The sequence below is a fragment of the Salvelinus alpinus genome, chromosome 9 (assembly GCF_045679555.1).
Source record: "Salvelinus alpinus chromosome 9, SLU_Salpinus.1, whole genome shotgun sequence".
NCBI lineage: Eukaryota > Metazoa > Chordata > Actinopteri > Salmoniformes > Salmonidae > Salvelinus > Salvelinus alpinus.
This window is the reverse complement of record NC_092094.1, coordinates 20,475,800-21,052,515: the sequence shown is the minus strand read 5'-3', so window position 1 is coordinate 21,052,515 and position 576,716 is coordinate 20,475,800. Positions and strand designations below refer to the sequence as shown.

The 576,716-nt window shown below is 43.8% G+C and overlaps 2 protein-coding genes across 15 annotated transcripts in view; one reads left to right on the top strand and one right to left on the bottom strand.

The window, feature by feature from the left end:
- LOC139583966 (protein-methionine sulfoxide oxidase mical3a-like) overlaps positions 1–118,194 on the top strand; it is a 155,487-nt gene extending 37,293 nt beyond the window's left edge. The window contains exons 3-47 of one of the 13 annotated variants that reach the window (XR_011676653.1): positions 28,232–28,625; positions 28,846–29,053; positions 29,260–29,376; positions 29,590–29,691; positions 30,393–30,548; positions 32,741–32,841; positions 34,815–35,072; positions 35,567–35,682; positions 35,970–36,096; positions 38,302–38,398; positions 42,729–42,876; positions 51,459–51,661; positions 51,893–52,011; positions 52,164–52,235; positions 52,361–52,543; positions 55,463–55,579; positions 55,912–55,995; positions 57,401–57,505; positions 57,988–58,053; positions 58,619–58,729; positions 58,967–59,065; positions 59,882–59,992; positions 60,304–60,402; positions 61,786–61,899; positions 62,683–62,869; positions 63,900–63,994; positions 64,099–64,192; positions 68,341–68,536; positions 68,804–69,060; positions 69,577–69,666; positions 70,290–70,436; positions 70,894–70,956; positions 71,571–71,615; positions 75,664–75,738; positions 77,203–77,402; positions 85,273–87,295; positions 87,895–87,989; positions 90,503–90,553; positions 91,508–91,615; positions 95,907–96,000; positions 111,464–111,529; positions 112,541–112,592; positions 114,545–114,644; positions 114,829–114,902; positions 115,129–115,165. Coding sequence is in view for 11 of the 13 variants with exons in the window: in XM_071415431.1 (XP_071271532.1) it covers positions 28,338–28,625; positions 28,846–29,053; positions 29,260–29,376; positions 29,590–29,691; positions 30,393–30,548; positions 32,741–32,841; positions 34,815–35,072; positions 35,567–35,682; positions 35,970–36,096; positions 38,302–38,398; positions 42,729–42,876; positions 51,459–51,661; positions 51,893–52,011; positions 52,164–52,235; positions 52,361–52,543; positions 55,463–55,579; positions 55,912–55,995; positions 57,401–57,505; positions 57,988–58,053; positions 58,619–58,729; positions 58,967–59,065; positions 59,882–59,992; positions 60,304–60,402; positions 61,786–61,899; positions 62,683–62,869; positions 63,900–63,994; positions 64,099–64,192; positions 68,341–68,536; positions 68,804–69,060; positions 69,577–69,654; positions 70,290–70,436; positions 70,894–70,956; positions 71,571–71,615; positions 75,664–75,738; positions 77,203–77,402; positions 85,273–87,295; positions 87,895–87,989; positions 90,503–90,553; positions 91,508–91,615; positions 95,907–96,000; positions 107,168–107,218; positions 111,464–111,529; positions 114,545–114,644; positions 114,829–114,902; positions 115,129–115,313 (7,485 nt within the window). In the remaining 2 variants the exon portion in view is untranslated. Of the gene's footprint in view, positions 1–28,231; positions 28,626–28,845; positions 29,054–29,259; positions 29,377–29,589; positions 29,692–30,392; positions 30,549–32,740; positions 32,842–34,814; positions 35,073–35,566; positions 35,683–35,969; positions 36,097–38,301; positions 38,399–42,728; positions 42,877–47,214; positions 48,430–51,458; positions 51,662–51,892; positions 52,012–52,163; positions 52,236–52,360; positions 52,544–55,462; positions 55,580–55,911; positions 55,996–57,400; positions 57,506–57,987; positions 58,054–58,618; positions 58,730–58,966; positions 59,066–59,881; positions 59,993–60,303; positions 60,403–61,785; positions 61,900–62,682; positions 62,870–63,899; positions 63,995–64,098; positions 64,193–68,340; positions 68,537–68,803; positions 69,061–69,576; positions 69,667–70,289; positions 70,437–70,893; positions 70,957–71,570; positions 71,616–75,663; positions 75,739–77,202; positions 77,403–85,272; positions 87,296–87,894; positions 87,990–90,502; positions 90,554–91,507; positions 91,616–95,906; positions 96,001–107,167; positions 107,219–111,460; positions 111,530–112,540; positions 112,593–114,544; positions 114,645–114,828; positions 114,903–115,128 lie in introns of those variants that run through there. The other 12 variants (XR_011676652.1, XM_071415431.1, XM_071415433.1 and 9 more) reach the window with 12 other exon arrangements.
- Positions 118,195–150,235: 32,041 nt separating this feature from the next.
- LOC139584486 (tetraspanin-9) lies at positions 150,236–456,329 on the bottom strand. Of its 2 annotated transcripts, XM_071416411.1 has the most exons (10): positions 456,036–456,329; positions 430,392–430,456; positions 376,193–376,279; positions 290,177–290,256; positions 188,647–188,838; positions 184,458–184,532; positions 159,938–160,039; positions 159,368–159,499; positions 158,265–158,348; positions 150,236–154,740 (listed from the first exon to the last, which is right to left on the bottom strand). In XM_071416411.1, exons 4-10 carry the CDS (start codon positions 290,237–290,239, stop codon positions 154,669–154,671), a joined length of 720 nt encoding a protein of 239 aa, XP_071272512.1. In that variant the 5' UTR covers positions 290,240–290,256; positions 376,193–376,279; positions 430,392–430,456; positions 456,036–456,329; the 3' UTR covers positions 150,236–154,668. The 2 variants fall into 2 exon arrangements, with proteins under 2 accessions (XP_071272512.1, XP_071272511.1); XM_071416410.1 differs by lacking the exons at positions 376,193–376,279; positions 430,392–430,456; positions 456,036–456,329 and having other exon boundaries at positions 290,177–291,367.
- Positions 456,330–576,716: the final 120,387 nt, after the last annotated feature.

Here is a 576,716-nt window from a genome sequence, read left to right as displayed (position 1 = left end):
TCAGAATGTCACGCGTTGGTGATTTTATTTTTTAATTAACTCGTTCACATACGTTACCTTTTTTTCCGAAGTGCTTCTCTATCTTGATGTGCATTCGGCTACAAAATATCATTTTCACTCGTTGTTTACATTGGCAGTTGAATATGCGTGTTGGTTTGCAACATTGTAACACATGAATGAGTTAAAATGTATACATTTTTGTCCATTATGCATGCATAATGACGTTTCACAAACTGCAAGTTATTAACATTTCACCCAGGTTGTTACATTGTCTCATTTTGAATGAAGCATTCTCTGTTACAGAAGATATTAGGTCGCCCTTTCATTACATTGGGCATGATAATTATTGGTCCCATGTTTTCTCATATTGCTAACTGGTAGACATAAAGTGTAGATTAAGATATTTATATGCTATAAGTGGGCTAATGACCGTGACATCTGTCCTCCAGTAGCGGTGCGTGGGTAAAATCACCGGGATAGCCAACCCCAAATAAAACCCACATTACAATCTATGGGTTGTGATACTTGCATTGTTTGTTCTATAACCTGTTAGTTCATATGCCTTGACACCGTGATATATAGGCAGTGGTGGTTCTAGCTTGTATGGCTCCTTGGGCGACCCCCCCCTTCAGCCCCCCTCCCCTCCAACCAACAAAAACAAATACCATTCTGCAATAACTGTACATTTTATTCAGACATTTGGAACAACACATAAGTAATCATAACATTTACAACTATAGAAATTAGAGGTCGACCGATTAATTGGCATGGCCGATTTAATTAGGGCCAATTTCAAGTTTTCATAACAATCGGTAATCAGCATTTTTGGACACCGATTATGGCCGATTACATTGCATTCCACAAGGAAACTGCGTGGCAGGCTGACCACCTGTTACGCGAGTGCACCAAGGAGCCAAGGTAAGTTGCTAGCTAACATTAAACTTATCGTATAAAAAAACAATCAATCTTAACATAATCACTAGTTAACTACACAGGGTTGATGATATTACTAGTTTAACTAGCTTGTCCTGCGTTGCATATACTCAATGCGGTGCATGTTAATTTATCATCGAATCACAGCCTACTTCGCCAAACGGGAGATGATTTAGCAATAAAAGCACAAATGTACCTAACCATAAACATCAATGACTTTCTTAAAATATACTTCTGTGTATTGATTTTTTTTAAACCTGCATATTTAGTTAAATTAATGTTAGCAGGCAATATTAACTAGGGAAATTGTCACTTTTCTTGTGTTCATTGCACGCAGAGTCAGAATATATGCAAAAGTTTGGGTCGCCTGGCTCGTTGCAAACTAATTTGCCAGAATTACATTGAAGGTTGTGCAATGTAACAGAAATATTTAGACTTAGGGTTGCCACCCGTTCGATAAAATACGGAACGGTTCCGTATTTCACTGAAAGAATAAATGTTTTGTTTTTGAAATGATAGTTTCGGGATTTGACCATATTAATGACCTAAGGCTTGTATTTCTGTGTTTATTATATTATAATATTAATGACCTAAGGCTTGTATTTCTGTGTTTATGATAATTAAGTCTATGATTTGATAGAGCAGTCTGACTGCTGACTGCTGACTGAGCGGTGGTAGGCGGCAGCATGCTCGTAAGCATTCATTCGAACTTTACTGCATTTGCCAGCAGCTCTTAGCAATGCTTGAAGCACAGCGCTGTTTATGACTTCAAGCCTATCAACTCCTGAGATTAGACTGGCAATACTAAAGTGCCTATTAGAACATCCAATTGTCAAAGTTATATGAAATACAAATGGTATAGAGAGAAATAGTCGACACGTCATAATTCCTATAATAACTACAACCTAAAACTTCTTAACTGGGAATATTGAACCACTAGCTTTCATATTTTTAAATGGCACATATTGCACTTTTACTTTCTTCTCCAACATTGTTTTTGCATTATTTAAACCAAATTGAGCATGTTTCATTATTTATTTGAGACTAAATAGATTTTATTTATGTATTATATTAAGTTAAAATAAGTGTTCATTGTTCATTCAGTATTGTTGTAAGTGTCATTTTTACAAATATATATATATATCGGACGATTTAATCGGTATCGGCTTTTTTTGGCCCTCCAATCTCTATCGGCGTTGAAAAATCATAATCGGTCGACCTCTTAATATAAAAATATATTCAAAAATAAGACTCATAAATATCAAAAGTAGCAACAAAGACAAATAGAAACAAATTTGTGTTGATTTGGCACTCGAGCATCAATACAGTACCCATTCCCCAACACTGTCAACCAAGAGTCGAGACTAAACCAATTCACCTTGGTGGTGTGCAGACTGGTTTTATATTATCTTAACAATTTCGCAAAATGCAACAATATGTCTGAAACAATATATTCATAGTATTATGAATGAATTGTGGTTTATTTGGTAGCATTTCATAGTGTGACATATTTTACTAATTGTGTTAGTACTATACAAAGTTAGAGGTGTGCTATTTGATAGACTACCCGCTCCCCTTACCTCGGGCTTCTAGTGGGGAGACTTGAGGTCAACCTACCCCCGCCCCCCTCCCCATCTCGTACTTTTGAGTGGGAGACCTTCCCAGGCCTGCCTAGCTCACAAACTAGAATCAGGGTGCCCACTCCGACCAAGGTTAATTGACCCACAGTCCCACACGGTGACATGATACCATTGACGTGATAGAAAATGAGCGATAGAAAACCGATTGCGCAAATGTCACCATTCCGATTTATATTAAATTTTGTGCGGGCGCCCCGTGCCGCCCTGGGCGGCTGCCCTTGTCGCCTATACCTAAATCCGACACTGTATATAGGCCTAAGGCCGAGACAATGAGAAGACACGGTGGCAGAATAAATTCAACCACACATTTGTTTCGTTACAAATCCGGTGAATTCCACAAAACATATTCCATGTAACAAACAGTTACATGATCTATAACATGGTCAAGCAAGGTAATGTTTCTGACATTTTCTGACTGCTAAACAACTATTGATTTAGAACCATGGAGAGTTACTGCAAGTCGCAAAGAAAATGAGCTGACTCCAATATTCCAGTACCATTTCAACATAATCTAATCACCTATGCTTAGTCTAATACAGTGAAAACGAAAAGATACCAACAACAATTTAGTCCAATCAACATAAGCTAAATATGATGTGGCTGTCTATGTCACTGATTTCTCTGTGGGTCTGTGCGTGCAAGTAGAAAAAAACATGTTTTCTCACCTGACTTGTACAGAAACACCAATGCCATTCTCCTCTTACATGTTGCCTAAACGGTCTATGACTCTGTCATATAGTACACACTTAGTTTTTGCTGTCCTAGGCTACCTGGCTAAATGACTTGCTCGCTAGCCTAACTTCCTTTCATGGGCAACGATACGCCATGCCAGCTAGTTCACAATCGCATCTAGCTACATGTTGAACTTCCATCCTCTCAGGCCAGGGGCACAATGTATGAATTTTTGGTTGGATCAGATTCGCCGTTATAATCATTGGCCAGTAAAACCACAATTCCAAATCCCTATCGCCATCGATGGCTAATTTAGGAAAGGGACGATTTTAGCTAGCTAGCCAGCCATCGGAGGACAAAAACACAACGAGATGCAACAATTCGTTTTTTTTTTCTGTCAATAATGACATTTGACTTGTGATGTGATTGGTCTGAAGACAAATCCAACTGGCTTCCCTTGACATTTTTTTTGGTGCGCCAGGACCATTCACAGCTGAGCTCACTCAGTTTAGCTCAATGCTGATTGGCTACTATTTTATAAACAAAAAATTATCAAGGGAGGCCAAATACTCGCTGGCTTCCCTTGCATTCCAGGTGGAAAAGGGCGGAGACAGACAGGGCTGCCGTGCGTCTAGCTCTTAGGAAACTTTGCAGTATTTCGTTTTTTATGTGTTATTTCTTACATTATTAGCCCAGGAAATGTTTTGTGTTATTACATACAGCTGGGAAGAACTTTTGGATATCAGAGCAACGGTAACTCGCCAGGAATACGACTTTCCCGAATCAAATTCTTTGTTTGTACCCTGCAGGGCAATTGAACTAATTCCAGAGGCTGTTCCAAAACACAGCTGGTGGAAAAGAGGTACTCGGAGCGGACTTTCAGTCTGACTCAGGAGGCGCACACTTCAGAGTATATTACTCGCTAATGTTCAGTCTCTGGATAATAATGTCTCTCTGGATTTCCTTCCAGAGAGACATCAGGGATTGTAACATACTCTGTTTCACGGAAACATGGCTTTTTCAGGATATACTGTCTGAGTCTGTTCAGCCCTATCCCATCTGAACAAGAGGAAAACCTATGTAAGAATGCTGTTCATTGATTATAGCTCAGCATTCAACATCATAGTACCCTCCAAGCTCATCATTAAGCTCAAGGCCCTGGGTGTGAACCCTGCCCTGTGCAACTGGTTCCTGGACTTCCTGACTGGCCGCCCCCAGGTGGTGAAGGTAGGAAACTGATCGTACACTTCAGGAAACAGCAGAGGGAGCACCCCCCTGTCCACATCGACGGGACCGCAGTGGAGAAGGTGGAAAGCTTCAAGTTCCTCGGCATACACATCACTGACAATCTGAAATGATCCACCCACACAGACAGTGTGGTGAAGGTGCAACAGCGCCTCTTCAACCTCAGGAGGCTGAAGAAATTTGTCTTGGCACCTAAAACCCTCACAAACTTTTACAGGTGCACAATTGAGAGCATCCTGTCAGGCTGTATCACCGCCTGGTACGGCAACTGCACCGCCCGCAACCGCAGGGGTCTCCAGAGGGTGGTGCGGTCTGCCCAACGCATCATCGGGGGCAAGCTACCTGCCCTCAAGGACATCTACACCACCTGGTGTCACAGGAAGGCCAAAAAGATCAAGGACAACAACCACCTGAGCCACTGCCTGTTCACCCCGCTATCATTCAGAAGGAGCGGTCAGTACAGGTGCATCAAAGCTGGGGCCGAGAGATTGAAAAACAGCTTCTATCTCAAGGCCATCAGACTGTTAAAAAGCCATCACTTGCACATTAGGGGCTGCTGCCCTATATACATAGACTTGAAATCACTTTAATAATGTTTACATATTTTGCATTATTCATCTCATATGTATATACTGTATTCTATCCTATTCTACTGCATCTTATTATATGCCACTGTGAAATTGCTCATCCAAATATTTATATATTCTTAATTCCATTCACTTACTTTAGATTGTGCGTATTGTTAGATGTTACTGCACTGTTGGAGCTAGAAACACGTGCATTTCGCTACACTCGCAATAACATCTTCTAAACATTGTTGCCACTCGTAGCATTGAAAACAATGTCATACTCTTTCTAACCAGACAGCGTCTGAGACAGAGGTGCACTGTTTATTTAGCTCGGATGCGTTCTCCGGTGAGATACAGTACAATCAGCCTTTTGCGAATTGAAGAGCATAAATTTGTTTGTTTTCTTGCTCAATGTTTTGGGGAAGCCTGGCTTCCCTTGGCATCCATGAATACACGTCACTGCTGTCCTCATGTCTCTGTTTTCTATTTGAGACCACAGTATGGTGAGGAAGAGGTGTATGCTGGCTTCTTATGCAACTTGTACTTGTTTTCTTGCTCAAAGCTAGGAATCTCAAATTGACTTGTGCCGGTCAACAACAGGGTTACTCTGAAACACTGGAAGATGTTATTATTCAGGACAGGAGGGAAACTGACTGCAAAGCACTTAAGTCCCTAGGTACAATGAATGGGAAATATTGCACAATGACAACAGAATAACCTCATTCTATGTTTGACAATTCTGTCTTGCATTGATCTTTGTTGATTGACTGTACACTGATGCCAACAACACTAGTCTAATGTACTTCACATGACTTCATCTGACCCAGATTTGACCATTCATCAGCACGTACGCAAAAGTCAGTCTGTGGCTAAGTGATAAGGTCTCCACCTGACACACATTTCCTCTGGAGAAATGGGCTCTTACTCCCTCTTAGCGGAGTAATCCAGTGCATTTAGCCTACATCATTGATTTTGATTATGGATTCCATGTGTTGCATTTTGCCAGGCCCTCTGTGTACTGTATGTTCTGGTGATCCTAGAGAAGAGCAAAGGTCTGGCCTCAGTGTGCATAGTAATGTGGATTTTGCTATAATGCTAGCAGTGGTGTCTGGGTTAATGCACCTAACCCAGGCTCCTCTGATCTGTGCTACTGTAGATCTGCATTACCTTTACCTAAAGACTGTGATTAGGGTTGGGCGCTATCCAGATTTTCATATTGTCATACCGTCCTTCTCTCACCCGGGATTTACGGTTTTACAAGTTTAGTACACAAGGGTGTGGCATTTTTTTTTTTAAAGCCCATTGGGTGTTTATTACCAGAATGCTGACAAAAAAAGACCTGCAATCCAGCTCATAAAGGTATACATATATAGGTAGGAGCTACCGAATGTCATTTTTGTTAAGTTCGGACATTTTGCAAGCAAATGTGAACGAGAGATGTACAAATGAACAAAGTTGACGCATGCAGTACTGGCTCTCCAGCAGCATGTCTACACGCTGTGTCTTTGTGTAGTCTGGAGGCACTAGGACAAGGGGCCTGCCTGCTCTGCTTGGAAAAGAGAGGGGAGGAGCAGAAAGGCAGAGAGAGGAGAAAAAACACAAGGAAATCAAGATAGCAGTGGCAGCTGTACAAATAACTCATCCAAAGGGCGTTGCCTTCTTAAACACGGCATAACGCAACAGCATACGATGCACCGTCACCTTATTAATTCAGCCACTTCGATAACACGACCCCTGGTTAAACTTGCTAATGCATAATTCTGCGTTTTCACACAGGGAAAAAAGATTAAACACGTAAGAAATATCTTGCTGCGTTTTGTAAACAAAGATCTAAAATGCTTCTTATTATAATTTATGCTCGGCATTAGACTAATTCTCTGCTTCAGTTGCACTTCTAAACTGGATGAGAATTCACAAATGGGCATTCTATCAGCAGACAGTGCTCTGGCTGATGTGTAGCTACTTTTCTCAGTGTAGCCAGCCTATTTTTCTCCAGTAAAATGCTGAATTAACTTTTTAAGCAAAACATTACGAAATGTAGCGGGCTACATTTTTTTCAATGATAGGCCTACACATTAGAAATATGATGGCCATGCATTGTTTTTGCAAAAAAAACGAGGCTTTTTCATTATTAGCTCATTTACTTGTGTTGCTGCCAGCCAAATAGCGTTGCACTTCATTTTCATCAGATGACAACAGAAGCTATTTTCTGTGAAGGAAAACTATAGTTGCACGTCCCTGATCACTCTATTGTGCTATTTACAAACATACACCTGACTGGATCAACTCTGCTGGGGAAATAGTCGACACCTCTGCTTTCTCCTAACGCATTGCACAAGATGACTGCAGGTATTTACTTAAAATAGCTACAAATATTAAAATGTATTGAAAGACTTCAAATAAATAGTTTCAACGCTTGACAGTATTGAAAATCCATCCGTGGTTATTTCCAAATACCCCGGTATACGGTATACCGCCCAAGCCTAACCATGATGCAGTCAGAGGAAGGGCAGGAGGAAGTCAGCAGGCTTACTCAAACATCTCTCCCCCCCCCCACCCGCCATGCCACTTCACACAGGGGTCGTGTTCATTAGGGAAAACGGACTGAAACACCATTTTTCTTCTATTGCAAAATGTTTTGCGACCGTGCACCCTAATGAATATGACCAGGGAGAGGGAGCTTGCCTGCGTTCCTCTGACCTCTGTGGCCACAGAAAGTGACTGCGTGGGATATGGAGGTAAACACCAGGGAGATGAAAGGAAGTTTTTAAAGTCAACTCCTGTCAGATTTTCCCTGAAAAGCATGGTGACTTGACTCCATCCCTGTAGGCTACTGACCGTTTCAAACCCACTCCCTAACTGACACAATGGACTTCAAATGGAAACTTGGTCTTGTGTGTTTGGTTTGCCTTAAAAGGAGATGTCTTCTTAAGTCTGATGCTCATGTCTGTGCCGGTAACTGTTATGTTTTGGAACGGCTAACTCAGGAATTTATTGAGCAAGCCACCATCTTTCATTTTTAAATCGACCCAGTGTTCCAAATGAGGTCAGTCAAGACCGTTTTTGTTGTTGTGTTAAGTCAAGTATGCTTTTGACTCATGAAAAAAGGACACACCTTGTTCAAGTAGCCTACCATGCAGTTAATGTGGCAGTCGAAGTAATAACTGATAATGTCAAGAAACACTGAGGTATTCTTATCCAGTACCAAACTAGTATCAATTAATTATATTGTTACATTTAAAAAAAAAAAATGAAAATGTGTGCTTTCCCATTGAGAGCAGTACATATTGTCAGTTGTTCTGGATATGGGTGATTTTGTGGGAAAGTCAACCTGAGCGTGCCCAAAAAGTTAGTAATTTCCAAATGAAACCACGTTCATAATTATCCTAAAGGTCTATACAGTGCAGTCAGGAAAAGATTCAGACCCCTTCCATTTTTCCACATTTTGTTACGTTACAGCCTTATTCTAAAATGGATTAAATAAAAACATTTCCTCATCAATCTACACACAATAGCCCATAATACCAAAGCGAAAACAGGTTTTTAGAAATGTTTGTAAATGTATTAAAAACATTATTTACGTAAGTATTCAGACCCTTTGCAATAAGACTTGAAATTGACCTCAGGTGCATCCTGTTTCCATTCATCATCATTGATGTTTCTACAACTTGATTGGAGTAGACCTGTGGTAAATTCAATTGATTGGACATGATTTGGAAAGGCACACACCTGTCTATATCAGGTGCATGTTAGAGCAAAAACCAAGCTATGAGGTCGACACAATTGTCTGTACAGCTCTGTGACCGTATTGCGTCGAGGCACAGACTTGGGGAAGGGAACCCAAACATTTCTGCAGCTTTGAAGGTCCCCAAGAACACAGTGGTCTCCATCATTCTTAAATGGAAGCAGTTTGGAACCACCAAGACTTCATAGAGCTAGCCTCCCGGCCAAACTGAGCAATTGGGGGAGAAGGGCTTTGGTCAGGGACGTGACCAAGAACCCTTTGGTCACTCTGACAGAGCTGCAGAGTTCCTCTGTGGAGATGGTAGAACCTTCCAGAATGACAACCATCTCTGCAGCACTCCACCAATCAGGCCTTTATGGTAGAGGGGCCAGACGGAAGCAACTCAGTCATTTTTCATTGGAAGTTAACCTCTCTGGTACAAGTGGGATGCTAGCCTCCCACCTCGACAACAGCCAGTGAAATTGCAGGTCGCCAAATTAAAAAAAAAACAGAAATCCCACAATTAAAATTCCTCAAACATACAAGTATTATCCACCATTTTAAAGATAAACTTCTTGTAAATACAACCACAGTGTCCGATTTCCAAAAAGGCTTTACTGCGAAAGCACACCATGCGATTATGTTAGGTCAGCACCTAGTCACAGAAAACCATACAGCCATTTTTCCAGCCAAAGAGAGGAGTCACAAAAAGCAGAAATAGAGATAAAATTAATCACTAACCTTTTGATCTTCATCAGATGGCACTCATAGGACTTCATGTTACACAATACATGTATGTTTTGTTCGATAAAGTTCATTTTTATATCAGTTTAATCTCAGTTTACATTGGCGCGTTATGGTCAAATGCATTGTCTCAAACAAACATCCGGTGAAAGTGCAGAGAGCCACATCAAATAACAGAAATACTCATCATAAACATTGATAAACGATATAAGTGTTAAGCATGGAATTATAGATAAACTTCTCCTTAATGCAACCGCTGTGTCAGATTTCAAAAAGGCTTTACGGCGAAAGCACACTTTGCGATTATGTTAGGTCAGCACCTAGCCACAGAAACCCATACAGCCATTTTCCAGCCAAGGAGAGGATCACAAAAGTCAGAAATAGCATTAAAATTAATCACTTACCTTTGATGATCTTCATCTGGTGCCACTCCCAGGTCTCCATGTTTGACAATAAATGTTTGTTTTGTTCGATAATGTCCCTCTTTATGACCAAAAACCTCCCTTTTTTTGTTTGCGTGTTTTGTCCAGTAAGTCCAGACAAAGTTTTTTAAAAAGTACAATAAAAGTTAGTAGAAACATGCCAAACGATGTTTAAAATCAATCCTCCGGTTGTTTTTGTCATAAATAATATTTCAACAGGACAAAAGCTCGTCAATAGGAAAGGAGAAACAAGTAAGGCGCGTTCCCGATCAGACGCATGGCTGATTAATGGAAATTTCCACTGGCCACTGATTGAAAGTGCTGTATCTCCCTCAATTTTAAGAGTAAAAGCCTGAAACAATACCTAAAGACTGGCCACATGTAGAGGAAGCCACAGAGCTCGTGAACTGGGTCCTAAGTCTTTGTATGGTGGATAAGCTTTCAATTGAAAAACAGCCTTTCAAAATAATAGTACTTCCTGTTTGGATTTTCCTCGGGTTTTCGCCTGCCATATCAGTTCTGTTATACTCACAGACATTAAAGTTTCCAAAACTGTTAAAATAGAGTGTTTTCTATCAAAATCTACTAATTATATGCATATCCTATCTTCTGGGCCTGAGTAGCAGGCAGTTTAATTTGGGCACGCTTTTCATCCAAAATTCCAAATGCTGCCCCCTACCCTAGTGAAGTTAAACCCTGGAATTTGGGGAATTTTGCTTACATTCATAAAAGTTAGCTTATAACAGTGAACCTTTTTTTGTGGGAGACACATAAGGCAATTCTAGGTCTTGTGGCATATTTTGGTTAAACTATCCCCAATTCAATGAAATTGCAACCCTCTGCATGCACAGTACATTCTTCCATCACATGTGCAGTGCACTCTTCATCACATGTACAGCTGATTCTTAAAATCTTGCACACTAATGAGATGCTATTGAGGCCACACGATTACACTGTCTGAGCAAAGGACTACATGCTTCCTGGTAAGTTTTGATTACAATTTTGGGTGGGGTGAATATATTTTATGACATACATGATTTTTTGTTATCTAGTAAATAGTAGCCTACATCAAAGTGTGTTTAAATAATTTCTAACTGAAATTTCTGCTAGTTAGTTTTTGCTACCATGTGGGTTTTAGTTTGCTGAGACTGCTAACTGAGTGTTAATTCACCTGTTTCCATACATTTCCATTTCATTTTAAAACATGTTACTTACAAAATGAGTTGTTTTAATCGAACTGCTTAACTATTTATCTGTACATGGAATTGTATTATAAAAAAATATTACTCAATTTTTTCTAATCTTTACAGGAAAATTCCACGGGCATTATCTGATGTGTGGAGACATTTCACTGCAGCTAATGTAGAAGGAAAAGCTGGGTACATTTGCAAATACTGTGTCAAGTCATATGTGAAGAATGCAACAAAGATGCGGAATCATCTGGCCAAGTGCATAAAGTTTCCTCAGCGCCTGCTCACAACAAGCAACCTCTGACAAAAGTCCCTCTACTTCTATTTGAGGTGAACATTTTGAATCAGACACCTTATCGATAGCAACCGCTCATGGTCCTCCTGGAATCAGATTTTTTTTGACTTAATGGAGGAATGTAGTCAGAAATGCTGATGAATGTCTTGCTCGAGCTGTGTGTGCAACTGGTTCACCTCTGATGCTCACATGCCATGTGTATTGGAAGAGATTAACAGAGTTCAAGTGAAGGTCAAGCAAATCATAGATAAAGTAGACTGTATTGCAATCATCCCTGATGGATGGTTGAATGTTCTTGGGCAAGGAATAGTTAACTACATCAACTCCACCCCTCAACCAGTATTCTACAAGAGCAAAGACACACTGGTCTCTACATTGCAGATGAGCTGAAGGCAGTCGTCAATGATCTTGGGCCACAGAAGGTATTTGCACTGGTGACAAACAATGCTGCGAACATGAAGGCTGCTTGGTCTAAAGTGGAGGAGTCCTACCCTCACGTCACACCCATTGGCAGTGCTTCTCATGCATTGAATCTGCTCCTTAAGGACATCATGGCACTACAAACAATGGATAAACTCTACGAGAGCCAAGGAAATGTTTAGGGTCATCAAGTTATAGCAGCAATCTACCTCACCAAGCAAAGTGAGAAGAATAAGAGCACCACATTGAAGCTGCCCAGCAACACCCGTTGGGGTGGTGTTGTCGTCATGTTTGACAGTCTCCTGGAGTGGAAGGAGTCTCTCCAAGAAATGGCCATATCACAGTCTGCCGATATGGACAGCCCCATCAAGAGGATCCTCCTGGATGATGTATTTTGGGAGAGAGCGGTAAGCAGCCTGAAACTCCTGAAACCTATAGCCATTTCACGGATTGAGGGAGACAATGCCATCCTGTATGATATTCAGACTTGCTTGCAGATGTAAGAAAATAAATCTGTATGGCCCACTTCACTGCTGCTCCAAGCAGAGGAAACGGCAGTTCTGAAATACATCAAAAAGCGTGAAGACTTCTGCCTGAAGCCCATACATGCCGCAGCGTACATGTTGGACCCCAAGTATGCTGGCAAGAGCATCCTGTTTGGTGCAGAGATCAACCAGGCCTATGGTGTCATCAGTACCGTGTCTCGCCACCTTAGCCTGGATGAGGGCAAGGTTCTTGGCAAATCCCACCGACATCTGCCACCTCAGAGCACAACTGGTCCTTGTTTGCGAACACACACACCAAAGCACGCAACAGGCTGACCAATACAAGGGTTGAAAAATTGGAAGTGTGAGAGGAAGACAACCAAAGCTTTAGTTTCTAGACTATCATTTTACAGATGTATGTTGAAAACGTTTTTGGGAGATGCGATGGATCATTGGGAATCATTCAATATTCCCTTTTGTTGTTCAGTGAAATCATCCCATGTGAAGTCAACTCATTTAATTAAAGTTCAATTTGTAAGTAAATTGTTAAAAAAAAAAATTATATTAGAAGGATTTAATCATTTGCAATTATGTCTACTTATGATAAGGTAAAACGTTTGTTTCTGTCTCCATATGATATGGTAAATATATCCAATGCAAACAACATCTATATTTAAATGGTATTAATATTAATTTGCATATATTCCCGTTAATTCACATATATTCCTGTTAATTCCCACGGAAAGTTTCCACCTCTGAATTTTCCCCAAAATGTGCAACCCTAGTCTGAATACTTGTGTAAATAATGTATTTCAGTTTTAAATTTTTTTAATACATTTGCACAAAATTTCCAAAAACCTGTTTTCGCTTTGTCATAATGGGGTATTTATTGTATGTAGATTGAGGGAATCAATTTTAGAATAAGGCTGTAACGTGGCAAAATGTGGAAAAAAGGAAGGGGTCTGATTGCTTTTCGAATGCACTTTAAGTCTATAGTTATTTGGGTCAAAGGAGTGTCCACCTTTATGATGAGGGGTCACTCGGGCACATTTCCATACAAAAGCTATTTTATGTCACCAGATGTTAAAGGGCTATTGAATAGATCAAATCTATCTAATATGTAACCCTGGATTTTTAACTTGGTGCTTGCAAAATTGCACATCATTTGTTTGAGTGAACACAATTGTGTGTGGAGAATGAAATTCATTGTGCATTTCATAATCTCTTTGAATTACCAAGTGTGTGTGCAATTAGTTTATTTTTATTTGATTGCATGATGTTTTTCTCATCACATATTTCATACACAAAAATATTGCACTTAAGTCCAATATAGCATTGGAAGCTTTGAACTTCAGACAGACAAAAGTGTAATGGTTCCACACTCAAAAAGATGTTGCATAAAGCTTACTTAATTTTGTCTTTTTTTTTATATCTTCACTCCATCAGGGATAGTGTACACAGAAGTTTTGGCTTTACAGCCTTCTGTGTGTTGGTAAAATTTTATTTTAATTCAAAACAGCAGTTGTAGGGAACAACCGATGAGCAGCAGGTGCTTCTAATCAGGGTTGCCAATCATCTGCCAATCAGGGATGTGGCTTTTCTGGTCTCCCTGTATACAAGTTAGTCACAAAGAAATACACAATTGTATGGAAGCTGGCACAAAGGGCAATTCATGAATCAATTGCCTTAGGTGTCCTCTCACTTGGATACTTTATATCAATTCATGAGAGTTCTGTCTTACTATCCAGGTCTGTACCCAAACAATTCGAGCTTCTACTTTTAAAAATCCACCTTTCCAGAAACAAGTCTCTCACTGTTGCCGCTTGCTATAGACCACCCTCTGCCCCAGCTGTGCCCTGGACACCATATGTGAACTAATTGCCGCCCATCTATCTTCAGAGCTCGTGCTGCTAGCTGACCTAAACTGGGACATGCTTAACACCCCGGCCATCCTACAATCTAAGCTTGATGCCCTCAATCTCTCACAAATTATCATTGAACCCACCAGGTACAACCCCAAATCCGTAAACACGGGCACCCTCATAGATATCATCCTAACCAACTTGCCCTCCAAATACACCTCTGCTGTTTTCAACCAAGATCTCAGCGATCACTGCCTCTACCTGCATCCGTAATGGGTCTGCAGTCAAACGACCACCCCTCATCACTATCAAACGCTCCATAAAACACTTCAGCGTGCAGGCCTTCCTAATCAACCTTGCCCGGGTATCCTGGAAGGATATTGACCTCATCCCGTATTATTTAAGAGGATGACTGGTCATTCTTTAAAAGTGTCTTCCTCACCACCTTAAATAAGCATGCCCCTTTCAAAAAATTTAGAACCAGGAACAGATATAGCCCTTGGTTCTCTCCAGACCTGACTGCCCTTGACCAGCACAAAAACACCCTGTGGCGTTCTGCATAAGCATAGAATAGCCCCCGTGATATGCAACTTTTCAGGGAAGTCAGGAGCAAATATACACAGGCAGTTAGGAAAGCAAAGGCTAGCTATTTCAAGCAGAAATTTGCATCCTGTAGCACAAAATCAGAAAAGTTCTGGACACTGTAAAGTCCATGGAGAATAAGAGCACCTCCTCCCAGCTGCCCACTGCACTGAGGCTAGGAAACACTGTCACCTCTGATAAATCCACTAAAATTGAGAATATCAATAAGCATTTTTCTACGGCTGGCCATGCTTTCCAACTGGCTACCCCTACCCCGGTCAACAACCCTGCACTCCCCACAGCAACTCGCTCAAGCCTCCCCATTTCTCCTTCACCCAAATCCAGATAGCTGATGTTCTTAAAGAACTGCAACACCTGGACCACTACAAATCAGCCGGGCTAGACAATCTGGACCCTCTCTTTTTAAAATGATCTGCCGAAATTGTTGCAACCCCTATTACTAGCCTGTTCAACCTCTTTTTCGTATCGTCTGAGATTCCCAAAGATTGGAAAGCTGCCGCGGTCATCCCCCTCTTCAAAGGGGTAGACACACTCTAGACCCAAATTGCTACAGACCTATATCTATCCTACCCTGCCTTTCTAAGGTCTTCGAAAGCCAAGTCAACAAACAGATTACTGATCACTTCGAATCCCACCGTACCTCGCTCCGCCATGCAATCTGGTTTCAGAGCTGGTCATGGGTGCACCTCAGCCACGCTCAAGGTCCTAAACGATATCATAACTGCCATCGATAAGAGACATTACTGTGCAGCCGTATTCATCGACCTGGCCAAGGCTTTCGACTCTGTCAATCACCACATTCTTATTGGCAGACTGAACAGCCTTGGTTTCTCAAATGATTGCCTCGCCTGGTACACCAACTACTTCTCAGACAGAGTTCAGTGTGTCAAATCGGAGGGCCTGTTGTCCGGACCTCTTGCAGTCTCTATGGGGGTGCCACAGGGTTCAATTCTCGGGCCGACTCTCTTCTCTGTATACATCAATGATGTCGCTCTCGCTGCTGGTGATTCTCTGATCCACCTCTACACAGACGACACCATTCAGTATACTTCTGGCCCTTTGGACACTGTGTTAACTAACCTCCTGGCGAGCTTCAATGCCATACAACTCTCCTTCCGTGGCCTCCAACAGCTCTTAAATGCAAGTAAAACTAAGTGCATGCTCTTCAACCGATCACTGCCCGCACCTGCCCGCCCGTCCAGCATCACTACTCTGGGCGGTTCTGACTTAGAATATGTGGACAACTACAAATACCTAGGTGTCTGGCTAGAATGTAAACTTTCCTTCCAGACTCACGTTAAACATCTCCAATCCAAAATAAAATCTAGAACCAGCTTCCTATTTCGCAACAAAGCATCCTTCACTCATGCAGCTAAACATACCCTCGTAAAACTGACCATCCGACCGATCCTCGACTTCGGCGATGTCCTCTATAAAATAGCCTCCAACACCTCCAACAAACTGGAGGCAGTTTATCACAGTGCCATCCGTTTAGTCAACAAAGCCCCATATATTACCCACCACTGCGACCTGTACGCTCTCGTTGGCTGGCCATCGCTTCATACTCGTTGCCAAACCCACTGGCTCCAGGTCATCTACAAGTCTCTGCTAGTTAAAGCCCCAGCAGGTATATCTCACTGGTCACCCCCAAAGCCAATTCCTCTTTTGGCCGCCTCTCCTTCCAGTTCTCTGCTGCCAATGACTGGAACGAACTGCAAAAATCTCTGAAGCTGGAGACTTTTACCTCTCTCACTAGCTTTAAGCACCAGCTGTCAGAGCAGGTCACAGATCACTGCACCTGTACATAGCTCATCTATAAATAGCCCATCCAATCTACCTCATCCCCATACTGTATTTATTTATTTATCATGCTCCTTTGCACCCCAGTATGTCTACTTGCACATTCATCTTCTGCACATCCTACCATTCAAGTGTTTAATTGCTATATTGTAATTACTTTGCCACCATGGCATATTTATTGCCTTACCTCTCTTATCCTACCTCATTTGCACATGCTTTATATAGGTTTTTCTACTGTATTTTTGATTGTATGTATGTTTATTCCATGTGTAACTCTGTTGTTGTATGTGTCGAACTGCTTTTCTTTATCTTGGCCAGGTCGCAGTTGCAAATGAGAACTTGTTCTCAACTAGCCTACCTGGTTAAATAAAGGTGAAATAAAAATTTATAAATAAATGGCTTACCACAAAGACCATCAGGCTAAAGTCATTCATAAATATGTGGGGTTAACTCATAAACGACATGCAATATCTGATATGGACAGTGTTCTTGTATAAGTCTAAATTTGAAATCTAATTCTTTGTTTAAACCATGTGGTGATACAGAATTTATTTTATACAGTCTATCCACATGGCTTCTCTTTGGAGTAATTTGTTGTCGTAATCACATACGTGGAGGATTAACTTTTTCCATCCCGACACCGCAATTCATTAATAGAATAATTTTGTTCTATAAAGTGTCTCGCAACTGGCGTGGTGATTATCTTGACATCTAAATACTGGAATTATGTTCTTCAAGGCGTACTTTCAAGGCGCGGGAGCTTTTTCCAATATAAGTCGTATAAGTCCAATATAACTTCCCCTGTTGGAATGCAGGGTACATGTCAGTGAAAGTATTCTGCAGGAGTGGACTTACCTGTGCTGGCAGGTGGAGTGACTCCTGAAATTACCTCTGTTATACTGTCATTAGTCAATGCCATGCTGGAATGTACTATATACTATACCACTAAGCTTAGTGACCTCACCTCTTAATAAGATACCCTGGTTGATATTTATGTGTGCTTTGATGAAATCTAAACGACAAACCCTGAAGACTACATGATTTAATATAGCATGCCTGTGCACAGAGACGCCAGGGAGCAGTGCCAGCCCAGGGTTTAGTACACAGCAGATATACCCTTCAAGATGGAGGCCGACGCTACCTGTCAGGTCACATGCATCCAACACTTTTTCAGTTCACTTTCTTTTAAAATGTTCCGCCCTTGATGTAAGAGAACACTTTATAAGGTGAATGTGATTTTTCGATCAGGCTATATTGCAAACAGCTGCAACTTTTAATCCCACCACACCCCTCTCTAACTCCAACCCCTCTTCTCTAGTAAACCTTTTGCCTCTTGAAACCACCATATTTCACATTCCCTAACTCTCTGCATTTGAAGGTGCCCCTGGCTCCTTTACCTTCTTATCTGAAGAAAATAAAATAATGGAACAGATTAACAGAAATTTCCCTGCTTGTCAGAATGTCAGACTTTCCCTCCATGTCCATGGTGGCCCATCCCTCCTTCCCTCAGGGTTTTGTGTTCTGCCCACCATGGTGTGTCTCAGAGATATCCTTCCCCCAGCGCCAGTCCACTGCCACCCTCTCCCCCCATTGTCGTCCACTGCTCATCAAAGCACACTGTCACTTCCTTTCACTCACCCCTCATCCTGTTCCTCACTTCCTTAGCGACAGTAGTGGGGGATGCCAGGCGAGGGGGCAGGCAGAGGGAGATGGTAGTAGGAATAGGCCTACAGGCGTGCGAGTCAATGAGTGGGACTCCACAGATTGATTAGGATTGAGGCTTTGTTTTGTAGGTCGACTATTTATCCGATATTTTGTTAAAGATCATGTGGATTATTTTCTCCAGGTGCAAAACTGCATGCTCTGATTTTCCTGACCCCTGTGACAGCTATCAAGACCACAAGGCCTATGCCTATGTTTCTTCCATTGTGAGATTACATTTGATATAGGATCACTTTCTCAAGTCAAAACTCTATCATGTTCAGTCACTTGAAATCAACTTAGTGCAGATGTACAGAAACACCCAAAACTCTAGAGTTACATTCACGACAGAAAACGTGAAGAACCAACTTGTCACCTGGAAGGCTTCTTCACACCACGTTTGGCCAAGCGCCAATTTAACTAGCGCCTGCAGCCCGTAAAGTCAGTTTGGGATTCAAGTGTAATTCAATAGGAATCTGTTTTCATGCTTTCAGGTAAAGCTATCAGCGTGCTTCATGGCTCTGCACAGTGCAGGGGTTTGGTTACCTTCCCATTTGAATTAATCGACAGCAGCGTTGCTCCATTCACACAGGAAAGCCTCTCTTCCTATGGCTCAGGATGTGTGGTGCTGCGCTGAGTGCAGCTGGCAGCAAGTCTCTTACTCTTAGGAAAGCCATTCACAAGTTAAACCAGTCCTTTCCCACTTCTCCTGTCCTTCTTGGCCAAGTTGGCCTGGCCTGGTAATGGCTTGAAGCTTTCTAATGAGAGGTGGCCTAACACTCCAATGCTGCTTAGGTATGGTGAGGGGAGATTCTTTAGCAGGTTTTTCCCATTTTTCCCAGAAGGGGATATAGCCTAGCGTCATCTTCTGTGTCTACTCTTTGTTAAGACAACTCCTTAGTGACATGTCAAGAACTTATCCCAACAAATGAGTGTGCTAAGACTGAGATTCTTTGAGCTCAAACATTAGCTTGAATCTGGCTATTCCTGGCTTTATGAAGTGAACTTGGACCTGGTTCTCTCAAACAGTCTGTGAGAGGAGACTTCTCCAGTGCTGCCTGGAGGCCTGCTGGGGCAACAGCTGTTTTACCGCCTGTCTGTCCATATGACCTGAGGTCACATGTCATGGTGGGGTCCAACGGGTCAAAGCTGCCCTGGTCACAGGCCCAGAAATCCAGGGCCCTGGGGGCAGAGGGCTGGTGGGGCCTGCCTCCCTCTGTCTTTCTGGTCCTTCCATGATGGACCATAGGTCCACTGGTTTTCTACCCTCTGAGCTGCTCATAACTCCACCCACGCAGCGGGATTAAAGCTAGTGTGTGTGTGTGTGTGTGTGTGTGTGTGTGTGTGTGTGAACAGTAGGCTGCAGGATTATGTATCTGCTGTGCTCTGGGACTGTGTGTGGCACGGGACAGACATGTCGGAGGCCTGAGCAGTAAAATGCTAGTCGCTACATTACTGATCATGACCCTGTTGTCATGGAATTACCATCGTTGAAATATCACTTTCCAATGAGAATAACATTGTCAGCTTGATAGCCCCAATAGACTTACATTGTCCTTTTGCCAATGTTTGTAATGCAGGACATTTGTTCATATTCGGGACCTACTGAAACATCCATTGAACTTTCCATGACTCATTGTGAGTTGACTGCATTTATTTATTTATTCTCCAACAATTTTGCTGCTTTTAAGATCTCTTACTTAGAAAATCCATCTTCGTGGCAGGAGACGACACATTTGGCTCTGGACGGTCATAACCACAAATTCTGCAAGGATTTTGACATCCCAAAATCTTGCAGTTCACCCTAAAATGCATGAAATCTTACAGTGCAGTTCACTCCTCATTCTTAAGATTGTATGATTTACTGCACCATTTGCTGTTATCTTTAGCGCCCAGCCAAGCGGCCTGGATTTCTGGCTATTTGCTGAGGCTCTCCAAAGTTTAAACAGTGGCTTTGTAATTAATATGACGAACAATAATGGAGTAGAGTGCAGAGAGCTGTAGGTTCTCATGCATGACCACTATGAAAGCCAATGGAGTTTAGACTAGCTGCTTTGTGTTATGCAGATATGTCATAATACTGTGGCATGTAACCTAGCTACTGTTCATGTGTGGACCTCTAACCTATCAATCGTACGTTTTAGCCTAAGTGGCGAGAGGGAGGTAAAAGCCTCCAGGGATCCTTTTAACATTCTGTGTTTGTTTGTATCATGAACATGGTCACGGGAAACTTGAATCCTCTCTGAATGGCAAGTGAGATATTTCCCTATGGAAACCAACAGAGAGAGTCTGTGTTGTAATATTATTGGTAAGGAGGAGTATTATGGCTCAGCCCACATAATAAGTGACTCTTTCTCAAACAAAAGGATTACAGATGATGAAAAGCAAACATGTTCCTGGTCTGAGGCCTCCTCCTCTACTGCTCCACCATTCCACAGTTGACATGACTAAGCCTTGGAAACTAGGAAACTATTGGCTTTACAGCTCTGTTTGCGCCCAGGTTTCAGATTGGGCTTTTTAGGCATCTAATCTAATGAGTACCTGGAGATATGCCACCACACACCCTACTATTGCAGTAAAGTATGCAAATGCTTTGAAAGATAGTCAAATATCCTGGAACCATGTAACCAAGTGAATTTATGACATACTCACAATCCACTACCAACAAGACATGTTAGAAGCTAGGAGGGATGTGGTGTCTGAGCTGAGATTTGAGAGGTAGCCTAATCCAGGTGACTGACTGGCCTGGCAGGCTCCTGTAATCGAGCACCTGGAGGCATAACACCACAAAGCAAACACACACCAGCCACACAATCAAAATACACGGCTCCTGTTACTAATAGAAATGTGTTAAGAGTAATCCTTTGTTGCTGCTAAATATTCCCCATGAGTAGTTAAGAGATTTGGAGTTACTACTGTAGGCTAATTCATTTTTTCCCCGTTTGTCAGTGACTGAGTTCCCTAACAAATCCATAGTCCAGGTTTGGATGAATTTAATGAACAATTGCTTTCCAATTCAGAAGATATCACGTCTAATTAAATTGCCAGGAATTAGAAGGGCACGACAAAACCTATTCCCCCCCCCAGGAGACTGACAAGATTTGGCATGGGTCCTCAGATCCTCAAAAGGTTCTACAGCTGCACCATCGAGAGCATCCTGACTGGTTGCATCACTGCCTGGTATGGCAACAACTCAGCCACCGACTGCAAGGCACTACAGAGGGTAGTGGGAACGGCCAAGTACTTCACCGGGGCCAAGCTTCCTGCCATCTAGGACCTCTGTACCAGGCGGTGTCAGAGGAAGGCCCTAAAAATTGTCAGACTCCAACCACCCTAGTCATAGACTGTTCTCTCTGCTACCGCACAGCAAGCAGTACCGGAGCGCCAAGTCTAGGTCCAAGAGGCTTCTAAACGGATTCTATCCCCAAGCCCTAAGACTCCTAAACATCTAATCAAATGGCTACCCAGACTATTTGCATTGCCCCGCCTCTCCCCCTCTTTTATACAGCTGCTACTCTCTGTTGTTACCATCTATGCATAGTCACTTTAATAACTCTACCTTCATGTACATATTACCTCAACTAACCGGTGCCCCTGCACATTGACTCTGTACCGGTACCCCCCTTTATATAGTCTCGCTTTTGTTACTGCTGCTCTTAAATCACTTGTTACTTTTATTCTTATCTGTATTTTTAAAGCTGTGTTGTTGGTTAGGGGCTCGTACGTAAGCATCTCACTAAGGTTTACACCTGTTGTATTCGGCGCATGTGACTAATAACATTTGATTTGAATAGCATTCTCACATAGGTGTTCCTTTTGTCCAGGTGTGAAAGGGCAGTGTGGAGTGCAATAGAGATTGCGTCATCTGTGGATCTGTTGGGGCGGTATGCGGATTGGAGTGGGTCTAGGGTTTCTGGGATAATGGTGTTAGCCATGACCAGCCTTTCAAAGCACTTCATGGCTACCGACGTGAGTGCCCTGGGGCTGTAATCATTTAGGCAGGTTACCTGTGCTTTTTTGGGCACAGGGACTACGGTGGTCTGAAACATGTAGGTATTACGGACTCGGCCAGGGAGAGGTTGAAAGTGTCAGTGAAGCCACTTGCCAGTTGGTCGGCGCATGCTTTGAGTACACGTCCTGGTAATCCGTCTGGCCCTGCGGCTTTGTGAATGTTGACCTTGCTCACATCGGCTACGGAGAGTGGGATCACACAGTCGTCCGGAACAGCTGGTGCTCTCATGCATGCTTCAGTGTTGCTTGCCTCGAAGCGAGCATAAAAGGCATTTAGCTCGTCTGGTAGGCTCGCATCACTGGGGAGCTCGCTCCTGGGTTTCCCTTTGAAAGCCCAGTAAAGGTCCAGTAAAAGCGACTTGTGCAAAGAATGATTTAGAACTTATGTAGTATGGTACTGTATGTCCAGGTCCATAGTCTGTATGTGCCCCATAACTACATAACGCATACAAGCTGCTGCTACTCTGTTTATCTTATAACCTGATGCCTAGTCATCTTATCCCTTTACATGTCTGCCTCCATCACTCCAGTATCCCTGCACATTGTAAATATGGTATTGGAACTGACCTTGTATATCAGGGATCACCAACTAGATATATATATTTTTTTATTACATAAAAATAATTGGTCGGTGGGCAGGAACATGATTACAAATCATTTGTAGACTGCAAATTGACCGCAAGAATCCCAAACAGATATGTTTGACTAAAACATAATCCTTTCAAACCTTGCTTATGTTTGTATATGATGAAGTGTGTCTCTATTATGCGTGGGAATACTTGGGAACAGATTTCTTACATTAAAATTACTTGGAGTTGATTTCCTGCTTTAAAAAATAAATAATTTGTTTGTCTTTTATGTCCAACAATGAAAATAAAACCATTTTTTTTGCTCAGAAAAGGACAGTCATAGGCCTAATGTGAGCAAGAATGAAACCATGTTTTGTGTCCTGACCGTCCTAATTTATCCCTTCTTTGTCCAATTTTGCATCAGTTCCCAGTCCCTCTAGAACCACATTTTGCATGTGCTGACTAGCTATTCGTCTGTCACTGAGACTACTCTACCTTAAACAGCCTCATCCCAGGAGCACCAAGAGAAGATCAGCAGAGATGATTGTGTGATGACACACTAGCTGTACCACTGTGATTACCCAGGTCCATCTGGTCCCCCAGGAGTGGTGTTCACTTCATCTACACCACCTGACTGCTCTGTGGAGGGGATGACATCATGCCGTCATCATGCTGTGTTTTAGTTCAGACAGCAGAGTGTCTGGAGCATGGGGAGCCCTTTCCGGAACAGTCTCTGGAGGCTCCCGTCATAGAGTTCACCAGGAGAACGCTTCTTTCTGGAACAAAGAAAAAGAGAGGAGAGAGGGGAATGACAAAGGGAAGCAGAATCTGGAAAAGGAGGAGGTGGTAAAGGAGGAGGGAGAAATTGGATGATTGAGGGTTTCTTTGCTCCTTTCTCAGTCTAAAGGCTTTGATCATCTGCTGTGGAGAATGAACACTTAGTCTTAGGTTGAAGCCTGAGCACTTAGTCTGTTTATTGTGTCTGGGACCTCAGACCATCTCTCCAAGATCCTCTGTTTATTGTGTCTGGGACCTCAGACCATCTCTCCAAGATCCTCTTTGAACCGACAGAATATATGTCATGAATGAATGTCTAAAGTCCACCCCATGTTTTGGCTCCCGAGTGGCGCAGTGGTTTAAGGCACTGCATCTCAGTGCTAGAGGCGTCACTAGTTCGACCCTGGTTCGATTCCAGGCTGTATCACAACCGTCCATGATTGGGAGTCCCATAGGGCGGCGCACACAATTGGCCCAGCGTTGTTAGGGTTTGGCCAGGGTAGGCCGTCATATGTAAATAAGAATTTGTTCTTAACTGACTTGCCTAGTTAAATAAAGGTTAAATGTCAAACAACCAATGGACAGCGAATGTCCATTCAAACATGTAATCCGCTCTATTTGCTAACCAGAGTGATGTAATCCAACCTCCATATGAAAGTGTTCATTTGCTTGCGTGTGTACCCTTTAAATTTGTGTGTGTGTCTGAGCTAACGTGTGTGCGTGTGCTATTTGTACATGTGAAAGCCTGCCATCTGTCCATATCCCACAACATATTTGCTTTGTGAGGCAGAGAATGATGCAAATGATGTTTTGCTGCTTCTTTGTATTTCATTTGTTTCTTACCCATAGAAACACTGTGCTGGGGAGTCTGATTTAAGGACACCGGAATAGACCTACACAATAAACATCTTGATTCACAGGCTTCATCTTTGGAAAAGCTTGAATTGTTTGCATTGAGTGGCCCATTCCTGTCTCTCCCATCCCACCCTTTCTCACTCTAGATGTCACTTAGCTATTTCTATAATGTCCATGATTTGTTAATGTCAATGCCCTTCTCCCATTCGTAAACGGTGCCGTAAAAGTTCCCGCCACTGAAATGTGATAGGCTAGTTCTTAATGTGCTGAGTTTTATTTATACCTACTCTATGTAACAGAGATGCATGCATAGCATTTCCTGTGGCGTGGATAATATGAGTATCCACATTGCTCTAGCCCATCTAATTATAGTCTTCTCTGGAAGCACACTGTAGCATACTGCACACCGGTGACATGGCACATCCTGTGTTGACTGTCTGGCTTGAATCACCCGGCCAACCCCCCCACCCCGCCCAAACTTGAGTCATTTCTGGGTTGTAGTGAGGTGAAGTGTGCCACGGGGCTGTGATTCTGGGGGAGTGCTCCTTGCTCCTCCTCTGATCTCGCATGATGTGTCCTCCTCCAGACTAGAGCCTCGCTCTTTGGGTTTCCAGGACCTTGAGAGTAAATCCTTCAGTCCCTGTGAGCAGTGAGTCAGTGTGGGAATTACCACAGTGAGCGCTTCTAAAGTTAACTTTCAGGCTCGGCTCAATTCCAGCCAGCCTCAAAAGGGTGATATTGTCCTGCCAGAGCAAACAAGGAGACCAAGATACTTTGTCGATACTTTGTCCACTGGAATCTGGGAAATGTTTACTCTGCTTTTCTGGTTCTTCTTGACCTCAGTGTTCCAGTAGTGGGACTGTTCTCCTCTCCCCTCTCGTGCTGTTTAAAGTCTTATTCTGAGCCCTGTTTTCAGCCGAGACTCTCCCATAGAGGGCAGGCAGGGCACACAGACATTTATTTTTGGAACCTGAGGACTAACTTCAGAGGTGTTTTTGAAGGTCCACTACATTCAGTTTGAGGAAACGTACACCTTGTATGAACTGAGAATCCCAGAAATAGATACTTCCTGGTTCATAGTTCTACTATATAGTTCTAGTCTGCTGCTGGTATATTTCAGAGGTTATCCAAGTTACAGGGAGGAACTGAACCAGTCCACCTATGCAGGTGGCTAGTGTACATCATCAGGTGAACCCACACAGACTGAACCCACAGGTGCAGAAAGCCTTCTCAAGGGGCCCTTTGAGGTGTTTAGGGAGAGCACAAGCATGGAGGTGGTGTCGAGGAAAGGGATAAGGGGGCCAATGTGGAGAGGCCAACTCTGCTTGTGCTGCGCTTCCAGAGCTGGGAGGGAGAGCCAAATCCAGAGCCTAGTTGTTTTGACAGCGATGAGGAGTTGGCAGGGTGCGAAACAGCGATTTGGAGCCCATGTACCTGCCTCACAATCTAATCTTGTCTGACACTGACAGGTCCTAGGTCAGCAGTGTTTCCCCCTGTATTCATTTAGCTGTGGCACACCGCTGCTGCTAAATTGTTGCCACCACTAGGGCTGTGATGGTCATGGAATTTTGGATGACTGTAATTGGCCAGCCAAATGACCGCGGTCATCGTATTAACCGTTTTGAACAGTAACATGTAAGCTCCTGACTGCATGTTCTGCCATAGAAATAGAATGAATAGAACGGCCGTGGGCTTCTCTTTGTAGAGGTAGGGTTTCGGATGTTTTCGGAAGATGGGCAGGGACTCTGCTGTCCTAGCATACCTGGCAGAATCATATCAGGATTATTTGAATTAATCCAGTGGGCATTTGTTTTGCAAACTCCATCACATGTGCGCTACAGAAACACAGCTAACCGAACAACAGTGCTAGGTGAATGTGCACTTGAATTAAAGGGTAGGTACCAATTTTTTATTTTTTTTAAATCACATAGCATTGTGTAGCCTACTTAGAACATCCAATTGTGTTTTTCTATGAAAAAAGTGTGATTCTGAGAGTGAAAACCTGAAAAAATTGGGGGAAACCTGAAACCCACCAACTCATCAATTGCTCAGAAAAATGGTTGGATTAAACCGAGTAGAGTACAGAGCTGTTGCCTTTCATTCACTGCTGACCAGTTTGCATTGCTCATGCTTTTTCTTCATTTTTTTAGCATGTCTGTGCACTGCATTGAACTAGTAAAATATGGCTTATGGCTGTTTTTAAAGGGCACAGTCTATACTTTAATCCAGTCTTGAAGAGAGTAGACAGAGAGGCATTCCAGACCTGACAGCTGATTTATAGACACCAACATGTGTGAGGGAACTCTCCCCTGAGGTGAAAGGACTAGAACAAGACCATTTTAAAACCACACTGCATGTTTTAGCAGGTGAACAAACAGAGGAAAGTGAACATTCATAAACAAGAGACATTGCCTGGTGCCTACTGTTGATGCCATTAAACCACCACAAGCTGAATGAATGGGTTATTATTCTTTTTTTATTAAAATGTTTTGGGATGACAGAAGGAAAAACTTCCTGTGTCCAGAGTCTGAGTCTGAAATCCTGTACCACTGAAAGCGGCGTGCCATGCACTGTGTGTTCTGTGGACTTCCTGTCTCCGGTGGCAGTGGCCTCATTCCTAGATAACAGGGTTAAGGTCCTGTGGCCACAGAAGCCCTCACCAATCAGCAAACACAGTCAGCAAAAAACAGTCAGGAAGCACTGGCACTGCAACAAAGACCTGAGGTAACCACTCTTTGGTTGGCTAGCTAGGTAGGCTACCTCCCTTACAAGCATTGCATTTATGTCAAAGAGGCTGTCGTGTAATTGATCACAGAGGGATTTCACCAACATAATGGCTAGCTTATCAACATGTTGAGTGGAACAGACTAAAATGACATTTTTTTTAACTGCAAATCAGTTCAGTATATGCATTACCTGCCTTGTTGCTCTTGTTTTGATTTATTTTATGTTAATTTTTTTTAACTGCAAATCAGTTCAGTATATGCATTACCTGCCTTGTTGCTCTTGTTTTGATTTATTTTATGTTAATTTTTTTTAACTGCAAATCAGTTCAGTATATGCATTACCTGCCTTGTTGCTCTTGTTTTGATTTATTTTATGTTAATTTTTTTAATGCTTGTGATGAGAGGAAAGGCAAGGAAGGGTCAGTCAAAGGCTGAACAGGTTGATTGTAGTAATTCAAATTCTCATGTACAATCAGCCTATGGATATTTTGTTGCTGTTGATGTTTTGGCATTTATAGCTGATTAGGCCAATCTTCCATACCCTGTTTATGATGCAGTGGACTTGATATCCTGCAGGAACGGAACGTGATATCCCATTAGATCCTGCTGGATCACTCCTTTTTATAGACTATTAATAGAACAGCATAAAGGAGAGAGTCTACACTGTCACCTGTGGTATGTCCAGCAAGTTCCTATTGAAGATCATTTAAGACGCTTAAGGCGTCACTACAGACAGCCTCGTTCGATTCCAGGCTGTATCACAACCGGCCGTGATTGGGAGTCCCATAGGGTGGCACATAATTGGCCCTGGTTTGGCTGGTGTAGCCCATCATTGTAAATAAGAATTTGTTCTTAACTGACTTGCCTAGTAAACAAAAAAAAGGAAGTTCCAAATCAGCCTCAGTAATAGGTCTTGATGACCTTGTGAAATATGCAGACATTCTCCTAACTCAGTAATAATTGTGCTTGTCTTCTCGCTCCCTGACAGAACGAAGATGCTTGAGGCAGGGAGCTAAAGGCCTCACCAGAGCGGAGTGCGTGCTAGAGCCAGGGGCTGGTGCCTGACCAGAGGCCCCTGAGAGGGTTGCAGGTCCATGGGGACCATGGGGGATCCTGGAGGCTTCACCACCACAGGGGAGCGGGTGAACCCTGCCCACGTAATGTTTGACCGCTTCACCCAGGCATCCACCTGTAAGGGCACGCTCAAGGCCTTCCAGGAGCTCTGTGACCATCTGGATCTCAAGCCCTGCGAGTACCGGATCTTCTACCACAAGCTCAAGTCCAGGCTCAACTATTGGAAGGCCAAGGCACTCTGGGTTAAGCTAGACAAGCGGGCCGGCCAGAAGGAGTACAAGAAGGGACGAGCATGTGCCAACTCCAAGGTATGTGACTTTTTTTCTGTCTCATATCCTTGTTCAAATTACCTCAGAGAGAATTGTTCTGTATATAATAGGGTTGGGCCCATATCCACATTGTAATATTGTCTCTTTGCCCTTGTTGAATATTGTAATATTTTGCAATAATTGATTTCGTCAGTATTCGATAATATCTTAATATCAGCCAGCTCTAGTACTGTATATGCTACATTTTCCCCGTCGTTAGTGTCTGATCATCGGGGCGGGACCATGTGGCCTGCGGACGGCCATCGAGCTGGGCTTCCTGGGGGCCAAGGTGGTGCTGCTGGAGAAGAGAGATGCTTTCTCTAGGAACAACGTGCTCCACCTGTGGCCCTTCTCCATCCAGGACCTCAGGGGCCTCGGGGCAAAGAAATTCCACGGAAAGTTCTGCGCCGGAGCCATCGACCATATCAGTGAGTGGATAAGACTATCCTACTCCCATTTCCTACTCTCTGTCTTTTAGAAAATGATTTCATGTGTTACTGTGTACAGCATTGTCATCTATGAGGAGAAGACTTCTGGTGCTTTCCAGGACCATAGATTAGCTGTAACATTGCCGTCTTTTCATTTGTTGAAGCTAATTAATGTTCTCCTCTAATTTGTCTGACTCTCTGTGCAGGTATCCGCCAGCTCCAACTGATGCTGCTGAAGGTGGCCCTGCTCCTGGGCATCGAGATCCACGTCAACGTGGAGTTCAAGGGTCTCATCGAGCCCCCCGAGGACCAGGAGAACGAGAGTAGGACCCTTGTGAAGTGACTGCTCTAATGACTGCATTAAGACCCATGTCATATGACATGACTGCTCTTCATCCAAACATTTATGGGAACAAGGAAGGGCCATGTGTTACTGTACTGTTACTGTATGCCACAGTGCTAATAGAGAGCTCTCTCTCATCCCCCAACGTTACATGTCTTGTCTTGCTTATTTTTCCCATGGTGTGTTTTTGCAGGGATAGGGTGGAGGGCTGAGGTCCACCCCAGGACACACCCAGTCAACGAGTTGGAGTTTGACGTCATCATTGGGGCAGACGGAAGAAGAAACACGCTGGCAGGTAAAAAGCAACAAAGAAACACATGGTTCAATTTGTTGTGTATAACACCATGAGAACTGAAGCCCTCAAAAACACACCTGTGGTTGGTTTACGGGTCCAACCCTCTCTCCTTTCCTCTCACTCCCTCTTTTCCTGCCTCATGTTGTGCACATGTGATGTGAGACTTCCCGGCCCTCCCTCATTCCATCCGTTTTCAGAGAGCAATCCTTCGTGGCCTCTCACTGGAGCGGAGCAGGAACCTGTGAATTGGCTGTCTGTTTCCTGTATGAGCTAACATCCCTCAGCAGCACTGGAAGCCCTGTAGTGTGTGGACTGCTCTGACCCCTCTCCTCTGCTGCTGCTGGTGCCTGCTGAAACCGCTTTAGAGATTCTCTCTAGAGGGGAGGGGAAGCAGTTTCCCTCAGGGCTAGCCAGTAGTCCCTTCATACAGTGTCCGTACTCAGCCTGCAACCTTACATGAGGTTATTAAAAAGTCTTGCAGTTACATTGATAGTTAGTCAATGACCGTGTGCATCAAAGCCTAACAAGCACCACCTTCATTTCGCCTCTTCTCTTTTACAAACATGTGAGTAGTGTGTAATACAAGGAAATGTTCCCTTCATTTCTGAACCTAACAAAGAACACTGACATTCACTGTCTACATAATGACACTGACCCCAGTTGAACATTTACATCCTGTCTCCTTCCTCTCCTCCAAACAGGGTTCAGGAGGAAGGAGTTCCGAGGCAAGTTGGCCATCGCCATCACGGCCAACTTTATCAACAGGAACACCACGGCCGAGGCCAAGGTGGAGGAGATCAGTGGAGTGGCCTTCATCTTCAACCAGAAGTTCTTCCAGGACCTCCGGGAAGCCACGGGTCAGTCATTTTGCCATAGGCAGAGATAACATGTAATAATCCTCGTTATAAGATGTTATAAAGGCTCATAGGTGCTTATAAGAAGTTATAAAGCATTATACTTCTAGGCTTTTAGTAATATTTTACACATCGTTATAGATTTAGGTGATACACAAAAAAATGTAATAGCTGATGAGCACATACAGTGTCTTCAGAAAGTATTCATACCCCTTGACTTGTTCCACATGTTGTTACACCTTGAATTCAAAATGGATTAAATAAAATAAAAATCTCACCCATCTACACTCAATGCCCCATAATGACAAAATGAAAATGTGTTTTTTGAAATGTTAGCTGTATTTCATTTTCAATAAATTAGCAATCTGCTTTACCTAAGTATTCACACACCTGAGTAGATGCATGTTAGAATCACATTTGGCAGCGATTACAGCAGTGAGTATTTCTGGGTAAGTCTCTAAGAGCTTTCCACACCTGGATTGTACAATATTTGCCCATTTATTATTTTCTAAATTATTCAAGCTCTGTCAAATTGGTTGTTAATCATTGCTAGACAACCATTTTCAAGTCTTGCAATCGATTGTCAAACAGATTTTAGTCAAAACTGCAACTCATCCACTCAGGAACATTTACTGTCTTCTTGGTAAGCAACTCTAGAGTACAAAACATGAAAGAAAAATGTTCAACTTCATATTCATCATCTCCAGCACATATTTCAATATTGCGCATTTCTATCTTTTGTAGTAAAATAAGACCGTGTTTCCAATTACATCATCAGTGTGCATCGTGTGATTTTTAATCATTATGAACAGGCATTGCCTACTAATTGTCTACTAACTGGTTGATGATGTCATTGGAAACACTTATTTTCTATATATTTTTTTACTACAAACATAGAAATGAGCCATTTTCACATATGTTGACATTGGGGTGGTGCTGGAGATGATGAATATGATGTTGAACATTTAGAAATGTCCCTTTAAGAACACCTTCCTAATATTGAGTTGGACTCTACAAGGTGTCGAAGCATTCCGCAGGGATGCTTGCCCATGTTGACTCCAATGCTTCCCATAGTTGTCAGGTTGTGCTGAGTGTCCTTTTGGGTGGAGGACTATTCTTGATACACACAAACTGTTGAGTGTGAAAAACCCTGCAGAGTTGCAGTTCTTGAGACACTCAAACCGGTGCGCCTGGCAACTACTTCCATACACCGTTCAAAGGCACTTCAATATTTTGTCTTGCCCATTCACCCTCTGAATGGCACACATACACAATCCGTGTCTCAAGTCTAAAAGTCTCCTCCCATTCATCTACACTGATTTGAAGTGGATTTAACAATAAGGGATCCTAGCTTTCACGTGGATTCACCTGGTCAGTCTATGTCATGGAAAGAGCATTCATAATGTTTTGTACACTCAGTGTATATTTGGCCTTGTGTTTAAGGTTAATGTCCTGCTGAAAAGTGAATTCATCTCCCATTGTCTAGTGGAAAGCAGACTAAACTAGGTTTTCCTCTAGGATTTTGACTGTACTTAGTTCCATTCCGTTTATTTTTTATCCTAAAAACTCCCCATTCCATAACGATTACAAGAGTACCCACTATGCTTGAAAATGTGTGCGTTGTTGCAAACTGGATGCATGTTTTGGAATAGGCTACTTACTTTTCACTCTGTCAATTAGGTTAGTATTGTGGAGTAACTACAATGTTGTTGATCCATCCTCAGTTTTCTCCTATCACAGTCATTAAACTCTAACTGTTTTAAAGTCACCTCTTTGAGTGGTGTGAATTCTTTCTGAAGGAACTGTAGATAAATGAATAGCCGAGCAGTGTATCACCTAGGAATAGTTTTATGTTGCCATGCGTCATCTCTGAGCCCGTCAGTTTCTATCTGCATGGTTTATCTATGGATTAGGGAAAATGTCAACAAAGAGGCACTTCTTGATTGGGAGCTGAAATCTGTTCACATTTCTCAATTAAATATTTTGATCCCATGCCATGAGAGCTTGGCGCTGAGCTAGCCCCGTCTATATGGGCCTTTAGTTTTGTCTCCTGGGTCGTGTAATCGCCGACGTTGTCCTCATTCCCCTAACATAGACAACCAATAGAGGAGCTATAGGAGCAGCTATAGCCATAGAAACAACATTGGTTTTCCAAAAGTAAATAACAAAACTCTCTCTTTCTATTGACTCTGTAGGAATTGACCTAGAAAACATTGTCTACTACAAGGATGACACGCACTACTTTGTCATGACTGCCAAGAAACAGAGCCTGCTGGAGAAGGGAGTCATTCTGCATGTGAGTGATCAAAGGGGCGGTCACAGAGGGGGAGAGAGACACATCTGGAGCTGTCTCTCTCGTACACACACACACACAAACACACTTTATCCCTCTGTGTGCCTGCTCCCTGCCTAAAGATCAAGCCAAAACTGTGCCAGGAACAAACCACCAGCTCAACCACATTTAATGAGTTTGTGTCCCACTCCCAACACTTCACTTCAGAACACTGCTGTTTCCTTTGACTAGACTGGGTACTTTCCACAGGAAATCAGTCACAAGCTTTTAGGACATTAGGACATCTCTTAGAAGTTCAGCTTTCATGTTCCAGTAACGGTTGCCACTGCATTTCTATCTCACTTTGAGATGAAAGCTGGGGGGGTGTAGGTGTTTGGTAATGTTTTGCAAATCAAATCAAAATTGTTACCAAGGCATTCAAGTAGTTGGGAAGTGTTACCCTTTTGATAATTGGATTTTTAAATTAGCACCGACTGAGTTTTCATCAGCAGTCATAATCAGGGCAATACAATTGAAGGGCTGAACAGGGCACTGTAGGTCTTGTGCTGGGTTGTAGTCATTAGCCATCAAAGGGAAGAAAATGGACAAACAATTTCAGTTGCAAAAGTTTTGCTACAAGTGTGCACTAATGAATATGACCCTGATGAGTTGGGCCAGGCTGTAGGCTGAGGGGGGACGTGAGAGTGAACACACTATGTCCTGTGTTTCAGACTTCACTGTTTTCACACGGGGTCGCCCGTCTCCACGCCTGCCAAGTTTGCATAATCCCTAATGATGTGTGTGTGTGTTGCAATGGGGGTGTGGGTGGACAGACCCCCTACTGCTCACACTCTCTTTTCTTCAAGATTACTTACTTCCAAGCAAAGTCCTTTTATAGCAATGGAAATCACTCCCTAGTCTCTTTTTAATGCTCCATCCTGCCCCTGGGAAAGGGGAGGTTGGCAGGCAGGCAGGCAGGCAGGCAGGCTGGCAGGCTGGCAGGCTGGCAGGCAGGCAGGCAGGAAGGCAGGAAGGCAGGAGAGTGCTGGGTCGGGTCCACACTTCCACCCAGCACCATGAATCAGAGAACAACACCCTCTCAGATCCTCTGTCTGCTCCTCCCCACCCATCCATCTCACCAGTCAGTCAGCCTGACACTGCCGGCCCAGCCTAGACAGTGAAGTCAGTCAGCCTGACACTGCCGGCCCGTCCCAGCCAGGGAAGTCAGTCAGCCTGACACTGCCGGCCCGTCCCAGCCAGGGAAGTCAGTCAGCCTGACACTGCCGGCCCAGCCTAGCCAGGGAAGTCAGTTAGCCTGACGGTGACGTCCCAGCCTAGCCAGGGAAGTCAGTCAGCCTGACACTGCCGGCTCAGCCTAGCCAGGGAAGTCAGTCAGCCTGACACTGCCGGCCCAGCCTAGCCAGGGAAGTCAGTTAGCTTGACGGTGACGTCCCAGCCTAGCCAGGGAAGTCAGTCAGCCTGACACTGCCGGCCCAGCCTAGCCAGGGAAGTCAGTCAGCCTGACACTGCCGGCTCAGCCTAGCCAGGGAAGTCAGTCAGCCTGACACTGCCGGCTCAGCCTAGCCAGGGAAGTCAGTCAGCCTGACACTGCCGGCTCAGCCTAGCCAGGGAAGTCAGTCAGCCTGACGGTGACGTCCCAGCCTAGCCAGGGAAGGAAAAGAATGTGACTCTCACCGCCCTCTTTCAAAACAGTCATTTAAAGCAGGCCTTGATTTGATGCTACATTCTGGAGACCGACAGGCGTCTCACTACACACAGTAGCAGGGAGTTGGGTATTATAGACTATGGTGGTGTTTAGATTGTTCTAGTACGAATGAAAGACATTTAAATGGCCCTATATTTATTAAATTCAATCCACTGCATGGATGTCATGCTCCATTCTTTGCGTGACAGGCCATGTTACATGCAGTCTCTTATCTTCAGTGTCTCTCAGTCCTCCAGTCATCTGAGCCATCTAACCTCCCAGTCTTCTCCAGGATTATGCAGACACAGAGATGCTGTTGTCTAGGGCTAACGTGGACCAGGAGGCTCTTCTCTCCTATGCCCGCGAGGCCGCAGACTTCTCCACCAACCACCAGCTGCCCACTCTGGACTTTGCCATCAACCACTACGGACAGCCCGACGTGGCCATGTTCGACTTCACCTGCATGTACGCCTCAGAAAATGCGGCGCTCGTGCGCCAACGCAATGGACGCCGGCTACTGGTGTCTCTGGTGGGGGACAGTCTACTGGAGGTGAGGAAGGCTACTGGGTCGAGGGTGTTTCAGTCTGACTTAGAAGATATACTCTGTCTGTCACTCTGGATAAGGTAGTGTCTGACTGTCTTGTGTATACAAATGGGAGTAAAGCATGAGCATGTGTTTTGAGACATTACATTGAATCGAGAGAGCGGATTGACATTTGCTTACTTAAAACAGACAATTTTACATAAACAGCAATGTATATATATATATATATATAATATATATATATATATATATATATATATATATATATATATATATATATATATATATATATATATATATATATATATATATATATATATAAATATATATTATATATATATAAATATATATTATATATATATATATATTTATATATATATATATATATTTATATATATATATTATATATATTAAAAAAAGGTGTATTTAAGTATATTTTATTATTCTCTGTATGCTTACTTGGGAGTTCACCATGTTACTGTATTTGTCCCTCTCTCTAGCCCTTCTGGCCCATGGGCACTGGTATAGCCCGGGGTTTCCTGGCAGCCATGGACTCAGGCTGGATGGTGAAGAGCTGGGCCCAGGGAAACACCCCTCTGGACGTGCTAGCTGAGAGGTGAGGGAGCAGACATGTCATAACACACACATTATACTCGCACGTCAGACTTTCACGCTCACACACTCCACACTCTCAGACACATACTCTTTATCCCTCTCTCTCTCTCATACACTCACACACCCTCGACACACTTATCTCTGAGTGCTTTATCTCTGAGTGCTCCACTGTCAGCCCGTCCTGTAGTTGTAATGGAATAAATGCCTCTGGAGCTCTGAATGGAATGTTTTGAATCCTCTGTTCTGTTGCCTTCTATAATTCAGTAACCATGGTCTCCTCTTTTTCAGGGAGAGCATATATCGCCTGCTGCCTCAGACAACGCCAGAGAACATCAGTAAAAATTTCAGCCACTACAGTGTGGATCCCACCACGCGCTACCCTAACATCAGCCTCCACTTCCTCAGGCCCAACCAGGTAGTGTATATACTGAGATCATAGGACTGTGTGATTGTAACATGATGAACTACAGTACCCATAATGCTCTGTGTATGATATCCAGTTTGAGTAGGGCCAGGACTGACTACCTAACCATCTTGTGAATGAAAACCCAGTGTCTGTGCACACACACACACACACGATACGATACACTTTATTGTCCATTTCATTGTGTGATGTCAGCATTCGGTAGGTAGCCTAGTGGTTAGAGTGTTGGACTAGTAACCGAATGGTTGCAAGATCGAATCCCCGAGCTGCCAAGGTAAAAATCTGTCGTTCTGCCCCTGAACAAGGCCACTGTTCCTAGGCCGTCATTGAAAATAAGAATTTGTTCTTAACCTCTCTAGGGTACGTGAGACGTTAGCGTCCCACCTCTTCAACAGCCAGTGAAAGTGCAGGGCGCCAAGTTCAAAACAACAGAAATCCCATAATTAAAATGCCTCAAACATACATGTATTTTACACCATTTTAAAGATACACTTGTTGTAAATCTAGCCACAGTGTCCGATTTTAAAAAGGCTTTACGACGAAAGCAAACGATTATGTTAGGTTAGTGCCTATTCACAGGATAACACAGCCATTTTTCCAGCCAAAGAGAGGATTCACAAAAAGCACAAAAATTAATCACTAACCTTTGATGATCTTCATCAGATGACACTCATAGGACTTCATGTTACACAATACATGTATGTTTTGTTCGGTAAAGTTCATATTTATATCCAAAAATCTGAGTTTACATTGGCGCCTTACGTTCAGAAGTCACAAAACATCCTTTGATTTTGCAGAGAGCCACATCAATTTACAGGAATACTCATAATAAACATTGCTAAAAGATACAATTGTTATGCATGGAATTTTAGATGCACTTCTCCTTAATGCAACCGCTGTGTCAGATTTCAAAAAAGCAAACCATGCAATAATCTGAGTCGGCGCTCAGAGCCCAATCAAGACACAAATATAGCCGCCATATTATGCAGTCAACAAAGTCAGAAGTAACAATATAAACATTCACTTACCTTTGATGATCTTCATCAGAATGCACTCCCAGGAATCCCAGTTCCACAATAAATGTTTGTTTTGTTCGATAATGTCCATCATTTATGTCCAAATTCCTCCTTGTTGTTCTAGCGTTCAGTACACTTTCCAAACTCACGACGCGTGGGCAGATACAGCGGAAAGTACGGACGTAAAGTTAAAATAATTATATTACAGTCCGTAAAAACATGACAAACGAAGTATTGAATCAATCTTTAGGATTTTTTAAACATAATTCCTCAATAATGTTCCAACCCGGAGTATTCCTGTGTCTTCAGAATTACGATGGAACAGAGCTCGCTCTCACGTGAACGCGCATGGTCAGAGCATGGTCACTTCATGGCAGACCTGACTCATTCCTCTCTCCTTCGGCCCAACTAAACAGTAGAGGCATCAGACAAGGTGCTAACGTCTGTTGACATCTAGTGGAAGCCTTAGGAAGTGCAACATTACCAATATCCCACTGTATCTTCAGTAGGAGCTGAGTTGAAAATCGACCAACCTCAGATTTACCACTTCCTGGTTGGATTTCTTCTCAGGTTTTTGCCTGCCTGATGAGTTCTGTTATACTCACAGACATCATTCAAACAGTTTTAACACTTCAGAGTGTTTTCTATCCAAATCTACTAATAATATGCATATTCTAGCTTTTATGGCTTTGTAGCAGGCCGTTTACATGCTTTTCATCCGGACGTGAAAATACTGCCCCCTACCCCAAAGAAGTTAACTGACTTGCCTAGTTAAATAAAGGTTAAAAAAAAACTTTTTAAAAAACTTTCAAATACACAACACATGTAATATTATTACATGCAGTATGTAAAACTGGAAAGTTAGTACACAAGTCACACGTCTACATTTTCACATATTTGAAGTCTCTGCGGCCTACTGTCCGACCGTGTGTTTGGCCTGCATCTGTCCTATGTCCCACTGTTCAGCAGTCTGGTGGCTGATGGAATGAAACTTGCCTTGTTCCTATTCTTCCTGAACAGTGGGACCCTTAATCACTTGTCTGGAGGGCAGCAGCTCAAAACATAACAAAGAAGCAGAGTTTTTTCAGTCCGGATGCATGCTCAGCAAAAACTCCTGGCAGTAGCTATGACCTATGGAAGATGTCTTATGTGAAATCCCACCCCACTCTGTTGTTGTCAGGTACAACACCTCATTGACACAGGGGATTCAAGCAGTGAAATGCGTATCGAAATGGAGAATGTAGTCACCTCGTCAACACCCAAGCTCACCCGAAATGGTAAGTAGTGTTTAGAATAAGCTATACGATGTTTCATAGCAAATGTATTCAGTTATTTAGTTAAGTTCATATTATTTAATTGTCATTCATGTCTGTTTTCCAAAGTCTCTTGTTTTTGGGACCTGGATGTTATTACAATCACCAAAATGTAACAATGAATTGCTTTCAACCTAGACCATTACCTGCTTGAGAAGCATTTCCAAGGTAATATCATTAATGACTGAGGTCCAAATGCATGACCATCTGACGATTCCTTCATAATAGTTCTTATCCGTAGAAACGAGCAACTGCCATGATGTCATGTGACTTGATGGATGGACTGATTTTATTGGATTTACTTTGTGTTCACTAACCTGGTCATTAATGGGATGGTGAAATGGCACAAACTTTGGACTGGTACCATATACATACATACATACATACATACATACATACATACATACATACATACAGTGGGGAGAACAAGTATTTGATACACTGCCGATTTTGCAGGTTTTCCTACTTACAAAGCATGTAGAGGTCTGTCATTTTTATCATAGGTACACTTCAACTGTGAGAGACGGAATCTAAAACAAAAATCCAGAAAATCACATTGTATGATTTTTAAATAATTAATTTGCATTTTATTGCATGACATAAGTATTTGATCACCTACCAACCAGTAAGAATTCCGGCTCTCACAGACCTGTTAGTTTTTCTTTAAGAAGCCCTCCTGTTCTCCACTCATTACCTGTATTAACTGCACCTGTTTGAACTCGTTACCTGTATAAAAGACACCTGTCCACACACTCAATCAAACAGATTCCAACCTCTCCACAATGGCCAAGACCAGAGAGCTGTGTAAGGACATCAGGGATAAAATTGTAGACCTGCACAAGGCTGGGATGGGCTACAGGACAATAGGCAAGCAGCTTGGTGAGAAGGAAACAACTGTTGGCGCAATTATTAGAAAATGGAAGAAGTTCAAGATGACGGTCAATCACCCTCGGTCTGGGGCTCCATGCAAGATTTCACCTCGTGGGGCATCAATGATCATGAGGAAGGTGAGGGATCAGCCCAGAACTACACGGCAGGACCTGGTCAATGACCTGAAGAGAGCTGGGACCACAGTCTCAAAGAAAACCATTAGTAACACACTACGCCGTCATGGATTAAAATCCTGCAGCGCACGCAAGGTCCCCCTGCTTAAGCCAGTGCATGTCCAGGCCCGTCTGAAGTTTGCCAATGACCATCTGGATGATCCAGAGGAGGAATGGGAGAAGGTCATGTGGTCTGATGAGACAAAAATAGAGCTTTTTGGTCTAACTCCACTCGCCGTGTTTGGAGGAAGAAGAAGGATGAGTACAACCCCAAGAACACCATCCCAACCGTGAAGCATGGAGGTGGAAACATCATTCGTTGGGGATGCTTTTCTGCAAAGGGGACAGGACGACTGCACCGTATTGAGGGGAGGATGGATGGGGCCATGTATCGCGAGATCTTGGCCAACAACCTCCTTCCCTCAGTAAGAGCATTGAAGATGGGTCGTGGCTGGGTCTTCCAGCATGACAACGACACGAAGCACACAGCCATGGCAACTAAGGAGTGGCTCCGTAAGAAGCATCTCAAGGTCCTGGAGTGGCCTAGCCAGTCTCCAGACCTGAACCCAATAGAAAATCTTTGGAGGGAGCTGAAAGTCCGTATTGCCCAGCGACAGCCCCGAAACCTGAAGGATCTGGAGAAGATCTGTAGGGAGGAGTGGGCCAAAATCCCTGCTGCAGTGTGTGCAAACCTAGTCAAGAACTACAGGAAACGTATGATCTCTGTAATTGCAAACAAAGGTTTCTGTACCAAATATTAAGTTCTGCTTTTCTGATGTATCAAATACTTATGTCATGCAATAAAATGCTAATTAATTACTTAAAAATCATACAATGTGATTTTCTGGATTTTTGTTTTAGATTCCGTCTCTCATAGTTGAAGTGTACCTATGATAAAAATTACAGACCTCTACATGCTTTGTAAGTAGGAAAACCTGCAAAATCGGCAGTGTATCAAATACTTGTTCTCCCCACTGTACATACATACATACATACATACATACATACATACATACATACAGTTGAAGTCGGAAGTTTGCATACACTTAGGTTGGAGTCATTAAAACTTGTTTTTCAACCACTCCACAAATTTATTGTTAACAAACAATAGTTTTGGCAAGTCGGTTAGGACATCTACTTTGCATGACACAAGTCATTTTTCCAACAATTTTTTACAGACATATTATTCCAGTGGGTTAGAAGTTTACATACACTAAGTTGACTGTGCCAGAAAATGTCATGGCTTTAGAAGCTTCTGATAGGCTAATTGACATAATTTTAGTCAATTGTAGGTGTTCCTGTGGATGTATTTCAAGGCCTACCTTCAAACTCAGTGCCTCTTTACTTGACATCATGGGAAAATCAAAAGAAATCAGCCAAGACCTCAGAAAACAAACTGTATACCTCCACAAGTCTGGTTCATCATTGGGAGCAATTTCCAAACGCCTGAAGATACTACGTTCATCTGTACAAACAATAGTAAGCAAGTATAAACACCATGGGACCACGCAGTCGTCATACCTCTCAGGAAGGTGTCTCCTAGAGATGAACGCACTTTGTTGCGAACAGTGCCAATCAATTCCAGAACAACAGCAAAGGACCTTGTGAAGATGCTGGAGGAAACGGGTACGAAATTATCTATATCCACAGTAAAACGAGTCCTATATCGACATAACCTGAAAGGCCACTCACCAAGGAAGAAGCCACTGCTCCAAAACCGCCATAAAAAAGCCAGACTACGGTTTGCAACTGCACATGGGGACAAAGATCGTACTTTTTGGAGAAATGTCCTCTGGTCTGATGAAACAAAAATAGAACTGTTTGGCCATAATGACCATCGTTATGTTTGGAGGAAAAAGGGGTACGCTTTCAAGCTGAAGAACACCTCCCAACCGTGAAGCACGGGGGTGGCAGCATCATGTTGTGGGGGTGCTTTGCTGCAGGAGGGACTGGTGCACTTCACAAAATAGATGGCACCATGAGAAGGGAAAATGATGTGGATATATTGAAGCATCATCTCAAGACATCAGTCAGGAAGTTAAAGCTTGGTCGCAAATGGGTCTTCCAAATGGACAATGACCCCAAGCATACTTCCAAAGTTGTGGCAAAATGGCTTAATTAAGAACCTCAAAGTCAAGGTATTGGAGTGGCCATCACAAAGCCCTGACCTCAATCCTATAGAACATTTGTGGGCAGAACTGAAAAGTGTGTATGAGCAAGGAGGCCTACAAACCTGACTCAGTTACACCAGCTCTGTCAGGAGGAATCGGCCAAAATTCACCCAACATATTGTGGGAAGCTTGTGGAAGTCTACCTGAAACTTTTGACCCAAGTTAAAAAATTTAAAGGCAATGCTACCAAATACTAATTGAGTGCATGTAATCTTCTAACCCAATGGGAATGTGAATAAATAAATAAAAGCTGAAATAAATCATTCTCTCTACTATTATTCTGACATTTCACATTCTTAAAATAAAGTGGTGATCGTAACTTACCTAAGACAGGGAATTTTTACTTGGATTAAATGTCAGGAATTGTGAAAAACTGGGTTTAAATGTATTTGGCTAAGGTGTATGTAAACTTCCAACTTCAACTGTACATACATACATACATACATACATACATACATACATACATACATACATACATACATACATACATACATACATACATACATACATACATACACTACCTGTTGAAAGTCTGGACACACCTAATCATTCCAGGCCTTTTCTTTATTTTTACTATTTTCTACATTGTTGAATAATAGTGAAGACATTAAAACTATGAAATAACACATATGGAATCATGTAGTAACCAAAAAAGTGTAAAAAAAATAAATGGTTATTTGAAGAATCTCAAATATTTTTTTTTACTACATGATTCCATATGCGTTATTTCACAGTTTTGATGTCTTCACTATTATTCTACAATGTAGAAAATAGTAAAACATTTATAAAAACCTTTGAATGAGTACGTGTGTCCAAACTGGTACTGTATATAATGGTGTGTAAAGATAGTATATGAATAGAAAATCTGTGCACAACACTAGTTATATAGGATGAGCCATGACTAGAATACAGTATATACATATATAAAGTGGGTAAAACGGTATGTAAAGTGGCCAGTGTTCAATGACTGTATGAACACTCCAAAGAGCAAAACTTCTGACTGTTTGGTCTAAAACACCCTAAGCCCTGGTCCCAAACACGTTATAGTCCACTAGTCACTGACTGCTTTTCCTTTCCCAGAGTCCATCGCTCGCTCCAGCAAGCTGCTGGACTGGTGTCAGAGACAGACGGAGGGCTACAGGAAAGTCAGTGTGACCGACCTCTCCATGTCCTGGAAGAGTGGCATGGCCCTGTGTTCCCTCATCCACCGCTATAGACCTGACCTCATGTGAGTCATATTTACAGTATATACAGTGCATTCGGAAATACTTCCGATTTCAGACGTTACAGCCTTATTCACAATACCCCATAATGCCAATGCAAAACAATATCACATTTACATAAAGTGCCTTGCAAAAGTATTCATCCCCCTTGGCGTTTTTCCTATTTTGTTGCATTACAACCTGTAATTTAAATTGATATTTATTTGGATTTCATGTAATGGACATACACAAAATAGTCCAAATTGGTGAAGTGAAACCAAAAAAATAACTTGTTTAAATTTTTATTTTATTTTTAAATGAAAAAACAGAAAAGTGGTGGGTGCATATCACCCCCTTTGCTATGAAACCCCTAAATAAGATCTGGTGCAACCAATTACCTTCAGAAGTCACATAACTAGTTAAGTCCACCTGTGTGCAATCTAAGTGTATATACACCTGTACTGAAAGGTCCCAGAGTCTGCAACACAACTAAGCAAGGGGCACCACCAAGCAAGCGGCACCATGAAGACCAAGGAGCTCTCCAAGCAGGTCAGGGACAAATATGTGGAGAAATACAGATCACTGTAGGGTTGTAAAAAAATATCTGAAACTTTGAACATCTTATTAAAAAATTGAAAGAATATGGCACCACAACAAACCTGCCAAGAGAGGGACGCCCACCAAAACTCAAGGACCAGGCAAGGAGGGCATTAATCAGAGAGGCAACAAAGACACCAAAGATAACCCTGAAGGAGCTCCACCGCTCCACAGCGGAGATTGGAGTATCTGTCCATTGGACCACTTTAAGCCGTTCACTCCACAGAGCTGGGCTTTACGGAAGAGTGGCTAGACAAAAGCCATTGCTTAAAGAAAAAAATATGCAAAGACGTTTGTTGTTCGCCAAAAGGCATGTGGGAGACTCCCCAAACATATGGAACAAGGTACTCTGGTCAGATGAGACTAAAATTTAGCTTTTTGGCCATCAAGGAAAACACTATGTCTGGTGCAAACCCAACACCTCTCATCACCCTGAAAGACCATCCCTACAGTGAAGCATGGTGGTGGCAGCATCATGCTGTGGGTATGTTTTTCATCGGCAGGGACTGGAAAACTGGTTAGAATTTGAAGGAATGATGGATGGCGCTAAATACAGGGAAATTCTTGAGGGAAACCTGTTTCAGTCTTCCAGAGATTTGAGACTGGGACGGAGGTTCACCTTCCAGCAGGACAATGACCTTAAAACCTGTTGAGGATGGGGGCGCTGTTGTGGCTATTTATGCTAATCGTGTAATTTTTTGAAACGGCTTCCCACAAAGTTCTTGATCGTACAATATGCATATTATTATTATTATTGGATAGAAAACAGTCTATAGTTTCTATAGGAGTTGAAATTTTGTCTCTAAGTGGAACAGAGCCCATTCTACAGCAATTTCCCTGACATGGAGTCTTATTTCAGAAATTTTGGCCACTGTTCTGGAGTCAGTTAAAAGGGCACTGTTATTGCTATGACTATACGGACACTGCTTACGTCTTCCCCTGGATGTCTTTACGTGATGACGATTTGAATGGGGTCGATTGCGCGTTCACAGGCACTATAAATTAAAAAACCCTGAGGCTAGTCACTCTTTTGGAGCTGCGTCATGCGCCTAGAGGACACCGACCCGCACCTGTTCCAAGCATTAGTGGAGGGAGTAATATTACTCTGGTCATGTTTCTACTCGTTATGGGAGTTAAAAACATCATAAGGTAGTTAATTTAAAGCGTTTTATAGCAATTTATATCCGTTTAGTGCGATTTTGGGACATTTATTTCTGAAACGCTGTGAATTGCTGGGCACGCTTCCAGTTCATCCCGAACGCAGTTGGCATTTCCACATGGCAAGAGGACAGCTTTCCACCAAAAGACGATTGGACCCAAGAAAGGATCCTTTGCCCAAGATACTGATGGAAGAACAGCTCAAAGTAGGACATTTTTATTATGATAAATCGTGTTTCTGTCGAAAAATGTTAGTGGCTTAGGACGCCATGTTTTTTGACGTAGCTTCGCTTGGCGCAAGCTGTATTGAAAAGTAAGGATAATTTAAAAAATGTAATTCCGCGATTGTATTAAGAATTAAATTGTCTATCAATCCCTGTCCACCCTATATTTTTTAGTCACGTTTATGAGTATTTATGTATAAGAGTAGATCACTGTCTAAGTGGCGCACAGACTTTTTCTGACCAGCTGAGCTACATTTCACATTGTCTAACCATGATTTTGGTGGCTAAATATAAACATTTTCGATCAAACTCTATATGGATTGTGTAATATGATGTTACAGGAGTGTCATCTGAAGAATTCTGAGAAGGTTAGTGAAAAAATTTATATATTTTGGCGATGTTTACTTTTATCGCTCACTTTGGCTAGAATCAATGCTGGGCTGCTATGTGCTATGTGCTATGCTAATATAACGATTTATTGTGTTTTCGCTGTAAGACACTTAGAAAATCTGAAATATTGTCTGTATTCACAGGATCTGTGTCTTTCGATTCGTGTATGCTGTGTATTTTTACGAAATGTTTGATGATTAGTAAGTAGGTAAACACGTTGCTCTAAGTAGTTTTTCTATTCCATTTGTGACGGTGGGTGCAATTGTAACCTATGCCATCTACCTGAAATATGCACTTTTTTCTAACAAAACCTATCCCATACCATAAATATGTTATCAGACTGTCATCTGATGAGTTTTTTTATTGGTTAGGGGCTATAAATATCTTAGTTTAGCCGAATTGGTGATAGCTACTGGTGTTGGTGGACAAATAAAAGATGGTGGATTATGCTAATGTGTTTTTAGGTAATAGATGTACATCTTTACATATTGTGTCTTCCCTGTAAAACATTTTAAAAATCGGACATGTTGACTGGATTCACAAGATCTGTGTCTTTCATTAGCTGTATTGGACTTTAATGTGTGAAAGTTAAATATTTAAAAAAAATATTGTTTTTGAATTTCGCGGCACTGGTTTTTCAGTGGGGGTGGGGGGGGAGTGCCGCTAGCGGCACTCTCATCCTAGACAGGTTAAGCATACTGCTAAAGCAACACTTGAGTGGTTTAAGGGGAAACATTTAAATGCTTTGGAATGGCCTAGTCAAAGCCCAGACCTCAATCCAATTGAGAATCTGTGGTATGACTTAAAGATTGCTGTACACCAGCGGAACCCATCCATCTTGAAGGAGCTGGAGAAGTTTTGCCTTGAAGACTGGGCAAAAATCCCAGTGGCGAGATGTGCCAAGCTTATAGAGACATACCCCAAGAGACTTGCAGCTGTAATTGCTGCAAAAGGTGGCTCTACAAAGTATTGACTTTGGGGGGTGAATAGTTACGCACGCTCAAGTTTTTAGTTTTTTTGTCTTATTTCTTGTTTGTTTCACAAAAATATTTTGCATCTTCAAAGTGGGAGGCATGTTGTGTAAATCAAATGATACAAACCCCCCAAAAATCTATTTTAATTCCAGGTTGTAAGGCAACAAAATAGGAAAAATGCCAAGGGGGGTGAATACTTTTGCAAGCCAATGTAAGTATTCAGACCCTTTACTCAGTACTTTGTTGAAGCACCTTTGGCAGCGATTACAGCATTGAGTCTTCTTGGGTATGAAGCTACAAGCTTGGCATACCTGTATTTTGGGAGTTTCTCTTATTCTTCTCAAGCTTTGTCAGATTGGATAGGGAGCGTCGCTGCACAGTTATTTTCCGGTTTCTCTAGAGATGTTGGATCGGGTTCAAGTTCGGCCTCTGGCTGGGCCACTCAAGGACATTGAGAATTGTCCCGAAGCCACTCTTGTGTGCTGAGGGTTGATTTCTTGTTGGAAGGTGAACCTTTGGCCCAGTCTGAGGTCCTGAGAGCTGAAAAAAAGTATGTTCTGTACGCACAAAAATGGGGGGGGGGTGCTAAGGAGTATTTCTGTCTGTAATAAAGCCCATTTTGGGAGAAAAACTCATTCTGATTGGCTGGGGCTGGCTCCTCAGTGGGTGGGCCTGGCTGCCAAGTGGGTTGGCCTATGCCCTCCAAAGCCCAGCTGCACCCCTGCCCAGTCATCTGAAATCCATAGATTAGGGCCTTTTTTATTTATTTCTATTTACTGATTGCCTTTTATGTACAGTAACATCTCTGAAATTGTTGCATGTTGCGCTTTATATTTTTGTCCAGTATACAGTACCAGTAAAAAGTTTAGACACCTACTCATTCAAGGGTTTTTCTTAATTTTTTACTATTTTCTACATTGTAGAATAATAGTGAAAACAGTAAACTATGAAATAACACATATGGAATCATGTAGTAACCAAAAAGGTGTTAAACAAATGTAAATCTTTTTTTATATTTTAGATACTTCAAAGTAGTCACCCTTCTGCCTTGATGACAACTTTTCCTTCCAACTCCATCTCAATTGGTTTGAGGTCGGGTGATTGTGGAGGCAGGTCATCTGATGCAGCACTCCATCACTCTCCTTTTTGGACAAATAGCCCTTACACAGCCTGGAGGTGTGTTAGGTCATTGTCCTGTTGGAAACAAATGATACTCCCACTAAGCGCAAACCAGATGGGATGGTGTATCACTGCAGAATGCTGTGGTAGCCATGCTGGTTAAGTGTGCCGTGAATTTTAGATAAATCACAGATAGTGTCACCAGTAAAGCACCCCCACACCATCACAACTCCTCCTCCATGCTTCACGGTAGGAACTACATATGCGGAGATCATCCGTTCACCTATTCTGTGTCTCACAAAGATACGGCGGTTGGAACCAAAAATATCACAATATCACAGCTTTCCGCCGGTCTAATGTCAATAGCTTGTGTTTCTTGGCCCAAGCAAGTTTCTTCTTCTTATTGGTGTCCTTTAGTAGTGGTTTCTTTGCAGCAGTTCGACCATGGCCTGATTCACGCAGTTTCCTCTGAACAGTTGATTTTGAGATGTCTGTTACTTGAACTCTGTGAAGCATTTATTTGGGCTGCAATCTGAGGTGCAGTTAACTCTAATGAACTTATCCTCTGCAGCAGAGGTAACTCTGGGTCTTCCTTTCCTTAGTCGGTCCTCATAAGAGCCAGTTTCATCATAGCGCTTGATGGTTTTTGCGACTGCACATGAAGAAACTTTCAAAGTACTTGAAATTTTCCAGATTCACTGACCTTCATATCTTAAAGTAATGATAGACTGTCATTTCTCTTTGCTTATTTGAGCTGTTCTTGCCATAATATGGACGTGGTCTTTTACCATATAGGGCTATCTTCTGTATACCACCACTAACTTCTCATAACACAACTGATTGGCTCAAATTACACTAACTTTTAACAATGCACAACTGTTAATTGAAATGCATTCCAGGTGACTACCTCATGAAGCTGGTTGAGAAAATGCCAAGAGTGTGCAAAGCTGTCATCAAAGCAAAGGGTGGCTACTTTGAAGAATCTCAAATATAAAATATATTTTGATTTAACACTTTTTTTTGGTTACTACATGATTGGATATGTGTTATTTCATTGTTTTGATGTTTTCACTATAATGTAGAATATAGTAAAAATAAAGAAAAACCCTGGAATGAGTAGGTGTGTCCAAACTTTTGACTGGTACCATATATCTGGATTTCTCCTGTAGAAATGCTTACAGGTGAGGTTTACTTGTAAATCAACTCTGGGTCCTTGAAAAGCGCTATATAAGTTCCTATTATTATTATTATTATTATTATTATAATAAGCATAGGAATGAAGTAGGACCTGCACACATGATTGCTCCATCACGTAATTAGGCCAGTAAATATTCATCAGGCTAGTCAATATGCACACGGTTTAGATCTTTGTCAGGTCCTGACATACTGGCATTAACATGGCCCTTACTGTCAGCAAAAAAAGGGGTTAAAACTTTCATTGACTGGAATGGCCTGACTGCTGTGACTGCTTTACCACTTTGTTTGTAGCATGTGTTATTTATCTCCTGGCACATGCTGTCAAGGCCTTGGCTTTTCACTAAATTAGGTAAAAGCTCAGAGTCAAATTGCCTGTCGCTTCAGGGAAAATTATGTATGGTACCCCTACTACACACACACACACCCAGCAGAGACGACACACACAGCGGAGACACACACATTGCCTAACGAGGGGAGAGATTAAGTTGTTACCCTCTGTTGGTTACACAGCGATTAGCATTATAACCCTTCTGCCCTGCTGCCTTTCATTGTCCAGATGACTGGGGCAGGGGTGTGGGAAAAGGCTGCATGGATGGGAAATATGCATTAAGTGCAGTACACAGACAGCTCTAATTAGTTCACATTTGAATTTATTTTATTTTGGGTAACAGACATATACAACAAAATGTACAATGTGGACCCAGAGGATATCACTTGGAATTATTAATTAAAACGCTGGATTCCAAAGTGGTCTTCGGTGGTAAAAAAACAAAAAAACATATAATGATTAGGAAGACAAGACAAAATTACAAACAACCATTTATACATTAATTTATATTGACATCCTAAAAAGTTACACTATTCACTGCACTTCTCCCTAACCTTAAAAATCAACCATATTAATTTCACATTAAAACAATTGATTCATTGCACATCATACCTACAGTACAGTATCATTCAAATAAATACACTTGACCAGCGGAAAGGGGCACAAGGGGCAGTGGAGTGGTTTCTCTTACTTAGACAACTTTGTCCAAATGAAAACCTTTGCCTGCTTTTTAAAGCTATTTCTACTTTTTATTTGCTTGATCTCCATGGGAAGGCTGTTCCATAGACAAATACCTGTATAGACAAACATGCTCCTCGCAGTACTGTTTACTCTTGGGATTTTACAAGACATAACACTACTGTAGCTCTGGTATTGTAACTGTGTTGGTTAAAGACCATATCAATGTTGTTTTTCATATAACCTGGGGCACGATCATTTAAGGTGTCATACATATGATTAAAGTTGGTCCACTCTGGACTCCAAAGGCAACAAGCCCACCTCCCGGAACTGTACCCCTATGTGGGTCCTAGGGGGGACATTTAGCATATACCTGATAACATTAACATTATTTTGCATGACCTGCATTCTCTTCTTCATCTTTTTTGATAGCCCACTATACCAAGCAGAGCAGCATAATCAACATGACACTGAATCAAGGCTGAGACAAGCAGTTTCTTAACTTTGATGTTAAAATATCCAGTGTTACTATATTAAAATATCAATTTGTCATTTTAGAAAGAACTTTAGCAGCAATCAGGTCTCTAGACAGGGATTGATCTAGGGACACACAAAGATAAATTACACTTGTTTTAGATACAATCTCCTTGCCTGCACAGTTGACCTTTTATCTTGTCAAACCTAAGTAATCTACGTTTTGTTCTAAACAAAATTGATTCAGTTTCCCAAATGTAGCGACAATTTGTTGTCAGTCAACCAATCTCTAACAAAATGCAATTCCTTCCTCAGGGTCTCCTCTGTAAAATGTATTTATAAAGCCCTTCTTACATCAGCTGATATCTCAAAGTGCTGTACAGAAACCCAGCCTAAAACCAGGAAAAACTCCCTAGAAAGGCCAGAACCTAGGAAGAAACCTAGAGAGGAACCAGACTATGAGGGGTGGCCAGTCCTCTTCTGGCTGTGTAAACTGTATCCTTCCCTGATACCAGTATGGCTGTGTCATCAGCATAAAGCAGGAGTTTGCACTTTAGTGTATCTAGCATATCATTAACCTGTAAATAAGAGAGGCCCTAAAATGTATCCTTGCTGTACTCCACAGGATATTTCTTTGACCTCTGACAGAACATCACCAAAATTACATACTTGTGTTCTGTTGGTCTGATAAGACCTAAACCAATTCACTGCTACATCATTTAGAACCAAACATTTCAGTTTCATCAGGAGAATATCATGGTCCACAGTGTCAAAAGCTTTTGCAAGTCTAACATGACCATACCTGTATAGTTCCCCTTCTATTTCAGGCTCACTGTATAGACACATTCCTCCCATGTCTCTGACTCATTGCTCATTAGTCCCCTATTACAGAAAAAACACTATTTCCGTTGATCGTTATTGACTTTTCGTCCTCTTTATCCTCTCGTACTCTATTGACCTCTTGTCCTCTGTCTCTGCGTTGTGTATTTATCTTCAAAATATTCTTATACTGTGGTCAAAAAGGTGGATAAGGCAAGTATCAGTGGAATGAGCTGTTCTAAAGCCAGATTGGAGTTCATAAATAAATTTGTGCTCAAGAAGGTATCCCTCAAGGTATCCCTATTTTCCATTGCAAAACTTTAATGGATACGACCCTGGTGTAATGCCTTACATTTTCTATATTTTCTATTTCCAGGTATGTCACTGACTTCCCGCACTGGTAAATCATGGTGCTGATGCTGCAACACTAACCGTACAAGGAAAGGGGTGGCGTGCTAATGTCAACCTCTGCATCCACCGCATTAGAACCTGCTTAGTGTGCTTGTCATGTTTATTTGGAAAGCCAAGTGATGTTAACATTTACAGTGTTACTGGTTGTTTTGACTCCCAGACATTCTGTCTCTCTCTGCCCACGGCGACTTTGACTCCCATTCTGACTCCCAGACGTTCTGTCTCTCTCTGCCCCACAGTGACTTTGACTCCTTGGACGAACGGGACCAACAGAAAAACAACCAGTTGGGATTCGACGTGGCCGAGCGGGAGTTTGGAATCTCGCCCTGCATGACGGGCAAGGAGATGTCCCAGGTGTCAGAGCCCGACAAGCTCTCCATGGTCATGTACCTCAGCCAGTTCTACGAGATGTTCAAGGACACAGTTCCCCCTGGGGCCGGAGGTGAGTAATGCACACCTTTGGTTAGTTTCATGAATATCGTTTTTATTTGGGGGTGGGGGAGTGTTGAAGATTGGTTGAAATGTTATACACACTGAGTGATCAGTAATATATATAATGCACCAAACAGACCAGAAACAGAGAGGGACTACCTGAACTCATCCAATGAGAAATGCTTGTAATTTTCATGACCCTAGTGTAACGCCTTACATTTTGTATATTTCATATTTCCAGATAACCAAAACATGAGCCCTGAGGAGAAGGCTGCGTTGATCAACAGCACTAAGTCTCCCATCTCCTTCCTTAGCAAGCTGGGCCAGAGCATCGCCATATCCCGCAAACGCAACCCCAAGGTCCTCCAATGCATCATTGTCAGCTCAGCAGTCCCATTCCCTTTAGCACTGTGTTACTGCTGTGTATATCGTCATCTTATAATGCTACTGTAGGAGTCAATAGCTGTCTGCCTGAAATAACCAGTGACAACATGTGATTATGTGATCAACAGGACAAGAAGGAGAAGGATGTGGATGGTTTGGGGAAGAGGAGGAAGACTAGCCAGGCTGGCCATTCTGAAGAAGTGCGTAAAACTTTCAAGGGTTAAAAATATAATTCAGGCGTTGAACTCTGCTTTGCAGACGGATAGAAACGTCTCTCAGGTTAAACTCATTCTCTGGTTTTGTACTGTCCATGTGTTTGTAACAGGAGGAGGTTTTGAGGGAAAACCATGATGACAGGCCGTCCAACAGTACTGCTCTAACGGAGAGGAAGATGAAGGAAGAGACAGCAGCTGTAGGGAACCATAACAAAGTCAAGTCCATGGCCACCCAGCTCCTCGCCAAGTTTGAGGAGAATGCTCCTGCAGAGTCCAAGGGCCTCAAACGACAGGTATGGAGAGACTTATTATGTCTGGGTGGTGTTAACGATGGGAGAAGGAGTAGTCTTGCTTACCCGGATGGGGGAAGAGACTAGAGACGGAGTAAACTGTTTTAAACATGAGAACTGTTGCTTGAGATTTAGCTTTCCTGGATGATAATGACATGAAGACAGCTTTCTTTGTCTAGACAGTGTTTTGTTTGTCTAGACAGAGTAAATATGTCTAGACAGAGTAAATATGCAGAAGTTAGATGTAGATCTATTTCATCTCATGGCGTCTAACATGACTCCAAGTCTCGTGATGCTGAGTGTGTAGCAACACTGTACTACTGTATTAATGTGTTGAACTCCAGGGCCTGTATTCATAAAGCTTCAGAGTAGGAGTGCTGTTCTAGGATCAGTTTTCCTTTTTAGATCATAATGAATGATTAAATAAAATGCATAATTAAAACTCCATTTAGCAAAAGCAACTTAGTCATGTGTGGATAGATTCTTTGAGTATAGGTGGTCCTAGGATTCAAACCCACTATCCTGGCATTGTAAGAGCCATGCTCTACCAACTGAGCTACAGAGGACCTGATCTTACATCAGCACTTATTCGCTGAGACGCTCTGTGAATACGGGCCCAGAATGCGTGTATTGATGTGGCCCGGGCCTGGCAGCTTGGAGTAGGTAGGAGGATAGTGGTGACTGTCTGGCTCCTCCGGGACTATGGGGAGAAATGGGTTTACAGACCCAACCCAAGACCTGAACCTGGGACAGTCACCCTGAGAGGCAATACTGCAGGCCTGGAGCAGTGTGGGGGGGGGCTAGACTCTGTGGGCTAGTTGAACACAAGCTACTATTGTTGACCATAGAAAGACAACTCACAGGCAGCATTCCCAAGTGGTGCCAAATCTAAAATTCCTGCTCGGGATGTGTGTTTTGCTATTGTGAAATCTGATACAATCTTTGATACACAAAAGACTTGTTTGATGTAAATTGAATTGATGACACGTTAGAAGTAGCCTGCCTCAAGTCAAGAGCTTTGAGCACAATACTAGAAGCGTTTCTCTCTTGGTCACAGATTTGTACAATCTGAAATATGATTGGTAAATCAATGTCATCTTTTCTAATGGTATAATAACCAGCTACAAATGACCCATGAAAGAGGCTGTACAGTACAAGTTGGTTTATAGGCGCTAAGCCCTACTTATGTTGAGTCCCACTGGTGGTAATATTCAATTTGATTCTGCTGCTGCTGAGTGTGTCTGTGTGCGTGTTTCAAACAACGGGGCTTCACCTTTTCAACCCTTCTTTGACCCTTCAGCTCTTTGCATGAAATGCTGATGATGTCTTTGCCACAGTGTCCATATTATTTTTCTTAAGTCTATAGTAAATTACAAACCTAAGATAGTTCCAGTTTGTACAATAATAATGCATGTCATATTCTCAAATCAAATTTATTTATATAGCCCTTCTTACATCAGCTGATATCTCAAAGTGCTGTACAGAAACCCAGCCTAAAACCCCAAACAGCAAGCAATGCACGTGTAGAAGCACGGTGGCTAGGAAAAACTCCCTCTTTCTCTCTCTCTCCGATAGAGAGAAAGAAAGAGAGAATTAGAGAGAGCATACTTAAATTCACACAGGACACCGGATAAGACAGGAGAAGTACTCCAGATATAACACACTGACCCTAGCCCCCCGACACATAAACTACTGCAGCATAAATACTGGAGGCTGAGACAGGAGGAGTCAAGAGACACTGGGGCCCCATCCGATGATACCCCCGGACAGGGCCAAACAGGAAGGATATAACCCCACCCACTTTGCCAAAGCACAGCCCCCACACCACTAGAGATATAGCTTCAACCACCAACTTACCATCCTGAGACAAGGCCGAGTATAGCCCACAAAGATCTCCGCTACGGCACAACCCAAGGGGGGGCGCCAACCCAGACAGGAAGATCACGTCAGTGACTCAACCCACTCAAGTGACGCACCCCTCCTAGGGACGGCATGAAAGAGCACCAGTAAGCCAGTAACTCAGCCCCTGTAATAGGGTTAGAGGCAGAGAATCCCAGTGGAGAGAGGGGAACCGCCCAGGCAGAGACAGCAAGGGCGGTTCGTTGCTCCAGAGCCTTTCCGTTCACCTTCACACTCCTGGGCCAGACTACACTCAATCATATGACCTACTGAAGAGATGAGTCTTCAGTAAAGACTTAAAGGTTGAGACCGAGTCTGTCTCTCTCACATGGGTAGGCAGACCATTCCATAAAAATTGAGATCTATAGGAGAAAGCCCTGCCTCCAGCTGTTTGCTTAGAAATTCTAGGGACAATTAGGAGGCCCGCGTCTTGTGACCGAAGCGTACGTGTAGGTATGTACGGCAGGACCAAATCGGAAAGATAGGTAGGAGCAAGCCCATGTAATGCTTTTGTCCATATTGTCCAGATGTAGGATCTTAATTTGAGCCAGTTTGTTACAGCAGGAAAATAATCCTGGAGCAACAGGAAATGTAAATTATGTGAATTATAATTTATGGACATGTTTGCAGGGGTTGATAACATTTTTCATTATGGCATATCAAGTCAAATTACAAACTTTAGAAGCCTTTTTAAAACTTAAATACACTACAAGTTTGCACTTCCTGCTTTGCTTGAAAATTCTCCGACAAAAGAGTGGTCAAATGAACATCCTACATTTCTAGTCATATTACATTACACAGCATGCTATTCTTATGACACACACAATTTACTTTTGTTTTTTGCTCCCAGTTTGTTTTCCAATCAGCATAACTCTGTCTTCTGATGATTCACTTCCCTCTCTATTTTTCTCTTCTTCCTCTCCTCTCCTCCAATCATGACCTTGACTCATGGTTGGTTGCGCTCACTGTGTCCTGGTCTTTTATTGGCCACTTTAACTGTCACTGATCTTCAACTGGTCAAAGGGGAATTCTCTGCCCAATCTGGATCTCCTTGTGGCGCAGCCCCCTCCCCCACCTCCTGCCCCCCTGGACCCCCCCAGGGAGTCTGTCTGCCTAGCTCTGGTCCCTGCATGGAGACAGGTAAAGAGTGGACACTTCCCCTCCCTCCCCTAGACACTTGTCTAACCCCTGGATGTCCCTAACCAACCGTCTCTGCTGTGTTTTACAGTAGTATACATGGGGAAAGCTGCTTTCTGTTCAGATTGTTAACTGTTATCGATCCTAGACATAGCATGCTTTATTTTCTGTGGAGTCATGAAACCAGTAGTTCCGTGTGTGTGGTGTCAGAATAAGCAGCTGTGTGTGGGTGCTGTTCGTCCCAGACAGTGAGTGACGTGATGTCATGTTCTCTCTTGTCTCATGTGGCGTATCCCTATCCCTCTCCCTCTCCCACCCCTGCCATGTTGTCTCAGAAACAAACCCAACAGCAGGAGCAGCTCATCGTTGCCTATAAGGAGAAGTTCAAGTGTCAGACCCTACCCAACAGAGGGGAGCAGGTATGGCTAGCTGGTCTGATGCTGTAGTAGTCCCTGCCTACTAGTCGGTCTCCCATCTCCAGCTAACCAGTTAACCATGCTATCATAGCTAGTTACTAGCTAGGTAACATCCCCTGATTTGATAGACAAAGGCTATCGCTTCAGCTTAGCTCAGTTAGCTTCATTGTGCTAATCATCAAAGTTTTAGCTTAGTTCGCTTGTGCACTAATCATCAAAGCTGCTTTGTCGTTTTTTTGTTTAGTTCTTTTTAAATTAAATATGCTAAGTCTAACAGTTTGAGCCCCTAAGTGAAATGGCCAGTTCAGAGCTGTGCTTGATTGACCCATGAAAGCTAATCTGCAGTTGAGCTAATTGGTTGGAAATAGTCTGTCGTGAAAAATATTTTTGGTGGAAATAATTAGCTAACAGACCGTTAAGCCATTAACATCAAGACCAGGGATCTCTAGCCCTGTTCCTGGAGAGCTACCCTCCCGTAGGTTTTCAGTCCAACCCTAATCTACCGCACCACATTCGAATAATTAGCTGGTTGATAAGATGAATTCGGTTAGTTATAACGGGTTTGAGTGAAAACCTTCAGCAGGGTAGGTAGCTCTCCAGGAACAGGCTCTCCAATACCACTTTTCCATCTCACACACTCATTTTCACTGATTAGTGTACATGTTTTAGTAGCTCTTCAGACTCATATAAGTAGGGTTGCAAAATGTTTGGAACTTTCAATAAATTCCCTGTTTTTTTTAAAATCCCAGTTGGATGATTTCCCGGAATCAAGAGGTAATAAGCAGGAAATCACGATTCCTCCAACCAGGATTTCTGGAAAACTAGTGAATTTATTGAAAGTTCCAAACATTTTGCTATCCTAAACATAAGTATACTCTCGCTCAACACAGTATTTCATACTTTTATCATCATGCTATTCCTCTAGCTTTTTTCTCATTCACTCACAAGAGCGTCCCAAAAGGTTTTTGTGGCCGTAAAAAAACCACAAAAAAACATATCTCTCATGCTTGCTTAACTGTAAATTAGTTGGTAAATGTGAAGAAATTTGGTTTATTTGCCTTAATTTTCACATGCGTCCAGTGGGTAGTGTGTGTGCCTGTGTGTGATGAAACAGTGTTGGCTTGAGTGTGTAGTGTGGTAGAATGCCAGCGGTAGCTACAAGAATGAGTGTGAGGGTGATACTGTAGCAGATTATTGTTTTAGCCTATTGGATGTGAATCATTAGTTAAATTGATATTAATATGTGAATGTTTGTTGACTCACTGAATTCAAAAGTGAATTTGGATGAGGCAATATGATACCTGAAGGGTGCAGAGGTGTGTGTCTGTGTGTGCACGTGATGAACAGAGGAATTGTGCACGTCAGTGACACCAGCAAGTGACGGCCTGTCCTCCTCTCCACTCTCAAGCCAAGAATCAGTACAGAGTCAACCTGTGGCTCACGGAGCTGCCCTAAGAAAACCATTCTGCTCTCCTCCTCTTCCACCACCTTCTCACTCTATCTTCACTCACAGGTGACCAGTCTAGTCCATACCAGACCAGACACACTCCCCTGTCCTCTGCCTTGTTGATCCTTTATCTAACCTCTATCCTCTCAGGTCTTGACTCTTGTCTTACCTTACGAACAAGTTATCCAGTTGTGCCTTCAAAGTAGAAAACTAAATGTAGTGACTCTTCTTCCTCTCCCTATATTAACGTTTTAGACGTTAGCATTTTGCTACACTTGAAATAACATCTGCTAACCATGTGTATGTGACAATAACATTTGATTTGAGGACTTCCAACGTAACTAAAATAAACTGTATCTAGTCTTAGTTTCCGTTCTTCTCGTCAGTGGGTTTCTTGTGTTGTGGCTGACCAGCGTGTAGGTGGGGGCCTTGTTGCCATACTTTCTGCAGTGAAAGATCTGATGCTGTATATGGCATGCTGTGGTTTGTTTATGAGCGGAGAAACATGGTCCGAGCTGTCAGTTTTGAAGTGTCTGTGTGTCCTTCAGCATTGTGATGGAGGAGTTATGGAGGAGGGAGACACCACCCAGGACCAGACCCTTCTGACACACAGGGTAACCATGGTTGAATGGGCCTGTGATCAGTGCTAGCACTCAGGGAACTAACAACACAGGCAGAGTGTGTGTGACTGGGTGTCTCTACGGCTTGTGTGGGATGGAAGGGATTGTTGTGGTCAGAATATGATTGGAACAATCAACAAAATGTAAGCAGACGATGACTTACAGTATGTAAGTATACAGTATTTCAAGGCTAGTTTCATATGTTTAGTTTGGGCACTATTGTTTGATCTCTATCTCCATAGCAGTGCTTGCATGCTGACTCATATACAGTATTATATGATATGTGTGCAATTTGTAAATAATAATTTGGTGGGTGCTTATATTTGTCCTATTTGACACATGTACAAGTGTGTATTAATATGCATGTGTGAATTGGAAATACTTGAAATATCCCAACTCCCCCTGAAAGAGTGGGTTGTCAATAGAGGTCTGTTATTTCATAGCCTGTCTTAAATTCTCAAGCCAACCATACCAGCTAACTGCATCAAACCAGTATTATCATGTTTTGGGACAAACAGACTGTAAACACACACAATGCTTACCTTCGTTTAATCTGCAGAAATGGAAACCCGTGCAGCTTGACGAGCCAGAGCCTATTCACATCCCTAGCATTCAGGAGAGGTCTGCCAGATTAGTCGCTAAGTTTAAGGGTAAACCTGAGAAACCAAAGGTGAACACCATGGCATGTTGTGTGAAAAAACAGAGCCCTATATAATCAGTCAAATCATTATCTGTAAGTGATAGGCCTTGTGGATTTATTCTTTTTTTTAAATAGTTTGAGTGTCTTTGGTGTTGGTTTACTACTGTACTATAGCTAAAAGCGAATTCCTCATTGCCATCATTCTCAGTCCGGTTGCCTTTTCTGAACTGTCCTACATTATTTATCTGTCCTCTCCTTCCCCTGGAGCCTAAGAAAAAGCCCTCCCGTTTCTTTATAGAACAGTGGCACCTGTCTCGCAGCCAGAGCCCAGAGAGCCCCCTCTCCTCCCCTGAAACGCTCAGACAGGTAGACCCTTTTCTCTGGGGAGAACTACACTAACACATTACCTCATCTCTGCTCCTTGGAAAACTCACTAGATTGATTTTGATAGATTGACTCGATTTTAAATGATATAAGATATACCTACTGCCATCAAGGACAGCTGCATTATAACATTTCTCCTCAGACTGCTACATTTTACATTTGAGTCATTTAGCAGACACTCTTATCCAGAGAAACTTACAGGAGCAATTAGGGTTGTGTCTTGTTCAAGGGGACATCAACCAAAGTTTTAACCTTGTCATCTCAAGGATTCGAACCAGAAACCTTTTGGTTACTGGCCCAATGCTCTTAACTGCTAGGCTACCAGTAACCACCCTGTTAACCAGTAACCTCCAATAGCTGACCTACGCTGAATTTGCACTTGTTTTTCTACTGTGTTTCTACTACATGGCAAATAGAAATTGGCTTTGCAACAATGCAGCATTTACAAGTACACCATAAATGAGGAGTGACATCTGCTAATAGTGGATCAGTTATGTCAAGGCGCAGCAGTCAGGGCACCCTTGTTAGTATGCATAGGTCAGATGAACCTGTCACATAAAAATCACTTAAACCACTAAAGCAAGCACAAATAGCCTAGAACACAAGGCTAAAACCTCTATCACAATCAATCAGGTTGCTCTCGCAAAAGAGGTTTCTAACCTCAATGGTCTTTCCTGGTTAAATAAATGTTAAATAATATGGATCTTGTGTGGAGCATGGGATGCTTTGTGCATGGCTAAATTCTTCCTTACCAGTCCTATTCTGTTCTTTGGAATCTAATAATGTGTTCTTCTGCAGGAGCTAGAGCTTCTGCGCTCTGATGACCAAATGCCGTTACATAGCCTTAGTATACAGGAGAGGGCTGAGCAGCTTGCCTCACAGTTTCAAAGCAAGCAGACAAAGCCACAGGTGATACACACCTCTCAATAGCCTTGGCCTGGGTTCAAAGTTGAGGACTTTACCAAAAGAACAGACCTGATCTCCTTAGTTACTTTAAAAGATGTCATTAATGTCAGATCGAGTAATAAAACAATAAATAAAACACTGCCATTAATCCTATTGTTTACTCAGTATCTGTCATTTGTGTTATGTAGAATTAGAATATGACCCAGCCAAGGGATTTCCATATCAGCTTGTCTTGCATCTTTGCCTATTCTCTTTGTTCTCATGCCAAGTCCTCCTGCCTTAATTGTCCTCTCTTTTTTTCCTTTCCCCTGGAGCCTAAGAAAAAGCGCTCACGTTTCTTTATAGAACAGTGGCACCTGTCACGCAGCCAGAGCCCAGAGAGCCCCCTCTCCTCCCCTGAAACTCTCCGACAGGTACCCTCTCCCTCCTGAGGAGATCTGCAGTGGGGCTGACTCTAACACACTACCTTACTCAGTGCCTCTGGGAGATGGGCCAAATAACTCACTGCCTGGCCTCTGTTATGTGATTGAACTGATTTCCGATGTGTGTCCTAACAAGCATGTGGACAATGCATACAGGAATGGTTCATCTCTATGGGTGTAAACACATGTGCCGTTTTAGTCCAAGATATTGCTCAGCTAGCTGTGTTGAAAAATGTGATGACACAGTGAAAAGTGGAAGAGAATGTACTGTAGTCATAGCTATATGAATAATGTATGTTCCAATAGATTGATATTAGCAGTCCCTTAGGTGTGGCCTGCATCATTGCAGTGTTGTGGTCACTGTGCTTAAGGACACCTGTCAGGTGTTTCTCCCTCAGGACAGCCTAATTTGATCTTCATGTTGACAGAGATGATATATTATAATACAGCATGGTATACAGTAAATCTCATCCATACTTTGAAATATTTAAATGTCATATTTTTATATGGCTTACACTATGCTAACTCTGACCTAAATTGTGTCTCTCTGCAGGATACATTTTATTTAGAGATTTTTGTAGATCTAATCCCGGCCATTTTAGGGTTACAGTTAGTGTGTTTGAGATATTACAATTAATCACTGATCTTTGTAATGTACATAGTTGATCCTAACATCCTGTGTCCATGTTGACCAATTATGTTTCTTGTTTTATTAGCCAAAGGGTTGCGCCGTGAGAATTAACACTGTGTGTGTGTGTGTGTGTGTGTGTGTGTGTGTGTGTGTGTGTGTGTGTGTGTGTGTGTGTGTGTGTGTGTGTGTGTGTGTGTGTGTGTGTGTGTGTGTGTGTGTGTGTGTGTGTGTGTGTGTGTGTGTGTGTGTGTGTGCATATAGCCACAGTTTATTGCTCAGCATCACAGGGCTAGTCAACAGCTGTTGCTCCTCATTAAAGTAATGGTGTGTAGACATCACTGGTGTTGTAATGGTTAAACTCCAAGCACCCTTTCTGTCAGACACTGCATGTGGTGGTGTGGCTCATGGCTATTAGTGTAAATGAGGGTTCAAGAGTTCTATGCAGTTGGTTTGCACATATTTGAAAACACTAATTCAAAGCAGTTCATTGGATTGGTGAGCCGACACATCTACACGCTTGATCAACCTAACATGGCTTCATTTCCCTCTCATGATATCAGTTATTTTCCAGTGCTCTTTAGTGCCTTACATAGTGTACTACCAGACCTCCTGTCATAGTTTACCGCTCTTCCTCATACTACTATGTCGTTCTGTTCTCTCACATTCCTTTGCATTCTTAATTTTTCCTCCATGTCTCTTTCTCTCATCCTACTGTCCTTTCTTTCTCTCTCTGCCGTCGATAGAGATATTTAAAGATGTACACAGGGGGAGTAAGCTTATTGGCTGATCAGATAGCCAATCAGCTTCAACCTCAGGAGGAACCCAAGCCCTTACTTGACGAGAGGGAATTGGAATTGGTAAGAGCCAATGGGGTCGTAGGGCGCTAGGCATGTTGTAGACCCAAGAGTGAAGTGACTCCAGCTTGCGAATGCAGCTGTGGTGTTTGGGGATAATGAGTGTAACTAGGACTTCCTGCTAGTTCTAGAGAACGATTTGTAATTGTGTGTGTCTTAGAAACTAACTCTGTGACCAGTGTTCTGTGTGTGTGGAACATGTTGACCTTGTGTTTGTTGTGGTATCCAAAATGTGCTATAATCTCAGGTGTTTCTGAAAATGCAAACTTCTTTTGTTTTAGTAGCCCATGTTATGACCTACTAGGTTGTGAATGGTTTGATATCAATGGAACAGTTGATCCCATTATTCTCTATCAGTTCGATTTCCCCACTAAGTTGTGAAGCTGGGGCTTCATGGAAATACCTACCTTCTCTCTCCATCGCTCTCCACCTCTCCCCTGCCCCCGATCTAATCTCCTCTCCCCTGCCCCCGATCTAATCTCCTCTCCCCTGCCCCCGATCTAATCTCCTCTCCACCTCTCCCCTGCCCCCGATCTAATCTCCTCTCCCCTGCCCCCGATCTAATCTCCTCTCCCCTGCCCCCGATCTAATCTCCTCTCCACCTCTCCCCTGCCCCCGATCTAATCTCCTCTCCACCTCTCCCCTGCCCCCGATCTAATCTCCTCTCCACCTCTCCCCTGCCCCCGATCTAATCTCCTCTCCACCTCTCCCCTGCCCCCGATCTAATCTCCTCTCCACCTCTCCCCTGCCCCCGATCTAATCTCCTCTCCACCTCTTCCTCTACAGGGTTCCCTGAGGAAGGAGTTTCCCCAGAACATCGGGGGCAGTGACGTGTGCTTCTTCTGCCGGAAGCGTGTGTACGTGATGGAGCGGCTGAGTGCCGAGGGCAAGTTCTTCCACCGTAGCTGCTTCAAGTGTGACTACTGCGGAACGACGCTTAGATTGTCATCCTACGCCTTCGATGTGGAGGATGGTACGTGCTCCCAAGATGCGTCTTTAGACCACTCGCAATGATCATCATGTAGTGTGCTTTTCAGTCAATACAAGTGTAAGCTGGTCCCAGATCTGTTTGTTACATGTGAACAGATCTAGCTTTCATACGCTGTTGATATGTGAACAAAAACACCCCACTGAATGACAGTCACTTTGTTTTGTCTTGACAAAATTCAAACAGGGCACAGACATTACTGACATACAATCAGATCTATCACAGAAATCCCTTTTTACACCAGCAGATGATACAAAGTGCTGTACAGAAACCCAGCCTAAAACCCCAAACAGCAATCTATTCAGATGTAGAAGCACTGTGGCTAGGAAAAACTCCCTAGAAAGGCAGGAACCTAGGAAGAACCCTAGAGAGGAACCAGGCTCTGAAGGGTTGCCAGTCCTCTGATGGCTGTGCCGGGTGGAGATTATAACAGTACATGGCCATTAAGGCCAGATTGTTCTTCAAGATGTTCAAACATTTATAGATGACCAGCAGGGATAATTTGACAATTTTATGATACTGTAGAAAGTGCTGACTGACATGTTGGCCTACTCGTAGGCAGACATACATGTACTGTTAGCATGATCAATTATACCAAGCCTTGTCCTTGTGGTTACAGTAGGAGTTATCAGATTGTCCTGCGTTGTCCTCATAGAGCCTGCTACAGTCTTGTGATGTCATTCCCTTTTCTCTATGGGTGTCATAAGATCTCTGTTGTGCTCATTTAACAAGTAGGAGATTGTTAGCAATGATGGAGTGGCTGTTTCTCCTTGTTTAGTTTGTGATCCCAGTCATCCCACTGGTAGAGCAGACTCCAGAATGCCAACTGGGAACCGAGGGAGGGAGGGAGGACAATAATAGTGTCTATCTATGAACAGCGTAGTCTAATACACACAGAGGCTTTCACCGTACTAAAGAATATGCAACAGCCAGATGAAGGGAATGCAGGCTGATCTGGAAAGTTGTTTTGTTTTGCGCTGATTTGATATTTCTCTGTTTTTGTCTCCTCCCGCAGGGAAGTTTTACTGCAAGCCGCACTACTGTTACCGCTTGTCTGGTCAGGCTCAGAGGAAGAGGCCAGCACCGCTCCGTGCTCTGCTCAATGCAAAGGTACTACTGACCCATCCCCTCCCCCCACACACACACACTGGATCTGTCATGTCGGACAATCAGGAAGTGTAGGATGTGTATTGACCACCTCCTCCTGTCTCCAGGACAACCAGGCGTCCTTGCCCGCCGTGGTCACCGTGGACTCCCCCGGGAGGGGGGAGATGGCATCCCTGTCTCCCGCTGAGCGCCAGACCTCAGGTACCCCCACTAGCCCACTTTCCTCACCTCTAGCTGTGGTGCCACTGCCCCGCCTGGCCCTGCTGGCCCAGGCTCGATGGGTGAGGGAGGGGCCCCTGCGCACCCTCCGCCGCACACTGTCCTGGACCTATCACCAGGTGGAGCTAAACTCCCTCAACTCGCCGCTTCTGTATACCTACTGTATCTACCTCTTCTGCTGTTTCACCCTCAACGCCTTGCTCAATCTCCTAGCATGACCTGTAGCATGATGTACTACAGTACCCATAGAACATAATGTATCCCCCTCCCCTTATATGACCTCTGTGGCTTTACTTCACAAACTAATGACTCTGAGTGAATGTTAGCTGGCGTCCTCTATTCCTCTTTCGTATAGCTTGCTGTCCTATTGATGTGATTCTGTGCTTGTGGTGTGTTGTTTTTTTCTTGAAGATGCAGCATTCCCTCCCCTTTTGGTCAATAAAGTAGCCCCCGCTGGCAGCTACATTTTAAACGAATGGTGCATCTTCTTCGATCTCTTTCAGCTGGGAAATTAAAATAACAGTCAGGCAAAATGATGAGCCTCCGCTGTTCGCTTCTGTGGGTTTTTAAGACTTCATTATACTGTAGTTACTTACCCTTTCTCACTTTGTTATTAGTCATTTAATGAGTTAAGTAATTTAACAGTAACCTGTTGAATTGATTAATAGTTGTACATTAAATGTAATATTTACATTAATTTAATTATAATATTAAATATGTTATTACTCAACAAATGCGTTGAGTATGCTCTTTTGCCTGCCTGTGCTTTAATCGAAGGCCCAACTCTATTGTGATTGTAACCTGTAGTGGTCTCTGACTTTCTTAGTTTTACCTTGTCCTATTTGACCTGCTCGCTAGAGCGTGCCTGTATCACTGCTTGTGATTGGTTCTTTGTAAGCTTTACCTTTTCACCCTCCTATCAGAGTAGCCTGAAGCTGACAGCTAGTGCTTGAAACAGTGCTTGTGATTGGTCCCTTGTGAGAGCCACCCTGCCCCTCATCTCTCAAACTGTACCGTCAGTGGGTGTCCTGTCTGTCTTCCTGCATCCCTCTACCTTCCCACCCTGCTCTTTGCATTCTAACACCTATACTGCTTTTGCTAAATGCTGCATTTATCTTGCATATACTATATAGATTCTACAGATGAAACGTGTAGGTTGATGTATCTAATGTATGGCTAATTATCTAGTGTGAAGTTTGTAGCTTAGATTACTTTATTAAGTAATCTGTAGGCCTACTAGGCCAGTATTATATTTAAGGTAAGTATAAGGCATTCATCCCACATCTACTAGAACATTTTTATACTTGGTAATAAGATAGAAGCAGGCCGCTAACATGACGTATACACTACATGATTATGTGGACACCTGCTCGTCAAACATCTCATTCCAAAATCATGTACATTTAATATGGAGTTGGTCCCCACTTTGCTGCTATAATAGTCTGTACTCTTCTGGGAAGGCGTTCCACTTGATGTTGGAACATTGCTGCGGGGAATTGCTTCCATTCAGCCACACGCATTAGTGAGGTTGGGCACTGATGTTGGGCGATTAGGCCTGGCTCGCAGTCGGCGTTCCAATTCATCCCAAAGGTGTTCGATGGGGTTGAGGTCAGGGCTCTGTGCAGGCCAGTCAAGTTCTTCCACACCGATCTCAACAAACCATTTCTGTATGGACCTTGCTTTGTGCACTGGGGCATTGTCATGCTGAAACTGAAAAGAGCCTTCCCAAAACTGTTGCCACAAAGTTGGAAGCACAGAATCGTCTAGAATGTCTTTGTATGCTGTAGCGTTAAGATTTCCCTTCACTGGATCTAATGGGCCTAGCCCGAACCATGAAAAACAGCCCCAGACCATTATTCCTCCTCCACCAAACTTTACAGTTGGCACTATGCATTCAGGCAGGTAGGTTTGCCTGGCATCAGCCAAACATAGTTTCCTTACGTCGGACTGCCAGATGGGGTTCCCGAGTGGTGCAGCGGTCTAAGGCACTGCATCTCAGTGCTAGAGGCATCACTACAGACTCTGGTTTGATTCCAGGCTGTATCACAACCGGCCGTGATTGGGAGTCCTATTGGGCGATGCACAATTGGCCCAGTGTCGCCCGGGTTAGGGTTTGGTCGGGGTAGGCCGTCATTGTAAATAAGAATTTGTTCTTAACTGACTTGCCTAGTTAAATAAAGGTTAAATAAACAAAACAATTATGGTGAAGCGTGATTCATCAGTCCAGAGAACACTTTTTCCAATTGCGGTGAGCTTTACACCACTCCAGCCAAAGCTTAGCATTGTGCATGGTGATCTTGGGCTTGGAACGCCGGCTGCTCGGCCATTGAAACCCATTTCATGAAGCTCCCAATGAACAGTTCTTGTGCTGACGTTGCTTCCAGAGGCAGTTTGGAACACGGTAGTGTTGCAACCGAGCACAGATTTTTACTCGCTACGCGCTTCAGCATTCGGCAGTCCTGTTCTGTGAGCTTCTGTGGCCTACCACTTCGCGACTGAGCCGTTATTGCTTCCAGAAATTTCTACTTCACAATAACAGCACTTACAGTTGACTGGGGCAGCCCTAGCAGGGAAGAAGTTTGACCAACTGACTTGTAGGAAAGGTGACATCCTATGACGGTGCCACATTGAAAGTCACTGAGCTCTTCAGTAAGGCCATTCTACTGACAATGTTTGGCTATGGAGATTGCATGGCCATGCGCTCGATTTTATACACTTGTCAGCAACTGGTGTGGCTGAAATAGACAAATCCACTAATTTAAAGGGTGTCAACATAATTTAGTTTATATAGTTTATTAATGGCTAACATTGATAATTTCATAACACATGCTAACCTGTGGGAATCCCTATCATCTTTAAAACTGAGGTTAGTCGAATAGGATTAATTGCCTCATGAATCTATTGTCTCATGAGACTGTGATGCAGACTCTATTGTCTTCTAAATGTCCCTCTGTGATACTAGAGTTCTGCATTCTTCAGTTTCACTAATCTGACAAACTGTCACCACTAGCACCATTGCATGAAAACAAATGAAATATCACACTCTCTGCCTCACCAAACCATGCTTTAGTGAGGGTTGCATGCGGTCATTGCTTACAGCACATTTTCTGTTGGTAAGTTTCTCTCACCTTATTTTAAGCTAAATTTCTCATTTTAAATGACACATTTTTAAGTGTTGCCGTGCCCTATGCAAGTGTATAATCTCATCTCAAATTTAGACTGATTCTACTAGACCAGGAATGGGCAACTTTGATGGGGGTAGGGGCCACAAAAAATCTGAACTCATCATGAGGGAATGCGATTCAGGTCTGCATACCCACATCCATATCCATCCTGCAATTCTACACATTTTGCCATGGGGTGGAGAGAAATGTTTGCAGTTTTTAAGCTAATTTACTGCAATTCAATGTATTGTGCCCTGACTAATGCCATATTAATATGATATCTGAGTGAGAGTGAAAACAAAATCAATGGGCCCCCCCCCACTGTTTACTACAACAGGGTACTGATTTGGGACACTAGTTGCCCATCCCTGTATTAGACTGTCAGTGTCTGTCAGTTTTACCACTTGCTAGAAAGGATGGGAAAAAGGCAAAGTAGTACCAACCTTATATTATATAATACATATATATATCATAGTGTATATAATAAATCTATTATATTTGTGAGCTACTGTAGGAAAAACAATGAATGCAATAAATTGTTACAATGACTGTGTATTTTTGTCTTTGTCCTAGAATCTAAAGAAATGTGTATACAAACATGAAAATGGCTCAAACATGACACACATCAGTTCATACAAAATGAGTGATAATAAATCAGTGCTCAACTATAGTCATGGAAGAAACATAGACTGAAACGTGATTATGGAAAGATGTGGTTGTTAGAATGTTATACAGTAGGTACAGTATACTGGTCCGATGGTATAGTGGAAACTTGGAGATAAGAAGCATAGCCTCAGTTTGAATGATACCCGAGGCTGCCTAGTGTCTACACCTTGCATGGCTCTTGCACTGCTGTATCCCTCCAGCTCCTCTCCTCAATCATGCTACCCATCTGATTCTTAGAAAGCCTGTCTGTTTTCTCTCCCTGACACCCCTCCGCCCTTGCCCCTCCACGATCCACCCCAGTCCCAGAGGTCAACGGGCTGCAGGAGCCCAGCCTGCCTAAGCGTCTGCGGGGCACGCCGGAGCGCATCGAGCTGGAGAACTACCGTCTCTCTCTGCAGCGGGAGGAGGATCTGGAGGAGGTGCCCGAGGAGACGCTGGCTGAACACAACCTGAGCAGCGTGCTGGACAAGGACAAACACGCAGAGCTGGGCTCCAGGTAAGACAGAGGGACATTCAACTCTGCGAGGACATGGCTAGTGGGAGCAACTGTTCAATATCACCAATTTAGGCCTATGTATTGTAATGCACACAAACTGTGGCTGATGCTTAAATTATAATTTAATATTGCATCCTGGTATGTGATGGTTATGGTCAGTGCTTGTAAAGTATTGGATATATATACGGTGCCAGTAAGTGTTGGTGTGTGTATATATCCTCTCCTTCCCTGCCTGCTTTAACATCTGCCTCTCTTGCACTCCTACAGCAGCTCTGAGTCTGACATGGAGGAGGAGGACCAGGAGGATGAGGACCATGAGGAGGAGCAGCAGGAGCCCCCCAGCCCCTCAGACCTGGGAGGGGTACCCTGGAAAGAGGCTGTGGAGCTCCATGCTAAGCTGAAGACCGACAGCGACCCAGGGGCCGAGGGAGAGGACGGGGCTCAGGCTCAAATTGTTAGAGACCTAAAGGTGGAGGAGGAGGAAGATGATGAAGAGGAGGACGATGAGGAGGAATCGAGTGATGGTAAAATAGTTTAAAAAAAAATGATGTGACAGTTTAAAGTTTACAAAGTGTGTCTACTGTATGTAGTTTATCTACAGTTTCAGTTTTCAGATGTCCTGTTGGAGTGCTGCTATTCTGTCATGAGATTTAAAAAAAAATAAACATTTTATGATATGTGCGATTTCGAATGTAGCAGGCCTGTCTAGTCACTCAGTCAGTGGGTTCTACAGTAAACTGGTGTCAGTGTTTTCCCTATGATGTCTTCCTCATTTGTATGTGAACATTCTGTCTTCATCTCAACTCTGTGACTATTGGCCCTCTTATCTCACTAAATCTGTTTTTTAGAGAAAAGTATACCTCTTTCACCTGTCACTGAAGTCATTGTTATCCTCATCTTCTCCCTGTCCTCCCCCCTCTCCCTGTCCTCGTTTCTTCGTCTGTCTGTCTGTCTGTCTCTGTCTGTCTCTGTCTCTGTCTCTGTCTCTGTCTCTGTCTCTGTCTCTGTCTGTCTTGGGGCATGTCTCCCCCTACTGGCAGAGGGGGAGTACTGCCCGTGGGAGAGGGAACTCCAGTCAGGCGTATGGCTGGAGAACCTCAAAGATGAAGAGGATACAGGTACATTTAAAGGTAGCACCACTGCCTGCTGATGGGGTTTGCACACTTAACGATGAGTGAAGGGACCTTCTCATTAATTAACTCTTGTGTTGGGTTTTTCTTTTTACCAGGATTTCTACTGCAGTGTTGTGTTGCTAATGTTTGAATTGTGGAATTTTGATAGAGATGGACGGTTATTTTTAATTCTGTGTTTTACATTCTCATGCTGAAATATTACTACCCATTTTATTCTACCCCTTAACATTCTTCCTATTAACTTGTTTTCTTGCAACTTTGTTTTTGTAATAATCCACTTCTACTAAGAACATGTTCAGTGTTCCTTTTTTAGTCAGTCAACAGTTATACCATGGTAGAGACTTTGTCTTTCTGATTTATAATATTTTACTGTAAAGCTGCTACTGTTGTTCCAGGACACTATTGCATGCAGCCTCCATCTCCTTCCTGTGGTAGATCATATTTCAACCGTACTGTCTCCTACTGGTCTAAAATCCCCTCTATACCTTCTCTCTCTTATCCCTCTCTTTTCCCGTTCTGTCCTGTCTGTTTCCCTTGGTGTTCCTACTCCCATTCCTCAACGACTCTCTCACACTTCATACAATATGGAACTCAAATCCACACACACCAACCATATACAGTCCACCCCCTACACCTCCACACAGCCAGATACCTGCAGATCCAGCAAGTGCTGCAGCCTGTGGATCCAACAGTCATTAAGAATATCAGAGGAGTCTCCGTGCTGTCGGAGGGGCCTCCTGCCTCAGCCTCCCAGCCCTCCTCCACAGGTAACCCAGCCCAGAGGAGCTGATCCCTGGGTACACTTCCCAGGCCGGCCCCTTGGCTCCCTGACTGTGGGTCTCCCGGTTGGGGACCAGTGTGTCTCATCAGACTGGCTACTGCTGTGTGTGTCTGGGCCAGGAGGACCAACCCTCCCACACTAACCAACCTCTTGTCTATAATCATCTGTGGTTTTGATTGTCCTGCTTTCTTTTTTTTGAGCATTAATGTTGTGTCTCAGTGTTGTCGTTAAGGGGTCTGGGGTTGTGACCGATGGACAGAGAGACACAGGTTTCACTTGGTCAGATCAAAGGTCACCAATCACACCCCGGGTTCCTTCCTTTATTTATCCCTTTTGTTTATTCATTCTGTTCATTTGGTTTGGCTTTGTTCTGTTCTGTTATTTCTTTCCCATGTGTCTGTTGTGTTAATATCCTGTCCCAACCATGTTTGTTTTAAATGTAGCCCCCGCCAACACATCCACTCGTCATGAGGCTGTGCGAGTCTGGTTGGAGTCGGTGTCTGGAGGTAGTGCAGAGCGATATATGTGATCATTATATATGATGATCCCTATACCTTGGCTTACAGCTCTATTCTACTCTACCTTCCTTATAGCATGGCAGCACACACAGACACTCACTCACAAGCATGCATGCTGGAACTATACAACACAAGAGACCAACACTTTACCAGTTTCCTCACCACCCAACCTCGCTTCCCTGTACGTCAGATCATACTATAAAGTATCGGAGTAGAAGGAGATAAGTTATGGGGGGGGGCTATACACCACACTCACCAGGGCTGTTGCAAGCCTATGGTGGTCTGCCTGGCGTGCATGATGTCACTAGATGGGTAATGACTTGTGTGGGTGGAGTTGTCATTTCTCTGGAATTCTTGTTTTCCTCTGATATTAACAGTGGCATGTTTCTGAGGTGGGCTGACTCCTTTTTCAAGCTTTTGGGGTGGTTTCGTTCTTGACAAACACACAAAAAAACATACAAACTTGTAACATACTGTATAGTGTATGGATCTCACAAGGACCATTTGGACAGGAGGGATACTTTTGCTTTTCCACTTCAACATGGATGCCGTTAACACCTTGTGGATTTGCAATTTCTTGATGCAAGCGTTTGCATTTTCAGAAATGGATCAGTGCATGTCTGTCTCTAACCACCAATCATGTCATGGTAATATATGCTCTTTTTTTCCTTTGTTATCTGCAAAGCCTGTTGTGTGCAAATATATGTAAATGTTATGACGTGTCTATGAACATCTTACCACAAATCTCTTTTTATAATTGTCCCAGAAATGGACTTCTCCTAGGCCTAGTCATATGCTTTTCTCATTCCTGTCTCCATGCTCCATATTCGCCCAAAGGCCTTTTGGGCGAATATGTTTGTTTAACCTTTAGTTTCTTGCCTGCCCTGAGGTCAGAAAATGAGAGGGTTCAGATTAGACAGCTTTGAGGGAGTCTTGGACAGCTCTCTTTGGTTGAACCTAGGGCTGTTACGGTGACCGTATTACTGCCACACCGGCGTCACGAGTCTTGATGACAGTCGAATTCCATGTGACCGGTCACGGTAATTAGGCTTCTCCAAGCTCTGAGGCTGCTGATGGTCATTAGTAACCTACCAAACTTGTTAACTGCCTGGTACCCCTGCACTCTATTGTCCCTCTAATCACTCTGACATCAATGCAAATGTAATCGGAAATCTAATCAAACACTTCATGAGAGCCCATGAGCTCATGTTGCGCAACATTTCTATAGGCTATGCAATTGCGGGAGAAAACAGAGTGATGGCCTCTATTAAAAAGAGGAGTATCCCATCAGCTTTCTATAGGCTAAGCCTACTACATTTATTTCTCAACTTTCCTAATGTTAAGAAAATATTAAGTACATTGCTTATCTTTACAACAGGAGTATAGCCTACCTGGCTGGCATGAAAATGAACCACAGGAAAAGTATCCTCCATTCGCTATTTAAGTGGATAGATTACATGTATTTTTTTTCCCGCTGCCCCTGTTTCGAGACAGGTGCATGATAATGGTCCAAATTTCACACACATATTATTTACTATATGTAAAGACAAGATTAAATCAAGAATGGTCTTGATGGGTGACAATATTAGCCTATCACTTGTGAATGATGCCCAGCTTAAGGCAGAACAGAGCAAGCTTTTTTTGCGAATTTATCAAATAAAGTCGCACACCTCATTTAGCCTAGCCCATAGGCTTATGTTTTTTTGTTAAGGTTTGTATCACAACTAAAGTAGTCAAATAACCTCTTAAAATCAAGCACATTAATCCACTTTACAAGCGGTGTAGAGCCTAACTGGCATACATACGCAGTGCGTGAGTTTCAAGATAATTTTCACCATAAAAATAATTTTCATCTTTTATAATAAAAGCATCACGTGCATAATCGCGTTTGTGGTCACTTTTGAGAATGGTGTTTTCCTGCTAATGGAACATTTGATTATAGCCTACTGCCGTATGCGCATTGCTGCGCTTACAATGTGACAGCCTAATAGTTTATCAACATTTTAGGTTAAACGTTTTAGGTTAAACGTTCTCATCTGTTGTGTCAAGCTCATTGCTTCAAACAGGTTTTTTGATGCTAGTGGTTGTATTAATTTGGAATCTATCGCATCCCTACTATGTTTGGAATATTTATTTCTCGCACAGAATAGAATAGGTCAACTTTTCTACTATGGGGGATAGTAGATTGACATAGGCTAGTGCTTTTGCTGTTCGTTAGGCCTACTCATCTTGTTGGCTGACGAAAAGTCAATGTGGACCATACTTCCAATATCCTCAAAATGCGCTTTGGAATTGGATAAGGACACACGCGGTTGCGTCCCCGATGTGTCTGTCTTCACTTGTAGCCTGTGAGAAAGACCCGATCACGTGACTGAGAGCCATGTGAGTGAGAGGTGCTTCGGCACGCAGCGGGGAGAAGTGGCACAATGGCCACTGGCCGCTAAAGGCATGGATTTTTTTAGGAGGGTTTTCTTTTTTGCAGCTGGGAAATTCGAGGGATTATCAAGTGCTTGTCAAATTTGTGAATGAGAGACTGAAGTGTGTACAGCCTGTGCAAAAAACAAAGCTCAGCTCATGCCTTTAATGCAACTTTTTTCAAATCATCATTAGTCGCATCATGCAGCCTTTTAGAATGTATTAAAAATCTAAACATATAGCCCAACATTTGTATCACAACTAAAGTTACATAAATAACTCTAAATTAAGCATATAGGAGCACCTGTTTCTTTGTTAACTTCTCTGGGATATGTGGGACGCTAACGTCCCACTTGGCCAAAAGCCAGTAAAAATGCAGAGCGCCAAATTCAAATAAATTACTATAAAAATCAAACTTTCATGAAATCACACATGAAAGACACCAAATGAAAGCTACACTTGTTGCGAATCCAGCCAACATGTCTGATTTAAAAAAGGATTTACGGCGAAAGCACACCAAACGATTATGTTAGGTCAGTACATAGCCACAGAAAAACACAGCCATTTTTCCAGCCAAAGAGAGGAGTAACAAAAAGCAGAAATAGAGTTAAAATTAATCACTAACCTTTGATGATCTTCATCAGATGACACTCATAGGACTTCATGTTACACAATACATGTATGTTTTGTTCGGTAAAGTTCATATTTATATCAAAAAATCTGAGTTTAGGCAAAATCTGAGTTCTGTCTCACTTGGCCAAAAGCCAGAGAAAATGCAGAGCGCCATATTCAAATAAATTACTATAAAAATCAAACTTTCATTAAATCACACATGAAAGATACCAAATTAAAGCTACACTGGTTGTGAATCCAGGTAACATGTCAGAATTCAAATAGGCTTTTCGGCGAAAGCAAACGATGCTATTATCTGAGGATAGCACCATAGTAAACAGAGAGAAGCATATTTCAACCCTGCAGGCGCGACACAAAACGCAGAAATAAAAATATAATTCATGCCTTACCTTTGACGAGCTTCTGTTGTTGGCACTCCAATATGTCCCATAAACATCACAAATGGTCCATTTGTTCGATTAATTCCGTCGATATATATCCAAAATGTCCATTTATTTGGCGCGTTTGATCCAGAAAAACACCGGTTCCAAATTGTGAAATGTGACTACAAAATATCTCAAAAGTTACCTGTAAACTTTGCCAAAACATTTCAAACTACTTTTATAATACAACTTTAGGTATTTTTTAACGTAAATAATAGATCAAATTGAAGACGGGATGATCTGTGTTCAATACAGGATTTAAACAAAATGTAGCTAGACTTCTGGTCATGTGCCTCTAACAAACAGGACACAAGTGACCCTGATTCAAAATGGCCGTACTTCTTCATTACACAAAGGAAAAACCCTCAACCAATTTCTAAAGACTGTTGACATCCAGTGGAAGCGGTAGGAACTGCAAGAAGGTCAATTAGAAATCGGTATTCCCAATGAAAATCCATTGAAAAGAGAGTGACCTCAACAACAAAAAAATCTGAATGGTTTGTCCTCGGGGTTTCGCCTGCTAAATAAGTTCTGTTATACTCACAGACATGATTCAAACAGTTTTAGAAACTTCAGAGTGTTTCCTATCCAAATATACTAACCATATGCATATCTTATCTTCTGGGGATGAGTAGCTGGCAGTTGAATTTGGGTATGCTTTTCATCCAAACGTGAAAATGCTGCCCCCTATCCTAGAGAAGTTAACCGCTCAACACAGAACAGCCGCATATGCGGCCTCAAATCGTTTGGAGAAAATATCCTTTCTATTTTATTCAGCTACAGTATGTTCAATTGTATTCTTCATATTATAAAATAATGCCACGGAATTCTAACCAAATCTTGTCTGTTAAATTAACTAGTGTAGCCCACAGCCATATGGCATAGCCAGATCAGGACCTAACTAACATAAGTACAACGCAGAGTATGCTATTCTGTTCTTCTGAAATAGACTACATTTTCTTCATATCATGTTTCTTTAGACCTCTCGAAAATAGATAATGGATTTATTGTGATAGTGTAGGCTATATTACATGGATTTATTAGACTTTTTAAAATGTAGATATTCCAAAGTTATGCATCAGTGGCTTGTAGGATATGCTAAATGTGTTTATGTTAATTAACGGTCAATTACAAAATGTAATGACTGCCACAGCCCTAGTTGAACCAGACTAAAAGCTCAGTTGGTACCCTGTTTAACTGTTTCCTCACTCTCCTGTGCCCTCAGAGAACTGTGAGGATGATGACCCGGAAGCAGAAGATGGCAGCCATGATTTTGAACTGGGCACCGAGATGGACCAGGGTATGCAACCAACCTTTTCAACAAATCTACTGTTTAGTTTTCTAATTATTAATTTAATACTAGAGTGAGGTTTCACAGAATGTGTATGAACAAATGTAATTTATGAGCTATGATGACAGCAAGGGTAAGACACATTATCGGGTTCAAAGATGTACTTGTTAGTACATTGTTAGGGCAGAGACATGAGGCATCTCATCATTATATACAGATCTCTGGTATAAGTGAGAGTTCACCAGGAAGTTACATCACACTTACCTCTCACCTCACACTACAGATAAAACAATTAGCCACATATTTTACCGGATGTATACATTTGAAGCATCTGGTTGGAATTTCCACTCACTACAAAATATGGTGAGGTACACTACCATTCCAAAGTCACTTAGAAAAAGTCACTTAGAAATGTCCTTGTTTTTGAAAGAAAAGCAAATGTTTTGTCCATTTAAATAACATCAAATTGATCAAAAATACAGTGTAGACATTGTTAATGTTGTAAATGACTATCGTAGCTGGAAACAGCAGATAAAAAAATAAATAATGGAATATCTACATAGGCGTACAGAGGCCCATTATCAGCAACCATCACTCCTGTGTTCCAATGGCACATTGTGTTAGCTAATCCAAGTTTATCATTTTAAAAGGCTAATTGATCATTAGAAAACCTTTTTGCAATTATGTTAGCACAGCCCAAAACTGTTGTGCTGATTTCAATAAGCAATACAACTGGCCTCCTTTAGATTAGTTTCAGAATCTGGAGCATCAGCATTTGTGGGTTTGATTACAGGCACAAAATGGCCAGAAACAAAGACCTTTCTTCTGAAACCCGTCAGTCTATTCTTGTTCTGAGAAATGAAGGCTATTCCATGTGAGAAATTGCCAAGAAACTGAAGATCTCGTACAATGCTGTGTACTACTCAGAACAGCACAAACTGTCTCTAACCAGAATAGAAAGAGGAGTGGGAGGCCCCGGTGCACAACTGAGCCACAGGACAAGTGCATTAGAATGTCTAGTTAGAGAAACAGACGCCTCACAAGTCCTCAACTGGCAGCTTAATTAAATAGTACCCGCAAAACACCAGTCTCAACGTCCAGTGAAGAGGCGACTCCGGGATGCTGGCCTTCTAGGCAGAGTTCCTCTGTCCAGTGTCTGTGTTCTGTGTTCTTTTGCCTATCTTAATCTTTTATTTTATTTGGCCAGTCTGAGATATGGCTTTTTCTTTGCAACTCTGCCTAGAAGGCCAGCATGCCGGAGTTGCCACTTCACTGTTGACGTTGAGACTGGTGTTTTGCGGGTACTATTTAATGAAGCTGCCACTGTATTTCTGATCAATTTGATGTTATTTTAATGGACAAGAAATGTGCTTTTTCTTCAAAAACAAGGACATTTCGAAGTGACCCCAAACCTTTGAACATTAGTGTACATTATCGAGTTCTAAGATATACTTATTGTCTATATTATTACAGAAGACATTCCCTCCGACGCGGAGGCTGAGGCTTGTCTACACCAGTCAGAGATCAGTGAAGCATTTCCTGAAGAGGACAAGAAGTCGGAAAGTCAGGGGCTCGCCTCCAGCATTGAACAATCTAGTGTCAGTCCAGTGAAGTTAGTTGGGCAAGTTGTGCTCTCGCCAGTCAAACCACCGACTCCACAGCCTGATTCACAGGTAAGAAATGTTGGTAACACTTTACATTAAGTTGCCCCTATTACTCACAATGTAGGAGTTACGTAGGCTTTACTATATAATTACATGGTTATCGTGTTGTTGCGAAATCAGTTATTACACAATTGGAACATGGAATGTGTAATTACACATTCACTTTCTGAAGGTTATTCCACATGTGTAACTTGATGTTATTGCACATTTTCTTGTTCCACTATGTAATTAATGTTTTGTGATTACATGTTTGAAAGTCACCTGTGAATTACAATGTTAACAACTCAAACCAAAATCTGACCTTGTTACATGTTACTACAAGGTGCCACTACCATTGAATCCACATGTAATACCAGAGTTGATATATATGCTCAGACCTGGTAACAACAATTGTAACAAGGAACACCCTGTCATTATTAACTACCAGTCATTTTCAATGTGTTTATTTTTATGTTATGACCTGGCTCAAAGGTTAAACCGAATCAAGTGTAACGTTAGAACAATATAGTTACATAGGATCTACTTGTAATTGTCATGTACCTACCCAGGAGCAAGCAACTTAATGTAACGTGAAACCCAGTAGGGTATAACCTTTATAATTACTATGTAGTTACAATGTAACAACCTTTGCGGACACTAGGCTAAACAGGAGAAATTAGGAGACAGGACAACATTAGGTATAAACCTTTTCGTTACAGTGTACGTACAATCTTTAATAACCAACCATGTAATTACAATATTGTTACAAGGGATATGCACTTGGGATATGCACTGAGTGTACGACACATTAAGAACACCTGCTCTTTCCATGACAGACTGACCAGGTGAATCCAGGTGAAAGCTATGATCTCTTAATTATGTCACTTGTTAAATCCACTTAAATCAGTGTAGATCAGGTATTCCCAAACTGGGGTACGCCAAATAAAAATGTGATTGGCATAAAAAAAAATGAAAGGAATCTTCACTTTTTCAAACAATCATCTATATTTTACCAACGGGGCTATACATTTGGGTGAGGTTGTTTTCTCGCCTGAGTAGCCTCGTTTCACTGTCAAAAATAAAATTAAACCATCAAGTGTTCAGCAAAATAACAACAAAATGTCAAATACAGGTAGACTAGTCAAATAATTAACATCCAATCACATTAACCGTTACTCTCTCAAGGGAATTCCACTAACGTTCCGTATGTAGCCAAACGTAGCTGCTGCTCATTCCGTTTGCTCGAAAATTAATAAATGGTTAAAAAAAGTAAGGCCCGTGTCCATAGACACATACCAGCTCTACTGGTAGTACTGCTACTACCAGCAGTACTACAACTGCACCTGTCGAAGGCACAAGTTGTTCTGCTTCCACGAGCACATCCAATGCTAGCATCAGTAATCCTACATTTGTTGTTAGCCCAGCTAGCACGGACACTGACAGTTGTGAATCTGATGCAGTCGAAGAGATACTTCTCCCTTACCTGGGAAAGCACCGAACAACAGACGGGGATGTTGGACCATCGAAGAGGTGAAAATATGATGAGAACTATATTGATTTGGGGTTCACTTAACTTCACTAGGGTAGGGGGCAGCATTCTGAATTTTGATGAAAAGCGTGCCCAAATTAAACTGCCTGCTACTCATGCCCAGAAGATAGGATATGCATATAATTAGTAGATTTTGATAGAAAACACTCTATTTTAACAGTTTTGGAAACTTTAATGTCTGTGAGTATAACAGAACTGATATGGCAGGTGAAAACCAGAGGAGAATCCAACCAGGAAGTACTATTATTTTGAAAGGCTGTTTTTCCATTGTAACCCTACCATACAAAGACCTCGGACCCAGTTCACGAGCTCCGTGTCTTCCTCTACATGTGGCCAGTCTTTAGGCATTGTTTCAGGCTTTTACTCTGAAAAATGAGGGAGATACATCACCTTCAATCAGTGGCCATTGGAAATTTCCATTCATCAGCCATGCGTCTGATCGTGAACGCGCCTTTCTTGTTTCTCCTTTCCTATTGACGAAGCTTTGGTCCGGTTGAAATATTATTGATTGATTATGACAAAAACAACCAGAGGAATGATTTTATACATCGTTTGGGATGTTTCTACTAACTTTTATTGTACTTTTTAAAAAACTTTTCGGTCTGGTATTGGTGAACGTGCCTTCTGCATTCGGATTACTGGACAAAATGCGTGAACAAAAAGGACTTTTGTGACACCTCTTTTTGTTTGGAAAATGGCTGTATGGGTTTCTGTGGCTAGGTGCTGACCTAACATAATCGCTTTGATTTGACAGGAATGTCAGTGTACTGCCATGGCCAACGAAGAGCCCGGATCTAAATTCCATTGAGCACGTCTGGGACCTGTTGTATCGGAGTTGTTGAATCTTATCTTCATACAAATATTTACACTGAAAATAAACGCTGTTGTCAGTGAGTGGACTTCTTTTTTATAGTTTATATTGGGAGTAGTCGCTTTCCTCAGCCACAGTGTGTTAATATGTGCAAAAGTACTACTAAACCTTCACTCTTGTGCAGACATTTAGAAACAAAACATGCCAATTTAAAAAATAAGCCGCAGGAGTTTTTTGAGCGAGAATTAAGACGACTTTCGAGTAGTAAGACGTATAAAAACAACATATAACATTAATAAGAAGGTGCTAGACGCGTATTATATGGTGAGCTACCGAGTGGCTAGGACAGGCAAGCCCCATACAATTGTGGGGGACTTAATTCTTCCTACTGCTGCGGATATGGCTGGGACAATGCTGGGAGAAAAGGCCAAAAAACTATACATACAATGCCTCCATCAAACAACACTTTTTCACGACGCGTCAGTGACATGGCAGGAGATGTTTTGAAATTCGATGCGTTACAGCTGCATGGGTCAGCAGATGTGGCGGGCCTGGCACAGCTCCTGGTATACAGTTGAAGTCGGAAGTTTACTTACACTTGGGTTGGAGTCATTAAAACTCGTTTTTCAACCACTCCAAAAATGTCTTGTTAACTAACTATAGTTTTGGAAAGTTGGTTAGGACATCTACTTTGTGCATGACACAAGTAATTTTTCCAACAATTGTTTACAGACAGATTATTTCACTTATAATTCATTGTATCACAATTGCAGTGGGTGAGAAGTTTACATACACTAAGTTGACTGTGCCTTTTAAACAGCTTGGAAAATTCCAGAAAATGATGTCATGGCTTTAGAAGCTTCTGATAGGCTAATTGACATCATTTGAGTTAATTGGAGGTGTACCTGTGGATGTATTTCAAGGCCTACCTTCAAACTCAGTGCCTCTGCTTGACATCATGGGAAAATCAAAAGAAATCAGCCAAGACCTCAGAAAAACAAATTGTAGACCTCCACAAGTCTGGTTCATCCTTGGGAGCAATTTCCAAACGCCTGAAGGTACCACGTTCATCTGTACAAACAATAATACCCAAGCATTAACACCATGGGCCCACGCAGCCGTCATACCACTCAGGATGGAGACGCGTTCTGTTTCCTAGAGAATAACGTACTTTGGTGCGAAAAGTGCAATCCCAGAACAAAAGCAAAGGACCTTGTGAAGATGCTGGAGGAAACCGGTACAAATGTATCGATATCCACAGTAAAACGAGTCCTATATCGACATAACCTCGAAGGCCGCTCAGCAAGGAAGAAGCCACTGCTCCAAAACCGCCATAAAAAAGCCAGACTACAGTTTGCAACTGCACATGGGGACAAAGATCGTACTTTTTGGAGAAATGTCCTCTGGTCCGAGGAAACAAAAATATAATTGTTTGACCATAATGACCAACGTTATGTTTGGAGGAAAAAGGAGGACGCTTGCAAGCCGAAGAACACCATCCGAACCATGAAGCACCATCCGAACCATGCAGCATAATGTTGTGGTGGTGCTTTGCTGCAGGAGGGACTGGTGCACTTCACAAAATAGATGGCATCATGAGGACGGAAAATGATGTGGATATATGGCAGCAACATCTCAAGACATCAGTCAGGAAGTTAAAGCTTGGTCGCAAATGGGTCTTCCAAATGGACAATGACCCCAAGCATACTTCCAAAGTTGTGGCAAAATGGCTTAAGGACAACAAAGTCAAGGTATTGGAGTGGCCATCACCTCAATACCATAGAAAATGTGTGGGCAGAACTGAAAAAGCGTGTGCGAGCAAGGAGGCCTACAAACCTGACTCAGTTACACCAGCTCTGTCAGGAGGAATGGGCCAAAATTCACCCAACTTATTGTGGGAAGATTGTGGAAGGCTACCCAAAACGCTTGACCTAAGTTAAACAATTTAAAGGCAATGCTACCAAATACTAATTTGAGTGTAAACTTCTGAGCCACTGGGAATGTGATTAAATAAATCATCCTCTACTATTATTTTGACATTTCACATTCTAAGATAAAGTGGTGATCCTGACTGACCTAAGACAGGGAATGTTTACCACGATTAAATGTCAGGAATTGTGAAAAACTGAGTTTACATACACCTTAGCCAAATACATCTAACATTCCATTTTCAGCTGTATGTCTGTTATGTTTATGGGGGGTCAATTAAGGAAGACTTCCTCTTCTGCACACCACTGGAAACCAGGACAACATGAGAGGATATTTTTAAAGTATTGGACAGCTTTGTGACATCAAATGGCCTTTGGTGGTCAAGATGTGTTGGTATCTGTACTGATGGCGCAAAAGCCTTGACAGGGAGACATAGTGGAGTGGTAACGTGCGTGCAAGCAGTTGCTCCTGACGCCACTTTGGTACACTGCAGCATCCACCAAGAGGCTCTTGCTGCCAAGGGAATGCCTGACAGCTTGAAATACGTTTTGGAAATGGTTAACTTTGTGAAAGCAAGGCCCCTGAACTCTTGTGTATTTTCTGCACTATGCAATGATATGGGCAGCGACCATGTAACGCTTATACAACATACAGAAGTGCGCTGGTTATCAAGGGGCAAAGTATTGACACTTTTTTTGAATTGAGAGACAAGCTTAAAGTTTTCTTTACTGACCATCATTTTCACTTGTCTGACCGCTTGCATGATGACAAGTTTCTCACACGACTGGCCTATTTGGGTGATGTTTTTTCTCACCCTAATGATCTGAATCTAGAATTACAGGGACTCTCTCTGCAACTATATTCAATGTGCGGGACAAAATTGAGGCTATGATTACCAAGTTGGAGCAATTCTCTGTCTGAATTAACAAGGACAACACACAGGTCTTTCCATCATTGTATGATTTTTTTGTGTGCAAATGAACTCAAGCTTACTGACAATATGATATAGCAAAGCACCTGGAAGAGTTGGGTGCACAATTACGCAGGTACTTTCCCAAAATGGATGACACAAACAATTGGATTCGTTATCACTTTCATGCCCTGCCTTCAGTCCACTTACTGATATTTGAACAAGAGAGCCTCATCAAAATTGCAACAAGCGGTTCTGTGAACATTTTAATTTAATCAGATGCCACTGCAGATTTCTGGATTGGGCTGCGCTCAGAGTATCCTGACCTGGCAAATCACGCTGTTACTGATGCACTTTGCAACCTCGTACCTATGTGAGAGTGGATTCTCGGCCGTCACTAGCATGAAAACTAAATACAGGCACAGACTGTGTGTGGAATATAATTTAAGACTGAGACTCTCTCCAATACAACCCAACATTGCAGAGTTATGTGCATCCTTTCAAGCATACCCTTCTCATTAACCTGTGGTGAGTTATTCACAATTTTCAATGAATAAATAAAGTTGTTTATGTAAGATGGCTAAATAAAGAGCAAAATTATTGATTATTATTATATTACTTGTGCCCTGGTCCTATAAGAGCTCTGTGTCACTTCCCACAAGCCAGGTTGTGACACAAACTCACACTAATTCTTATGTTTAATAAATGTATTGTATTGTGTGTGGCAGGCTTACAATGATGGCAAAAAACAGCATTTGAGAGTGCGCTGACCCTGGTGCTAGAGGGGGTACGCAGCTGGAGGTTGAGTGTTTGAAGGTGTACGGGACTATAAAAAGTTTGGGAATCACTGGTATAGATGAAAGGGAGAAGACCGGTTAAAGAAGCATTTTTAAACCTTGAGACATGGATTATGTATGTGTGCCATTCAGAGGATGAATGGGCTAGACAAAATATTTAAGTGCCTTTTGAATGGGGTATGGAACTAGGATCCAGGCACACTGGTTTGTGTCAAGAACATGTTATTTCTCCAACCTCGTGAAAGTGACAAACTGGCCCGTTTTGATTTTCGTCAAAAACAACTTTATATCGAAGGAGTGTTATACCGGATGACGTGTTTCTGAGCTTCGCTAGACAACGTCGCCATGACATCACCTACAAGTGTGATCAGGGATTTTTATTGGAGCATCAGTTTCTGCCTGTCTTTGACCTAAGCTTGTTGCCTTCCTTTCGGACAACAACTCCCATTGTTAGGGCGGAGACATGACTAGTTAAATAAAGGTTAAAAAAAACATTTGATCTCCATACAGTTTTCTGTTTTCAAAATTATAATCTGTAAAAAACTTGAGTGTACTACGTTTTGTAGACTTTACCCTTTGCCAGAGTTAAGAAATGTCTTGTTTAGAAGGAGTGCAAGGGCGAATTGAGTTATTGCACACGTGCACTTCACAGAGTTGACGTTCCCTAACGGAAATATGCAAATAAATGCTAGAACACGCCAATAGGATCTCACTAGCTCGTGCTTGGTTCTGCCCACTATGAGTTATTTGCTCCCATTGGAAACAACAGGCTCTGGTCTATCTTGGGTTAGTTATTACAAGTCTTAGCTCACACTCTCCTCTGTAGCCAAAATGGAAGGCACATGCTATTTCTTTCTCTTAGTTTTTGTTGTTTTTGTATAGGTTTGTAATGTGCAAACGTGCATGTAAGTCTAAAAATAGTGAAATAACATTGTTAACTAAATGTTTTAATAAGTTGTATGACGATGTTGTAACGTTTATTGACCTAGTTGGAAAATGTGTTGACATTGTGCCAGTGCTTAGCTAGTTAGCTAGCTAACTACACTAGTGAGTGATGGGGAAAAGCTAGCCAGCTAGCTTGACCACCACCGGGTGTTAGTTTTACTGCAGTAGCTAAAATAGTTATTGCTTTGAGTCTAAAATGGGGAATTGAATTTGAATGGTTTGAATATGGTTTGTCATCCATTAAAGAAAAGTCAAACTGTCTCCTTATTTCTCCTGGTTAGCCTATTATAGCTACAAAGTAATAAAAAATGTCACTTTACATTGTTGCTTGCTCTTGGGTAAATACATTGTAAATACATGTATATCCCTTGTAACAACATTGTAATTACTGAGTTGGTTGTTAAATATTGTTACTTTGTACTTACAATGTAACAATCTTTAACTAAAAGAGTTATACCAAATGTTGTCCTTTCTCCTAATTTCTCCTCGTTAGCCTATTGTCTGCAAAGGTTGTTACATTGTAACTACATAGTAATTATAAAGGTTATACCCTACTGGGTTTCAAGTTACATTAATAAGTTGCTTGCTCCTGGGTAGGTACATGATAATTACAAGTTTATCCTATGTAAGTATATTGTTCTAACGTTACACTTGATTCAATATAACCTTTGAGCCAGGTCATAACATAAAAATGAACAAATTGAAAATGACCGGTAGTTAATGGCAGGGTGTTCCTTGTTACAATTGTCGTTACCAGGTCTGAGCATATTTATCAACTCTGGTATTGCCATGTAACTGCATAGTAAAGCCTATAACTCCTATGTTAACAGTTATTACTGCGTTAGTTACTTAATAATAGGGGCAACTTAATGTAAAGGGTTACCGAAATGTTTCCCCCTCATGGCATTCTATGAGTTTCTCAGAGTGTAAATGGTCCTCTTCCTCTGCTTGTCTTCCAGATGTCTCACCCCTCTCCCTGCCTGGTCAAGTCCCCCGGCATGCACTTTTTCCCAGAACCTTTTCCACTGGACATCACAACACCACAGAAGACAGCTCAGACTCCTAATGCCAAGAGCCCTCCATACCCTGCACCCACTATGTCCCCCATCCACTCCCCCGTTTGTTCCCCCGTCCATTCCCCTATCTGCTCCCAGCCTGTCCCACTGCTCGAAACCGTCACCACCAAATCCCCTGTTAACTCTCCGTCATGCTCCTGTCCCCCGACAGGGAACCCGCTGTCTCCCATCTGTGCCCAGCCACTGCCCTACCAAGAGCTTTCCTCATCCCTCACCTCCGACTCCCCCGTCAGAACTCAGCCTGTCCCTGCAGTCACCTCCACGCCGCTGGTCAAACCAGCCTCATCTGACAGGGCTATCCCCGAGCCACAAAAATCCCTAGACTTATCAGACCTGGAAACCCCTGTCAAGAAGACGGACATCATCGAGGAGTTCTGGCTGAAGAGTGCAGAGATCAGAAAGAGTCTGGGTCTCACCCCAATGGAACGTAGCAGCAGCAAATCCCCAGAGAAGAGTCCTGTTACTGTGGGAAGGGTTCCCACCCCGGACTCCTCTTCGCCCAAGTCCTACACCCCAGAGGACTTGTCGGAGGAGCTTTCCCCTTCCCCGTCCCCCTTCACTGGCCCCTCGGTAATCCACAGGCTGAACATTACAGTGGAGGGCCAGGTCATCTCCCCCGTGGAGCCCAAGAGCAAAGCCACGGATCAAAGGGACCTAAGCAGCAGCTCTGGCCTGGGCCTCAATGGCAGCACGACCACCAGCCAGACCAGCCAGGCAGCCAGCAACAGTTACAACACCTCCGACTCCACCATGCTCACCCCACCCTCCAGCCCCCCGCCGCCCCCACCCAACGAGGAGCCAGCCACCCTAAGGCAGCAGCAGAAGCACCATGTCTCCTGGAACAATGGGATCGATGGCCCCACTACACCTGAGCCAGCCAAGGCAGCACCCACCAAGATCAAGAGCCCTGTGCCTGCACCGAGGACCCAACTCAGCCCTGTGTCTGTGCCCAAGCCTGCCCCCAGGACTACACTGGTCACGTCACCAATCACAGCTCCGGTCAATGCTCCAGTGGTGATCATGAGACGGGAGAAGAACAGCAAACCACGTCGGGAAGAGGTGAGGAAGTCATTTGTGGAATGCATGGCAGAGATCCCGTTTGCAGACGACGTGGAGGACACGTATGACGAGCGGACACCAGACACAACCATGGACAGGTTCTACACCCCACCCACAAGCAGGCCCAACAGGGAGAGGGAGAAACCTCCTCTTCACTTGGCCCTGGCTATGGAGAATGGAACAGCCAATTTCCCCGGGAACCAGCAGGCCTCAAAAAACCTTAAGGCCCAGCAGTTCTCCCCTGAGGCCAAGGAAATAGCTGAAGAGCGGATGAGAGCCAGAGAGAAGTCAGTCAAGAGCCAAGCTCTAAAAGATGCTATGGCCAAGCAGCTCAGCAAGATGAAAGAGACGGACATGGCCAAGGACTCTGCCGCCACTGCTAAAGTGGTGTGGAACGTGGCCTCATCAGAGACATCCGGAAAAAGTACTAAGAAGTTGTCCGGCTCGCCAAAGACGTTTGCGGTGGAAGCTCTGGAGTCAAAAAAGGCAGAGACTTTGCCAGAGCTTTTCTTCAGCAGTCAGGTTAACAAGAGTCTGGACGGCTCGACTGTCTCCTCTGACGGCTCCGCCTCGGGAGGCAAGAGCAAGAAGCGCAACTCCCTTTTCTCGCCACGCAAGAACAAGGAGAAGAAGAAAGCCAAGAACGAGAGCCGGCTCTCCGACAAGCAATGTGCAGACGAGACGCCGTCGCCTCCCAAACACAAGTCCCTGTGGAAGGCAGTGTTCTCAGGGTACAAGAAAGACAAGAAGAAGAATAAGGATGACAAGTTGTGTCCCAGCACGCCATCCAGCTCTACCACAAATGACTCGGGGAAGAAGAGATCATCTCCTCTCGGGAGGTCATCAGGTGAGACAGACAGAGAAACAAGGGAGTTCATGGAGCCTGTAGTTTACCATGGACCATACTGCACTGACTTGCTTAGAGCTTGGTCAAGGCATTTAGTCTAGATATCAAATATTATTTGTCACATGCGCCAAATACAACAAGTGTAGACTTTACCGTGAAATGCTCACTTACGAGCCCTTTCCCAACAATGCAGTTAAAAAGTAAGACAATTAACAAATAGTTACAAAGAAAATGGCATCAATAAAATAACACAAAATAACAATAACGAGGCTATACACAAGGAGTACCGGTACCGAGTCAGTGTACTGGGGTACGATGTATTTGGGGGGGTTGATTTAGGTAATAGGTACATGTAGGTTTGGTTAGGGGATTGATTGAAGTACTATGTACATGTAGGTAGGGGGTGAAAAGCAGAAAGTCTAGGTAGCTGTTTAATTAACTGTTCAGCAGTCTTATGGCTTTGAGGTAAAAGCTGTTCAGGAGCCTTTTGGTCAGTCTTTGGTTATATGTTCTAGGCTAGTTATTTTAGTTATGGTCACTTCAAGTCCATACAGAAATAACAGGTAGATATGCTGTCTTTGTTTGTTTCTCCATTCCAGATTTGAAGTCGCGCCGAAACCGGAGCTTCTCTGAGGACTCAGATCTGTCATGTGATGATGTGCTGGAGAGGTCGTCCCTGAAGTCTAAGGCAGATGTGAGTCATGTTATTTTCATCTATCATCAGTTCACTAACGAAAACCTCACCCCCACTGTGGTATTTTTTTTTGTTTTCATATGATGATTTAAACTCTTAACTTCTCTGCGCTACGGATCCCTTTAGCGGGATCATTTTCCTAAACAACCGCTGAATTGCAGGGCGCAAAATATTACTAAAAATATTTATAATCATGCAATCACAAGTGAAATATACCAAAACACAGCTTAGCTTGTTGTTAATCCAGCTATCGTGACAGATTTTGAAAATATGCTTTGCAGCGAAAGCAATCCAATCTTTTGTGAGTGTATCAATCAATGCTACAACAGCTAGCCCCAAATTAGCATGGTCACGAAAGTCAGAAAAGCAATAAAATTAATCGCTTACCTTTGATAATTTTGGGATGTTTGCACTCAGGAGACTACCAGTTATACAACAAATGTTATTTTTGTTCGATAAATATTACTTTTATAACAAAAAAACGCCATTTGGGTTGCGCGTTATGTTCAGAAAACTACAGCCTCGTTCCGTTCGACAAAAATTCCAAAAAGTATCCGTAATGGTCGTAGAAACATGTCAAATGTTTTTTCTAATCAATCCTCAGGTTGTTTTTAGCAAACATAATCGATAATATTTCAACCGGACCGTAACCTATTCAATAAAAGAGAGAAAGAAAATGGAGAGCTACCCCTCTCGCGCGCAGGAATTAATCAGAGGACACCTGACTAGTTTTGAAAAATCTCGCTAATTTTTCAAAATAAAAGCCTGAAACTATGTCTAAAGCCTGGTCACAGCCTGAGGAAGCCATAGGAAAAGGAATATGGTTGATACCCCTTTAAATAAAAAAAACACTTCCGGGTTAGATTTCCTCAGGTTTTCGCCTGCAGAATCAGTTTTGTTATACTCACAGACAATATTTTGACCGTTTTGGAAACTTTGGAGTGTTTTCTATCCTAATCTGTAAATTATATGCATATTCTTCGATCTGGACCTGAGAAATAGTCCGTTTACCTTGGGAACGGACTAGCGTCAAGAGGTTAACCGAAGCGGCATATGGACATCTTTGACCTAGTGTTAGGCATTCAGAAGGAAATAATAGAGGAGAAAATGGAGAAGGAGAAAAAAATTGAGGGAAAGGGAAAAAGAAAGAGAAAAGGAATGAGAACGAGGTCGAGACCTTGATCGAATCATGAAGAATTCATAGAGCTACTACACCAGGTGCAACAGTGGGATGAACGCTTATGAATTTCAAACAAGCATCAAAATTCAAATGTTGAATGTCAATTACAATTACGTTTTTGAGGACTATATTTCACTAAAGCACCTAAATTCTTATTTTTAACAGGAAGTTATTTTTTGGTTAGAAACCCTAACTCAACCCAAAATAGAATTATAAAAGTAATCAAAAAAGGTCTGGAGCTTTTCCATTTTCTACATATTGAATTGGCATTTTATTCTGTCTGCAAGCAAAGTATTGTTATATTCACATTATAACTGGACTCGGGCATCGTCTAGGGTGGGAGTTGAATTTAATTAGTTTTACTTATCATATTAGCGAATAGTCAAAATATGCAGTGTCATTTGCATTTATTACGCTGAAATGGTTGAAATTCAAACTTGTTTAGTCCGCTGCTGCTGTGTTTGTGGAGGTTTATACAGTAGAATAGATGGATCTCAGTGCCAGAGGCACGCATTCATCATCCTAAACTTTTAAACACTTTCCAAAGCAACTTGGAAGAAAGAAAGTGGTCTTTTCCTGTTGCTATTGTCTTGCCCATGGTTATGGTCACAACAGTCTCTGAACATGTCGAAGCATCAATGGGTATGACAAACATGCTCAGAGTTTCCTCATATTTTGGACCCAGGCTCCTAGTCCCAGACGGTATAGGTCTGATGGTGCAGCATAAAATGTGGTTTTAGCTCAAGCACTTTAAGGGCACATCCCATTCATAAAGAGTGGATCTCTTCACTAGATCCTAATAGGCCTTCTGACACTCAATGAGGAATACCAGGGCTCATTTAGTTCTGTGGTTAATTTAGTGTTTGTAGTTCTTTTAGAGATGTGACGTTGAGTAGTGACCGTTCTGTGAGGTGAAGTAGTACATTTTCTTCTCAGTGGAATAGTAGGTAGTCTATTGTGACCTAGTTTTGGCTCAGACTCCTCTGCTGTTAGCTGTTCAGGTTAATCTATTTTTGGGCAAACCCTTAATATTCATTTAATCAACCGTTGTGCATCAATGTTTTGTTCACTTTGTCCCTGGGTGCCTTGGGTATCTATTTAAAAACAAATAATTTAATTTAAATGTTTCATGAATAATTCCTGGTAGTAATACTGATCCACAACTCATCATTGCACCCTCATCTTTGTGTAGGTGTGGGGCCTTTAACATTGCCTGTTTGATTGTGTTAGTCATTGGGTTGACATATGTGAGGGGGTTTGCCGATTTAATCCATTTAATCATTCCATTTGTTTGTTTGTTTTTTCTGTTTGTTTTGTTTTGTCTTTCCCCAAGTCTGTTTATGTCCCTCACGCATTGGCGTTCAAGAGAGCGTACGCCACAAAGGTAGTGTGTGCATACATGTCCATTGACCCACGCCATATCACCCCTGCGCATGCGCCAACCGTTGCACTACTACCCTAACCCTGTCTTTCCATTTTGCCACAGCGGTCACCTTGACTGCATAACTTACCCCCCCTTCCCCGCTGGAGATAAAAACTACTGCACTCCTTACTTTTCTGGTCACAATGAATGACAACTTTCCAATATGGCCGTCCATGTTTTTTCTTTGTCTGCTCCGGTCGGGTGTCAATCAGCTTATCTTTGGTCTGTACTGGTCTGATGTTAACCAACCCAGTGTTCTCCAGTGCTGCTATCGGATCCACTTGGATTCCAGCTACCTCTCCTTACTTACTTATTCTCTATAATACTATCGCTTTTCCTATATCACTCCAGCTTTTTATTGCAGAAAAATAATAACCGAAAGATGACAAAAATGGACATGGACAACTCATAAAATATCTATATATTTCCATACATTTCTGAGAATTTATAGACTGGGGAAATAATACAAGTGTGAAATATTGTACAAGGAAATCTAAGGTATCTCAGACATTTGTAGTTTTATGTGGATTTATGTCTGTTCAGTTTTAATTGTGGGCCTTGTCCCAGCTTTGTCCTAGCTATGCCATTTCTAGAATTGGTGAGCGCTTCTTGTACTCTCAATGGTAATCTTTGGTATAATGGATACTCCCACTGCGGAGGAGGAGAGCTATCGTTCTCTCCCATAGGAAAAGGCTCCTCTGGTGTTTTTCTGCAATGTCATATAGTATAATGTAATCTACAATCTATCAGTCACCCCTAGCTGGTTTCTCCCCTGTAGAAAACGTTCTGTGAATGTCTTCTGAACATTCTGTGAACGGTGAGGTTCCACTGTCCTGTATATGAAGAACTTGGTTCCCTCGGAGCCTGAGGGAGCACCTCTCTAAAGGCCTCTAACACAGTGTAATGTTGTTACAGAAAACCTACACAGAGGAGGAGCTCAATGCCAAGCTGACACGGAGGGTACAGAAAGCTGCCCGGCGACAGGCCAAGCAGGAGGAGTTGAAGAGGCTGCACAGAGCCCAGGTAAGTAGTCAATAGGATATGTTGTTTCTGGAAGAAAACGTAGTTGGTGGAGTATGGATCTTGTGTATTAGTCCACAGGAGGGTCCAACTGGCGAACCAAGACCGCTGTGAATTTTGAATGATTTTGGCAAGCCCAGTTTCATGTCTTTGAAGATCATCAAAACAGAACTTCATGCAGAGATCAAGACAATACTAATTAGCTATGCTCCCTCGGTGTTACTGCTTATGAATATTTTATAAGACAAAAAGTATGCCTTTTTACCAAAGAACAAAACCAATCCAACTTTGAGAAGTTAATTATTAAGAGGGTTTCAGACATGAACATTAAACTGTTCTCATACAAAGGTTTTTAGTCCAGGGAACTGTCAGTTCATTGAAATATTATGAATATGTGTGCAATGAGACACTCCGTGTGTGTGTGTGTGTTTGTGTGTATGTTCGTGTGTGTTCATATGTCAAATCAAATCAAATCAAATTTTATTAGTCACATACACATGGTTAGCAGATGTTAATGCGAGTGTAGCGAAATGCTTGTGCTTCTAGTTCCGACAATGCAGTAATAACCAACAAGTAATCTAACCTAACAATTCCACAACTACTACCTTACACACACACACAAGTGTAAAGGGATAAAGAATATGTACATAAAGATATATGAATGAGTGGTGGTACAGAACGGCATGGCAGATGCAGTAGATGGTATAGAGTACGGTATATACATATGAGATGAGTACTGTAGGGTATGTAAACATAAAGTGGCATAGTTTAAAGTGGCTAGTGGTACATGTATTACATAAAGATGGCAAGATGCAGTAGATGATATAGAGTACAGTATATACATATGAGATGGGTAATGTAGGGTATGTAAACATTATATTAAGTGGCATTGTTTAAAGTGGCTAGTGGTACATTTTTACATAATTTCCATCAATTCCCATTTTTAAAGTGGCTGGAGTTGAGTCAGTATGTTGGCAGCGGCCGCTAAATGTTAGTGGTGGCTGTTTAACAGTCTGATGGCCTTGAGATAGAAGCTGTTTTTCAGTCTCTCGGTCCCTGCTTTGATGCACCTGTACTGACCTCGCCTTCTGGATGATAGCGGGGTGAACAGGCAGTGGCTTGGGTGGTTGTTGTCCTTGATGATCTTTATGGCCTTCCTGTGACATCGGGTGGTGTAGGTGTCCTGGAGGGCAGGTAGTTTGCCCCTGGTGATGCGTTCTGCAGACCTCACTACCCTCTGGAGAGCCTTACGGTTGTGGGCGGAGCAGTTGCCGTACCAGGCGGTGATACAGCCCGACAGGATGCTCTCGATTGTGCATCTGTAGAAGTTTGTGAGTGCTTTTGGTGACAAGCCGAATTTCTTCAGCCTCCTGAGGTTGAAGAGGCGCTGCTGCGCCTTCTTCACAACGCTGTCTGTGTGGGTGGACCAATTCAGTTTGTCCGTGATGTGTACACCGAGGAACTTAAAACTTTCCACCTTTTCCACTACTGACCCGTCGATGTGGATAGGGGGGTGCTCCCTCTGCTGTTTCCTGAAGTCCACAATCATCTCCTTTGTTTTGTTGACGTTGAGTGTGAGGTTATTTTCCTGACACCACACTCCGAGGGCCCTCACCTCCTCCCTGTAGGCCGTCTCGTCGTTGTTGGTAATCAAGCCTACCACTGTAGTGTCATCCGCAAACTTGATGATTGAGTTGGAGGCGTGCATGGCCACGCAGTCGTGGGTGAACAGGGAGTACAGGAGAGGGCTCAGAACGCACCCTTGTGGGGCCCCAGTGTTGAGGATCAGCGGGGTGGAGATGTTGTTACCTACCCTCACCACCTGGGGGCGGCCCGTCAGGAAGTCCAGGACCCAGTTGCACAGGGCGGGGTCGAGACCCAGGGTCTCGAGCTTGATGACGAGTTTGGAGGGTACTATGGTGTTAAATGCTGAGCTGTAATCGATGAACAGCATTCTCACATGGGTATTCCTCTTGTCCAGATGGGTTAGGGCAGTGTGCAGTGTGGTTGCGATTGCGTCGTCTGTGGACCTATTGGGTCGGTAAGCAAATTGGAGTGGGTCTAGGGTGTCCGGTAGGGTGGAGGTGATATGGTCCTTGACTAGTCTCTCAAAGCACTTCATGATGACGGAAGTGAGTGCTACGGGGCGGTAGTCGTTTAGCTCAGTTACCTTAGCTTTCTTGGGAACAGGAACAATGGTGGCCCTCTTGAAGCATGTGGGAACAGCAGACTGGGATAAGGATTGATTGAATATGTCCGTAAACACACCAGCCAGCTGGTCTGCGCATGCTCTGAGGACGCGGCTGGGAATGCCGTCTGGGCCTGCAGCCTTGCGAGGGTTAACACGTTTAAATGTTTTACTCACCTCGGCTGCAGTGAAGGAGAGCCCGCAGGTTTTGGTAGGGGGCCGTGTCAGTGGCACTGTATTGTCCTCAAAGCGGGCAAAAAAGTTGTTTAGCCTGTCTGGGAGCAAGACATCCTGGTCCGCGACGGGGCTGGTTTTCTTTTTGTAATCCGTGATTGACTGTAGACCCTGCCACATACCTCTTGTGTCTGAGCTGTTGAATTGCGACTCGATTTTGTCTCTGTACTGGGACTTAGCCTGTTTGATTGCCTTGCGGAGAGAATAGCTACACTGTTTGTATTCGGTCATGCTTCCGGTCACCTTGCCCTGGTTAAAAGCAGTGGTTCGCGCTTTCAGTTTCACGCGAATGCTGCCGTCAATCCACGGTTTCTGGTTTGGGAATGTTTTTATCGTTGCTGTGGGTACGACATCGTCAATGCACTTCCTAATGAACTCGCTCACCGAATCAGCATATTCGTCAATATTGTTGTTGGACGCGATGCGGAACATATTCCAATCCGCGTGATCGAAGCAGTCTTGAAGCGTGGATTCAGATTGGTCGGACCAGCGTTGAACAGACCTGAGCGCGGGAGCTTGTTGTTTGAGTTTCTGTTTGTAGGCTGGAATCAACAAAATGGAGTCGTGGTCAGCTTTTCCGAAAGGGGGGCGGGGGAGGGCCTTATATGCGTCGCGGAAATTAGTATAACAATGATCTAGGGTTTTTCCAGCCCTGGTAGCACAATCGATATGCTGATAGAATTTAGGGAGTTTTGTTTTTAGATTAGCCTTGTTAAAATCCCCAGCTACGATGAATGCAGCCTCAGGGTGTGTGGTTTCCAGTTTACAAAGAGTCAGATAAAGTTCGTTCAGGGCCATCGACGTGTCTGCTTGGGGGGGAATATATACGGCTGTGATTATGATTGAAGAGAATTCCCTTGGTAGATAATGCGGTCGACATTTGATTGTGAGGAGTTCTAGATCAGGTGAACAGAATGACTTGAGTTCCTGTGTGTTGTTATGATGATCACACCACTTCTCGTTAATCATAAGGCATACCCCCTTGTGTGGGTTCTGGCCTGTCATTCCTCCCTCGGATAATCCAGAGGGTTAGGGTTAAGTTTACTCCACGTTTCACTCCATTTATCTATGTCCGTGTATGCACGTAGGTGGAGTGGGATTTTTGGAGTAGCGGACACCTTCTGGTAACATAATATCCTCGCCGGTCCCATTCACATTGGGGCAATAGCAAAAAAAAAAAAAATGTATTTTGTGAAAGCAAGGAAGAGTTTCCTTTGCTAGTAGTAGCTAGCTGGCAGCAGCTTGGCTAAAAACATTGCAAGCTAGCTATCCTTTTTAGCTTCCCACATCTCCATGTGAAATAATAATATTTATAATAAAAAAATATGCTCTGGCAAATATTCTTATACTTGCCTGTGTAACCTAAAACAATATACCAGTTTGATATGCTGATTGTGTATTTATTCCCATATCAGCTAAAAATCGAAAGTCATCATGTTTTGGTCACGGAGAAAAAATCACATGGCGAGCAGCATGTTCTACCATTTCACAATAGCCTGTAATCACTAGTTATTACTTCCCAACAAAATAGGTTTCTTATTGTGTGGTTTACTGTTTAAAAAGTTATAAGATTATATGAAAAATGATCAATGAAAAATAGGTTACTTTTGATGAATAGCCTATAGATCAGATCAAGGGACCAAGCGAAAACACACAGCCCCCACGGCTGCAGAAGGAATGAGGCGTCCCTCAATTTTCATGTAGTTAGAAAGTATGTTGAATGCCGGAATGTATTACAAGGAGCCACCCCTTTTTGTAAACGACATTGCAATTCTCTGAATCTTGCGTTTACTTAAAGCTTGTAGTAAGCTTTAGTGTGTGTGTGTGTGTGTGTGTTCTGAATTGTTCTCTGGCATGTCGTTGCTCCCTCAGATCATCCAGAGACAGCTGGAGCAGGTGGAGGAGAAGCAGAGACAGCTGGAGGAGAGGGGCGTGGCCGTGGAGAAAGCCCTGCGAGGGGAAGCAGGTACCCATCTGTCACTCACTTCTTCTTTTTCTGATTGGGTTACATCCCCCCAGGGTCCACACATGGGGTGGGGTCCTACTTTTTACGGAGTGGATACGGATATGAAGTTTCTTTATCCCAGTTTTCCCAGGCTAAAAATACAGATTTTTCTGCTCATGTGCAGGTTTGAGTTTTTTGTTGCGGTGTGCCCACTCCGCTGCCTATGTAGCTGAGTGCACCGCTGCCACTCCCCCCTCCTTGATCACCTTTGTCTGGTCATTGGTGTAGCCTACAGACTTTATGTTGTGCACAAAACTGTTCCAACTCTTGCATTCCCTCAGTAGGCTATTAAGCATAAGCGCGATTTCCTACAAACATCATGTTGTGCACAAAACTGTTCCAACTGTTGCATTCCATGTCTCAGTAAGCATAAGCCTGATTTCATGTTCTTTTTTCAGGAGGTGAGGAGGCTATATGCAGCTATTTAAATGTTTTACTCAAAATTCATTATCAGTATTGCAAACATACTTACGACACAGACAGTCTAGCGATTTCATGTTCTTCTTAGCTGATGAGGTACATGCAGCTATTTACTCTCGCCACGATATCAGCATATACAGCATAACTATGGCACCGGTTGATACAAAATTAACTTCCCATTGTCCGACTCTTTTTACCGGTCCGGATACAAGCTCAGCTGCCTAGAACGTTTGGCTGCCCAGATGTGGAACGTAGCAAGACAAAGATACGCAGTAAAATTAGCAATTGAATGTTATTTCAATTGAATGTTATCATCATTGCAAACATTGGCTAAGCTGTGCAGGCAGACAGGCAGTCAAGTAGTGTTCTTTTTTCACTAACTAGGATGTGGCAGCAACTATAAAGATGCAGTGCATTCAGAAAGTATTCAGACCCCTCAACTTACTCCACATTTTGTTACAGCCTTATTCTAAAATGGATTAAACGGTATTTTTTCCTCATCAATCTACACACAACAACCCATAATGACAATGCAAAAACAGGTTTTTAGACATTTTTGCAAATTTATTAAACCTAAAAAACTGATCACATTTAGATAAGTATTCAGACCCTTTACTCAGTGTTGGGCTCTGGCTGGGCTCTGGCTGGGCCACTCAAGGACATTCAGAGACTTGTCCTGAAGCCACTCCTGCGTTGTCTTGGCTGTGTGCTTACGGTCGTGGTCCTGTTGGAAGGTGAACCTTCCCTCCAGTCTGAGGTCCTGAGCACTCTGGAGCAAGTTTTCAACAAGGATCTCTCTGTACTTTGATGCGTTCATCTTTCCCTCAATCAAGCCTGACTAGTCTCACAGTACCTGCCGCTGAAAAACATCCCCGCAGCATGATGCTGCTACCACCATGCTTCACAGTAGGGATGGTGCCAGGTTTTCTCCAGATGTGACACTTGGCATTCAGGCCAAATAGTTGAATCTTGGTTTCATCAGACCAGAGAATCATGTTTCTCATGGTCAGAGTCCCTTAGGTGCCTTTTGGCAAACTCTAAACGGGCTGTAATGACTTTTACTGAGGAGTGGCTCCCGTCTGGCCACTCTACCATAAAGGCCTGATTGGTGGACTGCTGCTAAGATGATTGTCCTTCTGGAAGGTTCTCCCATCTCCACAGAGGAAATCTGGAGCTCTTTCAGAGTGACCATCTGGTTCTTGGTCACCTCCCTGACCAAGGCCCTTCTCCCCCGATTCCTGTTTGGCCGGGAGGCCAGCTCTAGGAAGAGTCTTGGTGGTTCCAAACTTCTTCCATTTAAGATTGGTGTAGACCACTGTGTTCTTGGCGACCTTAAATGCTGCGGACATTTTTTGGTACCCTTCCCCAGATCTGTGCCTGTTTTTGCTTTGTTATCATAGGGTATTGTGTGTTGATTGATGATTCAAAAAAATATTTAATCCATTTTAGAATAAGGCTGTACTGTAACAAAATGTGGAAAAAGGGGTCTGAATAATTTCCGAATGCACTGTAAGCCTACATCATCAGACAAAATGCTAATTATTTTTGCTCCAAAGTGTAGGGGGTGACTGCAATATTTAGTTACGACAGACAGAGAAGTTTGTAGCCTTCATAATATACATGTTTTAGAATGTTCGTTCAAATCGCAGCAGGGTTTTTATCGCTGTTCATAAATATGAGGCAGAGACATAGTCAACATCATCATTGTTCAGAAGAGGGTGAGACATAGTCAACATCATCATGGTTCAGAAGAGACAGAGACATAGTCAACATCATCATGGTTCAGAAGAGGCAGAGACATAGTCAACATCATCATGGTTCAGAAGAGACAGAGACATAGTCAACATCATCATGGTTCAGAAGAGGGTGAGACAGTCAACATCATCATGGTTCAGAAGAGGCAGAGACATAGTCAACATCATCATGGTTCAGAAGAGACAGAGACATAGTCAACATCATCATGGTTCAGAAGAGACAGAGACATAGTCAACATCATCATGGTTCAGAAGAGGGTGAGACATAGTCAACATCATCATGGTTCAGAAGAGACAGAGACATAGTCAACATCATCATGTTTCAGAAGAGACAGAGACATAGTCAACATCATCATGGTTCAGAAGAGGGTGAGACATAGTCAACATCATCATGGTTCAGAAGAGACAGAGACATAGTCAACATCATCATGGTTCAGAAGAGGGTGAGACATAGTCAACATCATCATGGTTCAGAAGAGACAGAGACATAGTCAACATCATCATGGTTCAGAAGAGACAGAGACATAGTCAACATCATCATGGTTCAGAAGAGACAGAAACATAGCCAACATCATCATGGTTCAGAAGAGACAGAGACATAGCCAACATCATCATGGTTCTGAAGAGGGTGAGACATAGTCAACATCATCATGGTTCAGAAGAGGGTGAGACATAGTCAACATCATCATGGTTCAGAAGAGACAGAGACATAGTCAACATCATCATGGTTCAGAAGAGACAGAGACATAGTCAACATCATCATGGTTCAGAAGAGACAGAGACATAGTCAACATCATCATGGTTCAGAAGAGACAGAGACATAGTCAACATCATCATGGTTCAGAAGAGGGTCAGACATAGTCAACATCATCATGGTTCAGAAGAGGGTGAGACATAGTCAACATCATCATGGTTCAGAAGAGACAGAGACATAGTCAACATCATCATGGTTCAGAAGAGACAGAGACATAGTCAACATCATCATGGTTCAGAAGAGGCAGAGACATAGTCAACATCATCATGGTTCAGAAGAGACAGAGACATAGTCAACATCATCATGGTTCAGAAGAGGGTGAGACATAGTCAACATCATCATGGTTCAGAAGAGGCAGAGACATAGTCAACATCATCATGGTTCAGAAGACGGTCAGACATAGTCAACATCATCATGGTTCAGAAGAGGGTCAGACATAGTCAACATCATCATGGTTCAGAAGAGACAGAGACATAGTCAACATCATCATGGTTCAGAAGAGACAGAGACATAGTCAACATCATCATGGTTCAGAAGAGACAGAGACATAGTCAACATCATCATGGTTCAGAAGAGACAGAGACATAGTCAACATCATCATGGTTCAGAAGAGACAGAGACATAATCAACATCATCATGGTTCAGAAGAGACAGAGACATAGTCAACATCATCATGGTTCAGAAAAGACAGAGACATAGTCAACATCATCATGGTTCAGAAGAGGGTGAGACATAGTCAACATCATCATGGTTCAGAAGAGACAGAGACATAGTCAACATCATCATGGTTCAGAAGAGACAGAGACATAGTCAACATCATCATGGTTCAGAAGAGACAGAGACATAGTCAACATCATCATGGTTCAGAAGAGACAGAGACATAGTCAACATCATCATGGTTCAGAAGAGACAGAGACATAGTCAACATCATCATGGTTCAGAAGAGACAGAGACATAGTCAACATCATCATGGTTCAGAAGAGACAGAGACATAGTCAACATCATCATGGTTCAGAAGAGGGTGAGACATAGTCAACATCATCATGTTTCAGAGAAGACAGAGACATAGTCAACATCATCATGGTTCAGAAGAGGGTGAGACATAGTCAATATCATCATGGTTCAGAAGAGACAGAGACATAGCCAACATCATCATGGTTCAGAAGAGACAGAGACATAGCCAACATCATCATGGTTCTGAAGAGGGTGAGACATAGTCAACATCATCATGGTTCAGAAGAGGGTGAGACATAGTCAACATCATCATGGTTCAGAAGAGACAGAGACATAGTCAACATCATCATGGTTCAGAAAAGACAGAGACATAGTCAACATCATCATGGTTCAGAAGAGGGTCAGACATAGTCAACATCATCATGGTTCAGAAGAGACAGAGACATAGTCAACATCATCATGGTTCAGAAGAGACAGAGACATAGTCAACATCATCATGGTTCAGAAGAGACAGAGACATAGTCAACATCATCATGGTTCAGAAGAGACAGAGACATAGTCAACATCATCATGGTTCAGAAGAGACAGAGACATAGTCAACATCATCATGGTTCAGAAGAGACAGAGACATAGTCAACATCATCATGGTTCAGAAGAGACAGAGACATAGTCAACATCATCATGGTTCAGAAGAGACATAGTCAACATCATCATGGTTCAGAAAAGACAGATACATAGTCAACAGCATCATGGTTCAGAAGAGGGTGAGACATAGTCAACATCATCATGGTTCAGAAGAGGGTCAGACATAGTCAACATCATCATGGTTCAGAAGAGACAGAGACATAGTCAACATCATCATGGTTCAGAAGAGACAGAGACATAGTCAACATCATCATGGTTCAGAAGAGGGTGAGACATAGTCAACATCATCATGGTTCAGAAGAGACAGAGACATAGTCAACATCATCATGGTTCAGAAGAGACAGAGACATAGTCAACATCATCATGGTTCAGAAGAGACAGAGACATAGTCAACATCATCATGGTTCAGAAGAGGGTGAGACATAGTCAACATCATCATGGTTCAGAAGAGACAGAGACATAGTCAACATCATCATGGTTCAGAAGAGGGTGAGACATAGTCAACATCATCATGGTTCAGAAGAGGGTGAGACATAGTCAACATCATCATGGTTCAGAAGAGACAGAGACATAGTCAACATCATCATGGTTCAGAAGAGACATAGTCAACATCATCATGGTTCAGAAAAGACAGATACATAGTCAACATCATCATGGTTCAGAAGAGGCAGAGACATAGTCAACATCATCATGGTTCAGAAGAGGCAGAGACATAGTCAACATCATCATGGTTCAGAAGAGACAGAGACATAGTCAACGTCATGGTTCAGAAGAGGGTGAGACATAGTCAACATCATCATGGTTCAGAAGAGACATAGTCAACATCATCATGGTTCAGAAGAGACAGAGACATAGTCAACATCATCATGGTTCAGAAGAGACAGAGACATAGTCAACATCATCATGGTTCAGAAGAGGGAGAGACATAGTCAACATCATCATGGTTCAGAAGAGACATAGTCAACATCATCATGGTTCAGAAAAGACAGAGACATAGTCAACATCATCATGGTTCAGAAGAGGGTGAGACATAGTCAACATCATCATGGTTCAGAAGAGGGTCAGACATAGTCAACATCATCATGGTTCAGAAGAGACAGAGACATAGTCAACATCATCATGGTTCAGAAGAGACAGAGACATAGTCAACATCATCATGGTTCAGAAGAGGCAGAGACATAGTCAACATCATCATGGTTCAGAAGAGACAGAGACATAGTCAACATCATCATGGTTCAGAAGAGGCAGAGACATAGTCAACATCATCATGGTTCAGAAGAGACAGAGACATAGTCAACATCATCATGGTTCAGAAGAGGCAGAGACATAGTCAACATCATCATGGTTCAGAAGAGGGTGAGACATAGTCAACATCATCATGGTTCAGAAGAGGCAGAGACATAGTCAACATCATCATGGTTCAGAAGAGGGTGAGACATAGTCAACATCATCATGGTTCAGAAGAGGGTGAGACATAGTCAACATCATCATGGTTTAGAAGAGGGTGAGACATAGTCAACATCATCATGGTTCAGAAGAGGGTGAGACATAGTCAACATCATCATGGTTCAGAAGAGACAGAGACATAGTCAACATCATCATGGTTCAGAAGAGACAGAGACATAGTCAACATCATCATGGTTCAGAAGAGACAGAGACATAGTCAACATCATCATGGTTCAGAAAAGACAGAGACATAGTCAACATCATCATGGTTCAGAAGAGACAGAGACATAGTCAACATCATCATGGTTCAGAAGAGACAGAGACATAGTCAACATCATCATGGTTCAGAAGAGACAGAGACATAGTCAACATCATCATGGTTCAGAAGAGACAGAGACATAGTCAACATCATCATGGTTCAGAAGAGACAGAGACATAGTCAACATCATCATGGTTCAGAAGAGACAGAGACATAGTCAACATCATCATGGTTCAGAAGAGACAGAGACATAGTCAACATCATCATGGTTCAGAAGAGACAGAGACATAGTCAACATCATCATGGTTCAGAAGAGGGTGAGACATAGTCAACATCATCATGGTTCAGAAGAGACAGAGACATAGTCAACATCATCATGGTTCAGAAGAGACAGAGACATAGTCAACATCATCATGGTTCAGAAGAGACAGAGACATAGTCAACATCATCATGGTTCAGAAGAGACAGAGACATAGTCAACATCATCATGGTTCAGAAGAGACAGAGACATAGTCAACATCATCATGGTTCAGAAGAGACAGAGACATAGTCAACATCATCATGGTTCAGAAGAGACAGAGACATAGTCAACATCATCATGGTTCAGAAGAGGCAGAGACATAGTCAACATCATCATGGTTCAGAAGAGACAGAGACATAGTCAACATCATCATGGTTCAGAAGAGGGAGAGACATAGTCAACATCATCATGGTTCAGAAGAGGGTGAGACATAGTCAACATCATCATGGTTCAGAAGAGACAGAGACATAGTCAACATCATCATGGTTCAGAAGAGACAGAGACATAGTCAACATCATCATGGTTCAGAAGAGGGTGAGACATAGTCAACATCATCATGGTTCAGAAGAGACAGAGACATAGTCAACATCATCATGGTTCAGAAGAGGGTGAGACATAGTCAACATCATCATGGTTCAGAAGAGGGTGAGACATAGTCAACATCATCATGGTTCAGAAGAGGGTGAGACATAGTCAACATCATCATGGTTCAGAAGAGACAGAGACATAGTCAACATCATCATGGTTCAGAAGAGACATAGTCAACATCATCATGGTTCAGAAAAGACAGATACATAGTCAACATCATCATGGTTCAGAAGAGGCAGAGACATAGTCAACATCATCATGGTTCAGAAGAGGCAGAGACATAGTCAACATCATCATGGTTCAGAAGAGACAGAGACATAGTCAACATCATGGTTCAGAAGAGGGTGAGACATAGTCAACATCATCATGGTTCAGAAGAGACATAGTCAACATCATCATGGTTCAGAAGAGACAGAGACATAGTCAACATCATCATGGTTCAGAAGAGGCAGAGACATAGTCAACATCATCATGGTTCAGAAGAGACAGAGACATAGTCAACATCATCATGGTTCAGAAGAGACAGAGACATAGTCAACATCATCATGGTTCAGAAGAGGCAGAGACATAGTCAACATCATCATGGTTCAGAAGAGGGTGAGACATAGTCAACATCATCATGGTTCAGAAGAGGCAGAGACATAGTCAACATCATCATGGTTCAGAAGAGGGTGAGACATAGTCAACATCATCATTGTTCAGAAGAGGGAGAGACATAGTCAACATCATCATGGTTTAGAAGAGGGTGAGACATAGTCAACATCATCATGGTTCAGAAGAGGGTGAGACATAGTCAACATCATCATGGTTCAGAAGAGACAGAGACATAGTCAACATCATCATGGTTCAGAAGAGACAGAGACATAGTCAACATCATCATGGTTCAGAAGAGACAGAGACATAGTCAACATCATCATGGTTCAGAAGAGACAGAGACATAGTCAACATCATCATGGTTCAGAAGAGACAGAGACATAGTCAACATCATCATGGTTCAGAAGAGACAGAGACATAGTCAACATCATCATGGTTCAGAAGAGACAGAGACATAGTCAACATCATCATGGTTCAGAAGAGACAGAGACATAGTCAACATCATCATGGTTCAGAAGAGACAGAGACATAGTCAACATCATCATGGTTCAGAAGAGGTCGAATAAAGAGTGAAATATGGAGGGGGAGTCAATGGTGGAAAAAGTACCCAATTGTCATACTTGAGTAAAAGTAAAGATACTGTAATAGAAAATGACTCAAGTGAAAGTACCCCGTCTAAAAGTATTTGGTTTGAAATTTTCTTAAGTATGAATCATTTCAGATTCCTTATTATGCAAACCAGACGGCACCGGTTTCTTTTTTAAATGTATGGATAGCCAGGGACACACGGCAACACTCAAACATAATTTACAAACAAAGCATGTGTGTTTAGTGAGTCCGCCAGATCAGAGGCACTAGAGATGACCAGGGATGTTCTCTTGATAAGTGCATGAATGGACCATTTTCCCGTCCTGCTAAGCATTCAAATTGTAACGAGTGCTTTTGGGTTTCAGGGAAAATATATGGAGTAAAAAGTACATTATTTTCTTTAGGAATGTAGTGAAGTTAAAGTAAACATTGTCAAAAATAGTATAGTACAGACCAAAAAACTACTTAAAGTGTTTTTAATTAAGTACTTTACACAACTGGGTGGGGGTGTGAGCAGTAGCTACGTTAGAAAAATGTATGTGTGCGTAAAATAACACGTGCAGAACGTGATCTGGATCCTTAGCTTTAAGAATGAATTTTCCGTGGGGTGTGGGCAAAAAACTCTGTATCCATAGCCACAGCCTACGTTTTAAATGTTGGGATTGGGGAATGAGTTTGGAGCTTTTCTTTCAGTTTGTTGATGTAGTGTCCTAGTTGGGTGGAGATGATCCTGTTCAACAGTTGAATATGTTAATCTCTGTTTTTATGGTAATACATTTATGTAAGTTATACGCTAATTGTATGTTAATTATATTCTGGATCTGTAAATACAGAATCAACTCAAGCATTCTCAAGTACTGTTACTGAGGGGTTATTATCTATGTACCACATTTCCTCTAAACATGCATTGACCTCCCCTTTATGTAGAAAAAGTAGCTGTGATGGCAGCAATTCTGCTTATCTTTCTTGCTTGAGAGTATCCAAACTATACTTTTCACAAAACCAGTCGCCCAGGTTTAGCAGTGAATGAAAGTATATTCTTACATTTGTAGAAATCCTCATCTAAGTTCATCTTGTATCTAGATATGCAGTGTCTAGATACTGGTGCTATCTCTTACTCTGAAACAATACATTCACACTGTGCAAGACAAGGGACTATCACAGACATCAGAACTTTCACTCAGTGATGAAGGCATTCTTGTTTACTGTACATTACACAATACAATGCTAACAACTTTTAAATATGGTTTCAAGGCATGCAAAGTATAGCATAAATAGATACAATTTTGTAAGTCTCAAAATAATCTATAATTATTGGTAACCTATGTGAACTACACAATCTGGTGAATGCTCGCTTATAACATACAGTGCTTTCAGAAAGTATTCACACCCCTTGACTCCCCCCCCCCCCCTCAAAATAAAAACTGTTACAGCCTGAATTTGGATGAAAATGTATTCAATTGAGATATTGTGTCACTGGCCAACACACAATACCCCATAATGTCAAAATAGAATTATGTTTTTAGATTTTTTTTGGTGCAATTTAGCAAATTAATAAAAAATGCAAACCCTTTGTTATTGCAAGCCTAAATAAGTTCAGGAGTAAAGATTTGCTTAACAAGTGACAAATTAAGTTGTATGGACTTACTTACTCTGTGTGCAATAATAGTGTTTATCAGAATTCTTTAATGACTACCTCATCTCTGTACCCCACACATACAATTATCTGTAAGGTCGTTCAGTCGAGCAGTGAATTTCAAACACAGATTCAATCACAAAGTTCAGGTAGGTTTTCCAACGCCTCGCAAAGAAGGGCACCTATTGGTAGAAGGGTAAAAAAAAGTTTGGTGAAGTTATTAATTACACTTTGAATGGTGTATAAATACACCCAGTCACTACAAATATGTCACTACAAACATACAGGCGTCCTTCCAACCACTCAGGAAAAAACGCTCAGGAATTTCACCATGAGGCGAATGGTGACTTTAAAACCGCTACAGAGTTTAATTGCTGTGATAGGAGGAAACAGAGGATTGATCAACAATGTTATTAGTTACTCCACAATACTAACCTAAATCACAGTGAATTTTCTCTCAAGTGGACTTTAACCTCTCTGTCGTCTACGCTTTCAAAGGACTGTACTTTATCAAACCATTAGACTCACTGTAGTTAATACAACACCCGTATTGTACCCTAATTGTTTCTGTCGGTCATCGTCTGAGCTGCATGCAATTTGGAGAATGTCTTTGTGTTTCCACATAGTTTTGTGGGTGCTCACATTGGATGTGTTTGCCCACATAGCCTCATATGGAAGGGTTTCTGTTCACCAAGACTGAATAGAATTGTGGCCAAAGGGCATACATATGCTACATTGCATTGATGTATTGGTATGGTTACCAATCAAAAGTGGGAATACTACTGTACATATAAGACATCTTAATCCACTACACCCTTGTGGTTGATATGGTGTATGCCTACTCTAAAGCATCAGTGTATCAGATGAGTGAGTCACAGGTACTGTGACACTCCAGACCTGGTGTTGCCTCACACACACAAAGTTAATGTTTCATACACAGAGGCCGTACACAGCCATACAGGAAATCTATGTAGCCACCCTATCATTATGGAAAAGTCCATGTAGTAAATGCCAATATGTGTACTTGACTTCATATGTATTGTGGTGAGTACTTGTGTGCATGTTTGAACTGTGTGTGGTTGTCGTGTGTGTGCAAGCATGTGCATGACCTTCTTGTTGCAGATTGGTGTTGCCCAATGGAGGCTGTGTGTGTACAATAACTCATATCTTTAATATATCCCTGTTGTAGACTATTGGGGAGAGTCTAATTACAGTGAAATCATGGACTTGCATCTGGGCGGTATGTATTTCAAATCTGTCGCTTCCAAATAATTAACAGCTAACCCACCTATATCTGTCTTTCCCTTCTATAGTACTGGTCTGGAGCTTGTTTCCCCTTAGCTACGTCCCCTGCTGCGGCAGTAGCCGACTCACCCTCAGATCCCTCCAGTATCACTTCTAATAGACACGTAGCACACACACAGAAAGATCACACACTTTTTTCCCCTTTTCTTGTTAAGATCATTTTCACACACTCTTTTATCATTTTAATGTTAATTTCACTGCATTGATTACATCAGTGGTTCCCAAACAGTGGGGCGTTAAATGTACTCTTGATAGTTGTAATAGTAGAATGTGCAAGGTGTAATTTCGAAATTAGGTAGTACATCATCAGTTCCTCTTGTCATGTCAGTCATTGTATACCTTACTTAGAGAGCTATTTATAACTTGTCAGAAATCTCCAGATCATGTAGCCCATGTCAACTAATGTTTGTTTTTTTTGCCCATAAATATTGTTGTAATTTTTTGGGTCACAAAATGTATAGAATTGCAAGAAAATTTGCTTTAAAACTGAACAGTTTTCTTTGCACCTCATGGCAAAATGTGTAGAATTGCAGGAAATACACATGGCACTTGCACGGCATGTTCCCCAATGCTGGAAGGGGCCCTGAGTGGAAAAAGTTTGGGAACCCCTGGATTACATAATAACATCTATGCATTGGAATAGTGTACAAGTATAATAACTATGAAAGCATTTTGTAAAAAACACACACATGCTAACACATAACACACCTATTTATGATAATGTTAAAGTAGAACCACACACACACACACCTACCCAACTGGAAAATAGTGCACCCTGCCCCTTACTGACCCCAAAACTCCTAACTAAACTCCTGGCCCTTGACTAGCCTTAGAGCTGTGATGCTGTATCCCTGTAGTCCCAGCTCTGGTGCTGCTGTATCCCTGTAGTCCCAGCTCTGGTGCTGCTGTATCCTTGTAGTCCCAGCTCTAGTGCTGCTGTATCCCTGTAGTCCCAGCTCTGGTGCTGCTGTATCCCTGTAGTCCCAGCTCTGGTGCTGCTGTATCCTTGTAGTCCCAGCTCTGGTGCTGCTGTATCCCTGTAGTCCCAGCTCTGGTGCTGCTGTATCCCTGTAGTCCCAGCTCTAGTGCTGCTGTATCCCTGTAGTCCCAGCTCTGGTGCTGCTGTATCCCTGTAGTCCCAGCTCTAGTGCTGCTGTATCCCTGTAGTCCCAGCTCTGGTGCTGCTGTATCCCTGTAGTCCCAGCTCTGGTGCTGCTGTATCCCTGTAGTCCCAGCTCTGGTGCTGCTGTATCCCTGTAGTCCCAGCTCTGGGGCTGCTGTATTCCTGTAGTCCCAGGTCTGCTGCTGCTGTATTCCTGTAGTCCCAGCTCTGCTGCTGCTGTATTCCTGTAGTCCCAGCTCTGCTGCTGCTGTATCCCTGTAGTCCCAGCTCTGGTGCTGCTGTATCCCTGTAGTCCCAGCTCTAGTGCTGCTGTATCCCTGTAGTCCCAGCTCTGGTGCTGCTGTATCCCTGTAGTCCCAGCTCTGGTGCTGCTGTATCCCTGTAGTCCCAGCTCTGGTGCTGCTGTATCCCTGTAGTCCCAGCTCTGGTGCTGCTGTATCCCTGTAGTCCCAGCTCTGGTGCTGCTGTATCCCTGTAGTCCCAGCTCTAGTGCTGCTGTATCCCTGTAGTCCCAGCTCTGGTGCTGCTGTATCCCTGTAGTCCCAGCTCTGGTGCTGCTGTATCCCTGTAGTCCCAGCTCTGGTGCTGCTGTATCCCTGTAGTCCCAGCTCTGGGGCTGCTGTATTCCTGTAGTCCCAGGTCTGCTGCTGCTGTATTCCTGTAGTCCCAGCTATGCTGCTGCTGTATTCCTGTAGTCCCAGCTCTGCTGCTGCTGTATTCCTGTAGTCCCAGCTCTGCTGCTGCTGTATTCCTGTAGTCCCAGCTCTGCTGCTGCTGTATTCCTGTAGTCCCAGCTCTGGTGCTGCTGTATTCCTGTAGTCCCAGCTCTGCTGCTGCTGTATTCCTGTAGTCCCAGCTCTAGTGCTGCTGTATCCCTGTAGTCCCAGCTCTGCTGCTGCTGTATTCCCGTAGTCCCAGCTCTGGTGCTGCTGTATCCCTGTAGTCCCAGCTCTGGTGCTCCTGCTCTTCTGACTCTCCCATACCTGCCCTGTTGCATAACTCCCTGTAATATATGCGTCTGTGCTGAAAAGCAGTGTTTGGTCTTGACCCCTCATAGCTGTCCTGTTCACATTGTGTGTGCCTCCAAAATGGCCTATTCCCTATATATTGCACTACTTTTGACCATGGCCCGATATTGCGTACTACTGGGTACGGGTCGGGGTCCTGTCCCATACAGGGCCATTTGGCAATGGTAAAAAGTAGTGCACTACGTAGGTAATAGGGTGCCATTTTGGATGCTGCCTGTGATTGTCCAAAAGAGTCTGTATTAGTGACCCAGCGTGGATGTGGTGTCTTGACCGTCTGACTGTCCCGCTCTCTGTGATGATGTTGTCGTTGTCACCCATTAGACAGGAGATGGCATGGAGTGTTGTAACACTGGAAAAATCTATCTGGTCATTGTCCCCCAATAGTGTGATCACATTCACTATGGTTCCTCACTGTGGTTTATAGACCCTCGGTACAATTGAATGCAACAATTATAAATGTTTCGTTTCTTGCGTAAATCGCAGCAAGTTAGATGAGGCATCCATTGAAGGTAAGTATTTCTGGAATTGAAGAAAGAGAGACACCATTGACATTTGGTTTGATCTTCCAAACTGAATGCAGTGTGTGTCTGGTGGTCTCAAGCTTCTGGGCTGTGTGGAGGACATTCTGCAACTTTGGCCTGATACAGTGTTACCCTGTGTGGTGAAGTGAATTGGACTGGCTTCCATCTAGCTGGCACTGGCCAAATCATGAACTGAAACACAGGCTATTGAGGGAAGCAGCATGGCTGTGCTGTGTGTGCAGCAGCCCTGCAGGGGGTGCTAAAAGCTAACAAAGGAAACTGCTGTCATGCTCTCGCTTTTGGCCAGCAGAGTTGACTGCAGTGACATCTTATCTATCACTCCATTTACAACCATAATCACCTCAAATAGGCACGCTAGTTTCACAATGATTCTCAATGATTTGGTACTTTACATACACATTATAATCAATAACTGTGGTTTTATGATGAGGTATGAGGCGGAACCATTGCACTTTAAAATCTCACAGCAGTGAGTGTGTGAGACAGCCTATCTTGTTTGAGTGGAGAGTTATGATTCTACTGTGATAGTCTCTTGGGGTTAATTTCACCAGCATTCCATTCTCTCTGAGCTCTTTCACCCAAGTCTCAGACTGTTGAGTACATTGTGTGCATTTCCTGTTGTATCGGTGTATGACAGGGTATGACACCATCCCCTACTCATCGTTTGTCCGATACACTCTCTGATAGAAGGCTCTTCTTCGTTGAGAAACTCAATGACTTTATATCTCCTCTTCACTTTCCAGTTTGTGCCTAGTACAGTGTTTTATCTCTACTCACTATATCCGGTAGACAGTATGACCTCATTATGTGTGAGGACTTTCTCGCGGAGGTTCACACGCATTTGCACAAAAATGCTAATTTGCACTTCAAAAGTAGCCACAACGTCAACAAATACAAGTTATGTTTACCTGGGAGAGCTGAAATATTTTCAAAGATGGAATAATGAACTCTTTCCCGCTTAGATTATTTATCTTCTATTTCTGTAAATCTCAAGTGATGATGAATAAAAAGCTGTTTTTATTTAGATTAATCTAATTTGCAGAGCATTGTCAACACATTACACAACATTGGTATTGTGAAGGCTCCTATATCACCCCATAGAACTCTATGAACACAAAACAGTTCTGCTGAGTTTGAGGAGTATTATTCTGAGTCCATCAGATGAAAGACGAGGATTATTCCCCCGTTCTTTCCAGCCCTTTGTGTTTTCACTCTCTTTTTTTCACCTTCTCTGACCCCACACAACTGATCTCTCTCACCTCCTCTCTACAGGTGCTTTCAGTTCTCTCTCCTCCCCCTAGTGCTCTCATTCTTTTAGATTTTTCTCCTCACTGTTCTTTCTTCCTCATCTTCCCCCCATCTCTCCCTCCCTCCTACACTTCCTCTCACGCTTTATGTCCTCTACACTTTTTTTCTCTGTCTATCACTTCTTCCTCCTCTTCCTTCACCCCACCCCTTGGCACTCTTTCCCTATGTTGTGGAAGTAGTTGAGCCCTTTGTCGGGACCCCTCGCCGAAGACCTATCTCCTTCTGTCCCTGCTGTTCCTCTGAAGGTAACGTAACCTATTGCCTTGCCTGCTGCTGGCTGCTTCAGGTTACCACAGCAACCGACCGCGGGGATCCACGAAGCCGGGCTCCTCCCCCCGGTCTCCTGAAACTCCTCTCCCTCACCCCCCTCCTCTTCCTCCTCCTCTCCCTCTGTGTGTCCAGGCTCAGTAGATTTCCCCAGGATGTCACCGTTCGCTATCTACCATAGTCGTATCACACTGAACATTACACACATTTATGTAGACATTTGTAAACTTGCTGGAACGGTGTAGATGAGAAAATAAGGACAGGACATGTCTATGCGACTTTTGGTTTGTTGAGTTGAGGATGCTCAGAAACCTAGTGCACACCGTCACCAATAGTATTTTTAAATGGTTTATTTACTGTCTTGAATCAATCATGTAACATGGACGCTTCTATAGACCCCCTCCCAGATGAATTTGCCCTTGAGATTAACAGTCTCAGGCAGAAACATATTAGAAACCCCTGAACCCTGGTTAACAACCCAAGTAAGTAAACAACTATTGTGGACACATTTTTCCATCATTCCAAGTAGCTAAAGCTAAAGGGGAAACTACTCTGCTTCGTTGTGTTTTTAATCAAAAGCATGTCCTCTGTTTGCTGTAAAACTAATGGACATGAAAAGCCATCTATCTCCCACTACTGAGTGGTGTAGTCTCTCTATAGTGTGTGACAGCTGCCTGACAGCCTCTCTCTTGACTATAGTGTGTTACAACTAAGACTGTGTGTGACAAGGTTGTCATAAAGAGAGCGATAGACCTACAACTTGTGACACATCTCAGTTTTGCATATTCTACCAATATACAACATTCTGGATCATCTGGTCTACTGTCTCTAACACATGTATGTCTGTGTGAAACTGCTTGAGAATCCTTCTGATCAATGTAAACAAAACATGCCTGTGTGTGTCCTGTGCGATCTGATTTTCAGGCTGGATGTGTGTTATGTTGTTAACTGTGGCTCTTCTCTCCTGTGATCTTGGAACCTGGGCTAAGGGTGGTGGACGAGGCGCAAAGAAAGAGAGGGAGAGGGAAAAGCAAGCACATTGTTGGTTAAGTTAGCAAATCCACCTGTTTCCATCTCCTCTTTGTCATGTCTGAGTTCCTCCGTCTGAGGAACTCCGCTTTGCCTCTCTCTGTCCTTGTCTGTTAATCAGCGAAAGCCGGCAGCAGCACCCGAGAGCACAGCCATTCGATTTTTGTGTGTACTGTGTTTTTCCTTTTTGTTTTGCAAGAAACTCCACCACTCCAGCTAAGTACGTCATGCTGCATCAATGGTTTGCTCCCCAGTGTCTCATTGAAACCGCTTGGCTCCCACCTACGTGCGACAGATGGAAAAATGCTAGCAGACTTTCTATAGCATAGCATGGACTGGCCACCTTTACAGTGGCAGAAGAGTAAAAGTTATTTGGCCGCTGGTCCTTGACTGCAGTAATGCATGCCAAATACCAGTAGATCTAATAGGGGAGTAAGATAGCTTCACTATTGGTCTAAATGACAGATCGGCGCCATCATTTGACCCAGTAGTAGAAGCTATAGGGAGAATTAAATTATTCATAACACAGGTTTTTTGAAACCGCTCTGTATAAATAGGATCTGACAGGATCCTTTATTTCTACTGGTGGTACATTGTTGCATGTTGGGATGTAGAACTTCCATAGAGAGAAACTCTTCTGGTGTTTTATCTCTGTGTAGAACATCCATAGGTTCCCTGAGTACAACATCCTGAGTACAATGTGGTGGAATAGACCATGGTTTTCTGCCCTGTCCCCCTACCTATGGCCCTCTCCGTAAGGGGGACACAAACAGTGGTAGGAGACGACAACTGCTCTGAACATACAGGGGTCCTCTGTAGCACAGTTGGTAGAACATGGTGCTTCCAACACCAGGATAGTGTTTTTGTTTCCCGGGACCACCCGTATGTTAAAAATGTATGCAGGCGGGACTGTAAGTTGCTTTGGATAGAAGTGTCTGCTAAATGGCATATATACTGAACAAAAATATAAACGCAACATGTAACAATTTCAAATATTTTACAGTTCATATAAGGAAATCAATTAAAATGAATTCATTAGGCCTTAATCTATGGATTTCACAACTGGGAATACAGATATGCATCTGTTGGTCACGGATATCTTTTTTTTTAAAGGTAGGGACGTGGTTCAGAAAACCAGTCAGTATTTGGTGTGACCACCATTTGCCTCATGCGACACATCTCATTCGCATAGAGTTGATCAGGCTGTTGATTGTGGCCTGTGGAATGTTGTCCCACTTCTCTTCAATGGCTGTGCGAAGTTGCTTATGGTAGAGAGAAACATTAAATTCTCTGGGCAACAGCTCTGGTGGACATTTCTGCAGTGAGCTTGTCAATTGCACAAATAAAAGGCCACTCTAAAATTTCACATTTTAGAGTGGCCTTTTATTGTCCCCAGCACAGTTTCTTGATATGCCACACCTGTTAGGTGGATGGATTATCTTGGCAAAGGAGAAATCCTCACTAACAGGGATAGAAACAAATTTGTGCACAAAATTTGAGAGAAATAAGCTTTTTGTGCTTATGGAACATTTCTGGTATCTTTTATTTCAGCTCATGAAACATGGGACCAACACTTTACATCTTGCGTTTATATTTCTGTTCAGTGTGTTGTTATTGATTATTATATTACAGTACAATACAGTAGCAAGGGCATCTGTCTCAGAAGTTAGTGATACACAAACTCTCAACTTTGAAACACCTGTTTTTCCCACGCATTTTCCAAAGTTGAAATCTCCTCCACTTCATCTTCTGTGAGGCGTACGGCAAGACCATCCCGACCCCTGGTCAACAGTCCGGCCCAGCCCGGCCCATCATCCCCATTTCGCCATCCATTCCCACAACAAAGACGTCTTGGCTTGGCTGTCATTGCATTGCCTGTGTCAGTGTCTGCATCAGACCCACCTAAAGCCTCCTCTGCCCTGCTGTTTCCCTCACTCCCCTTTCTTTGTTGCTTCTTCTTCCAGGGATGGGCAAAAAGGACGACCCCAAGCTCATGCAGGAGTGGTTCAAACTGGTCCAGGAGAAAAACGCCCTGGTGCGATACGAATCTGAGCTGATGATATTGTGAGTTAACCATTATTATCCTTTGTTATAGGCCTACTGAAGGTGAACTCTGTATCTATATAAGGTGCTGTAACTAGACAGACATCATTTAGACATAGATTGGAGACATCATTTAGACATGAGACATAATTCAGGGCCACAGGTGTAATAGTTGGGCCGTAAGTCTGTCTTTCTGTCCCCCCAGTGCACGAGAACTGGAGCTGGAGGATCGCCAGAGTCGACTGCAGCAGGACCTGAGGGAACGAATGGCAATTGAAGGTGAGGACCGCCAATTTTCAATTCAATAAATCTTTATTTTCCTCGAAGGGCAATTCGTGTGCAGCATTAAAAAATATGAAAGGTGCAGGACCATGGGAAACAACATTCATGGTTTCATCAAATCCTGATTACCTCAGAGTGAGACACTTTTTTCACTTTCCTCTCCATATATGAGTTCTCTACTTATCTGTCCCTCTTTCTCTCTCTTTCATCCCCCTCTCCTCAGACCACCTGAAGACGGAGGTGGAGCTGGCGCAGGAGAAGCACATCCTGAATGAGATGCTAGAGGTGGTGGAGCAGAGAGACTCCCTGGTAGCCCTCCTGGAGGAGCAGAGGCTCAGTGAGAAGGAGGAGGACAAGGACCTGGAGTCTGTCATGCTCTCCAAGGGCTTCAACCTCAACTGGGCCTGAGGAGGAGAGACTAAACTCACCATCCACCGTAACTCAGATAATACACTACCCCTCCTCTGTGTCAGGGCTCAGTGAAGGCCCAACCCACGGTCTCATGCTTGGTCCCAGATAACCCAGCAGAGAATGTGTGCAGAATGGAGTTATCCCATGCTCTGTTGGAGCAGTCTATAATGTTTACATATCTACCCTGCCAACAGCCAGGCATCATTACCTCCAGTGATATCTCCCCTCACTATCAAATCACGGTGGGAGGAGCAACTACAGCCTGGACTTTCTCAGAACTTCAGAAGTTCTTGGAGCAGTTCTCCAGAATGGGGAACTATTGTTTATTATTTATTTTAATCTCAAACACGCAAAGGGAAGAAAGAGGTTAGGTCCTGCTGATGTAAAGGACTTCAATGTATGATACCTGTTTTAATGTACTACATGTGTAGAACACGACATATTAGCAAAGCGGGGGTTTTAGATGAGGGTAGGCCCTTGACCTATTGACTGTTACAGGGTTTCTGTGGGAAGGGGAGGAGTGGTCTCACTCTCATACTAACCTCATAACATACTCTACTATTGTGACTGCTGACTGGGGAGGGACATCCTCTGCTTTAGCTGCCTTTCTCTCCAATTACACATTGGCTTCCACATTCTGAGGCGCCAATAAGGATGAGAATCTAAAAGTCCCATAATTTTTTTGCACAGAGATTCACCTGAAGGGTCAACACTAAGGATCAATGGAATCTGGTCACTTGGTTGTTTTGTATTTATTAGCTTGGTTTGATAGAGAACCTGAATGAACTGTTTTTGGTATTTTCCGTATTCACGGAGGAGAGTGCCTGAACTGGAGGCTCGACGGATTGCACATGTGCTCTCTTTATAACATTGACTGCAAGGAAATCAACTGAACTCCATCACCAAGAAGCCATTGTGTAAGGGGTGGAGGCTGCTGCAGACTCAGAAAAAGATCCTGCATTACATTGTCTTTGACTCTGAAAGTTGTGCTGGTGTGAATAGTTAACCTGTAGCATAGATTCATTGACATATGTACACTTCAGCAAGCAACCCACTTGACACATCTCTTGGTGTCCTAGTTCTGAGTGATCATGTGGCTTCTCCATACCATGCCATTCACCATAAATCACACTGATATTTCATTTTATAATCAGTAGCCCTTATTCAATACTAATTGGCATATACCATGAAAAGTCCTTAGTGTAGGTTAAACAGTGAAGAGAACAACATTAGGGGCAGTGTCTTATTGGGCTTACACAGTATCAATGCATCGTGTTATCATAATACCATAAGTGAACTGACATCACTAACTGGTGTCATGAGACACTTACGTCAGTGGATATGCTTCAATATCGAAGTTCTAAACCACAGAACTCTGGCTTCGCTATCCCTGGTGCTGAGGTACATTACCTGCTTTGGAGCAAGATGCCCTTTTCACTTCTGTTTTAATATTTTATTTTTATTTTTAGTGTTTAAACTTTTATGTATCCCACCAGAGGTACATTTCTATTTGGTGTTTTTTGGTAAAATCCTTTCATACAACTACAGGTTGTCAAACAGCAGTTATGAGTAGAAGTGGAGACAGGAAGGTTGCTCTAAACCACTTCTATTCTGTCAGTCACAGGAGCATGTGCTTTTGTTTGGCGTTTGACCTTACTAGCCTTTCTGCCAAACTGTAAATCTTTGGTTGGTCACAGTTTTATATATTTTTCTGTATTGATAGATACACACAGTGAGAATTTGTGTAAGAATTAAACGGAGCTGTGAATACAAAAAAGTTACATAATTTCAAGGCTGGTTTAGATGGTGTGTGATAAGTTTGACAGATTTTATTGATATTTATAAACATGTGTGCAAAAATGTATCATATGAAAAGAAAAATGAATCCTAATTTTTAAAACTGTATGTTGACACACAACAAATATGTAAATGCTGCTTCATTTAGCCAAAATGCATAGGGTGTTGGATGTATGCTGAAACGGCAATAAAGCAATGCAGTTGTTCATTTAGAAAAGCATGTCTCCTTTTATGGGTAGGCTTCTGTATAAACTTACTACAACTATGATTTTATGATAGAAATGTGAATATTCACCTTAATGACTGTCCTGCATAGTAGGCTACCCTCTGTCAATTCCACTTATTTGGTCTATTCCAGAACTAGCACACCTGATGAAAAGCTGAGCTTCATTATGTGCCCAACTCAAACCAGGAGTGCTTCTTTTGTGGCATATTAAATAAGTGCAACTGTCTCAGAATCTTCCCAACATGTGTTACATGAACCTGGCGACAAATTAATTAAAGGACGTTTTCACTTTTACTGTACGACAAGGGTAAAACCTGGCATTTAGTTTCTTCACACACTGACAGATTTGATCCACTTGCCGGTTGAAAACTCCACTCCGATATGTCTGTGTATCCAGTATTCCAGTGGGGGCATATCTGTAACAAGGGGTGGATGTCTGCAGACGAGACAAAAAAGTTTTTAGACATGCAAGACAGCTGAGCAGAAATGATTGCATCTTGTTTCTGGGACTGTCAGGTAAGATGACCAATGCTGCATGGTATGCATTGCATTGCATTGCATAGTATTTGTTTAAGTTCAATAGTCCATAATAATATATTATAAGGAAAGTTAAAGGAGGCATGTTGCTTCCTTGCGTGAGCTACTGCGGTGATTGTTTGGCCATGCCAAATTCCCAACAGAGGTTTACAGTGGATAGCTACATTTTACACCATTGCAGTGGCGACCCTTAATTCAGGCCAGCTGGGGCTTGCCTGTTTTGCATGTTATTTTGGCATTAATACGTGTCACATATCAGTTTGCACACAATGTAAAAAATAATATATCATTGAATTAATAAAGCTGCGTACAAACATGGTCTCTCTTTTGTTTTCTTGAGTAAGGCAGCTCCAAAATGCAGGTGTTTCAGCCTAGCTCAATGCTTTGTGGTGGTGGGGCAAGCCAGCAGAAAATATGGAGCTGTGATTGGCTCAGTGTTCTGTCACTCATGGGAACACTACGTCACTGCAAAGTCTAAGAGGAGACCTCGAAAATTCTAGCCCTTTGGGTGCTGCCATAGAGTTACAGAAGTGTCCATCCAAGAAGGCTCAAGGTCATTGGCCACGAATAAAATAACATCAAATCACGTTATATGTACAGTAGCTTTGATTGGACTGATCATGTCAACATCATACTTTCAAAATATTAGCTAGCAGTCATCATGAATCAAGTCGACAATCTACTGGCAAATCCTTTTTAATCCTTGTCATATGAAGAGAAATAATTAAGAGAAATTATAAATAAAATGTATCTGTGCTCATCGTCCATTGGACATAAACATTACACAAGTTGTAAATCGCAAATTCAATGAGTGGTTTGGAAGGAATCAGTGACAGTGGCAGTGTGGTCCCAAATCTGGGATTATAAGGGGCTCTTTTCCAAGTTTAAAATTATAGACATTCAACATTGGCCATGCTGTCAATAAAGCATGATTTCTGCCACACTCAAAACAACTGTTAACTCAGAACTATGAAAACTTGACCTCATGGAGTTCAAGACAACTGGGAAGTCGGGAATAAATGAGCTCCAACTGGGAAAATACATTTTGAACTGTCTTTCAACTCGGAATTGTACATCTGGCCTCCAGTTGTTTTGAATGCACCATAAATCCAGAGAATGCCAGACTTTGATGCCAAAATTTGCCCACAAAGGACCGCCGCACCACCTTCCTGTTCATGTGAGCACAGCACAACAAGGTGAGTCCAAAAATGTATTGTATGGTGCTGCATAAATTATGTAATATGCCAGGGAGATATGTATACTGTAGGTAAGAAAGTGTATGTTGTATAGTAGGCCATCATTGTAAATAAGAATTTGTTCTTAACTCACTTGCCTAGTTAAATAAAGGTTAAATAAAATAAAAACAATTGTAAGATATTAGTAGCCCATGTGCCTCATCCTAATAATTTGGTCTATTTGCCCCTCTTAATTTTGCCTACTGTTCTGACTTGGTGATGCACACGTAGCCTATAACCTGTTCTAGGGAAATGTAATCATCAAATATTGTAAGAGCTTTCATTGTCTGCTTATACAGTGGTTCCTCCTTTAAAAGTTGCATGCTGCTGCAGCATTCTGTGGCACGTCATTTAATTCTCAGTTAATATTATAGCGTTTCAATCAGTGACGTCACTCGCTCTGAGAGCTTGAAGTAGTTTTTCCCCTTGCTCTGCAAGGGCTGCGGCTTTTGTGGAGCGATGGTTAACGATGCTTCGAGGGTGTCTGTTGTCTATGTGTGCAGAGGGTCCCTGGTTCGAGCCCAGGTAGGAACGAGGAGAGGGACGGAAGCAAAACTGTTACACAGGCACCATTTTAATCAAGAGACTCTCCTCTTTGTAATTATGTAAGTCTGGGCAGCGAGCTCGTTTGTCATCGATCGCTAGACCAGAAATAGGAGTTTTAATTTTTTCCCTACATTTTCATTACGCAGACATAAGCACAGTTGACACCATCGAGGTGCGGATGTTTACTTTCTACACAAGTCGTTTTTTTCCAGTTTCATCCGACGAACAGATTGTAGTAAAATAAAAAGGGATACATTTTTTATGGAATTCTAAGCATCACTCCAGTCAAAACAGGCTCTGCGAACGTTCGATTACATTAATTTGCTATGGGTTCACGCTAGTGTTCCAGTTAAGCCAACGTTCTTAAAACTTCTTATGGCTGCAATCCCGTTAACGGGATCGATATGACAACAGCCAGTGAAAGTGCAGGGCGCCAAATTCAAAGCAACAGAAATCTCATAATTTAAACCTACAAACCTCAGATTTCCCACTTCCTGGTTGGAATTTTTTCTCAGGTTTTTGCCTTCCATATGAGTTATGTTATACTCACAGACATAATTCAAACAGTTTTAGAAACTTCAGAGTGTTTTCTATCCAATACGAATAATAATATGCATATATTAGCAACTATGACTGAGGAGCAGGCTGTTTACTCTGGGCACCTCTGTGCACCTTTAATCCAAGCTACTCAATACTGCCCCTGCAGCCATAAGAAGTTAAAAGCGCAACAAAAAAACAAGCAATTAAAAAAACAACATCATTCATCCGATGGAAAGTCATGAGAGAGTCAGGAAAGTTCATGGCTTGAGTGGTCATCAGAGGGTGGATGTCAAAGGCGGAGAGCAAGCAAAGATGGTCTCTGGAGCAAGCCCAGGGGCAGGCAGCACGGTGTCATCAAGGTGTCTCGCTATGCACAAAGCGAGGTCCATACAGAAATGGTTTGTCGAGATCGTTGTGGAAGAACTTGACTGGCCTGCACAAAGCTCTGACCCCATCGAGCACCTTTGGGAATGATTAGGAACACCGACTGCGGGCCAGGCCTAAATCGCCCAACATCAGTGTCTGACCTCACTAATGCACTTGTGGCTGAATAGAAGCAAGTCACCGCAGAAATGTTCCAACATCTAGTGGAAAGCCTTCCCAAAAGAGTGGAGGCTGTTATAGCAGCAAAGGGGGGCCCAACTCCATATTAATTGCCCATGATTTTGGAATGAGATGCTCGACGAGTATGTTCAAGTAAGAGGAGTGTGATTTAAGGTCCAAATCTTGGACAGCAGAAAAGATTCCACAAGATAAAAACCAAAAACATCTGTTTATATTGTTTTGAGTAGCAGCACTGGAATTGGGTCAAAATAAACCCTTGGAGGATTGAGGTCACCCAGGAATTCAGACCATTCACACCCCCACTGCCTCTGCTTTGTTATTACCAGGGTACTCAACCTTGACTTCAGCACATGCTCCTAAAACACGTTTACCTCCTTACAAAGTCTAGAAACACATCTAAGCAATAGAGAAATAATATTACATTCTACTTTTATATTTTAGTCATTTACCAGATGCTCTTATCCAGAGTGGCTTACAGTTAGTTTTCAAGGTAACAACTAATTTGCTCTTTTGTTGATTTGCTTTCATTGTGTTCGTGTGGTTTTATGTTGACTTGAGACAATATAGAATAACTTCTGGCTGTCCCCTGTAGGAGTTTCCCTATGACGTGTGTGAGGAGATCCTGGTAGAACACACTACTGACCTGCTCGCCCTCAAGTTTGCCCACGATGGCTTCTTCTACCTGGGGGCCCAGACCCAGGTGAGGGGCTCTGCCTCACTGGAAGCCCCACAAGGCTCTTAATAGGTAGTGATTACACAGAAGCACATGGGGCTTTTTTATACTCTGAGGAGATGCTATTGTTAACTGTCCCAAGGGTACCCTTATCTGATGACGCTTGTCGGTGCATAGCGATAGGTTAATGGGATTTACCATTTCTCAGACAACATGAAACTCAAGGTATCAGTCAGATATAGCCTTCTTAGTAATACTGTATTTGTCCTAGTATGTGAACTCATGAGGGAACTCCAAGGCTCATAGTATTGCAGTAGTATTCTGTCAGGGGCTGGGGCCTGCCTATACATTCTCAGCCAGACAGTAATGGCCTCTGTATATTAGTGCTTACTCTGATCAACAATCACCACTGGCAGTCAGACCATGAAACTAGTCACAACAGTCGATTCAAATTGAATGATTCCATTGATTTTTCTCAAACAAATTGATGGCTATTTATAACAAGGCGTTATCATTAATCCTTAATTGTTTTCCTTGTCAACTGTGCTCTGCGATCCCACAAAATCAATGCATGCTTTATTATTTCACTAAAATAATGAACTAGCTAGCTAGCCTTGTGTCTGGTATTACTGTATGACTGCTTTCATACCTGTACAATATCTACTGTATTGAGATTCTCTGTACTATTGCCTGCAGGTACCTAAAAGGATTCTATTCTTTCGGACTTCTGGAGACTCATTTATATGACCAGGCTGAGAAAATGGCTAAAGAGGTCAGATTTTCCTCTGTGTCAATTTGCAGCTGTAAATCTTTACATTTTGTCATCATAAAACGATGACCTCCGCTGATTAAATTGCCATCAAGGTCGGACAATCAAACCACATTCAGAAGACATTATTCTATATTTTTTTTAACATTTGAGTCATTAAACAGACACTCTTATCCAGAGCGACTTACAGTTAGTGCATTCATCTTAAGATGGCAACGTGGAGCAACAACATCACAGTCATAATTAATAAATGTTTCCTCATTAAAGTAGCTATCAGCAAAGTCAGAGCTAGTAAGAAAAGACAAGTGCGAGTGTTTAGTGCAAGAAAGGCAAGAGTGTTACTTTTTATTTTTAGAATACATTATGACTGTGCAGAAGATTCATTTGCATAGACAATCAACTCTACTTGACTGGACTGACCAATGTGCTACCATGGCTTTATTTAGACAGGCAGCCCAATTCTGATCTTTTTACACTAATTGGTCTTCTGACCAATCACATCAGATCTTTTCAATAAACGTTTTTCAGAGCTGATCTTAATTGGTAAAAAAATATATATATCAGATTTGGGCTGCGTAGCCCATGAGAGGTGTAAAGTTGATTACAGTAGGAAAGTAATTAGTATTGTACTAGAGTGCATTATCTGTATAATGAACTTTAAAGCTGGAATCCTTAATGGTGAAACTGCCACATAATACAACAACAAAGTAGTTACTACAAACAACAAACACTGTTATTTTTTCCTCGGACATCATTGCCCCCGCAGCATATGTACTGACATTTTTATCCCTTGATGTGCAACACTCCCCACCTCTGCTGACCACGGTGCTGTTTCCCACCACTGTGGATTCTATCTTTAAAACTCATGCTTGTTTTAAAATGTTAAAATATGCTCTGAACATACTCGATCAGCCAGGTTAGTGCTCCCAACAAGTTCTTCAAGAGTCATTTGGCTTCGTAGACCGTGTACCAGAGGCCTTCCAAGACTCATCCTGTAGCAGCACTTAGGGGAGCAGAGTAAAAGGAATATGGTGTTGTGCTTCTGAGTGCTGCATACTGGGGGTCGGTCTGTTTCAAGTCAAATGGATGTTCAATCTGTTTTTGTTTACATGATACCCATGTGCTATTCCTCTGGGCAAAGAGCTAATCCAAAAATAATGAAAAGATGGAAACTAAAGTTACATGGTGTCCCTGGGCTATATGGTGACATTTTATAATATGCCATACTGCAGTCAAGTCACCCTTATCATTGTATGGCTACATTGGGAATGGATAGAAAACTACTGTATCAATTTAACCAAGAAAGTAAAGAAAATATGAGCAAATTGATATTCCTTTGTTGGAGAGGCATTTGATTAGATCCGAGGAGGCTGCTGAAGGGAGGACGGCTCATAATAATGGCTTGAATGGAATACATTTATTGGTATCCAACACACCAAACACATGGTTTCCATGGGTTTGATACCATTCCATTTACTCCATTCCAGCCATTATTATGAGCTGTCCTTCCCCTAAGCATCCTCCTCTGGATTAGATAGTCAACCATATGGCTGCAGTCTGCTGATCAGAAGTGACTGTTTCCCTTGAGTGTCTTGGCACAGTAGGGCTTCAGGGGCCATGCTGGACGCCTGCTCTCTAATCTATAGACTGGAGATGGAGGGTTAGACAATATTTCTACTGTACTCTTACTATTACACACCATGTGCTACTGTTCAACAACCTTCACTTCCTCATGTCGTTGGCGCCTACTTGAGGGTCTCCGGGAGTGGGCCAAGTGAGCACCACACTGCCGCTACCACAGGCGCCTTACAGAACATAAGATGAGGGAAAACAAGAAATGAGTGGTGGGGGGCACTCAAAGAGAAAGAGAGAGGGAGAAGCCTCAGAGTAGAAAGGAGGCAGGATAGATGTGTCAATGCAGAGAGGTTTTCCTCCCCTTGACAGGCTCTGTCCTCCTTCCTCTATCCCCCTCTCTCTCTCTCCCCCTAACAGGCTGTCTCTGTCTCTCTTTGTCTCTCTCTCGCGCTCTCTCTCTCTGTGTGTGTGGCTGGTGATGGTAACGTATGTGGCTGTAATATGTTCTGACAACCCAGACCACAGGCTCTATACAATGCATGTTCCTCAGCACACAACCCCATCTGAAACAAGAGCTCCATTAAATCAAATTCTGAGCAGATGTCATGTTTCAGAATGTTACGTTTTGCAACATGAACATGTAGTGTGGAGGCAGCCGAAGCACCTTCGGGACAATGCAGCTGTTTATTCAAGTGAGGCGAGGGAAACTCGATTCCATTATGCTGCTATTTTGAATTGGCTGACAGGGCTCTTTCCCATGTATGATCTTTTGGTAAATGCATTCCTTAGACCCTGACACAGGGAGTAGGCTAACCATAGAAATAGAATGTTTCAATATACACTTTGTCTATTCTATTTCTTTGAGGCTTCGATTTATGTTTCCATGTTTGTGAACAGTGATGCATGCATGATCTAGTCTAGAGATTGAACTGGTTTGCTGTATTGTCGTTTTACAGTTTCACATAATTCTCTCTATTGCAGTCACATGCTGTAGTGCGCTACAGTATCCATTGTCAAATGTTATTCTGTTGTATAACTTCAATGTACCGTTATTCCTGGTCCTGTGTGGCTCAGTGAGTAAGAACATGATGCTAGTTGTTGGTTAAACTTCTGCAGGGATCACTATACAGAAAATGTATGTTCTTACTGAACTGTATGTTGGCTAATGCTTTGGACAACTCCATTGTCTTCTATCTTCACTCCTTCTGTGTGTCCAGAGCTCCAGAGGAGAACTAATCAGCACCAGCTGGCTGGCAGCGTGAGGCTTCCCATGTGTCAGGACCTGCTAGAGTATGACCAGGGCAACTACAGCTGCATCATGGAGCTCCTGCAGGCCAAACTCTACCGCATGATGGAGATGGGGGCAGCGTCATGTGATCCCCCATGTGTGAACCCTCGGGGGGTTTTCAGGAGCTCTATGGACTTCTGTGGGGTTTCCTTTAAAATGATACCTACACCTGGACTAAAAAGCATGTTCAATGGGGAATCTCCTTTGAAAGTGCTTTTTAGACCAGGAATAGCTATAATCTAGGTCAGAGAAAATGACCCTTGTGCAGTTTTTGACTGTAACACCCGTGTTCCACTAGTGGTTCATACACCCTTATGTTATACTAGGGAGATTGTATTTCCTTAGCTAGGGCTGACAGTGAGGACTTGTGAAGAGCCCAATCAACAACCTCTGCATAATCAAAACAGTTTACACCATTGAAGGTGTAAACTAGTGCTGAGCGATTAACCGAAATGACGATTATTTAGTGGTTTTTTAAACAACTAATTGACCTATGTCTGTTCATTTATTTGAATTCCAATTCGTTCAGTTTTTTTTGGTGAGCTCAATGCAAATATGGCTGCAGTTTATCTAGAGATAAATCAGATCATGCCCGAACTGGGCGATGTAGTATGGAGTTGTAGTTTACAGCAGGCCAATGTTCTACATAGTTTAGCGCAATGACCATAATCCATTGGACAGTTATTGTCTGGTATTTTTCTTTAACGCCTGCTATGTAAGAGACCTAAGAATGTGTGATCAAGAGGGCATACAAAGAGATCAGTTTCTTTGCGATATCTCGACCTGAAAATACATAATCTAAGTGATTTGATAGTTGGTATTCAGCAGTCTTAAAATATGCCTTATTTACTTTGAAGAACTAGTAAAATGGTGATTTTGTCAGACAGCATAAGCAGCAGCTCTATAGAGATGAGATGATGACTTGGAATGAAATGATACCAAGTTATCAAATAAAACAAATGTAATATACAAAACAACTGAAATATTTGATTGAAGTAAATGTGAATAAATGAAACCCTAGTGCCCCGCCTCAGGCTGATGCATCAATTAGAGGCAAGTACTGTTTCAATCAGGCCTACCTTATTTGGCTGTGCATTTAAGCTGACCGGGTCTGCTCACTCATCCTACAGCCGCTTGCTGCTACTGCTACTATGAGCTGGCTTCTTTTTCTGCATTGATGCTGTAGCTAGCTGTCCTCGCTATGCTGCTGTTTATGATATAATATTTTCCTTGGGAACGCTCGCTAGCTGTGTTTGAACCTCCCACTGCTTCGTTCAGTATGCTCATGTTGCAATGTTTGGCTGCTGCAGTGATGTCATTGATTGCGAGGATCAGCCATGTTGCTTCTCTACTGTTGTCAGTCAATAGCCGGCTACAAACTAGCTAGCTAAGTAGAATTAGCCTCGGGAGTAACCTATCATATAGCCTACTAGTTTGTTCCCAATAACAGCTTAAGGGCAGAGTTGGTTGCTATTATTGCAATTGCAAAGAGCACACCATTTGGTCGTGGTGACAGAGGCATCACTAGCTATCCCATCCACAGCATCTGCTTGGAGCATGGCAGTACGATGGCATATACTTTTAGGATAGTTGTAAGCAAGTTTACGTGCGTTATCATGCATGCTTGCACATATGCAGGCATCTTATACCCTGATGCAGCTCAGTATGCTACAGTCATTTCAGTGAGCGTGACTCATATCTACCACAATTGTTCTTGGCCACTACATGCACCGTTCAGCAGTCGATCAGTGTGATATCTTGCGCTACTTGAATGGCGGTAGTCTGTCGTCGGCTAAATATTACTGGTTCTTTCCATCGCTAAGCATATATTCTAAAAGTACAGCTTCATTTTGTGTTGATACCACTGCCTAACCCTAACCTTTCTTCCTCAGATTTCAAGTTATCACCTTGGACCTTAGTGGGGAAGCTGACGCCGTATAGTTGTGCGACAACTAATCAAGGCTTGCTACAGTTTCAGCTGGGTTGGATGGGATGTTGATACTAGCATTACCTAGCATGCGGTGGGCTTGCTAAACACCCTCATGATGATCAGTGTTGGCGATCAAGACTTCATTGCTTCTTATGGAAATGTCTGTTAGAAAGCTTATTTCAGACACTCTTAAATCAAATCAAATCAAATGTATTTATATAGCCCTTCTTACATCAGCTGATATCTCAAAGTGCTGTACAGAAACCCAGCCTAAAACCCCAAACAGCAAGCAATGCAGGTGTAGAAGCACGGTGGCTAGGAAAAACTCCCTAGAAAGGCCAAAACCTAGGAAGAAACCTAGAGGGGAACCAGGCTATGAGGGGTGCCCAGTCCTCTTCTGGCTGTGCCGGGTGGAGATTATAAGAGAACATGGCCAAGATGTTCAATGTTCATAAATGACCAGCATGGTCAAATAATAATAATCACAGGAGTTGTCGAGGGTGCAGCAAGTCAGCACCTCAGGAGTAAATGTCAGTTGGCTTTTCATAGCCGATCATTAAGAGTATCTCTATCACTCCTGCTGTCTCTAGAGAGTTGAAAACAGCAGGTCTGGGACAGGTAGCACGTCCAGTGAACAGGTCAGGGTTCCATAGCCGCAGGCAGAACAGTTGAAACTGGAGCAGCAGCACGGCCAGGTGGACTGGGGACAGCAAGGAGTCATCATGCCAGGTCGTCCTGAGGGATGGTTCTAGGGCTCACGTCCTCCGAGAGAGAGTTAGAAAGAGAGAAAGAGAGAATTAGAGAGAGCATACTTAAATTCACACAGGACACCGGATAAGACAGAAGAAGTACTCCAGATATAACAAACTGACCCTAGCCCCCCAACACATAAACTACTGCAGCATAAATACTAGAGGCTGAGACAGGAGGAGGGAGTCAGGAGACACTGTGGCCCCATCCGATGATACCCCCGGACAGGGCCAAACAGGAAGGATATAACCCCACCCACTTTGCCAAAGCACAGCCCCCACACCACTAGAGGGATATCTTCAACCACCAACTTACCATCCTGAGACAAGGCCGAGTATAGCCCACAAAGATCTCCGCCACGGCACAACCCAAGGGGGGGGCGCCAACCCAGACAGGAAGATCACGTCAGTGACTCAACCCACTCAAGTGACGCACCCCTCCTAGGGACGGATGGAGAGAGTAGTGTGAGAGAGTAGTGTGAGAGAGCAGATGCATGAAACGGAGGGAGAATAGAGCGCAGCCCATTTCATTAGTAACAGTTCAGTTGAGCTTTAACCAAGTGTTGGCTTATATCTAAAATCTGCCTGTGCATGATTTTGTTATGTGAAGATCCACTCTGAGAATCCGGTATTCCCCACTCCACCTCTGTATGTGCATTCTTAGAATAAAGGGGTTCCAGGTAAAACACTTTTGGCTTATATGTAGAACCCTCTGTGGAATAGGTTTTGAATGGAACCCAAAAGGATTCTTCCTGGAACCAAAAAATGGTTTTTAGTTTACAGATAGCAACTTGTGTATGGTTAACTGAGACAGGGAGAGACCCAGAGCTAGGGCCCTCATCAACATCAGATTGGTCTCGATCCATAGACGCGCCCTGCTTGCCCACACAACGCCATACACACTGTCTGCCATCTGCCTGGTACAGTTTAGGTCCCGTGTGGCTCAGTTGGTAGAGCATGGTGCTTGCAACGCCAGGGTTGTGGGTTCATTCCCCACGGGGGGACCAGGATGAATATGTATGAACTTTCCAATTTGTAAGTCGCTCTGGATAAGAGCGTCTGCTAAATGACTTAAATGTAAAATGTTTAAACCAAGATACATCCATGAAGATCACTCTTCTCCAGAGTGCCAGTGGCTATCGAAGGTGAGCATTTCTCCACTGAAGTCGGTTACGATGCCGAACTGCAGTGAGATCAAGACCCTGGTAAGGACGACAAGTACACAGATGAGCTTCCCTGAGATGGTTTCTGACAGTTTGTGCAGAAATGATTTGGTTGTGGAAACCCAAAGTTTCATCAACTGTCTGGGTGGCTGGTCTCAGACGATCCCGCAGGTGAAGAAGCCGGATGTCGAGGTCCTGGGCTAACGTTGTTACACATGGTCTGCGGTTGTGAGACCTGTTGGACGTACTGCCAAATTCTTTAAAACGATGTTGGAGGTGGCTTATGGTAGAGAAATTAACATCACATTCTCTGGCAACAGCTCTGGACATTCCTGCATTAAGCATGCCAATTGCAAGCTACCTCAACTTGAGACATCTGTGGCTGTCACGTCCTGACCATAGTTCTTATGTGTTTTGATTGTTTTAGTGTTGGTCAGGACGTGAGCTGGGTGGGCATTCTATGTTGTGTGTCTAGTTTGTCTGTTTCTGTGTTCGGCCTAATATGGTTCTCAATCAGAGGCAGCTGTCAATCGTTGTCCCTGATTGAGAATCATATATAGGTGGCTTGTTTTGTGTTGGGGATTTGTGGGTGGTTGTTTCCTGTCTCTGTGTTTTCTCTGCACCAGCTAGGACTGTATCGGTAAGCCACGTTTGTTATTTTGTAGTATTTGTAAGTGTTCACAGTATTCGTCTTGTTAATTAAACATGTTGAACACGAGCTACGCTGCGTCTTGGTCCGATCCCTGTTACACTCTCTCTTCTCGTGAAGAGATGGAAGGCTGCCGTTACAGAACCACCCACCAAACTCGGACCAAGCAGCGTGGCTACGGGCAGCAGCAGCAGCGGCCCACTACACAGGACTCCTGGACATGGGAGGAAATTCTGGAAGGAAAAGGACACTGGGCTCACATTGGAGAATATCGCCGCTCTCGTGAAGAGATGGAGGCAGCTAAAGCCCAGGAGCGGTGGTATGAGGAGGCAGCACGGAAGCGTGGCTGGAAGCCCGAGAAGAAATCCCCAAAATGTCTTGGGGGGGGGGGGCTAAAGGGTAGTGTGGCGAAGTCAGGTAGGAAACCTGCGCCCACTTCCCATGCTTACCGTGGAGAGCGGGAGTACGGGCAGACACCGTGTTATGCGGAAGAGCGCACGGTGTCTCCTGTACGTGTGCATAGCCCGGTGCGGTACATTCCAGCTCCACGTATCGGCCGGGCTAGAGTGAGCATTGAGCCAGGTGCCATGAAGCCGGCTCAACGCGTCTGGTCTCCAGTGCGTCTCCTCGGGCCGGCATACATGGCACCAGCCTTACGCATGGTGTCCCCGGTTCGCCAACACAGCCCAGTGCGGGTTATTCCACCTCCCCGCACTGGTCGGGCTACGGGGAGCATTCAACCAGGTAAGGTTGGGCAGGCTCGGTGCTCAAGGGAGCCAGTACGCCCGCACGGTCCGGTATATCCGGCGCCACCTTCCCGCCCCAGCCCAGTACCACCAGTGCCTACACCACGCACCAGACTTCCAGTGCATCTCCAGAGCCCTGTTCCTCCTCCACGCACTCTCCCTGTGGTGCGTGTCTCCAGCCCAGTACCTCCAGTTCCGGCACCACGCACCAAGCCTCCTGTGCGTCTCCAGAGCCCTGTACGCACTGTTCCTTCTCCCCGCACTCGCCCTGAGGTGCGTGCCCTCAGCCCGGTACCACCAGTGCCGGTACCACGCACCAGGCCTATAGTGTGCCTCGAGAGTCCAGTGTGCCCTGTTCCTGCTCCCCGCACTAGCCTTGAGGTGCGTGTTTCCAGTCCAGTACCTCCAGTTCCGGCACCACGCACCAGGCCTACTGTGCGCCTCAGCAGGTCAGAGTCGGCTTTCTGCCCAGCGCCGTCGGAGCTGCCTGCCTGCCCAGCGCCGTCTGAGCTGCCTGCCTGCCCAGCGCCGTCTGAGCTGCCTGCCTGCCCAGCGCCGTCTGAGCTGCCTGCCTGCCCAGCGCCGTCTGAGCTGCCTGCCTGCCCAGCGCCGTCTGAGCTGCCTGCCTGCCCAGTGCCGTCTGAGCTGCCTGCCTGCCCAGTGCCGTCTGAGCTGCCTGCCTGCCCAGCGCCATCTGAGCTGCCTGCCTGCCCAGCACCGTCTGAGCTGCCTGCCTGCCCAGCGCCATCTGAGCCATCCGTCTGCCCAGCGCCATCTGAGCCATCCGTCTGCCCAGCGCCGTCTGAGCCATCCGTCTGCCCAGCGCCATCTGAGCCATCCGTCTGCCCAGCGCCATCTGAGCCATCCGTCTGCCCAGCGCCGTCTGAGCCATCCGTCTGCCCAGCGCCGTCTGAGCCATCCGTCTGCCCAGCGCCGTCAGAGCCGCCCGTCTGTCCCGAGCCGTCAGAGCCGCCCATCTGTCCCGAGCCGTTAGAGCCGTCCGTCTGTCCCGAGCCGCCAGAGCCGCCCGCCAGTCAGGAGCCGCCAGAGCCGCCCGCCAGTCAGGAGCCGCCAGAGCCGCCCGCCAGTCAGGAGCCGCCAGAGCCGCCCGCCAGTCAGGAGCCGCCAGAGCCGCCCGCCAGTCAGGATCCGCCAGAGCCGCCCGCCAGTCAGGAGCCGCCAGAGCCGCCCGCCAGTCAGGAGCTGCCAGAGCCGCCCGCCAGTCAGGAGCTGCCAGAGCCGCCCGCCAGTCATGAGCTGCTTTCCAGTCATGAGCTGCCCTCCAGTCATGAGCTGCATTCCAGTCATGAGCTGCCTTTCAGTCATGAGCTGCCTTCCAGTCATGAGCTGCCCTCCAGTCATGAGCTGCCCTCCAGTCATGAGCTGCCCTCCAGTCATGAGCTGCCCTCCAGTCATGAGCTGCCCCTCAGTCCGGAGCTGCCCCTCAGTCCGGAGCTGCCATTAGTCCGGAGCTGCCCTTCAGTCCAGAGCTGCCTCTCTGTCCGGAGCTGCCCTTCATTCCTGAGCTACCTCTCTGTCCTGAGCTACCTCTCTGTCCTGAGCTGTCTCCTCAATGTAGTGGGGACCTTGGTGAGGATTCCTAGGCCTAGGTCGGGGGCGAGGGTCGCCACTCAAAGGACGCTAAGGAGGGGGACAAAGACAATGGTGGAGTGGTGGCCTCGTCCTGCGCCGGAGCCGCCGCCGCGGACAGATGCCCACCCAGACTCTCCCCTTGAGTTTTAGGGGTGCGTTCGGAGTCCGCACCTCAGGAGGGGGGTACTGTCACGTCCTGACCATAGTTCTTATGTGTTTTGCTTGTTTTAGTGTTGGTCAGGACGTGAGCTGGGTGGGCATTCTATGTTGTGTGTCTAGTTTGTCTGTTTCTGTGTTCGGCCTAATATGGTTCTCAATCAGAGGCAGCTGTCAATCGTTGTCCCTGATTGAGAATCATATATAGGTGGCTTGTTTTGTGTTGGGGATTTGTGGGTGGTTGTTTCCTGTCTCTGTGTTTTCTCTGCACCAGCTAGGACTGTATCGGTAAGCCACGTTTGTTATTTTGTAGTATTTGTAAGTGTTCACAGTATTCGTCTTGTTAATTAAACATGTTGAACACGAGCTACGCTGCGTCTTGGTCCGATCCCTGTTACACTCTCTCTTCTCGTGAAGAGAGGGAAGGCTGCCGTTACAGTGGCATTGTGTTGGTGACAAAACTGCACATTTTAGAGTGGCCTTTTATTGTCCCCTGCAAAACGTGCACCTGTGTAATGATCATGCTGTTTAATCAGCTTCTTTATATGCAACATCTGTCAGGTGGATGGATTATATTGGCAAAGGAGAAATGCTCACTAACAGGGATGCATTTTGTGTGAAATGGTTTACCTCTCTCTGAATGTAGTCCATGAGGTTCTGCAGATCCAGGTCATCCCTGTAGTACACAATATTTTTTTTCAAAAACTTCTCCAGAGCGTCTCCGGTGTGGGGTTACAGAGCAGATGGGGTTTTCAGATGAGTAAGTTCTTTAAGTACATTTGTAAAGCACTATGTTGATGTAAATTGGATTGTTTGAATATGGGAATGGTCCCTAGGGGACCCGTGTTGAGAAGGCTTCACGTAGGGGCCCATGGGCTGGAAGCATCGGCTCCTAATGTGCTATGACTGGTTTTATACCATATGCTTTTAGAGTGGTAATGAGCTTGCGGTTACCCTGGAGAATCTCCCCCTACCTCCCCTCTCCCTCCCTTGCTGTCTCGCGCCTGCCGCATGCTAGCATGCCAGTGCACATCCCGAATGTCAGTAGCAGCAAACTTCTTTTAAGGGATCTTGGTGAAATGGAACATTTGGTTCCACTTTGAAGTGGCAGAACATTTTGAATAATTTAGCGGATGGGGAGAGGATGATGCGAGCATTGTTAAACTGCCCTGTTTAGAAATGGAGGATAGCACAGGTAGAGAGTAGGAACAAGACAGGCACCAGACAGTAGGTACAGTACCAGATCCCAGGCAGTGTAGAAACAGTACCTGGTCTGAGTAGAATAAGCCTAGGACAGCTATGGCCAGCTGAGTGAATAAGACCAAAGTCAGACTGAAGGAGAGCTGGAGAAGAGAGCCGACACATGCTGAGTGTGGGTACGGACAGGTAAGGTATGGACAATAAAGAGTATCACAGAGAAAGTATTTGGTCTGAAGGTACAGAGAGAAGTTGCTCATTAACAATGTTGCTAGTCCTGACCTTTGCCAAAAAAATGCCAAAACGTATTTGTGCTCAACATAATTTTAGAGCACTTCTTCCTACTGTATAGTATGAAGGTGGGTTGAAATGAGGAAAGGAGATTAGAAAATGCTTGGTTTTACCGCCTTCAGAAGGTGAATGTTGTCTCGCAGGGCTCCGTTGCAGCCGCAGAAGGTGATGAAGAACATGACCACGACCACCACAATCAGAATGACTGCAGGGTCGGTCAGGAACGTGTCTCTGACCGTGTCTTCAAGAGATGATCACAGAAAACCATCTGGTGTGACCCACTAGCACAACCTACTAGGAGCTGGGGCATATTTCTGGGCACCACCACTGGTGATTAATTTCACAGTTTCACAATGATATTGGAAAACAAGAAAGCAAACCATGGAATTCTATGTTTATTGTAGAAAGTCAGGTATTGATTCATATTTTCAAATATGGTTTGGAATATACTGAAAAGAATGGGTCATAACTGTTGCTTTTTAACCTTTGCATATACCCCTATAGCAACAATCAGCAAGTAGAAGACCTGAAAGAGAACAAGACATAGATATGCATATGATCTCTTTACAATAGTAATAATAACACATTTCGTTTTTTAAAGGACATTTTTTTTTTGGGGGGGGGCCTATCCACCACACTTCCATCTTATATAGCGCAAGTGAACAGCAAACCTGGTTTCAAAAAACAAATAAAGCAACACCTCACCGCACAACGCCTCTCCCCCATGTGACCTACTTGTTGTGTGTATGTACTGACATGTACAGTATGTGATAGATGTACACACACACACTACATGTGAATGTTTTTAAATGTATGTAAATTGTAAAGTATTTTGTCTGTAATGTCGTTTCCGTTATGTGTCGGACCCCAGTAAGACGCGCTATCGCCATCGGCGTCGGCTAATGGGGATCCTAATAAATCAAATTAAAATACCCCATCTTCGGAGATCAAAAATAACTTTTTACAGACAGTAGTTACATAGCAAAAATATATCTATTTGATAGACAGTACATCTGGATAGATAGTAGTAAAAACATATCCGGTATACATTATACATAGTGTTTTATCTATAGTGTCTTCAGTCATAACTATGTATTATACAGTAGATAGTAGATAAAACATATCCGGTATACATTATACATAGTGTTTTATCTATAGTGTCTTCAGTCATAACTATGTATTATACAGTAGATGGTAAGCCTTTAATCCCCTCAGCTACTCTTAGCCCATCCCATTACCCTTTTATGATTTCCATTTGCTGTATATTTTTACATTTTGCTGTGATGTTTCATATACATTCTGAACCTTTTTAATCGCATAGTATCTACAGATTGTAAATTAAGATTCATATTTTTACTAAGGGCTCTATTCAATCTGTATCGCTGAAACGTGTAGCGCACTGGAAATGTCAAGGTCATTTCCTATTGAGCCGACATCTGCAGCGTTTACCGTGAATGCAGTCTCCACTAAGGCGGGAACATTGCCTTTACATTTCAGTCACACTGTAAAGCTGAATTTATGCAATATACTTGAATAGAGCCCAAGCGCATTATTATATTGTTGATTGATTGACTATGGCTTTCCAAACCTCCCAACAGTGCTTTTTGTAGGATTAGTTTGAATGTGATTGTTCAGCCATTCCTGAACCTGCGATCAGAAACAAGATACAGTACATGGGGCAAAACCAGAATAAGTGATCTAATGATTAGGTCTCTTCGGTGGCAAAATATAGTCAGAATTGAGATGGTTGTATGCCCCATATACATAAAATTCTGTTTGCAATAATTTTGTATAATAATTTAAATGGAAAAACGTTTTGAATCAATCGTTGTTTTGTGTATCAGTTCATAAACCATGTGCCATGGAATCAACACATCGAAAATCTCTTCCCCAACTATTTTGCAACCTGTATGGCGCTTCTGTCAACATTTTGGTCCACAAATTAAACAAATAGTTTTTTTCAGATCATTTCAATTTTTATATTTAATAAAGGGCAGATAAACAAATTCCCTACCATCTCCCCCTTCCACTTGCCTCCTCCATTTTTGCGGTAATGCTGCAATCAGTTGGTTGTAATTTAGGACAGAGCTAATATTTCCATATATTTTTGTTAACTGCCCATGTGACATAACTCCACCATTCCTATTCATAATATCACCAACAACAACAAAGAATCCATAGAGAATGTTCTTTTTTTTATCAATTAGTACATTTCAGTTTAACCAGAATATATGTTGTAATATTTGTTCTGTCTTTTCTGGGAGATGAAACTGGAATTGCAAACAGCTTTGTATGGCTTGTTTTTAGAAAGAGTGATGTTTTGAACATGGTTCCATTTCCAAGTAACCGAAAGTGAGAGGTTGTAATCTGGATGAAGTAAAAAAAGGCAATTTTTTAACAAAGGGTGAACAATTTTAATCTACTGGAGAACCAGTGTGGGTTTAAGTATAACTTTTGTATGACAGAAGCTTTAAGTGAGAGGTTTATATAGTTTTAGTCCCCGAAATCCGAAAAGAGCTTCTGGACATCAGAACAACGATCACTAACCTCGATTTGGATGAAGATTTTTACTTCAACCAGTCGACGGCGCAGGACATATAGTTCACCCCAGTCCCTAATCCCCGAGACTCGGAAAAGGATGAAATGGCGTAAGAGAGGCCAACGTGCGGGCACCCTTACAAAACTACGTCAGCGAGTAAGTAACCGTCTCCGCTCTATTTGCAAACGTACAATAACTGGAGAAAAAAACTGGATGAGCGCCGTTCAAGACTATCCTATCAACGGTGGACCTGAAGAACAGTACTATCCAATTTCTCGGAGATGTGACCAAATTTGGGAAACCATGCTCTAGATCATGTTTACTCTACACACAGAAACATATACAAAGCTCTCCCTCGCCCTCCATCTGACCATAACCATAACAAAGCTACAGGACTGTTTCACTAGCACTGACTGGAATATGTTCCGGGATTCATCTGATTACATTGAGGAGTTTACCACGAGTCACCGGCTTCATGAATAAGTGCATCGAAGACGACGTACCCACAGTGACCGTACGTACATATCCTAACTAGAAGCCATGGATTACAGGCAACATCTGCACTGAGTAAAAGGCTAGAGCTGCTGGTTTCAAGCGGAACACTAATCTGGTCGCTTATAAGAAATCCTGCTATGACCTACGACGAGTTATCAAACAGGCAATGCATCAATACAGGACTAAGATTGAATCCTACTACGCCAGCTTTGATGCTCGTAGTATATGGTAGGGCTTACAAACTATCACGGATTACAAAAGGAAACCCAGCCGCGAGCTGCCCAGTGACGCAAGCCTACCAGACAAGCTAAATACCTTCTATGCTCGCTTCAAGGCAAGCAACACTGAACCATGCATGAGAGCACCAGCTGTTCCGGACAACTGTGATCACACTCTCTGTAGCAGATGTGAATAAGACCTTTAAAGAGCTTAACATTCACAAGGCTGCAGTACCAGACAAATTACAAGGACACGTACTCAGAGCATGCGCTGACCACCTGGCATGTGTCTTCACTGACATTTTCAACCTATCCCTGACCCAATCTGTAATACCTACATGTTTCAAGCAGACCACCATACCCCCAAAAATATACAATTGTATTGAGACAATAGGCAGATTTTGCAATTGGAGGATGCATTGTACGCATAGCCTATTCTATAATAATATTCAATATCTGTCGGTACAAACTTTGCGAAATTATGACATCATTTACATTTGTATTGCTCTCATGTAGGTTACACTGTCCTGCAAAATCATCCTGTTGTCCAGCACTTGGGTATTTTAAATGTGGTCACCCTAATCAACATCATCATCCCAGACACCCTGGACCCACTCCAAATCGCATACCACCCCAACAGATCCACAGATGACACAATCTCTATTGCACTCCACACTGCCCTCTCCCAACTGGAAAAGACAAACACCTATGTGAGAATGCTGTTCATTGACTTCAACTCAGCGTTCAACACCATAGTGCCCTCTAAGCTCATCAGTAAGGGAGTGAACTTTATTTATAATAAGGGTTATGTGGAGAAAATCGGACTTCTCTAAAATGTAAATGGATGGCCCTCTCTTCAGCAAAATGTATTTTACCTAAACCCTCCCTGAAAGCTTGAAAAAAAAACAGGTGACCCTTTCCTATACTTGGAGCCTTAGATATGCAAGAATTTTTGATAGCGCACAGGGCTGTGGGCCAGAAGGTTATGTGTACCACACTTGAACATTCACTATTTGATCTGTGTCATAGATCCAAAATTATATTGCTCACATCCTAGAACTCAATCACAGTCAATGATGCCCAATGATGTCCACATTTAGGGCGGCAGGTAGCCTAGTGGTTAGAATCTGCTAGAATCTTGATTAGAACCAAAAGATGTGATCATATTACTCCAGTGCTAGACTCTCTACACTGGCTTCCTGTTAAGGCAAGGGCTGATTTCAAGGTTTTACTGCCAACCTACAAAGCATTACATGGGCTTGCTCCTACCTATCCTTCCGATTTGGTTCTGCCGTACATACCTACACGTACGCTACGGCCACAAGACGCAGGCCTCCTTACTGTCCCTAGAATTTCTAAGCAAACAGCTGGAGGCAGGGCTTTCTCCTATAGAGCTCCATTTTTATGGAATGGTCTGCCTATCCATGTGAGAGACGCAGACTCGGCCTTGACCTTTAAGTTTTTATTGAAGACTCATCTCTTCAGTAGGTCCTATGATTGAGTGTAGTCTGGTCCAGGAGTGTGAAGGTGAACGGAAATGCACTGGAGCAACGAACCGCCCCTGCTGTCTCTGCCTGGCCGGGTCCCTCTCTCCACTGGGATTCTCTGCCTCAAACCCTATTACAGGGGCTGAGTCACTGGCTTACTGGTGCTCTTCCATGCTGTCCCTAGGAGGGGTGCGTCACTTGAGTGGGTTGAGTCACTGACGTGATCTTCATGTCCGGGTTGGCGCCCCCCCCCTTTGGTTTGTGCCGTGGGGGAGATCTTAATGGGCTATACTCTGCCTTGTCTCAGGATGGTAAGTTGGTGGTTGAAGTAATCCCTCTAGTGGTGTGGGGGCTGTGCTTTGGCAAAGTATATCCTGCCTGTTTGGCCTTGTCCGGGGGTATCGTTGGACGGGGCCACAGTGTTTTCCGACCTCTCCTGGCTCAGCCTCCAATATTTATGCTGCAATAGTTTATGTGTTGGGGGTGCTACGGTCAGTCTGTTATATCTGGAGTATTTCTCCTGTCTTATCCAGTGTCCTGTGTGAATTTAAGTATGCTGTCTCTAATTCTCTCTCTTTTTCTCTCTCTCCCTCTTTCTCTTTCTTTCTTTCTAACTCTCTCTCAGAGAACCTGAGCCCTAGGACCATGCCTCAGGACTACTTGGCCTGATGACTCCTTGCTGTCCCCAGTCCACCTGGTCGTGCTACTGCTCCAGTTTCAACTGTTCTGCCCGCGGCTATGGAACCCTGACCTGTTCACCGGACGTGCTACCTGTCCCAGACCTGCTGTTTTCAACTCTGTAGAGACAGCAGGAGCGGTAGAGATACTCTGAATGATTGGCTATGAAAAGCCAACTGATATTTACTCCTGAGGTGCTGACCTGTTGCACCCTCGACAACCACTGTGATTATTATTATTTGACCCTTCTGGTCATCTATGAACATTGAACATCTTGGCCATGTTCTGTTATAATCTCCACCCGGCACAGCCAGAAGAGAACTGGCCGCCCCTCATAGCCTGGTTCATCTCTAGGTTTCTTCCTATGTTCTGGCCTTTCTAAGAGTTTTTCGATCTACACCTGCATTGCTTGCTGTTTTGGGTTTTAGGCTGGGTTTCTGTACAGCACTTTCTGACATCAGCTGATATAAGAAGGGCTTTATAAATACATTTGATTGATTGATTTGATTGGTTAGAGCGATGGGCCAGTAACCGAAATCGAGTCCCCGCGCTTACAAGGTAAAAATCTGTTGTTCTGCCCCTGAACAAGGCAGTTAACCTACTGTTGCTATGCTGTCATTGTAAATAAGAATTTGTTCTTAACTGACTTGCTAGTTAAATAAAAATGTATGCAACAGAATTGTTGCACTGACCGCTGGAGATTACAAAACCTGCTCATGCAAACACAAAAATGTTTTGAGGCAAGCTTAAGTCCGTAGCCGAAGTCTATGCCCCTTTGTCGGTTATTGGTCAACAATGGGGATTCTTCAATTAAGTGTTTGTTGTTATTCAATGATAGACGACTCGTTTTCATGCACATTTTTGCACTTGAGAAATACTGCAACAAACATCTTAATTAGATGTAAAGTTGTGCAACTATCTCTTCGGCAAATATGTCAAAATTAGTGATGAATATCTTGAGTTATCTTAGCTTAATTAGGACTATTTTGAGAAAGTGAATACTGGCTACGGCGACGCAGGACAAACAGTACTATTTCTACTTTTTTCTAGTTTTTCAAGAGAAGGTCTTTTAAGGGAGTATGCAAGCATACTCGTTCGGTTCAACTAGCCGCCAGCTGAACCAAAGCATGCAGAAGCCTTTAGTCCCCTCCTGTACTCCCTGTTATCTCACGACTGCATGGCCACATACAACTCCAACACCATCATTAAGTTTGCTGACAACACAACGGTCGTAGGCTTGATCACCGACGACAATGAGGCAGCTTATAGGGAGGAGGTCAGAGACCTGGCAGTGTGATGCCAGGACAAAAACCTCTCCCTCAACGTGATCAAGACAAAGGAGATGATTGTGGACTACAGGAAAAGGAGAACCGAGCACTCCCCCATTCACATTGACGGGGCTGTAGTGGAGCAGGTCGAGAGCTCCTCGGTATCCACACAACTAAGGATCTATCATGGTCCACACACATCAACACAGTCATGAAGAGGGCATGATGTGGCTCAGTTGGTAGAGCATGATGCTTGCAATGCTAGGGTTGTAGTTTCAATTCCCATGGGGGACCAATATGAAAATGTTTGCACTCCCTACTGTAAATTGCTCTGAATAAGAGTGTTGACTAAACTGTAAAAGGAATAAATAGTCCATTTTAGTTTCCTCAAATAAATAAGTTGCATTTGCAAAGTATTTCAAGAAACTGGAAAACATATACAGTATAGATTTCCACTGCGTGCATTTTTTAATTTTTGCATTGCATATGCCGGCGCAGCACCCCCATCCCCAAACTACTTCCCGCGGCTTTGAGTGAGTCATGGTTGAATCCATCAATTGTAACACATTTGGTGCATATTTCACCATTTTCCATCCAGTCTGCTTAATGTTTTGTAATATATTAAACTTGATCACTCTTGAATAAAATGCATGTGTGTTTCCGAAAGAGAAACTGTGTGGGTTATGCACACCAAGGACACATGAGGGAGTTAAAATTATTTGTTGTGTTGTCTTTCCTGTATGGAATCATAGTCTGAAAAGAGTTGCTGTCATGACCTTCTTGGTTGGAGAGCGAGACCTAGCAACAGTGTTCTTTTCCCTATACCACATCCAGACAATACATCTGTAACACAGCTTGATTGAAGCTCCAGGGTCTTCTAATCAATACTGTAATTGCTGCTCTTAGGTTGGTTGGCTGACTGAAACATGGCAATTGTATTGGGACACTCTGTGGTGAAAGTATTCCAGATATGTTTTCAGGCTTTGAAAGGGGAGAGTCTGAGCCAGGCCAGGGGGACAAGACAGGAACAAAGGGCTGAAGGCTGCAATACTGCAGTCTGGAGCTTGTCTCAGGTACACACACAAACTAGCCCAGTGATGTTCGGCTGCAACTGGCCTGGACGGTTCAATAACACACATTCAATCAATAAATCAATCAATCAAATGTATTTATAAAGCCCATTTTTACATCAGCAGATGCCACAAAGTGCTATACAGAAACACAGCCTAAAACCCCAAACAGCAAGCAATGGAGATGTAGTTGCAATATATTCCAGGTGGGAGTTGCTCCTGCACAGTGGTGGAAAAAGCACCTGATAAAATCATTTATATGTTGAAAGATAATGATTAAATAATTCCACTCTGAAACCTTATAATTGTATGAAATTGATTAGAATCATAAAATTATAATCTGATGATGTGTTTAGTTTTAGTCAAAATTAGATTAAACAATGTATCGGTATAGTGGAAAAACACAGACTGTCTGAGCAAGGCGTAGCTTAGGATTTGAAGTTGTATGTGTGTGCCGAAGAAAAAACCCGAGAACAATTCAACTGTGTTTGGATCGACCTGGCTAGGCCTCTGAGAAACTTATGATAGCATAGGGAGTACTTCTCAAGGTTCCCCTAATCTCGGGGGAATGGAACTGTCGGCTGGGTAGTGATACACAGTGGTGAGTACTATGGAGAAGGATAAAACTCACCTACTGTTTGTGTGTATGTATGTGCGTAGGATATCTACTGTTTGTGTGTATGTATGTGCATAGGATACCTACTGTTTGTGTGTGAAGGTATGTGCATAAGGAGCCAGTATAAAATGTATGTTTTTGTACAACGGACTAGAACGTTCTCGTGAATAAACATTTTGACTGCTGTAAGTTTCATTTAAACCAGAATCTTACAAACTCTGGGTTGCAGACTGAGTAGATTAATTGAAGTTTATGAACATTGATAACTGAATTCTCATAACAGTACCCAATTGTCAATTGTCATAGTAAAAGTGAAAGACACCCAGTAAAATAATACTTGAGTAAAAGCCTAAAAGTATTTGGTTTAAAATGTACTTAAGTATCAAAAGTAAATGTAATCGTTAAAATATACTTAAGTACAAAAAGTAATTTAAAATTCCTTATATTAAAACCTTTCTGGGATAATGTCTAGTTTCCTGAATTTCTGCCTGACTGACGTGCCCAAAGTAAACTGCCTGTTACTCAGGCCCAGAATCCAAGATATGCATATACTTGGATTGGATAGAAAACACTTTGAAGTTTCTAAAACTGTTAAAATAATGTCTGAGACTATAACAGAATTGATATGGCAGGTGAAAATCCAAAGAAAACCAAGGCTCTTATTTTGGAAACCTATTGTTTCTATGTAAGCTTTTAAATTATATAAGACACTTGTATGTTCATGAATGTTTAATATTTTGATTATTTATTTCAATTGTGCGCCCTCGAATTTCATCAGATGTTGTCGACTATCCCTAACAGCCTATCCCTAACAGGCTGACTACACCGCTCGCATCACGTGTGCGAGCGTTGCAAAATAAATTTTGAAATCTATATTATTCAATTATTGCACACACACTGCTCGCGTGCGCCAACGAGCGTCTGTGTTGCCAAGGGATAAAATAGAAGTCAGTTCTATTTCTGACGCAGATCGCGCTGCAAGTCCTGCCTCTCCCATCTCCTCATTGGTTTATAGAAGCATGCCATCTCCTCATTGGTTATACCCACCTGGGTGACTGAAAGACGAATGAGGTCGGTGGCGGTAATGCACCTAATTTAGGAAAGTTGCCAATCGCAATATAAATTCAAGAGAAGAAAAAGCCTGGAAGGAGGAGAGATGACTAGAAACGATTCGGTTGATGTGTGGATTTATTGGTGGAGTAGAGGACCTTGTGCATTTCATGTAAAATAACAACTCAATGTTTATATCCCAGGACAAATAGCAAGCTAGCTAAATAAGACAAATTAGCTAGCAAGTGCAAGCTAGCTAGCTAAATTACCATAAATGTTTAATGCTTTTCAACCTGTCCCCAAATTAGTATAATTGGTTCAGAGTTTGTTTTGATATTTTAACCTGCGTGTCGTGATCGCGTTTGGTGTGGGGGGACAAAATACATTTATGCACGATGGTGCACGATGGCGAAGTTTTTAAGCAAACCAGACGGCACAATTTCTTGTTTTTTAAATTTACGGATAGCCAGGGGCACACTTCAACACTCAGATATAATTTACAAACAAAGCATTTGTGTTTAGTGAGTCTGACAAATCAGAGGCAGTAGGGATGACCAGGAATGTTCTCTTGATAAGTGTGTGAATTAGACAATTTTCCTGTCCTGCTAAGCATTCAAAATGTAACTAGTACTTTTGGGAGTCAGGGGAAATGTAAGGAGTTAAAAGTGGATTATTTTCATTAGGAATGTAGTGAAGAAAAAGTAAAAGTTCTCAAAAATATAAGTAGTAAAGTAAAGTACAGATACCCCCAAAAACTACTTAAGTAATACTTTAAAGTATTTTTACTTAAGTACTTTACACCACTGTTCCTGCACAAAGAGCCAAAAAAATATATTCAATGTGACTCAATGTGACTCCCATCCCGTGATTACTTCCGCGTCTCGTCTATAACATCATCTCTGTCCCATCCTTTATCTTATTCTAGCTGTCCGCTTCACAACCATGCAGCAGCATCAAGCCCCATGTCTATCCGCCGCATAGCCACACAGTCACAATGACAACATAGCCATGGTCATGTGGGCTTTATGACAGCCATTCAGCCCCAGTGTCTGGTATGAGAGATTCATAAATTATAATTAATACATTTATATCAGAAAATATGCTCTTTGAACAAAAAACATTTTTTACCCCCCTTTTTCTCCCCAATTTCATGGTATCCAATTGTTAGTAGTTACTATCTTGTCTCATCGCTACAACTCCCATACGGGCTCGGGAGAGACGAAGGTCGAAAGCCATGCGTCCTCCGGAACACAACCCAACCAAGCCGCACTGCTTCTTAACACAGTGCGCATCCAACCCGGAAGCCAGCCGCACCAATGTGTCGGGGGAAACACCGTGCACCTGGCGACCTTGGTTAGCGTGCACTGCGCAGAAGTCGCTGGTGCGCGATGAGACAAGGATATCCCTACCGGCCAAACCCTCCCTAACCCGGACAACACTAGGCCAATTGTGCGTCGCCCCACGGACCTCCCGGTCACGGCCGGCTGCGACAGAGCCTGGGCGCGAACCCAGAGTCTCTGGTGGCACAGCTAGCGCTGCGATGCAGTGCCCTAGACCACTGCGCCACCCGGGAGGAAATATGCGCTGTAATAAACTTTGGTGTTCAAGACTTACTAGAAACACAAGCTCTACATTGAACAAATACAATACAGGCCAACTAACCTACAGATGTAGGATCTTAATTTGATCACCTTGTTGAGGGGGACTTCCTGTAAGGCAGAAAATTAAAAATGTTTAAAACATTTGAGGTTCAAAAACACTTCTGAAGTTTGTAATTTCCACATTGAAATTTCAGACTTGATTTTGCCTTTCGAGAAATGTATCAACCCCTACAGAAATGTCAATTAATTATAATTCACATAAAAATTCATATTTCCTGTTGCTGCAGGATTAGTTTCCTGCTGTAGGAAACTGGCTCAAATTAAGATCCTATATCTGTATAGGCTTAGCATCTACAGTACAATACATTTGTGATTTTGGGCATGTAAAACATTTCATGAAACTATTGTACTGCACATTTTGGATAATCAAAATTTCTCAGCACAATGATCAATTTTGTTTAGATTTTAACACAACCCCTGAGACTTCTGGCAAGTTTTGAGTATTAATTAAGGTTGCAAAATTCATGAACAACCATTGAAATGAGACAGTAATTTTCACCCACAACAAGTTTCATTTTGATATATTGTTGATGTGAATGTCTAAATATTACAGTTGTAAATTATCCAAAGGGAGCATCTGCCTGCTGTTTTCACCTGAATGACATCTCCCCATGTGTAATTCACAAGTTTTTAAATTTTTTTTTAGCCCAACCCAATCCCAGAGTTATTTGACCACCACGCGAATCAGCTGCTATGTAAAGTTTGCAGGCTGCTGCCTAAAAAGGTGGGCTAGTAGCTGTGGTGCTGCCCTGCCATGTCTGGTAAGCACCAGAACTGTCCTGCAGGCCTAGGAATCAGGTTACAGAAAAATATCTCCAACCTCAGTGCTGCTGAATAGCCCGTTGGCCCGGAAGCTGCTGATTAATGGACATTGTATATTGATTTTGGACGCAATTCAATCAAAAGCCATTTCCGGTTGAGTCAACATATGCAGCGTGTACTGTAAAATCAATGCGATCTCTGTGAAAGTCAGGAAAAGTACCTTTAAAAGGCGCATTGACGGCAAAGAACCCTTTGATTGAATCCTGGTCACAGTTTTACTACATTAGAGCATTGTCTGTAGGCTATTTACCAAATGTTCTGATGTTGGGCCTAACCAATGAAGGTGGCCTTCAACAATGTGGAAATATTAATTTGACCTAAAAAGCATCCTCTCATTTCCTGCTCTTTCTCTCGCTGTAGACCAAAGTTAAAACCTGCTGTTGGAATGTTGTGGTCCCCCTGACCCCCAGTGTGTAATGCCCTCTGCGCTGGTGGTTGGATTCTGTCCTGGATGCCCTCAGGCTCAGCCTGGCTGGTTGACAGGTGACCCAGCCTGAGACTATGGACAGCAAAAGGTAGTGAGGTCATAAAGCAGTCCACTCTCAGGCTGCTGGACCAATGGCCTCTCCACCCACTGCCCTATTGAATTCTTCAGAGCACCTCAGGTATTCAAGGACATCTGGAGGAATTGCAAAAGCCAAAGAAGGCAATTAATGGGTTCCATTCAATCAGATCCGCTTTAGCCAACTATCGCATATCGGTTATTTTGGGGGTGTTGGAGGTGGAACTGCGCTAGAGCTGTCAAATCCACAAGTGGCTCCTGGCATTATACCGAAAGCGGACATTGCCATTGGCTGCATGGAGTTGCATTAGGAGAAATCCCATGCAGCCTTGATGGAACATGGGAATGTGAGATGGAATCTACACCTCCATTATGATGATAGAAACTCTCATTATTTTGTTGAATGCTTTTTTTGTTGAATGCTTTTTCCTTTTGAGCGTATAATGTCTATACAGCCTGCCCTACACTTTCTCAGTCTGAACTTCTAATGTGAGTGGGGTGGTGTGGCTTCGTGACATTGATCGCAAGAGCAGCTGCTCACAGATTTGACAGCTACAACGCAATTCCATCTCCATCACAGCTCACAGCTATCGCCGGATAATGCTTGATCTGATTGAATCTAGGCTTTATTAGAGTATAAAAGAAGATAGTTTTGGTCATAAAGTCTAAAACAGTTTTGTGAGATGTGGTAATTTGGCAAACTTTTCCAACCTGTAAACACACACATCAAACCACACCCCGAAACCAACTCACATTTGAATTTAGTTGTGACCACTAGCATATTTTATGAATTTTTTATCCCCAATTTGTAGTTACAGTCTTATCCCTTCACTGCAACTCCCGCACAGACTCAGGAGAGGTGAAGGTTGAGAGCCATGTGTCCACTTAACCCAGCCACACCAATGTGTTGGAGGAAACACTGTACAACTGGCAACCAAAGTCAACGTGCATGCGCCCGGCCCACCACAGGAGTCTCTAGAGCCATCCCCTAACCCAGATAACACTGGGCCAACTGTGCACCACCTCATGGGTCTCCCAGTCACAGCCAACTGTGACACAGCATGGGATTGAACCCAGGTCTGTAGTAACACCTTTAGCACTGCAATGCACTGCCTTAGACCGCTCCGCCACTCGGGAGGCCAACATTTCTTACTTAGCTCACAGAACAGGGCTCCGGGCAGCCGAGCGGAAATGGAGGAAAACTCGCCTCCCTGCGGACCTGGCATCCTTTCACTCCCTCCTCTCTACATTTTCCTCTTCTGTCTCTGCTGCTAAAGCCACTTTCTACCACTCTAAATTCCAAGCATCTGCCTCTAACCCTAGGAAGCTCTTTGCCACCTTCTCCTCCCTCCTGAATCCTCCTCCCCCTCCCCCCCCTCCTCCCTCTCTGCAGACGACTTCGTCAACCATTTTGAAAAGAAGGTCGACGACATCCGATCCTCGTTTGCTAAGTCAAACGACACCGCTGGTTCTGCTCACACTGCCCTACCCTGTGCTTTGACCTCTTTCTCCCCTCTCTCTCCAGATGAAATCTCGCGTCTTGTGACGGCCGGCCGCCCAACAACCTGCCCGCTTGACCCTATCCCCTCCTCTCTTCTCCAGACCATTTCCGGAGACCTTCTCCCTTACCTCACCTCGCTCATCAACTCATCCTTGACCGCTGGCTACGTCCCTTCCGTCTTCAAGAGAGCGAGAGTTGCACCCCTTCTGAAAAAACCTACACTCAATCCCTCCGATGTCAACAACTACAGACCAGTATCCCTTCTTTCTTTTCTCTCCAAAACTCTTGAACGTGCCGTCCTTGGCCAGCTCTCCTGCTATCTCTCTCAGAATGACCTTCTTGATCCAAATCAGTCAGGTTTCAAGACTAGTCACTCAACTGAGACTGCTCTTCTCTGTATCACGGAGGCGCTCCGCACTGCTAAAGCTAACTCTCTCTCCTCTGCTCTCATCCTTCTAGACCTATCGGCTGCCTTCGATACTGTGAACCATCAGATCCTCCTCTCCACCCTCTCCGAGTTGGGCATCTCCGGCGCGGCCCACGCTTGGATTGCGTCCTACCTGACAGGTCGCTCCTACCAGGTGGCGTGGCGAGAATCTGTCTCCTCACCACGCGCTCTCACCACTGGTGTCCCCCAGGGCTCTGTTCTAGGCCCTCTCCTATTCTCGCTATACACCAAGTCACTTGGCTCTGTCATAACCTCACATGGTCTCTCCTATCACTGCTATGCAGACGACACACAATTAATCTTCTCCTTTCCCCCTTCTGATGACCAGGTGGCGAATCGCATCTCTGCATGTCTGGCAGACATATCAGTGTGGATGACGGATCACCACCTCAAGCTGAACCTCGGCAAGACGGAGCTGCTCTTCCTCCCGGGGAAGGACTGCCCGTTCCATGATCTCGCCATCACGGTTGACAACTCCATTGTGTCCTCCTCCCAGAGCGCTAAGAACCTTGGCGTGATCCTGGACAACACCCTGTCGTTCTCAACTAACATCAAGGCGGTGGCCCGTTCCTGTAGGTTCATGCTCTACAACATCCGCAGAGTACGACCCTGCCTCACACAGGAAGCGGCGCAGGTCCTAATCCAGGCACTTGTCATCTCCCGTCTGGATTACTGCAACTCGCTGTTGGCTGGGCTCCCTGCCTGTGCCATCAAACCCCTACAACTCATCCAGAACGCCGCAGCCCGTCTGGTGTTCAACCTTCCCAAGTTCTCTCACGTCACCCCGCTCCTCCGCTCTCTCCACTGGCTTCCAGTTGAAGCTCGCATCCGCTACAAGACCATGGTGCTTGCCTACGGAGCTGTGAGGGGAACGGCACCTCAGTACCTTCAGGCTCTGATCAGGCCCTACACCCAAACAAGGGCTCTGCGTTCATCCACCTCTGGCCTGCTCGCCTCCCTACCACTGAGGAAGTACAGTTCCCGCTCAGCCCAGTCAAAACTGTTCGCTGCTCTGGCACCCCAATGGTGGAACAAACTCCCTCACGACGCCAGGACAGCGGAGTCAATCACCACCTTCCGGAGACACCTGAAACCCCACCTCTTCAAGGAATACCTAGGATAAAGCAATCCTTCTGCCCCCCCCCCCCCCCCCCCTTAAAAGATTTAGATGCACTATTGTAAAGTGGCTGTTCCACTGGATGTCATTAGGTGAATGCACCAATTTGTAAGTCGCTCTGGATAAGAGCGTCTGCTAAATGACTTAAATGTAAATGTAAATGTAAATGTTAACCAAATCTAAAACAAAGCTAAATCAACTAATTGATGTGATCAAGTCCTTCAGCATTATGGCTGAAGCCTGATGGTGAGAGAGTGCCTTACCTTGAGTGGTTCAAGATAGCCTTCCAGTGCAGGATGGAAGGAAGGTAGAGCACTGAGACTGAGATGTGCTTTTTCAACCATTTGGTCAAAGAGATAGCTGAATGTGTAAGCTGAAAAACACCGGTAAAACAAGTGGAAAACATCCATTCTATGTTCGACATTGAGGTGCTGGGATGTGAGGCCGAATTGCTGTGGATGCCAGGGAATGGAGTGAAAACGTCAGGAGGACTACATGAGAAGGCTACTATAGGGGTTTTCTACTTTTTCTTTCTACTGATGAGGAAAAGATACAGTATTACCCTATGCTGGAAAATCAAATAAAAAAAATCCCCATTCATCATTGATTCTAATCACTTTATTTCAATACATATTACTAATACAAAATAGTATGTACAAAGGCTAAACTAGGTATTTTTTGCATAGGTTAAAGGTTAAAGAAAGCCAGAATGGAATGGCACAGTAAACTCCAATAACTACCACACAGGAAGGACAGAAGCAGAACAGATAACTCATGGGGGTAAAGCTCAGTAAAAAAATACTCGTACCCACATCAAGCAGATAAAATGGGCAATGTTATAGGATGCTCATCATCTGTAGAAACCAACCCATAAAATCAGAGAGAGAGAGAGAGAGAGAGATGACAACAACTGTCATTTGAGTTTCTATTATGATAGTTCATCACACTGTCTGCCGTACCGGTCCCTTAGGTTTAATTTAAAAGAGCACATTTGGCAGGGGGGGGGGGGGGGGGGGGGTTGCTTGGTGTAGCCTAACTGCTGACAACAGCTCACTCATTGGTTCACTGCTGTTTGAAAATCTTACAATATACCAAAATTTTATGTTATTCAGATTCAAACAATATTGTAAATACTGTATAGTTAACAGTGCCAACAAAAAAGCAACACATTAACAATGTCAGTCTTCAAACATGAAAGGCAAATGAGTGTACAGGGTATCATGGAATTTTGCAACACACTTTCCTTTATTTCAAAAATAGCAGGATTTAAAGAATGAAATGTAGTGCACCACCTTATATTCAGAGTGATTTTACATGTAGCAGAAAAACTCCACAGGACAAGGCTGACAGGTAGAAGATAATACTGCCGTTTGCCACGACACTACATCAAACACACTATTCAAGAGCATACACTTCAGAACAGCTCAGATAGTCAGCTTTAGTGGTGGGGGATTAGAGAAGAGATTATAAAAATATGTCAAAGGTGGTAGATAGAAATGAGCTGCTTCCTTTCAAATTCCCTCATAGCCGACAAAACCCCAACAACCATTCTTCCCTTTCCGTCTCTAGTCTGTGGCAGTGTTTCGATGTGAAGAGAGTAAATACTTAATGCTCATTCCAAATCCATGCATGAAATGTATCTCTCACTACAAGCTGCAATAGTGTAAAAACATGAATACAGTACTAACCTCAAAAAACATATGAACATTTCATATACACTGCTCCTGAATGAAAATGTACAAATGCAAACAAACTATCAAAGGAATAAAATATTAATAAAATAACAATTAATGGGTAGGATATTAGTTAACACCCATACAGCTGAGAAAATGATTTCCAAAAATATACAGTCAGAGAGAGCGTACGTGTTAGTCGGTAAGATCCTGCTGTCATTTAGAATTTCATTTCATATCAAATGATGCCAATAGGTATTAGGTTCATGAGTTCCTTCCTATTGTAGAGGTGCAACAGTTGATCATTTGTGAAATTAGATTATTTACACCCAGGACTAGCATAAGCGTAATGCAGTAAAAGGAATTATGTTGCTTAGTCAGTGTCATCTGAGATTTAACACATTCCACAGGGCAAGGTTGGGCAGGCATTTACAAAAGTGTTACAGGTATGGTTAAAGACATACCGCAGATAATAGAAAAGCACTCTTAATTTAAAAGATCTTCGTATATCCTCCTACTCTGACTGCATGTTCCTCCCTCAAAACGGGACGTGGATAAATGCCTGTGGCAAAGTTAAGACAGGAAGGTGGTTTAGTTGCACCTTGAACAGGAAAAGTTTTTTTATCTTCAACTCTCCCGTCTAACTATCCTTTTATAATCCCGAGGATAAAATACTAATGATGTTATGTTCTCCGGTTGACTGACAGTGAGCTTCAGACAAAACAAAGCCAAGTAGAACATAGTAAAACAGCATATTGTATAAAAGCAAGAGACAAAAACAATTTGTGTTAAAGTAACAGGCCTTCTTATACTGCACCCCTACGAACATGAACAAACAACAATTGTTTAAACACTGAGAAACCAATTGACGATGGGAGAATGTGAGAGAAGCAAAGACATGAATGAATTCCTTCAGAAGAACAGAAACATTTCTGAATGGTTGAACACTGACATTTCAAAGAGGGCAGTGACAGTTACACGTTACATGAATGACAACGGAAAAACAGTTTGAGATTTTGAGATGATTCTTGAACCACGTCTGACATATAAACAGTGTGAAGCTGGTTCGTCTTCAAGATTTAAAAAATATATATCTATCTATCTTCATGCTGAAGAGGCTATTCTGCATTTCATTCAACATCAAACAATTCCACCCCAAATCAGTTCACACAATGTGGCAATGTCAGACTTTTACAATACAGTAATGATCACAGATATGATCAGTTAAGTCTATGATGTTAGATGCAGTATTACTTCTGGGAGCAAGCTTAGTGACAAATAAAACTCCCCTCACCACCACCCAATCTTACTCAAGGGAGAGGGTGCAAGGATTTACAAGGGGGGTACAAGGGATATACATGTAGGTCTACACTCTACAGCAAACAAGTTCTTAAGGGACCAAAAACAACTGTCACGTCGCTACAAATGTCTATCCTGGCATGTACCTTGCAGAATTTTCTGGAGCGCTAAATTGTGACGACTGTTTGTGGATGCACCCAGGCTGAGGGGATGTGAAGCCTCTGCTTTACATCAGCAGCTGTCATGTTTTCCCTGTGGAGTATGATGGGGGCATCCGGTGAATCAGAGGTAAAAGGTGAGCAACAACCAACTGAGCCTGTGACGCAGCTACACAAAAAACAGCATCTGCTGCAATCTACCACTATGTAGAGTATGTACATCCCAATATGTTCAAATAAAGATGTCCTAATCAGCCTTAATTAATGACCTTAGATGATCCTGCAGATGATCCTTGCTGCAGACGGAGAGTGTAAAAGCTAGGCAGCAGTGTCTCTGAGCTAGCTGTGTTTGGTTACATTACCTCTACTTCCCATTTATTCTTCATGTAGCAGCAATGCAGTGTCAGAGTTCTTACACTTCTTATCCCAAGCAGAATCCTAGCCCCTAACCCTCCTACATTTGTAAGATTACATTTGTTAGCTTTGCAACTTCTGGGCCCGATTATCTAACTTCTTATCAAATTTCCCAAAGTACAGTAAACATTCAGCCAGTTCAGCCAACCTCCATGTTAATAATGAATCAGTTTATCAATTACTACAAGCAGACGGTTGGCAGTGAACGCCTCTTAAATTTCCATCTTCTTCTGCATGATTACATGTTAAAGGAAAACTGGGTTGCGTTCATTAGGGCAAGCATTGGAAAATGTGCGTTTCCAGGTAGTCCCACACTGTTTCGGTCTGTTTTGATGGTGCCTAATGGACATGACCCTGTTGGTAAAGCCCTCCTAAGTAGTTTAGAGTGTAGTTATCCAAGTGGCCTGAAAAAAACGACACTTGTTGTTCAGGACTCCTGTGGTTGAGCCATACATTGACTTACGTTGTGGCGCTAGTAAAACGACTTGACCTACAGGACGCGTTGCCGTATCTAAACCACTGCATCGCCTTTTGATCTGATTCCCTCCCTCACCTTCCACCCCCTCTGTGACAGACTGAAGCAGGGGATGTGCTTTGAAAACTACAACAGCAGTAGCATCCAGACTAGAGGTATAGATAGATACATCATCACTTAGTCTAGCAGGAATGTCAGTGGAAATGTGTACTGCGAAGAGTTTCTCTCCCCCCTGCCGTTCTGACATGTAAAAAGAAAGAGAGAGAGGGAGAGGAGAGAGCGAGAGAGAAGGAGATAGAGAAAGAGAGGGATTGTTTTTTAAAGAGTTCAGGTGTGCCAGAGGAGAAACACTGCAGAGAAACTCTTCAGACGATCAATGCTGTAGTAGACGTTTGAAGGCAGCTATCCATCCAGCAGTTCTGTTCTCTCTCTCCTCTCAAATCTCACGCTGCCGCCACTGCAGTAGAAGCTCTATCAGTCTGATCTAATGCTGCAGTCACTAGTCTCAGCCCTCAGAGAGAGAGAGAGCACCAGATATCTCTACGTGCCAGTCCTGACGGGCCCGTATTAAACACATTCATTTTGTAACAGTCTATTTATTTTATTTCAGAATGGAAGTACTGGTGGTTATAGACTATCTTAAGCTGAATCTAGCTATATTAAGATGAATGCACTAATTGTAATTCACTCTGGATAAGTGTCTGCTAAATGACTAAACTTTGAAATAAATCTAGGATGGGTGGAAGTTGAAAAGAGAACAACACTGGTATGTTTCTTTGTGTGTTGAGTGGTGAGATGGTTATCTAGGTGATTTGGTTGATTTTACTATTGATTTCAAGATTTGTAATTCCTATCACAGAAAATTCCTGATGTTCCAAGAACCTGTCTGAATCCAGAGCACCTTGCACTAAGGACTCCTGGCATTATAACCCTGATCCTAACCCCTGACCTCTGACCATCCACAGCCTCTAAACACATCTCATCCATTTTACAGCTCTGACAAGAGATAAGACTTAGCATATCAAACACTCCATTCCATATGAGCATAAAGAACACATTTAGGGAAATAATCATGTTGTATTGGGGAAAAAAACATTGTTGTCTGACATTTTCAATAACAAAAAGTTCCAGGGAGTAGAAAACTAGCATGCTATGTGGAGCCTTTCATCATTTACAAGGGAAAGTTAACATAAATAATCAACACGACAAAATCCATGAAAGCCAGGAGGGAACTACAATATCGGTTTTCTTGTCTTCTCTTTCTTTGCCTTGCAGGGGGATGTGAGTATTAGTAAAGCGTTTGTCGTTTCAGAAAATCCGTACTTCCCACAAAACTGTTAGTACAAGCACCCCAAAAATAGAAATGTACTTCTGAAGAGGAGAGCGATAACCTAAGGGTTCCTTGCCAAAAGTACATTTGTCCTTTTATCTTCCAGTCCCATTTTTCTTTGGCAAATGAATGGTGGAGTGGACAGAGCAGAGGAGGAGGGTGACACAGCTGCAGTCTGTACAGGGTTTCTGGGAAGAATGGGGAGGCTTAGTGATGCAGTGGGTAAGGGGGGGATAGGGGGTCATCCAGAGTCTTTCCCATCAGGCAGCGTATGTGGCTCCTTTCACTGTGTGCCGTCTGTCACCCGCTAAGCATCGTACTTCTTCCCCGTTCTATGGATTTGGTGGAACAGTGTCATGGAGAACGCCATGCCGAGGAGCTGCAGAGGAGAGGGAGAACACAGTGAATTTTAAGTCTAAATAGGTTTTATTATTGTTATTGACACAGTGAATGGTACAGTGCAGCCAGCTCTGAGTGATGTGTATACAGATGTAAGATCTTAATTTGAGCCAGTTTGCTACAGCAGGAAAAAATCCTGCAGCCACAGGTAATGTGAATTATTATGTGGATTATAATTAATGGACATTTTTGTCAGACATTAAATATCTGGTATAAAAATATCTATTGTCTGTGTCAAATCAAATCAAATTGTATTAGTCATGTGCCGAATACAACAGCGAAATGCTTACTTACGAGCCCCTAACCAACAGTGCAGTTAAAAAAAAATGGATAAGAATAAGAGATAAAAGTAACAAGTAATTAAAGAGCAGCAGTAAAATAACAATAGCGAGACTATATACAGGGGTGTACCAGTATAGAGACAATGTGCGGGGGCACCGGTTAGTTTAGGTAATATGTACATGTAGGTAGAGTTATTAAAGTGACTATGTATTGATGACAACATAGAGTATCAGTGGTGTAAAGAGGGGGGGAGCAATGCAAATAGTCTGGGTAGACATTTGGCTAGATGTTCAGGAGTCTTATGGCTTGGGGGTAGAAGCTGTTTAGAAGCCTCTTGGACCTAGACTTGGCGCTCCGGTACCGCTTGCTGTGCGGTAGCAGAAAGAACAGCCTATGACTAGGGTGGCTCGAGTCTTTGACAATTTTTAGGGTCTTCCTCTGACACCGCCTGGTATGGAGGTCCTGGATGGCAGGAAGCTTGGCCCTTGTGATGTACTTGGCCGTTTGCACTACCCTCTGTAGCGCCTTGCAGTCGGAGGCCGAGCAGTTGCCATACCAAGCAGCGATGCAACCAGTCAGGATGCTCTCGATGGTGCAGCTGTAGAACCTTTTCAGGATCTGAGGACCCATGCCAAATCTTTTCAGTCTCCTGAGGAGGAATAGGTTTTGTCGTGCCCTCTTCACAACTGTCTTGGTGTGCTTGGACCATGTTGGGGCGGCAGGTAGCCTAGTGGTTAGAGCGTTGAACTGAAAGGTTGCAAGATCAAATCCCTGAGCTGACAAGGTAAAAATCTGTCATTCTGCCCCTGAACAAGGCAATGTTCCACTGTTCCTAGGCTGTCATTGAAAATAAGAATTTGTTCTTTAACTGACTTGCCTAGTTAAAAATGTTTTTGTTTGTTTGTTGGTGATGTGGACACCAAGGAACTTGAAGCTTTCAACCTGCTCCACTGCAGCCCCGTCGATGAGAATGGGGCATGCTCGGTCCTCTTTTTCCTGTAGTCCACTTATATAAGTATTTTCAAATACACAGTCAAAAACAAGTACTTTTATTTGAGTATTTGAATCGTTAATTGTAATAAAAAAATACTTGACCAAATTATATTAAGAGGATTTTCAAATAATTCTTTAAAAATACTATTTTCAAATACCTGGGTAAACGCATGCAAGTGTATTTGAGTCAGTGTATTCACATTTTTTTAATACTTCCCAAACTTCGAACGTTTGTGATATTTGAAATCGTATTTGAACCCAGGTCAGATTTTTGTAGTGGTTGATACATTTTTTTGTAAGGTAAAATCAAGTGAAATTTCTAATGGGAAATTACAAACTTCAGAAGCCTTTTTAAACCTCAAATACTCTACAAGTTGCAGAAAGTTCTCCTGCAACAGGGTGATAAAATTAAGATCCTACATCTGTACTCTGCTACACTAGTGTTGTGTTACCTCTCTCTCGTTCTCTCTCTCCACACACAACAAGCTTCCTCTGTATCTCACTGAAGGAATAACGTGAGATAAGTGAGCGCATTATGTCAATGAGGCAAATTTTGCCGCACCTGAAAAAAATGGTATTCTCTTTGAAGTTTTCCATTATGAAATAGCCTGTGATACGCACGACTACTTTCACATCAAACAAAGTCGGAAGGCTGATCCTAAATTCTTTATCTGAAGCAGTAAGGAAGGGGGTGAGTGGTACTCTTTATTTTAGAACAGACCTGGGTTCAAATACTATTTAAAATCTTTTAAAAACTTTCAGCGTTTGCTTTAGCCTGCCTGGAGTGCCATATGGATGGGGTTTACAGTTTTGACACTGAAACCGGGTCTGTTACAGAAGCAGACTGCACTTACTGCAGCCAGAAGTTACCTTGAGTGTATGATCACAGTTATTTTACCAGTCTCCGGAGCAAGGCTAAGCACACATCACAGATCACACCCCAAACCATACACTGTCACACACAGACCCACACCCTTGTTGTGTGTATGTACTGACATGTATGTGTAACTGATAGATGCACACACACACACTACATGTTCATGTTTTTAAATGTATGTCAATTGTAAAGTCTTGTCTGTAATGTATTTTTCGTTATGTGTCGGACCCCTGGCATACAGGTGTACTGTACTGTCTCACTAATAGGCTGTGGGATGTTATCTAGGTGGTGGGGTCAGGTCAAAGGTCAAAGCCCTGCAGAGGAAAGGGGAAGGGTCTATTGCCCTTCTGCTGCTGCATGCTCAGCCTACTATATACTGTATGCATTAGAGGAGATCCAGATCCCCATTCTCTCTCTCCATCTCTCCCATTCTCTTTCCTGCTCTCTTTCTCTCCCTCCCTCTCAAACACCCTATGCAAATAGTAGGTGTGTTTGGGATTTGTGTGTGTGCAGACAGAAGCATACTATCCCTGTGGTACAGTCTAAAATCATGGTGACTACACTAGTCTACATGAAAGAGATTGGGCTCTGCTGCCTCATAGACAGGTAGGGAAGACAGGAAGGGTAGACAAGGAGACAGACAGGTAGGGCACACAGAGAATCACACAATAACAGAAGATAGTCAGACAAAAAGGAAAGTGAGTCAGACTTCTGAGTCAGGTACTTTAGGTTAGTCGGAGAGACAGACCACAAGGACAGAGAGAGAGACAGGTACTTTAGGTTAGTCAGAGAGACAGACAGGTACTTTAGGTTAGCCAGAGAGACAGACGGATACTTTAGGTTAGCTAGAAAGACAGACAGGTACTTTAGGTTAGCCAGAGAGACAGACAGGTTCTTTAGGTTAGTCAGAGAGACAGACAGGTACTTTAGGTTAGTCAGAGAGACAGACCACTAATACAGAGAGAGAGACAGGTACTTTAGGTTAGCCACAGAGACAGACAGGTACTTTAGGTTAGTCAGAGAGCGGACCACAAGGACAGAGAGAAAGACATGTACTTTAGGGTAGATCGACAAGAAGGACAGACATGAGGAACATAGAGATGCAGCAGTATGCTGAGATCTCTTTATCAGGTCTCATATCACTTTCTGGTGTCTGGCTCTGGTTACAGCTCCAGCGTTCGGCACAGCGCCAGGGGGATTTCATTCCCTCAGACATGACCATATTTCAGTATGGCAGAATGTGTGTGTGCTACTACACCCACTGAGCATGGACCTTATTACGGGGCTGTCTCTCACAGGGAGGGTGAGAGAGGAGTCACACACACAGGCTCCATGGAGAGCTTGCTGCTTACCTGCACTACCAAGATGCACATGCCAATGGTTCCCATGAGATGCTTATTGTCATCGAGCCACTCCTCCACCTTCTCATAGCAGCCCTAGGGGACAGAAGGACAACAATAGAAGAGTGAGTGGACACTAGCACCTGACAGAGAGAGAGTAAGAAAGAAGAGAGATAGAAGAGAGAAGGATACAGGGCGATGCAGAAGATACAGAGGAATAATGGTCTGCCGAAAATGGCAATTGTCAAGCAATTTAACACGATCAATTTTGAATGTGGGAAGACATGAAATATTTCAGACAAACAAGGGTATTCAGAAAAGAACACAGATTCAGTTAAATCACTGTAGCTATCATCTCTGGTTCATGCATACGGTTAGATGTTATTGCGAGTTCATTCGCAGGTCACAACTACTATCTCCATCTGGCGGGGGAGTTTGTTACAGTTTCAGCTGTTACAGTGTGTCCTGTCTATACTGAAACATACATGACTATCTGGCCATCCCCGCTGGGCAGGATTACATGGCAGATATTAGAACTGAAATCCCTGATGTTTTGTATTGTAAAATCAAACTGCTTTAAGCATAATGAAAGCAACATTTTACATGGTGACCAAAAATGCAGACCATTTAAAATCTTAATGATATTCAAAACAATTGAATCCTTATCTCAACACACTTGCAAATTAACTAGTTTAGTAATATAATAATAACAATAATAATAGTATAAATAATAATATAATAACATATGTCATTTAGCTTTTATCCATTTAAAAAATATAGATTATTTTTTTCTGAGCAGAAAAGTGCTCTTTGTTTTCCCAGGCTTGTGACATTGGCAAATACATTGGATTGTTGCATATTACCTACAGATGTAGGATCTTAATTTGAGCCAGTTTGCTACAGCAGGAAAAAAATCCTGCAGCCACAAGATATTAATTATTTTCTGGATTACAATTAATGGATAAGGGAAAATCAAGTCTGACATTTCAAAGGGAAAATTACAAACTTCAGAAGTCTTGTTAAACAAGTTTAAAATCGTGTGACTGTCAAATCTTGTGACTGTGACTGCCCAGTGCCCACCCAGTGCCCACCCAGTGCCCAGTTTGCCCACTCACCCTTGTCCAAAACATGTTGGTGGAGTTCCGTCCGCATTCTTGGTAGTGCTCCTGGCAGCAGCGGTCGGGCACCATTTTCTCCTTGAGGGCCTCATGCCAATCTGTGTACCCTACCACCCCACAACACTTCCACTGCATCACACACACACACACACACACACACACACACACACACACACACACACACACACACACACACACACACACACACACACACACACACACACACAGAGGGAGAGAAAAGGAGAAGTTAGTGCTACCTGTCTGTGAGTCCTTAAACCAACTCTGATAAATACCACAGTAAGTAGTCTACTGTAATGATTTATGCTCCCTGTACAATGCAGTCCCTATGTAGCTTCAAGGAGCCCATAGCATATTTGAAGAAACAATATGGACTTTCCATACTGGATGTTCCGTTAATAATACATATTTAAACATTCATGGCAAATAAGGCTTCGCTATACAGTAAATGCATTTTTGCACTATCCTGAGGTGAACTTGAGTCCACATGAAAGTTAGTGTGCAGTCATGATGATCCCAGAGTGTTCAGTGTGTTCACATACTACAAACCTCTGCTTGGATGATGTTCCATGCATTCCTAAGGCCTACGTTGTTGTCTGTGTTGTACAGAGACAAGCCATCTTTCAGGTCCTGCTTGGCATTCTCACTGACCTGAGGACAGATCACAGACAACACAGAAATCTTGAATACAACAATACTTGCTTGGCATTCTCGCTGACCTGAGGACAGATAACATAACCCTGGGTTAGATAGACAGCTTCAGGTGAGCTAGAAATCCGGAAGAAACATTGAATTATACTGTATATCTATTTGACTTTGACTGACGTCACTCGAATCCCTCCACTGAGCTTACATTTAAATATGACTTATGCATTGCTATAGCATTTTCCTCTCGACTGGATCTTAACAATACGACCAGTGCTCATGCCATATCTGGTGGAGATACATATTTCAATGCTTGGCTGTTCCACAGCAGCCCTGTATACCTAGAGGGCTGGGAAACTGCGATGGAATATTGTAGACGGAGAACGGAGATGAGAGTCATTATATTGGGAAATTACACTGTGGAGTGGTTGCTGATTATTTCACAAGGAAGGAAGGCTGGGGAAAGCAATTTGTATCATATTGAAATCTTAAAACGGAAGCACTGTGTCTGTAGAAGTACAAGATTTCCCCCCATTGAAGTGAATGGCACAATAACTGTGCCAATGCGGTCAGTGGAAGATACAAGGATATGCAGTGTGTCTGTCATCTCTAATCTACACTCTGAGATGAAGCACAAACAGACTGACTGAGGAAAAGTTTAACAATGTTTACATTTACATTTCAGTCATTTAGCAGACGGTCTTATCAAGAGCGACTTACAGTTAAGTGTATTCATCTTAAGATAGCTGTGTGAGACAACAACATTGTTACTAAAGACTGGCTCGTTGTTTGGCAAAATGTGAAAATTAATATGAAAGGACCGGACATGAAAGTACAATTCTGTCTGGACAGGAACTGAGCAGCCAGAGAATAACAACAATCGATTCTTGCTGAGGACATTCAAATATAAGATGACCCTTTGAAAGACCAGTAGTCCCCATCTATTCAGTGTCACAATCAGTGAGCCACAGCAAAACATTTGAACTCATTTGAATTATCTTGAGTGGTGCATACTGATTCATAATCGGTGTGAAAAAAATACAACAAGTGTAAATAAATGATTTGCTGAATTAATCATAAGAGAGGAATTTGTTTCTTCAGAGTAATTATAATTTCACAAAGAATAAAAAAGTATCATTAATCATGCATAACCCACTTAAATTCTCCCAAATCTTTGAAATAAGATTACTATAATTTCAAATCATCCTTTTTCTCCCTCTCTCTGCCAAAGTGGAGCAGTGTGTGCGTAATGTACCTCATCAGTCGGGAGGAATCATCATATCTGTCTCTCTGTGCAGGGAAATGATGGAGAGCACTATCATCCATCTCTCCCTCTCTCAGCCCCATGTCTCCATCTCTCCACTATCATCCAGCACTCCCTCTCTCAGTCCCATGTCTCCATCTCTCCACTATCATCCAGCTCTCCCTCTCTCAGCCCCATGTCTCCATCTCTCCACTATCATCCATCTCTCCCTCTCTCAGCCCCATGTCTCCATCTCTCCACTATCATCCAGCACTCCCTCTCTCAGCCCCATGTCTCCATCTCTCCACTATCATCCAGCTCTCCCTCTCTCAGCCCCATGTCTCCATCTCTCCACTATCATCCAGCTCTCCCTCTCTCAGCCCCATGTCTCCATCTCTCCACTATCATCCAGCTCTCCCTCTCTCAGCCCCATGTCTCCATTTCTCCACTATCATCCAGCTCTCCCTCTCTCAGCCCCATGTCTTCATCTCTCCACTATCATCCAGCTCTCCCTCTCTCAGCCCCATGTCTCCATCTCTCCACTATCATCCATCTCTCCCTCTCTCAGCCCCATGTCTCCATCTCTCCACTATCATCCATCTCTCCCTCTCTCAGCCCCATGTCTCCATCTCTCCACTATCATCCAGCTCTCCCTCTCTCAGCCCCATGTCTCCATCTCTCCACTATCATCCAGCTCTCCCTCTCTCAGCCCCATGTCTCCATCTCTCCACTATCATCCATCTCTCCCTCTCTCAGCCCCATGTCTCCATCTCTCCACTATCATCCAGCTCTCCCTCTCTCAGCCCCATGTCTCCATCTCTCCACTACCATCCATCTCTCCCTCTCTCAGCCCCATGTCTCCATCGCTCCACTATCATCCAGCTCTCCCTTTCTCAGCCCCATGTCTCCATCTCTCCACTATCATCCATCTCTCCCTCTCTCAGCCCCATGTCTCCATCTCTCCACTGAGTCTCTCTCTACTCTCTCCCTCCTTCCTACCTCTCTCCTCTCTCTTGCTCATTACTGCTCCCCACAGCCACACAATCACAGGAGAGAACAGGGGACCAGTCATCATTGAGCCCAAAAGCACCTTCTTCGAACCTGGCTTGAAATGCAACATAATGATCAAGTGTATACCACAGTTAACGAGGCATACTAATGACTGCAAAACAAACGACAGGCTTGATCTCTCACTACTTTGATAAATGTTTTTCTCTACACAGCAGAAATGCATGCAAACACATTGTGTGAGTTCTGATAAAACGCTTGACTCAAGTATATCCTGATGGTGAAGTTGTTCCCTGATAGCAAAACTATGCCGTTCCTAGAGAAAACTACCACTCATCACTCATGATGAGATTAACTTTCCTCAGCACCTATCAAAATGCATCAACAGAATACCTAAAGGAGACATATTGACAGAGTGTAAAATGTGTCTCATTATGGAGCACACTGTACTGGCTTCCTCTGGGCTGCAGATCCACCTGCATCAGCAGAATAGGATGGGAGCGAGAGAGGCCATCCATCATGTCCAAGCAAGCCAGGGGGCTGCGGGCTGCAGGCTGGAGCCATGGCCAGGTGGATGGGATGGACAGTGAGAGGGAGTAAGAGGGAAAGGCCATTACACTACTGTAAGTGAATAGATAATGAGCCAGCTTCCCACCGGTCACTGTGTGTCTCCGGTGTCGGAGACAGACACACTGTAACACACAGAGGTGGGTTGTGCTGTTTGGTGTCAATGTGTCCTGCCCTGGCTGCAGGGGGCAAGTGGCTCTGAGATCACTGTAAAGTGTTTCAGAGCAGACAGCCAGTGTGAGAGAGAGGAACACTGCCGCCCCCTGCCTGCTAATGACCTACAGACCTGGGGGATGCCTGGCGCCTCTGGCTCCTTTGTCATGGAAGACAATGGCCGTGTCGGAAATCTCTCTTGCCTACTACTTACTAAAACTATATATTGTGTACTTATCATACTATTTGTCTTACTTTTTAACTCTATATTGTTGTGAAAGGGTTCGTAAGTAAGCATTTCACTGTAAAGTCTACACTTGTGGTATTCGGCCATGTGACAAATAAAATGTTCTAAAATGTTATTCTCTTCCTCAATAGTGTGCAGCGAATTCTACCAGATGAAAAGCCTAAATGAGTATAACATCCTGTGATTTAAGCATTCCCATTTTCCTACATTTCACATACCATGAAAGGTAAAATTTTCCACATACCCAAGCAGTCTACTACTTAGACCGTAAGTACAGGCATTTGGACACGGACCATGATTTTCCTCTGTCATGGAAGACAATTGCTTTCTCTCTCTGGGTGTCACGCCCTGACCTTAGAGAGCCTTTTCATTACTCTATTTGGTTAGGTCGGGGTGTGATTTGGGTGGGCATTCTAGTTTTTCTATTTCTTTGTTGGCCGGGTATGGTTCCCAATCAGAGGCAGCTGTCTATCGTTGTCTCTGATTGGGGATCATACTTAGACAGCCTTTTTTCCACCTTTAGTTTGTGGGATCTTGATTTTGTGTAGTGCCTGTGAGCACTCCAGTCGTTACGTCTCGTTTGCTGTTTATTATTTTTGTTGGTGAGTTTCATGAAAATAAACATGTGGAACTCTATGCACGCTGCGCCTTGGTCCAATCCATCTCTAAACGAACATGACACTGGGGCTTGGGTCACTTGGCCAGGTGAATGCAAAGAGAATAGCTTTTTAGTATCAAAGCTTTTTAAAGTAAAATATCCCGTTTGAAAATATAAATTTTTTGAGTACATTGTTCATTGTTTTGTTCACCTTTAGAAGTTACATGCTATGCTTTTATTATTTGTGGTGCAGGGAATTACAGCTCCAGAGATTACTACTTTGTAGAAAAGATAGCTCCCACACACATCACCTCTGCTACCACTGTTAATTGTGTTGACGTTTCAAGGTCAGAAATGGATTAGAATTGAACATGAGAATTAGATGACATAGGTAGCTAACCTGGACAAATAAGGGTTACATTCAGGTAAAAATAGGTAAGAAAACCGCTAAAGGCTGTGTGAGTCACCACACATCTTACAGCTTACATTGTGGTGCCTTAATGCTCACTGAGGGAGAACTATATTGTTGATCAAAGAGAAAATATTTCTTAGACCTCCACACTTTCAAATCCCCACGGTCAAATCCCCACGGTCAAATCCTAGCATAATCCTCCTGGCCTGCTCCCGTTGGATTTGTTCTATCCACAGTTCTGAACACTGAACACTCCGCTACCTGGCCAGGGCTGCTACTGAGCACACTTGGGTTCAGATACTACTCACAATCTTTCAAATCATTTTAGCGTTTGCTCTAGCCTGCCATTAATTGCCAGATGGTCAGGTTTTGCACTTTTGCTAATATTCTATTGGTTCCATTGAGACAGGCAAGTTCAATCAAGCCCAGCTATAGTATTTGAAATTATTTCAAATAGTATTTGAACCGAGGTCTGCTATTGAGACCCAGCCACACCACCTGGGACACTCTACGATACAGACAGACACGCACAGGTGTCAATGCTAAGAGCTGGCACAACAACACTCAGCCAGGCTGGGTACCACATGGTATCAGTCACATGGTTTGGAATGGGACAGAGCACCCCACACAGTGTCCCTTGCCAGTGCTCACGTACATACTGTACATGAGACACTTAGCCAGATTGGGTTCTACTGTATGTTTGGAACCTGTCCCAGTGCCCCACCCAGTGTCCCTCGCCAGTCCTCACATACAGTAAGATACTCTGGGGGTCATCCCATGTCTGTCACATGGTTTGGAACTGGTCCCAGAGCCCCGCCCTACCTATGCGCCTCCCTCACCAGTCCACATACACAGATCTCCTCCTCTGACCACTAACGGCTTGTTCACTGTCCCTCTAACAGAGAGAAACAACAACAAAAACAGCAGGGCAAAGCCAAGAAGCCAAAAGAGCCCAACAACACAAGTTCATTAATAGAGCTACTCTAATCTCCCTCTATAGACTGTAGATTGATTAAGGTCAGCGCTGACTGCAGGGGGTCATGGCTGTGGACCGATAGACAGGGCAAGAGAGTGTAATTGAATGGTGGATGGTGGATAAATAATGTATGGGTGGGGATTTATAGTACAGTACTACTTTAATTCTCCCCATTTGTCCAGCATTGTGAGATGCCAGAGGGGCTCACAACCCCATACACATTAAAATGCTGTTGCGGTCTTCTAGCAGGGGCAAGCAGGAGCAGCCAAACCTCCAACCACTCCTGAACCCCTCTAGGGCCCGGCCATCGCCCCGTCCTCCATCCTCCCTTTCCCCAAATCAAATCAAATGTTATTTGTCACATGCTTCGTAAACAACAGCTGTAGACAGTGAAATGAAATGCTTACTTACAGGTCCTTTTCCAACAATGCAGAGTTCAAGATACAAGTAGAATAAAACAGAAATAGCGACACGAGGAATGAATAATGCATAACAATAAGGAGTAAAAATAACACGGCTATATACAGGGAGGAACAGTGCTGAATCCATGTGCAGGGGTACTGGTAATTGAGGTAGCTATGTACATATAGGTAAGGGTAAAGTGATTAGGCAACAGGAAAGATAATAGACAGTAACAGCAGCCTATGTAGTGAGTGTGAAAGAGTGAGTGAGTGAGTGAGTGAGTGTGTGTGTAGCGTCAGTATGCATTAGGGATGCAACAGTACGTTGTCGAACCTTTCGGTACGCCCCCTACGGTTCAATATGCATCAGTGACCCGCGGAATTACGATATGCCTGTCATTTTCCTATAATTTCCAAAACTTGCTTATTGTGCTGCAGACTACACGCACGTTGTACATTCAGATCCACAGAACCAAACGCGCAGCTTGTGAACAGGCAAGGCAGGCAACTGCTTGGGGCCCCAGGCCATTAGGGGGCTCCTGAGGGCTGACAAACTTTACTCCACAGCAATGTCTCAGAATGTAGCAACTGCAGTGACCGCAAACCGCTCCCCCTTAAACAACCTATGGACAATTTGCAGTGACATCTCAGTAGAAAACCTCCCTAAAGGGGCCCCATGAAGAAAGGGGAAACTAAAAACAAATATTCTCTCAGCTCCAACGTGACAAGAGAGCGCTAGCGAGACAGAGCGAAGCGGCGAGCGCTAGCGAGACAGAGCGAGACAGAGCGAAGCAAATTTGAAGAGGCACTGCCGTCTTTCAAATCTGCTGTGTGGGAACATTTTGGATTCAACGGTCAATACGATGACGAGGGTAAGAAGAACGTAAACAAACAAAGTACAGTCTGCAAGCATTGCTTTGCCACCGTCGGCTACTCAAGGTGGCAAAGTGTTTCCACTTCTAACATGATGTGTCATTTACGTGGCCATCACCTGGCCATATCCCTTGCAGGTGGAGCTGGAGCAAGGAGAGTCCACTCGCCAAAACACAACAATCTCTCTCCGTTGCCTTCCAACAACAATTTGCTACATATTCAGAAAAACATAAAGAAATAACGAAAGCAGTGGGAGTATTCATAGCCAAAGATTTGCAGCCCTATTCGGTGGTTACTGACTCAGGATTTCATCACTTGATGAAAACAATGTAAAGGCATTATAATGTCCCGTCCCCCCCCCACACATTTCAGCGGCAAAGTAATTCCCAAACTCTATGAAATATCACGGAGAGAAATTGAAAATAAATTGACACAGACAACCTATCTAGCTCTCTCCACTGATAGTTGGACATCCAGAGCAACTCAAAGCTACCTCACTGTGATGGTTCACTATGTACTGGAAGCTACCTCACTGTGATGGTTCACTATGTACTGGAAGCTACCTCACTGTGATGGTTCACTATATACTGGAAGCTACCTCACTGTGATGGTTCACTATGTACTGGAAGCTACCTCACTGTGATGGTTCACTATGTACTGGAAGCTACCTCACTGTGATGGTTCACTATGTACTGGAAGCTACCTCACTGTGATGGTTCACTATGTACTGGAAGCTACCTCACTGTGATGGTTCACTATGTACTGGTTTGGGAGATGAAGAGCTACGTGTTGCAAACTCGTCCCCTGTATAAGAGTCAAACAAGTGCAAACTTTTCTTAAATATAAAGATACCGAAACCGTACCGTTACCGTGGCCCACAAACCGTGATACATACCGAACCGTGAGCCCACTGTACCGTTGCATCCCTAGTATGCATGTATTTGCACGTTACTCCGCCAACTCGAATGTCCTAGCTGTGTCTGAATCCTGGCTTAGGAAGGCCACCAAAAATCCTGAAATTTCCATCCCTAACTATAACATTTTCCGACAAGATAGAACTGCCAAAGGGGGCGGAGTTGCAATCTACTGCAGAGATAGCCTGCAGAGTTCTGTCAAACTACCCAGGTCTGTGCCCAAACAATGTGAGCTTCTACTTTTTAAAATCCACCTTTCCAGAAACAAGTCTCTCACAGTTGCCACTTGTTATAGACCCCCTTTAGCCCCCAGGTGTGCCCTGTACACCATATGCGAATTGATTGCCCCCCATCTATCTTCAGAGTTCGTACTGTTAGGTGACCTAAACAGGGACATGCTTAACACCCCGGCCGTCCTACAATCTAAGCTAGATGCCCTCAATCTCACACAAATTACCAAGGAACCTACCAGGTACAACCCTAAATCCGTAACCATGGGCACCCTCTTGGATATCATCCTGACCAACCTGCCCTCTAAATACACCTCTGCTGTCTTCAACCAGGATCTCAGTGATCACTGCCTCATTGTCTGCGTCCGTAATGGGTCCGCGGTCAAACGACCACGCCTCATCACTGTCAAACGCTCCCTAAAACACTTCAGCGAGCAGGCCTTTCTAATCGACCTGGCCCGGGTATCCTGGAAGGATATTGACCTCATCCCGTTAGTAGAGGATGCCTGGATGCTCTTTAAAAGTGCTTTCCTGACCATCTTAAATAAGCATGCCCAATTCAAAAAACGTTGAACTAAGAACAGATATAGCCCTTGATTCACCCCAGACTTGACTGCCCTTGACCAGCACAAAAACATCCTGTGGCGTACTGCATTAGCAGAACAGGAACCAATATACTCAGTCAGTTAAGAAAGCTAAGGCCAGCTTTTTCAAACAGAAATTTGCATCCTGTAGCACTAATTCCCAAAAAATTTGGGACACTGTAAAGTCTATGGAGAATAAGAGCACCTCCTCCCAGCTGCCCACTGCACTGAGGCTAGGAAACACTGTCACCACCGATAAATCTACGATAATCGATCATTTCAATAAGCATTTTTCTACGGCTGGCCATGCTTTCCACCTGGCTACCCCTACGCCAGCCAACATCTCACCACCCCCTGCAGCAACTTGCCCAGCCCCCCCCCCCCCCCCCGCTTCTCCTTCACCCAAAACCAGATAGCTGATGTTCTGAAAGAGCTGCAAAATCTGGATCCCTACAAATCAGCTGGGCTAGACAATCTGGACCCTCTCTTTCTATAATGATCCGCCAAAATTGTTGCAACCCCTATTACTAGCCTATTCAACCTCTCTTTCGTATCGTCTGAGATCCCGAAAGATTGGAAAACTGCCGCGGTCATCCCCACACTCTAGACCCAAACTGTTATAGACCTATATCCATCCTGCCCTGCCTTTCTAAAATCTTCGAAAGCCAAGGTAACAAAGATCACCGACCATTTCGAATCCCACCGTACCTTCTCCACTATGCAATCTGGTTTGCGAGCTGGTCATGGGTGCACCTCAGCCACGTTCAAGGTCCGAAACGATATTATAACCGCCATCGATAAAAGACAGTACTGTGCAGCCGTCTTCATCGACCTGGCCAAGGCTTTCGACTCTGTCAATCACCACATTCTTATCGGCAGACTCAATAGCCTTGGCGTCTCAAATGACTGCCTCGCCTGGTTCACAAACTACTTCTCAGACAGAGTTCAGTGTGTCAAATCGGAGGGCCTGTTGTCCGGACCTCTGGCAGTCTCTATGGGGGTGCCACAGGGTTCAATTCTCAGGACGACTCTTTTCTCTGTATATATCAATGATGTCGCTCTTGCGGCTGGTGATTATCTGATCCACCTCTACGCAGACGACACCATTCTGTATACATCTGACCCTTCTTTGGACACTGTGCTAACTACCTTCAAACGAACTTCAATGCCATACAACAATCCTTCCGTGGCCTCCAACTGCTTTTAAATGCAAGTAAACTAAGTGCATGCTTTTCAACCGATTGCTTCCCGCACCCTCCCGCCCGACTAGCATCACTACTCTGGACGGTTCTGACTTTGAACATGTGGACAACTACAAATACCTAGGTGTCTGGTTAGACTATAAACTCTCCTTCCAGACTCACGTTAAGCATCTCCAAATTAAATCTAGAATCGGCTTCCTATTTTGCAACAAAGGATCCTTCCCTCATGCTGCCAAACATACCCTCATAAAACTGACTGTCCTACCAATCCTTGACTTTGGCGATGTTATTTACAACATAGCCTCCAACACTCTACTCAGCAAACTGGATGTAGTCTATCTCAGTGCCATCCGTTTTGTCACCAAAGCCCCATATACTACCCACCACTACGACCTGTATGCTCTCGTTTGCTGGCTCTCACTTTATATTTGGCGCCAAACTCACTGGCTCCAGGTCATCTATAAGTCTTTGCTAGGTAAAGTCCTGCCTTATCTCAGCTCACTGGTCACCATAGCAACACCCACCCATAGCACACACTCCAGCAGGTATATTTTTCTGGTCATCCCCAAAGCCAACACTTCCATTGGCCGCCATTTCTTCCAGTTCTCTGCTGCCAATGACTGGAACGAATTGCAAAAATCACTGAAGCTGGAGTCTTATATCTCTCTCTCTAACTTCAAGCATCAGCTGTCAGAGCAGCTTACCGATCACTGTACCTGTACAAAGCCAATCTGTAAATAGCACAACCAACTACCTCATCCCCATATTGTTACTTATCCTCTTGCTCTTTTCCACCCCAGTATCTCTACTTGCACATTATCATCTGCACATCTATCACTCCAGTGTTAATGCTAAATTGTAATTATTTCGCCTCTATGGCCTATTTATTGCCTTACCTCTCTACTCTTCTACATTTGCACACACTGTACATAGATGATTCTGTTGTATTATTGACTGTACATTTGTTTATGTGTAACTCTGTGTTGTTGTTTTTGTCGGAATGCTTTGCTTTATCTTGGCCAGGTCACAGTTGTAAATGAGAACTTGTTCTCAACTGGCCTACCTGGTTAAATAAAAGGTGAATTTTTTACTTTTTATAATAAATATGTAGTGTGTGTGTGTGTGTGTGTGTGTGTGTGTGTGTGTGTGTGTGTGTGTGTGTGTGTGTGTGTGTGTGTGTGTGTGTGTGTGTGTGTGTGTGTGTGTGTGTGTGTGTGTGTGTGTGTGTGTGTGTGTGTGTGTGTGTGTGTGTGTGTGTGTTGGGGTGTCAGTGTATGTGTGAGTATGTGGGTAGAGTCCAGCGTGTGTGCATAGAGTCAGTGCAAGAGAGTTAGTATAAAAAGGGTCAATTTCCGGTTAGTCCGAGTAGCCATTTGATTAGCTATTTAGCAGTCTTGTTTCACAGTCTATGGCTTGTGTGGCTGGAGTCATTAGCGTTAGCATAGAGTAGCTGACCCAGAATGAGGCCACGGCGCTGAAGACAGATGGGAGTAATTTTTTGTCTGGCCTTGCCATCTGCTGTAGTCAGATAGTGGGTCACTGCAGGGCCAGTAGTAGTATACTGGAGTAGTTTCATCAGAGATGAAGCCTGTGTTTGCTTATTTTGCACTGCAATGGAAAGAGACGTACCTGAGTCTCTGCCATACATGGAGGCAAGACTCCCACCACAGAGCCACCGTGGGAGAAGGGGAAGATACTAGCCTGGAATTAAAAACTGATATGCTATGTTTCAATGATGAAATTAAGCATATCAGCTAGATTCCAGGCTAGGAAGATACGCCCATACTCCAGTGAACTGACATATCCCAAGATGCTCAGAGTAGTTAGCACCTCCCCATCATGTGGTATCACGTATCACAAACATCAGAGCATACTCATGCCTTGTGATTTCCATATCAAATAGCCTTGGTAAACTAGCCATACTTCTGATCGCAGAGCTCGAGGATGGGGGAGAGTCTAACACGACATACCATATATAGAGAGAGAGAGAAAGAGAGAAAATGAAACAAAGAAAGAAACAAAAAAAAAGAAACACATAAAAAACGAGAGCGATAGAGAGAAAGCAAAAGAGAGAAAATGAGAAAGAAAGAAAATTAAAAAACAAAACCAATTATGTTCAGGGCCTACAAATCGCTCCACTCTCTCCTCATCATTCTCGGATCCAGTAGCCTCATGTAATGTCACAGTCTGAACACAGTCTGAATAATCCTGTGCTGAACTATTCCTGACCTGATACGGAGTTCCTGAACCAAGGAAAGCAAGACATGCCACATTCAATAACACACAATTTGCAGTAACAGCTTTACATTTTAATGACATTTAGAGACCAATAAAAGAAGATACATTTCAGGCCATCTGCATTATCGTCCCTTCATCTAACCTTAATGTGCAAGTGGAGTTCACACCGCTACCATCCTGTTCAAACCACTGCCTGTTTACACCGCTACCATCCAGAAGGCGAGGTCAGTACAGGTGCATCAAAGCTGGGACCGAGAGACTGAAAAACAGCTTCTATCTCAAGGCCATCAGACTGCTAAACAGCAATCACTAACTCAGAGAGGCTGCTGCCTACATTGAGACCCAATCACTGGCCACTTTAATAAATGGATCACTAGTCACTTTAAATGATGCCGCTTTAAATAATGGCACTTTAATAATGTTTACATTTATCTTACATTACTCATATCACATGTATATACTGTATTTTATAGCATCTACTGCACCTTGCCTATACCGCTCGGACATCGCTCATCCATATACTTATATGTACATATTCTCATTCACCCCTTTAGATTTGTGTGTATTCGGTAGTTGTTGGGGAATTGTGAGATTACTTGTTAGATATTACTGCACTGTCGGAACTAGAAGCACAAAGCATTTCGCTACACTCGCATTAACATCTGCTAACCATGTGTATGTGACCAATAAAATTACATTTGATTTGATTTTGAGATACACACAGGATACAGAGGGCTCAGAAACCACTGGAGCTATTGACTGGATTTGAATACAACTAACTTGAGACAACTCTTACCGTAAAGCCTAGAGTCGGTCTTACAGCACAAAATGGCAGGGTCCGTATTTACAAAGCCACTCCAAGTAGCAGAGCTGATCTAGGATCAGGGCCTGTACTCATAAAGCCTTTCAGAGTCTAATCAAATAACATTTTATTTGTCACATACACATATTTAGCAGATGTTATTGCGGGTGTAGTGAAATTCTTGTGCTCCTAGCTCCAACAGTACAGTTATATCTAACAATTCACAACAATACACACAAATCTAAAAGTAAAATAATGGAATTAAGAAATATATAAATATTAGGACAAGCAATATCGAGTGGCATTGACTAAAATACAGTAGAATAGAATACAGTATATAAACTCAAATAATTTCACAGATCTTCATTGTAAAGGGTTTAAACATTGTTCCCCATGCTTGTTCAATGAACCATAAACAATTAATGAACATGCACCTGTGGAACGGTCGTTAAGACACTAACAGCTTACAGACGGTAGGCAATAAAGGTCACAGTTATGAAAACTTAGGACACTAAAGAGGCCTTTCTACTGACTCTGAAAAACACCAAAAGAAAGATGCCCAGGGTCCCTGCTCATCTGCGTGAATGTGCCATAGGCATGCTGCAAGGAGGCATGAGGACTGCAGATGTGGCCAGGGCAATAAATTGCAATGTCCGTACTGTGAGACGCCTAAGACAGCGCTACAGAGAGACAGGACGGACAGCTGATTGTCCTCGCAGTGGCAGACCACGTGTAACAACACCTGCACAGGATCGGTACATCCGAACATCACATCTAAGGAAGTCTCTAGATTTTGCTCGCCTGAAGTAGACTATATTGCGAGAAATTGCAGGCCACACTGCTTGCCTAGAGAGTTTTCAGCTATACTTTTCGTGGCTGTTTATTTACCACCGCAAACAGATGCTGGCACTAAGACCACACTCAGTCAGCTGTATAAGGAAATAAGCAAACAGGAAACCACTCACCCGGAGACGGCGCTCCTAGTGGCCGGAGACTTTAATGCAGGGAAACTTAAATCAGTTCTACCAAATTTCCATCAACATGTTAAATGTGCAACCAGAGGGAAAAAAAATTCTAGATCACCTGTACTCCACACACAGAGACGCGTACAAAGCTCTCCCTCGCCCTCCATTTGGTATATCCGACCACAACTCTATCCTCCTGATTCCTGCTTACAAGCAAAAATTAAAGCAGGAAACACCAGTGACTCGGTCTATAAAAAAGTGGTCAGGACTGTTTTGCTATCACAGACTGGAACATGTTCCGGGATTCTTCCGATGGCATTGAGGAGTACACCACATCAGTCACTGGCTTTATCAATAAGTGCATCGAGGACGTCGTCCCCACAGTGACTGTACGTACATACCCCAACCAGAAGCCATGGATTACAGGCAACATCCGCACTGAGCTAAAGGGTAGAGCTGCCGCTTTCAAGGTGCGGGACTCTAACCCGGAAGCTTACAAAAAATCCTGCTATGCCCTGCGACGAACCATCAAACAGGCAAAGCGTCACTACAGGGCTAAGACTGAATCATACTACACCGGCTCCGACGCTCGTCTTATGTGGCAGGGCTTGCAAACTTTTACAGACTACAAAGGGAAGCACAGCCGCGAGCTGCCCAGTGACACAAGCCTACCAGACGAGATAAATCACTTCTATGCTCGCTTCGAGGCAAGCAACACTGAGGCATGCATGAGAGCATCAGCTGTTCTGGACGACTGTGTGATCACGCTCTCCGTGGCCGACGTGAGTAAGACCTTTAAACAGGTCAACATACACAAGGCTGCGGGGCCAGACGGATTACCAGGACGTGTGCTCCGGGCATGTGCTGACCAACTGGCAGGTGTCTTCACTGACATTTTCAACATGTCCTTGATTGAGTCTGTAATACCAACATGTTTCAAGCAGACCACCATAGTCCCTGTGCCCAAGAACACAAAGGCAACCTGCCTAAATGACTACAAACCCATAGCATTCACGTCCGTAGCCATGAAGTGCTTTGAAAGGTTGGTAATGGCTTACATCAACACCATTATGCCAGAAATCCTAGATCCACTCCAATTTGCATACCGTCCAAACAGATCCACAGATGATGCAATCTCTATTGCACTCCACACTGCCCTTTCCAACCTGGACAAAAGGAACACTTATGTGAGAATGCTATTCATTGACTACAGCTCAGCGTTCAACACCATAGTACCCTCAAAGCTCATCACTAAGCTAAGGATCCTGGGACTAAACACCTCCCTCTGCAACTGGATCCTGGACTTCCTGATGGGCCACCCCCAGGTGGTGAGGGTAGGTAGCAACACATCTGCCACACTGATCCTCAACACTGGAGACCCCCAGGGGTGTGTGCTCAGTCCCCTCCTGTACTCTTTGTTCACCTACGACTGCATGGCCAGGCACGACTCCAACACCATCATTAAGTTTGCAGACGACACAACCGTGGTAGACCTGATCACCGACAACGACGAGACAGCCTATAGGGAGGAAGCCAGAGACCTGGCCGGGTGGTGCCAGAATAACAACCTATCACTCAACGTGACCAAGACTAAGGAGATTATTGTGGATTACAGGAAAAGGAAGACCGAGCACGCCCCCATTCTCATTGACCGGGCTGTAGTGGAGCAGGTTGAGAGCTTCAAGTTTCTTGGTGTCCACATCAACAACAAACTAGAATGGTCCAAACACACCAAGACAGTCGTGAAGAGGGCACGACAAAGCCTATTCCCCCTCAGGAAACTAAAAAGATTTGGCATGGGTCCTGAGATCCTCCAAAGGTTCTACAGCTGCAACATCGAGAGCATCCTGACTGGTTGCATCACTGCCTGGTATGGCAATTGCTCGGCCTCTGACCTCAAGGCACTACAGAGGGTAGTGTGTACGGCCCAGTACATCCCTGGGGCTAAGCTGCCTGCCATCCAGGACCTCTACACCAGGCGGTGTCAGAGGAAGGCCCTAAAAATTGTCAAAGACCCCAGCCACCCCAGTCATAGACTGTTCTCTCTACTACCGCATGGCAAGCGGTACCGGAGCGCCAAGTCTAGGACAAAAAGGCTTCTCAACATTTTTTACCCTTAAGCCATAAGACTCCTGAACAGGTAATCAAATGGCTACCCGGACTGTTTGCATTGTGTGCCCCCCCAACCCCTCTTTTTACGCTGCTGCTACTCTCTGTTTATCATATATGCATAGTCACTTTAACTATACATTCATGTACATACTACCTCATTCAGCCTGACTAACCAGTGTCTGTATGTAGCCTCGCTACTTTTATAGCCTCGCTACTGTATATAGCCTGTCTTTTTACTGTTGTTTTATTTCTTTACCTACCTATTGTTCACCTAATACCTTTTTTTGCACTATTGGTTAGAGTCTGTAAGTAAGCATTTCACTGTCAGGTCTACAGCTGTTGTATTCGTTGCACATGACAAATAAACTTTGATTTGATTTGACCTGCGGGACAGGTACAGGATGGCAACAACAAATGCCCGAGTTACACCAGGAACGCACAATCTCTCCATCAGTGCTCAGACTGTCTGCAATAGGCTGATAGAGGCTGGACTGAGGGCTTGTAGGCCTCAGTCCAGCAGGTCCTCACCAGACATCATCGGCAATGGGCACAAACCCACCGTCGCTGGACCAGACAGGACTGGCAAAAAGTGCTCTTCACTGACGAGTCGCGGTTTTGTCTCACCAGGGGTGTTGGTCGGATTCGCGTTTATCGCCGAAGGAATGAGGGTGAGGGCTAGGGCCATTCCCCCCAGAAATATCCAAGAACTTGCAGGTGCCTTGGTGGAAGAGTGGGGTAACATCTCACAGAAAGAACTGGCAAATCAGGTGCAGTCCATGAGGAGATGCACTGCAGTACTTAATGCAGCTGGTGGCCACACCAGATACTAACTGTTACTTTTGATTTTGACCACCCCTTTGTTCAGGGACACATTATTCAATTTCTGTTAGTCATATGTCTGTGGAACTTGTTCAGTTTATGTCTCAGTTGTTGAATCTTGTTATGTTCACACAAATATTTAGACATGTTAATTTTCTGAAAATAAACACAGTTGACAGTGAGAGGGTGTTTCTTTTTTTGCTGTGTTTACATATGAAATGAGTAAAGCAATATGTAAACATTAATAAAGTGACTAGTGTTCCATTATTAAAGTGACCAGTGATTCCATGTCTATGTATATAGGACAGCAGCCTCTAAGGTGCAGGGTTGAGTAACCGGGTGGTAGCCAGCTAGTGATGGCTATTTAATGCACCTGTACCTGATGGCTTTGATGCACCTGTACTGACCTTGCCTTCTGGATGGTAGCGGGGTGAACAGGGGTGGGGGTGGTTGATGTCCTTGATCTAAAGTAGGAGTGCCTTTTTCTTTTAGATCTTAATGAACAAGATTACATTGACAGAAGGGTACTAATCCTATAATCAGCACTCCCAAGTCCCCCTGTCTATTTATACCTGGTAAAATAAGGTAATTAAAAAATATATATAATAATAACCTAAAAGGCAAAACTGATCCTAGATCAGCACTTCTACTCTGAGTGGACACGAGCCCAGGCTTCTCTGACTGCCGATCACCCCACACCTTCACAGGTGATCTGAGATTACTGTATTGCTGTCAAGTACTCTCCTATAAGATCATTTGGAAAGGCTCTCGTTTGGGTTTATGATGTTAAGCTGGTGATATTTGGAAATAAGGCTACGGCAGACATATTGACTCCTGATGGTGTGTGCCTGCCTGCCTTCCTGGGAGACAGGGAGAGATTCAAATCTCTGAATGGATTGGGTGCTAACTGCTAAAGTCATTCCTTTATCTGTTGGAGAAGCTGAATTTCAGCAAAAACCTCAGAACAAAGAAAATTAACTTAGGGAAACGACTTTGAATATATATAGAAAGATTTTTCCCTGACTCATTTTTTAAAATTTCATACAATGCCCTTGGAAAAAAGAGGATAATTTCACAATTTCATTGCTGGTCCATTTGACCTACACAAAATGTATGTTTATTCTGTTATATACTGTTGTTTACTAAGTGTGTATGTATAGTATATACTGTATTCTCGACATAGCTCATCTTAATATAACTACTACTGTACATACCATTTTCTTTCTGTAATTTCTTGGTTTATTGTTTAGATTTCATTTTTGTGTCTATTTGCATTGTATTTCCGTGACATTCTACTGCACGGTTGGAGTTAGTAACATAAGCATTTCACTGCACCTGCTATAACTCTATGTACGTGACAAATAAACTTTGATTTGAAATATTTGGGTGCGTCATCTATCTGTGAACATTTATAGGTTGATTTTAAGACTTCACCCATGGCGGTCAATAATCTCATGAGCTTTACATGCTATCCAGTGTTTCTCAGATTCTCAGACCCTGGCCATACATAGCAGCACATAGCCCCATCCCTGGCTCTAGGGGTCATGGGAAATGCTGAGCTAAAGCTTTAGGTGGGGGAAATAAGAGAGTGGGGCTAAAACAGAGCTCAGAAGCAATTACACCGAGCCAACTGGCCAGGGGTTAGACTGCATTGTGCGGGCTGACCTGTGATCTTTTTAACCCTGGGGGTCACCTCTGAGGGGTGAAGACGCTTAAACTCTCGCTGTGAGACAAGTGTCTTTGAAAGGGGAGACTGAGGACACTCAGCATAGAACAACTGGGCCGTGCTTATGTACATGACACCATTTGTGTCTTGGGGTGCGTGTGTGTTTGTGTGTGTGTGCAAATATGCAGTATGTCTGCATGTTTCATGTCGGTTTTCATGTCAGGCTTAATACATGATAAGTAATTAAAGGAAAGTAGATGTTAAGTGAATTGGGAGATTCCACGCCAGAGTTGGCCAAAAATGTTCTGGCAATTATCACATTGTAACTTCATTGGGAGGAAGGACGCTTGACATGCTGATACAATTTGTATCACAAACCATTTTTTTGAAATTCATGATGAAAGTGGCCATTTTAGGCCCTTTTTAGATCTATACATGCCTGTAGTAAGACCCTGATCTGTGAACCATACATGATACAGACAACATATTGGTGTCATTAGAGGGTGCTCTCAAATATTGAGTATGTCTAGATTCTGAAATACTATTTTTCAAATTAATTTATTCAACATAAAAAATATGAATATTACTATCTCAAAAGTACCCTATTTGATTTGTTTGTAACAATATACTCTTCAAACACGTCAAATTTCCAGATTGGGCTCTCCGGTACTTTTAATGATGTGACCCAAATTATACATATTGATTGACATTATTGGTTTTTAACCAATTACAGCCTTCCTTTAGGACTGCACATTCAGCAAATCACCAGAAGAGGCAGTTCGCTTTGTATCCATTTTCCCATTCACTGTGTTGGTGGTGCTCGTAAAATGTACCTTACCTTTAGAATTAGCAGAGAGCCCACACTGGAAATTTGCTGTACTTGAAGAGTATATTGTTCCAAACAATGTCTTAAGCAAAGTCAAAAAGGCAACTTTTCAGATATTAATCTTTGTAATATTGAATAAATTAAATCAGAAATGTTTTATTTCAGAATGAAGACATACTTCATATTGTAGAACAGCATACTATAAGGAATAGAATGACACCAATATGTTGTTTGTATTATTAGAATGGTGCCGGAGGAGATGGCTGGCGTTTTACGGTCTCCTAACCAATTGTGCTATTGTGTGTGTTTTTTCACGTTATTTGTAACTTATTTTGTACATAATGCTTCAGCCACCGTCTCTTATGCCCGAAAAGAGCTTCTAGATACCAGGACAGCAATCACTCACCTCGTACTGGACAAATATTTTCTTTACTTCAGACATCCAAAGCCCAAATCCTTGTGATTCGCATGAGAACGAGACAGAGATATCGGGGATGTAGGTTGGGGTACCTTGTAAGGATCCGACGGCGAGTGGGTAATCTGCCTCCACCATCAGTCCTATTAGCCTACGTACAATTATTGGATAACAAAATAGACGAGCTACGATCACGAATATCCTACCAACGGGACATCCTACCAACGGGACAAACTGTACTATCTTATGTTTCACCGAGTAGTGGCTGAACGACGACGTGAATAACATACAGCTGGCGGGGTTAACGCTACATTGGCAAGATAGAACAGCCGCCTCTGGTAAGACAAGGGGTGGCGGTCTGTGTATATTTGTAAACAACAGCTGGTGCACAAAATCTAAAAGTGAGGAAGTCTCAAGGTTTTGCTCACCTGAGGTAGAGTATCTCATGATAAGCTGTAGACCACACTATTTACCAAGTTATCATCTATATGTTTCGTAGCTGTCTATTTAGCGCCACAAACCAATGCTGGCACTAAGGTCGCATGCAATGAGCTGTATAAGGCCATAAGCAAACAGGAAAACGCTCATCCAGAGGCAGCACTCCTAGTGGCCCAGGGACTTTAATGCAGGGAAACTTAAATCTGTTTTACCTCATTTCTACCAGCATGTTAAATGAGCATCCCGAGAAAAAAACTTTAGCATATCGTCCCAACAGATCCACAGATGATGCAATCTCTATTGCACTCCACACTGCCCTTTCCCACCTGGACAAAAGGAACACCTACGTGAGAATGCTATTCATTGACTACAGCTCAGCGTTCAACACTATAGTGCCCTCATCACTAAGCAAAGGACCCAGGGACTAAACACCTCCCTCTGCAACTGAATCCTGGACTTCCTGATGGGCTGCACCCAGGTGGTGAGGGTAGGTAACAACACATCTGCCACGCTGATCCTCAACACGGGGGCCCCTCAGGGATGCGTGCTCAGTCCCCTCCTGTACTCCTTATTTACTCATGACTGCATGGCCAGGCATGACTCCAACACCATCATTAAGTTTGCAGACAACACAACAGTGGTAGGCCTGATCACCGACAACGATGAGACAGCCTTTAAGGACGAGGTCAGAGACCTGGCCGTGTGGTGCCAGGATAACAACCTCTCCCTCAACGTGATCAACACAAAGGAGATGATTGTGGACTACAGGAAAAGGAGTACCGAGCATGCACCCATTCTCATCGACGGGGCTGTAGTTGAGCAGATTGAGAGATTCAAGTTCCTTGGTGTCCACATCACCAACAAACTATCATGGTCCAAACACACCAAGACAAGTGAAGAGGGCACGACATCGCCTATTCCCCCTCAGGAGACTGAAAAGATTTGGCTGATCCTCAAACGGTTCTACAGATGCACCATCGAGAGCATCCTGACTGGTTGCATCACTGCCTCCGACCGCAAGGCACTACAGAGGGCAGTCCATACGGCCCAGTACATCACTGGGGCCAAGCTTCCTGCCATCCAGGACCTCTATACCAGGAGGTGTCAGAGGGGAAAAAATTGTCAAAGACTCCAGCCACCCTAATCATAGACTGTTTTCTCTGCTACCGCACGACAAGCGGTACCAGAGCACCAAGTCTAGGTCCAAAAGGCTTCTTAACAGCTTCTACCCCCAAGCCATAAGACTCCTGAACAGCTAATCAACTGGCTACCCAGACTATTTGCCTCCCCCCAACCCCCACCGCTACTCTCTGTTTATTATCTATGCATAGTCACTTTAACTCTACCTACATGTACATACTACCTCAATTACCTCGACTAACCTGTTCCTCCGCACATTGACTCTGTACTGGTACCCCCTGTATATAGCCTTGCTACTTTTATTTTACTGCTGCTCTTTAATTATTTGTTATTTTTTACTTATCTATTTTTTTTTTACATGTATTTTTCTTAACTGCATTGTTGGTTAAGGGCTTGTAATTAACCATTTCACCATAAGGACTACACCTGTTGTACTTGCCGCATGTGAGAAGTAGATTTAGATTTGATTTGTATCATGTATGGTTCACAGATCATAGGGTCTTACTGGAGGCATGTATACTGTAGGTCTAAAAAGGGCCTAAAATGGCCACTTTCATCACGATTTTCAAAAAATGTCATACAAATGTAAAAAGTATGTCAATCATCCTTCCTACCAATTAAGTTTCTCTGTGAGAATTGCCAGAACAATCTGAGATACCATTTTTTTGGGGGGGCTACGCTGGCATGGATTCTCCCAATTCTGATGACAAACTTTGTGACTTCTTACAGCTGGGGTAGGTTACCAACCCCCGACCTTAGCCTGAAGCTATTGTCCTGCTGCAGAAGGCCACTTCACACCTATGTGTTAGGGTTGCCATGGACCAGAGTCAGCTGACCCGGTCAGCCAATCAGTGGAATATCCTGGGGTTGGAGACACCAGTCTGGCCCTGAACTCTTTTGTTGTCTCCAGGAGGACAGATTGAGACAGCCTTTATAAAGTCCTGTCCTCCACCTCAACTCACATCTGGACCCGTGCCACATGAACAATCCTTCTTCTGGAGTCCCTGACTGGTGTTAGTGAGTCTTTGACCAAGCAAGTGTTCTAGTAACTGGTTAGGGTTCAGTTGATATACAGTACCAGTCAAAGTACTCATTCAAGGGTTTTTCTTTATTTTTGACTATTTTCTACATTGCAGAATAATAGTGAAGACATCAAAACTATGAAATAACACATATGGAATCATGTAGTAACCAAAAAAGTGTTAAACAAATGTTATATTTGAGATTCTTCAAAGTAGCTACCCTTTGCCTTGATGACAGCTTTGCACACTCTTGGCATTCTCTCAACCAGCTTCATGAGGTAGTAACCTGGAATGCATTTCAATTAACATGTGTGCCTTGTTAAAAGTTCATTTGTGGAATAACCTATTTGGTAAAAGACCAAGTTCATATTGTGGCAGGAACAGCTCAAAAAAGCAAAGAGAAACAACAGTATATCATTACTTAAAGCCCTGAAGGTCAATCAATGCAGAACATTTAAAAAATTCAAGTGCAGACGCAAAACCCCTCAAGCGCTATGATGAAACTGCCTCTTATGAGGACCGCCACAGGAAAGGAAGACCCAGAGATACCTCTGCTGCAGAGGATAAGGTCATTAGAGTTACCAGCCTCTGAAATTGCAGCCCAAATAAATGCATCACAGAGTTCAAGTAACAGACACATCTCAACATCAACTGTTCAGAAGAGTCTGCATGAATCAGGCCTTCATAATCAAATTGCCGCAAAGAAACCACTACTAAAGGACACCAATAAGAAGAAGAGACTTGCTTGGACCAACAAACACCAGCAATGGACATTAGACCGGTGCAAATCTGTCCTTTGGTCTGATGAGTCCAAATTTTAGATTTTTGGTTCCAACCGCGTCTTTGTGAGATGCAGAGTAGGTGAACAGATTATCTCCGCATGTGTGGTTCCCACCGGGAAGCATGGAGGAGGTGGTGTGATTGTGTGGGGGTGCTTTGCTGGTGATACTGTCTGTGATGTATTTAGAATTCAAGGCACACTTAACCAGCATGGCTACCACAGCATTCTGCAGTGATACGCCATCCCATCTGGTTTGCGCTTAGTGGGACTATCATTTATTTTTCAATAGGACAATGACCTAACACGCCTTCAGGCTGTGTAAGGGCTATTTGACCAAGAAGGAGAGTGATGGAGTGCTGCATCAGATGACCTGGCCTCCACAATCACCCGACCACAACCCAATTGAGATGGTTTGGGATGAGTTGGACCGCAGAGTGAAGGAAAAGCAGCCAACAAGTGCTCAGCATATGTGGGAACTCCTTCAATACTGTTAGAAAAGCATTCCAAGTGAAGCTGGTTGAGAGAATGTCAATAGTGTGCAAAGCTATCATCAAGGCAAAGGGTGGCTACTTTGAAGAATCTCAAATATAAAATATATTTTGATTTGTTTAACACTTTTTGGTTACTGCATGATTCCATATGTGTTATTTCATAGTTTTGATGTCTTCACTATTATTCTACAATGTAGAAAATAGTTTAAAAAAACAAAAAACTTGAATGAGTAGGTGTTTTCAAACTGTTGACTGGTACTGTCCAAAAATGGATGTAGCAACTACAGATTTCCTCTTAAGTCTATCAAAAGTGGGCGAGTTTGAGCATGTGTCCATTAGGCCTATGTTTAAACATTTTTTTTTATCAGCATGAATTAGATTGAGTAATAAAAAAAAAACTTTTATTCCGTAGGCTGGGATCCGCACTATGCAGCTGTTGCAAGAGTGCATTTTTCACTGGCTGTCCACTGGTTTCAAAAACAATGATTGATAGGCAGCTTAAACTTCTTGAATTCAACCATTATTGGGTTCAAATACACATTTAGATTTGTGAATAGCCATCCACAACATCCAAAATCCGTAAGGCGCAAATAGCTAAATGATAGAGCAGCAGTGTGATTCACAATGCTCTATGAAGATATCAATAATAAGTGATATCCGTATCGCCGTAAACTAGACCACTGCCGGCATCCTTACCTCCAAGCGTTTAATCAAGTTGGATAATCTTTGGGTGCCGACAGCAGTCGCACCATTGGAAGACATTGGACTACAGCCTACAAAAGCCTATTCCTGCTCTTTTCCCGCGATCCATCAAACACATTTGGTGTATCATCATAGTGGTCTCTGACTTGTGGTCAGACTCGCTCAGGTGGAACAAACTTAAACTTGCGCCTTTTTTCAATGCTGATTTGAATGTCATTGAGAAAACAGAGAAGTTTCAAATATGTTTTTCGCAAACATCCTTTCTGAATTTAAAAGTAATCATCAAAGTAATCATCTAGTTTTTCAAAAATCTGTAATCTGATTACAATATTTTTACTGGTAATGAAACGCATTACAGGTACCGTTTTTTTGTAATCCGTTACTCCCCAAACCTGATTGTAACCCTGTCTCCTGCTGGTCATTGTCCTCGTGCCAGGACTCTGGGACAGTTGTACCTATTTCAAAAACCACCACTTGGTTGCGCTATTTTTCATGGTCACTGAGAAGTACTCTTGGGCAACTGTAAGGGTTTTCTGGAGTATCATATAATGTATCATAGTCAAACACGGTTAACATTGGGGACATTAAAGTATCCTTACCTTATCTGAATACACAAAGAACAGGATGAGTAGTATCAGCTCTGCCAGCAGGATTATCAGCAAGACAATGAAGAACTGCAAAAGAAAGGGGGATAGAGAGAGGGGGGAGAATAGAGGGAGATGGAGAGATACAGAGGGAGAGAAAGACAGCAAGAGAGGGAGGGAGAGAGATGGAGAGAAAGTGAGTGCCCAAGGGCCAGTGAACATGCGTGGAGGAGGTTTAATTGCTCTACAGATTCATCACCCACGGACGCAGCCCAGTGCCTCCTCACTCCTTCAACTAAATATTTATCTGTCCCTTCTTCACAGCATGGGAGCGCAGCAACCGGCAGATTCAGAAATTCAATTTGCGTAGAGTTCTATTAATTTTGTTATGCGTTTATTATTTGTGTCACGGTCTGTATGAACAGGGGATCACAGTGAAAACCGCACAGACAGTTATTTATTGAATCTTTAGGTGGCCAGTTCAGCGTTAGATTGTTTCATTGAATGTTTTGTCTTTTGTTGGCAGGTCCCACAAAGTTTGTTTATCATATTTCCTCCGGGTGTGGAAAGTTTCAGGAACAGCTTGTTTAGACAAAAAGTTAGTGCTCTGATTACAGTGTGTGTGTGTGTGTGTTTGTGTGTGTGCGCGCACCGACGCATACACACTCACTTTCATGTCAACAATGTCGGCCAAGTGTGTCACACAAAACAATCTTGCCTTTTGCGATGGGCTCATTCAACTTGTCTAGCCTAGGCGCAAGCTTCCTGATGGAAAAGGTTCTCTGACCTTTATATATTTCAAATAGTTCCAATCCAAAGAGAGTTTGTTCACAGAACAATTTTACAGATAATATGTCAGGCCGGTACCTCAGATCTGATTGGCCCAAAGAGGGCTAACTCCAATCTGATGTTTCCAAACAGACATCATTTATCTTCCCAGGTTTGGGAAGGTTTGGGCGAATAGCAATCAATCAAATTCATTTATAAAGCCATTTTTACATCAGCAGCTGTCACAATGTGCTACACAGAAACCCAGCCCAAAACCCCAAACAGCAAGCAATGCAGATGCATGAAATACCCATTGAAAATATGAAATATGAAATACCCATTGGCTCAATATGATACGGCTTAAAGATGCACTATGCAGAAATTACTCTGCCAATTACTGGTTGCTAAAATTCTAATAGTTTGCCTAATTTCGGTTTATGTGGCAAAACAACTATAGTGTGTAGACAATCATTGTAACATCTAAATCACAGTGAAATATCTTTTCCATAACCAAAAATACTGTGTTTTCAGCTGTTTGAAGTTGGTGCACAAAACCAAAAGTGAAAGATGCATAAACAAAACTGAAGTCCTGTGTGGCTCATCTGGTAGAGCATGGCACTTGCAATGCCAGGGATGTGGGTTTGACTCCCACACGGGACCAGTATGAATTAAAATGTATGCAATCACCACTGTAAGTCGCTCTGGATATGACCATCTACAAAATGACTAAAACGTAAGACTGGGAAGCAAGGAAATAGCACACATAGAACAGATCTATTGCTTCTTAGACTTGCTTTCAATAAGAATGACAGATCTTTAATTTACAGGAAGTTTACATACACTTAGGTTGGAGTCATTAAAACTCATTTTTCAACCACTCAACAAATGTCTTGTTAACAAACTATAGTTTAGGTTAGTCGGTTAGGACATCTACTTTGTGCATGACACAAGTTATTTTTCCAACAATTGTTTACAGACAGATTATTTCACTTATAATTCACTGTATCACAATTCCAGTGGGTCAGAAGTTAGCATACATTAAGTTGACTGTGCCTTTAAACAGCTTGGTGAATTCCCGAAAATTATGTCACGGCTTTAGAAGCTTCTGATAGGCTAATTGACATCATTTGAGTCAATTGGAGGTGTAGCTGTGGATGTATTTCAAGGCCTACCTTCAAACTCAGTGCCTCTTTGCTTGACATCATGGGAAAATCAAAAGAAATCAGCCAAGACCTCAGAAAAAAAATTGTAGACCTCCACAAGTCTGGTTCATCCTTGGGAGAAATTTCCAAACGCCTGAAGGTACCACGTTCATCTGTACAAACAATAGTACGCCAGTATAAACACCATGGGACCACGCAGCCTTCATACCGCTCAGGAAGGAGACGTGTTTTCTAGAGATGAACGTACTTTGGTGCGAAAAGTGCTAATCAATCCCAGAACAACAGCAAACTACCTTGTGAATATGCTGGAGGAAACAGGTACAAAAGTATCTATATCCACAGTAAAACGAGTCCTATATCAACATAACCTGAAAGGCCGCTCAGCAAGGAAGAACCCACTGCTCGAAAACCGCCATAAAAAAGCCAGACTACGGTTTGCAACTGCACATGGGGACAAAGATCGTACTTTTTGGAGAAATGTCCTCTGGTCTGATGAAACAAAAATAGAACTGTTAGGCCATAATGACCATAGTTATGTTTGGAGGAAAAAGGGGGAGGCTTGCAAGCTGAAGAACACCATCCCAACCGTGAAGCACAGGGGTGGCAGCATCATTTTGTGGGGGTGCTTTTCTGCAGGAGGGACTGGTGCACTTCACAAAATAGATGGCATCATGAGGCAGGAAAATTATGTGGATATATTGAAGCAACATTTCAAGACATCAGTCAGGAAGTTAAAGCTTGGTCGCAAATGGGTCTTCCAAATGGACAATGACTCCAGGCATACTTACAAAGTTGTGGCAAAATGGCTTAAGGACAACAAAGTCAAGGTATTGGAGTGGCCATCACAAAGCCCTGACCTCAATCCTATAGAAAATTTGTGGGCAGAACTGAAAAAGCGTGTGTGAGCAAGGAGGCCTACAAACCTGACTCAGTTACACCAGCTCTGTCAGGAGGAATGGGCCCAAATTCACCCAACTTATTGTGGGAAGCTTGTGGAAGGCTACCTGAAACGTTTGACCCAAGTTAAACAATTTAAAGGCAATGCTTCCAAATACTAATTGAGTGTATGTAAACTTTTGACCCACTGGGAATGTGATGAAAGAAATAAAAGCTGAAATAAATCATTCTCTACTATTACTCTGACATTTCACATTCTTAAAATAAAGTGGTGATCCTAACTGACCTAAGACAGGGAATTCTTACTAGGATTAAATGTCAGGAATTGTGAAAAACTGAGTTTAAATGTATTTGGCTAAGGTGTATGTAAACTTCCGACTTCAACTGTACATTTCTATGTGAATTTGGTCGGGGTTGCCCAAAAAGTTACATATTACAGTGATGTGTTATGAAGCTTTTACACCAGAGTTCATTATTTATCACTGTGGTGTTCTGGCAAAGATCCAGGCCCTCCCTCTCTCTTTCTATTTTTTTATCTCTATTTCTGTCTTTCTCTCCTTCCGTCTCTATTTCTGTCTTTCTCTCTTTCCGTCTCTCTTTTTCTCTCTCTCTCTTTCTCTCTAATTCTGTTTCTCTCTCTTTCCGTCTCGCTCGCTCTCTCTTTCTCTCTCTCGCTTCATGCTATACAAAATTGTTAAAGCACATAGCGCAGACGTAGTGATGTGCTGATGCGGAATATTCAATATGCTTTTAACTGATGTTTGAGATAGCTGCTCCAAGGGGTTGGAGGTGTTTGAAATTCCAACTCCTCTCATTTTCAAGTTGATATAAAAAGTTTTGCATTCAGTTATGTAAACCTACTCGTGCGTTATCTTTTCAAACGTTGCTATTTAAATAACACTTGAGATAAAACTCTTAACTTAACAGTTCTCCGGGAACAACATGAGTCTAGACAAACAAGAGTATTCTTTGTATTAAATAATTCAGCGCTCTCAGTTTTTTTTACCAATACAAGGAATGTCTAATCTACATAACTCAAGCATGTGACAGCATGTGACACAAAGGACCTCACACTGACAATTCTTTCAATCAGGCTGTGACCATGGCCATTGAGGAATGGGAGACTCCCGCAGTGCCTGGCACTCGGGCCTAATTTTATCTGTGAGCCCCCAAGGTTTTTACTGAGGATTCATCTCCCCCGTTGAGCTCGTTAGCCTGACTGCTCTACTGAAGGCTGGTGTATGTGTGTGTGTGTGGTACTGGGGTAGAGAGAGAAATAGATAGAGGGAGAGAAGAAAGACCGAAAGAGAGAGTTGTATATATGTGCAAGTGTGTTTTTATGTCTGCGTGCGTGGGCAGGCCAGTTCTTAACTCACACTCAGAAGCAGGCACTTGTTCTCCTTGATGGCTCCCAGGCAGCCCAGGAAGCCGGTCACCATGACGATGGCGCCGATGGCGATGACCAGGTTGGCAGCGGAGAGCGACGGGAAGGAGGGTGAGAAGGTGGCAAAGCTGCCTTGGGACACAGACAGCCAGATGCCCACGCCCAGCAGCCCACAGCCACACAACTGCAAAGCAAGAGATACCAGGTAAGAGAGGTTTAAAATAGAATCATCACAAAGACATGTCTGTTCTGAATTAATTGGAGTTGGCAGAAAACAAGAGGCTTATAGTTTCTTTGCAGTACTGAAATGAGCATGCATATTCACTAGGGATGCAACGGTACACAGTATGTTGTCGAACCGTTCGGTACGCCCTCTACAGTTCAATACGCACACGTGAACCGCGGAATTACGATATGCCTGTAATTTTCCTATAATTTCCAAAACTTGCTTATTGTGCTGCAGACTACACACACGTTGTACATTCAGATCCACAGAACCAAACGCGCAGCTTGTGAACAGGCAAGGCGGGCAACTGCTTGGGGCCCCAGGCCATTAGGGGGCTCCTAAGGACTGACAAACTTTACTCCACAGCAATGTCTCAAAATGTAGCAACTGTGACCACAGTGACCACAACCCGCTCCCCCTTAAACAACCTATGGACAATTTGCAGTGACATCTCAGTAGAAAACCTCCCTAAAGGGGCCCCATGAAGAAAGGGGAAACTAAAAACAAATATTCTCTCAGCTCCAACGTGACAAGAGAGCGCTAGCGAGACAGAGCGAAGCGGCGAGCGCTAGCGAGACAGAGAGAAGCAAATTTGAAGAGGCACTGCCGTCTTTCAAATCTGCTGTGTGGGAACATTTTGGATTCAACGGTCAATACGATGACGAGGGTAAGAAGAACGTAAACAAAGAAAGTACAGTCTGCAAGTATTGCTTTGTCAGCATCAGCTACTCAAGTGGAAAAACTTCTTGATGTGTCATTTACGTGGCCATCACCTGGCCATATCCCTTGCAGGTGGAGCTGGAGCAAGGAGAGTCCACTCGCCAAAACACAACAATCTCTCTCCGTTGCCTTCCAACAACAATTTGCTAAAAATTCAGAAAAACAAAGAAATAACGAAAGCAGTGGGAGTATTCATAGCCAAAGATTTGCAGCCCTATTCAGTGGTTACTGACTCAGGATTTCATCACTTGATGAAAACAATGTAACGGCGCACACATTTCAGCGGCAAAGTAATTCCCAAACTCTATGAAACATCACGGAGAGAAATTGAAAATAAATTGACACAGACAACCTATCTAGCTCTCTCCACTGATAGTTGGACATCCAGAGCAACTCAAACGGGGTGGCAGGTAGCCTAGTGGTTAGAGCATTGAGCCAGTAACCGAAAGGTTGTTAGATTGAATCCCCGAGCTGACAAGGTAAACACATGTCGTTCTGCCCCTGAACAAGGCAGTTAGGCAGCTAGGCTGTCTTTGTAAATAAGAATTTGTTCTTAACTGACTTGCTTGGTTAAATATTTTTTTATATAAAAAAAGCTACCTCACTGTGATGGTTCACTATGTACTGGAAGCTACCTCACTGTGATGGTTCACATGTACTGGAAGCTACCTCACTGTGATGGTTCACTATGTACTGGAAACTACCTCACTGTGATGGTTCACTATGTACTGGAAGCTACCTCACTGTGATGGTTCACTATGTACTGGAAGCTACCTCACTGTGATGGTTCACTATGAACTGGAAGCTACCTCACTGTGATGGTTCACTATGAACTGGAAACTACCTCACTGTGATGGTTCACTATGTACTGAAAGCTACCTCACTGTGATGGTTCACTATGTACTGGAAGCTACCTCACTGTGATGGTTCACTATGTACTGGAAGCTACCTCACTGTGATGGTTCACTATGTACTGGAAGCTACCTCACTGTGATGGTTCACGATGTACTGAAATCTACCTCACTGTGATGGTTCACTATGTACTGGAAGCTACCTCACTGTGATGGTTCACTATGTACTGGAAGCTACCTCACTGTGATGGTTCACGATGTACTGAAAGCTACCTCACTGTGATGGTTCACTATGTACTGGAAGCTACCTCACTGTGATGGTTCACTATGTACTGGAATCTACCTCACTGTGATGGTTCACGATGTACTGGTTTGGGAGATGAAGAGCTACGTGTTGCAAACTCGTCCCCTGTATGAGAGTCATACAAGTGCAAACTTTTCTTAAATATAAAGATACCGAAACCGTACCGTTACCGTGGCCCACAAACCGTGATACATACCGAACCGTGAGCCCACTGTAACGTTGCATTCCTAATATTCACAAATAATGAAACAAATATATATTCATTATGTATTTTCATAGTCTTCACAAAGTACAAATCCAAGCTAAGTGAGCATATAGATATCCCCAGAAAGGCTGTAGCAGTAGGCTGACTACCCTCTACGCACCAGGGGAGGAGAGAACAACTAATCAAGAGCATTTACACCCATTACAGCATATTAACTGATTCTGTTAAGCCAATAATGCTCTACCAGTGATTAGGAGCAGAAATGCGCTCCGCCAGTCTGAGCAGCTTACTGGCATAGAACAAACACAGAATTACACACCGGCACCCATATGACACCAACCCACACCCCTCTACCCACCCATATGACACCAACCCGCCCCCCTCTACCCACCCACATGACACCAACCCACACCCCTCTACCCACCCACATGACACCAACCCGCCCCCCTCTACCCACCCACATGACACCAAACCACACCCCTCTACCCACCCACACCCACATGACACCAACCCACACCCCTCTACCACCCACATGACACCAACCCACACCCCTCTACCCACCCACATGACACCAACCCGCCCCCCTCTACCCACCCACATGACACCAACCCACACCCCTCTACCCACCCACATGACACCAACCCGCCCCCCTCTACCCACCCACATGACACCAACCCACACCCCTCTACCCACCCATATGACACCAACCCGCCCCCCTCTACCCACCCACATGACACCAAACCACACCCTTCTACCCACCCACATGACACCAACCCGCCCCCCTCTACCCACCCACATGACACCAACCCACACCCCTCTACCCACCCACATGACACCAACCCGCCCCCCTCTACCCACCCACATGACACCAACCCACACCTCTCTACCCACCCATATGACACCAACCCGCCCCCCTCTACCCACCCACATGACACCAACCCACACCCCTCTACCCACCCATATGACACCAACCCGCCCCCCTCTACCCACCCACATGACACCAACCCACACCCCTCTACCCACCCACATGACACCAACCCGCCCCCCTCTACCCACCCACATGACACCAAACCACACCCCTCTACCCACCCACACCCACATGACACCAACCCACACCCCTCTACCACCCACATGACACCAACCCACACCCCTCAACCCACCCACATGACACCAACCCGCCCCCCTCTACCCACCCACATGACACCAACCCACACCCCTCTACCCACCCACATGACACCAACCCGCCCCCCTCTACCCACCCACATGACACCAACCCACACCCCTCTACCCACCCACATGACACCAACCCACACCTCTCTACCCACCCACATGACACCAACCCACACCCCTCTACCCACCCACATGACACCAACCCACACCCCTCTACCCACCCATATGACACCAACCCGCCCCCCTCTACCCACCCACATGACACCAAACCACACCCCTCTACCCACCCACATGACACCAACCCGCCCCCCTCTACCCACCCACATGACACCAACCCACACCCCTCTACCCACCCACATGACACCAACCCGCCCCCCTCTACCCACCCACATGACACCAACCCACACCCCTCTACCCACCCATATGACACCAACCCGCCCCCCTCTACCCACCCACATGACACCAACCCACACCCCTCTACCCACCCACATGACACCAACCCGCCCCCCTCTACCCACCCACATGACACCAAACCACACCCCTCTACCCACCCACACCCACATGACACCAACCCACACCTCTCTACCCACCCACATGACACCAACCCACACCCCTCTACCCACCCACATGACACCAACCCGCCCCCCTCTACCCACCCACATGACACCAACCCACACCCCTCTACCCACCCACATGACACCAACCCGCCCCCCTCTACCCACCCACATGACACCAACCCACACCCCTCTACCCACCCACATGACACCAACCCGCCCCCCTCTACCCACCCACATGACACCAAACCACACCCCTCTACCCACCCACACCCACATGACACCAACCCACACCCCTCTACCCACCCACATGACACCAACCCGCCCCCCTCTACCCACCCACACGACTCCAACCCGCCCCCCACCACACACACACACACACACACACACACACACACACACACACACACACACACACACACACACACACACACACACACACACACACACACACACACACACACACACACACACACACACACACACACTGTAGTCTAGGTTCATAACACTGTAGGGCAGGGGTATTCAACTCTTACCCTACGAGGTCCGGAGACTGCTGGTTTTCTGTTCTACCTGATAATGAATGATAATGGTGTCCCAGGTCTAAATTTGAGTTTGAGGGCTGTAGAGGATACAACAGCCCTCTAGGTGGAGCAGTTCCTCCTCAAGACACTGCCCCTCTGCCCCTACAGAGACTGACGGGAACTTGACTGGACACCAAGGAACTTGAAGCTCTCAACCTGCTCCACTACAGCCCCGTCGATGAGAATGGGGTGTGCTTGGTCCTCCTTTTCCTGTAGTCCGCAATCATCTCCTTAGTCTTGGTCACGTTGAGGGATAGGTTGTTATTCTGGCACCACCCGGCCAGGTCTCTGACCTCTTCCCAATAGGCTGTCTTGTCGTTGTCGGTGATCAGGTCTACCACTGTTGTGTCGTCTGAAAACTTAATGATGGTGTTGGAGTCGTGCCTGGCCGTGCAGTCGTGGGTGAACAAAGAGTACAGGAGGGGACTGAGCACGCAACCCTGGGGGTCTCCAATGGTGAGGATCAGCGTGGCAGATGTGTTGCTACCTACCCTCACCACCTGGGGGTGGCCCGTCAGGAAGTCCAGGATCCAGTTGCAGAGGGAGGTGTTTAGTCCCAGGATCCTTAGCTTAGTGATGAGCTTTGAGGGTACTATGGTTTTGAACGCTGAGCTGTAGTCAATGAATAGCATTCTCACATAAGTGTTCCTTTTGTCCAGGTCGGAAAGGGCAGTGTGGAGTGCAATAGAGATTGCATCATCTGTGGATCTGTTAGAGTGGTATGCAAATTGGAGTGGGTCTAGGGTTTCTGGGATAATGTTGTTGATGTGAGCCATTACCAGCCTTTCAAAGCACTTCATGGCTACTGACGTGAGACCTACGGGTCTGTAGTCATTTAGGCAGGTTGCCTTTGTGTTCTTGGGCACAGGGACTATGGTGGTCTGCTTGAAACATGTTGATATTACAGACTCAATCAGGGACATGTTGAAAATGTCAGTGAAGACACCTGCCAGTTGGTCAGCACATGCCCGGAGCACACGTCCTGGTACTCCGTCTGGCCCCGCAGCCTTGTGTATGTTGACCTGTATAAAGGTCTTACTCACGTCGGCTACGGAGAGCGTGATCACACAGTCGTCCGGAACAGCTGATGCTCTCATGCATGCCTCAGTGCTGCTTGCCTCGAAGCGAGCATAGAAGTGATTTAGCTCGTCTGGTACGCTCGTGTCACTGGGCAGCTCGCGGCTTGGCTTCCCTTTGTAGTCTGTAATAGTTTGCAAGCCCTGCCACATAAGACGAGCGTCAGAGCCGGTGTAGTATGATTCAATCTTAGCCCTATATTGGTGCTTTGCCTGTTTGATGGTTCGTCGCAGGGCATAGTGGGATTTCTTTTAAGCTTTCGGGTTACAGTCCCGCACCTTGAAAGCGGCAGCTCTACCCTTTAACTCAGTGTGAATGTTGCCTGTAATCCATGGCTTCTGGTTTGGGTATGTACGTAAAGTCAGTGTGGGGACGACGTCCTCGATGCACTTATTGATAAAGCCAGTGACTGATGTGGTGTACTCCTCAATGACATCGGAAGAATTCCGGAACATGTTCCAGTCTGTGATAGCAAAACAGTCCTGTAGTTTAGCATCTGCTTCATCTGACCACTTTTTTATAGACCGAGTCACTGGTGCTTCCTGCTTTAATTTTAGCTTGTAAGCAGGAATCAGGAGGATAGAGTTGTGGTTGGATTTACCAAATGGAGGGCAAGGGAGAGCTTTGTACGCGTCTCTGTGTGTGGAGTACAGGTGATCTAGAAATGTTTTCTCTCTGGTTGCACATTTAACATGTTGATAAAAATTTGGTAGAACTGGTTTAAGTTTCCCTACATTAAAGTTGCCGAGCAGACTGAGAGCAGAGCAGACCGGACAGACACTGGGATGCATCGCAAATGACACCCTGTTCCCTACATAGTGCACTACTTACACAAAAGTGCCATTTGAGACACAGCCTGATACTGTGATGTTGGCAAACAGTGATGCGCTGCAGCCCGCCATGCCGGCCCCAGTGAAATATAAGCGGAGAGGTAAGTAGTGACATTCTCCCTCTGCCTAATGGAATGAAATATCCCATGCAATCATGTCGTGAATAAGAAATCACAACGAGTTGAAATATGGTTAGACGCCGTGGTAAATCATAGCACCGCCACTCCTCCCTCCATCCCTCCAACCTTTCCCTCAAATCAAATCAGTCACATGCAGATGTTAATGCGAGTGTAGCGAAATGGTTGTGCTTCTAGTTCCAACAGTGCAGTAATATCTAACAAGTAATCTAACAATTTCCCAACAACAATAGATGGTATAAAATACAGTATATACATATGATATGAGTAATGTAAGATATGTAAACATTATTAAAGTGGCATCATTTAAAGTGGCATTGTTTAAAGTGACTAGTGATCCATTTATTAAAGTGGCCAGTGATTGGGTCTCAATGTAGGCAGCAGCCTCTCTGAGTTAGTGATTGCTGTTTAGCAGTCTGGTGGCCTTGAGATAGAAGCTGTTTTTCAGTCTCTCGGTTCCAGCTTTGATGCACCTGTACTGACCTCGCCTTCTGGATGGTAGCGATGTGAACAGGCAGTGGCTCGGGTAGTTGTTGTCCTTGATGATCTTTTCGGCCTTGACATCGGGTGGTGTAGGTGTCCTGGAGGGTAGGTAGTTTGCCCCCAGTGATGCATTGTGTAGACCGTACCACCCTCTGGAGAGCCTTACGGTTGCAGTTGCCGTACCAGGCGGTGATACAGCCCGACAGGATGCTCTTGATTGTGCATCTGTAAAAGTTTGTCAGGGTTTTGGGTGAAAAGCCACATTTCTTCAGCCTCCTGAGGTTGAAAGCCGCTGTTGCGTCTTCTTCACCACACTGTCTGTGTGGGTGGACCATTTCAGTTTGTCTGTGATGTGTACGCCGAGGAACTTAAAACTTTCCACCTTCTCCACTGCTGTCCCTTCGATGTGGATAGGGGGGTGCTCCCTCTGCTGTTTCCTGAAGTCCACGATCATCTCCTTTGTTTTGTTAATGTTGAGTGCGAGGTTGTTTTCCTGACACCACACTCCGAGTGCCCTCACCTCCTCCCTGTAGGCTGTCTCGTCGTTGTTGGTAATCAAGCTCACTACTGTTGTGTTGTCTGCAAACTTCCTTGTTTGCAGAGGACACTCCCTCTTTCCTTGTGTTCACACCAGTGCTTCTGAACACATTAACGCCTGTCAGCGATATATGGAGCGGTGTACTGTACACTAACCAACCTGGAAACCTGCAGCCCAACACAGGAACGCAGGCAAACCTGGACACAATAAATAATTAATCACACGTACCCACAAGCTAAATGAGTTGTTAATTGGACTGACAAATAGTGCCTTTAATACCTCTTAGCACTGAGCACTTAAAGCCGGCTTACATCCAGAGATGACTAATGGCTCTGTCAGCCTCTCTCAACATCATCGACAACCTCATCTAAGAGCCCCACGAAAGTCTGACTTTACTTTACAGTAAGAAAGAAACAAGTGTCTGAGTTAAAGTAGGCGTCTTCCACACTGCTGGTGTATATGAGTGTGTATGGGAGTGGGGTCTGGGAGGGTTGTGTGATGGTTATGTGAGGGCTGTGTCAAGAGGGGCCGGCCAGAGGGGTAAACTTCTGTCTGCTGCTGATGGTGGTGTCAAGAGACGTCTCAATCCTAATGAGTCCTACGGGGTCTGGAACCATGGATATATAAACCTGAGTTCAGGTCGTCAAACCCCCATCAAGCCCACTCCCAGCGGCCTTCTGTTAAGTGGAGGATCACTCGAATGAACCTTTCACATTTCCATTGTGAGGGCTGTGTGGCCTGTGTCTGTGTAGGCTAGAGTCGATGGGAGATGATACCGCTTCATATATACATGGGGGATACAGGGGGTCTGCATAACCTTTTAAGACCTGAGATGGATGGAAAACACTCCTATAATAAGTACCTCAGTCCCTTAGCAACAAAAGGTTGCTGAGTTGAAAGTACTGAGATTCTACCACAGAGAATGTGTTGCCAGGGGCCCGATCCTGACTGCCTGACTAAAATTAGACCCTCTATCATAACAAACAAAAATGAGAGCTCCTGTGAAGGTTAAAGGATGGAGCGAGAGATGAGTCCATGAAGACTCAAAGCGAAGTACAGCGTTCGATCCCTCCGGAGCGGCAGATTAGATTGGCCACCCGATGGGCGTCCTATTCAAAGGGACACAGGGAGCATTTGTACCTTCCCTCAGAAAAACAGCAGTAAAACAAACAACTAACTGCTGTGCGGCTAACAAAGAGAGAGACCGACCCAGGAGTTGTTTGTTTGAATGGCATTAGATCAAGGGAGCCTCAGCTCAGTACGGGGCCTCAAGAATGCTACAGTATAATTGTCGCTCTGGATAAGAGCATCTGCTAAATGACTAAAATGTAAATGTAATTATCTTAATAATACATAACCAACCACTCACTGGGAGGAGTAAACCAGGAGTCCCCGATTAAACATAGAAAATGAAAATGTCAACTGGAAATGCTGTGAAAGGTCACGTATGTCTTTATGCTGAGTGGATATGAAGATCGATTTCCCAGCTCATGAGGCCACTGCCATAGAAATAGAATAACTAAAACGGGCTTTCCCTTTCATGTCAAAGGGTCTGTGATGGGTGGAGAGGCGGCCATATTGAGTGTACCTATAGGAGTAAAGCATGCTTTTTTCCGTTCTAATAATTCTCTCTCTATGGCCACAGTTGCTGTTGAGTGAGAGGGTTCATTGCAAGGACATGTAGTGGAGGTACTAGGTACGTTATGAGGGCAGACAGGCTGGATTTACGAGGAGGGAGCGCAGAGACGTTAGCCAGTCCAGGTGGAGGGAGGATCCTGTGCCTAGTTGATTGTGAGTAATGCCCGAACGCGTCCAAGTGTGTCTGCTGTAAGTGACTGTGAAGCCTTCCAGCCCCCACCCAATCTGTCTGATCTCTGTCTGTGTAATCTCTGTCTCACAATACCACTACTACCAGCCCTAATGTCAAATGTGAACAGATGTTATGTAGGGAAGCCCAGAGTAGAGAGCGATTGGTCGTTTGACCTTCGATGGTCATGACTGACCTCAAGCCTGCCTACTGAGATGCTTATCCGGTTTTAATTGGAGACACTAGGCTTGTTTTCACATCCCATCTGTGTGGATCAAATCAAATTTTATTTGTCACATGCGCCGAATACAACAGGTGTAGTAGACCTTACCATGAAATGCTTACTTACGAGCCCTTAACCAACAATGCAGAGTTTTTAAAAAGTAAGACAAATGTGTGTGTGTTTTGTGTATGTGTCCGTGGACGTGTTTAACTATTCTTGTGGAGACCAGAAGTCCCCACAAGAATAGTAAACAAACAAACAAATATTTGACCAACTTCCTTACAAGGTCAAATGCTATTTCGTTTAGGGTTAAGGTTAACATTAGTGTTAGGGTTAGAATTAGGTTTATGAGCTAGGGTTAGGTTTAGGGTTAAGGTTAACATTAGTGTTAGGGTTAGAATTAGGTTTAGGAGCTAGGGTTAGGTTTAGGGTTAAGGTTAGGTTTTTGGGTTAAGGTTAGGGTAAGAGTACGGGTTAGGTTTAGGGGTTAGAGAAAATATAATTTTGAATGGGACTGAATTGTGTCCCCACAAGGTCAGCTGTACAAGACTGTGTGTGTGTGTGTGTTGGAGTGTCAGTGTAGTATGTGTGACAGGGTGGTTAGTGTTCAGTGAGTGTACGTTGAGCCTGTGCAAGAGAGTACAAAACATTATAATAAATAAGAATAAAATAAGGGGGTCAATGTAAATAGTCCTGGTGGCCATTTTATTAACTGTTCAGCAGTCTTATGGCTTGAGGGTAGAAGTTGTTAAGGAGCCTTTTGGTCCCAGACTTGGTGTTCCGGTACCGCTTGCCGTGCGGTAGCAGAGAGAACAGTCTATGACTGGAGTGGCTGGAGTCTGACAATTTCTGGGCCTTCCTCTGACACTGCCTGGTATAGAGGTCCTGGATGGCAGGAAGTTTGGCTCCAGTGAAGTACTTGGCAGTAGACACTACCCTCTGTAGCGCCTTAAGGTCAGATGCTGAGCAGTTGCCTTTTTGAATGTGTTCGGCCCGCTTTTATCTGAAGCACACAATCAGCTCCTTTGTCTTGCTCACATTGTGTTGTTGTCCTGGCACCACACTGCCAGGTCTCTGACCTCCTCCCTACAGGCTGTCTCATTGTCGTCTGTGATCAGGCCTACCACCGCCATGTCGTGCAAACTTAATGATGGTTTTTGAGTCGTGCCTGGCCACGCAGTCATGGGTGAACAGGGAGTACAGGAGGGGACTAAGCACGCACCTCTGATGGGCCCCCGTGTTGAGGGTCAGCATGGCCAGCGGTGTGTTGTTGCCTACCCTCACCACCTAAGGGTGGCCTGTCAGGAAGTCCAGGATCCAGTTGTAGAGGAATGTGTTTAGTCTCAGGATTGACTACACTGAGCTGTAGTCAATGAGCAGCATTCTCATGTAGGTGTTCCTTTTGTCGAGGTGGGAAAGGGCAGTGTGGAGTGCAATAGAGATTGCATCATCTGTGAATTTGTTGGGGCAGTATGCAAATTGGAGTGGGTTCAGGGTTTCTGGGATAATGGGATAATGGTGTTGATGTGAGCCATGACCAGCCTTTAAAAGTATTTCATGGCTACGGGGCGGATGTCATTTAGGAAGGGTACCTTGGTGTTATTGGGTACAGGGACTATGGTGGTCTGCTTGAAATATGTAGGTATTACAGACTAGGTCAGGGAGAGGTTGAAAATGTCAGTGAAGACACAGCTGGTCAGCGCATGCTCGGAGTACGTGTCCTGGTAATCCGTCTGGCCCTGCGGCCTTGTGAATGTTAATCTGTTTAAAGGTCTTACTCACACTGGCTATGGAGAGCGTGATCACACCATCGTTCGGAACAGCTGGTTCTCTCATGCAGGCTCGCGTCACTGGGCAGCTTGCGGCTGGGTTTATCTTTGTAATCGATGATAGTTTGAAAGCCCTGCCACATTCGACGAGCATCAGAGCTGGTGTATTAGGATTCGATCTTAGTCCTGTATTGACGCTTTGCCTGTTGATGGTTGTCGGAGGGCGTAGAGGGATTTCTTATAAGCATTCGGATTAGTGTTTCACTCCTTGAAAGCAGCAGCTCTAGCCTTTAGCTCAGGGCGGATGTAGCTCAGTGCGGATGTTGCCTGTAATCCATGGTTTCTGTTTGGGATATGTACGTACGGTTACTGTGGGTACGACGTCGTCAATGCACTTATTAATGAAGCCGGTGACTGATGTTGTATACTCCTCAATGCCATCGGATGAATCCCGGAACATATTCCAGTCTTTGCTAGCGAAACAGTCCTGTAGTTTAGCATTCGCTTCATCGGACCACTTCCATATTGAGCGTACTGGTACTTCCAGAATTTTTGCTTGTAAGCAGCAATCAGGAGGATAGAGTTATGGTCAGATTTGCAAAATGGAGGGTGAGGGAGAGCTTTGTACGTGCCTCTGTGTGTCAGTGGAGGCTGCTGAGGGGAGAACGGCTCATAATAACGTCTGGAACGGATCAAATGGAATGGCATCAAACACCTGGAAACTATATGTTTGATGTATTTGATACCATTCCACCTATTCCACTCCAGTCATTACCACAAGCCCGTGCTGCCCAATGAAGGTGCCACCAACCTCCTGTGCTGTGACTGGAGTAAAGCTGATCTAGAGGTTTTTGTCTCTAGCTGAACGTGACATACTGGTAGAAATTTCAGTCTTCCTGCATTAAAGTTCCTGGCCATTAGGAGCTCCGCCTCTGGATGAGCATTTTCTTGTTTGCTTTTGGCCTTATACAGTTCGTTAGTGCAAGCATCGGTTTGTGCTGGTAAATAGACAGCTACGAAGAATATAGATAAAAACTATTTTGGAAAATAGTGTGGTCTACAGCTTATTTTTTTTATCTTTATTTAACTAGGCAAGTCAGGCAAGAACAAATTCTTATTTTCAATGACGGCCTAGGAACATTCTTAACTGCCTTGTTCAGGGGCAGAACGACAGATTTTTACCTTGTCAGCTCAGAGATTCGATCTTGAAAACTTTCGGTTACTAGTTCAACACTCTAACCACCAGGCTACCTGCCGCCCCATCATGAGGTACACCAACTTAGGCAAGCAAAACCTTGAGACTTCCTTAATATTATAGATTGCGCACTAGCTGTTGTTGACAAAGAGACACACACCACCCCCCGGTCTTACCGGAGGCTGCTGTTCTGTCTTGCCGCTGCATGGAAAAATCCAGCTAACTGTATATTATCCATGTCCTTGTTCAGCCACGATATTACAGTTTTTATTGTCCCGGTAGTAGAATAGTCTCGAACGGAGCGCATACAGTTTATTCTTCCGTGATTGCACGTTCACCAGTAGAAAAAGGGTAAAGGCGGATTATCCACTTGCTGATGGAGTCTCGTCAGGCATCCGGCTCGTCAACCTCTGATGTCCAGAAGCTCTTTTTGGTCATAGGAAACAATGGCGTAAACATTGTGTTCCCAAAAAATTAAAACAGCGCAAAACAGCACACAAAATAGAACAATTATTGGTCAGGCCACATAAAATGGCGGCCATCCCCATTCTTTAACCAATGGATCTCTTATTATTTTACTGTATAATCTCAAGATACTGAATAACTCAGAGCGGTCATAAACAGACATAATGCACACAAGTGTACAGTAGTTAAAAGCCACATGAAAATGATGGACCAAATGTCCTTCCACATGTGAAATAGTTAGATCTTCATCCCACATGGTTCCACATTCCCTCAAGTTATGTGGTAGTAGTCCTGCATTACCATACTTCCAAGTCTGGTTTATCATTAAGCTGGTGGGAGAGGGAAAAGCCTGAGTCGAGGCTAACTATGTGGGATTAGGGAGCCATATAAGACAAAACCATAGTTTAATGTTGAGATGAAAGTAATGTGTGAGTTGGGTATTTTGGCACCGGCTGCCTCTCTTTGCCGCATGGCAAATCCTGCAGTAATTAACTTTGCATCGAACGGGGCGGAGAGAGAGCGGCGCATTGGGCTCTGACATTCTGTCTTAGCTCCCACAATCCCCTGGCTCCCTGTGTGCGCCCTTGCAGCAACACAGTCTCTCCCATTAAGCCAATGCTGGGAGTGTGTGGGGGCGGTACGCTGCTTTCTACTACTTCTCAGCCAGCGTTAACAAGCTTTTACTGGCTGATGGGGATGTGTTAAAAGTTTTTAGTGCATCATAACATTCAAATATGTATAGCGTTGGCATAATGTACATACAGTGAGCTCCAAAAGTATTGGGACAGTAACAAATTGTGAGAAAGTTATAGGCATGAATATCATACACCCCCCAAAAATGCTAACCTCCCCTGTTGCTGTAATGGTGGGAGGTTAGCATGTCTTGAGGGTATGATATTTGTGCATCAGGACTACCCGTAATCATGGTAGCATCCACATTTGTCTCTTCATTCAAAGACTCAATCATGGACACGTACTAACAGTTGTGGCTGCTTTGCGTGATGTATTGTTGTCTCTACCTTCTTGCCCTTTGTGCTGTTGTCTGTGCCCAATAATGTTTGTACCATGTTTTGTGCTGCTACCATGTTGTGCTGCTGCCATGTTGTGTTGCTACCATGTTGTTGTAATGTTGTGTTGCTGCCATGCTATGTTGTTGTCTTAGGTCTCTCTTTATGTAGTGTTGTGTTGTCTCTCCCATCCCCACCCCGCAGGAGGCCTTGTTGCCTTTTGGTAGGCCATCATTGTAAATAAGAATTTGTTCTTAACTGACTTGCCTAGTTAAATAAAATAATATAAAATAATAATGTAGAAGTGTTAAGAAACATATTATATTCTTATTTACAATAAAAGTGACTCCAAAATGACACAATATATTATTTACCATGAATTTATTTTGGGCACAAAATTATCTGAAACACAACCAAAACAAACAGCAAATGCATCCAACAAATGTGTAGAGTCACAAGCTTGATGTAATCATTACGTGGTACGAATGTGGGACCAAATACTAATCTTTTGACTAGTTGAATACACATACATTGCATTCTGAAAATATTCAGACCACTTGACTTTTTCCACAAACTGAGCAGTCGGGGGAGAAGGGCCTTGGTCAGGGAGGTGGCCAAGAACCCTGGTCACTCTGACAGAGCTCCAGAGATTCTCTGCAACACTCCATCAATCAGGCCTTTATTGTAGAGTGGCCAGACAGAAGTCACTCCTCAGTAAAAGGCATATGACACCCCGCTTGGAGTTTGCCAAAAGGCACCTGAAGGATTCTCAGACCATGAGAAACAAGATTCTCTGGTCTGATGAAAACAAGGTTGAACTTGGTGAAGCATGGTGGTGGCAGCATCATGCTGTGGGGATGTTTTTCAGTGGCAGGGACTGGGAGACTAGTCAGGATCGAGGGAAAGATGAACGGAGAAAAGTACAAAGAGATCCTTGATGAAAACCTGCTCCAGAGCGTTCAGATCCTCAGACTGGGGTGAAGGTTCACCTTCCAACAGGATAATGACCCTAAGCACACAGCCAAGACAACGCAGGAGTGGCTTCGGGACAAGTCTCTGAATGTTCTTGAGTGGCCGAGCCAGAGCCCGGACTTTAACCCGATCGAACATAAAGGTGTGCCAAGCTTGTAGCATTATACCCCAAAACACTCTAGGCTGCAATCACTGACAAAGGTGCATCAACAAAGTACTCTGTGAAGGGTCTGAATACTTATGTAAATGTTATATTTCCGTGTTTTTTATTGTTTTTTATACACTACCGTTCAAAAGTTTGGGGTCACTTAGAAATGTCCTTGTTTTTGTCAGCTTCATTAAATAGTACCCAGTGAAGAGGCGACTCCGGGATGCTGCCCTTCTAGGCAGAGTTGCAAAGAAAAAGCCATATCTCAGACTGGCCAATAAAAAGAAAAGTTTAAGATTGGCAAAAGAACACAGACACTGGACAGAGGAACTCTGCCTAGAAGGCCAGCCTCCCGGAGTCGCCTCTTCACTGTTGACGTTGAGACTGGTGTTTTGCGGGTACTATTTAATGAAGCTGCCAGTTGAGAACTTGTGAGGCGTCTGTTTCTCAAACTAGACACTCTAATGTACTTGTCCTCTTGCTCAGTTGTGCACCGGGGCCTCCCACTCATCTTTCTATTCTGGTTAGAGCCAATTTGCGCTGTTCTGTGAAGGGAGTATTACACAGCGTTGTACGAGATCTTCAGTTTCTTGGCATTTTCTCGCATGTAATAGCCTTCATTTCTCAGAACAAGAATAGACTTACGAGTTTCAGAAGAAAGGTCTTTGTTTCTGGCCATTTTGTGCCTGTAATCGAACCCACAAATGCTGATGATTCAGATACTCAACTAGTCTAAAGAAGGGCTGTGAGAGAGGGGGAGAGAGAGAGAGGAGGAGAAGAGCAAAAAGAAGAAGAGAGGAAGCGAGAGCAGCCCTTCTCATGACACTGTCTGGGTGTTTTATCAGCAACCTGCTCAGTGACATGGATAGCCACGCTACGCAGGACGCCACTTCAATCTTCCCCCTCAGTGGTGCAAGCAGGCCAAGCAGGAGTGATGTGACTTGGAGAGGGCCTGAGACTGGCTGAGTGTGGGCGGGAGGAGTTGAACTTTTCACACTCTCTCAGAGATCACAGGGAACACAGCCCGCAAACCACCCGGAATGATGGCTTTGATGGCTTTTGTTAAATAAAACTGCTTCAGCTCTTTTCTTGGGCTCTTGGTATTACAATGGAGGTTGATCAGGGGTTGATTTATGAAGGGGTTTGGTGTGTGTGTGGTTTGGTTCTTCTATCCTCGTGGGGACCTAAAATCCCCAAAAGTCCCCACAAGAATAGTAAAACTAGTGGGTACATTTCCCACATCCACATGAGTACAAAGGCTATTTTAAAGGGATTCTATGGGATTTTGTCAATGATCTACTTCCCCAGAGTCAGATGAACTTGTGGATACCATTTGTATGTCTCTGCGTGCAGTTTGAAGGAATTTGCTAACTAACACTAGCTAGCATTGACGCATGAAACTACCTCTAACTTCCTTCATACTGGACACAGAAACATAACAACGGTATCCACTAGTTCATCTGACTGGGGAAGTAGATAAAGGGCCCAAATTCCAAAGTATCCCTTTAAGCTTGAAAGTTAAATTTAGAGTTTGGGTTACAATTAGGTTAGGGAAAGGGGTTAGTGGTTAGGTTTAGCCTTAGGGTTAGGAGTTAGGGTTACGGGTTAGGGTAACGGCTAGGGAAAATAAGATTTTGAATGGAAATCAATTTTAGGTTCCCACGAGGAATATAAGAACAAAGCATGTGTGTGTGTGTGTGTGAGTGAGTGTGTGTGAAACTGACCCTCCAAACTACTCGCTCACCTCAACCTGTTTATTGGCTTGACAACATAATTTTGCAACACAGAGGCTGAAGCTGATGACTGACCTGGCCAGCTCAGAAGCCATCCATTCTGGACACAAAACTCTTCAGGAATGTAATGGTTCAGTGAAAGTGCGTTTTGTTAAAGTATACCTCTAACATTACAGTGCAATTACAGTAAAGACTGGTAACAAAGCCTCCTGACTGTTCTGGTTCTGAGAATTAGTGCTCCATCATTCCCTGAGTGCCACGCTATTCTTCACTTCGTTAGAAAAAACATATTTTTTAGCAGCAAACATGATTGCTCACCTTTAAAAGGGCAGTTAGCTCTCATTGATTTTACACTGAAATAACCCTGGATACTGTAATGAAGACAGACAATGTCTATCACCTTAGACAAAACGGGGGTGGGGCGACATAATTATAATTTGTACACTCCAAATTCACCACAACTAAGCCCAAAAAGAGATTGTATTTGAAAATAATAATTTCATACCTTGATTACATTGAAACACTATCACGTGTCTCTTTTTCTATTTGTGGGAATATTTGGGAACAGATTTCCTAAACTAAACTATTTGTTTGCGGAATTCCTGGTTAAAGAAAATCACTCTCAGGACGCTTTTTTAGCGCGGGCAGCCTGTTGCCGGCCCATGATACAGGCCTACAATGCTGCTTGGAGATTGTGGCATCTGGACAAAGTTCAGGAAATGTACTTTTGACATAGGAAAATATCTGAAATGACTGAACAAATTAAACTTACAAATCACACAAGAAATTCTATAATTTCCTTTCCATACTGAATCATGACTCTAAATAACATGAGTCTAAAATAAATGGGAAAATGTTTTTCTCATGACACTCCATAAATCAAAAGGATCATATTTACCAGTCATCTTTCCAGAACCAACCTTTTCAGCCTGGATGTCAAGTTATTTAACTGTGCACAGGTCTAGTCTTGACTCATACAGCTTGGCAAAAGCTGCCATCTTTTTAGATGAAAAGTTATGAATAAATATAGGGAAATGTAGTTTCTATGATGAACACACTCTTTTGGGGGACTTAAGCAAAACAGAGTGAAGAGAATAGCTGGTTCGAATCCAGGCTGCATCACATCCGGCTGTGATTGGGAGTCCCATAGGGCAGCACACAATTGGCCCAGCGTCGTCCGGGCCTAGCTGGAGTAGGCCCTCATTGTAAATAAGAATTTGTTCTTAACTGACTTGCCTGGTTAAATACATTTTATTTAAAAAAAATAACATCCCTTATGCTTAAAAATGTATTCCTCTTGCTTGGCTCTCATCAAATACTAATGAAATCACAGTCGCCATTATACAGAACGTCTTACTTGATTATGTGTTAAGTTGGAACGATCGGGGAGAGGGGCAGTATGCTCTCTTGTTGCCCTCATTACCCAGCAGAAACCAACAGACAGATGAATCTATGTTTGACGTTTTTATAGATTTGGCTGTTCAACATAACATTGGTTATGATCAATATGATCAATTTGATCATATTACTCCAGTGCTAGCCTCCCTACAATGGCTTCCTGTTAAGGCAAGGGCTGATTTCAAGGTTTTACTGTTAACCTACAAAGCGTTACATGGGCTTGCTCCTACCTATCTTTCCGAGTTGGTCCTGCCGTACATACCTACACGTACGCTACGGTCACAAGACGCAGGCCTCCTAATTGTCCCTAGAATTTCTAAGCAAACAGCTGGAGGCAGGGCTTTCTCCTATAGATCTCCATTTTTATGGAATGGTCTGCCTACCCATGTGAGAGACGCAGACTCGGTCTCAACCTTTAAGTCTTTACTGAAGACTTATCTCTTCAGTGGGTCATATGATTGAGTGTAGTCTGGCCCAGGAGTGTGAAAGTGAACGGAAAGGCTCTGGAGCAACGAACAGCCCTTGCTGTCTCTGCCTGGCCGGTTCCCCTCTCTACACTGGGATTCTCTGCCTCTAACCCTATTACAGGGGCTGAGTCACTGGCTTACTGGTGCTCTTTCATGCCGTCCCTAGGAGGGGTGCGTCACTTGAGTGGGTTGAGTCACTGACGTGATCTTCCTGTCTGGGTTGGCGCCCCCCCCTTGGGTTGTGCCGTGGCGGAGATCTTTGTGGACTATACTCTGCCTTGTTTCAGGATGGTAAGTTGGTGGTTGAAGATATCCCTCTAGTGGTGTGGGGGCCGTGCTTTGGCAAAGTGGGTGGGGTTATATCCTTCCTGTTTGGCCCTGTCCGGGGGTATCATCGGATGGGGCCACAGTGTTTCCTGACCTCTCCTGTCTCAGCCTCCAGTATTTATGCTGCAGTAGTTTATGTGTCGGGGGGCTAGGGTCAGTTTGTTATATCTGGAGTACTTCTCCTGTCTTATCCGGTGTCCTGTGTGAATTTAAGTATGCTCTCTCTAATTCTCTCTTTCTTTCTCTCTCTCGGAGGACGTGAGCCCTAGGACCATGCCTCAGGACGACCTGGCATGATGACTCCTTGCTGTCCCCAGTCCACCTGGCCGTGCTGCTGCTCCAGTTTCAACTGTTCTGCCTGCGGCTATGGAACCCTGACCTGTTCACCGGATGTGCTACCTGTCCCAGACCTGCTGTTTTCAACTCTCTAGAGACCGCAGGAGCGGTAGAGATACTCTTAATGATCGGCTATGAAAAGCCAACTGACATTTACTCCGGAGGTGCTGCCTTGCTGCACCCTCGACAACTACTGTGATTATTATTATTTGACCATGCTGGTCATTTATGAACATTTGAACATCTTGGCCATGTTCTGTTATAATCTCCACCCGGCACAGCCAGATGAGAACTGGCCACCCCTCATAGCCCGGTTCCTCTCTAGGTTTCTTCCTAGGTTTTGGCCTTTCTAGGGAGTTTTTCCTAGCCACCGTGCTTCTACACCTGCATTGCTTCCTGTTTGGGGTTTTAGGCTGGGTTTCTGTACAGCACTTTGAGATATCAGCTGATGTACGAAGGGCTATATAAATACATTTGATTTGATTTGAAATTTGATTTGATACGCCTACATCCTTTAAAAACCCAGGTGCTGGGCTTATAATAATGTGTACACTTCTGTTTGATCCGACGAAGATCCTGTTTGGATCGTAACGTTGCCATTAAAGGTAGTATAATAAGCATACGGAGTGTGGGCCTTTCTGTTCTTTTCATGTACAACATAACAGCTTGAGTATTGTCAGTGGAATCTTGTACGGTTTTCTCATACCGGAGTGTAGTCTGTGAGTGTGAGCCATACAATATCCCTGGTAGATGTCTCGAACAGGAGACCCACTGGGCAAGAACCGGTTGAATCAACGTTGTTTCCACAATTTCAACCAAAGAAATCAATGTAATGGCGTTAAATCAATGTGGTAAACTGATTGGATTTACAAAAAGTAATCAACATAAGGGCATTTCATTTTTTTTTACAAAACTTTTAACCTAAATCCAATGACATGGTGACATTGAATGATTTCACGTTGAATACACAATGAACTAGACGTTGAACTGATGTCTGTGCCCAGTGGGTAGAAACTATTTCATCACACAAGTAAAGTGAAGTACAGAGTGAATATAATGACCCACAGCTTCTCACAGCGCTGTCTGGTTCAAAGTCCACGTCAGTGAGGAAAACTACTGTGTATATATATACTGTGTATATATATATATATATAGAGTTCTGTTCAGAAAACTCTGTTCTGACGCTGAACTCTTCAATACAGAAGAATCTCTTCTGCGGCTCAGGCGAAAATGGAGGGCACCATTATACTGTGTGTGCGCGCGCATGCTCAATATTGATTGGACTCGAGTCTGTCTAAACTATACTTTGGCACAAACAAATATACAGCATTTATAACCCCGTCTCGATCTACATGACTATTGTTTTGCAACACCCAGCAGGCACTACAAACAAACACAACCAATGACTGCTGCCTGCTGGTCCATATTACATTTAGGAAGCCTTTCTCTCTGCTTTACAGTAAAACACATCCTAAGTACTGTACACTATCTCCTTGGTGTGTTCCTGGGTTGCTACTCTGCTCTGCTCCACCGTCCTATGTTGAGTATGGTACAGTAAACTTCCCACTAAATAATTCAGTAGGGCAATTTCGAGAACATCACAGTGCTCTCGGGGATGAGAATAAACATGAAAAATGCTTAAAAAGTGAGACAGATGCAGAGTATGAGATTAAAAAGCAGTAGCACCTGCTTAAAGTTTCATTCGGGGCACCAGAGAGTCTTTGGGAATTCAATTTTACATTAAAAAAGCACAGTTGAAGGCAAAGCTGTGTAACAAAGTACTGTGTAAATGGGACTATCGCCAGTGGCTTTGAAATGATGCCTCTGTTGGAATGTTAATGTAAATGCCTCAATATAGTCCTGCTTCATTAATGCCCCATCCAGTCTTGCTTCTCCATCAGAGTCTTAATCAAGCGTTCCGATTCAGAGCGAATTCTGCTGACTGCGGCAGTTGTGCCCTATACACTGTCCTGCTAGCGGCTTGGTTGACTTCTCTGAACCCAGTATGCGTAAGATTGGCTAGTTTAAGGGCATTTAGTAAAGGGCCTTGTGACTCTGGAGAGAGTGAGAGATAGAGAGAGAAAGATACAGAGAGAGAGAGACAGACAGACACACCGAGACTGATACATAGACATAGAGAAAAGAGAGGGAGAGAGAGAGAGATAAAGAGAGGGAGAGAGAGATACAGAGGGAGAGGGAGAGAGATACAGCGAGAAAGATCGAGAGAAAGAGAGGGAGAGAGATACAGAGAGAGAGAGAGAGAGAGAGAGAGAGAGAGAGAGAAAGATATCCATCTGTCTGCCTCCTGAGCAGCACTGAAAGACCCAGTCAGTCAGGAGTGACTTGAAATCAACCAGGTCGGGTCAGGAGAGGAGTACTAAAGGACAGGGCTCTATCTCAGCCTGTCCCACGCAATCCCACTCTTGGCTCTGACGCTCCTCCTAACAACTATCTCCAAAGTTAGGAGAGAGGAAGGAAAGAGGAAAGAGAGAGGAAGGTGAGAGGAAAGAGAGAGAAAAGAGAGAGGAAGGTGAGAGGAAGGAGAGGAAAGAGAGGAAAGAGGACAGAACAAGAAAAGCACTGTAGATCTACAGGATTCTTCAATCAGCCGGGGCAGTCAACTGCACTTCAATTATGTATTGAAACAAGGACAGACAGAGAGAGAGACAGAGGGAGAATGAGAGAGCGAAAGAAAGAAAGAAAGAGAGAGATAGACAGAGAGAGAGGTGGTGCTACTACAGTGATTGGAGCTCTCTCTGTGCTCACCACAGCTGTCAGGGAGAGCTCTGAGATGGGCCGACCGAGAGAAGGACCGGTCCACGGACGGGCATCACAAGCAAAGCAAAGCTTCACCCTTTACTTCTCTGCTCTGTGAGTAGACTAAAGCAGCCATCAGAGGCAGCTGTCTCCTTTCCTCAGCGGAGCCACAAAGCACCCAAACAGTCTTTTAGAATCGCAGGGATGAAGGATCACAAACACAAACCATCCTTGATGTTCTAATGACGACAAAACAATACAAAACATAAACAGAGTTGATAAAGAGAGACTCAACACTACAAGAGCGACTGATTAAAAGAGCCAACTGCTGCTTGCTGTTGACATCAAACAGTGGGGTTATATTAACTTCTTGCAACTATAGGGGGTGCTGTTCTGCATTAGCATATTTGGGTCTCCAAATTAAACTGCCTCGTGCTAAATTCTTGATCGTACAATATGCATATTATTGTTATTATTGGATAGAAAACACTTTCTAGTTTCTATAGAAGTTGGAATTTTGTCTCTGAGTGGTACAGAACAATATCTACAGCACTTTTCATGACAGTGGTCAGATTTCAGACATTTTTACCCCTGATCTGGAGTCTGTTTTTAAGGCGACAGTGAATGCTATGAAGAAACCGACACTGCCTACGTCTTCCTCTGGGTGTCTGTACGTCATCACGTTTTGAATGGAATCGATTGCACAATCACAGCCATTATAAAAGAACAAAATGTATAGGGACCTCCCTTTCTCGTCGCGCGCCTGAAGCGTGAAGGACATCGGACTTGCCTCATTCCAAATCGTTGTCTAACCAGCAATATTTCTCCGGTCATGTTTTCAGTCGTTATAGTTGTTAAAAACATCATAATGTAGTTAATTTGAACCGTTTTATAGCAATTTATATCCGTTTAGTGCGATTCTGAGGAATTTATTTGTCGTGCACTCTGAAAGTTTGGGCACGTTTTGTGGTCCCGTTCGATCGTTAGTGGATATTTCGAAGGACAGAGGACATCTATCGACCAAAAGAAGATTACAACATAGAAAGGATACATTGCCCAAGAATCTGATGGAAGAACAGCTCAAAGTAAGCAATATTTAATATGATAAATCGTTGTTCTGTCGAAATATTTTAAACGCATATTTCGCCATTTTGTTTGTTATCGCGTCACTTGGCGAACCCTGTATTGAAAAGTAAGGATAATTTAAAAAATGTAAGTCAGCGGTTGCATTAAGAACTAATTTGTCTTTCGATTCCTGTCAACCCTGTATTTTTTAGTCAAGTATATGATTAGCTTTCAATTAAACTAGATCACTCTGATAGATGACGTCAGACATATTGAGGCTTGATTTCCTAGTATTTTTATTGTGTAACCACGGTTTTGTATGGCTAAATATGCACCTTTTCGAACAAACTGTATATGTATGTTGTAAAATGATGTTACAGGAGTGTCATCGGAAGAATTCTGAGAAGGTTAGTGAAAAAATTAATATATTTTGGCGGTGATTACGTTATAGCGCTCTTTGGCTGGAATCGATGCTCTGGTAACGTTTTCACATGTGGTATGCTAACTTATCGATTTATTGTGTTTTCGCTGTAAAACGCTTAGAAAATCTGAAATATTGTCTGGAATCACAAGATCTGGGTCTTTCCATTGCTATGCTTTGTCTATTCTTATGAAATGTTTTATTAAGAGTAAATTGGTCATACACGTTGCTCTCTATAGTAATTCTAGTCGTCTTTTGATGGTCGGTGCAATTGTAAACTGTGATTTCTACCTGAAATATGCACTTTTTTCTAACAAAACCTATCCTATACCATAAATATGTTATCAGACTGTCATCTGAAGAGGTTTTTTCTTGGTTAGTGGCTATAAATATCTTAGTTTAGCCGAATTGGTGATAGCACTGAAGTAGTAAGAAACTGATGGAGTTAGAAAAGTGGTGTATTTTGCTAACGTGTTTAGCTAATAGATTTACATATTTTGTCTTCCCTGTAAAACATTTTAAAAATCTGAAATGGTGGCTTTATTCACAAGATCTGTATCTTTAATCTGGTGTCTTGGACTTGTGATTTAATGATATTTAGATGCTACTATCTACTTGTGAAGCTATGCTAGCTATGCTAATCAGTGTGTGGGGGGGGTGGGGGGTGATCCCGGACCCGGGGTAGAGGCTCGTGAAAGGTTAACAGAACAAGTCATGGAGGTCCCATAAAACTGGAAGTGCTGTAAGAAATAGAAATATCTGTTAATGTGGCACTGGGTATACAAGTGCAATTTCCCCTCCACTAAACTTCTCATCTATCGAGGCACACAAACACACACATAGAACAATCTGGCTCTGTGACTTGCCAGTGCATTTATCCCTTTCATCCAATGGTGCAGATAGTTAGACTGACGCTTGGCCTCCCTCCAGCCCTGTTTCTATTGTTTCTAGAGAGATGCTTAATGAGGGGCTGTGCTGGCTCATCAAAGTAGGTGTGGTACAGGTTCAGAGGCAGCTCTAGCCTAGATAGTATGGCTACTTGGCCCGGAACAAGGGTCCACAGGGCTGCAGGCGATGAAAGGGCCCATCGGGCATGGCCTCATGGTGAGTTCAAAGATGTTTACTGTAGTACAGTAGACTGGGCTATTAAAGACCGGGACTGTGAGAGACACAGCTCACCCGGCACACAGCAATTATTACCAGGTCTGCTGATCTGTAGGGACGTACAGGCTCAGAGTGGACAGATGATACACATACACACAGTAAAGGGGGCGGTGAGCTGAGTTATATCCTCTGAGTTATATCCTCTGGGCTACAATGCACCGGCTGCATACACTAATATGTCCACTGATGTAGCTGTCCAAATGCTGCATATCTAAAAGTGAAACTCTCTCCCTACAGTAAACACAGCAACAGTGTTGCTGGGCTTTCCAGGCATGCAGTGGGACTGTCAGAGCTGAGCTGTCATTACTTTGCAGTCAGAGAGGCCTAAGTAGAGCCAGAGGCACTGAAACGCCAATACAAGTATATTCAAAGTGTCTGAGAATAGTCCTATAGCTAGTCTGAAGTGGGCTGGTCTGAAGTTGCCTCTAGCCTGGCCTGCCTGGCCTGGGAACAAGTAAGGGGCTTGGGTGACTTGGGTATCAGGGTGATGGTATCTGAAAGGTCAGCCATTTTGACCTCCTGCATAGAGAGAAAAGCTACTGGGGCTTCTGGGTCTATTGTGAGCCTCCCAAAGGGGTTTATTAGCTCATGTCTATTTCAAGGGCATTGACCGCTGTGGCCTTATTGCTGCCTTGCTGCCTGGCCAGGGATGCCTTGCCTGCCTGTGCTATTGGGTCTGACAGGTGACTGAAAGTGGGCTCTGGTTACCACAAAACCACCTCTCATCTCCAGCCATGGTCCCCAACATACATCAGACCCAGTGGCACACAAATGACCGATACCATTTCAACACAATGTGATGGGAGTTTGGGTTACCATCTCTCTCAGAAATGAGATAGACTTTCACTTAGACTGGAGGGCTGCACCAAACTGCACATTACTTGAGCGACTGTACGCGATGTCAAGATGTCAAAAGATGTTGACTAGGTATTGTGGTTGGGTTTGTGTGACACTGCTACCTGTACTTGTTATTGTTTCCATGATATGGGGAGTACCTGTTGTTTCACAAATGCATGGTTAATTTGGGAACATTGAACATGCTTATTCCAGAAGCAATCTGACTGTGTGCTGGAAACACACTTGTGTTATGCAATGTGCATAACATTACGCATCCCCTGGGAGGGAAGGAATACTCAAAATATGCACATCCACTTAAGTACAAAATACGAGCATCATCAGGTATCTCCCCCCTAGTAAGAAAGACGAAGTTCACCATGGTGGGCGTCTAATCAATAGCCACTTTACATGCCACGCCACTGGCTAAAGGTCTATTTTCCCTTCATTTAAGGCTCTTCTTAATAACCCACCTTCTGTTCGTGTTGTAAATAACCACACTCTTAAGGCAGAGACAGAGAGAGGGAGAGAGAGAAAGAAAGAGGTTACTGCTAAAGTTATTATATGCTGCTGAGGGGAGAGAAGAGGATAGTCAACTCTGCAGTGTAGAGATACAGTGGCCTGGAACTACGCTATACAGTGGCAACAAGAAGTATGTGAACCCTTTGGAAATACCTGGATTTCTGCATAAATTGGTCATAAAATGTGATCTGATCTTCATCTAGGTCACAACAATAGACAAACACAGTCTGCTTAAACTAATAACACACAATTATACATTTTCATGTCTTTATTGAACACACCGTGTAAATATTCACACTGCAGGGTGGAAAAAGTATGTGAACCTTTGGATTTAATAACTGGTTGACCCTCCTTTGGCAGCAATAACCTCAACCAACTGTTTTCTGTAGTTGCGGATCAGACCTCCACAACGGTCAGGAGGAATTTTGAACCATTCCTCTTTACAAAACAAAACTGTTTCAGTTCAGCAATATTCTTGGGATGTCTGGTGTGAACTGCTCTCTTGAGGTCATGCCACAGCATCTCATTCGGGTTGAGGTCAGGACTCCAGAAGGCATATTTTCATCTGTTGAAGCCATTCGGTTGTTGATTTACTTCTGTGTTTTGGGTCGTGTTCTGTTGCATCACCCAACTTCTGTTGAGCTTCAATTGGCGGGACAGATAGCCTAACATTCTCCTGCAAAATGTCTTGATAAACTTAGGAATACATTTTTCCGTCAATGATAGCAAGCTGTCCAGGCCCTGAGGCAGCAAAGCAGCCCCAAACCATGATGCTCTCTCCACCATACTTTACAGTTGGGATGAGGTTTTGATGTTGGTGTGCTGTGCATTTTTCCTCCACACATAGTGTTGTGTGTTCCTTCCAAACAACTGAACTCTAGTTTCATCTGTCCACAGAATATTTTGCCAGTAGCGCTGTGGAATATACAGGTGCACTTTTGCAAACTTCAGACGTGCAGCAATGTTTTGGACAGCAGTGGCTTCTTCGGTGGTGTCCTCCCATGAACACCATTCTTGTTTAGCGTTTTACGTATCGTAGACTCGTCAACAGAGATGTTAGCATATTCCAGAGATTTCTGTAAGTCTTTAGCTGACACTCTAGGATTCTTCTTAACCTCATTGAGTAATCTGCACTGTGCTCTTGCAGTCATCTTTGCAGGATGACCACTCCTAGGGAGAGTAGCAACAGTGCTGAACTTTCTCAATTTATAGACAATTTGTGTTACCGTGGCCTGATGAACATCACGGCTTTTAGAGATACTTTTGTAACCCTTTCCAGCTTTATGCAAGTCAACAAGTCTTAATCTTAGGTCTTCTGAGATCTCTTTTGTTCGATGCATCAGACTATGCTTCTTGTGAATAGCAGTGTTTTTTAATAGGGCAGGGCAGCTCTAACAACATCTCCAAACTCATCTTATTGATTGGACTCCAGGTTAGCTGTCTCCTGACTCCAATTAGCTTTTGGAGAAGTCATTAGCCTAGGGGTTCACATACTTTTTCCAACCTACACTGTGAATGTTTAAATGATGTATTCAATATAGACAAGGAAAATACAATAATTTGTGTGTTATTAGTTTACGCACACTATGTTTGTCTATTGTTGTAACTTAGATGAAGATCAGATCAAATTTGATGACCAATTTATGCAGAAATCCAGGTAATTCCAAAGGGTTCACATACTTTTTATTGCCACTGTATATGTGCACACCCCTTCAAATGAGTGGATTAGGCTTTTTCAGCCACACCCGTTGCTGACAAGTGTATAACATCGAGCACACAGCCATGCAATCTCCATAGACAAACATGGGCAGTAGAATGGTCTTATTGAAGAGCTCAGTGACTTTCAACGTGGCACCGTCATAGGATTTCACCTTTCCAACAAGTCAGTTTTTCAAATTTTTGCCCTGCTAGCTTCTTATGGCTGCAATCCCGGTAAGTTATTCTAACTTCCGCGACGCATATAAGGCCCTCCCCCGCCCTCCTTTCGGAAAAGCTGACCACGACTCCATTTTGTTGCTTCCAGCCTACAAACAGAAACTAAAACAAGAAGTTCCCGCGCTCAGGTCTGTTCAACGCTGGTCCGACCAATCTGATTCCACGCTTCAAGACTGCTTCGATCACATGGATTGGGATATGTTCCGCATTGCGTCCAACAACAACAACATTGTAGAAAAGGCCCATGGAGTTGGTGGAATAATCCTTTAATTCATGGTCACTTACTCAGCTGGGCCAGGGGCGCTTTAATTAGGTCAGGTGGCAATGACCGACAGATCTCATCCACATAAAAGGAGGAGAACGGCATCGCCTGATCTCGCTGATTTCTCTTCCTTAACTCCGTCTGCTCCAGAAGTTCTGTGCGTCCATGAATCCACGTAAGTCCACCGACTCTGTTACCTTTCATCTGAACTATCTGTTGCGATCGGGAGAGTGGGCCATCAGTTATTGTTTATAGTTATTATCGCGGAGCGCGGCTTGGAGCGCACACTTCAAACATATTGTGAATTGTAAATGATCGCGGCCATACGGATCCTCATAGGCCAATTATGCAATCGATACGGTTAATATGTAATTCAATTAATTACATGTACACATGAAGACAATTGAAAGGGTGAAATGAGAAACGTCATTGTTTGCTAACTGATCAACTTTGATATCAAACTAAAGGGGATTATAGATTGAATGACCATTCACTGTTTGTATTTATTTCATGATTATGATAAATAGGTAAGAGCCTAAATGACTCACGGGTGATTACTATTGACTTCTTAATGAACTGGATTGTTGAATTCCCTAATTATGTTAATAATGAATGATTGTTATGATTTGATCTTTGTGATTATGAATTTGATTGGATACATGTTATTTGTTTCCTTTGTTATGCAGCACAGACTACTCAGTAAATATACCACTTTATGGTTAAAGGAATTTCTGCCTCAGTCTCATCCATTCTTCTGTCACCTGACACGTGACCACCTGTTCACCTTCACTGTCAGTCATCCTACCTGTCCAGCTACCCACACAGATTCCACTAATCTTTCAAACATTGACGAATACGCTGATTCGGTGAGCGAGTTCATTAGAAAGTGCATCAATGATGTAATACCCACAGCAAAGATTAAAACATTCCCAAACCAGAAACCGTGGATTGCTGGCAGCATTCGCGCGAAACTGAAAGCGCGAACCACTGCTTTTAACCAGGGAAAGGTGACCGGAAACATGACCGAATACAAACAGTGTAGCTATTCCCTCCGCAAGGCAATCAAACAAGCTAGGTGCCAGTATAGAGACAAAGTAGAGTCGCAATTCAACAGCACAGACACAAGAGGTATGTGGCAGGGTCTACAGTCAATCACGGATTACAAAAAGAAAACCAGCCCCGTCGCGGACCAGGATGTCTTGATCCCAGATAGACTAAATAACTTTTGTGCTCGCTTTGAGGACAATACAGTGCCACTGACACGGCCCGCTACCAAAACCTGCAGGCTCTCCTTCACTGCCGAGGTGAGTAAAACATTTAAACGTGTTAACCCTCGCAAGGCTGCAGGCCCAGACGGCATCCCCAGCCGCTTCCTCAGAGCATGCGCAGACCAGCTGGCTGGTGTGTTTACGGACATATTCAATCAATCCTTATCCCAGTCTGCTGTTCCCACATGCTTCAAGAGGGCCACCATTGTTCCTGTTCCCAAGAAAGCTAAGGTAACTGAGCTAAACGACTACCGCCCCGTAGCACTCACTTCCGTCATCATGAAGTGCTTTGAGAGACTAGTCAAGGACCATATCACCTCCACCCTACCTGACACCCTAGACCCACTCCAATTTGCTTACCGACCCAATAGGTCCACAGACGATGCAATCGCAACCACACTGCACACTGCCCTAACCCATCTGGACAAGAGGAATACATATGTGAGAATGCTGTTCATCGACTACAGCTCAGCATTCAACACCATAGTACCCTCCAAACTCGTCATCAAGCTCGAGACCCTGGGTCTCGACCCCGCCCTGTGCAACTGGGTACTGGACTTCCTGACGGGCCGCCCCCAGTTGGTGAGGGTAGGTAACAACATCTCCACCCCGCTGATCTTCAACACTGGGGCCCCACAAGGGTGCGTTCTGAGCCCTCTCCTGTACTCCCTGTTCACCCACGACTGCGTGGCCATGCACGCCTCCAACTCAATCATCAAGTTTGCGGACGACACTACAGTGGTAGGCTTGATTACCAACAACGACGAGACGGCCTACAGGGAGGAGGTGAGGGCCCTCGGAGTGTGGTGTCAGGAAAATAACCTCACACTCAACGTCAACAAAACAAAGGAGATGATTGTGGACTTCAGGAAACAGCAGAAGGAGCACCCCCCTATCCACATCGACGGGACAGTAGTGGAGAGGGTAGTGAGTTTTAAGTTCCTCGGCGTACACATCATGGACAAACTGAATTGGTCCACCCACACAGACAGCGTTGTGAAGAAGGTGCAGCAGTGCCTCTTCAACCTCAGGAGGCTGAAGAAATTTGGCTTGTCACCAAAAGCACTCACAAACTTCTACAGATGCACAATCGAGAGCATCCTGTCGGGCTGTATCACCGCCTGGTACGGCAACTGTTCCGCCCACAACTGTAAGGCTCTCCAGAGGGTAGTGAGGTCTGCACAACGCATCACCGGGGGAAAACTACCTGCCCTCCAGGACACTTACACCACCCGATGTCACAGGAAGGCCATAAAGATCATCAAGGACAACAACCACCCGAGCCACTGCCTGTTCACCCCGCTATCATCCAGAAGGCGAGGTCAGTACAGGTGCATCAAAGCAGGGACCGAGAGACTGAAAAACAGCTTCTATCTCAAGGCCATCAGACTGTTAAACAGCCACCACTAACATTTAGTGGCTGCTGCCAACATACTGACTCAACTCCAGCCACTTTAATAATGGGAATTGATGGAAATGTATGTAAAAATATATCACTAGCCACTTTAAACAATGCCACTTAAAATAATGTTTACATACCCTACATTACTCATCTCATATGTATATGTATATACTGTACTCTATATCATCTACTGCATCTTGCCTATGCCGTTCTGTACCATCACTCATTCATATCTTTATGTACATATTCTTTATCCCTTTACACTTGTGTGTATAAGGTAGTAGTTGTGGAATTGTTAGGTTAGATTACTCGTTGGTTATTACTGCATTGTTGGAACTAGAAACACAAGCATTTCGCTACACTCGCATTAACATCTGCTAACCATGTGTGACAAATACAATTTGATTTGAACAGATTTGAACAGCCAGTGAAAGTACAGGGCGCCAAATTCAAACAACAGAAATCTCATAATTAAAATTCCTCAAACATACATGTGTCTTATATCATTTTAAAGGTAATCTTGTTGTTAATCCCACCAAGGTGTCCGATTTCAAATATGCTTTTCAGCGAAAGCACTACAAACGATTATGTTAGGTCACCACCAAACCACAATAAGCACAGCCATTTTTCCAGCGAAGGATAGCAGTCACAAAAAGCAGAAAAAGAGAAAATTAATCACTAACCTTTGATGATCTTCATCAGATGACACTCATAGGACGTCTTCATGTTACACAATACATGCATGTTTTGTTTGATAAAGTTCAGATTTATATAAAAAAATCTGAGTTTACATTGGCGCGTTACATTCACTAGTTCCAAAAACATCAAGTGATTTTGCATAGCCACATCGTTTCAACAGAAATACTCATCATAAATGTAGATGATAATACAAGTTATACACATGGAATTATAGATATACCTCTCCTTAATGCAACCGCTGTGTCAGATTTCCAAAAAACTTTAATAATCTCAATAATCTGAGACGGCGCTCAGAACAATAGCCAAATTAGCCGGCATGTTGGAGTCACAGAAACCAGAAAATACATGATAAATGTTTCCTTACCTTTGATGAACTTCATCAGAATGCAGTCCTAGGAATCCCAGGTCCACAATAAATGCTTGATTTGTTTGATAATGTCCATTATTTATGTCCAATTAGCTACTTTGGTTAGCGTGTTTGGTAAACAATTCCAAAGTCACAAAGCGCGTCCACTATAACGTGACGAAATGTCCAAAAGTTCCGTAACAGTCAGTAGAAACATGTCAAACAATGTATTGAATCAATCTTAAGAATGTTGTTAACATACATCTTGAATAACGTTCCAACCGGAGAATTACATTGACTTCAGTTGAGCGATGGAACGGAGAGTCATCAGAGAAAGTTCTATTGACTGTTGACATCTAGTGGAAGCCGTAGGAAGTGAAAACTCATCCATATCTCGTTGTAATTTCAATGAGAGCTTGGTTGAAAAACTACCAGCCTCAGAAAAACTCCAAACAGGAAGTGGAACTTCTCAGGTTTTTGCCTGCCACATGAGTTCTGTTATACTCACATACATAATTCAAACGGTTTTAGAAACTTCAGAGTGTTTTCTATCCAATACTAATAATACTATGCATATATTAGCAACTATGACTGAGGAGCAGGCCGTTTACTCTGGGCACCTCTGTGCACCTTTCATCCAAGCTACTCAATACTGCCCCTGCAGCCATAAGAAGCTAGAGCTGCCCCGGTCAACTGAAAGTGCTGTTATTGTGAAGTGGAAACATCTAGAAGCAACAACAGCTCAGCCGCGAAGTGGTGGCCACACAAGCTCACAGAATGGGACTGCCGAGTGCTGAAGCGCGTAGCGCATAAAAATCGTCTGTCCTCGGTTCAACACTCACTAGCGAGTTCCAAACTGCCTCCGGAAGCAAGTCAGCATAAGAATTGTTCGTCGGGAGCGTCATAAAAGGGGTTTCCATGGCCGAGCAGCCGCACATAAGCCTGAGATCACCATGCGCAATGCCAAGCGTCGGCTGGAGTGGAGTAAAGCTCACCGCCATTGGACACTGGAGCACTGGAACTGCTTTCTCTGGAGTGATGAATCCTGCTTCACCATCTGGCAGTCCACCGGTTGAATCTGGGTTTGGCAGGTGCCAAATGATTTTATTGAGTTACAGTTCATATAAGGAAATCAGTCAATTAAAATATATTTATTAGGGTCTAATCAATGGATTTCAAATGAATGGGCAGGGGCACAACCAGCCAGTCAGAATGAGTTTATCCCCACAAAAGTTGCTTTAATACAAACCTAAATACTCCTCAGTTTCATCAGCTGTCCGGGTGGCTGGTCTCAAACGATCCCGCAGGTGAAGAACCCGGATATGGAGGTTCTGGGCTGGTGTTTTTAGACATGGTCTGTGGTTGTGAGGCCGGTCGGACGTACTGCTAAATTCTCTAAAACGACATTGAGGCAGCTTATGGTAGAGAAATTAACATCACATTCTCTGGCAACAGCTCTGGTGGACATTCCTGCTGTCAGCATGCCAATTGCAGGCTCCCTCAAAACTTGAGACATCTGTGTTGTTGTGTTGTGTGACAAAACTGCACATTTTAGAGTGGCCTTTTATTGTCCCCAGAACAATGTGCACTTGTGTAATGCTCATGCTGTTTAATCAGCTTCTTGATATGCCACTCCTGTCAGGTGGATGGATTATCTTGGCAAAGGAGAAATGCTCACTAACAGGGATGTTAACACATTTGTGCACCATATTTGAGAGAAATAAGCTTTTTGTGCCTATGGACTATTTCTGTCATTTTTATTTCAGCTCATGAAACAATGTTGCATTCATATTTTTGTTCAGTATAAAAAAGAAATACAAATACACCATTTTTAGCTACATATTCATTTGAAAGAGATAATGAACTGCCCATTGATCAGAAATCAGGAACGGAGACAGGCTCTATAGAGTGCATTCAAAAAGTATTCAGACCTCTTGACTATTTTCAACGTTTGGAAAATACCTATTTTCAACGTAAAACCCCCCAGCTAAGTCTAATTGTCACCGTATGGACATTGTAGCCTTGTTTTAATCCAACGTCTATAATCTGAGATAAATTTGGGCGAAAAATTGTCTGACGACTGTAATGCTAACGACCTTGTCATAAATTCGGTATAGTGGTTTCTCGGTAACGGCCTGGCGGATCATGATGAGAGGCGGGGAATGTGTTGTGTACCTCCAAGTTGATTTGAGAATTTTCATCGACATTGGTGTCATATTGGCTTAGATATGATGGTAGGGACATTTGAATTTAACATTGAGCTTCAATCAATCCCTACTAGAGTCGCGCCGAGCGGCACGACTATAATCTCTCTGTTTTATATTCTGTACGGAACCAGAGTTTAACCCTGGTGTGTTTTAGTACTTCCTACAAACTTGGCTCATTTCAGCCAACAAGTTGCACCTGCTGAATCAACAGATTTATGTATTAACAAGCATTTGGAATACTACCAAACATGGTGTAAAAACCCACAAACACACACACTGTATACACATGAGGTGCACACACACATGAGGTCCACGCACACGTACACACTGGCACCTGCACACACTGGCACCTGCACCTGAAAATAAGCTTAGAGCGGAGAGAACAACGAGTGAAAACAACACCATATATCTATACATACACTCAGCCCCATCTGTATTCATGAAAGTCTTATGTGGTCGTCCGTACTCTGTGAATGTTGATGCTGCTCACTCTGGCCTGCAGCTGTCTCTGTCTCCACATCAGGGGAAAAATGTGTGTGTGTGGTGTGTACGTGTGGTGTGTACGTGTGTGTGCATGCATTCATGCTTGTGTGTCATTTCACCTTTAGAATGAAATAAGACGCATACACAGTGCCTGTCTAAAGGCTAAACTCTCCCGTATTATTCATGATTATGAAAAGCCCATTCAAAGACACCACCAGGTTGGCATAAGAATAAAACAGACTTGACTCAGAATAAGAATCACAATGAGTCTAGCCTTGACAGCTCAGTGTATACTGATTAGAATCAGAGGACGCATGCATTTTCCTCTGGCTACAACAAAAATGATAAGAGAGTGGCTGAGTGTTAAGGGAGCTCGGATTTTAAAAATGAAAAGAAACATCCTTCAGAATTTCAAACTTATGCAGGTTTCTGCAAAATGACATTCTAGCTTCTCAGTAGCTCCTCCAGAATCCCCTGTTGATTGCACAGCATCCATCTCTCTCCCCATCTCTAATCTGTATTGTCTTGCGCCATTCACTGAAGGACTGTGTGTGATGGAGGGGGTGGGATTGTGTGCTTCTCTGTATGCGTGAGAATATTAAGGTTCTCATGGAGGGCTCCCTAACACACTGACCTCAGTCACACCTCATTCTGATGACACTGAATAATAAAAACCTACCCTCCCTCAGCCTCCACATACACACCCACACAACTAATCATAGACATACTGTACTGACACCCTCATCACCAGTGCAGAGGTAGTCCCTTCAACACTACCAACCCTTCATGCCCCTCCCTCCCATTTGACCTGTGGAAAGGACAGGTTCTATGGTGCTGGGTGCAATGGAGCAGGGAGGATCCACCACCAACTTGCCCCCATTCCCCCTCCACCTTAACAGCTCATCGGAGGCAACTTTACAGTTGACATGCTAGTTAGCTCAAAGGGAAGGCTTATGGGGTGTGTAAGGGCTCAGACACACTAATAGCGTTTGCTGGCCAAGAGTACTTAGCCTCTCTGAACAGAGTGCCGGACGTAATTTCTGAACTGAGTGCGCACCGATTTTACATGCAGAATTGCTTGAAAATGTCTGCAGTCAAACATTTACAGCGAGTGGCCCCTAAAACACACCCAGCTGTACAATCGGCAGACGAAATCCACATTCGGTGCGATGTGTGCGAGCCTTAACCAGTCTGTTCTAGTCAGCGAGCTCCTGAATCTAACACCCCCCCATCCCAAAGCATTGGAACGCATACATGGAGGTTTATTACAAAACCATATTGGCACATTAATCCATTCATGTGCGGATATCCATTCTCTCATATTATACGTGTGAGGAATAACGCAGCCATTGGAACAGACCCGGGGCGAAGGGAGGGGAGCGGTGAAGGATCATGTAAGCCTGTTCTGACAGTTATGTTCCTCCAGACTGATCGGCTGGTAATGGCATACAGACGATGACCTCCACTGCAAAGGAGGCTGGGTAGTGCTGAAGGCCAAAAAGCCAAACTACCTAATCAACTCCCCCATCGCTCTGCTCCCAACGCTGCCATAAATGAATAGAAAAATGGCCCGGGACGAGGAGAATAAGCCATAAAGCATGCTTTTCATTTACACACAGGTAGTCCTAGCTAAACACACATGACGTAGGCACATTAATAACATCAACTCACAGAGCCAGGTCTGAAGGCAGGGGAGGAAAGTAGAGACCCACCCCTCCACAAAATTGAAATATTACAATGTTTATCCGATTATTCCGAGGTGAGGACGTCAGCGCATGGGGAGAAAAGTAATCTTGGTTTATCCAGAACTAAAGTATTGCGTAATTGGTCAGATGCTCGATTAAGTTCTGGGTACATATGTGTTAATAGAAGAGATTGAACAAGGATCGAAACGGAACGAAGATCTCCACCCTCTCTCTCTTTGCGGGCAAGTCTATGGGCCAATTGTCCCCTCCCTTCCGAAATTCGAAAGATTCTAACACCTGCAAAATTGTGATTTATCCAAAGTCCCCGGGAACTAATGCTGCTCGCTATCTCACCCATCTCATTGTATCAAGACTGATCTATGCTACCACATCTGTCCACGAGAGATTAGGAGAAAAGACACCGAGAGGAATGGGGACAATATGGATAACTGGCTTGCTCCGAAGACTGACCCTGAATAAATCAATACTCAGTACATAAGTATGAAGGTGTGCGACAAAAAAATACTGGTTAAATTAAATAAAACAGGGCCTCCCGAGTGGCGCAGCAGTCTAAGACACTGCATCGCAGTGCTAGAGGTGTCACTACAGATCTGGGTTCAATCCCGGGCTGTGTTGCGACCGGGAGATGGGGAGGGTTTGGCCGGCCAGGATATCCTTGTCCCATCACACTCTATTGACTCCTGTGGTGGGCTGGGCACATGCATGCTGACACGTTCGCCAGGTATACGGCGTTTCCTCCGACACATTGGTGCGACTGGCTTCCGGGTTAAGCGTGGCTCTCAACCTTTGGCTCTCCCGAATCCGTACGGGAGTTGCAGCGATGGGACAAGACTGTAACTACCAATTGGCTATCATGAAATTGGGGAGATTAAAAAAACGTTTAAAAAAAAATTAAACACGGTGGACTACGGCACAGTCCCCCAAAAACTATATGAATTATTCTCACACCTTTAACATAGTCCTATATGTGTTCTATTAGGATGTTCTGTCAATCCTCCACATACTCCCAAAGGTATAATAAGGCAGTGATGCCTATTCCCTGTGGGCCTAGCTACAGTAGGTGGGGTTGCTAGAGTTCTACGAAAGTTTGGGGGGGGGTTATAGGGTACGTTGAGACAACATCTCAGTTCCTCTCCAGTCCCTCCCAGGCAGCTAGGCCACCCGTCACCAGACACGGGTTCAAAGACAAAGCCAGGCAGCAGGAGGAGTGAATGCCAACAGGAGGTCGTCTCTCTCTGTGACCACTACACCTCTTCCCTCCCATACCGTTGGTGGTTAGCTTGGAGCTTGGTCCCTGGCCAAGACTTAACGCACACAGGGAGAATGTGACATATCTTGTCATGGGGTCTTCAATAATATATTGTGGTAATCCCACAGACCTCAACCTTCCTATTTCCTAATTCCAATCAATGGTGCTGTGATAGGGTCGTCATGATTCTTAATATAACCGATTGTTGTTGCGACTGTTGTATATGTTCTTGATAGCAGCATTGGTATATCAAGCCAGTTAAATTACTCAAAGATAGAACACAGGCTAACCCGAAATGGGGCAGCAGACTACTACTCAAACATCAAAGTCATCAAATATGTATGAGTGTTTTTGACAAATTCTAATTTCCGTACCCAATTAACTTTTTTGAAAGGATTTTAAATATGAAGACATCAAAGCGGGGGAAATGCACTCTCATTTTGAAAGGGGAAGGTTGATTATACACTTCAGGGGGCTTTTGAGATGTGATGCTGATAATATGTTTACTTAGCCCGAAAATACACAGATCTGGAGGACGTGCTGCTGAGTGCACTTGCTGGGCATCAGTAGTAAGACACTGACATCTACAGACTCACAGGGATTTGATGCAGATTTGATACAGACAGACAAATCTCTACTCTGTTGCTAAAACATGATTACAGAATGGCAAGATCTAACACTAATGCTCTTGGCCTCCAATCTGTAGAGTGTACTATACATGCTCCTCCATATTCAACAATCTATATTCTATACCATGAATGAGTATTGCCATTTGGCAGACAATTTTATCTGAATCGACTTACAGTCATGCATGCATATACATTTTGTTTGGGTGGCCCTGGGAATCGAACCCACAACCCTGACGTTGCAAGCGTCATGCTCAACCAACTGAGCCATACACACTTGTAAAGGTGCTGTGTAGTCAACTTCCATGAAGAAAAAAAATGCTGTGAAAATGGAATACTGGTTTGGAAATGAACCAGTGTTAACATGTAGAGGTGGTCGGGTTCAGATGAGACAATCCTAATAGAGCACACCATAGAAATATAATATCCTGTTCTAGTAATATGGTTAGCCCTGACTTGCAGAAGTAGAAGCAGATCATCTAATCTTCCAATGTACCGAGCTGTGAGAACGTCCCACCCTCAACCGGGTATCTTCCACCGAGCATGTAGAAGTCAGAAAGCCATGAGTACCCTCCGTCCTCCGTCCTCCGTCCTCCGTCCTCCTAACCATAACCTGTTCCAGGAATAGAGGGGTGTTTGTGAGGAAAATGCTCCAGCCAGGCCTCTCGGGTTGCTTTTGTTAAAGCACCGGAGCACGTGGCCCAGGTCAAAGTGAGACGCTAGTCAGGCTTCCTCCAGAGAACACACATCACCAGCATACTGTTATAAGAAAGTTTAAATCTTCTGCAGGAAACAATAAATACATGCAAACAGCTGTAGGGAAGAGTAAACACTGCAGAGTACAATATTGACGTGGGAGTTGACAACTGTCAGGATCACTTGTTCTCTGTTGAGCTGTAGCATTCAAGTAAAAAAATAAATAGCAGGCGATGAATGCTGCCTTCGAGCTCGGATAAGGACTGTCAATGCACTCTTAGAAAAAAACATGCTATCTAGAACCTAAAAGGGAGAACCCTTTGAAGAACCCTTTTTTGGGTCCAGGTAGAACCCTTTTGGTTCCAAGTAGAACTATTTCCACAGAGGGTTCTACATGGAACCCAAAAGGGTTCTACCTGGTTCCAAAAATGGTTTTACCTGGAACCAAAAAGGCTTCTCCTTTGGGGACAGTCACAGAACCATTTTGGAACCCTTTTTTCTAATTGTCAGTCATGTACCCTAAAAAACAGTTATTTCTGTGTGGTATAAAAGAAACCTTTTTTGGAGTAAACTGACATAAGCAATGACACACACCCAGGCATAGATTTCCCTTCAGGAGGCGCTCATGGGAAATGTCAGTCAATGTGACCTCTGGCTATGGGGTTGTCCACCTTGGACCCCCTATGGATTTTCTGCTCGACATCTTCACATACCAACGATCCCTTTCTCATACCGACAATTCCTCTGTATGTATTTCAGTCCATTCTGCTCTCAAGGTCTCATAAACACCTACTGTCAATGTCTTACACCTATAGTGTCTCTCACATCTATTTGTATCAAACTAGGCAACATGTCACTTTGCATTCTGCCATTTTTGTGACTTATTCAAATATATTGTATTTGAATTAAACAAGATATGTGTGTGTGGGTGGGTGGTTGACTGAAAAGAAACAGAACAAAAACTGAAGAACAGTTCTGAAACTTTTGCAAAAGCATGAAATGAAACATGTTTTATTAAATTTTTTATAAAACAAGTGAAAATGGCCATTGTCTACACAGAGAGCCTCTATTGAGTAGGATAATATCAGGTTGAGCAGGTAGTGTCTTGTCCTAGCTACTGTATCTGTGTGACTGAAACCTCTCAGGTGTAGGGGTGTGAACAGTATCATGTCAGCCTGTTTACCTCACTCAGCTGTTTCACAATTCCCACACCAGGCAGTCAGAGTTTCATACTCACCAATCGCAGCTAGGGCTCTCCCAGTGTAAAATCACAGGGCCTCTCTACCCCATTTAACACTGTAAGGTCATGCCAAGTCCAGCCAGCCACTCAGCTGATGAGGGGGGGGGTGGGGGTATATTTAGAGACATCACTGAGCCAGCAATGAAGGGATCGCACACTGAACTGTTCCTGCAGTGCTATCAGCCCAGCAGAAAGAAAAACGGAGGACGTAATACCGTGGCATATCAATTATAATGAAACTTTATATAGACAGAAACGATAACAATATTTCCCCTTAAGTGTATTGAACCAATTCAACATAAATGGATAAGGATGATCCATTAAATGCCATTGTGAGAGGCCACAGCCACCGCAGCAGAGTGAGAGCAGATCTAAGCACGGCATGGTCAGCGGGTGGTATGGAACCGTTTAACTGGTCTGTGCCTTAGAGGGATCATGCCCATGGGATTCAGATCATTTGGACATAATCTGAATAGCATTGTGTGCCACTGTGATGTCAATGTCTATGGGCTATGTACTGTATGTGGACACATGGGCTGCAGTAGAAACCTACAGTGTAATCCCCGGGCACCATCACTCTAGGCATGCCTGGCGTAGCAGACATGGAACAACACCGGGTCCCTGGGGGCAATGCGGCATTCTGGGTACTTACAGTGTTCCATCGGTCTCGTGGCATGGCATAGCATGGATGAGATGAGCCTTTTATGCTGGCGCTTATAAAACCTAGTTTAAATTAAAGGCGTCAGATTGGGAGATATATTTAATTGTTTCGTTAATTTTGGTGTCTGCTTATAAATATCTGCCCTCGTTCTCTGATGTATTTATTCAATCTTAATTACATTTCAGAAGCTTATTGCATGGAAACCTACAGAAATACATAGGCAAGCCACTTGTCTTGCCTGTTGAGGAACTAGTAGGAGGTGATGTTTAACTGGTGAGGAATTAGGAGGAGGTGATGTTTAACTGGTGAGGAATTAGGAGGAGGTGATGTTTAACTTGTGAGGAACTAGGAGGAGGTGATGTTTAACTTGTGAGGAACTAGGAGGAGGTGATGTTTAACTTGTGAGGAACTAGGAGGAGGTGATGTTTAACTTGTGAGGAACTAGTAGGAGGTGATGTTTAACTGGTGAGGAATTAGGAGGAGGTGATGTTTAACTGGTGAGGAACTAGGAGGAGGTGATGTTTAACTTGTGAGGAACTAGTAGGAGGTGATGTTTAACTTGTGAAGAACTAGGAGGAGGTGATGTTTAACTTGTGAGGAACTAGGAGGAGGTGATGTTTAACTTGTGAAGAACTAGGAGGAGGTGATGTTTAACTTGTGAAGAACTAGGAGGAGGTGATGTTTAACTGGTGAAGAACTAGGAGCAGGTGATGTTTAACTTGTGAGGAACTAGGAGGAGGTGATGTTTAACTTGTGAGGAACTAGGAGGAGGTGATGTTTAACTTGTGAGGAACTAGTAGGAGGTGATGTTTAACTTGTGAGGAACTAGTAGGAGGTGATGTTTAACTGGTGAAGAACTAGGAGCAGGTGATGTTTAACTTGTGAAGAACTAGGAGGAGGTGATGTTTAACTGGTGAGGAACTAGGAGGAGGTGATGTTTAACTGGTGAGGAACTAGGAGGAGGTGATGTTTAACTTGTGAGGAACTAGGAGGAGGTGATGTTTAACTGGTGAAGAACTAGGAGCAGGTGATGTTTAACTTGTGAGGAACTAGGAGGAGGTGATGTTTAACTGGTGAAGAACTAGGAGCAGGTGATGTTTAACTTGTGAGGAACTAGGAGGAGGTGATGTTTAACTGGTGAAGAACTAGGAGCAGGTGATGTTTAACTTGTGAGGAACTAGGAGGAGGTGATGTTTAACTGGTGAAGAACTAGGAGCAGGTGATGTTTAACTTGTGAGGAACTAGGAGGAGGTGATGTTTAACTTGTGAGGAACTAGGAGGAGGTGATGTTTAACTTGTGAGGAACTAGTAGGAGGTGATGTTTAACTTGTGAGGAACTAGTAGGAGGTGATGTTTAACTGGTGAAGAACTAGGAGCAGGTGATGTTTAACTTGTGAAGAACTAGGAGGAGGTGATGTTTAACTGGTGAGGAACTAGGAGGAGGTGATGTTTAACTGGTGAGGAACTAGGAGGAGGTGATGTTTAACTTGTGAGGAACTAGGAGCAGGTGATGTTTAACTGGGTGAATGAGGGGTGAAATATAGGATTTAAGTTCAATAATGTTCTGCACTCATGTATCTTAATGATACACTGTTCCAATGCAAAATGTATTGACGCGCAAAACAACTTGTGTAGCCGGCACAGTGTAGGCACCATTAGTGCTCTTATTCTAGACTAAAAGGCTTTTCATAACAGTATAACCATAGCCTATAACAGTACAGAACGCTTCTGTAACAATAGGAAATTCATTTTTCATGGACTGGAGAAAAAGTATGAGAGGATATTTATTTTACTGCACTTAATTTTAATCTAATTCTTTCTCTCCATTTTGTGTCACAGGGGAATTATTTGATTGATGGGAATCCCGGTAATGAAACAGAGGAACATTTTCATTAAGTCTGGTCCTCCTTACACGTAGAATAGACTCAATTCAAGCTCTTCTGAAACAAAAAGGTGAACTTTATTGGAACATAATCATAAGTGGAAATCAAGATGACTAAATAGAGGAGGAGGAACATTAAGAACACTTCAGGGAAGCGGACTTAACTTTTAATGGAGTTCAATTGAGTTCAATGGAGTCCAAATAGAGCACAGCTGGAGATGGACAGATAGCATCCATCTCCAACATTAATTTTACACCAGGTGCCAGCTTTGGACCTCAAATCAAAGTGAGGCAAGTTAAAGCATACACGTATGCAACGTACACACATAGGGCCGGATTAAGAAATCACAGGCACCGGGGCTTCGTATTTTTTTAATAGGCCCCCCCTTCCCGGGACACCATCATGTTTTGTAAACAAATCTGTGGACCAAGATGCAATTGGACGCGTGGTAAATTTACTGTTGAAGAAAAAGCCCTTTTATAATAAAGCCATAATAACGTTTGTCATGTGTCATAGGCTAGAGTTGAGCAGAGACGGTTTTAGGATTTCCACACACATTTTTTAGCAGGGTCTGAAATAAATAAATGCCTTTTAAACGCATTTCTATGTCAGTTATGTTATAAAAGACATTAGCTGAATCTTATCACACAAATGTGTGGCTACTCTGACACTTGCAAACAAAGATAAATCTGGTCTTGAACTCAAACAATAACCAAGTGTAATGGCTCTCGTTGGTGGTATGAAGAGTGGACCAAGGCGCAGCGTGGTAAGTGTTCATGATTCTTTCATTTCAAAAACACTCAAACAAAATAACAAACGTGAAAACGAAAGCGCACAGTTCTGTCAGGCAGAAACACTAAACAAGATCCCACAAAACTCAAAAGGAAAATTACAACTTATGTATGATCCCTAATCAGAGACAACGATAGACAGCTGCCTCTGATTGGGAAACACACACGGCAAAAAAACAAAACATAGATTTTCCCACCCAAGTCACACCCTGACCTAACCAAACATAGAAAATAACAAGGAACTCTAAGGTCAGGGCGTGACACCCAGGCCAGTGAAACGACACACAGTACAATATTAGGAGGTAATATACTGTATATCATATCATAGGCTACAGTAGGCTACTAAATAAAAATTCACTATTATTCTACAATGTAGAAAACAGTCAAAATAAAGAAAAACCCTGGAATGAGTAGGTGTGTCCAACTTTTGACTGGTACTGTATATACAGTGGGGAGAACAAGTATTTGATACACTGCCGATTTTGCAGGTCTGTAATTTTTTATCATAGGTACACTTCAACTGTGAGAGACGGAATCTAAAACAAAAATCCAGAAAATCACATTGTATGATTTTTAAGGAATTAATTTGCATTTTATTGCATAACATAAGTATTTGATACATCAGAAAAGCAGAACTTAATATTTGGTACAGAAACCTTTGTTTGCAATTACAGAGATCATACGTGTTCTCAACTTGCCTACCTGGTTAAATAAAGGTGAAATAAATAAAAATAAAAATACGTTTCCTGTAGTTCTTGACCAGGATTGCACACACTGCAGCAGGGTTTTTGGCCCACTCCTCCATACAGACCTTCTCCAGATCCTTCAGGTTTCGGGGTTGTCGCTGGGCAATACGGACTTTCAGCTCCCTCCAAAGATTTTCTATTGGGTTCAGGTCTGGAGACTGGCTAGGCCACTCCAGGACCTTGAGATACTTCTTACGGAGCCACTCCTTAGTTGCCCTGGCTGTGTGTTTCGGGTCGTTGTCATGCTGGAAGACCCAGCCACGACCCATCTTCAATGCTCTTACTGAGGGAAGGAGGTTGTTGGCCAAGATCTCGCGATACATGGCCCCATCCATCCTCCCCTCAATACGGTGCAGTCGTCCTGTCCCCTTTGCAGAAACGCATCCCCAAAGAATGATGTTTCCACCTCCATGCTTCACGGTTGGGATGGTGTTCTTGGGGTTGTACTCATCCTTCTTCGTCCTCCAAACACGGCGAGTGGAGTTTAGACCAAAAAGCTCTATTTTTGTCTCATCAGACTACATGACCTTCTCCCATTCCTCCTCTGGATCATCCAGATGGTCATTGGCAAACTTCAGACGGGCCTGGACATGCGCTGGCTTGAGCAGGGGGACCTTGCGTGCGCTGCAGGATTTTAATCCATGACGGCGTAGTGTGTTACTAATGGTTTTCTTTGAGACTGTGGTCCCAGCTCTCTTCAGGTCATTGACCAGGTCCTGCCGTGTAGTTCTGGGCTGATCCCTCACCTTCCTCATGATCATTGATGCCCCACGAGGTGAGATCTTGCATGGAGCCCCAGACCGAGGGTGATTGACCGTCATCTTGAACTTCTTCCATTTTCTAATAATTGCGCAAACAGTTGTTGCCTTCTCACCAAGCTGCTTGCCTATTGTCCTGTAGCCCATCCCAGCCTTGTGCAGGTCTACAATTTTATCCCTGATGTCCTTACACAGCTCTCTGGTCTTGGCCATTGTGGAGAGGTTGGAGTCTGTTTGATTGAGTGTGTGGACAGGTGTCTTTTATATAGGTAACGAGTTCAAACAGGTGCAGTTAATACAGGTAATGAGTGGAGAACAGGTGGGCTTCTTAAAGAAAAAGGTCTGTGAGAGCCGGAATTCTTACTGGTTGGTAGGTGATCAAATACTTATGTCATGCAATAAAATGCAAATGAATTACTTAAAAATCATACAATGTGATTTTTTGGATTTTTGTTTTAGATTCCGTCGCTCACAGTTGAAGTGTACCTATGATAAAAATTACAGACCTCTACATGCTTTGTAAGTAGGAAAACCTGCAAAATCGGCAGTGTATCAAATACTTGTTCTCCCCACTGTATATACATTTTTGTTGTATTTTTTACTTGTTATTTTTTGCTGCCTCTGGCAAAACATTTAGTAGTAAATTGCATACAAGTGTAACTTCATTATCTCATTTGCGTCACACAACAGAGACTCATCTACAGATATACAGTAGAACGCTATGGACTCACCAGCTCCTGCATTCTCCCGTTGTGCTATTTACAAACAAACACGTGACTGGCTCAACTGTTCTTGGGAACTATGGTAATTTGACAGGTGAAATTAAGTATGTGATCTGCTTTATCTCTTAATTTATTGCACAAGTTGACTGCAGGTATTTACCTAAAAACAAACTTAGTTTTGAAGGTATTGAAAAACCATCCAGTGGCTTTTTCCAAATACACCGGTATACGGTCTATACGGTATACTGCCCAAGCCCCTCACTCATGTATGCATGGACAGAGGAATGTGCAGACAGAAGAATGTGCACGGCCAACCAGACACACACACACACACACACACACACACACACACACACACACACACACACACACACACACACACACACACACACACACACACACACACACACACACACACACACACACACACACACACACACACACACACACACACACACACACACACACACACGTTGGCCTGGATCCTATTCTACAGTGCATGGGTTATATATTCCACCTGGGCAGAGTACAGGAGGTTTAGCTTGGTGAATGTCTTCATTAATGCTTCTGCATCTGTCGAGCCAGGCTGCTCACAGTGGGCTTAGTGAAAGAGGGCTGGCGCATTAATCTCTGCTATGTGACGATTGGAGAAACAGGGACCTTTGACGTAGCCAGTGGAGGAGATTACAGTGTACTAGGTCTGCCTTGGAAATGTTCCCTGAAAATAACTTTCACTGTTTTACATACAGATTTAAACATCCACAGTGGTGCATTTGACATTAGAGACACATTAGTGCCACCATTAGAGCTCACCTGATATATACTGTATATATATATACTGTATGTATATATGATGATATTTGAGGTGTGCACACAAGCCTACTGGGTGTTGAGGTCCTAAAACATTTCTAAATATCACTGAAGGACAGCTCATCATCCCACTCCATCTCAACACTTACAACACAGGCAGTTTTCAGGTCAACTAAGGAACTTCAATGTGGGGTCCCAATGCCATTCACATGGGCTGACCTCAATTTCAGAATAGGTGGAGAGTGAATAGACGCAATGTTGTCCTATTCTGGGGGGAAGTTCAACCTCTCTTTTCCTAATACAAAAACTGAACGAATAAAAGATTTCTAGAGGCAGCGTTGCAAGATGAAAACATCACTGTTCCTAAATCTAACCAGACCCCTAGAGTGAAGGACTCTAGAGGACGCCACCTATTTCATCACTTAAAGTTCAGGACAAAAATTGAAAGGCAGTGAGCTACACAATATGAAAAGACCTCTTTCAGAATAAAGAGTACTAAAATGGATACGGACCATTCCTGCTATACTACCATTAATTGAGACACAAAGCTTACTGTGTATCAAAATGTGAAAGAATAGCGGCTGAGTTGACCTTTTTTTTTTTGCTAAGCAGGACTAATTGATTCCTTGATTAACTTAATTAAAAATAACTCCATAATTATCCACAGTTAGCTCAGCCGATCTCATCTCCCCCCGGTCCCTGACTGACAGCTCTAGACAATAATAACTTCATTTGGCTGGGCACAATATCATTCTGATACTCGAAGAAAGGTGAAGCTTCTAGGCCGTTCCATCACAAGGGAGCAGCAATTTATAACGGAGCCACCTGGCGTTTAAATGTGATCATCCCTGTCTCCTTTGTGTGCTGAACACATTATATTTGGACTGGACATTGGTACAGAGCAGGCCATTACGAGAGGCGACTGGTCACAACCCAGGAAGGGAGTAGATCAGACAGAGAGAAATCCTACAGCCACCGCTGTCCCCACTGTACGCACAGGGTTGAGAACTAGACCAGCTAGCAACAAGCACACCACATGAGTTCAAAATCCTTTTGTGTGTGTGTTTACATTTGCTCCCCCCCAAAAAAAAATTCAATCTAAAAATCGCTAATCCCATATAAAGTATGATCTCGTCAAAAACTGTCACAATCCTTTCCACAACATAATAAAGATGGATTGCATTTAGATGGATTGCATTTATACGGTACATTTGATTCATAGGAACTTAAAGGAATTACCAGATATACAATAAAAAATCAATTAAAAAGACAAATGATTCCCCAAACAGCAATATTGGCTAAACCATAACTGTAATGGTGGAACAGGGATACATTTTCATGAGTTTCACAACACCTTATGTGCTATGAAGTAATGCTAGCTGAGATTACAGGAATGCAATTTCAATGAAGCATAAGTTCACGCTTTTTTGTCACCCTAGTTGTGAAAACACCAAAATGAACGCAGAGAACGCTGTCATGCATATTCACTGGAAAATTACCAAAGAAATACCACATGTACAGTACCAGTCAAACGTTTGGATACACCTATTCATTCAAGGGTTTTTCCTTATTTTTACTATGTTTTACATTGTAGAATAATAGTGATGAAATCAAAACTATGAAATAACACATATGGAATCATGTAGTAACCAAAAAACTGTTAAACAAATCAAAATATATTATATACTTGAGATTCTTCAAAGTAGCCACCCTTTGCCTTTATGACAGCTTTGCACACTCTTGGCATTCTCTCAACCAGCTTCATGAGCTAGTCACCTGGAATGCATCTCAATTAACAGGTGTGCCTTTTTAAAAGTACATTTGTAGAATTTCTTTCCTTCTTAATGCATTTGAGCCAATCAGTTGTGTTGTGACAAGGTAGGGTTGGTATACAGAAGATAGCCCTATTTGGTAAAGGACCAAGTCCATATTATGGCAAGAACAGCGCAAATAAGCAAAGAGAAACAACAGTCCATCATTACTTTAAGACATGAAGGTCAGTCAATCCGGCTGAAAATGTCAAGAACTTTGAATGTTTCTTCAACTGCAGTCGCAAAAACCATCAAGTGTTATGATGAAACTGGCTCTCATGAGGACCGCCACAGGAAAGGAAGACCCATAGTTACTTCTATTGCAGAGGATAAGTTCATTAGAGTTACCTGCACCTCAGATTGCAGCCAAAATAAATGCTTAACAATGCTTCTTATGGCTGCAGCCCGACACCGGTACAGTATCCTGTACAGTAACAGGCACATCTCAACATCGACTGTTCAGAGGAGACTGTGTGAATCAGGCCTTCACGGTCAAATTGCTACAAAGAAACCACTACTAAAGGACACCAATAATAAGAAGAGACTTGCTTGGGCCAAGAAATACGAGCAATGTACATTAGACCGGTGGAAATCTGTCCTTTGGTCTGATGAGTCCAAATGAGAGATTTTTGGTTCCAAGTGCCGTGTCTTTGTGAGACACAGAGTAGGTGAACGGATGATCTCCGTATGTGTGGTTCCCACTGTGAAGCATGGAAGAGGAGGTGTGATGGTGTTGGGGTGCTTTGTAGAGGTCAACCGATTATGATATTTTAACGCTGATACCGATTATTGTAGAACCAAAAAAAGCCCATACCATGCCGATTTTTATATATATATTTGTAATAATGACAATTACAACAATACTGAATGAACAATGAACACTTTTATTTTAACTTAATAAATAAAATCAATTTAGTCTCAAATAAATAATGAAACGTGTTCAATTTGGTTAAAATAATGCAAAAACACAATGTTGGAGAAGAAAGTAAAAGTGCAATATGTGCCATGTAAAAAAGCTAATGTTTAAGTTCCTTGCTCAGAACATGAGAACATATGAAAGCTGGTGGTTCCTTTTAACATGAGTCTTCAATATCCCCAGTTAAGAAGTTTTAGGTTGTAGTTATTATAGGACTATTTCTCTCTATACCATTTGTATTTCATAGAACTTTGACTATTGGATGTTCTTATATGCTCTATAGTATTGCCAGCCTAATCTCAGGAGTTGATAGGCTTGAAGTCATAAACAGCGCTGTGCTTCATGCATTGCGAAAAGCTGCTGGAAAACGGAGGAAAGTGCGGTTTGAATGGAAGAAATGTTAGGAAGAAATGGTCTTCACACAGTTCGCAACGAGCCAGACGACCCAAACTGCTGCATATACCGACTCTGCTTACACTGAACGCAAGAGAAGTGACACAATTTCAGGCATCGTAATGATTATATGCAACGCAGGGCAAGCTAGTTAAACTAGTAATCATCAACCATGTGTAGTTAACTAGTGATTATGTTAAGATTGATTGTTTTTTATAAGATAAGTTTAATGCTAGCTAGCAACTTACCATGGCTCTTTGCTGCCTGCACTCGCGTAACAGGTGGTCAGCCTGCCACGCAGTCTCCTCATGGATTGCAATATAATCGTCGTCCAAAAATGTTGATTACCGATTGTTATGAAAACTTGAAATCGGCCCTAATTAATTGGCCATTCCGATTAATCGGTTGACCTCTAGGGCTTTGCTGGTGTTACTGTCATTTATTTAGAAATCAAGGCACAATTAACCAGCATGGCTACCACAGCATTCTGCAGCGATACGCCATCCCATCTGGTTTGCGCTTAGTAGGACTATCATTTGTTTTCAACAGGACAATGACCCAAAACACACCACCAGGCTGTGTAAGGGCTATTTGACATAATTCCATATGTGTTATTTCATAGTTTTTATGTTGTCACTATTGTTCTACAATGTAGAAAATAGTATAAATAAAGAAAAACCCTTTAATGAGAAGGTGTCTCAAAACTTTTGACTGTTACTGTACATATTCAGAATAATCACCTAACACGTACGCACACAATTATTTTATGTGCATTACGGGAAGACAGAGACTTACAACAATACCTAGATGCACTAGTTAACTCTGATGTATGCTCGTTAGCACATATTAAACAAGGTTTTCCTCAGGCACTAACACAGAGAAGAGACGCAACCAAGAATTAACCTTAATTCACCAAGCCATAGCTAGGAGGGAGGGAGGAAGGCAGGCAGGGAGGGAGGAAGGGGAGACAGTGAGTGGAGTCCTCAAGGCAGAAATGTAGTAAAATGAATGTTTTGAATATCAAAACGCTAATGCCTATATATAATATTTTTTAACTCGAGCCCAGATCTTTCTCTTTGGGAAAAGGATGCAGGACTGAAAACTCAATTAGGAATCTGAAATCTGAAGAAAGTCCTAAAATGAGCAAGAACGAATGGCTCTATAAAGTGAGAGGGCTGTGCTGAGGGGCAGAGGAAGGGGTGACAGAGATTTCCCAGAGAAAGAGATGCACTAAACACATGCAAATCCCAGGAGCGGTGGCAATTTGACTGGTACGTTTCCACTGCTCTCTGGGTGACGAACTGTAATGCAGTGATAAAGCTGTGAATCGGAATCCAGCAGCAAGTGACTTACTACTGTTACAGCACACACTCCTGACACATTAGAGATATATGTTGCTGTAGCTCTGCAACAGAGCATGGCTTCCAGGTGTAGCTTTAAGGGATGGTAACTGGTACAGACAGTAACAACAAACCTAACATTAGCCTAGCTGTGATCTCTGATCTGATCTGGAGTCAGATGTTTGGGGCCAGGTGATACTAAATACTAACACAAGCCTGGCAGCTTTGACTTCTGATCTGGAGTGAAATGTGGAGTGATTTATTAGTTGAACAAAGAGCCCCTGTGATGTACTGACTGCTCCACCTCATTCGTCACGCCGGGTAACACACACGGACCTGACGAGGGCCTATCTCTACCAGGTGACTAGGCATCACTTGGCCAGCTATATTTCCAGGCTGACATTATGCTTTGTCATTGCTAACGTTATGGTCTCATCCTGGTGCCCAAATCTATGAACAGAACAGCCCCCTTAAAGCTGGGGAGCAAGAGACTAGAGCTGCGTCATGATACCTGTAGCAGCATGACAGCTGAAGTGTAATAAAGATGTACAACATCTCTCACCAGGTGTCCATCTAACAGAAAAAAACATGGACTTGACGTACTGTTACTTATACTAGTCTACTGCCTGGGGATCTATCTACAGTATGACGTTCCGACCAGGCAGATAAGCTCGAGGCACTTCCTAACTCCACCGACTACGCCATCTCACTCAGAACTCGCTTGGCTGGACAGAGAGAGAGAGAGAGAGAGGATGGAAGCATGCGCTGCATTATAGAACACTAGAGGAAACACCAACTCTCTCCGGGCCATTAGACAGAGAGGCTGGTGGAGACAGAATGATCTCACTATACCGCTGTTTAATATTACATCAGCTTCCATAATCTCCATTACATCGTATTGTTTAGGGATGTGCATCTTTCCCTTTGAAGATGATTTGATACACATCTAGATACATAGGATCTGATACAGGAACGATACGTTTTAGTTATAAATTATCTGGTGCGATTCGGTTTGTTTATAGGAACGAATCGATGTGATTCGGTCCGATGAAATACAATTCGATGCACTAACATTTGTTGTATAAACACATTAATTTTCCATTCTAAATTGTGTGTATGTGTAAATGATGGACAGCTAACTGCCAAAATAAAGGAAACACCAACAAGCCGGACATCTTCAATGCACCTTGGCATAGATTCTACAAGTGTCTGGAACTCTATTGGAGGGATGTGCCACCTTTCTTCCACAAGAAATGTCATCATTTCGTGTTTTATTGATGGTGGTGGAAAATGCTGTCTCAGGCGCCACTCCAGAATCTCCCATAAGTGTTCAATTGGGTTGAGATCTGGTGACTGAGATGCCATAGCATATGGTTTACATCGTTGTCATGCTCTTCAAACCATTCCGTGTCCACTTGTGAACTGTGGATGGGGGAATTATTATCCTATGGGTGCAAAGCCATGGTATAGCCAAACAAATGGACCGCCCAGCATTTTTTTTTACATGACCATTAGCATGATGGGATGTTAATTGCTTAATTAAATCAAGTGCCACATGTGTGTGGAAGCACCTGATTTCCAATGTACTTTGTATCCATCAGTTACTCAACTGTTACCTGTACAGTGCCTTTGGAAAGTATTCACACCCCTTGACTTTTTCCACAATTTGTTGTGTTACAAAGTGGAATAAAAAATGATTTAATTGCCATTTTATGTCAACCATCTACACAAAATACATGGTAATTTCAAAGCTGAAAAAAAGGTGAAACAAAACTTGTATTAATGGAAAATAAAACACAAATATATTTAGATTCGATAAGTATTCAACACGCTGAGTAAATATATGCATGAATGAATTTATGAAATGTTATTTGTGTGTCAAATCGCCAATTGGCAACCCATCCCTTATGGGATTATTTGACACATGAACAAACATTACAATAATTCATTATGGTAATTAAATAATAATTATTCCGGCGCTCTCTGCATTGCGCATCACATGAAGAGTGAAAAAATGTAAATAAAAAGTAAATAAATAGATAATAGTCAATAAGGTTATCCAAACAATAATAATTCCTAGAGCAGTAAAATAATATACATACATATACAGTACCGTTCACAAGTTTGGGGTCACTTAGAAATGTCCTTGTTTTTGAAAGAAAAGCACATTTTTTTTGTCCATTAAAATAACATCAAATTGATCAGAAATACAGTGTAGACATTGTTAATGTTGTAAATGACAATTGTAGCTGGAAACGGCAGATTTTTTATGGAATATCTACATTGGCGTACAGAGGCCCATTATCAGCAACCATCACTCCTGTGTTCCAATGGAACGTTGTGTTAGCTAATCCAAGTTTATCTTTTTAAAAGGCTCACTGATCATTAGAAAAACCCTTTTGCAATTATGTTACCACAGCTGAAAACTGCAAATTAAAGAAGCAATAAAACTGGCCTTCTTTAGACGAGTTGAGTATCTGAAGCATCAGCATTTGTGGTTCGACTACAGGCAAAAAATGGCTTTCTACTGAAACTCGTCAGTCTATTCTTGTTCTGAGAAATTAAGGCTATTCCATGCAAGAAAATGCCAAGAAACTGAAGACCTCGTACAACGCTGTGTACTACTCCCTTCACAGAACAGCGCAAACTGGCTCTAACCAGAATAGAAAGAGGAGTGGGAGGCCCCGGTGCACAACTGAGCAAGAGGACAAGTACATTAGAGGGTCTAGTTTGAGAAACAGATGCCTCACAAGTCCTCAACTGGCAGCTTCATTAAATAGTACCCGCAAAACACCTGTCTCAACGTCAACAGTGAAGAGGCGGGATGCTGGCCTTCTAGGCAGAGTTGCAAAGAAAAAACGATATCTCAGACTGGCCAATATAAAGAAAAGATTAAGATGGGCAAAAGTACACAGACACTGGACAGAGGAAGATTGGAAAAAAGTGTTATGGACAGACAAATCTAAGTTTGAGTTGTTCGGATCACAAAGAAAAAATGAAAAGATGCTGGAGGAGTGCTTGACGCCATCTGTCAAGCATGGTGGAGGCAATGTGATGGTCTGGGGGTGCTTTGGTGATCGTAAAGTGGGAGATTTGTACAGGGTAAAAGGGATCTTGAAGAAGGAAGGCTATCACTCCATTTTGCAACGCCTTGCCATACCCTGTGGACGGTGCTTAATTGGAGCCAATTAACAGGACAATGACCCAAAGCACACCCAAAGCACAGGTTGCTGTTCCCAGGGTTCTTTAGCCACGTCCAACAGTCCTCGGGGTCATCTCCCATACAGGAGTTTGAAGGGAGAGAATCCTGTGGAAACGTGGAGCACTTCTCAGATCAAGAACATCAGGTAGGGTAGCAGCTGGTCCCAATTCTTTCCATCCGCCTCCATCACCTTCTTTAGCATCTGCTTCAGGGTTCGATTGAATCTTTTCACCAACCCATCGGTCTGCGGGTGATACACCGAGGTGCGCAACTGGGTTATTTTCATTAGTTTGCATAGATCCTTCATGATTCGCGACATGAACGGGGTGCCCTGGTCGGTCAATATCTCATCCGGGATGCCTACTCGGGAGAACAGCATGATTAACTTCCCTTGGTGGCCATGGTGCACAGGAGAATTGCTTCCGGGTACCTGGTGGCATAATCCAGAATCACCAGGATGTATTGGTGCCCTTGCTAGAGGTCCCACCAGGTCCATTGTGATCCTGCTGAAAGGGACTGAAATAATGGGTAGGGGAATTAAGGGGCTGCGAAAGTGGGTTTTGGGCACACCTCCTGCTGGCACTCCGGGCAACTGTGGCAGTAATCTTCCACTGCTCTCTTCACCCCCGGCCAGTAAAATCGTGCCTTGAACCTGTCAAAGGCCTTCTCCACCCCTAGGTGAACCCCAAGAAGGTGGGGGTGCGCCAACTGCAGGACAGATGGTACAAAGGGACGTGGCAACAACAACTCCATACATTTGTCAATCTTCTTCACAACCTGATACAGAAACTTGTTCTTTATAGAAAAATGGGGTAAGTGATTTGACTTACCCCCGCCATGGGCTTTTCATCCACCATGGTCACCTGCTGGAGAGCGCTGGCCAAGATGGGATCCTCCAGTTGCACCGTGCCCAATCGGCCCGCTAGAGAGGCGGGCTCTGGTGCCACCTCATGGTCCATCGGGAACATGTCTTCCAGACTCGCCACCTCTCCCTCCAGTCGAGTCCCCCGCCGAGAGGGGTTCTGTTGATGCCTGAGGTTCCACTTCCTGGAATACACACATCCGGGCATCTCTCCTCCTGGCGTCCCTCCCACCTCTCCGGCTTCCTCCTCCCTTCTGGTTCCCTCGGTTCCCCACGTCTCCGGACATATTGGTCCACAGTTGGCGGAACATCGAGAAATCCCTCCCGATAAGGATCGGCACAGGCAAGTTCAGGACAACTCCCACAGGCCCTGTGTGTTATCCCTTTGTGGTCTGTAGGTGGAGGAGTGTGGTAGGGTAGTCCTTGGTCTCACCGTGTGTGCACGTAATGGACACGGTGTCAGCCAGGGTTGGGGACTGGGTAATGTCAGGTCGGATCAGGGTCACCAAACTCCCGGAGTGCCATGGTGTCCTTTCCGTTGGCTCTTACCGGGGTGATAGGGGAAGGACCACTCTCCTTAGCTCAACATGCCATCAGTAAGCCGCAGGGCCGCCGGGTGGCTACCTCCCGAAAGAATCAGGACTTTGCGGTTTGGACAGTTCCAGGCGATGAGTTCCGGACTGCCACACTCATAGCATTTCCTGCTATCCAGATTCAGGAAGGGGCGTCGTCTCGGGGAGCTGACTTTTGGTGTTCCCCTATCCCCCATCCGCTGCGCAGGACTTCCAAAGCCACCTGTTGTCCTTCCACCAGTTCCACCAGCTGATCTGGACTCTGCGGGTTACCTTGGCTTGCTAACTTTTTAGCTTTGACCGGGAGAGAGCGTAGAAATGTATCTATGACCACTTTCTTGATGGGCGTGCGTGTCAGTGGTTTAGCAGTTAGGCAGGTCTTGACCAGCCTAATTAGATCATACATTTGCGATCGGAGGAATGCTGTAGGATCATACGCCCAATCATGGAATCTTTGTGCCCTGTTAATCAGGGTGTAACCATACCGGCGCAGGATTTCCTTTTTCAGCCTGTCATAATGTGTCGCTTGGTCAGGTGTCAGATCCTGATAGGTCTTCCGTGGTATACCTGACAGGAAGGGTGCTGGCAGGCTGGCCCATTGCTCATGGGGCCATTTCTCCCTAGCCGCCATCCTCTCGAAGGCTTGTAGGTAAGCCTTGATGTCGTCAGCCTCTATCAGCTTCAGCATAAACTGACTGGGTTTGGGACGAGAGACTGCTGCGCCTGCCGTCATGCCGGCCTGGGTGGCTGTCAGCTGGCTGAGCAGCTCGCAGGAGAGCGGTCTGCTGACGCTGTTCCTCCGGCAGCTCCCAATGCATAGCCTGCTGGGCTATGTTCGCCTCCACCAGCTGTTTCACCAATGCTTCCATTGTACTCTGTGTCTGTTTAGTTATCGAGCCTGTTTTGGGTTGCCCGCATTCTCCACCACATGTAGCAGGTTCAAGGGTGTGGGGTTTCCACATCACCAAGTTCAATAACCAAACACACCCAAGGAGCACAACTAGAATGCAAATGGGGAGTTTATTAGGGAGTTTTGCACACTGGGAAAAGGGGGGAATTCAACCATTTCACAGCCCACAATCCATTCTCGTCGTCGTCCTTTCTGTTCTCCAGGTGTAATCCTAAAACTCGGGTCCTCAGCCAGTCCGGTTCAGTACACAGTGGGGATAGTCAGACAGTCCAGGTCACAACGGGTAATCACACAGTTATTTCTCTTACTTCTCACACTCTTCATAACACACTCTTCATAACACACTCTTCATAACACACTCTTCATAACACACTCTTCATAACACACTCTTCATAACACACTCTTCATAACACACTCTTCATAACACACTCTTCATAACACACTCTTCCCTCTCCGTTCTCTGCCCCTTTGTGCAGGCCGCTTCCTCTTTTATCCCCCAGTGCTCCCTGGCTTAATGAACTACAGGCTCGCCTCATTGGGCAGGAAGTCCATATAAGGCTCGGGGGTGGAGCCAGCGGGTTGCAAGATATCTCCCTTCAATAACCACTCCCCTCACCTCTCCCTGCTGTCTGCCACAAGATGTAACGATTCACCGATATGGATCGGTCCCCGGTTTGTTTTGATATTGTCCGAGGTATTTCTAAGTCAGTGAGATGTGTTTCACACATAATTGGCCATGAAGAGGGCAGGACTGGGCTTCACGCACCGAAAGATACACCCTATGATGACTTCCAGTATATTGAGGAGAGGTGCGAGATCTGAAAATAAATGTAGTCCTGCTTTGTGGCATTTCTTGAAGCCTCTGTCAGTGTTTCCCAAACTCGGTCCTCAGGACCCCAAGGGGTGCACGTTTTGGTTTTTGCCCAAGCACTACAGAGCTGATTCAGATAACCAACTCATCAAGATTTGATTATTTGGTTGACATGAGGCTACATCTGCCTATAGCTGATCGGGGCTTAGATTAGATTTTAATTTGATTGTTCAGGTTCACCACCAGGAATAATTTTGGTAGTTTTCCTTGAAACAATCAGTATAAATGGTAATTTTTAGATATACAGGGTAAAGTTGAAAAATGTCATGAAGAGGACAGATTATTTATTTTTTTACCTGCATTGCATGGTTGAAGCGGGAGAAGAGATGTTCACTCCGAGTCAGTCAACTACCAAACGGTCTAAACCATTCGATTGAAGTCCAAAGTTGTGCTATATATATATATACAGTATATATATATGTATTCATTCGCTATGTTATTGCTAACTTTTAAAGATACATTACTAGCTAATACTTTTAAATAGCAGAAAGTGGGTGATGGTGATTTCAGTTTAAAAGACTTTGCCCCCCTAACTGGTGGTAGAATCCCAGTTTTCCTTATTGCTTAGCTCAGATGCCTACATACACCATTGACATACACCATTGACATACACCGAGTGAACTAAACATTGCGAACACCTGCTGTTTCCATTACATAGACTGATCAAGTGAATCCAGGTGAAAGCTATGATCCCTTATGAATGTCACCTGTTAAATTCACTTCAATCAGTGTAGATGGAAGGGAGGAGACAGGTTCAAGAATAATTTTTAAGCCTTGAGACAATTGAGACATGGATTGTGTAAGTGTGCCATTCAGAGTGTGAACGGGGCAGACAAAAGATGTAAGTTGACACACCGGTTTGAGTGTGTCAAGAACTACAACGCTGCTGGGTTTTTCACGCTCAACAGTTTCCCGTGTGTATCAAGAATGGTACACCATCCAAAGGAATCCAGCCAACTTGACACAACTGTGGGAAGCATTGAAGTCAACATGGCCCAGCATCCCTGTGGAACGCTTTCAATACCTCATTATTAGGAAGGTGTTCTTAATGTTTTGTACACTCAGTGTATACAGAGTGACATTTTCCACATTTTGTTGTTTTACAGACTGAATTTAGTAGTTAGATTTTGTGGCACTGACCTACACACAATACCCCATAATGTCAAAGTGGGTCAAATGTTTTTAGAAATGTTTACAAATTAATAAAAAATGAAAAGCTGAAATGTCTTGCATTTGCTTAACAAGTCAGATAATAACTTGCAAGGACTAACTCTGTGTGCAATAATGGTGTTTAACATGCTTTTTGAATGACTACATCTCTGTACCCCACAAATACAGTTATCTGTAAGGTCCCTCAGTTGAGTGTGAATTTCAAGCACAGATTCATTGACAAAGCCCAGGGAGGATTTCCAATGCCTCGCAAAGAAGGGCACCTATTGGTAGACAACAAAAAAAGAAATAGACATTGAATATCCCTTTGAGCATGGTGAAGTTATTAATTACACTTTGGGTGGTGTATCAATACACCCGGTCACTACAAAGTACAGGCGTCCTTCCTCACTCAGTTGACGGAGAGGGAGGAAACCGCTCAGGGATTTCACCAGTTAGAGTTAAATAGCTGTGATAGGAGAAAACTGAGGATGGATCAACAACATTGTAGTTACTCCACAATACTAACCTAAATGACAGAATTATCTCTACGAGACAGAACGCGTCTCCTTCCTGAGCGGTATGACGGCTGCGTGGTCCCATGGTGTTTATACTTGTGCACTATTGTTTGTACAGATGAACGTGGTACCTTCAGGCATTTGGAAATTGCTCCCAAGGATGAACCAGACTTGTGAAGGTCTACAATTTTGTTCTGAGGTCTTGGCTGATTTCTTTTGATGTTCCAATGATGTCAAGCAAAGAGGCACTGAGTTTGAAGGTAGGCCTTGAAATACATCCACAGGTACACCTCCAATTGGAACGGTCCAAAATACGAAGTCCTTGAGAAGGTGGGTGAAGTTAACTATAGGGTCAGACACAGCACCTGACCCAGATTTACCATGTGAATTTGCTAAAGAAATGGAATGCATGTGATGTACTCTACTCTATTTCCCCGAAAAAGACTACCACAGAGACCAAGCAGGCGGAGGTGCCACTGGGGGAGCAGTTGAGCCAAGCGCAGAAGCAGGAGCTGAGGGAGTTGGTCGGCCGGAACCAGGATGTGTTCTCCAGTGAACCAGGACACATCGATCTGGTACAGCACAGCATCATCACCGAACCCGGGAAAAAGGTGAAGTTGAGACCCTACCGCGTACCGGAAGCAAGGAGAGAGGCTGTCAGGACAGAGGTAAAAACGATGTTGAAAACTGATATAATCGAAGAGTCGAACAGTGAGTGGTGCAGCCCCATAGTGTTGGTGCCAAAACTAGATGGCATCAGTCGCTTCTGTAATGACTTTAGAAAGCTAAATTAAATCTCAAAGTTCGACGCCTACTCCATCTCCCGAATTGATGAATTAATCGAACGGCTAGGGACCGCACAATTTATCAGCACGCTCGACCTGACGAAGGGTTATTGGCAGGTACCCTTAGCTCCTGAGGTACGGGAGAAAATGTATTTCGCCACCCCTGACGGACAGTTCCATTACAAGAAGCTGCCCTTTGGGCTGCAAAGGGCCCCGGCCACCTTCCAGAGGTTGATGGACCAGTTTCACCGGCCCCATCGTGAGTACGCGGCGGCCTACATCGATGGTATTGTGATCCATGGGAGCGAGTGGGAGACACATCTAAACCAGGTGAGCGCGGTACTGCAGGCCTTACGGGAGGCGGGGATAACAGCGAACCCAAAGAAATGTCGGCTCGGCCTGCAAGAGGCTGAGTACCTAGGGTACACGATCGGGAGGGGATGTGTCAAACCCCAGGTGAAGAAAGTGGAGGCGATTCGGGACTGGCCCCGCCCACTCACCAAGAAGCGGGTAGGCACGTTTATGGGGTTGACTAGTTACTACTGGATATTTATTCCCCACTTTGCCTCCCTAGCCAGCCTCCTGACAGATCTGACCAGGAGCCATCTGCCCACCCAGGTGACGTGGACCGAGGAGACAGAAAGCCTTCCAGGACCTAAAGGGAGCACTGTGTTCTAGATCCGTGCTGGTGACCCCGGACTTCTCCAAACCACTGGTGGTACAGACCAATGCATCCGAAACAAGGGTGGGTGCCTTCCTATCACAGCTACAAGAAGGTGAGGAACACCCAATCATGTACTGTACATTAGCTGGAAGCTGTTGCCGCGGGAAAAAGATATTCCACTGTGGGGAAAGAATGTCGAGCGATCAAGTGGGCGCTGGAGACATTCAAATATTACTTATTGGTACGGCACTTCACCCTCATAATGGACCATGCACCATTGGTTTGGATGTCACGGAATAAGGACAGTAACGCTCGGGTCACCCGCTGGTTCCTAGCCTTACAGCCCTTTGCTTTCTCTGTCATCCACAGATTAGGTGCAGCCCACGGAAATGCCGATGCCCTCTCCAGGAGGGATGCTCTAGGGAGCTGGACCGCCCCTGCCTCCTGGTTGGAGCTGAGGGAGGGGGTGTGTGACAGACGGCAGGGAGAGGTGAGGGGAGTGGTTATTGAAGGGAGATATCTTGCAGCCCGCTGGCTCCACCCTCGAGCTTTATATGGACTTCCTGCCCAACGAGGCGAGCCTTATGAAGAGAGTGAGAAGTAAGAGAAATAACTGTGTGACTATCCACACTGTGTACCGAACCGGATTGGCTAAGGACCGGAGTTTTAGGATTACCCCTGGAGAACGGAACGTACGACGAGAACGGATTGTGGGCTGTGAAATGGTTGAATCCCCCCCTTTTCCCAGTGTGCAAAACTCCCTAATAAACTCCCCATTTGCATTCTAGTTGTGCTCCTTGTGCGTGTTTGGTTATTGAACTTGGTGAAGTGGAAACCCCACACCCTTGAAACTGCTACAATCCCTAGTATTGTTACTGTCACCGCCGATTGGAAGTTCCTCGTTTAAAAAACAAAGAGAACAATTACTGTACAAACACTGTCGCCTGAGGAAGCCTTTGCTGGAATGATGTCGGGTAATTTCCTATCTTTAAAGATCTCGCTTTACCATCTACGGTCTCTGCGGACACACTACTGTGGGACTGGGTGTTAATGTGTGTAGTTCTCTAATCTAAATATTTTATCTTTAGCCTGTTATGTCTCTAAGAGTAATGAATAGTAAATCAGTCATAAAAATAGATACTTGGAATGTTGGCAGTGACGTAAATGGTAAATAGAGACAAATGGCAGAATGTATTAGCCATTCCATTAGCAAATATATTTTGGATGCTTGCTATTACCATTGGTAATTGGTATTTCCAATTCTTGACGGCAAACTAAGATAATGAATATAGAATGGTTAGACCTTAAAGAGTGAGTGTGTGTGTGTCCGTATACTGAGAGAGTTAGAGTATCTGTAATGTCTCTGATTAGAGCTGTCTAGGCTGTTTACATCCCTAGCCTGTCTTCCTTGCTCTCCTCTTCATTACTCTGCAGCACGGCTGCTGATCCATGTTGTAATTTTTATTAAAAATCCTAAATACGCAGGGAGAGAGAGTGTGATTGGCTGTTGATGTTTGTTACTTTGTCTTCTTTAAAACACTTGAGTCTGGAGAGACATGTTCCTGACTGTGGGAAAGCCATTAATATGGGAGGGGAGAACACTGAGGACTGTGGGCTCTCGTTCTCCTTGGCTGACGTGAGTAGGATATTTAAGCTCGTTAACCCTCGCAAGGCTGCCGGCCCAGACGGCATCGCTAGCCGCGTCCTCAGAGCATGCTCTCCCTATCTCAGGCAGCTGTCCCCACTTGCTTCAAGATGTCCACCATTGTTTCTGTAGCCAAGAAAGCAAAGGTAACTGAACTAAATGACTATCGCCCCGTAGCACTCACTTTTGTCATCATGAAGTGCTTTGAAAGGCTAGTTAAGGACTATATCACCTCCACCTTAGCTGACACCCTAGACCAACTTCAATTTGCATACCGCCCCAATAGATCCACAGACGATGCAATCACCATCACACTGCACACTGCCATATCCCATTTGGACAAGAGGAATACCTGTGTAAGAATGCTGTTCATTGACTACAGCTCAGCCTTCAACACCATAGTACCCTCCAAGCTCATCATTAAGCTTGGGGCTCTGGGTCTGAACCCTGCTCTGTGCAACTGGGCCCTGGACTTCCTGACGGGCCGCCCCCAGGTGGTAATGGTAGGAAACAACACCTCCACTATGCTGATCCTCAACACAGGGGTGGTGCTCAGCCCCCTCCTGTACTCCCTGTTCACCAATGACTGAATGGCCATGCACGCCTCCAACTCCATCGTGAAGTTTGCAAATGACACAACAGTAGTAGGCCTGATTACCAAATATGACGAGACAGACTACAGGGATGAGGTGAGGGTCCTGTCCTCTCCCACAACGTCAACAAAACAAAGGAGATGATCGTGGATTTCAGGAGACAGCAGAGAGAGGAGGCCATCCACATCGACGGGACCGCAGTGGAGAAGGTGAAAAGCTTCAAGTTCCTCGGCGTACACATCACTGACATTCTGAAGAAGTCCACCCACACCGACAGTGTGGCGAATAAGGTATAACAGTGCCTCTTCAACCTCAGGAGGCTGAAGAAATTCGGCTTGGCCCCTAAGACCCTCACAAACTTTTACAGATGCACCACTGAGAGCATCCTGTCGGGCTGTATCACGGCCTGATATGGCAACTACACCGCCCGCAACAGCAGGGCTCTCCAGAGGGTGGTGCAGTCTGACCAACGCAATACCGGGGGCACACTGCCTGCCCTCTAGGACACCTACAGCACCCGATGTTACAGGAAGGCTAAGAAGATAATCAAGGACATCAACCACCCAAGTCACGGCCTGTTCACCCCGCTATCGTCCAGAAGGCGAGGACAGTACAGGTGCATTAAAGCTGGGACCGAGAGACTGAAAAACAGCTTGTATCTCAAGGCCATCAGACTATTAGCCATCACTAGCCGACCTCCACCCAGTACCCTGCCCTGACCTCAGTCACTGTCACTAGCCGGCTACCACGCAGTTACTCAACCCTGCACTGTAGAGGCTGCTGACCTATGTACATAGACATGGAATCACTGGTCACTTTAATCATCTTTACATACTGTTTTACAGTATGGTCGAATTAATACACTATACTAAACTACTAGTTTCATGTGTATATTTTGTATTCTACTGTATTGTCAATTCCACTCTGATATTGCTCATCCTAATATTTATATTTCTTAATTCCATTATTTTACTTTTAGACTTGTGTTTATTGTTGTGAATTGTTAGATACTACTGCACTGGTAGAGCTAGGAACACAAGCATTTCGCTACACCTGCAATAACATCTGCTAAATGTGTACGTGAGCCAATAACATTTGATTCGATTTGATTTGAGAGAAGAGAAAGTGCCTGTTCTTCATTCCTGTCAGGCAGGGTCTGAGACCTGGGATACTCAGCTTACCTGCAGTAATCCTCTGCAATTGCACAACTAGCACCATGCTTCTCTGTGTGCTGAATGTTTTCCAATTATGACAGAAAGTGTCACAATTACAGTGTATCAAACACCATACTCTCTGGCCAAATCAGCACCTGAGTACAATAAAGGTGTGAAGGTGCTCCATGGGGATGATCTAGCCCGGCCAGTGCTCATGGTGAAGTGAATGGCTTTTAGACTAGAAAGCCAGATCCATGTTTTATAGACATTCATTAAGATTCTCCCAGCACTAAGCCTGAGCTCAGGGCAGGCATGTTGATCCCGATCATAATTAATGAAATCTCTCCTTACTCTATGTGCAGCATGAGGGACACTAGCCAGAACCACGGTCTTCATTGGGGACCCGTGGGTAGTTCTCTCGCATAATTTACTGAATTAAAACCCCCTGGCATCATCTAAATGAAGTGTAATAAAAGAAGAAGCCAGCTAAATTTGCCCTTGTTAATTGAGAATCTGCAGACTCTGGCTCCCAAAGGAGAGGGGATGTTTTGAATCCACACATCTCTATCCTTGTTAGAACCACAGAAACCCAGTCATACATTCCCTCCCTCCCTACCTTCTGTATTCACCACCTGAACAATGTATTCTCAGAGGGATTTTTCTGAATCCAATTTCAGATGCAATTCCACTTCCGCAGGGCGCTGTGTTTGCCATAGATCCACACAGTGGCTTCTAAGAGTAAGAAGTAATTAATATTCTTTAGAAGATAAATGACAGACAGACTTTGTTTGGAAGAGCCACTGTGGACAAATTGGGCCCGTGTTCCCTGGAGGTAGTGGCTCCTCACAAGGCTGTGCAAGCTCCTATCTTCTTATCTTCCTTCGATTGACTGGAAAAGTTCTGACATGACTTATACGGAAGATTGATCCAAAAGTTCCCAAATAAAAATAACTCAAGTAGGGGACAAACCTACAGCTTACATTTTCTGGATAGGGTAAAATAAACTATTGTTCACAGAATGGGTGGAAAACACGTTAAAAATGTTGACATGTCTTTACCTATTTAGTCATTAACCTATTTAGTCATTACCTATTTAGTTATTACCTATTTAGTCATTAACCTATTTAGTTACTCATTAACCTATTTAGTCATTACCTATTTAGTTACTCATTAACCTATTTAGTCATTACCTATTTAATCATTACCTATTTAGTTAGTCATTAACCTATTTAGTCATGAAACTACTTGGTCATGAAACTACTTAGTCATGAACTTATTTAGTCATGAACTTATTTAGTCATGAACCTATTAGTCATGAACGTATTTAGTCATGAACTTATTTAGTCATGAACTTATTTAGTCATGAACCTATTTAGTCATGAACCTATTTAGTCATGAACTTATTTAGTCATGAACTTATTTAGTCATGAACCTATTTAGTCATGAACCTATTTAGTCATGAACTTATTTAGTCATGAACCTATTTATTCATCAACCTATTTCGTTATCAACCTATTTAGTCAACCTATTTAGCAAGAGAAACAGTCCATTTGGCATTGTTGTGCACTGTTAATTCTCTTCCTGATTGAGCTTGCCTGCCTGCCTGTTAAAGACTTCCCTCTTCCGTACGATGCACCAGGGAGAACAGATAGCTTTGCAAAACCAACCCCAAATAAAGGTGCCTTAGGGGGCTCCGCACTTACATTGGCAGGACATTACCATAATGTTTAAGATGTTTTGGCAACAGTGCGTCTCGCAGTGGGAACCAAACATTACAGGGATGAAGAAAATATGGAATGTACCTTCTCCAGGTTAGGTACAAAACAAGGTAAACTTTGAGGGAGGGAGGAGAGCAGCGGTACACCTTTTAATCCCAGTCAAGCCTGCCATCCATCGCTGAGGGGCTACTGCAACACAAACTGCTGCCCTCAGTCCCCCATATCACCATATTCACCTTGTGCAGCTGCAATATGAAAGAATGTTAAGGCACTGGAGTCACTCACCAAACGTTTTGCTATCTCTCTCCAGACATTAACTGCTGTGACTTGTTAACTTTGAAAACAAGGCAAAATGATGTCTGAATTGGCAGTTTTTGCCCGTTCTCTGTAGTAGCACCTCATTTTCTACTCAATCTCTTTATCATGCAGTGGTTCAGTGCTGACGAAGGCTGTGATTGAGATTCCTGGCAGCCCCTCAGTGAGCAGGGTCCTGTACTGTGTGTTTGATGTGAAGGTTGGCTGCCGACAGTACGTACAGTGGGGAGAACAAGTATTTGATACACTGCCGATTTTGCAGGTTTTCCTACTTACAAAGCATGTAGAGGTCTGTAATTATTATCATAGGTACACTTCAACTATGAGAGACGGAATCTAAAACAAAAATCCAGAAAATCACATTGTATGATTTTTAAGTAATTAATTTGCATTTTATTGCATGACATAAGTATTTGATACATCAGAAAAGCAGAACTTAATATTTGGTACAGAAACCTTTGTTTGCAATTACAGAGATCATACGTTTCCTGTAGTTCTTGACTAGGTTTGCACACACTGCAGCAGGGATTTTGGCCCACTCCTCCCTACAGATCTTCTCCAGATCCTTCAGGTTTCGGGGCTGTCGCTGGGCAATACGGACTTTCAGCTCCCTCCAAAGATTTTCTATTGGGTTCAGGTCTGGAGACTGGCTAGGCCACTCCAGGACCTTGAGATGCTTCTTACGGAGCCACTCCTTAGTTGCCATGGCTGTGTGCTTCGTGTCGTTGTCATGCTGGAAGACCCAGCCACGACCCATCTTCAATGCTCTTACTGAGGGAAGGAGGTTGTTGGCCAAGATCTCGCGATACATGGCCCCATCCATCCTCCCCTCAATACGGTGCAGTCGTCCTGTCCCCTTTGCAGAAAAGCATCCCCAAAGAATGATGTTTCCACCTCCATGCTTCACGGTTGGGATGGTGTTCTTGGGGTTGTACTCATACTTCTTCTTCCTCCAAATACGGCGAGTGGAGTTAGACCAAAAAGCTCTATTTTTGTCTCATCAGACCACATGACCTTCTCCCATTCCTCCTCTGGATCATCCAGATGGTCATTGGCAAACTTCAGACAGGCCTGGACATGCACTGGCTTAAGCAGGGGGACCTTGCGTGCGCTGCAGGATTTTAATCCATGACGGCGTAGTGTGTTACTAATGGTTTTCTTTGAGACTGTGGTCCCAGCTCTCTTCAGGTCATTGACCAGGTCCTGCCGTGTAGTTCTGGGCTGATCCCTCACCTTCCTCATGATCATTGATGCCCCACGAGGTGAAATCTTGCATGGAGCCCCAGACCGAGGGTGATTGACCGTCATCTTGAACTTCTTCCATTTTCTAATAATTGCGCCAACAGTTGTTTCCTTCTCACCAAGCTGCTTGCCTATTGTCCTGTAGCCCATCCCAGCCTTGTGCAGGTCTACAATTTTATCCCTGATGTCCTTACACAGCTCTCTGGTCTTGGCCATTGTGGAGAGGTTGGAATCTGTTTGATTGTGTGTGGACAGGTGTCTTTTATACAGGTAACGAGTTCAAACAGGTGCAGTTAATACAGGTAATGAGTGGAGAACAGGAGGGCTTCTTAAAGAAAAACTAACAGGTCTGTGAGAGCCGGAATTCTTACTGGTTGGTAGGTGATCAAATACTTATGTCATGCAATAAAATGCAAATTAATTATTTAAAAATCATACAATGTGATTTTCTGGATTTTTGTTTTAGATTCCGTCTCTCACAGTTGAAGTGTACCTATGATAAAAATGACAGACCTCTACATGCTTTGTAAGTAGGAAAACCTGCAAAATCGGCAGTGTATCAAATACTTGTTCTCCCCACTGTATGTGCTGGACAGAGTCAATAGGATCCATAACTCCACACCCCAGTGTATTAATTGCTTGACACTATGGGCTACTGTATGCTTAAGCTTAAACTCTATTGGACCAGTTATGATCTCTACTGGAGCAGTAGGGAGAAATGAAAAATCTGAATCATTTAGGAAAAAGGATGCCGGCTTGTATTTGGTAAATACAAACTCTTACAAAAAAAATTATCACCTTGAGTAAATATTGATGTGAAATTTGTACAATGAGCTAAATATAAATTCAATACTTCAACACTGCAATAGACTTATAGCCGTATATCCTGCCTATAGTTTACTAGGGTGCCCCAACTATCTTAATCTGAGGGTCTCTCAGATTTCAATGTTCAAAGTGGCAGTGCAAAATCAGTGTCCTCCAAGGAAAATAAATCTTTGCATGCAAATCTTCTTATCGATGTCGCAATCCTAGGTGGAACTGGATCCATACTCAAAAAACCTGACCTGTTTTAGTTCCTCTGTCCAGTGTCTGTGTTCTTTTCCCATCTTAATCTTTTATTTTTATTGGCCAGTCTGAGATATGGCTTTTTCTTTGCAACTCTGTCTAGAAGGCCAGCATGCCGGAGTCGCCTCTTCACTGTTGACATTGAGACGGGTGTTTTGCGGGTACTATTTAATGAAGCTGCCAGTTGAGGACTTGTGAGGCATCTGTTTCTCAAACTAGACACTCTAATGTACTTGTCCTCTTGCTCAGTTGTGCACCGGGGCCTCCCACTCCTCTTTCTATTCTGGTTAGAGCCAGTTTGCGCTGTTCTGTGAAGGGAGTAGTACACAGCGTTGTACGAGGTCTTCAGTTTCTTGGCATTTTCTTGCATGGAATAGCCTTCATTTCTCAGAACCAGAATAGCCTGACGAGTTTCAGAAGTAAGTTATTTGTTTCTGGACATTTTGAGCCTGTAATCGAACTCACAAATGCTGATGCTCCATATACTCAACTAGTCTAAGGCCAGTTTAATTGCTTCTTTAATCAGAACAACAGTTTTCAGCTCTGCTAACATAATTGCAAAAGGGTTTTCTAATGATCAGTGAGCCTTTTAAAATGATAAACTTGGATTAGCTAACAAAACATTCCATTGGAACACAGGAGTGATGATTGCTAATAATGGGCCTCTGCACGACTATGTAGATTTTCCATTTAAAAAATCAGCCGTTTCCAGCTACAATAGTCATTTACAACATTAACAATGTCTACACTGTATTTCTGATCAATTTGATGTTATTTTAATGGACCAAAAATTTGCTTTTCTTTCAAAAACAAGGACACTTCTATTTGACCACAAACTTTTGAACGGTAGTGTATATTTACACCATGAGTACCTTTCATATAAACATTAATATATCTTTTAGCTTTAATCTCTTACAGGAATAAGAAAATAAAACTTAGACAAAATGCTTTACACTTTTAACTACAGCACCAGGCTCACGTGAAGTAAACAATAGACTAGCCTGGGCAATGCAAAGGATTTTACGCAACTAGAGCACCAGGCTTACATGAACAAAACAATAGACTAGCCTGGGCAATGCAAAGGACTTTACGCAACTACAGCACCAGGCTCACGTGGACTGAACAATAGACTTGCCTGAGTAAATGGAAAGTACTAGTGTTACACCTACACACCATTTCTTATAAAGTAAATCTAAAACATAAATGTGTACAAAAATGAATTACGATACTAGCTAGTCACATTTTATAAAAGTATGAAAACTAAAATAGTTCTCCATGCATGATGAGCAGCATCACTAACGTTTGCTATTTAAATTGATCGGTAGCTGAGCTAGCCTAAATGTTAATGGCTTGTGCGTATGCTTGGTTCAGTATGAACACGCAAAGATGCTAGCAATAGCTTATCTAGCCTAATCGCTAGCAGCTCGTTCTCCATACGAAAACTCACCAAATCCTGGCGTCAATCTTTCCCTCAATCCCTTCACAGCATGTTGGTATAGATACGAGTGTTAATGTCCAGTTCTCTCTGTTTAGTTCAGTTTCATACAACTTCTCAACGATTTGAAACATAGTTTTTCTTCCATGGAATGGCGGTAGCTCTTCACGTTCCGTTCTAGCTCTTTTTCAGCATGTTGGCGCCGACTGGTGTATAACGTGAGGTTAGGAGAGGGACTAAGAGAATATTGAATTTTGATTGGCTCAAAATAAACTGCTCGTCATGCAGCTTCTGACAGCTGATTTCTAATAGCTGTCAACTTAAACATATCAATAGCAATTTAGTATAATATGATCGATTACTGGAATCTCACAAGTAACGATAAGTATTCAACATTAGTTGACCTGCGTTACACCAGCATCTATCCAGTCTGTCTGTCAAGGCCTTGGGAGAGGACGGAATGGGGGGGGGGGGGGTATCGCAGGCCTGCGTTTGTGTGTGGTACAATATGTGAGGAAGTGTACCACACGTGTTGACAGGTCTCTCTCTCCCTGATTACCATTGAAGGGTTTTCTCTATAATGAAAAACCTTCTTTAATCACACAAACCCCATACATCTGAGACACTACAATGAGGTGTCCACGCTACAGACACCAGAGTTGTCAGGTTTTGGCCAAGACTGTTCGGGTTTTTGGTCACTAGATGTCCCCATTGCACCTTTTTTGTACCTTTTGTTTTTCTTGCTCCAATTATTGTTTGCACCTGTAGGTCATTCCCTTGTTAGTATTTAATCCCTGTGTGTTCCTTAGTTCCTTGCTCTGTGTTTGTAAGTTAGCACCCAGCCCCAGCCCAAGCCTTGTTTTATTCAGTGTTTTCTCTTGTTGGATTTTCCAGAGGTTCTCTGGTTTAGTTTTGTGTATTATTTGAGTAGTCTTTTGAGGTTTGTTTTTCCCTGCTGTTTTTTACCACTTTGTGGAGTTTCTTTAGTATTTTGGAGGATTTCCATTTTTGTGCCTTTTGGCTTGATTTTTGGACATTGTGGTTTTAGTTTCTTTGCCTGGAGATTTTGTTCTTTATTAAACCACTATCGCTAGTACTGCTGTGTCTGCCTCATCTTCTGGGTTCTGACGATTATTAGTGACTGTTTCTCGCACCGGGTCCTGACAGAAACACAGAGCCATTATAATGAACCCAGAGGCAGCCAGTACCCAGGATCTTTTTTCCATGCTGTCCCACCACGAGGGGACTGTCCAACGCCACGAAGCTGCTCTGGTTCAGCAAGAGGCCTTAATGGCTAGACATTCTCAACTTCTGTCAGAGATGCTGACTTCCATAAAGCAGATTTCGGATCGACTTTCCCCGGCAACCGCTTCTGCTCCAGTTCATCAGATTCAAGTACCCCTGGCAGTTAACCCCCTGGCTGAACCTCGTCTACCGCCTCCCCAACGGTTCTCAGGGGATCCGAGTGTTTGTAAGGGGTTTTTCACCCAATGTTCTCTCTCCTTTGAGCTGCAACCATCGTCGTTTCCCACCGACCGGTCCAAGATAGCATATATCATCACCCTGCTGTCGGAAAAAGCCCTAGCCTGGGCTACTGCTGTTTGGGATGCCCAAAGTCCCTGCTGTGCCAGCTACTCTACCTTTGCTGAAGAATTCAAGCGAGTGTTTCAAGGTCCTACCAACGGCCCTGACTCAGCCAAACAGCTCCTGACTCTCCGCAAAGGTCGGCGCAGCGTGACGGACTATGCCATCCAGTTCCGCACTGTGGCAGCAGCAAGTGGCTGGAACGACGAGGCGCTCACAGTGTGTTTTTTGAAGGGTCTTTCTGACACCATCCAAGATGAACTGGCCACTCGGGAACCACCGGACAACCTCGAGTCCCTTATCAAGTTGGCTTCACGCATAGACCAGCGTCTGAGAGAGAGAGAACTCAACCGCAGACCGCTCACCCTAGCTCCTATCGGTTCCAGCTCCGAGTCTCCACCTTTATCCTCGCTGGCTCCACCAGAACCCATGCAGGTTGGACGCATCTCCCAGGCTGAGAGAGACCGCCGGATGAGGGAGCGATGCTGTCTATATTGCGGCAAACCGGGCCATTTCCGCTCCACGTGTCCCGGGCTCCAGGGAAACGCACTCTCCCGTGCAGGCCTGGGAGGACTGTAACGGGAAACATAACCTCCTCCCATCCATCCAACTCCCGCCTGCTCATTCCAGTTACCCTTTCCTGGGACGACCACGAGTTTTCTCTTCAAGCCTTGGTAGACTCTGGAGCCGCAGGTAACTTCATGGATGGAGTCTGGGCGAAGGAGAATGGCGTTCCTTCTGAACCTCTAAGTGACCCCATAAGGGTTACTACGTTGGATAGAAGTCCTTTGGGATCTGGACTTGTCACTCGTGCCACTACCCCCTTGAGACTTTCAGTTTCCCAACACCAGGAAGTGATGAACTTTCATCTGATCTCCTGTTCCGAGTTCCCTCTCGTCCTTGGTTATCCCTGTCTTCACAGCCATAACCCTCACATCGACTGGTCTGTGGGCACTATCAAGCAGTGGGGTCCTACGTGTCAAGCCACTTGTATCTTCCCGAGTTCCCAGAGTTCCCCTTCCGAGTCTCTAGAATCCATCGACCTGTCCCGAGTTCCTGAGTGTTACCATGACCTCAAACTGGTATTTAGCAAACAGAGGGCCACCAAACTACCACCCCATAGATCTTACGATTGCACCATCGACCTGTTGCCGGGGACCTGTCCTCCCAGGGGTCGGATCTTTTCCCTTTCTCCTCCCGAACGAGCTGCTATGGATACCTACATCAAGGACGCTCTGGCAGCAGGCCTCATGCGTACATCTACCTCGCCGGCGGGAGCAGGGTTTTTCTTTGTGGCCAAGAAAGACGGTGGATTACGACCTTGCATCGACTACCGGGGACTCAATGCCATAACCGTCCGTAACCGCTACCCGCTACCCCTTATGGCCACAGCCTTTGAGCTGCTCCAGGAAGCAGTTGTCTTCACTAAGCTTGACCTGCGGAACGCATACCATCTTGTGCGGATCAAACCCGGGGACGAGTGGAAGACCGCTTTCAACACGCCTACTGGTCACTACGAATACTCGGTGATGCCCTTCGGCCTGACCAACGCTCCGGCTGTGTTCCAAGCGCTCATAAACGATGTGCTTAGGGATATGCTTAACATCTTTGTGTTTGTTTACTTGGATGACATCCTCATCTTTTCGAGCTCCCTTCAAGAACACATTAAGCATGTCAGACAAGTGCTCAAACGCCTCCTAGACAGCCATTTGTACGTTAAGCCGGAAAAGTGTGAATTCCATTCCTCTCGAGTACAATTCCTGGGATTTATAGTGGAACCCGGTCGAGTCCAGATGGACCCCAAGAAGGTAGGGGCGGTAGCGGATTGGCCCACCCCCAAGTCCGTTAAGGAAGTTCAGCGTTTCCTGGGCTTCACCAACTTTTACCGCAAGTTCATCAAGAACTTCAGCTCGGTGGCAGCCCCTCTCTCAGCTGTAACCAAGGGTGGCAACACAAGGTTTCTGTGGGGAAGAGAAGCTGAGACGGCCTTCCAAGGACTCAAGCAGCGCATCCTCTCTGCTCCCATCCTGACACTACCAACGGCGGATGAACCTTTTGTGGTGGAGGTAGACGCATCAGAGGTTGGGGTTGGAGCTGTCCTGTCTCAGCGGGGTGAAGACAAGAAGCTTCATCCTTGCGCCTTCTTCTCTCACCGGCTTACCCCGGCCGAGAGGAATTACGATGTGGGGGATCGTGAACTCCTAGCGGTTAAGATGGCATTGAAGGAATGGAGACACTGGCTCGAGGGGGCTTCTCAACCGTTTCAAGTGCTTACGGACCACAAAAATCTGGAGTATATCCAGCAGGCGAAGCGGTTGAACTCCAGACAAGCTCGATGGTCTCTTTTCTTCAGCCGATTTCAGTTTATCCTCACCTATAGACCCGGGTCGAAGAATCTCAAACCGGACGCCTTGTCACGAATCTACTCTCCTGCCATTCGAGAAGATACTGACATGACTGTCCTTCCGGCCGCTAAGATCGTGGCTCCGATCTCGTGGCAAGTGGAGGATACCGTGAAACAAGCTCAAGCCATCGAACCGGGCCCTGGAGGAGGTCCTGCTAATCGGTTGTTTGTTCCCAAGGCAGCAAGGTCCCAAGTCCTTCTGTGGGGGCACTCCTCTCGCCTCACCTGTCACCCGGGCGTAGGTCGCACCTTGGAGTTCATCCAGCGTAAGTTCTGGTGGCCCACCATAAAAGAAGACGTTGCCACTTTCGTCAAGGCCTGTTCCGTGTGCTGCCAGGGCAAATCTTCTCACCTCCGCCCTCAAGGACTCCTTCACCCTCTATCTATTCCCCACCGACCCTGGTCCCATATCTCGTTGGACTTTATTACTGGCCTTCCTCCGTCCCATGGTAATACTACGATCCTAGTCATCATCGACAGGTTTTCTAAGGCGGCCAGGTTTGTTCCCTTGACCAAATTACCTTCTGCCAAGGAAACAGCTGAGTTGGTGATTAACCATGTGTTCCGAGTCTTTGGGATTCCGCAAGATATCGTTTCCGACAGAGGTCCCCAGTTCGCCTCAAGGTTTTGGAAGGCCTTCTGCCAACTCATAGGGGCCACGGCCAGTTTATCTTCAGGGTACCATCCGGAGTCCAATGGCCAAACTGAGAGGATGAATCAGGAGCTGGAAACCACCCTCAGATGCATGGTTTCCAACAACCCGTCCACATGGTCATCATTCATTGTTTGGGCCGAGTACGCGCACAACACCTTGTGCTCCTCCTCCACTGGTATATCCCCGCATGAGTGTCAGTTTGGCTATGCGCCTCTATTGTTCCCGGACCAGGAGGCAGAAGTCAGAGTGCCTTCAGCCTCGAGGTTCATCAGACGCTGTCGGCTTACGTGGAAGAAGGCACGTCTTAATCTTCTGCGTTCCTCTCAGCAGTACCAACGACAAGCCAACAGACGTCGCCGTCCCGGTCCTACCCTGTACCCCGGCCAGAGAGTATGGCTCTCAACTAAAAATTTACCACTACGGGTGGAGTCTCGCAAGCTGTCCCAGAGGTTCATCGGTCCCTTTAAGATTGCCAGGAGAGTCAATCCCGTTACTTTTCGCCTGCACTTACCCAGATCCCTTAAGATCAATCCAACATTTCACATCTCTTTATTAAAACCTGTTGTTTTTTCTCCCCTTATCCCGGCAGGCAGACCTCCCCCTCCGCCCCGTGTCATCGGTGGCCAGTCGGCTTATACCGTCCACCGGATACTGGATTCCCGCCGGGTGCAGCGGTCCTGGCAGTATCTGGTGGACTGGGAAGGCTACGGTCCCGAGGAGCGCTCCTGGGTTCCTGCCAAGGACATACTGGACCCTGACCTCATTCGTCAGTTCAGGACCCTCCACCCTGAGAAGGCTGGTAGGAACGTCAGGAGCCGTTCCTAGGAGGGGGATTCTGTCAGGTTTTGGCCAAGACTGTTCGGGTTTTTGGTCACTAGATGTCCCCATTGCACCTTTTTTGTACTTTTTGTTTTTCTTGCTCCAATTATTGTTTGCACCTGTAGGTCATTCCCTTGTTAGTATTTAATCCCTGTGTGTTCCTTGCTCTGTGTTTGTAAGTTAGCACCCAGCCCCAGCCCAAGCCTTGTTTTATTCAGTGTTTTCTCTTGTTGGATTTTCCAGAGGTTCTCTGGTTTAGTTTTGTGTATTATTTGAGTAGTCTTTTGAGGTTTGTTTTTCCCTGCTGTTTTTTACCACTTTGTGGAGTTTCTTTAGTATTTTGGAGGATTTCCATTTTTGTGCCTTTTGGCTTGATTTTTGGACATTGTGGTTTTAGTTTCTTTGCCTGGAGATTTTGTTCTTTATTAAACCACTATCGCTAGTACTGCTGTGTCTGCCTCATCTTCTGGGTTCTGACGATTATTAGTGACTGTTTCTCGCACCGGGTCCTGACAAGAGTGGAGATCGCACAGTAGCTAATGAATCAACAGGCAGCTCGCTGTGCTCATTTGTCGGAGCTAATTAACGGAAAACCCTGCAAGCATCCGCAGGACGACCTCTGCTAATCTACACTCTTGACTCAGCCACCCCGCTCGCTCACTCATACCAACGACAATACATACTTAATACACACAAATTCTCATACACTATACACAGTCACATCCATACACCTACAGAAAATACATTCAACAAATGACATGTCAAGGCTACTACTCTCCCTGGAGTCCTCATCTCCACTCTATTCAGTAGGTAATTGCAGTGTGATTAGCAGAGAGAGGAGAGGAGGTCGTAGAGGAGATAGACAGAGAGGCTCATATGGTAAAGCGTCTGCCGCTAGTCTCTGGAGGGTTAGTCAATGTAACGGTTCTGCATGAGTGGCCATTGAGGATCCTCTCTAAAGAAACACACACACACACACACACATTCACCTACACTCGCACCCACACCCTCACACACACCCACTCATTCACACACTTCTTTCTGGGCTATAAGAGGAACTCCACTCTGACACATTGTTGGAGGCTCAGATTCCCCGGGGGCAATGGATGCATGCCAAGCTGCTCACTTCTAAAGTATTAAGGGCAGAATCCATTCTGTGTTACTAATTCTAGAAATGTGTGGAAAATATGGAAATAGGCAGTCGTGTTCCCGATGTTTGGACTTGAGAACAAACACAGATTTCTGCTGCCTTTATATTAGAGCCAAAGTCCCAAATCCTTCATATAATTGAGGTCATAAATAAGCATTGGTGCCCTGTCATGTCCCTGACTGACACTGAATGAAAAATGATGTAATAATACACCAGAGACAAATCTATGAATGCGAGATGTCAAAGGCATGAGGAAATAAATTGAAGTTTAGCACAGTAAATAACTTCTCTGGCGTTTATATTTGTCGACGCATGATATCATAAACGTCAGCAAACAAGACAGATTCCACTGAAAACAAACCCACCTGTTTCCATACTCTGCATCTCATTCTTTACAATTTTAGAGTTTATGATACAATAAAGCTCTCGGGTGGCCGATTGAGGTATAATCTAGAATGTGTCGTATGTAAACATCTAGACGCCACTCAGCTTGGCAGTGCCACTCTTGAAATCAGCAGGTTGAATTAATGGCCGATGTGCTTCCATATGGCGAGGATGGGGAAGCCCTGTCTGTCTCAATGTCAGGGGAGGTCTGTGGGAGGGCAGTGGAAATCGTTTTGGAGTAGTTTTTATTCCCACAGAGAGGGGATAAAAGGTCATTCATATTGTGGCCACTGATAACATACAACCTCTTAGCAGTCCCAGCTCAATGCCGTGGTGATAACCAGAGGGTGATTACGAGTAGCGAGAGGAGGTCAGGATCCCTTCTGGAGCTAAATGCCTGCCTGCCTGGGAAACTCAATGGTCTGTGAAGCTACGCTGCTGGAAAGATCAATACCTTCCAATCGTAGTATTTTTCTCCCCGAAGTGCTGAGAAATCACTTTCCCTGCAGCAACACAATGGAGGTGTGTGGAGAGGAGGTGGTCAATTAAATGACACCGCTTTCAGCTCACATTCTCTATGTTGTTTACTCCGAGCCGTATCACTAGACAAAGGGGGAAATGAGGCAAATAATATGTCAGGTGACTCAACACATTTCCAATGGTCCTATCCAAATGGCCATTGGCATGTTCGAAACTTGATTGAAAGCTCAAAGCTCTTTTATTCCGGCACCGAAATCTTAAAGCCTCAATCAAAGTAGACCACAATCTGAGATTCGAGTAGAAGGTTATGCAGCATCCAGTCTAAATGAACAGAAACGGGGAGCTAAGATGGGCGCTGAACTTCTCAAAGCTAATTTCCTCACACAAAGGTTAACAAAGCCCTTGGTTAGAGTGACATTGTCATCCTGTGAATAAGCAAGAGTATGTGACATGGTGTCAGCAGTCCATCAACAGATGGTTTTGTAGCCATGACGACTCACTCCATGTGTAGAGCAACAGCAGCAGGTGCATAGGGTGTATTGACTCTGAGCAAGGTTGACTCAACCTCCAACAGGGCTGCTGGTGATTTCACAGTAGTCAGAAATTTAACTTCTAACAAACCCAACTCCACATTTGTCCCTCACACAGCAAGCACTGTGGTTTTCACCACTCAAGCTGAATTTATTTTCTTATTTTACCTTTTTACAGTAATCATTTTACTCCCATTTGTTTAGGCTCTGGCTGGCAAATGAGAGGAAGTCCGAGAGAGGTTGTAATGACAATAATGATGACAAATACGATTTATAATTTCTGCCTAGTTTTCGACTTGGCGCTAATCTAATCTGGATCCAAACCCTTCCATCATACCGAGGTCAGAGGAACTGTTTCACCAATAATACTCTCCCTGTCCGGGCAACAGAAATAAACAGAATAGACAAGGTTGGTAATAGATGGAGAGAAGCAGAGCTGTAAACATAATTTCCCTGTGGGGGGAAATGTTCAGAGCAGAGCTGCGGTCATCTAGTCTAATTCCTCCTCACATCAATATTGAAAAACTGCACTCTGCAACAGAACCAGGTCAGGCCAAGCATCTGCAGAACGAGGCTCATAATCCAATTGATGTGTCTCCAGATATGTGTCCACATACAGTCCAATGCCATCACAACTCATATCCCATTAAGCTAGAACGTAAACCAAAATGTTGCAGATAAGTTGCTGGGTAAACAAAACCTCAGGATTTATCTCCCAACTCTTCCATTAGTGGAGACAGGATGAAGTGATTCCTATTCGCTCGTTTAATCAAGAACGCATTTCTGTTGTATAACATGTCGAGCTAAATATTTGGTTTGAAAACTGTCATATAGATGATTAAGGTGGGTTTCAATTGTTCCTTTTTATCAATCAAGTATTCCCAGAGCTCCTGGAAAAAAACAAGAAACAGGTGAGGCCTTGTGGGAAGTCTTAAAACTAAATGCACACAATATGAAATTAGCATTAAAGAGACGTTCCCACTCGAACAAACATCTGCTCACGCCAATAAAGATTAAAACATTTTCTTAAGGAGACAATGTACACTGAATCCCCCGCTAGCCTCCAGTCACCCTTCAGAGATAAACCAAAGCCAAAGCTCTGTGTTGTGTTCATCATTTCCCTCATTATGTTGAGGTGCTGGAGGTTTCCACGCCTACATGGCGAGGAAAAGACATGCAGGATCCAGGCACTTCAGAGGGAGAGGGCGTGTGATCTATCACCCTCCGATGAGTAGACAACGAAACAGTGCACAGGCAGTCCACTGGGAGCTGGAGAGGGGAGATACAGCAAATGAAAAAGGAAAGCAAAACAAAAAACAACACAAACAACTGAGAGACATTGGCGGTCCTGTGGGGGGATATAGGCCTGCAAACCCACAGAGTAATACATGCAGCCGCTTCTTTCCATGGCTGCTGTCCTTGCAGCTGTGACCAGGCGTCCCTGGGGTGCAGTCAGATCCCTGTGAAGAGGCACTACTCAGTAGGAGGGGCAGCAGTAGCATTAACACTTGGGAGTTCACATATACCAATAACTGTTCAGCCTTTAGGCCAATTTACTGGAGTTGAGAGTAAAAGAGGTAATTGCAGATTGAGTAAACAAATCTCTCCACAAGCCATTCACATTGGGCAAACTTGTAATGAAATCTTCTTTCTTCAAATAGTTTATTGTAATTCCCTTATTTCCCTGGTTGTTAGTTTCAGTGTAATGGAAATGGCCTGCAGACTGCAGAGAGATGTGTGGATACTACAGGATGTGCTAGGGAGCAGCCTGTCGCTGCAGACCTGCAGACACGGGAGCTCTCGGCTCATGATCTAGTAAATATCAGCTTGCTCTTCTGCTATGAATACTCAGCCATCCTTAGGTTCCAACCTGCAGCGAGCGCAGTCAGATTTGAGTTGGAAGGCTACTCTGCGCCACAAATAGGCTGTGTCACAAGGATAACCTTAAAAGCTACGGTGAAGGTTATTACCATCTATAATGTCTATAAATGATAATTCTTAACGCTCTGGAGACTGGCTGCACTTGCACACCTGACCTACAAACGCAACAGCATGATATGAAATATACATGCATAGATTTTAAATGTAGCAAAAATTGGGAGGAATGACGCTTTTAGAGGTCAGCGGATGAAAAGAAAAGTGACAGGTCTAGAGAGATAAGGAGTTCTACAGAGTTTCTAGGTTCTGGCAACTTTCAGTCTGTACTTGTGGCTTTGCACTCCATATTTAGCATTATCTGTGCTTTGTTTCTCAGCCTGAGCTCCGAGAATGGGGAAGCAAGCACCGAAAGAGTCCTTTGAAAGTGGATAAATACACTACAATCTCACCGGGGCGCATAGTCAGCGTACGCATTGAGCCACCTCCATAAATCAAAATACATCACAGCCATCCTCCAACCACTGCTGCAACAGGTGTCCCCTCCTCCCCCTCCCCTCTCTTACTATGCAAATAGCCTTCCTTCAGAGTTGTTGTGTTTACTGAGCAATGTCCCTAGATTCTCTCAAGAGGCCCACCTAAAAATGCTCAACATGGTAAGACGCTTGGAGAGCCCTTGCCTCAGAGTGGTAGGGAGGGACTGAATGCAGGATAAAGCCTGCTTCATCTTCTATGGCTTGAACAGCTCCTGCAGCGCACCCTGCAGCCCGAACGCCAACTAAGTCTGATGTTTACCGCAGTATAAACAGACAGCCTGATACTTACCGCAGTGTTAACTGCCACCTCCGCTCTTGGTGCTTTGTCTTCTAACTGGCTTTTCTTTCGGGAAGGCCTGTAACAGCGAGGATAATGGTAGTGGCTGTGAAAGTCGGCGGTCTCTACGCCTGTCACACAGGTGCCAACAACAGCGACTGGCCTTTATCAGCGCAGCCTGGTGGCCAACTGATAAGAGCCTGTCCCATCCAAACAGGAACAATGAACCAAAGGAGACCACCACTGGTTGATCCATGCAACAGCTACACAGTATCTGTGTGTCTACAAAAGCCCATCACCCAGACCATAGATTAGAGCTACATGACGCTAAGATTGTAATTCAATGCAAAAAGCATTCTGGTTCCTAGTGTTTCCATTCACATTGCATGGAGTGTAATGGGAGTGTAATTCAACTCTTTCACTATCCTACCCATTAATATCAAAGGATGAGGAGGAGGTATTGCTGCAGCTGCTGAAGCGGCCATTTGTTCCTCCTCTTTAGCTACTTGAGTTACCCTCACTGCTGTGCATCCTATATGATTGGCTATATATAATAAATGGTGTTTAAGAGATGGAAAAAGCTGTCTCAGGTCCTGTGTGGTTGGACATGCCAGACCTCAGCCACTCTATTGTGTTGCACATTCTGAGATTGCCTGATCTCTCTAATCCCCATGTTCTACATGACCTGGACATGGGAGAAGGTGCAGAGGACATTTAGATCAATAGAGGACTTGACATATGCTTAGTGACCTTAGTGACAGAGTGCACTAATGTCCGGTTTATATACACATCCAGATACAGACTAAAGAAGAAGTGTCTTTATACTGTAACTCCCAACATGAGAGTCTAATGAGGCTTGCATTGGCATTTTGGGTGACCAATGTTGTCACAGATTGGCATTTATTGTCATGAATTTTGCCCTGGAGGCAGCGCTACAGAGTGATCACTAGCTGGCACAGCTACAAAGTCATTATATATATTTTTTAAACCTAACCCTAACCACACTGCTAACCCTAATGCCTAGTCCTAACCTTAAATTAATTAAGACCAAGCTAATTTTAGTTTTCATGAATTGCTACAATGTAGCCATTTTTTGCTATCTAGCGGAAATCTCTCAGTTCTGCCTCCAGGGCGAGTTTCATGATAATAAACGTCAAGCTGTGATGTTGTCATCCGAGTTATTTAACACACAATATGACCTTGACAAATTAACAGAGGGAGCCTTATTTTTTGTTGAAAGCTTCATGGTCTTCGTCAAACTTTATCAGGCTGACAAGCAAGGTTATCCCAAGCATGGATTCTCCCATGAACGACTGTCTGTCTACTTCTGTGTAATCAAGGAAGGAAGACAATAAATAAATTGGGAACATTACCTTAGGGCATAAGCCACATATATAAATGTCAGTTATATAAAGGAGTGATCACCAAGTTGAATCGATCTTTCGCGCTTTGAGCGATCCAAACACACTTTGATAGTGTAATTCAATTAAACAAGTAAAAGAAAGGAGGACAGACAGTGAGTGTAATCCAATCAAATAAAAAGGTAACTAACAAGCTGTGGCGTACAGTAGATCACAAGACCGTACGGTCATGGTGTTCACCTCTAATCATTAGAGCCCACTGACTCTGCTGTGCGTCTGTTCTTCCCCTCATTACTGGAGGGAACACAGAGAGAGGGGCCATTGCTCCTTCTCTCTGAGCTATGACCACTTTACGTCACTTTATGTCCCCTGTGCCTGGGAAGAATGGTCACATTACCGCCAAAGAAAGTGAAACAAAGACGCACAGAATGAGGGAAGGCGAGAAGGGCATCTCTCCAACCATGAAAAGCCTTCCGTTTAATGGCAGCCTACTTTTCTTCATACCTTCGTCCTATCCCGAGGCTACACTTTGCGGGGCGCCTTTTGTTTCCATTTGCGATGTGAGACAATAACCAATAAAAAATCAAATAAAGGGGAGAGATACAGAGCCGAATCCCGATCCTGCTGATATTTATTATCAGTGGGTCTATGAATAACTACTATCAAGTAATGGGGGCTTAGATGTCCACAGTTTGCTGAGGCCCAGAGCCGGAGCCCACAGTGACTGACACTCCTAAGGATACCTATTGACTGGGAGCTTCTTTTCATGTCTGGAGGTTTGCAGTAAATACATTTAAATGTGCATGGCTTCCAGGCCCTGTCAATGAATATACATGGGCCATGCTCTGCTGACCTTGCCTGCCTCCTGTACTCCTGTACACTGGGACTCATTGTGGACTGCATTATGCAGAAACGAAATGTTGACAGCAGGAAACCATGGGAAGATACTCATCTATGTGATCCCTGCTGCTCAGCAAGCCCACACAAATCCAATGGGCTCATCTCTGTGAATTGCAAATGCACTGTGATATAATGAGAGAGTCTTCCACACCAGCCTCACTCTGGTATTGATGAAGAGCGTAGATGTGTTTTGAAGACATATCGATGTTTTGTTTTGTTTGTATACAGTGCTTTTGTGCAACTTAATGTGCCTCGGAATTAAGTTATTCTTGCCGGCGAGACGAAAATGGAAACCAATGATCACCGGGGAATTCAGGGCTTAGGAAGGCATCCGCCTGTAAAGCTTAATATCTGTTAAACAGCCAGCTTCCTCTAGTGGAGAATCTTCAAGAGGCAATGTTCTGTCTGCACCCAAAGCAGATAAATAGACAGGGGGAGATGGAGGAACGTATGCTATGTGATTGCGTTTCAGGAAGATTTAACACTATGTTAGCTAGAAAAAACTCTGAATATACAGTTGAAGTCGGAAGTTCACATACACCTTAGCCAATTACATTTAAACTCAGTTTTCACAATTCCTGATATTTAATCCAAGTAAAAATTCCCTGTCTTAGGTCAGTTAGGATCACCATTTTATTTTAAGAATGTGAAATGTCAGAGTAATAGTATAGGGACTGATTTATTTCAGCTGTAATTTCTTTCATCACATTCCCAGTGGGTCAGAAGTTTACATACACTCAATTAGTATTTGGTAGCATTGCCTTTAAATTGTTGAACTTGGGTCAAACATTTCGGGTAGCCTTCCACAAGCTTCCCACAATAAATTGGGTGAATTCTGGCCCATTCCTCCTGATAGAGCTGGTGTAACTGAGTCAGGTGTGTAGGCCTCCTCGCTTGCACATGCTTTTTCAGTTCTGCCCACATATTTTCTATAGGATTGTGGTTACGGCTTTGTGATGGCCACTCCAATACCTTGACTTTGTTGTCCTTAAGCCATTTTGCCACAACTTTGGAACTATGCTTGGGGTCATTGTCCATTTGGAAGACCCATTTGCGACCAAGCTTTAACTTCCTGACATGTCTTGAGATGTTGCTTCAATATATCCACATAATTTTCCTGCCTCATGATGCCATCTATTTTGTGAAGTGCACCAGTCCCTCCTGCAGAAAAGCACCCCCACAACATGATGCTGCCACCCCCGTGATTCACGGTTGGGGTGGTGTTCTTCGGCTTGCAAGCATCCCCCTTTTTCCTCTAAACATAACTATGGTCATTATGGCCATAATTTTTTCCCCATGTGCAGTTGCAAACCGTAGTCTGGCTTATTTATGTCAGTTTTGGAGCAGTGGCTTCTTCCTTGCTGAGCGGCCTTTCAGGTTATGTCGATATAGGACTCGTTTTACTGTGGATATAGATACTTTTGTACCTGTTTCCTCCAGCATATTCACAAGGTCCTTTGCTGTTGTTCTGGGATTGATTTGCAATTTTCGCACCAAAGTACGTTTATCTCTAGGAGACAGAATGCGTCTCCTTCCTGAGCGGTATGAAGGCTGCGTTGTCCCATGGTGTTTATACTTGCGTACTATTGTTTGTATAGATTAACGCGGTACCTTCAGGCATTTGGAAATTGCTCCCAAGGATGAACCAGACTTGTGGAGGTCTACACATTTTTTTCTGAGGTCTTGGCTGATTTCTTTTGATTTTCCCATGATGTCAAGCAAAGAGGCACTGAGTTTGAAGGTAGGCCTTGAAATACATCCACAGGTACACCTCCAATTGACTCAAATTATGTCAATTAGCCTATCAGAAGCTTCTAAAGCCATGACATCATTTTCTGGAATTTTCCAAGCTGTCTAAAGGCACAGTCAACTCAGTGTATGTAAACTTCTGACCCACTGGAATTGTGATACAGTGAGTTATAAGTGAAATAATCTGTCTGTAAACAATTGTTGGAAAATGCACAAAGTAGATGTCCTAACCAACTTGCCAAAACTATAGTTCTTAACAAGACATTTGTGGAGTGGTTGAAAAACGAGTTTTAATGACTCCAACCTAAGTGTATGTAAACTTCCGACTTCATCTGTATTTGTGCTCTGGGAAGGAAGTCAGCAGGAACTAAATTAATTCCAAACTCTGCTAAATGAGAGCTCTGAATATCTCAAATTCACCATGCAGACTGATGAGAATAAATAAACTTCCTGGACTTATTACGGGTTTTTACGGGTTTCAGTTTTGTTCCTTCACCTGTGAGGGCCAATGCAATGACGGTTATCTCCTCCTGCATCGAGCGGTCTCTGGATAGTCCTATTTCTGGAGAATGCCATCGGCACACAATTAATCAGCCCACCCCCGGACCAGGTTGAAGTCCAGCTGAGAACAGGATGACCTCATCTGGTGGGCCAACACAGTGCAAAATCAGCACACCAACGTCACACCGCCCATAAACAATGTCAATTGATTTGTGTGGGAACTGACTGTACACTGGGTGTTCACACATCTAACACTGTCATCATGTTTGTAATACATGTATAGTATACATTAGCCACATGTTACATTCTAGTGATTATTGGCCATGAATGAATGAATAAATTACTGAATGGATGGATGGATAAATGAACAAACAAATGAATGTATTTATCCACCTATCGTGGTAAAGCAGAGGTCATTTTTTTATCTAGTATAGTACAGCTTAATACAATTGCAGCCTTCTGTATAGAGATGCATAATGCATAATGTGACCATGAAATCAATGTGCTTAGCACAGCTAATCAGAGACTAGAGAAAGGATAAATGTAAGAGGGATCAAGCACTAAACACACACTGATTGTGTCAGCTTAATTCGGCTTTCAAACAGCCACTTAAAATCGAACCCCCCTTTATAGTTTATCTGTTTTTATCTGTTCATCTCATTCTTAAATGTTCCCTCCTTTTACACAGAGCGATAAACATCATTACACCTCAACGGTGAGTGAACATTTCATCAGCGCAAATGACTCAAATTAAACATTTTCTGTATTTTTTTTCTGCTCTGTTAATCAACATGTGCAGTCCCTTGATGAACATGTAATTTATAGTGTGTGGCAAATTGTTAGTTAATAAATAAGTATTCACCAGAGAGAATGAGAAACACAACACTGTACTGTATGTCTAATATAAAAATTGTAAACGGTTGTACTTTTGAGCAGTTATAACCAGTCTTTCAGTTATTTCCCCATAAAACTGAGTTGGAATGATAAGCAACCTCTCCGCCTGAGGGAGAGTGACAAACAAACATGACATGATGTGTATGGCTTAGCGATCGCCAACAGGACCACTGAGATAGGGCTGGGTGAGTCACGTCATAGGACTTGTCACTACACATCACAGTCTTCACCTGACTGGGCTGTCAGGGCCCTGGGGTAGCAGTAGGGCCCCTACTACCCACCGTACCCCAGCTCTATGAATAGAGCCCATACATCCACAGATCCAACACTAGGAAGCCATTTTGGGTCTGCGATGGGTCTGTGTATTCAGAGGGAGGATGGAGGAACCCTGTCCAGCACCGTCTGTTCACCATCTCCCCAGGAGCTGAGCTCAAGATGGTCCATGTGGCCATGCCAGCTACAGCAAAACCCACTACCAACCAGGACCTAATATTTCTATATTTCTTAATTCCATTACTTTACTTTTTATATTTGTGTGTATTGTTCAATTGAAGCTAGGAATATAAGCATTTCGCTACATCCCGCAAAAATTTGATTTGATTTTGACAGACCTAGTGGAGAGAATTATGACAAACTAGCTCTGAGCACCATTTCACACTGAAATGTGTTGACAGAGAATCGTTAATGGGGCTACACACTGACCTTTCCCTACCCATTAGCACTACCTAAAACATCATGATGTCTCTCGTCATCCTGCCCAGTAAGATTGAGTAGCACTACATTTATGTCAAAATGGCTGTATTTCAAATCACACAGATTCAATGCTTGAATGACATCACAAAGAGGGATGATGGTGATGTGGTCATATTAGAGTGTACAAATCACAGTTCTCCTCCCCTCTATCTATATCCACCTTCATCTGCTCTTTTGTATTTTGTCACAGAACCAGAAATCATCCATTACTCATGCCTGGTTTGCCTAATCAGCCTAATAAGTGTAATGGAGACATCTGTCCAGAAATAATGACTCCATTCATTCAATTTGCCATAGAGCTCTATGTGTGCCGCATGGCCCACTTATACGCCATAAAACTATAAGATCCGTTCTAAAATGCTTTCTAAATGGGGTAATCTTCAGTGTTCTAGATATATACGCTTCTAGTAGAAGGAGACAGGCTGGTTAAATGCACTTCCTGCTTAAATATACACTTTATATGCTGTGGGCAATTAGACCTCTTCAGATCAGAGACGGCAAAACACAGAAAACTCAGTCCCCCGTGAAAACACAGAGTTCTACAAAGCAAATGCTCTTTTATGTAGGACTATGTTTGCATTTGCCAACATAATCCAACTGGGTTGTGAAATAAATGAGGAGGAATATGAGAGTGAAGTGTTTGATAAGACATGATGAAGGTCACAGGGACATGGTGAAGCTCAGTTCATGAAAGAAGCGAAGATTGGCAATTTGCATTTAGGAACCATGTAAAAATCCCTGTAAGCTTGACAGAGTCCTTTTGCTATAGATAGAGTTGATGTTGCCTTGTTGCTGGTTTCCCCATCTATCTTCAGGGAGATTTATCTCGTTATAGAAAAAAAAGGCATCCTCCTCCACTGAGAACACGCAGTACTGCATATAACACAGGGTCAGTATGTGCCAAATAAAGTCAGCCCACTAAACTAATAATGATAAAAACATGGCAGTGATTCATGTCTAATCATTGGGCCGGGGCGTTTGTGTTTTCGTTTACACCATCCATAATGCTGTGCGACCCAGTCATAGGTGAGTTATTACCTGGCAGGATGACGGGGCAGTAAAGACTAATAAATCAATAAGTGTTATAATGTTTAAAGCATAAATATGCCTGACGCAGATGAGTCCCTGGTCCCTCCCTCCTTGAGTGGTGCTCTGTGTCCTACAGGAGCCTGACAGGGGACCAAGTTGTTCACCCTGTCGCTGTGGGCCCATTCTCATTCAGACTGTGCACCACACTGGATCCCCAAGCCCAAATGCAAGATGATAACCGCTAGAAATGCATGTATTCAAAGGCAATTTGCCGCTCATATTTTGCATGCATCACTATTGGAGACTGAGATGCCAAATTGAAGAGGTTTTGAAGTGTCTAGGTTATCTGACTTCGGTTTGGATAGAGGAAAAGAGATAAGCAGGAGGATGAGGAGAAGGTTGAGGATGAGGAGGATGAGGAGGAGGATGGTATCTGGATATGAGGGATGGAGAGCTATGGTGCGAAAGCAATCAAGCCCAATAGAATCAATTGCAGGATAGTGACCTTGGGGAAATACCCCTTAGATCCAGTCAATGATAGATCCTCAGCCCCGAATGTCTAAACTCTGGAGGACCTGGCCAGTCAGTAAGACGGACCAGGCAGCTAATATAATTTCCTGATAAATTCAATTGGAAAACATCAGGGATTCCCATGATCGACCCGACAACAGTCTCACATGATGACCATTAAAGTGAGGCTCAAAATCCCCTATGGCAGCTACAACTATAAAGATTCTATTAAATTACTGGAGGGGTTATGTCATAAACCCTCAAGGTTCCATAATGGGGTGAAAATGGCAGCCATCTTGTTCAGGGAGAAATCCAAAACCAGTCTAATTGGAATTAACGGTAGTAGAGGCATAGGTGATGCATTTCCTGCTTTTACTTACGCAGGACAATAAAAGTAAGGCATGTGATGTATCAGAAATTGTGTAATGGAATTATAGTCGACCTAAAATATTGTCATATAATTATAAATACAGTTTATACGGGTTTTATACAAATGTTCTGTATAAATAGCCTCTAAAATATACACTGAGTATAGAAAAATCCAGGTGAAAGCTATGATCCCTTATTGATGTCACCTGTTAAATCCACTTCAATCAGTGTAGACGACGGGGAGGAGACAGATTAAAGGATTTTTAAGCCTTGAAATAATTGAGATTTTTATTTTATTTTATTTCACCTTTATTTAACCAGGTAAGCTAGTTGAGAACAAGTTCTCATTTACAACTGCGACCTGGCCAAGATAAAGCAAAGCAGTGCGACACAAACAACAACACAGAGTTACACATGGAATTATCAAGCGTACAGTCAATAACACAATAGAAAAAAAATAAAGTCAATATACAGTGTGTGCAAATGGCGTGAGGAGGTAAAGCAATAAATAGGCCATAGTAGCGAAGTAATTACAATTTAGCAAATTAACACTAGAGTGATAGATGAGCAGATGGTGATGTGCAAGTAGAAATACTGGTGTGCAAAAGAGCATAAAAGTAAATAAAAACAATATGGGGATGGGGTAGGTAGATTGGGTGGGCTATTTACAGATGGGCTATGTACAGCTGCAGCGATCGATTAGCTGCTCAGATAGCTGATGTTTAAAGTTAGTGAGGGAAATATATGTCTCCAGCTTCAGCGATTTTTGCAATTCGTTCCAGTCACTGGCAGCAGAGAACTGGATGGAAAGGCGGCCAAAAGAGGTGTTGGCTTTGGGGATGACCAGTGAGATATACCTGCTGGAGCGCATGGATTGTGTATTTGTGCCATTCAGAGGGTGAATGGATAAGGCAAAAGATTGATGTGCCTTTGAACGGGGTATGGTAGTAGGTGCAAGCCGCACCGGTTTGTGTCAAGAACTGCAACGCTGCTAGGTTTTTCACACTCAACAGTTTCCCGTGTGCATAAAGAATGGTCCTCCACCCAAAGGACATCCAGCCAACTTGACACAACTGTGGGAAGGATTGGAGTCAACACGGACCAGGCCAGCAAACCCTGTGGAAAGCTTTCAACACCTTATAGAGACTGGGGGGGGGGGGGGGGGGGGGGTGCAACTCAATATAAGGACGGTGTTCCTAATGTTTGGTATACTCAGTGTATGTAAACAGACCATAAATGTATCAGATTTTGTTTTCTTGGAAAGCTGTGAGTTTGACTGCATTGTTTGAATAAAATGTTGGCATACTGGCAGTTAATTTGAAATATTACTGGAATCATTCCCCTGAAACTGGTTGGGTTGCTAACACACATACAGTGCAGATAAATTCGTGACATTCATTGTTTTACACAATATCTTATCACAGCTTCGGCAAACCATGGTTGACCAACTCCCTGACCAACATGGCTGACATTTGGACCATCATAAGACGTTTCATGTCCATTCTAGTATTCTAATTCCTAATTCTATGGCTACATCAAACACAGGAAACTGAGTGTGTTACGGTCTGCAGCCAAGGGGCATCAAAGCCAACCACCCAAAATGATTAATTTAATAGCAGAGAGGTAATCCAGTCAAAACCTAGTTATCGCTCAGCAGACCAAGTGGAAAGAAATTGTCCCAGCTTTCTCCCTCAGAGTTGAGGCTGAGCTGGCGCGGCTAGGGGCATAGATATTTCCTTAATTTGCCTTTGGGTGACAGTGGAAAATGCTGAGTAGGGCGAGGCGAACGAGCTAGTCTAACATTAATTCACTGCAGATTAGCGGAGTTAGTGGAGGCATGAGATAAAGACAAGTTTCCAAGCACCTCCTACACTGTAACTTTTCTGTAATTTCAACCGTAAAATACTGTAGAATGCACAGTAAAATACCGTAAATGTGTTTTACACCATTAATGCTGTAGATTGTATGCCTCCTGTGAAATTACTCTAACATACAGTAGTTTATGCCTACTGTAGATTCAAATGATCCGTTTCTGGTGCCAACCTCATGCTGTCAGGTGAGACACATGAAGCTCAGACTATTTTAGTAAATATCTTCGTGAAGTGGTTGTTAGGCGGAATAATGTTTTTAGCAGCTAAATTACAGTATTAAGCTGGCAACTCTGGTGCCAATATGATGCTGTACATTTACAAGGAAAAGTTTTACATTTTACAGTACAAGGACATGCATGGGCACACTTTATTCTCAACACCTATTTGCATGAAGCTCCTTAGTAAATAGTGTAGCACAATAAAACATACTGAGAGTCCCATTATTCTAGGTATTAAAGGTTGGGGATTTTTGTAACAATGTAAAAACAGTGCAGTAGCTCTGAACGACAGAAGAACCTGACTGTCTGAAAAGAAAAGTTAATTTTATTGATGTAGTATCAAGGTAACTTAACAAACCGACTGAGAAAGTATTCATACAGTAGACAAATAATCTGCAATAACCCATGACAAGGTAAATACACGTCAAGGATTTATGTTCTTTTAAATGTTGCTTTTACATACAGTAGATAAACAGCACCAGAACATCACATCTCAGTTTTGTGGGTAGAATACAACAAAAGTTTGCCTTACGTATCCATAAAATACCACAAAAGTGATGGCCTATTTGAAGTAGAGGCTTCAAAGTATTTTATTGAGAAGAATAAATTCCCCAGGGGGAATATGACAAAATAGAATGTGTGCCTAAGCCTTTTATACCAAATATACCACAGCCTCTATCGCTAATGCTGTAACAACACAATGACAATCACTTTCAGATGCATTTAATTTCTCGAAGAAAGCATTACAACCATCCACTATTGTGCAATGCACACAGCAATCATTGAAATTAAGATGCAATTGGGAATCAATGCAATGTTCCCTTTGTTGTCAATCTGTTGTGTAAATCCTTAACTATGTGTGTGCATAGTTCTCAAAAGTAAAAAGGCAATATTGCCAGCACCACAGACGTCTCCTACAGATCAAAATATATTTCGAACTGCGTATTCTCAGTACTGAATCCACTTCTGTGACCAAGTGATACTATTGCTTCGAAAATAATCCCAGAGGCACATGGTTTGACATGACATGTTTATTAATGAGGTCCTGGTTAACTATGAAGAACTAATGATGGTCATCTCTCTATATCTTTCCTTGGTTATATTTAAAAAGGAAGAGGCCTTCCTCCGAGAACAGGAGAAGTCAGAGGGATGCCAAGCAACTGTCACACAATGGCAGGTGCCCAAGGTTTTACGGAGATAGCTTAGCTACCTCTCTCACAGCAGTTGTTATTTCATCTGGTCTCCATCTCTAGCTGTTCACCTGGCACACACTAGTCAATACAATAGCACCCCACCCTCCCATCCAAGCTCCTATTTCCTCTATTCCATCAAACCTGATTAAACCAAATAACATTTCTTCCTGCCCTAGGACAGGGCTTCTCCAGTCCTCGGGTAACCTCAACAGCACATGATTTAGTTGTAGCCCGGGACAAACATACCTCATTCAACTCATTTAGGGCTTGATGATAAATTGACAAGCTGAATCATGTGTGCTTGTCCAGAGCTACAATAAAAATGAGTACTGTTGGGGGCACTTGAGGACTGGAGTTGGGAAACACTGCCCTATGATAATGCCTGTTTAGATTAAAAATGTTAACCACAAAAAAACGAAATACTTAACTCTTTGACTAACTACACCCCCCACCAACCCCCCTATCTACCGCCTATCTACCGCCCCCAAGCCTCCCCAATCCCCAGCCTCCAGGCACCCCTGGAGTGAAACATACATGCCCATATCCCATTTGATCTGCTACACGAGCTAATGAGCTTTGCAGAGGTATACAACGCAGCAGTGTGATGATCGAAGGAGCGGGGTGGGTGGAGATGGGTAAATTAGACTGATCTCCTCAGACACTTAGCTATTTGACACAGGCAGGGAGAGAGGGTATAGAATGGAGATATTCAAAGAGCAGGTTAGTGTAGGAATATTGAGCCAAGGCTTTACCTTCTCCTGTGGGGGTGCTAATTACAAAACGTATAATAATTCAATGCAATCAACTACGTCAACGTTTCGTCTATGTAAATGTCAAGAAATGAGATGCATGGTCAATGCAGGAGAATCAGATATGTTATGTCCATATTTGTAAAAATGGACATGGCAAGATGATGTGCTTTTGTACTGTTACGGATAGATATGAATTGTCTTTATTAACCTAAAGTATTGATCGATTTAGCTTCTCAATACTTTAATAAAAATATATATATTTTCACCTTTATTTAACCAGGTAGGCTAGTTGAGAACAAGTTCTAATTTACAACTGCAACCTGGCCAAGATAAAGCAAAGCAGTGCGACACAAACAGAAACACAGAGTTACACATGGAATAAACAAACATGCAGTCAATAATATAATAGAAAAGGTCTATATACAGGGTGCGCAAATGAGGTAGGATAATGGAGGTAAGGCAATAAATAGGCCATAGTGAAGAAATAATTACAATATAGCAAATAAACACTGGAGTGATAGATGTGCAGAAGATGAGTGTGCAAGTAGAGATAGTGGGGTGCAAAGGAGCAAAATAAATAAAATAAATAACAGTATGGGGATGAGGTAGTTGGATGGGCTATTTACAGATGGGCTATGTACAGGTGCAGTGATCTGTGAGCTGCTCTGACAGCTGGTGCTTAAAGGTAGTGAGGGAGATATGAGACTCCAGCTTCAGTGATTTTTGCAGTTCGTTCCAGTCATTGGCAGCAGAGAACTGGAAGGAGAGGCGGCCAAAGGAGGAATTGGCTTTGGGGGTGACCAGTGAAATATACCTGCTGGAGCTGGTGCTACGGGTGGGTGCTGCTATGGTGGCCAGTGAGCTGAGATAAGGCGGGGCTTTACCTAGCAAAGACTTATCGATGACCTGGAGCCAGTGGGTTTTGTGAAGAATATCAAGCGAGGGCCAGCCAACGAGAGCATACAGGTCGCAGTGGTGGGTAGTATATGGGGCTTTGGTGACAAAACGGATGGCACTGTGATAGACTGCATCCAATTTGAGTGTTGGAGGCTATTTTGTAAATGACATCGCCGAAGTCAAGGATCGGTAGGATAGTCAGTTTTATAAGGGCATGTTTGGCAACATGAGTGAAGGATGCTTTGTTGCGAAATAGGAAGCCGATTCTAGATTTAATTTTGGATTGGAGATGCTTAATGTGAGTCTGGAAGGTATTTGTAGTTGCCACATATTCTAAGTCAGAACTGTACAGAGTAGTGATGCTGGACGGGTTGGCAGGTGTGGGCAGTGATCGGTTGAAGAGCATGCATTTAGTTTTGCTTGCATTTAAGAGCAGTTGGAGGCCACGGAAGGAGTGTTGTATGGCATTGAAGCTCGTTTGGAGATTAGTTAACTTCTTGTGGGCAGGGGGCAGCATTTTCACTTTCGGATAAATAGCAAGCCAAAATTCAACTGCCTGCTACTCATCCCCAGAATATAAGATATGCATATTATCGATAGATTTGGATAGAAAACACTCTGAAGTTTCTAAAACTGTTTGAATCATGTCTGTGAGAATAACAGAACTTATGTAGCAGGCAAAACCCTGAGGACAAACTATTCAGAATTTTTATTTTTTTGATGTCACTCTCTTTTCAATTAGATTTCTTAGAGACACCAGATTTCTAATGGACTTGCTTGCAGTTCCTACCGCTTCCACTGGATGTCACCAGTCCTTGGAAATCGGTTGAGGTTATTCCTTTGTGTAATGTAGAAGTAGGGCTATCGTAAATGAGGGTCACATGAAGTAAATTCTTTGAGAGAGGCACGTTACGTCAGTTTGTTTTCTTTTTGTATTGGACACAGATCATCCCGTCTTCAAATTGATCGATTATTAACGTTTAAAAATACCTAACGTTGTATTACAAAAGTCGTTTGAAATGTTTTGGTAAAGTTTACATGTAACTTTTGATACATTTTGTAGTGAAGTGGCGAAAGTTGGAAGCTGTGTTTTTCTGGATGAAACGGTCCAAATAAATTGACATTTTGGATATATATCGACGGAATTAATCAAACAAAAGGACCATTTGTGATGTTTATGGGACATATTGGAGTGCCAACAAAATAATTTCGTCAAAGGTAAGGCATGATTTATATTTTATTTCTGCGTTTTGTCTCGTGCTTGCAGTGTTGAAATATGCTTCTCTCTTTGTTTACTGTTGTGCTATCATCAGATAATAGCATCTTATGCTTTTGCCGAAAAGCCTTTTTGAAATCTGACATGTTGGCTGGATTCACAACGAGTGTAGCTTTAATTTGGTATCTTACATGTGTGATTTAATGAAAGTTAGATTTTTATATCATTTTATTTGAATATGGCGTGCTGTATTTTCCCTGGCTATTGGCCGGTGGGACGATTGCGTGATTGACAGAGTCGAAAGTCTTGGCCAGGTCAATAAATACAGCTGCACAGTATTGTCTCTTATCGAAGCGGTTATGATATCGTTTAGGACCTTGTGCGTGGCTGAGGTGCACCCATGACCAGCTCGGAAACCAGATTGCATAGCGTTGAAGGTACAGTGGGATTCGAAATGGTCGGTGATCTGTTTGTTAACTTGGCTTCCAAAGACCTAAGAAAGGCAGGGCAGGATAGATATAGGTCTGTAGCAGTTTGAGTCTAGAGTGTTTCACCCTTTGAAGACGGGGATGACAGCGGCAGCTTTCCAAACTTTGGGGATCTCAGACGATATGAAAGAGAGGTTGAACAGGCTAGTAATAGGGGTTGCAACAATTTCGGCAGATCATTTTAGAAAGAGAGGGTCCAGATTGTCTAGCCCAGCTGATTTGTAGGGGTCCAGATTTTGTAGCTCTTTCAGAACATCAGCTATCTGGATTTGGGTGAAGGAGAAATGGGGGAGGCTTGGGCAAGTTGCTGTGGGGGGTGCAGAGCTGTTGACCGGGGTAGGGGTAGCCAGGTGGAAAGCATGGCCAGCCGTAGAAAAATGCTTATTGAAATGATCAATTATCGTGGATTTATCGGTGGTGACTGTGTTACTTAGCCTCAGTGCAGTGGGCAGCTGGGAGGAGGTGCTCTTATTCTCCATGGACTTCACAGTGTCCCAGAACTTTTTGGAGTTTGTGCTACAGGATGCAAATGTCTGTTTGAAAACGCTAGCCCTTGCTTTCCTAACTGCCTGTGTATAGTGGTTGCATATCACGGGGGCTATTCGATGCTAATGCAGAACGCCACAGGATGTTTTTGTGCTGGTCAAGGGCAGTCAGGTCTGGAGTGAACCAAGGGCTATATCTGTTCCTTTTCTACATTTTTTGAATGTGGCATGCTTATTTAAGATGATGAGGAAAGCACTTTTATAGAATAACCAGGCATCCTCTACTGACGGAATGAGGACAATATCCTTCCAGGATACCCGGGCCAGGTCGATTAGTAATGTGTTACTTAGGCCATTCGTAAACAGCACAAGCCTCATTAATCAGTATGCATGGCGGTATTGGAATTCCATGTAAGAAGGCGTTATGAATGATTGAAAGCTGGTTTCAGGACTTCAAACAATTCATTGCACCTCTATTTCAGCACAACCTATACATCCCCTAGCAGTAAGGGATTAAGGTAACTTGTGATAGACTTCTGGTGCGAGAGGACGTCATTATGGTTGTTACAATGTGAAGTCCATTGGGGCCGAGGGGCTGTGGATTAGTGAACTTTTTAGCACTCTGTGAGGGCCGAAAATAGCAGGCAAATTGCTTCGGCACCTTGTATTGAAACCCGTGGTATGGCGGAATGGGACAGCATGAGTGAAATGTTTACCAAGGCAATGCTTTATAGAGTTACCATTCAACTAGGAAAGCATGGGCGTGCACACACACACACACACACACACCTTGAAACTGTCAATAGGTTTGAAACTATATTATTTGAGTGGTGGCTAGCAACATTTAAAACAAAAACGTCAAATTAAATACACCAGTTCCAATCAGCTAAATCACAGCAAACCCAATCTTGCTGTCCGAGTCATAGTGTGTCTACCAACATGTCATCCAAATGGCATATAAATAAGCAAGCATAGGAGTTGATGAATGCTAAACACAGTTGGTGTCTCTACTCCCCTCACAAAAGATTAGCTTCGATATCACCACTGCTTTGGCACTTTATAATGATGCTGAGCAGACATTTATTCTCTAAATATAAATATCAAAATGAGGCTTTGCTTTTGATATAGTATAATAATAACAGAGTGGTGAGATGTGGGCTCCAGGCTCACTGCCCTCCCTAACAAAGGAAGTGTTAGAGAAAGGAAGGAAACAGGGAGGTTTTAGGGAGAGGGAACCAATTAATAGTGGAGGGAGTGAAGGAGGGCAGAGCAGACCGGAGTTTCTGTCAGACAGCACAGAGAGAGAACACAGAGCAGGGGGCTGCAAATACACCAGCGCCAGTCTGCTAGCTGACACACATACTGGAGGAAATCACAGCCAACAGAATCTTGCTGTCCGACTCATAGTGTGTCAAACCAACATGTAGTCCAGTCATCACTGTCTTTTGAGCAAAGCCACTGTAATTCAATGTGATTGGCATAAACATTGTCTTTATTGCTCGTGCTGTGCGTCACCCGAAGGAGACTTTCAATCCCGACTACTAACCCACCAGATACTCTGATCTGACCCAGAACCCCCCCCCCCCCCCCCACTGCAGCTCAGACTAACACTAATCCACATAAGTAAGAGAAGCCAGATGGTCATGAACAACTGCTGAAGAGGCCTGTAGATAAGTGCATTGGACATGCCTCCTACTAGCACTGACTTTGGTGATAGCTACTTTACTGAGGAAAATGTATTTATTATTGTCACGTTCGTTATAGCGATGAGACCAAAGAGCAGCGTGATTTGAATTCATCTTCTTTAATGAAGAAAGAACACTGAACGAACTATATAAAAACAACAAAACGAACGTGAAGCTATATAAGAATAGTGCTGACACAGGCAACTAACCATAGACAATCACCCACGAAATACTCAAGGAATATGGCTGCCTAAATATGGTTCCCAATCAGAGACAACGATAAACAGCTGCCTCTAATTGAGAACCAATCTAGGCAACCATAGACATACAAAACACCTAGACTAGTACACAACCCATAAACATACAAAAACCCTAGACAGGAAAAAACATATATCACCCTTGTCACACCCTGACCTAACCAAAAATAATAAAGAAAACAAAGAATACTAAGGTCAGGGCGTGACAATTATGACTGAGATATTTGGTTGTCCCACCTAGCTATCTTCAGATGAATGTACTAACTTGTAAGTCACACTGGATAAGAGCGGCTGCTAAATTACTGAAATGTAAATGTAATGTCTGGAGTGCCTGCCGTTGTTTACCTTGTGCTTCAAGTTACCCCTGTAAGCCCTATGGAGGGAATGGAGGATGAGGGGGTATAGCGAAGCTTGTGTGCGGCTCAGGGGAGGCCACCTCCGCGCCAATCTGAGGTGTCAGAGCTGAGGCCCTGGGCAGGTAGAGTATCCTTTCCCCCAGTTCCCATGCTCCTCTGTCTGTCCCTGAACTGGGGCCCACCACAGGCTTCAATCAGTCCCACCCCTGCCTCTAGACAGAGGGGCATGGGAACTGGGGAAAGAGTAAAAAGCAGCCCTGTATCCTGACACACCTGGGATAGAGCTGCTCTCCCTGTGGCACTCGCAAGGTTACTCTAACTGCCCAGGGCCTCAGCTCTGACACCCAAGATTGGAGTGGTGGTGTGGAGGTGGCCTCCCCTGAGCCGCACACCAGCTTCGCTATACTCCCTCATTCTACCTTCCCTTCACAGGGCTTACAGTGGTAACTTGAAGCACAAGGCATGCGCTCGCACGGGATGTTCTCCAATGCTGGAAGGGAGGCCTGAGTAAAAACGTTTGGGAACCGCTAGTTTAAAGCACACTTTCACAAGTCTCAGTCATAAATGACAGCTCCAATAAGCCCCCTATGGTGAACGGGATGTGAACAATAGGCTTGTAGAATCATGACTATTTCCAGTTTTCAGTTCATCGTCACTGGTAGGGGGTCCTGCGTGCTCTGGGCATTACTGACTCAAATGAACCAAATGAGTCGAAAGATTCGTTCTTTTAACAGAATGACTCGAAAAGATTAGAGTCCGTAAAAAAAGCCAAACTTCCCATCACTAGTTCTAATGTCGTTTTTCGTCACAAAAGGGGTGGCTACTTGCAATATGCTCCAGCATTCAACATACTTATTTACTACCTGAAAATTGACACACGTGTCATTCCATGTCATTCCTTCCGCAGCTGTGGGAGCAGGGTCAGTGGTATCCCTTGGCTCCTTGATCTGATCTATAGTCTATATAGGCTAATTATCAAAGTAGCCTATTTTGCATTGCTAACGAAATATAATCTCAGCAACTGTTCAAACAGTAAACCAAACAACAAGTGTCCACCCAAAAAGGTATTTCGTTGAGAAGTAATAACTAGTGATTAGGGAAAGGGGGATACCTAGTGAGTTGTACAACTGAATGCATTCAACTGAAATGTGTCTTCCACATTTAACCCCACCCCTCTGAATCAGAGAGGTGCGGAGGGCTGCCTTAATCGACATCCAGGTCTTCGGCGCCCGGGGAACAGTGGGTTAACTGCCTTGCTCAGGGGCAGAACGACAGATTTTTACCTTGTCAGCTCAGTGATTCGAACTTTCGGTTACTGGCCCAACGCTCTAACCATTACAACCGCTATAGCCAACTAGCTAGCAATGTGCTTTTTTCTCTGTAACCAAAACATGTTTTATTTTTTATTTTAACTGATATGGGAATTAATACACAAGCAGCATATCAACCTGGGATAATGTTTTAAGTTACACCGGGAATTATTCAAATATTTGCTAGCTAGCTTGCGAGGATTTCATGTTACCAAACGGTGTCCGCCAGTCTAAAAATCCCACTCCACCCACGTGCACCCACACACGTAGATCAACGGTTTAGTAACCTTTACTCTACCCAACCCCAGGAGGGTACATGCAGTGGTAACCTTTACACTCCCCACTCCCTCCCTCCTACTCCTCCTCCTCCTCACAGTGTGGAGCTAGAGCAGCAGGTTATTGACGTGGGGGTTTTACATTCACCAATAGGGGTTAAGTACAGGTTTAGCAACACAGACCCCGGGAAAGTGAGGGCAGCACTGACACAATGACCTCAGCCGCAATCCATCGGTCCGGCCTAGCCTCTGATCTCTCCAGATTCCACACGAACTGTAAACACACCTTGCCTGATGTGAGCCTGCCTTGCCAATCCATCGGTCCGGCCTAGCCTCTGATCTCTCCAGATTCCACACGAACTGTAAACACACCTTGCCTGATGTGAGCCTGCCTTGCCAATCCATCGGTCCGGCCTAGCCTCTGATCTCTCCAGATTCCACACGAACTGTAAACACACCTTGCCTGATGTGAGCCTGCCTTGCCAATCCATCGGTCCGGCCTAGCCTCTGATCTCTCCAGATTCCACACGAACTGTAAACACACCTTGCCTGATGTGAGCCTGCCTTGCCAATCCATCGGTCCGGCCTAGCCTCTGATCTCTCCAGATTCCACACGAACTGTAAACACACCTTGCCTGATGTGAGCCTGCCTTGCCAATCAGACACACATACCCCTTTGGCCCTGCATGGATGTTTTGCCCTTGAGTTACATTGGAATCTGCTCTGTGCTGTGGACAGTTGGTCTCACCATAGTTCAGATATAATGTGCAGCAGCCTGGTGCCTGAGCCTCAGATGTGCCCCAGATTGCAGGGTGCACGTAGTAGGCTAGTGGTGACGTGATTGGAGATGTAGACCCTGTTGTGTTGTGATGTTATTATGCTTCAAGCATGATTGGCTCCACACAAAAGGCTCTGGCCCATCAACTAAGCCCCCGTAATCCACTGGTTCAATATTCCAGGGGATGCCCACTTTCACAAACAAAACAGCAGATGCAAACATTATGTCCACTGAAATCAAAACTGTTTTGATTTGATTGGATGATGGGTGGAAGTGCTGGTAAAGGTGTAAAAAATATAGAAAATCCAGCTACATTTGTGATTTTCAATTTTTAGTAGCACGGACCAATCTTTAAATCAAAAACATAAAACATGTCAATGTGTGAAATACAAAGTAAATAAAAACCACAAATCAGATTAATCCTATCTATCTTCTCTTCAGTGGCTCACCAAAATGAATGGAAACATTCTCAGTCATTCTAAATCATTCATAATCAATCCACAGATATGTCATGCTTTCATCTCATACATGTAAGCAATGCCCCCTGTCCTTTGCCTAGACAACTTAACACGCTAAATACTCATAATGTTTGCAGTAAATCAGCAGCACCCATGAGGACCCATGTTGTAAAGCCATCTGAATGAGTGGCAGCCCCAGCAGAGCACACAAAGGGAGACATGGTGGAGCAACCATTTCAATGACTCAATGACAACCAGGAATAGTAACATGCAAATTATTATGAGCCCCAGCATAAAGCTTTCTCTCACATATGCCTGAAGAGAAATCTTTAAATGATCAGTATATCAGTTTACAAGTATTATGTAATATGGCATTTTATCATCTTGTCTTACTAATATCACTGTTAAACTAATGACTACTACTTTTACATTTGTATCTGCTGAGTAACTTCAAGAATCATGTGTCAGCATCACACTGCTTCTACATCCATACAGTTCTATAACTAGCACCCCAAAAAAGAGAGAACGCATGATAGAGAGATGTGAAAGAGAAAAACAACATAGTAAAATAATGCTTTGCTTACCCAGAAGACGAGGTTGAAGAAGAACATCATGTACTTCAAACAGCAGAGACAGCCCCGTGCCATGTTGTACTTCTTGAACTCTAAAAGGAACACAAATGATAGATCCAGGTAAAAGACCACGTATTTGCTGCCTTTGGGCGCCGTGTACTTGTTATTGCTGCTCTTGTCTCCTCCGACGTTGATGCTGGTGTCGGCCGCTGTCCCAGCCTGCCCCTGTGCAGTGGTACCGCGCGGCCCCGTAGAGCCGTAGAACGCGCCGGCGGTGAAGCCGCGGCCGCCGAACGGGCGGCCAGACGTGGAGTCGCGGACAAAGTCGGAGTCGCGGCTATCCACGGATGGGCTGCGGTGAATGGCTGACTCCTCACTGCTGGACTTCTCCATGCTCTTGGGCTAACACTGCTGCTGAGGGGCTCTCTACCGTAACACACTCTACCATGTCTCAGAGATGAGAGGACACAACTCTCCCCCTCCAGCAGTCTCCTCTCTCCCTCTCTGATCTGTACTGGTTCTCTCCAAGCCCAGAAACTCTGAATCTTTCTATCCCCCAACAATGGCACGACTAAACTGTATCAGGTAAGTAAAAGGAAGACACAGGCACTATTCCCAGCTCTATGTGTCGTCTGCCCAGTGTCCAATGTCTACTCTCATGCTCCTGAGTTAGCCATGCAGAGAAGTCCTAGTCCAGCGAGGAGCATTATTACCCTGATGAGTTACAGCAAGCTACGTCCTTGAGTCAGTAAGTTTCAATAGTGTCCCCTGGATCTCCACACTGCTGTGCTGTGTGTGTGCCTGTGAATCTCTCTCTCCAACTCTCTGCTGCTCCACTTCTTCCTCCCTACTGCTGACCTCAGGACTGATTTCTGCCTGGGGAGCTGGAAACTTTTGCCCCCCCCATACAACACAATCTGTATCTGTATTCGTCTCTCCTCTTCTTCTCCTCCTTTCCTGCGCTCTCTCAGTCCTCTGTGCTTTGCGCTCTCCAACGTGCTGATGATAATCTGATTCAGTTATTCTCTCTTCTCTCTCTCTCTCTCTCTCTCTCTCATTGTACAATTCTGTGCTCAGCTGCTCAGTCCCCCGCTCTCTGCCTGTGCTGTCAGTCGCAGTGCCGTGGCTGATGTGTGCTATTACCGGCAAGATGCATCTAACAGGCATTCCCTATCTTATCCCCCTTAACTAGAGCACTGCCCTTGTCCCTCCCCCCCTTCTCTCTGCTCTCCCTCTCACTCTCTTGCTCCCTGCCTCTCATCAACCCCTCCCCACTGCTGAGGGAGCAGCCAATGAGGCAGCTGCAGGCGGCTACAGACAACCCGGGCTCCTCCCCTGTGCCCCGACCATGTCTTTAATAAGCTGATCATAATACAGCTTTGACTATACAAGTTCAGCAATTTCCTCAGTGTTGTCTGTGCTTCAGGGGGTCCGAGAGGCCATTCATTAATAATACGAAAAAGCATGAGTCCAAGGAAACGTGTTGGTGGTGTGGGTGAAGGGGGGGGGTGGACTTCTCCGGCGCTGTCTGATGCAACCTTCAAACCTGTGATTTCATTGAGACACTTGCTATATTTACGCCCAATTAACTTTCACAGTGGCTATTTATTTTCTATTTGTGAAAGGCTGGATAAGATGACATCAGAGCACGATCATGATTAGGAGGATTACTGTATGCAGACTTGCAGAGGCTATGTGCAGCCTTGTCACAAAGTCGTCAGTTGCACAATGCCGGCTCACTTCCATGCAAGGAGCACTGATAAATTGGCAGAGACCCAGCCTTTGGAATTATCGCACCATTTCAAGCATGGAAATGGGAGAGTGGCTTAAAGATACTCAACACTTTCCTATGGAAACCAGGGTCAAACACCGACTCTCTCAGTTGTTTCACACATGGAGCTGACAACATATTACAGCTCTAATATTCTAGAGCTGCGTCCTTATATTTATCTAACCCTCTGGTTTGAAATACAATGTCAGATGCCTAAATGTACATGATCTGTGAACAAAGAGAAAAATGCATTTTACCAGATCAGATATCAAACCCACCCTGATAGAGAGGCCATTTCATTCATATCGTACATGCTGATTTTATGAGATGGGGATGAAAGTGTTGCAACCTTTTTATACAGCGTTTGTGATTCCTTTGCTATGCCACATCTTTTCCTTCAGAGAACTACCGTACAAACAACAGCAATACCATTATCTGTCCAACCACTCACATAGCCCTTTCACAGGGTTGGGTTTGTGAAAACAGCCTAATCTTTACTCTGTACTGCTGTGCTGTGGTAACGGTCCCTCTCTCTGTCAGCAAGGTGAGGTTGAGTGCTCGTGATGGCTGCAGCTCAGAGACGGATGGAGCAGAGTTCCAACTGAATGGTCTTAAAGTAAACCCAGTAATGCCCTGTATACACAGAGATACACTAATCCATGTATCTTGTGTTTCTACAAAGTATACACGGCTCTAACAAGTCTGACATACTGTATCTTGATGGAATTGTAGTGGTTGTGTAACGCTCGTCCTCCTCCTCGTCTGAAGAGGAGCATGGATCGGACCAAAACGCAGCGTGGTTTGAATACATACTTGTTTTATTAAAGAAAGACGAACACGAAAAAACACTTGATAAACTACAAAACAATAAACGACGTTAACAGACCTGAACTTGCGAACATATAACATGAATGCACGAACAGGAAGGAACACACGAATAAAATAAACGAAACGAACGAACGAACGAACGAACGAACGAACGAAAACAGTCCCGTGTGGCACAAACACTGACACAGGAACAATCACCCACAAACAAACAGTGAGAACAGCCTACCTTAATATGGTTCTCAATCAGAGGAAACGTAAAACACCTGCCCCTGATTGAGAACCATATCAGGCTAATTGAAAATGAACCCAACATAGAAACACATAACATAGAATGCCCACCCAGCTCACGTCCTGACCAACTAAACAAAGACAAAATAAAGGAAATAAGGTCAGGAACGTGACAGGTTGGATGACAACATGAGACAAAATCACATTATACTAGTTTTAATCAGCCAGGAACAATGGAAGTGTTCCTCCAAATCACAAACCATTTACATATATATTTTTTAAATTAGCAATACCATACTTAAAATGACACAGGTCTATAATTATAATTAAGTGGAATTAAAAGGTATGGAACTGGCAAACTTCCAAATGCTCCCAGTACTACCACATCTTTCTTGTAAAAAATGGCAATGTCAGCGTCACTGTTCACGTCATCCTGGTGTGGGATGAGAATTATGAAAGCAGTCCCACACAGATAGAACAGGGGATATTTGACCCACAATACTCTGTCCCTGGTGGTGCCATGGAGAGCTGAAGAAGCATTGGCTCAGCTCCCGTGGGTCGTCTGATCACAGACCTTAACTCTTAATTCGATATGTTGTGTGTCAGTAGCCGCCACCTCAGAGGAGGACATGCATTCATCAGAGGGCTATTAGTATTTGTATTTATTATGGATCCCCATTAGCTGCTGCCAAAGCAGCCGCTACTCTTCCTGGGGTTCAGCAAAATTAAGGCAGTTTATACAATTTTAAAACATTACAATACATTCACAGATTTCACAACACACTGTGTGCCCTCACGCCCCTACTCCACCACTACCACATATCTACAGTACTAAATCCATGTGCATGTATAGTGCGTATGTTATCGTGTGTGTGTGTGTGTGTGTGTGTGTGTGTGTGTGTGTGTGTGTGTGTGTGTGTGTGTGTGTGTGTGTGTGTGTGTGTGTGTGTGTGTGTGTGTGTGTGTGTGTGTGTGTGTGTGTGTGTGTGTGTGTGTGTGTGTGTGTGTGTGTGTGTGTGTGTGTGTGTGTGTGTATGCATGTGTCTGTGCCAATGTTTGTGTTGCTTGGGCCTCTTAGCTTGCATGTGCTGCTGATGCCTCGACCAGACACAAGGGCACGTTCCTCCTCTCACTCCCTCCTGAGCCAAGCCCAGCTCAGCTCATCGCCATCCACTCAGCAGAAGAGAACAGAGAGGCATGGGGCTCTGAAGTCCTTTATTAGGCAACTAGAGGTTACTCAGAGACTCAGAGAAACTCCGGAGAGACAAGGTCTATAGCATAGAGTCAGAGGAGTGGGCACAGGAGCAGTGGAGATACAGTGTATAGATGTGGTACAGCAGGACAGGGATTCTTCATTCTAACTTTCCCTCTGATGCTGAATAAACCTGGCAGCTCCTTCAATACATGCTAAAAAGGAATACTGGAAGGCGAGCTTCGTGTTCAGTAAGAATTCATCTTAGAATCCTCCATTTCAGGGCTCTTCTAACCAAGACACTGCTGCTTTTCTATCATAGTATGAAAGAGTATAACAGAAAAATACAAGTAGAAGTGTAAATATTAAATGGACAGTGTTGGTTCTGGCATATCTGTGTGGAGCTCTATTGAACTAAAGCTTATGTAGTCTATCCAACGTTCCACCACTGCCAGCACAACAGAAACAGTAGGGGGTGGAGGGCTAGTTCTTATTTATTTGCACAGGAGGTTGGTGGCACCTTAATTGGGGAGAACGGCTTCATGTTAATGACTGGAGCGGAATAAGTGTAATGGTATCAAATACATCAAACACATGGTTTCTATGTGTTTGATGACATTCCATTTGCTGGTTCCAGCCATTATTATGAGCCGTCCTCCTCTCAGCAGCCTCCTGTGTTTAAGAAGCACTTCAATAATTAGACCAATAGTGCAAAGTTGTCTTAGGTGGATTGTTTCTCCTTAAACCTATTGGAAGAAATGATAAAGAAAATATACATCTGTAGGATTACGACTCGGGCAACTGCTCTTAATGGAATCCAAAACTAAACTATTTTCACATGAATAAATTAGATGTGTGATCGATCATAAGCCAAAAAACATCCAAAACAATAGCTTTATTTTGTTTTACAATGAACAAACATATAACAATTTCAAAGATTTGACTGAGTTACAGTTCACAAACTCAGCAAAAAAAGAAACGTCCTCTCACTGTCAACTGCGTTTATTTCAGCAAACGTAACATGTGTAAATATTTGTATGAACATAACAAGATTCCACAACTGAGACATAATCTGAACAAGTTCCACAGACGTGTTGTAACGTTCTTCGTCGTGCGAAAGAGAGGAGGACCAAGATGCAGCGTGGTGAGTATTCATTTTAATAAGAATACTTAAACAACGAACAAAACAATAAACCAACAAACGAACGAAAACGTAACAGTCCCGTATAGTGAACACAAACACAGGAACAGGAACAAACACCCACAACCCACAAAGACAAAACAGGCTACCTAAATATGGCTCCCAATCAGAGACAACGACTAACACCTGCCTCTGATTGAGAACCATATCAGGCCAAACACATAGAAACAGACAAACTAGACATACAACATAGAATGCTCACTCATATCACACCCTGACCAAACAAAACATAGAAACATACAACGCAAACTATGGTCAGGGCGTGACACATGTGACTAACAGAAATGGAATAATGTGTCCCTTAACAAAGGGGGGGATCAAAATCAAAAGTAACAGTCAGTATCTGGTGTGGCCACCAGCTGCATTAAGTACTGCAGTGCATCTCCTCCTCATGGACTGCACCAGATTTGGCAGTTCTTGCTGTGAGATGTTACCCCACTCTTCCACCAAGCCACCTGCAAGTTCCCGGACATTTCTGGGGGAAATGGGTCTACCCTCACCCTCCGATTCAACATGTCCCAGACGTGCTCAATGGGATTGAGATCCGTGCTCTTCGCTGCCCATGGCAGAACACTGACATTCCTGTCTTGCAAGAAATCACACACAGAATGAGCAATATGGCTGGTGGCATTGTCATGCTAGAGGGTCATGTCAGGATAAGCCTGCTGGAAGGGTATCACATGAGGGAGGAGGATGTCTTCCCTGTAAAGCACAGTGTTGAGATTGCCTGCAATGACAACAAGCTCAGTACGATGATGCTGTGACACACCGCCCCAGACCATGACGGACCCTCCACCTCCATATCGATCCCACTTCAGAGTACAGGCCTCAGTGTAACGCTCATTCCTTCGACGATAAACGCGAAACCGACCATCACCCCTGGTGAGACAAAACCGCGACTCGTCAGTGAAGAATTTGTGAACAAAATTTGAGAGAAATATGCTTTTTGTGCTATGGAAAATGTCTGGGATTGTTATTTCAGCTCATGAAACATGGGACCAACATTTTACATGTTGCGTTTATATATATATATATATTTTATATATATATTTTTTCCAGTGTAGAAAAAAGTCCAGTGTTTGGATATTTAAAGGCAGTCATGAATCCATTTTGAAGATGCTAATTGAATTGAAATGATGTCCGTTACATCTACAGTCATAATACCGTTTAGACATTTAACACAGTTTCAGGCTCAAACTCATACAGCTTTACTGACTCAGTGACCCTTGAGGAACTCTCTCAACTGCCTACAGTATTTTAGGAGTCTGTTTTAAATTTGAGTAAAGAAAAAGTTTGCCCACCCCTGGACTAGAGTGACTTACAAGCAGGAGCACGGAGACAATTCTAAAGCCTTGCTGGAAAATCACTGCTTTGCTTTCTACTGCATATGTTAACTGAATGCGAGGGGGAAAATCCAAAGCAATCTCCTAAACCCCAGGATTCACAGCGGGCAGAAAGGGGATACCAACTGATCTATGAAAATAGAGGTCAGCTCTTCAACATTCATTAATCCCGGTCTTTTCTGTTCCTGCAAAAGAGAAAGAGTCTTTACCCTATAGCCTACCACATACTGTATGTGTGCCCTATGTATGTGTGACATGTGATAGTAGATAATCACCAGTGTGAAAGTCTCATGGAAGACTGAGCGTGAGTGGAATAGGATGACAAAGGGCCTGTTCGCCCACACTATCTCAGCTCTCATCCCCCTTGGTTATTCTATACACTATATACACACTGGGGCTGAAGCTGTTGCTGTTGCTGTGTACATGGAGGACAACATGAAGGACAACATGGAGGACATGTCAGGTGACTAAATGGACCACACACTTCCAGGAACTCAAATGTCACCAGGGGCCAAACAAAACAAACAAGAGGGGGTCATTCCTAATTTATCAGACACCAGTCTGTCTCCAGTGTGTCTGGTACCTCCCTGACAATCATTCGAGCTGGCTAAAGGTTATTATACATAGAAATATGGTCAAAGACTTACTGTCCTGTCCATCCTTGTCAGTATGCTAACAAGCTCTATTCTGCCTGGCCCAATTGAATTGACAGACAGACGTCAATCCAATCTGATATTTAAGATTCTGTCTTGGCCTTTTATGATAAAGTCTGACATCCACGCAATTGGGCAATGAGACGATAGCGGACATTTTAAGTCCATCCCCGGTGACTTAAAACAATAAAGTCGATAAAAGTGTCTGGAGAGTGTAACTAAATAGGGATTCATGATGCTCCTTTCCTCAGCAGACCCAACTAGAGGATCATAGGCAACATCCGCACCGAGTTAAAGGCAAGAGCTGCCCTTTCCCACTGTTGAACTGCACTGTTGGTTAAGGGCTTGTCAGTAAGCATTTCATGGTAAAGTCTACACTTGTTGTATTCGGCGCATGTGACAAATAAAGTTTGACACTAATCCGGACCCTTATAAGAAATCCCACTATGCCTTCAGACGAACCATCAAACAGGCAAAGCGTCGATATAGGACAAAGATTGAATCCTACTACACCGGCTCTGACACCAGTCGGATGTGGCAGGGCTTGAAAACTATTACGGCCTACAAAGAGAAACCCAGCCCCGAGCTGTCCAGTGACGCGAGCCTACGAGACAAGCTACATGCCTTTTATTCTCGCTTCGAGGCAAGCAACACTGAAGCATGCATGAGAGCACCAGCTATTCCGGACGACTGTGTGATCACGCACTCCGTAGCCGATGTGAGCAAGACCTTTAAACAGGTCAACATTCACAAAGCCGCGAGGCCAGACGGATTACCAGGACGTGTACTCAAAGCATGCGCGGACCAACTGTCAAGTGTCTTCACTGACATTTTCAACATGTAGGTATTACAGACCGAGTCTGTAATACCTACATGTTTCAAAGAGACAACCATAGTCCCTATGCCCAAGAAAGCAAAGGTAAACTGCCTAAATGATTACCTCCCCGTAGCACTCACGTCGGCAGCCATGAAGTGCTTTGAAAGGCTAGTCATGGTTCACGTCAATACCATCATGCCGGAAACCCTAGACCCACTCCAATTTGCATACCGCCCCAACAGATCCACAGATGACACAATCTCAGTTGCACTCAACACTGCCCTTTCCCACCTGAACAAAAGGAACACCTATGTGAGAATGCTGTTCATTGACTACAGCTCAGCATTCAACACCATAGTGCTCACAAAACTCATCAATAAGCTAAGGACCTGGGGACTAAACACCTCTCTCTGCAACTGGATCCTGGACTTCCTGACTTCCTCAACAGTGGGGCAGTGTGGTGCCAGGACAACAACCTCTCCCTCAATGTGAGCAAGACAAAGGAGCTGATCATGGACTATAGGAAAAGGAGGGCCGAACAGGCCCCCATTAACATCGACGGGATTGAAAGGGAGCGGGTCGAGAGTTTCAACTTCCTTGGTGTCCACATCACAAATGAACTATCATGGTCCAAACACACCAAGACAGTTGTGAAGAGGGCACAACAACACCTTTTCCCCTTCAGGAGACTGAAAAGATTTGGCATGGGTCCCCAGATACTCAAAAAGTCCTGCAGCTGCAGCATCGAAAGCATCCTGACCGGTTGCATCACCGCCTGGTATGGCAACTGCTCGGCATCTAAGGCGCTACAGAGGGTAGTGCGTATGGTCCAGTACATCACTGGGGCCAAGTTTCCTGACATCCAGGACCTATATACTAGGCGGTGTCAGAGTAAGGCCCAAATAATTGTCAAAGACTCCAATCACCCAAGTCATAAGTTCTCTCTGCTACCGCGTGGCAAGCGGTACTGGAGCGCCAAGTCTAGGACCAAAAGGTTCCTTAACAGCTTCTACCCCCAAGCCATAACACTGCTGAACAATGAATCAAATGGCCACCCGGACTATTTACATTGATGTCACCCCCCCCTCTTTGTTTTTAGACTGCTGCTACTCGCTGTTTATCTATGCATAGTCACTTTACAAATGACCTCAACTAACCTGTACCCCCGCACATTGACTTGGTACCGGTACCCCCTATAAATAGCCTCATTATTGTTATGACATTTTCTTGTGTTACTTTTTGATTATTATTATTTATTTTTTACTTTAGTTTAATTAGTAAATATTTTCTTAACTCTATTTATTGAACTGCATTGTTGGTTAATGGCTTGTAAGTAAGCATTTCACGGTAAGGTCTACAACTTTTGTATTCGGCGCATGTGACAAATAACATCTGATTTGATTGGATTTTTAGAGTGTGTGACATTAGGGGTGAGCTCCCAGGAAATCAGTGTACATGTATGGTTGTGTTGATAAGCATCAGACATTTCAAATAATGTCAAGAGTTGCTACTCGTGAGAGAAGTTTGTTTGTGGTTGTTTAAAAAAAGATGGCAGTGTTAAAGTGAATTTCACACGCATTTTCACAAACACACTCAACCGTGATTCACACTGGTGGAAAACAGTGGAAAACTCCCACCTGACATCTCCCATATTCCGACTGCAGGAGAAGACACATATTTGTGCACTCTTGTCAACCAGAGAGTGAGGAAGCTATAGAGATGACAAAGCACACAGACCTCTCACACCTAGAGAAGCCAAGTCCCCCAGTCTAAACAGTAGACCTGCAGGCAGATCCATCACACAGACCTCTCACACCTAGAGAAGCCAAGTCCCCCAGTCTAAACAGTAGACCTGCAGGCAGATCCATCACACAGACCTCTCACACCTAGAGAAGTCAAGTCCCCCAGTCTAAACAGTAGACCTGCAGGCAGATCCATCACACAGACCTCTCACACCTAGAGAAGCCAAGTCCCCCAGTCTAAACAGTAGACCTGCAGGCAGATCCATCACACAGACCTCTCACACCTAGAGAAGCCAAGTCCCCCAGTCTAAACAGTAGACCTGCAGGCAGATCCATCACACAGACCTCTCACACCTAGAGAAGCCAAGTCCCCCAGTCTAAGCAGTAGACCTGCAGGCAGATCCATCACACAGACCTCTCACACCTAGAGAAGCCAAGTCCCCCAGTCTAAACAGTAGACCTGCAGGCAGATCCATCACACAGACCTCTCACACCTAGAGAAGTCAAGTCCCCCAGTCTAAACAGTAGACCTGCAGGCAGATCCATCACACAGACCTCTCACACCTAGAGAAGCCAAGTCCCCCAGTCTAAACAGTAGACCTGCAGGCAGATCCATCACACAGACCTCTCACACCTAGAGAAGCCAAGTCCCCCAGTCTAAACAGTAGACCTGCAGGCAGATCCATCACACAGACCTCTCACACCTAGAGAAGCCAAGTCCCCCAGTCTAAACAGTAGACCTGCAGGCAGATCCATCACACAGACCTCTCACACCTAGAGAAGCCAAGTCCCCCAGTCTAAACAGTAGACCTGCAGGCAGATCCATCACACAGACCTCTCACACCTAGAGAAGCCAAGTCCCCCAGTCTAAACAGTAGACCTGCAGGCAGATCCATCACACAGACCTCTCACACCTAGAGAAGCCAAGTCCCCCAGTCTAAACAGTAGACCTGCAGGCAGATCCATCACACAGACCTCTCACACCTAGAGAAGCCAAGTCCCCCAGTCTAAACAGTAGACCTGCAGGCAGATCCATCACACAGACCTCTCACACCTAGAGAAGCCAAGTCCCCCAGTCTAAACAGTAGACCTGCAGGCAGATCCATCACACAGACCTCTCACACCTAGAGAAGCCAAGTCCCCCAGTCTAAACAGTAGACCTGCAGGCAGATCCATCACACAGACCTCTCACACCTAGAGAAGTCAAGTCCCCCAGTCTAAACAGTAGACCTGCAGGCAGATCCATCACACAGACCTCTCACACCTAGAGAAGCCAAGTCCCCCAGTCTAAACAGTAGACCTGCAGGCAGATCCATCACACAGACCTCTCACACCTAGAGAAGCCAAGTCCCCCAGTCTAAACAGTAGACCTGCAGGCAGATCCATCACACAGACCTCTCACACCTAGAGAAGCCAAGTCCCCCAGTCTAAGCAGTAGACCTGCAGGCAGATCCATCACACAGACCTCTCACACCTAGAGAAGCCAAGTCCCCCAGTCTAAACAGTAGACCTGCAGGCAGATCCATCACACAGACCTCTCACACCTAGAGAAGCCAAGTCCCCCAGTCTAAACAGTAGACCTGCAGGCAGATCCATCACACAGACCTCTCACACCTAGATAAGCCAAGTCCCCCAGTCTAAACAGTAGACCTGCAGGCAGATCCATCACACAGACCTCTCACACCTAGAGAAGCCAAGTCCCCCAGTCTAAACAGTAGACCTGCAGGCAGATCCATCACACAGACCTCTCACACCTAGAGAAGCCAAGTCCCCCAGTCTAAACAGTAGACCTGCAGGCAGATCCATCACACAGACCTCTCACACCTAGAGAAGCCAAGTCCCCCAGTCTAAACAGTAGACCTGCAGGCAGATCCATCACACAGACCTCTCACACCTAGAGAAGCCAAGTCCCCCAGTCTAAACAGTAGACCTGCAGGCAGATCCATCACACAGACCTCTCACACCTAGAGAAGCCAAGTCCCCCAGTCTAAACAGTAGACCTGCAGGCAGATCCATCACACAGACCTCTCACACCTAGAGAAGCCAAGTCCCCCAGTCTAAACAGTAGACCTGCAGGCAGATCCATCACACAGACCTCTCACACCTAGAGAAGCCAAGTCCCCCAGTCTAAACAGTAGACCTGCAGGCAGATCCATCACACAGACCTCTCACACCTAGAGAAGCCAAGTCCCCCAGTCTAAACAGTAGACCTGCAGGCAGATCCATCACACAGACCTCTCACACCTAGAGAAGCCAAGTCCCCCAGTCTAAACAGTAGACCTGCAGGCAGATCCATCACACAGACCTCTCACACCTAGAGAAGCCAAGTCCCCCAGTCTAAACAGTAGACCTGCAGGCAGATCCATCACACAGACCTCTCACACCTAGAGAAGCCAAGTCCCCCAGTCTAAACAGTAGACCTGCAGGCAGATCCATCACACAGACCTCTCACACCTAGAGAAGCCAAGTCCCCGAGTCTAAACAGTAGACCTGCAGGCAGATCCATCACACAGACCTCTCACACCTAGAGAAGCCAAGTCCCCCAGTCTAAACAGTAGACCTGCAGGCAGATCCATCACACAGACCTCTCACACCTAGAGAAGCCAAGTCCCCCAGTCTAAACAGTAGACCTGCAGGCAGATCCATCACACAGACCTCTCACACCTAGAGAAGCCAAGTCCCCCAGTCTAAACAGTAGACCTGCAGGCAGATCCATCACACAGACCTCTCACACCTAGAGAAGCCAAGTCCCCCAGTCTAAACAGTAGACCTGCAGGCAGATCCATCACACAGACCTCTCACACCTAGAGAAGCCAAGTCCCCCAGTCTAAACAGTAGACCTGCAGGCAGATCCATCACACAGACCTCACACACATAGAGAAGCCAAGTCCCCCAGTCTAAGCCAAGTCCCCCATTTTCTCTCCTGAAATACAACATATGCTACCAAAGATATCAGTCTGTAACAAAATAAGACAATTGGCGTTCAATAAGGCAACATGTTTGCGATGTTAAATACTATAGAACTGTATATGATGCCAGGAGTTGTACTGTAGCTCACATGAATTCAAAGATACACAAAAGAGATATGGTTTGTGACAGGGATTCATGATTATTATGTTGATCAAAGGAGCAGGACAGCTAAGTCCTCTGGACAGTGGACGAGTTAATGTAATATTTAAAAGGCCCATAACGGTATATGAAAGAATGGAACGTCAGCAATATGAGTCTTATTCAGTTCAGGGGGAAATCAGACGAGTGCTGAAGTCAGGCCCCGGTCATCGATTTATTGGCTGTAAGGTCATTTAAAGTTCACTGTAAGCTTTCGAACAGTGTGTGGAAAGCATCCATTCGTCCTCAACATGAGCTAGATTCAACTCTTAGATTCTGAAGATTTGTGATTTCATTTTGCATACTGTGGATAACTCAAAGGTTCACGAGAAACACACATGCACAGATGTGCATATACGCACACACATGGACGTACACACTCGCAAGCCCACACATTATTATATTAAATAGCCCTTTTGTGCAGGAAAAATGGAACAAAACAAAGCAAAGCAGTATATGCCTTTGAATTAAATGGCATTTTCAGGTGAACAGTGCACACACTGCTTGACAAATGCATCCCTGAGAGCTACTGTCTGTGATAAATGTTGAAAGTCGTGGGTTTCCTACCCTCTGCCTCCTCTCTGTAATGCCTTGAATCAATTGTCTTGCAGAAACTGGGGACCAAGGATATTTGAAGCCATCAACCAAGCAAACCTACATAAGTCCCTATACACAGCCAATGCACACTGCAGAAGGTTGCCTGCAACATTGATGTGAGATGCAAAGCTTTAAAGCTACAATCTGGGATTTGTTTTAGCTTTAAGAGACAGGGATCTCTTCTTAAAAGGTCATTATCAGTTACACCTGCCATGATGGATGCCTTCCGCCTTCCGCCTGCACGCTTACACAAATCTAATAAAACACACTCAGGAAATTAACGAGGGGGAAAAAACACTTCCACTTCTATAGTTAGTGACAGTGGGTTAAGTTACTGGCCCTAGACTAGTAGGAGAAAAGACGAGTGATCCGGGGGGCTTTTATTTTGGTCCAGTAGGGAAAAGAGAGACGGATAAAGGGGGATGTGGTCTACACCCCCCTGTCCTCACCGCATGGAACCATCCGTAACGTAATCGTCTCTCTGGGCACATACTTTCATCCCTGTTTCATTCCTGTTTCCTAAGAACCTGTGGATGCTGTCCAGCCACAACCAAAGCCTATTTAGGGCTCTGGAGGTAAGTGATTATATCAGCAGTCAGTCTGGGCTCGCCCGCAGATGGAGCCCTCTGTGAAGAAGTTTTCCTGTGGCGCCGCGCAGGCAATCCGACACATATGTAAATCTCCTCTGTTTTTCAGGGAAACAAGTTACAGGACACGGCATGGGACAGGGATAGAAATACATACACCATCCTGGGCACTGGCTAGGACGCTATAGAGAGAGATGGAGTGGGAAAGAAAGAGAGAGGAAGATTAGAAAAGAGAGAGAGATGGAGAGAGAGAGAGAGAGAGACAGAGAGGTAGATAGGCCCAGCCAGTGGTTCTGACCTGGGTCAGATCCTTTATTAACCTGGTGGAAGAGAAGACAAGAGGAGCCCTAAAGATCCCTCTGTGGTTTCCACTAAGGCTCAGACTATGGAGTCTATGGCAAATCCCATAGATCTGTAGTGTTCGGATCTCTGTCTGTCAATGGTTCAGGATGAAGGGGTCAGCTTGCTGAGAGGTCACCTTGGTTTAATATGGAACTCCTACAGTGGGAAACAGCTGGTGACACCATGTGTGGAGCAGTTTGTGGAGAGTGTCCTATACATGAGAGTTAGTCAATAAGACCAGGCAGAACCGGGTAGTATCTACAGGATTCCAACCTGCTGACACAGCTCGGAAAGGTCAGGTGAATCACATCGATATTTCAGGGGCTGTCGTCTGCAATGCAAACAAAGGAAGGGGTGTCGACACGCCACTGTGTCGAAAGAGTGAGGGATGAGGGAACACGGAGAGAACATGCGCCCAACTATTTGTTCTGTTCAGAGAGGATAGACACAGTAGCTAGATGCCTGAGGACATTTCCCATTGTGCTCCTGCTCCGCACCACAAATAATTTCATTCTTCAAGTCTCTAATACACCCTGTTGTTGGCTGCTCTGATTTACTATCCTATGTCGTATATTCCGGAACGCCATACTATTAGCATATCATCGGATAATAAAATACCACATGCATATCCACATAGAGTACTACCCCAAGGGATGAGCGCCATACTGATCATAGAGAGGGACCCAGCAGGCCCAGACAGCTCTATCTATATGAAGAATCTAAAGAGCCTTCCTCCTGTCCACTCCAACCAGCCCACTGGCACTGATGCCTGACTGCGACAAACACACAGAGAAGTTCCCCTATTAGTGCCCAGGCTCTCAGACCCACGAGCTGGGCAGCACCTCCCCTCGATATGGCCCTCTGTCAGCAGCCTGTGTACTGTGAACTGTGTATGTGTATGTGGTTGTGTGTTTGTGCACTGGGAGCTGGCTCAACCCTGGCCAATATGGCCTTGGGTCAATCTGAGCAGCCACACTGTCCTGGCCATGCACCCATGGACAGACAAACACAGGGCAGCCAAGAGACCAGATCAGCAGTAAGCAGTAACCATGTCACAGCTCCCCAGATACGTTCTATTTGGATAAGCATTAGAGAAGTCACCCAGTAGGGCAGGGTTCATCAACTAGATATTGTATTTGACAAAAACAATCATTTCAAACCTTGATTACATTGGTACACAATCACATACAGTATGTCTCTCTATTTACGAGAGGAAATATTGGAGAATAGATTTCCTAAATTAAAATAATTTTGAGGTGAATTGTTGTAACCATGTGCGCTGAGAGTCGGGAAGCACGTTCAGGGAGTGAGTGTTTTAATAAAATAAACATAATACAAACCAAGAACCTCGAACAACGCACAGACATGAAACTGAAACAATAACACCTGAGGAAAGAACCAAGGGGAGTGACAGATATAGGGAAGATAATCAAGGAGGTGATGGAGTCCAGGTGAGTCATGAGGCGCAGGTGCACAAGACGATGGTGACAGGTGTGCGGGATAATCAGCAGCCTGATGACCTAGAGGCCGGAGAGGGAGTATATGTGACAATTCCTAGTGATTTTACAGTGTTTTATTTGGGGGGCCAAATAGAATCGGCCACGGGCCGCCAGTTGATGATCCCTGTAATAGGGGATTATGGGGCTGGACGAAGGAAGAGGCCAGCCCCCCTCTCTGACAGGGGACAGGTGACATGCTCCACTATTGATATGAATTCACAACTGCTGCTAATAAGCCTGCCATGGAGATGAACCCACTCACATGAAATACTGTATAAGGCTGTAGAAGGCTCCCAAGCACAACCGGAGAGTCACTCAATGAAGTACTTCATCTGACAAAGTGCCCCCATTCAGAAAGTACCTGAACATGAAATTCCCTGGTGGCTTCAAACTCCATACCAAAGTGAAACACCAGGCCAAAGAAACTAGTTGATTACACTGTAAAGTGAAAGAAAAAAATCTTTAACGGATGCATGTTTTATGCAACGCGGCACTTATGGGTAAAATCTAGCCTCTTCACCTCGCTGCCTCTGCGGATCCACAGAGATCCCAGCAGCAGATGTCTCCGTGTGCGGTTACCGCCGTAGCTCTTTGGTGTGGAACAACTTCGGGATGAACGCCATCACCATCCAAACCTGCTGAATACCAAAGAGCATTGCCCTAATCTGTCAACACAAAACATTTACAGCACCTCACACTTTCTCTCACACTTTCACTCCTGCAGCCTCCCTGTGGATTTCCAGAAGGTAAATAAAGAGCCGATACAGAAAACTGAGTTTGTTATTTTACACTCATGTTAGACAGTGATATGAATATTGAACAGAGTCCACGGTTAACATCTGATATTAAACTAACCAAATTATGGAATAATCAATTACCCACATTTATTCATTTCCCCCACAAAAACAACTCTGTCCTGCTAATAGGCAGTGTATATGAACATACTGCGCATGGCCCTGACAGATGTTCTTAATTAAAGTCTGCAGAAGGAGGAAATTCTCTTGAGGGCTTAAGTTTAAATTAGCTCAGGCTACTTCTGTTATTACACTAATACGTACTGTGCTGAAGGCTCCCAATTTTGCACAGCCCTCTGAGCATTGTTGATTCTAAATGGACTTCTTCTTGCACTCCAAGCAAGCAAGAGTTTAGCAGTGAGATATATTGAAATACAATTGCCTGTAGATGATTTGAATAAAACCTCTTTATCGTTTCCCAATACATGGGAGGGTGGGAAAGTACATTACGTATTAATGTTTTAAATACATCCATATATACATTACACACAGCTATAGGTAAATAATAAGGGGCAAATTAACATATTCTCTTGGCGGAGTGCTTTGAGTGAGATTGGGTACAACAGCTCTCCAAAACTTCAGAGGAAAGTGGCAGGCGGTGATAGGCATGCAAACCTAGTCTGCCACTCTGTCATCAAATTTAAATCACTCTCAGGAGCACAAGTTCTCTCTCAAAATGATTTAGGGCCCTTAAGTAGCTTCCCCCAGAGCGCCCATGGCTTAGGATTATAATATCAACCTCCCATGTGTAAAAACCATGATCTTGCATCTTGAAAAATTAACCATGTTTGAAAAATTCCCGAGACGCACTCAGGCTGTCTTTGATAGTTTAAACCAAGCCTGTGATTCTGATGCAGACAGGCACACTTCCTCCATTATAAATCTAGATGAGAGCGAGAGAGAGAGAGAGAGAGAGGAGACCCGCATGATTTTCCTATTTTAATGACATGGCTTTCTGGATGGAGACACATTGGATATGTACATTATGCAGTGTGTGGTTTTCCAGCAGATCTGGAGGACCCGGCTGGATGTGATACTGTTCATTGCCTTGAGTCGTCCAGGTAAAAATATTCTGCAGCTGTTGCTGCAGTGCCGGATGACAAGTCACAGCACACGGCCATCTAATAAAGCCTTAATCACTTCCCAACATGCAGCACACCGCAGGCTTTAACTACACACACCATTAGAAATCTGATACAGTGTCTAAGACACAACCTGCCTACAGAGATACTGTATGTTTAATGCAGGGGTGTCCTCAAGTTCCTCTTCAGACATTGACCTTCACTGGTGAGAGAAAACAACTTGGGCCAACTCCTCCACTCCTACCCGTTAACATGAATACATTAATATAAAACACTGTAGCCCTGCCAGCGCCAGCGACCTGTTCTTTATGTGTGTTTACTCCCCATTGACATCAGACTGCAGCGCTATAGATGACTGTAAATACGAATGTGAGATATGAAGAACTGTTAGTACACTACATTAAAAAGCGAGCATCGCTATTGGTGGAATATGGAAGCTGCATGGGCTTTAGATATTGGAGAGAATGTCCGTGTGTGAAACTTGGAATCTTGAGGAGCCATGTTAGTGATTCTATTCTGGTTGGTCGGGCATTTCTGAGTCAGTCAGTGTGGTCAGTCAGTCAGTGCGGTTGCTCGGTCAGTCATTCAGTGTGGTTGCTCAGCTCAAGGCTGTCGCCTGCCTGGTATTCCTGAATGATCACAGGTGGATGGAAGGCCAACTGCTCTGGGAGAAGGGGACTGACTGACTACTCAGTTCCTTTCAATCAACGTGACACACTAATTTATCAAAGCAGTCACAAAATCCAAAATGGATTTCAAATCCAATGGATCAGTAGGTGTTAGAGCACGCTGCTGGTAACAATGACCAGTATGTCACTGTCAATGTAGACAGTTCTCTAAGTCATTTTGCATAAAAGCGTCTGCTAAATGACCATATTATAAAATAGGTTATCTATTGGTACTGGATTACTGTACTCTACACCAGGTTTTCTCAAACTCGGTCCTTGTTGTGCTACAAAGATCTCTCTAAGGCGTTTGATACAGTTGATCATGCTATACTAAGGCAGAGATTGTCGAGTGTAGGTCTTTCAGAGCATGCAGTTGCATGGTTTGCTAACTATCTGTCTGATAGAACTCAGTGCACTCAATTTGATGGGCTTATGTCTGTTAAATTGTCTGTCTTTAATGGTGTGCCCCAAGGCTCTGTACTTGGTCCTCTCTTATTCACTATTTACAGTGGGGCAAAAAAGTATTTAGTCAGCCACCAATTGTGCAAGTTCTCCCACTTAAAAAGATGAGAGAGGCCTGTAATTTTCATCATAGGTACACTTCAACTATGACAGACAAAATGAGAAAAATTTTTCCAGAAAATCACATTAAAGGATTTTTAATGAATTTATTTGCAAATTATGGTGGAAAATAAGTATTTGGTCACCTACAAACAAGCAAGATTTCTGGCTCTCACAGACCTGTAACTTCTTCTTTAAGAGGCTCCTCTGTCCTCCACTCGTTACCTGTATTAATGGCACCTGTTTGAACTTGTTATCAGTATAAAAGACACCTGTCCACAACCTCAAACAGTCACACTCCAAACTCCACTATGGCCAAGACCAAAGAGCTGTCAAAGGACACCAGAAACAAAATTGTAGACCTGCACCAGGCTGGGAAGACTGAATCTGCAATAGGTAAGCAGCTTGGTTTGAAGAAATCAACTGTGGGAGCAATTATTAGGAAATGGAAGACATACAAGACCACTGATAATCTCCCTCGATCTGGGGCTCCACGCAAGATCTCACCCCGTGGGGTCAAAATGATCACACGAACGGTGAGGAAAAATCCCAGAACCACACGGGGGGACCTAGTGAATGACCTGCAGAGAGCTGGGACCAAAGTAACAAAGCCTACCATCAGTAACACACTACGCCGCCAGGGACTCAAATCCTGCAGTGCCAGACGTGTCCCCCTGCTTAAGCCAGTACATGTCCAGGCCCGTCTGAAGTTTGCTAGAGAACATTTGGATGATCCAGAAGAAGATTGGGAGAATGTCATATGGTCAGATGAAACCAAAATAGAACTTTTTGGTAAAAACTCAACTCGTCGTGTTTGGAGGACAAAGAATGCTGAGTTGCATCCAAAGAACACCATACCTACTGTGAAGCATGGGGGTGGAAACATCATGCTTTGGGGCTGTTTTTCTGCAAAGGAACCAGGACGACTGATCCGTGTAAAGGAAAGAATGAATGGGGCCATGTATCGTGAGATTTTGAGTGAAAACCTCCTTCCATCAGCAAGGGCATTGAAGATGAAACGTGGCTGGGTCTTTCAGCATGACAATGATCCCAAACACACCGCCCGGGCAACGAAGGAGTGGCTTCGTAAGAAGCATTTCAAGGTCCTGGAGTGGCCTAGCCAGTCTCCAGATCTCAACCCCATACAAAATCTTTGGAGGGAGTTGAAAGTCCGTGTTGCCCAGCAACAGCCCCAAAACATCACTGCTCTAGAGGAGATCTGCATGGAGGAATGGGCCAAAATACCAGCAACAGTGTGTGAAAACCTTGTGAAGACTTACAGAAAACGTTTGACCTCTGTCATTGCCAACAAAGGGTATATAACAAAGTATTGAGATAAACTTTTGTTAATGACCAAATACTTATTTTCCACCATAATTTGCAAATAAATTCATTAAAAATCCTACAATGTGATTATCTGGATTTTTTTTTCTCATTTTGTCTGTCATAGTTGAAGTGTACCTATGATGAAAATTACAGGCCTCTCTCATCTTTTTAAGTGGGAGAACTTGCACAATTGGTGGCTGACTAAATACTTTTTTGCCCCACTGTATATAAATGATTGAGTCAAAAATGTCAAAAATGCGCAACTTCATTTTTATGCTGATGATACTGTTATTTACTGTTGTGCCTCGTCTCTTACAAAAGCTTTCCAGAACTTGCAAACTGCTTTTTATACTGTTCAACATACCTTGTGTAAATTGAAGCTTATCCTCAATACTGACAAAACGAAACGAATGGTGTTTTCTAAAGCAAGAAATAGACCTCTGAACCTTTCACCTATTACTACCTGTCAGGGCAAGGAGATTGAGGTTGTAGCCTCATATAAATATCTTGGAATTTTAATTGATGACGGCCTCTCTTTTAAATTGCATATTCAACAACTTACAAAAAAATTGAAGCTGAAATTGGGATTTTATTTTAGAAATAAGGCCTGTTTTTCTTTTGAAGCCAGAAGGAGGCTAGTATCAGCTACATTTATGCCTTTACTAGACTATGGGGATATTTTATATATGAATGCTTCCACTCAGTGTTTGAGATCAATTGACACCCTTTACCATGTCACTTTGAGATTTATTTTAAACTGCAAAACCATTATGCACCACTGCACTTTGCATACCAGGGTTGGCTGGCCTTCTCTAGTCCATCGTAGGCTCAGTCACTGGTATACTTTTATTTATAAAGCCATTTTGGGATTATTACATTTTTATTTGATTTTTTTTATTGTTCAGAAATGTGGTGGGTACTCTCTTCGTTCGCTGGACTTTATCCTGCTAACTGTTCCAAATGTCCGAACTGAATTTGGTAAAAGGGCTTTTATGTACTCTGCGCCATCGTCTTGGAACACCTTACAAAATAATTTTAAACTGGAAGAACTTGTCCCGATTGTTATTTTTAAATCACTGATGACTGATCTTGAGACTGATTCCATGACCTGTCAATGTTTTTAATTTGCTGTTTTTGATTTGTTATACTCTTGTGAATTCTATGGTTTTTACTAGATTACTTGTAGTTTTCATGTTGTTTGTCTGTAATTTTTGTAATGACTTGGTGCTCCCTATCTTGGCCAGGACGCTCTTGAAAAATAGATTTTAAATCTCAATGAGCCCTTCCTGGTTAAATAAAGGTTAAATTAAATTAAATAAAAAAGTGAGATTAAAATGGATTTAATTGTCATTTGTTGTCAACAATCTATACAAAATACTCTGTATTGTCAAAGTGGAAGAAAAATTCTAACATTTTTAAAGAATTAATGAAACATAAAACACTACTATATTTACATAAGTATTCAAACCCATGGGTCAATACATGTTAGAATCAACTTTAGCAGCAATTACAGCTGTGAGTCTTTCTGTGTAAGTCTCTAAGAGCTTTCCACACCTGGATTGTGCAACACTTGCCAATTATTATTTTCAACATTCTTCATGCTCTGTCAAATTGGTTATTGATCATTGCTAGACAACAATTTCCAGGTCTTACCATAGATCTTCAAGCAGATTTAAGTCAAAACTGTAATTTGGCTACTGACGAACATGCACTGTCTTCTTGGTAAGCAACTCCAGTGTAGATTTGGCCTTGTGTTTTAGGTTATTGTCCTGCTGAAAGGTGAATTCATGTCCCAGTGACCGGTAGAAACTAGAGAGAACCAGGTTTTCCTCTAAGATTTTGCCTGTGCTATCTCCACTCCGTTTATTTTTTATCCCAAAAAATTCCCCAATCCTTAACGATTACAAGCATACCCATAACATGATGCTGCCACCACTATGCTTGAAAATATGGAGAGTGGTACTCAGTAATGTGTTGTGTTGGATTTGCCCCAAACATAACACTTTGTATTCATGACAAAAAAGTTAATTGTTTTGCCAATTTTTTTGTAGTATTGCTTTAGTGCCTTGTTGCAAACATGACACATGTTTTGGAATATTTTGTATTCCTTCTTTTCACTCTGTCATTTAGGTTAGTATTGTGGAGTAAATACAATGTTGTTGATCCATCCTCAGTTTTCTCCTATCACATCTATTAAACCATTGGCCTCATGGTGAAATCCCTGAGTTAAGAAGGACATCTGTATCTTTGTAGTGACTGTGTGTATTGATGCTTAATAACTTCAATTAATAACGTCACCATGTGTAATTAATAACTTCACCGTGCTCAAAGGGATATTCAATGTCAGATTGTTTTGTACCCATCTACCAATAGGTGCCCTTCTTTGCAATACATTGGAAAACCTCCCTGGTCTTTGTGGTTGGATCTGTGTTTGAAATTCACTGCTCGACTGAGGGATCTACAGATAATTGTATGTGTGGGGTACAGGGATGAGGCAGTCATTCAAAAATCATGTTAAACACTCCTTTGATCAACATAATAATCATGAATCCCTGTCACGAACCATATCTCTTTTGTGTATCTTTGAATTCATGTGAGCTACAGTACAACTCCTGGCATCATATACAGTTCTATAGTATTTAACATCGCAAACATGTTGCCTTATTGAACGCCAATTGTCTTATTTTGTTACAGACTGATATCTTTGGTAGCATATGTTGTATTTCAGGAGAGAAAAGGGGGGACTTGGCTTAGACTGGGGGACTTGGCTTCTCTAGGTGTGAGAGGTCTGTGTGATGGATCTGCCTGCAGGTCTACTGTTTAGACTGGGGGACTTGGCTTCTCTAGGTGTGAGATGTCTGTGTGATGGATCTGCCTGCAGGTCTACTGTTTAGACTGGGGGACTTGGCTTCTCTAGGTGTGAGATGTCTGTGTGATGGATCTGCCTGCAGGTCTACTGTTTAGACTGGGGGACTTGGCTTCTCTAGGTGTGAGAGGTCTGTGTGATGGATCTGCCTGCAGGTCTACTGTTTAGACTGGGGGACTTGGCTTCTCTAGGTGTGTGAGGTCTGTGTGATGGATCTGCCTGCAGGTCTACTGTTTAGACTGGGGGACTTGGCTTCTCTAGGTGTGAGAGGTCTGTGTGATGGATCTGCCTGCAGGTCTACTGTTTAGACTGGGGGACTTGGCTTCTCTATCTGTGTGAGGTCTGTGTGCTTTGTCATCTCTATAGCTTCCTCACTCTCTGGTTGACAAGAGTGCACAAATATGTGTCTTCTCCTGCAGTCGGAATATGGGAGATGTCAGGTGGGAGTTTTCCATTGTTTTCCACCAGTGTGAATCACGGTTGAGTGTGTTTGTGAAAATGCGTGTGAAATTCACTTTAACACTGCCATCTTTTTTTAAACAACCACAAACAAACTTCTCTCACGAGTAGCAACTCTTGACATTATTTGAAATGTCTGATGCTTAACAACACAACCATACATGTACACTGATTTCCTGGGAGCTCACCCCTAATGTCACACACTCTAAAAATCCAATCAAATCAAATGTTATTTGTCACATGCGCCGAATACAACAGTTGTAGACCTTACCGTGAAATGCTTACTAACAAGCCATTAACCAACAATGCAGTTCAATAAATAGAGTTAAGAAAATATTTACTAATTAAACTAAAGTAAAAAAATAAATAATAATAATCAAAAAGTAACACAAGAAAATGTCATAACAATAATGAGGCTATTTATAGGGGGTACCGGTACCAAGTCAATGTGCGGGGGTACAGGTTAGTTGAGGTCATTTGTAAAGTGACTATGCATAGATAAACAGCGAGTAGCAGCAGTCTAAAAACAAAGGGGGGGGGGGGGGGGGGGCATCAATGTAAATAGTCCGGGTGGCCATTTGATTCATTGTTCAGCAGTCTTATGGCTTGGGGGTAGAAACTGTTAAGGAACCTTTTGGTCCTAGATGGCGCTTGGGCCTTACTCTGACACCGCCTAGTATATAGGTCCTGGATGTCAGGAAACTTGGCCCCAGTGATGTACTGGACCATACGCACTATCCTTTGTAGCGCCTTAGATGCCGAGCAGTTGCCATACCAGGCGGTGATACAACCGGTCCGGATGCTTTCGATGCTGCAGCTGCAGAACTTTTTGAGTATCTGGGGACCCGTGCCAAATCTTTTCAGTCTCCTGAGGGGGAAAAGGTGTGTTTGGACCATGATAGTTCATTTGTGATGTGGACACCAAGGAAGTTGAAACTCTCGACCCGCTCCCTTTCAATCCCGTCGATGTTAATGGGGGCCTGTTCGGCCCTCCTTTTCCTATAGTCCATGATCAGCTCCTTTGTCTTGCTCACATTGAGGGAGAGGTTGTTGTCCTGGCACCACACTGCCATGGGATACCTGTGAGGTATGATGGGATGCCTGGCAGTGTTGTGGTCAATTCCATTTAAATTCCAGTCAATTCAGGAAGTTCACTGAAATTCCAATTATCTTTAATGCTTTTCGATAACGAAAATTCAGAATTGGAATTGAAATTTGGTTTACCTTCTGAATTGACTGGAATTGAAATGGAATTGACCTCAACCCAGCTACATGGTATCACAGCACAATTGTGGGTCCTGAATTACTACTACTACGGACCAAGCAGTGTGGCCAGGATGAGTGGACATGGGAGGAAATCCTGAATGGAAAAGGACCCTGGACGCGGGTTGGAGAGTATCGCCGTCAAGGGAGCAGATGGAGGCAGAACGGCGACGATAGGAGGAATTAGATCAAGAACGGAAGCCCGAGAGGCAGCTCCCCCCGAAAATTTTTTTGGGGGGCACACGGGAGATTGGCGGAGTCAGGGTTTAGACCTGAGCCAACTCCCCATGCTTACCGTGGGGAGCGAGTGACCGGTCAGGCACCGTGTTATGCGGTGATGCACACTGTGTCTCCAGTGCGCATTCACAGCCCGGTGTGCTCTGTGCTATCTCCCCACAGTTGCCGTGCTAGAGTGAGCATTCAGCCAGGACGGATTGTGCCGGCTCAGCGCTCCTGGTCTCCGGTGCGTCTCTTCAGCCCAGGATATCCTGCGCCAGCTCTACGCACGGTATCCCCAGTTCACCAGCACAACCCAATGCGGCCTGTGCCAGCTCCCAGCACTTGCCGTGCTACAAGGGGTTTTCAGCCAGGACGCGTTGTGCCAGCTCTACACTCCAGACCTCCAGTGTGCCTTCTTAGCCCAGTGCGTCCTGTGCCAGCTCTCCACACTCACCGAGCTAAAGTGGGTATCCAGCCAGGACGCGTTGTGGCAGCTCCATGTACCAGGCTTCCAGTGATGATCCATGGCCCGAAGCCTCCAGTGATAATCCATGGCACGAAGCCTCCATTGATGATCCTTGGCCCGGAGCCTGTAGTGATGATCCATGGCACGAAGCCTCCAGTGATAATCCATGGCACGAAGCCTCCAGTGATGATCCATGGCCCGGAGCCTCCAGTGATGATCCATGGCACGAAGCCTCCAGTGATGATCCATGGCCCGGAGCCTGCAGTGAAAATCCAGGGCACGAAGCCTCCAGCGACAGTCCCCAGTCGGTTCCCAGTCCGGAGCCTCCGGCGACGGTTCCCGGACGATCTACGGTCCGGAGTCCCCGGCGACGATCTACAGTCCGGAGTCCCCGGCGACGATCTACGGTCTGGAGTCCCCGGCGATGATCCACGATTCGATTCCTCCGGCAATGATTCACGGTCCGGAGCTTCCGGCGACGATCCCTGCACCAGAGGCGCCATTGAAGTTGGCAGAGCCACGAGATGCCCACCCGGACCCTCCCCTATAGGTTCAGGTTTGCAGCCAGAGTCCGCACCTTTGGGGGGGGGGGGGGTACTGTCATGCCCTGACCTTAGAGATCATTTTAATTCTCTATTTGTTTAGGTCAGGGTGTGACTAGGGTGGGCAATCTATGTTTTCTATTTCTTTGTTGGCCTGGTATGGTTCCCAATCAGAGGCAGCTGTCTATCGTTGTCTCTGATTGGGGATAATATTTAGGCAGCCTTTTCCCACCTGTTGTTTGTGGGATCTTGTTTTTGTGTAGCTGCCTGTGAGCAGCCCAGAACGTCACGTTTCATTTTCTTCTGTATTGTTTTTGGTGAGATTCATATTTATTAAACATGTGGAACTCTAAGTACGCTGCGCCTTGGTCCATTCATTCAAACGAACGTGACAAGAAAGCCGATTCTAGATTTCATTTTGGGTTGGAGATGTTTAATATGAGTCTGGAAGGAGGGTTACAGTCTAGCCAGACACCTAGGTATTTGTAGTTGTCCACATATTCTAAGTCAGAACCGTCCAGAGTAGTGATGCTAGTCGGGCGGGCAGGTGCTGGCAGCGAACGTTTGAAAAGCATGCATTTATTTTTACTAGCGTTTAAGAGCAGTTGGAGGCCACAGAAGGAGTGTTATATGGCATTGAAGCTCGTCTGGAGGTTTGTTAACACAGTGTCCAAAGAAGGGCCAGAATGGTGTCGTCTGCGTAGAGGTGGATCAGCGAATCACCCGCAGCAAGAGCGACATCGTTGATATATACAGAGAAAAGAGTCGGCCCGAGAATTGAACACTGTGGCACCCCCATAGAGACTGCCAGAGGTCCGGACAACAGGCCCTCCGATTTGACACACTGAACTCTGTCTGAGAAGTAGTTGGTGAACCAGGTGAGGCAGTCATTTGAGAAACCAAGGCTGTTGAGTCTGCCGATAAGAATGTGATGAAGCCTTGGCCAGGTCGATGAAGACGGCTGCACAGTACAATCTTTTATCGATGGCGTTTATGATATCGTTTAGTACCTTGAGCGTGGCTGAGGTGCACCCATGACCAGCTCGGAAACCGGATTGCACAGTGGAGAAGGTACGGTGGGATTCGAAATGGTCAGTGATCTGTTTATTAACTTGGCAACTTTCCAATCTTTAGGGATCTCGGACGATACAAAAGAGAGGTTGAACTGACTGGTAATAGGGGTTGCAACAATGGTGGCGGATAATTTTAGAAAGAGAGGGTCCAGATTGTCTAGCCCAGCTGATTTGTACGGGTCCAGGTTTTGCAGCTCTTTCAGAACATCTGCTATCTGGATTTGGGTGAAGGAGAAGCTGGGGAGGCTTGGGCAAGTAGCTGTGTACGGAGCTATAGGCCGGGGTTGGGGTAGCCAGGTGGAAAGCATGGCTAGCCGTAGAGAAATGCTTAATGAAATTCTCGATTATCATGGATTTATCAGTGGTGACAGTGTTACCTAGCCTCAGTGCAGTGGGCAGCTGGGAGAAGGTGTTCTTGTTCTCCATGGACTTCAGTGTCCCAAAACTTTTTGGAGTTAGAGCTACAGGATGCAAATTTCTGTTTGAAAAGGCTGGCCTTTGCTTTTAGGACTGACTGCGTGTATTGGTTCCTGACTTCCCTGAACAGTTGCATATCGCAGGGACTATTCAATGCTATTGCAGTCCGCCACAGGATGTTTTTGTGCTGGTCGAGGGCAGTCAGGTCTGGAGTGAACCAAGGGCTATATCTGTTCTTAGTTCTACATTTTTTGAAAGGGGCATGCTTATTTAAGATGGTGAGGAAATTACTTTTAAAGAACGACCAGGCATCCTCGACTGACGGGATGAGGTCAATATCCTTCCAGGATACCCGGGCCAGGTCGATTAGAAAGGCCTGCTCGCAGAAGTGTTTTAGGGAGCATTTGACAGTGATGAGGGGTGGTCGTTTGACTGCGGACCCATAGCGGATGCAGGCAATGAGGCAGTGATCGCTGAGATCAACACAGGAAACTACTTTGTTTATTTCTCCACTTAATGTTCTATTTTTGTGGTGCTTTTAATAAAGGAACGGTCAAATGAAAAGAGCAACCAGCCTGAGTCATCTAGATAATAGGATGTATCACGCATCATTGTTCATTCTTCTTCTTCTGCTCATTGAGGTCATCTGATTCTTTCCTGTGGACCTAATATCCCTGCAGGGTATATTGGGTAATTTTTGTTGAACTATTGAAGCAATGTGGAAACTACTGAGTATGAATCTGATTAAAATACACAGAGAAATATATAACATTGACTATGCAGCCTAGTAGTGTCCCACTGTCCCGCTAAGAATACATTACCATTTCAAATAAATATCACAATTCAAGACCAGATATCCAAACATCAACTGTTCCTAGGTTGTGAGGAGTGAGATGTCCTGCCGACCATCTTGAGAATGAAAGCCCAGTGTCTGTATAACTAGAGCCACACACACACACAGATGACAGGACTGAGCGAAGGAGGAAGAGATGCAGTGAAAACCCTATGTTCGTTTCACCACTGTAACTGGAGCTCTGTTAAAGAGCAGTGCATTCGGAAGTAATGCAGTGATTTATCTGCTTTATAATGAGCAGCTGTTGTGGGAGACAATAGCCCTGCAGCGGCCTGCACCGAGAAAGGAGCATTCAGCAGCTAATGAGGCTGGCGTAGGCTGAACCACTACTCCACTACCACCCTTACTCTCCCTACAGTACAGAACAGTACAGTACAGGGACAGAGCTCAGGAGTATGAAGGAGGGAGGGGAGGAGGGTCGGTGGCACAGAAACCTGAATCACTCAGAGTGAGAGAGAGAGCGAGAGAGGGCCCGGGTCCAACCACGATACATTTTGGTACGGCAAACAGAATCTGACAGAACATTATACCTCTATTTTGCTCAGACTGTATGCCTATGACATTTTGTAATAGTGCAGTAGCATCTTAGAATGCAAAACAACTGCATGTCTTGAGCAGACATAATGTAGAGCTGGCCAAAACCTGCCGTTCTCTGGTGTGTTTTGCATCAACTGTTTCATCCTTGTGATATCCTGGTCATTTTTTAATATGCCCATTGCAAAATATAACGCAGAACACATCTTGCAGCATGCACCACCCTGAGTACACTAAAACAACATTCCCTTCTCCAAGTCAACGTACAGCTCAAATCAAAGTGTTGAGTTACAGCAGTACCTATCTCCTACACACACTGGCCACAATAGCAGAGGATGACTTGTCCAGCATTAGACAAAGCCAGTTTAGCAGCTAGCCAGTGGAGGGGTCTGATAACTGGCCCTGTTCAGAGTAGGGATTTCCCTCCCTTCCTCCCAGCCAGCTGCTGAAGACTGTCTGTCACTCATTCACTCAGTCACCCTGCCTCCTCCCTCACACAGCACGAGAACCAAGCCAGTCCACTGCTCCACTTCCTGCAGCATGGATAAAACACTTAGCGAAGAGAACAGAACAGTTCCCAGCTCCCAGACAGCATGGGAAAACACAGTGAAGAGAACAGGACAGTTCCCAGCTCCCAGAGCACTCTCCACACGTCTCCAAAGTGTCCAGAGTGTCCGTTTGACAGAGGTTGACAGTAACGCTGCTTCTGTATGTCAGAAAATTGTAGCAAAATGGATGGTGCCGTGTATGGTCCCTCTGCAATTAGAAGAGACCATACAGGTGTTGGTTGTACCATGTTCGCTGCAGCGGTTTTATAAATTGATGATGGGTGCTGCAGTACATGGTAGACGGCTGGGACTGGAGAGTGGTTATGAAATGCCCTTATTACTCAAGGAGATCTGAGTGAAGACAGACAGCCCAGTCCTCGGCTCACTGAGCCAATACAATGGAATAGAGAGGGGAAAAGGAGGGAAAGTGAAAGAGGGTGAGTTCATCGCGGATTGATGGGAGAGGTGAACACTGCACTGAACAAAGTGGCAATCTGTCTAACTAAGCCTGTAATTTCACAGTGCAAGATAGGGGAGCGAGGTAAGCAGTAGAAGTAACAAACTGATAATCCACAGTCTACGGGTGTGGGAATCAACATGTCCAAACTGTTAACACTAGAACCGCTAAAACAGAATTTTTGGACTGCTCATTAATTTAAAACAATTATTACTCTGCCATTTTAAAAACCATGTCCCCCTCCGTCCTTGACGTTTCCTAAATATGTCAATATAAAACACTGCCATTGTTAGAATCTTAATATCACTAACAGAACTGGAGTTATAACCAGTTTTATGAGGGCGTGAGTTTTCCTCCTTCTGACATTAGGGCCTGCTCTGCTACTCCCGACAGTGGAATGTGCCATGCCCAGTTGATAATCACCCCGAAACTGAACCTAAACTATATCTAAACTAATTTCACTAACAGGTGAAATAAATGAAGTAACGTATGATGGAGTAGATGAGTGAGTTGATGAGTGAGGGGAAGCGAACGATGCAAAATGATGTAATCACCAATTGCGAATGAAGAACAGAGTGAGCCATTTTATTATATTGGTATATTGTGATTATAATCTCAAAATGGTATGTACCCTATATCAGTCCAAAGAATCCAAGCAGTTTCACAGTCTACTATAGCCTACTTGGAGTACACAGTGATAGCGTGTGTAATTTACAACTGCAAGAAGACCAAGACGAATGGATGCACATGCTGCTTTAGTGCTGCTACAAGATCTGAAAGTGACTACGATGGCGGGGAAGAAATTCACTTCTTAGGGATAGCTGCCTTTTTTCAATTTTCGCCTAAATGACATACCCAAATCTAACTGTCTGTAGCTCAGGCCCTGAAGCAAGGATATGCATATTCTTGGTACTATTTGAAAGGAAACACTTTGAAAACACTTTGTGGAAATGTGAATTGAATGTAGGAGAATATAACACAATAGATCTCGTAGAAGAAAATACAAAGAAAAAATAAACCGGTGTTTTTTTACCACCATCTTTGAAATGCAAGAGAAAGGTCACTGTTAAAGCCATCACTCTGGTTGTAATTCCGATAGTGTCCACAAGATGGCAGCAGTGTATGTGCAAAGTTTCAGATGGATAACTTGGAGTATGAATGATCCTCAAGACTTTTGGTGTGAAGTCCCCAGGTACATTTGGGCAAATCGTGAAGGAGACGTTCGCATTCATATTCCATTTCTCTGCAAGAATATTGTCAAATCTGTATACTTGGACTTTGATTTAGCTTTCCAAGTATTAGTAACCATATTATAAGTTCAACAATTGCAAAACAATCCGTTTTCATAACTCTTAATATCCTGATACTTTTTGTCCAAAATGAAAAGTCATGCTGTCGTACAAGGTTAGAAGCTACATTTTACGACATATATATGGTTTCCAGCTCATTGGCTATCTAACTAGCTTTGTTTGATCCCAATTGGTGCTTATTTGACAAAGATACAGTTGTTCAAGTTATGGCCGCCCCCGTCATCGGCGTGCCATGAAGGCGTCGCTCTCTGAACAAATATGGTGTCCTATAGGATATACTACACCCCTAATGAAATAGTGAAGTTTTGTTACCTTTCTTGGATCTCTGAGGAATACATACAAATGTGATTCGACTAGTTCAAACAACGTTTAGGGTGAGATTTTCACAGATTCCTTTCTTTGCAAATTGAACGATTGGAAATACAAAATCGATCGTGCGTGCTATATGGACCTTTTTAGGATATGAAAAAGGATTTCATCTAACAAAACGACACTTCATGTTAATATCTGGGACCCTTTGGATGATAAATCAGAGCAAGATTTCAGAATGTAAGTACACATTTCACCTTCAGAGGTGAATTTACCAAACCTATCGCGTTGAAAAAAGTGTTTTGTTGTTAGGAGCTCTCCTCAAACAATAGCATGGCATTTTTCCGCAGTAATAGCTACTGTAAATTGGACAGTGCAGTTATTTTAACAAGAATTTAAACTTTCAGCCGATATAAGACACTTCTATGTACCAACATTTGTTGTTACTCTAAAATCTGCGATCTTGATATAACACGCTGCATGATTTACAACTGTCCCGTTGACGGATCGCCGATCCTTATTAATCATGACTTCTCTGATGATTATTCTTCTGATTCTGAGCCTCAGCCGTAATAACCTACACCTCCGAGGCCTAAGCGCAAAAAATCCAGAACGGTGCGCACTGAGCAGGTGCCAGCGCCACTACCAAATGAAACAGTGAGACAAGAGAGAGGAAGGGACGGCACGGTTAAGATAGAGCAAGCCAGTGACAATGCTTCTGGCCAATTATTAGCACAAAATGTCATCAATGAGAGAGCAGGCTCTACATCTCAAGCAAAAAAACAACAACAGCAATGCACTCACCAGCTTTCATTGTTTATGTGACATGGACATGCTACAGCATTCAGGGACTGTACTGTGGCAAAGGCACACACGGTGCTAGGAGACACTGCCTGGGACCTGTCTGTTGACGGATGAGCTGGAAGTGTTCGTTCATTTCAATCCTGTATGTCTGTGGCGCATTCGGTGGATAGATTGTATATATGTAGAGCTTCTGGTCAGACATGTATGTTATACTTTTCTTTGGAGAAGCCATGTCACAGGATCGTTTCAGAGAGATCATGGTTTAACTCCATTTTGATGATAAAGAACAGACAAATTCACCATTGGTATCTGACATATAAATGATTTACTCTTTTTTACTGCTGTCATTGACACATATTCATTATAATGCCATTATTGCTTTTGTGTTGATTTTCACTATTTATCAAGCACACTTGGTGCTTATAATTATGTTTAGGCTACTGATGTTTTCATCACTTGACCTCAGTCTTGCAGACTGTGTGTCTTGGTCATTGTGATATTTAAAAAAATGTGTCACTATAAAAAAGAAGCTGTTACCCTGTTCCAACACATATACTTTCTGTTTGATATTTGTATCGAAGGCACTTGAATTTGTGTTGTTTTTTAATAGTTGTTTGACATATAGCCTACAGTAAGAAACTAATGAACATGCTATTGTTATTTGAAATAAAATAAAAAGTATATTCTACTGTTACCGTAGGCCTTCATAAACACAAACAAATTATTATTATTTGCGATAGCATAATTGAAATGTATTAATTCCACTGTTAAGAGTGTTGCAGTGAAAATGACTGCTCATTAGCATGAAGGGGGGTCCCTCGAGGCCCAGTGGTTTTAGTGTTAAGGACAAAATACATACACAGGCCGGCTAAAGTATTTAGGCAACACACTGCTAATTGGACACTTTGCCATTGTGTGTACATTACAATGTAAAAGGATGAATGCCAAACGCTTGTCAGGCAGCTAGGCTTTGCCTCTACTAGAAGGTTGGGTTCTGGCACCAACTGCATTTTAATGCTGGTCTCTCCCTCCCGCCTTCCCAGCTTCCATCTCTCTCGTTGTTAACAATCTATGACTAAGTGAATTGAAGTTGACCCACCCTTCTTCGGCCTCTTTGTAGGTACCCACACAGTACACGTGTGCCTGAGAGACTTTATCATAAACTATTTTTTCCAAGTTTATTTTCTTCATATTATCATTCATTGGAGGAAAATGTCCTGAACTCTCAGCATAAATCAGTGATAGAAATGTGAGCTAATTTGGACATTTTGAGACATCAGCCTTATGACAGCACCTTTGGCCGATGGGAAGTGATGACCGGGTCAGTGAGCCAGTGAGTGAGTCTATTGGATAAGGTGCAGTTGCACTAGCTGTTGATTCATTATTTTTTAATGATAAACTACAGCCCTGGTCCTACGCTCTGATCAAGTTCACTGAGCTGTGGCTGTATGCTCCAAGTGGCAAATAATTCTGCTGTATGTTGCGGGCATCCTATTGTTGGCACTCAACCCTAAACTATCCTCCCCCCTAACTTGACTATTTCTCTCACTCTCCTCTCTCTGTCACCATCCATCCACATCTCTCTCAAAATGTCTTCCCTATCTACTCTTTCTTTCTCTCCATGGGTGTCCTGTGTCTTTGTAGATGAAAGCCTTCCAGTGCTGTTGTCTTGTTGGTTCATAACTAAGTGTTATGTGGAGTGTGACAACAGAACTGTAAGAGATAAGGGGAATGAATCATGGGATTGTGTTGTCCTTTAACGGTCCCTCTGCATACTGCTGCGGTGCCATGGAGGGTATGTGTGTGTGTATGCATTAACATATATGTTTTCTGTGTGTCTCTATCTTTTTATTGTAATTTTTTTAAATTTAGCCTTTATTTAACTAGTCAAGTCAGTTAATAACACATTTTTATTTTACAATGACGGCCTACCCCGGCCAAACCCTCCCCTAACCCGGACAACGCTGGGTAAATTATATCTATATCTATCCTACCCTGTCTTTCTAAGGTCTTCGAAATCCAAGTTAACAAACAGATCACCGACCATTTCAAATCCCACCGTACCTTCTCCACTATGCAATCTGGTTTCCGAGCTGGTCAAGGGTGCACCTCAGCCACGCTCAAGGTCCTAAACGATATCATAACACTGTGCAGCTGTATTCATCGACCTGGCCAAGGCTTTCGACTCTGTCAATCACCACATTCTTATCGGCAGACTCAACAGCCTTGGTTTCTCAAATGACTGCCTCGCCTGGTTCACCAACTACTTCTCAGACAGAGTTCAGTGTGTAAAACCGGAGGGCCTGTTGTCCGGACCTCTGGCAGTCTCTATGGGGGTGCCACAGGGTTAAATTCTTGGGCCGACTCTTTTCTCCGTATACATCAATGATGTCGCTCTTGATGCTCGTGATTCTCTGATCCACCTCTACGCAGACGACACAATTTTGTATACTTCTGGCCCTTCTTTGGACACTGTGTTAACTAACCTCCAGACGAGCTTCAACGCCATACAACTCTCCTTCCGTGGCCTCGAACTGCTCTTAAATGCAAGTAAAACTAAATGCATGCTCTTCAACTGATCGCTGCCCACACCTGCCCGCCCGTCCAGCATCACCACTCTGGACGGCTCTGACAGACTCACATTAACCTCTTGTGGCTGCAGAGGCAGTATTGAGTAGCTTGGATGAAAGGTGCACAGAGGTGCCCAGAGTAAACGACCTGCTCCTCAGTCATAGTTGCTAATATATGCATAGTATTATTAGTATTGGATATAAACCACTCTGAAGTCTCTAAAACAATTTGAATGATGTCTGTGAGTATAACAGAACTCATATGGCGGGCAAAAACCTGAGAAAAGATCCAAACAGGAAGTGGAAAATCTGAGGCTGGTGGATTTTCAACCAAGATCCCATTGAAATCACAGCGAGATATGAATGAGTTTGCACTTCATACGGCTTCCACTAGATGTCAACAGTCTGTAGAACTTTGTCTGATGACTCTACTGTGATGGGGGGCCGAATGAAAGGAGAATTATTCACCACTGCCATGAGGTGACCATTCTTTGACCATGTGCGTTCACATGAGAGGGAGCTCCGTTCCATCTCCGTTCCAAATGTCCATCTGAAGTCAATGTAATTCTCCGGTTGGAACGTTATTCAAGACTTATGTTAACAACATTCTAAAGATTGATTCAATACATCGTTTGACATGTTTCTACTGACTGTTACGGAACTTTTGGACATTTCGTCAGGTTTTAGTGAACCCGCTTCGTGACTTTGGAATTGTTTACCAAACGCGCTAACCAAAGTAACTAATTGGACATAAATATCGAACAAATCAAGCATTTATTGTGGACCTGGGATTCCTGGGAGTGCATTCTGATGAAGATCATCAAAGGTAAGGGAATATTTATCATGTAATTTCTGGTTTCTGTTGACTCCAACATGGCGCCTAATTTGACTATTGTTCTGAGCGCCGTCTCAGATTATTGCATGGTTAGCTTTTTCCGTAAAGTTTTTTTGAAATCTGACAAAGCGGTTGCATTAAGGAGAGGTATATCTATCGTATTATCATCTACATTTATGATGAGTATTTCTGTTGAATAGATGTGGCTATGCAAAATCACTGGACGTTTTTGGAACTAGTGAACGTAACACGCCAATGCAAACTCCGATTTTTTTTATATAAATATGAACTTTGCTAGGTAAAGCCCCGCCTTTTCTCAGCTCACTGGTCACCATAGCAGCACCCACCCGTAGCACGCGCTCGAGCAGGTATATTTCACTGGTCACCCCCAAAGCCAACACCTCCTTTGGCTGCCTCTCCTTCCAGTTCTCTGCTGCCAATGACTGGAACGAACTGCCAAAATCACTGAAGCTGGAGACTCATATCTCACTCACTAACTTTAAGCACCAGCTGTCAGAGCAGCTCACAGATCAATGCACCTGTACATAGCCCATCTGTAAATTGCCCATCCAACTACCTCATCCCCCATACTGTTATTTATTTTATTCCATTGCTCCACAGTATCTCTACTTGCACACTCATCTTCTGCACATCTATCACTATATTGTAATTATTTCTCCACTATGGCCTATTTATTGCCTTACCTCCCTTATCTTACCTCATTTGCGCACACTGTACATTTTCTATTGTATTATTGACTGCACGTTTGTTTATTCCATGTGTAACTCTGTGTTGCTGTTTGTGTGGCACTGCTTTGCTTTATCTTGGCCAGGTCGCAGTTGTAAATGAGAACTTGTTCTCAACTAGCCTACCTGTTTGAATAAAGGTGAAATCTTTTTTTGTTTTTGTTTAAACAGACGCTTTTATACAAAACAACTTACAGTACCGTGAGAGCATACATTTTCCTATATGTGGCCCCAGCAGGAAATATCATGACAGGTGTTGTATCATAGACCCGGATGTCAGAACAGCCATTTTGTCTGTCTTCTGCCAAACATTCCCTCATCTACATCTTCATTACTCTCAGTGTTTCCCATATATTTATTTTCTATTTATATTTTCCCCCTATATCCTTGCCGCCATCTACAACAAATATGAAAATATTTAAAAAAAAATGTTGGATGGTAAAATGTTTTCAGTGTATACTTAAATGACTAACATCAGATATAAGTACAAGTATAACGTCAGTTCATGCTGCAAGAGCTCTGATAGGTTTGAGGACATCCTCTGGATGTTGTCATAATAACTGTGGCAGTCTATGGAAGGGGATGAGAACCATGAGCCTCCTAGGTTTTGTATTGAAGTCAATGTACCCAGAGGAGGACGGAACCTATTGTTGTTGTCCTTCGGCTACACCATGGTGCCACCCTACAGAGTGCTGATGGCTACTGTAGGCTACTGTAGACCTTCATTTTAAAACAGTGTTTTTGAATCAAGTATTTAGTGATGTGAATATATTTAGTTTAGTTTTATCTAAAAACGATAACTTTTTAAATGTTTCATTATTTTTATGAAATTCACTGAGGAGGATGATCCTCCACTTCCTCATCTGAGGAGCCTCTACTGCATAGCATAAGAACAAGGCATAAGCCATGGCAAAATGAGTATCCTTGCAGGAAATTAGCTTTAAAACTGTAAAATGTTATCTCCGCAAATCAGCAACATTTTGTCTCTGCTGCAAAGAACACACTTGAACACAGTAAGTTAGCCTACTTTGTCTTTCTAGTTGAATCCTAAAACATTGACAGGTTTTATATGCTTGATAGTTGACAATTTCCAAATTGAATAAGCTTAATCACAATGTAATAGCATACAGAATTAATTGAAATGTACGTAATTTGAACCTTTGTTTATTTATATAGCATGAAAGCCTCCACTGCTAACTCAGGGTTAACCCAAACCATCTTGGACCTGAAGCACCCATCTCAGAAAAAAGACAAAGACAGATAACCAAAGGTACAGTGGGGAGAACAAGTATTTGATACACTGCCGATTTTGCAGGTTTTCCTACTTACAAAGCATGTAGAGGTCTGTAATTTTTATCATAGGTACACTTCAACTGTGAGAGACGGAATCTAAAACAAAAATCCAGAAAATCACATTGTATGATTTTTAAGTAATTAATTTGCATTTTATTGCATGACATAAGTATTTGATCACTTACCAACCAGTAAGAATTCCGGCTCTCACAGACCTGTTAGTTTTTCTTTAAGAAGCCCTCCTGTTCTCCACTCATTACCTGTATTAACTGCACCTGTTTGAACTCGTTACCTGTATAAAAGACACCTGTCCACACGCTCAATCAAACAGACTCCAACCTCTCCACAATGGCCAAGACCAGAGAGCTGTGTAAGGACATCAGGGATAAAATTGTAGACCTGCACAAGGCTGGGATGGGCTACAGGACAATAGGCAAGCAGCTTGGTGAGAAGGCAACAACTGTTGGCGCAATTATTAGAAAATGGAAGAAGTTCAGATGACGGTCAATCACCCTCGGTCTGGGGCTCCATGCAAGATATCACCTCGTGGGGCATCAATGATCATGAGGAAGGTGAGGGATCAGCCCAGAACTACACGGCAGGACCTGGTCAATGACCTGAAGAGAGCTGGGACCACAGTCTCAAAGAAAACCATTAGTAACACACTACGCCGTCATGGATTAAAATCCTGCAGCGCACGCAAGGTCCCCCTGCTCAAGCCAGCGCATGTCCAGGCCCGTCTGAAGTTTGCCAATGACCATCTGGATGATCCAGAGGAGGAATGGGAGAAGGTCATGTGGTCTGATGAGACAAAAATATAACTTTTTGGTCTAAACTCCACTCGCTGTGTTTGGAGGAAGAAGAAGGATGAGTACAACCCCAAGAACCCATCCCAAACGTGAAGCATGGAGGTGGAAACATCATTCTTTGGGGCTGCTTTTCTGCAAAGGGGACAGGACGACTGCACCGTATTGAGGGGAGGATGGATGGGGCCATGTATCGCGAGATCTTGGCCAACATCCTCCTTCCCTCAGTAAGAGCATTGAAGATGGGTCGTGGCTGGGTCTTCCAGCATGACAACGACCCGAAACACACAGCCAGGGCAACTAAGGAGTGGCTCCGTAAGAAGCATCTCAAGTTCCTGGAGTGGTCTAGCCAGTCTCCAGACCTGAATCCAATAAAAAATCTTTGGAGGGAGCTGAAATTCCGTATTGCCCAGCGACAGCCCCGAAACCTGAAGGATCTGGAGAAGGTCTGTATGGAGGAGTGGGCCAAAATCCCTGCTGCAGTGTGTGCAAACCTGGTCAAGAACTACAGGAAACGTATGATCTCTGTAATTGCAAACAAAGGTTTCTGTACCAAATATTAAGTTCTGCTTTTCTGATGTATCAAATACTTATGTCATGCAATAAAATGCAAATTAATTACTTAAAAATCATACAATGTGATTTTCTGGATTTTTGTTTTAGATTCCGTCTCTCACAGTTGAAGTGTACCTATGATAAAAATTACAGACCTCTACATGCTTTGTAAGTAGGAAAACCTGCAAAATCGGCAGTGTATCAAATACTTGTTCTCCCCACTGTATCTTGGACTCCACTGCGACTTGGAGAAGTTGCCGGCACATACGAAATCACAGGATGCAAAAGGATTGCTGTGGTACACGACAATGGCGCAAACATAGTTTTGTGTGCAGATATACTGGGGCAAGAGAAGGAATGGGCAGATGTTAAAGGAGTCAGATGTGCTGGGCACACCTTACAGCTGTGCATTAACGCCGCTCTCAAGCAAGACCTCATCTGTCGCACTGTGGCTGCAGCCAGACACCTCGTGCCTCATTTTAAGAATGGAGAACAAGCCAGAAAGGGACTAAATGAGAAACAGAAAGAACAAAAGGTGGTTGAACACCTCCTGATTCAAGATGTTTCCACGCGGTGGAACTATTCTGAGACCATTAGAAAAGCTTCTGCTAGAACAGAGATAGCAAGTAACAGCAGTGCTCTCTGACGCAAACTACACCGGGAAAAATGTACGGAACCTTGATCTCATCACAGCACAACGGAACATGGCAGAGGACATGTAGAATGTGCTGAAGCCTATGGTCAGCCTGACTGAGCTGCAGTCCGAAGAGGACAACACATCCTTATCTGCAACCATACCCATGCTGGCCAATCTCAAACGCCTCCACTTGGCCGCAGTGCAGGACGACAGCCAAACCACTAAGATCTTAAAACAAAGCTAGTGGGGGAAACTAACAAAAGATGGCTTGCTCCTACCTATCTTTCCCATTTGGTCCTGCCGTACATACCTACACGTACGCTACGGTCACAAGACGCAGGCCTCCTAATTGTCCCTAGAATTTCTAAGCAAACAGCTGGAGGCAGGGCTTTCTCCTATAGAGCTCCATTTTTATGGAATGGTCTGCCTACCCATGTGAGAGACGCAGACTCGGTCTCAACCTTTAAGTCTTTACTGAAGACTCATCTCTTCAGTGGGTCATATGATTGAGTGTAGTCTGGCCCAGGTGAACGGAAAGGCACTGGAGCAACGAACCGCCCTTGCTGTCTCTGCCTGGCCGGTTCCCCTCTCTCCACTGGGATTCTCTGCCTCTAACCCTATTACAGGGGCTGAGTCACTGGCTTACTGGTGCTCTTTCATGCCGTCCCTAGGAGGGGTGCGTCACTTGAGTGGGTTGAGTCACTGACGTGATCTTCCTGTCTGGGTTGGATCTTCCTGTCTTGGGTTGTGCCGTGGCGGAGATCTTGTGGGCTATACTCTGCCTTGTTTCAGGATGGTAAGTTGGTGGTTGAAGATATCCCTCTAGTGGTGTGGGGGCTGTGCTTTGGCAAAGTGGGTGGGGTTATATCCTTCCTGTTTGGCCATGTCCGGGGGTATCATCAGATGGGGCCACAGTGTCTCCTGACCCCTCCTGTCTCAGCCTCCAGTATTGATGCTGCAGTAGTTTATGTGTCGGGGGGCTAGGGTCAGTTTGTTATATCTGGAGTACTTCTCCTGTCTTATCCGGTGTCCTGTGTGAATTTAAGTATGCTCTCTCTAATTCTCTCTTTCTCTCTTTCTTTCTCTCTCTCTTGGAGGACCTGAGCCCTAGGACCATGCCTCAGGACTACCTGGCATCATGACTCCTTGCTGTCCCCAGTCCACCTGGCCTTGCTGCTGTTCCAGTTTCAACTGTTCTGCCTGCGGCTATGGAACCCTGACCTGTTCACCGGACGTGCTACCTGTCCCAGACCTGCTGTTTTCAACTCTTTAGAGACAGCAGGAGCGGTAGAGATACTCTTAATGATCGGCTATGAAAAGCCAACTGACATTTACTCCTGAGGTGCTGACTTGCTGCACCCTCGACAACTACTGTGATTATTATTATTTGACCATGCTGGTCATTTATGAACATTTGAACATCTTGGCCATGTTCTGTTATAATCTCTACCTGGCACAGCCAGAAGAGGACTGGCCACCCCTCATAGCCTGGTTCCTCTCTAGGTTTCTTCCTAGGTTTTGGTCTTTCTAGGGAGTTTTTCCTAGCCACCGTGCTTCTACACCTGCATTGCTTGCTGTTTGGGGTTTTAGGCTGGGTTTCTGTACAGCACTTTGAGATATCAGCTGATGTAAGAAGGACTATATAAATACATTTGATTTGATGGCAAGTCAACAACCGACTATTTGAGAGTAGTCTACACGACCAAGCAGCAGTCGTAGGCCCCCTGCTTTCGTTCCTTGATGATGCAAAACGGGACAAAGTCTACATCAACGTGTCCCAGCTGGGTGACCGTTTGAATGTGGTGCAGCCAGAGGAGCCATTGCCCGCTGAGGGAGACAGAGACTGTTCTACATCCACGGATGAAGAGGAGAAACCTTGCCGTGCTTCTACATCTGCATTGCTTGCTGTTTGGGGTTTTAGGCTGGGTTTCTGTATAGAACTTTGTGACATCGGCTGATGTAAAAAGGGCTTTATAAATACATTTGATTGAAATTTGATTGAAACCCGCACAAACATTTTTGAAAACAGACAAGGAGTGGGAGATGGAGATGGTCATGTGTGGAGATGGAGAGAAAGAGGATCAAGGGGATAGCAAAGAAGAAATTAAGGATTATCTCCAAGATACAGATCAACAGTCTATGCTGGACTGCTAGCTTGGTGGGGGGGAATGAGGAAGCTGGCCAGAGCAGCGAAATACACATGGCCAAATGTATGTGGACACCCATTGTAATGAGTGGATTCGGCTATTTCAGCCACACCTGTTGCTGACAGGTGTATAAAATTGAGCACACAGCCATGCAATCTCCATAGAGAAAACATTGGCTGTAGAATGGCCCATACTGAAGAGCTCATTGACTTTCAATGTTACACCGTCATAGGATGCCAGCAGCATACCACCGTGCATCCCACTGCTGGCTTGCCTTTGACGCTAAGCAGGGTTGGTCCCTGGATTGGAGACCAGATGCTGCTGAAAGTAGTGTTTAAGGTCCAGTAGGAGGCACTCTTTCCACTGGTCAAAAAAGTAATAACTATCGCAATAATTGGGGACATTACTCTGTGTAGGGTGCTGTCATTTGAATGGGATGTTAAACAGGTGACTTTACTCTTTGTGGTCACTAAAGATCCCATGGCACTTGTTGTAACGGTTTTAAACCCAGTTTCCTGGCTAAGCGTTCAATCTGACCATCATCCCCAGCTTCCAATTGACTCATTCTTCCTCTCCCCTGTAACTACTCCCTAGGTTGTTGTTGTAAATGAGAAGAGAATGTATTCTCAGTCAATTTACCTGGTTAAATAACAAGTCAGTTGGTCAAATTTCAGCCCTGCTATAGCTGCCCCTGTCAACTGTTATTGTGAAGTGGAAACATTTAGGCTCAGGCGCGAAGTGGTAGGCCACACAAGCTCGCGTAGCGTGTAAAAATCGTCTGTCCTCGGTTGCAACACCCACTACTGAGTTCCAAACTGACTCTGGAAACAACACCAATACAAGAACTGTAGTCGGGAGCTTCATGAAATGGGTTTCCATGGCCGAGCAGCTGCACACAAGCTTAAGATCGCCAAGCGTCAGCTGGAGTGGTGTAAAGCTTGGCGCCAATGGACTGGAATGGTAGAAATGCGTTCTCTGGAGTGATGAATCATGCTTCACCATCTGGCAGTCCAATGAACAAATATGGGTTTGGCGGATCCCAGGAGATCGGTGTAGTAGAACTTGACTGGCCTGCACAGAGCCCTGACCTCAAACCCATCGAACACCTTTGGGATGAATTGGAACGGCGAATGCGAGCCAGACCTAATCGCCCATCATCAGTGCCCGACCTCACTAATGCTCGTAGCTGAATTGAAACAAGTCCCCGGAGCAACGTTCCAACTGCTAGTGGAAAACCTTCCCAGAAGAGTGGAGGCTGTTAAAGCAGCAAAGGAGGGACCAACTCCCTATTACTGCCCATGATTTTGGAATGAGATGTTCGACGAGTGTCCACATACTTTTGGCCATGTAGTGTACATCTTCTCTATCCCAGCAACCTCGACTCCATCAGAGCGGATCTTTTCCAAGGCAGGGTTTATAGTTAATAAAACGAGGAGCTGCCTTCTGCCCGAAAATGTTGACAACCTGTCTCATAACTTGAAAAGATAGGGGAAGTAGGTTATTAAGTGGCAGCCCACGTCTATGTGAGTAAGTAGGCCAGTCCGATAAGCTATGATGCAGGCTACTACATTTCGGAAAGTGTGCATTGCCTATGCTTTTTTTTTTTTAAGTAGCCAAGGCCTATACAAGCCATTTTATGTTCAGCATCGAGTTTATAAGCTGCTGTTGAAGGCAATTTAGATAGCCTAGCCTACAGTTGTGATAGCCTAAATAAAGAAGAAGTTGAAGCCTATTTTGTTATTCATTTATTTTATTTGTTATTACACATAATATATTTTCTGTTCAATGTTCAACTATGTTAAATATATTTACTGTAATACTGTTCAACTATGTTGATTAAATACTAGGCCTACTCAAGCATTTATAATACAAAATAAACAAAACCCAGAGAAAATGGATTAAGTCATTTATTTTAATTAAGCACAATTTTGTTGTTTATTGTTCAATTTGTTAACTTTTTACTTTTTACCTTTTTAAACCATCTGCTCTTTATTTTATAGCCCATAAGATTTTTCAATTTTGCAATGTATCATATTTGAGAGACAGGCTATTCTTGCTTGGAGTGAGTGAAAGTCTTAGCTGTTTTAACCTAGGCTACTGTAGGTCAAAATTCGGATTGTTAACTACCACAATAAAACCATTATAAAGTTGTTACCTGGTTGTTGGGGTCAAGTAAAAGTATAGGCCTCTGTGGTGTATGATCGGGTTTAGGGGAAAGGGAAGGGAAAAATCAACAAATCAAAATAAAATTACATTCTCTCGACCGGCAGCCTTCTCCTGCTATGCCAAACATTTCTGTCTCTGTAGCATACAGTTCCCCACTCCTATACCATAAATGCTGCTGTGGGTGCGGGACGCGGCTGCTGCAGTGGCACTATCAAATGTGCTTAACTTAATCTTCAGTGAGCGCTTTTTCCCTCGTTGGATAGCGGGTAGGGTCGGAAAGGAGGGTAGGGTCAGGAACAGGATTTTTAATTCTGGTTAACTTGATCTCTGGCTCCCTCAAGTCATTTGTGTGTCTTAATTATTTAATTAAACAGTGAGCTTAAAGCATCAGACAAGCTCAGTGCATTTAGTTAATTTTATTAAAACACAGTATGTAAAGATACACATAAAATAATGTACACCAATCGATTAGTCGAAAGAACAGACTACTCTCGGTCGACCAAGATTTTTTGGAGTCGGGGACAGCCCTAAAATCTTTGGTCGGAGACGTCGGCGTTGGCCACGTCCACGCCTATCCCCCCACCGCTGCTGAAAAAAATTGTAGGGGAAACACTGATGGACTTGAGGCACAATATAAAATAAACAATTAGAGGCAATTAAGATTCAATTAAGCCAGCAAAGTGCCAGGCTGCTGGGATCGAAAAACATATAAAGCCACGGGTAAAGATTGCCACAGTTGACTCCTCTTTACTTCACAGAGGACGGCCCGCCTTTCATCCCCACTACTGTACTCTACCCACCACCAGAGCACTGGGGCGGCAGATTTCACTAATGCACTGTGGGGGAAGTTGGAAGTGAAATCTTTAAATGAGTCAGATTGCTGCGGCTGCACTGAAGAACAGATGAAGCCAACAGGGAGCAAGTAGGGCTTTCGGAGAGAATAATTGTGAAAGCGCCTTCAATCAATTAAAGTGAAAGATTAAAAGAAAAAGCAAATGTACTTTCTGCAAAGGTTTACTCAATCAATGATTAAAACAATTAGACAATTAACCTGTGGGTCCCCATTGAAATGGATGATAAGATGCGGGTATAGACTCAGACTGGCTACTAAGAAGACTCCCTGCTCTCTCTGGCTTGACACACAGATTTAGGGTGCGTCCGAAATGGTAACCTATTCCCCATAAAGTAGGGGAATAGAGTGCAATTTCAGATGAAGCCATCATTTCAATCCCTGCATGGAGAGTGAGTGGGTACCATCTGGAAACTCAAATACAGTATTATATCTGTTCATATGGCCATCTGCTTCATTCAAGAGTACTCTATTGACAATGTGTACTTTATGTGACTAAGACAGCCATAGAGAGCCATAGAACGAGATGTTTTGTTGATGTTCTAAAGAACATAACTCACCAAGGTTAATGCACCGAGGGACGTTACACAAGACCTAAGGCGTCCAATCTGCATGCAACTTTAATACAAAACTCTCTGCCATCATTTCTCCCAGCTCGTGCAGTGAAAAAGCCTCAGTTCATGTAAGGTGAGGTACAAAATGGACTGAAGTATTCTAAAGTGCAGCACAAAAGAGTGAGAGTGCAGTGCGTCTCACTCCACTCTGATTCAATAAATCTCATCCTGAAAATGATGGCTTTCAGCTATCTGATCTGTTTCACTTCATCAGACCTATAACCTGGTTTCAGCCCATTGGCTGGATTACAGACCTCGTTTACACTCAGAGGACGGAGAGAGGAGAGGCGGGGAGAGAGGAGAGGCGGGGAGAGGAGAGGAGAAGGAAGAGAAGAGAAGAGGGGAGGCAAGAATATGACAGGAGAGAAGAGAAGGTTGTTTAGCCAGTCATAGGCTGTACACAGTCAGTCCAGGGTGTTACTGTGTTCAAACCTCCTACATTTTCTGGCCCACGTGCTCCCCAAACGCCACAAAGCAGGATAAGGGCATAGTACTTATTTATCATTGCTGCTTTCGGGAGATGAGCTCAAGTTACATTTACCAACACATAACTGTGAAAAAATGTGCATGCAAATAGGATGTAAGGTTCTTTGAATGTTTTACATAGGGATTTATGTAACCAAACTCTGGGTAGTTGGAAAAGGACAGTCCACTCAAGTGTATCAATTGCACTGAATAACATTCAATATGTAATAACACACTTAAAAATACAGGAAACCAGGGAGTACAAAAGCAAATCCTTGACATATATGCACTGATTTTAATCAAAGGCAATAGCTATCCCTGAGCATCATAAATGCTTAATGTTCAGGACTTCCCAAAGACTGAGCAAACATGTCAATAACAACCCATTTACTTCACAAAAAATCATTTTTTGTAAGTTCTTGTAAAAAAAAAAAAAGTGAAATCCTCAAAATATTCTGGACTGGATTCACAGGCAACGGCCACACCTAAGAATCATCAATGCTTAATGTTCAGGGGCCAGGGCAAAAACAGGGCAAAACATACCAATCACTTCACACAAATTATTTTATTACTAGTTCACACACAGATGTGCGCACTTGCACACACACACACACACACACACACACACACACACACACACACACACACACACACACACACACACACACACACACACACACACACACACACACACACACACACACACACACACACACACACACACACACACACACACACACACACACACAGCAGGCTAAAAGGTACAGAGTTGACACTCCTCCATAGAATGTGAGCTGCAGCAGTACTCCAGCTGTCGATGTGCCGTGACAGAGAGAGAGAGAGCTGTGTGATGAAAGAACCAGAGAACTGCTTCAGCACATGGGAAATGAAGACCTAGCAACCCTGCAAAATTATCCATCAAGAGACGCCTCTCATCAATTCACCTCACTCTATTCCCCATTTACAGCGGGAGGGAGTTACGCAGTGAGTTTCTTGGGTGGGAGGGAGGAAGGAAGGAAGGGAGGGAGGAGAAGAGTTCAAGAGGACCCCCAAGGCTGGAGATACAGGAGAGGAGAGATTCACATGAGAATCAGGAACTGTAAAAGGTGTTAATTTTTAACTACAGTACGCAGCACTGAAACAGTAGACTTGACATGGGAGATAGAATGAGTCAATTTTACCATTCTAGATTATACAGTAGGAATTCATTCATAGATATATTCTGCAACTATGTAAATTTCATCATTTTACATGACAATCATATAGAGGTCCTCACTTTCTGAAGCCCTGACTCTTTTAAAGGGATACCGCAAGATTCTGGCAATCAATTAATCTGACTGTAAGTAGAAAAATGGCTTAATTGCCAGAATCTCGCAGTTACCCTTTAACAAGTTTGAGGCAGAGAAGAGATAACGTATTTATGTGTGTGTGTGTGTGTGTGTGTGTGTGTGTGTGTGTGTGTGTGTGTGTGTGTGTGTGTGTGTGTGTGTGTGTGTGTGTGTGTGTGTGTGTGTGTCATATAAAACATTTTCTATGAACAAAACAAGCCCTCCCATTGCTGCTATTGAAATCAAGTCAAAAGACTGAAAAAAAAACTGAAGCTCAGTGGAATTAATCCCAGGTCTGATTCATCTTCAAAAGCAGTGCTTTGGAAGATTGAGTTTATCTTTCCGGAGGAGTTATTCCTTTGAGAAATACAGTATATGCTATCCTGATCACAACCCTATCTCCAGGCATGACTGTTCGCAGCATGGGGCGTGGATGAAAATCAGACAAAAGCAGACGAGTACAGCAACAAAAAATGAGCTGAATGCACAGAGCCATGAACAAGGACCTATTTTCCATTAATATCATGTAGCTATTAGAGAACAGAGGCAAGCTCGCAGTGTGGGAGACACCTGGGTAAAATCTACTGTTGTATATTATGTTATAGTGTATTATATTGCACTTTTGAAATAGCATAAAACCCAGGTTGCATCTCAAATGGCACCCTATAGTGCACTCTTTTTGACAAGGGCTCTTGTAGACGTGTAGACTACTATCTGGTAGTCTACTCTCTGGTCAAATGTAGTGCACTATTTAGGGAATATGGTACCATTTCGGACGCAACCATTACCTATATGGAACACAGTTTCGTAACGAAGGGAGCAAACAAGGTAAATGTAGCTACTATGTACCATTCTGGATCACTTCTGAGTAATTACAGGAGTCGACCCACAGAGTGGGCAATTTCAGTAGATCTTATTTGGAGCGAAGCAGGACGTTTAACTGATGAAACCTCTAAACTGATGAAACAATAAACTAATGAAATATCGCTGGCTCTGAATGCTTTCTAATGAACTGAGATGAATGGGAGCAGCTCACCCAAAACATTAGCTATACTGAGTCAGCGGCTGGCTCATAAATATGTGAGACTTGTGTAGAGACTGAGGACAAATGCTGGGGAGGGTTGGGAGGGCTGGCTGTGGGAGACATGCAAAGCCCCTGGCTGATACGGAGTCTGTGAGAGTTGAACATGAATGCGCTGTGGAGGTGAACCATCACCACCATGAACCCCGCCCTGCGCAACTGGGTTCTGGACTTCCTGACGGGCTGCCACCAGGTGGTGAAGGTAGGCAACAACACCTCCACTATGCTGATCCTGAACACAGGGGCCCCAAAGGGGTGCGTGCTCAGCCCCCGCCTGTACTCCTATTTACCCATGACTGCGGGGCAACACATGCCTCCAACTTAATCATCAAGATTTCAGATGACAACAGTGGTAGGCCTGATTACCAACAACGACAAGACAGCCTACAGGGAGGAGATGATGGCCCTGGCAGAGTTGTAAAAGGGAAAATTACCTCTCCTTCAATGTCAACAAAACAAAGGAGCTGATCGCGGACTTCAGAAGATAGCAGCCCCCATCCACATCGACGGGACCGCAGTGGAGAAGGTGGAAAGCTTCATGTTCCTCGGCGTACACATCACTGACAATCTGAAATGGTCCACCCACACACACAGTGTGGTGAAGAAGGAGTAACAGCACCTCTTCAACCTCAGGAGGCTGAAGAAAATTGGCTTGGCCCCTAAGACACTCACAAACTTTTACAGATGCACTATTGAGAGTGTAACAGCATAACTTTAGTCCGTCCCCTCGCCCATACCCGGGCTCGACCAGGGACCCTCTGCACACATCAACAACAGTCACCCACGAAGCGTCGTTACCCATCGCTCCACAAAGGCCGCAGCCCTTGCAGAGCAAGGTGCAACACTACTTCTAGGTTTCAGAGCAAGTGACGTAACTGATTGAAACGCTAGTAGCGCGTACCCGCTAACTAGCTAGCCATTTCACATCCGTTACACTCACCCCCCTTTCAACCTCCTCCTTTTCCGCAGCAACCAGTGATCCGGGTCAACAGCATCAATGTAACAGTATAACTTTAAACCGTCCCCTCGCCCCGACACGGGCGCGAACCAGGGACCTTCTGCACACATCAACGGTCGCCCACGAAGCATCGTTACCCATCACTCCACAAAGGCCGCGGCCCTTGCAGAGCAAGGGGAAACCCTACTTCAGGTCTCAGAGCAAGTGACGTAACCGATTGAAATGCTATTAGCGCGTACCCGCTAACTAGCTAGCCATTTCACATCCGTTACAAGAGCATCCTGTCAGGCTGTACCACCGCCTGATACGGCAACTGCACCATCCGCAACCGCAGGGGTCTCAAGAGGGTGGTGCAGGCCAAGAAGATCATAAAGGACCTCAGCCACCTGAGCCACGGCTTGTTCACCCCGAAATCATCCAGAAGGTGAGGTCAGTACAGGTGCATCAAAGCTTGGACAGATAGAAGCTTTTTTTCAGTCTATCTCAAGGCCATCAGACTGTTAAATAGCCATCACTAGCCGGCCTGCATCCAGTACCCTGCCCTGAACATAGCATACTGTCACTAGTTGGCTACCACCCGGTTACTCATCCCTGCACCTTAAAGGCTGTTGCCCTATGTACACAGACATGGAACACAGGTCACTTTAATAATGGAACACTGGTCACTTACTCAATTAATATGTACAGTTGAAGTCGGAAGTTTACATACACTTAGCTTGGAGTCATTAAAACTAATTTTTCAACCACTCCACAAATTTCTTGTTAACAAACTATAGTTTTGGAAAGTCGGTTAGGACATCTACCTTGTGCATGACACAAGTAATTTTTTCAACAATTGTTTACAGACAGATTATTAACCATATATTTCACTGTATCACAATTCCAGTGGGTCAGAAGTTAACATACACTAAGTTGTAAGAAAATTTGTAGACCTCCTCAAGTCTGGTTCATCCTTGGGAGCAATTTCCAAACGCCTGAAGGTACCACGTTCATCTGTACAACAATAGTACACAAGTATAAACACCATGGGACCACGCAGCCGTCATACCTCCCAGGAAGGAGACGCAATCTGTCTCCTAGAGATGAACGTACTTTGGTGAGAAAAGTGCAACTCAATCCCAGAACAACAGCAAAGGACCTTGTGAAGATGCTGGAGGAAACAGGTACAAAAGTATCTATACCCACAGTAAAACGAGTCCTATATCAACATAATCTGAAAGGCCGCTCAGCAAGGAAGAACCCACTGTTCAAAAACTGCCATAAAAAAACAAAAATAGAACTGTTTGGCCATAATGACCATCGCTATGTTTGGAGGAAAAAGGGGGACGCTTGCAAGCCAAAGAACACCATCCCAACCGTGAAGCACGGGGGTGGCAGCATCATGTTGTTGGGTGCTTTGCTGCAGGAGGGACTGGTGCACTTCACAAAATAGATGGCATCATGAGGAAGGAAAATTATGTGGATATATTGAAGCAGCATCTCAAGACATCAGTCAGGAAGTTAAAGCTTGGTCGCAAATGGGTCTTCCAAATGGACAATGACCCCTAGCATACTAACAAAGTTGTGGCAAAATGGCTTAAGGACATCAAAGTCAAGGCATTGGAGTGGCCATCACAAAGCCCTGACCTTAATCCCATAGAACATTTGTGGGCAGAACTGAAAAAGCATGTGCGAGCCAGGAGGCCTACAAACCTGACTCAGTTACATCAGCTCTGTCAGGATGAATGAGCCAAAATTCACCCAACTTATTGTGGGAAGCTTGTGGAAGGCTACCCAAAACGTTTGATCAAGTTAAACAATTTAAAGGCAATGCTACTAAATACTAATTGAGTGTATGTAAACTTCTGACCCACTGGGAATGTGATGAAAGAAATAAAAGCTGAAAGAAATCACACTCTCTACTATTATTCTGACATTTCACATTCTTAAAAATAAAGTGGTGATCCTAATTGAATAAAGGATTAAATGTCAGGAATTGTGAAAAACTGAGTTTAAATGTATTTGGCTAAGGTGTATGTAAACTTCCGACTTCAACTGTATATACTGTATTCTAGTCAAGTCTATACTATTCAACTATTGTTGTACATATACTATTCTATCCACATATTCCTCAGATATACTATATATTCTATGCACATACTGTCCATAATGTCTGTACATCACATATACAGTGGGGCAAAAAAGTATTTAGTCAGCCACCAATTGTGCAAGTTCTCCCACTTAAAAAGATGAGAGAGGCCTGTAATTTTCATCATAGGTACACTTCAACTATGACAGACAAAATGAGAAAAAAAATCCAGATAATCACATTGTAGGATTTTTAATGAATTTATTTGCAAATTATGGTGGAAAATAAGTATTTGGTCATTAACAAAAGTTTATCTCAATACTTTGTTATATACCCTTTGTTGGCAATGACAGAGGTCAAACGTTTTCTGTAAGTCTTCACAAGGTTTTCACACACTGTTGCTGGTATTTTGGCCCATTCCTCCGTGCAGATCTCCTCTAGAGCAGTGACGTTTTGGGGCTGTTGCTGGGCAACATGGACTTTCAACTCCCTCCAAAGATTTTGTATGGGGTTGAGATCTGGAGACTGGCTAGGCCACTCCAGGACCTTGAAATGCGTCTTACGAAGCCACTCCTTCGTTGCCCGGGCGGTGTGTTTGGGATCATTGTCATGCTGAAAGACCCAGGCACGTTTCATCTTCAATGCCCTTGCTGATGGAAGGAGGTTTTCACTCAAAATCTCACGATACATGGCCCCATACATTCTTTCCTTTACACGGATCAGTCGTCCTGGTCCCTTTGCAGAAAAACAGCCCCAAAGCATGATGTTTCCACCCCCATGCTTCACAGTAGGTATGGTGTTCTTTGGATGCAACTCAGCATTCTTTGTCCTCCAAACACAACGAGTTGAGTTTTTACCAAAAAGTTATATTTTGGTTTCATCTGACCATATGACATTCTGCCAATCTTCTTCTGGATCATCCAAATGCTCTCTAGCAAACTTCAGACGGGCCTGGACATGTACTGGCTTAAGCAGGGGGACACGTCTGGCACTGCAGGATTTGAGGCCCTGGCGGCGTAGTGTGTTACTGATGGTAGGCTTTGTTACTTTGGTCCCAGCTCTCTGCAGGTCATTCACTAGGTCCCCCCGTGTGGTTCTGGGATTTTTGCTCACCGTTCTTGTGATCATTTTGACCCCACGGGGTGAGATCTTGCGTGGAGCCCCAGATCGAGGGAGATTATCAGTGGTCTTGTATGTCTTCCATTTCCTAATAATTGCTCCCACAGTTGATTTCTTCAAACCAAGCTGCTTACTTATTGCAGATTCAGTCTTCCCAGCCTGGTGCAGGTCTACAATTTTGTTTCTGGTGTCCTTTGACAGCTCTTTGGTCTTGGCCATAGTGGAGTTTGGAGTGTGACTGTTTGAGGTTGTGGACAGGTGTCTTTTATACTGATAACAAGTTCAAACAGGTGCCATTAATACAGGTAACGAGTGAAGGACAGAGGAGCCTCTTAAAGAAGAAGTTACAGGTCTGTGAGAGCCAGAAATCTTGCTTTTTTGTAGGTGACCAAATACTTATTTTACACCAAAATGTGCAAATAAATACATTAAAAATCCTACAATGTGATTTTCTGGATTTTTTTTTCTCATTTTGTCTGTCATAGTTGAAGTGTACCTATGATGAAAATTACAGGCCTCTCATCTTTTTAAGTGGGAGAACTTGCACAATTGGTGGCTGACTAAATACTTTTTTGCCCCACTGTATATACAGTACAAGTCAAAGGTTTTAGAACACCTACTCTTTCAAGTGTTTTTCTTTATTTTTATTATTTTCTACAATGTCGAATAATAGTGAAGACATCAAAACTATGAAATATCATATATGGAATCATGTAGTAACCAAAAACAGTGTTAAACAAATCAACTTATATTTTCTATTTGAGATTCTTCAAATTAGCCACCCTTTGCCTTGATGACAGCTTTGCACACTCTTGGCATTCTCTCAACCAGCTTCATGAGGTAGTCACCTGGAATGCATTTCAATTAACAGGTGTGCCTTGATAAAAGTTAATTTGTGGAATTTCTTTCCTTCTTAATGCATTTGAGCCAATCAGTTGTGTTGTGACAAGGTAGGCGTGGTATACAGACAATAGCCCTATTTGGTAAAAGACCAGGCTCATTTTATGGCAAGAACAGCTCAAATAAGCAAAGCGAAACAACAATCCATCCTTACTTGAAGAAATTAAGGTCAGTCAATTTGGAACATTTCAATAACTTTTTGCAGTCGCAAAAACCATCAAGCGCTGATGATGAAACTGGCTCTCATGAGGACCGCCACAGGAAAGGAAGACCCATTGTCACCTCTGCTGCAGAGGATATGTTCATTAGAGTTACCAGCCTCAGAAATTGCAGTCCCAATAAATGCTTCACAAAGGTCAAGTAGCGAACACATCGCAACATCAACTGTTCAGAGGAGACTGTGTGAATCAAGCCTTCATGGTTGAATTGCTGCAAAGAAACCACTACTAAAGGACACCAATAATAAGAAGAGACTTGCTTTGGCCAAGAAACACGAGCAATGGACATTAGACTGGTGGAAATGTGTCCTTTGGTCTGATGATTCCAAATTTGAGATTTTTGGTTCCAAGTGCCGTGTTTTATGTAAGACGCAGAGTAGATGAACGGATGATCGCCGCATGTATGGTTCCCACTGTGAAGCATGGAGGAGGAGGTGTGATGGTGTGGGGATGCTTTGCTGGTGACACTGTCAGTGATCTATTTAGAATTCAAAGCAAACTTAACCAGCATGTCTACCACAGTATTCTGCAGCGATACGCCATCCCATCTGATTTGCACTTAGTGGGACTACCATTTGTTTTCAACAGGACAATGACCCAACACACATCCAGGGTGTGTAAGGGCTTTTTGACCAAGAAGGAGAATGATGGAGTGCTGCATCAGATGACCTGGTCTCCACAATCACCCGACCTCATCCCAATTGAGATGGTTTGGGATGAGATGGACACAGAGTGAAGGAAAAGCAGCCATCAAGTGCTCAGTATATGTGGGAACTCCTTCAAGACTGTTGGAAAAGCATTCCTCATGAAGCTGGTGGAAAGAATGCCAAGAGTGTGCAAAGCTGTCATCAAGGCAAAGGGTGGCTACTTATATACAGTGGGGAGAACAAGTATTTGATACACTGCCGATTTTGCAGGTTTTCCTACTTACAAAGCATGTAGAGGTCTGTACATTTTATCATAGGTACACTTCAACTGTGAGAGACGGAATCTAAAACAAAAATCCAGAAAATCACATTGTATGAATTTTAATTAATGAATTAGCATTTTATTGCATGAGATAAGTATTTGATCACCTACCAACCAGTAAGAATTCCGGCTCTCACAGACCTGTTAGTTTTTCTTTAAGAAGCCCTCCTGTTCTCCACTCATTACCTGTATTAACTGCACCTGTTTGAACTCGTTACCTATATAAAAGACACCTGTCCACACACTCAATCAAACAGACTCCAACCTCTCCACAATGGCCAAGACCAGAGAGCTGTGTAAGGACATCAGGGATAAAATTGTAGACCTGCACAAGGCTGGGATGGGCTACAGGACAATAGGCAAGCAGCTTGGTGAGAAGGCAACAACTGTTGGCACAATTATTAGAAAATGGAAGAAGTTCAAGATGACGGTCAATCACCCTCGGTCTGGGGCTCCATGCAAGATCTCACCTCGTGGGGCATCAATGATCATGAGGAAGGTGAGGGATCAGCCCAGAACTACACGGCAGGACCTGGTCAATGACCTGAAGAGATCTGGGACCACAGTCTCAAAGAAAACCATTAGTAACACACTACGCCGTCATGGATTAAAATCCTGCAGCGCACGCAAGGTCCCCCTGCTCAAGCCAGCACATGTCCAGGCCCATCTGAAGTTTGCCAATGACCATCTGGATGATCCAGAGGAGGAATGGGAGAAGGTCATGTGGTCTGATGAGACAAAAATAGAGCTTTTTGGTCTAAACTCCACTCGCCGTGTTTGGAGGAAGAAGAAGGATGAGTACAACCCCAAGAACACCATCCCAACCGTGAAGCATGGAGGTGGACACATCATTCTTTGGGGATGCTTTTCTGCAAAGGGGACAGGACGACTGCACCATATTGAGGGGAGGATGGATGGGGCCATGTATCGCGAGATCTTGGCCAACAACCTCCTTCCCTCAGTAAGAGCATTGAAGATGGGTCGTGGCTGGGTCTTCCAGCATGTCAATGACCCGAAACACACAGCCAGGGCAACTAAGGAGTGGCTCCGTAAGAAGCATCTCAAGGTCCTGGAGTGGCCTAGCCAGTCTCCAGACCTGAACCCAATAGAAAATCTTTGGAGGGAGCTGAAAGTCTGCAAACCTGAAGGATCTGGAGAAGGTCTGTATGGAGGAGTGGGCCAAAATCCCTGCTGCAGTGTGTGCAAACCTGGTCAAGAACTACAGGAAACGTACGATCTCTGTAATTGCAAACAAAGGTTTCTGTACCAAATATTAAGTTCTGCTTTTCTGATGTATCAAATACTTATGTCATGCAATAAAATGCAAATTAACTACTTAAAAATCATACAATTTGATTTTCTGGATTTTTGTTTTAGATTCCGTCTCTCACAGTTGAAGTGTACCTATGATAAAAATTACAGACCTCTACATGCTTTGTAAGTAGGAAAACCTGCAAAATCGGCAGTGTATCAAATACTTGTTCTGCCCACTGTATATTTTGACTTGTTTAACACTTTTCTGTTTACTACATGATTCCATATGTGTTATTTCATTGTTTCTACAATGTGGAAAACAGTAAAAATAAAGAAAAACATTGAATGAGTCGGTCTGTCCAAACTTTTGACTGGTACCGTAGATGCATTGTTGGAGCTAGGAACACAAGCATTTCACTACACCCGCAATAACATCTGCTAAACATGTGTATGTGACCAATACAATTTAATTTGACAGTACACACCACGGTGCTCTTCTCCTGCTCACACAGCAGGCTCACACAGAGACCCAGGAGGAAAGATTAAAACAAACAAACACACAAGTCAGACAGGGGCAAAGTAATGACTCTCTCCTGATTTGGCCAGGACAGGAGCAGAGCAGCACTAACACTAGAATCGTGGAGACATTGGATTGATATCACGTCTACTTTTTAGATTTTGCTTGTCTAAAGCTGGGCCTCATGGGCCCAAGGAACATTTGTGTAATGTGTTTGACAGTGAGAAACGTAACTTCGTCTGCCCTCGTTTGCGCACATGCACGCACGCACACACGCAAACACACACGCGCAGCCCCCCTGTCTCAGAGCACTGTATGTGAAAAGAGAATGTACAATAAAAGAGAGGAGCAGAAATGAGACCTTTAATAGGTAACCACTGACATGAGATATCGCCACGCCAATACCTGAGACTGCAATTCAATGCAAATGATCCAACCATTTTTGTAAATAACAATCATCTTCCCCTTTCATTAATTTGTATAATGTCACCTCCGTGCATACTGTCTAATGGGACTGTAACAAACTACAAGCAACCAGGCAGGCACAGACCTGTGGTAATGGAAACCTATCAGAAGCAGTCTTAGGCTAAATGGGACAGTAATCAATTTGGAGTATTTTTTAAATGTCTCAGGCTTTTCTGTACTGAATCTACTTGTAAAGCTACTGCCTTTTGTTTCTCCATTGGAGTATTTAGCCTATTGGATATCTGTGGGTTGTTTCTGTGGACTTCATAAGGAATGTAGATAGGAGTTTCTAGCACGTACCAGTAAATTTAAAAAGTACCAGTCCTCCATCCATGTGAAGTCAAGGACTTGCGTTCAAATTGAATTACATAAAACATCAATTTTAGTCAACAGACTTCAACAGACTTCAATAGCCCTGAAAGGGGAGAACAAAGTATGGTTTTGACAACCCTCTGAAAACCAGTTGGACACACACAGTACAGCATCATATCTCTAACAAAGCATACCTTTTTCATGCTCTTTAACACTTAAAAGTTACAGCCTGGTGTCTAGCTTTAACTTTTACCCTACATTCTTTGAAAAAAAGGTGCCATCTAGAACCTAAAAGGGTTCTTTAGCTGTCCCCATAGAACCCTTGAAGGAACCCTTTTTTGTTCCAGGTAGAACCCTTTTGGTTCTAGGTAGAATCCTTTACACAGACAGTTTTACATGGAACCCAAAAGAGTTCTCCCTGAAACTAAAATGGGTTCTACCTGGAACCAAAATGGGTTCTACCTGGAACCAAAAAGGGTTCTTCTATGGGGACAGCCGAATAACCCTTTTTTCTACGAGTGTAACCCCTAAAATGATCTGTGTGTGTGTATGCGTCGAGCATGCGGTAGACCTGTTATAGTGCTCTACAGACAGACAGGAAGACAGATAGACAGAAAGACACTCCCCATGCATACTCCAGACAGCAGACCACTCAAAGTCCAGTTTAAAGCCATTCTGCAGGTAGACTATATAAATCAGCATTCAATGTGACCAGACAGACAGGCCCACCTGTCATCATAATACCGCCCTCTGCTCTGTCTTTAACCTGTCTGGGCCGCTCACTATAGTCGCTAGGCCGGGGATTTCATCTTTGCAAATAAAAATACACCAGTTTATGAGTCTAATGCAGACGTCAAGGGCATTGTGCCTTTGATTTACAGCTAACCTATTGCTGCAATGTGAAGTTTTAGGGAGGAGTGGCTGTTTCACATATTGATGAATACTCTTCTGTAGGACCAGATCAATTCTAAAGGACACCGTAGGGGCTACCTTAGGCCACGGTGCACGTGGCCTAAGGTTGCGACAGACGGGTACAACCAATACTTATAAAAACATTACATTTGTTTTATCAGCTCTCGACAAGAAACAAATAAAACATTCACGTCTCTTTTCTTAAAGGTAAGAGTGGAAACTCAGGAAAGGACTTTTGTGTTGTTTGAAAAGCGTAAATGAACTAGCGCACCTGGGTTTGAGGATGATGTGATGTGACGGGTAGGGGAGTAAGCTCTAACAACATCTCCAAGCCTTTCTTCTGAACAGCGCTTTGCTTTCAATTTCAATTCATAAGCCAGCTGATTGCATGATGGAGAACACATACTTATTCAGCAACTGCCTGCTGAGAAAGAGTTATTCATTCCCTCTCGAACATCTCCAGGGGAATAAGAACACACGTAAATGTTTGGTAAACACAGGGGAACAAACAGGAGAGGAACCTTGGATAGTGCTGCGTCTAATTAACAGTCAACACCTCCTTCTGTAGTCACAGAAAGCTGCATTCAGTAAGTGTGCCTTCTATAGTTCGCTTAGCTCAGCTACCCCTGATAACCATGCTTCTAGTTTAATGTCATAACATGCTGTAATCCTCTTAGGCTGGTAGATGATCGGCAGACAAAGGGAGCCTAGCCCACCCACCATCCAACCCCCCCCGGACACCAACAGACCAGAACCTCCCAGAGTAGGTACTGTACTGGGGGTGGGGTAGACAGACAGTCCCCCCCCCTGCCCCATAATCTCCATATTCAAAGCTGACTGTACTGTATAAATCTGTACGGGCGGGCGTTGAGAGGTTCTCCTCTATAGAATGGATGCTGGAGGACAGTAACAGTCCGTCTCAATTTACTCCCTACCCCTCCCCCTTGGCACTACCCTTTCAATGTCTGGATAGGAATAAACCGTTTAGTGGTGGAACTGCATTACAATAATTTTGCTTACACCTTACAGATCTGTACACACCGAAGGCCAAGACAGAGGTGTGAGGAGCAAATTGGGACCTGCATACATCTTGGGTAAAAGGTGGTCCCTGATCTCACATCACTGGAAATATAGGCCTGCCACATGTCTGATTGTCACATAGGCCTTTTATACTGTCACAGTAGTACAATCATTCGTTTTCATTTAGAATGGACCATTATCATGCACCTGTCTCTAAACAGCGGGGGCAGCGGGGAAAAATACATGTCATCTCTGCACTTAAATAACAAATTGAGGACACTTTTCCCTGTAGTTCATTTTCATGCCAGCCAGGTAGGCTATAAAGAAAAGGAATGTGCTTAATATTTGCTGAATCTTAGGAATGTTGAGAATAAATCTGGTAAGCCTATAGAAAGCTGATGGGATCCTCCTCTTTTTAATAGAGGTCATCACTCTGTTTTCTCACGCAATTGCATAGCCTATAGAAATGTTGAGCAACATGAGCTCATGGGCTCTTATTAAGTGTTTGATTAGATTTTCGATTACATTTGCAATGATGTCAGAGTGATTAGAGGGACAATAGTGTGCTGAGTAGCAGGCAGTTAGCAAGTTTGGTAGGTTACTAATGACCATCAGCAGCATCAGAGCTTGGAGTAGCCTAATTACCGTGACTAAATAGGCACGTGGAATTTGACTGGCTTCATGACTCGTGACCGCCGGTGTGGCGGTAATACAGTCACCGCAACAGCCCTACGCCTGGCACATCCTACCATACCCCGTTCAATGGGACTAAAATGTTTTGTCTTGCCCATTCACCCTCTGAAATGCACACATACACAATCCATGTCTCAATTGTCTCAAGACTTAAAAATCCTTTCTCCTCCCCTTCATCTACTGATTGAAGTGGATTTAACTGGTGACGTCAATAAGGGATCATAACTTTCACCTGGTCAGTCTGTCATGGAAAGAGCTGGTGTTCTTAATGTTTTGTACACTCAGTATGTATATACTGAACATAAATATAAACGTTACAGTTCATATAAGGACATCAGTAAATTTAAATAAATTCATTAGGCCCTAATCTATGGATTTCACATGACTAGGCAGGGCATAGGTCCAGCCACTTGGGAGCCAGGCCCACCCACTGTGGAGCCATGCCCAGCCAATCAGAATTAGTTTTTTCCCCACAAAATGCTTTATTACAGACAGAAATACTCCTCAGTTTCATCAGCTGTCCGGGTGGCTGGTTTCAAATGATCCCGTAGGTAAAGGAGCCGGATTTCGAGGTCCTGGGCTGGCATGGTTACACGTGGTCTACGGTTGTTAGGCCGGTTGGATGTACTGCCAAATTCTCTAAAATGACGTTGGAGGCAGCTTATGGTAGAGAAATGAACATTCAATTCTCTGGCAACAGCTCTGGTGGACATTCCTGCAATCAGCATGCCAATTGCACGCTCCCTCAAAACATGATACAATGGAAGGTACAGCAGATTGGATAATGTTGGATCACAAATATGTAACCTATTATTGAGGGATATTTGTTTAAAGTAATGTCAACATACCATATTTTTTGAAGGACATTGACATGATATCCAGAGAAACAATACCAGATACAGTAAATTGGATATCACTAGATATCAAATATGTAACCTATTACTGTAAGCATAGACGGAGAGGTAAGACTGTGAGTATGATCAGGTTGACTGTCGGTTTACATCTAAGGAACATTGTAGTGTTAATAGAGCTGCCTCAGCTGCGGCCTAGGCACCAGATAGGCTGTGGTCACACCATCAAGGTAGACATGGGTATGATTCTTGTCCAGTGATAAGCTCTGATTGAATTATCGGAGGCAGCGAGGGACTGGGGACAGAAGGGCAGAAGACAGGATGTCACACACACACATACAAAGAGAGTCAGATACTCAGACACACACAGTGAGAGAAAGCCCTGCTTTGGACCTTCCGATGGCTTTACGGAACAGAAGGACCCTATATGTCAAAATGCCACAGCTAAAACACTCACCACCGCTCTGCTCCGGCCCCAGCGGCCCGGCACACACATGTCTGCACGAAAACCTGGACATAATCCCTCAATGCCTGACACACAGCTCTCTAAAGGATCACAGATCAGACTGTTTTCATTTAATGCACTTTCAAAAAGAGTCATGCTGCATTTGGATTAGTCTGTCCATGATTATGAGATATTAACTTTTAACTGAATACCAGGAAAGCCAGGATCAACAGATACACAATGGGTGAGACGTCAGTCAGCTGTAAGTGTAATGATGGTGCTTAAAATGTATTACATTAGAAAAAGTACTGTCATACCCTGAGAAAGCTCTGGTTCATTGCCGGCGTTGGCAAACTGGTGGGGCTGGTGCTGGTGCTGGTGATAAGACAAGAGACATTCGTAATCCTTGTACTAATCCGTTACATTCCGTTACATTCTTATGTCAAGTCTTTAGACTGTTCCTCTCTCACTAACATCTATCAGCAATTAGTTAATTTGTTGACCATGTCTGTGTAAGGCCATTAGAAGCTAACCAGTAATACTCACTAAACCCTATACACGTCTTAACTTTTGAACTCTCTGGCAGCATACAATCGAAATATCCAGGGTTGAGGACCCAGGACAATTTTAAAAAAGGATAGTTGTCCAAGCATTTCCTCCAGTCTATGTCGACTCAAACTTTTTTTTTTCACTGAAACATGCAAGAAATTCCTGCTTGGGGGAAATGCAGGGTTGAACTAATCAAACAACAAAGAATATGATCTACATGATCAGTCTCTGTGTGTAAAATAAAAAGTGGTTAATGTGAACCTAACTCACAGCAAAAAAAATTTAAGAAAGCAATCCGATGTTATTTTTTGCCTAGACTTTACTGCAAATGACACTCAAGTCTTGAGAAAAAACAATACAATACACAATACACACGGGGCGGCAGGTAGCCTAGTGGTTAGAGCATTGGGCCAGTTACCGAAAGGTTGCTAGATCGAATCCCGAGCTGACAAGGTCAAAATCTGTCATTTTGCCCCTGAACAAGGTGGTTAACCCACTGTTCCTAGGCCGTCATTGTAAATAAAAATGTGTTCTTAACTGACTTGAGTTAAATAAAGGTAAAAAATATATATATTGCCATGACAACCTTTATAATAGAACACTTGTGACCACACACATCTAAATATTGCACTTAGGAAAAAAACATCTTAAAGTAGAAATAGAATGAAACAAACAGGCATTCTATTTTTGCTCTATTATAGTGGCCACTATACTAGACATTGATCAAGTGCACAAGGCTACATGTGTGCAAAAATATCGTTCACTGAGTAAAACATGTAATAATCCCCCCTCACTCACACACAAGTGTTACTGTCAAGTTCAACACAACAAAAGCAATATATTTGGGCTACACATTATTACATTGTACACTTTCTGCCTGTGTACAGGTGGCATCCAGCTTAAGCCAGGCGCAGCTCCAGCTACACTTCATCCCTGAATCTACTTGTTTAAAAACAACCTGAGGATTGATTATAAAAAACGTTTGACATGTTTCTACGAACATTACGGATACTTTTTGGAATTTTCGTCTGCCTTTCAGGACCGGAACGAGCCTGTGGTTTTCTGAACATAACACGGAAACCAAATGGCGGTTTTTGGTTATAAAACTAATCTTTATCGAACAAAAATAACATTTATTGTGTAACTGGGAGTCTCGTGAGTGCAAACATCCGAAGATTATCAAAGGTAAGCGATTCATTTTATTGCTTCTCTGACTTTCGTGACCAAGCTAATTTGGGGCTGTTTTGTCTAGTGATTGATAAACTCACAAACTCTTGGATTGCTTTCGCTGTAAAGCATATTTTCAAAATCTGACACGGTGGATTAACAACAAGCTAAGCTGTGTTTTGGTATATTTCACTTGTGATTTCATGATTATAAATATTTTTTGTATTATTTTTGAATTTGGCGCTCTGCAATTCAGCGGTTGTTTACGAAAATGATCCCGCTAAAGGGATCCGTGCGGCAAGAAGTTAACTTCTCACGAGTCACCAACCCTGATCCGGTAGCACCCCCCACCCCCCCCCCCCCCCCACTGAGTAGCATAGCTAGCATAGCGTCACAAGTAACTTGTAGCATCTAAATATCATTAAATCACAAGTCCAAGACACCAGATGAAAGATACAGGTCTTGTGAATAAAGCCACCATTTCAGATTTTTAAAATGTTTTACAGGGAAGACACAATATGTAAATCTATTAGCTAACCACGTTAGCAAAGGACACGATTTTTTTACTCCCAACAGTTTTTCCTGCGTCAGTAGCTATCACTAATTCGACTAAATAAAAATATATATAGCCACTAACCAAGAAACAACTTCATAAGATGACAGTCTGATAACATATTTATGGTATAGCATAGTTTTTTTGGGGAAAAATGTGCATTTTTCAGGTATAAATCACAGTTCTACATTGCAGCTGCAATCTGAAATAGTGCTGACCCAGCCAGAACAATTACAGAGACCAACGTCATATAACGAATTACTCATCTTAAAACATTTCAGAAAAATACACAGCGTACAGATATTGAAAGCCCAACATCTGGTGAATCCAAACAATATTTCAGATTTATTAAATGTTTTATAACGAAAACAAAATGTAGCGCTAAATTAGCATAGCTATACCAGGCAGATTCGGCTAGGCGCCCACGGCCAGTTCACATGCACAACAGATATGATATAACATCGTAAATTGGGTCTTACTATGGCTGATCTTTCATCAGAATGTTGATCAAAGTGTCCTTTGTCAAGATGAGTCGTTGGTTCCGTTCAGAATTGTTCCTTTCCCACTCCATTTAGCACAGGTACTGGTCGAGTGGCACGGATCTCTCAAACGTAAATAAAATCAGACAACGGAACACCACAAAACTCCCGAAAAAATTCAAATAATCTGATTAAACTATATTGAAAAAACATACATTACGATGATATGGTCACATGTATACAACAAAATTCGACACGGAGATAGTTTTCATCCATAACGCCAGCAAAACAGTACACAATCGCAGCTCCAACTCGTGCGAATCAGAAAACCGGAAGTTGTCGGTCACGCCAAAGAAATAGGTCTTATTTCACGTCAGTACCAGATAAACAAAGAATTTCTCCTCTGACCTCCTCTTGACACCCAGAGGAAGGCGAATGAAGTGTGTTTCTGGTCATAGGGGTCATGACCATATATAGGCAGAGCGTTGAAGCGAGCATAGACTTCTTGCATTCTACTTCTTGGTCAGGGAAAGTGCTGTCAAATGACTTGTGTATCACTCAGAGACAAAATTGAAACGGTTTTAGAAACTAGAGATTGTTTTCTTTCCAATGGTATTATTTATATGCATATAGTAAGAGCAATAATTGAATAAGAGGCAGTTTAATCTGTAGAGCAAATTATGCTAATGGGAAAATAGCACCCCCTGTATTCTCAAGAAGTTAACAAGCAACGCCTCATTTTCACTTAATTCTCTCATTATGAAAATTTACCACATACTTTAGAGGGAAAACGTCAGTTTACAGATAGTAGTTAGCTAGTTAACATTTCACACAGATTGCCAGGGTCCAGTAAGCAACTAACGTAAACTCACTCACTTTTGTACATCGCCTTGGTCCGTACAATTGACTTTATTTTAGCGCCCCAAAAATGTAATACTTCCAGATCAACTGTAATGTCAATACCATTGTAAAGCACACTTTCTCCCCTTTTCAACAAAATAAATGACATGACCTAAACGCTGCCCGTTTCTGAATGATTCAAGAAGGCAATGAGTCCCGTCGGGTCTTTTTAAAAACGGCGGGTGGGGAAGCGAAACTAATGCGTGATAGTGAGAAGGAGAGATGTTGTGTGGGAAAATTGCTTTTTTTCACTCCATCTGTCCAACATATCACCTTATCGCCTCTAAAATGTAAATAAAACACTATAAAGAGTTTATATAATGTGTGATTACATACCTATTTGAAGGTTTGTGTCGAATTTGAATCGGGTTTTTAGGACGGTGCTAAAGTGATCTTCAGAAGTAAACAGTTTTTTTGAGAGTCGTTATCGCTTGCAGTGACGACGCAAAATATGACTAGGTATCCCCCCCTTACCCCCGACACTGTCCATTTCTTGTTTTTAAACGATGAGAGAAGTGCTACACCTGGTGGAGAGAGATTGTAAGACAGAAAGAGTAGCTTTATGCGTGCTGTACATTACGGCATGACATGTCATGGTCTGTTTTTTCAACTTTTCTCCAATACTATAGAGCCCTTACCATGTCGATCAACGCTTGAATAGAAACGTAGTTCATACCCCAGATTTTGAAGTCAACACAGACTTTATTAGCCAGCTAATTTTCACACCATAAACTCAATTGTTTGATCAGTTAAATTGGCTAATATTGCTCAACATTTCTCTGGCTAGCTAACGGAGAATTCGATCAGCTAGCAAGATACTTAACAATGCTAACAATACTTGTTCCACCACACTTTCTCCCTCACCTAAAACTGTCAAATGTCAGTTGTTTTCGGTTACAGCTAGGCTTCATCAAGTAGGCTTCATCACCTTCTCGCCCCCATCTCCGTGGTCAGGCTTCTCACCTACAGTTAAAGTTGGAAGTGTACATACACCTTAGCCAAATACATTTAAACTCAGTTTTTCACAATTCCTGACATTTAATCGTAGTAAAAATTCCCTGTTTTCGGTCTAAAATTTGCAGGGAGGTGAGCACATTCTCACATCAAGTTACATTGTTATTTTTTATGTTATTTTTTATTTTATTTTACCGTTATTTTACCAGGTAAGTTGACTGAGAACACGTTCTCATTTGCAGCAACGACCTGGGGAATAGTTACAGGGGAGAGGAGGGGGATGAATGAGCCAATTATAAATGCCAACCTTTGCGTGAAAACTGTCACACACAATTTAGGGTATATTTTGTACTTACACACGGTTTATAAATGAGGCCCCAGATCTCCACACTCCCTTTTGAGCTGATATCTAAAATGTATATTCAAGACAGACAGAGGAAGCCAAAGATATCTAGATGTGCCTACAACTATTGATCATCACATTTATTGGAAATGTGAACAATGGTGTAGTGCACTCCCTGTCTATGATTGCCATTGCCTCCCATGTAGAATGTAACAGCATAGTTAAGGCTGCTCATTGATTTCTGTTCCAGCTTCTAATGCTCCATTGAGCAGAGATCTCCAGACGTGTTTTACATAAATCAGCACAGCTACAGTGCCTGGCCTTCTGACAGTAGCACTCCGTGATTTCACCACACATTACACTGTAATCAGAGCAGATTCACCCCTCCACCAGTCTTCGATTATACGTCCATTCTAGTCAGATAAGTACCTGGCTACCTGTATTTGACATTGTGTTGTTATTTCGCTTTACAGTAGATGGTTTTTATTTTATTTTTGTCAGTGAAATGAGGCTACTCAGGCAAGAAAATAAACTCACCAAAATGTATAGCCCCGTTAGAAAATATAAATGGACTGTTTGAAAATGTGAAGAAAATAAAATGTAAACAATAAATTAATTAATCACATTTTTATTTGACGTACCCCTGACGACATTGCGCGTCATTTATCACATAGCACAAGAAAAACTAAAAAGTAATAATCCTATATATTTTTTCTTGGCATAGAGCAGCACATGCCTTACCAGCTTATAGTGGCCAACATACAAACTTAGTTATACACAGAGTTCTTCTTTAGTTTTGTCTGGGAGAGTCACCTGCTGAAAGGTCCCAGGCTAAGGAAAGCTTTTTTTTGCATTATCAAGTCCCTAAATTGAGCGATTGATTGCCCTTTTTGTTCAAGCTGGGCTGAAGAGCTTTTGGGTACACTTTCATTCCATGAGACTGTAATGCAATAATGACAATAATGACAAGGAGTACAGTATATCATAGACGATACTGTATATGACCTTGGCTACAGCACACAGTCAACATCTCTACTCACTTTACACAACATGTTGTTTCTGACATTCAGATCAAATCCGATTTAGGCTACAATGAGTGAAGACAGCACTTAGAAAAACAAGACGAAAAGTCCAAATATACTGCAAGTTTAAGCACTGGGAATATTCTTATAGTCGCAAACGTCGCTTCTCGAGATGAGATTTGTTCACCTTTGAAGTCCTTTTCCAGTCATGCGTTCTGTCTAGACCTACAGTAAGCACTGCATGATGAATGTAGTTATGTTCCAAAGGCCTGAGATTTATCCCCAGTACCGTTTGTTTGTGTGAAGAGGATACACCAGTGAAGAGCTCACCTTGTGGGCGGTCGGAGAGAGGGGTGATTGGGGTCAGGATTTGAATGTATTCTTTACCCAGCCACCGTTCGAAAAGAAGGCATGTTTGTCTCAATCGAGGCAGCCAAGTTGAAGGCAGTGTTATAGTCTTGGTACTGTCACACACACGCACACAGATATACTAAATATTCTATCCACATACTGTCCATAATGTCTATACATCCCATCACATACACACATATATATGCACATTTACATTGTAGAATAGTAGTGAAGACATCAAAACTATAAAATAACACATGGAATCATGTAGTAACCAAAAAAGTGTTCAACAAATCAACTTATATTTTATATTTGAGATTCTTCAAATTAGCCACCATTTGCCTTGATGACAGCTTTACAGACTCTTGGCATTCTCTCAACCAGCTTCATGAGGTAGTCACCTGGAATGTTTTTCAGTTAACAGGTGTTCCTTGTTAAAAGTTAATTTCTGAAATGTCTTTCCTTCTTAATGCGTTTGAGCCAATCAGTTGTGTTGTGCTTCTACATCTGCACTGCTTGCTGTTTGGGGTTTTAGCCTGGGTTTCTGTACAGCACTTTGTGACATCAGCTGATGTAAGAAGGGCTTTATAAATACATTTGATTGATTGTGACAAGGTAGGGGTGGTATACAGAAGATAGCCCTATTTGGTAAAAGACTAAGTCTATATTATGGCAAGAACAGCTAAAATAAGCAAAGAGAAATGACAGTCCATCATTGCTTTAAGACACGAAGGTCAGTCAATTTGGACCATTTTAAGAACTTTGAAATCTTCTTAAAGTGCTGTCGCAAAAACCATCAAGTGCTGATGAAACTGGCTCTCATAGGACCGCCACAGGAAAGGAAGACCCAGAGTTACCTCTGCTGCAGAGGACAAGTTCATTAGAGTTAACTGCATCTCAGATTGCAGCCCAAATAAATGCTTCAGAGAATTCAAGTAACAGACACATCTCAACATCAACTGTTCAGAGGAGACTGCTGTCACGTTCCTGACCTGTTTTCTGTTGTTTTGTATGTGTGTGATGGTCAGGGCGTGAGTTTTGGGTGGGCAGTCTATGTTTGCTGTTTCTATGTTGGTTTTGGGTTGCCTGGTATGGCTCTTAATTAGAGGCAGGTGTTTTGCGTTTTCCTCTAATTGAGAGTCATATTAAGGTAGGTTGTTCTCACTGTTTGTTTGTGGGTGATTGTCGCTGTGTCTGTGTTTGTTGCACCACACGGTACTGTCTCGTCTCGTCTCGTTCATTCGGTCGTTCCTGTTCATGTGTTCTTCGTTTCATGTAAGTTCGTAGTTTAGGTCTGTCTAGTTCGTTTTGTTATTTTGTGTATTTAGTCAAGTGTATTTCGTGTCTGTCTTCGTCTTACAATAAAGTCATTATGTATTCATCACCCGCTGCGCCTTGGTCTACTCACTCACCGAAAGAGAGCCGTTACAGAATCACCCACCAAACCCAGATCAAGCAGCGGGTTAACGGACAGCCACGACAGCAGCAGTGGGAAAAGGAGGATTGGACATGGGAAGAGATCCTGGACGGTAAAGGACCCTGGGCAGAGCCAGTGGAGTGTCGCCGCCCCAAAGCGGAGCTGGAGGCAGCGAAAGCGGAGAGGCGACGTTATGAGGAGGCAGCACGGAAGCAAGGCTGGAAGCCCGCAAGTACTACCCTAAAATTTCTTGGGGGGGGCTAAGAGGTAGTGGGCCGAGGGCAGGTAGGAGACCTGCGCCCACTTCCCAGGCTAACCGTGGAGAGCGGGAGTACGGGCAGACGCCGTGTTACGCAGTAGAGCGCACGGTGTCTCCTGTACGGGTGCATAGCCCAGTGCGGGTTATTCCACCTCCCCGCACTGGTAGGGCTAGATTGAGCATTGAGCCAAGTGCCATGAGGCCGGCTCTACATATCTGGCCACCAGTACGTCTCCTTGGGCCGGCTTACATGGCACCAGCCTTACGCATGGTGTCCCCGGTTCGCCTACATAGCCCGGTGCGGGTTATTCCACCTCCCCGCACTGGTCGGGCGACGGGGAGCATTCAGCCAGGTAAGGTTGGGCAGGCTCGGTGCTCAAGGGAGCCAGTACGCCTACACGGTCCGGTATTTCCGGCGCTACCTCCTCGCCCCAGCCCAGTACCACCAGTTCCGGCACCACGCACTAAGCCACCTGTGCGTCTCCAGAGCCCTGTTCCTCCTCCACGCACTCTCCCTATGGTGCGTGTCTCCAGCCCAGTGCCTCCAGTTCCGGCACCACGCACTAAGCCATCTGTGCGTCTCCAGAGCCCTGTACGCACTGTTCCTTCTCCCCGCACTCGCCCTGAGGTGCGTGCCCTCAGCCCGGTACCTCCAGTTCCGGTACCACGCACCAGGCCTATAGTGCGCTTCGAGAGGTCAGTGTGCCCTGTCCCTGCTCCCCGCACTAGCCTTGAAGTGCGTGCCGTCATCCCGGTACCTCCAGTTCCGGCACCACGCACCAGGCCTACTGTGCACCTCAGCAGGGCAGAGTCGGCCGTCTGCCCAACGCCTTCTGCACTGCCTGTCTGCCCAGCGCCGTCTGAGCCATCTGTCTGCCCAGCGCCGTCTGAGCCATCTGTCTGCCCAGCGCCGTCTGAGCCATCTGTCTGCCCAGCGCCGTCTGAGCCATCTGTCTGCCCAGCTCCGTCTGAGCCATCTGTCTGCCCAGCGCCGTCTGAGCCATCTGTCTGCCCAGCGCCGTCTGAGCCATCTGTCTGCCCAGCGCCGTCTGAGCCATCTGTCTGCCCAGCGCCGTCTGAGCCATCTGTCTGCCCAGCGCCGTCTGAGCCATCTGTCTGCCCAGCGCCGTCTGAGCCATCTGTCTGCCCAGCGCCGTCTGAGCCATCTGTCTGCCCAGCGCCTTCTGAGTCATCCGTCTGTCCAGCGCCTTCTGAGCCATCCGTCTGCCCAGCGCCTTCTGAGCCATCCGTCTGCCACGAGCCATTAGAGCCGCCCGTCTGTCCCGAGCCATTAGAGCCGTCAGTCAGGAGCCGCTAGAGCCGTCCGTCAGTCAGGAGCCGCCAGAGCCGCCAGCCAGTCAGGAGCCGCCAGAGCCGCCAGCCAGGCAGGAGCTGCCAGAGCCGCCAGCCAGTCAGGAGCTGCCAGAGCCGCCAGCCAGTCAGGAGCTGCCAGAGCCGCCAGCCAGTCAGGAGCTGCCCTACAGTCAGGAGCTGCCCTACAGTCATGAGCTGCCCTACAGTCATGAGCTGCCTTACAGACATGAGCTGCCCTACAGTCATGAGCTGCCCTACAGTCATGAGCTGCCCTACAGTCATGAGCTGCCCTACAGTCATGAGCTGCCCTACAGTCATGAGCTGCCCTACAGTCATGAGCTGCCCTACAGTCATGAGCTGCCCTACAGCCCGGACCTGCCAGAGTCCCTCAGCCCGGACCTGCCAGAGTCCCTCAGCCCGGACCTGCCAGAGTCCCTCAGCCCGGACCTGCCAGAGTCCCTCAGCCCGGACCTGCCAGAGTCCCTCAGCCAGGACCTGCCAGAGTCCCTCAGCCAGGACCTGCCGCCCCTTATCCCGGTGCTGCCCCTTATCCCGGTGCTGCCCCTTATCCCGGTGCTGCCCCTTCATTTAGGTGGTTTTAGTTGGAGGGTGGTCATTGGGAGGGGGATACAGAAGCGGGGAGTGACTATGGTGGTGTGGGGACAGCGTCCGGAGCCTGAGCCACCACCGTGGTCAGATGCCCACCCAGACCCTCCCCTGGACTTTGTGCTGGTGCGCCCGGCGTTCGCACCTTGAGGGGGGGGTTCTGTCACGTTCCTGACCTGTTTTCTGTTGTTTTGTATGTGTGTGATGGTCAGGGCGTGAGTTTTGGGTGGGCAGTCTATGTTTGCTGTTTCTATGTTGGTTTTGGGTTGCCTGGTATGGCTCTTAATTAGAGGCAGGTGTTTTGCGTTTTCCTCTAATTGAGAGTCATATTAAGGTAGGTTGTTCTCACTGTTTGTTTGTGGGTGATTGTCGCTGTGTCTGTGTTTGTTGCACCACACGGTACTGTCTCGTCTCGTCTCGTTCATTCGGTCGTTCCTGTTCATGTGTTCTTCGTTTCATGTAAGTTCGTAGTTTAGGTCTGTCTAGTTCGTTTTGTTATTTTGTGTATTTAGTCAAGTGTATTTCGTGTCTGTCTTCGTCTTACAATAAAGTCATTATGTATTCATCACCCGCTGCGCCTTGGTCTACTCACTCACCGAAAGAGAGCCGTTACAACTGCGTGAATCAGGCCTTCATGGTCGAATTGCTGCAAAGAAACCACTACTAAAGGACATCAATAAGAAGAAGAGACTTGCTTGGGCCAAGAAACACGAGCAATGGACATTGACCCGTGGAAATCTGTCCTTTGGTCAGATGAGTCCAGATTTGCGATTTTTTGATCCAACCGCGGTGTCTTTGTGAGACCCAGAGTAGGTGAGTAGGTGAACGGATTATCGCAGCATGTGTGGTTCCCACCGAGGTGTGATGGTGCTTTGCTGGTGACACTGTCTGTGATTTATTTAGAATTCAAGGCACACTTAACTAGCATGGCTACCACAGCATTCTGCAGCGATACGCCATCCCATCTGGTTTGCGCTTAGTGGAACTATAATTTGTTTTTCAACAGGACAATGATCCAACATACCTCCAGGCTGTGTAAGAAGGGCTTTATAAATATATTTGATTGATTGTGACAAGGTAGGGGTGGTATACAGAAGATAGCCCTATTTGGTAAAAGACTAAGTCCATAATATGGCAAGAACACATCATCGCACTGCTTTGCTTTATCTTGGCACGGCCGCAGTTGTAAATGAAAACTTGTTCTCAACTAGCTTACCTGGTTAAATAAAGGTGAAATAAAAAAATAGAAAAGTAAGGGCTATTTGACCAAGTAGGAGAGTACTGCATCAGATGACCTGGCCTCCACAATCACCCGCATCAACTCAAATGAGATGGTTTGGGATGAGTTGGACCACAGAGTGAAGGAAAAGCAGCCAACAAGTGCTCAGCATATGTAGGAACTCCTTCAAGACTGTTGGAAAAGCATTCAAGGTGAAGCTGGTTTGGAGAATGCCAAGAGTGTGCAAAGCTGTCATCAAGGCAAAGGGTGGCTACGTTGAAGAATCTCAAGTATAAAATCTATTTTGATTTGTTTAACACTTTTTTGGTTAATACATAATTCCATATGTGTTATTTCATAGTTTTGATGTCTTACCTATTATTCTACAATGTAGAAAATAGTAAAAATAAAGAAAAACCCTTGAATGAGTAGGTGTGTCCAAACTTTTGACTGGTACTGTGAATATATATATACAGTGGGGAGAACAAGTATTTGATACACTGCCGATTTTGCAGGTTTTCCTACTTACAAAGCATGTAGAGGTCTGTAATTTTTATCATAGGTACACTTCAACTGTGAGAGACGGAATCTAAAACAAAAATCCAGAAAATCACATTGTATGATTTTTAAATAATTAATTTGCATTTTATTGCATGACATAAGTATTTGATCACCTACCAACCAGTAAGAATTCCGGCTCTCACAGACCTGTTAGTTTTTCTTTAAGAAGCCCTCCTGTTCTCCACTCATTACCTGTATTAACTGCACCTGTTTGAACTCGTTACCTGTATAAAAGACACCTGTCCACACACAATCAAACAGATTCCAACCTCTCCACAATGGCCAAGACCAGAGAGCTGTGTAAGGACATCAGGGATAAAATTGTAGACCTGCACAAGGCTGGGATGGGCTACAGGACAATAGGCAAGCAGCTTGGTGAGAAGGAAACAACTGTTGGCGCAATTATTAGAAAATGGAAGAAGTTCAAGATGACGGTCAATCACCCTCGGTCTGGGGCTCCATGCAAGATTTCACCTTGTGGGGCATCAATGATCATGAGGAAGGTGAGGGATCAGCCCAGAACTACACGGCAGGACCTGGTCAATGACCTGAAGAGAGCTGGGACCACAGTCTCAAAGAAAACCATTAGTAACACACTACGCCGTCATGGATTAAAATCCTGCAGCGCACGCAAGGTCCCCATGCTTAAGCCAGTGCATGTCCAGGCCTGTCTGAAGTTTGCCAATGACCATCTGGATGATCCAGAGGAGGAATGGGAGAAGGTCATGTGGTCTGATGAGACAAAAATAGAGCTTTTTGGTCTAACTCCACTCGCCGTGTTTGGAGGAAGAAGAAGTATGAGTACAACCCCAAGAACACCATCCCAACCGTGAAGCATGGAGGTGGAAACATCATTCTTTGGGGATGCTTTTCTGCAAAGGGGACAGGACGACTGCACCGTATTGAGGGGAGGATGGATGGGGCCATGTATCGCGAGATCTTGGCCAACAACCTCCTTCCCTCAGTAAGAGCATTGAAGATGGGTCGTGGCTGGGTCTTCCAGCATGACAACGACCCGAAGCACACAGCCATGGCAACTAAGGAGTGGCTCCGTAAGAAGCATCTCAAGGTCCTGGAGTGGCCTAGCCAGTCTCCAGACCTGAACCCAATAGAAAATCTTTGGAGGGAGCTGAAAGTCCGTATTGCCCAGCGACAGCCCCGAAACCTGAAGGATCTGGAGAAGATCTGTAGGGAGGAGTGGGCCAAAATCCCTGCTGCAGTGTGTGCAAACCTAGTCAAGAACTACAGGAAACGTATGATCTCTGTAATTGCAAACAAAGGTTTCTGTACCAAATATTAAGTTCTGCTTTTCTGATGTATCAAATACTTATGTCATGCAATAAAATGCAAATTAATTACTTAAAAATCATACAATGTGATTTTCTGGATTTTTGTTTTAGATTCCGTCTCTCACAGTTGAAGTGTACCTATGATAAAAATTACAGACCTCTACATGCTTTGTAAGTAGGAAAACCTGCAAAATCGGCAGTGTATCAAATACTTGTTCTCCCCACTGTATATACAGTATATACACAGTTGGAAGTCGGAAGTTTACTTATACCTTAGCCAAATACATTTAAACTCAGTTTTTCACAATTCCTGACATTATATCCAAGTAAAAAATTCCCTGTCATATGTCAGTTAGGACCACCACTTTATTTTATTAAGAATGTGAAATTATTTATTTCAGCTTTTATTTCTTTCATCACTGTGAACCCCCCCCTCAAGGTGCGAACGCCGGGCGCACCAGCACAAAGTCCAGGGGAGGGTCTGGGTGGGCATCTGACCACGGTGGTGGCTCAGGCTCCGGACGCTGTCCCCACACCACCATAGTCACTCCCCGCTTCTGTATCCCCCTCCCAATGACCACCCTCCAACTAAAACCACCTAAATGAAGGGGCAGCACCGGGATAAGGGGCAGCACCGGGATAAGGGGCAGCACCGGGATAAGGGGCGGCAGGTCCTGGCTGAGGAACTCTGGCAGGTCCTGGCTGAGGGACTCTGGCAGGTCCGGGCTGAGGGACTCTGGCAGGTCCGGGCTGAGGGACTCTGGCAGGTCCGGGCTGAGGGACTCTGGCAGGTCCGGGCTGAGGGACTCTGGCAGGTCCGGGCTGAGGGACTCTGGCAGGTCCGGGCTGAGGGACTCTGGCAGGTCCGGGCTGACGGAAGGCTCTGGCTGATCCGGGCTGACGGAAGGCTCTGGCTGATCCGGGCTGACGGAAGGCTCTGGCTGATCCGGTCTGGCGGAAGGCTCTGGCTGATCCGGTCTGGCGGAAGGCTCTGGCTGATCCGGTCTGGCGGAAGGCTCTGGCTGATCCGGTCTGGCGGAAGGCTCTGGCTGATCCGGTCTGGCGGAAGGCTCTAGCGGCTCCTGTCTGGCGGACGGCTCTAGCGGCTCCTGTCTGGCGGACGGCTCTGTAGGCTCATGGCAGACGGGCGGCTTTGCAGGCTCATGGCAGACGGGCGGCTTTGCAGGCTCATGGCAGACGGACAGTTCAGACGGCGTAGGGCAGACGGGCAGTTCAGACGCCGCTGGGCAGACGGGCAGTTCAGGCGCCGCTGGGCAGACGGGCAGTTCAGGCGCCGCTGGGCAGACGGGCAGTTCAGGCGCCGCTGGGCAGACGGGCAGTTCAGGCGCCGCTGGGCAGACGGGCAGTTCAGGCGCCGCTGGGCAGACGGGCAGTTCAGGCGCCGCTGGGCAGACGGCAGACTCTGGCCGGCTGAGACGCACTGTAGGCCTGGTGCGTGGTACCGGAACTGGAGGTACCGGGCTAAGGACACGCACCTTCAGGCTAGTGCGGGGAACAACAACAGGGCACACTGGACTCTCGTGGCGCACTCTAGGCCTGGTGCGTGGTACCGGAACTGGAGGTACCGGGCTGAGGGCACGCACCTCAGGGCGAGTGCGGGGAGAAGGAACAGTGCGTACAGGGCTCTGGAGACGCACAGGAGGCTTGGTGCGTGGTGCCGGAACTGGTGGTACTGAGCTGGGGTGGGAAGGTGGCGCCGGATATACCGGACCGTGAAGGAGGACACGTGCTCTTGAGCACCGAGCCTCCCCAACCTTACCAGGTTGAATGGTCCCCATAGCCCTGCCAGTGCGGCGAGGTGGAATAGCCCGCACTGGGCTATGCAGGCGAACCGGGGACACCACCTGTAAGGCTGGTGCCATGTACAACGGCCCGAGGAGACGTACTGGAGGCCAGATACGTTGGGCCGGCTTCATGGCATCCGGCTCGATGCCCAACCTAGCCCTCCCAGTGCGGCAAGGTGGAATAGCCCGCACTGGGCTAAGCACGCGTACTGGAGACACCGTGCGCTTTACCGCATAACACGGTGTCTGACCAGTACGACGCCCTCTTACTCCACGGTAAGCCCGGGGAGTTGGCTCAGGTATCCAACCCGGCTTCGCCACACTCCCCTTTAGCCTCCCCCCAAGAAATGTTTGGGTGAGCCTCTCGGGTTTCCAGCCACTCTGCCTTGCAAGCGCCTCATAATGACGCCTCTCCGCTTTTGATGCCTCCAGCTCCGCTTTGGGACGGCGACACTCCTCTGGCTCTGCCCAGGGTCCTTCTCCGTCCAGAATCTCCTCCCATGTCCATTCGTCCTTGTACTGCTGCTGCTGTTGCTGCTGCCCGTTGTCACGCTGCTTGGTCCGGGTTTGGTGGGTGGTTCTGTAAAGGTTTTCTTCCTGGGGTGAAGGAGAGGACCAAAATGCAGCGTAGCCAGTGCTCAACATGTTTAATTATAAGAACAAGTGAACACTACAAACAACTTACAAAATAACAAACGTGCAAAACTGATACAGACCTATCTGGTGCAGAACACAAACACAGAGACAGGTAACAACCACCCACAACGAACACAGTGAAACAACCTACCTAAATATGACTCCTAATTAGAGGAACGCAAAACACCTGCCTCTAATTAAGAGCCATACCAGGCAACCCTAAACCAACATAGAAACACACAACATAGAATGCCCACCCAAAACTCACGCCCTGACCATCACACACATACAAAACAACAGAAAACAGGTCAGGAACGTGACAATCACATTCCAATTCGGTCAGAAGTTTACATACACTCAATTAGTATTTAGTAGCATTGCCTTTAAATTGTTTAACTTAGGTCAAATGTTTCAGGTAACCTTCCACAAGCTTCCCATAATAAATTGGGTGAATTTTGGTCCATTCCTCCTGACAGAGCTGGTGTACCGGAGTCAGGTTTGTAGAACTCCTTGCTCGCACACGCTTTTTCAATTCTACCCACACATTTTCTATGGGATTGAGGTCAGGGCTTTGTGATGGCCACTCCAATACCTTGACTTTGTTGTCCTTAAGCCATTTTGCCACAACTTTGGAAGTATGCTTGGGGTCATTGTCCATTTGGAAGACCCATTTGCGACCAAGCTTTAACTTCCTGACTGATGTCTTGAGATGCTGCTTCAGTATATCCACATAATTTTCCTGCCTCATGATGCCATCTATTTTGTGAAGTGAATCAGTCCCTCCTGCAGCAAAACATCACCACAAAACGATGCTGCCACCCCCTTGCTTCACGGTTGGGATGGTTATCTTTGGCTTGCAAGCCTCCCCCTTTATCCTACAAAAATAACGATAGTCATTATGGCCAAACAGTTCTATTTTTGTTTCATCAGACCAGAGGACATTTCTCCAAAAAGTACGATCTTTGTCCCCATGTGCAGTTGCAAACTGTAGTCTGGCTTCTTTTTTATGGCGGTTTTGGAGCAGTAGCTTCTTCCTTGCTGAGCGGCCTTTCAGGTTATGTCGATATAGGACTCATTTTACTGTGGATATAGATACTTTTTTACCTGTTTCCTCCAACATCTTCACAAGGTCCTTTGCTGTTGTTCTGGGATTGAATTGCACTATTCATACCAAAGTACGTTCATCTCTAGGAGACAGAACGCATCTCCTTTCTGAGTGGTATGATGGCTGTGTGGTCCCATGGTGTTTATACTTGCGTACTATTGTTTGTACAGATGGACGTGGTACATTCAGGCGTTTGGAAATTGCTCCCAAGGATGAACCAGACTTGAGGAGGTCTACAATTTTTATTCTGAGGTCTTGGCTGATTTCTTTTGATTTTCCCATGATGTCAAGCAAAGAGGCACTGCATTTGAAGGTAGGCTTTGAAATACATTGTAACGGCATTCATCGGAAGAAGGTGAGGACCAAGGTGCAGCGTGATACGTGTTCATATTATTTATTCAAAACTGAACACTAAATACAAAATAACAAAAGGAATGACCGAAACAGTTCTGACAGGTGATACAAACACTAAACAGAAAATAACCACCCACAACTACCAGTGGGAAAACAGGCTACCTAAGTATGGTTCTCAATCAGAGACAACGATAGACAGCTGCCTCTGATTGGGAACCATACCAGGCCAAAACCTAGAAATACAAAACCTAGACATACAAACATAGAATGCCCACCCACATCACACGCTGACCAAACAAAAAATAGAAACATACAAAGCAATCTACGGTCAGGGCGTGACATACATCCACAGGTATACCTCCAATTGACTCAAATGATGTCAATTAGTCAATCAGAAGATTCTAAAGCCATGTCATCATTTCTGGAATTTTCCAAGCTGTTTAAAGGCACAGTCAACTTTGTGTATGTAAACTTCTGACCCGCTGGAATTGTGATACAGTGAATTATAAGTGAAATAATCTGTCTGTAAGCAATTGTTGGAAAAATTACTTGTGTCATGCACAAAGTAGATGTCCTAACCAACTTGCCAAAACTATAGTTTGTTAACAAGAAATTTGTAGAGTGGTTGAAAAACGAGTTTTAATGACTCCAACCTAAGTGCATGTAAACTTCCGACTTCAACTGTAGCTAGTTAAACTTCGGGGTTCTGAATTCTGTGTTTTTCACACAGTAAAAAAAGATTAAACTCATAAAAAAATACTGTATCTTGCTAGGTTTTGTAAATGCATATCGAAAATGTTTCTTATTGTAATTTCTGCTTGGCATTAGAATAATTTTGTGCTTCAGTTGCACTTCTCCACTCGAACGAGAATTCACAAACGGGCATTCGATCAGTGAACAGGCATTATATCAGCAAACAGCGCTTTTACTGATGTGCACTGTAGCTACTTGTCTCTGGTCCCTTTCTTGGTGTAGCCAGACCATTTTTCTCTGGTAAAATGTAAGGTTAACTTTAAGCAAAACATTAGGAAATGTAGCTGGCTACATTATTTCTATGATAAACATTAGAAATATGATGGCCATACATTGTGTTTTACAAAAAATACCTTGCTTTTCATTGTAGGCTAATTTGCTTGTGTGTCTGCCAGCCAAACAGCGTTGCACTTCTGTTCTGACGAAAATGAAGCTAGTTTCTGCCGAATGTGTTGCAATAATTTATTTTCTGTGAAGGAAAACTATAGTTGAATGTCCCTCATCACTATATTGACGCATTAAAACACTAGACTTTCTATATAAAATGGGACCCCTGTCAATACACAGCTGGACAACTGTTCCCGCTTTCTCCTGTTGTGCTATTTACAGACAAAGGTAAGCTTAATAATTTAAAATAATGTCACAGGTGAAATGAAGAACTGTCACGACTTCCGCCGAAGTTGGTCCCTCTCCTTGTTCGGGCGGCGTTCGGCGGTACGTTTATTACTCATCTCTGTGTCCTGCACCTGACTCAGCATTACCTGCTACACCTAGACGCCTTAGAAGAACCCAATCTGCTTCATCTCCTAAAGTATTGCACAAGTTGACTGCAGGTATTTACTTAAAAAGTAGCTACAAATATAAAAATGTCTTGAAAAACATTGGTATTGATGATGATTTCCAAATACCCCGACATACGGTATACTGCCCAAGCCTACTGCATTCATTACTTCTCAATACTGAGCTAATAAATCTTTACAGCTAAAATCCTTTTTATCTCACAGTAGTTTTCTCATTTAACTGATAAACTATTAAATAGCACAAAGCTGCCTGACGCTCATACAGTGTATAGGTTTTCCTCCAGAAAATGAACGTACTGTACAGTCATTGCTGATATATATGTAGCTACTATTCCCACACAATGAAAGTCAACCAGCCAGCCAGTCCAAGCAGTGTTCAGCCTGTGTAGAGGAAATACCAATCTCCCAGTAGATCAGAGAGGCTCAAAGAAGATAACAGCCTCCTCTGAAACACCAAGCATGTTCATTAGACTGCTTAAAACAAGAGATTTGAACATTTTATTTCTTATAACATCATCAAACAACTATTTTATTGGAGATGTGTGTTGCAAATGCAGATGTTGTAAAATACTTATTTATAGTCATTCATTAGCTTTCACATGGAAGGGTGGCTCCTCCTCGCATTGCGGTGAGACCGAGATGCATTCACATCCAAGCATACATAATGAACCAATGACTCCTGGAGAATGAAAACTATGTGCAGGAACCAATTTAATTTCAAATGGATGTCATCAGAGGGCCAAATTGAATTGCTCGTCCTTTCGCATTGACATAGCTCGCCTTATGCTAGCGACCTCTCCACAGAATAGAACCTGTGTCCAGGTCTTGACACTATATAAATAAACAATGTGGGAAGATTCCATGTTGCCATCCCTCCATCTCGAAATGCATCATTAAAACCTCTTAAGGATCCGCCCCTTTTTTTCAATTTTTGCCTAAAATGACATACCCAAATCGAACTGCCTGTAACTCAGGCCCTGAAGCAAGGATATGCATATTCTTGGTACCATTTCAAAGGAAACACTTTGAAGTTTTTGAAAATGTGAAAGGAATGTCAGAGAATATAACACAATAGATCTGGTAAAAGATAATACAAATAAAAAAACGTTCCTTTGTATTTTTTGTACCATAATGTATTATTCCAGCCCAGCTGCAATTTAGATTTTGGCCACTAGGTCAGATGACCTGACCTCCACAGTCACCCGACCTCAACCCAATTGAGATGGTTTGGGAGGAGTTGGACCGCAGAGTGAAGGAAAGGCAGCTAACAAGTGATCAGAATATGTAGAAAAGTTTGGAAAAGTCTTCCAGGTGAAGCTGGTTGAAAGAATGCCAAGAGTGTGCAAAGCTATCATCAAGGCAAAGCGTTGCTACAAAAAATATATTTAGATTTGTTTAACACTTTTTTGGTTACTACATCATTCCTTATGTGTCAGAAGTTAACATACACTAAGTTGACTGTGCCTTTAAACAGCTTGGAACATTCCAGAAAATTATGTCATGGCTTTAGAAGCTTCTGATAGGCTAATTGAAATCATTTGAGTCAATTGGAGGTATAACTGTGGATGTATTTCAAGGCCTACCTTCAAACTCAGTGCTTCTTTGCTTGACATGGAAAAATCAAAAGAAATCAGCCAAGACCTCAGAAAAAAAATTGTAGACCTCCACAAGTCTGGTTCATCCTTGGGAGCAATTTCCAAACGCCTGAAGGTACCATGTTCATCTGTGCAAACAATAGTATGCAAGTATAAACACCATGGGACCACGCAGGCGTCATACCACTCAGGAAGAAGACGCGTTCTGTCTCCTAGAGATTAACGTACTTTGGTGCGAAAAGGGCAAATCAATCGCAGAACAACAGCAAAGGACCTTGTGAAGATGCTGGAGGAAACAGGTACAAAAGTATCTATATCCACAGTAAAACGAGTCCTATATCGACACAACCTCAAAGGCCGCTCAGCAAGGAAGAAGCCACTGCTCCAAAACCGCCATAAAAAAGCCAGACTACGGTTTGCAACTGCACATGGGGACAAAGATCGTACTTTTGGAGAAATGTCCTCTGGTCTGATGAAACAAAAATAGAATTGTTTGGTCATAATGACCATCGTTATGTTGGAGGAAAAAGGGGGAGGCTTGCAAGCCGAAGAACACCATCCCAACAGTGAAGCACGGCGGTGGCAGCATCGTGATGTGGGGGTGGTTTGCTGCAGGAAGGACTGGTGCACTTCACAAAATAGATGACATCATGAGGAAAGAAAATGATGTGGATATATTGAAGAAACATCTCAAGACATCAGTCAGGAAGTTAAAGCTTGGTCGCAAATGCGTCTTCCAAATGGACAATGACCCCAAGCATACTTCCAAAGTTGTGGCAAAATGGCTTAAGGAAAACAAAGTCAAGGTAATCGAGTGGCCATCACAAAGCCCTGACATCAATCCTATAGAAAATATGTGGGCAGAACTGAAAAAGCGTGTGCGAACAAGGAGGCCTACAAACCTGATTCAGTTACACCAGCTCTGTCAGGAGGAATGGGCCAAAATTCACCCAATTTATTGTGGGAAGTTTGTGGAAGGCTACTCGAAACGTTTGACCCAAGTTAAACACTGCTAAAAGCAATGCTACCAAATACTAATTGAGTGTATGTTAACTTCTGACCCACTGGGAATGTGATGAAAGAAATAAAAGCTGAAATAAATAATGCTCTACTATTACTCTGACATTTCACATTCTTAAAATAAAGTGATGATCCTAATTGATCTAAGACGGATTTTTTACTTGGTTTAATTGTCAGGAAATGTGAAAAACTGAGTTTAAATGTATTTGGATAAGGTGTATGTAAACTTTCGACTTCAACTGTACCTGTAAATACACTACCGTTCAAAAGTTTGGGGTCACTTAGAAATGTCCTTGTTTTTGAAAGAAAAGCGGGATGCTGGCCTAGACAAAGTTGCAAAGAAAAAGCCATATCTCAGACTGGCCAATAAAAATAAAAGATAGTAAAAGAACACAGACACTGGACAGAGGAACTCTGCCTAGAAGGCTAGCATCCCGGAGTCACCTCTTCACCGTTGAGACTGGTGTTTTGCGGGTACTATTTAATGAAGCTGCCAGTTGAGGACTTGTGAGGCGTGTGTTTCTCAAACTAGACACTCTAATGTACTTGTCCTCTTGCTCAGTTGTGCACCGGGGCCCACTCCTCTTTCTATTCTGCTTAGAGACAGTTTGCGCTGTTCTGTGAAGGGAGTAGTACACAGCGTTGTACAAGATCTTCAGTTTCTTGGCAATTTCTCACATGGAATACTCCTGATACTCAACTCGTCTAAAGAAGGCCAGTTTTATTGCTTCTTTAATCAGGACAACAGTTTTCAGCTGTGCTAACATATTTGCAAAAGGGTTTTCTAATGATCAATTAGCCTTTTAAAATGATAAACTTGGATTAGCTAACACAACGTGCCATTGGAACACAGGAGTGATGGTTGCTGATAATGGGCCTCTGTACGCCTTTGTAGATATTCCATAAAAAATCTGCCGTTTCCAGCTACAATTGTCATTTACAACATTAACAATGTTTACACACTATTTCTGATGAATTTGAGGTTATTTTAATGGACAAAAAATGTGCTTTTCTTTCAAAAACAAGGAAATTTCTAAGTGACCCCAAACTTTTGAACGGTAGTGTACATACATACATACATACATACATACATACATACATACATACAGTCACACACACACACTATCACTCTCTGCCACAGACACACACACACACACACACACACACACACACACACACACACACACACACACACACACACACACACACACACACACACACACACACACACACACACACACACACACGCGCATACACACACACACACACACACACACACACACACACACACACACACACACACACACACACACACACACACACACACACACACACACACACACATCTCCTGCAAACCACAAAGCCCAGAGGGGGATGTTTGTATGCATTAAAAGGGACAGTGAGGGAGAGACAGTGATGCCCATATCCTTGACCCTTCATTCCCAAACCCCCCATCCTGCTGATTTCTCTGCTATGGATCTGACACCTCAGCGCCTGAGGCTTCTTACCGCATCACTCACATGACTGGCACAGTAGCCCTGCCGCAGCAGAGCCTGCCAGTTCAGCTACCCTACGCTTTGATCTACAGATGAAGGATCTTCATTTGATCACTCTTTTGTTGCTGAGAATGTTTCTGTAAAGCAAGAAATGCAAACTTGTAGTGTATTTGAGTTTTAAAAAGGCTAGTAAAGTTAGTATTTTCCACTTTTAACATTTCAGACTTGATTTGCCCTAACGGAAAATGTATCAACCCCTACAAAAATGTATAATAACCCCTACAAAAATGTATATTAATTATAATTCACATAATTCACATTCACAAACGGGCTCAAATTATGATCCTACATCGGTAGCCAAGCACAAGTTAGCCGGTCTTTCCGAGCACTGGCTAGCGGCAAATTTTTGTCCTCCTTTTTAGCAACGCTTGACTTTGAAGTGGGGAGCCACCGGGAAGGGGTCTGAGTGGCTATCAGAGAGGACCTTACACCTTGGAAGGCCCGGGGAATAAGAGCACAACTGACTGGGGAGTGTTTGCTGTAAGATGAAAAAGATTATACCATGCTATTTCTTAAAGACACACTGAGAATGTTTACATGGACAGTAATAATTCGATATTAAACTGCTTATGGTTGTAGGCAGATTATGCAATAGTCCTGTAAACACCTTACTTTGCTTATCTTAAATGGCATGAGGTCAAAATCAAAGAAAGCATACGCTGATTAAAACTGGTTTTCTGACTGGTTGCATCACTGCCTGGTACGGCAACTGGTCGGCCTCCGACCGCAAGGCACTACAGAGGGTAGTGCGTACGGCCCAGTACATCACTGGGGCTAAGCTGCCTGCCATCCAGGACCCCTACACCAGGCGGTGTCAGAGGAAGGCCCTAAAAACTGTCAAAGACCCCAGTCACCCCAGTCATAGACTGTTCTCTCTGCTACCGCATGGCAAGCGGTACCGGAGCGCCAAGTGTAGGACCAAAAAGCTTCTCAACAGCTTTTACTCCCATGCAATAAGACTCCTGGACAGGTAATCAAATGGCTACCCAGACTATTTGCATTGTGTCCCGCCACCCCTTACCAACCAATCCCCTCTTTTACGCTGCTGCTACTCTCTGTTTATCATATATGCATAGCCACTTTATTAACATGACCTACATGTACATATCACCTCAATTAGCCTGACTAACCGGTGCCCCAACACATTGACTCTGTACCGGTACCACCTGTATATAGCCTCACTACTGTTATTTTCACTGTCATTTTACTTTTTTCTTTTCTTAAAAACACATCTATTATTTACCTAATACCTATTTTTTACTTAAAAATTGCACTGTTGGTTAGGGCTTGTAAGTAAGCATTTCTCTGTAAGGTCCACACCTGTTGTTTTCGACGCACATGAATAAACTTTGATTTGATACTTCTTTCGAGTTATTAGGACATGTAAACACCTTAAATCGGGTATATATGATCTGCACATGTTCTAGCATCAGCCGAACAAGCCTCCCTCTTTAGCATGAGTCAATTGACTTTGGAACAACTGAATGTATGTGTCTTAGAAGTAGTATATACAAACAGTATAAGTCTTAAATCAGGATCAAATATGCTTCCCAAAAATGACATGGTAGAACGTTTATTTTGATTGGCAATTTTCTGCATTTACCAGTGTCATCAGGTAGCCTGACTTCAGATGTGTCCACGGAAACATTATTAGGGAAATCATTCTTCTTGCAAAGCATATAAACGTTTTAATCTAACTATTGTATTCATCTGATTATGCACAATAATCACATTATTGTGTGCATGTAACCATACTCACTGCAGAGCAAGCAGTAGGGCTGTCAAAGGTGCAACAGTGCACTGTGATATCAGAGCAGAGGGGGTTGAGCTAGAGGAGCTAATGCTGATTACAGTGCAACTGAATCGAAGTTCATTGTGCAAACACATCGATGGTGACTGAGAGGGCACTGGTATTATATCTCTGGTAGGTGTAATTACAGTGTCTTGTTCCCTTTGATAATGCGTTAAACAGGTCCTGAAACAGATGGGAGTCCTGTGTTTGTTTGTGTGTGTGTGTGTGTGTGTGTGTGTGTGTGTGTGTGTGTGTGTGTGTGTGTGTGTGTGTGTGTGTGTGTGTGTGTGTGTGTGTGTGTGTGTGTGTGTGTGTGTGTGTGTGTGTGTGTGTGGGTGTGTGTGTGTGGGTGTGGGTGTGTGTGTGGAGTTCTTACCTTTGCTCTGGGGGTGAAGAGGGAGACAGTGTATGTTCCGCAGTCACAGGTCAGTCTCAGAGTCTCAGAGTAGGAAAGCCCTGAAGCCTGCCAAAAACACAAACTCAGTCAGCACTCTACGCTCTCTTTCTCACCACAGTCCATGAATAATAAACGTCATATTTATAGAGGGCCAGGCCTGTAAAACACAATAAAACCCAGAGTATAAAATGGCCACATGGATAGATCTATTCCACAGGCCAGGAGGGACAGTTAAAATGTAAAGAGCATCAACACTACAGTTTGAGAGACTAGAGCAAGTAGTAAGCTGTTTATCACCGAGCAGAGTGGTCAGTTCTCAGCTCACTCAGCTCCAACAAAATTCCAGGCGCTACGTGTGACCTTGAGCACTGCGGCAGAATACTGAGAGGGGGAAATAAGAAAGGACAATATGCTGGGAGTGGATGACAAGATGTATACACAATGTAGCTACTGGGTCTGATTCAGTCTCTCTCTCTCACTTGGCAGGCATGGTAAAATACACAGACTATCAATAGCCAGCACTTGCTCTGCAGAATGAATGATAGCACTCCATGAACAGGTGTGTGCAGCAGGCGTCTAGTCTACAGGCTGATCTACAGCCCCAATCATATAAATCAAATCAAATAAACATGGCCCGGGTCTCCTCTCCCTATAAGATGATATCCCAGCCAATACCTTACATTTCCATGTAATGATGAGCAATGGCATCTCCAGTTTCCTTTTATCATTTGGAGGGCTGTTCTACAATAGCGGCAGAAGGGAAACAGCCTTGGCGGTGCCAACAAACAATTTCAATATAGCCGTTGGGGCATTTATATTTGTTAGGGATCCCCATTAGATGATGCCAAGTCAGAAGCTACTCTTCCTGCGGTCCAAACACTTTAAGGCACTTACATCACACATAAAACAAAATATAAAACAGTACATCATATAACATTATTACACCACTACATATCCACAATATAAAATGTATAATACCGCCATACAACAATATTGTGCAGAGCTGTTGTGAAGGAAGTTGTCAAGGAAGTGAGTTTGTGTTTATAAAGAAAGTACCGCCCTCACCTACAGTCAATCAGTCATGTCAATTTCATCATAGCGATTGCTGGTTTTTGCTACTGCATTTCAAGAAACTTTCAAAGTAAAGTTTCTGGATTGACTGACCTTCATGTCTTAAAGTAATGATGGACTGTCGTTTCCCCTTGCTTATTTGAGCAGTTTTTTCCATAATATGGACTTGGTCTTTTACTAAATAGGGCTATCTTCTGTATACCACCCCTACCTTGTCACAACACAACTGATTGGGTCAAACACATTAAGAAGAAAATAAATTCCACAAATTAACTTTTAACAAGGCTATACCTGCTAATTGAAATGCATTCCAGGTGACTACCTCATGAAGCTGGTTGAGAGAATGCCAAGAGTGTGCAAAGCTGCCATCAAGGTAAAGGGTGGCTACTTTGAAGAATCTCAAATATAAGATACAGTTGAAGTCAGAAGTTTACATACATCTTAGCCAAATACATTTAAACTCAGTTTTTCACAATTCCTGACAATTAATCCAGGTAAAAATTCCCTGTTTTAGGTCAGTTAGGATCACCACTTTATTTTAAGAATGTGAAATGTCAGAATAATAGTAGAGAGTGATTTATTTCAGATTTAATTTCTTTCAACACATTCCCAGTGGGTCAGAAGTTTACATACACTCAATTAGTATTTTGTAGCATTGCCTTTAAATTGTTTAACTTGGGTCAAACGTTTTGGGTAGCCTTCCACAAGCTTCCCACAATAAGTTGGGTGAATTTTGGCTCATTCCTTCTGACAGAGCTGGTGTAACTGAGTCAGGTTGTTACGGCAGATTTCCTCCTCTTCGTACCAGGGATCGGACCAAGACGCAGCGCAGTTAGTGTTCATCATGTTTAATAACGACAAAACCGTGAACACTACAAAATACAAAATAACAAATGTGGCAAAACCAAAACAGTCCTATCTGGTGCATAGAACACAAAGACAGAAGACAACCACCCATAAACCCCAACACAAAACAGGATACCTAAATATGGTTCCCAATCAGAGACAATGACTAACACCTGCCTCTGATTGAGAACCATATCAGGCCAAACATAGAAACGTGAAAACTAGACACACAACATAGAATGCCCACTCAGCTCACGTCCTGACCAACACTAAAACAAAGAAAACACAAAAGAACTATGGTCAGAACGTGACAGTACCCCCCCCCCCCAAGGTGCGGACTCCGGACGCAAAACCTGAACCTATAGGGGAGGGTCTGGGTGGGCATTTGTCCACGGTCGTGGCTCTGGCGCAGGACGTGGACCCCACTCCACCATAGTCTTTGTCCGCTTTAGTGTCCTCCTTTGAGCGGCGACCCTCGCCGCCGACCCTGGCCTGGGAACCCTACTAAATGGGCCCACAGGACTGAGGGACACTTCTGGACTGAAAGACGCCTCTGGACTGAAGAAGCAGCTCCGGACTGAGGGGCAGCTCCGAACTGAGGGGCAGCTCAGGACTGAGGGGCAGCTCATGACTAAGGGGCAGCTCATGACTGAGGGGTAGCTCATGACTGAGAGGTAGCTCATGACTGAGAGGTAGCTCATGACTGAGAGGTAGCTCATGGCTGAGGGCAGCTCCGGACTGAAGGGCAGCTCCGGACTGAAGGGCAGCTCCGGACTGAAGGGCAGCTCCGGACTGAAGGGCAGCTCCGGACTGAAGGGCAGCTCCGGACTGAAGGGCAGCTCCGGACTGAATGGCAGCTCCGGACTGAATGGCAGCTCCGGACTGAATGGCAGCTCATGACTGAAGGGCAGCTCATGACTAGAGGGCAGCTCATGACTGAAAGCCAGCTCATGGCTGAGGGCAGCTCCGGACTGAAGGGCAGCTCCGGACTGAAGGGCAGCTCCGGACTGAAGGGCAGCTCCGGACTGAATGGCAGCTCCGGACTGAAGGGCAGCTCCGGACTGAAGGGCAGCTCCGGACTGAATGGCAGCTCCGGACTGAATGGCAGCTCCGGACTGAAGGGGAGCTCATGACTGAAGGGCAGCTCATGACTAGAGGGCAGCTCATGACTGAAAGCCAGCTCATGGCTGAGGGCAGCTCCGGAGTGAAGGGCAGCTCCGGACTGAAGGGCAGCTCCGGACTGAAGGGCAGCTCCGGACTGAATGGCAGCTCCGGACTGAAGGGCAGCTCCGGACTGAAGGGCAGCTCCGGACTGAAGGGCAGCTCCGGACTGAATGGCAGCTCCGGACTGAAGGGGAGCTCATGACTGAAGGGCAGCTCATGACTGAAGGGCAGCTCATGACTGAAGGGCAGCTCATGACTGAAGGGCAGCTCATGACTGAAGGGCAGCTCATGACTGGAGGGCAGCTCATGACTGGAGGACAGCTCATGACTGCAGGGCAGCTCCTGACTGGCGGGCGGCTCTGGCAGCTCCTGACTGGCGGGCGGCTCTGGCAGCTCCTGACTGGCGGGCGGCTCTGGCAGCTCCTGACCGGCGGGCGGCACTGGCAGGCGGCTCTGGGGGCTCCTGACTGACGGACGGCTCTAGCGGCTCAGGACAGACGGGCGGCTCAGATGGCGCTGGACAGACGGGCGGCTCAGATGGCGCTGGGCAGATGGGCAGCTCAGACGGCGCTGGGCAGACGGGCAGCTCAGATGGCGCTGGACAGACGGGCGGCTCAGATGGCGCTGGGCAGATGGGCAGCTCAGACGGCGCTGGGCAGACGGGCAGCTCAGACGGCGCTGGGCAGACGGGCAGCTCAAATGGCGCTGGGCAGACGGGCAGCGCAGGCGGCGCTGGGCAGACGGCAGACTCTGACCTGCTGAGGCGCACAGTAGGCCTGGTGCGTGGTGCCGGAACTGGTGGTACCGGGCTAAGGACACGCACCTCAAGGCTAGTGCGGGGAGCAGCAACAGGAAGTACAGGGCTCTGGAGACGCACAGGAGGCTTGGTGCGTGGTGCCGGAACTGGTGGTACCGGGCTGGAGACATGCACCACAGGGCGAGTGCGTGGAGGAGGAACAGGGCTCTGGAGACGCACAGGAAGCCTGGTGCGTGGTGTTGGCACTGGTGGTACTGGGCTGGTGCGAGGAGGTGGCACCGGATATACCGGACTGTGAAGGCGTACTGGAGCTCTTGAGCACCGAGCCTGCCCAACCTTACCTGGCTGAATACTCCCCTTAGCCCGGCCAGTGCGGCGAGGTGGAATAACCCGCACTGGGCTGTGCTGGTGAACGGGGGACACCATGCGTAAGGCTGGTGCCATGTACACCGGCCAAAGGAGACGCACTGGAGACCAGATGCGTTGAGCCGGCTTCATGGCACCTGGCTCGATGCCCACTCTAGCCCGGCCGATACGAGGAGCTGGGATGTACCGCACCGGGCTATGCACACGTACAGGAGACACCGTGCGCTCTTCCGCATAACACAGTGTCTGCCCGTACTCTTGCTCTCCACGGTAAGCACGGGAAGTTAGAGTAGGTCTCCTACCTGACTTCGCCACACTCCCCGTGTCCCTCCCCCCAAGAAATTTTTGGGGCTGCCTCTCTGGCTTCCAGCCACGCTTCCGTGCTGCCTCCTCATACCACCGCCTCTCGGCTTTAGCTGCCTCCAGCTCTTCACGAGGGCGGCGATATTCTCCAGCTTGACCCCAGGGTCCCTTACCGTCCAGAATTTCCTCCCATGTCCAGGAGTCCTGTGTACTTGGCCACTGCTGCTGCTGTCCCTTACCACGCTGATTGGTCCGGTTTTGGTGGGTGGTTCTGTAACGGCAGATTTCCTCCTCTTTGTCTGAAGAGGTGGTGTAGCAGGGATCGGACCAAGACGCAGCGTAGTTAGTGTTCATCATGTTTAATAACGACACAACCGTGAACACTACAAAATACAAAATAACAAATGTGGCAAAACCAAAACAGTCCTATCTGGTGCATAGAATACAAAGACAGAAGACAACCACCCATAAACCCCAACACAAAACAGGATACCTAAATATGGTTCCCAATCAGAGACAATGACTAAAACCTGCTTCTGATTGAGAACCATATCAGGCCAAACATAGAAACGTGAAAACTAGACACACAACATAGAATGCCCACTCAGCTCACGTCCTGCCAACACTAAAACAAAGAAAACACAAAAGAACTATGGTCAGAACGTGACACAGGTTAGTATTCCTCCTTGCTCGCACACAATTTTTCAGTTCTGGGGTCAGGGCTTTGTGATGGCCACTCCAATACCTTCACTTTGTTGTCCTTAAGCCTTTTTGCAACAACTGTGGAAGTATGCTTGGGGTCATTGTCCATTTGGAAGACACATTTGCGACCGAGCTTTAACTTCCTGACTGATGTCTTGAAATGTTGCTTCAATATATCCACATAATTTTCCCGCCTCATGATGCCATCTATTGTGTGAAGTGCACCAGTCCCTCACCAGTCCCTGCAGCAAAGCACCCCCACAACATGATGCTGCCACCCCGGTGCTTCACAGTTGGGATGGAGTTCTTTGGCTTGCTAGCCTCCCCCTTTTTCCTCCAAACATAACGATGGTCATTATGGCCAAACAATTCTATTTTTGTTTCATCAGACCAGAGGACATTTCTCCAAAAAGTACGATCTTTGTCCCCATGTGCAGTTGCAAACCGTAGTCTGGCTTTTTTATGGCGGATTTTGAGCAGCGGCTTCTTCCTTGCTGAGCTGCTTTTCAGGTTATGTCGATATAAGACTCGTTTTACTGTGGATATAGATAGTTTTGTGCCTGTTTCCTCCAGCATCTTCACACGGTCCTTTGCTGTTGTTCTGGGATTGATTTACACTTGTCGCACCAAAGTACGTTCATCTCTAGGAAACAGAACGTGTCTCCTTCCTGAGCGGTATGACGGCTGGGTGGTCCCATGGTGTTTATACTTGCGTACTATTGTTTGTACAGATGAACATGGTACCTTCAGGCGTTTGGAAATTGCTCCCAAGGATGAACCAGACTTGGCCGAGGTCTTGGCCGATTTCTTTTGATTTTCCCATGATGTCAAGCAAAGAGGCACTGAGTTTGAAGGTAGGCCTTGAAATACACCCACAGGTACACCTCCAATTGACCCAAATTATGTCAATTAGCCTATCAGAAGCTTCTAAAGGCATGACGACATTTCCTGGAATTTTCCAAGTTGTTTAAAGGCACAGTCAACTTAGTGTATGTAAACTTCTGACCCACTGGAATTGTGATACAGTGAATTATAAGTGAAATAATCTCTCTGTAAACAATTGTTGGAAAAATTACTTGTGTCATGCACAAGGTAGATGTCCTAACCGACTTGCCAAAACTATAGTTTGTTAACAAGAAATTTGTGGAGTGGTTGAAAAACGAGTTTTAATAACTCCAACCTAAGTGTATGTAAACTTCCGACTTCAACTGTATATTTCAATTTGTTTAACACTTTTTTGGTTACTACATGATTCCATATGTGTTATTTCATACTTCTAATGCAGTCACTATTATTCTAAAATGTAGAAAATTGTAAAATTAAAGAAAAACCTTGGAATGAGTAAGTGTATACAAACTTTTGACTGGTACTATACAGTATATATTTGCTACTGCTCAACAACAAAAAATCTCAGTCAACCAACAGCCTATCGACCAAACAATCGACCAGTCGACTAATTAGGGTCAGCACTAGAGAGCAAGAGAGTCTGCATAACAAAACAGTTATGTCTGTCCCATTAGTGACCCAAATGAATGTTGGCTTCAATGACAGTACCTAATAAGACTTATGTAATTACTCGCAATTATTTAAGCAGCCCATTTCCTCCTCAGAGAGTGTGGACAGCCACTGGACCTCCAGCTATAAACACAAGCCAAGGAAAATGATGGCCATCAGCACATGTTTAAGAAACTGCTAGAGCAACATTCCCACACTGGGCCGGAGTAGTATAGTGTGCTCCCCTGTGTGTGTGACTAGAGGAGATGGATGACGTGGGGATGGGATGGTCAGCCTTCTGAGGAGATATGCTGAGGAGATGTTACTATATAAACCGTCTCAATCAGTATGTGTTATAAACAGGCCTGCTGTAATTTGGCCCTGGTCGTGATCGCTCACCCTCAGTATTATTTTAACTGTCTGTGGGCCTCTTTCAGTGTGTGTGTGTGTGTGTGTGTGTGTGTGTGTGAGGTTTTTCCAAGCAAGCCGATGATAACTGGGCATCTTGAGAGACGTACTACACATGCTCCATTACACTGGGTGAACTATGGGAAATAGAACTTCCTCCTCCTGCTGCAGCTGCTGCTGCCTTAACTGAAACCAGGCCTGTGTGATGTGTGTCAGTGTGTGTCAGCCCCACTCCACCAAGCTTCAAGGCCAGCCGTGAGATAAAAGTCTGAGGTAACCTTTGAGAAGCAGCCAGACCAAAACACACTGCGTGTCTCCCTCTGTTCATAGAAGCAGCCAGACCAAAACACACTGCATGTCTTCCTCTGTTCATAGAAGCAGCCAGACCAAAACACACTGCATGTCTTCCTCTGTTCATAGAAGCAGCCAGACCAAAACACACTGCGTGTCTCCCTCTGTTCATAGAAGCAGCCAGACCAAAACACACTGCATGTCTTCCTCTGTTCATAGAAGCAGCCAGACCAAAACACACTGCATGTCTTCCTCTGTTCATAGAAGCAGCCAGACCAAAACACACTGCGTGTCTTCCTCTGTTCATAGAAGCAGCCAGACCAAAACACACTGCATGTCTTCCTCTGTTCATAGAAGCAGCCAGACCAAAACACACTGCGTGTCTCCCTCTGTTCATAGAAGCAGCCAGACCAAAACACACTGTGTGTCTACCTCTGTTCAAGAGAGAGTGAGACAAATCAAGTATTCACACAAAAGGGCCGGAGCCGGGAGTGGGAAATGCTCTGGAGCAGCGGTCTGCCGTAGAAAGGGCTGTGATCTTGCTAGCAGTGGAGAGCCGTGGAGACTCACTGGAGACTGGAGGGAGAGTAGTCGTGTTCTAATAAGAAAGCTGGAAGGAGGTGTTGATAGGCCCATGGCGTGCTGTTGGCTGTATTGGTGTATCATTAGCTCCAGGGGAAAGAGGTGCGGTAGGCAGCTGCCCCTGTCACAGAGCCCCTCCAGCTGTGAGGGTGGCAGAGGGATGTCACTGTGGCACAGGAGGGCACAGGGCAGTCAGCTGGGCCTCTAACTAAGGCCTGGGACAAACACACACACGCACGCATGCACGCACACACACACACACACACACACACACACACACGCACACACATGCGCACAGGCCCAAACTCCTTTCCAGTCCCAAACCCGGCCTGCCAGGGGACAGTGAAATTGAAAAGGGATATGGAACGAAGTACATCTGGATGAGATGAGGGGATGATTACTTAATTTCAAAGCGCTGAGATGCTATTGATCACTCTCAGAATAAGCCCTCTGGTTAGAACAAAATGTCTCCATGCCCTGCAGGGCTGGATGTGTATGAAATATATCCGGGCTCCAATGGCTGTCTGGACTGCTTGGCAAGGTGGTGGTTTACTAGAGGGCTTTCACCACAGTGGGTTAATACAGCATGAAGACAGGACTCTAGGTTCTTGCTCTCATCCTTATGTAGGGAGCCTTGGGTTCAACAGCTGTTCTTCCTCATCTCTCTTTTCCAATACAGCCTTATACATTTCGCTGTTCTCATCTTCAGGGCCCAGTGGTGTTCTCTCTCCAGGGTCTCTGAGTTTTCTGAGGCCAGGGCTCCTCTGCTGTTCTCCCTGCTTAATCCTGCTCCGAGTACAGCAGGGTAACTTCAGTCCACAAATCCCCAACAGCTGCATTGGTGCTGTGGCCCCTCCAGCCATCCAGCCCCTCCCACTCTAACCACATCCCCACCTCTCCTCACTCAGAGTCCTAGTGGAGGATGGAGTTACACCACAGGGCATGACGCCACCGCCCAGGAATGCAATGAGGAAGGAGCCGTGGCTGATCCCATATCACGGTACACCGTGAGGGAGAGGCAATGGGAGGATGGATCCCATGATCCATGAGCCACGATCAGTAAAACCAACGTACTCCCTTGTTAATGGAGCTCCATGCCAATAAGACTCCATGACTTGTCACACCCTGATCGGTTTCACCTGTCCTCATTATTGTCTCCACCCCCACCAGGTGTCGCTTGTTTTCCCCAGTGTATTTATCCCTGTGTTTCCTGTCTCTCTGTGCCAGCTCGTCTTGTATGTCTCCAAGTCAACCAGCATTTTTCCCATTCTCCTGCTTTTTGCATTCTCCTTTTTCTAGTCCTCCCGGTTTTGACCCTTGCCTGTTTCTGCCTGACCATTCTGCCTGCCTTGACCACGAGCCTGTCTGCCACTCTGTACCTCCTGGACTCTGATCTGGTTTTGACCATTTTGCCTGTCCACGACCACTCTCTTGCCCCCCTTCGGATTAATAAACATTGTAAGACTCCAACCTCTGCCTCCTGTCTGCATCTGGGTCTCGCCTTGTGCCTTGAAATGACTTGTGTCAGGTACTTATCAGAGTAGAATGGACGCATAATCGAAGACTGGGGGGTTTGGAACTGCTCTGATTACAGTGTAATGTGTGGTGAAATCACGGAGTGCTACCTCATATCTGTCAGAAGGCCAGGCACTGTAGCTGTGCTGATTTATGTAAAACACGTCTGGAGATCTCTGCTCAATGGAGCATTAGAAGCTGGAACAGAAATCAATGAGCAGCCTTAACTATGCTGTTACATTCTACATGGGAGGCAATGGCAATCATAGACAGGGAGTGCACTACACCATTGTTCACATTTCCAATAAATGTGATGATCAATATTCAGAAATAACTTTGGTTATAACTACAGAACTTTCATCACGCATACCTGTCCCCTATTCCCACTGATTAGTATTTGTATATACTGTATGTGTCCTTTGGTTTCCATGGTCTTGTCGATTATTGTTACAATGAACCTTTGGTGCGTGTGAGTACCTGTGCTGTGTGTTTTGGGCTTTCGTGCCCTTGTGGATTGCGCAGATGGTTATGGGTCTTGTCCCGTGTGATAATCATTGTGCGCTAGTGTTATTTATTCAAGGTACTCCTTGCTCTTTTTTGTTACGTGTTTGTTTGGTCTTCGTCCCCGTGCCCTTACACGGCACCCCGTAATTTGGGCATAATGAAAAACTATTACGCATTCCTGCGTCTGTCTCCCGATCCTTCATGCCAACGTAACAACACGCTTACTAATAAAAACATAATAATGAGATGCAGCCATTTGCTGTTAATGAGGAGAGCGAAAATCTGTTTTTTCGGGTGGGAATCTAAAAGAATTACAAATAGGAATATATTTCCTATTTATTTTATTTTCCCAACCATTGGAGAATAAATTCCACACCTTTTCTGGCTGTGATGGGTTCAAAATTCCTGAAGTAGCCATACAACAAATTGTACTGTGGAGGTTTGGAAGTTTTTTGGTTGATTGTGTTTTATGGATTTACTGAATTATCATGTGACTTGTTTGTTCTCAGTTGATCATTTTGAATGAGACCCTGGTCTCAATTGGGCTCCCCTGAATAAATAAAAGTAAAAAATAATAACAAAAATACGATGTGCATCTCTCATGTAATTGGGCCTATAGTAGCCTAGTAAATAGAAAGGCTATGTATTTCAAGTTTTGCTGTATGCAATCCCATAGGCAGCGCAGTTCATAGGTGAACATCAAGAAAGTTGATATTTTACTTTGAAGTAGCCTATATAAATTCAGCAAAAAAATAAAATAAACGTCCTCTCACTGTCAATTGCGTTTATTTTAAGCAAACTTAACATGTGTAAATATTTGTATGAACATTGTCACGCCCTGACCTTAGAGATCCTTTTTATGTCTCTATTTTGGTTTGGTCAGGGTGTGAGTTGGGGTGGGTATTCTATGTTCTATTATTTGTATTTCTATGTTTTGGCCGGGTAGGGTTCTCAATCAGGGACAGCCGTCTATCATTGCATTGTCTCTGATTGAGAACCATACTTAGGTAGCCCTTTTTCCCACCTGTCTTTGTGGGAAGTTGACTTTGTTTATGGCACTTAGCCTTTGGCTTCACGGTTTGTTTTGTAGTGTTTATTGTTTTGTTCTGCGTTTTTTCTAATAAAAAGAAAATGTACGCTCACCAGGCTGCACCTTGGTCCAGTTCTTTCAACGGCCGTGACAAACATAACAAGATTCCACAACTGAGACATAAACTGAACAAGTTCCACAGACATGTGACTAACAGAAATTGAATAATGTGTCCCTGAACAAAGGGGGGGGGGGGGGGGGTCAAAATCAAAAGTAACAGTAGGTATCTGGTGTGGCCACCAGCTGCATTAAGTACTGCAGTGCATCTCCTCCTCGTGGACTGCACCAGATTTGCCAGTACTTGCTGTGAGATGTTACCCAACTCTTCCACCAAGGCACCTGCAAGTTCCCGGACATTTCTGGGGGGAGCCCTCACCTTCCGATCCAACAGGTCCCAGACGTGCACAATGGGATTGAGATCCGGGCTCTTCGCTGGTCATGGCAGAACACTGACATTCCTGTCTTGCAGGAAATCAAATACAGAACGAACAGTATGGCTGGTGGCATTGTCATGCTGGAGGGTCATGTCAGGATGAGCCTGCAGGAAGTTTACCACATGAGGGAGGAGGATGTCTTCCCTGTAACGCACAGCGTTGAGATTGCCTGCAATGACAACAAGCTCAGTCCGATGATGCTGTGACACACCGCCCCATACCATGATGGACCCTCCACCTCCAAATTGATCCCGCTCCAGAATACAGGCCTCGGTGTAACGCTCATTCCTTCGACGATAAACGCGAATCTGACCATTCCTCCTGGTGAGACAAAACCGCGACTCGTCAGTGAAGAGCACTTTTTGCCAGTCCTGTCTGGTCCAGCGACGGTGGGTTTGTGCCCATGGGCACAACAGGCCTACAAGCCCTCAGTCCAGCCTCTCTCAGCCTATTGCGGACAGTCTGAGCACTGTGGAGGGATTGTGCATTCCTGGTGTAACTCGGGCAGTTGCTGTTGCCCTCCTGTACCTGTCCCGCAGGTGTGATGTTCGGATGTACCGATCCTGTGCAGGTGTTGTTACACGTGGTCTGCCGCTGCGAGGACAATCAGCTGTCCGTCCTGTCTGCTTGTAGCGCTGTCTTAGGCACTCACAGTACGGACATTGCAATTTATTGCCCTGGCCACATCTGCAGTCCTCATACCTCCTTGCAGCATGCCTAAGGCACGTTCATGCAGATGAGGAGGGACCCTGGGCATCTTTCTTTTGGTGTCTTTCAGAGTCAGTAGAAAGGCCTCTTTAGTGTCCTAAGTTTTCATAACTGTGACCTTAATTGCCTACCATTGGTAAGCTGTTAGTGTCTTAACGAACGTTCCACAGGTGCATGTTCATTAATTGTTTATGGTTCAATGAACAAGCATGGGAAACAGTGTTTAAACCCTTTACAATGAAGATCTGTGAAGTTATTTGGATTTTTACGATTTATCTTTGAAAGACAGGGTCTTGAAAAAGGGACGTTTATTTTTTTGCTGAGTTTGCGCTACCACTGTCTAAAGCCTACTGTAATTTCTATTTGATTTGAGTAGCTTAGACAATGTTTCAGTCCATCATATTTAGGTTGGGTGAAAAGTCGATGCAAAACATTGTTGAATTCAATCGTTCTGCTCACAGGTCCAAAACAATGTGACATTGTTTTCTCTTTCAGAAACTGTCACAATCCTTTGCCAATAAGCATACATTACTGCAAAAGATGAAAACATTCTACCAACACAGTAAATAGAACTGTAGCTTATGTAAAATATTGAAATGTATGGACAGGCTATTGCTGTGCGATAGGAGCGTGACGTCATCAGAGCCTATACCAAGGCAGGACATAGAAACACAATCTATTGATGAACTAAATATTGAAAAACAATTAATATTTTGCATAGAAGTGAGGGCTGTAGCATTTAGACTACTTTTAAATTGTTTCAAATATACAATCAATCTTACAGAATGTGCTGAAAGGCACTCGCTATAGGCAGCATGCATATTTAGTTTGAAAAAGTCACTGCAAAATATCACAACATTTTGCCCACACCTCCACAGAAATGTAAACATATTTACCATTGCTCTTCCTTTTAGAAACTGCAGTTGTCTAATTCAAAAATTTCCAAATTATACAGCAAATAAAGGCTGTTATTGTCACCATAAAGAGGGAATGGAGTGCATTTCCCAGAATGCTCGTTCACGCACACAATTTTAAGACAGTTATTTATAACGGGAAAAGTTAAATGTATGGCGTGAGACAAGTTAATAAAGCTCAATATTTGTATAACATTTTTCAGAAATGCCGCACACAGATATTTTGTGTGAAATGTACACAACGTTTATAAATGAGGCCCCTGGTCAGTGCATTCATGTGTAGGTTCATGTGTTGTACTATGAGTTGTACAGTCCATCACAGGAGGTAGGTGGCACCTTAATTGGGGACAATGGGCTCGTGGTAATGACTGGAGCGGAATCAGTCGAATGTTATAAAATACATCAACACATGATTTCCAGATGTTTGATGCCACTCCATCTGCGCCATTCCGGCCATTATCATGAGCCGTTCTCCTCTCAGCAGCCTCCACTGGTCAGTCCATGCAGTATATCAGTGAACTAGCCTATAACTCAGAGCTCAAGAGTTGTACAGAGAGCTTCTCTCCAGCTCTGGTCTGTCTAATCCCCAACCTTGTTGTCTCACCATGGCATCAGCTGGAGAAGTACTAGAATAAGGAGGACATTATTTATCTCTTCAAAGCCTTGCCATGAACTGGAATGGTCTTTGTAAATAACCACTCTATGCTATTTTACTACTGTAGCTCAGGGGCTCAAAGTAAAGCAAATGTTGCAAATGTCTCCTGAATAGGCCATCTGAGCACACACCGAGCCACATGAACTACGGCCCTGGCTGACAATGTCATGAAAATGAAGCCCGCACATCAATGAGGCAGAAGGCCGTGTGGTGTTATGATTCTGAACGGTCAGATAGCTAGCAACAGTGACAAGAATCTGCCATGTAGGGAATCATAGGTGGCTCATTTCAGCTCGTTGTATCTTGTCATGTCTAGGGTTGCAAAGCTACCGGGAATTTACCAAAGTCACAGGAATCTTCAGTAATTTGGGTAATTAACAGAAAATCTATTTTTTATATCTGTGCCCATATTGTCCATTAGTTTCTAGTAGAGGAAGGCTACTATGATCAGGTCCTTTTTTTGCTCACGTTAAGGGAGAGGTTGTTATCCTGGCACCACACTGCCAGGTCTCTGACCTCGTCCCTATAGGCTGTCTCATCGTTGTCGCTGATCACTGTTGTGTCGTCGGAAAACTTAATGATGGTGTTGGAGTCGTGCTTGGCCAACACGGGTGTACAGGGAGTACTGGAGGGGACTAAGCATGCACCCGTGAGGGGGCCCCGTGTTGATGATCAGCGTGGCAGATGTGTTGCTACCAACCTTTACCACCTGGGGGAGGCCTGTCAGGAAGTCCAGGATCAAGTTGCAGAGGAAGAAGTTTAGTCCCAGGATCCTTAGCTTAATGATCAGCTTTGTGGGCACTATGGTGTTGAATGCTGAGCTGTAGTCAATGAATAGCATTCTCACATAGGTGTTCCTTATGTCCAGGTGTGAAAGGGCAGTGTGGAGTGCAATAGAGATTACATCATCTGTGGATCTGTTGGGGCGGTATGCGAATTGGAGTGGGTCTAGGGTTTCTGGGATAATTGATGTGAGCCATGACCAGCCTTTCAAAGCACTCCATGGCTACAGACGTGAGTGCTACGGGTCGGTAGTCATTTAGGCAGGTTACCTTAGTGTTCTTGGGCACAGGGACTATGGTGGTCTGCTTGAAACATGTTGGTATTACAGTGCCTTGCAAAAGTATTCATCCCCCGTGGTGTTTTTCCTATTTTGTTGCATTACAACCTGTAATTTAAATTTATTTTTATTTGGATTGGACATACACAAAATATTCATGGACATACACAAAATAAATGAAAAATATAACTTGTTTTTAAAAAAAGAATGAAAAGTGGTTTGTGCATATGTATGCACCCCCTTTGCTATGAAGCACATAAATAAGACCTGTTGAAACCAATTACCTTCAGAAGTCACATAATTTTTTCAACAAAAAGTCCACCTGTGTGCAATCTAAGTGTCACATGATCTCAGTATACAGTTGAAGTCGGAAGTTTACATACACTTCGGTTGGAGTCATTAAAACTCGTTTTTCAACCACTCCACAAAGTTCTTGTTAACAAACTATAGTTTTGGCAAGTCGGTTAGGACATCTACTTTGTGCATGACAAAAGTAATTTTTCCAACAATTGTTTACAGACAGATTATTTCACTTATAATTCACTCTATCAGTATTCCATTGGGTCAGGAGTTTACATACACTAAGTTGACTGTGCCTTTAAACAGCTTGGAAAATTCCAGAAAACTATGTCATGGCTTTAGAAGCTTCTGATAGGCTAATTGACATCATTTGACTCAATTGGAGGTGTACCTGTGGATGTATTTCAAGGCCTACCTTGAATGTATTTCAAGACCTCAGAAAAAAATGTGTAGACCTCCTTAAGTCTGGAACATCCTTGGAATTAATTTCCAAATGCCTGAAGGTACCACGTTCATCTGTACAAAAAATAGTACGCAAGTATAAACACCATGGGACCACGCAGCTGTCATACCGCTCAGGAAGAAGAAGCGTTCTGTCTCCTAGAGATGAACGCACTTTGGTGCGAAAAGGGCAAATCAATCCCAGAACAACAGCAAAGGACCTTGTGAAGATGCTGGAGGAAACAGGTACAAAAGTATCTATATCCATAGTAAATCGACTCCTATAATCGACATAACCTGAAAGGCCACTCAGCAAGGAAGAAGCCACTGCTCCAAAACCGCCATAAAAAAGCCAGACTACGGTTTGCAACTGCACATGGGGACAAAGATCGTACTTTTTGGAGAAAAGTCCTCTGGTTTGATGAAACAAAAATATATGTTTTTGGTCATAATGACCATCATTATGTTTGGAGGAAAAAGGGGGAAGCTTGCAAGCCGAAGAACTCCATCCCAACCGTGAAGCACAGGGGTGGCAGCATCATGTTGTGGGGGTGCTTTGCTGCAGGAGGGACTGGTGCACTTCACAAAATAGATGGCATCATGAGGATGGAAAATTATGTGGATATATTGAAGCAACATCTCAAGGCATCAGTCAGGAAGTTAAAGCTTGGTCGCAAATGGTCTTCCAAGTGGATAGTGACCCCAAGCATACTTCCAAAGTTGTGGCAAAATGGCTTAAGGACAACAAAGTCAAGTTATTGGAGTGGCCATCACAAAGCCCTGACCTCAATCCCATAGAAGATTTGTGGGCAGAACTGAAAAAGCGTACAAGCTCTGTCAGGAGGAATGGGCCAAAATTCACCCAACTTATTATGGGAAGCTTGTGGAAGGCTACCCAAAACGTTTGACCCAAGTTAAACAATTTGAAGGCAATACTACCAAAAACGAATTGAGTGTATGTAAACTTCTGACTCACTGGGAATGTGATGAAAGAAATAAAAGCTGAAATAAATCCTTCTCTGTACTATTATTCTGACATTTCATATTCTTAAAATAAAGTGGTGATCGTAACTGACCTAAGACAGGGAATTTTTACTAGGATTAAATGTCAGGGATTGTGAAAAACTGAGATTAAATGTATTTGGCTAAGGTGTATGTAAACTTCCAACTTCAACTGTATATACACCTGTTCTGAAAGGCCCCAGATTCTGCAACACCATTAAGCAAGGGGCACCACCAAGCAAGTAGCACCATGAAGACCAAGGAGCTCTCAGGGACAAAGTTGTGGAGAAGTACAGATCAGGGTTGAGTTACAACAACAAAAATATCTGAAACTTTGAACATCCCACGGAGCACCATTAAATCCATTATTAAAAAATGGAAAGAAAATGGCACCACAACAAACCTGCCAAGAGAGTGCCGCCCACCAAAACTCACGGACCAGGCAAGGAGGGCATTAATCAGAGAGGCAACAAAGAGACCAAAGATAACCCTGAAGGAGCTGCAAAGCTCCACAGCAAAGATTGGAGTATCTGTCCATTGGACTACTTTAAGCCGTACAATCCACAGAGCTGGGCTTTACAGAAGAATGGCCATAAAAAAGCCATTGCTTAATTAAAGAAAAAATAAGCAAAAACATTTTGGTGTTCACCAAAAGGCATGTGGGAGACTCCCCAAAAATATGGGAGAAGGTACTTTGGTTAAATGAGACTAAAATTGAGCTTTCTGGCCATCAAGGAAAACGCTATCACTGGCGCAAACTCAACACCTCGCATCACCCCAAGAACACAATCCCCACAGTGAAGCATGGTGGTGGCAGCATCATGTTGTGGGGATCTTTTTCATCGGCAGAGACTGGGAAACTGGTCCGAATTGAAGGAATGATGGATGGTGCTAAATACAGGGAAGTTCTTGAGGGAAACCTGTTTCAGTCTTCCAGAGATTTGAGACTGGAACGGAGGTTCACCTTCCAGCAGGACAATGACCCTAAGTATACTGCTAAAGCAACACTTGAGTGGTTTAAGGAGAAACATTTAAATGACTTGGAATGGCCTAGTCAAAGCCCATACCTCAATCTAATTGAGCATCTGTGGTATGACTTAAAGGTTGCTGTACACCAGCGGAACCCATCCGACTTGAATATTTTGCATCTTCAAAGTGTTAGGCATGTTGTGTAAATCAAATTATACAAACCCCCCCAAAAATCTATTTTAATTCCAGGTTGTAAGGCAACAAAATAGGAAAAATGCCAAGGGGGGGGTGAATACTTTTGCAAGCCTCTGTACAGACCCGATCAGGGACAGGTTGAAAATGTCAGTGAAGACACTTGCCAGTTGGTCAGCGCATGTTCGGAGTACACGTCCTGGTAATCCGTCTGGCCCTGCGGCCTTGTGAATGTTGACCTGTTTAACTTCTTTGTGGTAGGAGGCAGTATTTTCACGTCCGGATGATAAGCGTGCCCAGAGTAAACGGCCTGCTACTCAGCCATAAAAGCTAGAATATGAATTATTAGATTTGGATCGAAAACACTCTGAAGTTTCTAAAACTGTTTGAATGATGTCTGTGAGTATAACATAACTCATATGGCAGGCAAAGACCTGAGAAAAAATCCAATCATGAAGTGGGAAATCTGAGGTTGGTCGATTTTCAACTCAGCTCCTACTGAAGATACAGTGGGATATTGGTAATGTTCCTAAGGCTTCCACTAGATGTCAACAGTCTTTAGAACCTTGTCTGATGCTTCTACTGTGAAGTGGGGCCGAATGAGAGGGGATTGAGTAAGGTCTACCATGACCTGAACATGCACTGACCATGCACGTTCATGTGAGAGCGAGCTCTGTTCCATCGCACTTCTGAAGACAAAAGAATTCTCCGGTTGGAACATTATTGAAGAATTATGTTAAACACATCCTAAAGATTGATTCAATACTTCGTTTGTCATGTTTTTACGGACTGTAATATAACTTTTTTAACTTTTCGTCGGTACTTTCCGCTGGACTTGCCCGCGCGTCATGAGTTTGGAAAGTGTACTGAACGCTAGAACAACAAGGAGGAATTTGGACATAAATTATGGACATTATCGAACAAAACAAACATTTATTGTGGAACTGGGATTCCTGGGAGTGCATTCTGATGATGATCATCAAAGGTAAGTGAATGTTTATAATGTTATTTCTGACTTCTATTGACTGCATAATATGGCGGATATATTATTGTCTTGATTGGGCTCTGAGCGCCCGACCTCAGATTATTGCATGGTTTGCTTTTTCCGTAAAGCTTTTTTGAAATCTGACACAGCGGTTGCATTAAGGAGAAGTGCATCTAAAATTCCATGCATAACAGTTGTATTTTCATCAACATTTATAATGAGTATTTCTGTAAATTGATGTGGCTCTCTGCAAAATCACTGGATGTTTTGGAACTTCTGAACGTAACGCGCCAATGTAAACTCAGATTTTTGGATATAAATATGAATTTTACCGAACAAAACATACATGTATTGTGTAACATGAAGTCCTATGAGTGTCATCTGATGAAGATCATCAAAGTTTAGTGATTAATTGTATCTATATTTCTGCTTTTTGTGAATCCTCTCTTTGGCTGGAAAAAAGGCTGTGTTATTCTGTGAATAGGCACTCACCTAACATAATCGTTTGGTTTGTTTTTGTCTTAAAGCCTTTTGAAATCGGACACTTTGGCTGGATTTACAACAAGTGTATCTTTAAAATGGTGTAAAATACATGTATGTTTGAGGAATTTTAATTATGGGATTTCTGTTGTTTTGAATTTGGCGCCCTGCAGTTTCACTGGCTGTTGAAGAGGTGGGACTCTACCGTGCCACGTACCCTTGAGAGGTTAAAGGTCTTACTCACATTGGCTATGGAGAGTGTGATCACACAATCGTTCGGAACAGCTGATGCTCTCATGCATGCTTCAGTGTTGCTTGCCTAGAAGCGAGCATAGAAGTCATTTAGCTCATCTGGTAGGCTTGTGTCACTGGTCAGCTAGCGGCTGTGCTTTCCTTTGTAGTCCATAATAGTTTGCAAGCCCTGCCACATCCGATGAGCATTGGAGCCGGTATAGTACGTCCTGTTTTGATGCTTTGCCTGTTTGATGGTTCATCGGAGGGCATAGCGGGATTCCTTATAAGCTTCCGGGTTAGAGTCCCGCTCCTTGAAGCGGCAGCTCTACCCTTTAGCTCAATGCGGATGTTGCCTGTAATCCATGGCTTCTGGTTGGGGTATGTACGTATGGTCACTGTGGGGAAGACGTCATCGATGCACTTATTGATGAAGCCAGTGACTGGTGTGGTGAACTCCTCTATGCTATCGGAAGAATCGCGGAACATATTCCAGTATGTGCTAGCAAAACAGTCCTGTAGCTTAGCATCTGCGTCATCTGACCCCTTCCGTATTGAGCAAGTTTTCAGACCCTTTGCTATGAGACTCGAAATTGAGCTCAGGTGCATCCTGTTTCCATTGATCATCCTTTGTCCGTAGAGCTCCGAGACATGATTGTGTCGAGGCACAGATCTGGAGAAGGGTAACAAAAATGTGTGTAGCATTGAAGGTACCCAAGAACACAGTGGCCTCCATCATTCTTAAATGGAAGAAGTTTGGAACCACCAAGACTCTTCCTAGAGCTGGCCTCCCAGCCAAACTGAGCAATCAGTGGAGAAGGGCCTTGGTCAGGGAGGTGACCAAGAACCCGCTGGTCACTCTGATAGTGCTCCAGAGTTTCTCTGGAATAAAATTTGATTTGAGTGTGACGTCAAAACATTGACAACAAATACATATTGACATAGTAAACAAAATGTTGGGGCCTTTCGGGATCTTACACTCGCACTTTACTTTCTCCCCCCTACTATCACTGACTTTGCTGTAACAATGTTCTTCACTGTAAAATGTATGCGGCCACTGTTGGTAAAACAAGGAGAGCAGGACTTTAAGGCTACAGATTAAAATAAAAATGCACAAATGAAAACCTTCTGGCTACTCCGTGACTCGGCTCCAATGAAAGCTTAGCAGAAGAACACACGAAGACAAGGAATTAAACTGTAGGGACTGAGATTTTTATGGTTGGCTGAGCCAACAAATTGTTTTACTTTCTGAAAGCTTTTCTCAGCACCTTGTGACAAAGACCATATTTTTATAGACACTTGTCCTTCAAAAGTCTCTTGAATTAATTCAGCCTTGTTCTCATATCTTCAGTGCTGAAGTTTCACAACAGTAGAAGACAACAGCACCTCTGGCATGTGAGGAACAGATGGGTTTTCTGATGTTGTGGAACTCTACTCAACTGTAGCAGATTCATTAGCAGGGAGATATGAAGACCCTCAGGGAACATGGGGTTTGATAATCCATAATTAGTTTCTTGTTGAGAAGAGACAGAAAACAGCATTCTCCAAACCACAGAATCCCCCCACTTGGCACATTGTTAGGGGTTTATCAGCAAGACATCTGTAATACAGGGAAGCAGTGCTGGTTGACTGTGGGCCAATGCCCATCCTTTCTGGCCAGCACTTATTTTTCATCATTATTAAGACACAATACAGCAAGTCAACTCTGACATTCACCAACATTGTTATAACATGCAAGCTGTGGGCAACAGGGGCTGCAATATTAAATAAATACAGAGTAGTTTTAAGGCTGTTGTTTTGGACACCTCGCCTGGTCCTACTTTCCCACGCAATGTTCAGGTCAAATAAACAAACTAGAATCCAAGGGGAGACACAATTACATTAGAATATCTCCATACTGTATAATACAACGTTATGAGTCATGATGACATAAAAAACAAAAAGACTCATTGTGAAAGTGATGATGATGGTGTCCAATTTCAAAATTCCAATCTTGGCACTAGTGTTCTGAACAGCAAGTGTATGCAACACATGTTAACATCCCATATGGTTGTATCTCACGAGTACTACAGTGCATAAATAATGCAGTGTAATAATGCAGGGTTTTACACGGTCCAGCACCGTCCAATGAATCCAATGACTTCACAAATGTACTTTAATTACAGATCTGTAATGTCACATGGGTTGGATTGGGTGCAGATGACAACAGCTAGCGAGGCTATCCATCCACGTTATCTAGCTAGCTACCTCCTGTAGCCATCTTTGGCTTAGAGCAGCCCAAGCACCAGCCGCAGCCTGACCTGAAACTGATGGACAGGAGACATGTTTTGTGTCCCAGGGGACTCGTGAGGAGATTAGCACCTCGGTCAGTAGATAAACAGCACTCATCAAGTCCACCCGTCACTAGAGGTCTGGATTGGATTCTCCGCTGAAGCTGTGCCATGGACTTAGAAGCTTGGCAAGCTGGCAGGACATGGGCAGGCTGGCAGGACATGGGCAGGCTGGCAGGACATGGGCAGGCTGGCAGGACATGGACAGGCTGGCAGGACATGGGCAGCCTTAAATGTCTACTATAGTCCAAAATGTGTACACGTACACACAACAGTGTTCTTGGCTTTCATACTTTTCAAATTCTCAACGCAGCTCAAGCAATTTCTCCAACTGTCAACACATTCAAATGAATATAGGAATTGTAACAGAGACACGTTGGTTGGGGAATTGTGGGGAGGTTTGGGCTATGCGTCTCCCAAGGCTGGTGGTCTCAGAGCTGCGTTGTTATGTCACAATGGGACGCTAGACTATTGCGTCTGTGATTTAGGCCTTAGTCTTCTTTGCCCCAACAAGACCCAAACCTTGACTGGCTGCCTGGTTGCCTCTTGTCCACTCATTTGATGACGAATTTCCTTCCTGATCCTCCATGCAATAGGAGGCATCTGCAAAGTCTATTTAGCCAAGATTCTTGTCTCCCCAAACGTTTACAGATATACTGTGGCATCTGCCTGGGATGAGCCGGGGAGGCGTGCAGCTGCGCGCCACACCATACCCCCTCCAAACCCCACACAAACACCGGAGCCTACTGTGGAGGAGCAGGGGGCAACAAGTGCGGCATAGCTACAGGATGAACTGCCATCACCCGTGACCTCAGCTTAATATATATATAGCGCATCATCGGCAAGGCATGACATCATCGGCTGGGCAGAGTTCACAACTTTGCAGCTAATGCGTCTGTTCTTTGGACCTGTGGTGCATCAGGCCATTAGACCATGACATCATGGTGACAAAGTGGACCTGTGGTGCATCAGGCCATTAGACCATGACATCATGGTGACAAAGTGAACCTGTGGTGCATCAGGCCATTAGACCATGACATCATGGTGACAAAGTGGACCTGTGGTGCATCAGGCCATTAGACCATGACATCATGGTGACAAAGTGGACCTGTGGTGCATCAGGCCATTAGACCATGACATCATGGTGACAAAGTGGACCTGTGGTGCATCAGGCCATTAGACCATGACATCATGGTGACAAAGTGGGCCTGTGGTGCATCAGGCCATTAGACCATGACATCATGGTGACAAAGTGGACCTGTGGTGCATCAGGCCATTAGACCATGACATCATGGTGACAAAGTGGACCTGTGGTGCATCAGGCCATTAGACCCTGACATCACGTTGACAAAGGAGAGTGAGGGGAGAGGAAAAACGTATTGTGCTGACTGAGCTGCACTAGGCTACACATCAGTTTGGGTTTTAGGGGCTCCTATCCTTCATGCTAATTTTACAGTGTCTGCTGAGAGTAATGCCACACCGGATATATGAGAGATTAAAACATCTATTATTTAATCTCTCTCCCCGGGTTTTAAATGACGTTAATAGACAAGCTTGGTGCGATTTTACAGAATTAAGTGATGCCGAATGAAGAGAGAGAGAGGGAGATAATGAGGGACTGCGAGCAGAAGATGAAATATGTACTTGGAAAACACAATTTGCAAGCATTGTCACTCGGTCTTATACTGCAGCACTGCACACTGCAAACTCAGCCTCACCAGAGACAACGTCAAAGGGAAAGTGGGTGTATGCAAAGATGGTCTGTCTTTACAGATAATGTACTGTAGGCTCACAAATCCAACATCCCGTCTATAATTCTCTACACGCTATACATACAGAACATCTTCATTTGGGATTATACTGTATAAACATCAAGATCTATCAAAATAATTCTTATCTAGCGCTACCACAGGGGAAGAGGAACGAGGAGGGTAGAGGACAGCTAGCATTGATCACTATTTTGCACACATTGTTTTATTCCTCAGAGTACATCTCCTCCACCACGGTGTGAAGATAGAAGACTAGCAGCCAATGTTCCATAAATGGATTCTAGCAACACACTAGTTCTACTGTAGCTCCCTGTGTTGAACAACCTTCAGGTCTCCACTGCTGGTGTTGATAGGTGGGAGAGTCACATTGCATGTGTGTTTTCTATTGTGAATCTGTCCTTTAGTGTGTGTATGTGTTGACCTGAACCCACTGTCCACACTCCCCTCTGCAGGAAGCCTGCTCTCCCACAGATCCCTCTTCCCACCTGATGAAGGGAACACAGGGCCTGCCAGGCTGCGTTACTGTTTCTCAGGCCTGGGCAGGATAGGGATTGCTGCCAGCTCCTGGTGCATGGCATCTGCTCACTGGGCACTGTGTCAGCAGACATAGGAGAAAGTGAAGAGAGGGAGACGGGAGGGTGGACTGAGACACGGAGGGACGGAGAGAGAGAGCGAGCGAAAGCGAGCGAGAGAGGCAGAGACAGACAAGAGAGACCAACAGACAGAGAGAGAAAAAGAGAGAAAGAAAGAGAGACAAAAAGAGAGAAAAAGAGAGAGAAAGAAAGAAAGAGAGAGCAATAGAGGCAAATAGAAGTAGCGCAGAGTGAGCATATAGAGACGAACAGAGAGAGATAGCGGAAGTGGAGTACATGCATGAGAGGGCAGTAACCAAAGGGAGGGATATAGACAGCAGTAACACGGTACAGTAGATATAGAGAGGACAACCAATAGAGTAGAGAAATACAGAGAGAGACCTTTGACTCCTACATGGGCTCAGTGTGGCCAGCTCAGCTCCATGGGGAAGCTTTTATGGGCATACTCCGGCATTAGATCCCCTCTTAAACAAATGGCATTTTATGGTAAGTGTGTCTAATTATATAATTGTACTTTTTGTGAGTTTGATATTCAAATAGTTTCTAATAGGTAAATACACTATATGACCAAAAGTATGTGGACACCTGCTCGTTGAACATCTCATTCCAAAATTATAGGCATTAATATGGAGTTGGTCTCCCCTTGCTGCTATAACAGCCTTCACTCTTCATGGAAGGCTTTCCACTAGATGATGGAACATTACTGCAGGGATTTTCTTCCCTTCAGCCACAAGAGCATTAGTGAGGTCGAGCACTGATGTTGGGCGATTATGCCTGGCTCGCAGTCGGCGTTCCAATTCATCCCAAAGGTGTTCGCTGGGGTTGAGGTCAGGGATCTGTGCAGTCCAGTCAAGCTCTTCCACGCCAATTTTGACAAACCATTTTTGTATGGACCTCGCTTTGTGCAAGGGGGCATTGTCATGCTGAAACAGGAAAGGGCCTTTCCCAAACTGTTGCCAAAAAGTTGGAAGAACAAAATCGTCTAGAATGTAATTGTATGCTCCAGCATTAAAATTTCCCTTCACTAGAAGTAAGGGGCCAAGCCCGAACCATGAAAAACAGCACCGGACCATTACTCTACCAAACTTTAAAGTTGGCACTATTCATTGGGTCAGGTAGCGTTCTCCTGTCATCCGCCAAACCCAGATTTGTCCTTCAGACTGCCAATGAAGCGTGATTCATCACTCCAGAGAACACGTTTCCACTGCTCCAGAGTCCAATGGCGGCAAGCTTTACACCACTCCAGCTGACACTTGGCATTGCGCATGGTGATCTTAGGCGCATGGTGATCTTATATTTGAGATTCTTCAAAGTAGCCACCCTTTGCCTTGATGACAGCTTTACACACTCTTCCCATCGTGCAAAGCTGTCATCAAGGCAAAGGGTGGCTACTTTAAAGAATCTCAAATATAAAATATATTTTGATTTGTTTAACACTTTTTTGCTTACTACATGATTCCATATATGTTATTTCATAGTTTTGATGTCTTCACTTTTATTCTACAATGTAGAAAATAGTACAAATAAAGAAAAACCCTTGAATGAGTAGGTGTGTCCATACTTTTGACTGGTACTGTATATCTCAGGAGTAGTTTGGTGAGTTTTCAGAGCAGTGTAATATTATTTCACATTAATTAAGATCTTGTTAATAAATATCCTCTGTAGTCGAATCAGGATGCGCTAACTCCGTTTTATACTTACTGCCCCCATTTACTGTGATGTTAAATGTTTCATATTTACTTTCAACCGAGTCCTAACAGCCAAATACAAATAGAAAAATGTATATATCTTTCTTTTAAAAAAATCACCCCAAACACCTGTGATGCAAAAAAAAAAGATCATCCTAAAGCCTTTTTTTGCCGGGTCTCAGGAGATATAGTAAACGACCTACATACTCCAACGCTCAACACTAGCATACCAGAGTGGATTTCATAAGCAGCTTTATAAAGTGCCGGATACCATAAAGCTATAAACAAACACAGGCGAGGAATCCATATAGAGATACCAAAGGTCGTTCTGAATGGCACCCTATTTCCTATATTGTGCCTTGGTCAAAAGTAGTGCACTATGCAGGGAATAGAGTGCCATTTGGTATGCAGCCCCAGTCCAGTGATCCAGTCTCCCAGAAGCATCCATTAGTTCCCGAGGGATAAAATTCCACCTGATAAATCAAACGCGCACATGAAACGTGGGAGATATGGACGATTTGTTTGCGTCTCCCAAGAGAAACTATCCTCCGGCATTATTTAAGGGCTGAAATGAGATATGGCTGGAGGAGGAAGGCCGAGCAGACAGAGGCATTAATACAGGAATTCCTGTTAGAAGATACATTGGACTGTCTGCTGACGTCGGGTAAAGAAAATGCCTGTGATTCATCTGAGATATCCAGAAGGAGGAGAGGAAGAGAGGAGTCCAGGAATGCAAATCTGGAAAAGGATATGCAATTGTAAGTCTGGTGTGGGAATGGGGCGTTTAACAAGCGTTTCATGAGGAGTGTGTGACAGATCGACAGATCGGGGCTGAAGATTCAGCCGCTCCTCCTCGGATGCACAGGCCTCTTGTTTAACAGGTGTCTAACTGTCCAGTCAGACAACCTGTTCAGTGGCCTCCCTCTCCTCCATCTTTCACTAATCTTTACTGGCCCCAGTAATAATGTGGAACAGGCCTGGCAGATTCCATAGAGGCTCGCTCCATGTACACTGCATTTTAGGCCTTCTTCCTTCCCTTTGGATTCTTATTTATTTATCTGCTGACAGGAGTGTTGATGAACAGACATCTCTGGATTTTCTTCCCCTGATGGCTTTATTAGGCAGAGGATGGGGCAGATGGGGACTGGTGCTCCATTGCCTGCCTTTGATCATGCAGCGCCCAGGGGATTGACAGGGTGACTGATAGGCCAGGGCCCTCTGGGTGCTGTACATCTCCTTACGGGGCCAGTAGAATCTCAGCGATGGGGCAATGATAAATCCAGACCGGGGGAACGGTTTCGATTTTCACGCCTATGGGAGTCTGGATTTTAATGCTGTGTATCACAGTTCCTATTTTAATGCTCCCCAGTAATTCAGAGGAAGGACGTGCTGGCCTTTTCCAAGCAACCCTCCATAATATTTAGCGGTGGCGCTCTGGGGGCAGCACATAGCTGAGCGGGGCTGCGAGGCTGTGGTGTGTGTGTGTGTGTGTGTGTGTGTGTGTGTGTGTGTGTGTGTGTGTGTGTGTGTGTGTGTGTGTGTGTGTGTGTGTGTGTGTGCGCCATGCCACCCTCTGCGTCTGTCAGAGGAGGAGAAGATGAGTCAGGCGCCTCGCAGACTCACTGGCACCTAGCCACTGTTTGTCCTTTAGGTGTCCTAGTGACCATAATGTCTGCCTGCGCTCACTGAGGGCTCTCCGCAGGGGAACACTAAGGCCAGAAACACGGCACGAGCCTGAGGCTGGGGTGTCAATACATCCTCCAGATGTGTGTGTGCGTGTGTGTGTATGCATGCTTAGTGTGATGGGAAAGGACACAGCAGGTAGTGTCGGCTAGATGCTTTTCTCATTGCAGGATTCACAATTTCCCCTGCCGTCATTTCCATCACCCACTCTTTCCACTATTCTAAGCATGAACCCTTACAGCCCTACAGTGTGATCGTGAGTAAAGCCTTCATGGAGAACCGTTAAAAGAAACAACCTTCAAATCCTGGAATCATCGTGAATGAAATAGTGAAAGTGTGCAAGACTATGGACATCCACTACAATACCTCGCTACACGCACCGAGGGAAGCAATCATAACCTAGGGGTCAAAGTACAGTATTGTACTGTAGGTAAGACGGTGTGTCGCTTCTTCGCCTTCGCAAGGCTGTGGCATTCTCTGTGTGACGAAACGTGTGGCGGGTGCATCATGACAGGCAGTGCACACTGAATAAGGGCAGACCTAAAGGGATACTTCGGTATTTTGGCAATGAGGCCATTTATCTACTTTTCCAAGAGTCAGATGAACTAGTGGATACCAGTTGTATGTCTCTTTGTCCAGTATGAAGGAATTTAGAGGTAGTTTCGCGAGCCAATGCTAACTAGCGCAATGATTGGAAGTCTGTGTATCTGCTAGCATCCCTCATCACCCACTTTCTGAGTGCTACGCTCCTTCAGTCTCTGACAGCTGTTCTCCACACCTGAGTGCGTAGTCTCAATGCATATTAATTCACTGGCTAAGACACTAAGACCAGTGGAGGCTGCTGAGGGGAGGACGGAGGAATGGAGTGGTATCAACCACGTCTTTGAAGCGTTTGATTCCATTCCATTGACTGTATTCCAGTCATTATTATGATCCGTCTTCCCCACAGCAGCCTCCACTGACTAAGACACACCAGGAGCCAGCCAAAACATTTTAAAACGTTTTTTTCAACAGACACCTCATCATGAAATCAATGATCATGCAAAAAAGTAAGTTTAACTCTCATTTAGGGCTGACCCCATTTAGTCCACTGGTCGGTTTGGTGGATAGGCTGTTGGTCGACCAAGATTTATTTTGTCCAGCAGTGGCAAATAGAGAACATAATTTCATGGCACACAAGACACCGGTTTGATTTTATGCCTGTCTCAGTGGACTAATCCATTAAGGCGGCCACAGGGATGCCACGGTCCAAGAAGAAGGGGAGTGTGGCTAAGACGCACAAGGCATGTCTCTCTCCAGAATGCACGTCTCTCTCCAGAATGCACGTCTCCCTCCAGAATGCACGTCTCTCTCCAGAATGCACGTCTCTCTCCAGAATGCACGTCTCTCTCCAGAATGCACGTCTCTCTCCAGAATGCACGTCTCTCTCCAGAATGCACGTCTCTCCAGAATGCACGTCTCTCTCCAGAATGCACGTCTCTCTCCAGAATGCACTCTCTCCCTCCATTTCGTGCGCATTCTTTGTTTCATAACTTAATGTGTGAATTGTTTTGATTGATAGTGTCTATCAATTCCCCATTACATATGTCACCAGTGGTAGCCTACATTTACCGTTAATTCCCATCATTTCAAATCTACAGTGTTTGTTTGGTTACGTTATTTCTGTTAATGCATTAAATATATTATTATTACAGTCATTTATCATTCTAATTGTCGGAGTAGACACATTGTTTGCAGAGCTCACGAACTCAACATTGACAGAAGTGCTCCAAACAAAAGACAATGAATAAATTGACAAAACTCGTAAATGGATTGAAATAAACCAACGTGTTTCTCATTTACGAGTTTTGTCAATTTATTCATAGTCTTTTGTTTGGAGTGCTTCTGTCATTGTTGAGTAAAGAAGCACACCTGATTACACATATAGAACTAGGCTTAGGCTACCTGGCCTGCAAGCAAATGTAGGCCTATAAATGTGCCCATTTGGGGATGTCTGATAGATGTCTGATTGTCTTAACTCACCACCAGTAATGAGCTGTGGAAGTTCCTAAAGTATTTTTTTTCTTCACCTCAAACAGCAAGTAAACAAAGTCTGTTTTTAGAATCCATTGAGAATGACAATAGTTCCTTTGAAAAATATTTCTTTACATAATCACTTGGCATGAAATGGAAAAATGTAATGCTCTGATCCAGTGAAAACTTCATAAAATACCTGATTACTTTATATTTTACTTTATTATCTCTTGCACAAATAGCCTACAGCTGCGTCTGTCCCGAGCTCACTGGCGCAGGAAACTCTGAGGGCCCAGAATATGTTATAAAATGTTGCAAGTTTGCTAGCGCTAGCTTCAAGCCGGACACAGTTGATAGTTGATACAATGTTTCAAGTTTGATGCGTAGCCAATGTGGCTCAGTTGGTAGAGCATTGGCACTTACAACACCAGGGTGATGAGTACAATTCCCACTGGGGACCTGTATGGAGAGAAAAAGTTATGTAATGTATGCTCTCACTACTGTAAGTTGCTCTGGATAAAAGTGTCTACTAAAATGTACATTTATAGGATATTTATTTTAAAATCAGGATATTTTCTACCTGCAGGCAGCATTGTTTATATTTGTTGGCTTTATATAGGTTATTAGCCTACTTTTAGACAATCATTTTGAGATACAAAGACTATTATAAATGACATGTGCACATGAAAATCAGAACTGGCACGCAGATCGGTAGAAATGGTAAGATAAATTGGCACTCCAAATGGAAAAGGTTGCCGACCCCTGGTGTAGCCTATTAACGGCAACTTCAGGAGCTTAACGGCGCAAGGCCAGCAACAGCGGGAGGAGGAGGGTCGGGAACAGTAGTGGTGTGTGGGTAAAAACACTGGGGAAGCCAAGCCAATAAAAAAGCCAAATTACAACATATGCTGTGATATTTGCTTTGTTCGCTCTATAACCCATTCGTTCATACAGTACACCACCGTGATATACAATAAGGCCGTGACAACAAGAAGACAACAGTCACACAGTGGCGGAATAAATTCAACTACACATACGTTTGTTTCATCACGAAACTAAATCTGTCCAGTGAAGTCCACAAAGCCAATATTGCATGTAATAAACAGTTATATGACCTGCAGCATGGTCAAGCAAGTTAAAGTTTTCTACGGTTTACTAAACAACTAGTGATTTAGAACCACAGAGTTACCGCAAGTCAGCACAAAGACAACAGGAGCACTGCCTCCGATATTCCAGCACCATTTCAACTTAAACATCATTAAATCAACAAGGCTATATATGCATAGTTTAATACACTGAAAACAAACTTAAAGATACCAAAAACAATTTAGTCCAATCAATGTTGCTAAATATCATGTGGCTGTCCATGGTACTGATTTCTGTCTGCCCCTCTGTGTGTGTGTGTGTGTGTGTGTGTGTGCGCGCGCACCTACGCAAAATAACAAAAAAACAAGTTGACTCGCCCTACTTGTAGCCTAGTTGAACGCCAATGCCAACCTCCTCTCTTTTATGTTGTCAAAACGGTCTATGTCTCTGTCATACAGTACTCTTTTAGTTTTAGTTTTAATAGCCTAACTAGCTAAAATGTTTGCTAGCTAAAATGAACCAGCTAAGTTAGCTAGTAGTTAACGTGAGCCTACATCTAGGCTACATATTGAACTTCAATCGTCTCAGGCCAGTGGCACAATATATGAATGTATGGTAATTCAGAATTGCCTTAATAATCATTGGCCTCTACAGAGAATTAATTCAAAATCACAAGTCCAAATCCACATCTCCATCCATGGCTTAGGAAAGGGACGATTTAGCAAGCTAGCTCCTGCAGGACATCAACACAAGCAGACCAGAAACACATGTCTGACAATGATGACATTTTGCTTAGGATGGAATTTGATTAGTGTGAATCCAAATCCAAAATGGCCTCCCTTGAGGGGCATTTTGCTGCGCCAGGACAACCCACAGTTGAGCTTAGCTTAACTGTGATTGGCAAATTATTTTTATATTTGTTTTTATCAAGGCAGGCTAAATGCTTGCTGGCATCAATCAATCAAATGCTACAGTGGCCACATGTTTTGGTCCAGACAGTATCAGATACATGGGCTACACATACTGAGACAGATGGGCGCTGGTTCCCTCGCTCTGATGATTTCTCCAGTGAGATTCAGCCACTTGATCTCTGGCTCTCTCTTTCCATTTGCGTGTATTAATTATTTAACCAAATGGTGCATTTAAAGCATCAGACAAGCTTACTACTTATAGTTGATTTTATTAAAACTCATACGGTGTGTCTATATATGGAAAGATCCACATTAAAATGATTTTGATTGGTCGAAAGAAGACTACTCTCGGTCTACCAATATTTTTGGGGGTCGGGGAGGGCCCTACTGTAGTTCGTGTTTTTTATTCTTACCTTTATTTTTTATTCTAATTTCTACTATTATGTAAATTATTATTATCACTGTATTGTTGGAAAGAGCTCTCAAGGTAAGAATTTCAATGTATAGCTGTTGTATCCTGTGCACGTGGTGAATACACTTTAAAACAATTGAAACTTTGAAGTTGGCGATGGCTCACAGGATGGGTTTCAGTTCTTGACTGCAGTGAGTCAGTGACCACTTAGGCATGGCCTGGCAGAAGTGTGTTTGGTTGGAGGAAGTTTTTTTCCCCGAGACGCCTATAAAAAGAGCGACGCCGTCACCCGTGTGGCACATTAGCGGCAGCCATGATGGATCCCACAGTGACGCATGTGTACCTTTCTAGACAGCCAGTGGTTATTATTAGTTATCTACAGAGATAGACAACAGGAGAGCAGCTGAATGAACACACACCCTGATGAGCTCTCTGAGTGGGGCCCGACCTGATTCTAGAACTGCCCTTCCTAAGGTCATCAAAGGTCACTGTGCAACTGTGACAGGGCTGGCAGTGAGGTATCACCCAGATTAGAACTCTGTAAGCACAAAGATCCATAGGCTAATGGCTGTTCTCAAAGTGTTGAACAGGCCTAATTGAGCAAGGACAGACTGTGTTAGCCACAGATAGAGTGAGTGACCATCTAGAAGCTTGATTGATAGAGGAAAGAGGTGAGGGACTGAAAGACTGGACTTTGGAGAAGTATAGATTAGTTGGGAAATTGACGTATTGAGTACTGAGTTCATTGACAGTGTATAGCAAGGGAGAACTAATAGATTCCTATTCAACTGTAAATATTAAAGAACATTGAGGGTTTTGTATATTCTTTTGTATATTCCAGTTACATGTAATAGTCTACTACCTTCAACAGCTCGGAAAATCATTTGTAGTGGTTTTTAGCACGTTCAACATACTAATTCGTATTGATATTCGTACATATTGTTGGTGTTTCTTATTTTTTGTCACAGCCACCAAAGACTGTGCATTATTTGCTAAATACGCTCTGCTCTTGTGTATTGATTATATTTCAATGCAATTATTCTTTGGATTCCTATTGTCAACGTTGACCTTGTGTTGAATATAGTCATGTTCAATTGTATGGTAAGATTCTGAAGGCTTTTCTTATGTAAAAACACTACACAATTTATTTGGACGAACATTTGCCAATAACAAATCGCAATGAAATTCAGTGCCTGGAATAGCATGGTGGGTCGTTCCACGAAAAGAGTGTCTTTTGCATCCCTTTTGATATTTTAAGTAGAAATTGTGCACCAATTTTGAATTTTAAAAGCGTGTTATATTAAATGAAGTGCCATGGAGAATTCAGTAAATCCAATTTTTTATTAAATGAATAAAGGCTCGCTAAAGTGCAACATTTTTACATTTCGACTTCCCTCCATCAACCCTGTGTCACTTCTAGGAAGATTAAACAACTTAATCTCAACATTTCTCCAAGTTTCACTATCCTTGTAAAGCCTTAGTTATTTTGTTGCTTTTTTTTCCAATTCTGAAGATTATTATTTACTTCATGTGATTAGGCGTTTCATTCACGTCTGTCCCTCATTTTAAGGTCAACCCAGTTATGTGAACTGAACTCTCATTTTAATATGGTGAAACTATTCCTTAAAAATAAAAATCTAAAGAAACATTGAAAGTCTAATAGTCAAATCATAGAGTAAAAGCAGGTGAGCTGGATCTACTCTTTATGGTGTTTTGTGGTGGAAAACTGAGCGGATCTGAAGCTTGCATTCAATTCCCACTCCATTCCCCTTGTCACAAGGGATTTTAAAGCTGATTTAAGAAGACATCGTCAACCCTGTTACAATCAACCCTGCTATGGTCAACCCTGTTACGGTCAACCCTGTTACTTTATTTGGCACTTATTATAGTATTTTTTTATTTAACCTCTTGGGATGGGAAAACTCATTTTTTTTAGGAAGTTGAACATGTGCTCTTTATGACAGAATGTTAAAATTAGGTTAAATCAAAAGTTTTTTTTGACCAAGTTACACTTCTCAAAAGGCACTGAATTGGTGGTCCTGATGGAATTTAATGACCACTTGGGAAGCTGATGTAGTATTCCAGCCCATATCTACAAAAGGAATGCTCTCTGGAAACAACAAGGAATTCCTGATTTTGATTGGAATGACACCGTCACTCTGTAGACCTTAACACCAGCGCGGGGTCCACTGAATTTTTACAAGGAGATTAGTAAGGTATTATCCAACATCTGCACTGGATTTTGGTGAAACGATCTCAAGTTAAAAGGTTCCTTGAAACTTCCAAAGAACTTTAAAAAAATTACATAAAATTCAACTCGAGCTTCATAGTGCAGATAACCCTGAGCCTATTGAAAGGTTGATTTGCATTTTACAGGGAGCACATAACACACAGTTTTCTTAGTGAGATGATTATCACCAAGTAACACTTACGATGGAATGGATGTGGAATGGGTGTGATTTGTGTTTGACAGCCTAAACAGATTGAGAGACATTGGTATTCAACACCGCTGTACCCAGCTGTAATGATACACGTTTAGCATATTGGCAAATACACATTTAGCTAAATGTCTCCCATTAGGAGATTTAATACACTTAGCTACTGTAATTCTATCAAAACACAAAAATTATGTAATAGTTAGGCTAATATACAAAATGTCAGCAACTATCTCTGAGGTTTAATGCAAAGGTAATAATCTCATATTTCCAATTAACTTCTTATGGCTGCAGGGGCAGTATTGAGTAGCTTGGATGAAAGGTGCACAGAGGTGCCCATAGTAAACTGCCTGCACCTCAGTCCCAGTTGCTAATATATGCATATTTTTATTCGTATTGGATAGAAAACCCTCTGAAGTTTCTAAAACTGTTTGAATTATGTCTGTGAGTATAACAGAACTCATATGTCAGGCAAAAACCTGAGAAGTTCCACTTCCTGTTTGAATTTTTTCTGAGGTGGCAGATTTTCAACCAAGCTCTCATTGAAATTACAGCGAGATATTGATGAGTTTTCACTTCCTACGGCTTCCACTAGATGTCAACAGTCAATAGAACTTTCTCTGATGACTCTAATGTGAAGGGGGGCCGAAGGAGACAGGAATGAGTAATCACTGCCATGAGCTGACCATGCTTTCACATGCGCATTCACATGAGGAGGACCTCCGTTCCACCGCTCATCTGAAGTGAATCTAATTCTCCGGTTGGAACGTTATTCAATACGTATTTTAACAACATTCTAAAGATTGATTCAGTACATCGTTTGACATGTTTCTACTCACTGTTACAGAACTTTTGGACATTTCGTCACGTTATAGTGGACGCGCTTTGTGACTTTGGAATTGTTTACCAGACGCGCTAACCAAAGTAGCTAATTGGACATAAATAACGGACATTATCGAACAAATCAAGCATTTATTGTGGACCTGGGATTCCTAGGACTGCATTCTGATGAAGTTCATCAAAGGTGAGGAAACATTTATCATGTATTTTCTGGTTTCTGTTGACCCCAACATGGCGGCTAATTTGGCTATTGTTCTGAGCTCCGTCTCAGATTATTGCATGATTTGCTTTTTCCGTAAAGTTTTTTTGAAATCTGACACAGCAGTTGCATTAAGGAGAGGTATATCTATAATTCCATGTGTATAACTTGTATTATCATATACATTTATGATGAGTATTTCTGTTGAAACGATGTGGCTATGCAAAATCACTTGATGTTTTTGGAACTAGTGAATGTAACGCGCCAATGTAAACTCAGATTTTTTGTTATAAATATTAACTTTATCAAACAAAACATGCATGTATTGTGTAACATGAAGTCCTATGAGTGTCATCTGATGAAGATAATCAAAGGTTAGTGATTAATTTTATCTCCATTTCTGCTTTTTGTGAAAGCTATCTTTCGCTGGAAAAATGGCTGTGCTTATTGTGGTTTGGTGGTGACCTAACATAATCGTTTGTAGTGCTTTCGCTGAAAAGCATATTTGAAATCGGACACTTTGGTGCGATTAACAACAAGATTACCTTTAAAATGATATAAGACACATGTATGTTTGAGGAATTTTAATTATGAGATTTCTGTTGTTTGAATTTGGCGCCCTGCACTTTCACTGGCTGTTGTCATATCGATCCCGGTAGCGGGATGCAGCCATATTAATAGTGATAAAAGATTCATAAATGTTTAGATATTTTTGACAACTTGAGTTCACAGATGATTTATACTCAAGCTGTGATATAATAGGCCTATCATATCAAAAATATCTGAACTTTAAAAAAAAAACATTGATCTAGAAAGCAAACAGCTATCATTTTCAGTTCACTTGATCGGTGAAAAGCATATTTCAACGGTTACCGTTACCACAGAGTTGCACTTTGAAGATTCATTTGCAATCCTTTGAGTCTTTGAAAGGCTGAGAATGTTGCAGCATGAACACCATAGAGTAGACATCTGCTTTTTACCAAGCCAGTCTGAACGCAGGGCTCATAAAGTCTCTTCAATGCGTCTGACAAGGAGACAGAGGTAACTATAGTGACATGTCACACCTGGACGCTCCTGGATCCATTATCGCATTTCCAAAACAACATCAGGCAACATTGTCTTTTTGTCTTTGAGCTTTAGAGGGCCAACTAGCTTTCTCTACCTTAACAAAATGGCACGGGAGAAAGCATGAGGGCTATTACATGACATCCTGATTTACGACGATCACATGTTAATCATACCAGTGCGTGGCTATAATATACATTTGCATCATCATCATCAGCCTGTATTTATTGCCTTAACTCCCTTATCTTACCTCATTTGCACTCACTGTATATAGACTTTTTGTTTTCTTTTTATCTACTGTATTATTGACTGTATGTTTTGTTTATTCCATGTGTAACTCTGTGTTGTTGTGTGTGTCGAACTGCTATGCTCTATCTTGGCCAGGTCGCAGTTGCAAATGAGAACTTGTTCTCAACTAGCATACCTGGTTAAATAAAGGTGAAATATATATATTTTTTAATTAAATAAAATCATGGTGGTTAGGACTTTAAAGACCCCAATCTATCCATCATGGCCTTTGTTCTGATGATGGACTAGTATTTATTTAACCTTTATTTAACTAGGCAAGTCAGTTAAGAACAAATTCTTATTTTCAATGATGGCTTAGGAACAGTGGGGTAACTGCCTTGTTCAGGGGCAGAACAACCAAATTTTACCTTGTCAGCTCGGGGATTCGATCTAGCAACCTTTCAGTTACTAGTCCAACATTCTAACCACTAGGCTACCTGTCTAGTATAGCCCACTGACCCACTGCAGGGTGAGTTTATATAGCCAAGTTATCATTATTCATTTTGTACCTATTTCTCGATTCATTATTTTTCTATTATTTCTCTTTTTTCCCTCTCTGCATTGTTGGGAAGGGCCCGTAATTTTTGTAAGCATTTCACTGTTAGTCTACACTTGTTGTTTACGAAGCATGTGACAAATATAATTTGATTTGATTTGATGCAAGGTTGCTGCAGTTCAAGCCCCACACAGAGGAGTGGAGAGATTTACTCTCCCTTTCAAGGGCAAGTCAGTTGAGTCGATCCTCACGACACTTTTATACAGTCTGTTTAGCCACACAAAAAAAAATGAAATGTACTAGAAAAGGAAGTGTCGGTAGAAATGTTTGCTTGCTCAGCTGGCTGAAAGTATTAATATTAATGGTAGTGAAAGAAGTTTACATAGTTAGTTGATATATCGTCCAGTAAATGAAAAGTAAATATTTGGTGACCATTGAAACTAAATGTTCCAATGTTGGTTAATGCAACTTTAAATGCTAACAGTTTAAAAGTATAGCCTAACAGTTATCAAAATGCTGCATTGAAGCAGCTACAGTAAGAAAAAAATGTGTTTTGGATGTCTACCCTCAAAGATGAAAAAGACAACTTTAACCGTGGTGTGGCAGGTAGCCTAGTGGTTAGAGCATTGGGCCATTAACCAAGAGGTTGCTGGCTTGAATCCCAGAGCTGGCAAAGTAAAAATCTGTTGTTCTGAACAAGGCAGTTAACCGACTGTAGGCTGTCACTGTAAATAAGAATTTGTTCTTAACTGCCTTGCCTAGTTAATTAATTTAAAATAACTGCATATTTGGGTGACCATAACTACACATGCAGGCTTGAAAACTCTTCCATAAGACTCAGTTAACATCCTTAGAAAATGTTGTAGCTAAATGACATTGGGCTCCAATTTGCTTCCGCTGAACTGGTGCGCATCCATAAAAACGTGTCCAAAGACCATTTTGGTAATATGGTGTCACCCGTGTCTGCTCCGACCAACACAAACTTTGCACCAATATATAGTCGAACAGTAAATGGAGTGTTCGGGGCACTTGTCAAGGGGAGGGGGCAAAGTAGCCATTCCACGTTTAATAATTAATCATTATTAACAATTCATTAATTAATTAACAATAGGCGAAAATAGACACTTATTTGATCATAACAGTAGAAGTAGGCCTAGTGTATTCGAATAAAAAAAAGTGTGTTTCCTAAGCCCGCTATCAGACATTTTTCCTACTGCCCCGTTCATCCCGTCTAGACTGTCGCATTGGAATGTGAACATCGCTGTCTTAACAGGTTCAACCACGTTTGTGTATCTGTTCCACAATGATCCCGCAAAGTATTTATTTGTATAGGGCGTCCACCCAGGCCCAGACTCAGAGTGCGAGAAGACGCAATTTAGTGAAGGAATGTCCTTATGATAGAAAATATATTTCCCCAGAAAAATACGACCCTTCATTTTCTGAGTTGCATTTCTCTAACAAATCATCAATAATAGGCCTATATTCAAAATCAGATTTTGTAACGTAATACATCCTACAACAAAGCACTTGACACTGTTGACAGCGGTGCCGCTTCCTCGCGTCAACTTCTGGAGATTTTATGTTGCAGTGGTTCTCTTACATTTTTTACACGGGTCGCAAAAAGTTAAATTAGGGTGACAGGAACTAAAATATGCAGGCTTTGAAGTGAAAAATGTTGAGGAAGCCTACACTAGAAGTTCTGTTGATATTTCGCAGAACTACGCTTATTTTTGTAGGAAATCATTGATTTCTTTTTTTTTCATTGAATAGGAAAGCGAACACCACTTTTTACCTCACGCCTCTGTTGATTTTGTTCCCATAACGGGAGTAAAAGCCAATTTATGCTTGATCTGAAAATGCGGGGGAAGCTTCGTATGGACGGTGTAACACAATTGCAAAGCTTTCAGAGGTATGCAGAGGCCAAAACCGAGCTGTGTATCAATGCGATTTTGTAACAATTCTGAGGGCCATATAGCTCCGGATTGACATGATTGGTTAACGGTAGGTCCTGTATAAACACAAACTCACTTCCTTGACAACAGCTCTGCGTTGCTCTGCGAAGCGCAGGAGTATGAATGCCCTGACTTCTGCAGTGGTCGTATCACTGTAAATGCTTCACGGCAAATGTGGACGCAGACTGACCATGCAGCACCTTTAACAGTAGTGTGTTTCTTTGCAATCACACTAAATATGGAAAAATCCATTCTACAACGGGACTTCTACTCATGATAGCAAATCTAATAAATGCATTATATGCAGAGTAAAGTCAGCCAACAGAAGCTCCATGCCTCATGTTGCCTGGGAAATAAAGAGAGGTCTTATCTCCCATGCACAGTGCAACGTGATATATCCTGCCATTTGGCCTACTGCTATACACTCTATGTATAGGGGGGCGAGCTGGGTGATTCATATTGGGATTGCAGCAGTGCCCTCTCTATCCTTCCAAGCTCTTCCAGAAGAGTGAGGGGCAGTGAGAGAGGGCTAGGCAGAGAGAGAGGGGCAGCGTGGACCTCAGTTTCAGCCCACAGCCCTGAAGTAACGTTGCTGCTCTCCATACTGCTATATTTACTCCCTAAGCGGCCCAGGACATCAGGCTGGGATTCTGTTACCCCCCTCGCGTCCCGGCATATACACCGTTAGTTATGTGAAAGCCTGTCGGGTCAGTCACAAGCCTTGCCGGCTGCCTGCGCCTGCCTGCATTCACTCCAGCTAACATCCTACCCAGCTGGTCCCTCCGGACTGAGACAGGGGGTCAGCAGGGGGCAAACCAGGGAGGGGACAGAGATTAATGACAGGACAGGGAAGACAGAATGAACTCAGACCAAACTGGGATCGATACAGAGCGGAGAGCTAAGGGATTTTGGATGGCTCAGTGCTCCTGATTTGGGCAAGGCAGGGGTTCAAGGAATGCCACTGGCAGATCGGATCTCATCATGGTTTGATTGCACCTGGCCCTGACTGACTGACTGACGCAAGTAATGCTGATCTATGATGGAAATCACAAGTAGATCTTTTAGCCTCCCATCACATGAGATGGATGATTGGGAACCCTGAAATAGAGTGGCTGAGTCACTCTTAGTTAGCACAGTGCAGTCAGTCAGTGCTGTGGAGTCATAAGCTATTCTATTTGAACAGTGAGCTTCTTCTGACTGTAAATACACAGGGTTGAAGCATGTTCTGAAGTTTCCTTATGCAAATTGCATATTTAACTTTAATAGGTTTCTTGTTAAAATGTGATCACAGAAGTGATATAGTAAAATTTTAACTACATCCAAAGCTATGCGTTTTTAATATGGACATATGGCAAGCGCTGCCAACTGCCCAATCCAAATATGACATCTTTACTGAATCTGGATTGTCACTAGTTACCACAGCCACAAAGTCAAAATTGGCTATATCTTAAATGCATTCATTTGTTTTCTTGCTTGGTCTTAATTTAAGGTTAGTGTTAGGCATAAGGTTAGCAGTGTGGTTAAGGTTAGGGTTAACATGAGCTGTATTAATATAAATTGTAGAAATAGGTGGGGTTTAGACATAATTATGACTTTGTGGTTGTGGTACCAGTGACGACCCTGAATCTGCCACATCAAGACTACACTACTTCCATCTAGTGGCATTGTCGGGAATATCACCCATACCAAATGTACAGTACGACCGACTGAGTGATCACTTGTCCTCAATGTAATTTTGTCAGAACATTGATTTTGAGTCAGGGAGGTAGGTTCAGTGGCTCTCAGTATAATATGAATGAATAGCCCAGGGGAGCACTTTCCTTCAGCACACAGGATCTCTGATGTGCCGTCTTCATCTCCCAGGTTTCCAATTATGCAATGGACCTCGATAACACCACTACCGGTTAACAGCAATTTAAAGGCCCAGTGCAGTCAAAAATGAGATTTGTGTTTTATGTACATATTTACACACTATGAGGTTGGAATAATACTGTGACATTTTTAAAAGTATGATAACCTTTTAGTGTAAGAGCTGTTTGAAAAAAACACCTAAAATGTCAGTCTGTTTTTGTGGGTTGGAGCTTTGGTATGTAAATTAATTAATACACCAATAAGAAAAAGAGTTCCAAAACTCTCTGCCAATAACAGCTACTTTTCTGTTTTCCCCTCCCCACTCAGACCACTCCTAGACAGTCCAAGCAAAATTCTTGCCTGAGAAATTGCTCTTTGGTAAGAAGGCCATTTTGACTATTTGAATTGAAAGCAATCACAGTAAGGTACTTACTTGCTACCCAGAAATAATTTTATAGTGAGATAAAAAGGCTGCATTGGATCTTTAAAGCAGTCTCATCTCCAAAAACAAACACTGTAGTATTGTTGACATTGTGATAAAAACATTTCAATGGAATTGACTTTTGTAGACCACTCAGTTGGTCTACAATTAGGAGTTGTAGAAGTAACAGATGAAACAATGGGAACCAGTTTAGGCTGGAGCTACCATTCCATTCCAGCCATTACAATGAGCCTGTCCTCCTATCGCTCCTCCCACCAGCCACCACTGATGGGAACACAAAAAGCGATGCATGATTTTCTCTAAAGTAGACGACATAGAATACTATGTAGTTCCATGCCACTTTCACCAGATGGCGCTCATTGCAAGAAAACACAATCAGAGATGGGATTTTCCTCCAATCTTATCCAAAATGTTCACTAACACAATAGTTATATTGTATGTTTGATAATAGAATCAAATATACTCGATGGTACAAACATGACTACTTTCATACAACTATCAGCTTGAAAAAGGGGGGTTGGTTACCTTGTTAGAAGAGTGATTGCATCATCAGAAGAGTGATTCATAAACAACTCCAGTAATGTTCCAGCAACCTAAACCTTGTTTCAGTCCATCAAACCAAATACCTCCTTGTTAAATAATGTTCTTTAGATAGTCTCTTAAGCTCTTCTACACACATTTTAACACACATTCTCCATTCATTCATCTATAATAAAAACAAGCCTAGCTGTCATCCAACCTATAGAGGGTCCTGTTACCTACCAGCCATGTTTCGTAGGTAACAGGTAGCCTAGTGGTTAGAGTGTTGGGCAAGGAATCGAAAGGTTGCTGGATTGAATCTCCGAGCTGACAAGGTAAAAATCTGTCGTTCTGCCCAAGCAAGGCAGTTAACCCACTGTACCCTGGGTGCCGTGGATGTTGATTTATGGCAGCCCCCTGCACCTCACCTCTCTGAGGGGTTGGGTTAAATACGGAAGACACATTTCAGTTGAATGCATTCAGTTGTACAATTGATTAGGTATCCACACATTCCCTAATATGAGACTCATCGTCATCATCATGGCCTTTGATCCAGATTTCCTGAGCTGGAGAGCACTTTATTTTAAGTGTGATGTATGCGATCGGGGTTACGCCCACTGCTCTTTGGACATACATTGATCTTCCAATGATAGTTCAGTTAGTCCAACATGTTGAGACAGTAGGCTTTCTTTACAAAGCGTCTCAGAGTAGAAATGCTTATCTAGGATCAGGTGGCCTCCGTCGATATAATTAAGATCTAAAAGGCTAAACTGATCCTACATCAGCACTCCTCTACGATTTGTGTGGTTACTAGTGTAGACTGTGGTCCCTTGGCTCAGCAGGCCTGATGTGAGACAGAACTCTCAGTGAACTGTGAGTAAGTAGTAGCCCACATCAGCCCAACTACCAGCAGCAGCAGGCCTGGTACAAGCAAACTGTGTGAATATTCCCTCCGCCCTGCCGGCAGCACACAAGAAAATTCCCCCATATTTACAGAGCTAATGAGAGAATGTACACAGCCAAGGTGATAATGAGAGATAGAGTGGGTGGAGAAACGGGAGCTAGGGGATACAGAGGGGAGTAGAAGTTAGGGCAGAGGCATTGTTATGAGATTCTATGGCTACTGTAACTCACCCACTGCCCGCTAACCCCATTCACTCACTCATCCCTGACTGACTCCTGTGCCTCTATTGCTATTCTACTGCTCACAGGAGATCAAACACAATCGAAATGGTAAACAAACACAACAACCAGTGCAGTGAGAATAAGGGCCCAGGGACTGGCAATATATTCACATGGAGAACGTGAGAGTGGAGTTGTAATTATTGAAATAGTCTGTTGGTGTGTGGTTCACACAGGCCCCAGTGAGGCAACAGTGAGAAAATAACACATTTCAAATCAGATATAGCATGTGTGATTAAAAACTGTTTAACTAAACATAACAGAGCATGTGTGACTGAATATAACAGACCATGTGGTTGTTATTAGGACTCTGTAAATGGAATAAAGGAGAGAGAAAGTCCCACTAATCTTCACTCACTCAAAAAACTGTAAGGTCACTATTGTCCACTGTTTTCTCTGCTTCTAACTTAAGCAGAATTATACAAGGCCAATCTTACATTCTTATTTTTCTCTCCTCCCTATTTACCTGAAACCCCCTAATAGGCAAATAACCATCATTCCCCTCTCTCTTTCAGCAGGAGCAGAAACTCTATAGCAACACATTCAGGTACAGAGGGCACTCCAAGGGAAAACAGCCCTCACTGCAGAGAAGAGAGGCAAGATACAACCAAAATTTGCGAGCAAAGTAGCACAAATGAATACCTGGTCGACTGTGTCTGTTCTCTTTGCCCATTGGACCTGTGGTGTATGAAGATATGGTCCTGTATGGCTCAGTTGGGAGAGCATGGTGCTTGCACTGCCAGGGTTGTGGGTTTGATTCCTAGGGCCACCCACATGTAAAATGTATGCATGTATGACTAAGTCGCTAAATTGCATATATAATATGTAATTAAAACTCATGTTACATTTTCCTTGTCAGGAGCTTTTGGCTGTATGCCAGTGAAACAGCTTCAAAATGATTATATGGGGCATTTAAAAATTGGATAGAATAGAAAATGTTAGTGATTGGCCTAGTTTGAAGTTGCAGTGTTCGCAAACTAGAGGCAGGATGGCATTTATAGTCATGAATCTTGCCCTGGAGGCAGCAATGCGGAGTGGTCACTAGCTGGCACAGCCAAAAAGTAATAACATCCGATGTTAAACCTAACCTTAACTACACTGCTAACCCTAATGCTTAACCCTAAACTTAAATTAAGACCAAAAAGCAAGTTTTCATGAATTTTAACGATATAGACAATTTTGACGAAGTTCTGCCTCCAGGGCAAGATTCATGACAATAAATGTCAACCTGCAAACCAGGGATGCATGCACAGGTCTAATAAAGGAACGCCAAAAGCTGGTGTATTCATCTTCTTCATATTCCCTGCTAACAATAATGAGTCATTAGGACATCACAAAATGGTCGCCTAAAGTCGGCAGGATGTTGTGTCATGGTCGGTTTTAGGAAATTCTTGGAGCATTGTGTCAAAATGTCCCCTGGAGATTTTATCTAGTTCCAAGTTAGTCTCTGGGACGTCCCCGAGGACTTTTGTAGGACATTCTTGGGACGTGGTGTCATGGTCCCCTGGGAGGTTTTGTCAAGTCCCCGGTTTGTCCCGAGGACATAACCTGATGGTCTCAAACAAACGTTCCTTTTCCACCCAAAATAAATGAGAAAAAACATTCTACCTAGGGCACGTGGTCCATCAGGGCCCTGATTGGTAAACCACTGATCCATTCACAGCTCTGTCTTTTGGCAATGTTAAGGACACCGAAACACACACAGAGCATTTATCATAGCATTTTCAATGTACATATTTAACACAATTTGACAAACTATATGAATAAACACACAATGTATTGTAATTATTATATAACATGTCCTCATCTGGGATTTCAGCTCACAACCTCTTGGTTCACAGCATTCAGATTTTCCTGCCATGCCACCATGTCTGATTTCACCTATAAGCATATTCCTACACTTTGCACTTCAAATCAAATAACATTTTATTTGTCACATGCGCCAAATACAACAGGTGTCCACCTTACAGTGAAATGCTTACTAACATTTGAAGTCGGAAGTTTACATACACTTAGGTTAGAGTCATTAAAACTCATTTTTCAACCACTCCACAAATTTCTTGTTAACAAACTATAGTTTTGGCAAGTCGGTTAGGACATCTACTTTGTGTATGACACAAGTCATTTTTCCAACAATTGTTTACAGACAGATTAATTCCCTTATAATTCACTGTATCACAATTCCAGTGGGTCAGAAGTTTACATACACTAAGTTGACTGTGCCTTTAAACTGCTTGGAGAATTCCAGAAAACGATGTCATGGCCTTACAAGCTTCTGATAGGCTAATTGACATCATTTGAGTCAATTGGAGGTGTACCTGCGGATGTATTTCAAGGCCTACCTTCAAACTCAGTGCCACTTTGCTTGACATCATGGGAGAAGCAAAATAAATCAGCCAAGACCTAAAAAAAAAAATTGTAGAGCTCCACAAGTCTGGATCATCCTTGGGAGCAATTTCCAAATGCCTGAAAGTACCACGTTCATCTGTACAAACAATAGTTCCTTGGTGTCCACATCAACAACAAACTAGAATGGTCCAAACACACCAAGACAGTCGTGAAGAGGGCACGACAAAGCCTATTCCCCCTCAGGAAACGAAAAAGATTTGGCATGGGTCCTGAGATCCTCAAAAGGTTCTACAGCTGCAACATCGAGAGCACCCTGACTGGTTGCATCACTGCCTGGTACGGCAACTGCTTGGCCTCTGACCGTAAGGCAGTACAGAGGGTAGTGCGTACAGCCCAGTACATCACTGGGGCTAAGCTGCCTGCCATCCAGGACCTCTACACCAGGCGGTGTCAGAGGAAGGCCCTAAAAATTCACTCCAGTCATAGACTGTTCTCTCTACTACCGCACGGCAAGCGGTACCGGAGTGCCAAGTCTAGGTCAAAAAGGCTTCTCAACAGTTTTGACCCCCAAGCCATAAGACTCCTGAACAGGTAATCAAATGGCTACCCGGACTATTTGCATTGTGTGCCCCCCCCCCAATCACTCTTTTTACACTGCTGCTACTCTGTTTATCATATATGCATAGTCACTTTAACTATACATTCATGTACATACTACCTCAATTGAGCCGACCAACCAGTGCCCTCGCACAGTGGCTAACCGGGCTTTCTGCATTGTGTCCCACCCACCACCCGCCAACCCCTTTTTTACGCTACTGCTACACTCTGTTCATCATATATGCATAGTCACTTTAACCATATCTACATGTACATCCTACCTCAAATCAGCCTGACTAACCGGTGTATGTACAGTGGGGAGAACAAGTATTTGATACACTGACAATTTTGCAGGTTTTCCTACTTACAAAGCATGTAGAGGTCTGTAATGTTTATCATACGTACACTTCAACTGTGAGAGAAGGAATCTAAAACAAAAATCCAGAAAATCACATTGTATGATTTTTAATTAATTAATTTGCATTTTATTGCATGACATAAGTATTTGATACATCAGAAAAGCAGAACTGAATATTTGGTACAGAAACCTTAGTTTGCAATTACAGAGATCATACGTTTCCTGTAGTTCTTGACCAGGTTTGCACACACTGCAGCAGGGATTTAGGCCCACTCCTCCATACAGACCTTCTCCAGATCCTTCAGGTTTCGGGGCTGTCGCTGGGCAATACGGACTTTCGGCTCCCTCCAAAGATTTTCTATTGGGTTCAGGTCTGGAGACTGGCTAGGCCACTCCAGGACCTTGAGATGCTTCTTACGGAGCCACTCCTTAGTTGCCCTGGCTGTATGTTTCGGGTCGTTGTCATGCTGGAAGACCCAGCCACGACCCATCTTCAATGCTCTTACTGAGGGAAGGAGGTTGTTGGTCAAGATCTCGCGATACATGGCCCCATCCATCCTCCCTTCAATACGGTGCAGTCGTCCTGTCCCCTTTGCAGAAAAGCATCCCCAAAGAATGATGTTTCCACCTCCATGCTTCACGGTTGGGATGGTGTTCTTGGGGTTGTACTCATCCTTCTATTCCTCCAAACACGGCGAGTGGAGTTTAGAGCAAAAAGCTCTATTTTTGTCTCATCAGACCACATGACCTTCTCCCATTCCTCCTCTGGATCATCCAGATGGTCATTGGCAAACTTCAGACGGGCCTGGACATGCGCTGGCTTGAGCAGGGGGACCTTGCGTGCGCTGCAGGATTTTAATCCATGACGGCGTAGTGTGTTACTAATGGTTTTCTTTGAGACTGTGGTCCCAGCTCTCTTCAGGTCATTGACCAGGTCCTGCCGTGTAGTTCTGGGCTGATCCCTCACATTCCTCATGATCATTGATGCCCCACGAGGTGAGATCTTGCATGGAGCCCCAGACCGAGGGTGATTGACCGTCATCTTGAACTTCTTCCATTTTCTAATAATTGTGCCAACAGTTGTTGCCTTCTCACCAAGCTGCTTGGCTATTGTCCTGTAGCCCATCCCAGCCTTGTACAGGTCTACAATTTATCCCTGATGTCCTTACACAGCTCTCTGGTCTTGGCCATTGTGGAGAGGTTGGAGTCTGTTTGATTGAGTGTGTGGACAGGTGTCTTTTATACAGGTAACGAGTTCAAACAGGTGCAGTTAATACAGGTAATGAGTGGAGAACAGGAGGGCTTCTTAAAGAAAAACTAACAGGTCAGTGAGAGCCGGAATTCTTACTGGTTGGTAGGTGATCAAATACTTATGTCATGCAATAAAATGCAAATTAATTACTTAAAAATCATACAATGTGATTTTCTGGATTTTTGTTTTAGATTCCGTCTCTCACAGTTGAAGTGTACCTATGATAAAAATGACAGACCTCTACATGCTTTGTAAGTAGGAAAACCTGCAAAATCGGCAGTGTATCAAATACTTGTTCTCCCCACTGTATGTAGCCTCGCTACTTTTATAGCCTCACTACTGTATATAGCCTGTCTTTTTACTGTTTTATTTCTTTACCTACCTATTGTTCACCTAATACCTTTTTTGCACTATTGGTTAGAGCCTGTGAGTAAGCATTTCACTGTAAGGTCTACACCTGTTGTATTCAGCGCACGTGACAAATAAACTTGGATTTGATTTAGTACACAAGTATAAACACCATGGGACCACACAGCCGTCACACCGCTCAGGAAGGAGACGTTTTAGAGAACTTCGCAAATCTTTAAACAATATTAAGACAGTAAAACAAGTCCTATATCGACATAACCTGAAAAGCCGCTCAACAAGGAAGCCACTGCTCCAAAACCGCCATAGAAAAAGTCAGACTACGGTTTGCAACTGCACATGGGGACTAAGAACATACTTTTTGGAGAAATGTCCTCTGGTTTGATGAAACAAAAATATAACTTTTTGGCCATAATGACCATCATTATGTTTGGAGGAAAAAGGGGGAGGCTTGCAAGCCGAAGAACACCACCATCCCAACCGTGAAGTACGGGAGTGGCAGCATCATGTTGTGGGGGTGCTTTGCTGCAGGAGGGACTGGTGCACTTCACAAAATAGATGGCATCATAAGGACGGAAAATTATGTGGATATATTGAAGCATCTCAAGACATCAGTCAGGAAGTTAAAGCTTGGTCACAAATGGGTCTTCCAAATGGACAATGACCCCAAGCATACTTCCAAAGTTGTGGCAAAATGGCTTAAGAACAACAAAGTCAAGGTATTGGAGTGGCCATCACAAAGCCCTGACCTCAATCCTATAGACAATTTGTGGGCAGAACTGAAAAAGTGTGTGCGAGCAAGGAGGCCTACAAACCTGACTCAGTTACACCAGCTCTGTCAGGGGGAATGAATCAAAGTTTACCCAACGTATTATTGGAAGCTTGTGGAAGGCTACTCGAAATGTTTGACCCAAGTTAAACAATTTAAAGGCAATACTACCAAATACTAATTGAGTGTATGTAAACTTCTGACTCATTGGGAATGTGATGAAAGAAATAAAAGCTGAAATAAATAATTCTCTCTACTATCATTCTGACATTTCACATTCTTAAAATAAGTGGTGATCCTAACTGACCTAAGACAGGGAAGTTTAACTTGGATTAAATGTAATGAATAGTGAAAAACTGAGTTTAAATGTATTTGGCTAAGGTGAATGTAAACTTCTGACTTCAACTGTACAAGCCCTTAACCAACAATGCAGCTAAGAAAATACTAACAAAAAAAGAGAGATAACAAATAATTAAAGAGCAGCAGTAAATAACAATAGCGGGACTATATACAGGGGGTACCGGTACAGAGTCAATGTGTGGGGGCACCGGTGTCGAGGTAATATGTACATGTAGGTAGAGTTATTAAAGTGACTATGCATAGATAATAGCAGAGAGTAGCAGCCACGTGGGCGGGGGGGTGTAAGCTTGGCCCCGGTGATGTACTGGGCCTCTGTAGTGCCTTGCGGTCGTAGGCCGAGTAGTTGCCATACCAGGCAGTGATGCAACCCTTCAGGATGCTCACGATGGTGCAACCTTTTGAGGATCTGAGGACCCATGCAAAATCTTTTCAGTCTCCTGAGGGGGAATAGGTTTTGTCATGCCCTCTTCACGACTGTCTTGGTGTGCTTGGACCATGTTAGTTTGGTGATGTGGACACCAAGGAACTTGAAGTTCTCAACCTGCTCAATACAGCCCCGTCGATGAGATTGGGAGCGGGCTCGGTCCTCCTTTTCCTGTAGTCCACAATCACCTCCCACGTTGAGGGAGAGGTTGTTGTCCTTGCACCACACGGTCAGGTCTCTGACCTCCTCCCTATAGTCTGTCTCATCGTTGTCGGTGATCAGGCCTACCACTGTTGTGTCATCAGCAAACTTGATGATGGTGTTGGAGACGTGCCTGGCCATGCAGTCATGAGTGAAAAGGGAGTACAGGAGGGGACTGAGCACGCACCCCTGAAGGGCCCCCATGTTGAGGATCAGCGTGGCGGATGTGGTGTTACCTACCCTTACCACCTGGGGGCGGCCCGTCAGGAAGTCCAGGATCCAGTTGCAGAGGGAGGTGTTTAGTCCCAGGGTCCTTAGCTTAGTGATGAGCTTTGAGGGCACTATGGTGTTCACTTCAAAGTAAATCTCAGCTCTTAAAATTACACTCAAGAAAAACTATGATACACCGAAGAAAAATATAAACACAACATGTGAAGTATTGGTCCCATGTTTCATGAGCTGAAAAAAAATATCCCAGAAATGTTAAAAGCTTATTTCTCAAAAATGTTGTGCATAAATTTGTTTACATCCCTGTTAGTGAGCATTTCTCCTTTGCCAAGATAATCCATTCACCTGACAGGTGTGGCATATCAAGAAGCTGTTTAAACAGCATTATCATTACACAGGCCACTCGAAAATGTGCAGTTTTGTCACACAACACAATACCACAGTGCATTTGGCATGCTGACTGCTGGAATGTCCACCAGAGCTGTTGCCAGATAATTTAATGTTAATTTCTCTACCATTTCTCTACCACTCCAACTTAGTTTTAGAGAACTTCGCTGTATGTTCAACCGGGGTCACAACCGTAGACTACGTGTAACACTTTACATGTTGCGTTTATATTTTTGTTCAGTATAAATAAAATCAATGAGAGAATAGTCAGATGAAATGATAATTCAAATATTGGTGCACATGGCAATCTTTCCTTAAGTGCAGAGATGTATTATAGGTAAAGAATGTGTGGGAGAATTAACGCAGCAGAAAGATCAGCATGTTAGTTCAAATCCAAGGTGGGGTCCTATTCAAAAGTCAATATTAAGTGATAATGTCAAATGTAATAATATTGTTTAAAGATTTGTACACTATTTTAGCTGAACAGCATTCCACTTACCTTAAAACCCAGATACCATTTCATTACTTTACTTAAAATGGTTTGGGTCACCTGGGACAATCAAGGGAGCTTCAGGTGACCATGACACAACAACAAACTCGTCTCCGGGACAAACTGGGAACTAGAAAAAGGTATGCAAAGGAAAAGGTATGCAAAGGAAAAGGTATGCAAAGGAAAAGGTATGCAAAGGAAAAGGTATGCAAAGGAAAAGGTATGCAAAGGAAAAGGTATGCAAAGGAAAAGGTAAGCAAAGGAAAAGGTATGCAAAGGAAAAGGCGCAACACTCGCTCACCATTAAACATTTGTTGTTTTATTTAAGCAAGGTTAAAAGATAAACATTTCGGCCTACATTGGCCTTAATCAGAATCATAATGTTTTTTATACACAGTATGCACATTGATTAGACACAGTAAGTTTAACATAGTAGAAAACACACAAAGTCCCGGTCTTATAATATCACGTCAGTAAGCCATGAGCAGTATATGTTGGTCAAGAGCCAACGTCATTCCTGAACCTGTTGATCTCACACGTGCTCTGTCCTGTTCTAGCACAGCCATCAGATCACACAGACAGACCTTGTGCTGCAGAGCAGTGAAGCGAGGACTTGATGTTTTAACAAAAACACTAACAGAGACAGTAAAATAGGACACCCAACTCACTCGGTCTTCATCCCCTCTCACTTCACCTGCACTATTAACCTTAGCAGCACACTCAGCATTTACCACAGAATATGCAGCCCACAGGATGTACTGCAGAATGAGTAACTGCTGTAACATGTCCACTGCAAAGGGTTGTGTGAGGACAGAGATGGCATTTGGCATAAAGACTTAATATCTAGCATGACAATAACAATTCAACAACCGGGTGGGCTGTGAGCAAACTTCACATCACAGTTAGAAAATAAAAAGTTTGACTAAGACCATTTCCTTAGAATGTTTATACTGTACAACCAAAGTCAGACTTCAGGCTATACCTCGATCTAAAGTTCCACTTTATGTTTGCCACAACATAAACCCTCCTGGGTTGTCATGGGTTTATTTCTGCATGGCTATTGTCTGACTCCACATGAAACCTGACCAGTGCTGTCTGTAGTGTTCAGAGAACGTCCTAGCTAGCATAGAAACACACAGAGCTTAGGGAGGAACAGCTCCCACACCACCAAGAGACAAAACATCACATGCATATTATGCACCCACGCACATACCACAGAAACAGCCACACTCGTCACACAATCTGTTAAGCGCAGCTATACCTCTTCGTAGGGATTTATGGTGACAACGTTGGGCTTTTATTTGCTTTTCCCTCCGCAATTTCACCCCAGAAATGGCTTGGTCCGGCCGTATCCCTGGGCGACCCCCTTTTCACAGGGCTAACGAATGTAGCGGATGTTTCTACGCTACTGAGTGGCCAATAGGGAACACTGCAGCATGGAATCTAGCTGCCAGAGGTCACTGCTGTACTGAGCACTGGGCAGTACTGCTGTGCACAGCCTCTCTCTCTCAGGCAAGCCAGCCTGAACAGCATACCAAGCAGGGGCTCACAGCTCAGTTTAAGAAATCACTGGGATTCTCTGGGCCAAAGTTTGCTGGAGCTGGAGGGACTTATTGTTGGTTATTGCTGACGGGGCACTTCGTTTGTGGTCAGCGAGTCCCAGACTGAATTATTCTTCTGCTCTCCACCCTGGTTTCACAGTTTGTGCTGGCAACTGTTGTACCCAACGATGTATATAAACCCTGGATGACTGACAGGGGGCATGTACTGAAGCCACCACGCTGCCATCTTGGTATTCGTCTTCCAGTGTAAAAAAGATTTTGGAAGCTATAGGAATGCATTTATTAATGTTCACATTAGTTTTTGACACGTTTATTATTTTACAGACACCTTAATGCATACTTTAAAATGATATTCATGTTAGCTAAACATGATTAAAAACAAGTATTTTGTTTTTGAGTACTAACGTTACTGTCCCCACTACAACCCCAAAAAATACTTAAATACATGTAATTTTGTTCTTGAAACATTTCATTGAAATATTGTAGAATTCCATTAATTCCTGTGGAGGACTGCTGGGGAGTACCAACATGGCCGACCGGTAGCTTCAAAGCCTCTCAATGGCCAACAAATAGCATCCAGGGTTTATACACATCATTGGATGTACCTAGTTTTAATTGGAGCTCCTGAACCTCAAGTTCTTTCTTATTTTTGTCAGAGCAACTAACTCAGACATGAATTAAGACTGGGGAGAAAGCTTTAAAGCTTGAGATTATAAGTAAGACTTACTTATAAAGACTCCCCAAATGTAACTTATTACATTTAACCTTCATGAACTTTGTAATATGGGGACAGAGCAGGTTGAATGTGAGTGCATTCTGCAAATTGTTTCTGCTGCCATTTGGTACATTTAGGACCCCGTCTGGGCTTCCCAGTGTGTTTCCATGTGTGCCTCCTGTCCTCTTGGAGCAATATTAATTACTACACCACTGAGACTGTGCAGGGAACAGAACACTTTCCTGGTGCACATAGTTGCCTGGGGGTCAGGCCTTGGCCCTGTGATGCTGGGGAAACTGGGGAAACTCAGAGCCAACTAGGGTGGTGTCGGGGGGGTCTTTCCTGTTGCCATCGACCCAGGGCCTTGGAGACAGCCAGACAGGAAGCAGGCCCTATACCCTAGCAGTGAGCAACCCTCTCTGGGTAGCCTTTAATTTACCCCCAGGAGTGTACTTCCTGTTAGGCCCATTATCAGTCTTTGTGTAAACTACCCAAAATACCAGAAAGGGTTTTCCCTCCTAATAAAGTGTGTATAAATTGTCCTAAAGCAGTAGGGAATTAAATCAGGTAGGTATTTTCCACCATATAATGACATAATTAATCATGAAAAACAGGAGGATACCTAAACCTGACCAGATTAATAAGCCATACATCTGATTTGATGGTTTCTTGTCTTTGGGAAGCCAAGTGGTATTTAGCTCATGGATGACATTTAAAACAAAGTCAAATGTAAAACTAAGTATGGTAGATTTTATTAATGTTGTCATTATTGATTAATAAAATGACCTAAATACTGAAATTATATAACGAACAAATTATTCAAGTTTGATGGGGTACAAAGAAACAGTCCATCACACGACTGGAAGAAATGAAGTAATTTAAAAGGTGATGTCATGTCTTACCGGCTTAGATGTGGTGGAGGCCAACAGAACAGAAGCAGTTGGACCACTTGCTGTAATGGAACAGCCTGTCAAACAAAAGATAAAAAAAACAGGGGCTGAACTTCAAGCTGACTCTTGATGAAAGATGGATGGGGACATTTTAAAGTACAAACCACATACAGCTACTGTAAAGAACAGGCACACAGCAGTGAAGGGTTCTTTGTGGGTAGATGTTTTGTAGAAGCCAGAATGGAGTCTACAGATAATGTGAAGGTAGGCTTTGTGTTTTGTGAATGAGTGAGAGTGCAGCCAAGTGGCAAATGTCATTCAGGGGGCATTAAAGGACTGGGAGATCACAGAAAACAATATTTAGCCTGACACACACAACTCTAAATTGGTAAACGAGGTCAACTGCTCCTCTGCCTGTGCGTGTGATTGTCTGCTGCACATCTGTTTATGTATGTGTGTTTGTGTGTGTCTGTATTCACCTTTAAAAACCTCTACAGGCAGATGGCAATTGTTATCATGTTATTGAACCACCAACACATGGGAATGATACAGTGGAAAGCAGTACAAGAGGCAATGAATGCACTTGTGATGAACATAGTTTTCCCTTTGGAGTGAATTGAGTCAATGAAAATGGCAGAACAGATACTTAGTACAGCGAACCGCTGTCTATTTGGGGCCTTTGGACATACCATAGCCGTCCCATGATCAAATGGACAAAATGTCTTATGGGTGCATTTAAACACTCAATAAGCTATTCTAGCCATGATTAATAAGCTACCAAGCAGAGATGTCATCCTTTTCTGGGTAATGGGCATGCCAAATCTGTCAGACCAGAGGTTAGAATGAGTCAGTGAGTGTCTAAGTGGAAAGAATGCAGGTTGACAGTGAGTGGAGCGAGAGCTTCCAGTCTATTCCATGAGCTCATGCTGCATTAGGCCATGCAGGTCTGAGCGGCATCTTCCTCCATTGTCCTAGTTAACAGCAGGCCAGCTGCTCAGCCGCTCTCTCACTCTTTCTTGTGGGGCTTTTCTCTCACATGGCACTCATTCAATTACAGGCAGACCAATCAGGGCCTGGGTGCTCTGCTTCCAGCCCCAGCCACAGTCCCACTCAGTTCCCATTGCTGAGTGGCGGGTGCAAGGGGAGGGAGGTAATAAAGAGAAACAATAACTGAGGACATGGCATTTTTAAGAGACATTCTATTTTTTTTAAATAAAAAGACGAATGTATAGTCAACATGTCATTAGTTTTTGTTTTGTTGTGGCTCTCCAAACCATAAATAAGACTGTGAAACATAAGTTAAAGATGGCAATGAACTGTCAATTGGTATTTTTCTTTCTTCCTCGAATCTAACCCTGATCCAAGTGTTTCCTACATTCTGGGAAACCAGACTTCATACTCCACTGCTTTCGTATTGCTGTTCTCCTGTGAAACCTTAAAGGGAAAGTGTATTTATTTTTGTTGTTTCATCCAAATTGTTTTTAAATGGGTTAGCTGGTTCCTTGGCAACGTCCAGAATCTCCTGGCTAGTATTTATCATTATTGGTTAATGGAAAATAAGCTTCACAAAAAAGTGAAATGTCCCTTTAAGATCCCCATGCACAGGGGATAGAGACAGAATCTCACTTTTTTGAGAGATAATACCATCTTTGATATCAGATCTCGAGGATTATCAAAGGAGAAGCGATCTTATACGACACTCAAAGAATAGCAGGTGTGCCGACAAAGAAAAGGAACAAATCACCTCAATGCATTTTCTTTAATTTGCTGACCTTTGTACCTTTTCATAAAATCTTCAACAGATGACAGAGCTTAAAAACTGCATGCTTGGGGGTGTTAATAACGAGACTGAAAGCTTTTCAAAATACATCTGATTTAATTTAGCAGGTTGAGCTAGTCTTTCCCAAAATGTGTTATAATTACTCCATCTGTACATTCTCACAGCCTACACACTGAGTATGACCACCAGGCCTGGCCTATTAAACATCCTACACACTGAGTACGAACACCAGGCCTATTAAACATCCTACACACTGAGAATGAACACCAGGGGTGGCCTATTAAAAAGGAAAGGAATACTTCATATTTGACATTAAACAGTCAGGAAGGGCGCTGATTCTATACAGTAAATCCAATGTGAGCCAGAATGGCTTCTGCCTCTAATAAGAGCGAGTTCCTCTGCTGAGCGGGTTGCCAGGTCTGTGGTGTATTCCCCCTTAGGGATGGTAGCTTTGGAGAAAGAGAGAAGAGCCCTGGTCTCCCTGGCAGATACCCTGGTACTCCCCTCCCCTTTTCCGCCTCCTTCCCCTCTCCTCCTTGGCAAAGCAATCAGCCCTACGTTTGGCCTCAATCAAATAACATTTTTTTCTAATGATCAATTAGCCTTTTAAAATGATAAACTTGGATTAGCTAACACAACGTGCCATTGGAAAACAGGAGTGATGATTGCTGATAATGGGCCTCTGTACGCCTATGTAGATTCCAATAATAATCTGAGGTTTCCAGTTACAATAGTCATGTACAACATTAACAATGTCTACACTGTATTTCTGACAAATTTGATGTTATTTTGAAATGGACAAAAAAATCATTTTCTTTGAAAAACAAGGATATTTCTAAGTGACCCCAAACTTTTGAACGGTGGTGTGTGTGTACACACACGCCCACACACACACACACACACACACACACACACACACACACACACACTTGCAGCACAGGCCACATCCCAATGTCAGATCATCAGAAACTCTGAGATGCAGAAATATGGTAATGTCAAAAGCAGAGCCATGTGTTTTGATCCTTAAAACAGTGATATACTGGGCACCGTCTTGACTGGAGGCATTTTATTTGGCGTGACCCTGCATTGCTGATATCATTCGTAGGGACAGGTTACGTCGCACAAGTGGAAAAGAAATTGCAGCAATCATTCACTAGAAAAGTAACATGAAAGTGGATTTGGAGAGCACATCTTAAAAATGGCAAGCACTTTAATAAAGAGCAAGATAGGTGCCGAGAGCCCTGAAGGTCTATTCCAAAAACTACAGGTCATTAAATCAGAGAGGTCTATTCAGTGCTTATGGCAACGGACACATTTGGACGATCCCCAAGACATATCTGGCAATTCTGAAATCACTACAAGGCCCTGATACATTACAGTGTCAGCAGCGGAACGCATACCTATGTGCCTTATTCCACAATAATTACATTTTAATCTATAAAGCTACTAGCTAAAGCACTTTGCATACTGAGCTTGTCACCGCGTAGATGGGCATGTGCATTGTATATCAAATATGACAATGCCGTTACAGTACCTACAGTATGTCCGTGTCTTCATATAGTCCATCATCCCATTGGTCTGTCTATAGCCTATGAGAGAGGGACAGACAGGGGCCACCTAGGCAGCGTGGACAGCATGGGTTCAGAATTTATTACACACTAATTAGGCCATCTGTGCATTATTTATTTATTTTTATTTGACCTTTATTTAACAAGGCAAGTCAGTTAAGATTATTATTATTTTTTTTACAATGACGGCCTACCCCGGCCAAACCTGAACGATACTGGGCCAATTGTGCACCGCCCTATGGGACTCCCAATCACGCCCAGATGTGATTTAGCCTGAATTCGAACCAAGGACTGTAGTGACGCCTTACACTGAGATGCAGTGCCTTAGACCGCTGCGCCACTCGGGTGCCCATTAACAGTGCAGAATATTTCAGATCAGTTATAAACACCTTAGGCATTAAAAGTGTTGGGCCAAATATCACAAAATGAGACACAAGTGCAGATAGGCTTTGATACAGTTCAGATTCTAAAAATACGCTTCACATTACAAAACATAAATTACCAAAATAACTCTTAATGGGAAAAACATGTTTCCCTGCAAGTGAAAAGCGATACATAAAAATAAACTGTTTGAATTAAACAGATAAATCACCAAGGAATCTGGTCAAAAACAGTTGCATTTGGTGCAGTAACGATTACTTAATTTTTAACCAGGTTATTAAACTCACTTTTGCCTAATTGGGTACATTTCTGCCAATACTACTGTAAATCAAGGAATATAAATCACATACTGTATACGCAACATGATCACTAAACACAAAAACACAATGCAAAAAATATAGTTCACTATCTGCAAGTGCTAGTCAAGTCAAGTGCTTCTTGACTTGTAAATTGTAAATCATTTGAATGAATACAAAATGATTAGCAAATTATGGATTAAGATTTACACACAACTAGAAGCAGCCTGTGTATGATGCACCAGCTACTTTTGTCAGCTGCCCACATCAGTGTTCCTCTTGCATGGTCTGAGAGCTCCTGTCCTCTCCTGCAGTAGCAGAAGCAGCAGTGTGCTAAGTCTCATAGTCCTGTCCCAGTCCTAAGAGTGAATGATCGGATCCTTTCCTGACTGACAATCTCTCCCCACAACCGCACTACCCTGTCCCAGCTGCTTTCCTTGCACACTGGCAACTGAGAAGCATAGCTTAAAGGGACACTTCAGGATTTTGGCAATGAGGCCCTTTATTTACTTCCCCAGAGTCATATGAACTAGTGGATACCAGTGTTATGTATCCCATAGCCAATGCTAACTAGTGCTAGCGCAATGATAACACTAGTTAGTTGACTCGAGAAACATCTTATAACTTCCTTCACACTGGACTGAGACAAAACAATGGTATCCACAAGTGTATCTGACTCTGGGGAAGTAGATACGGGGCCTCATTGCCAAAATCAAATTCAAAAGGCCGACGTACAGCCACGATGAGAGTAAAGCTACCTCTGATATGTAGTTAGTCTGGCTATCCAGCAGCCCAATTACTGTATGTCTAGCAGTGACAGTATTTCCTGATCAGTAGCTAACCATTCAAATGCAGTGACACTGGCCATTACCAAGTTGTATGTTTTATTTAGTGAACTTTAGTTTGTAAAACGGGGTACCACATACTAAAATGACTTGGTCCTGCCTCATGCCATGTGCCTGTGTAGCGTCCAATGAGTTGACTGAGCCGGTCTGTGGCAGTTCCCACGTCTGTTGGGAAAGCCAGCACTCCTAGACCCATACCCAGTCCCACAGATGCACTGGGGATGGGGGGGGGGGGTTCAATGTAAATAGTCCGGGTGGACATTTGATTAATTGTTCAGCAGTCTTATGGCTTGGAGGTAGAAGCTGTTAAGGAGCCTTTTGGACCTAGACTTGGCGGTCCGGTACCGCTTGCCGTGTGGTAGCAGAGAGAACAGTCTATAACTAGGGTGACTGTGCCCTGTGTCTGTGTCCATGTCTGTCCTGTGGTCACGTCTGCACATGGTACATCATTCTCAACCACAGTCTCTAGAAGAAGAACAATACTCATGGAAACGCCTCGGTGAACGCTCTCATGGATTCTGATTTATCCTCACAGTTTGAGGCAGAAACCACTGGCATCCTCTCTGGACTGTGTTTTCCATTGCTTTCCATTTCAAGAATTGGCCAATGTTTTCTAATGGTCTTAAATGGGATCAAACCCTTCAAACCCAAAGGCCCAGACAATGGGTGTTTTCAGCCACTTTCCTGGTGTGCAATTTAGTTCCAGAGTTCAAGCCTAGCTCGACTCTCCGTGCGAGCTAAGCAAGCGTACAGCAGGCTACGCAGCATGCGTGGGTTCAACCCCATTTACTTGTTAAGTGGGGACCCCTCAATGTGTGAATGTGTTGTAGCAGCACCAAACAAACCCCCGCTGCCGCCCCTGGGTGGTGGATTTAGAGGGGGACAAAGTGAGAGGGAGGGAAGGGGTTTATGGGTCAACTTGTCTGCGTCATCTCAGCTGAGGAGAGGCCAGTCCCTGGAAAAGAGGACAAGGACCTCATGACCGTAAACAAACACCAACACTAACAGGTCACTCTAGAATGTTTGGATTTCTGCAATGGTCCGAGGACTTTATCAATGTAACATTTCTCTGCGTATTGACACAGTGTTGTTATTTTAGCCAACCATTTTCACACTTCAAAAGAAGCTTGACAATTTGCCTGCTAGTTTGAGTGAGAATAGTACAGGGCTCTGGTTTGCGAAGTGGCAAGGACGTATCATGGTCTGCAGGCTTCAGTTGAGAACCTCCTTCTGGCCAACAATGTGCAGAAAGATCTAGAAATTCAAAAGGCCATCATCCTGGCCTATTGCTTTCAATCAAGAAAAATCCCTGAATCTCGCCTTCACAAAATAGCAAAAATAAGATTCCAGGATTTGTATGGGAAATGCTGATGATGGTCGTTTCCTTCCTGTGAACTGTTAGAAATCCATTAAATGTAGCTAGCTTGCAGGAAATGTTTGACTTTGTTTAGTTGCATTATGTAAGCACAAAATAATATTAAGGTCCACATTTAAATGGCCATTGCAATGTATTTGAAGAAATCTTTATTATCCTCCCTTTACAAATTGTGACTGAAATGTTAAATGCGTCGGTCGGTCAGTACAGTGCCAGCCTGCCCCGCTCATGGTTACCACTGCAAACAGGGCCTAGCCAGCTTTGTATTTAGATGAGAGATGAGGACTGCTGCTGGGTGTGAATTTGGAGGGCCTGTAGAGGGCACTCTTCCATCTGGATGAACAGTATAATTCATGGCTAGAGTGCAGTGATGGGGAAACTGCAGTGATGGATGCAAATAGAGCAAGCTCACAGTTAGTACAAACTGTCATACAATTAGGCTAACTGGAATTAGGCTAATCCTTTCTTTTCAAGGCACATTTCCTAATATTTATAATGTTATTTGTGAGGGAGAGGATAAAGAATCAAAATGCCTTTTCAAAACAACTCTTACAATTTTATAGCAACATGAAACAAACCAAACAGCTAATTTGCATGCAAATGACGTGTCGGATTAATGAGGAAAACATAAATAGTTTAACCGAAATCTCTGAGAAGAACATGGCTAAATAGGAGTTCATCTGCTAAATCAAGGAATATCCTCCTGAATGGATCTGCTGACTCGAACTGCCAGCAGCGTCACTCTGTTTTCTCTAAGATAAACACAGCGTCAAACTAATTATATTAGAGATGGGAATAATGCTAAAAGAAATATAGATGTGCACAGGCAGGCACACACACACACTGCAACAGGTAAAGGAAACGAGAGGCTTCACATACCAGATGTTTGAGTGTAATGTATTATTGATAGTCCCTGGTGAAACCACTGGGGAGGACATTCAGAACATATATTTTAGGGTCATAAAAGGTCAACTATTTACGGAGAAGCTAGGGGGCAAATCAGACGGACATCCACTCAATACACCAGGAAAAGCATTGACATGACTGCATCTTTAGAGCATCATAATCAGTGCTTCCATTTGCTTCATATTGTGAATTTCAGTGAACCAATAAAAAGTCTGGAACCCGAATATGATTTGAGCTTGTGTTCAACTTGCAGTAATGCAATGCAGGGGAATCAGAGTGAGATTGAAAGGCAAATGACCCATGACTAGTCACTCAGCTGATGTTGGGGCAGACAGCAGGGGAAATAAGAGGCTTGGCTGTTGCTTCCAGATGCACTAATGACTGTATTTAAGCGGTGTCAAGTATAGTTTACGCCAGAGCGAGCAGACCAGTCCAAAACCACGATGGTTGAAGTCAAAACCAGAAGGATTTTGCGAATGCAGGTGGCAGTGTGGAGTTGTGTTGTGGTAGGTGCTCAGAGGAGTTACACAAGTCAACAACAGGGATGCAGCTATCCATTCCGGGAGAGATCTATGATGCACAGTGACACAATTATAATAGGGGTTATAGGATCACATAGATCGACAGGTAGCCTAGCCCAGCGGTTAAGCCTAGCTTAGAGGTTAAGCGTGTTGGGCCAGCAACCGAAAAGTCCCTGGTTCAAATCCCTGAGTTGACTAGGTGAAATAAAAAATCTGTCAATTTGCCCATGAGCAAGGCACTTAACCCTAATTGCTCCTTTAAATTCACTCTGGATAAGATTGTCTGCCAATTGGCAAAAAATAATAATCTACATCAACAAAACTCTCCAAGTCAGAGAATGAAAAGGAAAAAGTTTTCCCTGTCAGAGCTGGGAAGTGATACATGATATAGTAATTACAGGTATAGGAGCATCTAATCAGTAGTTTATTACTTCATACACAGCAGTAAATGACAGACAGCCTAGCTGACCTCCTTCTGCAAAACATTGATAAAAAGAAGAGATGCGTTCAGAATGATATGTCTACAGTGAGGAAGCCCGGGGGAAGTCGAGAGAAGTAGCGAGAGGGAGGTCCATGTTTACCGACTTGTTTAAATTGCCACAGTGTGGTAGCCTAGCCAAGAAGCCCAGCAAGCCTTTCTTCTAGCTCACAACGGTGCTTTTGATTATAGGCCTGGCGGGAGCTTGAGGGAGAGATGGCTGTGCCTTGGCAATGAGCTTCCCTTGTCTGCCATTAGTCACACTGGGGACAACTCTCTGAGGTCCTTCACTTATAGTAGCTACTACTTCACACTGTACAGAAGAAGTGTTATGGTAGGCCTACTAAAAGCATTAGCTAGGCCACTACTTCACACTGGACAGAAATCAGACACTGTGGCTCAGGTACTAGGTTACATATTGCCATAGAATATTTCCTAGTAGTAGGTGTTTTTACTACATTATTACCATGGTTGCTACTGAAATGGATAGAAATTAACAACAGAACGATCTACATTTTTTTTTTTTATTATTTATATATTTATTGTTGTTGCACTGTTGAGAGGAGAGCTTGCAAGTAAGCTTTTCATTGTACTGTGTATCCTGTGCATATGACAAAACAAACATTGACTTGATCTGAGATGCGATGGGAGAACAGAGAATGAAGAAAACAAACTTTCCAGGAACTGACTGTTCCCTGCTCTGACTACTAAAGGTTATGTGAGCAACTCTGTCTGGAATAAGTGTAATTCCCCTGCTAGGTCTACTAAAGACTTTAGCTAGCTACTCGTTCACATTGGACAGGGGTCAGACTATGCTGACTCAGGGAATAGATGCTGTATTGACAAATTATTTATCCTACCCTTTACGTGGTGCTACTGCAACTCACAAATTAACATTAGAAGGGCCTGTGATGTGGGGTACAGATGTGTTCAAGTCGCAGCTGGAAAACCAACTCTTTCCTGAAAAAATAAGATTTTTTTCCTGCTCTGAGAGAGAGACAGAGGTCAATGGTAGGAGTTGTCAGGCAATGAGCAGTGAGTGTCTGTGATAAGTGATTGATGCTACAGACTAGCCTATAAACATTAGGTTGGGACTAAATCATCTTGAGGTCAGAGCATACAGCAGATGAGCGGTAGTCCCATGATCACACACCGGTAGTCCCATGATCACACCCCCCCCCCCCCCTCAATATCTCACATATGGGCTCCGTCTCTACTAATGAGAAGCCTTAAGGTTCCACTTTGTATTGTTAAATTTCACCACAGCACGATGACATCAACACTCCATAAAATATCATATTATGCTGAGGTACTTCCCAAAAAGTACATTATTAAAAACCTGTTTCATAGCCAGTTAAAATGTAACTTCGTGATCAAGAGGATCTGAATAATGAAGCCTGATGAGGGATCCATCCACCCCTAGACCTGCCTCTATCAGTCCTGTAGGAGATATAAAATATGGGCCAATTCATCAAACACAGGCCAGTCACAAACTGACTTCAGCTAGCTGGCAAGCTCCTGAAACAAATCATTTCCATATAACACTCTTCGGATAGTGAGAGATTGGTTATGTATGGATATGATCATTAAAGTTGAATTGCAACCCAATATAGCAAGGGTTAGACATTAATAATATCACTTTTAAATAATATATTCACTCCAGAGAGATAGACAAGTTATCTAAAGCGACACAAAGAAATTGCTCCCTCATGCCTGACTGTGTATACTCCTTCAAGCCTCTGCTAAATAAAGGTTCACAGATACGTACTACAACTCCGAAGCCTGCTCATCTTCCAAACTCTATTTGGGTTTCCACTTTACTCTCTCCCACGACATCCATAATGTTTTAGTCTTTATAAGGACATTTCGAAATCTTTCAACTTCATATTCATCATCTCCAGCACCACCCCTGTAATGGTTCTCGTGGGCTGAAGGAAGAGTGGACCAAGGTGCAGCGTTTAAAGTGTTCATGATTTAATCCAAAAAACCAAATCGAACAAAAACAACAAACAGGAGAAGGAACGCGAAACAGTTCTGTCTGGTGCAGACACAAAACAGAAAACAACTACCCACAAACCACAGGTGGGAAAAGGCGACCTAAGTATGGTTCTCAATGAGACAACGATAGACAGCTGCCTCTGATTGAGAACCACACCCGGCCAAACACATAGAAATAGAAAACCTAGAACAAAAACCTAGAATGCCCACCCCAACTCACACCCTGACCAAACCAAAATAGAGACATAAAAAGGATCTCTAAGGTCAGGGCATGACAACCCCAAAAATCAACATATGTGAAAATGGCACGTTTCTACGTTTTGTATTAAAAAATATATTGGAAACACTTTCCGCTTACATCAACCAATTAGTAGACAATTAGTCAGCAATGCATACTCATAATTGGTTAAAATCACATGATGCACACATCTTTTTTTCCACACAACATAGAAACATATCATTTTCACATATGTTGATGTTAGGGTGGTGCTGGAAATGATGAATATAAAGTAGATTTTTTTTTTTTTTTTTATGTCTCTTTACGAAAACACTAGGACCAGACATCCCTTGTTACTGTAAAAACATGACCCAAACCAATCCCTCAGATTGTGGCCTTTAAAAATTAAGAGCACTTATGAGGCCTTCATTTCCAAGTAAAGCATTTTTCCTCCCAAGAGAAGCAACCATTTCAATCATGTTAAAGTTTACAGCACATATAGCTGATAGGGATCTTAAAGGTGTTGTCTAATCATCTTCTACCTCCCCAGTGCTATATACAGTAAGTGCCTTGTAAAAGTCCAGTTTTATGCAGCAGTGGTGGCTCTCATCTCAGATAACAGTTCAAACAGCCAGAGGCCAAGCCCAGACAAGGCTTGCCAAAAACCCAGACAAAGACAATTGTCACTGGCTACATTCACTGTCAGGAAATCCTCCCCCATTAGTCAACAAGCTGGACATTACCACTGCTACGAGGTAGGGTTGCATTGAGCATGACTTATCGTAGAGTAACAGCCAGTCAAGTCTTTCTCAGTTCTGAGGAACTCTAGCCTTTATAGGTAATAAGACATGTTGTATTTGCCATCATCTACCAAAGTACTAAATAACAGAGCAATTCTGAGCCGATAAGGAAGATATCAACATGTCTCAGTCTGAGCAGGACACAGCTTGCCTTCCCATTCATAATACTGTCATTGTTTGATAGCACTTGTAAAAGCCTTGCCGAAGCTGAAATAATCTGAGCTAATGGCAGGGGATGCCTTGGCAGTCACACCAGAACAACACTTCAACCCAACTGTCTAAACAAGATACCATTAACCGCAAGGGAACCGAGCAAAAGCCTCCCTACCATTTTATAGCAAGCGCAACACAACAGGATGCCTCCATTCCCCAGGTTCACGCTGAGATTTCAAAGGAAATACTGCTTAAAAACAAGAGCATGCAGAATGCATGACTCTAAAATAGTAAACGGCAGCGTGAGGTTGCTCAAATAGCAGTGTCAAAATATAGACACAGAATGTGCTCGCAGCGTATGTATAGCTGGAGGCCGCATCCGAGAAGCATTTCATAAATGTGCACTACAGCACAGAAAAACATGGATACATTTACTGTCTTCAATCCTGAAATGAGCCGTCTGAAAAGTATGGGTGTGATCTGAGCTGCTGTTTGTGAGCCAGCCAGGGGTAGATGCACAGTCAGAGTCTGACCCCCTGGACCGATCCAGCCAGGGATGCCTCAAATAGACAGAGGCCAAGCCTTGTTCCTGTTTGTGATTGGCCCTGAGCTGTAGCCACAGTGGGTACAGACTGGCACTGAGACCCTGAGCCAGAGGTCAAAGGGACAAAAAAAATGCTGATATAGCAGCCATTGTGGCCCAGTGGCATGGGATCTACCCAGCGCTGTTCAGACTGTCCAAGAGAATGGGAACTTTCATGAAGGGGCAGCGGAAAAGGGCTTGAGCTGGTCACCATGAGTGTAGCCTATGGGACACAGAGGCAAAATAAACATAATTGGGACTAGGGTTGCACATTTTGGGGAATATTCAGAGGTGCAAACTTTCCGTGGGAATTAACGGAAATATATGCAAATTAATATTAAAACCATTTAAATGTAGATGTTTTTTGCGTTGGATGTATTTACCACATCATACGGAGACAGACACAAATCTTTTACCTTAATCATTTGCAATTAAGTCCTTCCAATAGAAAAAAAAAAGATTTAGTTACAAATTGAAATTGTATTAAATGAGTTGACTCTTCACATGGGATGATTTCACTGAACAACAAAAGAAAGGGAATATTGAATAATTCCCCAATGATCCATTGCATCTCCCAAAAACGTTTTCAACATACAGTTGAAGTCGGAAGTTAACATACATCTTAGCCAAATACATTTAAACTCAGTTTCACAATTCCTGACATTTAATCCTAGTCCCTGTTTTAGGTCAGTTAGGATCACCACTTCATTTTAAGAAATTTTCTGAAATATCAGAATAATAGTAGAGAGAATGATTTATTTCAACTTTTATTTCTTTCATCACATTCCCAGTGGGTCAGAAGTTTACATACACTCAATTAGTATTTAGTAGGAATGTCTTTAAATTGTTTAACTTGGGTCAAACGTGTTGGGTAGCCTTCCAAAAGCTTCCCACAATAAGTTGGGTGAATTTTGGCCCATTCCTCCTGACAGAGCTGGTGTAACTGAGTCAGGTTTGTAGGCCTCCTTGCTCACACACAATTTTTCAGTTCTGCCCACACATTTTCTATGGGATTGAGGTCAGGGCTTTGTGATGGCCACTCCAATACCTTGACTTTGTTGTCCTGAAGCCATTTTGCCACAACTTGAAGTATGGAAGTATGTTTGGGGTCATTGTCCATTTGGAAGACACATTTGCGACCAAGCATTAACTTCCTGACTGATGTCTTGAGATGTTGCTTCATTTCCTGCCTCATGATGCCATCTATTTTGTGAAGTGCACCAGTCCCTCCTGCAGCAAAGCACCCCCACAACATGATGCTGCCACCCCCGTGCTTCACGGTTGGGATGGTGTTCTTCGGCATGCAAGCATCCCCCTTTTTCCTCCAAACATAACGATGGTCATTATGGCCAAACAGTTCTTTTTTTGTTTCATCAGACCAGAGGACATTTCTCCAAAAAGTATGATCTTTGTCCCCATTTGCAGTTGCAAACCGTAGTCTGGCATTTTTATGGCGGTTTTGTGGCAGTGGCTTCTTCCTTGCTGAGCGGCCTTTTACTGTGGATATAGATACTTTTGTACCTGTTTCCTCCAGCATCTTCACAAGGTCCTTTGCTGTTGCTCTGGGATTGATTTACACTTTTCGCACCAAAGTACGTTCATCTCGAGGAGACAGAACGCGTCTCCTTCCTGAGCGGTATGACAGCTGCGTGGTCCCATGGGTGTTTATACTTGCGTACTATTGTTTATACAGATAAACGTGGTACCTTCATGCGTTTGGAAATTGCTCCCAGGGATGAACCAGACTTTGGAGGTCTACAATTTTTTTCTGAGGTCTTGGCTGATTTCTTTTGATTTTCCCATGTCAAGCAAAGAGGCACTGAGTTTGAAGGTCAGCCTTGAAATACATCCACAGGTACACCTCCAATTGACTCAAATGATGTCAATTATCAGAAGCTTCTAAAACCATGACATTTTCTGGTATTTTCCAAGCTGTTTAAAATGCAGTCAACTTAGCGTATGTAAACTTCTGGCCCACTGGAATTGTGATACAATGAATTATAAGTGAAATAATCTGTCTGGAAAATATTTTGGAAAAATTACTTGTGTCATGCAAAGTAGATGTCCTAACCGACTTGCCAAAACTACAGTTTGTTAACAAGAAATTTGTGGAATGGTTGAGATTTAATCATGGAATGGTCGAGATTTCATGACTCCAACCTAAGTGTATGTAACCTTCCGACTTCAACTGTACAGTTGTGGCCAAAAGGTTTGAGAATGACACAAATATTAATTTCCACAATGTTTGCTGCTTCAGTGTCTTTAGATATTTTTTGTCAGATGTTACTATGGAATACTTAAGTATAATTACAAGCATTTCATGAGTGTCAAAGGCTTTTATTGACAATTACATGAAGTTGATGCAAAAGCCAATATTTGCAGTGTTGACCCTTCTTTTTCAAGACCTCTGCAATCCGCCCGGGCATGCTGTCAATTAACTTCTGGGCCACATCCTGACTGATGGCAGCCCATTCCTGCATAATCAATGCTTGGAGTGGTCAGAATTTGTGGGTTTTTGTTTGTCCCACCCGCCTCTTGAGGATTGACCACAAGTTCGCAATGGGATTAAGGTCTGGGGAGTTTCCTGGCCATGGACACAAAATATCGATGTTTTGTTCCCCGAGCCACTTAGTTATCACTTCTGCCTTATGGCCAGGTGCTCCATCATGCTGGAAAAGGCATTGTTCGTCACCAAACTGTTCCTGGATGGTTGGGAGAAGTTGCTCTCGGAGGATGTGTTGGTAACATTCTTTATTCATGGTTGTGTTCATAGGTAAAATGTTGAGTGAGTCCACTCCCTTGGCTGAGAAGCAACCCCACACATGAATGGTCTCAGGATGCTTTACTGTTGGCATGACACAGGACTGATAGTAGAGCTCACCTTGTCTTCTCCAGACAAGCTTTTTTCCGGATGTCCCAAACAATCGGAAAGGGGATTCAGAGTAAATGACTTTACCCCAGTCCTCAGCAGTCCAATCCCTGTACATTTTGCAGAATATCAGTCTGTCCCTGATGTTTTTCCTAGAGGGAAGTGGCTTCTTTGCTGCCCTTCTTGACACCAGGCCATCCTCCAAAAGTCTTCACCTCACTGTGTGTGCAGATGCACTCACACCTGCCTGCTGCCATTCCTGAACAAGCTCTGTACGGGTCGTGCCCCGATCACGCAGCTGAATCAACTTGCTGGACTTTCTTGGGCGCCCTGAAGCCTTCTTCACAACAATTGAACCGCTCTCCTTGAAGTTCTTGATGATCCGATAAATGGTTGATTTAGGTGCAATCTTACTGGCAGCAATATCCTTGCCTGTGTAGCCCTTTTTGTGCAAAGCAATGATGACAGCACGTGTTTCCTTGCAGGTAACCACAGTTGACAGAGGAAGAACAATGATTCCAAGCACCACCCTCCTTTTGAAGCTTCCAGTCTGTTATTCGAACTCAATCAGCATGACAGAGTGATCTCCAGCCTTGTCCTCGTCAACACTCACACCTGTGTTAACGAGAGAATCAGTGACTTGATGTCAGCTGGTCCTTTTGTGGCAGGGCTGAAATGCAGTGGAAATGTTTTTGGGGGATTCAGTTCATTTGCATGGCAAATAGGGACTTTGCAATTCATCTGATCACTCTTCATAACATTCTGGAGTATATGCAAATTGCCATCATAAAAACTGAGTCAGCAGTTTATTTGTGTCATTCTCAAAACTTTGGCCACGACTGTACATCTGTAAAAAGTCTAGAAACTAAAGCTTTGCTTGTCTTCCTCTCAGGCTTCCACGTCTTCTCCCTGGACCTCCTCAATGTCCACCTCTTGAACATCAGACTCTGAGGCCTATTCTTCACTGTCACTTTCCAACCTTGTTGAGGACAGCTCGTTGTCAGGCTCAAAAAGCCTGTTGAACTCTGTTGAACTCTGTTGAACTCTGTTGAACTCTGTTGAACTCTGTTGAACTCTGCATCCAGCAAATTAGTAGATAAAGCATCTCAGGTTGGAGGGGTGTATGCTGGGCGAAGAACATTAAGAAATCTCTTCCAATACACATTGCCTATGAGCATCAGAGGTGAACCAGTTGTATACACAGCTCAAGCAAGACATTCATCAGCATTTCTCTGACTACGTTCCACGATTGAGTCAAAAGAAAATCTGATTTCAGGAGGACCATGAGCTGTTCCTATCAATAAGGTGTCTGATTCATCATTTTCACCTCGAGTAGAAGTAGAGGGTCTTTTGTCAGAGGTTGCTTGTTATGAGCGCTAAGGGAACTTCTTGCACTTGGCCAGATGATTCTGCATCTTTGTTGCATTCTTCACATATGATTTGGCAGTTTTTACAAATGTACACAGCGTTTCCTTCGACATTAGCTGCAGTGAAATGTCTCCAGACATCAGATAGTGCCCGTGGCATTTTCCTGTTACAAACTATTACAATTCCATGTACAGATAAATAGTTAAGCAGTCAGATTAAACAACTCCTTTGTAAGATAAATGTTTTAAAATGAAACATGTATGGAAACAGGTGAATTAACACTCCTCAGTTAGCAGGCTCAAGCAAGCTAAAACCCACATGGTAGCAAAAAACTAACTAGCAGAAATTGCTAACAAGTTAGAAATGATTTAAACACACTTTGCTGTACGCTACTACTTACTAGTTAACAAAAGAATTATGTATGTTGTATAAAATATAGTCACCCCACCCAGTATTGTAATCAAAACTTACCAGAAAGCATGTAGTCCTTGGCTCAGACAGTGTAGTAGTGTGAGCTCAATAGCATCTCATTAGTGTGCAAGATCTTGAGAATCAGCTGTACATGTGATGGAAGAATGCACAGTGCATGCAGAGGATTGCAATTCCATTGAATTGAGGATAGTTTAACCAAAATATGCCACAGGAACTAGAATTGCCTTATGTGTATCACACAAAAAAGGTTCACTGTCATAAGCTAACTTTATTGATGAATTTAAGCAAAATTCCCCAAATTCCAGGACGTAACTTCCCATTGAAAAATTCCGGACATTTACCGTAAAGTTTCCAACCCTAATTGGGACTGCTGCTGTTTGTCTAAAACTGCTGCTGTGAATTAACCAGCGTATTTGAGGAGTTCTATGAGCTGCACAGAGTATGATCATTCATTCCAAATAGTCATGGAGAGGGATTGCTGTGCACAGTGCCCTTTGAAGGCAGTTTTATATTGGCTTCATTAAGCAAACCAGCCCAATGAAGGGCTCAATACAATGAAAAACAGATGAGGGTTCTGGAGTGAGGTCATTTGTCTTTGGGTGCGGCATTGCTATTAATTATCCCTGGGCCTTCCTTGTAAGGGATATATGGGAGAAATCCATATGATGTTTGAGGTATGTAGCAAAGAACACATCCATCTTCACATGTTGTCTACATATTCACATCACTCCTCCGAGAAGGACATAAAACAGGAAATTGACATTTCTCCCAGTTACAGGTCTAAGAGGTCACTGACCCTTGGCCAGCATTAGAGCAGGAAGAGTTTGAGAAAACGTGGGGTCAACTGCAAAGCAGAAGACTTAACAAAGGTAAATTAATTCCCTCTGCCAGACCAAGGATGTGAACCAGACAGCCGTGTGTAAAGGCAGAGAGAAAAGCAAAAACAGTTCCCCATAAATAATTAGCCTTATTTATAAAAGGTGTACTCGGACTTCTGTATTGGGCGTATGTATGAATTGGAGAATTTAAAAAATCTATTTGGTTTGTGCTTTCTCAAGTGTGACTTCAACACCTCCCTCTGGAGAGGATGAAGAATCCGAAAGTATGGCAAAATTTGGTATGAAGGGACATTGGTCTGTTTAGGTGGACTTGGAAAACACTTGACAAAGACTGATAAATTAGAAAATGTCTGAACAAAATGTTTGTACAGGCTTGACAGACATTGTACAGTATATTGAGTGGTCAACCACAATGGGCCTACAAGTGAACCGTTGAATATGCTTCAAAGCATGTAAAGTGCAATGCACATCACATCTGGAGAATGCATTGAAGGAATGAGATAGTCACCCTTTTTCACTCATGGCTCATCTTTAAGAGCTCAATAAAAAAAACAGGGCCAACTGTCTATGGAAATAAAGGTTAAAGCCAAAAATGTGGCTGTTGACAATATTGACCAAGTGCTTGAGGAAACATATCAAACATATCAGATGCTAGCTTCCCTACACTGGCTTCCTGTTAAGGCAAGGGCTGATTTCAAGGTTTTACTGTTAACCTATAAAGCATTACATGGGCTTGCTCCTAACTATCTTTCCGAGTTGGTCCTGCCGTACATACCTACACGTACGCTACGGTCACAAGACGCAGGCCTCCTAATTGTCCCTAGACCTAGAATTTCTAAGCAAACAGCTGGAGGCAGGGCTTTCTCCTATAGATCTCCATTTTTATGGAATGGTCTGCCTACCCATGTGAGAGACGCAGACTCGGTCTCAACCTTTAAGTCTTTACTAAAGACTTATCTCTTCAGTAGGTCATATGATTGAGTGTAGTCTGGCCCAGGAGTGTGAAGGTGAACGGAAAGGCTCTGGAGCAACGAACCGCCCTTGCTGTCTCTGCCTGGCCGGTTCCCCTCTCTTCACTGGGATTCTCTGCCTCTAACCCTATTACAGGGGCTGAGTCACTGGCTTACTGGTGCTCTTTCATGCCGTCCCTAGGAGGGGTGCGTCACTTGAGTGGGTTGAGTTACTGACGTGATCTTCCTGTCTGGGTTGGCGCCCCCCCTTGGTTTGTGCTGTGGTGGAGATCTTTGTGGGCTATACTCGGCCTTGTCTCAGGATTGTAAGTTGGTGGTTGAAGATATCCCTCTAGTGGTGCGGGGGCTGTGCTTTGGCAAAGTGGGTGGGGTTATATCCTTCCTGTTTGGCCCTGTCCGGGGGTATCATCGGATGGGGCCACAGTATCTCCTGACCCCTCCTGTCTCAGCCTCCAGTATTTATGCTGCAGTAGTTTATGTGTCGGGGGGCTAGGGTCAGTTGGTTATATCTGGAGTACTTCTCCTGTCTTATCCAGTGTCCTGTGTGAATTTAAGTATGCTCTCTCTAATTCTCTCCTTCTCTCTTTCTTTCTCTCTCTCGGAGGACCTGAGCCCTAGGACCATGCGTCAGGACTACCGGGCATGATGACTCCTTGCTGTCCCCAGTCCACCTGGCCTTGCTGCTGTTCCAGTTTCAACTGTTCTGCCTGCGGTTATGGAACCCTGACCTGTCCACCGGACGTGCTACCTGTCCCAGACCTGCTGTTTTCAACTCTTAATGATCGGCTATGAAAAGCCAACTGACATTTATTCCTGATTATTATTTGACCATGCTTGTCATTTATGAACATTTTGAACATCTTGGCCATGTTCTGTTATAATCTCCACCCGGCACAGCCAGAAGAGGACTGGCCACCCCTAATAGCCTGGTTCCTCTCTAGGTTTCTTACTAGGTTTTGGCCTTTCTAGGGAGTTTTTCCTAGCCACCGTGCTTCTACACCTGCATTGCTTGCTGTTTGGGGTTTTAGGCTGGGTTTCTGTACAGCACTTCGAGATATTAGCTGATGTACGGAGGGCTATATAAAATAAACTTGATTTGATGATTTGATCCAGGACAATGGAAAATGCAAGAAATGCATTTAAAAGGCGCAATCTGATTTTGTATTTGATTTATTAGGATCCCCATTAGCCAAAGCCAATGGTGACATCTAGTCTTACGGTGGTTAGACAACAAAAATTGCATTACAATTTACATACAGTACATTTAAAAACATTAACATGTAGTGTGTGTGTGCATCTATCAGTTACACATACAGTGCATTCGGAAAGTATTTAGACCCCTTGACTTTTTCCACATTTTGTTACGTTACAGCCTTATTCTAAAATGAATTAAAATAGGGGTTTCCCCCTCAATCTACACACAATACCCCATAATGACAAAACAAAAAACAGTTTTTCAGAAATGTTTGCAAATTGAAATATCACATTTACATAAGTATTCTGACCCTTTACTCAGTACTTTGTTGAAGCACCTTTGGCTGCGATTACAGCCTCGAGTCTTCTTGTGTATGGCGCTACAAGCTTGGCACACCTGTATTTGGGAAATTTCTCCCATTCTTCTCTGCATATCCTCTCAAGATGTTTGATTGGGTTCAAGTCCAGGCTCTGGCTGGGCCACTCAATGACGTTCAGAGACTTGTCCCGAAGCCACTCCTGCATTGTCTTGGCTGTGTGCTTAGGGTCGTTGTCTTGTTGGAAGGTGAACCTTCACCCCAGCCTAAGGTCCTGAGTGCTCTGGAGCAGGTTTTCATCAAGGATCTCTCTGTAAGGATCTCGCTGCTCCGATCATCCTTCCCTCAATCCTGTCTAGTCTCCCAGTCCCTACCGCTGAAAAACATCCCCACAGCATGATGCTGCCACCACCATGCTTCACCGTAGGGATGGTGCCAGGTTTCCTCCAGATGTGATGCTTGGCATTCAGGTCAAAGAGTTCAATCTTGTTTTCATCAGACAAGAGAATCTTGTTTCTCATGGTCAGAGTCCTTTAGGTGCCTTTTGGCAAACTCCAAGCGGGCTTTCATGTGTGTTTTACTGAAGAGTGGCTTCCGTCTGCTGAGATGGTTGTCCTTCTGGAAGGTTCTCCTATCTCCACAGAGGAACTCTGGAGCTCTGTCACAGTGACCATCGGGTTCTTGGTCACCTCTCTGACAAAGGTCCTTCTCCCCTGATTGCTCAGTTTGGCCGGGCGGCCAGCTCTAGGAAGAGTCTTGGAAGATGTTTGGAACCACCATTTAAGAATGATGGAGGCCAGTGTTCTTGGGGACCTTCAATGCTGCAGAAATATTTTGTTACCCTTCCCCAGATCTGTGCCTCGACACAATCCTGTCTCGGAGCTCTACGGACAATTCCTTCAACCCCATGATTGGTTTTTGCTCTGACATGCACTGTCAACTGTGGGACCTTTATATAGACAGGTGTGTGCCTTTCCAAATCATGTACAATCAATTGAATTTACCACAAGTGGACTCCAAATAAGTTGTGGAAACATCTCAAGGATGATCAATGGGAACAGGATGCACCTGAGCTCAATTTCAAGTCTCATAGCAAAGGGTCTGAATTCTTATGTAAATAAGGTATGTTTTTAAATTTGTTATAAATGTGCAAATAAAAAAATAAAAATGTTTTCAATTTGTCATTATGGGGTATTGTGTGTAGATTGACAAGGAAAAGTGTTATTCAATCCATTTTAGAATAAGACTGTAACGTCACAAAATGTGGAAAAAGAGAAAGGGTCTGAATACTTCCTGAATGCACTATATATGTTCCTCTCAAGTTCTTGGCTCTTTCCAGAACAACTACCTTGTCCTTGAACCTCAGGAACTTGATCCCTATCGGCCTGGGTTTGTCACCTGGTGGGTTTTCCAGTCCTGTGGGCGAGCTCCACCTCAATCTTCCTGTGGTCAATCTTCAGTTTCTCTGAGATCATTTCCATCATTTTGTGCTCAGACTCCGTCCAGGTCTCATGTGGATATTCTGAGATTCCATCCACAACCATGTTGTTCCACCTTGATTGTCCCTCGAGTTAATCCGATTTCTCCATCATTGTTATCATGTATTCACATACAGAACTGATGTCCTTTCTCAATGACTTACAGATTGCTGTCATCTTGCCATTCTACTGTTTAAACTCATCGAGCTGACCCTGGGAGCTCGATGAGTTCTTCAAGTCCTGGACCTCTCTGGTCAGGTTGTACATTATTTTAATAGTTGACTCAACCAGTATTTGAACAAAACACTATTTTCTTGCTGTTGTAACAACTGCTTGTAGAACTATTCATGTTCATTTAAAAGATCCTTCACCTGTGATAGAGACACACCACTGTCCTCAACGGTACTCCCGCCGATTTTGGTCTTTGTCATGGTAACAATGTAGGTTTCGCTGTTTCTCCTCACAGTTCCGTTCCAGACAGGGCAGGTCACAGGGAAGATTGAAAATAATAATAATAACAGCAGGGATCCAGACAGCCACAAATCTGGGACAATCCGCAGTCTTGAGGAATATAATTTATAAATGCCTCTATCTTATTTCTTACCCCATCAGAAACCAAACTACAAAGATGTTGTACTCCATTGTTTTATTGTAAAAAAAACCCTGTATAGCCTCAAAACATGGTATAAACTATTATTTTGAACTTATAGATGGTCAGTCCTTGCATCCATAGATCCATCTATGAATTTGAGAGTGGTTACATTTCTCCAGCCCCTAAACTGTTTACCTAAAAAAGTGGTGGGGTGACCGGGTTGTTATCGGTTGAACTGTAGATTGTCCCTTAAAACCTCCCTGGGATAGGGGGCGGTATTTTGACGTCCGGGTGAAAAGCGTGCCCAAAGTAAACTGCCTTGCAACTCAGGCCCAGAAGCTAGGATATGCATATTATTAGATTAGGATAGAAAACACTCTGAAGTTTCTAAAACTGTTTGAATAATGTCTGTGAGTATAACAGAACTGATTTGGCAGGCGAAACCCTGAGCACAATCCATCCAGGGATTTTTTTTTTTTTATAGGTCAATCTGTTTTCCATTGGCAAGCCCGTTTTAATAGAAATATACTTGTAGTTCCTATCGCTTCCACTAGATGTCAACAGTCTTTACAAATTGGTTGATGTTTTTCTTTTGAGAAATTAAGAAGTAGCCATTTCCTTTCTGGGTGTATAGCCAAGTGTACTCTTTTGTTTGGGATGCGTGACCTGAAGCTCGCTCCACTTTCATTTTATCCGCTATTGAACGCAGTTTATCCCGTCTTAAATTTTATTGATTATTTACGTTTTAAAATACTTAAAGTTGGATAAGGAAAGTTGTTTGAACAAAGTTTACAGGTAACTTATTAGATATTTTGTAGTCATGCTGGGCGAGTTGGAACCGGTGTTTTTTTTTATCAAACGCGCCAAATAAATAGACATTTTGGGGATATACCAACGGAATTAATCGAACAAAAGGACCATTTGTGATGTTTATGGGACATATTGGAGTGCCAACAGAAGACGCTCTTCAAAGGTAAGGCATGAATTATATTCATGCCTTAGAGAAGGCACTTCTCTATACCCTAGAGAAGTTAAAAGGAATGACAATGGTTCTAGGCTAAACAAGGATTTAGAGGTCGACCGATATGTCACGCCGTGATCATAGAGAGCCCTTGTTTCTCTATGGTGTAGTAGGCCAGGTCGTGACTAGGGGGTATTCTAGTTTATAATTTCTATGTTGTGTTCTTGTTTTATTTTCTATGTTGGTGTTTTGTATGATCCCCAATTAGAGGCAGCTGGTAATCGTTGTCTCTAATTGGGGATCATATTTAAGTAGCTATTTTTCCCACCTGTGTTTGTGGGATATTGTTTTGTGTTTGTGCATGTGCACCACGTAGTCACGTTTAGTTGTTCGTTTATCGATATATTTTGTTTAAGTTTCTCTTTGAATTAAATATGTGGAACTCAACATCCGCTGCACCGTGGTCCCGTTCTTACGACAGCTGTGACACGATAATGATTTTTCAATGCCGAAATCCGATACCGATTATTGGAGGACCAAAAAAAGCCGATAGCGATTAATCGGCCGATTAATATATATATATAATGACAATTACAATTGACAATGACAATTACAACAATACTGAATTAACACTTTTATTTTAACTTACTAATACAAATATATTTAGTCTCAAATAAATAATGAAACATGCTCAATTTGGTTGAAATGATGCAAAAACGCAGTGTTGGAGAAGAAAGTAAAAGTGCAATATGTGCCTTGTTAGTTTTTTTACGTTTAAGTTCCTTGCTCAGAACATGAGAACATATGAAAGCTAGTGGTTCCTTCTAACATGAGTCTTCAATATTTCCAGTTAAGAAGTTTTAAGTTGTAGTTATTATAGGACTATTTCTCTCTATACCATTTGTATTTCATATACCTTTGACTATTGGATGTTCTTATAGGCACTATAGTATTGCCAGCTTAATCTCGGGAGTTGATAGGCTTGAAGTCATAAACAGGGCTGTGCTTCAAGCATTGCGAAGAGCTGCTGGCAAATGCAGGAAAGTGCTGTTTGACTGAATGCTTAAGAGCCTGCTGCTGCCTACCACCGCTCAGTCAGACTGCTCTATCTAGACGTAATTATAATATAATAAACACACAGAAATACGAGCCTTAGGTCATTAATACGGTCAAATCCGGAAACTATAATTTCGAAAACAAAACGTTTATTCTTTCAGTGAAATACGGAACCGTTCAATAGTCGAAATATTGCTGTTACATTGCACAACCTTCAATGTTATGTCATAATTATGTAAAATTCTGGCAAATTAATTACGGTCTTTGTTAGGAAGAAATGGTCTTCACACAGTTCGCAATGAGCCAGGCGGCCCAAACTGCCGCAAATACCCTGACTCTGCTTGCACAGAACACAAGAGAAGTGACACAATTTGCCTAGTTAATATTGCCTGTTAACATGAATTTATTTTACCTAAATATGCAGGTTTAAAAAATATATACTTGTCTATTGATTTTAAGAAAGGCATTGATGTTTATGGTTAGGTACATTGGTATAACGACAGTGCTTTTTTCGCGAATGCGCTTGTTAAATCATCACCCGTTTGGCAAAGTAGGCTGTGATTCGATGATAAATGAACAGGCACCGCATTGATTATTTGCAAAGCAGGACAAGCTAGTTAAACTAGTAATATCATCAAACATGTGTAGTTAACTAGTGATTATGTTAAGATTGATAGTTTTTTTTATAAGATAAGTTTAATGCTAGCTAGCAACTTACCTTGGCTCCTTGCTGCACTCGCGTAACAGGTGGTCAGCCTGCCATGCAGTCTCCTCGTGGAGTCCAATGTAATCGGCCATAATCGGCTTCCAAAAATGCAGATTACCGATTGTTATGAAAACTTGAAATTGGCCCTAATTAAATCGGCCATGCCGATTAATCTGTCGACCTCTACAAGGAATGCTCTGACTCTGTCATATATTGGTCTGAAAAGCCATTGATACAGACGTGATAACATTGTTAAGCAATACACATGCTATATCTGTGCTTCAGACACATCCTTTGCAACACAGACAGACAATCATTATGGCACTCAAACTAGAAGACAGTTGTTCAAGCTAGAAGACAGTTGTTCGACAAGGCATGCTTCCCACATACTAGATCAGCACTAGCCGCCTCTCAGCTGTTCCTCCTCAAAGTGCTCTGAATTTATGTCTTGATACTTCACATTGCTTAGGTCTCTGCATGAGAGGCATAACCCCTATGCATTCCTTTAGGAATGATGCATGCAGCAATTTCTGCTGGCACCATTGTATACAAATTGTATGCTCACTAGTTGGCTAATCACATGTGAAAACGTCTTCCCGAAAAGTACATTTCAATGTTATGCTTATAATGTTCCTTCAGACTTTGAGGCTACATTTGATTTTGTATTAATTTAGTAGCCTATAGTGACATGTTCACACATTAATCCCATGTAACTAACATCATGTGAACGTGATGCTATTTTATGGTAGACTACACAACATAATCGTTGTGTCTGTTGCATTGTAACAAATTATACGTGCTCTGTATGAAGCCCTAACAGCTCGTGAAATCAGCAGCTCGGCTAAACAAAGCTATCAGCAAACTTGGTAAAGTTATTGAATTGTTATAGTCAACAACGAAACACCCATTAATTGTCTAAAACAGTACTGTGAATTACTACAATATAACGTAGAGTTTAATATGCGGTCTTACCTGTCGAGAATCTCCTTACAAATTACTTTGTTGTAAACTGTCAGACTTGTATCAGCGCAGAGCAAATCCAGAAAAAAACATGCCTGGGAACTTGCAAGCAATGAACAAAGTTTTCATTACGTTTTCTACAGCGAGATATTAGCCTACTGTTTTATAATTTGTTCGAGCTTTGTCCCTCCATAGGGTGCCCAGGTTGACGGGGTATTTAGCAAAAACGTAAATAGTGACTTTCTGTAGCCTACTTCTGAGTCTCGTTTACTTGCTGATACTGAGCTCGTATTTCTCCCGTTGGATAAGGAAATGGAGCATGCTGGGGGAAGAAAAGTGGAAAAGTTTACTGACTCCTACAGGCGTGATACGAACGTATATTTAGGAATTTAATGTTTGGAGGGACCGCTATATTCCAAAACTGAACCGTTAATTTTGTAACAATCCTTGTTTTTGCCATTGAGTGGAATTGATGTAATATGACTCACAGATCGTATCCCGTAAAGTGAATATCTGAAAGCCAACTCTTAAGTCCTAGGGAATTTAAGTATTGTTAAACAATGGATTATTCCTGTCAAATAACATAGGTGACCTTTCAGTGTATTGTCACAAGCAACATTAGTAGAAATAGTCTATAGGTAAACCAAATGCCTAAACCCCAATGTTGTTTTATAAGTTACTAATGTGCTACTACTACTTTGATCCATAAAATACAGTTGAAGTCGGAAGTTTACATACACCTTAGCCAAATACATTTAAACTCAGTTTTTCACAATTCCTGAAATTTAATCCAATAAAAAGTCCCTGTCTTAGGTCAGTTAGGATCACCACTTTATTTTAAGAATGTGAAATGTCAGAATAATAGTAGATTGAATGATTTATTTCAGCTTTTATATCTTTCATCACATTCCCAGTGGGTCAGAAGTTTACATACACTACATTAGTATTTGTTAGCATTGCCTTTAAAATGTTTAACTTGGGTCAAATGTTTTGGGTAGCCTTCCACAAGCTTCCCACAATAAGTTGGGTGAATTTGGGCCCATTCCTCCTGACAGAGCTGGTGTAACTGAGTCAGGTTTGTAGGCCTCCTGGCTCTCACATGCTTTTTCAGTTCTGCCCACAAATTTTCTATAGGATTGAGGTCAGGACTTTGTGATGGCCATTCCAATACCTTGACTTTGTTGTCCTTAAGCCATTTTGTCACAACTTGAAGTATGGAAGTATGTTTGGGGTCATTGTCCATTTGGAAGACCCATTTGCGACCAAGCTTTAACTTCCTGACTGATGTCTTGAGATGTTGCTTCATTATATCCACATACTTTTCTTTCCTCATGATGCCATCTATTTTGTGAAGTGCACCAGTCCCTCCTGCAGCAAAGCACCCCCACAACATGATGCTGCCACCCCCGTGCTTCACGGTTGGGATGGTGTTCTTCGGCTTGCAAGCCTCCCCCTTTTTCCTCCAAACATAACGATGGTGATTATGGCCAAACAGTTATATTTTTGTTTTATCAGACCAGAGGACATTTCTCCAAAAAGTAGGCTCTTTGTCTCCATGTGCAATTGCAAGCCGTAGTCTGGCTTTTTTATGGCGGTTTTGGAGCAGTGGCTTCTTCCTTGGTGAGTGGCCTTTCAGGTTATGTCGATATAGGAGCCGTTTTACTGTGGATATAGATACTTTTGTACCTGTTTCCTCCAGCATCTCCACAAGGTCCTTTGCTGTTGTTCTGAGATTGATTTGCACTTTTCGCACCAAAGTATGTTCAACTCTAGGAGACTGAGCGGTATGACGGCTGCGTGGTCCCATGGTGTTTATAATTGCGTACTATTGTTTGTACAGATGAACATGGTACCTTCATGCGTTTGGAAATTGCTCCCAAGGATGAACCAGACTTGTGGAGGTTATACATTTTTTTTCTGAAGTCTTGGCTGATTTCTTTTGATTTTCCCATGATGTCAAGCAAAGAGGCACTGAGTTTGCTTAACTGACCTTGGATCATTAACTCTGGGACTACTACATCTCTATCTGTATTTAAATGTAAAGCATCTCTTTAATAATACTTCCTGTTGACCCGACCAAGTGACCTCTCACCTATGATCATGCTGTGCCGTCTGTGTCAGCCAGTTCAGATGCTTGGAAAATATCCACAGGTACACCTCCAATTGACTCAAATTATGTAAATTAGCCTATCAGAAGCTTCTAAAGCAATGACATCATTTTTTGGAATTTTCCAAGCTGTTTAAAAGGCACAGTAAACTTAGTGTATGTAAACTTCTGACCCACTGGAATTGTGATACAGTGAATTATAAGTGAAATAATCTGTCTGTAAACAATTGTTGGAAAAATGACTTGTGTCATGCACAAAGTAGATGTCCTAACCGACTTCCTAAGTGTATGTAAACTTCCAACTTCAACTGTAAATGCATTTGACTTCCCTTTAGGCCTACGACATGAAGATATTAGATACAATACAGTAATACAACATTTGCTTTATTGGTTCATTTGTCTGCATATTATTTTGACTCTTATTTTTCCAGGTAAGTTGACTGAGAACACATTCTAATTTACAGGAACGACCTGGGGAATAGTTACAGGGGAGAGGAGGGGAGATGAATGAGCCAATTGGAAGCTTTGGATGATTAGGTGGCCATGATGGTAAGAGGTCCTGATTGGAAATTTAGCCAGGACACGGGTTAACACCCCTACTCTTACAATAAGTGTCGTGGGATCTTGAGTGTCCACTGACATTCAGGAGACCCGATTAACGTCCCACCAGAAAGATGGCACCCTACACATGGCAATGTCCCCAATCTCTGCCCTGGGTTATTGTTTTTTTTTTTTTCAGACCAGAAGAAAGAGTGACTCCTACTGGCCCTTCAACACCCCTTCCAGCAGCATTTGGTCTCCCATGCAGGGACTGACCAGGACCAACCCTGCTTAGTTGTACAATACCCAATTTGACACACAACACACACATCACAGGCTGGGAGACACATGGCAATGTCCCCAATCTCTGCCCTGGGGCATTGTTTGTTTTTTTTCAGACCAGAAGAAAGAGTGACTCCTACTGGCCCTTCAACACCCCTTCCAGCAGCATTTGGGCTCCCATGCAGGGACTGACCAGGACCAACCCTGCTTAGTTGTACAATACCCAATTTGACACACAACACACACATCACAGGCTGGGAGCAGCGCAGGGGTTGCTTAGGGGTAAAGTGCCTTGCAAGGGCAAAAAGGCAGTAGGTATTATACAGGATATTTAAGCTCTTACCATTATCATCAGGGTGAGAATCAGATCCACTATGTGAAACAGCAATTTCCATATGTTTCCCATGCAGTTGTTATTGGCACCCCCAACTCTACTGGCACGCCCAACTCTGCCCATGAGTTTCAAAATAGAATTATCCCTAGTTAGTTTTCCTTCAAAATTACCACGTGAAAGCACTGACAAAGTGGGAAAAGTGAGATCAATACAACCTGTGGAGAGAGAACCTCTGTCGTACTAACAGTGTGTTATCGAGACATATCTAAAAGGCATAACCATTAAACAACACATGTATGGAACCATTTGAGTGGAAATCAGTCTCCATTTCTTTAAAAACAGCTCACTAAAAACCTCTTAATGGAGCCTCCACCAAACCTAACTCCAGGAGCTAACAGCTTACATTCAGACATTAAAATGAAGACAAAGACAGGTACTTAGGTTCAGATGCTGACAGAAAGGAATATGTATGTAGAGCCCAACTAAATATAGTATTAAGTACTGTAATGAAGCTTATTGTAGTGGAAGGACCATAACTTATGGCCACCGTTGAGTTTTGTGGAAATCCTCCATGCAGAACGGGAGTCTCCCTCCTTGATTTTCTGCTCCTGACTACTGTAAAGCAAGCTCACCATGCCAGGCCTCTCTATGGGCCCATTTTAATGCAGAAGATATTGCTTTACAACACTCCATTATCCCACTACATATTTTCTGCTGGCAGGTTTCCAACAACTGTATGAGTTGGAAGTCACTATGAATGAAATGCATTCCCAACCAGGGTATGGCAGGGGTTTTCTGTGCTTCAGAATGAAATTCCTTTCAGTTATTTCCCAATACTGGGAGATGTGTTGAGTATAATGTACTGCCTCTCCTATAACATTTACATTTACATTTAAGTCATTTAGCAGACGCTCTTATCCAGAGCGACTTACAAATTGGAAAGTTCATACACATTCATCCAAATCCCCTGCGTGAAATGTCCCATCCCTCTGCAGATTCAAGCCCTCGATGGACGCCGCTCCGGCCCGGTGGAATATCAGACCAAGCCCATTCTACTGCAGGTTGGGGTGAACCACGCAGACTCTTAGTTTTCATTTGATCACTGCTCTTGAGAACCCCCTTATCCAAGGGTACCCCTGGCTAGTGCTACATAACCCACTATTCTCCTGGTCCACGGGACACCTACTAGACTAAGTAAGGGTAAGAACTACCAGACTAAATGCCTAAGACCACCACCAAGAGCCTCGCCGTGTACCCCGGCATCCATTGAAGACCAAGACTTTTCTGTACTCCCTCTCGACCACTGAAGCAGCAGTCATGGACAATTACATCCGGGAGTCGCAGGAGGCAGGTTTCATTCGCTCCTCTACATCCCCAGCTGGTGCAAGCTTCTTCGTGGGAAAGGATGGAGGTCTGCATCCCTGCATCGATTAGAGGGCTGAACAGGATTAAGATTAAGAATCGTTACCCCCTACCCCTGGTGTCCGCTCCCTTGGAGTTGACCCATGGGGCCCAATTCTTCACCAAACTGGAACTCCGCAACGCTTACAATCTGGTGAGAATCAGGAAGGGAGATGAATGGAAGACTGCCTTTAACACCCCGAGTGGACATTTAGTCATGCCCTTCGGATTATCGAACTCACCGGCAGTATTCATTGGTCAATGACACGCTTAGGGATATGTTGAATCGGTTTGTCTTTGTTTACCTCAACGACATCCTGATCTTCTCCAAGACCCTTCCGGAAACCATCCTGCACATCCGCCAAGTCCTGAGACCCCTCCGGCAGACTCAACTATACATCAAGATAGAGAAGTGTGAGTTCCATGTATCCCAAGTTTCTTTCCTAGGCCACATTATCTCTACCGCCGGCATCCAAATGGACCCCGTAAAAGTGAGGGCGGTCACCGACTGGCCTCGTCCTGCCTCACTCAAACAAGTCCAGTGGTTCCTCAGGTTTACCAATTTTTACAGGTGTTTTATACGCAACTTTATACATTTCTAAGTAAAGTATTATGTTTATCCTTAACCACTGATTCCTTGTCTGGTCTCTTCTCTGCACCTGGGTCCAACCTCACCACGTCACAGATGCAGTTAATTTCATACCATGTGCTTTTCTCTTGTGACCATCTTGATCATTACACTACAAACAGAAGGTAGGTCATTATCATAATAAGATGCTAATTTAGTCCCTGTTCACAGCAGTAGTGATTTATCAAGCATAAAAGTGGCCCAGGTCGACCATGCTGGGTTAGTGACTTAATCACAGGTGTGGGCCGCACATGGACCAGAGACAGACCCTGATACCTGCATACTGTAGACCACTAGAGCTTAAACAAATCAGTCCTGCCTTCTGGACTCTAGCACCTTGGTTTCTGTTCAGGTATCTACAGAGGCAGTGCTCCTATACCCCATACCCTCTGTCTCACTAGAGGTCATTCCTCCAAATTGATATTCTGTGCAGCCTAGCAATCTTGGATATCTGTTTAGCAGTGGAGATGGATGATGTGCTTTGCGAGCATTAAGATGGAATCCCTTTTAACAGCAGTGGCTGGGAGATATTGTGAGGTGTTGCTCATTGTGGATTGATGCCGTGTGATACATTTAGTGCCCAGGAGGACTGTTTCTCAGAGGCACTAGGCATGTGTTTGCCTTGTATGAGACATCAGGTGAAATGGTTGCCTTTTACTCACTGACAGAATGTATACACAGTATGTGCTCTGTGCAAAGCTTACAGGACTGCCGTAGGACTGATGATGAGAGGTGTACATACTATATGTGCACTCTTAGAAAGAAAATTGCTATCTAGAACCTAAAAGGGTTCTTCGGCTGTCCCATAAGAGAACCCTTTTGAGGAACCCTTTTTGGTTCCAGGTAGAACCCTATTTGGGTTCCATGTAGAACCCTTTCCACAAAGAAAGGGATCTACATGGAACCAACAAGGGTTCTCCTATGCGAACAGCCAAAGAACCCCTTTCTCTAAGAGTGTGTATACTTAGTCTTCCGTAGCCATACCTCCAAATCACGTTGTTGTCACACCTCCTTCTAATTAGGGAAGCCTGGTTCTCAAGGCTAGTGTATACGATACATTTTTTTCATCATAGTTAGAATCTACACTAGGCCTACATGTGACTGAAGAGGTAGAATCAGACCTCCCGGTCATCATCCTCAGCTGTTCCTTCTATCCCTACCTTCTTAGTTTGGTCCTGTAAAACACCCTCTCCCATTAAAGCAGGTCGCCATGGTCACCATGCATTAAACCCCTCACATCAAATACACTTTAATTGGCTCAATCAGAGCCAATCAGGCGTGGCCCATTCTTCTGAAGTCAGTCGTCGTCCAATCACCCAGTGTTTATTGTTGTAGCTGCGGTAGCCTTCCCCTCACTCAGGTGCAAGGTGTCCTCCAAGGCTCTGTAAGTCCACAGACTTGGCTGGGGACCTTGAATAAACCGAGACATTCACTAGTCCTACCACATCATTAATCCAGAGGTTTGCTTGTGGAGCAAGAGGTTGTAATCAAATCCATTAAAACAAATGATTGACTTGAATAAAGTACTGGGGTGAATTATACAGTGTAATGTCACACAACCATCACTCACTGTATGTGAGCATACTAAAGTTTTGTGCCTTTGTAAACCAAGTTGTCAAAGTCAAATGTTATTTTTGAACATGTCCCAGCTGCTGCCTGTAGTGTGTTTATTCAAAATGACAAATACAGGACTACAGTACTATGCATTAAAGTAAACCACAGCACTGGGCACTCAAACAACTGTCCGATTTAATGAGTGTTCACTTATGAGAAGCAAGCGACCCTTTACAGGTAGGCTATTTTCATCAGCCTATTCAACTCCAGAAACAAATCGCTTTACTTAAACTCACACTTTAGTCTGGCAAAATATAAATGCCATTCTGCAAGACATGTTCCAGATCTTTGAGAGTACATAAAGTCCAACGTTGTTTATATGAAGCAGAAATAACTATTTTTATGATCTTCAGAAAGTGCATGTGATTGCAAAGAACAGAGGGTGGGATAGCCTAATTATTTTCTCTCCCTCCATAAGACGGGTTGGATATAGAAAACACATTATTCTGTATATTGAAATATGATGTATATAAAACATACCTTTTAATTTTAGCAGAGACAGGGTAATATGATATTGGCAAAGAAATGACAATGGAAAATGACATAGAAGGCTTGTTCTGTAGCCTCTAACCAAATGTCATGCTCTGCCTCTGATATATCATATCAGTTTTGAATATATTGCTATTATCTCATGTCAAAAGCAGATATACTGTATAGGGACTCAGGGAAGTGCAGAACCATAAAAGAGACTTCAACCTTGACAAGTCACTGTCACTGCAGGGAGGCTTGTCATGTGATTCTGAGGTCACCAGTAGAGCCCGTCAGCAGAGCACAGGTCCTGCAGGGCCCAGTGGATGTGGTGACAGTGGTGTCACAGCTGGGAAAGCACACATCTACATCCCCGCAAATGAATCTGACTTGCCAGTCAGAGAAGTCAATGATATCACAACAGTTCTCTTATTACAATAAGTTGTGGAGATACTACTGTCCTTACCCTTCTGTTTTTACACTATGTCTAATTCTGTTTATTTTAAAGTGTGTAGTTTTTACTTGCATAATATGGCATTGGTGAATGTGGTATGATGTCAGACAAAGAGTAAGTAGTAAGGTATAACATCTACAATTATGGGTATCTTCAATATCTACAGTTCTTTTCCTTTAGTGTACGTTGTCTTTCTGAGGCATAGAATTGTTCTATGAATGTCGATATGTCAACATGTTTCTTGTTCGGGGAGTGTGTTGAGGTGCAGTTGCTCTGAGCGTATACTCAGGAGTTAAGCCTTCGCACTTACTGTTGATTGTAGGGTGAAAAGGGCTTTGCTTTTAGCACCCTAAAAACTCTACAGGGGCTTCTCCATTTGGCTAATATAGCTTCTTGAATGGGGTTTGCTTATATTAAATTACATGGTTAGCTAGCTCCAATTCCCTGTTTTTAACATTTAGCTGTTTGTGAACAACTGCGCTCTATGCTGCTAGTTGACGTTCACTCCACGGGAAGCCCCTTTAAAAACCATTAAAGTATGAACTATGAGGTAAGTGAAAATTGAGGGCCTTTTAGGGCCTTTGGGCTTTCTTGAACTTGCTGTTGCCATTCAGCAAGAAAGCATTTTTCATGGAAAGTCAATATTCAGTAGTCTTGCTGTATAACATAAATATAAGAACTGGGCACACCAAAGAAAAGTTACAGATATTTTACAATATATTTCCAGATAAGTCCATATTCTGTACATCCTTTACTATTTGTATTACACCTTACTCTATCTGTACAGCATTGTATTCATTTCATATCCTTGATGGCAGGGGCTTGACAAGCAGAAGGAAGCACAAATATGAAGGAAGCAGACTGCTGATAAACCCTTCAACTGGAACGAGAGAGAGAGATCTCAATCGTGCTAGCTAGCCAAATTCAAATCTGTCAGCCAGTTTACCGTCTAGCGCCAACTGTTTACTGGTGGTAACCATAGCAATATGGCCACTGAGGCAGCGCTAGCAGCAGCAGAGATTGAGAGACTTTCCCCCCCTTTTTTTTAATACCCAGCAGAAATCAAATCAGAAAAGGGAAAAATCATTTTTAAACACTGATTTCTGAGGGAGAAACCAGAAACTTTGTTTGCCGACTTCTCACAAAACAGGACTGTTACAAACCTGTTATTTTACACAGACCACAATACTGCCTGGCATAGAGCTGTAACCAGGCATTTCAGCTATACCACAAAAAAAATATCTGCAAGGGAAGGCAAATCCACATTTTTGAGTACAGCGATAAGCACCAGGAAAACAGGTTTCTGCCGGTAAACATGTATCAGAACGGCACTGTCATGGTCCAGGGCAGTGAGGCTGTACTTAGCTCTGTTGTGCAGGACTTCCCCACCCTAACGAAGATAGCGGAAAGCAAAAAAGAAAAGGATAGCACCCCGACCTCTCCCCTCACCTCAGGCACCCCAACAGCAGGACCATCCTCCCCCCTGCATGCCTACAACCACCAGAGCCAAGACCACACTACCATCAGCCTGCTGAGAGAGGCTGGCTCTGTTATTGGTATGGGTTACTGAGCTGAAGGAGCAGCCCCCCAGCTACACCACCACCAGCCCAGACACAGAATTTCTACAGGACCAGACCAACCAGTGCAGGACCCAGCTGAAGAACTCTGTCCAGGAGCTGAGAGAGAGCCTTACCACAGCTCTTGAGGAAGTAAAGGCCACCATGAGGAGAGAGCCTTACCACATCGCTTGAGGAGGTAAAGGCCACCATGAGGAGAGAGCTGGTGCAGGTAAAGGAGGAGATGGAAAAGGAGTTGTCTGTCATCAAGAGAGTGCTACAACACAGAGAACAGACTGTAGACACTCCCAGAGAGAAGCTGCAGCCCCTCACCACCCCTAACACCCCCACAGACCCACCTTTACCCACAACCCCCCCATACCGACAACACTTTACCCACTCCCCCAGTCAACAAGGAGACTCACATGGGGACACCTACTACAGAGAGAAGCTCTCTGGCCCCCCCTGACACACCCCTCCATGTACACAGGTCCTGTGTACTCCAGCAACAGACCGTAAACGCACTAATCTGGTAAAACCCACTGAGGTGGCCATCCTCATTGACTCAAATGGGAAATTCATCCAAGAAGATAAACTCTTCCCACAACACAAGGTGTGCAAAATATGGTGCCCAAAAACACAGGATGCACTCCACATCCTGTCCCAGCCTGAATTTGGCACACCAGGCCACATTATTATTCACACCGGCACCAAAAACCTGCGAGAGGAGCAGGAGAGAGTAGGCAGCCTGGTCAACAGAGTAGCAGAGAGGGCCTCTGAGCGGTTCCCCAACTCCCACATCACCATCTCCACTCTGCTGCCCCGCAAAGACTTTCATCCCCGTACCATTCAGAAAGTCTACGCTGACATCACCAGAGGGTGTGGTCTACTCCCGAACGTGCATGTTGCTCACCACCCAACAATCACCACAGAGCATCTGTACCACTCCCACCTGAGGAAGCAGACAGTAGGGATGTTTGCCAAGTCTTTAAAGGACGTGGCACTTGGTAGACAAACACCCCATGCCGCACTGGACAGAGGACCACCCAGAGACCCCTACCAGACCACTGCACCAACAAGGAGCCCCAGGCCCCTTCAACGCCCCACCCTACCCAGCGCACCCCACAGGCCCCACCCACCACCAGAGCATCACCACTTCCATCGGCTTAGCCAGACCGGACCGGGCCCAGCCTACTACCCAGCACCAGACCACCACCCCTACCAGACTAGAGAGGAAGCCAGGCATTGATGCAACCAGTCAGGATGCTCTCGATGTTGCAGCTGTAGAACCTTTTGAGGATCTGAGGACCCATGCCAAATATTTTTAGTTTCCTTAGGGGGAATAGGCGTTGTCGTGCCCTCTTCACGACTGTCTTGGTGTGTTTGGACCATTCTAGTTGTTGGTGATGTGGACACCAAGGAACTTGAAGCTCTCAACCCGCTCCACTACAGCCCTGTCGAGGACAATGGGGGCATGCTCAGTCCTCCTTTTCCTGTAGTCCACAATCATCTCCTTAGTCTTGGTTACGTTGAGGGATACGTTGTTATTCTGGCACCACCCTGCCAGGTCTCTGATCTCCTCCCTATAGGCTGTCTCGTCGTTGTCGGTGATCAGGCACTGTTGTGTCATCTGCAAACTTAATGATGGTGTTGGAGTCGTGCCTGGCCATGCAATCGTGGGTGAACAGGGCGTACAGGAGGGGACTGAGCAGGCACCCCTGAGGGGCTCCTGTGTTGAAGATCAGTGTGACAGATGTGTTGCTATCTACCGTCACCACCTGGGGGCGGCCCGGCAAGAAGTCCAAGATTCAGTTGCAGAGGGAGGTGTTTAGTCCCAGGATCTTTAGCTAGTGATGAGCTTTGAGGGTACTATGGTGTTGAATGCTGAGCGGTAGTCAATGAATAGCATTCTCACGTAGGTGTTCCTTTTGTCCAGGTGGGAAAGGGCAGTGTGGAGTGCAATAGAGATTGCATAATCTGTGGATATGTTAGGGGGGTATGCAAATTGGAGTGGGTCTAGGGTTTCTGGGATAATGGTGTTGATGTGAGCCATTACCAGCCTTTTAAAGCACTTCATGGCTATGGACATGAGTGCTACGGGTCTGCAGTCATTTAGGCAGGTTGCCTTAGTGTTCTTGGGCACAGGGACTATGGTGGTCTGCTTGAAACATGTTGGTATTACAGACTCAACCAGGGACATTTTGAAAATGTCAGTGAAGACACCTGCCAGTTAGTCAGCACATGCCCGGAGCACACGTCCTGGTAATCCGTCTGGCCCCGCAGCCTTGTGAATGTTGACCTTTTTAAAAATCTTACTCATGTCGGCTACGGAGAGCGTGATCACACAATCGCTGAGGCATGCATGAGACCAGCTGATGCTCTCATGCATGCCTCAGTGTTGCTTGCCTCGAAGCGAGCATATAAGTGATTTAGCTCGTCTGGTAGGCTCGTGTCACTGGGCAGCTCGTGGCTGTGCTTCCCTTTGTAGTCTGTAATAGTTTGCAGGCCCTGCCACATAAGACGAGCGTCGGAGCCGGTGTAGTACGATTCAATCTTATCCCTGTATTGACGCTTTGCCTGCTTGATGGTTCATTGGAGGGCTTAGCAGGATTTCTTATAAGCTTCCGTGTTAGAGTCCCGCACCTTGAAAGTGGAAGCTCTACCCTTTAGCTCAGTGCGAATGTTACCTGTAATCCATGGCTTCTGGTTGGGGTATGTATGTACAGTCACTGTGGGGACGACGTCCTCGATGCACTTATTGATAAAGCCAGTGACTGATGTGGTGTACTCTTCAATGCCATCGGAAGACTTCCGGCACATGTTCCAGTCTGTGATAGCAAAACAGTCCTGTAGTTTCGCATCTGCTTCATCTGACCACTTTTTTATAGCCCGAGTCACTAGTGCTTCCTGCTTGAATTTTTGCTTGTAAGCAGGAATCAGGAGGTTATAATTGTGGTCAGGTTTACCAAATGGAGAGCGAGGGAGAGCTTTGTATGCGTCTCTGTGTGTGGAGTACAGTTGATCAAGAATTATCTTCCCTCTGGTTCCACATTTAACATGTTGATAGAAATTAGGTAGAACTGATTTAAGTTTCCCTGCATTAAAGTCAGAGCACCGCCTCTGGGTGAGCGGCTTCCTGTTTGCTTATTTCCTTATACAGCTGACTGAGTGTAGTCTAGTGCCAGCATCCGTCTGTGGTGGTAAATAAACAGCCACGAAAAGTATACCTGAAAACTTTCTTGGCAAATAGTGTGGTCTGCAGTTTATCATAAGATACTCTACATTAGGTGAGCAAAATATAGAGACTTCCATAGATTTCGTTCACCAGCTGATGTTTACAAATATGCACAGACCCCCCCCCCCCCCCCCCTCGTCTTACCAGAGTGTGCTGTTCTATCTTGCCGGTGCAGCGTATATCCCGCTAGCTGAATATCCATGTCATCATTCAGCCACGAATCCGTGAAACATAAGATATTACAGTTTTTGATGTCCCGTTGGTAGGATATTCGTGATCGTACCTCGTCTAATTTATTGTCCAATGATGTGTTGAGTATAATGTACTGCCTCTCCTATAACATTTACATTTACATTTAAGTCATTTAGCAGACGCTCTTATCCAGAGCGACTTACAAATTGGAAAGTTCATACACATTCATCCAAATCCCCTGCGTGAAATGTCCCATCCCTCTGCAGATTCAAGCCCTCGATGGACGCCGCTCCGGCCCGGTGGAATATCAGACCAAGCCCATTCTACTGCAGGTTGGGGTGAACCACGCAGACTCTTAGTTTTCATTTGATCACTGCTCTTGAGAACCCCCTTATCCAAGGGTACCCCTGGCTAGTGCTACATAACCCACTATTCTCCTGGTCCACGGGACACCTACTAGACTAAGTAAGGGTAAGAACTACCAGACTAAATGCCTAAGACCACCACCAAGAGCCTCGCCGTGTACCCCGGCATCCATTGAAGACCAAGACTTTTCTGTACTCCCTCTCGACCACTGAAGCAGCAGTCATGGACAATTACATCCGGGAGTCGCAGGAGGCAGGTTTCATTCGCTCCTCTACATCCCCAGCTGGTGCAAGCTTCTTCGTGGGAAAGGATGGAGGTCTGCATCCCTGCATCGATTAGAGGGCTGAACAGGATTAAGATTAAGAATCGTTACCCCCTACCCCTGGTGTCCGCTCCCTTGGAGTTGACCCATGGGGCCCAATTCTTCACCAAACTGGAACTCCGCAACGCTTACAATCTGGTGAGAATCAGGAAGGGAGATGAATGGAAGACTGCCTTTAACACCCCGAGTGGACATTTAGTCATGCCCTTCGGATTATCGAACTCACCGGCAGTATTCATTGGTCAATGACACGCTTAGGGATATGTTGAATCGGTTTGTCTTTGTTTACCTCAACGACATCCTGATCTTCTCCAAGACCCTTCCGGAAACCATCCTGCACATCCGCCAAGTCCTGAGACCCCTCCGGCAGACTCAACTATACATCAAGATAGAGAAGTGTGAGTTCCATGTATCCCAAGTTTCTTTCCTAGGCCACATTATCTCTACCGCCGGCATCCAAATGGACCCCGTAAAAGTGAGGGCGGTCACCGACTGGCCTCGTCCTGCCTCACTCAAACAAGTCCAGTGGTTCCTCAGGTTTACCAATTTTTACAGGTGTTTTATACGCAACTTTATACATTTCTAAGTAAAGTATTATGTTTATCCTTAACCACTGATTCCTTGTCTGGTCTCTTCTCTGCACCTGGGTCCAACCTCACCACGTCACAGATGCAGTTAATTTCATACCATGTGCTTTTCTCTTGTGACCATCTTGATCATTACACTACAAACAGAAGGTAGGTCATTATCATAATAAGATGCTAATTTAGTCCCTGTTCACAGCAGTAGTGATTTATCAAGCATAAAAGTGGCCCAGGTCGACCATGCTGGGTTAGTGACTTAATCACAGGTGTGGGCCGCACATGGACCAGAGACAGACCCTGATACCTGCATACTGTAGACCACTAGAGCTTAAACAAATCAGTCCTGCCTTCTGGACTCTAGCACCTTGGTTTCTGTTCAGGTATCTACAGAGGCAGTGCTCCTATACCCCATACCCTCTGTCTCACTAGAGGTCATTCCTCCAAATTGATATTCTGTGCAGCCTAGCAATCTTGGATATCTGTTTAGCAGTGGAGATGGATGATGTGCTTTGCGAGCATTAAGATGGAATCCCTTTTAACAGCAGTGGCTGGGAGATATTGTGAGGTGTTGCTCATTGTGGATTGATGCCGTGTGATACATTTAGTGCCCAGGAGGACTGTTTCTCAGAGGCACTAGGCATGTGTTTGCCTTGTATGAGACATCAGGTGAAATGGTTGCCTTTTACTCACTGACAGAATGTATACACAGTATGTGCTCTGTGCAAAGCTTACAGGACTGCCGTAGGACTGATGATGAGAGGTGTACATACTATATGTGCACTCTTAGAAAGAAAATTGCTATCTAGAACCTAAAAGGGTTCTTCGGCTGTCCCATAAGAGAACCCTTTTGAGGAACCCTTTTTGGTTCCAGGTAGAACCCTATTTGGGTTCCATGTAGAACCCTTTCCACAAAGAAAGGGATCTACATGGAACCAACAAGGGTTCTCCTATGCGAACAGCCAAAGAACCCCTTTCTCTAAGAGTGTGTATACTTAGTCTTCCGTAGCCATACCTCCAAATCACGTTGTTGTCACACCTCCTTCTAATTAGGGAAGCCTGGTTCTCAAGGCTAGTGTATACGATACATTTTTTTCATCATAGTTAGAATCTACACTAGGCCTACATGTGACTGAAGAGGTAGAATCAGACCTCCCGGTCATCATCCTCAGCTGTTCCTTCTATCCCTACCTTCTTAGTTTGGTCCTGTAAAACACCCTCTCCCATTAAAGCAGGTCGCCATGGTCACCATGCATTAAACCCCTCACATCAAATACACTTTAATTGGCTCAATCAGAGCCAATCAGGCGTGGCCCATTCTTCTGAAGTCAGTCGTCGTCCAATCACCCAGTGTTTATTGTTGTAGCTGCGGTAGCCTTCCCCTCACTCAGGTGCAAGGTGTCCTCCAAGGCTCTGTAAGTCCACAGACTTGGCTGGGGACCTTGAATAAACCGAGACATTCACTAGTCCTACCACATCATTAATCCAGAGGTTTGCTTGTGGAGCAAGAGGTTGTAATCAAATCCATTAAAACAAATGATTGACTTGAATAAAGTACTGGGGTGAATTATACAGTGTAATGTCACACAACCATCACTCACTGTATGTGAGCATACTAAAGTTTTGTGCCTTTGTAAACCAAGTTGTCAAAGTCAAATGTTATTTTTGAACATGTCCCAGCTGCTGCCTGTAGTGTGTTTATTCAAAATGACAAATACAGGACTACAGTACTATGCATTAAAGTAAACCACAGCACTGGGCACTCAAACAACTGTCCGATTTAATGAGTGTTCACTTATGAGAAGCAAGCGACCCTTTACAGGTAGGCTATTTTCATCAGCCTATTCAACTCCAGAAACAAATCGCTTTACTTAAACTCACACTTTAGTCTGGCAAAATATAAATGCCATTCTGCAAGACATGTTCCAGATCTTTGAGAGTACATAAAGTCCAACGTTGTTTATATGAAGCAGAAATAACTATTTTTATGATCTTCAGAAAGTGCATGTGATTGCAAAGAACAGAGGGTGGGATAGCCTAATTATTTTCTCTCCCTCCATAAGACGGGTTGGATATAGAAAACACATTATTCTGTATATTGAAATATGATGTATATAAAACATACCTTTTAATTTTAGCAGAGACAGGGTAATATGATATTGGCAAAGAAATGACAATGGAAAATGACATAGAAGGCTTGTTCTGTAGCCTCTAACCAAATGTCATGCTCTGCCTCTGATATATCATATCAGTTTTGAATATATTGCTATTATCTCATGTCAAAAGCAGATATACTGTATAGGGACTCAGGGAAGTGCAGAACCATAAAAGAGACTTCAACCTTGACAAGTCACTGTCACTGCAGGGAGGCTTGTCATGTGATTCTGAGGTCACCAGTAGAGCCCGTCAGCAGAGCACAGGTCCTGCAGGGCCCAGTGGATGTGGTGACAGTGGTGTCACAGCTGGGAAAGCACACATCTACATCCCCGCAAATGAATCTGACTTGCCAGTCAGAGAAGTCAATGATATCACAACAGTTCTCTTATTACAATAAGTTGTGGAGATACTACTGTCCTTACCCTTCTGTTTTTACACTATGTCTAATTCTGTTTATTTTAAAGTGTGTAGTTTTTACTTGCATAATATGGCATTGGTGAATGTGGTATGATGTCAGACAAAGAGTAAGTAGTAAGGTATAACATCTACAATTATGGGTATCTTCAATATCTACAGTTCTTTTCCTTTAGTGTACGTTGTCTTTCTGAGGCATAGAATTGTTCTATGAATGTCGATATGTCAACATGTTTCTTGTTCGGGGAGTGTGTTGAGGTGCAGTTGCTCTGAGCGTATACTCAGGAGTTAAGCCTTCGCACTTACTGTTGATTGTAGGGTGAAAAGGGCTTTGCTTTTAGCACCCTAAAAACTCTACAGGGGCTTCTCCATTTGGCTAATATAGCTTCTTGAATGGGGTTTGCTTATATTAAATTACATGGTTAGCTAGCTCCAATTCCCTGTTTTTAACATTTAGCTGTTTGTGAACAACTGCGCTCTATGCTGCTAGTTGACGTTCACTCCACGGGAAGCCCCTTTAAAAACCATTAAAGTATGAACTATGAGGTAAGTGAAAATTGAGGGCCTTTTAGGGCCTTTGGGCTTTCTTGAACTTGCTGTTGCCATTCAGCAAGAAAGCATTTTTCATGGAAAGTCAATATTCAGTAGTCTTGCTGTATAACATAAATATAAGAACTGGGCACACCAAAGAAAAGTTACAGATATTTTACAATATATTTCCAGATAAGTCCATATTCTGTACATCCTTTACTATTTGTATTACACCTTACTCTATCTGTACAGCATTGTATTCATTTCATATCCTTGATGGCAGGGGCTTGACAAGCAGAAGGAAGCACAAATATGAAGGAAGCAGACTGCTGATAAACCCTTCAACTGGAACGAGAGAGAGAGATCTCAATCGTGCTAGCTAGCCAAATTCAAATCTGTCAGCCAGTTTACCGTCTAGCGCCAACTGTTTACTGGTGGTAACCATAGCAATATGGCCACTGAGGCAGCGCTAGCAGCAGCAGAGATTGAGAGACTTTCCCCCCTTTTTTTTAATACCCAGCAGAAATCAAATCAGAAAAGGGAAAAATCATTTTTAAACACTGATTTCTGAGGGAGAAACCAGAAACTTTGTTTGCCGACTTCTCACAAAACAGGACTGTTACAAACCTGTTATTTTACACAGACCACAATACTGCCTGGCATAGAGCTGTAACCAGGCATTTCAGCTATACCACAAAAAAAATATCTGCAAGGGAAGGCAAATCCACATTTTTGAGTACAGCGATAAGCACCAGGAAAACAGGTTTCTGCCGGTAAACATGTATCAGAACGGCACTGTCATGGTCCAGGGCAGTGAGGCTGTACTTAGCTCTGTTGTGCAGGACTTCCCCACCCTAACGAAGATAGCGGAAAGCAAAAAAGAAAAGGATAGCACCCCGACCTCTCCCCTCACCTCAGGCACCCCAACAGCAGGACCATCCTCCCCCCTGCATGCCTACAACCACCAGAGCCAAGACCACACTACCATCAGCCTGCTGAGAGAGGCTGGCTCTGTTATTGGTATGGGTTACTGAGCTGAAGGAGCAGCCCCCCAGCTACACCACCACCAGCCCAGACACAGAATTTCTACAGGACCAGACCAACCAGTGCAGGACCCAGCTGAAGAACTCTGTCCAGGAGCTGAGAGAGAGCCTTACCACAGCTCTTGAGGAAGTAAAGGCCACCATGAGGAGAGAGCCTTACCACATCGCTTGAGGAGGTAAAGGCCACCATGAGGAGAGAGCTGGTGCAGGTAAAGGAGGAGATGGAAAAGGAGTTGTCTGTCATCAAGAGAGTGCTACAACACAGAGAACAGACTGTAGACACTCCCAGAGAGAAGCTGCAGCCCCTCACCACCCCTAACACCCCCACAGACCCACCTTTACCCACAACCCCCCCATACCGACAACACTTTACCCACTCCCCCAGTCAACAAGGAGACTCACATGGGGACACCTACTACAGAGAGAAGCTCTCTGGCCCCCCCTGACACACCCCTCCATGTACACAGGTCCTGTGTACTCCAGCAACAGACCGTAAACGCACTAATCTGGTAAAACCCACTGAGGTGGCCATCCTCATTGACTCAAATGGGAAATTCATCCAAGAAGATAAACTCTTCCCACAACACAAGGTGTGCAAAATATGGTGCCCAAAAACACAGGATGCACTCCACATCCTGTCCCAGCCTGAATTTGGCACACCAGGCCACATTATTATTCACACCGGCACCAAAAACCTGCGAGAGGAGCAGGAGAGAGTAGGCAGCCTGGTCAACAGAGTAGCAGAGAGGGCCTCTGAGCGGTTCCCCAACTCCCACATCACCATCTCCACTCTGCTGCCCCGCAAAGACTTTCATCCCCGTACCATTCAGAAAGTCTACGCTGACATCACCAGAGGGTGTGGTCTACTCCCGAACGTGCATGTTGCTCACCACCCAACAATCACCACAGAGCATCTGTACCACTCCCACCTGAGGAAGCAGACAGTAGGGATGTTTGCCAAGTCTTTAAAGGACGTGGCACTTGGTAGACAAACACCCCATGCCGCACTGGACAGAGGACCACCCAGAGACCCCTACCAGACCACTGCACCAACAAGGAGCCCCAGGCCCCTTCAACGCCCCACCCTACCCAGCGCACCCCACAGGCCCCACCCACCACCAGAGCATCACCACTTCCATCGGCTTAGCCAGACCGGACCGGGCCCAGCCTACTACCCAGCACCAGACCACCACCCCTACCAGACTAGAGAGGAAGCCAGGCATTGATGCAACCAGTCAGGATGCTCTCGATGTTGCAGCTGTAGAACCTTTTGAGGATCTGAGGACCCATGCCAAATATTTTTAGTTTCCTTAGGGGGAATAGGCGTTGTCGTGCCCTCTTCACGACTGTCTTGGTGTGTTTGGACCATTCTAGTTGTTGGTGATGTGGACACCAAGGAACTTGAAGCTCTCAACCCGCTCCACTACAGCCCTGTCGAGGACAATGGGGGCATGCTCAGTCCTCCTTTTCCTGTAGTCCACAATCATCTCCTTAGTCTTGGTTACGTTGAGGGATACGTTGTTATTCTGGCACCACCCTGCCAGGTCTCTGATCTCCTCCCTATAGGCTGTCTCGTCGTTGTCGGTGATCAGGCACTGTTGTGTCATCTGCAAACTTAATGATGGTGTTGGAGTCGTGCCTGGCCATGCAATCGTGGGTGAACAGGGCGTACAGGAGGGGACTGAGCAGGCACCCCTGAGGGGCTCCTGTGTTGAAGATCAGTGTGACAGATGTGTTGCTATCTACCGTCACCACCTGGGGGCGGCCCGGCAAGAAGTCCAAGATTCAGTTGCAGAGGGAGGTGTTTAGTCCCAGGATCTTTAGCTAGTGATGAGCTTTGAGGGTACTATGGTGTTGAATGCTGAGCGGTAGTCAATGAATAGCATTCTCACGTAGGTGTTCCTTTTGTCCAGGTGGGAAAGGGCAGTGTGGAGTGCAATAGAGATTGCATAATCTGTGGATATGTTAGGGGGGTATGCAAATTGGAGTGGGTCTAGGGTTTCTGGGATAATGGTGTTGATGTGAGCCATTACCAGCCTTTTAAAGCACTTCATGGCTATGGACATGAGTGCTACGGGTCTGCAGTCATTTAGGCAGGTTGCCTTAGTGTTCTTGGGCACAGGGACTATGGTGGTCTGCTTGAAACATGTTGGTATTACAGACTCAACCAGGGACATTTTGAAAATGTCAGTGAAGACACCTGCCAGTTAGTCAGCACATGCCCGGAGCACACGTCCTGGTAATCCGTCTGGCCCCGCAGCCTTGTGAATGTTGACCTTTTTAAAAATCTTACTCATGTCGGCTACGGAGAGCGTGATCACACAATCGCTGAGGCATGCATGAGACCAGCTGATGCTCTCATGCATGCCTCAGTGTTGCTTGCCTCGAAGCGAGCATATAAGTGATTTAGCTCGTCTGGTAGGCTCGTGTCACTGGGCAGCTCGTGGCTGTGCTTCCCTTTGTAGTCTGTAATAGTTTGCAGGCCCTGCCACATAAGACGAGCGTCGGAGCCGGTGTAGTACGATTCAATCTTATCCCTGTATTGACGCTTTGCCTGCTTGATGGTTCATTGGAGGGCTTAGCAGGATTTCTTATAAGCTTCCGTGTTAGAGTCCCGCACCTTGAAAGTGGAAGCTCTACCCTTTAGCTCAGTGCGAATGTTACCTGTAATCCATGGCTTCTGGTTGGGGTATGTATGTACAGTCACTGTGGGGACGACGTCCTCGATGCACTTATTGATAAAGCCAGTGACTGATGTGGTGTACTCTTCAATGCCATCGGAAGACTTCCGGCACATGTTCCAGTCTGTGATAGCAAAACAGTCCTGTAGTTTCGCATCTGCTTCATCTGACCACTTTTTTATAGCCCGAGTCACTAGTGCTTCCTGCTTGAATTTTTGCTTGTAAGCAGGAATCAGGAGGTTATAATTGTGGTCAGGTTTACCAAATGGAGAGCGAGGGAGAGCTTTGTATGCGTCTCTGTGTGTGGAGTACAGTTGATCAAGAATTATCTTCCCTCTGGTTCCACATTTAACATGTTGATAGAAATTAGGTAGAACTGATTTAAGTTTCCCTGCATTAAAGTCAGAGCACCGCCTCTGGGTGAGCGGCTTCCTGTTTGCTTATTTCCTTATACAGCTGACTGAGTGTAGTCTAGTGCCAGCATCCGTCTGTGGTGGTAAATAAACAGCCACGAAAAGTATACCTGAAAACTTTCTTGGCAAATAGTGTGGTCTGCAGTTTATCATAAGATACTCTACATTAGGTGAGCAAAATATAGAGACTTCCATAGATTTCGTTCACCAGCTGATGTTTACAAATATGCACAGACCCCCCCCCCCCCCCCCTCGTCTTACCAGAGTGTGCTGTTCTATCTTGCCGGTGCAGCGTATATCCCGCTAGCTGAATATCCATGTCATCATTCAGCCACGAATCCGTGAAACATAAGATATTACAGTTTTTGATGTCCCGTTGGTAGGATATTCGTGATCGTACCTCGTCTAATTTATTGTCCAATGATGTGTTGAGTATAATGTACTGCCTCTCCTATAACATTTACATTTACATTTAAGTCATTTAGCAGACGCTCTTATCCAGAGCGACTTACAAATTGGAAAGTTCATACACATTCATCCAAATCCCCTGCGTGAAATGTCCCATCCCTCTGCAGATTCAAGCCCTCGATGGACGCCGCTCCGGCCCGGTGGAATATCAGACCAAGCCCATTCTACTGCAGGTTGGGGTGAACCACGCAGACTCTTAGTTTTCATTTGATCACTGCTCTTGAGAACCCCCTTATCCAAGGGTACCCCTGGCTAGTGCTACATAACCCACTATTCTCCTGGTCCACGGGACACCTACTAGACTAAGTAAGGGTAAGAACTACCAGACTAAATGCCTAAGACCACCACCAAGAGCCTCGCCGTGTACCCCGGCATCCATTGAAGACCAAGACTTTTCTGTACTCCCTCTCGACCACTGAAGCAGCAGTCATGGACAATTACATCCGGGAGTCGCAGGAGGCAGGTTTCATTCGCTCCTCTACATCCCCAGCTGGTGCAAGCTTCTTCGTGGGAAAGGATGGAGGTCTGCATCCCTGCATCGATTAGAGGGCTGAACAGGATTAAGATTAAGAATCGTTACCCCCTACCCCTGGTGTCCGCTCCCTTGGAGTTGACCCATGGGGCCCAATTCTTCACCAAACTGGAACTCCGCAACGCTTACAATCTGGTGAGAATCAGGAAGGGAGATGAATGGAAGACTGCCTTTAACACCCCGAGTGGACATTTAGTCATGCCCTTCGGATTATCGAACTCACCGGCAGTATTCATTGGTCAATGACACGCTTAGGGATATGTTGAATCGGTTTGTCTTTGTTTACCTCAACGACATCCTGATCTTCTCCAAGACCCTTCCGGAAACCATCCTGCACATCCGCCAAGTCCTGAGACCCCTCCGGCAGACTCAACTATACATCAAGATAGAGAAGTGTGAGTTCCATGTATCCCAAGTTTCTTTCCTAGGCCACATTATCTCTACCGCCGGCATCCAAATGGACCCCGTAAAAGTGAGGGCGGTCACCGACTGGCCTCGTCCTGCCTCACTCAAACAAGTCCAGTGGTTCCTCAGGTTTACCAATTTTTACAGGTGTTTTATACGCAACTTTATACATTTCTAAGTAAAGTATTATGTTTATCCTTAACCACTGATTCCTTGTCTGGTCTCTTCTCTGCACCTGGGTCCAACCTCACCACGTCACAGATGCAGTTAATTTCATACCATGTGCTTTTCTCTTGTGACCATCTTGATCATTACACTACAAACAGAAGGTAGGTCATTATCATAATAAGATGCTAATTTAGTCCCTGTTCACAGCAGTAGTGATTTATCAAGCATAAAAGTGGCCCAGGTCGACCATGCTGGGTTAGTGACTTAATCACAGGTGTGGGCCGCACATGGACCAGAGACAGACCCTGATACCTGCATACTGTAGACCACTAGAGCTTAAACAAATCAGTCCTGCCTTCTGGACTCTAGCACCTTGGTTTCTGTTCAGGTATCTACAGAGGCAGTGCTCCTATACCCCATACCCTCTGTCTCACTAGAGGTCATTCCTCCAAATTGATATTCTGTGCAGCCTAGCAATCTTGGATATCTGTTTAGCAGTGGAGATGGATGATGTGCTTTGCGAGCATTAAGATGGAATCCCTTTTAACAGCAGTGGCTGGGAGATATTGTGAGGTGTTGCTCATTGTGGATTGATGCCGTGTGATACATTTAGTGCCCAGGAGGACTGTTTCTCAGAGGCACTAGGCATGTGTTTGCCTTGTATGAGACATCAGGTGAAATGGTTGCCTTTTACTCACTGACAGAATGTATACACAGTATGTGCTCTGTGCAAAGCTTACAGGACTGCCGTAGGACTGATGATGAGAGGTGTACATACTATATGTGCACTCTTAGAAAGAAAATTGCTATCTAGAACCTAAAAGGGTTCTTCGGCTGTCCCATAAGAGAACCCTTTTGAGGAACCCTTTTTGGTTCCAGGTAGAACCCTATTTGGGTTCCATGTAGAACCCTTTCCACAAAGAAAGGGATCTACATGGAACCAACAAGGGTTCTCCTATGCGAACAGCCAAAGAACCCCTTTCTCTAAGAGTGTGTATACTTAGTCTTCCGTAGCCATACCTCCAAATCACGTTGTTGTCACACCTCCTTCTAATTAGGGAAGCCTGGTTCTCAAGGCTAGTGTATACGATACATTTTTTTCATCATAGTTAGAATCTACACTAGGCCTACATGTGACTGAAGAGGTAGAATCAGACCTCCCGGTCATCATCCTCAGCTGTTCCTTCTATCCCTACCTTCTTAGTTTGGTCCTGTAAAACACCCTCTCCCATTAAAGCAGGTCGCCATGGTCACCATGCATTAAACCCCTCACATCAAATACACTTTAATTGGCTCAATCAGAGCCAATCAGGCGTGGCCCATTCTTCTGAAGTCAGTCGTCGTCCAATCACCCAGTGTTTATTGTTGTAGCTGCGGTAGCCTTCCCCTCACTCAGGTGCAAGGTGTCCTCCAAGGCTCTGTAAGTCCACAGACTTGGCTGGGGACCTTGAATAAACCGAGACATTCACTAGTCCTACCACATCATTAATCCAGAGGTTTGCTTGTGGAGCAAGAGGTTGTAATCAAATCCATTAAAACAAATGATTGACTTGAATAAAGTACTGGGGTGAATTATACAGTGTAATGTCACACAACCATCACTCACTGTATGTGAGCATACTAAAGTTTTGTGCCTTTGTAAACCAAGTTGTCAAAGTCAAATGTTATTTTTGAACATGTCCCAGCTGCTGCCTGTAGTGTGTTTATTCAAAATGACAAATACAGGACTACAGTACTATGCATTAAAGTAAACCACAGCACTGGGCACTCAAACAACTGTCCGATTTAATGAGTGTTCACTTATGAGAAGCAAGCGACCCTTTACAGGTAGGCTATTTTCATCAGCCTATTCAACTCCAGAAACAAATCGCTTTACTTAAACTCACACTTTAGTCTGGCAAAATATAAATGCCATTCTGCAAGACATGTTCCAGATCTTTGAGAGTACATAAAGTCCAACGTTGTTTATATGAAGCAGAAATAACTATTTTTATGATCTTCAGAAAGTGCATGTGATTGCAAAGAACAGAGGGTGGGATAGCCTAATTATTTTCTCTCCCTCCATAAGACGGGTTGGATATAGAAAACACATTATTCTGTATATTGAAATATGATGTATATAAAACATACCTTTTAATTTTAGCAGAGACAGGGTAATATGATATTGGCAAAGAAATGACAATGGAAAATGACATAGAAGGCTTGTTCTGTAGCCTCTAACCAAATGTCATGCTCTGCCTCTGATATATCATATCAGTTTTGAATATATTGCTATTATCTCATGTCAAAAGCAGATATACTGTATAGGGACTCAGGGAAGTGCAGAACCATAAAAGAGACTTCAACCTTGACAAGTCACTGTCACTGCAGGGAGGCTTGTCATGTGATTCTGAGGTCACCAGTAGAGCCCGTCAGCAGAGCACAGGTCCTGCAGGGCCCAGTGGATGTGGTGACAGTGGTGTCACAGCTGGGAAAGCACACATCTACATCCCCGCAAATGAATCTGACTTGCCAGTCAGAGAAGTCAATGATATCACAACAGTTCTCTTATTACAATAAGTTGTGGAGATACTACTGTCCTTACCCTTCTGTTTTTACACTATGTCTAATTCTGTTTATTTTAAAGTGTGTAGTTTTTACTTGCATAATATGGCATTGGTGAATGTGGTATGATGTCAGACAAAGAGTAAGTAGTAAGGTATAACATCTACAATTATGGGTATCTTCAATATCTACAGTTCTTTTCCTTTAGTGTACGTTGTCTTTCTGAGGCATAGAATTGTTCTATGAATGTCGATATGTCAACATGTTTCTTGTTCGGGGAGTGTGTTGAGGTGCAGTTGCTCTGAGCGTATACTCAGGAGTTAAGCCTTCGCACTTACTGTTGATTGTAGGGTGAAAAGGGCTTTGCTTTTAGCACCCTAAAAACTCTACAGGGGCTTCTCCATTTGGCTAATATAGCTTCTTGAATGGGGTTTGCTTATATTAAATTACATGGTTAGCTAGCTCCAATTCCCTGTTTTTAACATTTAGCTGTTTGTGAACAACTGCGCTCTATGCTGCTAGTTGACGTTCACTCCACGGGAAGCCCCTTTAAAAACCATTAAAGTATGAACTATGAGGTAAGTGAAAATTGAGGGCCTTTTAGGGCCTTTGGGCTTTCTTGAACTTGCTGTTGCCATTCAGCAAGAAAGCATTTTTCATGGAAAGTCAATATTCAGTAGTCTTGCTGTATAACATAAATATAAGAACTGGGCACACCAAAGAAAAGTTACAGATATTTTACAATATATTTCCAGATAAGTCCATATTCTGTACATCCTTTACTATTTGTATTACACCTTACTCTATCTGTACAGCATTGTATTCATTTCATATCCTTGATGGCAGGGGCTTGACAAGCAGAAGGAAGCACAAATATGAAGGAAGCAGACTGCTGATAAACCCTTCAACTGGAACGAGAGAGAGAGATCTCAATCGTGCTAGCTAGCCAAATTCAAATCTGTCAGCCAGTTTACCGTCTAGCGCCAACTGTTTACTGGTGGTAACCATAGCAATATGGCCACTGAGGCAGCGCTAGCAGCAGCAGAGATTGAGAGACTTTCCCCCCCTTTTTTTTAATACCCAGCAGAAATCAAATCAGAAAAGGGAAAAATCATTTTTAAACACTGATTTCTGAGGGAGAAACCAGAAACTTTGTTTGCCGACTTCTCACAAAACAGGACTGTTACAAACCTGTTATTTTACACAGACCACAATACTGCCTGGCATAGAGCTGTAACCAGGCATTTCAGCTATACCACAAAAAAAATATCTGCAAGGGAAGGCAAATCCACATTTTTGAGTACAGCGATAAGCACCAGGAAAACAGGTTTCTGCCGGTAAACATGTATCAGAACGGCACTGTCATGGTCCAGGGCAGTGAGGCTGTACTTAGCTCTGTTGTGCAGGACTTCCCCACCCTAACGAAGATAGCGGAAAGCAAAAAAGAAAAGGATAGCACCCCGACCTCTCCCCTCACCTCAGGCACCCCAACAGCAGGACCATCCTCCCCCCTGCATGCCTACAACCACCAGAGCCAAGACCACACTACCATCAGCCTGCTGAGAGAGGCTGGCTCTGTTATTGGTATGGGTTACTGAGCTGAAGGAGCAGCCCCCCAGCTACACCACCACCAGCCCAGACACAGAATTTCTACAGGACCAGACCAACCAGTGCAGGACCCAGCTGAAGAACTCTGTCCAGGAGCTGAGAGAGAGCCTTACCACAGCTCTTGAGGAAGTAAAGGCCACCATGAGGAGAGAGCCTTACCACATCGCTTGAGGAGGTAAAGGCCACCATGAGGAGAGAGCTGGTGCAGGTAAAGGAGGAGATGGAAAAGGAGTTGTCTGTCATCAAGAGAGTGCTACAACACAGAGAACAGACTGTAGACACTCCCAGAGAGAAGCTGCAGCCCCTCACCACCCCTAACACCCCCACAGACCCACCTTTACCCACAACCCCCCCATACCGACAACACTTTACCCACTCCCCCAGTCAACAAGGAGACTCACATGGGGACACCTACTACAGAGAGAAGCTCTCTGGCCCCCCCTGACACACCCCTCCATGTACACAGGTCCTGTGTACTCCAGCAACAGACCGTAAACGCACTAATCTGGTAAAACCCACTGAGGTGGCCATCCTCATTGACTCAAATGGGAAATTCATCCAAGAAGATAAACTCTTCCCACAACACAAGGTGTGCAAAATATGGTGCCCAAAAACACAGGATGCACTCCACATCCTGTCCCAGCCTGAATTTGGCACACCAGGCCACATTATTATTCACACCGGCACCAAAAACCTGCGAGAGGAGCAGGAGAGAGTAGGCAGCCTGGTCAACAGAGTAGCAGAGAGGGCCTCTGAGCGGTTCCCCAACTCCCACATCACCATCTCCACTCTGCTGCCCCGCAAAGACTTTCATCCCCGTACCATTCAGAAAGTCAACGCTGACATCACCAGAGGGTGTGGTCTACTCCCGAACGTGCATGTTGCTCACCACCCAACAATCACCACAGAGCATCTGTACCACTCCCACCTGAGGAAGCAGACAGTAGGGATGTTTGCCAAGTCTTTAAAGGACGTGGCACTTGGTAGACAAACACCCCATGCCGCACTGGACAGAGGACCACCCAGAGACCCCTACCAGACCACTGCACCAACAAGGAGCCCCAGGCCCCTTCAACGCCCCACCCTACCCAGCGCACCCCACAGGCCCCACCCACCACCAGAGCATCACCACTTCCATCGGCTTAGCCAGACCGGACCGGGCCCAGCCTACTACCCAGCACCAGACCACCACCCCTACCAGACTAGAGAGGAAGCCAGGCATTGATGCAACCAGTCAGGATGCTCTCGATGTTGCAGCTGTAGAACCTTTTGAGGATCTGAGGACCCATGCCAAATCTTTTTAGTTTCCTTAGGGGGAATAGGCGTTGTCGTGCCCTCTTCACGACTGTCTTGGTGTGTTTGGACCATTCTAGTTGTTGGTGATGTGGACACCAAGGAACTTGAAGCTCTCAACCCGCTCCACTACAGCCCTGTCGAGGACAATGGGGGCATGCTCAGTCCTCCTTTTCCTGTAGTCCACAATCATCTCCTTAGTCTTGGTTACGTTGAGGGATACGTTGTTATTCTGGCACCACCCTGCCAGGTCTCTGATCTCCTCCCTATAGGCTGTCTCGTCGTTGTCGGTGATCAGGCACTGTTGTGTCATCTGCAAACTTAATGATGGTGTTGGAGTCGTGCCTGGCCATGCAATCGTGGGTGAACAGGGCGTACAGGAGGGGACTGAGCAGGCACCCCTGAGGGGCTCCTGTGTTGAAGATCAGTGTGACAGATGTGTTGCTATCTACCGTCACCACCTGGGGGCGGCCCGGCAAGAAGTCCAAGATTCAGTTGCAGAGGGAGGTGTTTAGTCCCAGGATCTTTAGCTAGTGATGAGCTTTGAGGGTACTATGGTGTTGAATGCTGAGCGGTAGTCAATGAATAGCATTCTCACGTAGGTGTTCCTTTTGTCCAGGTGGGAAAGGGCAGTGTGGAGTGCAATAGAGATTGCATAATCTGTGGATATGTTAGGGGGGTATGCAAATTGGAGTGGGTCTAGGGTTTCTGGGATAATGGTGTTGATGTGAGCCATTACCAGCCTTTTAAAGCACTTCATGGCTATGGACATGAGTGCTACGGGTCTGCAGTCATTTAGGCAGGTTGCCTTAGTGTTCTTGGGCACAGGGACTATGGTGGTCTGCTTGAAACATGTTGGTATTACAGACTCAACCAGGGACATTTTGAAAATGTCAGTGAAGACACCTGCCAGTTAGTCAGCACATGCCCGGAGCACACGTCCTGGTAATCCGTCTGGCCCCGCAGCCTTGTGAATGTTGACCTTTTTAAAAATCTTACTCATGTCGGCTACGGAGAGCGTGATCACACAATCGCTGAGGCATGCATGAGACCAGCTGATGCTCTCATGCATGCCTCAGTGTTGCTTGCCTCGAAGCGAGCATATAAGTGATTTAGCTCGTCTGGTAGGCTCGTGTCACTGGGCAGCTCGTGGCTGTGCTTCCCTTTGTAGTCTGTAATAGTTTGCAGGCCCTGCCACATAAGACGAGCGTCGGAGCCGGTGTAGTACGATTCAATCTTATCCCTGTATTGACGCTTTGCCTGCTTGATGGTTCATTGGAGGGCTTAGCAGGATTTCTTATAAGCTTCCGTGTTAGAGTCCCGCACCTTGAAAGTGGAAGCTCTACCCTTTAGCTCAGTGCGAATGTTACCTGTAATCCATGGCTTCTGGTTGGGGTATGTATGTACAGTCACTGTGGGGACGACGTCCTCGATGCACTTATTGATAAAGCCAGTGACTGATGTGGTGTACTCTTCAATGCCATCGGAAGACTTCCGGCACATGTTCCAGTCTGTGATAGCAAAACAGTCCTGTAGTTTCGCATCTGCTTCATCTGACCACTTTTTTATAGCCCGAGTCACTAGTGCTTCCTGCTTGAATTTTTGCTTGTAAGCAGGAATCAGGAGGTTATAATTGTGGTCAGGTTTACCAAATGGAGAGCGAGGGAGAGCTTTGTATGCGTCTCTGTGTGTGGAGTACAGTTGATCAAGAATTATCTTCCCTCTGGTTCCACATTTAACATGTTGATAGAAATTAGGTAGAACTGATTTAAGTTTCCCTGCATTAAAGTCAGAGCACCGCCTCTGGGTGAGCGGCTTCCTGTTTGCTTATTTCCTTATACAGCTGACTGAGTGTAGTCTAGTGCCAGCATCCGTCTGTGGTGGTAAATAAACAGCCACGAAAAGTATACCTGAAAACTTTCTTGGCAAATAGTGTGGTCTGCAGTTTATCATAAGATACTCTACATTAGGTGAGCAAAATATAGAGACTTCCATAGATTTCGTTCACCAGCTGATGTTTACAAATATGCACAGACAACCACACCCCCCCCCCCCCTCGTCTTACCAGAGTGTGCTGTTCTATCTTGCCGGTGCAGCGTATATCCCGCTAGCTGAATATCCATGTCATCATTCAGCCACGAATCCGTGAAACATAAGATATTACAGTTTTTGATGTCCCGTTGGTAGGATATTCGTGATCGTACCTCGTCTAATTTATTGTCCAATGATTGCACGTTGGCGAGTAATATTGACGGTAACGGCAGCTTTCCCACTCACCTTCTGCGGATCCTTACGAGGCACCCCGCTCTGTGTCCTCTGTACCTGTGTCTCTTACTCTTGCCAATAACTGGGATGTTGGCCTTATCGGGTGCTAGACGGATATCCCGTGCTTGTTGAAGAAAAAAATCTTTGTCTAATCCGAGGTGGGTGATCGCTGTCCTGACATCCAGAAGTTATTTTTTGCCGTAAGATACTGTGGCAGAAACATTATGTACAAAATAAGTTAAAAATAACATGAAAAAACCCCACATAATAGCACAATTGTTTTGGGTGCCCGTAAAACTGCTGCCATTTCTTCCGACACCATTTTTACAACACTGTACATAGACATAATATGACATTGGAAATGTCTTTATTCTTTTGGAACTTTTGTGAGTGTAATGTATACTGTTCATATTGTTTATTTCACTTTTGTTTATTATCTATTTCACTTGCTTTGGCAATGTAAACATATGTTTCCCATGCCAATAAAGCCCCTTAAACTGAAATTGGATTAAGAGAGAGAGAGAGAGAGAGATGTAATCATGTTTCCCATGCCAATAAAGCCATTTGAATTGAATTGAATTGAGAGAGAGAGAGAGAGAGAGAGAGAGAGGAAAATAAACAAGAGGTGCTGCACAACTCACATCAGAGAATTTCCCCTTCAAACCTCACTTATTACACCTTTAAGGTGAAATTGAGTACCTGAGTCATTAGAACAGGCAAAACCAAACAGATCATAAGCTGAATGAAGTGTAATAGCTCCTTGTCATTCAGAACAATGGGCTTGTCCCCTGAGAGACCAGGAATATGTAAGCCACTATTAAACACATCCAGCAGTAGCAGACACCAGAGGACCAGCTACAAGGCGAGGTGGTATTGAGCTGCTTCAACACACCATGCCTAAAAAATATTTCTATGTTGGGCCACTTTGAGTGACAACAGATTACAAGGAGCACAATTCCCGGCCAAGGTAACAGCTCCACAGCACTCTCCCAGGCCTCAGACTGAGACCCTGAGAAGCCATTTGTTCTGCTCATTATTACAGTGGCCCATAGTCCTTTTTAGTATATTTATAAGCTCTTGGGTTATTGACACATAACACAGAGAGCAGTATCACAGAATTAACCAGGAGAATAAGAGAAAATAGTTATTTCTTTCCAGACTGCCATTTTCCTCTGACTTTCCTGTGAGTGAAGGATGAGCCAGCTGGTGAGTAACTCTGTGGGACAGAAAGCTATAACCTTAAAACCATGGCTACCACACTATAGCCTCATTCATGAAACATAGACATCCATGACTTCTTAATGAAACTCACATGCCCCCAAAAATATGATCAAATACACTGTCCCACTTCAAAGGTGATGCCGCATAACTATCTGTGTCAGTGTCATCTCCTGCAGCTTCAAATCTCTTCACTATTATGTGCCCTGCAAATGCTTTTTTGTGATTGTGGCAAGCCGGATCGGTTCTAGTGTTTTATTCTCCGCATTTAAACCTGTTATTGGAGAATATAAAAATAATTTATACATGGTTTTTTGTTTTTTGTTAGTAAAAAGAAAAATGACAAACACAATGTTGCTCAATTTACGTCACAAGTTAATGCTATCGAAGGTGTGCCGTAATAAACAGTGGATAGATGCACATTTTAGCCATTACTTCTAGGGAATAGCACTGGGGTATTGTAAACACAAAGGGTGATTAAAAACAAATAAACACATTTGATGGTCTTACCAAGAGCCGTCTCTCAAATAAACAAACTTCACTTCTTCCATCTTTGTGTCATTAGCTGGATATATTGCACTGTCGAGAGCGGCTTGTTTAGATGTTCTGAGTGGCCCTTTACCACTATGTAATTACAGTGTGTGTTCATGGGGACCCTCGGTACATCAGGGAGGCCCCTCTGGGGAGTCCTGTGCCACGACTAGGAAGGACATGAATCCGAATTAATGTGATGCTGCCCCATTTCCCTTTGTTAACCTCTGTTTTAAAAACAGTGTGTTTCAATGAATCATGGAAAGAAACATAACACAAAACATAAAAATGATTGCCTAAAATGTTGATAAAGAACTGAGTGTTGGAGAGTCAGAGTGAAAGTCTTCAACACACCCACTCAGAGAACTGGGTGTTTGACTGTTATTGGCTTTTACCAGCTTGGATTTTCCAACATGCTATCACAGATTGTTTTGAAATAGAAACAAATGACTTGCTAAATTCGTGACAGGCACAAAGGTTAAGGTTATGGTTAGCTAACACACTAGCTAAGTAGTTAAAAAGTAGTAAGTAGTTGCAAAGTTGCTAATTAGCTAAAATGCTAAAGTTGTCCATTGTGTGATTTGAACATGCAATTTGGGTTGCTAGACCTTCGTGTTATACGCCCACCTAACCTCCCCGAACAACCTCCCTCCTATCGTTTCTGTCTTAAGTAACCTACTGCCTTCATCTGTGATTGGAATGCACTGAATACAAAATTGTGTGGTGGACACAAAAAATATATACTTTCTGTCTATTTCACGATAAGTTGTGATTGTGGGTTGTTTATTCCTGTGGAGAAGAGAAGCTCCGTGGTTCTGAGCTCTGCATGGATCCTCTGGAAGACTCCTTCACTTTAAAAACATTTACTTATACCTGACCAAGACACACAAGGAACAATGTGTAAAATCTGATCTGTGTCACACACTGCATAGAGCAGTCTGGTAGTTTCCATAAAAAGGTGGGTGGGTCATTGAATGGACTTTTACTGCGTTAAAGCTTGCACATTATAGTTACTATGGGAACTGGGACTCAGTGGTTATTCCACTGGTGCCATAATTAGGTCGTAAAGAAAGTGAGAGAGAAAGAGAATGTGTGTGTGTTAAGTGTGTGTGTGTTAAGTGTGTGTGTGTTAAGTGTGTGTGTGTGTGTGTGTGTGTGCGTGCGTGCGTGCGTGCGTGCGTGCGTGCGTGACAAGTGCATGTGTGTGTGTTATAACCATCAACCCATATACAGGGAGTCAGGTAGACGTTAGACAATGGCCAGGCAGCCATGAACCTGAGTCTCCCACTGTGGGGTTCATTAGGAGTGAGAGATTGTACCTGTTTATACTTCACTGTTCACATACCGATGACATCTCTGCCTTTTGTATCACAAATGCCTCGAAACGGGCCAATTTTACACAAGGCAAATTACAGGACATAACAAACTCAGTGACATGAGTCTGAGGTTAAAACAGCATCTGCAAATAAATACAATGGCAGAGTAATGTGCTACTTTAGTCATGTAAATGATGTTTTCCAACAATGCTTGGTCATAACAGTGTGTAAATGAATAGTAAAAAGACACCACAGCTATTTCCGGGTTGTTTTATTTGCAGAAACAAAGCAGGGATTGCACCAATGCAGTTTTATGGGTATTGTAGTGACTGGAACACTTTCGACACAGATGACTGGCCCAGTTGGTCAGTGGTCATACCCTAACCAACTTCATGAATCTGCTTCTCTAAACACTGGGTAGGGTCAGGAATGAACAGATCAATTACAATCTAGAGATCAATTACAGTGCAGGTGCTGCCAAGAGCCAAGGACTAGTGCCTATCAACCCAATGATCCTCCAAATATTGAAAAGGCAGCCTTGAAACTGCAAGCAATATGATTTGAAGATCACCACACCATCTTGTCGCAGGCAGAATCGACTGTTTAGGGCCCCGTATTTTTTTAAGGAACTAAGTAGGGCTCTCCACTTACTGTCTACTGTTTTTTGTTTTCCTCTAGTTATGTCAATGACAGATCTTAGCTCAACTAACCCAGGGAAGCAAACATTTTTTTGCTTGCTAGGTAAGTTAGGCTATCCAGCTACCTAAACCTTGTAGTAATCATGGCAGGATTGTCATTGATCTGTTCATTCCAAGCAGCCATGGCAAAATGTGTACAATTGTAGAAATTATCTTTAAAACTGAAAAAAATATCTCCGCACCATGGCAAATTGGTGCACAGCGGTCTAAGGCACTGCATCAAAGTGCTAGAGGGGTCACTACAGATACTGGTTCGATCCCGGGCTGTATCACAACCGGCTGTGATCAGGAGTCCCATACGGCGGCGCACAATTGGCCCAGTGTTGTCTGGGTTAGGGGAGGGTTTGGCCGGTATAGGCCATCATTGTAAAACAATAATTTGTTCTGAACTGACTTGCCTAGTTAAATAAAGATAAAATACAAATGTAATAAAACATTATTTTTTAAATAATTAATTTTTTTGAAATTACCTTAAAAACTGCAAAAAAAATCTTCACCCCGTGGCAAAATGTATTGAATTGTAGGAAATTCATATTCAAACTGCAAATATTTTGCAAAGGTCGAGCAATGGGGGGGCTCCCAACCAAATTACTTGTTTAGGTTCCCCAAAAGGCTAGGGCTAGCCCTGGCAGGCAGCTGCATATCGATGGATCATTCCAAATCCATGAGCGTCTTTATGATATCACACTGCTGCAGGGTCCCTCAGGAGTGACATCATCAAACCCAGTTGTTTCTCTGTGGGCCCTCCCTCGGTGGAGAGTTTGACACAGCATGATAAGGAGGAAGCATCTCAACCTCAGCCATCTGGACCACAGACAGGTGTGTACCTTGGCAACTGGTCCCCACTAATCATGGACTGTAAGCATACAGTAGTGTGTATGCAGCCAATAATGAGTGTACTTATACAGCCAAAGGACAATATACTGTGTGTCTCATTGTTACAGATGGGCTTGTTAGATAGCGAGCTGCCAGTGTTCACCGCCACAGACTCTGCTGCAATAGCTTATAGTATCAGGGTATCAGACACCCAGATTTCGGCTGGCTCACAGGAGCAGCCCAGTCAGTGGCTATGGGGTCAGTTTCTACATTGTCGTCATGGCAGGTTCAGCCAGCCCTGCCTCTCTGAATGATCTCTCGGCAGAAAGTCATTTTGGAGTCGATCAGACAAGACTATCGTAATAGCCTTATAATTGCTCAAATTCATCAGTGGTGTCCGCGAGGCAACATAATATAACAAAAATGGATTTTCATATAATAAATTCAAGTAGCAGGTATACAATTACGACTTTGATTAAGTTTAATCATTAGCGCACAGCAGAGAAATAGAAGGACGATTATCGAAGCATTCGTTATGGAGTCAGGGGATGGAGGGAGGAGAATTCATTATTCATTAGAGAGGACGAGCAGCAAAGTCGTCATGGTTCCATTTGAGTCTGTCCTGTATCATCTCCCTGGCAGCTCATTCACAGGGAAAGAGATGGAAAAGAGGCTCACTTGGCCTCCATAGATACTGGCATGGCTGGATATAGCCTGATGCCAACACCAACAGTGGAGGCACTGTCATGGAGCATCTGAGTAGCTCTCAGTAAGCTTTCACATAGCTTTTATGGACCAAAACCAGGTAAAATAGAGGCCATCCAAAAAATCTGAATTCGAATTAATGAGTGATATATATCCGTTTATAGTTAGTCACAACCGTAAGATATTTACTGAAAGGTTTTAAACAATATGTGAAGAGCTATAAAGAATCATAAAGAAGTACTGTTACCCCTTCTTTTAGCCTATGACTACTAAAATATACCATTGGGAAATATGGTTGATGCTGTCAGTCCAATTGGCTTAACTTTGTTTGTTGTTTTGACCAAAGAAAAATTACTGTTACATCAATAAAGTTAGATCAGAAAATAACTGGCTTCTTCGTATGTGTCAAAAAAGTGAATTCAGGAAGATACTATTCAGGAAAATATGATTTGCTTATTGGGATGGTGCAATGTCACCAATGGTAACGTCTTATTCTCTTACCAAATTTAAACACCACCTTGTAACCATCATCACATTTACAGAGCTACCTAGCTAGTCTACTTGTGCCAAAAGTTGACTGCAGGGTGTTAGTAAAGATACTTATAAGGTTTCCCCCATTCATAGATGTTTCCCATTTGATATGTGTTTGTGGTGTTAGCTAGTTACTGTCTAGGTAGGTCTTCAGCCAGCATGGTATTTTTCCATGCAAATTACAAATAGGCATCCCGATAAACCAAATCATTAGGGTTTTCCCTTTTTGGTGTGTGTAATTACAAGATTAAAGCGAGCAAGGAGTATGAAAACTGAAATGTAAATGTCCAAGCCCTTCCTATAGGAGGGCACTGGTGGTGAAAACTGCTGAGAAATGACACACACCGTTGACTGACACAACATTTCATTATAAAGATTTACAGAATGGATTTTGACAGACTTTGACCGCATTGGTGCTTATCTTTCTCACTAGAAGAGAACACGTAACAAGAAAATGCAATCATCTTATCCTCGTGCTGATGACATCATTTACCTAGATGTACCCAAGAAGCACGTAAAACACCATATATTTCCTCTGCCCTTGAGAGACTGTTATTGAGGCCGGGTTTGTCTCACTGCCAAGCATCACGGTCCAGGCTTCGCTGCAGGACGACACACATGGCCTTGTAACAAAGGAAGCAACACTGATTTCCATCCGTTTCTACTTTCCCTTTGGTCAATAATCAATTGTGTTCTTCCATGAAGTGTACTGTCTATCCTGGCTGTTGGCTGACATGGTGCTCCTACTAATCTAAATTAGAGTATTTCTTATCTCATCACATTCCATATTATATTGGCATGGTGTATATTCTATTCTGAATGAAGCTGAATCTATTACAAACCTGACAGTATTGATTTGTCAAGTAATGAGCAGAGCGGAAATACTGTGGTAAAATATGATCGTAATTGCAGAGTTCAAACAAAACCCAGCGCAGTCCCTCACACAAAAAGAGGCACACGATAAGAGGGTCTGGACTGAATAAAGGCTTAAGATACTCATATATTTTATGTGAATGAAAAATGTGAAACTTACTCAGTCTGGCTTTCTGTGGAGTTACTCCAGTGACTGATGTGTCTTCCCAACTGAAACAGAGCAACCATCCTTTCTCAAAAGGTGACTATAATGAAAAGGTGATGCTATGCTGAGGGTTATGAGGAAGGTGATGATTTTGTTTTTAAACCCTGCCAAGAACATTGGTTAGATCAGGAAAGTAGGTTAAGGCTAGCAGTAGGCTTTGACCGATGGATTAGGTTTCTTAACTATTACAGTGTAAACCCATTAGTCTTGGTCATTAATCTCATTATGTCAATTAAGAATAAAGAGTAGATCCCAGTCTGAAAATCTTAAGTCAGTCTGTAATGTTTTATGCAAAAGTAAGCGTAGAGAAAACCGGTCAAACCCCTCTCTATGTGTTCATTTTATTTTGTTGTATTTTTTAGTGACTACTTACTGGATGAGTTGTGGCAAAAAAAATAACTTTTGAAAGTTCCCCTTCAGCTCTAAATCAATAGTCTTCTGGGCGTAGAAGAGAATGATAGATCAATAGATGCTGTTATTCTGAACATTTGTCATGTGATTCTGTTTCATGGCATGTAATGCTTGCTATAAAGTAATTGCCAAATGTGGAGGTTCACAAGAGCTCAGTACAAACCTTATCGTAATCCCGTGTGGCTCAGTTGGTAGAGCATGGCGCTTGCAACGCCAGGGTTGTGGGTTCAATTCCCACGGGGGGACCAGGATGAATATGTATGAACTTTCCAATTTGTAAGTCGCTCTGGATAAGAGCGTCTGCTAAATGACTTAAATGTAAATGTAATCTATAGCAGTTGTTGGCTGGCCACACATAGTGGTGTTTGGGAATGCTCTGCCCACATTGGTCAGTAATATGAACACCCTGATAGGCTGATCTCACACATTAACGAGCCCAACATTTTTTTTCTTTGCTTGAGGAAACGGTATATATTGTATGCTTTGGCATGAGTGTGAGGTGCAACACAGTGTGAGAGGTTTCTCCAATCAAAGTCAGAGAAAAAAGAGCAAAGCCAATAACATAATGAGGGATGTCAGGCCGAGATGGTTATCCTGACAAAGTAACCCAACTCTTTATTTCAGAGGAGTCTACTTTCAATCTCTATTGGAGTTTACTTTGGCTGAGGGAGTTAAGTCACTCTAATTCCTAAACTGGCATTAAAGCCCCGATGCCTCTGTTTATCCCTTAGACTTACAGTAGATGTCTGTCTCTGCATCACAACAGAAGAAAACAGGGCTAAGTCGACAGCTTTCAAATGGAACCTAATGTCTCAAGGAAAAGATTGTTCTCTCTCTATGGCAGTGGTGGAAAAAGTACTCAATTGTTATACTTGAGTAAAAGTAAAAAGTAAATGTTATACATTAAATTCCTTATATTAAGCAGTGGTGGATATACTTACGTATCGAAAGTAAAATAATGAAACGTAAGAGCAGTAAATCCAAAAACCAAACAGCCAGACTTTTTATTTGGTTTGAGCTTTTCTGAAAGGTAACAGTCTTACGGATGCAAGAAGAGCTCAGATTAAAAAAAGTGGATTCTCAAATAGGCAACACTTCAAAATACATCTCTTACAGACAAAATAGAATTATTCCTTAATAATGAAGGATTATAGCCAGTAAACGTAAGCACTAACAATCACAGTCACTTTGCTTTAGAAAAAACATCCTATAATAGAACCTTATACATACATATTTTTTTTATAGATCAATAGATGCTCTTCTTCTGAACATTTGTCATGTGATTCTGTTTAATAGCGTGTAATTCTTGCTATAAAGTAATAATGAAATGTGGAGGTTCACAAGAGCTCAGTACAAACCTTGACTTAATCTATAGCAGTTGTTGGCTGGCAACACATAGTGGTGTTTGAGAATCGAACCCACAAATTCTGATGCTCCAGAAACTCAACTAGTCTAAAGAAGGCCAGTTTGATTGCTTCTTTAAATCAGCACAACAGTTTTCAGCTGTGCTAACATAATTGCAAAAGTGTTTTCTAATGATCAATTAGCCTTTTAAAACAATAAACTTGGATTAGCTAACACAACGTGCCATTGGAACACAGGAGCTGTAACGGCAGTCTAAGTCGTCCTCCTCATCGGACGAGGAGAGGCGAGAAGGATCGGAGGACCAATGTACAGCGTGGTAAGTTTCCATGATTCAATAACACGAAAACTAGACAAAATACAAAACAACAAACGAACCAACCGTCACAGTCCCGTGTGGCACAAACACTGACACAGGAAACAGACAAACTAGACACACAACATAGAATGCCCACCCAGCTCACGTCCTGACCAACACTAAAACAAGCAAAACACATAAGCACTATGGTCAGGACGTGACAGGGGCGATGGTTAGAGAGAATAGAGTAGACGACACACGTCAAACGTGTGATTTATGACCCTATGTCATGGGTCACGTGTGTATGCCCATATATGACATCCTGACAGGAAGTTCTCACTCTAGGGAGTGCCCATATATGGGCATCCTATTTGGGCATTCCTTTGAAGCTGTCATGATGATTGATGTGTAGGGACCTCGTTGAACTGGGGAATGCGTTTGAACATTTCAAAGAGTATGGCCCCCACCCTGTTGTAGTGACCTTAGGGCTGTTGTCTATGAAACAGGAATATCCGGGGGTATTGGGGGGCAGATGCATTATAAATATACCCGAACACCACAAGTGACCACGATAAACCCCAGAGCAATAAACAAGAAATTAAAATAAACCCAGAACATTAAACAGAAAATTAAACATGTCTCCTAGGCCAATTGTAGGTGTATTTTGTGCCTCGTGTCAAGAACCCAATGACAAAAGCATCGAGGACATTTGTGTGAGGCTCCTGAATGTTTTAAAGGAGTTTTGGATATGAGTGATGGACATATGGCTTACATATTCCAACCTGAGGATTCAACTGTGAAGATTTTCACAGACAGCGGCCATAGCCCCCTTTATCAAACAAATCCCAGGAGTTTTCTCCTGCGCTGCGTATGAGAGAATGGCTTAAGATACGGCTAGCACTATCTCATTAAGAATCTCTTCAATGGCATATAGCCCCGACTCCAAAGTAACAATTTTAGCATGTGCCCAATATGATAGTTCAAATGCTACAAAATCAGTTAGTTCATATGTAAGGAAAGCCTGCAAGGATGTGAAGTATTTAATGCCTGTCTTTAGCTTTAAGTGGGGTGATTATCATATATTCCTGGCCATGATGAAACAGTTGGACAATCTTTCCCAAAATTGTGAACAATTACTATACAATAACTATATATATTGTTAATATCTGAAATGTATTTGAAATTCTTATCTTATACAGTGGGGCAAAAAAGTATTTAGTCAGCCACCAATTTAAGTGCAAGTTCTCCCACTTAAAAAGATGAGAGAGGCCTGTAATTTTCATCATAGGTACACTTCAACTATGACAGACAGAATGAGAAAAAAAAATCCAGGAAATCACATTGTAGGGTTTTTTATGGATTTATTTGCAAATTATGGTGGAAAATAAGTATTTGGTCAATAACAAAAGTTTATCTCAATACTTTGTTATATACCCTTTGTTGGCAATGACAGAGGTCAAACGTTTTCTGTAAGTTTTCACAAGGTTTTCACACACTGTTGCTGGTATTTTGGCCCATTCCTCCATGCAGATCTCCTCTAGAGCAGTGATGTTTTGGGGCTGTTGCTGGGCAACACGGACTTTCAACTCCCTCCAAAGATTTTCTATGGGGTTGAGATCTGGAGACTGGCTAGGCCACTCCAGGACCTTGAAATGCTTCTTACGAAGCCACTCCTTCGTTGCCCGGGCGGTGTGTTTGGGATCATTGTCATGCTGAAAGACCCAGCCACGTTTCATCTTCAATGCCCTTGCTGATGGAAGGAGGTTTTCACTCAAAATCTCACGATACATGGCCCCATTCATTCTGTCCTTTACACGGATCAGTCGTCCTGGTCCCTTTGCAGAAAAACAGCCCCAAAGCATGATGTTTCCACCCCCATGCTTCACAGTAGGTATGGTGTTCTTTGGATGCAACTCAGCATTCTTTGTCCTCCAAACACGACGAGTTGAGTTTTTACCAAAAAGTTCTATTTTGGTTTCATCTGACCATATGACATTCTCCCAATCTTCTTCTGGATCATCCAAATGCTCTCTAGCAAACTTCAGACGGGCCTGGACATCATCTCTTGTTTTACCCAATGGCGCAGCAGATCTTGAACAATTTATAGCCCTGCTGGAACGACTTGTTCAATCTAATTCATCCATCATAGCTGATAGGACCCTTGAGCTCGTAGTACAAATAGTACGTCAACCCCTAGGTGGAGGGGGTCAGAGAAGGAAACTTGATAGTCTCATGCAATCAGAAATCATAAACAATAAAAGGGCATATCTCATAAACATTCACAATCCCGGAAATCAGTTATGCTTTGCAATAGGCCTAGCACATTTACTCAACCCTGGATGTACTGATCTAGAGGCTTGACAAAAGACTAGGGAGCTCCAAAATGCCGTGGTTCTAGGTATACAGGATGCTGTGGCTTTCTCTGACATAGTCAAATTTTTAAATTTTCTGAACATCAAGATTGTGGTTTTGTACCATAGTAGAGCTAATGCAGCTCTCTTGAAATTCCAGAACAACATACAACCTCATCCTCAGATTCTGTACTTTTATTGGCAAAACGCCCATTATTATGCTATTACCAACATCACAGCGTTTTTAGGAGCGCCATATGTGTGTCCATCATGTCATACAGGCTACACCCGAAAGGGGGGGAACTCTTCTCGTTATAACTGTTCAGTATGTCTGGATGAAACATGTCCGATGCAGCCCTTAAACCTAACACCCTGTGCGGATTGTCAACGCACATGTCGTTCGACCTACTGCTACAAAAAACACAAAATTGAAACATGGCACCCCAAGGCATGTAAATCTGTAAGCAGTTGTGACATTAACAAGAAATGTCCAAAATGCCATTGCAATTACAACCTTAAAATAGACAGCCCTAAACCTCATGTGTGTGGAATTATACATTGTCCAATCTGTAAAGGACCTTTGAAAAGCAGAGACGCTGAAGTGGTTCAAGAAGTGCCACACGAGAAGATGAAGATGAACATTCAGAGAAATATGTGTTTTATGATTTTGAGATTAATCAGCAATCAAGGGTTCATTTGCCTATGTTTGTATTTACCATGACTTTCAAAGGTGAAAAGTGGTTGGCAGAGGGGCCCAATTGTTCACTACTCTTTATAAAACACTTCAGAAAACCCCAGTACAGAAACTTCACGTTTATAGCTCACAATTCTAGAGCCTATGACTCCTATCATCTTTTGAACCCTCTGATACAACAAGGCGTTGCACCCAGTGTCATAGCTCAAGGTAGTAAAATCTTTTGTTTTGTAGACCCCGCCTTCAACCAGAGATACATTGACAGTTTGTTTCTTACCCATGAGATTGGCTCAAATGCCTGAGCCCTTGGGTTTTGAAAACTCTGTGAAAGGTTGGTTTCTTCATTTCTTCACATCTGAGGAGAATCTACATTATATTGGATCTTATCCCAGCCCCGAAATGTACGGGTGTGATCAAATGTCTCCCAAAGAGCCAGAGAGATTCATGACATGGTATGAGACAGTATGTCATAGCACCTTTGATTTCCATAAAGAGATGGAGTCATACTGTGACAATGATGTGGTTATACTTCGTGAAGGGTGCCTCAGATTCAGAGAAGACGTAATCAAAGATGCCGGCATTGACCCCTGGAGTTGTACAACTATTGCATCGGCATGCATGAAAACCTAACGTACACACTTTTTACCTCCAGCATCTATAGCTATTCCATTGCCTGACAACTACCGACACCAATTCAAGTCATACTCTAGTGGGTTCATTCAATGGTTGGAGTACTTGGCCCAGGATAAAAACATTTTTATTCAACATGCTTTGAATAGTGGGGAAAAGGCATTTGGGCCTTATCAAGTAGATGGATACACACAGATTGACGGTGTTGAGACCGTGTTTGAGTACAATGGTTGTTTCTTCCACGGTTGTAACTCTTGCTTTGTGCCCCAGGCCATGTGTGTGGGGATATGTACCAGGAGTTCCAAGACAAATTGGAATCTTTACAGGCTACTTACGGGTTGAAAGTGAATGTGATGTGGGAGCATGAGTGGACCGAACTCAAAAAGTCTGATCCTCATGTTCGAGCTTTCCTTTCCAGCTTTGACACACCAGAACCCTTGGAACCACGACAGGCCTTGTATGGAGGCCGTACCAATGCTTTGACATTGCGGTATGTAGCGCAACCCGACGAGACAATAGGATATGTAGATTTTACATCCCTTTATCCTCATGTAATGAGTTCCTCATGCTATCCTATGGGGCATCCTGAAATTATTCACCATGACTTTGACTTACCCCAAAACTATTTTGGTCTGATTAAAGCAACTGTTTACCCTCCCCGGGGTTTGTTTCTACCAGTGTTGCCTTACAAGGGACCTCAAGGAAAACTTTTCTTTCCCCTTTGTCGCACCTGCAGTGAAAACAACAACCAGGAAAAGCCTTGTGATCATTCAGATCAAGAAAAAGCCCTGACAGGTGTATGGGTCACCGTTGAATTCTCTAAGGCTCTAGAGATGGGGTATCGTGTGGCCAAAATCTTTGAAGTGTGGAACTTTTCCAGGACAAAATACACTATTTTTAAAGAGTACATCAAGATCTTCTTGAGATGCAAGCAAATGGCTTCAGGCTATTCTGCATCGATCACACATCAAGAGAGCAAAGACAAGTACATTCAGGACTATCACGACAGAGAAGGTATACGTCTTGACCCTGACAGAATAGAGGTCAACAAAACCAAAAGAAATCTGTCGAAATTGTACTTACTCGCTTTGGGCCAAACTTTCCTAGAGAAGCAATATGCTAACAATGTCAATCATTAAAGACCCCGAAGAATTTGGGGAATTTGTTTTTTCGGACCAATACGAAATTTCACAATTTCAAGACATTGCCCTTGTGCAATGGAGACGTAACAAGAAGTGGGTTCTACCCCCGGGTAATGTAAATGTGCTTCTTGCAGCATTTACCACGGCCTATGGTCAACTTGAACTATACACCCTCATGGAGCAGCTGCATAGGAGGGTTCTTTACCATGACACACTCTGTGGTCTATGTAAGCAAACCGGGTGTTTGGAACCCCCCTCTTAGCAACTATCTGGGTGGTTTAAGGAGTGAACTCGAAGATGGTGACCATATCACAGAGTGGTGCTCCTGTGGTCCCAAAAGCTATGCTTTTAGGACTAAAGACAATCACGTGGTGTTGAAAGCCAAAGCGTGACTCAAAACTAGGAAAATGCCCCGCATGTAAACTTGGAATCAATCACACGCTTGGTCGAGGGGTTCATAAACAACCGGAATAGTGACTTGGAGATTTTGAACTCCTACAAAAGATTGTTAGGGATAAAAAGGGTTTCCATCTAAGGAATGCCCCACTTACAAAATGATTCTGGGTAGTCTATGACAAGAGATTGCTTTTACTTGACAGGACCACCTTGCCCTTTGGCTTCTGACTTATGTTACAAGTCCCTTGTGTCTTAAAGCTTAAGATATAATGGCTGCTGTAGAAGGTTTTGACCCCAGGTTGCAACTACCATTTTCGGCCTTAATCGCAGGCCCATCCAATAGCAGTGAAACTTGTTTTGTAAAAAGTATTTTAGAGAATTCTGAACATGTATTATCTCAGAAACCTGACAATATTGTGTGGTGTTATTCATGTTATCAACCTTTGTATGATGAGCTGTTGAAGAAAATAAAATCAAGTTTGTTGAAGGAATACCCGCATCCTGTCACGACTCCGACCGAAGGTGACTCCCCTTCCCGTTCAAGTGGCGCTCGGCGGTCGTCGTCACCGGCCTACTAGCTGCCACTGACTCTTTTTCCGCCCCCTCCTTATGTGTTTATTTGTTACACCTGTGTTTAGGTGATTATAATTAGTTGGGCTTTATTAGTCAGCCAGCCCGCACGTTTCTTTGTGCGGGATTGTTCAGTTGTAGTTTTGGATTCGGGAGTAGATGAACGTGTTGTTTGTTTCGTTCCTCGATTGTCTTTTGGACTGGGTTTTTGTCCTCTGTGTATTGGGACATTTGTTTGGTACACCCAGTGTTTCCGTGTGGACATTGTTTTGCCGGTTGTGCATTAAAAGGCACTATATTGAACTCTCTGCTGTTCCTGCGCCTGACTTCACACCCCCCGACACCCAGAGCGTTACACATCCCTGTCTTTTACCTCCTCATGAAAACAATCTGCTGGTTTTGGACGATATACTATTTGCAGGTAGCGAACATCCTGAAATTGCACAAGCTTTTACCCAATATGCTCATCATAGAAACCTGTCCGTGCTTTACTTGGTGCAGAATAGCCGAGGTAAAAAATAGCCGTACCATTAGTTTGAACGCCAGTTACATGGTTTTGTTCAAAAACCCTAGAGACAAACTACAAATAAACACCCTAGCTCAGCAGATGTAACGTGAAAGGAAATTCTACTTTATGGAGCGCTATGAGGACGCTACCAAAGCGCCATTTTCTTATTTTATCGTGGATTTAAAATCAAATACTCCAGAACACCTGAGGCTCTGAACCGGCTTGTTCCCGTGGGAGTGGCCGGCAGCTTACATTCCTAAAAAGTAACCGCTATGTCTCTGCGTTTAAAAAGTAACCTGCCGCTCTTGAGAAGCCTAGTTGGGTCTACCCCTAAAGAACGGAAGGCCATCTTGGGTCACTGTTCTTTAGATCTCATATTATCCCTATGTGAGATTGCTTTGAATCTTCTCAAAGGATGCATTCCACTCACCCTGACCCAATTTAAAAAATGAAAGAGACAAAAGACCGCGATCAAACTCTTTGCCAAAAAAAGGGCCAGTCTTCAAAAGGTCCAAAAATACACAAACCTCTTGCAAAGGTATTTGGCCTTGGTAAAACAAGGTGAGAGAGAGACCAACCATTTATCACTTTCCTTACCGGACCCTTTAAAAGATGACACGCCTAGAGAGAGCCAAGCCCCTGTAATGCCTGGACCGGCGATCTTACCGGTTGAAGATCAAATGCCTGTTGAAGATAATGTAATGCATGACATGTTGACACATGTTCCGGCACGTAACAGGAAAAATGTTAGATACATTATGAACAAGATAAAAGACTCAAAGGGGGCCGCTATTTGGAATGACAAAGGAGAGTTTATCTTTCAGGGCGCTGTTGTCAAGGGTTCTGATATGATGGACTTGCTTAAAAGTACCACAGCAGCCCACAAGGTTGCTGATGACAAAAGACCTCCTGGGTGGCGTCAGTTTCTTAAGGCCCTGGCAATCCTCAACATTCCCCTCTCGGGTGTACCAAACTATAAGCTTCGTCAACAGATTCAAACTTTAAAACAAAAACCTTCAACGAGCTACAGCACCCCTAAAGATGTTCTAACAACCCCTCCCCCCATGAAAGGGCTGATGATAACTAATTTACACCCCTGAACGTCTCCGGGACCTTTTCCTAATCCTGATCTGTCAGCGTGGTTAGACTTTTGAATGACTATGATTAAATTCAATAAATTTTATTTGAAAAATGATACAATTTAACATCTGTGACATTCTTGAAACATTTGACGTGAGCATACGCCTTGATTACAGGGTCTTAAAGGACACATACTTGAACACTTTTGATATTTTCTAACAAAACATTCTACAACGCTATCATTACTTCCTAAATCATCATTATAAAGAGACATAACATCTTCAAAAGAAACTCCACGGACTCTGTGACATAGGTAGAATACACAGTGTTGACCACATGTAGTGGAAAGGTTATCTTGTACTTGTTTGATGCGGTCGTAGATCTTGGAAATGTGAAAATCCGGGGGGAAAGCCGTAGGAATAAAAAAAAGTTACGATTTTTTCCCTCCTTCGTCTTCTAATGTCACAGCTAGCCAATGTTCACCCGGCATGTGTTTAGGATGGGTATTGACAATAAACATGGCCGGTCGCTCCTGCCATTTCTCAATAGGTAATTCATCACAAGCCCACACTCAACAAAATTGTTTTCCAATCAAGCGGCTCATGAGACCTTCTAGCTCTTGGGTATTCCATAGAGACTCCTGCAGTATCCTTGCTAAACAGCCCGGCGCTGGTTTGTGTCTTGAGAGTGTCTTCGGAGTAGTTTAGTAAACATTCCAGGATGGTCCTATAAGGGTAGGTGGCACTGCTTTGACTGATTAGGCGTTCACCCAAAGTCACATCCACTTGGGAGAAGATGGTCGCCAAGGGGTAATTAATGAGACTCACTTTGGCATCATTTGCAATATTAGTACCATCTCTTTTGGTCACTTTGAGACGTAAATGCAATAAGGTGTTGTTGAGGTCCAGGTAGTTGTCACCATGGCCTGGTATGAAAAATTCTATAGGACCGTTCTCTGTAATGGCAGAGATTGGGGTTATCTCCACATAACAGGACCATCTATTGAAAATTGGGTTAAGGGGGCCGTGAAAAGATCGAGCTCTGTCTTTAATGCTTCAGAGGACATGCGGTGTAAAAGAGCCATGTTGCTTGTTCTTTTAGAAAATACCCCAGCGTATTCTTTTTGCTGTTTTTGGTCCAGACCTCCTCACTTTACCTCGTCTTTGACTTACTGAGTTTCTTGTAACGGTTAACCTCCACTTTTTAGGGGCTGGCCTGCGCCTTATACCCGGAGGTCTCTTTTTTGGTCTTCGAGACAACAGCATAAGCCCCGGGCCTTCTGGTCATAGCATTGGCTACAACCTCACTTACAATATTTTTAGCCGCTGATTTTAAATGTGGTTTGGCTATGCTGAGGCCTCTCTCCATAAACGGTAAAAACATCCTAAAGAGGTTACGAAATATGACTCCTATCTCCGAACCGTACAGGGTCGGGAATCCGTGATAGCCGGGTAATCCATTACCCATTTGATCAACATAGTATGAGACAAATCGGTTAGGGTCGAGATGGTGGTTGTGTTCCATAACCATTTTAATTTATTTGTATTATGTTTATACAAAATATATATCTATAATACTAATAATATATTAGATATGTAGAGAGGTTTTGGTGGTTCTAAAGTGGAGTTTTACAATCGTTTTACCAAAAGTAAATTAGATATTTTTATTCTAATCCGTTTTAAGCTCAACCAGAATGTTTTCAATTTATTTCTTGCTTACAGGTACGTAGTGTGGCTTGTCATAGTTAACAGTGACTACATCACCATCCTTTTCCTCTATATGAACTGTTCTCAGGAGGGGCACACAACTGTCTCCTAACCTTTGATAGGATATGATGTCGGTATACACAAATATGTTGTAAAACCCTGCATGTATATCCGCAGGGAATGGGAATAATTTATCTCTCACATACGTCCATTTATTGGAACAACATGTAAGCTAAATTACCGCTGGTCTTTATACCCCCATCAGCAGCCCCTGAGATTTGTACACGTTTATGAATAGGGTTGTAGTTCAAGAGTATTTCCATATTGTTCAGGGTTAGGAGTTCGTTCAACTCTGAGATGATCCTGTCGAAATGTTCTATAGAACCCTTTTCTAAGCTTTAAAAGTTTGGGGGGTTCCGATATCTTTTTGCAATAAAAATCACGGTTCTTATCCTTGATATTATACCAACTATGGGGGTATGTAATCTCGCTGAGACCTACTTCCCAGGCCTCTGATAACTCTATAGGCTTTGGAAAATTGGTTGTATAATTCGAACTTTGGTTATTCATATATATATATGTGCAGACGCATTACTGGGGAGAGTCAGGTAGAATCCGTTGTGTTCCATGATACCTGCTACCTGTTTCTTCGGCTATAGCTCTCTGGAGCCGCTCCTAACCCCCATAAGACCCTGGGTTAGAGGGGGTATAATAAATGTTTTTCAACATCTGCTCCGCCATCCTTCTTGCCTCTCTGATGTACAATAACGTTAATGAGCCCCTTTCAAATAACGAGAACATATCATTTTCATTTTGAATTTTATTTTTGCAAACATTAAGTATTAGGTATACAGACAATTCAGGATACGTAGCAGGATACTAGTCCCCGTTTTCTCAACGATCCATGCATGCAACACCTTGTATATTTGGTTTACATTTACAGGCTTGTATCACTGAATTTTTAACACACACACATCCGTTATATAAGTATATAAACAACAAATATGATACATGTTACAATTAAACGGTGTTTCAGACAAATAAAGTAAAATCTTAGACAAGGATGTTTCTAGTTCTTCAGAATCATCCACAAGACGGGATACCAGTTGTGTCCATTGTAGACTATCTACATTTATGTATGTATTACATGATTCATGATTTGCCTCATTTATAGCACACGCTCTACATTAGCCCATGTATTGTGGGTTGTGTAGAACGATACATTGTTCACTTTATTTTCAATAATTTGCTGCATGACATTTGTAAGTTCTCTCAAAAGAAAAAATGTATTTATTCTCTCTAACATCGTATGCATATAGTTACCCATTGCTTTACATCTAAATAAAAAATATGTATTGTTACTCGCTCTCTTGGGGTTTATTGAGCCAGAAAGTCATCACATCAGCCACCAAAGCGTCCTTTTATTTGTTGTCGTCCACCAGTGTGTGCCGGATTTCTTTGAGTTTTTCGTGGATGTAGATCGCCTCCTTCAGTTCATGTAGGAAAGCCTCGGCTACCCCGTAAACTCTGGGAATAGACGGCACAAGACCCATAGACTCCAGGGCTCTGACCACCGAACGTATAAAGCGGCTGGATCACAGTCTTTTCACCAGTTCCTCAAAATGGTTGAAGAAGTAGTACCGTGGGGGGTCATATAAACACGGATGTCGTCGTTGGCTGGGGTGACTGATCTCACAACCGATGCATTTTTCTCTTATATACTCTCCAATCACCACGTCTAAAAGTGCAGCTACAGAGGCCTTGATGGTGTCCATAAAAATAGTACTGACCACCCCATCAAACACATCCTCAGGCGGTGTACATGTAGGGGGTGTCGGGGGGCTTGCCTGTGGGGAGTAGAGTGGAGGGCTGTGATGCATAGAGTCCTTAGGTTCTGGTACCCATGACGTATCGGAGTCCTGGTTTGGTATATGAATATCCATGGTATAGCTGAAATGAAGAACCCGAGGCTTTAAGGGCACTCCTTCTATTGTTGAACCAGTCCTTTGGTTTCGGGGCGTGGTTAACGTAGCAGCCACTTACTTAGTTTTCTTCAGGGGCTGAGGATGACCCTTCTTGGGGTTCCTTTGAATCATAATCCTTAGGATCCTTCTGAGGATGACCCTTCTTGGGGTTCCTTTGAATCATAATCATTAGGATCCGTATATATCATGCTCTGCCATTGTTGGCTCTGTACAAAAACAGCATCCACTAACTCTAACATGCTCAATTCCATTATATCCCAACTTTTAAAAGGAATAAGCATACGCAACCTAAATTCCCCAGTCAGGCCACCATCCCTGTTGATGCCGTTGCGGATTTTCTCATTGCTGATATAGAACTCCACGCACCCACATGGAAGTCCATTCTTTCTTTGTATTTTCACCCTGTGAAATATTCTTCCTGAGGAGTCAGGGGCATCTTCCCAACGGGTCTCGTAGCCCGTGAACACGCTATACTCCTTTGTGATAACTCTCAGTTCGGGACACACCACCTTGCGAAACACCTGCCAGTCTTCAAGCCTGTAGTCCACTCCGAATGTCTGGTCTGTATATTCTTCTCCTTCGGCTATGGTATAGAGTTTCACTCTACAGGCCGGGTAATCAAACAGATAACCCCACAGCTGTCCATTAGACATCATCACTTGATCTTTCAGCGCAGTTGCGGGAGGTATTTGGGTTCTATACATATTTAGAAACCGCTTTTTTGGCGCATCGTATATTGATAGTTTATACTCGGACCTTTCTCTATGTTTCAACCGAGGTCCTGCTTCCTTTGTTATACAGTCATCAAGGGTGTGTCACTGATCACAAATCCATGTTTAATTTCTTTAGTGGTTTACCGTGGGCACTTGTGGTGTTCTGGGGTATATTTATAATGCATCTGGCCCCCAATACCCCCGGACATTCCTGTTTCATAGACAACAGCCCTAAGGTCACTACAACAGGGTGGGGGCCATACTGTTTGAAATTTTCAAACACATCCCCCAGTTCAACGAGGTCCCTACACATTAATCATCACGACAGCTTCAAAGGAACAGATGCACTATATGCATAAATTAACACTCACTCTAAAGTGTGAGAAACGAACCACAGGATGCCCATATATGGGCACTCCCTAGAGCACGTGAGAACTTCCTGTCAGGATGTCCTTATATGGGCATACACACGTGACCCATGACATAGGGTCATAAATCACACGTTTGACGTGTGCCGTCTACTGTATTCTCTCTATGGTTGCTGATAATGGGCCTCTGTACGCCTATGTAGATATTCCATAAAAAAATCTGCCGTTTCCAGCTACAATAGTCATTTACAACATTAACAATCTCTACACTGTATTTCTGATGTTATTTTAAAAATGGACCAAAAATTCAAGACCTTAAATTGTGACAACATAATACATAATCCTTACTTACATTGGAACCTCAAAGTCTGTGCAGAGAACTCTGACGGCCGCCTCTCTTTTGCCTTTGACGATCCTCAGGAGTCTTTCTACAACCATGATTGAGGAGTTCCACCTTGTAGCTTTCGGGTGCAGCAGCTGGAGGTCGCAAGTATCTTCAACCGTTTTGGCTGCAAGTGTGGATCTTCTGCATTTGTTCCAAAGTGCTTGGCACTTGCCAAATGTTGAACAGGACATTTTTTTGTAAGCCTCACTGGATGTTGCTTTCAGGGCATCGACTGTAAATACTAAGTTGAGTAGGTGGCAAGCACAGTGCTAGTGCTTCGGCAGCTGGTACTCAAAACCATCATCTTCATTCAGGATCGTTGCCACATCAACAAACTCCACTTCTTCACTCTCCTCTTGTTCCTCTTCACCATCTCCCTGTCCTGGTTGAGCTGCTTCACCACCCACTGCTTCCATTGTCTTGTTGTTTTCATCTTCTCCAAAAACTTGGAAAGCTTTCAAGAAGTTAGAGCCGTTGTCTGTTGTTCTCACAATCTTAACCCGGATTTCAAACTCAGAATGAATGTCATTTAGGGTGCCTGCCAACACATCAAAGGTATGCAAACCTCTCAACCGCTTACAGGCCAGGGCTGCAGAGCGTCTGTTGAGACTGTCAGGGTCTATCCAGTGGGCTGTAACACCAATGAAGATCCGTCTTCTCTGTCTTCTTGCAGACCAGCAGTTGGTGGTGGTGGCGATGTGGTCAACTCATCTCATGGCCTCAGTCACCTTCTTTTTCATTTCCTTGGAGGCTTCATCAACCCTGGAGCGCAGTGTGGGTCTTGATAAAATCTTTGAGTTAGGCTGCAGATCCTGGACAACCTCTCTGAACGGTTCTTGTTCTACAACAGCGAATGGTTGGAGCTCTTGGACCACATTTTTGAGACATTGTCTTCAGTAATGTGCTCTGCTTGATAGTGGAGGGAGTTTTAGGGGCATGTTTTCTCTTCAGTGTGTTTGCCGTCAGTTCTCCATACTTCTTAAGATGGTGTACATGTTTTCTCTGAAAGAAGAAGAAAAGGAAGAGAGAAAGACAGTTACTTAGATAACTACCATCACCAAATACTTCAGGTATAGGATCCTAATTTTAAAGCTATAAACAACATTAGTTAAGTGAGTTTGTGACCACCATTTAATATTACAATGAGAAAAAATGATGTTAATTGATCTAGCTATTTGGTTACGTCAATAACTTAAGTCTACAGTAATTAGCAAGGTAAGAAAAACTGTATCAACAAACACAGGGAATAAAATGGCTAGCTAACTGGGTGTTGGCTAAAATTCGAAAGCTAACATTAGTTGTCTAGCTGGTTGACCAGGTGTTTGGAGAAAACATTAGCTGACTAAAATGGGCCCAGATTCGTTAACTACCAGTTAGCTAGCTTGTTAACAACCTAGCTAGTTAGCGCGTGTCAGTTTAGTTAGATTGAGTTAGCTAACAAAGCTTATGAATCTGGGCACATTTTAGCCAGCTAAAGTAGGTAGCTATTAGATAGTGAACTATTTAGGTAGAGGATTAGCTAGCATCAACTAACACTGCTTGTTGCATTAGAAAATGTGGGCTAGTTAGGTTAGCTAATGTTAGCTAGAATGCTAATTAGCATGCTAACAGTAGACTTACCTCAATGTGTTATTTTAGATTCAACGGCGAGTTGTTGAACGCTAGTATTTCCTGAACTTTTGGTAAACATAACAGACATCTCATCCGGTAATATGAATCCTTCATTCTGAGAAAAGAAAACATGTATTTTAGATACAGCCAAGGTTGTTCGTCCTCATCAGGAGGTGGTGGTAGAGCGATGTCAGACATGATCGTGCGATTTCGGACACGCTTGGGCAAAGTGCTGCTGAGTGGATGATTGTTTTGCAAGGGACAGGCTGCCGGTGGCTCGGGTTTACACTTTAGGACCCTTGGATTTGCCCAAACTGATGAAGATTGGATCAACTCTGCATGTCGTCTCCTGCTGCCTAGCAAAACAAGTTCACCCATGAGTGTGCCGACTCGCCGATGTTCGATTTTCTTCCAGCTTTAGATTGATCTGATTTTGTAGAGAGTAACGAAGGTGTCGGGGGAAATGTATCGGAGTAAATGTATATATTTTTTAATTGTTGTAGTGAAGTATAAGTAAAAGCCGACAGAAATATGAATAGTAAAGTAAAGTACAGATACCCCCAAAATCTACTTAAGTACAGTAACGAAGTATTTCTACCTCGTTACTTTCACAACTACTCTATGGTTGCACATTTCTGGTTACTTTCAAAAACCTGGGAATTTTCCCAAAATCCTGGTTGTAATAGTCCCAGGATCAGGTGGGAATAAGTCAGAAACCTCTGACCAGGATTTCTGGAAAACCTGGGAATTTATACATTACCAGTCAAAAGTTTAGACACACCTACTCATTCCAGGGTTTTTCTTAATTTTACTATTTTCTACATTGTAGAATAATAGTGAAACATCAAAACCATAAAATAACACATATTGAATCATGTAGAATCAAAAAAGTGTTTGTTACGGATACAAGTATTCTGTGTGTATCCTGTGTGTATTTTTGTTCTCCTTCTCCCCTACTCACAGGTGACAATCATCATTCCTCAATCAGTCGCTAATCAGAAGACACCTGCTCATTTTCTACTACCCAATCACATTCCCTTTCTCTTGGTTTAAAAACCCTGTCAGTTGTGTTCTCTACAGCGCAATCTCTCTGTAAATGCCATATGTCTGTGGCTCCATTGTGTGGTTTTGCATCTACATGTCACTTTGTCCCCACCTGTGAGTATTGTTTTTGGTTATGGTGTTTGATTGATGGTGGCAAAAAGGGGGTAACCAGACAGTTCGCCCATGGGCATACACTACCCGTAGGTAAACTTTGTTAAAAACACTAGTTAGAACTGGGCGGACCACCCACTGTATTTTTGATTAGTTAGCTGTTGGTGAAGTACGCTAGTCTAACTTAGGGGTATTTTTGAATACTTATTATTTCTTTCCTTGAGTCCAGCTCAGCCCCTTTTCCCTGCCCCCCTTTACCGTGTGTTTAGAAATAAACCCTGAGTGTTTGACGGTAATTAAGTTGTCTGTGTTATTTCGTTCTCACCGTTACTTTGTCACTGTTATACTTTGCGTGAGTTGTGTTACGGGTCCCTTTACCATCCCCCCCTAGATTGTCGGGCCAAAGGGATTCGTAACAGTGTTAAACAAATCAGAATATATTTTACATTTGAGATTCTTCAAAGTAGCCACCCTTTGCCTTGATAAAGTGTGCAAAGCTGTCATCAAGGCGAGACCCAAATGCAGACACAGGAGGCAGATGGTTGGAGTCTTACAATGTTTATTAATCCAAAGGGGTAGGCAAGAGAATGGTCGTGGACAGGCAAAAAGGTCAAAACCAGATCAGAGTCCAGGAGGTACAGAGTGGCAGGCAGGCAGAATGGTCAGGCAGGCGGGTACAAAGTCCAGAAACAGGCATGGGTCAAAACTGGGAGGACTAGGAAAAAGGAGAATGCAAAACGCAGGAGAATGGGAAAACCGCTGGTTGACTTGGAAACATACAAGACAAACGGACACAGAGACAGGAAACACAGGGATAAATACACTGAGGAAAATAAGCGACACCTGGAGGGGGTGGAGACAATCACAAGGACAGGTGAAACAGATCAGGGCGTGACACTCTTGCATTCTCTCAACCAGCTTCACGAGGAATGCTTTTCCAACAGTCTTGAAGGAGTTCCCACATATACTTAGCACCTGTTGGTTGGTTTTCTTTCACTCTGCGGTCCAACTCATCCCAAACCATCTCAATTGGGTCGAGGTCAGGTGATTGTGGAGGCCAGGTCATCTGATGCAGCAAAGAAAAACCCTTGAATGAGTAGGTGTGTCCAAACTTTTGACCATATATTAAATGCAACCCTACGTATCTAATTTATGAATTATTTATTTGCATGTTGAAATGAAAACCTTTCCTTCAACACAATGGCAAAACAAAGACATGCAGTTTATTCATGGTTCTGGACAGGGAGCGGCTGTTGGGTAATTAATTGCTCTTCAACGCTTCATACACATTCATTAAATGCTTAATTTGCAGACATAGTAGACTTGCCCAAGATCTCAAGCAGGCCTCTCTCTAACACACCAGCCAGTCCTGTGAGTCTTGTGGAAACTGTGTGCAGCAGATCAGACAGTCATTGCCAGCATTATTCGTAGGCTACATACTAGTAGTGTCTTGAGTTAGAGTCATGGGTGGATGTGTTAGGGTTCATCAAGCATACTTTACATTGATATGAATAAAGTCAAGATGGCCTCTTGCTTTACCTACTTTTAAACACATGACAGAACTGACAAAGGTCCTCGTTTCAAATGAATAATATATTTCATATATCATTTGAAAATATTTTTGTACTTGAAAAGCTACTTGCTTGCTAAAAACTATTTTGTAATTTTAACCAAACTCTATGGCAAAGGTAAACACACTATAGTACAAAACATCCAACAAAGACATTTCCTCACATAAGCTAAATGCTAATTACTGCTAAAAGGAAAGAGGGAAAGACATAGCTTTGCCAAACGATGAGGTAGTTCAATTAGATCAACTGAAAAACATTGTTTGTGCTTCTGGACACAGGGCAGATTCCAGCTGGATACATATAAAGATAATAGATAAACATTCTCTCTGTCTCTGTTTTAGGAGAGAACTCAAAACCCTGAGTAACCTACTGTATATCCAGCAGGGTCTCTCTGGGTCAAGTTAGGGGTGCAGAGCGATCCCTCATAAAAACATTATCCCCTCACAATCCAACAAAAAAAAGATACAAGGCTGGTTTATAGTAGAACTAAGTCAAAGTGCTACAACTCAAGCTGTCACTGTTATATCACTCAATCAATTTCTGATGTGCTTGAGCCCCTGACATGAAGATAAATATTAAAGTTAGTTGGAAGCTGAATTGGATAGCATCACTACTCAATAAAGAAACCCTAATGAAGACAGCTTGATGCTGAAATATTGTTGCTCTAGTAAATAACTTGCATCAAAGCTGTAGCAGAAACCTCCGCAGCCCCCGCAAGGCAGGGAGGTCCATGAGCTCTGTGGGCCCATGCACCCTTCATCCCACAGAGATGTTTCTTTTTAAATAAATAATTTATCATCCATCTAATTAGCCAATTTCTCAGAGGCGCCAGGGGCAGCCTGCCTCGGTCTCCTCAACTAATTGGCTATTAAGTTCCAAAACGTTTGGTGAATCAGGTCGGACTCGGATGGAGAGTGAGTGTGTTGTTCAAGATGGATGAACAAAAGTCAAGACGAAGTGGTGCACAAAAACACTGCAAAAAAACTTTATCTGATCAAGCTCATGCCAAATTAGCACATCAGCAAAGCTATCACCTTGTCCTCAACTGACAAAACACCATGGCAGGTGGAAGCTAGTAGGCCTCATGCAGCAGCTAGCACTAGCAGCCTTCCAGTCCCCACAGAGACCCGGCCCCGGCAATGATAGTGGCCTTGCTCCTCCTCTTCTTCCTCACCTTGAGAATAGTGACAGTTCCACTAGTGAGAGTGCCGGGCCTCCTTCTCCTCTTCCAGAAAACCAAGCTGATGACTGCCAGAGACTGATCACTGCGCTACGTCAGTGACAGCTACACCCTTTCCCCTCTCTAGAAAACCCATTTGCTCCTTACCTGGCTCTACTACTATAAGCTTATCATCTGGACAAGCTTATGGATGTCATTAATCATATCACTTACAGCTTAGTTCAGCTTCAGTGGTGGTACAATGGAAAGATACTTGGAAGTGTATGTTAGGCTTGGCACACCTCTGTTTCGACCACAAAATAAAAACAATAATAAAGGTGCTGGGGCAGACAGTGGCGCTGTTTCCCCTAATGCAGATTCCGTCTTTGAGATGTTTTCTAGTAACATTTAGATACATCCATAACAATGAACTGATGATAGACAATTCCGCCTGGGATAGAAATGTTTATTTCTCGTCAGGACACTCACACTGTTCCTTACAGTGGAGGAGATCACATTGCAAATCAAACACTAGTTTAGAAGTGTTATGAGAATTTTGTTATCGATGTTCATAAACTTCAATTAATCTACTCAGTCTGCAACCCAGAGTTTGTAAGATTCTGGTTGAATGAAGCAGACGAGTCCCAGCTTACAAAAATCAAAGTGTTTATTCACGAGAACGTTCTGACGCCCAAATACAAAAACATCAATTTTATACTGGCTCTTTACGCACATACCTTCACACACAAACAGTAGGTATCCTACGCACATACATAGAAGTTCAAATCTTAAGCTACGCCTTTCTCAGACAGTCTGTGTTTTTCCACTATACAGATACATTGTTTAATCTGCAACATGTTTCATAATTTTCTGCAAGCCTAACAGTTTCTGCCCTCCACGGGTGGAGACAGAATGTCCGGTAAGGAACACAGTTGTCACGCCCTGACCATAGTTTGCTTTGTATGTTTATATGTTTTGTTTGGTCAGGGTGTGATCTGAGTGTGCATTCTATGTTGTATGTCTAGTTTGTCTGTTTCTGTGTTTGGCCTGATATGGTTCTCAATCAGAGGCAGGTGTTAGTCGTTGTCTCTGATTGGGAACCATATTTAGGTAGCCTGTTTTGTCATTGTGGGTTGTGGGTGATTGTTCCTGTTACTGTTTTTCTGTGTTCACGTTACGGGACTGTTTCGTTGTCGTTTGTTTGTTGGTTTTTAGTTTTAGTTTTGTTCAAGTATTCGATTAAAATGAATACTCACCACGCTGCATCTTGGTCCTCCTCTCTTTCTCCTAACGACGATCGTGACAACAGTAGTCCAGCTTGTCTGTCAATAGCTCCTCTTATTATTTGTTTCACACTTGCACCCTGTTTACATACTAAAAAATAACAAAAGGTCCTTGTTCTAATTCTGACTAAAACTAAACACATCATCAGATTATAGTTTTATGATTCTAATCAATTTCATACAATTATATGGTTTCAGAGTGGAATTATTTAATCATTATCTTTCAACATCTAAATTATTTTATCAAGAAGCCAAATAATTTGTTGCTAGCAAATCTGCCAATATGACACCAAATCATCAATACCTGTTGCTGAAAACAGCTGGTCAAACGAGAAACATGTGGGAGGTTTTTACAGCATAGCACAACTTGCATCATATGACTGTCATATGTAGCTTTACAGTATAATGTATTTTGTTATATTTTTGTCATTGTCATTGATTATAAAATCCTCGTCTGATATTTGCATGCAAGCGAGACAAATCCACAGCCATCAACATCATTTTGTGCTGCACATCTAAGCAGAATGAGATTCCAGGGAGCCCCATGCTAATACAGTAGAACTAGCAGCAGGCTGGCTGAGACATACAGACTCTTTTCTCATATTAACACCTGTCTGCAGGCTAGGATAGGGTTTTGTTATTTTCCCTTTGCCTATTAACTTCTCTCCATTCTGCTTATCACCTCTCTCTCTCTTACAAATACTTCTGCATACACAATAGGTTTTTAGGTGTTTCCCTATATGTGGCCAAGTAGACAAATACAGTCATTTGTTTATGAGGATGAGGATTCCTCTTTAACGTTTATATCATTACACCATCCATTTGAGTCTTTTTTGAATTGTAGTTTTACAGGGCCTAGATTAGAAGCTGATCCATCGATTTACCAGAAGATACATTCCCCTCAGACACAAGACAATACAAATGACAGTTGCATAAAGCCTCAAATTATAGCTTGTGTTAATGTGCACTCAAATCTAATGAATTTCTGAGGATTCCCATAAATTACCTGAATGCTTTAACAACCACATGTCTGTTATTGTTGATGATTAGATCTTACAGCAGTGAAATACAACACAGCCACAGTTTCACACGCTCCCATGGTCAATGTGAAAGTGATCAGTCTGTCGAACGTGCCAATCCCACATGACAGAGCCATTCATTTCAGTGATGTCTGGGGACAGCATACGTTAACTGCTTCAACTGGTAGAGGGGGAGAAAAAAAAGAATTTTACTCATTAAAGTCTTTAAACTTCAATTAAGGCGACTAATTGTCTAATCCTAGAGGAGTAGGATTAATGAAGCCGCTCACCACCCATCTGCTTGTGACAGAAACAAATTCAAACCAGGGAGAGGGACGGATCCGCTTCTCCCCACCACCCCCCATAAGTCTCTCTCTCTCTCCCTGTGCTTAGGGCCATGTGGAAACCATCAGCAAACATTCTAACAATACGAACATCTATGTATTACACAGTGTCTCCGCTCTGAGAGACACAATTATTATAGTGTCGTCTCTCACTGTCGCTACCGGCTTCACTTTATTATAGCCTACATCCACTCTGAAAACGGTCAAGAAATCATAGGATGTGATTTCATATCCACATTATAGTTGCTTGTAAAAACCTAAAGCAAAGCATTTTTCGCCAGAGTGCTGAAGTGGCCTGTAAGCGGACCCATGTGTGAACTGAAGGGGTTTGATACCCAATAATGATGATGCAAGACAGCTCTATGCACCCAACCCTGGTTGCACACCATGGTATGGACATTAGGTCATATGGGAATGATTTCTCCCTGTAAGGTTAGCCCTTAAGCCCTATTAATGTCCCTGTGTAAAAGATACACAAGCCAATCCTGGCTCCATACCCCGTCAATTAGTTCTATAGGAGTAGGTCAGTCAAATGACAGTAAGAACTGTAAATCCACTATCAGAAGTGCCTAAGATTACACAGCCCGAAAAAGCACCAAAATTAACTTTATCTTGGGCCTCCCGAGTGGCGCAACGGTCTAAGGCACTGCATCGCAGTGTTGTGGTGTCACTACAGCCTGGGGTTCAATCGTGGCCGTGACCGGGAGTCCCATATGGCGGTGCACAATTGACCCAGCGTCGCCCGGGTTAGGGGAGGGTTTGGCTGGGGGGGGCTTTACTTGGCTCATCATGCTCTAGCGACTCCTTGTGGTGCGCCTGCAAGCTGACTTCGGTCATCAGTTGAATGTTGTTTCCTCTGACACATTGGTACAGCTGGCTTCCGGGTTAAGCAAGCGAGTGTTAAGAAGTGTAGCTTTGCGGGTCATGTTTTGGAGGACACATGACTTGACCTTCGCTTCTCCTGAACCTGTTGTGGAGTTGCAGTGATGAGACAAGATTGTAATCACGAAATTGGGGAGAAAAAGGGGGTAAAAATGACAAGGTGTATTACAAAAGATAACCCCATCTGATTTTTGTGGAAATTAATTGGATCTCATTGGAACCACATGGGGCAGGCATGAACAGCAAAAATAAACAGCCATTTACAGGGCTTTCGGGCTTTTGGGGGGACTGATTGGATCTTTCGGTTACATTAGGAAAATATACATTTGATTACCGTTTTACAGGGGCTTTATACTGTGCAGTTTGTCAGTGGGACAAACAGGGTCATGTTTATGTACTGTACCGTATTGGTACAGAATATGGCTTTGACAGAGACCTCATCCATATGCCTCATGTTTTACCAAAATGTTCTCTGTTGTTGGACTTCTAGTGAATGATCAAGTAATGAGACCTACAGTAGATCAACAACGTCAATACAGCTGAAAATCATTTATTCCCTTTCAGAAGGACACAGCTTACTGGGTTATCATACTTCAACTTAGCAACAATAAATGTTTAATGCATGGTAGCATACCTAATGACTTGCACACCGTACCAACAGTTCGCGATCACAGGTACGGCTGTTTGAGTAGCATGCTTTGTAATACAGTTAATTTAACTCTGCACATGAGGGATATTTGATAGGCTTGACCATTGAGGAATTTCCTCCATTCACAAAGGGAAACAGCAGATGTGCCCTCTCTAACCTGGTGAAGCAGAATACCTTCAAAAAGCTCCAACAGGGTCAATAGGCCAAACCATTTGAAGAACAATCTAACAACATCTGTCACCTCCACTTCTAGTTTCACTTTGCATCGTTTGCTCTTGGCTGGTCAGACAATTGCTGTAGCTCAATGAACCGGCTTTGTGAGGACCACCATGTATCAGACAGAATGTAAAGTGAACAACATACAGGACTTCATTAGGGTATAAAACAGAGAAAATTCAGCCAGAAGGCCTCAAACAGTTACCATCATTGAGCACAATGTTCGTTCTGTTTTAACCAGTGTTTAAGACAGTAACAGAGTGAACAGTGTGTTCCCCTGGGGAAGGTGTAACTTTATACCCTGAAATGTCTTCCGATGACCTTTGAACCCTGCATGGTGTGACACGTCACTGGTGTTTAAGAAGAACCGTGTTCTCTCTGTGTGTGATCCAAAATGTACGACTTGACACCATGTTGTCAAGGGTCTGACCTTGAACGTGCTGTGACCGCATGCACACAAAACGCTGTTCAAACATTGTACAAGATCATGGGTGCTGAGCCAAGTTTTTCCATGTTTCTGTTTTTGTGGTTTTCCTTTGTGTCCCAAATTGTCCTTTTCATGACAGGAAACAGAAGTAAATCACATGGGTTATGTCCACCACAGTTTTTTTGTGATGTTAAAAGGTACTGCTGGGCGACCCGACCGAGTACATTAGCCCCTTCCAGCAACTTGAAAGGGACCATTCTGCTTATTGGAGTCCTCATTAAAAAAAATTAAGCACTAGGACAGTGACGGATGAGAATGATTTGCTGCTCATTGCTAACAAACACATCCATTCACCCACAAAGGAGTTGCATTAGCAAGATGAAGGCTGATGATGGCAAAATGGTGCCCTGACCTGCTGTTTCTGCTGAGAAGACCATTGTATGGTCTCGTCTTGCTCATGTTCTGTGGTCTTCCCTTGGCTTCCCACTGTTAGACAACGAGGACCAGATGGTTAGCTTAGCGTTTCAGTCCCGGTTTGCCCTTGACAGCACAACAAATAAAAAGCTCATTTTGGGACAGTGAAAGGAAATTAGTGTAGACTGGGAAGGATTAGCATGCTGTATATGAGGATAGTTTAATGTCTTGACTCTTTAGTGCTGTAGTTGTACGTCCTATAATGTAAATTGAGCCCTAGTTTTGGCATATAACAGTATCTCTTTATATCACCCCATCGTTACACGCTTTGGCATTGGATGAGAAAAGAGGAGCACAGATGAAATCAATCATAGACACTAATGACTTGTGGGATCAAAGAAGACGCCACTTCTCTGTAAATGTTTAACATAAGGCACGAAAAGAGGACCTGCTCCTTTATGTAGAAAGTCTATTCTCCCTGTGCGACCCTGAGGACGGCTGGGAGGCAGCGACGACGGCAACCTGGCCTAGCACCTCTGGACACTAAAACCTGCCATTTGTCAAGACCAGAACCCAGTAGAGCTGTAACTCTTTCTCATCGCTCACAGTCTCCCTGTCTCTCTCCTTGTTTCAGCCACTGGTTGTCTCTTCTCTCTCGCTTAACTCTCCCTCTGTCTCTCCATTGCTCTCTCTGCTTCAGTTAATCGGGCACCATCATATGTTACTTGCCACTTGTCCCAGAAGAGACCATGGGAAGAAATATGGTGTCTCTCAAACACAATCCTGTCAAATAATTACAGTTTTTAATTTCCTAGGAGATTCCTGAATGTTGATCACTGGTCTGTGCTGCTAGGAAACAGGCAGAGGGAGTCATACTTGCAATAATGTTAGTTTCCTGTCACCTGGTATTTTAAGTGGGAGCTTGTAAAAAGTGCCATTGGCATGCTATGCCTGACCTTTCTACAGCCGAAGGTGAAGTTAAATCTCCTAAATTCCTGCCAGCCTGCCTTATGTCATCGTGGTAGTAACAGTCTCCCTGCTTAGCAACTTAAATGGTTCTCAATACCTTACCAGCGTGGTGTTCTACTTCACAACACGCTCTGCTGAGCAAAAGCAGTACACAGCTTAAAAGTTCCAAACTAGATAGTAATATTTTCTCCTCACCAAATAACAGACTTCAAGGTCAGCGGCATACATCAACTTCAATGTGCCCATTCATCATCACAGCACTAATACACTAACCAGTAACAACAATGAAGCCAATTGTTATCCAAGGAAAAGATAGCTGTTATAAGCATCAGTGTACACATATATTTTGGGTTGCATTAACACGTTCTTAAAAATCAATGTATCTTTAGCAAACAGTCTTTATGACCATTTACATGCATATTTCTCCTTTCGCCTTAACAGCATGGGGGTGTATATCAGAGAAATAAAACAGTCCAGGGACATCTAAATCAAGGCATGATGGATTATAAATGCATGTAACAAAGGCAGGCAGAGATGTTGTAGTAATATACTGTCAGTCAGATATAACAAGTATTACAGGAGGAAGGAGTAGGGCGATACGGGGCAAGCAGGAGGCAGGGTCTGTTAGGAGGCAGGGCCTGTGGTCTCAATGAAAACCCTATCCTTTCACACAGCCAAGAAAAACAATTAATTTCTACAAATGTCTTGTATGAAGTCTTATGGAAAGTGAGTGGCTGCATTGCTGAACCAGAGTGTGTCCTCACAGCAGTGTCACATACAAGCCTCTGTCCTCAAGGTTGCGTGGAAGAATTGAGCTTAATCCCTCCCCAGAGTGTCCACAGCTCCCCAGGAGATCTCAGCACACAGTCCTGCTACATTAGGCCTCACACCACATGGGGCCCCCTGTGTGTCTTTAAAACACACATAAAACACACACATTAACGTACGCACGAACGCATACCCCCACACACATGTGCGCACGCAAGCACACACACAGTTTGTTCACATACAAGGCCCACAGACTCTCTTTTGTGGGCTGATGAGACATAGCATACAGTAAATAAATTACAAAGCCATTAGAAGAAGAAGAAGAAATGTCTTCATTGTCCACAAGGTCAACTTCCGTTTTATCACAACGCCTCCAAAACACACATACAGTTGAAGTCAAAAGTTCCAGTGGGTCAGAAGTTTACATGCACTAAGTTGACTGTGCCTTTTAAACAGCTTGGAAAATTCCAGAGAGGTCAATTGGAGGTGTACCTGTGGATGTATTTCAAGGCCTACCTTCAAACTCAGTGCGTCTTTGCTTGACATCATGGGAAAATCAAAAGAAATCAGCCAAGACCTCAGAAAAAAATTGTAGACCTCCACAAGTCTGGTTCATCCTTGGGAGCAATTTCAAAATGCCTAAAGGTACCACGTTCATCTGTACAAACAATATGACGCAAGTATAAACACCATGGGACCACGCAGCCGTAATACCACTCAGGAAGGAGATGCGTTCTGTCTCTTAGAGATGAACGTACTTTGGTGCGGAAAGTGCAAATCAACCCCAGAACAAAAGCAAAGGACCTTGTGGAGATGCTGGAGGAAACAGGTAAAAAAGTATCTATATCCACAGTAAAACGAGTCCAATATCGACAATACCTGAAAGGCCGCTCAGCAAGGAAGAAGCCACTGCTCCAAAACCGACATAAAACAGCCAGACTAAGGTTTGCAACTGCACATGGAGACAAAGATCGTACTTTTTGGAGAAATGTCCTCTGGTCTGATAAAACAAAAATACAACTGTTTGGCCATAATGACCATCGTTATGTTTGGAGGAAAAAGGGGGAGGCTTGCAAGCCAAAGAACACCATCCCAACCGTGAAGTACGGGGGTGGCAGCATCATGTTGTGGGGGTGCTTTGCTGCAGGAGGGACTGGTGCACTTCACAAAATAGATGGCATCATGAGTCAGGAAAATTATGTGGATATATTGAAGCAACATCTCAAGACATCAGTCAGGAAGTTAAAGCTTGGTCGCAAGTGGGTCTTCCAAGCGGACAATGACCCCAAGCAAAGTTGTGGCAAAAGGGCTTAAGGACAACAAAGTCAAGGTATTGGAGTGGCCATCACAAAGCCCTGACCTCAATCTTATAGAACATTTGTGGGCAGAACTGAAAAAGCGTGTGCGAGCAAGGAGGCCTACAAACCTGACTCAGTTACACCAGCTCTGTCAGGAGGAATGGGACAAAATTCACCCAACTTATTGTGGGAAGCTTGTGAAAGGCTACCCGAAACGTTTGACCCAAGTTAAACAATTTAAAGGCAATGCTACCAAATACTAATTGAGTGTATGTAAACTTCTGACCTACTGGGAATGTGATGAAAAAAATAAAAGCTGAAATAAATAATTAAATCTACTATTATTCTGACATTTCACATTCTTAAAATAAAGTGGTGATCCTAACTGACCTAAAACAGGGATTTCTTACTAGGATTAAATGTCAGGAATTGTGAATGTATTTGGCTAAGGTTTATGCAAACTTCCGACTTCAACTGTACATAAACACAGATTGTAGAGGTTGGAGCACAGGGCAGCCATACTGCTGGCCCATGACGCAGTTGTGGGGGTTAATTTCCTTGCTCAATGGCACAATAGCGGGAGATGGCATCTAGGATGTTGATACCAGCAACCCTCCGGTTGCCAGCTCACTTAACTCAAGATTTTTCCTGTCAAACCTGGGATTCGAACTAGCAATCCTCCGGTTGCCAGCACGCTAAACTCAAGATTTTTCCTGTCAACCCTCTGGTTGCTGGCTCGCCTCTCTATACTCTAAGCACTTCAAACTCAACTCTGGAGCTTGAAGCCAGCTCCACTGCATGTTTTCATTGTCAAATCAAATCAAATCAAATTGTATTAGTCACATGCGCCGAATACAACAGGTTTAGACCTTACAGTGAAATGCTTACTTGCGAGCCCCTAACCAACAATGCAGTTAAAAGAAAATACAAGTAAGAATCAGAAATATGTAACAAGGAATTAAAGAGCAGCAGTAAAATAACAATAGCGAGACTATATACAGGGGGGGTACTGGTATAGAGTCAATGTGCGGGTCCACCGGTTAGTTTCAGTAATATGTACATTTAGGTAGAGTTATTAAAGTAAATATGCATAGATGATAACAACAGAGAGTAGCAGCAGTGTAAAAGGGGGGGTGGCAATGCAAATAGCCTTGGTAGCCATTTGATTAGATGTTCAGGAGGCTTGGGGGTAGAAGCTGTTTAGAAGCCTCTTGGACCTAGACTTGGCGCTCCGGTACCGCTTGCCGTGTGGTAGTAGAGAGAACAGTCTATGACTAGGGTGGCTGGAGTCCTTGACAATTTTTAGGGGCTTCCTCTGACACCGCCTGGTATAGAGGTCCTGGATGGCAGGAAGCTTGGCCCCAGTGATGTACTGGGCCGTGCGCACTACCTTGCGGTCGGAGGCCGAGCAGTTGCCATATCAGGCAGTGATGCAACCAGTCAGGATGCTCTCGATGGTGCAGCTGTAGAACCTTTTGAGGATCTGAGAACCCATGTCAAATCTTTTCAGTCTTCTGAGGGGACCATGTTAGTTTGTTGGTGATGTGGACACCAAGGAACTTGAAGCTCTCAACCTGCTCCACTACAGTCTCATCGATGAGAATGGGGGAGTGCTCGGTCCTCTTTTTCCTGTAGTCCACAATCATCTCCTTTTTCTTGATCACGTTGAGGGAGAGGTTGTTGTCCTGGCACCACATGGCCAGGTCTCTGACCTCCTCCCTATAGGCCGCCTTGTCGTTGTCGGTGACCAGGCCTACCACTGTTGTGTCATCGCCAAACTTAATGGTGTTGGAGTCGTGCTTGGCCATGCAGTCATGAGTGAACAGGGAGTACAGGAGGGGACTGAGCACGCACCCCTGAGGTGCTCCTGTGTTTTGGATGGCAGCGTGGCAGATGTGTTGCTATCTACCCTCACCACCTGGTGGCGGTCCGTCAGGAAGTCCAGGATCCAGTTGCAGAGGGAGGTGTTTAGTCCCAGGGTCCTTTGCTTATTGATGAGCTTTGAGGGCACTATGGTGTTGAACGCTGAGCTGTAGTCAATGAATAGCATTCTCACATAGGTGTTCCTTTTGGGCAGTGTGGAGTGCAATAGAGATTGCATCATCTGTGGATCTGTTAGGGTGGTATGCAAATTAGGGTGGGTCTAGGGTTTCTGTGATAATGGTGTTGTTGTGAGCCTTGACCAGCCTGTCCCCTTCTAATCAGGGACTGATTTAGACCTGGGACACCAGGTGTGTGCAATTAATTATCAGGTAGAACAGAAAACAGTAGGCTCTGGACCTCATAGGGTGAGAGTTGAATACCCCTGCTCTAGACTATTTAAGTTTACTCTCACACCCCACTTTTCAGCTCTTTGCTGGGAGTGCATGATTCCACCCCGTTTGCCCTGAGGTCCTCTGAGTAGAGAGAAAGAGGCCATCTCCAAATCAACTTCTTTCGGAAAACACCCATTTTGTTGGAAACAAACATCATTATTTTACAAGATATAGCACACAATATTTTACTTTAAATGTTTTATTTATTTCACCTTTATTTAACCAGGTAAGCTAGTTGAGAACAAGTTCTCATTTACAACTGTGACCTGGACAAGATAAAGCAAAGCAGTGCGACACAAACAACAACGGAGTTACACATGGAATAAACAAGCGTACAGTCAATAACACAATAGAAAAAATGAAAGTCTATATACATTGTGTGCAAATGGCGTGAGGAGGTAGGCAATAAATAGGCCATAGTGGCGAAGTAATTACATTTTAGCAGATTAACACTGGAGTGATAAATGAGCAGATGATGATGTGCAAGTAGAGATACTCGTGTGTAAAAGAGCAGAAAAGTAAATAAAAACAATATAGGGATGAGTTAGGTAGATTGGGTGGGCTATTTACAGATGGACTATGTAGAGCTGCAGCGATCAGTTAGCTGCTCAGATAGCTGATGTTTAAAGTTAGTGAGGGAAATATAAGTCTCCAGCTTCAGCGATTTTTGCAATTCGTTCCTGTCACTGGCAGCAGAGAACTGGAAGGAAAGGCGGCCAAAGGAGAAGTTGACTTTGGGGATGACCAGTGAGATATACCTGCTGGAGCGCGTGCTACGTGTGGGTGTTGTTATCGTGACCAGTGAGCTGAGATAAGGCGGAGCTTTACCTAGCATAGACTTATAGACGACCTGGAGCCAGTGGGTCTGGCTGTCACGAATTCCGCCTAAGTTGGTCCCTCTCCAAGTTGGCCTGCAGAGATACCACCCTCACGTTCGACCAGCTGGTGGACCTGTCCATCCGGCTAGGCACCCTGCTGGCTACCCGCGGACGTTCAGATCAGGGTCTCGTGGTTCCATCCTCCCGCACCCCCCTCCGATACCAATGGGGCTGGGAGGGGCGGTGCGCAGGGAGACCGGATGGGGTTCCAGCTCGTGCACCATCTGTTGCCGCAGAGGTCACACTGCCTGTCTGTGCCGGGTTGGTTCCTCTGGGGATCGAGGCAGCAGGCAGGGCGCAGGCAGGGCGTCACCCCAGGTGAGCCGGCAACATTCTCACCCAGAGCCCTCTGTTGCACATATGTTTGTGTTTGTCACTTTCCCTGAGTTTTCCCCGCATTCCCAGCATAAGGCGCTCGTCGATTCAGGCGCGGCTGGGAATTTTATTGATAGAGCGTTAGCCCATAGTTTAGGGATCCCCATTTTTCCTGTGTATGTGCCCTTCCCCGTTCACGCCTTAGATAGTCGACCATTAGGGTCAGGGTTGATTAGGGAGGTCACCGCTCCTTTGGGCATGGTGACGCAGCAGGGGTCACACGGAGAGAATTAGACTCTTCCTTATTGACTCTCCTGCTTTTCCCGTGGTGTTGGGCCTACCCTGGTTAGCTTGTCATAACCCCACTGTTTCTTGGTCACAGAGGGCTTTCACGGGGTGGTTGCGAGAGTGCTCAGGTAGGTGTTTTGGGGTTTCCGTTGGTGCTACTACGGTGGAGAGTCCAGACCAGGTCTCCACCGTGCGCATTCCCCCTGAATTTGCCGATTTGGCTCTCGCCTTCTCCAAAAAGAAGGCGACTCAATTACCACCTCATCGACGGGGCGATTCTGCGATAGATCTCCTGGTAGACGCTGCACTTCCCAGGAGTCATGTGTATCCCCTCTCACAGGCGGAGATGAAGGCTATGAAAAGATATGTCTCCGAATCCCTGCGTCAGGGGTACATTCGGTCCTCCACTTCACCCGCCTCCTCGAGTTTCTTTTTTGTGAAGAAGAAGGAGGGAGGTCTGCGCCCGTGTATTGTCTATCGGGGTCTGAATCAGATCACTGTGAGGTATAGTTACCCGCTACTGCTCATAGCCACATCGATAGAGTCAATGCACGGGGCGCGCTTCTTCACCAAACTAGATCTCAGGAGCGCTTACAACCTGGTGCGTATCCGAGAGGGAGACGAGTGGAAGACGGCTTTCAGTACCACCTCTGGGCACTACGAGTACCTCGTCATGCCGTACGGGTTGATTAATGCTCCATCAGTCTTCCAAGCCTTTGTAGACGAGATTTTCCGGGACCTGCACGGGCAGGGTGTAGTGGTGTATATTGATGACATTTTGATATACTCCGCTACACGCGCCGAGCATGTGTCCCTGGTGCGTTGGAGCATGACCTGTACGTCAAGGCTGAGAAATGCCTGTTCTTCCAACAGTCCGTCTCCTTCCTAGGGTATCGCATTTCCACCTCAGGGGTGGAGATGGAGAGTGACCGCATTGCAGCCGTGCGTAATTGGCCGACTCCCACCACGGTAAAGGAGGTGCAGCGGTTCTTAGGGTTTGCTAACTACTACCGGAGGTTTATCTGGGGTTTTGGTCAGGTAGCGGCTCCCATTACCTCACTGTTGAAGGGGGGCCCGGTACGCTTGCAGTGGTCAGCTGAGGCGGACAGGGCTTTTAGTCACCTGAGGGCTCTCTTTACCTCGGCTCCAATGCTGGCCCATCCGGATCCCTCTTTGGCGTTCATAGTGGAGGTGGATGCGTCCGAGGCTGAGATAGGAGCTGTGCTCTCTCAGCGCTCGGGTACGCCACCGAAGCTCTGCCCCTGTGCCTTCTTCTCGGCGGGGCGAAACTATGACGTGGGGGACCGGGAGCTGTTGGCTGTTGTCAAGGCCTTGAAGGCATGGAGACATTGGCTTGAGGGGGCTAGACACCCTTTTCTCATCTGGACTGACCACCGCAATCTGGAGTACATCCGGGCAGCGAGGAGACTGAACCCTCGTCAGGCAATGTGGGCCATGTTTTTCACCCGTTTTGTGTTTACCCTTTCTTACAAACCAGGCTCCCAGAACTTGAAGGCAGACGCATTGTCCCGGCTGTATGACACAGAGGAGCGGCCCATGGATCCCACTCCCATACTTCCCGCCTCCTGCCTGGTGGCGCCGGTAGTGTGAGAGCTGGACGCGGACATAGAGCAGGCGTTACGTGCAGACCCCGCTCCCGTCCAGTTTCCCGCTGGGCGTCTGTACGTCCCGTCTGCTGTTCGTGACCGGTAGATCTATTGGGCCCACACGTCACCCTCCTCTGGTCATCCTGGGATCGGTCGGACAGTGCGTTGTTTGAGCGGGAGGTACTGGTGGGCTACCTTGGCTAAGGATGTGAGGGTTTATGTTTCCTCCTGCTCGGTGTGTGCCCAGTGTAAGGCTCCTAGGCACCTGCCCAGAGGTAAGCTACACCCCTTACCCGTTCCGCAGCGGCCTTGGTCGCACTTGTCGGTGGATTTTCTGACTGATCTTCCACTCTCACAGGGTAACACCGCGATCCTGTTCGTTGTGGATCGTTTCTCGAAGTCCTGTCGTCTCCTCCCTCTGCCCGGTCTCCATACGGCCCTACAGACTGCGGAGGCCTTGTTTACACACGTCTTCCGGCACTATGGGGTGCCTGAGGATATAGTGTCTGATCGGGGTCCCCAGTTCATGTCTAGGGTCTGGAAGGCGTTCATGGAACGCCTGGGGGTCTCGATCAGCCTTACTTCAGGGTTTCACCCCGAGAGTAATGGGCAGGTGGAGAGAGTGAACCAGGATGTGGGCAGGTTTCTGCCGTCTTATTGCCAGGACCGGCCGGGGGAGTGGGCGGCGTTCGTGCCCTGGGCCGAGATGGCACAGAACTCGCTCCGCCACTCCTCCACTAACCTCTCTCCCTTCCAGTGCGTACTGGGGTACCAGCCGGTTCTGGCGCCTTGGCATCAGGGTCAGACCGAGGTTCCTGCGGTGGACGACTGGTTCAGCGGCACGGAGGAAACATGGGAAGCCTTCCGTGTCCACCTTCAGCAGGACGTGACGCGCCAAAAGGACATCGGGGGGAGGCCCCGGCGTACTCCGTTTGCTCCATACTGGATTCAAGGCGCCGGGCGAGGGGCCTTCAGTATCTCGTGGAGTGGGAGGGGTACAGCCCGGTGGAGAGGTGCTGGGTTCCGGTCAAGGACGTGTTGGACCCATCTATGCTGCAGGAGTTCCACCGTATTCATCCGGATCGCCCTGCGCCTCGCCCTCCGGGTTGTCCCCGAGGCCGGTGTCGGCGCGCTGCTGGAGCCGCGTGTCAGGGGGGGGTACTGTCACGACTTCCGCCGAAGTTGGTCCCTCTCCTTGTTCGGGCGGCGTTCGGCGGTCGAAGTCACCGACCTTCTAGCCATCGCTGATCCTCTTTTCACTTTCCTTTGGTTTTGTCTTGTCTTCCATCACACCTGGTTCCAATCCCATCAATTACATGTTGTGTATTTAACCCTCTGTTCCCCCTCATGTCCTTGTCGGTGATTGTTTGTTGTAAGCGCCGCCAGTTTGCACCCCTTACACTGGCGACGAATATGTAGCGAGGGCCAGCCGACTAGAGCATACAGGTCGCAGGGGTTGGTGGTATAAGGGGCTTTGGTAACAAAACGGATGGCACTGTGATAGACTGCATCCAGTTTGCTGAGTAGTGTTGGAAGCTATTTTGTAGATGACATCGCCGAAGTCGAGGATCGGTAGGATAGTCAGTTTTACTAGGGTAAGTTTGGCGGTGTGAGTAAAGGAGGCTTTGTTGTGAAATAGAAAGCCGATTCTAGATTTGATTTTGGATTGGAGATGTTTAATATGAGTCTGGAAGGAGAGTTTACAGTCTAGCCAGACACCTAGGTATTTGGAGTTGTCCACACATTCTAGTTCAGAACCGTCCAGGGTAGTGATGCTAGTCGGGCGGGAGGGTGGGTGTGGGCAGCAAACGGTTGAAAAGCATGCATTTGGTTTTACTAGCATTTAAGAGCAGTTGGAGGCCACGGAAGGAGTTGTATGGCATCGAAGCTTGTTTGGAGGGTAGTTAACACAGTGTCCAAAGAAGGGCCAGATGTATACAGAATGGTGTCTTCTGCGTAGAGGTGGATCAAAGAATCACCCACAGCAAGAGCGACATCATTGATATATACAGAGAAGAGTCGGCCCAAGATTTGAACCCCATAGAGACTGCCAGAGGTCCGGACAACAGGCCCTTCGATTTGACACACTGGACTCTGTCTGCGAAGTAGTTGGTGAACCAGGCGAGGCAGTCATTTGAGAAACCATACAGCAGGTTTTTAAAGGACCAAAGGTTTTGGTCAATTCATGTTTTAATTTTAAGATTTTTATGTTTTCTGTCTTGCCATGGAAAGAATATTGAGATACTGGTATCGTCAAAGTACTGAATAATACATTATATCTCAGAGGTTCAACAACAGCCTTTTCAAACATCCTTGTATTGGTGCACTGTGTCACGCCCGGATCTGTTTCGCCTGCCCTTGTGCTTGTCTCCACCCCCTCCAGGTGTCACTTATTGTTCCGGTGTATTTATCCCTGTGTTTCCTGTCTCTCTGTGCCAGGTCGTCTTGTTTGTCAAGTCAACCAGAGTTTTTGAGTCTCAGCTCCTGCTTTTTCCAGTCTCTCTTTTCTCGCCCTCCTGGTTTTGACCCTTGCCTGTCCTGACTCTGAGCCCGCCTGCCTGACCACTCTGCCTGCCCCTGACCTCGATCCTGCCTATCGTCTTGTACCATTTGGACTCTGATCTGGTTACTGAACATCTGCCTGCCCTGACCTCGAGCCTGCCTATCATCTTGTACCATTTGGACTCTGACCTGGTTTATGAACTCTCGCCTGTACCCGACCTGCCTTTTGCCTACCCCTTTTGCTATAATAAATATCGGAGCTCAACCATCTGCCTCCTGTGTCTGCATTTGGGTCTCGCCTTGTGCCCTTATACACTGATGAATATTCTATCCTTTAAATGTAGTGACTATTTCTGCTTTACTTCCTATAATTTGTTTTAAAGACGTACCTACAACCCCTTGCTAACACTTCCCTAAGCACCCACAACCATGGTCGTAACATGAACATGACCAGAACGCATTACCCTAGTCACACCTCCTCAATGTTATTTATAACACTCACTGTCACAGACAATAGGATGCCAGCTCCTGTTTGCATACTGACACATTCTGTTCCAAATGATCCCATTTTACACACTCTAGACTCACATGTCATCAGAGTTTGTGTCCATGTGTGTGAACGCTCCAGGAGCCAGGGAGATCCAGGAATAGATCAGGGGGAAGAGAGGCCAGCTAGGGAGGATGCTTGGCATTGCAGCGTTCAGTAGCCACTTATGCATGGGGCCTGGGGAGCTCAGACTGCTATTAATACTGCATGATGTTGGAGTGAGGAGCCAGCAGACACTCCTCATAGTGCCCTGGGCTAATGGTCCAGGGTTGGGTTTCCCAAAATCATCGTAGCACTAAGATCATCTTAATTCCGTTGAAACTAAATGGTTGAAAGATGATCTAAGTGTTACAATGCTTTTGGGAAACCAAGCCCAGCACTGCGGCAGAACCAAGCATACACCCATAGGACTTTACAGGGATAGAATTGTCGGCAGCACCACCAGAAGCACCACAGCAGAATCTCAACATGATGGATATGCCACTCCCTGATTTATCGCTAATTGATGTCAGGGAACAGATCAGGATGTGATTCCAGCAGACAGGGATGCTCAGACCTGAAAATAAAGGAGAGCCGCACACTCTAGGAGCTCAGATGCAAAAATGTAATATCCTACCAGGGGTTAGATTCCTAACAATACACCTTAACTGTTGCCACATCGACAACCCTGGATTAACTCTTATCAATTCTTCAGATTCTTCTGGCCATGCTATCTGGGGACAAAAGCAATATGGATGGGGTTGTGTAACCTAACCAACTGTGGTCTCTTAGTTACTGTAACTGGGACTCTTCCTTAAACCTATTTAAATAAAGTTGGAGACTTTGTTCCAAAGCATAATTGTGTTAGATTGAATTACTACAATCATTTGTGGCATCTCAAACTCAAATTATAAAATAATTTCAAGGTTTCATTACAGTCATAGTTTTCAGGATACTATTTACAGTAACTTTCTAAACAGTGAGGATATTGCAGTTTCTCTGAAAATCAACATAGTAAAACAAAAACAGCCCTGTGACAATAAATGTCACTGTTATTGATACATTTATATAATTTTCCTCATATAGGAATAGAAAGGAAATGTTTCAGTGAAGGAATCATGTTATTTCTTCACATAACTACACGGTGTCATAGTATTCCATCTAACGGTCTTATACTCACTATATGACAGACAGATCCGCCTTGATGAATCTGTATGAGTTCCACTTCAGTGTGGAGCTGGATGCGCCCAGGACCCACACCGCTTCATAGGGAAATACACCTTTTATGGCCTTATTATGATGTTGGCAGAACCCTGCCTCAGTATGAATGGTACAATAGAAGACGAAAGTTTACATACACTTAGGTTGGAGTCATTAAAACTCGTTTTTCAACCACTCCACAAATTTCTTGTTAACAAACTATAGTGTTTACAGACAGATTATTTCACTCATAATTCATTGTATCACAATTCCAGTGGGTCAGAAGTTTACATACACTAAGTTGACTGTGCCTTTTAAACAGCTTGGAAAATTCTAGAGAAGTCAATTGGGAATGGCTTTAGAAGCTTCTGATAGGCTAATTGACATAATTTGAGTCAATTGGAGGTGTACCTGTGGATGTATTTCAAGGCCTACCTTCAAACTCAGTGCCTCTTTGCTTGACATCATGGGAAAATCAAAAGAAATCAACCAAGACCTCAGAAAAAAAATGTAGACCTCCACAAGTCTGGTTCATCCTTGGGAGCAATTTCCAAACATCTGAAAGTATCACGTTCATCTGTACAAACAATAGTACGCAAATATTAACACCATGGGACCACGCAACCGTAATACCGCTCAGAAAGGAGACGTGTTCTGTCTCCTAGAGATGAATGTACTTTGGTGTGAAAAGTGTAAATCAATCCCAGAACAACAGCAAAGGACTTTGTGGAGATGCTGTAGGAAACAGGTACAACAGTATCTATATCCACAGTAAAACGAGTCCAATATCGACAATACCTGAAAGGCCGCTCAGCAAGGAAGAAGCCACTGCTCCAAAACCGCAACAAAAAAGCCATGCTACGGTTTGCAACTGCACATGGGGACAAAGATTGTACTTTTTGGAGAAATGTCCTCTGGTCTGATGAAACAAAAATAGAACTGTTTGGCCATAATCACCATCGTTATGTTTGTAGGAAAAAGGGCAGATGCTTGCAAGCCGAAGAACACCATCCCAACCGTGAAGCTTGGGGGTGGCAGCATCATGTTGTGGGGTGCTTTGCTGCAGGAGGGACTGGTGCACTTCACAAAATAGATGGCATCACGAGGGAGGAAAATGATGTGGATATATTGAAGCAGCATCTCATGACAGTCAGGAAATTAAAGCTTGGTCGCAAATGGGTCTTCCAAATGGACAATGACCCCAAGCATACTTCCAAAGTTGTGTCAAAATGGCTTAAGGACAACAAAGTCAAGGTATTGGAGTGGCCATCACAAAGCCCTGACCTAAATCCAACAGAACATTTGGTGGCAGAACTGAAAAATGTGTGTGGGAGCAAGGAGGCCTACAAACCTGACTCAGTTACATCAGCTCTGTCAGGAGGAATGGGCCAAAATTCACCCAACTTATTGTGGAAAGCGTCTGGAAGGCTACCCGGAACGTTTGACAGAAGTTAAACAATTCAAAGGCAATGCTTCCAAATACTAATTGAGTGAATGTAAACTTCTGACCCACTGGTAATGTGATGAAAGAAATAAAAGCTTAAATAAATCCTTCAATCTACTATTATTCTGACATTTCACATTCTTAAAATAAAGTGGTGATCCTAACTGACCTAAAACAGGGATTTCTTACTCGGATTAAATGTCAGGAATTGGGAAAAACTGAGTTTAAATGTATTTGGCTAAGGTGTATGTAAACTTCTGACTTCAACTGTACGTGTGTTCTCAGTTTGTCTGTTGCCAGTTCGTCTTGTCCCGCCATGTCTTAGCAGCGTGTTCCATGTGCTCTAGTTTTTGGTTTTCCCTAGTCTTCCCAGTTCTGACCTTTCTGCCTGTCCTGATCCTGCCTGCCGCCATGTACCTGCCTGAATCTGATATCGATTACAACTCTTTGCCTTCCTTGACCTACTGATTGCCTAGTGTCCTGTACCTGCCTGACTCTGATTTGGATTGCGACTCTTTGCCTACCTTGACTTACCTTTTTTTAACTAGGCAAGTAAGGTAAAGAACAAATTCTTATTTACAATGACGGCTTACGCCGGCCAAACCCGGGCGACGCTGGGCTAATTGCGTGCTCCCCTATGGTACTCCCAATCACTTCGCGGCTGAGCCGTTGTTGCTCCTGGACGTTTCCACTTCAAAATAACAGCACTTACAGTTGATCCAGGGCAGCTCTAGCATGGCAGAAATTTGACGAACTGACTTGCCGGAAAGGTGGCATCCTATGATGGTGCCACGTTGACTGTCACTGAGCTCTTCATAAGGCCATTATACTGATAATGTTTGTCTATGGAGATTGCATGGTAATGTGCCCGATTGTCTAACACCTGTCAGCAACGAGTGTGGCTGAAATAGCCAAATCCACAAATTTGAAGGGTTGTCCACATACTTTTGTATATACTGTATAGTGTAGGTGTTCCTCTTGTCCAGGTGGGAGAGGGCAGTGTGGAGTGCAATAAAGATAGCTTCATCTGTGGATCTGTTGGGGCGATATGCAATTGGAGTGGGTACCAGGGGGTCTGGGATGATGGTGTTGATGTGAGCCATGATTTGGTGGTCTGCTAGAAATATGTACGTATTACAGACTGGATCAGGGAGAGGCTGAAAATGTCAGTGAAGCCACCCGTCAGCTGGTCAGCGCATGCTCTGAGTACGAGTCCTGGCAATCCGTTTTAATGTAAACCTGTTTAAAGGTCTTACTCACACATTTACTCATCGGCTATGGAGAGTGAGATCACAGTCATCCGGAACTGCTGGTTCTCTCATGCATGGTTCAGTGTTTCTTGCCTCGAAGTGAGCATAGAAGGCATTTTGCTCATCTGGTAGGCTCGCGTCACTGGGCAGCTCGCAGCTGGGTCTCTCTTTGTAATCGGTGATAGTTTGAAAGCCCCGCCACATCCAACCAGCATCAGAGCCAGCGTAGTAGAATTTGATCTTAGTCCTGCATTGACGCTTTGCCTGTTTGAGGGCTGGTCGGAGGTGGTAGCGGGATTTCTCAAAAGCGTCCGGAGTAGTGTCCCACTCCTCGAAAGCGGCAGCTCTAGACTTTAGCTCAGTGCGAATGTTACCTGTAATCCATGGCGTCTGTTTGGGATGTGTGCGTATGGTCACTGTGGGTACAACGTCGTCGATACACTTTTTAACTTCTTATGGCTGCAGTCCCGGTAACGGGACCGATATGACAACAGCCAGTCCAAGTGCAGGGCGCCAAATTCAAAACAACAGAGATCTCGTAATTAAAATTCCTCAGAAATTCATGTGTCTTATATCATTTTAAAGGTAATCCTGTTGTTAATCCCACCAAAGTGTCCGATTTCAAATAGGCTTTTCAGCGAAAGCACTACAAACGATTATGTTAGGTCACCACAACACCACAATAAGCATAGCCATTTTTTCCAGCTATAGATAGCTTCACAAAAACCAGAATAGAGATAAAATTAATCACTAACCTTCGATTATTTTCATCAGATGACACTCATAGGACTTCATGTTACACAATACAGGCATGTTTTGTTTGATTAAATTCATATTTATATCAAAATATCTGAGTTTACATTGAGGCGACTAGATTCACTAAATGCAAAAACATCAAGTGACTTTGCATAGCCCATCGTTTCAACATAAATACTCATCATAAATATAATGATAATACAAGTTATACACATTGAATTATAGATATACCTCTCCTTAATGCAACCGCTGTGTCAGATTTCAAAAAAACTTTACGGAAAAAGAAATGCACGCTATAATCTGAGACGGCGCTCAAAAGTAAAATACCACAGCTACCACAGCTGCAAAGATGGCGTCACCATAAACAATAAAATACATGATAAATATTCCCTTACCTTTGATGATCTACATCAGAAAGCACACCAGGAATCCCAGGTCCACAATAAATGTTTGTTTTGTTCGAAAAAATCCGTTATTTATGTCCAATTGTTAGCGCGTTTGGTAAACATGTCCAAATGCTAATTCTGGTCAGCTTCATATCGGACAAAAACTTCAAAATGTGATATTACCGGTCGAAGAAACATTTCAAACTAAGTACTGAATCAATCATTAGGATGTTTTTAACATATAGCTTCAATAAAGTTCCAACCGGAGTATTCTTTGTTCTCTTCGTGAGCAATGGAACGTCAGTGGCTTCCATGAAGAAAAAGCATGATCAGGAAATGGCTGCTTGATGGACATCTGACTGATTCTGCTCTCATTCTCTCCCACAACATCATAGAAGTCTCATTATAATTTCTATTGATGGTTGACATCTAGTGGAACCCCTAGGCAGTGCAACATCATTAATAGCTCAAGTCGATTTCTTTAGGGACTCTGGTGAATACATACAGGCTCAGATTTCTGACTTCCTGTTTTGATTTCAACTCAGGATTTTGCCTGCCAATATGAGTTCTGTTAATCTCACAGACATAATTCAAACAGTTTTAGAAATTTTAGAGTGTTTTCTATCCAATACTACTAATAATATGCAAATATTAGGAACTATGACTGAGGAGCAGGCCGTTTGATATGGGCACCTTTCATCCAAGCTACTCAATACTGCCCCTTCAGCCATAAGAAGTTTTAATGAAGCCGTTGACTGATATGGTAAACTCCTCAATGTTATCGAATGAATCCCAAAACTTATTCCAGTCTGTGCTAGCGAAGCAGTCCTGTAGCTTAGCATCTGCTTCATCGGACTACTTCCGTATTGAAAGCACCGGTACTTCCTGGTACTTCCTGTTTTAGTTTTTATTTGTGAGCAGGAATCAGGAGGATAGAGTTATGGTCAAATTTGCAAAAAGGAGGGGCTAGGGAGAGCCTTTTATGCGTTTCCTTGGGTTTTTGTCCGAGCACTACACAGCTGATTCAAGTAATAAAAGCTTCACGTAGGTATTATCATATCATGATGCAAATATTCTACATTTCACTGGGCTGGTTAAATGCCCTGCATATATTTGTTAGGACTGTGTAGAAACCTATAATATATTCCACTATCCCCACTTCTTTTTCGGAATGCTAGCTAATGAATCTCTCATTATAACTCCATGGGAAAGTCTCCAGGAAGGGGAGGTAATGACTGTGGATATAAGGTGAGCTCTCAAGCTGTTTGCTGCTCTGCATGGGAAGGCGAAGAGTGTGAAATATGCACACCATCATCATCAACGCTCTCCCCAGATGACGGTTTGAGAGTGTGCCAAAGCGTTTGGTGATTAGCACCATCATCATTCTTCCTGAGTGTGCTGTTTATACCCATAAACCTGCCCATGAACCTGTCTGTCTCAAGATTCCACTCTCTGCCAGATTATACAACTCTCTTTCTATCTCTCTCTCTCTCTGTCTCAGATTATTTCTCTCTTCACAGCTCTTTGGTACACAACAGATGGGCCTCTTGGAGAAACGAATTCTAAAAGTCCTTCCTTATACACGGGTATTCACTTGAATGTTGTCCACATAGTGACTATGTACATAACCCAACCAGAAGCCATGGAATGCATGCAACATTTGCACTGAGCTAAAGGGTAGAGCTGCCGCTTTCAAGGCGAGGGACTCTAACCCGGAAGCGTATAAGAAATCCTGCTATGCCCTCCGACAAACCATCAAACAGGCAAACCGCCAATACAGGACAAAGATTGAATCGTACTACACCGGCTCCAACTCTCGTCGGATGTGGCAGGGCCTGCAAACTATTACAGACTAGAAAGAGAAGCACAGCAGCGAGCTGCCCAGTGACATGAGCCTACCAGACGAGCTAAATCACTTCTATGCTCGCTTCGAGGCAAGCAACACTGAGACATGCATGAGAGCATCAGCTGGTCCGGACGACTGTGTGATCACGCTCTCCGTAGCCGACATGAGTAAGACCTTTAAACAGGTCAACATTCACAAGGCTGCGGGGCCAGACGGATTACCAGGACGTGTGCTCTGGACATGTGCTGACTAACTGGGAGGTGTCTTCACTGACATTTTCAACATGTCCCTGATTGAGTCTGTAATACCAACATGCTTCAAGCAGACCACCATAGTCTCTGTGCCAAAGAACACTAAGGTAACCTGCCAAAATGACTACAGACCCGTAGCACTCACGTCCATAGCCATGAAGTGCTTTAAAAGGCTGGTAATGGCTCACATTGACTCCATTATCCCAGAAACCCTAGACCCACTCCAATTTGCATTCCGCTCAAACAGATCCACAGATGATGCAATCTCTATTGCACTCCACACTGCCCTTTCCCACCCTTTCCCACCTCACCTACGTGAAAATGCTATTCATTGACTACAGCTCAGCATTCAACACCATAATGCCCTTAAAGCACATCACTAAGCTAAAGATCCTGGGACTAAACACCTCCCTCTGCAACTGGATCCTGGACTTCCTGACAGGCCGCCCCCAGGTGGCGAGGGGAGGTAGCAACACATCTGCCACACTGATCCTCAACACTGGAGCCCCTCAGGGGTGAATGTTCAGTCCCTTCCTGTACTCCCTGTTCACCCACGATTGCATGGCCAGGCACGACTCCAACACCATCATTACGTTTTCAGACGACACAACAGTGCCTGATCACTCACAATGACGAGACAGCCTATAGGGAGGAGGTCAGAGACCTGGTCAGGTGGTGCCAGATTAACAACCTATCCCTCAACGTAATCTTGACAAAGGAGATGATTGTGGACTACAGGAAAAAGAGGACCGAGCACGCCCCCATTCTCTTCAACGGGGCTGTAGTGGAGCAGGTTGAGAGCTTCAAGTTCCTTGGTGTCCACATCACCAACACACTAGAATGGTCCAAACGCGGTACCGGAGCGCCAAGTCTAGGACCAAAAAGCATCTCAACACTCCCCCCCCCCCCCCCCCCCGCCAAACCCTCTTTTACGCTGCTGCTACTCTCTGTTTATCATCTATGCATAGTCACTTTAACTATACCTACATGTACATATTACCTCAGTTAGGCCAACTAACCAGCGCCCCCGCACATCCGCACATTGGCTACCCAGACTATTTGCATTGTGTGCCGCCACCCCCACCTGCCAACCCCCTCTTTTACGCTGCTGCTACTCTCTGTTTATCATCTATGCATAGTCACTTTAACTATACCTACATGTACATATCACCTCAATTAGCCCAACTAACCAGCGCCCCCGCACATTGACTCTGTACTGGTACCACCTGTATATGGCCTTGCTACTGTTATTTTCACTGTCATTTGACTTTTTTTTAAAGTATGTCTTTACTTATCTATTGTTTACCTAATATCTATTTTTTACTTAAAAAGTGCACTGTTGGTTAGGGCTTGTAAGTAAGCATTTCACTGTAAGGTCCCCACCTGTTGTATACGGCACATGTGACAAATAAACTTTGATTTGATTTGAATGTGATGCATTATTTGTTCAAACAAAAGATCCAGTAGTTTCACGTTCATATGAACCGGCGTTCCATAATTCTCCTCATTCTCCTTTCTCTACCTATTTACACATATGTGTGAGGCACCTATCCTATGTCTCCATACAGTCAGTGATACAGCTTCCACTGCTTCCAGCTTCCATACTGTTTCCACTGACAGCCTAATTTGGCTGTTATGTGCTCCATTAGCTTGAAGGGGCTGAGGGGGGTTAAGGTGGAGAGCAGATGGGGGGATGAATGAGTCTGAGCAGGTGGGGGGGAGTGAGAAAGTTAAGCCTCTCTTCTTGATTAGAGAAGAGGGTTATCGTTTGCGAACATCCCCTGAATTTATTGCCTCACTCTCCTGAACTCTCATAAACCGTATGCAAATTGGGTTTTTGTTTCCACTCATTGCAGCTGAATTGCAATATCATCTGTCGTCCGGTAACAGATGTAGTACTAGGTTTGGAGAACAACGATAACAGCTTTATTTTCTACCATTCCATGAGACGACTACAGGTTGAATCTCTAGTGCTCTCAAAATAAACTGGGAATCCCATATCATCTAAGAAAGTAGCCTACTTCTTGTTACTTCTGTGTCTCTTTGACGTTAACTTTTTTCACCAAACTACAGCAAGTACATCCACTTCTCTTGCATGGGTACGGCATGATTACACAAGACACTCCATGGGTGGTTCCTTGACAATGCAGGATAACACACCACTGTCCAGAAGCACAGAACACCCGTATAGGCCCATACCAACATCCTCTAGTAATGTATATGTGGAGGGAGTGAAGTAGATGGAGGAGGTGGTGGAAGAGGTGGTGGAGAAGGAGTAATTTAGTTAATCTAACTCCAATAGGCCCGTGTCAATTAACACTCAGTGAAACTCTATTCTTGCCCATGTCTCCAGTTGGGAGGTCTCAGACTCATGACCCTCCAGCCTAAATAGACAACCATCTATAATGTATTCCTCGCCGGTAGTTCCTCCCTGCCGTACCATACTATAATCCACTGTTGATTGCCCCATTAATGATGTCAGCAGTGGAAAAGTCAATGAATGCTTGCAGCTCCTAATGCTTTTCTGAGAGCCCTCTTCGTGCCATCTGCAGAGGGGGCACCATGAGGCAGCCATGTTGGATCTGTGTGGTCCAGTGACTGAGTTTGGTTTTCTCCACTCTGGTGGTGTAGACTGCCAAGCCATTAGCAAAACAATGCAAAAACTCTAGTGAATAATGTGTCACGCCCTGATCAATTTCACCTGTTCCTATGATTGTCTCCACCCCCTCCAGGTGTCGCTTATTTTCCCCAGTGTATTTATCCCTGTGTTTCCTGTCTCTCTGTGCCAGTTCGTCTTGTATGTTAAATCAAGTCAACCAGCGTGTTTTTCCCGTACTCCTTTTCTATTCTCTTTTTATAGTCCTCCCGGTTCTGACCCCTGCCTGACTCTGGACTACTTTCCTGCCTGCCTGATCATTCTGCCTGCTCTATTGGACTGATCTGGTTTTGACCTTTTTGCCTGTCCATGACCATTCTCTTGCCTACCCCTTTGGATTAATAAAAATTAAGACTCCGACCATCTGCCTCCTGTGTCTGCATCTGGGTCTCGCCTTGTGCCTTGATATAATGCAGCGTTCTCCCCATCATTTTAATGTTGGGGTCCTCCTCCGCTTAAGTCTGGTGAAACAATCCTTTAAAAGGGCCCTTTTAAAGTGCTCGAAACACAGCCTGGCAGCTAGGGAGAGGTCAGCGGGAATTCACACTGGGATCAACTTTGGTTTAATGCCTCCCCACATCTATCACACAGGCTTTTACGGGTCAGACAAAGCCTTGTTTCCTGTTCACGGTAGAAAGGGGTTTCAGTCTGCCGACGGGCCCTGCCCTAAATTTCTCCACGTGCCCTTCTTCTAGTCAATCTGATTGGTTGGTGGCAGGGGTTCGTGCCTACATACTGTACTTGGTGCAAAACTATGGAAAGGGTCCCACACTGGCCACAGATCTCTGACGTACGTTGTCTTTGATCTTATCCATACTGGAATCAGGCTGAGGAATTGCCTGCTACCATCTCTCATTGTTTTTACCACAGACATGTGCATCCCCGTGCCAGACAGCAGGGATTAGGGAGATGGAAAAAGGCAGTTCACATTAAAGGGGCTCGGTTTCAATCAGAGCACTCAAGGCTGCGGTTTGGTCCACTGACCACAATGTAGTAACCTGTCAGTGGTCCACAAACTAGCAGCATCACTAATACCATGAATGAACTGCTCTGATGAACTCAAAACGCAAACAGTAATCTCAAATCACCCCCAGTCTCTACTGATCATTGCCGGGAAGGACTTTTATGTTCCCACCCCCCAGCACAATAAAAAAAAATTATCCCCCCCAAGCAGAGCTGACAAAGTGCAAAGCTGTTTCTTTTCTTATGTTTTCCAATAAGAATGTTTGACAGGTTATTCCAATATACCAATTTCACCCTGTCAAAACGTACTACCTTGTCAGTATTCATCTACCTCTCTTGTTGAAATTCGTTAGTCAGATAAGGAAGGCTGTTAACATCTTGTTTATTCCACCCTGTATTGTAACCATGAGTTTTACTGGTTTTACACCCGATCACACCAAAGGTTTTATTGTGGGTGCATGACGGGTGGGGAATGGTTGATGCCACTTATGAAGAATGAAGTGTCGGAAAATGCCCATCGTTAAGTATGGTGTAGTGGCTAAGTGCGACCTGTGAGTCAGCTGTGTGGGAGGGGAAGACCGAAAACTTGATAAAGGTGATTGCTAGGTAGACATTTCTCATTTGAATTGACTGAAGATATGACATATTGCCCGTGGAAACAGCTCTAGGGTCATGTCTATAGGCAGCAGGAACTGGATAGACATGTCTGTAGGCAGCAGGAACTGGATAGACGTCTGTAGGCAGCAGGAACTGGATAGACATGTCTGTAGGCAGCAGGAACTGGATAGACATGTCTGTAGGCAGCAGGAACTGGATAGACATGTCTGTAGGCAGCAGGAACTGGATAGACATGTCTGTAGGCAGCAGGAACTGGATAGACATGTCTGTAGGCAGCAGGAACTGGATAGACATGTCTGTAGGCAGCAGGAACTGGATAGACATGTCTGTAGGCAGCAGGAACTGGATAGACATGTCTGTAGGCAGCAGGAACTGGATAGACATGTCTGTAGGCAGCAGGAACTGGATAGACATGTCTGTAGGCAGCAGGAACTGGATAGACATGTCTGTAGGCAGCAGGAACTGGATAGACATGTCTGTAGGCAGCAGGAACTGGATAGACATGTCTGTAGGCAGCAGGAACTGGATAGACATGTCTATAGGCAGCAGGAACTGGATAGACATGTCTATAGGCAGCAGGAACTGGATAGACATGTCTGTAGGCAGCAGGAACTGGATAGACATGTCTGTAGGCAGCAGGAACTGGATAGACATGTCTATAGGCAGCAGGAACTGGATAGACATGTCTGTAGGCTGCAGCCCCCCGGTGGTAGATAGATGGAGCTGTGGGCAAAGAGAGGGACTGGAGTAGGACTGCTTCACTCCCTGCCACTGGGGGAGGATGACAGGGTCAAGTCTCCCAGTTTGGGCAGTGAGATGAATAGATCAGAGGGGTAATATTTCTCTCAGCCTCTCCTTTAGGAACAATGAAGGAAGTACAACAATGTGGGAAATCTTGTCCTGCCTAGCATCAAGGTAAAACTATGATTATCTGTTTTGCAAAATGTGATGAAATGATCTACTTTACCAGGACAGGTAACTTCATTATTTTCTTTTAGAATGTAACCTCTCAATTTTGTAATTCACAATACAAAGCAAGCTTTACCTATATAGTGAACAGTTCGTCATTATTCCCAGTGGGATAGAGAGACAGAGAGATTTAGAGGCAGATGGAGGCTGAGACTAGTCCTCCAGAGAGACACACACATGTGGACACACTAACTGAAGCCCATTTAATTCTCCTCCAAATCCTTAGCTACTCCTCAACCCCAACCCCCCAAACCCATCATCAACTCACTCCCATTCCCCTCGCCGTCACCCAATAGTCAAGTGAAAACACATTGCAATTAAATCTGTCCTCTTATGTTTCCAGTTCCACTCCCTCTGTCTCCCTCTGTGTTTATTCAGACTATTCTGTCTGGGACAGTGAATGGAATACTAATCCTGGAGGTGGAGACCTGTAGTCCCATTCACACTGTGTCACTTATGGTTGTTAAGTCCCTCAAGAAGTTACTTGTAACCCCTCGAGTGAGACAAGCTGCTGTATATATCAGAAGACAAATGACAGATCCCATGTTTGTCATTTTGAGGTCCATTCAGGCTCACGTTTCCATGTAAAACTAAACCTCTGCTTTGTTTGAGATTGGGTGGGATGAACATAAACCACAGTGTTTCGCATCCACAGCCATACTCTCTATTGAGAGCAATAGGGTTTGATTTATAAAAGTTTATGGGTAAACAAACTGAAGGGTCATATGTCCAAGGGGAGGCACGGGATTCGCTGCAAGTGTGCTTATAAGCAGTACACATCACTGGCCTCTAATGAAAACCAGTACAAATTATGTCTCTCTGCTTGTTTATGAGCTGTTTTAATTTCCTGTGTTGGATGCTTCTCTCTCTTTCTGTGATTCGTCCTGGGGCTATCTGCGATGCTGTTTAATTACACTGGTGACAAAAGTGGTGGTGGATATTGAATAGGCTTAAACAACAAACTGTGCAAAGAAAAAACAGCTTGATTCAAGTGGTACAGTACACCTTTTTTTACATTGGCTGTTTCATTACAGTAGTTGTATGTTAATGTTATATGGTGCCATGTCTCCCCTAACTAATGTACCAGGCCTTCCTGCTGCATGTGACAGAGTACTGTAGGTCTTATGAACAAATGGGGTATTGCTGTACATGAACCAGCATCCCTGCTCACAAATGCCGCCTGTCTCCTGAACAGAAGGAGCATCTTCAAACCAGAACGTTCTCAGCAGAAGGGAGGAAGAGAAGTTTGGTGAAATGACATGCTTTCATCGAGACGACATGGCAGCTTATAGATGCCACCAGAGCCCCTGTTGCCACCTGGCTCCCTGCCTACCTAGCGTCACCTGGCAGGCTGAGCTATGACAGAGAGCAGCATGGCACAGCTTTAATGAACCTAGTGGAAGATGAATCAACTCAACCCAATGAGCTCATCACAAGCTTTGTCAGACACAGTGAGACGCCCTATTTTGTTGAACACTGTACGAGATCTAATCCTTCTAAGAGGGGAAATATCGATATATGCTTCATAGAGGTTGAGGATAACAGCTGTAACCCAATTGTGTGGCCTAACAGCCATAGGCCTACAGGTATTCATTGTGCATTGACAGAGGGGGCATTAGTATGTCTGCTCTGAGGATATCGATGTTTGATTGATCGTTTCATTTTACCTCATCAACCTGTATCAAGTTGCAACCTTGAAGGTAACATTAAGCTTTTAATTACATTACCTACATTACACAAAGGTTGAGAAGAGAGTATCGACTTCCTTCTGAAGCACTCAAGGCACTCCCTCCTACCACGCAGTCAGACAGAGTTGTACACACATCAAAAAAGGTGAACTTCCATAGGACAGTGATGGACTGAGAGCCTATGAGTCTCTGTGACTCTCTGTGAGTCCTTTACAGTCACAGAGTTCCCATCATTTCTGTAGTCTGTAATAAGACTCCAGCAGGGTGGGCTCTAGCCCTGCCTTTGATCTGGTCTGATCTAGACTTCAGTCAGGGAATGTGGGTTGAGGTTGAGTCCAAGTCCTACTAGGTATCCTAATTCAGTTCCTAATGGTACCGACCATATTTTTTCTGTACCTACCCGGACCAAAACGTGTTGAACATTTCTGTGCCAATTATCACTTCCAACAGGTAATTCCTGTACGATAAATGTAGCCTAATCTTGGTTGTCAAAAAAAATAAAGAATTCACACGCAAGTACTGTGTATGACTCAACAGTTGTACAGAAAGTGCACAGAAATTATGACCTGTAAAATGATGCAGTTTGGCTTAGTTTTTTAAAGCTTGACAATGATTATCCAAGAAACAAAAACTGCAACAGCAACAAAAAATGTGGAACCGTTATTGACTTGAATAAGCGGGAACCAGTACCGAAACATTTCAGACGATACCGATCCATAAGTCCTACCCAGTCGTCTTCAGAAGGAGTGGCGCAGAGAGAACAGGGGTGGAGGGGCAGAGCAGACCAGAAGAAAGGGTGGTACTGTAGCTCAGGGAGTGACAGACAGCCTAGGTGGTATGACACAGGAGCCTCCAGGAAACCTTCCAATATGGAAATCAAAAGAATCCAGACTGCTACTGACACAACACTTCAAATAAAATCCCCAGGCATAACCGACTGTCACTGGGTAAGGATGCACTGGCAGACGAGCAGCTTTATAGTTTTACTTCCTCATCACTGTCACTGTCAGGCAGGCAGTGGTGTGATCTGGAGAAGACGTTCTCACTCATCCCTGTATTGTACTTATTTGGATCCCCATTAGCTTTTGCAGAAGCAGCAGATACTCTTCCTGGGGTCCACAAAAACACAAAACATAACAAGTAACAAAACAACACAAGGACAGTCACACAAATTTAACATACAAACAATACAACTAAAAAACAATAAACAATGCAACTAAAAAACAATACAAACACAACTAAAAATGTGTGTACTATGGTGCATTTATGATGCACAGATGATAGAGATGACTGGATTGACATTGGATATGCCAACAGCCGAACAGAAGAATAACAGCACAGAAATCAACCATGTGCATACAGAAACAAGCTATTTCACTCTTCTGATATGGAAAGTATATTTAGAGCTATAATTCATATTCCAGGCCGAGTCATATTTTATTCAGGAAGATTGTCATACTTGTGTCCAGAGACAAATGGCTCATTTCAATGCAATGCAAAAAAGGGCGATTAATCACGTGTGGGGAGAGGATGAAAGACTGCGTGCCTGGCCTCCACACACACACAGACACACAAACAAGAGCATGTGCACACACAAACATGGACACACACAGTCAAACACAGATGAACAGGTGGCATGTCACATGGAGGCATGCTGGTGTCCTATTCTCAGGCCCAATCTGTCACGAATGTCGTTGTAAGGATTGTCGGACCAAAGTGCAGCGTCGTATGGGTTCAACATATTTATTTAGTGAACCGGCACAAAAAATCAATAAAGCACAAACGAAACGTGAAGCTAATGGCGTGCTCACAGGCAACTAACCAAAAACAAGATCCCACAAAAACCCAGTGGGAAAAGGTTGCCTAAATATGATCCCCAATCAGAGACAACGATAAACAGCTGCCTCTGATTGGGAACCATACCAGGCCAACATAGAAAACAAAACACCTAGATAGGAACACCCCCCCTAGTCACACCCCGACCTAACCAAAATAGAGAATTAAAAAGGCTCTCTATGGTCAGGGCGTGACACAATCAGAGAGTAATGACTAGCGCCAATGTCAGCCTCTGCAAATTATCAAAACTCAGTGTACACAAAAACTGATTTAGGGGACTCAAATATGATTTTTCTTTCAACAGATAAGACAGATCCACTAGACCAGGGCTCCCAACCCTGTTCCTGGAGAGCTACAGTCCAGTAGGTTTTTACTCCAACCCTAATCTAGCACACTTGATTCTAACAATTAGCTGGTTGATAAGCTGAACCAGGTTAGTTAAAACTGGGTTTGGAGCGAAACACTACAGGAGGGTAGCTCTCCAGGAACAGGGCTGGAGAGCCCTGCACTAGACTCTGTGGATGGTTTTCTGCAACACATTATACAATTTTCCTGCCTGTTTTGTAGTCAGTACAATCGCTTTAGCCTGTATTCAGCTGTGAAATGAACGAAGAAGTTATTTAATAAAAATACACTTGATTATTTAGAGCAAGATAGGAAATTACAGTTTGACAGATCAACTTGAGGTTACTACTTCTTAATGGCTAGTACTTCAGTGCCTTAAGCCAACACAACGTTAGGGAGTGACTGTTTAATAGGCCCAGCTTGTCAGAGGGTTGTCATGGTGGCATCGCAGAATCAAATCAAATTGTATTTGTTACATACACATGGTTAGCAGATGTTAATGCGAGCGTAGCGAAATGCTTGTGCTTCTAGTTCCGACAATGCAGTAATATCCAATGAGTAATCTAACCTAACAATTTCACAACAATTACCTGATACACACAAGTGTAAAGGAATGAATAAGAATATGTACATAAAAAAATATATGAATGAGTGATGGTATAGAACGGCATAGGCAAGATGCAGTAGATGGTATAGAGTACAGTATATACATATGAGATGAGTAATGTAGTGTATGTAAACATATAAAAGTGGCATTGTTTAAAGTGGCTAGTGATACATTACATCAAGATGGCAAGATGCAGTAGATGGTATAGAGTACAGTATATACATATGAGATGAGTAATGTAGTGTATGTAAACATATAAAAGTGGCATTGTTTAAAGTGGCTAGTGATACATTACATCAAGATGGCAAGATGCAGTAGATGGTATAGAATCAGAATCATAAAACACGGGACGAGATGTAAAAACTGTCCATTGTGCCAATAGATGGTATGCACTCACATGAGATTTGCCGTGATGTTGACAGAGTGGCATGGGAGGTTTATTTCTTAGACTGGGTTAAGATGTCAATTTTGGGACACATCCTCAGTAGTGTGCCTTCGAATCAGTGGGTGTTTCGGCCTTTAATCACTAAACACCCTCATCAAAGGTGGCCAGCTAAAGGGTGATCAAGCCTTAGCTTGTGTCCCATGCCCAATTAAGATTTCCCACGGGACTATGCAAGGCAGGGGCGTCCTCTTCCCTGAGCCAGCCCTACAGCTGACCGCATACCTCATATGCCCTCCTCAAGTTGGAGGGATCTGAATTGGGTTCTCAGGTGGGGGTGGGGGGTCATGAAGTTATAGCCCAGCAAGGGTCCTTCCGTTTGATCCAGATCCACTGGCTGCCTCTTTCAGCTGCTTGAGAAACTGCTCTGACGGTCTGCCGCAGAGCCTGTCCATGGGTTCCAAGTTCTTTCAGCAACCTGATGGTGGAAGAAGCCACGAATCCTCTGCATCCCACTTCAACTGGCCAGACTTTTGCATTCCATCCACGCTGAGTTGCGTCTGCTGCCAACTCTGTGTAACGCAGTTTCTTACGCTCGTAGGCCTCTTCAACAGAGTTTTCCCACGGGACTGTGAGCTATATGATGTACACAGCCTTTTGTGAAGGGGACCAGAGTACCATGTCTGGCCTAAGGTTGGTAGAAGCAATCTCAGGTGGAAAAATGAGTTGCTGGCCAATATCGACAAGCATCTTCCAGTCCTGGGCCATGGCTAGGTGTCCAGTTTCTGGCTTCGTAGGAGGATGCTTGGCCCTTTTCTGTCCCTCCCAGATGAATGTTGTTGTTTTGACGGGATTGCTTGTTTTTGGAGGTAATGAATTGGTTGCACTCCTCTTGGTCTCAAGTGCTACAGCCAGGCTCTTGAGGACCTGATTGTGCCTCCAGGTGTAGCGGCCTTGTGAGAGGCTGGTCTTGCAACCTGTCATTATATGCCTGAGAGTCGCTGGAGCTGGGCAGAGGGGGCAGGTCGACGGTCCTTGCCATACCATTGATGTAGGTTTTTTGGTGATGGAAGCACAACATAAACAGCTCTTATGATGAAGCTGATGTTGCTTGCCTCCATTTGCCAAAGCTCACTCCAGTTGATCTTTCTCCTCTCCAGGCCTTCCCACCGCGTCCATTGCCCTTGTTTAGCAAGAGAGACAGCTTTTGCACTTCTTGCAGTCTCCTCCTGTCTGCGCACCTCCTCGACCACCAGCTTCCTGCGATCAGATGTTGTTGCCTTATGGAACGTTGGTTTGCTTGCTGCCAGGCCAAAGCCTCCTCTTCCATGCTGGATATTCCCCACAATGTCTTGGTGTCTCAGGGCTGATGTTGCTTGCTGCACAGCCTTGAATGATGTCCATTTCCGTCCAGTTTGTAGGGGAGGTGCAGCCTTGCTAATGGTCTGGTCTTTGGAGTCCTTCAATGTCATCTGAAGTCTTACTTTAGAGCACTTGTACTCCTCCGTTAGACTTGTAAGAGGTAGTTCAAGGACCCCTTTGCCATAGAGGCCGATGTTACTCAGGCATCGTGGGACACCCAGCCATTTCTTCACGTATGAGGTAATGGTTCGCTCCATCTTCTCCACTGTTGTTATTGGGACCTCATAGACGGTGAGTGGCCACATTACCCGGGGGAGAAGTCCAAACTGTAGGCACCAAAGCTTGAGCTTCCCAGGCAGTAGGGTCTTGTTGATGTTCTCAAGACCGTCGGCGATGTCCTGCCTTACTTGCTGCACTTGATCTTTATCCCGGAGGCTTTCGTTGTACCATCTACCCAGGCTCTTGACGGGTTGCTCAGACACCGTTGGTATCGGGTCATCTCCAATGCAGAACCTCACATCTTTAAGCTGTCCCTTGACTATGGAGATGCTTCGAGATTTGCTTGGCTTGATTTTCATCCGGGCCCACTTGATGTTATCCTGCAGTTTTGCAAGTAGCCGCCTGGTGCATGCTGCAGTGGTGGTCAGTGTAGTCATGTCATCCATGTATGCTCGGATAGGTGGGAGACGGAGCCCTTCCTTAGTTCTCTCACCGCCGACCACCCATCTCGATGCCCTGATGATGACTTCCATGGCCATAGTGAAGGCCAGAGGTGAAATTGTACAGCCTGCCATTATGCCTACTTCCAAGCGCTGCCATGTTGTTGTGAAGTCAGGTGTTGTGAAACACAATTGCAGGTCTTGGAAATAGGCCACTACACTACCAGTGTAGTGATGGGTTCAGGTACGTGGAAAATGTTGAAGGATTCCCAGAGGAGTTCATGGGGAACTGAGCCAAAGGCATTGGCCAGGTCGAGGAAGATGACATAGAGGTCTCTCTTGTCCTTCTTAGCTGTTTGGATCTGGTGCCAAATCATACTAGTATGTTCCAGGCAAGCAGAGAAACCAGGAATGCCTGCTTTCTGCACAGATGTATCAATGTACTTGTTCCTTTCCAGGTAAGTGGACAGCCTCTGTGCTATTATACTGAAAAAGATCTTCCCTTCGACGTTGAGAATGGAGATTGGTCGGAATTGACTGATGTTTGTCGCATCCTTCTCTTTCGGGATTAGCACACCAACAGCCCTTCGCCATGCATTTGGTATTATTTCCTTCTGCCACACTATCCTCATGAGCCTCCAAAGAAAGCGTAGAACATCCGGGGCGTTCTTGTAGAGCTTGTATGGTATTCCATTAGGCCCAGGAGCCGAGGCCGCTCTTGCTCGTTGGACAACGTTCTCTACTTCCTTCCATTTTGGAGGGTCAGTGTCCAGATTGAATTCTGGTGGTTGAATAGGTGGGATGTCATGTGGGATGATTATCTACTAATGCCTTTTCGTGTCCTGGTGGACCTTTTCCAGATGTTCTTCCAGTTCTGGCTTTGGAGTTTTTAGGATTCCGCACTTTTCCTTTGCGAAGAGGTCTTTGACAAACTTATAGAATCGTGTTCTTGAGTGTTCCTTCTTCCTACGAAGTTTCCTTACGTTTTCCGCTCTTCGCAAGGTTGCCAGCCGACATTTGATGTCTGCTTGGAGTAGCATGAGACCTTCTCTCTCTGCATCAGAGGCCTTCTTCCACTGCTTTCTCAGCTGCCTTCTCTCTCTGACAAGTATCTCGATCTCTTGCTGCCTCCTAGATTTGGCTGGCGCGGGTGGTGTCTTGCCACTTCTCCTTTCGTTTACTCCAAAGCGCTCTTCTCCATAGTGGTAGATAATGTCTCCCATCCTTTCAAGCTTTTTCTCTGCTGTTCCTACCTGTTGTTCCAAGATTTTTGTCAGGTCGTTGTTGATTGTTTCCCACTCTCTCTTTTCAACAGCTTTGGGCCACTTCACACTCGGTCTGTGCCCTTTGATCTTTTCCTCTTTTAGAGGTCTCTGTGGTTGGGTGAGTTCATCCACCGGCATTTCTGTGCTTGTGTTATCCTCCTCCATTACAGGGGTGCTGATGCTCTGCGAACTTTGGTTTGCGTCCCGTCGCTGTGCTTCATTCGACTGATTTGACTGGCTGCTTCGTAAGAAGTACTGGTCAATGCGAGGTCCCTGTCTCTGCTCTCCCAAGCACCTTTTCCTCCCTTGATGGATCCTTAACCCCCTTGCCGATGTTACTCTCTCCCAACCACAGCTGCACACCTGAAGTGTGTGTCCTGCTGCTGTTATGGTTGTCTCATGTGCTGTGTTCCTACTCGTAGTCGTTTCCGTTCCTGGATCCGTAGCCGTGTGATCAGTCGTTGACCCATCTTGCGCCCCAGCTCTCGCAGGCTCTAGGGGTATGTTCCTTTGTTGACTTTCAGTAGCACTTAGCGGGTGTCTCCAACATACTGTAGCAGCGTCGGAGACTGCCAACATGGGTAGCTAGCCCATGACAGCCCCAGTGGGGTCTATTCCCTCCGGTCAGCAGTCTCTCCAAGCTGTCACAGAGACTTTCCTATGTTGTCAGCTGTCCTTTCACAGCAGTCACTGGACTGGTCCAGATAATCAGAATCATAAAACACGGGACGAGATGTAAAAACTGTCCATTGTGCCAATAGATGGTATGCACTCACATGAGATTTGCCGTGATGTTGACAGAGTGGCATGGGAGGTTTATTTCTTAGACTGGGTTAAGACGTCAATAGAGTACAGTATATACATATGAGATGAGTAATGTAGGGTATGTAAACATTATATGAAGTGGCATTGTTTAAAGTGGCTGGTGATACACTTATTACATCCAGTTTTCCATTATTAAAGTGGCTGGAGTTGAGTCAGTATATTGGCAGCAGCCACTCAATGTTAGTGATGGCTGTTTAACAGTCTGATGGCCTTGAGATAGAAGCTGTTTTTCAGTCTCTCGGTCCCTGCTTTGATGCACCTGTACTGACCTCGCCTTCTGGATGATAGCGGGGTGAACAGGCAGTGGCTCGGGTGGTTGTTGTCCTTGATGATCTTTTTGGCCTTCCTGTGACATCGGGTGGTGTAGGTGTCCTGAAGGGCAGGTAGTTTGCCCCCGGTGATGCGTTGTGCAGACCTCACTACCCTCTGGAGAGCCTTACGGTTGTGGGCGGAGCAGTTGCCGTACCAGGCGGTGATACAGCCCGACAGGATGCTCTCGATTGTGCATCTGTAAAAGTTTGTGAGTGCTTTTGGTGACAAGCCAAATTTCTTCAGCCTCCTGAGGTTGAAGAGGCGCTGCTGCGCCTTCTTCACCACGCTGTCTGTGTGGTTGGACCATTTCAGTGTGTCCATGATGTGTACGCCGAGGAACTTAAAACCTTCTACCCTTTCCACTACTGTCCCGTCGATGTGGATAGGGGGGTGCTCCCTCTGCTGTTTCCTGAAGTCCACGATCATCTCCTTTGTTTTGTTGACGTTGAGTGTGAAGTTATTCTCCTGACACCACACTCTGATGGCCCTCACCTCCTCCCTGTAGGCCGTCTCGTCGTTGTTGGTAATCAAGCCTACCACTGTGGTGTCGTCCGCAAACTTGATGATTGAGTTGGAGGCGTGCATGGCCACGCAGTCGTGGGTGAACAGGGAGTACAGGATAGGGCTCAGAACGCACCCTTGTGGGGCCCCAGTGTTGAGAATCAGCGGGGTGGAGATGTTGTTACCTACCCTCACCACCTGGGAGCGGCCCGTCAGGAAGTCCAGGACCCAGTTGCACAGGGCGGGGTCGAGACCCAGGTCTCAAGCTTGATGACGAGTTTGGAGGGTACTATGGTGTTAAATGCTGAGCTGTAGTCGATGAACAGCATTCTCACATAGGTATTCCTCTTGTCCAGATGGGTTAGGGTAGTGTGCAGTGTGATTGCAATTGCGTCGTCTGTGGACCTATTGGGGCGGTAAGCAAATTGGAGTGGGTCTAGGGTGTCAGGTAGGGTGGAGGTGATATGCTCCTTGACTAGTCTCTCAAAGCACTTCATGATGACGGAAGTGAGTGCTACGGGTCGGTAGTCATTTAGCTCAGTTACTTCAGCTTTCTTGGGAACAGGAACAATGGTGGCCCTCTTGAAGCATTTGGAGACAGCAGACTGGGATAAGGATTGATTGAATATGTCCGTAAACACACCAGCCAGCTGGTCTGCGCATGCTCTGAGGATGCGGCCGGGGATGCTGTCTTGGCCTGCAGCCTTGCGAGGGTTGACACGTTTAAATGATTTGCTCACGTCAGCTGCAGTGAAGGAGAGCCCACAGGTTTTGGTAGCGGGCCGTGTCAGTGGCACTGTATTGTCCTCAAAGCGAGCAAAGAAGTTGTTTAGTCTGTCTGGGAGCAAGACATCCTGGTCGGGGCTGGTTTTCCTTTTATAGTCCATGATTGACTGTAGACCCTGCCATACCTCTCGTGTCTGAGCCGTTGAATTGCAACTCTACTTTGTCTCTATACTGACGCTTAGCTTGATTGATTGTCTTGCGGAGGGAATAGCTACACTGTTTGTATTCAGTCATGTTTCCGGTCACCTTGCCCTGATTAAAAGCAGTGGTTCACGCTTTCAGTTTTGCGCGAATGCTGCCATCAATCCACGGTTTCTGGTTTGGGAATGTTTTAATAGATGCTGTGGGTACGACATCGCCGATGCACTTACTAATAAACCCGCTCATCGAATCAGCGTATTCATCAATGTTGTTGTTCGCCGCAATGTGGAACATATCCCAGTCCACGTGATCAAAAAATCGTGAAGCATGGAATCCGATTGGTCGGACCAGCGTTGAACAGACCTGAGCGTGGAAGCTTCCTGTTTTAGTTTCTGTCTATAGGCTGGAAGCAACAAAATGGAGTCGTGGTCAGCTTTTCCGAAAGGAGGGTGGGGGGAGGGCCTTATATGTGTTGCAGAAGTTAGAATAACAATGATCTAGGGTTTTGCCAGCCCTGGTTGCGCAATCGATATTCTGATATAATTTAGGGAGCCTTGTTTTCAGATTTGCCTTGTTAAAATCCCCAGCTACAATAAATGCATCCTCAGAATATGTGGTTTCCAGTTTACATAGAGTCAAATGAAGTTCGTTCAGGGACATCGAGGTGTCTGCTTGGGGGGGGGGATATATGCGGCTGTGATTATAATCGAAGAGAATTCTCTAGGTAGATAATGCGGTCGGCATTTGATTGTGAGGAATTCTAAGTCAGGTGAACAGAAGGACTTGAGTTCCTGTATGTTGTTATGATCACACCACGTCTCGTTAGTCATAAGGCAAACACCCCCACCCCTCTTCTTACCAGAAAGATGCTTGTTTCTGTCAGTGCGATGCGTGAAGAAACCAGCTGGCTGTACCGACTCCGATAGTGTGTCTCTAGTGAACCATGTTTCTGTGAAACAAAGAACGTTACAGTCTCTGATGTATCTCTGGAAGGCTACCCTTGCACGGATTTCGTCTACCTTGTTGTCAAGAGACTGGACATTGGCGAGTAGTATGCTCGGGAGCGGTGCGCGATGTGCCCGTCTACAGAGCCTGACCAGAAGGCCGCTCCGTCTGCCCCTTCTACGGCGTCGTTGTTTTGGGTCGCCGGCTGGGATCGGATCCATTGTCCTGGGTGGTGGGCAAAACAGAGGATCCGCTTCGGGAAAGTCGTATTCCTGGTCGTAATGTTGGTGAGTTGACGTTGCTCTTATATCCAATAGTTCCTCCCGACTGTATGTAATTAAACCTAAGATTACCTGTGGTAACAATGTAAGAAATAACACATAAAAAAACTAAATACTGCATAGTTTCCTAGGAACGCGAAGCGAGGCGGCCATCTCTGTCGGCGCCGGAAAGAGGATGTTGTAAAAACAATTCAACACAAGATCTGTCAAGTATTTTACAGGTCATATATTTTCCAAATAGGAGAATAGAACCACAAGAATGTGCCTAAGACGTTTTTACTACTGCAGTACATGATGTTAGGGGTTAAAGTCAATGTCCGCATCCCCCTGGAAATCTTATTAGCATAATACTAAAATCCCCATCAAAATCTGTCTGTTTAACTTCTCTGTGCTACGGATCCCTTTAGCGGGATCATTTTCCTAAACAACCGCTGAATTGCAGGGCGCAAAATATTACAAAAAATATTTATAGTCATGCAATCACAAGTGAAATATACCAAAACACAGTTTAGTTTGTTGTTAATCCACCTATCGTGTCAGATTTTGAAAATATGCTTTGCAGCGAAAGCAATCCAAGCTTTTGTGAGTGTATCAATCAATGCGACAACAGCTAGCCCCAAATTAGCATGGTCACGAAAGTCAGAAAAGCAATAAAATGAATCGCTTACCTTTGATAATCTTCGGATGTTTGCATTCACGAGACTCCCAGTTACACAATAAATGTTCTTTTTGTACGATAAATATTACTTTTATAACAAAAAAACGCCATTTGGGTTATGTGTTATGTTCAGAAAACCAAAGCCTCGTTCCATTCGACGAAAATTCCAAAAAGTATCCGTAATGTTCGAAGAAACATGTCAAATGTTTTTTATAATCAATCCTCAGGTTGTTTTTAACAAACATAATCGATAATATTTCAACCGGACCGTCACCTATTCAATAAAAGAGAGAAAGAAAATGGAGAGCTACCCCTCTCGCGCGCAGGAACTAATCAAAGGACACCTGACTACTTTTGAAAAATCTCACTCATTTTTCTAAATAAAAGCCTGAAACTATGTCTAAAGCCTGGTCACAGCCTGAGGAGGCCATTGGAAAAGGAATCTGGTTGATACCCCTTTAAATGGAAGAAAGACGGGCAAAGAAACACAGATTTAAAAAAATATATATATCACTTCCGGGTTAGATTTCCTCAGGTTTTCGCCTGCAGAATCAGTTTTGTTATACTCACAGACAATATTTTGACAGTTTTGGAAACTTTGGAGTGTTTTCTATCCTAATCTGTAAATTATATTCTACAATCTGGACCTGAGAAATAGTCTGTTTACCTTGGGAACGTTATTTAAAAAAAAAAAAAAAAGAATCTGACCCCTAGTGTCAAGAGGTTTTAAGCTAGACTGCATGGGCTGTGTCTCAATCCACCACATCCGCCGATGTCGGGCTTCCGCATCTGCGGTGGAAGGTGACAGAGCTACAGCACTGTTTGTCCGATCAGGAGACGTCCCGAAAATTGTTCTTCTTACAAAAATGTCTGTAGCGTCTTAACGGTTTGGGTTACCAACTAATAGCGCACCGACGAGTGGTTCTAGCAAGTGAATTCTGAATGCAATCAGCCATTGTGATAATAAATATTAGCAATAGCGATATTAGTGTGCAACGCAGATGTTCTATTTTCTCCAGAGATTGCAAGACAATTCGTATGTTGATGTAATGCCCATCAGTTATGAATGTTTCAACCTATGCATTGAGAAGTCATGTTTTTACCGACAGTTTCTGGTGCAAAGAGCCCCAAAAACGACACTAACCATGAGCCTTGTGGTCTGTATTGTCCAGTCACCGAGCTGATACAAGTCACATGATACGCGAGCGAACACGTGCGTGTTCGCCTACAAATCACGTCATTTGCATCTGGCCTGTGATTGGACAACACAGACCTCAATGCTGTATTGGATGAGTACTTTGTTTGCCTCAAAACTCAGGTATGTACACAGTATTGTACCCTTGACTTTGAATTAGGCTAATGGTTCACCCCAGAGATTTTTTTACCTATTCAACATTTGGAACCACGATAACCATCATGTTGTTAAAATGTGTATGCAAAAAAAATTGTGGCCGTGTCAGTTTCGTAGCCATAACCACGAAAAGAGGGGTGTGGCCCTATATGAGCCCTCTATGGAAAGATGTTACTCTTACAAACACGATGGTGCCACAGAGTTTCTAAACCCAGATGTGCAACATTGCGAGACTTCTAGGAACACTTGCGAAGCAGACCAGGCCAGGGTTTGAAAAGTAAATCAAGTAAGTGAAACATTTTTCCTTAGTTGTTAATTTTCTCTGAATCTCAAGGCCCAACCTAGAGTCAAGCCAATGTCTTAAGTAGTTGAACATGCTATTACTCCAACCTCGTGAAAGCAACAAACTGACACGTTTAAATTTTTGTCAAAAACAACTTTATATCGAAGGAGTGCCTTTGATTTGACAGCATTTTCTCTACGACCTCCACAGGACTCGTCTGAAGTAGGTACCACCGATGTGCCAACTGTTCGTAGTGTCCCAATGGTTTGGGCTACACACTAATACCGTATGACCCCTCTATGGAAAGATGACTCTCGGGATTTGCTCTATGACCCTCAACAAGTGTCACGGGACTCGTCTGAAGGTAACCCTATACTGGGCCAAAACATTTATGGAAGTGAATAGGGCATTTCCACATCCCAAAAAATATATATTCCTGAGCTTTCTTATATCTCTCAGATATAGTTTGAATGATGTTTGAAAACATCCTTCCTTTTGATTTTTTTACTATCTGTTTTTCCTTACACAAATCTGTTATTCAATGTGTTTCTATGGGCTAATAGCAGTAAGGCCAAATGCAACGTTTCATTAAAAAAACTTTTATATCTACAGGGGTGCTAAAATTCTAAATCACTAAATGATCCTTGGTATGACCATTAAAACAATTCCATGTGTTAGCTTAGTAGAAATCCAGCCCTGAGCCCTTACTCTAGAGGGTTAACGCCTACATGGACTAAATATACTGAATATACTATGTGCGTCACTGTGAGAAGTCTTCAAAAGTCATCACCTATATACTGAAGTTGAAAGTGTTGGAAGTTGCTGGAAGCAACTGGAAGTTGCTTTGAATAACAATGTTTGCTTAATGACCCCTATTCTAACCCTGGAAGAGAATATTGGCTACAGGTACACACAACAAACTGTTCTCAATAAATCTACAGAAAGTTGCCGAACACAGACAGACTTCATCCTCGAGAAGTTTGGTGACATTGACCTGCCTTTGATGAAGCTACTGCGGTTTAAAATTAGCCGGCTGGCTAAAACCGGCACTTTTACTGAAACTTTGATTAATGTGCACTCTCCCTGTAAAATTAAATAAACTCAAAACTTGTTTAAAAAGTGTGCAAGTAAAAAGCTGTACACTGTGACACTGAGGGGCTGTTCTGTACTCACAGCTAATGCCCAACATTGTTGTCATATTACCCTCTAAGTAGCGAGCGAAGCACATCACTTTTCCTAGTGGGACCAGGAAGCCCTAAAATGTCAAAAGGAAATGAAGTGTTATCAATCAGAAGGGTTTATTTTTAGCCATTGGAGGCCAGGTGGCCTTCATGCTGCCTCAGCCACTGCAGCTGATTGTTGGGCTGTGAGTGTTTTTCTTTTATGAGACTGCTAGCTTGGAGGAGGCCTAGCTGTGTGAGACTTTGGGACCCAGATTGCACCAGATTAGGTTTAAGGGCTGTAACCTTCTGAATTGTGACCCTAATGGCCCTTGATGAGAAAGTCAGAAAGTCACTGAATCACAGTCAAAGGTTGGTAGGGTGATGGTGCTGTCTGAGAGAAACAGACAGTATTACTGCCATAGCTGTACTGTATTCAGACAGTGTCCGCTTCATTCGATTCATTATCTTTTCACGAGGTAATGCCTTGAATAGGCGATCGAAGGAAAGAACGGGGAACAGAATGTTGAAGTAGCACACATTAAGCTTGAAACTTACTGTAATTCCTTTCAAAGGCATTTCTTTCTGAAACATTTAGATGCAAGCTCTAGTGCTTTTATGAAGGTACTTATATTATTGAAAGGAATTAAGTTTGCCATCCTAGACCTGTCTATATTACAGGGTGAAGTTATGCAGACATGCCAGACTTTACTTTCAGTTTTACTTTCCATACCTGGAATAGGTCTTAGACAGAACCTCACAAACCCCTCATGTTTACTGCCTAGTTCACAGGACATTACCAAGTAACCTTCCTACTCAACTTGTTGTATCATCCAACTCGTCAAACTGGATAATCCTTCAGGGTTAATATGTTGAGAGCATCCGAATGTAAAGTCTCTGTAAGGGCACAAGGCCAGACCCAGATGCAGACACGGGAGGCAGATGGTTTGAGTCTTTGATATTTATTACATTCCAAAAGGGTAGGCAAGAGAATGGTCGTGGACAGGCAAAAGGTCAAAACCAGTTCAGAGTACAGGAGGTGCAGTGTGGCAGGCAGTCTCGAGTCCAGAAACAGGCAAGGGTCAAAACCGGGAGGACTAGCAAAAGAGAATAGGAAAAAGCAGGAGCACAGGGGAAAACCACACTGGTTGACTTGAACAAACAAGATGAACTTGCAGAGAGACAGGAAACACAGGGATAAATACACCGGGGAAAATAAGCAACACTTGGAGGGGATGGAGACACAAGGTCAGCTGAAACAGATCAGGGCATGACAGTCTCCTGTGTATGGCTCAGACCTGGGTTCAAATACTATTTGCAACAGACAAGCTCAATTAGCAAAGATATAGTATTTGAAATAATTTAAAGTAGTATTTGAACCAAGGTCTGCTATGTACAAATTTACTCCCTGATGCCTGTCTTCATCCTCACCACATTCTTACTCTGAACCCCACCAGTTAGTGCTCTGCAACATGAGAATTAATCACGTCACACAGAAATGCAATCGCCCTGACGAGAACTTGGCAAATGGCAAAACATTGGTCTCCATTTTTCAGCCAGTCTCAAACTGTAATGTTCTGCCGACATGTGAGAATGTAATGGGCCACACAAAATTAATGAAGATTTAAGCTTTCATGCAGCTATTACCTCTAAGGTGTCTGACTAGAAATGTTTGGTTTTCTAGGCTTTTCAGCCATGCATAGCAACACCTCGACCTGGAGATTTTCTTTCTAATGACAAGGTGATAATTACACACTGGTGTAGGCCTAATTACAATCAAGCATGTCATTATGCCTTTAATGAGACTTTCTGCTAAACCGGAGTCAGAATAACTTTGAAATTAGTGGTCAAAGCTACGCATGGCATGAACAATACTGATGGCATTCTGACTATCTAAATTTGCGATGGTGCATTTAACCTTGAAAAGAACATGAAGGCCTGCTTGGACAGTTTTAAATCACTTTAAATGTTACATGACTCTAGAGTGAGTCATATTAAACATAGGCAATGTCTGAAACCCAGTCAAGCTCTAATGAACATGTGATTTGAGTTTCACTGTGTGGTTTGGTTATTTAGGGGGGTTTATACCAATGGAAAGTGCCACCATCCTTCTTGATGATGGCACTACTTCAAAAAAACAAAGCCCCCTAAAACAATGTTTCCCTAATAGTGGGCTGGGAGTCATTGGTGGCATATGGCTCTTTCCTCTATGTTTCTCAGCAAAATATGGGTTCTGACAGGCTAGGAATGTTGTTTTTCACCGGGTAGTTCCAGTATGCTAACCTGGCCAGTAAAGGATAGATTGACTAAACTCAGTGGCATCCTCTTTATGAGTTCACCTCCCAACCTGTCTGAATTCAACCCACTATTATCCCTGATATTATCAGTAACACTGTACTTGAAGGCGTTATACAAAAGGCATTCATAGGGAGCCATTCATGAGTGTTGCAATCATTCATTCAGTATCATTACAACCACAGTACTCAACATAGTTACCATAAGAACACATGTTTAGGTTTCTCTTCTAGGGGACCCACTATAGATCTAACATGACATTTGGGATTGGATCTCCAGAACTCTCTCTAGGACTTTACTTCAGATCCACCTCCTGCATATCAGTAAACTTTCTCACAGAGGGAAAGTCATAAGTACATCATTACAAGGACTGTTTAACCAGTTGCTTCATGCCGCATTGAAAGATTACGAGAAAGAACAGAACTTAATGCAGTCACACCACAATTTCAACATACAGTAGCAACTGCACTACCCTCAACCACATGCCTCTCCAGAGGGTGGTGGGGTCAGCCCAATGCATCATGACACGCTGCCCACCCTCCAGGACATTTACAGCACTTTGTATCAAAGAAAGGCCAAGAAGATCACTAAGGACCTCAGTCACACATTTACTCAGCTATCGTCTACAGATGTGCATCTGTTGGTCACAGATTGCTTAAAAAAGTAGGCGCATGGATCAGAAAACCAGTCAGTGCCTGGTGTGACCACCATTTGCCTCATGCAGCGCGACACATCTCCTTCGCATAGAGTTGATCAGGCAGTTGATTGTGGCCTGTTGTCCTACTCATCTTCAATGGCTTTGCAATATTGCTGGATGTTACACACGCCTCTTGGAGGGAACGCAACACCCTGCTACACTCAACCCCCCGTGGAGTGAAAGAGGTATGTGATTGTAGGTGCAGGTAAGGATGACAGAGGCAGAGAATATTACAGTTTACTTGGAATTTATTTCCTTAACATGGTAATGTGGGGAAAAGGGCCTGGACAGAATCAAAGATCGTAAAAGTTAGTCCTCTCTCCTATCTTACCTGCCTACCCACTACTTAGCTAACCTTAACGCCACCTGGCGCACTAACCAAAATACAGGGGGTGGTCCACCCAGGTCTTACCTAGTGTGCATAGACAGAGTACATGCTACGGGTATATGTATACCCGCAGGCCTCTTGCCTAAGCACACCCAAGGTACCTTCCCCCCTGGGAACAAATTAAACAGAATAATACAAACTTAAAATGAACAATTTCAATAATCAAAACACTGAGTCCTATTGGCACACACATACCTCAGAAGTAGCAGCTACAAAATACTTTCAACAAAACTGTCTCTGAGCAACAACCAACACAGAACATCCTAAAAGCTTTCTCTCCTAACAAAGGAACACTGGCTTTTCAAGCTGCCGCAGGAGACGGTAATTGCCGACAGCTGTATCCCTAACGAGCGGGCGGAATCAGAGCTCCAATCTGCAATGGGGCCAACCAATCAGCTGCTTGAGGGAATCCAGGAAGCCATTTCCTGAAATACACACATACATATACATAAACCCACAACACAGAAACTGGGGAACTGGAATACACTGTCGTACACATCAATCCAGAGCATCCCAAACATGCTCAATGGGTGACATGTCTGGTAAGTATGCAGGCTATGGAAGAATTGGAAAATTTTCAGCGTCCAGGAATTGTGTACAGATCCTTGTGACATGGGGCCGTACATTATCATGTTGAAACATGAGGTGATAGCGGGTGAATGACACGACAATGAGCCTCAGGATCTCGTCACGGTACCTCAATGTATTCAAATTGCCATCGATAAAATGCAATTGTGTTCGTTGTCTATAGCTTATGCCTGCCCATACCATAACCCCACCGCCCATCATGGGGCACTCTATTCACAATGCTGATCAGCAAACCGTTTACCCACATCTGCCCGATACAGTTGTTGAAATCAGGATTAATCTGTGAAGAGCAAACTTCTCCAGCATGCTAGTGGCCACCAAAGGTGAGTGTTTGCACACTGAAGTCGGTTACGACACCGAACTGCATTCAGGTCAAGACCCTGGTGAGGATGACGAGCACACAGACGAGCTTCCCTGAGATGGTTTCTGGTTTGTCCAGAAATTCTTGGGTTTGCAAACCCACAGTTTGCACAACCCACAAAACTGCACATTTTAGAGTGGCCTTCTATTGTCCCCAGCACAAGGTGCACCTGTGTAATGATCATACTGTTTAATCAGCTTCTTAGCATGCCACACCTGTCAAGTGGATGGATTATCTCGGCAAAGGAGAAATGCTCACTAACAGGGATGTAAAGAAATTTGTGCACAACATTTGAGAGAATTATTTTTATATTTTTTTCAGCTCATGAAACATGGGACCAACACTTTACATGTTGTGTTTATATTTTTGTTTACTGTAGTATATGTTATGTTTGGTATGGTAACATAAGACAGAATGTTACTTACGATAAAAACGGAAGCAGGATGATTGGTTGGGGTGGATGGGTGAGCATATAATGTGAGTGTCTAGCAACCCAAAGGTTGTGTGTTCAAATCCCATCATGGACAATTTTGGGAACTTTGCAACTACTTACTACTTGTTAGCTACTTTGCAACTACTTAGCATGTTAGCTAACCTTAACCCTAACATTAACCCTTTAACCTAATTTCTCACCCTAACCTTAACCCCGAACATTAGCCACAACAAATAGTAATTCTTACCATACTGTATCATATGTTTAGCAAAATTGTAACATATTGTACAAATTGCAATTCATAACATATCATACAAATTATAATTCATAACATACTATAGAAAATGGATGATGATCATCCACATATTAATACATGTAACATATCATACTAATTGGAGAGTTCCAGATATACATATACTATGTTACATCTACCCCTGAGTCCAGGTTGAAATACTGTATTCCCGACATTCTAATATTTCTACTACTGTACTTTGTTTTAGTTACACCAAATATTTATTTATATACACTGGATTCATGGCATAGTTCACATTAATATATACTGTATACTGCTGTGCATATCATTCTTAGTATATCTTCTCTAAATTGTCCCGGTGTACATATGTATAGATCGCATTTTGATTACTGTTACAGTGCTATTTGGGTTGTTAATTGGATTCGTCCCGATGTTCTTTTTTCTACATTATTTACAGTACTTGTTTGACATTTTACTTAATTGTTAGAAGCTAGTAATGTAAGCATTTCGCTGCAGCCGCTATAACATCTGCTAAACTGTGCATGCGACCAATGAACTTTGATTTGATTTGACTAATATTTGGTAGATACGTTGATCAATGAGATTCCAACCTATTTTCACCCATTCAAAAAGACAGCCAAAAGTGTGTTGAATTCCCAATGTGTTATCACTATGCTTTGAACCATCTAAAAGCACAACTAAATTCCAATGGAAAATACATGTATTGTTTCAGTAACCTCAAAATGTGTCTGACTATTACCAATGTGCTATGTAACCTCCATTTAACTAGGCAAGTCAGTTACGAACTATTTCTTATTTACAATGACAGCCTACCCCGGCCAAACCCAGACAATGCTGGGTCAATTGTGCACAGCCCTATGGGACTACCAATCACAGCCAAATGTGATGCAGCCTGGATTTGAACCAGAGACTGCAGTGGCACTGGGGCTGCAGTGCCGTAGACCACTGCGCCACTTGGAGAACAATTGTTGAGAAATCTCCACTTAATAGATTCACTGTTGCTATCGAAGTAATTCCTAAAGGTAAGTTCAACAGAGTAAATTAAATGTAACCATGCTTTATCAATCATACATTATCAACAGCTATTGTTTAAAAATCTAAATTAAAGAATAGGATTATGGAGCATGTGATGCCGCGGAGCTGAGCAGACGTTGACAAACCGAGCTCTTCAAAGTTATTCTATTATTACCTAAATAACAACGTTCAAACAATATTCTAACATCGGCTGATAAATTGACAAGTACTTACCTTCCCAAAGAGCCATGGACCTCCGACCGAGAGGCAAGAAAGGACGACCAAAACGTCGTTGATTCCCAAGATAACGCTACAGCTAGCAAGATTAGCATTAGCCCTCATAACTCAGACGACAGTTCCAGACTGTTGCTCTTGGCAGCCTCGCAAATTAGCCCTCATAACTCAAACAACAGTTCCAGACTGTTGCTCTCGGCAGACATACTGGCTACTCTCCTCCGGGAAATTCAGGATGGTAACAAAGGTCTTTCTATGAGAATTGATAAGAAATCGGCTGAACTCCATTCTTCCATTGACGACCTGAAATCTTCCATGAATGATCTCCTTTTGAGAACGACTGAGGCAGAGTTGCGCATTAGCACAGTTGAAGATACCATCGCTCGACATGACCAGGTCTTGATACAACTGCAAAAGGACAATGCCTACCTCAAAAACAAGGTAGATCAGATAGAGAACCAGAGTAGACGTAGTTATATCCGTGTGGTGGGATTGAAAGAGGACAGCGAGGGCCGTGACCCGGTCCGTTTCTTCACTCAATGGATCCCGGATGTCCTAGGCATAATCAACTTCACCAAGCGACTAGAAATCGAACGCGCCCACAGAACATCCGTGCCGAAACCCCGGCCAGATGAGCACCCCAAGGGCCGTCCTGATCAGGTTCCTCCGCTTCCAAGACAGAGAGAAGATACTGCAACTCGCAAGAGCCAAAGGGGACATCACCATCGATGGCAAGAGGGTCAGCCTTTTCCCGGATATGAGGGCGGATCTCGCAAGACGTCGCAAGCAGTTCAGACCTGCCGCCAAAGCACTGAAGGAGAAGAACATCACCGGCTACCTCATCCACCCTGCGCGGATGAAAGTTCTGTACAAAGGCCGAAGCCATCTCTTCAACACACCGGGAGAAGTGTACACTTTTCTCAAAGAACTGAACAACGTCTGAGCCAGGACGGTCTCTCTGGGGGATAAGATGCAGTTTGTTTGTTTTCTCTTATCCGGACTGAACTGCTGATATCTTCCGGTCGCTATAATTGATTTGTACATTTTCAACTAACCGTATCTTTCTGGGGTGAGTTCTATTACATTTACAGGAGAGTATATTTTGGTTTAGTCCATATCCACTGGGCGAAGCAAATAAGTGGGCTTAGGCCCACTGCTTTCACCCTCATTTATGTTAATCTTTCGAAAAGAGACTCAAGCAGCCCTTACCGTGGGCAGTAAATATTCAGCCATAAATGTATATTCACAACGTTTGTTTTCAACTTAGAGAGCTCGCAGGTTTTAGTTTACGCCAAGGTTTAGCTAGTAAGAGCAAGATTGAAAGCGAGCAGCAACGTATCTCTACAAGTGTATTCATGTTTGATTGTTGGGATTGTTGTTTTAGTCTGACAATCGGGGTGGGTGGGATTTTATTTTTTTCCTTTTTTCTATGTTTATTGTTTCCTTCCTAAAGAGACACATAGGTCACTTCTGTGTTCAAACCAAAGTTGAAACATTTCCTAACTATCTACATATGATAGAATTCCATTCAGTTACATATTTGAAACCCAACCTAAACCCAACCTTAATATGTCACATTCAACGTAAAAGGTCTTAACAGCCCGATTTAAAAGGAAAAGAGTCCATACATACCTTAAGAAATTAAAGGCTGACATTGTGTTTTCACAAGAAACACATCTTACAGCCAGTGAACACAAGAAATTGAAGAGGGAATGGGCAGGACAAGTTTTTGCATCCTCTTTTAACTCCAAAGCAAGAGGAACTGCAATTTTGATAAGTAGACGCATCCCCTTCTGCGTCAACAACACCATCTCTGATCCCTCTGGCAGGTTTGTTTTGGTGCAGGGGCATATGTTTTCAGAGTCTTGGACCCTATTGAATATTTATGCTCCTAACTTCGATGACCATATGTTTATTCAGAATGTCTTCCTTCAGGTCGCTCAAGCACCACCAGGATGGCTACTGGTTGGAGGAGATTTTATTTTTTGTTTAGATACAGTTCTTGATAGGTCCTCTGATAAACCCTCACTTCTTACCAAAGCCGGCAAGCTCACCATGTCATTCATGAAAGATCTCAATTTACTAGACATCTGGAGACAGTTGCACCCACAGGATAGGGACTACTATTTTTATTCACACCCACACAAGACACACACACGCATAGATAACTTTTTACTATCGACACAACTGTTTCATAGAGTGTTAGATGTCGAGTATCTCCCCAGATTGCTTAGTGACCATTCTCCTCTGGTATTATCAATCTCCATTCCTACCAAGGTAAATGGAGCATATAGATGGAGACTAAATTCTACACTCCTAAAGCAACCTGAATTTTGTGCATTCATCAAAGAGCAGATCAATATTTTTACTTTGACAAACAAATCCTCCGCTCCTGACAGTTTCATTCTTTGGGACACATTGAAGGCCTATCTGAGGGGACAGATCATTTCCTATACTTAAGGGCTGAAGAGAAAACACGGTGCGGAACTGAGTGCCCTTGAATCTGAAATCTCCGAGCTAGAGAAAACCTACCAGAGAGGCCCGACTAAAGATCTATACAGGCTTTTGGTAAATAAAAAAACTGAAATATAATATTCTGAACACATATCAAGCTGAGAGGACCATCACTAAATCAAAACAGCGTTATTACGAGCTTGGAGAGAAAGCTCACAAAGTATTGGCATGGCAACTGAAAGCAGAGGAAAGTAAGAGGACAATTAATGCTATAGAAACTCTTACTAATGAGATATCTTTCGACCCTACTGAAATTAATAATACTTTTAAGAAATACTATGAAGACCTCTACACTTCCCAATCAAGCGATGATCTATCAGAGATCGACTCCTTTCTCTCCTCTCTCAACCTCCCATGCCTGTCAGGGGAAGACAGCGAGCGCCTGAGTGAACACTTCTCAGTTCCTGAATTGTTGGAGGCCATTAAATCCTTACCTTCTAATAAATCTCCTGGGGAGGATGGCTTCCCTCCAGAGTTCTATAAAGAATTTAGGGAGCTGTTGGTCCCCTAACTTATGGAGGTACTTAAAAAAGCCAGGGAAGACAACTGCTTTCCAGAGTCTTTCTCTCAAGCAGTGATTACTGTAATCCACAAGAAAGGGAAAAACCCGCTAAAGTGCGCCTCCTATAGACCAATCTCTCTCCTTAACACAGATTGTAAACTGGTCACCAAGATGCTATCTAAGAGACTGGAGTCATGTCTTCCCCTGTTGGTCTACCCAGATCAGACTGGCTTCATAATTAATAGATTGTCCTCCAATAATCTCAGAAGGTTCTTTGATATAATTCACCTTGCTAACAAAAACAAAATACCTAGTGTCGCAGTCTCCCTCGACGCTGAAAAGGCCTTTGATAGTCTTGGAAAAGTTTAGTTTAGGTACCGTGTTTGTAAATTTGATAAAATCACTCTACAAATCTCCTAAAGCTAGGATTGCTACCAATGGGATTACTTCCTCCTCTTTCCCTCTCTATAGGGGGGAACCCAATTAGCCCCCACCTCTTTGCCCTCGCCATCGAACCGTTGGCTGAGGCTATTAGAACGTGCCCTGACATACATGGCTTTGAGGTGGGCTCCCATACCCATAAATTATCACTCTTTGCGGACGACCTTATCTTATTTCTAACAAACCCAGAACACTCCCTCTCTCACTTGCAGATCCTACTACAGTGTTATAGTTCTTTCTCTGGATATAAGGTCAATTTTGATAAAAGCGAAATCTTACCGTTGTCTGTCTTTGACCATCATACCATCAAGCACAAGTTTCCTTTTAGATGGTCGCCTATGGGCTTCACATATTTGGGCATAATGGTGGATGGTAATCTGAACAACCTCTATGAACTCAATCTGGCCAGTTTGTTGCAAAAGGTGGAGGGTGACCTTTGTAAATGGATGGACTTACCTCTCACCCTACTGGGTAGAATCAATGTAATTAAAATGAATGTCCTGCCCAGATTTCTATATCTGTTTCAATCTTTCCCTATCCCTGTGCCCGCAGCATTCTTTTCCTCTCTCGACAAGCTGACCAGACGGTTTATCTGGCACGGCAAAACCCCTAGGGTTGGCCTGGATAAACTGACCCTTGATTACAGTCAAAGGGGCTTAAACCTCCCCAATTTTAGAATGTACTACTGGGCTGCACAGTCTAGGTTTCTGGCTCAGGGGTTTGACAATGGTCACTCTCCCTCATGGTTGAACATGGAAAAACTTGAGGTAAATGATGACACTGGGGCAGAATTGTTTTACAAATGGGACAGAAAATCTATAAAAACCATCACAGACAACCCTTTAATCATACATTCTGTCCTGGCATGGTGCAAACTGCATGAGCTGTTCGGACGAGGGGGATTCCTTTCCCCTAAAACCCCTTTATGGAACAATAGATTGATTCCTATGTTTTTCCAGAATAGTAACTTTAGACCATGGTTTGATAAGGGGATCACTCTTCTGGAACATTGTTACGAGGAGGGAGTTCTTATGTCTTTTGATCAGCTGAAACAGAAATACCACTTGCCTAACAGGGACTTCTTTAGCTACCTACAATTTGGAACTCTGGTAGTCTCTATGGGGACGCCACAGGGTTCAATTCTCGGGCCGACTCTTTTCTCTGTAAACATCAATGATGTCGCTTTTGCTGCTGGTGATTCTCTGATCCACCTCTACGCAAACGACACCATTCTGTATACTTCTGGCCCTTCTTTGGACACTGTGTTAACTAACCTCCAGACAAGCTTCAATGTCATACATCTCTCCTTCCGTAGCCTCCAACTGCTCTTAAATGCAAGTAAAACTAAATGCATGCTCTTCAACTGATCGCTGCCCACACCTGCCTACCCGTCCAGCATCACTACTCTGGACGGTTCTGACTTAGAATGTGTGGACAATTACAAATACCTAGGTGTCTGGTTAGACTGTAAACTCTCCTTCCAGACTCATATTAAGCATCTCCAATCCAAAATCAAATCTAGAATCAGCTTCCTATTTCGCAACAAAGCATCCTTCACTCATGCTGCCAAACATACAGTACCTTCGTAAAACTGACCATCCTACCGATCCTTGACTTTGGCGATGCCATTTATAAAATAGCCTCCAACACTCTACTCAGCAAATTGGATGCAGTCTATCACAGTGCCATCCGTTTTGTCACCAAAGCCCCATATACTGTACTACCCACCACTGCGACCTGTATGCTCTCGTTGGCTGGCCCTCGCTTCATATTCGTTGCCAAACCCACTGGCTCCAGGTCATCTATAAGTCTTTGCTAGGTCAAGCTCTGCCTTATCTCAGCTCACTGGTCACCATAGCAGCACCCACCCGTAGCATGCACTCCAGCAGGTATATTTCACTGGTCACCCCCAAAGCCTCTTCCTACTTTGGCTGCCTTTCCTTCCAGTTCTCTGCTACCAATGACTGGAACTAATTGCAAAAATCACTGAAGCTGGAGAGTCATATCTCCCTCACTAACTTTAAGCATCAGCTGTCAGAGCAGCTCACAGATCACTGCATCTGTACATAGCCCATCTGTAAATAGCCCATCCAACTACCTCATCCCCATATTGTTATTTTATTTTTATTTTTTTGCTCCTTTGCACCCCAGTATCTCTACTTGCACATTCATCTTCTGCACATCTATCACTCCAGTGTTTAATTGCTAAATTGGAATTACTTCGCCACTACGGCCTATTTATTGCCTTACCTCCCTAATCTTACCTCATTTGCACACACTGTATATAGATTTATTTTCATATTGTGTTATTGACTGTATGTTTGTTTATTCCATGTGTAACTCTGTGGTGTTGTTTGTGTCGCACTGCTTTGCTTTATCTTGGCCAGGTCGCAGTTGTAAATGAGAACTTGTGAAATATATATATCTTTTTTTAAATGAGAAATTACATTGAAACAATGTTGATTTAACAAGTTTGTGCCCAGTGGTAGCCACTATCATTATGCTGCTCCTAGCCTGTTGAGTAGTGTGTCAGAGGGTTGGGTGCTGTGGCAGTAAAAATAGACATTTCAACTGTACAATGGATAGATGAAGATCTATTTGGGGGGACTTTTATTTTTAATGTTGACTGATACTACAACACTCATAAATGACTGGTTTCATGAAGGTGTTATGAAATTCCTACATGAATGCCTTCAAGTAAAGTATTACCCTGTGATACCTCACTTAGCCAAACAATTTAAAAAAACATAAAATGTGCACGGTGGCTTATCCATCTAATACACTTTAATCTCCTGTTAATGAGATGGAGTTCAGAGACGATAGAGCGCAAAAACAAACAGATGTGACTGAGGCAGCTCGGTGACAAATCAATTTCATCCCTCGCAGGCTTCCAAATGGAGATAAGCACTTCATTATAAGAAGTCATAAAATACGTGCACCGTGGTGAGATACAGCTGCACAGTTAAAGAGAGTAGGAAATGATTGTGTTTTAATTTCACTCGTATAAGGGCTGTTTTAACATCTCTACATTAGATGGGATTGTTCAGAGTGGTCAAATATGCTGAATAGAAAACATACTGCTATGAAGACAATGTTCACTCAGAATAAAAATTATAATACCCTATCTTTCCAAACATCCCAAATGGATATTTCAATCAAAATCTAACCCTCACACTTTTCAGTGTTAGGTATTAGACACAAATGGAACAACAGACTTTGACACATACAATCGAAGTGTCAGTCTCAAATGTATTCTATGATCCTTCTTAATCCCTGGTTGAAGTGATTACATGGATGGTACAGACAGACAGGGAAAAGGCATGGTACAGACAGACAGGGAAAAGGCATGGTACAGACAGACAGGTAAAAGGCAGTGTCAGTTTTCCAATTTGTCATATTTCTCAGCCATTTGATTGAATGGTGTAAATCACAGGTGTCAAACTCATTCCATGGAGGGCAGAGTGTCTGCAGATTTTCATTCCTCCCATGTACTTGATTGATCAATTAAGGTCACTGATTAGTTAGGAACTCCTATCTTTAAATATTAATTGGACACAAATTGAATGGTAATAACAAAAACCAGCATATACGCCTATCTCCATGGAATGACTGACACCTGACTGTGTGGTGTAAATACTATGTACGGCCATCTAAACAACAGGAATGTGATCTGTGCATCTCTGGGATTGATGCAGCCTACGATAAGATAGCACTGTTGACACTATTGACATTTTCAGTGGGTGCTGCTCTGTTTTCTTAGAATGAGTGCTCTCTTATTGGTGTCCTTTAGTAATGGTTTCTTTGCAGCAATTCGACCACGAATGCCTGATTCACGCAGTCTCCTCTGAACAGTTGATGTTGAGATGTGTCTCTTACTTGAACTCTGTGAAGCATTTATTTGTGTTGCAGTTTCTGAGGCTGTTTACTCTAATGAACTTATCCTCTGCAGCATAGGTATCTCTTGGTCTTCCTTTCCCTTGGCGGTCCACATGAGAACCTGTTTCATCATAGCACTTCATGGTTTTTGCGACTGAACTTGAAGAAACCTTCAAAGTTCTTGAACTTTCCTGGATTGACTGTCCTTCGTGTCTTAAAGTAATGATGGACTGTCGTTTCTCGTTGCTTATTTGAGCTGTTCATAAAATGGACTTGGTCTTTTACCGAATAGGGCTATCTTCTGTCTACCCCACTACCTTGTCACAACACAACTGATTGGCTCAAACGCATTAAGAAGGAAAGAAATTCCACAAATTAACTTTTAACAAGGCACACTTGTTAATTTAAATGCATTCCAGGTGACTACCTAATGAAGCTGGTTGAGAGAATGCCAAGAGTGTGCAAACCTGTCATCAAGGCAAAGGGTGGCTACTTTAAAGAATCTAAAATCTAAAATATATTTTTATTTGTTTAACACTTTTTTGGGTTACTACATGATTCCATATGTGTTTTTTCATAGTTTTGATGTCTTCACTATTATTCTACCATGTAGAAAATAGTAAAAATAAAGAAAAAACACTGAATGAGCAGCTGTGTCCAACTGTTGACTGGTACTGTATGTTTAAGGAAAATGCCCTGTGGGGTGCTACTCTGCATCCCGATTCAGAGGGACTGAACCTCACTGCACCTCAGAAACTATAATTGTGCTGTTAGTGTGTGATTGTGGCCTTCAGCCAAAATGATGGGCCTGGCAATGGGACTCAAACAAAATAATTAAAATGTCAAAATCTAAATTAGAAGTATACCAACGCACATGGGTAAAGTTCAGCCTTCAACTAAGCAAGAGAATGGTTCTGAGGGGTGACTGTCGAATCGAAGTCAGTCAGACTGTAAAAAAAATATCAAATACCACACAGTTGCTGTCTAGAAACTAAAAGGGTTCTTTGGTTGTCCCCATAGGACAAACCTTTAAAAAAAACGTTTTGATTCCATGTAGCACCCTTTTAGTTCCAGATAGAACCCTGTTGAGTTCCATGAAGAACCCTTTACACAGAAGGTTTTACATGGAACCCAAAAGAGTTCTACATGGTACCAAAAAGTGTTCTGCCTGGAACCAAAATAACGATTCTCCTATGGGGACAGCTGAAGAACCCTTTTGGAACTCTTTTTTCTAAGAGTGTGGCTAGCTCCCCTCCTGTGTGTGTCCCTATGGAAATATCTGTATTATTAATACAACTCAGCTCAGCTCCTCTGTAAACTGTAGCATTAAAGGAGCCAGTGGGTTTATGCCCAGGTTTGTTCTACTACAGCATCCCATTTCCATGCATGCATCTGGGTCATGAAATATGGATAGGGAGAGAGGGAGTGCTGAAGAAATGCAATGGAAGCACTGACTTTTAACCTTCTCTCTTTCCCTGTGGCACATGTATAGCCTGATCCATATAACATAATCATCTGATTGAATATAAGTAATTACACCAGTAGTGATTTTACATTACGAAGGAGGACATTATGGAGGACATTATTGTAAATATCCCACTGGGCACACACTGGCTGAATCAACGTTGTTTCTACAGAATTTCTACGGAATTAGGTTGAACCAACGTGGAATAGACGTTGAATTGAGGTTTGTGCCCAGTGGGAACTCTCCTACAGTCATTGTTGATCATCATAGGTTCTGTCTTATCCAGGCAGAACTATGTGATGCCCTTGATGGAATTTCAGTAGAGATTCCAGAACAGCATCTGTAGATTCTCCCCACCATCTCACCCTTAATAACAGCCTGCCAGAGAACATAATCCCAGAATCCTCCCTCCCAATGTCACATGCACTGCCACAACCAGACCCGATCACTGTTAGGACCCCAGCCAACACCTGCCTCTTCCCACTGCATGGCTGTAACCTCATCCTCCATCCTCAGCTGAACTTAAACCACAACCAGCTCTGCAGTATCCAGCAAGGGGGAAACATAGTGGCTTGGTTGTGTGCAATCTCACCCAACCCTGGTTTACCGTTTACCCTGATCTAAAAGCATAGACGCCCTTATTAACCTGAGCACAGTGGGCTACCTGGACTCTCCCTGCTCACATATATTTGGATATCAACAAACTATCTGTTGATAAGCAACTGCTTGCTAAGGTTACGGTTAGGGTTAGGTTTAGAATAAGGGTTAGGATAAGGATTAAGTTAAGGGTTAGAGCTAGGGTAAGGGTTAAGTTTAGGGTTAGGATAAGGGCTTAAGGTTAGGGTTAGAGCTAGGGTTAGTGTTAGTAGATTGTCAGCTGAAATGTTACTGATAGTCTGTAGATACAGTAATCTGTAAAGCATCTACAGGTGGACTATCCAAATAAAGTGGTAGCCTCTCCCTAACACCCCCAGCCAGCATGGAGGCAGTGTGACAGGAGCACCAGTGATGAACACGAGGCTTAATTAAAAGGCTTGTCAATCACAGCAGGAAATAAGGTTTGGTTTAGGAAGTGTATGTGTCTATTCTGGGGTGCACAGCCATTCCTGCTTCCTGTAGGATAAGCAATTAGTCTGTGTGTCATTGGTGCTTTAGCTGACAGGCAACTTAACTCAGGCAGCGTAGCCCTTGGAAAAAGTGGCCGTTGGCTGAGTGCAGCTCTGTGTGTGTGTGTGTGTGTGTGTGTGTGTGTGTGTGTGTGTGTGTGTGTGTGTGTGTGTGTGTGTGTGTGTGTGTGTGTGTGTGTGTGTGTGTGTGTGTGTGTGTGTGTGTGTGTGTGTGTGTGTGTGTGTGTGTGTGTGTGTGCACATCCGCGTGCGTTTCTGTGAATGTATGTGTGCAAGTGTTTCCATGACTATATGGCAGGGGTAGGCAACTAGATTCAGCCATGGGCTGATTTTTGTCAGAGCGGACAGTAGCGGGGCCAGAACATAATTACAATAATTTGTACACTGCAAATTGACCACAACTAAGCCCGAAAATAGATTACATTTGACAATAAATAATGTCATACCTTGATTACATTGCAACACTATCACATCTCTTTTTGATTTCGTTGGAATACTTTTCCTAAATGAAAATAATGAATGAAAACAAAATCCCCTCCAAAAAATAACTTGTGGGATGGTTTTGGTCTGAGGGCCGCCTGTTGCCGACCCCTGCTATATGGTGTGTGTGGTGGGTGTGTGTCTTAAGAAGGGACCTCTCAGGCTAGGTCCCTACTGTATCTCTGCTGCTCTTGGGCCCCAGGCCATGTAGCATAGATTGTCACCGTTACGACTAACTTTAGCTCAACAAGCAGATGCGGCCCGGGCTTGGGGAGGATGTGAGACCATTCAGCGCTGTGTGTCATGCTCAGGGCTAAATCTGGGGGGATAGATACAAAGCCGCAAACAAACGGACGTCCCGTGTTTTTGTGGGCATGACAGGTGTGTGTGTGTGTTCAAAGTGCTAACTTCTAGATTCAATTTATAACACCAGTTGTCTGATCCCACTGCAGTGACATGTCCTCTCAGAGTGTACTGATTCCTACATAAACACATAATGAGCTAGCTAGCCACATCAACATTTAAGTCATTTAGTAGACACCTTTATCCAGAGAGACTAGGGTTAAGTGCCTTGCTCAAAGTTTCATCAACAAATGTTATATTTAGTTGGGTAGGGGATTCAAACCAGCAACATTTTGGTTACTGCCCCAATGCTCTTAACCGCTAGGCTACCTGCCACATACAGGTAAAATCAATAGAACTAACACAGGAAATTTGACATTGTTTGGTTTTTATGTGTTATTTTACGCATCATTAGGAATGCTGCAATGTCACACCTTGTGAGTGAAATCATGGCTCACAAAGGGGTTATGGGACACTCTCATTGCAACTGATACACCCAATGTGAATTCCTTATGGATTTACTCATGTAATAACTTGAGTGTGATGCTTTTGGTCAGTGACATACGCATTGACTTGCTCTTCAGTCTTTCCATCCTCATCAGTGGCACTGTGACACAGCAGCATCTGTAATACTGGGCTGGGCAGTAATAATCTGGGCTGTTATAATCTGGGCTGGGAAGTAAATATTGATCACGAGGACTGGGATATGGTACTGGTTGCCTCTGAGAATAACATTAACGTATACACTGACTCTGTGACTGGGTTCATCAAGAAGTGCATAGAGGATGTTGTTCCCACTGTAACAAATAGAACTTATCCAAACCAAAATACATGGATAGATGGCAGCATTCGCGCAAAACTGAAGGCACGAACCACTGCATTTAACCACAGCAAGGTGACTGGGAACATGGAGGAGTACAAAGAGTCCAGCTATGTCCTCCGTAAGGCAATCAAACAGGCAAATGTCAGTACAGAAACAAAGTGGAGTCGTAATTCAACGGCTCACGAGACGTACGTGGCAGGGACTCCAGACAATCACGGATTATAAAGGGAAAACCAGCCACGCCGTGGACCCCAATGCCTTGCTCCCGGACAAGTTAACCTTCTTTGCTTGCTTCAAGGAAAGCACAGTGCCGACGTCGCGGGCCACCGCCGCTCACGAGGACTGTGAGCTCTCGTTCTCCTCAGCCGGTGTGAGTATTTAAAAATATATATATATTTCACCTTTATTTAACCAGGTAGGCCAGTTGAGAACAAGTTCTCATTTGCAACTGCAACCTGGCCAAGATAAAGCAAAGCAGTTCGACACATACGACAACACAGTTACACATGGAATAAACAAACATACAGTCAATAATACAGTTGGAAAAGTCTATATACAGTATGTGTAAATGAGGTAGGATAAGGGAGGTAAGGCAATAATAGGCCATGGTGGCGAAGTAGTTACAATATAGCAATTAAACACTGGAATGGTGGATGTGCAGAAGATGAATGTGCAAGTAGAGATACTGGGGTGCAAAGGAGCAAGATAAATAAATAAATACAGTATGGGGATGAGGTAGTTGGATGGGCTATTTACAGATGTACAGGTGCAGTGATCTGTGAGCTGCTCTGACAGCTGGTTCTTAAAGCTAGTGAGGGGGATA

Coding starts and splice junctions, on each gene's coding strand:
- LOC139584486 (XM_071416410.1), bottom strand. CDS start 290,557: ATGGAGAAGTCCAGCAGTGAGGAGTCAGCCATTCACCGCAGCCCATCC. Junction 159,500..159,937: donor GGAACATCATCCAAGCAGAG/GTTTGTAGTATG, acceptor TGTGTGATGCAG/TGGAAGTGTTGTGGGGTGGT. Junction 158,349..159,367: donor CCAACATGTTTTGGACAAGG/GTGAGTGGGCAA, acceptor TCTGTCCCCTAG/GGCTGCTATGAGAAGGTGGA.